General features: G+C 37.7%; 84 protein-coding genes, 2 long non-coding RNA genes, 4 other non-coding genes and 2 pseudogenes across 160 annotated transcripts; 43 read left to right on the top strand and 49 right to left on the bottom strand.

Annotated features, from left to right (window-relative positions):
* The first annotated feature begins 6,146 nt into the window (after positions 1–6,146).
* LOC120009324 (lysine-specific histone demethylase 1 homolog 3) lies at positions 6,147–16,706 on the top strand. Its single transcript, XM_038859867.1, has 9 exons — positions 6,147–6,302; positions 6,706–8,606; positions 10,506–10,647; positions 10,882–13,176; positions 13,397–13,490; positions 13,790–14,280; positions 14,680–15,393; positions 15,462–15,536; positions 16,028–16,706. Exons 2-9 carry the CDS (start codon positions 6,742–6,744, stop codon positions 16,091–16,093), a joined length of 5,742 nt encoding a protein of 1,913 aa, XP_038715795.1. The 5' UTR covers positions 6,147–6,302; positions 6,706–6,741; the 3' UTR covers positions 16,094–16,706.
* Positions 16,707–18,133: 1,427 nt separating this feature from the next.
* Positions 18,134–20,652, top strand: LOC120009326 (V-type proton ATPase 16 kDa proteolipid subunit). The gene is made up of 3 exons (XM_038859869.1): positions 18,134–18,354; positions 18,478–18,763; positions 20,190–20,652. The coding sequence occupies exons 1-3, from the start codon at positions 18,276–18,278 to the stop codon at positions 20,320–20,322; spliced, it is 498 nt and encodes a 165-aa protein (XP_038715797.1). The 5' UTR covers positions 18,134–18,275; the 3' UTR covers positions 20,323–20,652.
* Positions 20,653–21,462: 810 nt separating this feature from the next.
* LOC120009325 (probable 1-acylglycerol-3-phosphate O-acyltransferase) lies at positions 21,463–26,716 on the top strand. Its single transcript, XM_038859868.1, has 9 exons — positions 21,463–21,729; positions 21,897–22,133; positions 23,473–23,519; positions 23,652–23,770; positions 23,858–24,018; positions 24,650–24,759; positions 24,836–24,935; positions 26,124–26,247; positions 26,367–26,716. The coding sequence occupies exons 1-9, from the start codon at positions 21,548–21,550 to the stop codon at positions 26,490–26,492; spliced, it is 1,206 nt and encodes a 401-aa protein (XP_038715796.1). The 5' UTR covers positions 21,463–21,547; the 3' UTR covers positions 26,493–26,716.
* Positions 26,717–27,201: 485 nt separating this feature from the next.
* Positions 27,202–27,274, bottom strand: TRNAE-CUC. The gene has a single exon. It is a non-coding gene; the product is annotated as a tRNA-Glu (tRNA).
* Positions 27,275–29,608: 2,334 nt separating this feature from the next.
* Positions 29,609–32,464, bottom strand: LOC120009267 (uncharacterized TPR repeat-containing protein At1g05150-like). The gene has a single exon (XM_038859780.1). It carries the CDS (start codon positions 32,187–32,189, stop codon positions 29,799–29,801), a length of 2,391 nt encoding a protein of 796 aa, XP_038715708.1. The 5' UTR covers positions 32,190–32,464; the 3' UTR covers positions 29,609–29,798.
* A 4,678-nt stretch (positions 32,465–37,142) lies between these two features.
* Positions 37,143–44,130, top strand: LOC120008898 (transmembrane and coiled-coil domain-containing protein 4-like). Of its 2 annotated transcripts, XM_038859270.1 has the most exons (16): positions 37,143–37,328; positions 37,451–37,711; positions 38,011–38,095; positions 39,031–39,516; positions 39,934–40,102; positions 40,204–40,359; positions 40,900–40,997; positions 41,165–41,256; positions 41,644–41,714; positions 41,801–41,936; positions 42,494–42,553; positions 42,640–42,725; positions 42,812–42,888; positions 42,983–43,053; positions 43,381–43,438; positions 43,528–44,130. In XM_038859270.1, the coding sequence occupies exons 2-16, from the start codon at positions 37,485–37,487 to the stop codon at positions 43,672–43,674; spliced, it is 2,019 nt and encodes a 672-aa protein (XP_038715198.1). In that variant the 5' UTR covers positions 37,143–37,328; positions 37,451–37,484; the 3' UTR covers positions 43,675–44,130. The 2 variants fall into 2 exon arrangements, with proteins under 2 accessions (XP_038715198.1, XP_038715199.1); XM_038859271.1 differs by having other exon boundaries at positions 37,144–37,711; positions 39,256–39,516.
* A 488-nt stretch (positions 44,131–44,618) lies between these two features.
* Positions 44,619–47,156, bottom strand: LOC120008899 (floral homeotic protein PMADS 1-like). 2 transcript variants are annotated; one of them, XM_038859273.1, is made up of 7 exons: positions 46,581–47,156; positions 46,416–46,482; positions 46,247–46,308; positions 46,056–46,155; positions 45,368–45,409; positions 45,269–45,283; positions 44,619–45,110 (listed from the first exon to the last, which is right to left on the bottom strand). In XM_038859273.1, exons 1-7 carry the CDS (start codon positions 46,766–46,768, stop codon positions 44,934–44,936), a joined length of 651 nt encoding a protein of 216 aa, XP_038715201.1. In that variant the 5' UTR covers positions 46,769–47,156; the 3' UTR covers positions 44,619–44,933. The 2 variants fall into 2 exon arrangements, with proteins under 2 accessions (XP_038715201.1, XP_038715200.1); XM_038859272.1 differs by having other exon boundaries at positions 44,621–45,110; positions 45,239–45,283; positions 46,581–47,146.
* A 1,722-nt stretch (positions 47,157–48,878) lies between these two features.
* Positions 48,879–50,760, bottom strand: LOC120008831 (annotated as a pseudogene).
* An 11,784-nt stretch (positions 50,761–62,544) lies between these two features.
* Positions 62,545–64,560, top strand: LOC120008983 (protein SHI RELATED SEQUENCE 1-like). Of its 3 annotated transcripts, none has more exons than XM_038859399.1 (3): positions 62,545–62,979; positions 63,156–63,694; positions 63,994–64,560. In XM_038859399.1, exons 1-3 carry the CDS (start codon positions 62,957–62,959, stop codon positions 64,371–64,373), a joined length of 942 nt encoding a protein of 313 aa, XP_038715327.1. In that variant the 5' UTR covers positions 62,545–62,956; the 3' UTR covers positions 64,374–64,560. The 3 variants fall into 3 exon arrangements, with proteins under 3 accessions (XP_038715327.1, XP_038715326.1, XP_038715328.1); XM_038859400.1 differs by having other exon boundaries at positions 62,546–62,936; XM_038859398.1 differs by having other exon boundaries at positions 62,545–63,694.
* Positions 64,561–69,532: 4,972 nt separating this feature from the next.
* Positions 69,533–76,479, top strand: LOC120009931 (V-type proton ATPase subunit a3-like). Its single transcript, XM_038860666.1, has 18 exons — positions 69,533–69,673; positions 70,229–70,273; positions 70,774–70,896; positions 70,983–71,090; positions 71,473–71,583; positions 71,674–71,847; positions 71,932–72,069; positions 72,336–72,443; positions 72,644–72,751; positions 72,905–73,053; positions 73,158–73,311; positions 73,399–73,559; positions 73,665–73,871; positions 74,143–74,326; positions 74,415–74,498; positions 74,607–74,800; positions 75,835–75,894; positions 75,981–76,479. The coding sequence occupies exons 1-18, from the start codon at positions 69,533–69,535 to the stop codon at positions 76,183–76,185; spliced, it is 2,454 nt and encodes an 817-aa protein (XP_038716594.1). The 3' UTR covers positions 76,186–76,479.
* A 592-nt stretch (positions 76,480–77,071) lies between these two features.
* On the bottom strand, positions 77,072–79,677 carry LOC120009932 (probable cysteine protease RD19C). The gene is made up of 4 exons (XM_038860667.1): positions 79,187–79,677; positions 78,988–79,107; positions 77,758–78,004; positions 77,072–77,619 (listed from the first exon to the last, which is right to left on the bottom strand). Exons 1-4 carry the CDS (start codon positions 79,655–79,657, stop codon positions 77,354–77,356), a joined length of 1,104 nt encoding a protein of 367 aa, XP_038716595.1. The 5' UTR covers positions 79,658–79,677; the 3' UTR covers positions 77,072–77,353.
* A 1,097-nt stretch (positions 79,678–80,774) lies between these two features.
* LOC120009933 (transcription initiation factor IIF subunit beta) lies at positions 80,775–84,187 on the bottom strand. Its single transcript, XM_038860668.1, has 6 exons — positions 83,905–84,187; positions 83,073–83,181; positions 82,109–82,239; positions 81,938–82,012; positions 81,495–81,644; positions 80,775–81,149 (listed from the first exon to the last, which is right to left on the bottom strand). The coding sequence occupies exons 1-6, from the start codon at positions 84,103–84,105 to the stop codon at positions 81,030–81,032; spliced, it is 786 nt and encodes a 261-aa protein (XP_038716596.1). The 5' UTR covers positions 84,106–84,187; the 3' UTR covers positions 80,775–81,029.
* A 10,607-nt stretch (positions 84,188–94,794) lies between these two features.
* On the top strand, positions 94,795–97,158 carry LOC120008891 (protein WALLS ARE THIN 1-like). The gene is made up of 6 exons (XM_038859264.1): positions 94,795–95,094; positions 95,186–95,248; positions 95,336–95,452; positions 95,535–95,964; positions 96,341–96,492; positions 96,648–97,158. The coding sequence occupies exons 1-6, from the start codon at positions 94,868–94,870 to the stop codon at positions 96,835–96,837; spliced, it is 1,179 nt and encodes a 392-aa protein (XP_038715192.1). The 5' UTR covers positions 94,795–94,867; the 3' UTR covers positions 96,838–97,158.
* Positions 97,159–98,515: 1,357 nt separating this feature from the next.
* Positions 98,516–103,012, bottom strand: LOC120009119 (protein NRT1/ PTR FAMILY 8.2-like). The gene is made up of 6 exons (XM_038859579.1): positions 102,834–103,012; positions 101,847–102,052; positions 100,827–100,938; positions 100,515–100,732; positions 99,793–100,352; positions 98,516–99,515 (listed from the first exon to the last, which is right to left on the bottom strand). The coding sequence occupies exons 3-6, from the start codon at positions 100,927–100,929 to the stop codon at positions 98,630–98,632; spliced, it is 1,767 nt and encodes a 588-aa protein (XP_038715507.1). The 5' UTR covers positions 100,930–100,938; positions 101,847–102,052; positions 102,834–103,012; the 3' UTR covers positions 98,516–98,629.
* Positions 103,013–103,220: 208 nt separating this feature from the next.
* Positions 103,221–105,591, top strand: LOC120008952 (purple acid phosphatase 1-like). 4 transcript variants are annotated; one of them, XR_005470575.1, is made up of 4 exons: positions 103,221–103,700; positions 103,992–104,087; positions 105,037–105,158; positions 105,228–105,591. XR_005470575.1 is itself a non-coding variant. In XM_038859351.1 (2 exons), the coding sequence occupies exons 1-2, from the start codon at positions 105,022–105,024 to the stop codon at positions 105,436–105,438; spliced, it is 348 nt and encodes a 115-aa protein (XP_038715279.1). In that variant the 5' UTR covers positions 104,096–105,021; the 3' UTR covers positions 105,439–105,591. The 4 variants fall into 4 exon arrangements, 1 of the variants encoding a protein (XP_038715279.1); XR_005470574.1 differs by having other exon boundaries at positions 103,221–103,900; XR_005470573.1 differs by having other exon boundaries at positions 103,221–104,087.
* LOC120010015 lies at positions 103,386–103,492 on the top strand. Its single transcript, XR_005470802.1, has one exon. It is a non-coding gene; the product is annotated as a small nucleolar RNA snoR109 (small nucleolar RNA).
* Positions 105,592–105,952: 361 nt separating the features above from the next.
* LOC120009699 (dehydration-responsive element-binding protein 2D-like) lies at positions 105,953–107,444 on the bottom strand. The gene has a single exon (XM_038860385.1). It carries the CDS (start codon positions 106,881–106,883, stop codon positions 106,206–106,208), a length of 678 nt encoding a protein of 225 aa, XP_038716313.1. The 5' UTR covers positions 106,884–107,444; the 3' UTR covers positions 105,953–106,205.
* A 1,317-nt stretch (positions 107,445–108,761) lies between these two features.
* LOC120008440 (probable GTP-binding protein OBGC2) lies at positions 108,762–115,092 on the bottom strand. 3 transcript variants are annotated; one of them, XM_038858760.1, is made up of 10 exons: positions 114,940–115,092; positions 113,570–114,039; positions 113,378–113,469; positions 113,072–113,155; positions 112,138–112,215; positions 111,345–111,545; positions 111,159–111,266; positions 110,721–110,795; positions 110,412–110,608; positions 108,762–109,492 (listed from the first exon to the last, which is right to left on the bottom strand). In XM_038858760.1, the coding sequence occupies exons 1-10, from the start codon at positions 115,035–115,037 to the stop codon at positions 109,393–109,395; spliced, it is 1,503 nt and encodes a 500-aa protein (XP_038714688.1). In that variant the 5' UTR covers positions 115,038–115,092; the 3' UTR covers positions 108,762–109,392. The 3 variants fall into 3 exon arrangements, with proteins under 3 accessions (XP_038714688.1, XP_038714689.1, XP_038714691.1); XM_038858761.1 differs by having other exon boundaries at positions 112,186–112,215; XM_038858763.1 differs by having other exon boundaries at positions 113,570–113,896; positions 114,940–115,074.
* A 716-nt stretch (positions 115,093–115,808) lies between these two features.
* On the bottom strand, positions 115,809–120,665 carry LOC120008890 (glucose-induced degradation protein 8 homolog). Of its 2 annotated transcripts, none has more exons than XM_038859262.1 (7): positions 120,449–120,665; positions 118,451–118,592; positions 117,506–117,653; positions 117,356–117,431; positions 117,121–117,259; positions 116,867–116,958; positions 115,809–116,241 (listed from the first exon to the last, which is right to left on the bottom strand). In XM_038859262.1, exons 1-7 carry the CDS (start codon positions 120,479–120,481, stop codon positions 116,197–116,199), a joined length of 675 nt encoding a protein of 224 aa, XP_038715190.1. In that variant the 5' UTR covers positions 120,482–120,665; the 3' UTR covers positions 115,809–116,196. The 2 variants fall into 2 exon arrangements, with proteins under 2 accessions (XP_038715190.1, XP_038715191.1); XM_038859263.1 differs by having other exon boundaries at positions 117,148–117,259; positions 120,449–120,657.
* Positions 120,666–121,380: 715 nt separating this feature from the next.
* Positions 121,381–125,447, top strand: LOC120008507 (zingipain-2). The gene is made up of 5 exons (XM_038858855.1): positions 121,381–122,098; positions 123,604–123,839; positions 123,972–124,112; positions 124,203–124,634; positions 125,092–125,447. The coding sequence occupies exons 1-5, from the start codon at positions 121,696–121,698 to the stop codon at positions 125,197–125,199; spliced, it is 1,320 nt and encodes a 439-aa protein (XP_038714783.1). The 5' UTR covers positions 121,381–121,695; the 3' UTR covers positions 125,200–125,447.
* A 640-nt stretch (positions 125,448–126,087) lies between these two features.
* On the bottom strand, positions 126,088–128,379 carry LOC120008514 (lon protease 2-like). Of its 2 annotated transcripts, none has more exons than XM_038858860.1 (2): positions 127,307–128,379; positions 126,088–126,438 (listed from the first exon to the last, which is right to left on the bottom strand). In XM_038858860.1, the coding sequence occupies exon 1, from the start codon at positions 128,200–128,202 to the stop codon at positions 127,357–127,359; it is 846 nt and encodes a 281-aa protein (XP_038714788.1). In that variant the 5' UTR covers positions 128,203–128,379; the 3' UTR covers positions 126,088–126,438; positions 127,307–127,356. The 2 variants fall into 2 exon arrangements, with proteins under 2 accessions (XP_038714788.1, XP_038714787.1); XM_038858859.1 differs by lacking the exon at positions 126,088–126,438 and adding an exon at positions 126,663–127,133.
* Positions 128,380–131,308: 2,929 nt separating this feature from the next.
* On the top strand, positions 131,309–133,380 carry LOC120009928 (thioredoxin H-type 2-like). The gene is made up of 3 exons (XM_038860663.1): positions 131,309–131,465; positions 132,717–132,839; positions 132,969–133,380. The coding sequence occupies exons 1-3, from the start codon at positions 131,382–131,384 to the stop codon at positions 133,113–133,115; spliced, it is 354 nt and encodes a 117-aa protein (XP_038716591.1). The 5' UTR covers positions 131,309–131,381; the 3' UTR covers positions 133,116–133,380.
* A 762-nt stretch (positions 133,381–134,142) lies between these two features.
* LOC120009673 (beta-galactosidase 5-like) lies at positions 134,143–140,312 on the bottom strand. The gene is made up of 19 exons (XM_038860345.1): positions 139,869–140,312; positions 139,669–139,764; positions 139,442–139,554; positions 139,271–139,337; positions 139,032–139,124; positions 138,676–138,819; positions 138,446–138,534; positions 138,248–138,353; positions 138,078–138,165; positions 137,618–137,736; positions 137,354–137,518; positions 137,037–137,215; positions 136,286–136,395; positions 136,049–136,158; positions 135,698–135,808; positions 135,487–135,600; positions 135,198–135,400; positions 134,781–135,120; positions 134,143–134,674 (listed from the first exon to the last, which is right to left on the bottom strand). Exons 1-19 carry the CDS (start codon positions 140,037–140,039, stop codon positions 134,552–134,554), a joined length of 2,541 nt encoding a protein of 846 aa, XP_038716273.1. The 5' UTR covers positions 140,040–140,312; the 3' UTR covers positions 134,143–134,551.
* Positions 140,313–143,007: 2,695 nt separating this feature from the next.
* LOC120009781 (jacalin-related lectin 3-like) lies at positions 143,008–150,391 on the top strand. Of its 4 annotated transcripts, XM_038860480.1 has the most exons (8): positions 145,776–145,960; positions 146,072–146,192; positions 147,817–148,029; positions 148,241–148,699; positions 148,784–149,011; positions 149,129–149,497; positions 149,568–149,789; positions 149,885–150,391. In XM_038860480.1, exons 2-8 carry the CDS (start codon positions 146,157–146,159, stop codon positions 150,176–150,178), a joined length of 1,821 nt encoding a protein of 606 aa, XP_038716408.1. In that variant the 5' UTR covers positions 145,776–145,960; positions 146,072–146,156; the 3' UTR covers positions 150,179–150,391. The 4 variants fall into 4 exon arrangements, 3 of the variants coding, with proteins under 3 accessions (XP_038716410.1, XP_038716408.1, XP_038716409.1); XM_038860482.1 differs by lacking the exons at positions 145,776–145,960; positions 146,072–146,192 and adding an exon at positions 143,034–145,043 and having other exon boundaries at positions 147,826–148,029; positions 149,885–150,178; XM_038860481.1 differs by lacking the exons at positions 145,776–145,960; positions 146,072–146,192 and adding an exon at positions 147,427–147,718.
* Positions 150,392–158,048: 7,657 nt separating this feature from the next.
* LOC120009653 (cytokinin dehydrogenase 5-like) lies at positions 158,049–163,428 on the top strand. The gene is made up of 5 exons (XM_038860312.1): positions 158,049–158,997; positions 159,516–159,643; positions 160,055–160,318; positions 161,342–161,607; positions 162,886–163,428. Exons 1-5 carry the CDS (start codon positions 158,415–158,417, stop codon positions 163,220–163,222), a joined length of 1,578 nt encoding a protein of 525 aa, XP_038716240.1. The 5' UTR covers positions 158,049–158,414; the 3' UTR covers positions 163,223–163,428.
* Positions 163,429–164,302: 874 nt separating this feature from the next.
* LOC120009654 (ribosomal RNA small subunit methyltransferase I) lies at positions 164,303–169,754 on the bottom strand. The gene is made up of 10 exons (XM_038860313.1): positions 169,329–169,754; positions 169,029–169,096; positions 168,682–168,778; positions 168,466–168,594; positions 166,984–167,092; positions 166,735–166,879; positions 165,791–165,833; positions 165,377–165,550; positions 164,795–164,915; positions 164,303–164,705 (listed from the first exon to the last, which is right to left on the bottom strand). Exons 1-9 carry the CDS (start codon positions 169,737–169,739, stop codon positions 164,808–164,810), a joined length of 1,284 nt encoding a protein of 427 aa, XP_038716241.1. The 5' UTR covers positions 169,740–169,754; the 3' UTR covers positions 164,303–164,705; positions 164,795–164,807.
* Positions 169,755–170,227: 473 nt separating this feature from the next.
* LOC120008616 (ubiquitin-conjugating enzyme 15) lies at positions 170,228–173,966 on the bottom strand. The gene is made up of 6 exons (XM_038858992.1): positions 173,806–173,966; positions 173,578–173,681; positions 173,406–173,508; positions 173,087–173,150; positions 170,652–170,740; positions 170,228–170,525 (listed from the first exon to the last, which is right to left on the bottom strand). The coding sequence occupies exons 1-6, from the start codon at positions 173,833–173,835 to the stop codon at positions 170,430–170,432; spliced, it is 486 nt and encodes a 161-aa protein (XP_038714920.1). The 5' UTR covers positions 173,836–173,966; the 3' UTR covers positions 170,228–170,429.
* Positions 173,967–174,897: 931 nt separating this feature from the next.
* Positions 174,898–178,237, bottom strand: LOC120009428 (BEL1-like homeodomain protein 11). Of its 3 annotated transcripts, none has more exons than XM_038860032.1 (5): positions 176,772–178,237; positions 175,954–176,660; positions 175,510–175,880; positions 175,366–175,426; positions 174,898–175,244 (listed from the first exon to the last, which is right to left on the bottom strand). In XM_038860032.1, exons 2-5 carry the CDS (start codon positions 176,599–176,601, stop codon positions 175,089–175,091), a joined length of 1,236 nt encoding a protein of 411 aa, XP_038715960.1. In that variant the 5' UTR covers positions 176,602–176,660; positions 176,772–178,237; the 3' UTR covers positions 174,898–175,088. The 3 variants fall into 3 exon arrangements, with proteins under 3 accessions (XP_038715960.1, XP_038715961.1, XP_038715959.1); XM_038860033.1 differs by having other exon boundaries at positions 177,311–177,354; XM_038860031.1 differs by having other exon boundaries at positions 175,954–178,237.
* A 202-nt stretch (positions 178,238–178,439) lies between these two features.
* LOC120009427 (BEL1-like homeodomain protein 3) lies at positions 178,440–183,441 on the bottom strand. Of its 3 annotated transcripts, none has more exons than XM_038860030.1 (5): positions 182,979–183,441; positions 180,982–181,986; positions 179,866–180,239; positions 179,722–179,782; positions 178,440–179,482 (listed from the first exon to the last, which is right to left on the bottom strand). In XM_038860030.1, exons 2-5 carry the CDS (start codon positions 181,960–181,962, stop codon positions 178,823–178,825), a joined length of 2,076 nt encoding a protein of 691 aa, XP_038715958.1. In that variant the 5' UTR covers positions 181,963–181,986; positions 182,979–183,441; the 3' UTR covers positions 178,440–178,822. The 3 variants fall into 3 exon arrangements, with proteins under 3 accessions (XP_038715958.1, XP_038715955.1, XP_038715956.1); XM_038860027.1 differs by having other exon boundaries at positions 180,982–181,974; positions 182,979–183,440; XM_038860028.1 differs by having other exon boundaries at positions 180,982–181,971; positions 182,979–183,440.
* A 996-nt stretch (positions 183,442–184,437) lies between these two features.
* LOC120009852 (GTPase HflX) lies at positions 184,438–190,100 on the top strand. 2 transcript variants are annotated; one of them, XM_038860572.1, is made up of 14 exons: positions 184,438–184,841; positions 184,981–185,123; positions 185,747–185,863; positions 186,768–186,882; positions 187,095–187,232; positions 187,488–187,583; positions 187,681–187,794; positions 188,309–188,377; positions 188,673–188,743; positions 188,825–188,918; positions 189,098–189,226; positions 189,343–189,432; positions 189,522–189,643; positions 189,959–190,100. In XM_038860572.1, exons 1-13 carry the CDS (start codon positions 184,482–184,484, stop codon positions 189,618–189,620), a joined length of 1,635 nt encoding a protein of 544 aa, XP_038716500.1. In that variant the 5' UTR covers positions 184,438–184,481; the 3' UTR covers positions 189,621–189,643; positions 189,959–190,100. The 2 variants fall into 2 exon arrangements, with proteins under 2 accessions (XP_038716500.1, XP_038716499.1); XM_038860571.1 differs by lacking the exon at positions 189,959–190,100 and having other exon boundaries at positions 189,522–189,913.
* Positions 189,814–191,651, bottom strand: LOC120009854 (TLC domain-containing protein 5-like). 2 transcript variants are annotated; one of them, XM_038860574.1, is made up of 5 exons: positions 190,920–191,651; positions 190,692–190,832; positions 190,362–190,481; positions 190,161–190,256; positions 189,814–190,079 (listed from the first exon to the last, which is right to left on the bottom strand). In XM_038860574.1, exons 1-5 carry the CDS (start codon positions 191,139–191,141, stop codon positions 189,942–189,944), a joined length of 717 nt encoding a protein of 238 aa, XP_038716502.1. In that variant the 5' UTR covers positions 191,142–191,651; the 3' UTR covers positions 189,814–189,941. The 2 variants fall into 2 exon arrangements, with proteins under 2 accessions (XP_038716502.1, XP_038716501.1); XM_038860573.1 differs by having other exon boundaries at positions 190,692–191,651.
* A 760-nt stretch (positions 191,652–192,411) lies between these two features.
* Positions 192,412–195,788, top strand: LOC120009409 (protein YeeZ). Its single transcript, XM_038860001.1, has 8 exons — positions 192,412–192,622; positions 192,737–192,829; positions 193,097–193,175; positions 193,291–193,369; positions 194,215–194,254; positions 194,350–194,484; positions 194,750–194,887; positions 195,380–195,788. The coding sequence occupies exons 1-8, from the start codon at positions 192,507–192,509 to the stop codon at positions 195,636–195,638; spliced, it is 939 nt and encodes a 312-aa protein (XP_038715929.1). The 5' UTR covers positions 192,412–192,506; the 3' UTR covers positions 195,639–195,788.
* Positions 195,789–196,101: 313 nt separating this feature from the next.
* On the bottom strand, positions 196,102–200,355 carry LOC120009408. Its single transcript, XM_038860000.1, has 4 exons — positions 200,199–200,355; positions 198,324–198,705; positions 197,572–197,603; positions 196,102–197,473 (listed from the first exon to the last, which is right to left on the bottom strand). Exons 2-4 carry the CDS (start codon positions 198,661–198,663, stop codon positions 196,520–196,522), a joined length of 1,326 nt encoding a protein of 441 aa, XP_038715928.1. The 5' UTR covers positions 198,664–198,705; positions 200,199–200,355; the 3' UTR covers positions 196,102–196,519.
* An 838-nt stretch (positions 200,356–201,193) lies between these two features.
* LOC120009879 lies at positions 201,194–203,585 on the top strand (annotated as a pseudogene).
* A 1,764-nt stretch (positions 203,586–205,349) lies between these two features.
* Positions 205,350–206,732, bottom strand: LOC120008552 (bZIP transcription factor 44-like). The gene has a single exon (XM_038858926.1). It carries the CDS (start codon positions 206,059–206,061, stop codon positions 205,549–205,551), a length of 513 nt encoding a protein of 170 aa, XP_038714854.1. The 5' UTR covers positions 206,062–206,732; the 3' UTR covers positions 205,350–205,548.
* Positions 206,733–214,630: 7,898 nt separating this feature from the next.
* Positions 214,631–214,703, bottom strand: TRNAF-GAA. The gene has a single exon. It is a non-coding gene; the product is annotated as a tRNA-Phe (tRNA).
* A 23-nt stretch (positions 214,704–214,726) lies between these two features.
* Positions 214,727–220,391, top strand: LOC120008609 (AP-4 complex subunit mu-like). Its single transcript, XM_038858982.1, has 13 exons — positions 214,727–214,879; positions 215,435–215,526; positions 215,997–216,200; positions 216,680–216,796; positions 216,910–217,038; positions 217,780–217,906; positions 218,474–218,577; positions 218,671–218,775; positions 218,852–218,946; positions 219,294–219,381; positions 219,523–219,583; positions 219,677–219,750; positions 220,043–220,391. The coding sequence occupies exons 1-13, from the start codon at positions 214,822–214,824 to the stop codon at positions 220,139–220,141; spliced, it is 1,353 nt and encodes a 450-aa protein (XP_038714910.1). The 5' UTR covers positions 214,727–214,821; the 3' UTR covers positions 220,142–220,391.
* A 5,479-nt stretch (positions 220,392–225,870) lies between these two features.
* Positions 225,871–229,836, top strand: LOC120009806 (transcription factor bHLH110-like). Of its 2 annotated transcripts, none has more exons than XM_038860513.1 (7): positions 225,871–226,583; positions 227,117–227,654; positions 228,361–228,492; positions 228,565–228,630; positions 228,736–228,801; positions 229,252–229,311; positions 229,472–229,836. In XM_038860513.1, exons 1-7 carry the CDS (start codon positions 226,426–226,428, stop codon positions 229,613–229,615), a joined length of 1,164 nt encoding a protein of 387 aa, XP_038716441.1. In that variant the 5' UTR covers positions 225,871–226,425; the 3' UTR covers positions 229,616–229,836. The 2 variants fall into 2 exon arrangements, with proteins under 2 accessions (XP_038716441.1, XP_038716442.1); XM_038860514.1 differs by having other exon boundaries at positions 227,015–227,654.
* Positions 229,837–230,854: 1,018 nt separating this feature from the next.
* On the top strand, positions 230,855–234,874 carry LOC120009222 (bifunctional nuclease 1-like). 5 transcript variants are annotated; one of them, XM_038859703.1, is made up of 12 exons: positions 230,855–231,015; positions 231,107–231,161; positions 231,707–232,014; positions 232,227–232,397; positions 232,491–232,540; positions 232,638–232,694; positions 232,782–232,847; positions 232,971–233,045; positions 233,754–233,872; positions 234,048–234,139; positions 234,453–234,517; positions 234,656–234,874. In XM_038859703.1, exons 3-11 carry the CDS (start codon positions 231,717–231,719, stop codon positions 234,512–234,514), a joined length of 990 nt encoding a protein of 329 aa, XP_038715631.1. In that variant the 5' UTR covers positions 230,855–231,015; positions 231,107–231,161; positions 231,707–231,716; the 3' UTR covers positions 234,515–234,517; positions 234,656–234,874. The 5 variants fall into 5 exon arrangements, with proteins under 5 accessions (XP_038715631.1, XP_038715629.1, XP_038715628.1 ...); XM_038859701.1 differs by having other exon boundaries at positions 231,107–231,182; positions 234,453–234,518; positions 234,593–234,874; XM_038859700.1 differs by having other exon boundaries at positions 230,856–231,015; positions 231,107–231,182.
* An 867-nt stretch (positions 234,875–235,741) lies between these two features.
* On the top strand, positions 235,742–243,999 carry LOC120009219 (phosphatidylinositol/phosphatidylcholine transfer protein SFH6-like). 6 transcript variants are annotated; one of them, XM_038859694.1, is made up of 15 exons: positions 235,742–235,915; positions 236,127–236,352; positions 236,628–236,928; positions 237,755–237,854; positions 238,065–238,331; positions 238,540–238,617; positions 239,011–239,112; positions 239,217–239,266; positions 239,349–239,448; positions 239,548–239,646; positions 239,757–239,870; positions 240,879–241,017; positions 241,540–241,904; positions 242,492–242,566; positions 242,666–242,773. In XM_038859694.1, the coding sequence occupies exons 2-15, from the start codon at positions 236,319–236,321 to the stop codon at positions 242,684–242,686; spliced, it is 1,845 nt and encodes a 614-aa protein (XP_038715622.1). In that variant the 5' UTR covers positions 235,742–235,915; positions 236,127–236,318; the 3' UTR covers positions 242,687–242,773. The 6 variants fall into 6 exon arrangements, with proteins under 6 accessions (XP_038715622.1, XP_038715625.1, XP_038715623.1 ...); XM_038859695.1 differs by lacking the exon at positions 235,742–235,915 and adding an exon at positions 243,862–243,999 and having other exon boundaries at positions 235,956–236,352; positions 242,666–242,721; XM_038859696.1 differs by lacking the exon at positions 235,742–235,915 and adding an exon at positions 242,808–243,233 and having other exon boundaries at positions 235,956–236,352; positions 242,666–242,721.
* LOC120009221 (scopoletin 8-hydroxylase) lies at positions 243,359–245,166 on the bottom strand. The gene is made up of 3 exons (XM_038859699.1): positions 244,654–245,166; positions 243,856–244,195; positions 243,359–243,750 (listed from the first exon to the last, which is right to left on the bottom strand). The coding sequence occupies exons 1-3, from the start codon at positions 245,142–245,144 to the stop codon at positions 243,496–243,498; spliced, it is 1,086 nt and encodes a 361-aa protein (XP_038715627.1). The 5' UTR covers positions 245,145–245,166; the 3' UTR covers positions 243,359–243,495.
* A 461-nt stretch (positions 245,167–245,627) lies between these two features.
* LOC120009658 (inositol-pentakisphosphate 2-kinase-like) lies at positions 245,628–250,776 on the bottom strand. 6 transcript variants are annotated; one of them, XM_038860321.1, is made up of 9 exons: positions 250,252–250,776; positions 249,936–250,066; positions 249,604–249,831; positions 248,753–248,900; positions 247,978–248,018; positions 247,776–247,886; positions 246,989–247,588; positions 246,155–246,558; positions 245,628–246,079 (listed from the first exon to the last, which is right to left on the bottom strand). In XM_038860321.1, exons 2-8 carry the CDS (start codon positions 250,056–250,058, stop codon positions 246,400–246,402), a joined length of 1,410 nt encoding a protein of 469 aa, XP_038716249.1. In that variant the 5' UTR covers positions 250,059–250,066; positions 250,252–250,776; the 3' UTR covers positions 245,628–246,079; positions 246,155–246,399. The 6 variants fall into 6 exon arrangements, with proteins under 6 accessions (XP_038716249.1, XP_038716253.1, XP_038716252.1 ...); XM_038860325.1 differs by having other exon boundaries at positions 249,936–250,047; XM_038860324.1 differs by having other exon boundaries at positions 249,936–250,037; positions 250,252–250,775.
* Positions 250,777–253,456: 2,680 nt separating this feature from the next.
* LOC120009141 (jasmonate O-methyltransferase) lies at positions 253,457–255,855 on the top strand. The gene is made up of 4 exons (XM_038859601.1): positions 253,457–253,623; positions 253,733–254,140; positions 254,424–254,693; positions 255,144–255,855. Exons 1-4 carry the CDS (start codon positions 253,549–253,551, stop codon positions 255,549–255,551), a joined length of 1,161 nt encoding a protein of 386 aa, XP_038715529.1. The 5' UTR covers positions 253,457–253,548; the 3' UTR covers positions 255,552–255,855.
* Positions 255,856–264,210: 8,355 nt separating this feature from the next.
* On the bottom strand, positions 264,211–265,089 carry LOC120008830. Its single transcript, XM_038859191.1, has 2 exons — positions 264,474–265,089; positions 264,211–264,305 (listed from the first exon to the last, which is right to left on the bottom strand). Exons 1-2 carry the CDS (start codon positions 265,087–265,089, stop codon positions 264,211–264,213), a joined length of 711 nt encoding a protein of 236 aa, XP_038715119.1.
* A 5,303-nt stretch (positions 265,090–270,392) lies between these two features.
* Positions 270,393–272,125, bottom strand: LOC120008829 (the record flags this gene model as incomplete). Its single annotated transcript, XM_038859190.1, has 2 exons — positions 270,393–270,835; positions 271,882–272,125. Coding segments are annotated over 2 exons (432 nt in total), but the record flags the coding sequence as incomplete, so codon positions are not given.
* On the top strand, positions 271,052–271,888 carry LOC120009466 (defensin-like protein 1). The gene is made up of 2 exons (XM_038860082.1): positions 271,052–271,130; positions 271,224–271,888. The coding sequence occupies exons 1-2, from the start codon at positions 271,052–271,054 to the stop codon at positions 271,391–271,393; spliced, it is 249 nt and encodes an 82-aa protein (XP_038716010.1). The 3' UTR covers positions 271,394–271,888.
* Positions 272,126–273,613: 1,488 nt separating the features above from the next.
* LOC120008889 (glucose-1-phosphate adenylyltransferase large subunit 1-like) lies at positions 273,614–296,344 on the top strand. The gene is made up of 15 exons (XM_038859261.1): positions 273,614–273,896; positions 274,135–274,434; positions 293,117–293,239; positions 293,375–293,548; positions 293,712–293,804; positions 293,881–293,964; positions 294,065–294,120; positions 294,374–294,467; positions 294,627–294,812; positions 294,906–294,986; positions 295,146–295,232; positions 295,313–295,417; positions 295,536–295,642; positions 295,728–295,788; positions 295,921–296,344. The coding sequence occupies exons 2-15, from the start codon at positions 274,213–274,215 to the stop codon at positions 296,020–296,022; spliced, it is 1,575 nt and encodes a 524-aa protein (XP_038715189.1). The 5' UTR covers positions 273,614–273,896; positions 274,135–274,212; the 3' UTR covers positions 296,023–296,344.
* Positions 296,345–298,997: 2,653 nt separating this feature from the next.
* LOC120008961 (dihydroflavonol 4-reductase-like) lies at positions 298,998–301,077 on the top strand. Its single transcript, XM_038859368.1, has 6 exons — positions 298,998–299,219; positions 299,326–299,495; positions 299,758–299,952; positions 300,065–300,224; positions 300,408–300,600; positions 300,693–301,077. Exons 1-6 carry the CDS (start codon positions 299,090–299,092, stop codon positions 300,841–300,843), a joined length of 999 nt encoding a protein of 332 aa, XP_038715296.1. The 5' UTR covers positions 298,998–299,089; the 3' UTR covers positions 300,844–301,077.
* A 471-nt stretch (positions 301,078–301,548) lies between these two features.
* Positions 301,549–305,039, top strand: LOC120008624 (ornithine carbamoyltransferase, chloroplastic). Its single transcript, XM_038859007.1, has 5 exons — positions 301,549–301,816; positions 302,657–302,991; positions 303,259–303,390; positions 303,493–303,768; positions 304,567–305,039. The coding sequence occupies exons 1-5, from the start codon at positions 301,609–301,611 to the stop codon at positions 304,747–304,749; spliced, it is 1,134 nt and encodes a 377-aa protein (XP_038714935.1). The 5' UTR covers positions 301,549–301,608; the 3' UTR covers positions 304,750–305,039.
* Positions 305,040–305,473: 434 nt separating this feature from the next.
* LOC120008442 (gamma carbonic anhydrase 1, mitochondrial) lies at positions 305,474–309,248 on the bottom strand. Its single transcript, XM_038858765.1, has 5 exons — positions 308,995–309,248; positions 308,416–308,559; positions 307,525–307,650; positions 307,278–307,429; positions 305,474–306,088 (listed from the first exon to the last, which is right to left on the bottom strand). The coding sequence occupies exons 1-5, from the start codon at positions 309,107–309,109 to the stop codon at positions 305,810–305,812; spliced, it is 816 nt and encodes a 271-aa protein (XP_038714693.1). The 5' UTR covers positions 309,110–309,248; the 3' UTR covers positions 305,474–305,809.
* A 1,753-nt stretch (positions 309,249–311,001) lies between these two features.
* On the top strand, positions 311,002–312,457 carry LOC120009532. The gene is made up of 3 exons (XM_038860153.1): positions 311,002–311,259; positions 311,371–311,621; positions 311,699–312,457. Exons 1-2 carry the CDS (start codon positions 311,145–311,147, stop codon positions 311,565–311,567), a joined length of 312 nt encoding a protein of 103 aa, XP_038716081.1. The 5' UTR covers positions 311,002–311,144; the 3' UTR covers positions 311,568–311,621; positions 311,699–312,457.
* On the bottom strand, positions 312,262–314,908 carry LOC120009531 (phenylcoumaran benzylic ether reductase Betv6-like). The gene is made up of 5 exons (XM_038860152.1): positions 314,614–314,908; positions 314,367–314,501; positions 313,026–313,263; positions 312,702–312,905; positions 312,262–312,619 (listed from the first exon to the last, which is right to left on the bottom strand). Exons 1-5 carry the CDS (start codon positions 314,794–314,796, stop codon positions 312,453–312,455), a joined length of 927 nt encoding a protein of 308 aa, XP_038716080.1. The 5' UTR covers positions 314,797–314,908; the 3' UTR covers positions 312,262–312,452.
* A 3,149-nt stretch (positions 314,909–318,057) lies between these two features.
* LOC120009814 (eugenol synthase 1-like) lies at positions 318,058–320,147 on the bottom strand. Its single transcript, XM_038860523.1, has 5 exons — positions 319,907–320,147; positions 319,664–319,798; positions 319,079–319,316; positions 318,549–318,752; positions 318,058–318,433 (listed from the first exon to the last, which is right to left on the bottom strand). Exons 1-5 carry the CDS (start codon positions 320,087–320,089, stop codon positions 318,267–318,269), a joined length of 927 nt encoding a protein of 308 aa, XP_038716451.1. The 5' UTR covers positions 320,090–320,147; the 3' UTR covers positions 318,058–318,266.
* A 5,502-nt stretch (positions 320,148–325,649) lies between these two features.
* LOC120009813 (eugenol synthase 1-like) lies at positions 325,650–327,456 on the bottom strand. The gene is made up of 5 exons (XM_038860522.1): positions 327,012–327,456; positions 326,802–326,936; positions 326,292–326,529; positions 325,974–326,177; positions 325,650–325,856 (listed from the first exon to the last, which is right to left on the bottom strand). Exons 1-5 carry the CDS (start codon positions 327,195–327,197, stop codon positions 325,690–325,692), a joined length of 930 nt encoding a protein of 309 aa, XP_038716450.1. The 5' UTR covers positions 327,198–327,456; the 3' UTR covers positions 325,650–325,689.
* Positions 327,457–328,299: 843 nt separating this feature from the next.
* On the bottom strand, positions 328,300–329,326 carry LOC120009625. The gene is made up of 4 exons (XM_038860278.1): positions 329,166–329,326; positions 328,950–329,080; positions 328,737–328,873; positions 328,300–328,650 (listed from the first exon to the last, which is right to left on the bottom strand). The coding sequence occupies exons 1-4, from the start codon at positions 329,215–329,217 to the stop codon at positions 328,518–328,520; spliced, it is 453 nt and encodes a 150-aa protein (XP_038716206.1). The 5' UTR covers positions 329,218–329,326; the 3' UTR covers positions 328,300–328,517.
* A 1,487-nt stretch (positions 329,327–330,813) lies between these two features.
* LOC120009793 (tubby-like F-box protein 5) lies at positions 330,814–333,749 on the top strand. Of its 3 annotated transcripts, none has more exons than XM_038860496.1 (5): positions 330,814–331,187; positions 331,479–331,864; positions 331,949–332,036; positions 332,539–332,671; positions 332,752–333,749. In XM_038860496.1, the coding sequence occupies exons 1-5, from the start codon at positions 331,040–331,042 to the stop codon at positions 333,422–333,424; spliced, it is 1,428 nt and encodes a 475-aa protein (XP_038716424.1). In that variant the 5' UTR covers positions 330,814–331,039; the 3' UTR covers positions 333,425–333,749. The 3 variants fall into 3 exon arrangements, with proteins under 3 accessions (XP_038716424.1, XP_038716425.1, XP_038716426.1); XM_038860497.1 differs by having other exon boundaries at positions 331,045–331,187; positions 331,360–331,864; XM_038860498.1 differs by having other exon boundaries at positions 331,053–331,187; positions 331,496–331,864.
* A 1,250-nt stretch (positions 333,750–334,999) lies between these two features.
* Positions 335,000–338,810, bottom strand: LOC120009112. Its single transcript, XR_005470602.1, has 2 exons — positions 338,714–338,810; positions 335,000–335,439 (listed from the first exon to the last, which is right to left on the bottom strand). It is a non-coding gene; the product is annotated as an uncharacterized LOC120009112 (long non-coding RNA).
* Positions 336,288–338,210, top strand: LOC120009111 (protein RADIALIS-like 5). Its single transcript, XM_038859573.1, has 2 exons — positions 336,288–336,796; positions 337,977–338,210. The coding sequence occupies exons 1-2, from the start codon at positions 336,537–336,539 to the stop codon at positions 337,999–338,001; spliced, it is 285 nt and encodes a 94-aa protein (XP_038715501.1). The 5' UTR covers positions 336,288–336,536; the 3' UTR covers positions 338,002–338,210.
* Positions 338,811–341,362: 2,552 nt separating the features above from the next.
* Positions 341,363–342,420, bottom strand: LOC120009565 (zinc-finger homeodomain protein 5). The gene has a single exon (XM_038860205.1). The coding sequence runs from the start codon at positions 342,269–342,271 to the stop codon at positions 341,501–341,503; it is 771 nt and encodes a 256-aa protein (XP_038716133.1). The 5' UTR covers positions 342,272–342,420; the 3' UTR covers positions 341,363–341,500.
* Positions 342,421–349,895: 7,475 nt separating this feature from the next.
* Positions 349,896–351,814, bottom strand: LOC120009712 (long-chain-fatty-acid--AMP ligase FadD32-like). The gene has a single exon (XM_038860401.1). It carries the CDS (start codon positions 351,492–351,494, stop codon positions 350,109–350,111), a length of 1,386 nt encoding a protein of 461 aa, XP_038716329.1. The 5' UTR covers positions 351,495–351,814; the 3' UTR covers positions 349,896–350,108.
* A 1,380-nt stretch (positions 351,815–353,194) lies between these two features.
* LOC120009410 (probable DNA-3-methyladenine glycosylase 2) lies at positions 353,195–357,409 on the bottom strand. 3 transcript variants are annotated; one of them, XM_038860002.1, is made up of 3 exons: positions 356,153–357,408; positions 354,604–354,653; positions 353,195–353,646 (listed from the first exon to the last, which is right to left on the bottom strand). In XM_038860002.1, the coding sequence occupies exons 1-2, from the start codon at positions 357,277–357,279 to the stop codon at positions 354,611–354,613; spliced, it is 1,170 nt and encodes a 389-aa protein (XP_038715930.1). In that variant the 5' UTR covers positions 357,280–357,408; the 3' UTR covers positions 353,195–353,646; positions 354,604–354,610. The 3 variants fall into 3 exon arrangements, with proteins under 3 accessions (XP_038715930.1, XP_038715932.1, XP_038715931.1); XM_038860003.1 differs by lacking the exon at positions 353,195–353,646 and adding an exon at positions 354,085–354,401 and having other exon boundaries at positions 356,153–357,409; XM_038860004.1 differs by lacking the exon at positions 354,604–354,653.
* Positions 357,410–358,967: 1,558 nt separating this feature from the next.
* On the bottom strand, positions 358,968–361,036 carry LOC120009725 (3-ketoacyl-CoA synthase 4). Its single transcript, XM_038860414.1, has one exon. The coding sequence runs from the start codon at positions 360,838–360,840 to the stop codon at positions 359,311–359,313; it is 1,530 nt and encodes a 509-aa protein (XP_038716342.1). The 5' UTR covers positions 360,841–361,036; the 3' UTR covers positions 358,968–359,310.
* A 556-nt stretch (positions 361,037–361,592) lies between these two features.
* On the bottom strand, positions 361,593–363,693 carry LOC120008917 (50S ribosomal protein L27-like). Of its 9 annotated transcripts, none has more exons than XR_005470559.1 (6): positions 363,472–363,693; positions 363,267–363,391; positions 362,583–362,890; positions 362,189–362,328; positions 361,963–362,061; positions 361,593–361,857 (listed from the first exon to the last, which is right to left on the bottom strand). XR_005470559.1 is itself a non-coding variant. In XM_038859293.1 (3 exons), the coding sequence occupies exons 1-3, from the start codon at positions 363,560–363,562 to the stop codon at positions 362,648–362,650; spliced, it is 459 nt and encodes a 152-aa protein (XP_038715221.1). In that variant the 5' UTR covers positions 363,563–363,693; the 3' UTR covers positions 362,508–362,647. The 9 variants fall into 9 exon arrangements, 1 of the variants encoding a protein (XP_038715221.1); XR_005470561.1 differs by having other exon boundaries at positions 361,975–362,061; XR_005470558.1 differs by having other exon boundaries at positions 361,989–362,061.
* Positions 363,694–363,921: 228 nt separating this feature from the next.
* Positions 363,922–368,578, top strand: LOC120009905 (S-adenosyl-L-methionine-dependent tRNA 4-demethylwyosine synthase-like). Its single transcript, XM_038860635.1, has 8 exons — positions 363,922–364,912; positions 365,525–365,640; positions 365,729–365,904; positions 366,447–366,637; positions 366,736–366,822; positions 367,562–367,719; positions 367,795–368,005; positions 368,115–368,578. Exons 1-8 carry the CDS (start codon positions 364,055–364,057, stop codon positions 368,253–368,255), a joined length of 1,938 nt encoding a protein of 645 aa, XP_038716563.1. The 5' UTR covers positions 363,922–364,054; the 3' UTR covers positions 368,256–368,578.
* Positions 368,579–375,590: 7,012 nt separating this feature from the next.
* LOC120009031 (uncharacterized protein At1g01500-like) lies at positions 375,591–380,805 on the top strand. Of its 2 annotated transcripts, none has more exons than XM_038859459.1 (3): positions 375,591–375,905; positions 376,659–377,473; positions 380,278–380,805. In XM_038859459.1, exons 2-3 carry the CDS (start codon positions 376,757–376,759, stop codon positions 380,509–380,511), a joined length of 951 nt encoding a protein of 316 aa, XP_038715387.1. In that variant the 5' UTR covers positions 375,591–375,905; positions 376,659–376,756; the 3' UTR covers positions 380,512–380,805. The 2 variants fall into 2 exon arrangements, with proteins under 2 accessions (XP_038715387.1, XP_038715386.1); XM_038859458.1 differs by having other exon boundaries at positions 375,591–376,037.
* Positions 380,806–380,970: 165 nt separating this feature from the next.
* On the bottom strand, positions 380,971–384,734 carry LOC120009032 (phosphatidylinositol transfer protein PDR16-like). 4 transcript variants are annotated; one of them, XM_038859462.1, is made up of 6 exons: positions 384,260–384,734; positions 383,077–383,160; positions 382,774–382,950; positions 382,549–382,647; positions 382,226–382,471; positions 380,971–381,504 (listed from the first exon to the last, which is right to left on the bottom strand). In XM_038859462.1, exons 2-6 carry the CDS (start codon positions 383,140–383,142, stop codon positions 381,220–381,222), a joined length of 873 nt encoding a protein of 290 aa, XP_038715390.1. In that variant the 5' UTR covers positions 383,143–383,160; positions 384,260–384,734; the 3' UTR covers positions 380,971–381,219. The 4 variants fall into 4 exon arrangements, with proteins under 4 accessions (XP_038715390.1, XP_038715389.1, XP_038715388.1 ...); XM_038859461.1 differs by having other exon boundaries at positions 383,077–383,179; positions 384,260–384,733; XM_038859460.1 differs by having other exon boundaries at positions 383,077–383,171; positions 384,260–384,733.
* Positions 384,735–385,721: 987 nt separating this feature from the next.
* LOC120009030 lies at positions 385,722–391,188 on the top strand. Its single transcript, XM_038859457.1, has 5 exons — positions 385,722–385,884; positions 386,838–386,899; positions 386,992–389,349; positions 389,501–389,609; positions 390,042–391,188. The coding sequence occupies exons 1-5, from the start codon at positions 385,776–385,778 to the stop codon at positions 390,650–390,652; spliced, it is 3,249 nt and encodes a 1,082-aa protein (XP_038715385.1). The 5' UTR covers positions 385,722–385,775; the 3' UTR covers positions 390,653–391,188.
* A 1,660-nt stretch (positions 391,189–392,848) lies between these two features.
* Positions 392,849–394,858, top strand: LOC120009556 (glucan endo-1,3-beta-D-glucosidase-like). Its single transcript, XM_038860187.1, has 3 exons — positions 392,849–393,119; positions 393,227–394,492; positions 394,598–394,858. The coding sequence occupies exons 1-3, from the start codon at positions 392,864–392,866 to the stop codon at positions 394,633–394,635; spliced, it is 1,560 nt and encodes a 519-aa protein (XP_038716115.1). The 5' UTR covers positions 392,849–392,863; the 3' UTR covers positions 394,636–394,858.
* A 1,384-nt stretch (positions 394,859–396,242) lies between these two features.
* Positions 396,243–405,402, top strand: LOC120009280 (glucose-6-phosphate isomerase, cytosolic). 2 transcript variants are annotated; one of them, XM_038859802.1, is made up of 25 exons: positions 396,243–396,474; positions 396,870–396,920; positions 396,998–397,074; positions 397,233–397,314; positions 397,396–397,443; positions 397,734–397,889; positions 397,967–398,063; positions 398,161–398,203; positions 399,008–399,075; positions 399,188–399,272; positions 399,596–399,644; positions 400,220–400,292; positions 400,385–400,445; positions 400,902–400,968; positions 401,216–401,272; positions 401,378–401,431; positions 401,521–401,649; positions 402,558–402,621; positions 402,748–402,821; positions 403,048–403,101; positions 403,189–403,257; positions 403,461–403,550; positions 403,765–403,872; positions 404,792–404,845; positions 404,948–405,402. In XM_038859802.1, exons 2-25 carry the CDS (start codon positions 396,870–396,872, stop codon positions 404,996–404,998), a joined length of 1,761 nt encoding a protein of 586 aa, XP_038715730.1. In that variant the 5' UTR covers positions 396,243–396,474; the 3' UTR covers positions 404,999–405,402. The 2 variants fall into 2 exon arrangements, with proteins under 2 accessions (XP_038715730.1, XP_038715731.1); XM_038859803.1 differs by lacking the exon at positions 404,792–404,845 and having other exon boundaries at positions 396,248–396,474.
* A 657-nt stretch (positions 405,403–406,059) lies between these two features.
* Positions 406,060–408,215, bottom strand: LOC120008828 (deoxyuridine 5'-triphosphate nucleotidohydrolase-like). The gene is made up of 4 exons (XM_038859189.1): positions 408,146–408,215; positions 406,799–407,207; positions 406,634–406,725; positions 406,060–406,544 (listed from the first exon to the last, which is right to left on the bottom strand). Exons 1-4 carry the CDS (start codon positions 408,213–408,215, stop codon positions 406,300–406,302), a joined length of 816 nt encoding a protein of 271 aa, XP_038715117.1. The 3' UTR covers positions 406,060–406,299.
* Positions 408,216–408,501: 286 nt separating this feature from the next.
* Positions 408,502–420,230, top strand: LOC120008486 (protein ESSENTIAL FOR POTEXVIRUS ACCUMULATION 1-like). Of its 3 annotated transcripts, XR_005470518.1 has the most exons (13): positions 408,602–408,755; positions 409,689–409,771; positions 411,654–411,730; positions 411,949–412,863; positions 412,967–413,087; positions 413,187–413,378; positions 413,812–414,579; positions 414,743–417,473; positions 417,967–418,160; positions 418,237–418,296; positions 418,562–418,990; positions 419,248–419,328; positions 419,796–420,230. XR_005470518.1 is itself a non-coding variant. In XM_038858819.1 (11 exons), the coding sequence occupies exons 1-10, from the start codon at positions 408,659–408,661 to the stop codon at positions 418,939–418,941; spliced, it is 5,535 nt and encodes a 1,844-aa protein (XP_038714747.1). In that variant the 5' UTR covers positions 408,502–408,658; the 3' UTR covers positions 418,942–418,990; positions 419,248–419,557. The 3 variants fall into 3 exon arrangements, 1 of the variants encoding a protein (XP_038714747.1); XR_005470517.1 differs by lacking the exon at positions 409,689–409,771 and having other exon boundaries at positions 408,502–408,755; XM_038858819.1 differs by lacking the exons at positions 409,689–409,771; positions 419,796–420,230 and having other exon boundaries at positions 408,502–408,755; positions 419,248–419,557.
* Positions 420,231–420,415: 185 nt separating this feature from the next.
* Positions 420,416–421,745, bottom strand: LOC120009805. The gene is made up of 3 exons (XM_038860512.1): positions 421,388–421,745; positions 421,033–421,310; positions 420,416–420,531 (listed from the first exon to the last, which is right to left on the bottom strand). Exons 1-2 carry the CDS (start codon positions 421,610–421,612, stop codon positions 421,053–421,055), a joined length of 483 nt encoding a protein of 160 aa, XP_038716440.1. The 5' UTR covers positions 421,613–421,745; the 3' UTR covers positions 420,416–420,531; positions 421,033–421,052.
* Positions 421,746–422,252: 507 nt separating this feature from the next.
* LOC120008603 lies at positions 422,253–424,530 on the bottom strand. Its single transcript, XR_005470540.1, has 2 exons — positions 424,255–424,530; positions 422,253–422,636 (listed from the first exon to the last, which is right to left on the bottom strand). It is a non-coding gene; the product is annotated as an uncharacterized LOC120008603 (long non-coding RNA).
* Positions 424,040–424,121, bottom strand: LOC120010006. The gene has a single exon (XR_005470793.1). It is a non-coding gene; the product is annotated as a small nucleolar RNA R16 (small nucleolar RNA).
* An 877-nt stretch (positions 424,531–425,407) lies between the features above and the next one.
* On the bottom strand, positions 425,408–426,696 carry LOC120008827. The gene is made up of 3 exons (XM_038859188.1): positions 426,412–426,696; positions 425,975–426,313; positions 425,408–425,902 (listed from the first exon to the last, which is right to left on the bottom strand). Exons 1-3 carry the CDS (start codon positions 426,694–426,696, stop codon positions 425,408–425,410), a joined length of 1,119 nt encoding a protein of 372 aa, XP_038715116.1.
* Positions 426,697–430,613: 3,917 nt separating this feature from the next.
* On the top strand, positions 430,614–431,567 carry LOC120008826 (transcription repressor OFP7-like). Its single transcript, XM_038859187.1, has one exon. It carries the CDS (start codon positions 430,614–430,616, stop codon positions 431,565–431,567), a length of 954 nt encoding a protein of 317 aa, XP_038715115.1.
* Positions 431,568–434,174: 2,607 nt separating this feature from the next.
* On the bottom strand, positions 434,175–440,945 carry LOC120008503 (COP9 signalosome complex subunit 4). Its single transcript, XM_038858848.1, has 14 exons — positions 440,645–440,945; positions 440,398–440,549; positions 439,612–439,715; positions 439,387–439,447; positions 438,533–438,625; positions 438,322–438,422; positions 437,273–437,381; positions 437,135–437,179; positions 436,961–437,029; positions 436,778–436,869; positions 436,620–436,662; positions 435,177–435,236; positions 434,935–434,994; positions 434,175–434,447 (listed from the first exon to the last, which is right to left on the bottom strand). Exons 1-14 carry the CDS (start codon positions 440,772–440,774, stop codon positions 434,373–434,375), a joined length of 1,194 nt encoding a protein of 397 aa, XP_038714776.1. The 5' UTR covers positions 440,775–440,945; the 3' UTR covers positions 434,175–434,372.
* An 8,415-nt stretch (positions 440,946–449,360) lies between these two features.
* On the top strand, positions 449,361–451,996 carry LOC120009612 (zinc finger protein GAI-ASSOCIATED FACTOR 1-like). Its single transcript, XM_038860264.1, has 4 exons — positions 449,361–449,971; positions 450,059–450,455; positions 450,546–450,748; positions 451,124–451,996. The coding sequence occupies exons 1-4, from the start codon at positions 449,845–449,847 to the stop codon at positions 451,840–451,842; spliced, it is 1,446 nt and encodes a 481-aa protein (XP_038716192.1). The 5' UTR covers positions 449,361–449,844; the 3' UTR covers positions 451,843–451,996.
* Positions 451,997–454,316: 2,320 nt separating this feature from the next.
* LOC120009369 (cytochrome P450 734A1-like) lies at positions 454,317–461,265 on the bottom strand. 2 transcript variants are annotated; one of them, XM_038859934.1, is made up of 5 exons: positions 460,724–461,265; positions 460,044–460,288; positions 459,615–459,978; positions 458,787–459,234; positions 454,317–454,454 (listed from the first exon to the last, which is right to left on the bottom strand). In XM_038859934.1, the coding sequence occupies exons 1-4, from the start codon at positions 461,213–461,215 to the stop codon at positions 458,821–458,823; spliced, it is 1,515 nt and encodes a 504-aa protein (XP_038715862.1). In that variant the 5' UTR covers positions 461,216–461,265; the 3' UTR covers positions 454,317–454,454; positions 458,787–458,820. The 2 variants fall into 2 exon arrangements, with proteins under 2 accessions (XP_038715862.1, XP_038715861.1); XM_038859933.1 differs by lacking the exon at positions 454,317–454,454 and having other exon boundaries at positions 458,706–459,234.
* LOC120009368 (cytochrome P450 734A1-like) lies at positions 454,349–456,909 on the bottom strand. The gene is made up of 4 exons (XM_038859931.1): positions 456,364–456,909; positions 455,709–455,953; positions 455,281–455,644; positions 454,349–454,902 (listed from the first exon to the last, which is right to left on the bottom strand). The coding sequence occupies exons 1-4, from the start codon at positions 456,853–456,855 to the stop codon at positions 454,489–454,491; spliced, it is 1,515 nt and encodes a 504-aa protein (XP_038715859.1). The 5' UTR covers positions 456,856–456,909; the 3' UTR covers positions 454,349–454,488.
* A 4,625-nt stretch (positions 461,266–465,890) lies between the features above and the next one.
* On the top strand, positions 465,891–471,306 carry LOC120009545 (probable protein phosphatase 2C 55). 5 transcript variants are annotated; one of them, XM_038860174.1, is made up of 7 exons: positions 465,891–466,189; positions 466,891–467,729; positions 468,009–468,333; positions 468,745–468,897; positions 469,531–469,821; positions 470,098–470,390; positions 470,940–471,306. In XM_038860174.1, exons 2-6 carry the CDS (start codon positions 466,963–466,965, stop codon positions 470,104–470,106), a joined length of 1,545 nt encoding a protein of 514 aa, XP_038716102.1. In that variant the 5' UTR covers positions 465,891–466,189; positions 466,891–466,962; the 3' UTR covers positions 470,107–470,390; positions 470,940–471,306. The 5 variants fall into 5 exon arrangements, with proteins under 5 accessions (XP_038716102.1, XP_038716101.1, XP_038716099.1 ...); XM_038860173.1 differs by lacking the exon at positions 470,098–470,390 and having other exon boundaries at positions 465,892–466,189; positions 468,748–468,897; XM_038860171.1 differs by lacking the exon at positions 470,098–470,390 and having other exon boundaries at positions 465,893–466,120.
* Positions 471,307–473,105: 1,799 nt separating this feature from the next.
* On the top strand, positions 473,106–475,923 carry LOC120009176 (arabinosyltransferase RRA3-like). The gene is made up of 2 exons (XM_038859648.1): positions 473,106–473,608; positions 474,596–475,923. The coding sequence occupies exons 1-2, from the start codon at positions 473,423–473,425 to the stop codon at positions 475,712–475,714; spliced, it is 1,305 nt and encodes a 434-aa protein (XP_038715576.1). The 5' UTR covers positions 473,106–473,422; the 3' UTR covers positions 475,715–475,923.
* A 241-nt stretch (positions 475,924–476,164) lies between these two features.
* LOC120009175 (J domain-containing protein required for chloroplast accumulation response 1-like) lies at positions 476,165–482,649 on the top strand. Of its 4 annotated transcripts, none has more exons than XR_005470616.1 (9): positions 476,165–476,994; positions 477,242–478,017; positions 478,099–478,508; positions 478,638–478,749; positions 479,177–479,244; positions 479,612–479,689; positions 480,429–480,605; positions 481,116–481,229; positions 482,424–482,649. XR_005470616.1 is itself a non-coding variant. In XM_038859647.1 (8 exons), exons 1-8 carry the CDS (start codon positions 476,546–476,548, stop codon positions 481,152–481,154), a joined length of 2,109 nt encoding a protein of 702 aa, XP_038715575.1. In that variant the 5' UTR covers positions 476,165–476,545; the 3' UTR covers positions 481,155–481,447. The 4 variants fall into 4 exon arrangements, 1 of the variants encoding a protein (XP_038715575.1); XR_005470618.1 differs by having other exon boundaries at positions 482,359–482,649; XR_005470617.1 differs by lacking the exon at positions 482,424–482,649 and adding an exon at positions 482,263–482,281.
* Positions 482,650–484,891: 2,242 nt separating this feature from the next.
* Positions 484,892–488,568, top strand: LOC120009430 (deSI-like protein At4g17486). Its single transcript, XM_038860036.1, has 4 exons — positions 484,892–485,155; positions 485,986–486,240; positions 487,545–487,832; positions 488,069–488,568. Exons 2-4 carry the CDS (start codon positions 486,030–486,032, stop codon positions 488,242–488,244), a joined length of 675 nt encoding a protein of 224 aa, XP_038715964.1. The 5' UTR covers positions 484,892–485,155; positions 485,986–486,029; the 3' UTR covers positions 488,245–488,568.
* Positions 488,529–494,809, bottom strand: LOC120009429 (lysophospholipid acyltransferase LPEAT1-like). 2 transcript variants are annotated; one of them, XM_038860035.1, is made up of 9 exons: positions 494,117–494,809; positions 492,974–493,093; positions 492,794–492,831; positions 492,276–492,340; positions 491,939–492,007; positions 490,998–491,131; positions 490,138–490,278; positions 489,325–489,388; positions 488,529–488,935 (listed from the first exon to the last, which is right to left on the bottom strand). In XM_038860035.1, the coding sequence occupies exons 1-9, from the start codon at positions 494,633–494,635 to the stop codon at positions 488,916–488,918; spliced, it is 1,170 nt and encodes a 389-aa protein (XP_038715963.1). In that variant the 5' UTR covers positions 494,636–494,809; the 3' UTR covers positions 488,529–488,915. The 2 variants fall into 2 exon arrangements, with proteins under 2 accessions (XP_038715963.1, XP_038715962.1); XM_038860034.1 differs by lacking the exon at positions 488,529–488,935 and having other exon boundaries at positions 488,965–489,388; positions 494,117–494,807.
* A 2,528-nt stretch (positions 494,810–497,337) lies between these two features.
* Positions 497,338–499,540, bottom strand: LOC120008519 (peroxisomal membrane protein 11A-like). The gene is made up of 2 exons (XM_038858865.1): positions 498,493–499,540; positions 497,338–497,493 (listed from the first exon to the last, which is right to left on the bottom strand). Exon 1 carries the CDS (start codon positions 499,298–499,300, stop codon positions 498,515–498,517), a length of 786 nt encoding a protein of 261 aa, XP_038714793.1. The 5' UTR covers positions 499,301–499,540; the 3' UTR covers positions 497,338–497,493; positions 498,493–498,514.
* A 2,895-nt stretch (positions 499,541–502,435) lies between these two features.
* On the bottom strand, positions 502,436–504,445 carry LOC120009028 (UDP-glycosyltransferase 72B1-like). Its single transcript, XM_038859454.1, has one exon. It carries the CDS (start codon positions 504,443–504,445, stop codon positions 503,000–503,002), a length of 1,446 nt encoding a protein of 481 aa, XP_038715382.1. The 3' UTR covers positions 502,436–502,999.
* Positions 504,446–505,484: 1,039 nt separating this feature from the next.
* Positions 505,485–507,754, top strand: LOC120008644. Of its 3 annotated transcripts, none has more exons than XR_005470544.1 (2): positions 505,485–505,660; positions 505,878–506,096. XR_005470544.1 is itself a non-coding variant. In XM_038859031.1 (2 exons), the coding sequence occupies exon 2, from the start codon at positions 506,298–506,300 to the stop codon at positions 507,642–507,644; it is 1,347 nt and encodes a 448-aa protein (XP_038714959.1). In that variant the 5' UTR covers positions 505,510–505,660; positions 506,267–506,297; the 3' UTR covers positions 507,645–507,754. The 3 variants fall into 3 exon arrangements, 2 of the variants coding, with proteins under 2 accessions (XP_038714959.1, XP_038714961.1); XM_038859031.1 differs by lacking the exon at positions 505,878–506,096 and adding an exon at positions 506,267–507,754 and having other exon boundaries at positions 505,510–505,660; XM_038859033.1 differs by lacking the exon at positions 505,878–506,096 and adding an exon at positions 506,267–507,754 and having other exon boundaries at positions 505,522–505,650.
* Positions 507,755–509,026: 1,272 nt separating this feature from the next.
* LOC120009420 (DNA-3-methyladenine glycosylase 1) lies at positions 509,027–511,271 on the top strand. Of its 2 annotated transcripts, XM_038860020.1 has the most exons (5): positions 509,027–509,582; positions 509,974–510,115; positions 510,204–510,345; positions 510,761–511,067; positions 511,110–511,271. In XM_038860020.1, exons 1-5 carry the CDS (start codon positions 509,186–509,188, stop codon positions 511,118–511,120), a joined length of 999 nt encoding a protein of 332 aa, XP_038715948.1. In that variant the 5' UTR covers positions 509,027–509,185; the 3' UTR covers positions 511,121–511,271. The 2 variants fall into 2 exon arrangements, with proteins under 2 accessions (XP_038715948.1, XP_038715947.1); XM_038860019.1 differs by having other exon boundaries at positions 510,761–511,206.
* A 9-nt stretch (positions 511,272–511,280) lies between these two features.
* Positions 511,281–513,308, bottom strand: LOC120009421 (protein BRASSINAZOLE-RESISTANT 1-like). The gene is made up of 2 exons (XM_038860021.1): positions 512,903–513,308; positions 511,281–512,307 (listed from the first exon to the last, which is right to left on the bottom strand). Exons 1-2 carry the CDS (start codon positions 513,140–513,142, stop codon positions 511,606–511,608), a joined length of 942 nt encoding a protein of 313 aa, XP_038715949.1. The 5' UTR covers positions 513,143–513,308; the 3' UTR covers positions 511,281–511,605.
* Positions 513,309–517,208: 3,900 nt separating this feature from the next.
* LOC120009912 (methyltransferase-like protein 2) lies at positions 517,209–521,052 on the bottom strand. 5 transcript variants are annotated; one of them, XR_005470766.1, is made up of 10 exons: positions 520,680–521,052; positions 520,240–520,480; positions 519,857–519,996; positions 519,617–519,650; positions 519,458–519,533; positions 518,839–519,016; positions 518,576–518,665; positions 518,362–518,461; positions 517,674–518,051; positions 517,209–517,570 (listed from the first exon to the last, which is right to left on the bottom strand). XR_005470766.1 is itself a non-coding variant. In XM_038860642.1 (9 exons), the coding sequence occupies exons 1-9, from the start codon at positions 520,965–520,967 to the stop codon at positions 517,912–517,914; spliced, it is 1,287 nt and encodes a 428-aa protein (XP_038716570.1). In that variant the 5' UTR covers positions 520,968–521,052; the 3' UTR covers positions 517,209–517,911. The 5 variants fall into 5 exon arrangements, 2 of the variants coding, with proteins under 2 accessions (XP_038716570.1, XP_038716571.1); XR_005470767.1 differs by having other exon boundaries at positions 517,209–517,638; positions 517,738–518,051; XR_005470765.1 differs by having other exon boundaries at positions 517,738–518,051.
* Positions 521,053–524,547: 3,495 nt separating this feature from the next.
* Positions 524,548–527,491, top strand: LOC120008870. Its single transcript, XM_038859236.1, has 6 exons — positions 524,548–524,993; positions 525,930–526,056; positions 526,523–526,668; positions 526,809–526,871; positions 526,953–527,021; positions 527,112–527,491. The coding sequence occupies exons 1-6, from the start codon at positions 524,790–524,792 to the stop codon at positions 527,181–527,183; spliced, it is 681 nt and encodes a 226-aa protein (XP_038715164.1). The 5' UTR covers positions 524,548–524,789; the 3' UTR covers positions 527,184–527,491.
* Positions 527,492–528,254: the final 763 nt, after the last annotated feature.

Raw genomic sequence — 528,254 nt, 5'->3', positions numbered from 1 at the left:
ATATCAAAAACATCCTTTTGAATTTTGATTTGAAGTTTCTTGTGTCCGAGGATGTCTTCATGTTTAAGTAGTTGGGTAAAGCTCTTTTATTAAAAACTGCAAAGCATTCAATGGACCCTAACCACTATCTGCCATGGTTTTGTGTGTGTTTTTTCTTCTTTTTGGTAGCCATCAGAAAAGTACGTAACTTTAATTCCTGTAAATATCGTGGGCCAGATGGGCCGAACATAGCCCAAAATAGTGGGTTTCCATCGCTAACGCGAAGTCCACGTCAAGCTGAATTGTAATTCTTTTAATTTCTGATTCAATTGCGTCTACAGTTTGCATTACTCACGTTCCTACCACGTATTTTGTAAAGTGTTATCATTAAATTTTTGTACAATAATTGTGGAGGCGAATACGACCGAGGCCATGATGTATGGACGCTAAGATATTGTACGCTTTGGGGGAGGCCCACACATATTTCATTTGAGGAAATGATCTCCTAAACCTGAAATTTATAAAAGCACTGACCCAATACTTGACTTTATTATAAATGTTTCGGGTTGGGTTTGACCCGGATTGATAAAAAGGTTTCGGGCGCGTGGTTGATAAACTCTGGGTTGGAACGGGTTTGGAAACACGTCGTACACCCCTAAGGAAATTTATATCCTTAATTAATTACATATCTTTGGGAGAAATCACAATTTTAGAATAATAAAAGAGAATTAATTAATGAAATTGACATGATATTGGAATTAATGTGATGATCATTATTATTATCCGTTCAATGAAACAAATCAGATATGCTAGCTGTGTATATGTTGGGACCAATTAAAGCTTGTATATATATATATATATATAGATGGCATTTGATTTGTGTGGAAGATATTCCTTCTTATTAGATGTACGTATAACAAAGGCTGCTGGCCAATCTCTTTCGGTGAATTCGTATATAATTGTCTGTGTTAATGACAAACTGTAAAGAGAGACAAGCTTCTCAAACATCTTTCAAGGACTTTAACCAATGTGTGTGTGTGTCTATATATATATGTGTGTGTGTATGTATGTATGTATTATCTCTTTTGGATTAGTTCATCTTGACTGATTTTTAATGGAATTGATTCGGAATTTGAATAAATTTAAAGAAATCGAATGCATGATTGCTTTGACTTGTGTTTGTGTATGTGTTTATGTTCGCTTTCTCTTAGTTGTCTCTATATAACCGATATAAAATAAATTAAAAGACGAGAGTGAGTATAAATATATTAAAAAAAAACCACTTTGGTCATAATTTAGTTGATTGGTGAATTTTTTTAGATTAAATAGTATGAATTTGAGAGGTCTTGGGTTCGAGTTATCCTAAGAGCAATAGTCTTGTGGCCAAGCATTAAGCGTTGACCCAATTTATGTTATCAGCAAGTGAAAAATTTTTGTGATTACTTGCTTGATGGCTCCAGTTTATGTGCACGTTAACCAGTCTAAAAGTTCGAGTTTATGTTCATGTCAGCTGTCTAAAGGAGGAGCCGGCCAATGTTAATTAACGTAGTGTGTGTACATATATATAAATTTTGATGCTTTATTAATTTACTAAAATAAATCTTATTTTTTGCTTCATTGGTACAAAAAATATATATATAGGCGAATTGACGACATCACAACATTCCGTGCATGCACGAATGGATACAATAATGTTTTTTTATAAGATATATATATATAATTTTATGGAAAAATGAAATTATCGACATAGATAATATAATGGGTGACAGCTGATAAATGATAATCATCATAATCAATCAAATCAAGCACGTAGTAGAGCTAGATCATGTAGTTGAATCGATCAATGTGCTAAATCAAACAAATTAATGTTGTCAATATATACAAATAGTTCCTCTTGACTTTTCATATATATAGATATAGTCTAATGATGAATATCTATGAGCTTAAACCATAAGGACTCGGAAGATCGTGAGTTTGATTCTCATTGAGAGCAATACCCTTGTGAATATGGCATAGAGTTTTGGCCAACTTATCATGTCGTCGAGTGAGAAATTTATGTACACACGGGCATGACGATCCGACTATAAGCTTATATCAGATGTTCAAATGATAAGTTTGCATGGTATCATTCTCGGTTATATATAGATATAGTGTCGAGCAAAAAAAGAAATTAGAGAAGCCAATTGGAATAATCAATAACTAAAATTATATATGAAACAACGAAATTAGCTTCCTTCAAAGGTTTGTACTGGGGTCCCTTTCTGGACCCGATTAGGGTTTGGTGATATGTTAATTCCCACCAAATTAAGGTGGATAATAATTATCAATATAAGAAGATTATTCAAAGTGGATAATTATACAAAGAGAGAAGTTGATTGATTTTAATCAATTAAATAATATGTCTTTTCGTTAATTGTACAAGCCATCACGTATCTTTTATTTGTTTGAATTGCATGGTTATCATTTTTCGTTATGGAAGATAGGGATTGCTTTGAAAAATTAATACACACGATTAAGGCTGCTGTGCTATGGATAATGACAACTTCATGTTGTCTTTGTCTTTGTCATCGACATTTTTGTCTCCAATAGTGTCTAATTATATAATTAATCATATGACTCATATAAATCTAGACTCTCCACAAATCATTTAGATTATAGTCGATTTAATGGTTAAATCGCATCACTTTTTTTTTATTTTTGAAACTTGTTTGACTTTTTTCTCCACCATTTAAAGATAAATTGTAGAGTGTAAGGAATTGTAAAGTTCTCAAATATCTTCTATATAGGTCAAATGTCCCCTGATTGACGAGCAATATTCACTCAAAGGTACTGTTATATACACCACGTCATACATCGACATATATGGTGCATCATGACTAATGGGACGGTGTCAATTATAATGATGATGATTGCAAAGTACCTATTTTTTCATTCTTAATTATCATATACTCTTCATTGTCACCAATCGTCCGTGAATTGATATTATTCTATTCGTCTAAGTACATTCCATCAACATATGACACGATGTAACATGACCATTAAAAAATGAACATGCTCTCTCTCCCCCAACTATTAGGCTAAGAGTGGATTCCTAACACGTGAGTATTTTGTTGCGTATATGGTGTGATTCGACCTTAATCTCTCACAATAGAGCCCTTCCACCTATCAAAGAGAAGCTGTTTGGCTGCTGTTGTGTAACCAGACAAGGCAAACATATAATGGGAACTCTTTATTGTCGGTTATGTTGGCCATTACACGTTTATTTTCGTCATGCATGCATGCCTGCCTGGTTGATCTCCTATGAAATATATATGCATTGATAATTTTTTGGTTTGTAACAGATTTGGGGCTTCGTAATTTCTCTAAAATTGTAAAGTCTAAAATTATCGTCGAATGACACATAAATTCTCAATCTTGAGATCCAATGGTTGTTGTCGTGAGTCTGCGATATATTAAAAAGAAAAAAGAAAACAGTCAAAAAAAACATTGTAAATGTCTAAAATATCAAACATACCATGTAAAACATATCTGCTTTAAACATCAAAAGTGTTTTGAGACTTGGTACCGACCATTTAATGGAATTTCAAAACTTCCATGAAAATTTAAGAGCCCCCAGATCCTAACTAAGCATGCTTAATTAGTTTCAAAGATTGTTTGCGTCAGTACACAAAATTGGAAAATTAGAGCTAATACGTACCAAACTTGCATGATTTTCTAAAGTATTAATGTGATAATAATCCACAAATTTCTTGCGTCCCTAATACGTGACCATGCCAACCACGTAACCATTAATTATATATATATGATTGTATGTTATTGATTTCTCCTTTTACTTTTCTTCTTGAGAGCCCAGTTGAATAAGCAATTCAGTCTAGCTTAATTATGGTAAATTCAGAAACCGTGTGCCTATCCTTTGAACACAATACCTACCCTCATAATATGGAAAATGAGGAGAATGTAAGTGAGAAGCAAAGAAAACCAATGAGTGGGCTTATGGTCTTGAGTTGTTGCAGTCATACTGACTCTGATAGCACAATAAAGAAGGGGAAAAAAAAAAGATTGACAGTTGAACAGGTTGTCAAGGACTAAAAATCGTACATCAGTTTGATATAACTCATCTAAGTGGTTTTCGTAAATTACAGACGCAGCGTATAAAATAAAAACTTTATCGGTAAACTGATGTATCTACAGAGAATTAGAGCCATAAAAAGACAGTATCTTCATAAGCCTAGTGCATTCGCTGCGTCACTATGAAGTCTGATCCTCTTTGAAGTTGCGTTTTCATGGGCTTAAGTATCATTCGTAACGGTCGACGAATAACAAATCTATGCGGATCCATGGCCAAAAACGGATGATATCGTCAATGCATTTAATTGGGGTGAGAATTTCGGCACGGGTTTTAAGAAATCATCCCCGTGTTGAGATCAAAAGTCGGCAACGTTCCAGATCCATGACTCGTTATGGAAGCTCTCATATACAATGATAGCTTGCTTACTCTTTTTTGTTTTTTTTTTTTTGTTTTAATCTTCTAGCCTCACATGAATCAAATCAGACCAAGTTTAATCCCTCCCTTGGGCCTGATATTCAACTCTAATCCAGTAACGGGGAAGCCCAATAGACTTTACACGTAATTGATTGAAAGAGCATCACACAGATGTTTTCGAGCTTGGGCCTGAGTTGGGCTTGTATTAGGCCTAAACTGAGGATGTTACCTCTTTTTATACGGGCTAATATTTAACTAGTCCAATAACGGGGAAGCCCAACAGGCTTTATGAAATTGATTGAATGAGCATTACATTACACTAACGTTTTGGAACTTGGGCCTGATTGGGCTTGTATTAGGCCTAAACTCAGGATGTAACCTCTTGTCCATACCCGCTTTGAGTGGGTGACCATAAGACTATGCAGTATCAAGTTGATGGTATTGGATCTACTGGTCGAGCTATTAAGTGTCGAGTAGGCTTAATGCTTTGAATCCCATGTCGTCCAATGAAAAAGTAAAGTGCATAATATAATAAATCAAACTTCTTAATTAGTTAAGTAAAACCGAATACATATATTTAACTTATATATTTATTATATACTATATATAAAGAGAGAGACGAGATTAGATGACCGAATAACCGACCAAAACCGAATATATATACTCAACTTATACATTTATTATATACTATATATAAAGAGAGAGGCAAGATTCGATGACCGAATAACTGACCAAAACCGAATATATATACTCAACTTATACATTTATTATATACTATATAGAAAGAGAGAGACGAGATTCGATGATCGAATAACTGACAAAAACCGAATATATATACTTAACCTATACATTTATTATATGCTATATACAAAGAGAGAGTCAATGTTCGATGATTGAATAACTGACCAAATCCGAATATATATATATATATATATATATATATATATATATATATATATATATAAGTTAAGTAGTTAAGTTAACTCCTCTACATAAATCTTAAAATTTTAGGCATTGATTCAAAAAATCAATGGCCCAGATTGCATACTAATACTAAATAGTATAAAGATATAGTCATAACTAATAACCTACATGTTGGATACTTAGATTAAATCATGTTAAATATAGATTAACTATAAATATAACTAATATTTATTAAATATATATAATTTATAATGGTCGGTTTTATATAAAAATTTAAAATATCAAAGATTCGGTTTTAATTAATATTAGAATCGCTCAAATGGTCAGTTCAATTTTTTCGGGTTTTTTTGATAGCCCTACCTAGAAGTTTGCAACCGTCGGTAAGAGAGGAAGGGATTCAATGGGCCTAGGCACATCAAATCTTGTAGCCAAAATTTCAATCTCAAGAAAATTGCAGTCCATGTAGACTCACACACGGACACACCAATCTATATTTTAGAGTGGGCCGGGTTGATTAATGGATCTATATGATGGATAGTGTATGTAATTATGTATATGGGTCCTTGTAAATGGGTTAAGTCAGCCCATCACTTCTACATCGAGGCTAATAAAACGAACCGTTTGATACTTGTATTATATAGAGGTCAATCAACTCAAATGCGATCGTGATTCTAAAACGCTCCTTAAGCGCGTGGCGATTGTTGGGCAAACCAGAGACATGTTCCTTATTCGTTAGTTTTTTCCCCAATTTTTAATTTATTTTTCAATTTAATTGTCACTCTGCATCACGGCGCAGTATAAATGGCGAGACAGGGGACCTTCTCCATCGAGAAGCAGAAGTACAAATAACGTGCTCCCTTTTCACTCCCCGCGATAAACAGATTTAACGGCACCGTTTTAGAGCTGCATTGGTCAGGTATTGAATTCTCAAAATCCTTCTCTTGGCATAGTAACATATCTGTGGAAAACCCTAACTGTTCGATTTGATTTTCTGTTTTGACTCATGGAATTTGCCTTCTTAGAGTATATAGAACTCATGGGAAATACTTGCAAATGAGCTTACCAATGATGAGTATATCTGGTTGATTAGCATAGGGTGTTTAATTGATTTTTTTTGAATGATTGGGGGTTTTATTGGGCTGTGAGGGTGGTTGAGAATTGGGTTTTGGGTCGGTTCAGTTAAGTTTTTTGTCATTTATGGTGTTTGATGGTTGAAGAAGGAGTGTTTTAATATATATATGACCTTAATTTCTATATGATATGATTTGAATGCGGTGGTGGTTCAAATTTCTGAAAATTTCTGTATGATATGTGTGTAGAAGCGTTTGTGGCAGATTTGATTGAGGTATAGGGTAATGGATGGAGAAGAGAAGAAGTCTGGTTCCAAGAAAAGATGGAAGCAGATTGAGATTGGTTTTGATTTGGCTGATGATGATGAGCCTATTGGGGCTTTACTCAAGTTGAAGAAACCCAGAAACCCTAAGAAGGTTGATGAAGGGTTAGATGGTGGTAAGGGCCAGAAGGCTGAAGCTATGGCAGAGAAGTTGGTGGCCCGAGATGAGGATTTGGGCTGTATGGATGATACATTGGCAAGTTTTAGAAAGAAGCTCAAAGTCCCCAAGAGATATTCTGGTGTCAGGACTCTAAATCCTGCAGATGATGATGGGGTTTCAGATGTGAAGTCAGCATCAAATATTGCAAACAAATGTGAGGACATGGGCAACGACAGATTGGACGTGGTTGTGGATGAAGGGGTAGAAAGGAGGCGTAAGGGAAAAGTGAAGAGAGCCAATGCTGGTATAAAGACTGATAGAAGTAAGGATGGTGCCACACTTGATGATGATTCAGAAAGGTTGGAGCTTATGGTGGATGATCGAAAAAACCAAGGCCATTGTCACTCTTCTGATGAGCAATTCGAAGACCCATTATCATCCTTTTTTCAGAAGGGACAACCTGGCTTGGCTAGGAAATCTCGCACTAATATGAGTTTGAAACAGAATGGTGTTTCTCAGTCGATTGAGAATGAATTTAGACCCAGCTCTAAAGACATGCTAGGGGCTTCTGATACCATTGCTGCAAAGAGTCCTCCATCAGATTTGGCCTCTGATCAAAATGGGCCTGCAATGGACCCTTGTGGCTCTAATAGGGTTTCTGATGGGGGCATCAAGCAATTAACTCACGTTCAAGTCAAAGACAGCTGTTCTGCACCAGGTCAAAACGTTTCTGATGGGCTAAAACATTGTTCAATAAGTAAGGCATGCACTTTGGCGCACAATATTTTAGGAATGCCTGATACTACCTCTACCGCTAAGGAGATGGATAACAATGGATCTTCCGAGGGTGAGTTCTTTGAAAAATTGCCTAAATTTATGTATGATAAGATTAATAAATTGACTTATGAAAGAAATTTGGAGGTGCCAATATCTTCATGTGAGAAATTTTCTTCTCACTATGTGAAGAATGAGGCAGTGGTGAGATATGAGAATATATATGATTGTGATCAACAACAGAAAGCTTCTGAGCACATTCAATCTCATTTGTCCAACTTCATCTCCAATTCACGAAAGATGGACAAAGTATGCAGTGATTTAGATTGTCTGGATGCTGACAATGAGCGGCCAGATAATTTATCTGTTTCTTCTCAAAAGAAAAGTGCCATTGTATCTGACAGTAGGTTATCTTCAAATGCTGGTGCGTCTGATGCCAAAGAGACTTCTGGTTATCCAACATATTCTAGTGCCACCATTCAGAAACTAAACCAACATTCCGATGGTGCCTCTGAAGGATCTCTTGGCATTGATGCCAACAAAGAATCTCCTTCCTCTGTAAACCCAGAGGAAAATGAAAGTTACCTTGATGATGCTGTGAACATGCCTAGTCATAAAAGCAAAGAAGATAAGTTGTCTGCTGTCCCACGTGTTGTGCGGAGGGTTAAAAAGCGTAGGCATGGAGACATGGCTTATGAGGGGGATGCTTATTGGGAGATCCTGATAAATGAACAAGGTTTTCTTGATGATCGCCAGGTTGTTGGCAGGGATCAATCTGTTAGAATGAGAGAGAAGTTTGATTCCTCTTCCATTAGTATTGTAGAAGCTGACGATTGTGGGGCAGCAGCTGTGTCAGCTGGGTTGAAAGCCCGTGGGGCTGGTCCACTTGAGAAGATCAAATTTAAGGAGGTCCTAAAACGAAAAGGTGGGCTTCAAGAATATTTGGAATGCAGGTTAGTTGTTAATTTGAATTTTGTTGATATGCATTCATTTACATTTCTCCCTAAGAGTTAGAGTCATTCTTTTATTCATTTCCAATTGGTGATAATTTGCCAAGCAAGTAAAAAAACATGTGATTACTTGTATTCCATCCATAGTGAAATATAATGTCTTTTGAAGTATGTGTGTCAAGTTCTAGTGCTTGTTAATGTTAAATGAAGTTTATGCTATGTTATATGTGATATTAGGTATTGGTATACATGGATAGGATAAACTTAAATCTTAGTGTCCCAACCCATGGTTCTCGAACAAAAAAAAATATAGCAGGATTAAAGCATCGGTTTCGCTTTTTATCCCTTATTATTGTTGGCTAAAGCAACTGTCAATAATCTAAACCAAAATGTGCTCTTGTGTTCACTTTGTAACTAATTTGACAAGCTTCTTCCTTAGAAAAAAAAGTTTCCGGAAATTGGTCCAGTGAATCATCAGCTGTCCTCGTAGCTATACTGGGCTGGCTATATCGTAAGATTGGATTAGCTCTAGTCTTCTTTAAACAAACAAAAGAAAAATAAAACGGATTGTGTTGGCCCTTGAACATGTTTAACAATTTGACTTGGCCTTGCTTAATAACATGGATGATTGAATGAAAATACTCTCTGTTTCTTTTGGCCTCTCAATTATGCCATTGGAAAGCTGGTAGTCTGTTGTGACAGCTAACATTTATTGGAGGCTGGTAAGTACTAGTCTTTCATTTCCTGAGGCTTTATTTTTTCATGGCAAAGGGACAAGGCAGGAATTTCTCTATCCAAAATAAAATTTGTAATACTGTGTGTTCTTTCTGGTTTCTCAAATTATCATAATATGATGACTTCTTTAGTCATTAATTTAATGATTTGACCTGTTTCCATTCTAGGACGGAGTTCAGATAGAGTAGGATTACATTGCTAATGGTATCAATAACATTGCTTTTAATCAGTAAGACTTGTCTTTGTAGCTCTTATTTGTACCTTAATTTTTTTTTTTTGCGGTTGCTTTATTCTTCAATGATTGGCCTTGCAGCCTGGTTTCTGAGCTCCTTTGCATAAAGCTATCTGTGTGATGCATTTTTTATTTATCCAAGAAGAAGTGCTTTTGCTTTTGAGTCTGTCATTGAGAAATTAGAAACTCTGAGGAGCCTTCCATTCTTATCTTGTTTTACTTAAATCTCAAAATCATCATCATTATAATTTCAAAGTCAATGCACCAAATAGGTTGAGGTCGGCTACATGAATAAATGTAAACAAGGCTCTTGCAGTGGAGGTGGGGCATGGAAGGGCAAGATTTGTGTAGCCTTATCCCACAAAGCAAGAATGTTGTTTCCGGAATTTGATGCCATGACCTCTAGGTTTCGGTGAGCAAACTTACCACAGTGCCAATGGTTCAACCTAGGTCGGCTGTATGACTCCGCAAGACAAATCACTTTATTTAATTCTCCATATGTTATTGGAAATAATCTTTATACTTTTTTATGAATCTCTTTATTGCTTGTTTTGTTGGGATGGGTTGTTCATTTCATAATATGCCTAAGTATCTCTCTTGTTTGGACACTTTGCAGAGTGCTTTGTTTCTCAGTAAATTGATTCTTTACTTTATATATTTGTTTTATGAGTGACTCATCCCCTTTTGTTGCTTCTTTACGCCTTGCCTTTTGTGAAGCAATTGACTAATTCTGCATATTTTGAAGTAATTGGCTAACTTTGCGTATTTTCTTTCAAGATCTCATTGCTAATCAGTTAGTTGCTTCTATTTCTCGCCCGGTTTTAGAATCTTGTATCTGATATGGATCTTCTGCTGATGAACTGCTGCATTTATTTTCCTGTAAAATCTGTTCTCACCTTTTGGCTTGATTTTTTTTTTGGCATGGTCTAACACAGGAATCGGATCTTAGGTCTTTGGAATAAAGATGTTACCCGCATTCTGCCTTTATCTGATTGTGGTGTCAGCAATGCTCCTACTGAATGCGAACCACCTCGAGCTTCTCTAATTAGAGACGTATATCACTTTCTTGATCAAAGCGTAAGTTTTCGTGGAGTCCAGAAATGCTTTCATTTTCAAAAATAATACGTCTTTACTCACTTTTAGTATGGAATATATGTGAGGCCCTTTCAGCTTGTGAACCCTCCACCCTCTGGGCATATGCTTGTCTTTTCATACAGAAAGCTATATTTTCACTTTTTATTCTATATTCTTGGGTTTCTGAATCATAGTTTGTATTTAATCTGTTACATCACATTAAAACCATTTTGACAGGGCTACATAAATTTTGGAGTTGCTTCTGAGAAGGAGTTGGCGGATTCTGAACTTCTCAGAGAAAATAATGGAGACAAAAGTTATCGTGCTTCGGTTGCTGATTCAGAGGATGGACTCTCCTTTCTTGTTGGACAAGCTAAGAGTTCTGAAACTTCTCTTGAGGCAAAGACTGACACTATATCCGATGATGCAAAGCAGGGATTAGAAGCAACTAAAGATAGGGGTTTTCTTACTTCGTGGAAACTAGAATCACTTGGAGCGATTAAACAGGAAGAATCCTGCAACAATATCTATCAGCAAAACAGCACTCTTGACACAAAACAGGTGGATGAATCAGTCAATTTGGATCTCACACGTGGTGAGCCATCTTGTGAAGCATCTGATAGTAGCGTAGTCCCTGTCGTCGCTTTGGAGGCAATCAATGACTGGAAGAGTGTCCACTCTTCCTCTTATGATCACTCAGGAGGAAATCATAATTTTGAGTGTGATTTAGCAGTCAGGAAGAAAATAATTGTTGTAGGAGCTGGTCCTGCAGGGTTAACTGCTGCACGCCATCTTCTTCGTCAGGGTTTTTCAGTTACTGTACTTGAAGGTAGGAGTAGGATAGGGGGTCGTGTTTACACAGATCGCTCATCTTTTTCAGTTCCTGTAGATCTTGGGGCCAGCATAATTACTGGTGTTGAGCCTGATATGGACACTGAAAGAAGACCAGACCCTTCCTCTTTGGTTTGTTCTCAGCTGGGCCTTGAGTTGAGTGTATTGAACAGCGACTGTCCTCTTTATGATATCTCAACAGGTCATAAAGTTCCTGCAGATCTGGACGAAGCTTTAGAAGCAGAGTACAACAGCCTTCTGGATGACATGCTGTTACTTGTTGCACAAAGGGGAGAAAATGCAATGAAAATGTCTCTGGAGGATGGTTTAGAATACGCACTCAGAAGGCGCCGCAAGGCACGTTTCAGAGCTATTATCGGAAAAGCTGAATCACAGAACTCAGTTGATGATTTACCTGATCCAAAATCCTGTAGTGCTGATGAAACTGAGAAAAAAACTATGAAAGAGGAGTTTTTGAGCTCTCTTGAGAGGAGAGTTATGGATTGGCATTTTGCAAACTTGGAGTATGGTTGTGCGGCTTTGCTCAAGGAAGTATCACTTCCATACTGGAACCAGGATGATGTTTACGGAGGATTTGGAGGAGCTCATTGCATGATCAAAGGGGGTTACAGTGCAGTTGTTGAGTCTCTAGGAGAAGGACTTTGTGTTCTTTTGAACCATGTAGTCACAGATGTTTCATATGCCACTGAGGACACTGGACTTGGTGATAATCAGTGCAAAAAGGTGAAAGTTTCCACATCAAATGGTGGGGAGTTTTTGGGGGATGCTGTGCTGATTACAGTGCCACTTGGGTGCTTGAAAGCAGAAACCATAAAGTTTTCTCCACCATTGCCCCAGTGGAAATATTCTTCTATCGAGAGGCTTGGCTTTGGAGTGCTTAATAAAGTTGCTTTAGAATTTCCAGAGGTGTTTTGGGATGATTCCGTGGACTACTTTGGAGCCACTGCAGAGGAAACGGATCGAAGGGGTCACTGCTTTATGTTTTGGAATGTCAAGAAAACAGTTGGAGCACCGGTTCTTATAGCGTTGGTGGTTGGTAAAGCGGCTATAGATGGCCAAAATATGACCCCATCCTATCACGTAGACCATGCGCTAAAGGTTCTCCGAAAACTATTTGGCGAAGCATTGGTACCTGATCCAGTTGCTTCAGTAGTTACCAATTGGGGCGAGGATCCTTTCAGCTATGGTGCTTACTCTTTTGTTGCCATTGGAGCAACTGGAGAAGACTATGATATATTGGGTAGGCCTGTTGAGAATTGTATTTTTTTCGCCGGTGAAGCCACCTGCAAGGAGCATCCTGATACAGTTGGTGGTGCTATGATGAGTGGGCTCCGAGAAGCAGTGCGCATAATTGACATATTGCACACTGGAAAAGACCACATGGCCGAGATAGAGGCTATGGAGGCTGCAGAGAGACACTCCGACAGTGAAAGTGATGAAGTTAGGGACATAATGAAGAGGCTTGAGGCAGTGGAGCTTTCTGAGAACTTGTTTAAGAACTCCTTGGATTGGGCACAAATTTTGACCAGGGAGGCTTTGCTACAGGAGATGTTCTTCAACGCAAAAACTGCTGCTGGTCGTTTGCATCTGGCCAAAGAATTACTGAGTCTTCCTTCCGAGACCTTGAAGTCCTTTGCTGGAACCAAAGATGGGCTTTCTACGCTGAATTCATGGATGCTGGTATTACTGCATTTTATACTATGTTATGTTATTAAATCAAGAAGGCACTATTTTTATCTGTGTTCATCATATTGACTCCGTTTCTTTAACCTAAATTTTAAGACACTTATCAAAAGAGGTACTTAATGCAAAATCACGCCGGTAATATAAGTTCTCCTGCCATTGACATTTGTTGAATGCTGAAGTTCTGAATGTAATTTTTTTTCCCAATTTGTGTCAGGATTCAATGGGGAAGGATGGAACTCAGCTCTTGCGTCATTGTGTTCGTCTTCTTGTTCATGTTTCAACTGATTTACTTGCAGTGCGCTCATCAGGTATTCGTATGTCTTTTTTTTTTTTTTAAATTTCTGTCCTCATGTTAATTCTCCCCTCTCACTCTGTCTCTCTTTTTTTTTTTTGTATTATTGACTTGCGCTACAAAATTGATTTAGTTTCTGTGCTTAAGATTTTGAGAACTAAAGAACAATTGTTCCCAGTGTACTATATATTTGGTCCACGAAGGGTTGGCTTGGTCAGGAAGTCCTGAAGTGTGCTTTATAATGTTTTCTGGGATATGTTGTTCACGTGAAATGAGGGAAATTTGTATAAGTCCACCTTTTACTTTTTGATGCAGGCATAGGGAAAACTGTGAAAGAGAAAGTCTGCATACATACCAGCCGTGATATACGTGCCATAGCAAGTCAGCTGGTTAATGTATGGCTTGAAGTCTTCCGCAAGGAAAAAGCTTCTAATGGTGGACTAAAGTTAATGAGGCAATCGTCTACTTTGGATTCATTGAAGAAAAAAAATCTTAATAATCCTGCCCAAGGGAAGCCGCCCATTCGCATGCATCATAGTGCTTCTGAGAATAGAGGAAGTTTGCGGGTTCCTTCTTCTGGTTGGATGCATTTTCCTTCCAACGAATCTAAAAAGAAAGTGAATGGAAAGTCAGTCAAGCTGGAGATGAAGAGTGGCTCAAAACTGGAAACCAGTTTGGCAGGGTTTCAACCATCATTGGGCCCGCATAGTCAAGTGGAGGAAAACAGTCATGCAATTTCTGAAGAAGAAAAGGCTGTCTTTGCTGCTGCAGAAGCAGCTCGTGCTGCAGCAGAAGCAGCTGCTAAGGTTTTTTCCTCCCCACTCTTCTTGCAATAGTAAATCAACATGTTTGGTGTTTTAACACTGCTTGTTTCTCCATGCTGAGAACTGCATGGTTGGCTACCCTGCCAGCCATTAATTTTTGTACTTTTACTATTGACATGGTGTTTCTTACGTATGTGAAAAATTGTTTGGTGTCTCTCTCTTTTCTTCATTTTTTTTTTGTCATAACTAACTGTGTTCACCCAACTGATGGCAGCATCGAATATTGAATATTGGCACAGTGCCCTACTCATTTTTAAGTGCCATGACCATTCATTAGTTATGCATTTTGTGGCTTCTTTTTCTTGTTTCTTTCAGTTCTTTTTTGGATTGTGGTTTCATTTTTTATTTTTTGGAAACTTCAATATTTGATTTACATTGCAGGCATTGGCATCCTCAGAAGCAAAATGCAAAATGTCACTGCAGCTACCTAAGATTCCCTCATTTCACAAATTTGCTAGGAGGGAACAGTATTCGCAAATGGATGAATATGATCTTAGGAAGAAGTGGTCTGGTGGTGTTTTAGGAAGACAAGATTGCCTATCTGAAATAGACTCTCGGAGTAGCAGAGTTAGGGATTGGTCTGTTTTTTCTGCAACTTGTGTAAATCTTGAAAACTCAAGAATATCTGGTGATAACCTTTCACAGCGGAGCCATTCAACTGAGATTGCATCACATTTAAACTTAAGAGAGCAATCTGGAGAAAGTACAGCGGTGGATAGCAGCCTTTTTACAGGAGCATGGGTTGATACTGCTGGAAGTGCGGGGATAAAGGACCATCATGCAATTGAGAGATGGCAATCTCAAGCAACTGCCTCTTGTTCTGATTTTTTCCATCCTATTGCGCATATAAAAGATGAAGAGGATTCAAACACAAGTTCAAGACCATCCACCAGGAAGCATGACCAACGAGCAAATGAGAGCTCCATGTCACAAGTGACTGTAAATAAGGAGACGCTGAAAAATCAGCTCCGAGGTGCAGACGGCATCAAACATGCTGTTGTGGAATATGTTGGATCGTTGCTGTCGCCTCTTTATCAGGCAAGGAAAATTGACAAGGATGGATATAAGTCAATAATGAAGAAAACTGCGACCAAGGTTGGTTAGCTTCCTTCCCTTTTTCTCCTCCCCTGAGTAATGGCTGTCTGACATTGGTTTAAATACAGGTTGTGGAGGTGGCCACAGATGCGGAGAAAGCCATGGCTATTTCTGAGTTTCTTGATTTCAAGCGCAAGAACAAGGTGTACATCATACTGATGGATTTATCATTTATGTTACTTGAAATTCTCTTGAGGAATACTTAAACATATTATATTTTCTGTTTTCAAGAATTCTGATAAACTATGCTAAGGAAGTAACACGGTGGTATAGCCTTTGCTTATGTTGGATTTGCATGATAAGTTAGATTTTAGCTGGAAAACATTCCTTGTTCTCTGTCTTCTTGACTATAATTTTACTAGAAATATTTTTCGATGGAAAAGTTTAACGAAGGTTGGTCATTTTGCTTGACATACTTGATGTTAGAGGTCATAGGAGCCTTCTATTCCTTTTATTTTAATATGTAATAAAAAATCATTATTATGTTGCATTGAAAAAATAACGCAAAGCAATCTTTGTTTACCGTAGTTTCAAGAAACATTCCTTTTAGAAAATTGGAACTTCGGTGATTTTTGCTGAACTTTGGCCTTCTATATGAATTGACTTTTTTTCCCTGGCTGCCTGATGCATTTAGATTCGCGCTTTTGTGGACAAACTGATTGAGAAGCACATGGCAATGAGGCCAGCGGCAAAGCCTTGATGGTTTTTCATATTGACATTCTCATGGTTCTTGGTATACTTCTGTATGGGCATTACAGAAGTCTGTTCTCTGCATGAGTTTGCAGCTCATGATGTGGCAGCACAATTGATGTTCTTGGAAGGGTTTTCTTTGACTGCTGAACTTATATTGTAGTCCAGGGGGCATGAAAGAAGTGAGTTGGTTCTTTTTAGGTCATCTCTGAATGGGGCCAATATCTCCTCTTTGGCGCATCGGTTTTTCACAAATTTTATAGCCTTTCTCATCTGGATTTGAGCAGTGCACTTTGAAGATTGCACGTGACTACGTTGGCAATTGGTTCTTTGTCGTCAATACCTGCGCTTTTTACATAAGTGTGGAGAGCAAAGACCCTAAATTTTGTTTGAGGGATCCTCATAGATAGACAGAAGATGTTCCTTTGTTTTTCTGCTTTTCAGTGTACAGGTTATGATTCTTTTAGTGATGACAAGCATATAGGACATTTTCCTTTTCCATTTCAATAGAACTTGATTTACACAATTTTAAACATAATTTGCTAATTTCTATCAATTCTCCAAGGAAGGAGCAAGCAATGATGTTTTTCCATCTATTGCAGCCTTTCTGAGGCCTTTAGTACTCAATTTCCTCTCTCTCCCTCTGTCCCTCCCCCCTGCAAGACTAAGTGCTTACTTTTTTGCATTTGTGTGTGCTGTTTTTTTTTATTCTCCCTAATTTTAGTAAAAGATTGACGCTTCTGCATATATGACACCTCTCTGCTGCTCCATTAATATCTCTTTCATTCTCCTTTAAATGAGCATATGAATGGTGTTTTGACCTGTATGGCAACCTACAAAAGTTGGTGACACCTTGTATCTGTCTGTCTCTCCCTGTTTATGTGCGCGAGTGTGCTTGTTTTCATAATCGCATTTGCCTGGGCTAGCATGCATGTTTTTTTCGTGTGCTGTGGCCTTATGGGGCATAACATGAATGTTTGTTAATGCTTTACTTGTGATCACGTATCATTGTATTGTTCATAGCAAGAACTGCAACAGGGAAAGTTTATATCAGCATTGATGAAAAAAATTCTGTGTTGCTGGGGACAATATTTTTTGGTCGAGAATGTTGAAGTATCGTTGCTCGTTTATTTGAGGTATTCTTGTTGCTTGATAATGTGTTTTTTATGCACTTTTTTCATTGACCGTACAGTTGAACAAGTAGAATATTTCACAGGACAAGTCGTAGTAACGGAGGAGATACTGTTCTTTCTGGGCAGCATCCGGATTCTGGTGTGAGTTGCAAATCGCATTGATTCCAAACCTGCTGGCTGCTAGTAGAAATGCATCTTGTGTTGGCCCTGGTTACTTTAGTTCTGCCTTTTCTGGTAAGAAAGATTCCTCTGGATAGTCTCTTTTTTCTATGAGCCCCCGTAGAAGGTATTTGGTTCTGCATGTTTTGTTTTTAGCAATGAAGGTCATCTTTTACTAGTTTTGGTTTATACTTGTCTTGTGATCAATGAACAACCATCTAGGATTATCATTTTTTTCTTGAAATTAAATAATCAGTCAACATTAGATTGGTATGCAATGCTAGCTTTATCCAGTTACCCTATTTGTACAGAATGGTAAAGGGGGCGTTAAACCCTTGTTTGCCTATTAGTTGCCAGCTCTTCTCTTCATCGCGGGGTAGAGCAGCTTGGTAGCTCGCGAGGCTCATAACCTTGAGGTCACGGGTTCAAATCTCGTATGCGCAACACCAATCAAACTGAGATTTTCTGTTGTTTTGTGGTATTTGAGATAAATAACAAGGGAAATGCTATTCAGTGTTGGTTTTTAGTTGATATTCTCATAAACTCATGTAGTCGATTCCAAATTTGTGAGATTATTCATCTTTTGTAGCGCTGAACTCCTCGTTATGGCTTCTCTAATCTCAACGGCCCATTGCTAAAATATAGGCCCATCGTTAGCTACTCTTTTTAATGGGCCGTAGGCCCAGTTTAGTACGGTTCCTTTTTGCAAGCTACTCCTCGCCAATAATTCTATTTTATCTTTTTCCTCTATTTTCGTCTTCCCATCTTTTATCATTGGGAATCCAGAATAATCAGAATTTCTCTGCGCGGATAAGCGGAAGATCGAAATCGAACTTCAAATACCAAATCGTTTACCTTCTTTGATCCGATCTCTTGCTCTGCACTTCGTCAGTAGTGAAAATGTCTTCGACTTTCAGCGGTGATGAAACTGCCCCCTTCTTCGGATTCCTCGGCGCTGCTGCTGCCCTCGTTTTCTCATGTAATTCGGTTAAATTTGCATATATGTGTATCAATGAAGAGTTTTTGGTTCTTATTTTAGGTTTTTTTGCTGTGGTGATTATTGATCGAGGGTGATGTAGCGTTTTGATCGGGTGTTTTGCAGGCATGGGAGCAGCTTATGGAACCGCGAAGAGCGGAGTTGGTGTAGCATCGATGGGTGTGATGAGGCCAGAGCTGGTGATGAAATCGATTGTGCCCGTGGTTATGGCGGGAGTTTTAGGTATTTATGGTTTGATTATTGCGGTGATTATTAGTACCGGTATCAACCCTAAGGCCAAGTCTTATTACCTTTTCGATGGTTATGCACATCTCTCCTCTGGTCTTGCTTGTGGTCTTGCCGGGCTGTCTGCCGGTATGGCTATTGGGATTGTTGGCGATGCCGGTGTTAGGTAATTTTTCTTTTGATGACTTGATCTGTTTTTGGTTTAGTTGATGACATGTTTTATCTATTCACATCCTTCTAACTTTCCAAGTGTTTGATGCATCGGTCTTGTTCTCTCTGATAATGTCAAGTCTTGCGATGCAATAATTTTTCTTGGAATTAAGTGCCTGATCACTATTTAGTTGTTTGAAATTTTTGTTGTATAGTACTTCAATTGCATCGGGTTGATTAGATATGATTTTATAACCCATTTTTATGCATCGTTGCATAGTTTGATATTCTGGATAGTTGAAGCTTAGTTGTTTTCCCTGATTAATTAGAATTTTCATAAGTTGTAAGTAATTTTTGTGGTTCTCTACCTAGGATACCTTTTAGAAATCTGTATGGTGTCATCATCCTTAGCATTTTACAGGATTAGCTGCTTTTTACAGTACCTTGAGCTCATATCCCTGGGCAATATGAACGAAAATTTCTTATGAGACCCCAGTTACCACATGTTACTGGGCTTGTGGTGTAGGTTGAATGTCTCAGTTCAGTTCATTCACAGAGAGTCCTTAGCATGTGCCAAATTTGTGGGTACAAGAAGTGCTTCTTTTATCTCATAAACTCTTGATCTGCCTCTATGATATCAGGAATTTTAATTAACAAAAGGTAAACAATCCGTGCATAAGGCTCCCGTAGTCGTAATTAATAATAATTACAAGCTTAATGGTTGTTATTTAATAACTGTTAATTTGCTAATTGCAAGCTTTGGTTTCGAGAGTCTAGTGTGTTTGGCCTCTAGAATGTTTCCTTTGCATCAATGTTCTTTCATAATAATTGTTGGGTTAAGTGTTGGGAGAGGTTCATTGATGTGGTGGTGCATAAAGTCAATAAAATTTGAGTGGGAGATGCTAGAAAGAGAATTAGGAGATCAGAACAGATTTGGATGGAAATGATAAAGAACATGGAATGGTGGAATACATGGGCCAGAGTTGAGAATGTAGCTGTAGATATGAATTAATGGGAGAGAATATACACCTGGTGGGTTCATATAACCAACCCCAACTTGTTTGGGATGAAGGCTTGACGACAATGATGAAGTGTTGAGCGTTGCTGTTATCTCATGCTTGTGTATGCATCTCGGAGTTGCTTAAAATCTTGATTTTGAGTTGTAATAATAATACTGCCAGCTTGGCTGATTTATGGTTCCTAGTTGTTCAAGGGTCGTGTGCCCTTTGACACTTTTGATCCCAAATTGCATAAGTTTGTTTCTGGGTGCATGAACATGATTTTTTCTACATGGTTCTTGTTTTATGGCGTGGTCCGTGTTAAGTTTTAAGGCATAGTCCTACAGCATTTTTCTGATACTCTTGCCACTGGTTCTGGAGAGTATCTGGTTAAAACGTTGGATGTGAGGTGATGTATTAATGTTCTGATATTTTTTTTTGCAGAGCTAATGCACAACAGCCTAAGCTCTTTGTGGGGATGATCCTGATTCTCATTTTTGCCGAAGCTCTGGCTCTCTATGGATTGATTGTTGGCATCATTCTCTCTTCTCGTGCCGGTCAATCAAGAGCTGAGTAAAAAAGATGGCCTTTGGCTTGGTGTTTGTTCTTTTATTGTGATCCATGAAGAACTATTTCTATATTTGCTCAGGACTTGAGCATTGGTGTATCCTGGCAAGTGTTTTCCGTTTCAAATTATTTTGTACTTGTGTAATTGTTTACCCGCTGGACAGGGTATTGGCTATAACTGGAGGTAGAATATAGCGATAGAAATTAGTATTTCCCTGCAATAAAATTAGCTTGTCATCCGGTACTGTAACCTGTGGATCGATTGAAGCTCTTGTAGAATAATTGAGTACTATTTAGGCCATTTTACGTCAAGAAAACGTTTTGGTTGTGTGAGAGGAACTACATCTTTGTTTATACTGGTCGGTTGGTTGGGTTATATGCCACAATAAGTAAACAATTTCGGAGAAGAGTCCGGTATGCATTATATAAACAAGAGGTGGTTTGGTTGACAGTCGGTTGAGTTTGGTATATGAGTTTGGTATATGTGTGTTTAAGGTTTGATTTTAATGAGAAGTTTTGAGTCAATAGGATGGATTAGGTATGTGTGACCAAGATTCGATTTCAATGTGAGGGATTTCAGAAAAATAAAAATAAAAATAAAAATTTACAGCCTTGCCTGAGTTCTCGGGGGTTGTTGTAGTAATAACTAGAGCAGCCTCAGCTGTAGCCCTTTTTGGGCTTCAAAATATTTTTATTTTTATTTTAAAAAATTATATATGTGTAGCATTCAGAGTAACAATTCCAACGACATATTTTTTGTTCGAAACAAAAATCAAAAATCAAATTTAACTTGAAAAATGCATAACAATTCTGAACCGTTGAATATAAACTCAAAATATTAGATGTTTCAATCACTATGAATTTGATTTTTGTTTTGAACAAAAAATATATACCGAATACTACACATATATAATTCATATATAATTTTTTAAAAATAAATAAAAAATATTTTAAAGCCCAAAAGGCTACAGCGGGGGCTGCTGTAGTTATTACTACAGCAGCCCCGGGAACCCGCCTTGCCTCGCCCAGTTTTACTTTTACTCCATAGTGCGTCATGTCGAACGTAATCAGTTTCTTTCCACTCACGCATCTCAGCGACGCCGTCTTCTTCTTCGAAGACTTTCTGTAACATTCAATTCAAACTCGGAAAATATTAGTATAAATTCACAGAATCCCTTCTCGTTGAAAGCGCGTGCTTCAATTGAAATTCTATACCTACATGCGTGGTTTTCTGCATGCTTAACCCTCGTTTTCAGACCCTAGTATCGAGAATGGCCGAGGATATTCGCAAGAGCGAGGTTGGTTCATCATCTGTTTGGGCCAAGACCAGATCGTTATGGCCTTCGGTTCTCCGCTGGATTCCTACTTCTACCGATCACATCATCGCCGCCGAGAAACGACTCCTCTCTATAGTCAAGTATTTCTCTCCGTCTCTGCCTATACCTTACTGTCTGTCTCTAACTGCCGCCCATTCGGTCTTTATAGAGATAAATTTGTGAACCCTAATTGAGAGCACGATTTTTGAATTGATTGTGTTTTCGAATGTTTAATTGTGGGAGTATGGGAATTCTGATTGATTTTCAGGACTCCGTACAAGCAAGAGCAAGTTAATATAGGGTCTGGTCCTCCGAAGTCTAAAGTCCGGTGGTTTGGTTCCGCCAGTGATGAGCCGAGGTTCATTAACACTGTTAGCTTTGAGAGTAAGGAGGATTCTCCTACTCTTGTGATGGTTCATGGATATGCCGCTTCCCAGGGATTCTTCTTCAGAAATTTTGATGCTCTTGCCTCTCGTTTCAAGATCATTGCTATTGATCAGCTTGGGTACGTTCCTTATTCTCATTATTGAATGTTGGGCATTTTTGGTTAATTTTGTTTACTGTCTCTCCTATAATTACTTACTTTTTCAACTTTTGATTTTTATCTACGTTTTCTGACTTTTAACTACAGAGAGTTGACCTGACAAGGGTAACTGTTATGAAATGTATTTATGGGGTATATATAGCATGCTCAATATAATCTACTTTTTAAGCTTCTGCTGCTGAATCAGCCATTTAGGGGTTTGTGTTACTGAAGAGGGTTTTAGCTTGCTTATTTGACATGCATAGCTGGCATTCCTTTGCTGGATGGTGTCTAATGCTTCTGTTTGGAATAGACAAGTTGTTTTTTATTGAACAGAAACTTAATTCTTAACAAGTCGACAACATTTCTCTTTTGCAAGTTTGTGGAGTTTTGAGCAATCCAAATTTGGGAATAGACAGAGGTAGGAATTTGTCGAACAAAACGCACTAAGAATCTCTTGTTTTCTAATATCATAGCAGCATGAATAACAAAATTTTCAAGAATTAGAGAAGATAGTTGTATGATCGCTTCCATGCCACTACTATATTTAACCAACACATCCACAATTTTATGTTGAGCAAACCCTAGAAACCGTCCCAAATGTGATAGACAGAACAATCCTGTTCTAGATTATTCGAACTCATCTAGTTTTGAGAACAGAGTGTAAACATAATATTCTATCGTTTGCTTGAGCAGAGTAATAACACACTATTCAATACTTTAAGAATTTTTGCAATTTAAACATAAAATAGTTTCCACCTTCCTACAAATTCATCTCTGTTAAATTTTGTTGCACTCAAATAATGGTTCCGTTTGTCTTGTCTTTTTTTTTTGGTAAAAGAGGATCTGAAATTTTAAAGGTCTTTTTGGTTTTGTTTTTCTTACAACATCACTGTGCTGCAACCATGTCATAGCTGACTCCAACCACGCAACAATCGTCATTAGCCAATGTAGCTGCGCTACTAGTTGCTGTTGCCACAGTGACGACCATCTTGGCATCACCTTTGCCACGACCATGATATCTATTCCCCCAGTATCTCAAACAAAATCACTGTTTCTCTGCTTGCTTTTTAACCAACTAAGCTAAGCAATCATTAAATGCTTATATGATGTTTTGTGTTGTTGATTTGCATAGACATTCTATTTCAGCAGCTAAGAATTTATTAGTTGTGAGTGATGAAATTTGAAACTTTTTGAAAGTCAGTGACTAAATTGAATCAACCATAATAATTGAGTGATCAAAAGTGATGTTTCCCCATTGACTTATTCACAGAAAGGCACTTGATTCATTTTGTTTTTGGTTTTTTTAAATGTTTTTCAGTTGGGGTGGATCAAGTAGGCCTGACTTTACTTGCAAAAGCACTGAAGGTTAGTTGTAGCTAAAGCATTAATTAAATCATCTCATATAGTTATTTACTGAACAGCGTGCATATTTTTTGGAAAATTCCCATGCTACTTATGTGTAATAGAAAATTTGTTTTCACTGATCTAATAATGCAGAAACTGAAGCATGGTTTATTGATTCTTTTGAGGAATGGCGAAGAGCAAAAAACTTGAGCAACTTCATTTTACTTGGGCATTCTTTTGGTGGCTATGTTGCAGCTAAATATGCTCTGAAGGTGATCACTTACCAATTACCATCGGAAGTTGTTAAATTTAAATAATGGTGTTTTAGCATTGCTAATGTTTTTTGTAATATTTTACAGCATCCTGAGCATGTTCAGCACTTGATTTTAGTGGGACCTGCTGGATTTACACCAGAATCAGATGCCTCATCCATGAAGATTGCACGCTTCCAAACAACATGGAAAGGAGCAATTATAAAACACTTATGGGATTCTGACTTCACTCCACAAAAGATTATTCGGTACATATCCCTTGTTTGTTTTTTTTTTTTTTAGTTTTTTTTATCACTGTTGTATTTTTTAAGAACAGTGGTCTAGGTGGTGCAGTGATCTGTATTCTGATTTTTCAATAGTTTTAAATCGTAATATTTTATGCATTTCATATGTACATATTCATTTTTCATAAGCCTATCTTCTTATTATTTGGTTTCCTATTAGATAGCTTTATTTTCTGATGGGTATTCTCATATGTTAGAACTTAGAAGCTCAGACATCTCATTGTTTTGTTACGCAAACCCACTTGTCACATCAGTCTGTTCTGCATGCCACAAGAGTCGCAGTTGTACTTCACTAGCCATTTTTGGGTCTGATTTTATGTTTCAAGCATAGAGCTTGGTTTTGGGCTTTTATTTATTTAGTAGAAAAAGAAGCTTTTTGAAAATCACTTGAAATAGGTTGCACACATTGCTTCAGCTGTCATTTGCACATGGCTGTTCCATTTCTGGTATTATTCCTCCTTGTTTTTCAGTTTCAATTAGAGGAAGTGGTTCTGGTGGTCCACTTGGCAAACCATTTTTTTCATGGCATACAGAATATCAGATTATATAATGTTCTGCTTACTTGTTAGTTTCTCATGACATCCTTGTTACTCAGAGGTGCAGGTCCTTGGGGTCCAGATATGGTGCGCAGGTACACTAGTGCTAGATTTGGGTCATATTCAACTGGAGAAGTATTGACAGAGGAGGAGACTAAATTGCTAACAGGTAGCTTAAGAACTTGTTTTGTAGCACAACTGCAGTCTGCAATCAAGATATCTAATAGTTTCTTTTTTACTTGAAGATTATGTATACCATACCTTAGCAGCAAAAGCTAGTGGAGAGCTGTGCCTGAAACACATATTCTCCTTTGGAGCACTTGCTCGGTCACCCCTTCTGCAAAGGTCTGATGATCCTTCTTTAACTTTTTTAGTTTTTTACTTGGTGTATCAAAGGACAATACTACATCCCCATTTTGTGACCCCAAATCTATGTGGTATTAAAATAGCCATTGATTGAAAGCACACATGTAGAACCCACTTACCTTCCAACACTCCACATTAATTGGAGGTCTTTTGGGGTCATTTTTTGGGAGTCTCAAGCATTATCCATGCATCAAATTGCCTTCTCTGTTTTTGATGTGAATTAATATAGTGAACTCCTTCTCGTTGATAAAAAGTGAGTAAGATAGTGCAGTAAAATAGATTTTTATTGATCAGTAATAATAATGTTGATTCCTTTTTCATTTTGTATACCCCACATTCGTCATTTCCTTATGAATTCTAATTTTGTCCAATTGTTTTTATGGGCATAGGGATCCAAGCAGATCATCTATTTCTAGTTTTACACTTAGAATTTAGAAGAAAGAAAATTTTATACCTAAGATTCGAATCATAAGATTCTGTTGATTCCTTTTTAGCTGTAATTGATATGTCATTAAATTATTGACTTGTCTCTCTTCATTTAAGTGTGTGAGAGCCAAATGCATTTTTACCTTTGAGCTGCTTATGTGAAATGAAGAACTGTTCCTTCCCCTATTTAGAGTATCATTGATGTGGCTCTCTTTAGAGTGATATTTGGTTTAAACGGTGGGAAAGATTTTACAATTATTCAGGTGCTTTTTATCATTCTGATTCTCTGGTGGCCTCTTCTTAAGACTAAAGAATTATTTTGGTTGAGAAGGCCCTTCTTGACTAATAGTGCGCAGACGATCATCATTTTAAAGAAAATTTTGCAAAAACCTCCCTGAAATTGAAAGGCTTCATTTAACATTTACATATACAGATCTCTTTAATGTATCGCTATTCGCTAACAGGATTTCATGCTCTAGCCCAAAGGATTTGGTTGGTTGTTGTGTCAAAACAAAAACTAATTATGAATGCTATTTTCTCTTTCTAGCGAAGAGTGATTGTCCTTGTTAACCAGTTGTCCATGAAGTATTGTCATATTCTAGCTTCCACTGATATTCCTGTGTATTAATTTGTGCATGGCTTATTTAAGGCAAGTGAAAATGGAAGCCTATTTGGCTCGTTGAAACCCTTGAAAATTTGCTCCGCATTAAAATTCTGAATAATTCCTCTATTTATCTGCAGTGCATCGGATTGGAAAGTGCCAACCACTTTTATATATGGCTTTGATGATTGGATGAACTATCAGGGGGCTGAAGAAGCTCGCAAGCATATGAAGGTCCCATGTGAAATTATTAGGGTTCCCCGGGTGGGTCTCTTTCCATCTCTCCTTACATATATACACTACATATACCATACACATCCCTACTTGCACATCCACATGCATATTCTGATGTAGCAATGGATCTTTTTATGTCATCTTTGTAGGGTGGGCATTTTGTGTTCATAGACAACCCAAATGGGTTCCATTCAGCCATACTATACGCTTGCCGGAGGTTTCTCTCACCTGACCCTGATAAGGAATTCCTTCCTGAAGGTTTGACATCTGCATAGAAGAACGAGTTTCATGTTATTTTTATGTATAATTTAAATTCCATTTTTTAAGTGCAGTTACTTGCATATTCATATGTTATCCTCTCCTTGTACGATTCTCATGCACGAGTATTTGTATCATGTGTAGATTCAAACAAAAGACAGGAAAGAATAGTTGATTCAAGAAAAATGAGTGATCTGTATTTTAGTGATTTTTTATTTTTAAGAAGCAAATTTACTCATAATTTGACAGTTTTTTTTTCCTTGGTTTTATCAACTGTTACCAGGGGTTTTAATAACAGATGAGAATTGGGCTTCCTAATATTGACTATTTTGACATTGCACATGAGAGGATGCATCCATAATTATTGAAAGAAAAATAGTGGAAATGTATAAAATTTTCTGGACGTGTTTCTCCTCCCATCAGATGAGACTTGAGAGGCTAATTCCACATTTAAAAAAAGAAAAGAAAAGAATGAGAGACTAGGGAAACGAAGGTAATATCGTACGAGGCAATGGCAGATGAACCAGATTGATTTGTGGGAAAGTTTAAGTTCGTCTTGGGCCTCAATTACGCTTCTATTACTTTAAGCCCAAAGCCCATTATCAGGATCATTGTGTTCTGTGGCAGGGAATCGAACCAGGGTCTTGGGCCTCAACTACGCTTTTATTAAGCTAAGCTCAAAGCCCATCATCCGGATGATCAAAAGCTAATTTAAAAAATTACTAATTCCGTTGCCGGGACTTGAACCCGGGTCTTTCGGGTGAGAGCCGAATATCCTGACCAACTAGACTACAACGGATTTTCAGCGACGGCTTCATTAATATTTTGTAGTATATAATTGTTAAAATCTGTTTTTGTTTGTTAAAAATTCAAGCCCAAACATATTGAGTATCTGAGTCATTGGACCGCACGAATTTGTACTTCTTGGGTCATTGTCATTGGCTCTTAGGCTTAAAAAAACACATTTTTGTGTGAGAGATGCTAGCACTTTACTTATATACCACTTGTTCGAAACAATTTTAGTTATTTTTGATGTGATTACAATGGCGTACCCGAGTTTTCCAGAATCCTAGACAAACTATAAATAAGGGGCCCTCTTAAATAAATTTAAATGTTGTATATTACTTAAATAAGAAATCTTGTAGCATTTTGAGATGCAAAATCAAAAATTATGTTGATGTAATCAACTTTTTTCGTCTTATGATTACTATAATACTAATAATTTAGTGTTTTTTAAAAAATATGAGACTCTGCGGATTTGAGGGCCCTGTGCGACCATCCATCTCGCCCACCCTCCAAGATGCCCCTATGTGATTAGAAATAATTTAATTTTTGAGGTGTGTGGTTAACAAGATTTCTATTAAAAAAAGATCGGATACAACAAAAGCTCCCCTTATCTTATATAATTATATTTACTTTAATGGGCCGAAATTAGCCCAAATAGGTTGTGTAAGAAAAGCAAATGTGTGCTCTCACATACAAACCTCAAAATTAAGTCGTTAAATATCACCCATCAGAGCATTATTTTCTGGAAGAATTTGAGTCCACATGTTCAAGATTGCACCACAGCTGCCTCTGGCTATGGAACTGACAGCCACAAAGTTTTTCTTAACAACTGTATGGAAGTTGAGCTTGACTGTTTGATTTAGAGGGGAGGAATCCATTTGCTTTGAGCACGTGTTATGGCCAAGTGATGAATACCCACATCGGCCCATAAGGCCCAAGGTAGAACTACAACCTAGAAAACCGGCTTACTAGGTGAGGGTGCCTTGGATCCTTATAAACTAGAGTTGGTAGCCCTATTTTTTCGATGTGGGATACTCATCAAACCACCCCCCTTGGACAGCCGACGTCCACGGCGGCTACGCTCGCCTGGCGGCTCCACTAGCCCTTCAGACAGTAGCCCTTTCCCGGACGACAGCCCTCTCCGCAAACGCGACTCTCTCAATGAAAGCACCAATGATGAAAACCCACACCGGCCCATAAGGCCCAAGGTAGAACTACAACCCAGAAAACCGACTTACTAGGTGAGGGTGCCTTGGATCCTTATAAACTAGAGTTGGTAGCCCTATTTTTTCGATGTGGGATACTCATCAAACCACCCCCCTTGGACAGCCGACGTCCGCGGCGGCTACGCTCGCCTGGCGGCTCCACTCGCCCTTCAGAAGGTAGCCCCCCCTTGGACAGCCGACGTCCGCGGCGGCTACGCTCGCCTGGCGGCTCCACTCGCCCTTCAGACGGTAGCCCTTTCCCGGACGGCAGCCCTTTCTGCAAACGCGACTCTCTCAATGAAAGCACCAATGATGAAAACCCACACCGACCCATAAGGCCCAAGGTAGAACTACAACCCAGAAAACCGGCTTACTAGGTGAGGATGCCTTGGATCCTTATAAACTAGAGTTGGTAGCCCTATTTTTTCGATGTGGGATACTCATCACCAAGCCATGACTCCTTGTGCTATATTTTATTTGTACAATATTGTTTCCAACAAAATGCAAGGACACTTGCTTAAGTGTGCTATTTGTAACCAATACAAGCTTGTATTTCAAAATCCGATATGAACCTAAACTCGGGTCATCAAACCCAAAAATTTCTCACCTAACTTCGGTGTTCCTAGTGTTTCTTATCTGCTGAAACATAGAATTAACTGATTTGAATTCAACTTTGTTCCTCATAAACCATCGAGTCCAGTAGACGTTCTTCACTCCTCCTGCAGATTCTGCTTATATCACTGCCATTGAGCCTATACTGGAGTCTAGTCAGTAAAATGAGCGATCTCTTCCACTACTCATTTCGGTGCTAAAAGGTCCTTTTAACACGTAAAACACAATGGCGACAGTAATGGGGAATGTTCAAGGTTCCCCAAAAGAAATAGAAAAAACCTCAAAACCTGCAGAGAGTGTACAAAGATTCTGAGATTTCACCTGACCGAGCAATGTTCAAATGCAATAGATGAGACGACGGGCAACAATCCTACCTGCAATGAGCGAAAGCACCTCCCATGTATATCACATCAGCACAAATGCAGAATTCTGCTATTTGGCATTTTTAGCTCAAAACTTAGCACAAATGCATAAATCTGTTATTGACATTTTTAGCTAGAAACTCAAACTTCACACAATCAGTCAGGATCTAATTGAAAACAAGTAGGAAGGAAACTCTGCATTTGCTAAGGGACAAAAGATTTCAGAAACACCATTTGAAACAATTTCTTATACAAAAAGATGATGCCCACCCAACACATTCACAAACTATATATATTTCACACTGATCAACTAGACAACTACAATAACTTGAGGCGATGATAATACAGGATCATAAAACTAGCTATTGTCATTATGGGATGGCAAAGTAAAGCACATGCACTTATCTTTCATTGCTTCAGCCTCACTTCCATACTCTTTAAATTTGTACTCGTCCAGTTTATATGTTGAAGGCACCTTTCCCTCACTGTAGCAGTAATTACATAGGCTGAAATTATGTTTCATCTCCTTGAAACGGGACCCAACGACTGGATAATGGCAAACTGAGCAAACATGCCGTCCATGGCGATTCCGATCCCCAGTTTCAAGCTTTACCAGAGTTGAAATGATCGCAAAACCCCAATCAGGATCATCTAGCATGACAAGAAATTCATTGAATGATACCATTGAGGCATCCGTCTCTCCATGAAGTTCCAACCTTTCACTAACCCCGTGGGAAGGAAAGTATATAGCCCTCAACAATCTGATGTACCCAACAGCATCAACCCTTTTTATCTGAGACCCACCTTCATTCTGGGGGCGCCATAGAAGAGCATCAAAAGCAATCCGCTTTCGCTTGTCAAGAGAGCCACTACAAATGGGTGCAAGAATGGCAAAGAACATGCCAAGATCCACCCTTCCCAACCCTGTCTCATCCAAAACAGAGAGAATCCTCTCATTTATTGCCTTGACAGCACCTTGGGAAGTTTCAGGTTTTAGAAAAATTAGTAACCTCCGGAGTATTTCCTCTAAATTAGGCTTGCGTATTGATTTCTGAGGAACACCAGTCCCAGAATAAGAAACTGGTACATCATTTTCCCTCATTTCCTTCTTCAAAAGCTCCACATCACAGCGACTCAACCGAGTAATTCTCTGAAAGGCCCTAATATGAAGAGCAGTGGCCAAGTCCTGCCTAAGTGTGGTCTTCTCACCTACTGTCTTAAATTTTGAGGGTTCAACAATTATAAAAGCCCCTTCCCCGTTGGTACCATTAGCTTTCACTTTCTTCTTCTGCAGCTGCTTCAAATGCGATACTGCATCATGCAATTCAACCCTATTTGTCATTTTCAGTGCCTCCTTCAAAGCTTTCTTAGCTTCCTCCGTTTCTCCTGCCCCCAAGAGTGACACAGCCCTATTGAGCTGTGCACGCCAATGGTTAGGCCACACAGCCAAAACCCTAGTATACATCTCTGAAGCTCTCTGGAACCGACCCAAGTCCATATAAAGCCCACCCAAGTTGTATAAAGCATCCACATGACCAGGTTTCAAATCAATTGCTTTCTGGAACACCTCAATTGCCCTCTCATCCTCGCCAATGGCATGAAGAGCCGAGGCCAAATCGCAATGTGCATCAGCATAGTCTGGTTTCATAAAAATGGCCTCTTCCAAGGCTTTCACAGCCGCCCTATACTCTCCCACCCCAAAAAGAGCACTACCCAAAAGTTTCAAAGCTCTAAAATGAGTTGGGCAAAGAATTGCAGCTTCTCTATAATATTCACAAGCACTTAAAACCATACCTTCACCTTCCAATGCAATACCGAGATTCACATAAATTTGAGGAAGCAAATAAGCCCATTGAGTTCCACCTGCCTCAGCAGACTCCAATGCCAATAGGAACTCCTCTTTGGCTTCCTTATACCTCCCAAGAACATAAAAGCAATTCCCAGCTCTGAAATGTGGCCTTACATCCACTGGCTGCAACTCACAAGCCCTCTTGAAACTCACCAAGGCTTCTTTGAACAGCTGGTGCTCGTATAAAACCCTACCAATTGCCATATGCCCATCGAAAGCTTCTTCTCTAGATCTTGCACCATCGGCCCGGCTCCTTAAAACCCCCAATTCCTTGACGAAAACCGCATAATCATGCCCAGACTCCTCCCAGAACACCCTCTTCTCTGAAATTTCAGCTGAAGGCCCCAATTCCCTTGACCACCCTGCGTCCGAGTAGGCATCAAAGTTATCCGCTTTAAATTTCCCATCTTTTGCCTGCTTAGCCTTCAATCGCTTCACTAAGATCTCCAAATCGTCCACCATCTTCCATGTGTCATCAAAAACAATGCCGTGATTCGGCGAAACAGCCCAAGCTGCAGTCCTCTGCTTCTTCTGCGACTCAATTGCCCTCTCATCCACAATCGAGGACGATGAGGCCTCTGATACACCAGAAACTCCTTTGTTATCTTCAAGCTCGAGACCAAGAGCATCAAAATCACGGTCCACATCACCTGCCCCGTCGTCATACGTCTGAAGAAGACCATCATAGGTCAATCCCTTCTCTCCATCAATAAACCCACTGTAAGTCCGAAAAACCTCGTCGAGGATGGCGTTGATTTGCTCGTCACTGAACTTGACCCTGGGGTTCACGGCCACAACGAGAGCAGACATTTCCTCTCTGTTCAACCCTCCATCACGGTTCGCATCGAATTGCTGGAAAATCCTCTTCACCTTCTCTGATCTGCTCCCTCTCGTCGCCATCTTTGTCTCCCAAAATGAAGAAAGAGTAGATAAGAGAAGAGAAGATGATGATGTATATGGCGGTGCGAGTTGCGACGACCAATGATAATAACCCTAATTCATCATTGATTAACAAACAATGGTGGGTTAATTTGGGGTTTTGTGGATGCCAAAAGAGAAGGGAAATAAATGTCTGGAAGGAGTCTGTGGCAATCTGGCTTCATCTCCTTTTTGCGTCTTTTCGTCGAACAGGTGATGGGTGGTGGGGCAGGGAAGGCCCTCTCTCTCTCGCTCTCTTACATTTTCAGAATTTTTGTTTTTATCTAAAAAAAAACTTCGTCTTAAGACTTGTTTTTGTTGGTTGGCAGTTGGCTAATGGACTCTTTTCTGTGACTATTGCGTTGCCAGCTGGTTACGTGGGTTCAATTAATCCTCTTTAAGTTTGTGTCCTAATGGAATACTTAGGCTGTTTTGAGTTTTAAATGATTTTTTTTCCTTATTTCCTCTAAAAAGATAATTGTTTAATTGATAAAAGACTTTTTTTTTTATATAAACTTAATGGATCGATTAGTTAGTTATTTCGATTATCAATCAATTTTTTGGTTGATTCTAAAAATATGTGTTTTTTTTAGTTATAGTTAATTTTTTGACATAAACTTAATCGATCGATTCTTTAATTATTTCGATTATCAATCAATTTTTCGGTTGATTCTTTTAAACAAATGTGCTTTTTTTTTAAATAACATATCGATGAATTTGATTATTGATCAGTTTGATTATATTGTTAATTTTTGTACTGCCCTATATGCCCTAACATAACATAATTCATTAAAAATATAATCGCTCATCTTTGGGCTTCTATGACATCAGTGAGTGGAAGTGTGCTTTCACTGGGTTCCAACCCAAAAAAGGCAAATGGGCCGAAACAACCTAGGCCCCAAACAATGAGGTGGCCTGCATTTGACAACATTGTGTTAGTGCAAATGTCCAATTAAGTAACTAACAATTTGGGTAATAACCGAGTAATGAATCTCTCTGAGATCAAATTATATGGAATCCCGAATTCAATTTTCACTCTGAGAATAATATATTTGTGGCTATACGCTGAATTTTGACCAAACTTACTATGTCCCCCACGTGAAAAAATTTTGTGTGCCCAAACCGTCATGCCCCGAGTTTCTCAATTACGTCATGTAGTTATCAAATTAGTTACACACTAACCATGGACCCATGACCATGAGCACTAGAAAAGAAAGTAAACAAATCAAAACAAAGAATTAAAAAGCTTTCGTGGTATCATTACACATAATATAATTCTCCAAAAGTCACGTTATACTTATTATTAGTTAGGTCAGTTGTGCACATGTCGAGCATGATTGTCTTCATTTTACCCATAACGACAAGGACTCCGCCGGTCATCATTCATCATTGTTGCCACCATCGCGGTCTCCGGGTTGGCAGGTTTGAGAGTACTGTGGAAATGCATCTTATGGTTCAACCACCAATATAGTAGGAAGAATATAAGTTAATGTTGGATAAAATCACATTGAAATAATAGAAGAAGTGAAAATGGTTTATTCTACTTCGATGGTTCTCTCAATGGATGAACGTTTCACGTTTTTGTCCAGTTAAGACCTTAGTTGTATCGTATTCAAACTCATAACTTATAGTTTTTGAGTAAAGTTGGACTTTCAACCATGATTTTTTATCCAATTTGTCCAATTGTGTGGGTTGAACCTTAGGGCCATATTTTTGACATGTTATCGGAGTTCAATTTTTTAACGAATTTAGGGAAAGTAAGAGACCTGACAAATAGGGCCTATTTTAAATTTTAATAGGGAAAAAAAAGATTCAAAAGTGGGATTCGGTGTAAGCTCAAGGAAGGTTACACATATTTGGTGATGGCCCAATGTGGTCACACATATATATTTGAAGACTCCAATGAGGAGTCCCAATATTTGGGGATACTTTGCTTGGGGGTGTTGGAGAAATTAAGCTTCAATACCAAATATCTCACATTGAAATAATAGAAGCGAAAGTGGTTTGTAAAGCTTTGGTTGTACCGAACTCACGAGCAATAGCTTTTGAGTAAAATTGACTTTCAACCGTGTCTTTGGCCCAATTTACTCAATTGCGTTGTTTAGACTTTAGACCTTAAACAGTTAATCACTTAGATTTGCTTTGCCTCCAACCAATGGGATTACCCTAAATGGATGTTCGTTTGCTCATGGATTATCATGATTGTCGGTTAAATTTAAAAGAGAAAAAGATGTTTTAACTTATTTAACTATTGTTCGATATATGCATGCATGCAGTCAATACAAAAGGTGTAATCTTTTTAATTAGCTCCTTCTTTGTCTGCTTTTGGTGGTAGAATCTTATGATGGGTTGTTAATTATTAGTAAAAGTTGCTAGAATAAAGGCTTTTGTATTAATTCCCTAAGCCACATTTGTCAAATGGAAAAGGGGGGAAAACCTAATTGATTACATATTAGTTTTTACCTATGTGAAATCAAGTTTAGTTGAAATTATGTAAGGTGGTCATATATAAATTAGTAATAATTAAAGCCTTGATTCTAGCAAAATCAGGACTCATTTAATTCCAATGATTGCTTCCAAACAATCGTCACAAGACTCACAACTGTTTATTTTCTGAAGCAACGTTTAATATATATATATCACCAAGACAAATACATATCTTAATTAAGTAAGCGGTGATGAATACTCGAACTTAGATATTACCAAGACAAATACGGGTGACGGGGACCTGCTCTGTTTTTATTACAGCAGGTCCCGTTGTAATATATTTTTAAGTTAGCAAAAATTTTTATTTTTGTTTTTAAAAATAATAAATGTGTAGTATTCTTCCTAACGAATCCAACTGTATATTTTCTGTTCGAAACAAAAATTATATTAAACATGAAAAATACATGACAATTTTAGACCGTCGGATATAAACACAAAACATTCGATGTCTCGATCGCGATGAATTTGATTTTTGTTTCGAACAAAAAATATGTTATTGGATTCGTTAGACCGAATACTACACATTTACGATTTTTAAAAATTAAAAAAAAATTCGTTGTGCTCCAAAAGAGCTACAGTGGGGTCTGTCGTAATTTTTACTACAACAGACCCCCAACACCCGACAAATACATATCTTAATTACCTCGGTTGAGAGGTTGTTGGCTATCAAATGCCTGCCGTGTCTGCTAAATGTGTGAAGCTTGTTATGTCATCCTATGTGTGTGAGGAGAGAGATGATTTTATTTTTTGTGCTACTTCTTGCCATCACAACACCTTCTCAACACTTATATGTATATATTTTTCTGTACAAACAGGACGTACAAATAAAAAGAAGAAGTAATTAAGCTCGAATGCAGCAGGTTCTACGAAGCATGAAGAAAATTATTATGCATATTTTGTGCATGATTTTGGTTCTAACTACAGTGAGACAGAAATCACAAGCCGAGGTAATGTCTGATCAACCATCATCATTAGCATCGTCGGGGAAGCCTCGTGCGGTCGGAAAGAACCCAAGCAATAAGGAGATAGGGAGCAATGGGTCGCAACCAGCAATTACGGAATTTGAAGATTACGGCCCTTGGAACCCAGTACCGGACACCTCTGGAGGTAAAGCTGCTCCCGTGCCGCATACAAAACAATTATCCTAGGCTCCTAGCTCTGCATGCAGATGCATGCTCATGTAATCTTTCCACTTAATGGTCTATGTTGTCCATCAACTACGCCTTTCGATCTAATATTACATCCTGATTCATCTTTTGTGGACGAACCTCTATCATATTAGTACGAAATTTGAAAAGAGTTTTTCTTAATTACATAGATTGGCTCGATCGATCTCTTGCACACTGAAATCTCCATTAGGTTTCTACAAACAAAACAGAACTAACAGAACAAATTAATCAAAGCTTCAAATAGCTAGCAAAATTAATATTGTGAATTTTTATATCGATATTGCATGAGAATTTTGGGTATTTAAACAAAAAAATGGTTGTCAATTAATAATATTGACTGTAAAAATATAGAGCTAGCAAAATTAATATTTGTGCTTGATTGTGAAAAAATGTCATCAAATGAAGCTCTGATTAATTGTTTTCGCAAATGAAGTCGCTATAGAAAGCTCTGACGTTTAAATGTCAAAATTTTCCTTGTATGATTAATATTAAATTCACAGCAAAAAAATCTTTACAAGTGCTAAGTGGAGTGCCGGAGTCAGTGGGCCATGCGGCATTTAAGATTGGGACAATAGGCCCAAGATTTACAGGCTGTGCTGCTATTGAGTCCTTTTAAAAACGGGCCTGGACTGAGACTAGTCGCCCATGAAGTAAAAAACGTGTTTTCTTTGTTTTCCGTCAAGGCCCATCGGCGTTCTTAAGGAGTATGTCTGATATTCTGATTTAGTCATATCCTCTAGAAGCTCTGATGCTTCAAAAGGAAAGAGAGAATGTATGAAAATCGATATATATTTGTATTCTCATATGTTTTTTTGGTAATTAAAGACAAGTATATGATGTATGACATGAACCCATATGAACAACATTCTTGGGTCACGTGTTAGGTTTTCGTTTAACTTATTTTATCGTTGGATGATAAATTTTTATTGGTGCGGAAATCTGAAGTTTAATATCATATGGAATGTCCAAAAATAATGGTATAGTGTAAATGTTCATTAGCTCATGTCCTAAGATTTATATGAACTAGGTTACATAATCTCACATGAACTCATATGCACAATACTTTTGGGATCACGTGTTGGGGGTTTTCATTAAACTTATTCTGTTGTCGGATGAGAAATGAAATTTTTGCTGGTACAGATATCCTGAGTTTAATGCCGTACAAAAGATAATGGTAGAGTCTAAATGCTCATGTCCTAAGATTCATATAAGCCAGGTTACATGATCTCTCATCATTAAAAGGGAAAAATCCATAATCGTAGGATGCCATCCCCACAATCTTACAAAGAAAGAAAATGGGCATTTTGATTGTATGAACGTTATAAATAGTAGACTGTGTCGTCGATCGAAGCGCGGACCGCATAAATTTCAACTGTAGAGAATTTGAAGGAAGCAATGGCGGGTTCAGTTTTGAACCAGTCTAAACCCTCCCCTCAACAAATCTCTCATATCAAACTGATATTCGGTAATCCGAGAAACGCTACTCTGTTTTTGCTTCAAATCCTGTACCAGCGAATTAGACTCCTGAATAACTTACTGGAATTCAGAACATATTCGAATGGAATTCCTAATCCTCAAAAACTGCAGTTAATGCTCGTCTCGGTGTGCGATTTTCGGAGACATGGAGGCGTCGACGTTGACATCGACGGAGAAGTATGCAGCGGCAGCTCTATTCGCTGTCGCACTTCACCAGTCGCAGATGCATCAAACACGGCCTTCGGATCCTGTTCTGCCTCTCGACGAGGAGCCAATTGGTGAGGGCGCGAGCATTGGTACCAGTGTCTCAGTTTCGGATGATCCTAGACTTTGGATCCATGAGAATTCCGGTCTGCTTTTGCCTGTTTTTAGGTATTTTTTGAATACGCAGTTTTTGTTATACCGTGCTTTTAAAAGATAAGAAAATGCTCAAGCATGGCTTTCTTTGGGATCTTTCTTTTGTCCGTTCGTTGCTATTCAGTTTACAATTTAATTACTTAACTGGAACTTTCGATAAGTTCTAGTTAGAAAGCTGAACAATCAACGGAAAATTTTAGAACCATAGAAAATTAACAGCTGTTTTCACTTCTATGAAGTATGACTTAATGAGATCTAATGTGAATAGGTAGAATTTGGAATTTGTAGCCTTAGTATTCTGTGGATGTATGCAGGTTCCTTGGAGTGGAGGATCAAGCTTGGGATGGGCTTAAGGAAACTGCTGGGAACTCTTCTCAAGTGAGGCATCATGTTGGCGCGGTGTGTATTCTGCTTTTATGAGCTTTCTCTTTGTTATACTCAACTTCCAATAAACTGTCTCTTACTTTATTGCTTTGAAGTCAACTTTTATGAAAGCATGTGCTTGTTGTATAATCTTCAGTGTTTTCAAATAAATATGAACCTCCCAATTTTGCAAGTCTAATGTAACAGTACCTGATATCTTTATCATTTGAATCATCTCATTATATTCGGACGCTTGAGTCCTTGTTGTTTTTTGGACCTTCTTTTACTTGAAAATTGCATCGATTTTATGCTAATAATTTCATACGACTTTATTTTGTTTCACTCTTCTGATTGACATCACTCTCATAACTCCAGAGAAAATTCTCATGACTTTGTTATTGGTGCATGTCTAAGTAATGATACCTCTGAGTAATACCAAGCATTGTCATCATCATCATCATCATGTTTTCTTTACAATCAATTTGGGGTTGACCATATGAATCCATAAGAGAAAATTAGTTGAATCTACCATGCGGATTCTCCTTCGCTATTTGTTCCTCTTAAAAGCTGCACAGTGTAACTAGCGAATGAAGTAGAAAGCAGGGTCACTCACTTGAGACATTTTGAGTGGCTGAGATCTGTGATTTTGTGAATATGAAACTTGGCAGGCTGATTTACATCCATTTTTGTGTTTCAACAAAGAAATGCCTCAACAAATTTGAATGTTTCTGAGTTCTCTTTGGATTTCTATTTTCGCATGTTTATCTTATGAATAGCAGAGTACTTTGGAATCCCTTTTAGATTTAGCTAGGTGCTCTACTTCTGTAGTTCCTTTGATGGGAATGTTTTGTCTTATTTTAGCAATCAAAGCATCACCATGGAATGTCTCTCATTAAACATTTCACTTGCACATCTTAGCCATGCCTTCAATTTTGTTCTATTTATGGGGTATGATATTCAATTTATCACAGTTCCTTTCATTGCTACAAGAGGAAAGTAATGGAATGTCTTTAGAAAGAAAAGACAAAGAGGTTGCTTTGACAAAAGCAGTTGATGCGACAATGCTTAGCATGGAAAGTCCTGTGTCTTCTGAGGAGAATATAAAGAGTCATGAGTATGAGATTAGATGTCAAAATAATTATTCCAACAGCATAATGGAATCAACCTCTGATGTGGCTGGAAAGCACCATAAACAGGAGACAGCTCCCGAGATGGCCTCTGAAGATAAATCTCCCAAGGAATCTGGCAATGAAACTTATGAGAAACATATTGAAGAGGCGGGATTGCTCAATCACCAGAAGAAAGTGAAGGTCCTTTTTGAGCTTCTTTCAGCTTGTGTAGCAGATTATTCTAAAGAAGACAAAGAATCTTGTCAACCAGGGAAAGGTTATGATGCTCGACACCGTGTGGCTTTAAGGCTACTGGCATCATGGCTTGGTATTGAATGGACAGAAATGGTTTGTATACTCACTCTATTTATGATATGTGTTATTCTTGTTAATTGCTCTTTGACTAGCGAATATGTCTCTATTTATTTGTTCTTAAATGGATTATACTGTTCAATGATTTATATTGTAGAGTCACTTGCAACGAAAACATTCTTTCTACCAACTTTGGGAATTTTGTTTAACATAAATGTACCACAACAGGAATCCTTAAATTCGGGAGGAAGAGAAAGAAAATTTTGTTTTGAGAGAATATACACAAGGTTCTGGTGTTTTTATCCACCTCCGATCATGTGATGAAAAACCAATTGTACTTCTCTAGAGTTGTAGGGGCCAATGATAGAGTTGCAGAGGTGCAACCTAGAGATCATAGGCTCAATTTCTGAATTTTCAATTTGCTTCATCTATGATTTAACATTATCAATATAGGTAGCTATGGAGATAGTAGTTGCTTGCTCTCTAATGAATACACTGAAAGTGGATGGGGCAAAGGAAGATGAAAATGGAACTTCTCAAAACCACTGGGTTAACTGGAAGCGTGGAGGCGTTATTGGTGGGGCTGCTTTAGCTGGAGGAACTTTGATGGCCATTACTGGCGGTATATATCTTTTGTTTTCACTAGATTGGACATTTTTTTAAACTGTGTTTATGATTAAATCAACAGCTTGAAAGTTTTCATGTATACTAATTTCACTGCAGGCCTAGCTGCCCCTGCAATTGCACATGGATTGGGTGCACTGGCTCCAACCCTGGGCAGCATTATTCCTGTGGTTGGAGTTAGTGGGTTTGCAGCAGCAGCAGCAAGTGCTACGGGATCTGCTGCTGGATCTATTGCTGTGGCTGCCTCATTTGGAGGTGGGATATTTCGTACCAACTCTCTCTCCCTCTCTCCATGGACCTAATATATGTGTATTTATTTTTCTTTTGGGTTATCTATGTATCCATGTCATCAATGTAAACCAAATATACCTGGTATAAATTAACATGCATGCATGTAAGTGGCCAATGGGCGATACACTCTCGAATACATTATAATATAATGGTTTATAGGGCATGAGATTAGATGATGCAAAAGTTGAAGCTGTGTACTGATACAACTATTAATGTAGGAGTTTTGCACTATTATTTGTGATTATATGGTTATCATCTGTAGGAGAGACGGGAAGGGTCAGAGCCTTCAAAATAGCAATTTTCAAATTACTGATGATACTTAATAATGCAAATTGTGACGAATGCAGTGATGATACGAGGCTGTGTAAATAAGTCAGATAGTTTTGCTGGGTGGTTGCCAATTCAGTGATGAATAATGGCATGATTTCGATAATTATATGTTCCACATTTGAATGGAGAAACTTTTGAGGTGGTTTATCATCTAGAGACTTTTGTGCCCTACAGCTGCTGGAGCTGGGCTCACAGGAAGTAAAATGGCTAAAAGAACCGGGAGCGTCGAGGAATTTGAATTCAAAGAAATTGGAGAAAATCATAACCAAGGCGTAAGTTTCTTTTGACTTTTTTTTATCATTATTTATTGTTTCTTTATTTGTATTGTGGGCATGTATGTGTTGGGACTTTGGATAGGGGACACTACATCTTGTTGAAGCTTATGCTTATGCTATAGTATCATCATGTAAATCACTAACTAAGGTTGCTCAATTTTCAGCGGCTAGCAGTTGGGATATTGGTCTCGGGACTTGTCCTTGAGGATGAAGATTTTACAAGGCCTTGGGAATGTCACAATGAAAACTTGGAGAGGTAAGTTGATCTATTACATTTGGTTATTAGCCCTTTGTACCTCAACAAAGGTAAGGAATGCTTAAAAAACTTTAAGTGACTCCCATATAACAGTTTTAGTGTCTCTTACTAACAACGAACTTGAATTATCTCTAGCTTTCATTTGACTGTAAAATGTGGCTTCTAGTTTTTATCTTCTTCTCATCCATTCTCTAGCTTTTATTTGACTGTAAAATGTGGCTTCTAGTTTTATCTTCTTCTCATCCGTTCTCTAGGTTTCATTTGACAGTAAGATGTGGTTTCATGTTTTTGTATTCTTTTCATCCGTTCTTTAGTCTTCCATTGGGTTATTAGCTGCTCTTTCATGCTTCTTTTTCATTCTCAGTTTTCAGTCTACTAAGTATCCAGGTATGCACTGCGGTGGGAGTCAAAGAACTTGATTGCACTTAGCACGGCAATACAAGACTTGCTTACTTCAAGTACATGTTCTGAACTTGTAGCTATCATGCTCTTACTTGATCACTTCCTAAATTGTTACTCTTGACAATCTTCGTTGGCATTGTAGAAATTGCCATGCATCTGATGAAGGAAGGTGCTATGCTGACTGTATTAAGCACTCTTTTAACGGCATTGGCTCTGCCAGCAACATTACTCACAGCATCTGATATTATAGACAGCAAATGGGCAGTTGCAGTTGACCGGTTAGTTTTCATGCCCCTTGTGAATGAAAAAACAACTTTGTATGTTGTCAGTTTAAATCCACCTTGTGTGCATGCTTAATGGTGAACCTCACTCCATGCTCTACGATAGACTTTTGTCACCGCATTATGGTCCAAGGAGGGATTCTCTAATCCTACCTTTTGGTGTATAGGCCTGCATAGATAGTTGATTTGACATTCAATCTATTGTTTTGAGTGGTTGTGGGTTGTTGAACTCCCTTAGAGTAGACAAGCTCCGTTGAAAACTTCAATTTTCTATTGTGGACATTCCAAAACTTTTTGGATAAGACCGTGTCCAAAGTATTATGGAGGAAGTAAAACCCAAATTTTATGACCACCGTCTAATAATTTGCGCGTAATTTAGCATAATGATACAATCTTTCTGGAAATTGTGAATTTTTAATATCCATGAGTTTCCTGTTTGCTTTCTTATTTGAAAAAAAAATATGCTCGGGCTTTATGTTGGTCTCTTTGTTAGATATTTCAAAATCTTTTATTGGTCTCTACTTACTCTTCTCTCATTCATATTGATACTGTAGATCTGATAAAGCCGGAAGGCTGCTTGCTGAAGTGTTGTTGAAGGGATTGCAAGGGAACAGGTAAATTATTTTTATTTACTGACAGTGATATTTTTCTTTAGTGTATAAATATTTTTATGATTTTCTTAGTCTTATGAATGTTACAGACCTGTGACACTCGTGGGATTTTCATTGGGAGCACGAGTAATTTTCAAATGCCTTGAGTGTTTGGCAGAAACAGAAGGAGCCAATGGTGAGATTTCTATTTTATTCATGCATTTGTTGTTGATGGATTGTGTTGGCTGTTTTGATCATTAATATCTTCTACGTTGTCAAAAGCTGGCTTTGTAGAAAGAGTTGTACTTCTCGGTGCACCACTTTCAATAAAAGGTGAAAGATGGGAAGCTGTTAGAAAGGTATGTTTCTCTAATTCTTTAATTTCTTTAAGAAATCTTATCAACGTTACTGTTATTGTTTATGATTATATATGATTTCTACTATTGTTTGCAGATGGTTGCTGGACGGTTTGTCAATGTTTATTCTACAAAGGATTGGACACTTGGGATTATTTATCGTGCTAGGTATTGCTCCTTTTTATTTCAGGTGAAGCATTATGAAAGATAGCCTATAGGGAATCTTGAATCAGCAGAGTGCGTAATAAGAGCTACACGACAATTGTGATTCACTTAGGCAAATGACAGTCTTTATTATGCGAGTACCATTGGGTGACTGTTTTTGAGATCATATGTGAAATACATTCAAGTCTTCCTGCATCCACAATTGCTTATTTAATCTGCATTTCTGTAGCGATCTATTGATTCTATGAGCTTATAAAACAGACGACTACCTTTAAGCAACTTTCACCTTTTGTTCCTTAGGACTAACTAACTAGTCCTCACACGGTGCAGTTTACTTTCTCAAGGATTGGCTGGAATTCAACCTGTTGATACTCATGGAGTGGAAAATGTGAGTTCCTTTACCTGTCCCTTTTCATATATGCAACTGCCTTCTGAATTTATACCACTTTATGCTAGACAAATTTTCGGTTTTTTTAGGTAGATGTAACCCAACTTATTGAAGGCCACTCTTCCTATCTTTGGGCGACGAAACAAATTCTCGAACAACTTGATCTAGAGCACTACTATCCTGTTTTTAGGAGTACAGATACCGAACCTCTGGAAAAGGAAAGCTTAGCTATATAATCATCATTCCCATTTTCTCGTTGTTTCTTTCTTCAGCATGCTGAGCCTGTTGTTATTCTTCTTTGGGGGGTCATCAATATGTTCACCCGACGCACGGATACAAATCTGGTATGGCTCTGCTCCATCTCATCAACCACCTGCTGATTTCATATCAACATGGGTTGGACTTCGGACCTTCTGAGGTTGAATTTCCAACTTTAAACTCTGTTAGTATCAAGTGAGGTGATTTCCAATGTAAGTCCTCTCCCTCCCATATCTTTTTTGTAGGCTTATGATTTGAACTTAATAAGCAAGGAGAGGTACCAGTGGTAGAATTGCATTAGTTGCGTAACAGGACACTAGTGCTCCATCTTATTTAATTTAATGTTGGGTAAGTACATCCCAACAATCTCTTATTGGTTCAAAAAGCATTCATTCATCACCCTTTTTGCTTACGGTGCAAATGCTGAGAATGTCAGTGACGAGTCCTTTTTTTTTTTTTTATATAAGTGTATGGCGGGTGAAAGGCTAAAATATTATGTAGTTGTATCTCTAGCATTTTACTTTTACTTGCCAGTAGATGTGAATCCACTATCTCAAAAGCCAATGGCTTAAAAATTGGGTTCATCCATTATGGGACCCTTTTTGGCTAGTGGGATCTTTGAGTGGAGGCTTCTCACGAATACTCCCCCTAGGCCCTATCTCACAGCCCCAAATATGGGCCTCTCTTTTTTGACACCCAACATGTGTGGCCTGCTGCTGTGCCATAACCAAATATGGTGCATTTTAGGCCCAGCAGAAAGAGGCCTATATAAGGAAAAAAAAGTAACATAAATAGAAGAAGGCCCAAAGGTCGCCGCACATGGTTGAGGCCTGAGGGTCCAAAAGAGAGACCCATATTTGAGGACTCTTGATTGGGCAAAAAAGAATAAGCCGGCCCATTAGATCTTCACAGCCTATTAATCCAAAACTATAGTGGCAGGAGCCCATACTCCCAAATCCAATTAAATCAAGTTCACGTAGCCCGTAGGGATAAAGTACATATCAGAAACACAAGATATAGAATACTTAAAAGCATTGTAACAGCAAGCGCATTTGCAGACATCAAAAACCCGCTAGAGAAGTAGAAAAGCCATCATCATGCATACATAGGTCATAGAGACACAAACTTAACAGCATATATAATGATCCCATAGATATTACCTTCAAGTTGTCATTGTTAACAGAATACATCAACGATTACTGAATGTCTGGGAACGGTTGATGGTGGCATCCCACGCTTACTCAAGCAAGTGATAGGTTGTAATATCCGATGACCCTGTTCCACTGTGAAGGGAAGGCTGAGTAGGTTGCAGGCGTAAAGCAAATACCCGCGGATTTCCACTGTGGAAGCTGATCATGGAATCATAGTCCCCTCCATTATCAACTAATCCGTAATGAGGATCATCTCCCAAATCCTTGATCAATAAATCAGGCAATTTGATTTCATCAAGTGATTAATTTGTTAGATACAATACTTGATTCATATTGCAATTTTAAACTGAGAAAAAAGAGTCATCATAGTAATAATGCACATGATGCTTACAAGTGCTTGTAGGAGATTCCTGTGTATTACCTCCGCATTCTTCAGCTGCAGAAAAGCGAGAAGAAAACATATCAGAATATTAAAGAAGCTGTAAATTAAATTAGGACACGAATAACAAATAGAAATTACCTTTTTCTTGCCAGTATCAATTTGGTTGCTGAGCGACTTAAACTGGTAGTCAGTACCAATAAAAAGAAAGAAACAAATATTAATTAACCACTTAATTATGTGAGAGCCATCATATGGAATCACAGATCTTAAGAAAAAAAAGTGCTTTACATTGTCTATGTGTTGAGGCTAGGTAGCTACTTTTATCACCCTTTTGTTTTGATTGTAGGACTACTAAATTAAATTTTACCTCGGGTATACCGCTTACGACTTTGGAATTGTGAAAAATTTGATAGGGGACTAGATTTGGTGTGGTCTTCAAGACTAGTTGTTTTGCCGGCCACTAACTCTCATTATTTTAATCAAATTTCACTGTTTAGGCGTTCGAATTAGTATTTTATTATTTTTGAACACTTTCTTAAATTTTGACCTTATTCCATATTTATACCCTATTTATTTAGGGTTTGAGTCTCCTATGGAGACAGTTATAGTTTAATAGAGAGTGATTCTCTTCCTCATTTGTGTTCTTGTTTTAAACGTTGGTTTCGCCTTAATTAAGAGTAGTTGATAAGACATAGAAGTATCTAAGGAAAATTAGTATAACATCAAAGAACATCGATCATGACATATATGTTCATTCATCACAGTTGGTTAGACTCAAAATCAATATTCCTCTATGAATGCTAGCAAGTTCAAGAAGAACTCAAACCTTGCGTTCCCGAATAACCTTCAAAGAGTCGTCAATATCTTGGAAAAGAACATTCAATTCTTCAAAGCTCAGATTATCAAGACTGCCCCCCATCCTTTGCCTATCAATCAAGAAAACGAAAGAACAAAAAAGTCTTAACCAGAACATATACACACACACACACACTTATGTAGAAAAGTCCACACAAATACCTGATCTCCCTTCGCAGATTTCTGTTCATCTCCTTGAGTTTCCTCAACTGCTCTTGCATCCTCTACACAAATCGGACACCATAAAGGAAATCAAATCATAAAAAAAAAACTCAAAGATGTAAATTCATGAATTTATATATGCAAGATTGAGCAGAGAAACTTGTCAAACCTCCCAGTGCGTGTTCCAGAGATCGATCCCTAATGTTGTCTGGTATAGATCGAACATTTCCTTGGTCCTAAACACACACAAAACAAAGAAAAATAAAACAAAATATAAAGTAGCTAGAGATCTGGCAATCTAGCTAGGGTTTGGGAGTAAGAAAGAGTTGCATACGAGATGGCGGGGCTGATGTACTCATGGAGCTTGCCAGTGCTAGAAAGCATAATAATAGAGACCTTAGCATCACACAAGACGGTGAGCTCATTAGCCTTCTTGAAGAGACCGTTCCGTCGTTTCGAGTAGGTGACCTGCCTGTTCGTGGAGTTCTCTATCCTCTTGATCTGGATCTTCCCTCTCGCCATATTCACGACACCTTTCAAAATCCTTTGATATTCTTCTGGTTCCGAAAGCGTGCAAGGCTGGGCAATAAAGAAGCCTATAGACCGAGAGAGAGAGAGGTTGGGGGGATCGTACTATTGTTTGCTTGAAATGGAAAACCTATTTCTAAATCTGTGAAAGGTTTTGCAGGGATTGACAAAACATAGTATTATCTCTTCACCACTGTTACTGTTTGACGGGAATCGAATATCGAGATGGACTGACCGTTACTTTCCGTCCTTGTCCGTCACACAACTCCTCCCCCGCCCCGTTTTCCCCTTTCTTTGTCATTCAACTGCTGACGTCGACGGAGATCTTTTGGATTTGCTTGATTTGTATGGCGGACAATAGCATTTCCATGGATCGAGTAATAGCTGAGACCCTGCATCGCCATGAAAACTTGTGAGAACATTTATCATCTTTCTGAAGATTATTAACGTTGTTAGGAAGCCTTAAATCTCTCAAAACTCGCACAAGTCTAATCAATCTCAATAGAGTGTAAATCTCAAATCTCAAGCCAAAATGATAAAAATCCTAGTTATCCGCTAAATTTAATGCACATGATTCAAGTGAATTCGCGGACTCTTTTTGTTGCACGTGATACAAATAAAATTCTGTGTACGTATAACTCAGCAGTTGGAATCACTAAGAACAATTGTTGAGATCCATATCATAGCTAAATTTCAATGAGTTGGCTACGTTGGTTATTGAAATACCATGAAACTCAATACTAGATTTGAAATCTCTCGCCAACATTGAGACCGCACTCCTTAGGTAAAATGCTAGCGAGGTACTCAGATTTCGTGGATGAAAACTTTGATTCCATGTAAGGAAACTTTCAAAGTGTTGTTCGGGGAGTTTTCTGTCGACATCTGTCTTGTAAAGATTCCCACAATATTAATAAAAACATCTCAAGCGAGTGTAGCACGGCCCGAAAAGAATTACCACTTGGGCTGCAAGTCAAGAAGTCTATCTAGAACCATACAAGTCCACGGTGGTAGCTCTATTGGACCTTGAGCAGTTGGGCTCCATATCTTCATGTTTGGGCCTATACTAACAACGACAGGCCCATAAAGATGGGGATGGGAATTTTTTTTAATATTTTATTATTTTCCTATATATATGGGGAATGAGAACTTGCTAATAGCATTCACAATAGTTTCTTTATCTCTATCCCTGCTCTGTAGTGTTATTGGGTCATTCTGCAAGATATGGATTCAATTTTTTCTCTATCCACCCACTAGATTCCTTATATTGATTTCTTAAATAATAAAATTTGAAATTTAAAAGTTAAAGGTTAAATATTGAAAGTTTCAACAGTCAAACATGTTTTGAGGATTGATGAATGGTTTGTCTCAATTTGGATATGCGTCCAAATATATGAATATAATATTAACCATTTAATTTGTTCTGACTTTGGGAAGATTTTTTTGCCCAACTTTTTTTTTATTTTTTGGGGACAACAAAATTTGATTTGGACATGACTCGTCCAAACTAAACTAGCCTTGCCTATGAAATAAAATAACTAGTTAAACTAGATTGAAAAGAGTTGGAGATGACCTAATCTCTTAGATGTTGACACGCTTAATTTGATAAGAACAATATTATTTTTTGATGGACATCGAATTCTCTTTATTTCAACTCAACCATGGATACTATGATGGGTTGAGTTTTGATCCAAGTTACTCTGTCGTCAGGCGCTTACATGATGACCCGACTTTAGATTCATCATTAGATATTCAAATGACAAAATTATATATATGGTGTTGTTTTCCGTTTTTTTGGTGATAAATCTGATTTTTATTAATGATGAAGAGAATTACAATATGATGTCGTCCTCCGTTTAAAAAAAAAACCCTCAACGATATTCGAAATCCCGACTTGACAGATATTCGAATTGTGTCGTGGTCCAATAACATGCCAAACGATATTGTAAAATAAATGGAATTTTAACAAAATAGTCCAATATAGTGTAATATATTATTTTTACATGCAATTGAAGCTAACATGCAATCAAGTTTGGAGCTAAAATTAATTTAGTTTTAATATTTTACTATCAAGAACTCTGGATTAATTCATCGAACGTGATTGTGATCAATGCCCCGATGGTCTGTCGCGAACTGATTCAACATGCTGGCAATAGGAATCGTGGTCGGGTAAAAGCAGCTTAGTGTTGAGGACAGTGAACACAGTGAGAGAAAGGGAGACCAAGACAGACAATGATGATAGAAGAGAATCATAAGCGCATGTGAAATGACACATTTGACCTCCTGTGCGTATTGTGTGGACGCAAGAGCGAGGACAGTCAGCGGGAATGAGTAAGCCCACCATGCAACGTTGAATCTTCTCATTGATCTCTTGAACAGATTTGGCCTGCAAACCTGCTTTAATCAAAGTTCAAAAGAAATTGACAAATAAGACAACCTTAACCAGCTGCATAATTTTGTCCGTACTCATGCATGAAAATTACGTTCGTAAAATGTCCTATATATAAGACTACCCTAAATGTCAATAAAGTATTAGATCCATAATCCACGTCACTATCTTGACCAATAAAATTAATTATAATTCAACATTACCATACGCAATTTCTAACAGGTTATAAGTTTGGTTTGTTTAGTCGCGATGGGTCGTACTAGGTATATGCAATAGAATTCCAACTTACTTTGGTAGATTGTGGAAAAAAATAATTTCTATAGTTCGATTGGGTCCACAATACTCGTGTGATGTATGGAATATATGTCCGAGATGGAGTATTGACCGGTTATATCATATAGAACTGAGTTAGACATCCAATTGCTTCGATTTGAATCGTTCTGACTCCAAATCATATGGACTCGAAAGTTTTGGGTTTGATTCCCACAAAAAGTAATATCATTGTCATCATGCACTGGGCTTTGACTAACTTACTATGTCGTCATCACGTAGGAAATTTTGTCATCAGGTAGGAAACTTTTATGCCCGGAGGTTTGACAATCCAAATTTAGACTCATATCGAATATCTAAAGAGCATACTTGTTTAATGTCGTTCTTGATCATCAAAAAAAGAACTAAATAAATTTATATTATTCATTAAAAAAAACATTACCAGAGACGTGAAGAGGAAGAGCGAGAGAAAGAAAAGCATCTTCGAAACAGCGTCAAAAGCACCAGCTATAGACTCCCAAGCCAAGCTTGCCACACTAGGAACCGCAAAGAACAAGAAAAAAACCGGCCTTAACATCACCGGAAGCCGATCGCCTCCGTCCAATCTCTGATAAAGAGTCACAAACAGCACCAAATAGTGAACCATCCCAAGTGAGAACAAGCAAATAGCACTCTCTTTCCAGCCTATGTTAGCCGCCGCTTGAGCGCCAACCAAGTTACCAATAACACTCAATTGACTCGTCGGGTTCGCAACCGTCGATAAGAGCCTCTTCCCTTTGGTGAACCACTGACCGTAGATCTTCACATCCAGTGCCAAAACCGGGACCGCAAACGCCCACCAAAGGAGAATATATGAGCGTGTCTTTGGAGGCCCAAACGGTGCGGATTGGAGCAAGAGAAGACAAGAAATCCAAGGGGCGAATAGGTAATTTACCCCTACATGGTGCAAGAACTCGGCTTTCACCATTTTGAAGTGAAGAAAGCATTTTAATATGTAAAGAAGTGAGAGTAAAACAAGAGTTGAGAGAGCCAGAGACCATAGTACTAGAAGAGCAGTTGTGGGGTGGAGCATGCCAAGCACGTGACTTATTGTGTTCTTTTGATTATTACCACTAGTACTAGGTTGTCCAATTAGTGTCTTCCATAGCAAAGCTTGGCCTCCTAGAGAGATGCTAATTCTGAAATAACCTGCATGGAATCTTGTCAGAATTGAGTTTAGAGAAGATTGAGTGACGATCAAGAGATGAATTGGATTGTGGGTGGTGAAGGTAGGAGCTGATGACTGATGATCATTAATCACAACCTTCACCTCACCTTGATTATCAGCCATGGACGGTATAATTAAGCTTATAAGCTAGCTTGACGGGTAGTATTGGTATGATGGAGCTTATGTTTATGTTTATGTGTGGAGTAGTTTAAATTTAGTGAGGGTTTCATAGAATTAGATGAGTGAGGATTAGATTGGAAAATATGATAGTATGTTGTCAACCACATGCATTTCCAGTTGGAATTATTGCTCAACTGGTTGCGGGTGGGCGTGATAGTAAACCCTATGGAGACGGGAGAGAAAGTAAGACTCAAACCAGTTGGCTATATACGATAACATAAATCATCAATCACTGGGTGATAACTGATATATTTCTGGGTTCAAACCGTATGGACTCGAAAATTCTTGATCTCGATTTTCACTGGAACATTAATATTTTTGTGGCCATGTTTTAGGCTTTCGTCCAACTTATCATGTCGTTAGGTGAGAAGTTTCTTTGCGTGCAGACCTGACAACCCGAATTTAGATCCATGTTAAGATATTTAAAGGTAAGTCTCGACAGTGAAAAAGAAAAGGACAAATTATCTATGTATATGCTATATATTGGTCCATTCTGTACGTAATGGACATCAGAAAAGTACAACTATGTATATATCTCAAAAAACTAGCAATTGGCCAGGATCCTGATGTAACCCCTTGATTTTAGTTCCTGATGAGAAGTAAAATACAAGTAAAACATTCAAATCTGATTTTATGGTAGCATTAAATTAATTACACTACACATATAGTAGGCTTTTTCTTCCCTTCTTGGAGGCGCAGTGGTGCAGTACTGATCCAAAAGTTAACTGAATACAACAAAAGTAACCGACTTTAATTTCCTTCATTACAAGTAAGGATCATGTTATGTCTCCTCCTCAACGGACCAAGGACGAAGGATCACTTAAACCCTAAACTAAGAATATTTCCTTCTTCCTGTACTATGCACAATCTAGTTGGGGAAAAATTTTGTTCGATTTGTTTTAGGTAAGCATGAGTGGAAGCTCGAACTAAGTACACTTAGCTTGAGTATATGTCTTAATCACCTCGGTTGAGGGATCATTCGTTTATAGGTTATCTTTTGTTATATCTTGTATCTTATTTCTTGTTAATTGGCATTTTCCATATAAAAAAAGTTAAGCTCTTTGATAAATGACAAGACAAGGTAATTTGTGCTCAACTGGTTTTGGCTTTTGGGTGAGCGTTATAGTAAACCCTATGGAGACTTAAAGAAAACGTAAAATTCAAATTAGATGGCTACGAATACAGAAATTATGGAAATAAATAAGGCATTGGTCAATTCTTTTTCTGGTCCAACTCTAAGTAATGGACACATCAGAAAACTACAAAAAAAAAAAAAAAAAAGGTTTAAAACGGGGAGAGGGATTCGAACTCTGATGACTAAGATGATACATAACATCCCTATTATTTCAACTAGTGGCTTGGGTGTAGAAAATTACAATTACCAACAATACAATTAATGAACAAATATTTAAAAGAACGCCCAAAATAATCCATGATTAAAATTACTACTGAATATATATCTATTATCTATTACATTATATCTATTATATTATATTATATTATTATATTATCTAAAATTGGCAGATTTCAGGCCTTCTTGTGGCGACTTCCACACAATTTTCCTACTCGCGACTGTATCCTTCATTTGGGATGAAGGAGGGTCGTTGGATTTGTTGGTAGATTATCATCGTGTGGTTGTTTTAGGCGCTGCCGTTATGTTGTCGTTAGCGTTGTGTATACTCCTTTGCCGTTTGCTGTGTAAACGTCATTTTCCATTTGTCTTCTTGCAAAGACAATTCAACCAGTTGTTGCTTTACCCTCTTCAAGATTTTTCTTGAACCTGAGCTGGCAACTATAGTTCGTGCATTTGCTGGCTGCTGATGCCAGGGTTGCCCACCTCATCAGTTTCGTCGTCTTCCTTCATAAGCTTACTCACATCCACAGTTTCGTTGTCTTTGTCCTTATCATCAGGTTTGTAGTGAACTTCCTAATTTGATTTTCTCTGTATGTTACGGGTGATTGGCGGATTTGGCTGTTGTTTTCTCTTATTGATTACGGTCATTCATATACACTTGAACTTCTAAATTGTTCATGGTTTCTCTCTTTTGTTCAACTGCTGAATTCTCCTTAGCCTTTTTCGTAGTAGCTTTCATTTTGTTTTTAATTGTTGGGTCTCCTGTGCGTTGATGTGTGTTGTTTTGTGTTGGTTGGAACTTGGGTTGTAGCTATTTGTTTGTGTTTGTCATTCTTGGAATGATAGGTTTTCAGCTTTTCATCCTGCTATTGTTGGAGATTTCCCTCTGTAGTTTCCATTTTGATTTTAATTTTTGTTTCAGTTCCAACTTCGGTTAACTGTGTAGATCTCTTTTTTTGTCAGCTCAATTGCATCTTTCAAGACTATTGTGCCTTGATTGGGAATTTTTTTGGCCGTTGGATCATTTGCTTATTCTCTTATTTTTGACCCTCTTTATTTTCTTCTTCTTTGTTCAGGTTTTTACCAATTTTTACCAATCCTTGATGATCATTTGATTCTTGCAGTAAATTATTCTGAGAAAACCCACCACACCCTATTGAAATCAAGAAAATCCTTGCATACACACTTTTGGAATACCTAATGGCTCGATGTTCTGTGCCTTGAATGAACCCTTGGGCTGACGGCACTTTCCTTTTATTATGATTGCCATTTTTAGGTGTTTCCAATCTTTATAGTTTACATGGTCCCTTAGATAACCTTTTCATGTTTAAACTTTGTAGGTACATACAACGATTATTATTTCCTGCAAATGCTTGCAATGATCATCAAGGAATAAATGATGCTGCTTATGATGTAGGTTAGTTAATTTTTATTTTGATCTTTAATTTATTTCCGATTGGGTGGAACATACTAAGGTGGATGTAGGCCAGTTATGTTTGTAATTAGGTGGTTTCTGTGGGTCAATTATGAACTTCTCTGCTTCTGTGATTGTTTCGCATCTTTTCGGTAAGTTCATTTCGGGTGTTTCACATCTTATGAGTAAGTTTTAGAGAGATGACATATATGATGGATATAGTTTAAATTTCTTTTTTCTCACTGACAATATGATCCTCATGCTGAATATTGTATCTTTCAATTCCCTTTATTAATGTTTGTATTTTGCTCTTCAGGCATATGTATAATAACTACAGAGCAGTCGACTAAAACTGGCCCAATGAGTGGAAATGGTAACAACTTTTTTCCTCTCTCTTATGCAACCCTCTCTCCCAGCCTCCTCTTCATACAATTGTTTTTTTAAAAAATTATTGAAGTATATTCTGATGAATTTGTGTTAATGCTGTTGAAAGTTGAAATAGGTCCTGAAAACCAGTGGTATCAATAATTTTTGTTCTGTTGCAGTCTTTATGTTCTCAACTCTATGATCGATTTTTTTTTGTCTCTTAAACATGAATTTTGGAGTTCATGATTTTGCTAGAATGCTCTCTGTTTCTTTACCAAAATTCTGCAACTAGTTGAATTAAACCTGAGAAACCAAAAAAGTATGAGAATTAAACTTGGAAAAGTAGCATAATTAAATGGAGATGTGTTATAGAGACACTAGCAGTCCTTATCCTGTAACTGAAAGTTTTGTGGACTTCTTTGTAGGTTTCAAACATTGCCGCCTAACTATTAACAACTTCTTTGCTTCTTTATCTTCTGTTGTATTTGTACTTCTTCAAACAAGGCTTCTAATGCGTCAAATGTTCATCTTCAACTTTCACTGGCCTACTACATTCCTACTATTTCTAATTGCAGAGAAGACATAGAGTCTCCTCCTGCGTTTTGAAAACGTGAGCTCAAAGTGCTTTAGCTCACAGAAACACGTGACAAATGACCCCGCGACAACGCGCGGGTCTAGCTTAGTCTATTATCTAAAAGGATAATGTTAGAGATCCCCAAATCTATGTGGCATTAAAATGACCATTGATTACAAACATATATGTAGGATCCACTTCACATCCAACACTCCACATTAAATGAGGGATTTTCGGGGGTCATTTTTTGAGGGTCTCAAGCATTATCCTATCTAAAATTGGAAGCTTCCGGGGCTTTCTGTGGCGACTTCCGTACAGTTGTTCTACTCGGGGGTGTGGGATTTGTTTGCTATGAAGGATATTTGTTTGAAGGTTCCGTTTTATTTTGTCATTTGTCGTTTGAAGCTCAATTCTCTCCTTTTGAAGATGCATGAGTGAGGAATTTCAAGAAGATGATGCGTTGGAAGCATTTCCTCCAAAACACGTCACTACTGTCTACGCAAGCCGACAATCAAAACAAAAACTATTGTAAGAGAAAAACTAATATAAGACAAAAACTATTGTTCTCAAGGACGGACAATCGCTTTTTTTTTTTTAAGGAGTGGAGTGCAAATCAGTGGACTTCACTTGTTACTTGTGTTTTTTTCGTAGGTCCGGTACTCAAAATACCAGACTATTGACCAGTAATATTTATGAATCGTTGGATTTTATAAAATAAATCCAACGGTTAACCTTTTCATCCATTTCTCTTTCCTCATCCCCAATTTTCTAACCACGCTATCATACATCTCTCTCTTCTTTCCCCAATTCTCATTCATTTTCTCACATTTTCTTTATTATCAAACAAGATTAAAAGCTTAAAAAATTGAAAGTTATATTCTCCAAAATTATCTAATCCCCATTAGATTCAGCGATCATGTTCACCAAGCCAGAAAATCGAATAAACCCCAATTCCGCGACTATTCTCATCAAACTTCTCTCTCTATGTTCTTTACCCCTTGACCAGATCTAACTAAATCGGTGAAGCAGGAAGACGTTGCCTCCGTTGAAGACAAGGGTCCATCGAAGACAGCGTCTCCTCAGCTCCCTCTCTGTTTTTATGACACCCGTGGCCTTGATAATCTTCTGCTTGTTTCTTTCTACCCATCTTGCTTTCATATTGAGGATTTTTTTTGGGTTTCCATTGTGTGTTTACTGGATTTTGATTGTGACCCAAAACAGAATCAACAGGTAGATTATTATAATGTTTAAAACTGTAACTTGCAGTCCCAATCGGATGGGTTTTGCATGTGTTGTCACCAAAAAGTGACCCAAGGTGGTGTTGAATTACAGATGTGCCAAAGCTTATAGTTTCCTACACTAATTTGAATGAAATGGACCAAATGTAAATAAGACTTCTATCTAGACGATTGAACGAACTATCTTGGGACATCAATAGTTCTAGGTTCCCCAACTCCACTGAAGTGCGCTTTGTTGATATTGGAATGAAGAAAAAATAGATAAACACCAAGAACAATTTACACAACGATAGTTGACATTGAAACTTGACAAGGAATAAATACAAGAGAATTTGGAATGAACAACATGATATTTGCTCGAAATTGACAAGGATTTGGAAAGTAATTAGAATGCTAGAATGCTCGGAAGCTTGAAAGTGTCTTTGGGCTTGAGTTTTTGTCTGTCTGTCTGTGTTGTTTATCTATCAGCTTTTATAATTCCTTTCTCGCACGAAATTCTCCCTCCATAAACCATGATCTCGTTGCAGTTATTCCCTCATTCGTGTCATTTTCTATCAGTTAGAAGTTAATATCACCTTCTCATACAATTTTTCCCCTACTTCTCTCATAAGCCACCACCTAGATCACCTTGTTGTAACTGCCACAACCTCTTCCATTTTACACGGGCCACTTTTAGCACCACACTACCTGGACTTTTATACTCATTAATTGGACTTCATCTTCTTCTCAATATGGGCTGTAAGTGATTGGACCCTAATAGGCCATATGACCCGTATATACTGCACCTTGACCCATGTGGTTAGGCTGCTCCATGAGCTTTGTACATGGGCTAGGTTTAGCCCATAATATTTTTAGTGTCAACAACATGATGTATTTGTCTTCTAATAAAATACCGATTTATAAAAAAAAAGAAAGAGAGAGAGAGAGTCAATGGATTTGAGCTTTTGAAGAATGAAAGTGAAGATGGTGGTGTTTGGCTGCCACATTCTGAAGAGTTCGAGTTTTTGTATAGAAGAAAGTTGAGGGAGAGAATGTGTAGGAGAAGAGAGTTGAAAGAGAATGTGAGAGAGGAGATGGGGTAAAACATGTGAACCGTTGGATTAGATTTTTAATATCCAACGGCTCACATTTCCTACCGGTTTTTAATCCGGTACTTTTAGTATCGGACGGCGCCCCAAGCGCAGTAGGGATCCAAAAGTAAACTAAATACAGCAGAAAATCGAATTTATAACTGAACAAATCTTAATTTCCTTGATAAAAGCCATGCATGCATGTCTCCTGCGCACAACGGACAAAGGACAAGACACAATGGGCCTTCCTTCCTTTCAAGACGGACGGCCCAAACAGATGTGTTGGGCCTTCTTTCAAAACAAGCTTGAGCTTCGACTTTTGAAGGGGCTCTACATAATGTAAATATGTAATAATGAATGACAAGACTTTCCGTTAGCAGTTGATAGGGTTGTCGAAAGTGGAAGTAGGAAGCCAAGGGCACGTGATGGCAAAGCTCCATATTAACCTTCTTCCTCCATGGATCGAGCGGCAATACCACAGCAATGATTTATGCTTAAAGAGAAGCCTATCAGACTCTACAAAACACAGTCTATACTGAAAGAAAGAAAAAAAAAAAGAAACTTAAAAATCTTTCATAATGTCGCGCACATGCAGTACTGATGGGACCCACTACCACTATATTGGACCCACACCTACTAAACATCTCTGCAGCGCTCTCCTCTTGTAGGGACCACCACCCATCTTGTCGACAAACGACAGTTGGTGGGGCCCAACTTCATACAGTAACAATTCGTATACGGGGGAGACATACGAATATTGAAAGTTTGAAACTGCTACTACATGCATGGGGGGATGACAAAAGGCACTGTGTGGACTGAGAGTGTGTGGCTGTTTAGCAAACGGGCTTGAATATACAGTAGTAGTAGTAGCCTTGTAGGGATTGCTGAACTACTTGATCAGTTTGGTTCAGCTAATCTTTGTATGTTTTGCATGTAGGGTCTGTGACTCTGTGTTAGGGTGTTTGGGACCCCGGGATAGGGAAAAGGTTGGACTAGGTTAGGGGGTTTTTTTTCCCCCTGTTCGGCTGTTCTGTGGTTAAGAAACAAACGAAACCCTAGTCAGTTGGCTAAGCTATGCTAGTCAGTCAAACAACATGTTGGCGCTATATTTCTAATCCCCGAAGAATTGTGTTTTTTCTTTTCTTTTCTTTTAACCGAGAAATCACTCAGTCCAACATGCACTTCAGACGACTAAGTGAGTCTAAACCCTTGACTATCAGAATAGCTTGTATCACGTTGGTGACAAATAAAACTTAGTCGAAGCCCATGGGATAGGGTTTTGGAAGTGGGACAAGTCCACGGAATTAGGATTTCACAAGAAAACATCGAGCTAGTGGGTTCGAACTTCCAATCTCAGGCAATGTAAGTCCTAAATCAGGAGAGATAACCAACTAGACTATCGCCAAATGGTTCGGAGAGTTGTGTATATTAATTGGTTTTAATTATAAGTGGATCAAAGTATTAATTAAACATCATGTGTTCTTACGTGGAATCACGAATTATTTGCTGCCCTAGTGTTTAGGTTGAAACTTGAAAGTTGTAATATTAGGTTGGAGAAGGGAATACAACATCGATGTGACTAAGCCTTGATTTTGGGTGTTATGTTCATGGATAGTTGGACCTTTGTTTTGGCAAGACCTAACTAGGTTAGGATCAATGGTTTTGAGTTATCTAATTATATTTTAATTGATAACCTTAATCTCTAACCAATCAATTTCAATCATTTATCTGTTGAAGTGGATCAAAGCTTTTTGTGAATTATAGAAAGCCATTAATGAAATTGCAATGATATATACACACACACACATATATATAGTCTTTAGCATAATTGGATGGGTAATAATTCTCATAGCATTATTGATGGTTGGAAATTACTTGTCGGTGGTCATATACATGAATCTACATCAATTATGACTGGAATAATCACAACCCTTTTCTTAGCTCCAATTCTAGGATTTGAAATGACAGTTGAAGATAAGTTTTGCATTTAGAGTCTCCTCCACCACCAAGTTTGCATTAACGGGTGCATAAACAAGAAGATTGGCTGGCCTTTATATTGGTCAACAAGAGGAGAAAACAAAAAAAAATGGAAAAGAAAAAAAGGAGAGTCAACTGGCAGAATATCAAGCTCAGGGCTCGAGACTTGTAATGACAATGACAAAATAATTGATACCTTACTTCCTTGTACACTTATTTGTACTCATTCAATTCAAACTTTTCAGTCCCTCCGGCTCAAACTTGATTTAAACATCTCTAACTTTATTTTTTCCCTACTCCTCATCTCCTCCTTTTCATTTCTCCCAATTCTTCGAAATATAACATGGTATTAGAGCATGCATTGTATCACAATGACCTCTCATGTATATAGTCCACTTATCAAACCTCACATAACCGTGCCACTATTGTAGAAAAGTGTCAAAACTTATAAAAAATCTCACATCGGTTTGATTTAAGCTAATGATATTGTTTATAAGTGTGATCTAAACCTCAAACAGTTGAGATACTTTTTGTAGGACAAAGTCATGGAGGACTTAGGCGTTAGAACGTGAAAAATACCTCAAGTAAATTGGATCAAACATCTCTCACCTATTTCTTCTAATTTCACCTCCTTTTTCTGATCTCTCTCAAATCTTCAAATTATAATATAAGTATGATGCATAAGTACTGATTTTAAATAAATGGAACGAAATGAGCATTCAATGCATATATGTTTGTATGATGAGGGCAATATGACATAATTAATTAATTATATTATATTATTATAAGGAGCTATATGTCTACTCTTGCAAGCACCTTAGAGTCTGGCGAATTGCGATGAGGATCAACAAACATATCCAATTAGTATAAAGTCTAATGAATGGTTCCTGGAAAATTTTCATATAATATATATATATATATATATGCCACTCTTTTATACGTAACATGATCAAATCCATATATATAATTCATGGTACCTTCGAATAGGTACAACTCTGTTGCACCTCATATATATAAAAGGCAAAATCTAGGTAGACTAGCCTCCTACCCCAAATCATAAGGAGCCCCATTTCACCAAAATTTGAGACCTCCACTTCGGAAATCTAATAGTAAACTAATCCTCTATACATGATTCCAATAGATAATAGAAAGTAGTCAACAGTGAAAAGAATTGGGCTTTTGTTGCCTCGGGCCCCTAAATATTATTCATTAGCACGTATTTGATTATCAACTTGAACTTTTCATTGATTTTTGGTAAACTATTTTTTATAACTATTATGTTATAATATTGTCGTAATGTTTCGATCAGTGAAAATGCTAAGAATCTCAACATTTTTTTGTCCCAATTATTCAAATGTTGATATGAACTTACATGATCCATGCGAAATCGAGAGTCCATCTCAATATTTAAAATAAGTGGGACAAAAAAAAACATTTGAGGTCCATAAGACTACCGTTGGATCAGGACGTATCTGATTATCAACCTCAACTTTTCATTGATTTTTGGTACCTATCTTAACTCTTTTTTAAAAATGAATATCTTATAACTTTTGATTAGCAAAAATGCTAAGAATTTCAATGCCTTTTTGTCTCGGTTATTCAAATACTGAGATGGACTCACATAATACATATGAAATTGCAATCCGTCTCAATATTTGAGATACCTAGAATAAAAAACACTAAAATCTGTAAAACTGCTGTGCTTGTGCTGTAGTGCTGTTGGATTAGGCATGCAATTAGGACACCAGTTTTTTGTCAAAAGGTACAATAAAGACTCTGGACGGCGGAGTCCGTACAAATGGGGATTTATGTTATTTAAAAATCTCAATAATCCAATAATTAGCGGCCGCTAATTGTCGGGGTTCACGTGATCGATCGATTGATAGAGAAAGTCATTTGTACACAAAACAGAGAGAGATTATAGTGTGGGATGAAGACCACCGTAAGAAGGGATGTGTAGTATTCCAAGTATTATTAGATGCTAAGCATGTAAAGATGGCTCCTATAACTCTAGGGTTCAATTATTATCAAACTTTACCAACCATTGCTATCATGGTTGGATACAACTTGTGAAAAATTCTTTTTAACTTTAATCTCATCTCTTGAACATCAAACTAAATTGCTTACTCGTACTTTACTTTTCACTTGTGGTAATTATGGAATAATGGATGGACATCATAAACTCCCTTCTAAAGGGGGGGTTCCTCATGAAAAAGAATAACCCTATCTATGTTAAGAGTATTAGACCGTCAATAATGTAAAAGATTCACCACTCTTACAAGTTAGAGTTTTTAGGATAATTAGTCTTTCGCATGGTGTTGGAGTGGTAAATCTAACGACGAGATCATGCGTTCGAAACTTACCTCCACCAGATTTTAAAATAATTAAAATGTTACACTTGTTGGGCAACCGACAAGTTCTTCTTTCAGGAGAAACGGGGTTTCACAATAAATATGCTAGTTTAAAATTTAATTATTTCGAATGTTCATTAAAAGTTGGGTTTAGACACATAGGATAATGATCAAACTATGTGGACAATAGAGCTTAAATACATATCAACACAACTAAATAAGAGTGTAGAGAATTGCAATGAGCACGCATTATATTGAAACCCTAATCAGCTATGGCTTGACTTAACTTATATTCGGAGTATTTGGACATACGCATTATATATATATATATATATATATACACACACACAGTTGAATAAGAGCTTACATAATTGTAACGAATACGACTTACTTTGAAAGGCTAATTATCACCCTAAAGCTTAAATTTATAACTATATTTGAGTTGTTTAGATGTTGATTTTGACACAATTTGATTACGACCAGGTCCAAATTCAATTGACAAATGATGTAATTTGTTTGGAGAATTAGTTTGACAACTATGGTCACTATTGAATTTGAAAGTAATAGATGTGTTGCACATATATACACTGTTTTTTTTTTTTTTTAAAATCGATAACGGTAACATACAAGTATATCTTTTAAACATTACATATGAGTTTAAATTTAGGTCATCATGATCCCATCCACATAAATTTTTCATCTAATGATAGGTAAAATTGGGTCAAAGCCTAACATGTTATGAGAAGTGTTGCATATATATATACACATGCATATGAAATGCACATATATATGGGTTGCATGGTCGCCCTTCTTTCACACTTCAGTCTTGTTAGATCAAATATCAAAGGTGTTGACCTATATATGACACTCCATTGAAACCATCAATAATTTGTTAAATTCTCATCAAAATAATATGTAACTATTGAGTCAATGATAAAATGATTACAAAAAGAATTTTGAGCTGTGGGAAACATTAAAAAAAAAAAAAAACACGCAAGAAAGAAAGAAAAAACTTTAAAATACAACCCATCACCAACACTCTCTTCGTGACCCTCGGATTGCAAGACGAGGTTTACACGATTATCTGATGTGCGGTGATGAGCTTGTCTGTCACAGAAGATTGTTAAGAGGTGCATGTGACGCTTTACCGTGTTCCCCTTTCGGGGGTGGTGGATTGAATACAAGTGGAGATCAATCTTAATTTAACATGAACGGTCAGAAAAAGGTGCGAGCGGGTTTTACGGTGCAAGAACGAATAAGTAAAAGCTGATGCTTTTGCCACGTGGAAACTCATACACCGTTGAAAAATCAATCAACGGCTGAGATTCAAAGTACGCCTTTCGATGGATTGATTGAAACTAGGAGAGAACTGTAGAGAAGTACCCAGAGATAGATTTTCTTTGGGAGCTCCTTTTTCTTCTCTCTTCTCTCTCCCACTCTCTTACTGTCTGGATCTTCTTCACAAAGTCACAACAGAAGAAATGAAGAACCAGCGAGTAATTGATGAGAGAGAAAGTAGTTTTCTTTTATTAGTAGGTTTGTCTTAAATGAGGTTTGGCTAGCAGAGTCCATGGCGGCGTTGCAGAGGCTCTAATTCCGTGCCATTATTGCAGGGATTGATTGGAAAATCCAAGTCAAGCAAACCCATTTTTTTTCTTTTAAACCTTAAAAGCTGTCAAGAAAGTGAGAAACCCCTCAACACCAACAGTACTACTAGTCTCACTTCTAGAGAGAGAGAGAAGAAGAAAACCCCAGTAATCAAGATCGAATTTTGGGTATTGGGTCTGTCTCTGCTATGGATTTTTGGTCTAAATTGAGGTGGGTTTCAGTTAGTGGGAGGGAAGAATGGCAGGGCTGTTTTATTTGAGTGGTGTAGGGGGAGGAGGGACTAGCAGGGGAGGAGAAGAAAAAGTTCAAGAGAATAATAATAATAATAGTAATAATAATAATCATAGTAATCATAATATTCATAATAACCACTTGTATTTGTACAGGAACGAAGAGATCTACAACAAGGGGTTTGAGATATGGCCAGAATATTATCATCATCAGCAGCAACAACAACAACAACACATGAGCAACTACTCAACGTTTGGTGTGGGTCCTAGTAGCAATAGAAGAACTGGAACAACCACCTTAAACTTCTCTTCTTCTGATGAGTCGTCAAGATCAGCAGGATTCATGATGAGGGGATTTGGTGGTGACGGCGGCAGCGGTGGCGGTGGAGGTATAAATTGTCAAGACTGTGGAAACCAAGCAAAGAAAGATTGTGCACATATGAGATGTAGAACTTGTTGTAAGAGCCGAGGGTTTCAGTGCCAAACACACGTGAAAAGCACTTGGGTCCCTGCGGCTAAAAGGCGTGAACGCCAACAACAACAACAACAAATCTCTTCATCTTTGCAACAACAAACACAACAAGATCAAGAACAACAACTAGAGTTTAGAGGTCACGAGAACCCCAAAAGGCAGAGAGAAAACATCATCAATCAAGCTGGTGCTTCCTCCTCTCTTGCTTGCACTACTCGTTCAGGTAATTAATTTGCGCGACCAGAGTGCTTTTCCTGGAGTGGGTGCTGGAAACCTAAATACTCTCACACCTACCAAACCCATCATTTCTTTATTTCAAGTTATGGTGGTGTAAGAGATCTTGATGAATCATTTGCGTGTGTGTGAGATAGCATATCCACACTCCCATTGATGCAGTCTCTCACACCCACCAAACCCATCAGTTTTTTCATCCTTTCTTTCACTGTTTACTAGTAAAACGAACGAAAAAGTTTCTTCATAATTTCAACTAATTATTCTAGCTTCTATGGATTTCAAAATTAGGGTTGGAACTGGCTAGTCAATTCCCGTCGGAAGTCAATTCACCGGCAGTTTTTCGGTGCATGAGAGTCAGCGCAATGGAAGATGCGGATGAGCAGTTTGCGTATCAAACGGCTGTGAACATTGGAGGGCATGTGTTTAGGGGAATTCTATACGATCAAGGTCCGGATGCCCGCTATGGTGGTGGTAGTGGTGGTGGAGAGAGCTCATCCGGCGGTAGTGGAGCTCATCATCATCAACAACAGCTCAATTTGATCACCACCACCACCACAGCGGCAACAACCACCGCGACCAGCAACCAATTGCTTGACCCTTCTATGTACCCAGCTCCACTAAATGCTTTCATTGCTGGTACGCAATTCTTCCCACCTCCAAGGCCTTAAATTAATCAAGGTCCTCCTCGAGAGAGAGATTAATTGTTTTTAGCGATCGAAACCTCATTTTGTGACTTGTTAGCTTAATTTATGTGGGGGAGTAGTAAGTATGTTGGATCCATGTTTGATTTTGTTGGAATTTAATTCCAGATTTTCATGGTTGATTGTTATTTAATTTTGATATCTTATCCAATTAGGCCCCGTTTTGTGGAATTTTGTGGCATGTGGATGTGTGCATTCAAATATTTTTATTTTTTTATTTGTTTTTTTGGGTTGATTTTGTGTTCACTTTTTGGCTGGTTTTGAACTCGAAGCCGCTCTTTTGCTGTTTATCCGTTTACTTGCCGGATCAAAATGTGTGACCAACTAGCTAGGTTTCGTGTTCGGTTAACCAAAGAATTATGTTGAAAGAAAATAAATATATAATAAACGGATTGCGTAGGTAGGCCTTGTGTATATGTACACATACTTGTATATGTAAACAATTATATATGATAAAGATCCCAACAGTTCTCATCACAGCAGCTGCTGAGTTGAACGCACAGGATTCAAGTGAATTCGTAACTCCACATATCCCTCATGATTCAATAGCTGAAATAATTGGAATATCAATTGTTGGGATTCATATCATAACTGATACGCAAATGGGTAGTTTTGTGTATGCAATTACATCAACTACTTACCTGCAAAACCTATCATATTTGGCTATTTGAACAGACGTGCATGGTAAGTGTTGTGATATTATGAATAATTAGCCGATCGATAATGTACAATAATCCTGCAAAGTGTGTGCATGTGATATATGTTATATTTAATTATTGTTGACAATAACTAATGATATAGGGTGAGGTATGTGTAGAGATATAGGATTGAAGATGCTGCTTCCTATTCCTATAGATTGCTAGATTTGGTACATGGAAAAGGAATTTAAAAAGTTAGGAAAATTTTCCATAGTTCTGTAATTTCTGACTCTGTAGCATGTGCCTAGTAGCTTCTTCCTACCATCACTCTATACTTATCATGATAGATACAAGTTCCTTATTATAATTAGTCATTTATTTGCACGTAATTGCTCCTTCTTTTTAAACTAGCCAATCATTCTTCCAAAAAATCTGATAGATCGACGCTTGTTCTGTGTAATATTTACGTAGATTGTGTGGGTTTACATGGAAGAAATTTGCACGTATAAAGATTTGTGATTCATGAAGCTTGAAGTTTAGTTAAATAAATGTGTTTGCAACATGAAAAAGGAAGCAAGTTAGATCATCGATGAATTAGTGCTAGGAAGGAAAAAACTTGCTTGGTTTTTGGTTAATGAACCACAACTGCAAATGCATGCATGCATGAATGATATTTTTTATGTCTATATATATTCTTGAAATATGACATTGTAATCAGATTTGTATGATAAAAGAGATAAGTAGCTCAATGAAGTGAGACTATACATATACATATACATACATATATATATATATATATATATATCAAGCTTGCATACAAGATTATAGGCATTCTGGCATGAATTTCATGCTTGCCTTGTATGTGAAGTGCAATTTTATTTGATGTCTTCTTTGACTATTTTGCGGATCACTGAAGCTTTGAATTAATTGTATTAAATAAAACAAACATATTGAATCTTTTTTCCAGTCGCTTGCATTCTAGTTTTTTGAAAATACTGTTGAGAAATATGTTTATCATTGGAATCGAATATTGAGCATATATATGTCTAATCCATTTGGTTACCACTCGAGCCACCTCTCGTTGATATTCGTTTGAAGTAATTATTAATTAAGGTAATCATACAGTTTTCCTTTGATTCTTCCTTCAGGTTATCTTTCAATCAGGTTATCTTTCAATTTGAATGACTCAAAAATGTGATTGTCGTATATATGTGCATTTGTCCATATTTTATGGAATTAATTATATGTAAACACTATGTATGTACTAGAGGATCTGGAGGTCCGCAATTCGTTTAAAATTTTAGAGTCTACAATTTGAATCAAATGGTTTGCGAGGTGCGCCACATCATATCATATTTTTGTTTTTCCATTTTTAAAATTTGTATGATTTTTTCTCCCCCAAATCCTATACTAGAGGTGTACAGAGTTAATATCCTCCTATAGTTGAATGCTATTGTCTAGCTAGGTTAATTTTTAAAACTACTTAATTAGTGCTTTAGCCTCATTTTATGCTTTTAATTATTCTTTAGCAACATATGGTAATGGGAATCTGCTCATATATTATAATTAGGATACTTATATAGCCTCTTATATCTATATATACTGCATGCACTTAATTTACCTTGTTTAAAGTGCTTGTTTTTCATTCTCGCCCTTGGTTCTTTAAACGTTCCAAGAATATTTATTGTGCTTCCAATTTTACTTGATCAAAGAACCAATGCCTTGCACATAACATATTCGATTTGTGAAAATGCATGCACATATTCCTTAATATATACATATATATGTGTGTGTGTGTGTGTTTCTTAGCTGTATCCAATCGAGCTCATCTCATGTATTTATTAATTTATTTACATCTCACTCAAGTCTTGAACAAGGACCAACAGCCGTATTAGTCTTTTCGTAGCTGGAAACAACAAATGGGGCAACATATAATATATATCATCAGAAGCAGATCCTCGGTTCCTGAAAATAGTTCAATTTACTCTCTTTTTTACTTCGAAGTTTCTGAATTTAAAGCTTGAAACATTGATTGATTTAATATCCAGAAGAAGAACCGCACAATGTATATTACCCAGTATATACAAAGCTTGATATACATACATACATACATACATATGAACCCTAAATTAAATTAAAATTTGGTATCCTTCAATTATGCCCATTATGTGCCAACTGGTGAACGATAAAGTAAAGAGATGTTGCGTAGGAAGATGACAATTGAATTACAGTAACCTATTTGCTTTTAAAAGGCCATACCATATACCATATCCCCGAAAGCCAAACACTAGGGTTTCCTGCAACACAATAGCACCAAGTCTACCGTAGGCATGTAGGGGGGCCATACATACATATATATATATGTGTGTGTATATGTAGTACGCATGCCACTCTACCCTTTGAAAAGAAAACTAAATGTGGTCCATTTTTCTTCGCTTGTATATGTGCATATGCTCGATCGGTATTCTCTCGCATGGCGTTGTGAATTCCCAGGTCAAAAAGATAACCTTATATATGCATACTTCTCTCTACTGGTCCATACTCCATGCATTGCTCACAGTTTTTTTTCCACAGTCGTCGTTTTGTAGATATGATTATTGAGATTTTAGGCCAACAAATGCACTAACACAACATGTGTAGGTCTAGCTAGCTCAGAGTTATGGTCTAACCGAACTTACAAATAGGACAATATTGAAGCAAACTATCCGTTAGATTTCAAGGTCTGAAGCTTCTTAACCAATCAAGCGGCTCCACGCGTGAGTGTCAATTAATTAATTGCATTATGATCAATGCTATTAGGGCAACGAATGCTCCCCTATGTCCAACCAGTTACACAACTAGTATATGTGGCGTTTGGTTTACATATTGAGGAGATGAACATGGTAATTTCTCATTCCCTTGTTTGCTTAGAGTGTGTTTGGATTGATGGATTTGGGGGGAAGGGAAGGAAATGGAAAGGGAAAGGGAAGGGAGAGAAGAGAAGAGAATGAAAGGGATAATACATTTCCCTCTCTCAAGTTTGGATAGATAAAAAAAAGAAATGAATGAAAAATTATTTAATTTATTAATTTATCCTTACTTTCATGTTTAAGTATTATAAACAAGGGTAAAATAGCTTTTTAACTTCTAAATAACTTAATTAGTTATCCCTTCTCTCCAAATGACTCTATTTTGGAAAGGAAGAATTTTGACAAAAACTTAATGAAATCTTCTTCCCAAATCCCCTTAATTTCCTCACCTTAATTTTTAATAAACTATTCAAACAAGGGAATGAGAAGGAAACTCTCTTTCCCTTCTCTTCCATTCCTTCTAAATTCCTCAATCCAAACACACTCTTAGGGCTTGCCCGTTTAGGGTGTTAGGAGGTATTGGGGGGTGTTGGGTTGGGAGGTGTTGGGAAGTGTTTGTACGAACGGTCCCGAATGCTTCAAACAGTCAAGGGTTGAGAGATGTTCGAGACGAACCCAACCCTCCCCAACACCTCCCAACACACTCAACGGGCAAGCCCTTAATGTTAACCTTTGAATGGCTGAAATTTTAAATCCATACCACCTTCAATTCTTCCTTGTGGATAATAACATATTTGGAGACGAGTCTACAATTCACATCTAATAATGAAAAAAAAAAGTCAAACAAATTTTGAAAATGAAAAGACAAAAAAGTTATTTGATGTTGCACACCTCCCAAACTATTGAATTCAAATGACGGACTTTATAATTTTAAACGATTTGCGGAGTTCTCAGATCCGATAATAGCTTATGTTGGAATCGGCTTTATGAGAGAACAAAATCTTTTATAAAGAACTAACATAACTATTACACTAGTTATTGTATTGTTAAAAGAAAAGTTAGATTTTGAGAATTGTACTATTATAATTCTTATGCTCATAATCATTCTCAATTTCATACCAAATGTAAAACAAATAATTTATGGGACGCTCACCTCACGTTTAATATAATACTCATCTCATGCTCAACTCAAATTCACCTCATTCGAGTGTGAACCAAATTATATTATTTATCTCCTACCGTTAGTATTTAAAAAAAACACTAATTGTATTTGTAATAAATTCAATGTGATTGCACAAATTGCTAGCTTATATAAATACATCCAATTTGTGCCGTGTTTCATCAATAATAATAATAATTTATATATTAAAAATTGTATGTAGGTCACTTATAATACGGCGTCGTTTTATTTCAATTAATGTACGGCGTCGTTGCAGTAGTGTAAATTTATGCGCGTGAAAATAAGCAGAACCATCATGTACCCGCTTTCGGTGGGAGGGACTCACTGGTATTGGTCGGTCGGTAACGAATAACGTGCAAAGGAAAGAACCAAATTTTCGGTTCCTAATCGGAGCCTGAGAGTTAAATAGTTAATCGTCCCGTTGAATTTTCTCCGATCAGGTATCGCCGGTGGCTGTAAGTCTATGTATATACAAGTTTTGTAGAAAGAATTAGCAAATTATAGAGAGTGAAAAAGAAAATGGGGGATGGAGGGTGTTGGCCGACGATGGATCTGCTGCGTTCAGAGGAGATCCAATTGGTGCAACTGATTATTCCGATGGAATCCGCTTATCGAGCGATCGTGTACCTAGGTGAACTCGGGCTCTTCCAATTCAAAGATGTGAGTACATTAGCATCTCTTCTTCTTCATTCTCTTCTCCTTTTTTCTTTTTCAATTGAGATAATCCGTTTCGATTCAGTATATCCTAACCCTGTGAGCAGCTTTGTTTTAAATTTTTCGAGAATTTATTAGTATTTGTTCGGGATCAAGTTGATCTCGTTAGCACATTTGAGTGCCTTATTTTTTTCCTCCTCCTTAATGCGGTTGTATTACATGTTAATCGGAGTTTGAATGCTTATAGAATGTTACGATTTCTTAATCTAGTTACTGGCATGTGCGAATCATGATTTTTTTTTCTTTCTATCTTTCCTTTTTTTATTTTAAATATTGGACTAGATCATATTTAGGAAGTTGATTATGTTTCTTTAGTTTTATAAATTTTTTTTCCCCTTTGATCATTAATGAAGGTTTATTCACTTGCTTTGCCATGATTTCTGGGAAAAGAAAGTGTTGCTATGGCTCTTCTAAGTTAGATCGTTATGTTTTCCATGAATGACTTGCAGTGCTTCACTCATTTTAGCGCATTGTTTATATGTTTATTTCCTTCTTATGCAGCTCAATGCTGAAAAGAGCCCATTCCAGCGGACATATGCTACTCAGGTGCATCCACATTCTGCTTCTTCATTGTCATTTACCAGACATTCCTTGTTATCTATTGCGGCGATTTTACGCTTGTAAATGTGGCTATCTTTGTACCGGGCATATAACATGTAATTTGATAGACTGCTCACATATGTGCAAATGCTGTTACAGGAAAAGCTAATTTATACTTGCTTCTGCTTATTGTATAAAAACAGGACAAAAATTAGCAAATATAACCAGGAACAAGTAAAACTAGCGGTGCCAAACTCAGCTAATTGATATTTTGATAATATTTTAGTAGGTGCGCTGTAGACTATACTTTGGTTTTAGCTCGAATTCAAATGATGAATGATTCTTTGTCTTGCTGTCAATGTAACATGGGAGACATACCATGCAACTCTCCATATTCTGATTGATATCCTAGATTATCAAGAAATCACATTTTCGATATGCAATCTTTCTATAGAAACTTATTCACTTTGCATTCTTTTCTGGCTGTGTTTGTTATTGACATGAAGATCAAAAGATGTGGTGAAATGGCAAGGAAGTTGCGTTTCTTCAGGGAACAAATGACAAAGGCTAGTTTGTCGCCATCAATCCATTCTGAAAGAAGTACTGATATTTATATTGAACATTTGGAGGTATATTGGACGAGCTAGAACTAATTTTCTTGGTTTCAAGTCCATTTCATGATATATATATATATATATATGTGTGTTGTGGCTAGGTGAAACTTGGAGAACTTGAAGCCGAGCTGATAGAATTAAATGGAAATAATGAAAAGTTACAGAGCACTTACAATGAACTAACAGAGTACAAGCTTGTACTTCAGAAGGTATGACTTAGGATGCTGCTAAAGCTTATGAAAGTTGTAAATATTATGAATATTTTCCTATTTCAGAGTGAAAGGTTAGCTTGCACTTCTTTCAGAATTGCGTCTTACTGGTAGGTTTAAGTTCTCTCTCTCCATCTTTGTAACCCAAATGCACCCCATCAATTACTTTCACATAGTATGGTTATATAAGCGTATGATTGAAATGCAGATGAAAGTTGTTTTTTGGATGTTTTTACATCTCCTTGTTACTTACGCTGCTGTTTGTGAAAGTAGATTGTCGTATGTTAAACCATGTGATACTACAGTTGGCATCCCATTACCTTGTCTAAGGAAGCATTCAATCAGAAGTGACTGGTAGTTCAGTTTTCCCCTCTGATTTCAGGCTGGTGAGTTTTTCAATTCTGTGGAAAGCAAAGCAGCAGCGCAACAGAGAGAATTTGAAGCAAAGAACTTTGGTGAAGGATCCATTGACAGTCCCTTATTATTTGAACAAGTATAGCCTTTCAGTTTTCATTTTAGTCTTATACTTGCCTGAAATTCTGTTAGTTGTCCTTTTGAGTCTTAGGGAGCTCATCTTGTGCAGGAGATGACAACTGATCCTTCAAAGCAAGTTAAGCTAGGCTATATCAGTGGTCTTGTTTCTAGAGAGAAATCAATGGCCTTCGAAAGAATTCTGTTTCGTACAACCAGGGGTAATGTGTTCTTGAGGCAATCTGTTGTTGATAGCCCTGTTGTAGATCCGGTGTCAGGGCAGAAGGTTAGCATGGATAGTGATCTGCCTGTTTTTTTGTTGGGTTTTATTTCCTGTTACTTGAGAAACTTATAAGTTATCAATCTACAGATTGAGAAAAATGTGTTTGTTGTCTTCTACTCCGGTGAAAGAGCAAAGCAAAAAATTCTGAAAATATGTGATGCTTTTGGAGCTAATCGTTACCCTTTTACGGATGATCTAGGCAAACAATTTCAGATGATTTCAGAGGTAAATGTCCTTATGCATAACTCAAAACTTGGTGCATCAGAACTTGATTATTTCTAGGTTTCAGAAATGGGTTTGGTTTTAGGATAATTACCTGACACTTGGAAAGATTTTTGGTGGACATCTACTAGATTTTGAATGCATATATACCCATATGCATTTTCTCCATGTTGGCAATGTTGTCTAGGTGCAGGAGTACTTTCCTTCATCAAACTTCTGAAGTCATTGGTTCAAATATTAATCTAAACTGTTATCGCTCAATTTTCTAGGTGTCAGAAAAACTTTCAGAGTTGAAGACAACAATAGATGTCGGGATGGTACACCGGAGCAATCTGTTGCAGACAATTGGCTATCAGTTTGAGCATTGGAGCCTTCTGGTCTCTTCCTACCATTCTACTACTCTTTTTAGTTTATCGCTAGAAGTCTAGAGCACATACCTCTATCTGTCTATCGTCCTCATTCTTGTGTGCACCTGTAGGATTGTGCATTTTATTGGTTTATTGTTCATGGGTTGATTTGAGCATATGCTAGTAAAATTTCATCTTCTGATTTCTGTTTCCCAATGTTATGTACTCAGGTGAAGAAGGAAAAATCCATTTACCACACTTTGAATATGCTCAGCATGGATGTGACGAAGAAGTGTCTTGTTGCAGAAGGTTGGTCTCCCGTTTTTGCAAAAGATCAGGTTTGTTATTTTATGCTTATCAAATTACTGCATATTTCATGTTGCAGTTTTTTTTTCCTCCCACATTTTAAGAACTGGTTTTTAATAATTACGGGTTATTTACCATTTAATGATTGAAAGACAATTGAATTACTTTGGCATGATCTCTTGCAGATTCAAAATGCACTTCGGAGGGCAGCACTTGACAGCAACTCGCAAGTTGGAGCCATATTCCAGGTTTTGCCAACAAAGGAGCCACCACCGACTTTTTTCCGTACAAACAAGTTTACATCTGCTTTTCAAGAAATTGTAGATGCATATGGGTTAGTAATTTCTAATTTCCAACTGACGTTCTCTCATATGTCATTCTTTAAATAATTCATTGCACATAAGAGTTTGTTACTAACTTACTACGTTCTTATTCCAGGGTTGCCAAGTATCAGGAAGCAAATCCTGGCGTATACACGATTATCACATTCCCCTTCCTTTTTGCGGTAATGTTTGGTGATTGGGGTCATGGCATATGCTTGTTGCTGGCAACATTATACCTAATAATCAGGGAAAAGAAGTTTTCCAGTCAGGTTATTGCCACTTGCTTTACCCTGCAGTTATCTATTTGTAATTTGATTCTCCATTCTTCAATTTGCATTTTTTTTGGTGTACTATAGAAGCTGGGAGACATCACAGAAATGACTTTTGGTGGCCGCTATGTTATCATGATGATGGCACTATTCTCAATTTACACTGGATTGATCTATAATGAATTCTTTTCAGTCCCATTTGAATTATTTGGGCCTTCTGCCTATGGATGTCGTGATCCATCTTGCAGGTATTGAACTAATATAAATTTCAAAACAACACACCCACACAATCCACAACCATGCTCAATGTTTTCTTCCTTGCCATTTGCTTTTGCTCATCGTTCATGTTTCAGGGATGCTTATACTGTGGGTTTAATAAAAGTGCGTGCGACATATCCATTCGGTGTGGACCCAAAGTGGCATGGTACCCGGAGCGAGTTACCTTTTTTGAACTCATTGAAGATGAAGATGTCAATTCTCTTGGGAGTGGCCCAAATGAATCTTGGAATTATAATAAGCTACTATAACGCTAAATTTTTTGGTGACAGCATAAATATCTGGTAAGCCATACCACACTCTTTTTTTTTTTTGCTGAATGCACAGGTTCTAGGAATCTGTCTTGTAAAGTATGTTTCTATGCTCTGTCTTGACCTTTAGTAAGATGCAAAGCATCTTTTGGACAATATACTTCTCCATACAATGTGCATCAATTTGCTTCTGTAGTTTATAGACATGACCAGATGATTATTTTCCTTGAAGTTCTGCCTTTTCTTTGGTTTTACTTATAAGATGAAATAGTCGTGATGTCTAACAAGGGTTGCATTTGTTTAGGTACCAATTTGTTCCTCAGATGATTTTCCTAAATAGCTTGTTTGGCTACCTTTCATTGCTCATAATTGTGAAATGGTGCACTGGCTCACAAGCTGATCTGTATCATGTGATGATTTACATGTTTCTGAGTCCTACTGATGATCTGGGTGAAAATCAACTTTTTTTCGGCCAGAAGTTTATTCAGGTTAATATTTCTTACACCGATCACGCAGTTTCTTTTTTGGTGCTATACTTGACGCTAGCTCTTTACATGTCCAATTTGATTATACCAGATTGTGTTACTCTTATTGGCCCTTGTTGCTGTCCCGTGGATGCTGCTTCCGAAGCCTTTCCTCTTAAAGAAGCAACACCAAGAAGTAAGCTCAATTTCTCTCTCTTTTTTCTTGTTTCACTAAAGAAATTTAGTCTTTTGATCCTTGCATATCTTCTTTCAATTCCTAAATCTGAATGCAATGATTGCTCAGAGGCACCAAGGTCAATCCTATTCCCTGATTGACAGCATTGACGACCCTCTTGAAATCGAGCTGCATCATGATTCCCATAGCCATGAGGAATTTGAGTTTAGTGAAGTCTTTGTACACCAGCTCATACATACCATAGAGTTTGTGCTTGGAGCAGTATCAAATACAGCTTCATATTTGCGTTTATGGGCTCTCAGGTTGGTAGTTTATCAGCTGAAATCCTTTTTTTTCTGATGCTGATGCCTCTCGAACTTAGAAAGGTATCCCGAAACATCGGTCTCCATGGTTGCTTGACAAAAATGCTTACCTTCTATACAACTGAAGTTTTTATTAGTGTTGATACAGAGGGATGAAATTATGGGAATGGGTAATTGTAAAAAGCATCGCCAGATAGGGTGTAAGTCGATACGGAGATTTTGTTGCATCGGATTTCATCTATATGTCACCAGAGTGGAATTGACTGTCTTATTAAATTTATGTTTTATGTTAACGAATAACACACGTTTATTTAAAAGTTGATTGAAGCAAGTCCACACCAATATCCCATCACTCTCCCCCTACCAAAATATGCAGGATATTGGCACAGTCGAACTTGCATGAATACACATTTAGTCAGTTCTGTACTCGTTAGAATTTTCTATGCAAGTCAAGGACTGGAAACATTTTGGGGAATCATGATCCTCAGTCCCAATGGGAATCCATCATTCATGTTGTGGATTCTCCTTTTCCCATTCGGTCTATATGCTTTGTATCCCATTCATATTGTCGAGCATGCATTGCTCGACTTTCCAGTCCCAACATGCTATGGACATTACCATGCACAATGCACTATACAACCACAACACACAGATAGAAAGATGGATTTTGCCACATATTCACACTCACAGAGGGATCCATCCTGCACCCTAGATCCATTTTATCTTTTTTCTTTCATCTGGGCGATAAAAATTGTTCCCATGTGTCATACCAGGTGGCTGAAAGGATCTGAGATGTTCCCTTGTCTCTTTTTTGGGTAGATCTCTTATACAGTTATATTGCTCAAATGTGAAACATATATACGTAGTTTTATTAGGCAATAATTAGGTGACTAAATTGCAGAAATTACACGGATTGAATGGGCGAGATCTAAGCTGCATATAGCACTTTTTTTTTTACCGATGCACATGATTTTCTTTTATTTTTAGTTTTAAATGTCAGTTATCTAACTTGTCTTGTTTTTGGCCAATTTCAGTCTTGCCCATTCAGAGTTGTCAAGTGTATTCTATGACAAGGTTTTACTTCTTGCCTGGGGGTAAGACTTCTTGTACACATTTCTTTTGTGCAAACTACACGACATCTGAAAAGGTAGCATTACATATATTTCATGAATGACCACAGGTTCAACAATACCATTGTTCTTATTGTTGGCATAATTGTATTCATCTGCGCCACTGTCGGTGTCCTACTAGTGATGGAAACCCTAAGTGCATTCCTCCATGCCTTGCGACTTCACTGGGTGGAGTTCCAGAACAAGTTCTACGAGGGAGATGGTTACAAGTTCTGCCCGTTTTCATTTGCATTACTTACTCTGGAAGATGAATAGGGGATACGTGAAGCATGTTTAGAGGCTATGGTGCAAGAAACAAATTCCACAATCTAGTGAATCTAGTAAGTATAGAAATCCATCCATTCTTTCATATATATTGATGAGTTCACAGAACCATGCTCCAGTTTGTTCAACGTGTTGAAAGAATTATTATTGAGAAACCCGAACCACAGGAATTTACAACTGGCTTGATGCCAATATTCTTTTCAAATGATTAGCACGATGTATTTATTTTGCCCATGCATATGTCCTCATACTGTGTTAACCACTTGGAGTTAGTCTAGTTAATTATCTTTCCGGACTTAGGGACTACAGTGTTCGAGATTGGGAGTTTGAACCAATCAGTTGGGATACTTTCTTGTGGAATTCTGATTCCGTGGCTCGTCACCTTGTCCCACGTCTAGATTCCTACCCACATGGACTTTGACCAAGTCTTACCTGTCGTCAATGTGGTGCAAATTATTCTAACGACATGAGGTTTACACTCACTCAACCGTCCAAAGGGCATAATATTGGACTGAGATATTCCTAGACTACCCAAAAAAAAGTCACTGTGTTGGTGTAGTACAACGCTGGACCTGTCTTGAAGGTGATCGATACCTGGGTTAACTCTCACAGAGGAACCACGAACACATTGTATCATTTCTGTTTCAATTTTTTATTATTGCTCTCAGGTGGTATTGACTGGTGCATCCTTGAGACTTCAGAATATAACGCCTTAACATGGTTGTTTTATACTTCTTATTCAGTCACAGATTCTGACATATTGGTAGAACACAAATGAAAAATTTTCCTTGTGTTGACACCAATTAAAATTTGACAAGGATTCAGCATTACTCCAACTACCGTAGCATAATCTGCAATAGACTGACAAAGGGTGCAATGAACAGACAAGAAAGCCGCAGATGATTGCGACCATCACCATAAAATAATAGATTGACGGACATGCTGTTAGTTTACATGCATCCCAATGTATACTAAATATGGCCATTCATAAACACACAATACCAAATTACGCAAATCAAACATACTAAGAGGTTTCTAGTAGTCTCGACTTAAATAAAATAGACACCAAATTTAACATTCAAGTGTGACAAACATAATTACCTGCATAAACATATACATAATCCATCAGTCCAGCATGCTACCCTGAACGTATAGTCTACTAATGAGCAGCCACAGTAGAAACCATGGCGTCCATCCCACATAAATTGCGATTAGCTCTGCAGATTTTGTAATACCCATTCTCTCCCCAGTTTTCACCCCACGAGTTCTTGATGATCCAGTAAGGCTTATTCTTAAACCGTATAGGAGAATAACCAGCGGCACCATAACCCACAAGCAGCACTCCGTGATCCTGGTGCTTTGCGCAAATATATGGGCATGAAACTCCACCCATGTATGTCTGCATGTAAACTGCATTGATTGCCACTGCACCATTCGACGACACAAATAAATTAACAAGAACACACCACCACAAACACATGTTAATGACTAGATCAGAGGGGCGAAGTTCCTATAATTGATTCAAAAACAAGGGGGAAAAGCAGATTTGATCAGCTAAACTACCTGCAAGTGGACCATTTTTCACCAAATTTGCAGCCATTTGATCTTCATCAGCAGAGACAACACTGAAGTTAGATACAGCAGCTACAACTTTACTTTTGTCAAATTTGCAAGGACCACGGTCAGTCCCTGTGTAAGGATAGTCTGCCTCACGCTGGACTCCCCCTACTTTGATTGCATACTCAAAGGCAGTATTCATTAGCCCACCATTACAACCAGAGTCGCACGCACCATATTCCGCTGGATCACACTGCACAAGATAATGAGCAATATCAGCGCTTGTGTTTTAGGATATTACCACTTATCCCATGTATTCAAACTCGGTAATTGAATCAAAGTATTACATGATTCCACTATAAGAAGCACGGATACTTCTAAAATGGCGATGAGTATGTGTTGGACACCGACATGTTCCGGAAAAGTGTCAAGGCAATGTCCTATTTTTATTTTATTTTTTTAAATGGACACAGCTCAGACACTTTTTAGGTTAAAAATAAAATTAAAAAAAAATGATTGGAGAGATGGAGGAAGGAGAGAGAGAGGAAGGAGAATAAGCTGAGAGATAATTCTCATAGATGAAGCTTATCAGCTTCAGTTACGGATGTGTTAATAGGGACATACTCTCCTCTCTTTTCTTCGTGTTTTTAGTGACCTTTTGAACCAAGTTTGTCTAATCTGTGTATATATTCTTATATATGACTTATATGTATTTTACATATATTTATGTATGTGCATGTGTGTTCTTACCGTGTCTTGTGTCCTGCAAATGACTATATACAATAATATCTTAACTACATGAACATGTGATGTCTGATAAAACTAAGAACTGGAAACTAGAAATCAGGCTATTTACAACACTGGATATATCAATACCACAAAAATTATCATGGGATCAACATATTAGACAATATTTCCAGATACGAGCGATAAAGGTACTTTGATACATAATATTACATGGGAACGTCTCTCAAACTTCAGGAGCCATTTCAAACAAAGATGTAGAAAACAACCATAGCAATAGCTTTATTTTCAATTAAAGTTCAAAATTATCTGTTCCAATTAATTGGCTAAACCAAAGTAAGTGGCACATAATGATAGTTATGCATTCATTTTATTTATTTTCCTTTCAAAGTTAAACTTCTAGGTAACTAGCACACAACATAGTTATTCAATTAATTATGAAATCAGTCGAACTTAATATCGAGAACAAGAACAGAGAGAAGTAGATCAAACCTCGTGGTCGCAATCCACAAACTGCTGCTCGCTCAAGCTCACGAGCTCCCCTGTCGCCAGAAAATGTGCTCCCTCCAAGGCTCCCGTAGTACTAAACGACCAGCACGACCCACACGAGCCCTACACAATCAATTACCGAAATCAGTGACTAACAACATCGTATAATCTCGTTATACGCATCGAATATAAACATATGGACCTGATCCTTGACGCCGGTAACGGCACCCCGATCGCGCCAATCAAAGTCCGTCGGAAGGTCATTCGTTGGCAGGATCGGAGCCTTTTGAGCATCGGCTGGGAGACGGAGCTTCTTCAAGCCAAGAAACTGGCGTCTGAACTCCGCCGGAGTTAGGTCAGAGAATTTCGTGACCCCGTGGACGGCGGACGGGTCCAGCTTCTGGTGTCGCCTGGCTCTGCGCAGGTTAGCCTTGAAGACGCCATAACGGTACTGGTGCTCCTCCTCCGTCGCGTAAGTCTTGCCGAATTTCGACTTGAAAAGTGTGAAGTGGTTCTCCGCGTCAAGGAAACCCTCCTCCTCGGCCTCCGGGACGACTTGCCTGATCAGAGGCTCATCAGTTTCGACCTCACTGGAGATCACGGTCAAAGAGAACGCAACCCCACCAGATAAGAGAGAAGCAAAGAAGAGGAACAGGAGAGCGAGTCGATCCATTGGAGTCAATGTGAGTGAAGGGAAAGCCGGAAGCGTGGAGTTATAGCGAGTGATTCTCTTCTATGGCTTGTACGAATTAGGTAATCACTTGCATCATCATACACGTGTCAATTTTTCATATGTTGGGTGTCCCATCCGCCCTTTTGATATTTTATTTAGGGTGAAAGGAGCGTGTACTCATTTTCCTATGTTGAGTTTGGATCATTCATTTAGTCGATATTATTCAGAATTTCAGATAGATCAAAAATATATATATTATTCAAATATTTTCTACGTTGACTGGGATTTAGGGATGGCAATATTATGTTGGATCCGAATAATCGAATTTGTCCGATTGAACCAAGTTTGGATATAAATTATGTGCCTAAAATTCAATAAATTTCTGTCTGATTTAAAATCGTGTCCGGTTCCAGACACATAAATCTTGTTCGATTTATTTCTCCAGACCGTAACTCGGATTAGATTATCATCAAATTTAATTATTCAGATTTAAATCAATCTGAGTTTGATCAATTTTATATGTCTGAAATTTAATCCTGATTAAGATCCGAACATGTAAAAAGTTGTCCGACTGGAACCATTTTTTTGCCACCCTTTCTAGGATCCACTCTCATGGAGTGAGCCCAGAATGCACTTTCAACTTTGATTTATTCCAGCCCAAAATGAATCTTACATATTGGACTCACATTTGTGTGGGCCCAGTCGAGCCCATAATATTTCAGATACTATATAACAAAGATCGGTGTGGTTGATGAACTTTGATGTTCAATGAGGGGAAAAAACGCGCGTTAATTACATCTAAACAAGCAAACTACTTAACCAATCAACAAGACAGCTAGCCATGCTCTTCCTGGTAGTTCTGCTTCTTGTATTAGATAACTAAATAAGTAATGAAACTTGGTAATAGCAATAGCAAATTCATGGATAAATGGAAATTAAAGGAGAGGATTCTGCCGGATGCCAGCATCATGATCCATTTCAGGACATGCCGGCATCATGATCCATCAATAGTTCATATCAGGAGAAGTTGTAAGACTCGCAAGCCTTAAGTTCAGTCCATCTCGGGTGTCACCCGAGTAGATGATTCGGATATCCCACCGAAAAAAATGGAACCACAGTCAGGGAAGAATCAAACTATTTCCACATGTTAGTTAAATCAATGCATATGCTTATTACACAAATTCATCAACCACACAACGTAACAGAAGATTATGATAATTAATCTAGATAGAATTTCGAGATAAGGTATGTATACTCTTATTGTTTTAACCTACTTCAACTTTTGCTGACTTACGAGCTTCCCGCTTAAGGGTTCATTTCTTTCCTCCTCTTATATAGTGTAAACACATGAATCGTACAACGAATAGATGACTTAATCGGCACCTGCCTCCTCAACAGTCTTCTTATATTCTGGCTTGAGTTCATAGGTTCCTTGGTTTGTTCCCCGCTTATTGTATACACATAGCTCATTGAGTATCTCTTTCAAGAATTGCTGCACCAAAATAAAAACACCAAAGATCAGTCAAAAGATTACAAGACAAGTGCAACGTCAAAATTAACAATGGCAATGATGACAGAAAAATATGATGCCCTAATGTAAACAAGAAGTAGAAAGGTGGAGTTGTGCAAGAAATCAAATAAGGTAATAGGGTGCCATAAATCACTCAAATTACTAGATAACATATCATGAATCAATTTCCTCAGTCCTAAAATTTTCTGCTAGTTGTTGTCGACAAAAACATATCATTTCCATCACTGAAAAGCAGGATATAGTCCAAAAGAGAACCAGACTCTTAACACATTTCTTGATGCTCCTGAAGTACAAAAAAGCACATACCGCAGGTTGATCTGTTTCCTGGACCAGCTGCTTCAAAGCCCAATTTGGTTGCCTTTCAAATAGCTTGAACATTATATCCTCCAGTTCACCCCGATCCCTTCTAGTTCTTTTCACATCTGATTGTTTGACTGGTTGTGTTTTCTTCTTATCCTGTTCACATACAACAGGTGATGATCATACACATTTTTTCCTACCATGTATAATCATTGGTTTGATTGTTTGAAGGTATAAGAAGACTGATATCAATTTCCAGAAAGCTCAAACTGATAAGCATGTATCGCAAAGAAAGTTTATTCACTTACATGTGATGCTTCATTTAAAAAAGCAAAGGGAATGTATTATTATGTGCAGCTCATGATTCATGCCAACTCTAAAGGCAAATGAGAAACAAAGGTGCCATGTACAACCGGGGGGGGGGGGGGGGGGGGGGGAGAATTTCATACCTTTGAGTTTGAAGAAATAAAGCCAACCATCCCAGGCATGGGCCTCATGTGCACTCCGCGATCATTATCAATAACCTTTTTAAGTAAAACAATGAAACATATTAATAAGAGTTGCATTACGATATATAACCTAAAACTGCATTACCAATGCATTTGTAGTCATTTTCCTACCTGTATTTGTCTGTTTTTAATCATGGACTTATTTGTCCTTTCACGGCACAACTTGCCATACTCCTCAATGTTCGTTTCATGAGGTTTCATGTCAAATTTATGCTCCACTTTCCCTTCCACTGAAAATTTACCTATATTTGAACAAAAATCAATTACTAACTTTAAAAAGTGGTAAACTGAATTAACTGACCTCTTCCGAATAAAACCTCTAAAATTCTCCTCCAGCAACAAAATGCCATAAATAAAACATATAAACACACAGACATGTACATCCGAATGTGAGAGAGTGTGCAAGAGAGAGAAAGAGGGCTCAAATAGTTAATATAAAACAGGGACTGCCATTCAAAGTGAAGTACAATATCCCGTCTTAGAATGATATTAGCAGGCCTTGTTAACATGAAGCAACTGCAAACTAAAGTTTAGTTCAGCCACCACGCTCTTTCTTTAAAAATTTATTGTATCTAAGAAATCATAATCCAATCGTATACTTTTCAGTGGGGCAAATTCCACATATGTGCAATCAGAAACTTCTAATTTTTATTAGAAGAAGAAAAAAAAGGGCCACCGAAAAAAGAATAATTAACCCTTATGTGTATGTGTGTTCATGAGCTACAAAACTAGAAATTCACTAGCGCGCATATATCAGAAAGAATAGTAGCAGATAACTATCTAAAGTTCATATTGTATCATCAAAATGAATTGACAGCAGTAAAAACATGCATGAATGACAATTTCAATAGGAATATTGTAGCTATGGAAAAAGTACACTAGTGCACGCATCACAAATAAGTACAATAACACATATTCAATCCATTTTAAAAAACTCAAACAACTGTTGAACTCTGCTAATTGAGTCACTTCATGCTAATTTGAAAGGACTAGTTAATCCAAAGGTAACTACCAAATTCATCAAAGAAAACAATAATACTTCAAACACTCCAAAGGATTTGATAACAATCCTCACCTTGATCTGTTTCGGAAAAGACACTCATAGGAACAAAGTCTTTGAACATGTTCAGAGAATAACTTTTTGGAACATTACCACCCCCAGTGCCAGCCATCTCCATAGAAAACTGTTACAATTTAAAGAACATGTAAGAGAGGTTAAAAATGACAATTCACAAGGAGAAATATCCCCAACAATAATCTTTCCGACGAAAGTCAATTAAAAAACATATGGAAAGAACGGGAAAAAAATAAAAAAAAAATTCTAAATATAAAGGGTCTAAGGATAAAAAGTAACAAGAATAAATTTATGATTGCAGTAGTAAGTATATGCACTCTGTCTCATTAGTCATCACAGTCAACACAACATCTATAAAGACTGGAGTGATACAATGAGGCCTCAATGCAAATACCCCCAATTTGTCCTAACAGCCCCTTCATTTAATGGCTCAACAACGCAGATGTACACACCAGAATGTTTTGGTTGCCTATATTTAGAGTTAGAATGCAATCAATCAAAGAAAAAGTGAGTAAGCATAAATCGCAAGTAAGCATAAATCAGGAAGCATAGAAGCAACAATTCTATATACAATTTGATTATGTGTACGTAATTCAAATTAACAATTTGATCCATAAAGCTTACACTGAGCTAACACAAATGTCCTAAATCCACATGCATACACAGCCGTTAAATTTTTAATCATCCATAAATCAATAAAATTAGGGTTTTTACGGCATGGAGTCGCATATAAACTCAATAAATACTCAAATTTATTAGTCACTAAATTGCCCCTTATCAAGTTATATCAAAGAATCTAAGCAAATCAACAAGTTACAGAAAAATCGAACACCTGAAGAGCAGAAGGATCGTCCGGGTGGAGGGGATCGAGTGAGAGAACAACTTTAGCGAGCGGACTAGAATCTGCGGCTTCATGACTTTTCCAAGACTTAGCCACCACAACAGGACACTTCATCAACCACACCGATCTCTCTGCCTTCCCCGTTTCCAGGTAACCGCTGCTACCCGCACTAGTATCGTGATCTTCCTCCATATCTTTCTCTTCCTGTTTGTTTCTCGAGAGAGAATTTTTGCGGTTTCTTTCTACCTTCCACTTGTTTTCTGGTCTTCGTCTGTTGACAATACGGTCTGAAGTATTAAGAGCTAATCATTATGAGCCCGGCTTGCATTTTGGGCGGGCTTTGTTATATTAATTAGGCATATGGGTCAGTTTGGGAAATTATAGACCAGATCTAAGTGTTGGACCGAGTTTGGGTTTGAGCTTAAGCGAACTTGGACACAGGAGTAGCCCATGGGTAGGCCTGGAGGACCGGATCGAACACACAGGGCACAATCTTCTTTACGGGCCCGGTAAATGGTGCACACTAAAACTTCTGTCTTTTGGCCCGTGAGTGAGAGTGCAAAAGGAGGGAACTCCAAAATTTCAACTTTGCATACGACTAAGCTATTTTTTATATTTATATTATTTTATTTTGATAAGCATGAACGTGTTTGTGCTCGCAAGTGACTACCCAAAGGCAACAAAGAAGCTTTTAGTTTTTAGTTGTTTTTTTTTATATGGCACATCAATGACATCACACACACAACAACAAATATGTTGTGTGCAGGATTCGAATCCTGAACCATGGACATAAATACACTAATGGTTAGCCAGCTGAATTGAGCTTCGACGTGTTAACTCCTTGAAAATGCAGAAAGTCACAAATTCTATTCCAATGCCCTATAGTTTCATATATATTTTCCGTATGGATTTTGGTCTGGTTTTCATGTCGTCAATGTGGAGTGGCTAGGTTGACGGCCCGTGTTTAAAGCTGGCTCGGCTGTCTTATAAGCATGTTAGATTGGAGAATTCTTAGTTAACAGGAAAAAAAAATCCAAACCCATAAACTATAAAAGAAACTCTTAAAAGTCATTTAATATAAGTACCAACTCGCATTGTGAAGAGAAGCCAAAAGGCATATGCACGTACATATATACATAGTTTCAATCTCCAATAGATTATATATCAAGAAAAATGCATTATTGTGATTTGTCTATTCAATAGGAACGTGAACCATTTGCCCGACCACAAAAGAAGATTCGGCAATAGTGGAAGGATTCTCTTTCAAAAAAACATATAGAACAAAATCAAACCCTAGTCCATGGAAATTCATCAAATTGGCGGCCACTACACCAACAAATTAATACCACAATTTGCTCTCTCTAGCACACATGTTTCCATTGTATCCATCTCTCTCTTTTTTTCTCCGATGTTATGATTGCAAGCATTTCTATTTCATAATATAGATCAGTTAATTCTTCATGAGATGTGATTGTGTTTACAAAAGGATCTTGCCTTATGGTCCAACTACACAATGAGGACTTTTCTCATGTGTTATTACAAGAACAATGTCTAATAGGATTGAAAAGTCACGATATTAGAATTGTACAAATTTTGATTAGGTAACTCGATTCGGCATTGGCATTATTGTTTAGGGGTTTGAATTAACATTTTACTATTTTTTTGAAATGTTCGTAATTTTTGCAATTTTATTTGTTTCAGTTTCCTTGTTTACTAAAGTTTCCTATTTATTTAATTAGGATTGTAATCTACTAAAAGATTATTCAACAATTATAAAAATATTTTAAGATTGCTTCTCTCTTGTGGATTCAGTTTCTTGTGTTTTATGTTTAAACGTAAGTTTAACCTCAGTCTTACATTTTCAATTGCATCACAAAATATAAGGTAATTGTTCATGCTGAAATTCTAGGATTAGATGCCTCACCAGAGATTTGAAATTCGAAGTAAAAACAACATATATGGATTCAATTTGTCATTGCATGCATAATCCTTTTTCAAGTATATGCAAATGCAACTTTCTTAATTATTTGACTTTTGCTTTCCAAAAAGCACTTCTTCTTTTCTTTAACACTAAGCAACAACTTGAAAAATGGCAATCTCTATCTCCATTATACTAGCTAATTGCTTTTGCATATGAAATACCAATAGTGTGTCTAACTAATTAAGTGGATGTCATAACATACACAACTAGATAATATATCTTGATTGGAAAAAAAAAGAGCTATAGCTCTTTTGGAGTGGGAATGGTCACAAGTTGTCATTCAATGTCCACAAAAGGATCTTGCCTTATGGTCTAACTACACAATGAAGTTTTCTCATGCTTATTACAAGGATATTGTCTAGTAGGATCGAAAAGTCGCCAATTTAGAATTTTGCGAAATTTGATAGGATAACACGATTTGGCGTGGCCACATTATTTTGGCCAAATTACGTTGTTTAGCTCTTCGAATTAGCATTTTACTATTTTCTGACATTTTTGTAACTTTCGTAATTTCCTTTGTTTCATTTTCCTTGTTTATTAAATATTCAGTTTCTGGCCTATTTATTTAGGGTTGTAATATATTAAGAGATCATTCGATGATTTATAAAAATATTTTGAGAATGCTTCTCTTTTGTAAATTCTAATTTTTTGTGTTTTACGTTTAAACGTAGATTTATTCTTAGTCTTACGTTTTCGGCGTGTGAAAATTTTCTTGGATTAGATGTGAAATTTTAAATTGGAAGCAAAAACAACATATATGGATTCAATTTGTCATTGCATGCATAATCTTTTATCAAGTATACGCAAATCCAACTTTCTGTAATATTTGACTTTTGCTCTCCAAATCACAACTGCTTTTCTTTAACACTAAGCATCAACTGTAAAAGGCAATCTCTTTCTCCATTAACTAGCTAATTGCTTTTGCATAAAGACACCAATAGTCTGTCTAACTAATTAAGTGGATGTTGGAACATACATAACTACACATATATCTTGCCTGGGAAAAAATGGGCTAGCTCTTTTGGAGTGGGAATGGTCACAAGTTGTCACCCAATGTCTATGGCATGACAGAAACATGTGAACTAATGGCAAAGGACATGATCTTGAAAATGACCTACTAGGAGTCTTCTTTGTCATCTTTGGCAAAGGAAATTAAAATCAAAGATTCCAATACCATCTTCTCTCAAAATGGGTCATGAAAACAAGACTCCATATATATAGTTAAAATGAGGTCTTAATTTGTAGGATTCACTTTAGGGTTCAAAATATATTTTAAAATTTTGAAAAAAAAAATATGTTTATATTTTGATTGATTTTATGAACCCAAAAATATATTTTTTATTCGAAACAAAAATCAAATGCAACCAGAAATATTTTTTGTTTTATATCTAACGATTCAAAATTATCATGCACTTTTCATATTGAATTTGATTTTTGTTTCTAATAGAAAATATGTTGTTGGTTCGTAAGACCATTCAAAATATGAAAAAAAATCTAAATTTTTTAAAAATGTTTTGAACCCTAAAAATTAGAACTCATTTTCGAACCTCATGATAGGAGAATTATATATATATATATATATATATATATGTGTGTGGGGGGTGCGCACTATAAAGAAGGGAGAGAGGGACCCTCATATATATATGTATTAATGGTAATGGAGACTTTAATGTCACTCCCATGAACCTGGACTCCAGAAATAGAAAAAGAAAGAAAGAAAGAAAGAAGAAAAGAAGAATCGGTACGAAGAGAGAGATACTGAAAGATACATAGATAGTCAAACATGGTTTCGATTAGGGTTTACTACTTACTAGTAGGAGTTGTCTTGACGCAATTATTCCCTATATGTCGACCATCAATGTAAGTGATTCTGTTCAATTGTTGTTTTGATGTGCTGTTGTTATTGTGCAATGGATTTTTGATACATGTGTTTAGCCTGTTGGCTCAAATATAACGCACTGGCTATAGCCTCTAGCTCGCTAGTTGATGATATTATTGATGCTTATGAGCTGATGTATATCTTGCCTGCAAAGAAAGAGCAATACCCTCCTGTGGCTACCATTGGGTTTTGGTTCAACTTAGTTTATTGTCAAGTGAGAAACTTATATACACGAGGCCCGACAACCTGAGTTTAGGCCCATATCGAATATCTAAAAAACAAGTTTGTACTTTATATGATGTCGTTATCGGTTAAAAAAAATTGAGAGGGCATTACAAATTATGAAATCAACAATGATAGAGATCCCATCTGCTGAGTTGTATGCACAAAATTTCATGCGGAACATGAAGAACCCATGAGTTCACTTGGATTCTGTGTACGCAACTCAGCAATCGGGATCCAAAACTGTTGAGATTTTTTATCATGCTAAATTAACCATTCTGGCTACAACTATCCTTTCTTATGTCATCTCCGGTGGCATATACGTCATCAAATTTTGAGTATTGACAGTCATAAGTAGTCAAGTTTTTTTCTTCCGTCAAAGCAATTTCTTATTATTATTAGTATGAGAGTAAACTCAAACCTTATTTTGATTGAAGTAGTATATATATTATTATTAGGTCAAAGAATCAACCTTTTCCGTTATTGGCTAATTGAACAGAACAATCTTTTTCGATCAAATTGATGACGACTCATATCATATGCTGGTTGGCGGTTGCATTGAAAAATGTAAGAGATATTGGCAGCAAAGACACACCACATGTTGCACGTATGTATGTATAGAAAGTGTATATATATATATATATATAGCCGTAAATCTCTAATAAAGAAGATGATGGATGGATATATGGTCGCATAAATTACAGGTTTTGGATCCTTTTGATGGGGAATGTCTACCTTAGTGGCTCATGATGGTAGACAAAGCAGTTATTGCCAAAGTCTCACCTTAAAATAATAAATAACTTAAAAGTTCCGAATGCTCCCATGTATCCTAATCTGTATAATTTTTTTGATCAAAATCCTTCAATAACTATAATGGAAAAAAAAAAGCATTTAATAACTATGCTTAAACGTTTTTTTGGTAACCCATAACGTACGGTACTATACAAATTTATCATTTGTGCATTTGATATGCGTTTAAACTCGGGCTGCTAAGATCGTGTATGCACACAAAGGTTATCCATCCGACAATAAAATAAGTTGGGTCAAAACTCGACGCATGATAATAAATATATTGCTTCTAATGAGAATCAAGCTTAACAACTCTCGAATCCATACGATTTGACTTTGCATAGACTCATCAACTCAAGTTATATTAACAATGCTTAAACTGTAACGCACGCAATTGTGAAGTTATACTAGCCTATCCAATCATGCTCCTAACTAGCTAGCTAGGCTGCCTTGCATGCATGTATGGTGGAATCACTTCATGTGCCAAAAGCTCCAAATGAAAGCATTGAAGCGTGAATACAATGTGGGTTGGTTTTATCTCCAAAGCTACACCTAGTGATGGCTCACCCGTATAAAGCTAATAAAGCTAAGGAGATATTTCCAAAGGAAGAAAGCGAGGTGGGGTGTGGTTCTAAACTTCTAATATCCAATCCCAACCTCAATATTTATCAAAGAAAAAAAGATCTAGAGCAACAAATAGTCATATATATGTATATATAAAATGTTAGAGATCCCATTTAGCCATCTCACTAATTTTTCTTGTCCATTGATTGATGAAGTGTAGGGGCTCGGGATCCACAAAACTTGATGATTGAATCAAAGAATGATATGTCAGTCATTGGGATGATTGAAATCTCTATCACTTCTGTGTATGTATATATATGTGTGTATATATATATATATATAAATATAACTGCTTTGTCCATGAAAAGGATTGTTGAGATAATTACATGCACATACGTTTTGGAACTATGATCTAATACTTCAAATTAAAATTGACCAAACACCTAACCCTATTTATCGATGTCCATTTGGTGGTTTGCATCTAGCTAGTCGTGTAGTAGTGATCATTCATTATGTTTTGGAAGGTAACAAAGGGATTTATTCTCTATTTCTCTATTCCTCTATTCCTGAATTTGTTGCAACCATATATTGTTATTTTACATAACATGAATTGAACACAAAAGGACAAAAAAATATATATATATATATAAGATTGAATCGCACAATATCTCTTCATGTTCCATTTTCATCTCTTGGTGACATCTGATTTCGAGAGTGAAAATCATAATCGAAAGAATCCAAAATGGTACTAAAAGAGGAAATTTAGGGTCATGATCAGTTGTCTAGAGAAAATGAATGTACACCTACGTACTACTACTTTTAAAGTTGGACCTAGGCTAGATCGATCTGTCTGTTGCATTTCCAGAGCATTATTTAGCAACCACAACACTTTTGTGCGGAAACAACGCACGCCGTTCACATTTCACAATTAACACGAAAAATTAAAATAAAATAACTTGGAAAGAACAAATCAATATCGATCACACACAAAAACCAAATAATTTACGTGGTTTGATCAATTTTGTTTACGTTTACGGTCGACGATGATAAATTTTATTGTTAACTTATCTCGCACAAATTCTCTTTGAATACAATGATTCATTCTCTTTTCCACTAGGGTGTTCATAATAAGAATATTTATAGTGAATTTAAGATCCGACTACTCCTATTCGGCTATTCCTAATCCTAAATGAAATGTAACATAGTACAGACAATAACTAAAATATCTTTAAAGGTTAGGGTCAACACAAATATGGGATATGTGATACGTCTCTTTCAATCCACATAGTTATAATGTGATTAAGTGAACCTCTCCATGTAATGTTGCATTCATATAAATCAATATTGACCCACTCATGACCAGTCAAGAAGAAAGCCGCACCCCATCTGTTTGTGATTTGTTCCCACTGAATTATAAGCAGCAGTTAGAGCCTAACTTGGGAGGATCGATTCCATCAAGAGAAGAGAACCCACTTTGAAGGTGACAATACGTGTTGAGCGCAAACAAGTATTGCCCATGCATAAATTAATTAGGGAAACATTCGTGGAATTAGAAACGACACACAATGTTTGATGTCTGAAAATCCTGAAAATCATGTTATGGCGTGAAAGAGACCATAATTAGTGATTATCTCTTTAATTATGGATGTTTAAGTTGAAATTCATGCTTAAACAGCGTTAATAATTATGTTTAATTACATGCATTAAGGGTCCGTACATGCGTGCGTGGTTTGTTTCATGATTTAGTAAACAAAGGTGGTTGAATTAATCATGGTTTAGGTTACTATGTACGTATTCTACTAATTTACTTGGACAAATATATCCCTGCAAGAAAAGCAATTATATATATGTGTGTGTGTGTCCATGATATATAAAAGTCTCTTTAATTTCCATTTTCGTTTGGTAGAAACTAATTTCTTTAATTTAGGATTGGACCAACATTCTTCGTTGTCAACGTGGCACGTGTAGCTCATCACATGCATAGTTAGGTCTTTTTTATTTCCATTTCGCTATATACTTTTGAAAATTTAACGACCTTGGACCATTTTATAATACATTCTAGATCGATTCGGGGCGGGCATGACCCAATAAAATGGCGGGGCCAATAAAGATTTATGAGTATCCATAAGTTTCCTATACGAATGTTCGTAAATTTTAACTTACGGGTGTCACTTTTTTCAGTCACATGAGTGGGCTCCACACCTAAGTAAGAAGTCATATTCTTGACTTAGTGAAAAAAACGGATCCTCATGTGACGGGCATCAGAGCATGTCCAATGGACACTTGATAACATATTTTCAAGTGTTGAAAAGTGAATTTTATGGAAAATTTAGAGTGCTAGAATTCTATAATGGAAGAAAATGAACACTTGAAAACACACTTTATTGATAATGACACTTGAAATATAAATTATTGTTAAAAATGACACTTGAAATATGAAGTATGTATATAGTTGATGAATAGTGAAGAGATGATGAAAAGGAAGAAAGAGATGATGAAAAGGAAGAGAGAGGTGATGAAAATGAAGAGAAAGATGATGAAAAGTAAGAGAGAGAAAATAAAGAAGATGAGTATGAAAAGTTAAAAAGTATGAAGTGTTGATGAATAGTGTATATTGTGAGACCCACTCACCCAATTAAGTTATGCCACGTAGGAGAGAGTAGAAGAGAGAGAATGATTTTGAAGCGCTTGATACAGTTTTTACCACTGGAGTTGCTCTCACTTTTTTCGATCACATGAGTGAGCCCCACACCTAAGTCAAGAGTCGGATTCCTAATTTAGGGGAAAAAAAAAGGGACACCTGTAATGTATCTGAGCAAAATCCCCCGTATATATGCAATATGTATTATGTTTGATTCTCTCATTACTCATGACATTATACATTCTTTTTCTTGATAAACGACAACGATATCATACAAATTTATCATTTGATATCGGATATGAATCTAAACTTGTGCCATCAAATCTGCATGTATGAAAATGAAAACAATACTTTGTACATACATTATATATTGTGATCTATTTGTTTGCTCTCCAAAAACCGAAATAGAGAAGAAGTCTCGTGATTATTATTAAAGAAATAATATCATGATCTTTAAATTATTCAAACTAAAATAACATACAAAAGAAGAAGGCGTGAAACGCGTCGTTTCGAAGAGTCGACCAGGTACTGTTGTAAAGATTCGCTCGTGCCAAACAAAATCTGAACTACATATAGCTGTCAGCCATGTATGTGTACTTAAGCAATTAAGACTCCCAACTGGCGCTGGTCAGGCTGGTCTCCGACCGGTTCATTCAGGCCGGGTGTAGACCAAGTCCAAGTCCCAGCTTTTTCATCATTATTAATTAATTAATTATAAATAAATAAAACAAATAAAGTCATTGGTGTCAGATTGGAATACTTCGAAGATCAAGAGGAAATTTTGTTAAAAGGACCTGCTTGGATTCTTTTTAAATTTGGGAAATGATGGTCTCAATTGAGGGGGGACATTGTGTCTGTTAAAAGTAAGGATTGGATATTCTTAGTGGGAAATAATAATAATACTTCATTAGGTTTTCCTTTTACCAAGTGACTAATTAATAACCTTATAAAAAAGATGACTCTTATTTGCACCCATTTTTTGCTAAGTACATCCCAATCTAGTGTATTTTCAAAGGGTGAATGGGGTGTACTTAGTAAAAAATGGGGTGCAAATAAGATTCATCATAAAAAAGCACAGGATGAAGAAATTAAAGACACTTTAATTGAATTTGATTATTAATATAATTATTCACTAACTTAGGTAGTACACTAAAAATTTGAACTTTATTAGACATGAACCAGTAAAGTAAAGCTGAGACCAGGAAAGATGGGATTCCTCTTGTTGGCTGCTGCCTTTGATATATGATGGTGCTTTTAGCCTTTTAGCATAGTGGGTTCATTTTTTCTAAACTCTTTATAACCAGCGCCGTACTGCCCATTAAGAATTAAGTTTGTTTTTCTATAGTTTTACGGTGCTTCTACTTATGTCATACTACAAAATGCTAGTGAAACTTTTAGTCATGTGGCCACACCGTAAGGTTTTTACTCAATTTATCCTATCATCAAGTATGAAATTTATGTGTTCATGAGTTTGACGACTCGAGTTTAGGCTCGTATATGATGTCGAAAGGGCAAACTTATATGAATGTCGTTTTTCGGTTAAAATAAAAAAAAACTAGTGTACTTATGGGGTATGTGATACCCAAAAATGCAGGGTATTAAGAGAATTTTAGGGTGTTATGTTTTAAACCACAGGACAATAACTCAGTTGGTTATATCTCTGAATTTAAGGCGAATGAATACGTAGTAAAGGTCAGGAGTTCAAACCAATTGGGGATACATTCCAGGGGTTTCTTGGTCTCTTGGGCTTACGCCCACTTCCGGGGAGGGGTTAGGAGCCACATTTTTATCTGCATGGGTTTCGTCAAATCTTACTTGTTACAATCGTGGTGCGAGCTGCTCAGGTGGCACGAGGTTATGACCATTTAACTGTCCGAAGGGTATGTTGGGTTGGGTGATTCCTCAATCATGTAAAAAAAATATTGCTTATTTAATTATAAGATATCCGCCTATATTTGGCTTCAAACTAAAACCATACAAAACTTTCAATAATACTTGTCTATTTGGATCATTTCAATAATCATACGTATTGTTAGCAAAATCTTTGAAACAGCAAAACTAGTCTTAAATATATTATTGTTGAATATACTAATGCAAGAAATACAGAAGAAGAGAGTATATTAAGCCTTTTTCTTTAAAAAAATATAATAATTGAATGACTTCTTTATATGCTAACATCTGTCTTATAGATGACAAATCAAAGGAAATTGAGTAGATAATTAGGAGATCCAAGCCATCAAAATTATTCAGTATTGAATGGTCGAGAGCTATTATTTATTTAAAGACCACCCTTATAAAATATTCCACAGAAAAGTTTATATTATATATATATATATATATACACATAAAAATACAAGCAATGGTTCGCTAGAGAGTAGTATTAGTGTGTGCGCGTGTGTTGGGGGGTTTCGAGACACTCAAACCTTTGGCCGCTAGGGGGTACCCACAGCCTTCCCTCGTGCGTGCTATCTATCAAGGGCGGCTTCACTCACTCCACCTCCCTCGCCCTCTCAATTATCATCATTAATGGCATGCATCCAAAACAGAACCTGTTAGATGCTGGAATAATAATAATCTCTCTCTCTTTCTCTCTTTTACTATCATTAATACTGTGTGTATTAATTGGGTAGTGCGATTGGGGTTGTCTTGTCAGCTTAAACAGAGAAAGGAGAATGTGGGAGACAATCAAAAACATTTATAATTTGAACCCTCTCATGACTCATCGACTAAAACTTCTTCTGTGGATCCCGCCATACTCTCCCCCTTCCTTTCCCAAATTACTTATATAAATAACACCCCCCTCGATCCTCATTCACTCATTCTCCTTACCACTCCACACACAAACACTTGTTCAATTTTCTTACTTACTCTGTTGCTAATGGCTGATACGTCTGGTTCTGGTGGCTCCGGAGGGAGAATGTGGTGTTCCATGCCTGAGAAGTTTCAGCTTCATGCGGCCATGCTGGCCTTGCAGTTTGGTTATGCTGGTTTTCATGTTGTCTCTCGTGCTGCACTTAACATGGGCATTAGCAAGCTTGTGTTCCCTGTTTACAGAAACGTCATCGCACTAATTCTCCTTCTTCCATTCGCATATTTTCTGGAGAAGTACTACTAAACTTGACAATATATTTTCACTATATATATATATATATATGTATTGAAATCATATAACACATGATGTGATTGTTTATTTTAGGAAGGAAAGACCAGCAATTACTCTCAACTTTCTCCTTCAGTTCTTCCTCCTTGCACTTGTGGGGTATGATCACAACTTTGTACATAAAAAATAAAACAAGATTCATATTTAATGGAAGTTTAAACTAAAAAGACTTGTTTGGGGTGACAGAATAACAGCAAATCAAGGTTTCTACTTGCTGGGTTTGGACCACACCTCACCCACCTTTGCATCAGCAGTTCAAAACTCTGTCCCTGCCCTTACTTTTCTCATGGCAGCCCTTCTAAGGTTTCTCTCTTCTCCATGTGTTTGATTAATTAATTACCAAACAATGCCTTAACTTTTTTTTTTTTCTTTTTTGAATTTTCAGGATAGAAAAAGTAAGGCTGGACAGAAAAGATGGGATAGCCAAAGTGATAGGAACAATCTGTTGTGTGTGTGGAGCAACTGTGATCACTTTATACAAAGGTCCAGCGATATATAGTCCAGCTCCACAACTACATACAATCCTCGAACCCGAACCCGTACCCGAACCAACCTTTTTTGCTTCTTTAGGAGATGCTCAAGGCAAGAGCTGGACCCTCGGGTGTGTCTATCTCATTGGTCATTGCTTGTCCTGGTCCGCTTGGCTCGTCTTGCAAACACCGGTTCTCAAGAAGTACCCGGCCCGGCTCTCCGTCACTTCTTACACATGTTTCTTTGGACTCATACAGTTTCTTATCATTGCTGTTTTCGCTGAAAGAGACCTCCAAGCTTGGATTTTCCACTCTGGCGGCGAAGTCTTTACCATACTCTACGCGGTCAGTTACATTACTTATATACTGAGTCGTATATTAATCCTAGTTATCCCAGTTTTTATTTAAAATATAATAACAAGCTTTCATGTGCATAATATAAGACATATGGAGCCTAAGAATTCACTTAAATAATGTGCATCCACCTCATCAATGGGATAACTGAAATACCAATAGCTGCAATCCTTATCATTATTGTTTAAAATAACGCGTTATCTCAATGGACAATGGGCCAAGTTCATGAGAATCGATGTAGACGGAACAACTTTACTATATATATGCTTTTCTTAGTAGTTGTGAGTTGTGACAAGTGTGATACGATATAAAGTGGGTATATATATGCAATAATGTGGGAGAAGTTTCTATGATATTGATGGTGCAGGGAGTGGTGGCATCAGGGATTGCCTTCGCTGTACAGATATGGTGCATTGACAGAGGGGGCCCTGTCTTTGTTGCTGTGTATCAGCCTGTTCAGACTCTTGTTGTCGCTATTATGGCTTCCATTGCTTTAGGCGAAGAGTTCTACTTGGGAGGGTACGTACGTGGGGTCCTTATATATTATTATCTCCTTATCTTTGACTCGTGTTTGACTGCTCCAAATGACTAAAATGTCCTTGCAAAATATCATGATTAACCTATTTTTTTTCACTGATGGAATATATTTTGTTATGATGGTGTTGGGTGCACAGGATCATCGGTGCGGTGCTGATCATAGTGGGATTATACCTGGTCTTGTGGGGCAAAAGCGCTGAGAAAAAGTTCGCATTGGAAAGGGCGGCAATCCAGTCCATCCAGGAGCACGGTACCATCAGAACATCAGCCCACGTCAAGGCCTCTCTCGCTCAGCCACTCCTTCCTCCGTCAACGGAAAATGTTTGACCGTGAAAAATCCTAACTTTGAACACCAGTCAACAATTCATGTCTGTTTGGCTGGAGAGAAAGATCAAGGGAGAACTATTTCCCAGTAGTAGAAGTTTTGTGTGCGTATGATGATTTCCTTTTCCTTTTCTTTTATGGTTTAATCTCTTTCTATTAGTTAGAGAAAAAAGAAGAAGAGAGGGTTGTGGCTTGTGGGTTGTTATCGTTTTGTGGGTTGAAACCCCACAAGCTTTGATTATGATGTTGCAATATGGTTTGATTTAAGAGACAATATATGCAAATTATCAAGTTAATTGCACAAGAATGTCATTATGGTTTGGACCCACGGATTCAACTGTTGTTTTCACTATTTTTATTATTTGTTAAAGATAGAGAGGCATGACATATCACAATTATAAGGTTCCTGCACACTAAATAATTTTGGTCGGCAAATCAACCCATTTACTTGTTCACTTGTTTGTGTGCAATAATGATAGATTGGTAGATATGTGTTTTCAAAACTCAGCACAACCCACTTAAGCCGTTTATGATCAAAGTTTAGCTCCTCTTACATTGATGTGTTTTGTCTGGGTCTAATTACCAATGTCGATGGTTCATGAAAAACAAATCTGTGAGGATCTGCATTCCAGAGTGGAACAATATCTTGATGTGTTTGGGTTGATATGTTCTAACATCATAAAAAAAAAAAAACTTTTAAAATAAGTTTTGTTAACCATTGCAGCAATTGGCTGATATTTAGATAAACCAAAACCCTAAACCTGGGCCAAGTATAAGGTAATTTTTGGGTTTAAAACTTAATGGGGGTAGAGTTAGGTAATGGACTGGTGTTAACGGGCCAATTGAAGCCCAACCCATTTTTTCCTTCAAACGGACGGCGGAAGTGTTTTTTGCTGATTCACCCTTGAAGGGAAAGTTATTTAGTCAAACACTCCCAAATCCAAATCTATACAAGCGATCTAAGTGTAGTGTCCTTATATGACGCTAAAAGACATGAAAAAAACTGAAAAAATTCTAGTTATATCTAATTAAGATGAGTTGACAAAGAAGGTTTATTAAATCCAGACAAAAAAATAGGTAAGACCCATCAAGTGACCCGAATAAGATTGAGAAGGTCCTAAGATCGAGATTATACTTCAATACCACGTTATAATTTGGCTCAATCCAATTCAAGTTAAGGTATTGTTCACATTGGATTAAGGAGTCACTAAATCAAGTCAACGCCTCTGCAATCAAATCAAGACCCTTCAAGGCACCAAATCAAATCAATGCCTCTATGTCATTAAATCAAGTCAAATGCCTCAACGACATCAAATTCAATTTAACATCTTAAAAGAGGTATCAAATCCACTTTATATAAAAGTGACATCAAATTCGACTCAAGTCAAAACAATGTCAAAGCCAAATCAAGTCAAGTAAAATATTTTCCAATAATAAGAGCATGATAAGAGCACTGGCAAAGGAGTGCGAACATGATTTCACTCTCTCAAACTAAAGATGTTATCATGAGTGTGAAATAAATTATTAGGGCCCATAATTACTATCATGGTCACTTTCTTTAAAAAAATAATTCTTTGTATTAAGATGCTTTTCCTTTCAATATGAGATTAGCATCCATACTCTCTTTCTTTTTTTTCTCGTTTACTTCTTCTTTAGCACTCTTGTTGGAGCATGATTTGATGTTCTTGGTCCGAATACATCTTTTAAGAACCTTAAAATTACAGAAGAAATAAAAAAAAAAACCACAAAAAAACAAATAAAGAAAATTCAGTGTAAAATACAGTGACAGTTTCGTTCAAAACATTACACTTCGAAGCTCTCCATTACCATCATCGCCTCTCTTCACCACTTGACCAGGACCCATCTCAAGCATAATGGACTCATCTCTCACACTATTCTCTTCACCAGCCTTGCCTTTGAAACGCCAAGCAATCCACACATACACCAAGAAATTTGCTCCATTAATGGCAGCCAATATCCAGTAAAAGTAATCAAGCCTACTCTGATTAAGATCATTCCTCAACCACCCTTTTTCTTGCCCACCAGTAGCTCTTTCAACTATCTTCACCAATGCAGTACTTAACCAGCTCCCAATCCCAATCTCAGACAGAAAAAATGCACTACTGATACTCCTCGTTCCATCCGTCGCTTGATCGTAGAAAAACTCCAATTGTCCCACATAAGTGAACACTTCTGCTGTACCTAGTAAGAAGAATTGTGGGAACAACCAGAATACACTCATGGTTAGTGAGTTTGGATCGTCACGTCGCTTCTTTTCTACTAATGCAGCTGAGGCTAATGAGAAAATTGATACAAATAGGCCAACACCCATTCTTTGTAGAGATGTGAGGCCGCGGCGGTGACCGGTGTATTTGCGAAGGATTGGGACTATCCAGAGTTCGTAAACGGGGACAAGGATGAGACCATTTATGGCTGCGAAGACAGGGGAGGAGCCTGCGGGGATAGTGAATGATCCAATTTTGCGGTCCATTTTGTTGGCTTGGCTGACGAAGAAGGTGGACTGTTGAGCGAAGGAGAGTGCGAGAGCAATCGTTGATGCCCAGATTGGAAGTACTCGGATAAAGCATTTGAATTCTTCAACTTGTGTCACTGTGCATAGTCTCCATCGGTTCTTTGGGTTGGCTTCTGGGTTTGTTGCTACTGCTGCTTTGTCTAAGAAGCTGAGATTGAAAGTAATAACGAATGTCTCAATTTCATGAAGAATAACACATAATATGTGAAACCCATTACATATTAATCGTATGAGATGAAAATTTTCAAATTTAAACTTAAAATTGGAGTGCAGAGTGATTTTGTGATGCAGTGGCTAAAAGTCTAGAGATGCTCTGTTTATGCCAGAAGAGCCTTCCAAGTGTTTGATAAAATGCTCGTGTGAAATTGCTGGTATTAGCAGTATGGTGTTTGATGTGATTCACAAACATATTCGATGACTCTCACCTGTACTGTCTTGTATGAGCAATCTTTCGGGCACCAGTGATGTCAGATTCAACAGAATCAACTTCATAAAGACCAGTGTCGCGACGCACCGCAACCCCTGCAAAATGGTTCCTTACAGAGACCACAATGACCTGAAGAAACCTTGTGAAAGGGCTTCCCATGGGCTTCTGGAATCGATAAAAAGGAACCCCAGAAACTAAAATGATGACAGAACTAAACATGAGCACAGTAGGAACCGCAAACCCCCAAACCCAACCCTTTTGATCTTCTACATACACCAACACTGTTATACCAAGTAGTGCACCCATGTTAATGGCAAAGAAGAACCAGTTGAAGAATGCATATTTCTTTTGAGCTTCCTTTTTGTCAGCCTCGTCGAATTGGTCCGCCCCGAATGAGGAAACGCACGGCTTGATACCTCCAGTTCCAAGGGCGATAAGGGCTAGCGCACAGAAGAGGAAACCCGATTGACGATCGGTTGCTTCTATGCAGGGTCTTTTCATGCATTTAGGTGGTCGCAGGCTATCTATACCAGCTGATAATGTTAACATGACCATTCCCTGAAAGGTTATGAAGCAAAAGTTTTAGTTAATAGGCATGTGCATCATTTGTAATGAACATATAACTCTGCCGATAAGCAATACAGGTCCTACAATTCTGAATGTGTGATTCTGTGCTGTGTTAAATTTCTTGTTTCTTGTTTCTTGGTTCTTAGTTCTTACCACTGCATATACGCAAGAGAAGACAACGACGGTTTTGAATCGGCCCCAATAAGCATCAGCGACAAACGCTCCAAAAATAGTTAAAACATAGGCAGCTCCAATCCAATCAGTGACATGAGTGGCAGCAGTTGGGAGTGATTGGTTCATTTCAAAGACCAAGTAAGCTACCATATTCACAGCAATGGCGAAAAAAGCTAACCTCTCAGCCACCTCATTTGCTGCAACCATCAATTTTATTACATCAGTGAAAATAATGTCCAAGATTGTCAAATTGCAGTGAATATGGTTTCTAATTAACAAGCCAAAGAGTACCTATGAGAAAAGGAGAGCCCTTCCATCCTCCCGTTTTTCGCTTGTCTGCAATTCTCCCTCGAAAATCAGTACTTCCATTGCTGACCAAAGTCGAGTAGGACATGCTTGGTTTCTAAAAGGAAGAAAAAGAAAATGTTTCCATGTGAGAAAGTAAAAACTGTGAGCATAGACTTGAAAAGAACTGAACCTCAACCTTCTTAGTTTCTTGGTTTTCTTCTTCAAAGTGGAATTTATCCATGGAAGGCTGGATTATGGACTTCTCAAATGGGTCATCGCTAGGCCTAATTTTATCCATCTTGGAGATTCAAGCTATCGAACCCGGGTTGCAAGAAGTAATGCAAATTTGGAAATACTAAGGTATCTTACAACAGAAGTCCTCATGAGTTTATATAAACACCATTGACTTCCCTTATGACAGGCAAGATCCTAAGTGTCTTGATGTAACGTTTGATTGTGCATGTTTTGACATGTTCTAACAAAATCTTCCTATTTGGACATATTAGAAGTTGCCTTGCCGGCTACAGAAAATGAAGTTGTCCTGTTTCATTGGAGGATTACATATGGGGTTAGAGAAACTGTTTCATAATAAGGCAAAAGGAGTGGCTTGTGCTCATAAAAAATGAAACATGTGTTGGATATGAACTATTCAAAGTGCCGTCCAAACATTTTAATTCCAGTCTGTTAAAAGATTCAAAATCTCGGAACTCTACAGGGAATAATCCTTGGAGAAGCTGTCTAGGTAAAACTTGTCGGTTCTAGGTTCTAACATGATCCAGCACAGACAATCTGGTCCTAGAACTTAAACCCTAAATCATAAACAAGACCAATAAGTCCTAGGACCTAATTGTACTGTATCAACGAAAAGAGAGCAATTTGTGGTAAAAAAAAAAAAAATCTTTAGCCCACTAAACTTTCAGCAACCCTGCTTAGCTGTTCATTTTTTTTTTCTAGATGTTCAATTGTTCAAAAGAGACAAAATAAAATATGTATGCTGAAGGCAAATGATGGAGAATGGCTTACTATTAAAATAGCTTGATGTTCAATAGCTTGATATGAGCTGTTGTTGCAACCGTTGCTTTGTCAAGATGAGAGGGATTTCTTATGCAGTATCCCACAAGAAGCTGAATTATACTAATGCTTGTGTGATATTGGGTAACAAAAAGCACCAGGACCAGATGGTCTTACAAGCCTTTCTGGAGCAAAGTTTCTTTGCTTAAGAAAGAATGCTGAAACGATTGAATCATACACATATATAAGTGTCGTTTGATATGCGGAATTCGAATTTTCAGGAATAGAAGTTTTTCTTTTGCAATTGATTTTTATGTTTAGTTGGTGTAAATCTTGAATTCTTGAAATCTAGAATTCCAAAAAAAGTTTGAATTCCTCCGAAAGGAGGAATTCTACTTTCCTCCCAAACCGAGAGCAATTCTTGAAATCTAAAACTCCAAGGAAAACTTGGATTCTCCTTTCCTCCCAAACTGAGAAGAATTCTTGAAATGTAGAATTACAATGAAAGTTTGGATCCCTCCCAAAGGAGGAATTTTCCTTTCCTCCTAAAATGAGAGGACTTGTTGAAATATATAATTACAAGGAAAGTTTGGATTCCTCCAAAAACGAGAGGAATCATTGGACTACTGATTCTCTTTTTAATTAAATACCTATAATGTCAATTTAAAAAACACAATTTCGATAATATCCAACAATTATGTATTTTAAATATGTCATTTTTATGTTATTTCTTTTCTCATTGATTAAATTTGATCTCATAAAAATAAATTATTTTTTAAATTTTTACAGTTTTAATTTGATCCCTCCCAAAGGAGTTCACATTGCAAGACAATTTCGCCTTACTAGTTTATTATGCAACGTCTAGTACAAGCTCAACTCTAAAATTCTTAGAGAATGAAAACTGTGATGGCTCTTAGTTAGCTTTTATGAAAGGCCAAGGCATGCAAGATAATGTCAGTCCGGCAAATGAGAATTTTGATGGGAAGATTTCTCAGTTACCTGGCGAGAGGGATTTGATTGTGTTCGATCGCAGCAGCGGCAGCAAGAAGAAAGGACTCTGCTGGAGTAATTGTGTCAAGCAGTTGTTCAGTAGATGACCAGGGTTGAAGCCAGTTAATCCACTTTATGGCGTTGAGCGAACTGCGAACGCTCCGCAACTGCAAGCAGTCATAAATGGCCGCCAACAACCGCAGTTAGTGCACGCTTCGTACATTTGTCGCCATTTACTGGTGCTCAATTTGGAAGTTCAAACTTCTGGACCGATGCTTCGGCCCAATGGACTCTATTCGTAGGTCCAAACATTGGGCTAGGCCCGTTGGGGGCCGGCCTTGTTTTCTTTGCTCTATATTGTTGTTCATTTGTTTGTTGCCTGGAATTTAAGATGTGCGGCTAGGATCCTTTCACTTCTCGCTAGGGTTAGGGTTTATGCTGCCCTTTTTTCCTGCTTCGGCCTCTTTATATCACCATTTCCTGTAAAAAATTCGGGTTTAGTGAGGCTGCATGTACCAAGAGAAGGGATTGATCAGTGCCCTTGATCTTGAATTGCCGGATTGGCTGTAGCTAAATCGAAACAGGCCGAGAAGTTAACTGGCCGGTTGTTGTTTGAGATTTCGATGAAGTCTCTGTCGACATATCTGCTTACCGAACCTCTCACATTTTCACTTTCTTCTTCCTTCAATCTTTAGATTTTTTTTTCCCAAATATTGAGTTAATGTTTTCGTGTCTGTTGGATGAGAAGGGAGAGAGTAGTGAAATGGCATAGGATTTAGCCGTTTTGAGAGACCCTTCTCGTACATTGATCTCTTTTCTTTTGGGGGTCACTTTCCAGGCGAGCTACCTTGATTTTCCAGCAGTTCGCGTCTATGGGTGCCCACATTACTTCCTCCTCTTTATTTCATTCATAATTCAAGATTTTGGAGTGTTTTAATGCTTGTTTACACTGTAGTTTGGGTTTTCTGTGACTTTTTTTCTTTGAATTTTACTGAAAAACACTAAAATGTCAAAAGAGGTACTCAGCCAACAGGGATGATGAATTATCCATTTCGAGTAATTTCTTCATATGCAAGGTCTTTTTCATACACCGGCGAAAGGCCAGACTGTCTTGTTTGTTGGAGACCTCTCGTACGCTGATGATTATCCTTTTCATGGCAACAACAGGTGGGATAAGGGGGAAGATTCACAGAGAGAAATGCTGCTTATTAACATTGGATTTGGAGTGCAGGAAATCATGAAATTGATTTTGCTCCACAGATTGTAAGTTCCCTGCTGCCTTTTTTGTGTTTTATCTAATTATGCATGCTTTTAGTGAGCATCACGATTATATTGTTCCGATTATTTTCTCAGGGTGAATTTAGACCAGTTAAGCCTTATAACCACCGTTATCAGATGCCACAGAGAGCATCTGGTAGTAGTAGTACCTCTCATTTTTTGTAGTCCATCAAGAGAGCTTCTGCATATATAATTTTCACACTAGGTTATATCGTGTTTTACGCTCATATTTTGTGGCTTCCCAGGCTTTATGCCTGGTCTTCACTGTTGAGGGCATCAGGCCTTTATTTAGTGAAAAAAATGGTTTGTCTCTGGAGTGCTTCAGCTGTTCTTGGTTGATCGTTGGGATTTTTTTTATGAAAGCGAAGTTATCATGGAAGCTAGGGCAAATGCCCGGTCAAGGTTTTGAAAATGATGTGAAACAACAATGAAATCACTTGTTAAGGATGATACGGTGTTTGAACTTTGAACTATAATATACGGCGCAGACACATCTCTATCTATTCGAAAACTTTGCTTTGAAGGGAAATACACTCCACAAAACAAATGGCTTGAAAAGGAGCTTCCAAAGTGAACAGGACGGAGACACCAAGGTTTATTGTTGTGATGCATTGTCCGCTGTATAATAATTATGCACACCATTACATAGAAGGGGAAACCATGGGAGTAATTTATGAGAAATGGTTTGTGGAGTTCAGAGGGAGATGTTGTCTTTGTCATGTTCATGCTTATGAACGATCTGCAAGTTCATTATCTCCTAATACTCCTATCAACCCAGCTCTCAACTTTATGGAAAATTTTGACTAGTAATGCGAGAGGATGTGTTGGATTTAAAGTTCTAATGCAAAAGTGTGTCTCTTGCTTGAAAATAGTGAAGTGTGGTTGTCATTTGTGATCTAACACGAAATCACATTCTATTATGTTTCAATCGCAGGAATGTGTATCTAGTATTGCTTACAATGTTATGAACTGCTTATGTACCCGCATTAGTGATCAATCTGCCCCAGCTTACATAACCATTGGCAATGGAGGAAATTTAGAAGGATTAGTAACAGAGTACGTGTCTTTTTGCTAATTACTTGTAATGATGTGCATAGTCCTAATTGCTATTTTTGACATATGCAGAATGACATTGCCACAGTCAAGCTACTCAGCTTATCACGAAGCCAGCTTTGATCAAAGCATTTTAGACATAAAGAACAGGATTCATGCCTATTTTTGCTGGCATCGAAGTCAAAATGGTTATGCTGTTGAAGCTGATTCTATATTTCTATGTGGTTGGTTGCTCAATAGATACTTCAACCCCTTAGAGAATACTTCCATAGCTGCAGTATGATTGGCACAACCATTCTATATACAGACAGCTCTTTAGTCTTGCATATATTAATATTTTCGGGATTTTTTGTCATGATAGTTTAGCTGTAATAGTAAGTATATTGCACTGACAAAACATGAGTATATTATATATGAATTTAGCTAGTTTAGATGACATTTGGGGCATTTTATTAGTGGGTTTTTAAACATGCTACAAATGAACTGGTAATTTTTAATTTGATAAATCATTGCAATCAAGATGGCTATGCAACTATGCAAGTATGCGGCTATAGGAAATGAAGTCTAGATATGGTGCCAAAGAACATGTAGCACATTAAGCCAGAGAAGGGATGGGTCATGCAATACACAATTGGACGTGCTATTCGATATACTTTTGAGAATTACAAATCCAAACACATCGGTATATACAATCACATTATACATATTTTTCATGTATCTAAGTTTACGCAAACTAGATGGTGGAAACAGAGACTGATACATCGATATATGCAATCACATCATACATATTTTTGATATATAGAGAGTTTACGCAAACTAGATGGTGGAAACGGAGACTGATAGTTTATACTGTACAGAGCATTTCTTTTGTACATTAAGACGACATAAAGCCAGCAAAAAGCCCCATGTGTCTTTCGTATATATATCGTATACATACATATATATATTTATGCACTTAATTCCTCTCTGTGTTCTAGCAATGGATACATGTTCTATATTTCTATAAGAAGTGATGCAATCTAGCTTCGAACACGAATCAATAAAGTGCCTTCACATGCACCACGGAGTCTGCAGCGCGTCCCAACTGGAACCATCCGTGAAATTGCCAGCAAAAACGCCTGAATTGTCCATCACTGGGATATGAATATCTATTGACATTGCCGCTTCTGCCCAAATTGAATCGTCAAACGATGGCAAGTTCACCTCCAAATTCTCCCAAATGTCCACCAGATGGTTGTGCTCGGGGTTCACATGATTTGTTTCTGGTTGCCTGATCGAGTTGATTGAATTGTCAATGGGTATGGCAACTGGGTTTGAATTAGAGCGACATATAGTGGCACCTGAAGTGCATGGGACTGGAGTTTGGTTTTGGGTTCCCAATTGAGCAACCTGGGTATGCACACAAGGTGTTTGATATTCGGACTGAGAGTTGGCGTGCAACTCTGGCAGGTTGAGCTTCGCGTCCGGTCCGTATAGTTTGCGAGCAGCAGCATCATAAGCCATCGCAGCTTCATTTGAGGTGTCAAAAGTACCTAACCAGAGCCGTGCGCCACGATTGGGTTCACGAATTTCAGCAACCCATTTCCCCCAAGTTCGTTGTCGAACACCTTTGTAAGTACAGAGTGCATTTTCAGGGCCACCTTTGCCTCTCATGCACCCTTTCCTTGAACTAGCCTGTGCAGGTCTCTTGACTTTCTTTCCCTCTCCAACAACACCATCACCAGCCATCACTGAATTGTCCTTCTAGAACAGAGTTTGTAATTTTGTGAAAGTAATGATTTGGGTAATCACATTTGGGCCTGAACAAGTAACGGGTGTCTGGTATTTATACGGGACAAGTGAAGGAGATAGTCAGATCGTCTTTGTGCTGACTGGTGCTGATACTTGGCAAGAAGGACTAGTCTAAATCAATCGTGTCAATGTATAAAGATGAGAGCTTCCTCTATTACGCACACATGGCCAAGCTGGTTGTTCGCAATTACGGTAGTTCGATCTTTTTCGAGTTTGGATAAACTGGGTGGGTTATTTAGGAAGCGGTGTGGACTTGGATGAAACAAAACGTTTGTAGATAAGATTATGCATGGGATCAAAAACAGAGCACATGACAAAGTAGCCACAACCTGCTTTCAAAGCTTTGATACGTGGGGGTTGGTCCCAAATCATGTGGAGGTGGGGGCACTGAAATTCATTAGTGTGAACGGAGGCTTGAGAGTGACTCATGTACGTCCATCATTGTGATCAGCTTTAAAATCATTTTAAAATACCATCTACACTTTGAAACAAAATCCTGAAACCAGGGGTTTGTAACTTTGTATCTCCATTTTTGGCTTTTCTGTGCTCACAGTAACCGCAATGAATCCCAACATAAAGCAAAAACAGGGGGAACAAAACTCGAGCTGGGATGGGGATATGATTTTTTTAAAAAAATGGTATATTAGAGTTTAGAGGTTAGAAATTAGTGTTTTGGGGATATGATTTTTTAAAAAAAAAAGATATATTAGAGTTTAGGGATTAGAAATTAGTGTTTTGGGTTTAGGTTTTAGTGTTTAGCATTTAGGATTTAATGGTTTAGTGTTTCGGGATTTAGGGTTTAGGTTTTAGTGTTTAGGATTTAAAGAACAATATGACATTAGTCTAGTGATTATATCTTCGGGCTTAGAGGTGAAAGATTCATTAGGTCGGGAGTTCGACGTAGTTCCTTGAGGATTCCTGGGTTTCGTGAGTTGATGGCATGGGTTTGCTTCTTGGGAGGGATTAAGAGTCTTATTATGGGCATCATCTCAATCTTATTTGCACACTGAGTTTCAGCTTAGGACTAAGTTGGTGGCCCATTGTGTGCATGGGGTGGCTATCCAAGCTTTAAAACTAGTCTAGGGGTCAAAAAGAGGCCGTTGGGTTGGGGCCTTCTCGGTCATTAAAAAAATGTAGGATTTAAGATTTAGGACTAAGTTGGTGGCTCATTGTGTGCATGGGGTGGCTATCCCGGGTTTAAAACTAGTCTAGGGATCACAAAGTGGTCGTTGGATTGGGGCCTTCTCGGTCATTAAAAAAATGTAGGATTTAAGATTTAGGGTTTTGCATTTAAGGGTTTAGAGTTTAGGATTTAGGGTTTAGGTTTTAATGTTTAGGATTTAGGGATTTGCCAAAAAAATTAAAAATTTAGGATTTAAATTTTTTTTCAAAACTTAAAATATTCTAATATTATGAACACTAAAATAGTCAATAAAACATTTTAAAACATGATTTAACATAATTTTTAGGAAGAATAGGAGGCCATATCTCGCAGAACTCAAGTGAAATTAGTACACAAGCAATGTGTTCAACAGCCATGGATTGAGGTGATTTGAGTGTTTTCTAGGGGCTAGTTTATTCTTTTAACTTCACAAAGATGAGTGGAAACTCAAATCTTGCTAATAGGTAACCTTGAAGTTGAAGCCATTGAGAAAGGTGTTATCTTGTAGGTGCTCTGCTTTATGGGATTGGATAAAACTTTGCATTCTAGTCGTGTCCAAATTACAAAAATCAAAAAGCCAAACCACTAGGACAAAAAGAGGAAAGCTCCAAATTTGTCTGATTCGGACTTTCTCATGGTGTTTGAAAGCATTATTCGTCTTCCCACGTTGACATTTTCTGATAACATTGAATCAATTTGGAGTACGACCAGCGGCGTTATCAAAAACAACCCAAAACATATCCATTGCCAGTCTGCAGAAAATACACAAAAACACATTCCCACAAGAAATGCCATGTAGCAATCCAGATACTGATATCAGGAGTAATTGTGTACATACCAAAGGCTATGCATTTTTTTTGATAACGCGAAGCCCACGTAGCTGTCCACCGAACAACTGGCACGGGAAGATAATACAGAGTGTCATTTGCACATGCTAGGCTGAGCAAGTTGCCATCTCTCAAATCGCAGCTCAGGATTGATATATCAGGAGTAATTGGGTACATACTACAGAGGCAAAAAATTTCCTTGTTTCCACATCAAGGCACAGGTGTTACAAGGAACCAAGAGATGATAACGTATGTATTTGGATGTAAGCATGCATACATATCCAGCACGGGCTAGAGCTTCAACAGATACATATTTCCAATTATATTCTCTGACAGCTAGAGCAGGTAATTGGCAAACGCAGTTGCTGATCACCTGTGAAAATCACAGTGAATATACCACATAAACAGGCTGGTACGCCGACAGGGTCTGTTGAAAATTTCTACGCCTGTGATGATATCATGGTCTCCCGCTTAGTTCTAGTGGTTCACTGGAACTTCTGCACTTCCTCAAAGCCAACCTTATCTCACTCAACATCTCATTAACCTTGATGCCCTTCCTGCCGAAACAGAAAAGTAATCTTAGTGTTACTTTGGCTGCTTTGGAATCATATCAAGAACAAATAAAGGACATATTCCAGTGAATGAATGCCAATTGACTTTGAAACGATAAAATAGTTTATCAAATCATAAAAAAGCAACCAAAAAAAAAAAGATCACTCTCTCCATAATGTTGAGATTGTCAAAAATAGATCACACTCTTCAACTACTTATCAGACAGAGAGATGAAAAACGGTCCTCCAATTTCAATTAACCATACCAAGTCTGCACGAGATGATGCAAAAATATTCAAAAGCCATGAAAATGCCCAAAGTGATCTTGCAAATATTCTATTCAAAGCAGAAATGATGATTCAAGTTCCAGTCAAGTTTTAATGCCAAACTGGTTTGGGAGAAGGCTAGATGAGTCATAGTAGCCATAAGGACACTTAAAATAAATAAGAATAAAAAATGATTTATAGAGAACTTATGTGTTTTAGTGAATTCATCAAAACCCATTCATTGGTGACCCAATAACAAGCTGTCCATGAATGGGCATCTTAATCCGAATTGGGAAATGCCAATTGGTGGTCTCACCTATGATGCTTAGGTTGCAACGGAGTAACATTTATAGGAAGTATCTACATGATGCCTAAGTTGCAATTCAGCAGCTCTCACAAAAAAACAAATCAACAAACATATGCGTGCGAGGTTGTATTTCTTATAAAATATCACACAAAACTTGCAAGTTGTGCATCATTGTGAATAGATTTACAATCTACGAAAAATTTCGACACACATGAAAGAAATGAAGAAGTAGAGAAAAATAATGGGGAAGGGACTTGGGTGGAAGAACGAGGAAGGCTATATATCTCATGCTGTCTAATCTGCATTTATAGATGGAGAATGCTAACTGAAAAAACTGCAGTAGTGAACTTACAGAACGCTAACACCCACAACAGTAAGGGGACGTGGATAGTCTTCAATCTCAAGTTTTTCGCCATTTGAAGACATCACATGAGGATCATCATGTTCACTGGATGAAGACTGTTTGGAGCCTATTTTTGTCTCAGTAATCACCTCATCACTTCCAATTCTGAGTATTTCCTCAGTCAAGTATGGAAGCCTATCTTTAGCCTGGATTTTTGACAAAATTTACAAGATATGAAACTTAATAGAAACACTCTCATAGCAGCAAAGATATCAATTTTGATGCCTGAGAAGAGAGAAACATCTGAAAGCCTCAAACCTCGGGAAGGTCAATTTTATTTAGCACCACAATATATGGCCGTTCAAGGTATTCAGGGTTGTACATCCGCAATTCCTGCAACAGCACAATTTCCATAATTTTTTGTAGAACAATTGAGACAATAAAACAGCAAGTGACACAGAATTTCCACGTCTACATATGATTCAAGAACAAGCTAGCTGCTACAAATAAACTAAAATAACATCTCAATAAATAACACTGAGAGCTCATTCATGAAAGAGATTGCTATTTTTTCCCTTCTGTGTGAATAATGCAAATAAACAACTGCCATCTACAGGAAAATAATTCCTGTTGACCTATCTGATTTGTGTTGATTTAACTATCAAGTCTAAAAAGATAAGTAAAAGCAGCGGAAAGATGTTTCTAAAAATTATGATATAGCAAGGAAAGGTAGCATATGAAAGGGAAAAGATATACTTCTTTAACAGTTCTGTAATCATCCACTGGGTTTTCAGTAGCTGCATCGACAACATGGACCAACATACGAGTTCTCCTCAAGTGTCTCAAGAAATTGCGACCAAGACCCTGAAGGATGTAAGGTTTCAATTTCGAATTTCGGAGCTTTAGAATAAACAGTTGACCACGATGCAGAACACACAATACCTTTCCCAGATGAGCGCCTTCTATAAGACCAGGCAAATCTGCCAATGTTGCTTCAGATGAATACATTCCTGCTCCTAAAGCAGGATCACCTCCAAGGCGCCCAAGGTTTGGCATCAAAGTTGTGAAAGGATAATCAGCAATATCAGGCTTCGCAAGTGTAATAGCAGCTAGAAGGGTTGATTTTCCAGCATTTGGTAGTCCCTAGAAAAGTAAGCGAATGTCTAGTAATATATGAATCTACGAATATTTTCTAAGATAATTCTCCAACTAGATCCATAAGAAAAATTAATCCACCAAAAAGAAGACAATAAAAACAATCACAGGATAACGACTACTTCAAAACTTGCCAGTCGCAGCTATTTTCTTATTCTCAAATCTCAACCAGGTCAGCTCTAACCACTGAACTAAATGAGTTAATATATAATATATATGAACTATTACATAACATGATATCCACCTATGCTGAATATACTTGATGTCCCAAATTCAGATAACATAATTTTAGGCATTAGTATAAAGCTCGTAATGAATCAGCCATATTAATATCAGTGTATGACATACAGAACAGGGTTCAGGAATCAAAACAGACACAGTTCCATCCAATGCAATAAAGTCACGAACTTTAAATGTTGATATTGCACTATTATTACTTAAGGGGGCTATACACACGCATACAGCCCTTTCCGTCTAGGATCCACTAATATGACAGTGGTTTTGCTCCTAGAAACTGAAAGATACATGTATATATGATAGTTCTGATGTAACACGAAAAAGGAAAATGAGCATTACTTACAACGAGACCAACGTCAGCGACAACACGTAGAATTAATTCCAAACTAACCTCCTCTCCAGGCTGACCACGAACTAGAACCTGAGAAAGACATTTGCCTAACAGCCAATTAGAATAAAAAAACAAAACAGCACTTCTAAATAGCAAAATAGAGCGTACTATGGTCAGTATGGTGAAAGATATCTTGTCATTTTAGCTCTCTAAAATAAGGTCTGATGTAGTGTCAAGAAAATCCATTAAAGATGCCATGTCCAAAGTGGGAATTCCCCCACTAACAAAGTCAAGATTTAGATTCTGTCAGATGCATTACACTTCAACAGTTGCAAAGGAAAGACATTTATTTTCATCACAAGGAGGTGTCCCGTACTTGATAAGCAATTAGCATAATATTTGAAGTACATTGCATCAAACAACCCCTGCAAGCAGACAATTGCATAAGTCAAAAAGATACAGACCTATCAACCAAATCCTGTGGCAGGTCAAACTGATAGAAAAAATTTACACTTAATTAAATAGCTAAGTTTATGGATTGTGCATCCTAATCCTTTATATCTCAATATTCAGAAAAAGGGAATCAATACAAGAAAACAGCTTTCATGGTCTAGATTTTTGGTTTCTTCTGTATCAAAAACATCAAAGAAACTAAGAAAGTGCACACGCCAAGAATTCTATTCCAGTGTTACAAGTAATATTCGGCCATAGATTGGAAATCCTAGAAAGTTGAACATATCAGAAATAGCATTAGAGAGATGCACGATTTTCCGCAGCTGTGTATTTCGTTGGTGAATAATCACCCAGGAAAGACATATTCTGATCAGATTCATTCGAAAACAGAAAACACAAAGAACTTGGATCCTACTGATGTCTGAAAGACTGATATTTTCCTCAAATTACAGTAGGACACACTAACGAAGAAAATCAGAAACGTGGATTTTACCTTATCATTATCATCTCTCAGCACATTTGGTGTTGAAGCCATCAACATTTTCCTTCTATGCTCTGGCACATCCAGCAAGCTAATCTGACGATACCCCCACCCGAGAAAGAAATAGAAGTATAAGTTAAAAGCTATTGAATTAAAACAGAACAAGAACCATAATCTAACGATGTGCCATTTACAAGTAAAAGTTCTAAACGGAAAGCAAGCCCAACCAACCTATATAGTTCTAACTATACTTCACTCAAGTAACAAATTGATAAAGCTAGTTGAAATCCATTCATGGTTTACTAAATTGAGCCTCACCCCTCCTTGTCCACCCCTTGAAACAAGTACTTCTTGACCTGGAAGTGCTAGATCAGCCAATATCTTCCCTCTTTTAGGTTTTACAACCGTACCTGTCACATGACCATGCATAGTCAAAAAATATGGATGGAACTGTTTTATAACATGAATTGCCAGATGTCTAAGAAAAGAAAAGTAATATTAAACACACACCTACGGGCACAGGAATTCGCAATGTCGGGGCAGCAAGTCCATTATGCAAACGACTAGTTAAAATGCCCATGGCACTAACATTTCCACCACGTTTAGCATTATATCGACTCTTCTTGTGGAACTCTAACAACGAATCTTTTTCTTCATCTGCATAAATTACGATATCTGCTCCATGGCCCCCCACAGGGAGAATTATTGATCCATCAAAATCCCTCTTATATGAGCCTTCCTTTCTTGTTTTCTTTTTCTCATGTTTTCCTTGTGATTTTTCAGCTCCTTTGTTAGACATACTAAGAATTGCACCATGGCCTCCATCACCTGAGCGAACTGTTATAATTACATGGTCAAAATACTTATGAGGTTCCTTTATCAGCGAATCATTGCTAGCAGAAGTAGTCTCTTTGGCCCTTGCAAGTCTACAAGTAATTGTGTAGTATCTCAAGTTCACAGAAGTGACACTGGTGTGATACCTATTAAAAAATTAGCATCAAATTTGGTACTTGTATAGCCAAAAGATTGAGAAATTGTGTTGAATATTAAATAGAGCAGTAGAAGAGTCAAGATAAACAAATAAAAATTGATCAAGAATTGAGAAGATAGAATGTAAGAGTTAATTAGAAGTTCTGAAATATATATTGTAGTAGGGCATAAGCTTATATTTTAATCAAAACACATCTTTGACAACTCTTCACATAAGCAAACAAACATTATTTCGGATTAACAACATTGGAAAGGAGGGTAGAAATGCTACGAACCATCCACAAAAGCAAGTGTAGCTAAACATATCATACTTCTATGCAGCAAAACCATTCTCGAATTTACTTAATCAGAAATTCATTTCCATACAAATGGAAACTATCATGGCTTTGTTTAAAATCACTGCCCTTAGCTTAATCAGAAATTCATTTTCATACAAAAAAACTACCATGACGAATTTTTACTTTTATCAGCTTTCCAATATTGTCTAAATTATCCAAAAATAGAAAACTTTAAAATTTGTTCACTGTGAAGCAATTTCCGAGCAAAAGAGTTTCCCAAGGAAAATGAACATCCCTAAACCACTCAAAGGTAGCTGCAGCAGCATTCATACCGTTATTGTGACTGTGAGTGCTCATATATTTTCCTAGAAATTCTCAGCAACAAAACAAAGTCTGATACGTAAGATAATAAAAGTCTCTAGTTAAAGAGACATTTGTACATAATCCATAAGCAATTAACACAATTCATAAATATTGAAAATATAAACCCTAAATATCAAACTTACGCCTCATATTCTCGACGAGTTCATATTTACATAGAAACTGCAACTCAACATGTTTGAGAGAGGCGTAGAAAGGAAACATAAACAGAGAAATGCAAAGAACTTATACCTCTTTGGAGGAAGAAAGTGACGGAGAAATAGCTTATCGTTACAGAAATGAAGGCTTTGAAGAGAAGACGACGATGGTAGAGTAGCTAGAGAAGCCATTCTCTTGCGCCAAGCCAGGCAAACGGACTGGATAAAGAGGGATGGAGGGTCAGGAGTCAGGACTCCGGGTGTTGCACTGTTGCTAGTCTAGACATAAAGTGGGCCAGAACCCATTTAGTTACTGGGTCAAGCCCAATGTTGTGTCCAGAAAGCTTTGCTTAATGCAATGTAATCCCAATAAGGCAATAACTTTGTCCAAAGCAATTACTTATTGTTAAGCCCAAGGCCCAATCAGCTTTTGGACCTTACCTCGGGATATTGAGTTAGTGGGCTTCGGCTTAAACGTTTGATGTTTTTTCCGATGCACCTTCCATTTCATTTCTGGAAATGGAAACTAATATATACTCTTTATATTACATGGGTGCGTTAGTGTGTGTATATATATATATACACATATATACACGCGCGCGCACATACATATATATATATATTAGGACCTCAAAAGTGAATCTTAAGCCCTCATTTTAAGATCTTATGAGAGAATTCTATATATATATTTTATTCGGAAATTGTCCAGAGATTTAAACACCCGTTCGATGTCAAGAAACCCAGAAGATTTTATTTTTAATTAATTTTTTTTTAATTGAGGTTGATTTAATTCTATAGACATGTGCTAATATATAAACAATTTTACAGTAGACAACAAAGCACCAAACCACAAAAGACCTAGACCACTTCAAAGCCTCCATGTCTCCTAACATGTAAAATATGTCCATGCCAAAATGACTTGAAAGACGGTGTTGGAGGCCCAATGCCTTTCCATAACACATATTGAGCTATATCATCAACCACACTCCAGGCATAAATATACCAAAAACAATACACTGATACACATTGCAGAAAATAAATAAATAAATTACAAACTACTATGATTTCTACCAGATTTGTATAACCAATTAAAAATAACAAACCATACGTAGTATCAATAAACCATCAGTCAAGACTAAACCAACCCGAAGTGCGTTGAACCCCGTTGCCTTGCTTTCGGGGCCAATCATGAATAAGGCTTACATTGCCAAATGCAGGGCACCCAGATCTATGAGAAAGCCCTTCACAGAAACATCTTCAGATATGCGAGGATGGCTATACTCTTATACCAAAACCATCCAGTAACAACCATTCCTGGCTGAGTGGCAAGTATACTTCATATGTGCTTATCTTAGCTTTTAAGAAAATCCTTCAGCGAAAATTGGGGATGCCCATCCTACAAAAACATAAATCAAAAGAATAAAGTATCATCAATGGCAATCAGTATCACCAGTGATGATCCACAGTGAGTGTTTCATTTTTTCCAAACAATTCAACAACCAACAAGAACCCTTCAAAGGGAATGTGTGCGTGGGGGTGGGGGGCAATTCACAGAAATCAGTATGAAAAGCTTCTGGGCAAAGTAAAACGGCATCATAGACCCATAAATACTCTATAAATGTAGATGTACATACGCAAACAATATAATATTTATGTCTCTCTCCCGGTGGGACATGCACCACCTATGGTCATTCGATGAAACATTATGTCCTTAAGTAATATTACTATACATATTTCATTAAAAGATAATTACCAGACACATGCATCAACATTACCAATCATCAAGGCATACAACACATGCTTAAAAGTTCAGATCATGTTGATGCAGAAAAAACAAGGCAAGAACGAGATATGATTCTTATTCAAACACTAACAATAAATCGCCAATGCCCAAAGTTAAAGACAAAAACATAATGGCTTTCTTTTCCATTTTTCCCCCTCCTCGAGGTGGAGGCAAAAATCAAACAAGAATATACAATGTATTCAGAACAGCAACAAAAGAAATTTATGCTGAATGTTACCTTTCCATGCTCTTGACTCAAGCATTGTCTAACTACCGTGATCTGTTGTATCAGTCTTTCCATAGCTGTACAACTTGGCTTGTTTGCATGGGCTGAAAATATCATGAGGGAAGAAAAACAAGGGGAGAGAGAATTCAATAGTTGAAGACGACAGAGTGATGCACTAATTGAATGTTTTCAATGGAATATAAACAAATGTCACTCAAAAGCGAAATAATAAAATTATAGTGGCATCCTAAAAACAGAGATAGTACACAAATGATGTAGCTCCGGAAACAAACCAAGAATTGCTCTGTTCAAATTATCTGCAACGCGCAGCCGGTACTCCAAGCTAAGCAGATGAAACATGGGGGACTTTTCTGGATCCTCATAAGCAAGCAAGGCCATGAAATCCTGTAGCAATAGCAGACTATTAATCTCTAATGAGGAACTTATTAAAAATATGGTAAAATGGCATTAAATGGCTTCCGGTGCAAGGAAGAAACATACTTCAAGCTTTTCCACATATTTTTGAACCTTCCCAAAAGGGGTCAACTTGGTCTGAGCAAACTCAAGAGCTTCTGTGCTGTCATAGAAAAAACTACTTTTACACCATAGGAATATAATAACTCAGGAAATGTTAATTATCATTTTGCTCACCACTTTCTGGAGCTGACAAGCTCAACAAATCGAAGACTTAGAAGATCAAAATGCAAATCCTGATTTTTCTCCAGTAAGTCAGGTGCCAGCTCTTCAGTCAGTTCAAGGGCCCGTAGTACATTTCCCTCTGATGCAAAATGAAAAATTCCTGGCATACAATATAATATAGATCAAGATCAGCATAACAAGATATCTCTGTCCATGAAGACATAGAACAAAAGCAGGAAAAGGAACAACATTTTAGGCAAAGGAATAGCATATGTGGGGTAAAACTGATCACTCAAACAGCTATCATTCCAATGACTAACAAGGTTAAGAACATCAATACTAGTTTTTACCATTATTAATCCCTGGAGTATGTCTTTGACACAAACCCCCAACAAAATACAATAGTAATCAATTGTTCAACATGTCATCTATAAGAAGCTCCTTTGAGAAGAAAACAGCACAATAGCACATGTAACTTGATTATACTTAGGTTTCCAATACTTCACTATGCAGGAAATATATAAGTTTATGAACATCTAAATTCTTTAGTTTATCCTTTCTAGGTCAATGAGGGTGAACCTCGCGCAGTGGTAATATTGCTTCGTTATAGCGTAGGCATCACAAGTTCTAACCATCGAAATAATCTCATCATAATGAGAGGTAAGTCAGATGTGATCTTTAAAGCCCTTCAAGAATCTCGTGTTCTGGGTTTTATGAATTGGTAAGCACTGTTCCAGGTTAATGTAGACTCAAGTTTACTCTCACCAAGTTAGCAATTCAAAAAACAAGCAGAATAGTATAACCAAATCTTGTAAGAAACTTTCATATTGTCAAACTTAAATGCAAGCATTAATTACAAATGCATTGGCAGATTGAGTAGCCCGTCAATAGCACTAGCAATCATCAATTCTGGAGTCATCTACCCTAATTTCCCAATCAAAAGAAAAATTCACATACTTTTTCTTTTCTCCATATCATCGAGATGGTCATCTGTCTGCTTCATTCCAGTACAAGTAATGAATGATTCCACAGTTTCTTTGTAGCAATTATGCACGAGATATGATAGAACCAAATTATGGATATCATTGTCATTGACTGCCTGCAAAAAAAAAAAAACAAAAACAAAAACCTGAAAATTTAAAGATCTATTATGAGAATGAAAGAAACATAAGAGTGCATCATGTCTCCACTAAAATGGCCATTGAGTTGTCATTGTATGGTGAAGGCCATCAGTGTGGCAAAAAGCCTTCAAATGCCAAGAAACAGCTCCGGCTAAGGTTCGTCGCAACAGATCATTAAAGACAAGACAGAGCACCACATATAACATATTATTTCTAAGTTCACATCATCATTAAAGTTTGGGCGTCAGGTCGAATTAGTTCAAAAGGATTGATCTCATGACCAACGATTTCAGACAAAAAAATTTAAGGAACCCAGACTTTTAAAAGCATATCAAGGATGAATGGTTTCCAAGCATTTCCATTAGAAAAGGCAAGTAATGGGTTTCCCCACCATTTTCACCAACTATAAGAGACATGAAAGATCCAAAGCAACCGGGTTCCCAAGAAGCAGCATCTAAACTTAACAGTCAACACTAGTTACAATTCTCGGGCTGCTAACCGACTCTCATTTTATTTCTTGAATAATCCAAGCAAAATTGCAGAAAATCCAATCTTAAGATGAGAATTATTTCAGTTGTCAAAAAATTTTAGATGGTTTTCTGGAAGCATCTGATGAAAGAAGAGATCCTCTGCCCAGTGGTTAGCTACTTCATAAGTGTCAAGTTACAGGTCCAAACAATATAAACAGCCTCCCAGTTAAAAGAGGGTAAGGCAATGTTTGAATGTCTTCACATATTGGGCTCCCCAGACTCGACAGCCAAAGGACCCTTGTGCATTGAGTTGACTAGTTATGCAAGTTTTCAGATGCTTTAATGATTTCTTGACTCAATGTGTTTGCTAAAATGCCAAAAACCTAAACCACAATCGTAGTTTATTGTGATCAACACGTGTTCCAACAGTGCATTGCTCTCAAATGACATTACATCATTGCATATCACCTTAATCTTGGGCCACCAATTACCATCATCAAAGCCTTTTTCTAAACAATTCGGGGTCAGGCACACGAATTCATAAGATAATTAGTTGGGATCGCCAAGTGAATTCTCCTCCGCCATCCATTCCTTTCTAAAGCTACACTCTCAAATTATCCTATAGCTTCACCCAGGCTCAAATCATAGAGCAAGACAAAATGGGTCAACTTTGATGCATATGACAAGTTGACAACACCACTTAAGTTGCCAATGGCACTCTCAGTTAACACATGAAAAAGTTCGGAAACATAGTTCACAGCTACAAAGTGCATGTTCAGCTAGAATAACACCCAACTCAACATATTCAATCAAAACTCTCTGTTATGGCTTTATTCTGTTCTTCCAAGTTTAACACCAATTTTTTGCCCTCTTTAAATGTCCCCAATCCCAATTATTAACATCATTATGCAAGTGTAAGCTATATTATGGGCATCATTCCATCCTCGAGAAAACAGCCGCCATCCTTCATTGCCCAACTCCAAACCATATTTCAGATAAGCACCAGCTAATAAAAAAATGCAATCCGTGTGGTCTCTTTTCACACAAGATAGAAGTAAGACGTATACAAACTCAAACCCTAAGCGACTTCCATATATGCGAACAGATTCACAAAATCAGTAAAACACAGTAAGGCCATTCGATCACTGAAATACCAAGATTAAATTTAGCGATTAAACAACACAAAATAAAAACAAAATAATCTATTGCAAGTCAATGGCGTAAGGCTATGTTCAACAGAAAAGATAATGCTGCCAGATTATAATTTAATGCGAATATTTCCAATCGATAACTACACAGAATTACAACAACTAAAGCGGAGTAGAATTCAAAGAAGAAAATAAAAGAAGAAGGTAACAGCTTACAACGTGATCATAGTAACGAGGATCGAAGTCCATTATTGTGCGACTATCAATTAACGATTAGAACGCCAAAGGGGAGAGTTTTTAGGTTTTGCCCTTGAAAGAGCCTGCGTGCGTACGAGCACTAATATGGAGTTAGATACGATGGTTCGGAGTCCTCGGACAGTGATCTCTGTCTATCATCATCAGCCACGGAAGTTCTGCAGATTACGAACCGATATTGCCTCCTCTTTCCTCTGCGCTCATAACGCACGCGTGCCGCAATTCATTCTGATGCGTTTCCTACTTTCTATTCATGTTAGCGATTCGTGTTTCCCTCGATTTGGACTCGGTATTGGGCCTATTTCATTCTGTTTCATAGTTAGAACAGGCCCACACAATCTATTGGGCTTTTCATGGAAGGGCCTTCACCGGGCTTACAGGATATCCAGCCTTTAGGCCCAATTGAAAAGGCCCGAATTTAATGCCAATAATAACTCCAGATCGATCAAATTCATGTCCCAAAACATGCCACAACACAATCCGCTCGATCGACCAGATGAATGAAGTTGTTAGCTTTGTTTACAAACCAACATGTTAAAATTGTCAGTACAAACACATCAATAATATTACATTTTAGGTCTTCGTCCACACGACTTTATTTCTCTAGACTATCTCACTTAACAGTATTTGAGCTCAAAAATACGTTATTGAAGTTAGAAAGATTGGGTTTTGTTTATAAACCTCTCGATTAGGTTATGTCATACCACCCATAAAAGGGTGGGAATGGAATAGCTCCCACCCAATTCATGATTATAGATTTTAACTTTTGATTACATAACAACATGTCTTCTAATTCAAAATCAAAGATATTCATTGGGTGGGATATGTCCCATACTTTTATGGGGTGGGATCCGGAAAATTGTCCGATCTGGATTATAGTCTTAACACCGAAATCTAGCATTCACCCTGCATCCATCTAATTCCTTCACCACCAAAGCAGTGTGGAGTGTGGACATGATCGCCGGATGTGCATCTCCAATGAAATCGATAAATATGGATGAACTAGAATCGTGAGAGACCAAAAGCCGTTACTTTTTGCCTAGTTATTACAATAAGGCCAAAATTTTTGACTAGTCGGCCGCCGCACGTTCAAGAATTTGGGAGAAACTGGTGGAGACACGTTTGTCAAGGGAAACCCATACGGCCATACCCAACCCACAAGCTCCACCACAGCCAAACCACTCTGAACTCAGCAGTAAAAAACCAAAATGAACTTCCCTTTACTCTCTCTCCTCCTTTTCTTACACCTTTGTCTCGGTTCCTCTTCTCACAACATCAACTCCGAACTCTTCGAAACTTGGTGCAAACAACATGGCAAGAGCTACTCTTCAGAACAAGAGAAGCTGTACAGGCTCAAGGTTTTCGAGGACAACTATGAGTTTGTTACCAAGCACAATGATTTGGGCAGCTCAAGTTATGAGCTTTCTCTTAATGCTTTTGCCGATCTTACCCACCATGAGTTCAAGGCTTCAAAGTTGGGTCTCTCGGGTGCAGGAGCCCGGTTTGAGCAGAGAAATCTGGGAAGCATTGGATTTGTTGGGGATGTTCCTGCATCTTTTGATTGGAGGAGGAAAGGGGCAGTCACTGAGGTCAAAGATCAAGGGAGTTGTGGTATTTGATCTTTTCTTTACCGCGATCTTTTGTCTCTGTCTCATAGTTGCATTATTGTATTTTACACGTTACAACTATTGGTGTTCATGTTTGGTTTTATTGGTCCCTGTTCAATTTTAAGATGTAAGACAGTTGCTAGTGTGTTCAAAAGTCAAGATTGCTGAAGTGAGATGTTCTGCTTTGGCCTTGAACTAATAGGACATTTTTGGCTGAAAGGCTGAGCTAGAAAGATTGAATTAGCCAATTAGGAGGATTTGTTGTGGTAGACATCTATATTGGAATCTCACGTTGGTTATGCGTGATGATTTTTGAGGATTGATATATACCAGCATGCTCAATTTTGGGATTAATGAACGTCTATTGAACTACCCAAAGCATGAAGTAGTTTTAACTCTGAAGTAGATGCATATTCCCCATAACTGACACTGAAAATTTCATTCCTATACATGGAATTGCCATGGTCATATTTCTTGAAAGAGAGGAGAAAAGGATTGCGTGCCTTTTTTTGCTGAACTTATTAATAGGCATTAATGGTTTGTGGAAGGAACCTATTTCATTGCAACCTCAGCCCTGTGACCCCTGCCCAAGCTCGTTACGCTTGTGTGTGTTTTTATTTCCTTGGCAGGAATCAATGTCATCAAAATAACACTATGTTGCCTCTTAGGAAGGGGAGAATAATCCTAGGTTTGCTTCCAGCCAAGGCCAAGTTGCTGATGAGGGTCTTTATGTCAGCTCTATATGCTGTGTGGGAGTAGACTTTATTGATTCATAGAAGTATTTCATTTTTGAGGTTCATAGAAGAAATTTTCTCCGTCATTGGAAATTATAGGAGACTCAGAAATGCTACATTATTTCTGAATGTGTGTTAAGCTGCAGAGCTTAATAAATTTCTTTACGAACCACAAAGAGTATTCAAACACAAACATCTCTCTATCAACTTTGGTGTCATTAATTTGTATCCCTGCTGAGTATTTTGGTAATCATTCATAGGCCACTGAAATACGTGACAATCATCATGGAGTTGAGACCCTAAACAACAAACCTATGGTGCAGGTTTTAGCCTTTGGGCGAAGCTTTATATGTTTAATTGCCGTAGTCATGCCTTTTTTTTGAATTGCACTCAGATATTAAAGAACTATTCTATTAAAGGGTTCTGGACTATTATCATATGTTTGCTTTGTTATGTGCTTCACTGTTAGTTCCGATTATTTGTTTGCTTCATTCATCCAGTGTACAAAATATCAGGGAACATTGTTTTTCAGCAGCCTTGTAAAATAAGGAGATATAATTATGCTCTAGAAAATATGATCGTAATCCGATGCCCTTTGTTATGGGAAGAACTATTTTTTTTTCTCCCTTTCAGCATTCAAGAATCAAGGTTCTACCCAAAACCAATGAGAAAGAAATATAAAACAACTCCATGATTATCTTTTTCTACCATTGAACTCTTATCTGGAAAGTACTTGTCTGCCTCTGTTGTTGATGATTAATATTGCATTGTCTAGGTGCGTGCTGGGCATTTTCAGCGACAGGAGCTATAGAAGGCATTAATAAGATAGTCACTGGATCTCTTGTCAGCCTTTCCGAACAGGAGTTAATAGATTGTGACAAATCTTACAACGCTGGCTGTGGGGGTGGACTTATGGATTATGCATATCAGTTCATTGTTGAAAACCACGGAGTCGACACTGAGCAAGATTATCCATTTATAGCTCGAGAAAGGACCTGCAACAAAGACAAGGTAATAATTTTTCGTACTGCAGCATTTTCTCTCTTATTCTTAAATATTTTGCACTGCTTCTAGTCCTTGTATATGCATATAGTTCTTAGATTTTTCTTCTTCTTTTTTCTCTCTAACATTAGTACGCTGCAGTTGAGAAGGCATGTTGTGACTATTGATGGTTACACAGATGTGCCACCTAATAACGAGAAAGAGTTGCTAAAAGCTGTGGCAGCTCAACCTGTGAGTGTGGGCATATGCGGCAGTGAGAGGGCATTTCAGTTATACTCAAAGGTGGATCCTTTTACAGACTTTCTGTAACCTTAACTTTGGTGTTGGAGGGGCATGTTTATAATTGTAAATGTTTGATTGCTTGTGTGATAGGGCATTTTCGCTGGTCCGTGTTCAACTTCTTTGGATCATGCAGTATTGATTGTAGGGTACGGGTCTGAAAATGGATTAGATTATTGGATTGTGAAAAATTCATGGGGAACGAGTTGGGGAATGAATGGATATATTTACATGGCGCGTAACGGTGGTAACTCTGACGGTGTATGTGGTATCAACATGCTGGCTTCCTATCCGAGAAAGACCAGCCCTAATCCCCCGCCCTCACCTCCTCCCGGTCCTACTAAATGTGATTTGTTCACTCACTGTGCAGCAGAGGAGACCTGCTGTTGTGCTTATAGCATCTTTGGGATATGCTTTTCATGGAGATGTTGTGAGTTGAACTCTGCCGTGTGTTGTAAGGACCGCCAACATTGTTGCCCCCATGATTATCCAGTTTGTGACATACAGAGGAACCAATGCCTCAAGGTTAGCATGCTTTCTCCTTGTTCTCTAAAATATTAAGCTTGTAGAACACTCATCATTAATGCATTGCATATTTGCACTTATCAATGGAGTAATTTGCTGTATGGTGAATATAGTTTTACCCCCATATCGGATATACTGAAACTAGCAGTGATGTAGCTTGGCGGAAAATTTTCTAACATTTTGTTATCAAACCGACGATAAATTGGTGACGATTAGACGCTATGGAATGATGTATATCCAAACTTGAATTATCTTAATGATTAGATTTTTTTTTTTGAAACGAGAGAGGAGGGATTTGAACCCTAGGCACCAGGGTGATCCTTACCACTTCAACTAATGGCTCAGGTGTTATTTAATTAGAATATTAAGGTTGTGGGTTGAATATGTGTTCTTTGTATAATTGTATCTAGCATTTTGCATTCTTTGGAGCATGGACCAACTATTTTTGTGATTGCAGCATCAGCAGCAGCTTCCTGGAAATGTCACGAGAATGGAAAATTTTGAGAAGAGGCTTCCTGGAAAGTTCGGTAGTTGGAGTTCGCTTTTTGAGGCTTGGATTATGTAATCAAAGTCTCTTACAGAGTTTGGCGGTTGAAGTTGCCCTTTCTGAGGCTTGGTGTATGTGGTAAAACTCCCATTTGTTGTATCATTGAGCCTTTTTTGTGATGGCTCCTGCAGTATTTTATCCAGTATTAATATATTCAGAGACAGTGAAAGTCTATTTATGTAAATCATTGAATTGATTAGTAGTTTGATGTGGAAACATAAGCATCAGCATAGTGTAATAACACCAAACCATTTGGCAATAGCCTATTTGATTCTCTCCGAACGTAGGGCGTATGACACTTACGGTTAGGAATTCGAACCAACGAGTTTTTTCCATGAACCAATGAAATTTGGAAGGGAAGTTGTTCCGTATAGGGACAAGTTCGTATTAGTAGATGGATGCGCAGGAATAAATGTGGCATCAAAGCGACCAAAAAACAAGAACCGAGATGCAGCACCCAGTGGACCAGATTCTGATCTGTGTCAATACTGCAAGAACTGCAGATCTCGTGTCCTCATTACTGGAACTGTGGTTCTTAATTTAAACTTTAAAGTGAAGCAACTTTGCGGTGGGCCAAGATTGCCCAGCGAACCCAAACACTACTTGCTCCGCATAAAACTTCAACTTCATTCAAGGTAAGCAGTGTAACACCTCACAGATAATAGCATCAAACACTAGGCATTTTAACAAGGTTTTGAATACATGCAGAGTACTCGAAAAGAATGTGAAAAACCACCGGCCATAGTAATTCATCAGCGGCAAGGCATAAATTCACCCAACCCTATTCTAGTCTCCACGCCATACATTCTCGCAAGAACTGAGAATGCTAGAATGAAAATAGCCAAAGATAACATTAAATTCAATTGATGAGTGTATTTTCCACATTTCACAAGCTTGTTACAACTAACATCGCCATCTACTAGGCTCACGTGCTTAATCATCCAATCTTTTATCGCACAATACAAAGGCTAACACATCCATATTCCTTGTAGTTAATATCCTGACAAACTGATAGATATGCTTGCTATAGGCGACCGGAAGTGAGAACAAACATAAAGCACAACACTGAAATATATATGTTTTCTTTTAAAAAGCATGGAGAAACCTTGCTAAATCAAAATTTAGTTGCGGAAAGCCATCAACCCCGGTTAAAAGCAAGAAAAGATACCTTAGATGTAAACTGAAGTTTACTGGCATCCTTTCACACTACAACATCCTAGGCAGTCCAACATTGTGAAAGTGCCGACTGAGTGAAACCTGTAGTTTTTCATTCATTGCGCATTCAATGGTAGCCCTTAAACAAAGATCAACAATAGTTTTTGCCCTTGTAGATGCTACAATACCAACACTTTTCTTTAAAGGTAAAGATCATGAGAAAACATTGCAATATTGAAACAGAGACCAAAAGGTCTAACCATCCTCGCTGAATTATTGACACACATATTATTAACGTTTTGTTGATTCACAAGCATCTAAAAATGTTAATCGTACAATCTTCACAACTTTTTTTTCCTGAATGGAGACAACGGTACAACATTCATAATACATTTTGCGACATTCTCTGGTACCAATAGTTAAAGATTTTCAACCATTAAGGCATTAACAGGTAAGATACATTGTAAACTGATTGTATCAATAAAGGCACAGGCACAGGCACGACAACAATTATTTTGGATCACAAACATTCTTCAAGTTCATATGATCAAAATGCACAGAAGACAATAATATGAAGAGAAACCTTTTTTGCTACTACATTCTAAAACCTACAGATTATTATGCCTCGGAATCATGCCTTGACTAGTAATTGCAATGCCCCGCAAGTCTGATGGCAAGAAGTAGGTTGGCAAGACTAGTGAATACATAGCTTAGAATCTCTCAATTCGCCCAATGCAAACTGGTATTTCAATTTTTTCATTAACCTCGTGCTGTAGAAACAAGGAAACACCTCATTCCTACCAATAACCCAATATATGCAAGTTCTATTCAGTATATCAATAGCAACAGTTGCAACATCTAACAACTACAAGGTAATGAGATATAAGAGTAAAGTAAAACATATTACATATCAAAATTTACAGTTTCTCATATAAAATGCACAAAGAGCAAGGGGGTTGCATTTGAATACCTCCACTTCACTCTCCTCGTCTTTCAGTGGTTAAACATCTCCCCTCACTATCACGAAGAAGGAAACACATCTTTGACTGCAGTGGCAGCGCTCAAGTAATTAAGCGTGTTCCTCAAAGTCTCCTTCTCCCTTTTCAATCTCGCCGCCGTGTCCTCCAATTCCAGCAGTGCCTGCTGCTCCCTCGGTGCTCCCTCGAATGTACTCCCAACAAAAAACGAGAAGGGCGTAGGGAACAGATTCCTCCGCAAATCCTGTGCCTCCTTCTCCGGCTTTCCGTTCAGCCGATTCGACAACCGAATCACATCCTTCATGTATGTCTCCACTTCGTTCGCCAACCCATCCAAATCCTCCTCTCCGGATGGCCGGTCCTCCAGCCACGTCACCTCCGCCACCAGATATGGCTTTGTACGGACCAAATTCGTCACGCGAAATCGCTCCTGTCCCTTACAGATGAGAAAGAACCGGTCATCTACTAGCCGCTCGTGCTTGACAATCTCCCCAACGCAGCCGACATCGGCAGTGCCTGATACGGAGTCGGAGTATATTACACCAAACCGCAAGTCAGTCTCTAGCAGAGTGTGCATCATAATTCGATACCTGAACTCAAAGATCTGCAAAGGAAGAATCGCACCAGGAAATAGCACAAGAGGAAGCGGAAACAATGGGAGCTCAACAACGTCGCCTGATTTTGGAGAGTTCGTGTGGTGCTTCTCGGAGAAAGAAGAAGCGGAGCAACGGAGAGAGTTGACACTTCTGCGGCGACAGAGATTGAGCCCTGTCGGCGAAGAATAAAGGAAACACATACCGTTAGGGTTTGAGGGACAGCGTGGGGTGTAAGCGTTGCAAGGCTTTAACGAGGGTTTGTGAGATGAAATGAGCTGCTGAGGGAGAGCCATTGAAGGAGAACAGAGAGAGTTTCAGATTTATCAGTAAGTACAAGCCGCCATAGCTAGAATTTGACCTCAGTGATTCTACCCAAATCGAATGGAAATTTGAATGATATTTTGGATAACAGGGAGAGTGAGGGAGGGACGAAGGCAGTGTGGGGTAGGATAGTGTGTGTGTGGGTGTGGTTTGGAACTCTCCACGTGGAAGAGTTTTATGACTTTGTCGGATCATCTGAATATTACGTGGCAGGGGGCTGTTCATGGTGAACAAAATTGCAAGGTAGACGGATGTGAATAATGGCTACATCATTTTCAGTCAATTTATAACAAAAAATAAAATCTTTTGGCCACAATTTTTACCTAATTTTATGAGTTTTTCTTCTTCTTTTTTTTTGTAATGGGGATGCTCGAGTTTAAGATCTCTATGAGATATCACATGTATGAGTGTCATCTGAATTATTCGTGATTTTTTATGAATTTTTCTTCAAAATAATAGTCTATACAATTAAATAGCAATATAACACACAATAACAATTATTTAGAAAAATAACATTTGACGATAGTTCAATAAGTATTATTTGTACTATAATTTATCAATGACGTTGCCATTAGTGATGATGCTGCCGAGTTAAAGAATAACGTCTTTAATATGTTTTAACAACGACACTCTTATGAACATTGTCATTAACATTAATGATACAATGACGCTATTCACAACAACATCATTAACATAAACACAGACAATCTCATAATAAACATCCAACACCCCTACGTCCAAAACAACATACCATTTCAACCCAAACAAACAGTCAATTTGTCAATTTCTTTTTGAAAATAACCGACCAATTAGTCAATTTGAAGATCGGTTCAGTTTTTACATTTTTTAACACCTATATCGACTCCCATGGTGGCTGCAACTTGTAGGCACCAAGCTAGGGTCCTCAACGACCCCTCCCAAATCCACATGTAACCCTTTCCGAGATGTAGCGCTGTCTGATCTAAGGCGGGACGAGGGGTCACTATCAAGGTTGTCAAAATCCCGATTTTGATCGTAAGATTGAAAGGTCAAGAATTGTATTCAAATCGTAGTAAAATCGTAAATATGACATAATCGTTTGATTTTACTTAACGATTTTATCGATTTCAATGATCTTGGATAAATGGGTTTGTTATCCATTTATGAGCTATAAACAATGGGCTAATGGACAAATGGATAAATGGGCTTATGGCCTTCTTATGGGCAAATGGGACCAATTAGGCAATTACAATTTATAAAAGTCTGAATTTAGTGACCTGTAACCTAGGTAAATTGCAATTTACAATGATTTGTCGATATCTCATTCTCTCTTGAGTCTCGCTGCTGCTCGACATCCACACGGACCATACCTTCTGTCCTTCACCATCCATCCCAAATTTAGTAACCTATCCTAGGTCAATTCTCCAGCGAATATTGACCATCAACCTGAAGTCTCGAACAATTTATTTCGTGATCCCGAACTGGAGCCCTGCTGAGTTACTTCCATCACGACGAGCAAGAGCAATGCTTGATTTCGACAAAATTATGTGAGTGTTTCTCTTTAATTGTTGATTTGTGTTGATGGTTTATAGTTCATAGTTCCACAACCTTGTTCATAGTTATGAAATTATGAATTGTTTCTTTCTATTTCATGGGCAACAATGCATGAATGGAATGTTAAATGTAGAGTGTAGTTGTGTAATATACGTGTTGGGACTTGCTGGTGTTTGTGGGTTTGCCACAATCAGACACAAAACACAAAAAATTCTTATCTCTTATTTTCTTTTAACTATATTAACTTATCCAGTTTAAGTAAATTAAAGGTTTGTTTAATTTTGTTGGTGTTTGTGGACATTAATGAAAGAAAAGAAAAGTTTGTTTCCATTAGTTTCCATTAAAGGTTTTATACTTTAATGAATTTTTTTTGGTAAATGATATTAATTATGGATGGATGTATGCCATTTTAGGTAGTCAGTGATTTTAATTTGTGAGTTATGCTTATGTTTGCCTTACAATTTTTTTGAATAGTGTTGTAAATCCACACTCCTATACACACCAATAATGTTGTCAGTTTTGGGTTGTTAGGTTCCTAAGGATATATTGGACCCGCACAGCTTTGTTCCTCCTTAGCCTAGCTATTAAGGGCTAAAGCCCATGGGACAAAGTCCAACTTACTTGGGCTAGGAAAAGGCTTTGCTGGTGTAATGAGGAAGGGATTGATCTTATAAAGTGGAAGGCTTCCACATCTTTTACTGATGTGGTACTACTTAAAACTCTCTGTACTCGTGGACTGGGTTATGCCAGACCCAACAAATGGAGTAGAGGTTATGTCCAACTGGATCGAATTGCTCCGATACCATGTTATAAATCCACACCCCCAAACACACCAACAATATTATCCGCTTTGGGTTGTTCGATTCTTAAGGATACATCGGCCCGCACGACTTTGTTCTTCCTTAACCTAGCTATTAAGGGCTAAAACCCATGGGACAAAGTCCAACTCACTTGGGCTAAAAAAAAGGCTTTGATGGTGTAATGAGTGAGGGCTTGATCTTATAAAGTGGAAGACTCCCACATCTTACCGATGTGGTACTACTTAACAAATAGGAAAATACATGATGTCAATAATTTTTTTTCAATGAAGATTATATTTCAACTTCTTATATAACACTTATTAAGAACGACAAAATGTACATACATCATTATTATGTTATTTTATATTTATTTTTGATTTTTTTATAAATCTTATCATTTTATGATTTTATATTACCGACCTCTCATATCGATCTTGAGTAAAATTTTGATTTTGACAACCTTGTCACTATCACTTTTATTTCGTTTGATTCTCCTTTTTTACGACGACAATGCTGATCGAGATCCTCCGCCCAGAGTCACATTTTTTGACGGGTCCCGAACACGGTTTCTCACCGGGTACAAAACAACCACCGTTGACAACTTGACATATGAGAATGCGTCACGTACTTGCTCCACACCGTCTAAATTCTTAATAGTGGCATTTGCGTAAAAACCAATCAACCTGAAGGTGGGAATTGTAAACGGACACACAAAGTTTTCCGTATAAATTGAATGGCAAGGCACCCATTTGGCTAACAAATCCCTTCAAAACAAAGGAAACTTGATTCGTGTGCAGGTGGTAATAGAAAGAGAGAGAATGGCCGTAGAACCAGTTTATGGTGTCCACACTGTTGATTCCTGGACCCAGCACCTCAATAATGCGAAGGAGTCCAAACAACTGGTATTTAATCGTACTCGTCTATGTTGTTCTGAAAATGTCTATGCTCAGCTTCTGACATTGTGTTAACTTTAATGGGTTTTCCTTTCCATCGATTTTAATGGGTTGTCTTTTAACTTTCTTGTTGTGTGGTTTTTGTTCAGTTTGTTTTATCGGGTTTGATTTGGTTCTTGGTATTGGCTAAGTGATCGTGTTGTTTCTCTCACGAACATGTACAGATGAGATCCTCGAACATGTCGTTAGGGTTTGTGTGGGTTCATTTGTGTTGCCTGCAGGAGCGCGTTCTGATTTTTTTTTTCCTATTCATGTGATGGATTACGAGTTTGGTTGTTAGTTTGACTTTCTCGTGTCTTTGATCGCTTGGGATATCTGGATTTAAGTGTAATTGTGAGAACATTGGAACCAAAAATGTCAAAGCTTATGTGATTTAGGTGATCTTGTCCTCTTGTGCTGGAAGGTGAGGGTCTGGTTGTAAGGCCATTCGATTTAGCTTTATAACTTTAGTCTTATTGTTTGTGCATAAAGGTAAAACCAATTTGATCATAGGAGAGCCCGTAGTTGAGTGGTTTGGAACCTCACCACACTGATGGTGTAAGGTTGAAATTCCCCTCCACAAAATTCTTGCCTATAATGCGAAAGATTTATTGGCAATCTGCTCTGTGGCATTGTGCAAGCACTTAGTACATTTAGTGTTGGTTGTTGCCTAATCTTAAAGTTCTTCTACGATTGTATTCAAAAACAATTCCTAATTTTTCTACTGAGGCTGTAAGTCTGTAAGGAAACATGCAAAGAAGTGTCTTTTTGTGAGAAAAAAAAATGCCCTTAAATCTACTTCCGAAGGAGCCTGAGAACACTGTTGTGGCGCAATTACACACAATTTTTTGCTTACTTGGGTGATGGGTTGTTATCTGAATCTGTATTGCCTTCTGTAATTGTATTTGCTACTTGCTAATGCTCGCTCTTGGGCAAGGGGTTTATAACTTGATTAAACAGTCCAGTTTAATTACACTCTGAGAATAATTCCTCCCTTTGTGATAATTCGAGAATAATTATTGCCTTATGTATTGTTGTGAGATTCATATCCACTTTATTTCCCATCTTATGTGATGCTCTTATCCTGCCCTTACAGTTTGTGGGAGTTCTGATAAGATACAAGTATGATCTATCTTGTTTCCTGTGTTTGCTATTACACTTTATTTGGCATATATGCCTGTACTTTTTGTAGTTGTCATCATAAGAAATGTATTTTGGCAGGTTGCCGTGGACTTTACAGCTACTTGGTGTGGCCCTTGTCGTATCATTTCCCCAATCTTTTCAGAGTTGGCCAAGAAATTCACTAATGTCATTTTCTTGAAGGTTGATGTGGATGAACTGAGGGTAATGTACTTTTCATCTTGAATCAGTATCTTTATTAATGCACAGCTCAGCTAACACAAATTTTATGATTGAAAATGTTCATCCATTCCTTTTATCTCCGACATATGAAATACTTTTGTATATGCGCAGAGTGTTGCTGAGGAGTGGTCCGTGGAGGCAATGCCTACGTTTATTTTCTTGAAAGAAGGCAAATTAGTGCACAAGATTGTGGGTGCCAGGAAGGAGGAACTAGTGCAGACGGTTGAAAAGCTTGCAACTGAAACTGCAGCTGCTTGATGCATGAGAATTGCTGTGACTTTCTAGCTGCTTCTAATAAGAACTTTAATGTTATCTAAAACGTATGCTTATATGTTCCCGTGTATTGCTACATATTAATCTTATGGATTTGGGTGATGTTGGATAACTAGAATGAATGCCTTGTGAACAGTGGTTCCAGTAACATTTTGGCAACCAATTTATGGTGAATTTGCCTTGTATGGCTTTGTTATGTTAAAAGCTTGACCCGCTATTATATTAGGTTGGGTGAATTCCATTATCCTGATTCTGTTTTTCTTTCTTGCTGAGAGCCAAAAAAAGATTGCCCTAGCTATTCTTGGTAGCTTATGCATACTTTCAGCAAATTCAAGTACAAGAATGCACATTGTTTCGTTCACAATTCTTTGATTTACATCCTTTCTCTAAATTATTGGAAGTACAGTACAATTCACAAAGTAAGACGTTGATTTGCCATGCCCATGAGTATGGTGCCACTGATAGTGCACTGTGTACTGGGGCCAATGTGCTGAAGGGGACAAAAGGAACCTTATCCAAAGGACAAATTGATGAGAAACAGCTGTAGCAGAAAAAAGACATCAACAAGACATTGACGAGAACAAAGCAAGCAGAAGTTGACAAGAACAAACAAAGAACGAATACCACATGTTTTCCCACCGAACACTATTCCGAGAACAAACAAAGCAGAAATTGACAAGAACAAACAAAGAATGAATACAACATGTTTTCCCACCGACACTATTCTTTTCTTTCTGTGAGTGAACAGAGAATGTGCAACAACGATGGTGAACTTGACGATTATATCTCTTAACGCAAACAAAAAGTCTCGAGTTCAAGTTCCATTGATATTTTCATTATCACAATTTATAAGATGAGCTCTTACTCTCAACTAATCCATGAGACAGCTGGTTGGATTCGACGTTACAAAAAAAAATAGAGCGCGTGCCTTGATAACCAGATACTACTGAGTGTCGTGCTTTTCTAGCATCAGATAGTGCAACTTTGTTCTAAGTTGTAACAGACAAAGATGGAACTAAAGGAACTAGCACTCTTATCGATTTAACAAAAATTTAGTGGATATCAATAGTGTCTTTACATGATAAATAGTACCCATTCCCACTGCTGCTTTACTAACAACAACTTTGCAGCTTTACATTAACAACAATTACAGTATTACACTTTCTTAGGAAAAAAAATAAATTATTCCACTTGCCCATTTCACTCTGAAAAAGGTAAGAGAACTGACTGTCGTGTGCACATTTCAACTTTCAAGCAAAGGCACTTCCCCGAAAGGACTAAAGCCATTTCCCCTCATACCATAATATTGGAGGAGAATCTTCAATGTAGCTTTAGCTCTTGTTTTCTTCTTTAGTTGCTTCAGAGCCTGCCTTGGCAATAACCATGCTAATAGTGTTCTCGATTCGTCGCTTATGGTCTTCTTAAGTAGTTTTACTCTCTGTAGAACAAACAGCTTCAACTGATAAACTCTTTAACACATTCGGACATGGGTCTGCACCAAAACTGTTTATAGTCACCGAGCAACTCTTCTGCCCTAAGCACATCTGTGAAGTGTAACATTTGATAGAGAGATATTAGTAATAGCTAGGTTGAAAATGAAGGATACTAGAAAAAGAAAAATGCAGATAGATCTTTATATTGGAGACTTGCCTTTTCTACGATGGCTTGAGAGTTTGGTGCATGGCATGTCCCTTTATGAAAACTTCCACAAGTTCCTGAAGGAGTCCCAAAACTTGCAAATTTGATAGTTGATATGGTCTGCCCAGGAGCACAGTGCAGGTGAACCTCCTTGTGGTGAAGCATGGTTGATTCCGGCGCAAAGTTCTGACTACTGTAATTATGTGCAGCATGGTGGTGCTCTAATGCATTAGCGCAAACATTTGTTACTGATCTCTTTACAAGCGATATCTTTGAAACGTCTCCACCAAGTTCTTCAAATACCACCAATAGATTTTGCGTCGGCTTTATCCAGGACCTCGGAACATGATACCTGCAAAACACGAATGTTAGTTTGAATTCAATTGTCAAATCCATTTATAATTACATTATTGAATGTTGCGGCAGTACCATTGCTGGGTTGGTTGGCCACAACCAAATTGACACTCTGAAGAACGGAATGTCCCAGAGTAACTACAGCTGCTGCAATCTCCTTTTGCATATGCCATCCAATATCTTCCAATGCTTTGCCCGTTGATCCATACTTGGCCCTTTCCCATACTTCGCATGTCCAAAGCCAATGGCTCATTACCTCCAGGTGCATCGAAAGAGGCCTGCATGATCCACCATGCCACTTTAGCTTCTGAAAATCTAAACTCGCGTTCATTACTACGCTCTACAGTTCTTTGCATCAGTTTACCTTATGCCATGTTAAAGGTCGCTGCCTCTGAATAGCAAGTGACTCTTTCATCCAATCAACAGATGAAGCTCCATTTGGAGAGACCAAATTCATTGCCTCTCCTTTCAAGCCAACCTGTATGGCAAAAGTCTCCAAAACATCACAATTTGCCCGGATAAGGAAGATGAAATGCACGACAGCAGCATTAGTAGTGCATTACACACTTTCTTACCTGGTAAGACCATTTTTCCCATGTCAAATCTTTCCTTCCCTGGTTAAGGCCCTGCAGTAGAACTGGACCTACGATTCCTGTATTCCATGTCTCGAAATGCATCCCAATGTTCTTTAACAGAAATGTGGAAATATTTAGTCAGTAACAGACTAGATGATGTAAATATGTAATGATTTAGGTAATAACTCTAGCTTAGCTTCAAGGGCTCCATAGTACTTAGAAGACAAGAACTGTCCCAGCCAACAAAATAACTCGGGGTTAAGTTTGGGAGGAGGGTTCGCAGTGGTTGGGGGATGGGAGGGGAACATGTAATGCAAACCGCATTTAGAAAGTCATGGGAAGGGAACTAACCTGTAATCCAACAGCTACACTGAGCAGCGCAATTTTATTAGTTCCAGCATGAAGATTGACTGGTCCACTAAAGGTAAATCCTCTGTTTTCCCTGGAACCGAAGGCTGATCCTGCAATAATAACATAGTATTTGCTGAACTATGAGTATGAAGGAAGCACCTTGTTAACTGTGCAAATAGACCAGGAAAAAAATGGATCCAGAGAAGTCGCTGTATAAAATAAACTTCAACAACATACCTGAAAATTGACCGTTGATGAAGACATGAACAACATGGCCTGCAGAATGCACAGCGAGGGTGGGCTTCTGTCCTCCTCGTAGAAATGATTCTGACGAACTAATGTCCACACTGAAATTGAATGCAAACTGGATAATAAAATTTTACAATGCCAACTGTAACAAACTTACTTATATGCGGATGATTAAAGTAAAAAGACACATCTTCTACAGATTTTTTGGGGGTGTGTATGTGTGTCTCACTCATACAAGAAGAAACAAATAGACTAACATAATTTTATCAGTCGACCAGGAAGGCTAGAATTTAAACTTCAAAGTGGACAGGGTTTCCCAATGCTCACTAGGTTCATATAATCATATCATATTCCGAATCCTCACTCTCCCCAACCCATTCCACTTACCTACTTAACAACTAATCTTTTGCGAAAGCATAAGAATTGAGATTCATGGTAGCTGATAGTAGGAAGAAGCACATTACCGCACTAGAGCATGGCATGAATATTATATGAACTTTGAAATTTGAATATCCTTCTCCCCGTAGATGCCAATGTGAAGAACTTAATCCATATTGATGAATCAAAACCAGTCAAAGTCAGATTGTCCATTTGTCTCAAAGTAATGCAAGCTAAGATGTGCTATTATGTTATCCCCAGATTCTCCAACATACTAGTATCAACTACTCTAAGATATATTCAGAGATATTTGAAAACCAAGAAACTCATATTTAGATTTATTGCCTTGGATGAGCCTAACCTGGTTATGTACCATAGATAGTCACTATTATCTCTGGTGACATTTATCTGCTCCAAAAGTCCAACAGATGTTATTCTTGAACTGTCCGCCAATGAAGAGATATCTTCACCATAAGTCATCCATGAGAATAGCTGAGTATTGGCAGGGAACATTTGCATTTGTGAAGTTTGAACTCCCACCTAAAAGTAAAACATATGACCACATATAAGCGTCGTGATGTTTAAGTCTTGAAATTAGTACAGATTCTATGTTCTTGACTGTACGAGTTGATTTTACTCTAGAAATGATTTTTGTGAGCAATCTGAAAGGTTTCTTACTTTTGCAGTGTTATAGACTTCCATTCTGCAATCAGGAAGAATGCTAATAGACCAAGGAGGTAAATGATAGTGCCTATTATTGAATATAACAGCAGCAGCAGACTTTGGATTATAGTTGGAGAGAAAAGCTGCACAAGTTCCAGGCCCTGAAGAAAATATATGAGCCTGCAAGATCAACATAATAAAGGTTGCATCGCATATATCAGCACATGCATAGTTATATGAATTCTCTTAGGATCAGAAAATTTTGAATAGAGATATGACCTGCTGATAGGTTCCAAATGAAGTCACAGTTGGATCTGAAGAGACTAAAGCACGTTCACACATCTTAATAGCTTTGTGAAGCCCTTTCAGGTGACCATATTTCGGTTGCCTAATCAAACCTGAACAGAATGAAGTGTCAATTGTTAAGAGTTTAACATTCTAAGTTATATAATCAAAACACAATGTGCAACGCGTAGTCAGGTAAAAAACCATTGAACTAAGAACTACACAACTTCGCAAAAAACTTTGATAACAAAATCGGAAAAAGTTAAAAAGTGAGTGAAACAAATCTCAGGACTCAAAACTGGAAATTCCATGGAGTGTATTGAAAACGACTGAAAGACAAACTTGAGTTGGGGGAACCAGAGATTCAGTTTATGGAATAATTCCAAAGCCCAAATATAACTGAAAAAACACTAATGGGGTATTATAATATGTTTCATATTCTTGGCTCTCTCACCATATTCATCTATTGGAGCATCATAGTCATAACTGGTTGTAATGAAGGGGCCTCCAGCAGTGCGTCCAAAATTGGTTCCTCCATGATACTACCATAGGGATAAACCATAAGCAACACTAGCAAGATTAGTCGACCATAAACAATAACACAAGTCTCTCGACATAACTAACCATATAGTAGCTGAAATATGAGCCACCCTTTTGTATAAAGCGAGCAACTGCAAATGCCAAATCTTGAACTGGCCGCTGATGAATTGGACCTCCAAACTCCGTAAACCTTTCATTATGTCCAATGAGAAGAAAAATTCAGAGGACTAAACTTTTCTTTCACTTATCAACTTGAATGGCGTCATCTTTAGTAGCACTTACCAACCACTCCAAGCTTCAGTCCACAGAGTAGGCTTGTAAGGTTTGTTGGGAGAGAACGCATCACAGTAAAAACCATTACATGCATTTATCTGTTGGCAAAATTTGAAGGAACGAAGTCGAAATTCAATATTCAAAAAAAGCGTTATTTACATAATTGAGTTAAAGCATCAGAGTAATAAATAAGAAGTAGAGATGGACTTGGTTAAAATGAAAAACATGAGGTAGCTCACCACAGGGTCTGGGGCATCATCTTCCTTGCACATTACCCATGGAACGCCGGTTCCCAATCCAACAGCCATTTCTGCTGCCCAATTTACATATGAATGACCAGCAGCTCCAAGTGCCTGACTCAGGCCTCCATACTCATTCTCAATCTGCTCAATCAAGAAATGAGAAGAAGTAGATGCTTTGTGTTATGTTTTAGAGTAAAAGCATTGATATTAGGAGTGCACAACTCATTTATATAGTCCGCTCTCAATAGAACAAAATGCTAGCAAGAAGATGCCGATGTATTTCACAAGGCTCCATAGTCCATTCTCATACTCAGAATTGAAACTATAAAAAGACATCATATGTCACAAATTACCTGAGAGAGGATGATTGGACCACCTTGTGATGCAAACAAATTCTCATTCTTCATCATTTGGACAATCTTCTGGGTAAACCCTTGCATTGCAGCCTGCAAAAATCCCAAAAAAATGGAGAATTAAATTTCAGATCTAAAATCCATGTCATTGTATTCATTGTACTCTCTTTCTTTTTCTAATAGGAGGATTTATTCAGTAAAGACTTAATGAAACATAGAAAATTGGAAAAGGAATGAACCTTGAAAGGCCCATTGTTTGTTCTGAAGCTAATTCCAGGAACATACTTCAACCAGACAGGAAATCCTCTGTACCAAGCACCATTCATCACACAGACATAATAAAAGCTGATTAAAAATATAAATAAAAAAGGTAATCCTAAAAAAAGAAGAAGAAAAAAAAGCTGCATTACCCAAAATTCCATTCTGCACAAACATAAGGTCCAATGCGAAGATGAACATACAATCCCACTTTTTGTATAGTCTTAATGAACCCTACCAGGTCATATCTTCCCTCAAAGTTGTACTAAAGGTAAAGAAGATAAAGCATTTCAGACAGAGAAAAACAGAAGCTGAAAATCATAGAAAGCTTGAGAAAATATACTGGAAAAGAAAAAGTAGAGGAGATCCATGAAATTACATGGCCAGGAGAAGGTTCATGGCCATTCCAGAAAACATAAGTGTCTATAGCATCTAACCCTCCATCTTTAGCTTTCTGTATAAGATCTTCCCACATCTGCAACCAAAAACCCAGTTCAAGAAATCTCAAAAAATCCACAACAAATCCGCATATTTAGCATAAAAATGTACAAAAAAAAGTAGAGATGAAAGGGAAAATACTTCAGGGGTACTTCTGGGATAGTGTATGGAGCCGGAGATGAGGATTCTCCTTTGGCCATTGATGATAATGGCCTTCCTATCATAGGTCACGGTGCATTGTATGAGCCTAGAACCCAGTAGCAAGAACAATAGAAGGAAAGTTGCGAGCTTGGAAACCGAGTCAGTTCCCATTATCACTCTGGAGGGAAATTTCAAACTGGATTTATGAACTGCTCTGATCTAGTTCCACATCCACTGGTCCTCTACACCAGTCACTATTACACTTGGCTAAAAATCTCCATTACTGGCCATAAATATAATACCTTCCGTCTATGTATTATATTATATAGAATGATTGAATATATGCCCATATGAGCTGGAGCTTTTAGGCGCAGAGGGAAAGGTGAAGACTTTAACAGTAATAATAACAAAAAAAAAATTAAAAGTGTATGTATTTGATCTTTGTCATTATGTTGAAAATGCTAGAGACACGTCTGAGTTAAATTCAAGCTGGAAAAAGAAGCAATGCCCAACAACACTGAGTAGACAATTCTTTTTTTCATCAAACTCAAAAAGTGTAGAGAGGAAATTAAGAGACATTATTACACCTAAAGCCCCAGTTATAGGACTTTTTTTTTTCTGCGGGCTAGAAATAGTATACACTATACAGTGTAGGGTTAATCATAAGAACTTCTCAACCGTCAAAACACTACAAAATTCCTGAAAATTAATAAGTTCAGGCAAAAGATTTTTATTTTTCTGTATTCTAATTGTGTAATGGGTATTTAAAAAGTGTGCTTTTTTGGAATTTTGATTATTGTTGTCTAAAGTTTGGATTTAACAAATGTCTCTAGCAAGGGTCATAAGCAACTTTCATTATGAAGACATTCATTATACATAGCCCATGATGCTTCTAAGCAGTATCTTTATACTCAGAAGGTGACAAATGACAATATCTTATCGTATATATATATATACACAGAGAGAGAGAGATATTTGGTCATCTGACTTGTTGTCTTTTGTTTACATAGTGAGAAGAGAAGGTGAAGGTGAACAAAGAGACATTATTAAAGTCCAAACCACCGCAAATATTGGATGGTCATGTGCGGCAAGCCCATCTGCATGCACCGTCACTCATGTTCGTGGTTCATGGATGGTGGGGTTGTTAATTAATTTTCATTATCTTTGGTTTTGGAGATTGTCTCCCAAGTTGCCTCTAACATTGATCAATGAATTCAAAACTAAGCAACGAAGGTTGGCTCCAATTCAGCACAACCACTCTCACTTGTGTAAGTGTAAACACATGATCATCAATATTATATTTGTGTTGCTTTAATCATACATACAAACATATATATATATATATATATATATATATACAGAAATTCTCCTATGTGGACAAAAAGTGTGGACCAAGTTTGTGGACTTGTTTTTCAACTATAGATGTGATGAGTCCCATAATAAATGTGTGGCCCCCACTTATGTTGTGATTGATTACAACCCTTGGATCACACTTTTTGGTCCACATAGGAGAATTCCTATATATATATATATATATATATATATATATATATATATATATATATATATATATATATATATTCAAATAGCAAAGAAGAAGAATGAAGATGTTTAATCGAGATGGGTGATTTGCAATTATTTAAATCAACCTCCTTACGTCTACTTATTATCCCATTTCGGATTGATATAACTCAACCGGGAGACATATAAACAAAGATCAAACACTTCTTACACAATAAACGCGTTGTTTGGGCTTAAGTACTACGAAGATGACACATGAGAATGAATTTGTACGATCTCATGACTCAGAACATATAATATTTATTAATGTGTTGAATCTTCAATTTTCTAACTAATATCTTGTGGATTAGTGTCGGTGACATTTACATTTCAATTTAGTTTCACTCCGTGTTTACATTAATTATTCAACAAATAACCATCTAGCTAGCATCATGAAGTCAGCATCATTTCTAAAGTACCAACAAATTATTAAAGATGAAGAGGACTAATGGATTGAAAGTTAGTGGCACCTAGTCATTTTCAAAGTTTATATGTACTTCGTTACTTTAAAATTAATTGTGTCCACCAAGAAAGTATGTACAAATCTCCAATTGCATCATTGCCCAATATTTTCTTGACCTAACTCTGTTTTTGCATGCATATGGTAGATTTGGGAGCTTAGTACAAAATATATTCGAGTCCAAACTAACAACAACCATTTTTTCCGAGCTTTTTGTCAGTATAGATTGGATTGGGCATGAGAGAACAAAATTGTGCAGATTTGGATCCAAAGCGGATAAATTGTGGCTAGTTTGGACGGGGGACTTGGATAAAACCAATCACTAATCACTAATTAACTATTAACAACTTCTATATGAGACCAAATATTCAACCATTGCCAAGATAAATAAATTTCAATATTTTTATTAATCTGCTAATAAAAAAACCATTGATAAATGTATAAATATACCGTTTTAGTAGCTGAAGCTAGAGTGAGCATTAAGCAATTGGACGCCGTTTGCGCGCCGTTTGTTTCTCTAGTGTTTTTCGATGTGTTTTGGTTTTGGGCCGTGAGTCCGCTAGATCTCCGTTCCGTCTACGTCGGTGCGTGTGGGTTGATTGAGGACCCCGAGAGATTCTTTGTCCGCTTCTTCCGCACCGAAAACACATGATATAGAGTGGAATGTTGTGGGCCTCAGAAATATAATGGACTAGTGGCCCATGGATTAAAGTTATGGGCCCTTTCTTCGACTTTATATTCTCGAGAATGAAGAGCAAGAACCTCATGATGGATCACTTGGGCCAAGTCATATATATGACCCGGATCTGATTGGAGCTCAGGCAAATCGAGAAGGCCTGCACTCAGTGGGCCTTTATCATTGGCTTAGTGGCTTCCTTCAGTAAAAGTCCAAGGCCCAGCCCATTTTATTAGGCTTCTGGCAATTCAACTGCTCTGTATAATGGACCTTAGTTACAAGGTCACGGGCCTTCTCTTCTTTTTTTGTTGGCCCATCTTTATATTTCTCCTTCTTCAGATTTGAGATCGAAGTGGACGAAATCCGGACAATGGATAAAGCGCATATCGGCGGGCTGGCGCCCACAACTCCACGTGGCTAGTTATTACTGGAGGGACGAGAATGGCCACATAGTGTCCAACTCCATCCACAATCCATCGCCAGTATAGCTTCCACTTCCATACAACCCTGCAAATTCAATCTTTAAATCTTGAAAAACACTCTTAATAGTTTCTCCAGAGCTAAAAATTGAGTTATGGAGAATCTGACAATCCCTTGTATATCAAAACTTCCATTACCCATTCCGGCGAGACAAGACACAATTCCAGAATCCACCACAAGAAAATCCAGAATCTCTTCCCCTAGAAAACTTGACGTAAGATATGCCGACAAACATTTGAATTATCTCTGCCGTGGCGGACGTCTAGCCGAGGCGATAACAGCTCTTGACTCCATTGCACAACATGGGTCCCCGGTAACACCCAATACTTTCATTAACTTACTCCAGTCTTGCATTGATACAAATTCAATTCATCTGGGTCGTAAAATACATGCCTATATCGATTTAGTTAAGGAAAGAGACCCATTTGTGGATACAAAGCTGGTAGGCATGTATGCGAAATGTGGTTCTTTAGATGATGCACGCAAGGTCTTTGACGAAACGCGTGACAGGAACTTGTTCATGTGGTCAGCAATAATTGGTGCGTGTTCCCGAAAGCATAGATGGGAGGAAGTCGTTGAGCTTTTTTATAAGATGATGGGAGATGGTTTTGTGCCTGATAGTTTCTTGATGCCTAAGATTTTGCAGGCGTGTGGGAATTGCGAGGATTTCGAGACAGGGAGATTGATACATTCCTTGGCGGTTAGGTGTGGGCTTGGTTGTAACGTTCATGTTAACAATTCGATATTGGCCGGGTATGCCAAGTGTGGTAGAATGGGCTTTGCTAGGAAGGTTTTTGAGAGAATGGATGAGAGGGATAGAGTGGCTTGGAATTCCATGATATCTGGGTATTGCCAGAAGGGAGAGAGTGAGGAATCTCGAAGACTGTTTGATGCAATGAGGGAAGATGGTTTTGAACCTGGTTTAGTAACATGGAACATAATGATTGCCAGTTATAACCAACTAGGGCGCTGCGATGTTGCTTTGGAATTGATGAGAAAGATGGAGAGTTGTGGGGTAAGACCTGATGTGTTTTCTTGGACTTCTATGATTTCAGGATATGCTAAAAACAATAGGAGAAATCAGGCATTAGATTTATTTAGAGAGATGCTTATAGCGGGGGTGCAACCAAATGGTGTAACAATAACCAGTGCAGTTTCAGCTTGTGCTTCTCTGAAAGCATTAGACAAGGGATTGGAAATTCATTCAGTTGCTATTAAGGTTGGTTGCTTTAAAGATGTCCCGGTTGGGAACGCTATTCTTGACATGTATTCGAAGTGCGGGGAAATGGAAGCTGCTCGTCAGGTCTTTGATAGCATCACAGATAAAGATTCTTACTCTTGGAACTCGATTATTGGAGGATATTGCCAGGCTGGTTATTGTGGCAAAGCTTATGAGCTCTTCATGAAAATGCAGAAATCAGAAGTAAAACCTAATGTCATTACATGGAATGTGATTATCTCGGGATATATACAGAATGGAGACGAGGAGCAAGCGATGGATCTTTTCCAACGAATGAAAACGGATGGGAAAATCAAGCAAAATACAGCTTCATGGAATGCCCTTATTGCTGGTTATGTGCATATTGGGCAAAAGAACAAGGCACTGGGAATGTTCCGAAAAATGCAGTCTGCCTGTGTGAGTCCAAATTCAGTTACTGTATTAAGTGTCTTACCTGCTTGTGCAGATTTAGTAGCAGCGAGAAAGGTTAAGGAAATTCATGGTTGTGTGTTTCGCAGAGGTCTTGAGTCTGTACTTCCTGTTGCAAATGCACTCATAGATTCTTATGCCAAATCAGGAAATATATCATATCCAAGATACATATTTGATTTAGTGGCATTGAAAGATATCATCACTTGGAATTCAATGATTGCTGCTTATGTTTTACATGGCCGTTCAACCACTGCCCTTAGTCTCTATGACCAAATGATAAAGGTGGGGCTTAATCCGAACAGAGGTAGTTTCACAAGTATTATCATTGCATACAGTCTTGCTGGAAAAGTTGATGCGGGGAAGCAAATCTTTAGTAGCATCACTGAAGATTATCAAATTGTTCCAGCTTTAGAACATTATTTAGCCATGATATCTTTATATGGACGTTCTGGTAAGCTCAGAGAAGCAATGGAGTTTATTCACAATATGCCCATGGAACCGAACTCGTCTATTTGGACCGCCTTACTAACTGCTTGCAGGAGCCATAAAAATTTTGTGCTGGCAATACATGCATTGGAATGTTTGCTTGAATTGGAACCTGGGAATACTTTGATTCATCATTTAATTAGACAAACTTATGAGAGATGTGGGAGATTTGAAGATGCTTTAAATGTCACTAAGCTTGAAAAAGTCAACCTAGTGCAAAGTCTTATTGGGCAGAGTCGGATTGAAGTTAAAAATGTGGTTCACACTTTTGTTACTGGTGATCAGTCTAAACCATACTTGGATCACCTATATTCTTGGGTAAAAAAAATTGCAAGAGAAGTTGATGTGATTGATTCTCGTGGTGGGGTTTGCATTGAAGAAGAGGAAAAGGAAGAAATTGGTGGTGTCCACAGTGAAAAACTTGCATTATCCTTTGCTCTCATAGGCTCGCCTTCTACTTCTCAAACTATTAGAATCATGAAAAATGTGAGAATGTGTGGGGATTGCCATAGGATGGCTAAATATGTTTCTATGAAATATGGGTGTGAAATATACTTAAGTGATTCAACTTGCCTCCACCATTTCAAGAATGGGCACTGTTCTTGCAGGGATTATTGGTAGAGTAAATACACTTGGTCAATGGTCACAACTCTTAAGATCCATTTGTATTGAAGTGTAGAAGCTTGTTTTATGATTGAAAGATATTAAAAGCCCTGGTATAGCGTCTTCCATGAGAACCAATCAATTGGTTTACGGGTGTAACAGCCATTTCTGAAAAGGTATCTGAGTTAATAGTTTTTAGTAGTTTACATTTTATTCTCTTAATTTCCTTGTCCTTGTACATTCCGAATGGATGAATAGTGGCTTTCTCCCTCCTCTCTCTTTTTTAGATCTGATAAAGGCAGGAGCTACATTTGCCAATCGCATTGGAGAAACTAGTGTCACATTTTGAAAAGAGAGCGCAGTTGTGTGAAAATGATGGGACTTCTGAGTTATTACAGTTCCTCTAAGGTATGATAAATTTTTTGCAGCAGATCTTGTGGTTTTCTTACTTTTTTATTGCTTTGTCTTATCTCTGTATTGTTTTTTCTGGCTTGAAAATCCTCAAAAAGATTCTCTTCCTGGCTATTTTTTGCAACTGTTTGTATTATGATCAAAGTGGTTATTGCATTGTGCAGGTTCTGACAGTGCAATTTTATAATATAATCTAGTTGTATTTGCTATGTTCTTGAAATTGTGGAAGAAATGCTTGTCAATCCTAGTCATGAGTTGCATTCTCATCCCTTTGTTTCAGACCATCGTAGCAAACTTCATGAGACAGCATGTTTTCTTCTTAGCAGTTTGCTTCTGTGCTAACATATCCCAACCTCCCTTAACAAGTGATCCATTGATCTCCACACAAAAAGTATTTTGACTTTTTGAGAGTCACCAAGGTATAGTCATGTCTGTTGATGTTTGAAGCTACAAGTTCATGATTATTCTCAAATATGAACTTTTGTGTACATGGTTGACTGCTAGTTTTTCAGATTTCTGCTTACACCTGTATCTTTATTATTATTTAGTTCGTACTAAGGTAGCTTTTGGTGTAAGGGATGAAAACTCTTGTCTACCAAAGGCAATCAAAGTCTTATTTGGTTCCGATCATACATGGTGCAGTTTGTACTGTTGATTTCCTTTTTTCCTTAAGTCCTTTATCCCATTGCAAAGTTTTTATTGGCTAGAATATCCTTAAATATTTTTTCTTTCCGAAACTTTTCTGTCCATTTACACCCTATTTCAAAAAGATTTTGCGTATGTGCATTGTGCAGTTTGTGGAAAAACTTCCTCTGTTCAAGGCATCCTGGAAGAAGTGCTTGCTAAAGAAGAGTCATATGCTACATATTATCAGTCTTTCAGATGACATACATATATAATATATTCTTACTGGAAATGCTTTAAGCCAAGCAGTTACCCATAAATTTGTTTTCAAGAATTTATTTTTCATCTGAGAAGAGTTCCTAGCATATTTTTTTTATGAAATGTCATTCACTCTTTCATTGTTTGAGTGGTTTAGCTTAAAGACAATGACTTTGACAAGAATTCTATGATTTGCCATTAATTAAATAAAGCTTTGAGCACTCAAATGTTCTGACTTCTGAGTGTGGGCTAATTGCTGATAGCTGTTCGCATTTCCTTAATATCAATCTCTCTTTTATTGACAATGCTTTGTGTAATACAAGGAAAGAAGAAAAGAAGAAAAACTTTTGATGGCAGAAATTTCATGGAGTTTCTCTAGAAAAAGATATGCATATCTTTTGTAAAAGGTTCTGAACAGTATCTGATTCTTTTACATTGAATTGTTCCCTTTCATAGTGGAACCCTGAATCTGCTTCCTGAATAAAACCCGATAACTACAATCATGGCCAGCAATGAGAACACTCCCTTTTTCTTATAAATTCTAGTCCTACCTTCTCTTTTGCCTTCTGTGGCACTGAAGCAACTCAAAGCTTCTCTACTCTTTGAACTTCTATAAGTCTCTAGTCTACTTCCAGAAAATGGTAACAATTATTTGCAGGTTATTATTAGTTTTGTTTTATTGCTAACTGCTGATTATATCTGTATATTCTTTGCTAAGAGTTGAATGATGGTTGCACAGAGTTCTGAGGATTTGGAGAAGAAGCCCATATCAGTTGGGCCGTGGGGAGGTCAGGAAGGAATTTCTTGGAATGACGGAGTTCACTCTACTGTTAGGCAAATAGTAATAGCCCATGGAGCTGGTATTGACTCCATCCAGATTGAATATGATAAGAAAGGGAGCTCAGTATGGTCAGCAAAGCATGGTGGAAATGGAGGGCTTAAGACTGACAAGGTTAGTCGAAAAATATACCGTTCCCTCTAGGCCGCTACCATGTCAATATTTGATTGAACCAATTTAGAGAGAGAATGAGATCATGGTCATCCGTCATCATCTGAAACATGTTTATCTGTATTTGCTTATGGAATTTGCAATGAAGCTGAAATTGTATAAAAACTCGCTCTTTGAAAATATTCCTTTTGTTGATGTTACATACATATTGCAGGTGAAGCTTGAGTACCCAGGTGAGTTTCTTACTTCGATTCACGGATACTATGGCCGCTTGAATGAATGGGGGCCATTATTTGTCCGATCAATCACTTTTGAAAGCAACAGAAAAACATATGGCCCATTTGGTGCTGAACAAGGAACATACTTTTCATTCCCAATGACTGGAGGCAAGATTGTTGGGTTCCATGGAAAGAGTGGTTGGTATCTAGATGCAATTGGCGTATATTTGAAGCCTCTCCAAATTGAGAAGTTATCTAAAGCTCTAGTTCATATGCAAAGTCACACAACTAATGGCACTGAAAATGTTGGCTACTCGGTGATACAAGGAAGCGCAGGCGACAATTATGATATAGTTGTTGCTCTGCGACACAAGAATGACTACGGAAACTCACCGTCCAACAAACTATCAATGCAATCTTCTAGAGAGTTCAACATTGCAGGAAACGTAGACAATGTGAGAAATCTTTCTATAGTTTTTGTTTTAAGATTCTCCCAGGATTTTTCATATCATACTTGAAATATTAATGCCTTTCATCAGATGATGAGTATTGAAAAGGTGCCTTCAGAAGTCGAAGAAGTGGCAAAATATGGTCCCTGGGGTGGTACAGGGGGCAACATGTTTGATGATGGGATCTTCACAGGAATTAGGCAAATTCATTTGTCACGGAATGTCGGAATTGTGTGGATCAAAATTCAATATGATCATGATGGTCAAGCAGTATGGAGTAGCAAACATGGCGGAACTGGAGGATTTAAAACTGATAGGGTAAGTCGAGCTGAAATAGAGTTCTTAATCGTTCTAGACAATTTGGCAGACACATTTTCAACCAATTAAGCTTTTCTCTCTCTATGTATCTTTATCTTTCTGGTGGAGTTTCTGCAGATAATCTTTGATTTCCCATCAGAGATTTTAACACACATAACCGGAACTTATGGGTCCTTGATGTACATGGGTCCCAATGTTATTAAGTCCCTCACTTTCCATACCAACAAAGGGAAGCATGGACCATTCGGAGAGGAACAGGGACCATCCTTTTCCCACAAAATTGATGAAGGAAAGATAGTCGGATTCCATGGAAGGGAAGGTTTTTTCCTTGATGCTATTGGAGTACATGTGATGGAATGCAAAGTGAAGCCGGCGAAACATCCCATCTCAGATACAATTATCAACAATAAATCACATGTTGCTGAGATAGATAACCCTCCCTGGTCAAACAAGCTACTACTTGCAAAACAAGGGCCTGCCGAAGAGGTAATTAATTTATTATGATATCTCATTCTACATATATCATATGTTCCAATGTCTGCTGAACTTTTCTCAGGTTTCTTGTGGAGTGATAAAAGAACCGGTTCCATGTGGACCTGGTCCATGGGGTGGGGATGGAGGGAGGCAATGGGATGATGGTGTCTTTTCTGGGATCAGGCAGATATTCGTCACCAGATCAGCCGAAGCTATTTGTTCAATACAGATTGAGTATGAGCGCAACGGACAGTCTGTTTGGTCTGTAAAACATGGAGGCAGTGGAGGAACTGCCACACATAGGGTACTCAAAATCTTAACCAGAACCTTAGGATGGATTAATCTCCTTTGAAATATTATCTCTGCTTATGGAAACTTAAAACCTCTTTGGTGTTTTAGGTGAAATTGGAGTATCCCCATGAAGTACTCAAATGTGTATCCGGATATTATGGTCCCGCTAGCAAAGATGAGAGGCATGTACTTGTCAAGTCACTGACATTCACTACCAGTCGTGGCAAGTACGGTCCATTTGGTGAAGAAGTAGGAACTTTTTTCACTTCAACTACGACGGAGGGCAAGGTGGTCGGTTTCCATGGAAAGAGTAGCATGTATTTGGACGCCATTGGAGTCCATATGCAACATTGGCTGGGAAATAACAGAATCTCAAGATCTTCCTTCTTCAAATTCTTTTAAATGATGGTTTGCATTGCTTTGCATCTGAATAAGATCATATTTCATGAACACAAAACCTTTTACAGGTTTGTATTTCCTAAATAAGTTGTTACATTTGGATGATCTTGTGGTTAGACATGTATTCATGACTGTTATGTTGTTGGTCTTCAGTACTAAGGCTATATATATCATCAATGGTGTTACTGGGAATCCAACTTGAGTTTTACTAGTTAATTATAGTATACTATGATGTATCAACAAAATTAGTTTTGTGACTTGGCATGGGACATGCAATAACTTGTTAAATGCTTAGAATTGGATATATAATGTCCTCAAAGGAAAAAAAATTTAAGTAACCGAGAACGACATAATACAACTTTTTAAATTTGTTGAAAGAATATAAGATATGAACTTAAACTCAAGCAATCAAGTCGGTGCGTACAGAAGTTTCTCACCCGATTATAAGATAAGTTGGTCAAAATCCAGCATTGGTCACAAAGATAGTGTTGACATCCCGAATCCATACGGTTTGACCTCAAAAAGATTTACCTATAGGCTATCATGTTTGCTAACTTTAGATAACCCCCAATTACTGTGAATTTATTCCCCAAAACAAGAGAATGCGCAAGAAGCAGCATATTTATGTCAAATCTAAAAAATTGGCTACCTTATTGCCTTGGCCAGCCGTGAGCAAACCATTTGAACAAGTCATGGGCCTCTTTGAAAGTTAATATGAGGCCAACTTCTTCCGTACCGAAAAGGGTAAAACAAGCCTAGCGGTTGGGAGGCCCAACGGACTGAGTAATGATTCACAACAGCTAAATAGGCCTCGTAGAGCCCATCTGTGTATAGATCGGGCTTTATTTTTAACACTATTACATTAGGCCCAGCCTTATTTAAGGTTTTCAGTGGACTAAAATGATTTTCAGTGGGCCGTATTTGGGTTTCGTGGAAATTCCAATGTAATTGCATATTTAAGGTTTTTCTTGGTGTGGAGAGTCCAACATAAATCACCAGTTAAAAATTACAATTTTGAATATCAATGTATATGAGTTGAGGATTAATACTGTCTACTTTTTTTAAAAAAAAATAGTTAGGATTAAATAGGATTAGGTATAATCTCGTGACACATAATAGAGGAAATAACTTTTTCAGATGTTTAGAATCAAGCAAGTATCGAGAATCCTTTTCTTTCTGTTGGATTGGTTGAGCTGTGGGATGGATTTGACAATGGACTTAAAAAGCCAACTACAGACGCTTTACTAATAGAAAATCTGGGTATGTTTCGTATGCTTATTTTCTATATATTTTTTATTTTTATTTTTTGAAAAATAGAAAACAGCCCAAAAACGCATTTGGATGTCAATTTTTTCAAAAAAAACTAAAAAGAATAAATCACTTGAAGACAAAAAAAAAGTAATATATATATATATATATATATATATATATATGTTTTCAGGAAAAAAATCTTTTCGACGATCTTGCTTCACTAATCATTAATGATCTCACATATATATTGTTACGTACCTTCATCATTTTCACATGATCTCTTAGCTTTTAAAAACTCAAAAAGGCAGACCCAATATATATGTACTCACCAAATCACCAATTATATGCAATACTATGCTACCAAATGACACACAAATTAATTTTAGTATTGTAATATTTTGGATAAGACAGCTTCATTTAACAGCAAAGAGATTGCACAAGTTGGCAAAATAAAAATACGGAGATATGTACAAACACTATATATATATGTGTGTGTGTGTGAAGATAAATATTGAATATAAGAACAATGCAATTAATGGACAAGAAAAGTTATTGTATATTACAATAAAATAATAATAAGATTATTATTATGAGAATGATTCGAGTAGGTACAAGATTCCATGACACCAGATCCGCATAAATATATCCCAGCTCTTGTCACCAGCTTAGACGGCACCATACAATGCGCTTCCCATAAGGATTTGTTCCTATTAGACCATAAATTCCAACAAATTAGGGACCAGATCCTTAACGCACCAGATCCTTCGAGGCACCTTTGCGGCAATGTGATTTCGGACATCCAAGAAGTTTCACATCGATTTCTTTCTTGTACTTTTAGGCATGCTAGGAGATTGGCCAATTTGGTGGCACATGAGTTAGCCAAGCTTGGAAAAGTTTCTTCTGAAGATGGTTTATTTGTTGAGGAATGTCCTCTTCCTATTTTACAATTTGTAACTGCTGACAAAGTTCTTTGTTAATGAAGTGTTTTCTTCTAAAAAAAAAAAAAAGATTCCATGGCGTACTTAGGATGTTCTTCAACAATAAACAACATGATATATATATATATGATATACTGGTATATGATATACTGGTCTCCTTGCTGTCAAGGTCTTAATAAAAATTGACCAAGATTTTGTGTTAGATTTTATTCGTCTCTGGCCTACCAATGTCTTGGAGGAACACACCATATTCGTGTGTGTGTGGGTATATATATATATATATATATAATGGCTTCGTTTTAATGAGTGTTTCTGGATATCGGCATGTAGCCAACATTGTCTAGTTGGCTACAAAATATAATGTGTGCACCAACTTGCATGATTTTGTGCTAATCAATAGTGAAATAGATTAATCATGCACGTCTCTTCAATTAATTAGAGAGTTTGTGAAGAAACCAACCAGAAATGGCAAAGTAGTGGGTGTCGAGTCACTTCACAAATAATATTGCTGCCAATTTTGTTTTCAAACAACTTGTAGTCGCAATAATCATTAATTTTTTTTTTTGTGATCGCGAACGACACCATACAAAATTATCCTTTGAATATCATTTATATGAATAAACTCGATCTGTCACTCTCACTCACGCATAAATTTATTGCACCATGTGGTTCTCACGAACGAAAGTAGGCACATATGAAAAGTAGATTATCAAGTAGAAGAGGAGTCCCCTTGTACATGATGAATATTACTTCTTGTTACTTTCTCATACAAGGAAAAATCAATTCCTAAAGATTCTTCCCACCTATATATACAAGGAAAAATCATGTCTCCAAAAAAGTTCTCACATGCACATCAATTTTACGCAGTTGTTTTTAAATCATAAATGCAGCGGGTCTCACAAAAAATGCGTGGTCCCCACTTTTGTTATGCTTTATTACAGTCATTGGATTTCGAGCGCGTAAAGTTGATGCGCATGTGAGAATTCTTCACTGGATTTGGTTATACAATGTGTGGTTGGTAAATTAACAATGAACGATTTTTTAGCAAGGTACGAAATGTATCGTCAAATATTCAATATGATTCCACAAGATCTAGTTTCGTTCAAGTAAGGGATTCTATCCAATTGAAAGGTTCTTCTGATCAATCCAGAGATCATTTCGATTCCATTAATAATGAGGATTCGGAATATCACACATTTATCAATCAAAGAGAGATGCAACAACTAAAAGAAAGATCAATTCTTTGAGATCCTTCCTTTCTTCAAACGGAACGAACAGAGATAGAATCAAACCAATTCCCTAAATGCTTTTCTAGATATTCCTCAATATCCCGGCTATTCGCACACAACATTTCATCAATATGTGATATACAATAAATCATGATGAAGATTGAAGTGCAACCATAAGTAAACCTATACGTAGGTAGGTACGTATGCAATAGATATTATCGTGTCAAGTGATATTTTCCTCATGTTCCGTCTTCATTACGCATTTCCAGCTCCAACTTACTCAAAATGGCTATATGGCCATATGGATCACCTTTTTGTGCAACGACTTTTGGGGCCAAACCCAATGGTTTGATGGGCCCACTCATCAAAGCCACCGGCCCATTATGCATGTTTTTCTTATGATTGATGGATAAGATACCATGTGTCCACATGCATGCAGTTGTACGTAGTGATCCTTACATATATCATATGATCGATCAGTTGACTAAATAATTAGGTTGGTTTTTGTTGTGCTATTCACAATCACATGATAATTTGTATTACATGCATGTCAATTCTGTTCTGCCAACTAGAAACGTATAATTCTCAAACACAAACCCAAAAATCAAAGGCTTCTCTTTTTCTTTTCTTTTACATAAACCACAAGAGGACATAAGTATTGAAATTCTCAACCCAAATACATTGAAGATATTGTTTATTCTGGATCACGAGTCCGCATAAATTTATTCTTTATTAACCATCGTCATTGGTGCTTAGAACCATGAAAATGTATATTCAATATGAGAGGAGTTGAGTTTTGTTTATAAACCTCTCCTCTAGATTATATCATACCGATATGGAATTTCAGTAAAAGACAATAAGATTTGATATTTGCAAATCATCAAATACTTGGATCGTTCTATTATCCATCAATAATAGTAATACCAGAGGCGCCTTTAGCCCATAAAATGGGCTATAACAGCAAAAGGGAAGACTAGAACAAAAGATATTATAATAAAGACAAGGTTAAAAAATTGTCAATTGAGCTGTAGTTGTCTAAAGAAAAACATGTCGTTATTACTAAAAACCATAATAATATTCCATGCACTCTACCTTTAATCTCTGTAAAGCCTGTACTACGTACTACCTTATAAACTGGAATAAGTTAAAGGGGAAGAATCTAAATCTAAGGAATATATTATCATAATTGGAGTCCATTGATATGAATCTCTTGGACACTAAACCCTAAAGTTGTTTTGTCTACAAAGACACACTTTTGTAGGTCCTTATTGATTGCTTTGCAGCACAAAGTTAAATATATGTTTAACCCAAAAGCTAGGACAAGTATATATATATATGAGAGAAATATATCTCAACTTTTGTTTTTTAAAAACAAAAAATGAATTTCAAGAGAGATGGGGAGAATCCCACTTTAGAGATTTGTTGTAAAGCTAGAGATAAAGAGAGAGAGAGAAGAGAGACCGACCAAAGGCAGGAATTCTGGAGAGAAAACCAATTAATCAAAGAGAAAACCAAATTAATCAAACCATAATGGCAAATATATATATATATATATATTCTCAAACTCATTCAAATTAAAGTAGTACGTACTGGGTGGATCTTGTGAGATATGCCGTGCTTTGTTAATCTTAATTAATCAATGCTCTTCTCAATAATGTAGCCCAAAAGCATTCTTCTATACTGATCAGCGGGGGTTCTGTAGTGGCATCACCATACAGATTAGGGACAGAATTGTAAAAGAAAAATAATTAAAGTTGAAAATGAAGAAAAGCCTGCTCAATTCAAAATATTATTAGTAAATGAGAAAGCCATTTTTTTTTGTTTTTCCTTTTAATTAGATTATAAATTAGAAAAAAAAACTAGATTTTTATTCGATTCAGTACAAGTTAGATTATTCGGACAATTGGCAGTAAGAACACTTTGGACAACTTAATTGTAAAAAGGTCATGGACATTTTTAAAATTGTAAAAAAGTGCAATATAAGGGTAATTTGGTAATCTGACTTAAGATATTTTTTAGTTTATACCTACAATACCCTTCTTCTTCTTCTTCTTCTTCTCCCTCCAACTATCCAACTCTAGTGTGTCCTCTCTTTATCTCCTTCTTCTCTACTAAAAGTTATTTCCTTCTTTCTCTCCTCCTTCTTCTCCTCCTCCTCCTCCTCCTCCTTCTTCTTCTTCTCGATCTGAATTTGTTCTTCGTTGCCTTCTTCTCTGTTTTTGGCCGAGTTTCTCCTCTCTTCATCGCCTTCTTCGTCGTTGCTCGATCTGGACTGCGTCGAGTTGCTCTGCTTCGTTTTTGACAGATCTGGACTATGCTTCGTTGTTCAATCTGGGTTGTGCTTCGTTTTTGACAGATCTGGAGTACGATTCGTTTTTTTCAGAGATGTATCACTATAGTATCACCAACACCAAAAAACCACCAAAAATGATACAATTAAACCAGTATGCATACTTCATCTTCCTGATTACTTTTCCTTTCTTGATTTTCTTTTCTTGGTTACCTCTCTTGTTCGTTCTGGAAAAACATTTACAAGTGTAGAGATGTATCACTATAGTATCACGAACACAAAAATTCATTAAAATGATACAATTGAACCAGTATGCATACTTCTTCTTCCTAATTACTTTTCATTTCTTGGTTTTCTTTTCTTGGTTTGTACATCTCTTACTCGTTCTAGAAAAATATTTACAGCTGCAGAGATGTATCACTATAGTATCACCAACACCAAAAATCCACTAAAATTACTAGAAAGACATGTAATGCAATCAAATTTACATTCTAACATTTGTATCATCATTTTATGAGCAAAAGATATAAATTGAACACTAAATTGGATCTTCTATTTAAAAGTATCACTATTGTATCACAGTTCGTGGAAAGAGAAAATCAAATTTGAGGTTATTTTGGTAAAAGATGAACCCTATTGTACTTTTTTAAAATGATGTTTTAGTGATTGTACTTTTTTAAAATTAACTATAATCTAGTGTACCGACCTCCAAAAGTCCCTAGATTATTTCACCTTTTAATTCACCGTCGCACAATGGATTTCGCTATTGAAATCCCAATATCCCTTCCTATATATACACACACAAAATGCCATGCACGCATCAATTCTGTGACACACACACACAATATATATATATATATATAATCATCTCATCTCATCTTTTTGGTGAGTGTGAAGATCGAAGAATGGAAATCTTATTCACTGATTGCGTGCATGGTACAAATGAGTTTTGAGCGACTACAACCCCCACTTTTTGTAAGAAAGTCACATGATATTTTTGGGTGGCAAGGGTCTGCTGTAGTTTCTACTACAACAGACCCCGTTATAGGTGATTTGAATCATAAATTTTTTTTATTTTATTTTGAAAAAAATTATAGATGTGTAGTTTATGATCTAACGAATCCAACGGTATATTTTTTGTTCGAAACAAAAATCAAATTCATCATGATCCAGACACTGAATGTTTTGAGTTTGTATCCGACGGTCTAAAATTGTTAAGCATTTTTCATGTAGCATATGATTTTTGTTTTGAACAAAAAATATATCGTTGGATTCGTTAGACCATAAACTACACATCTATAAATTTTTTTAAAATAAAATAAAATTTTTTTTTGTCTCAAATTGTCATTACAACGGGGCCTGCAGCAGAGCCCCGGCACCCGATATTTCTCATACAAAATATTCATAAATTAATAATTTGGATGCCAAATCGATTATATATTATTTGATTAATGAAAAAATAATTACTTCAATCCTCTATAAGTACCTCGTTAATTTTCTAAAAATTAAATGTTTATGGGGAGGCTTAAATCAAGCTTAATGAATCAAAGATCGTACTTGTTGGAAGTAGTAAGAAATAGATAGAACTTGCTCGTACAGTCGATGGTTTAAAATATCAACAAATAGGTACATTTAATATATGTAATATATATATATATATATATGTATATATATTAGGGTCATATACCTTGACCTATAATAAAAGTAGTGATGAAACCATATTTTCCTCATTTAACATATATATATAATTTTTTTATGCTGACTTAAAATTCGGACTAAAATCTCAGCCTTGACTTGATGACATCAAGGGCTTAAATTTTAAAACTACAAACTTTCCTTTTCAATCCGTATAAAGACCCGAAACGGCGAGGACTCTTCTTCCTCTGTTTTCTGGTTTCACTCACCTCACCCGAAGTCACCACCGCACTGTTAGTACTCTGTTTCCTCGTTTCACAATTGCAATCGGCACCCACGTGAAGCCGTGAACCTTTCTCCTTGCTCCCGTCCCCACATCGAGCCTCCGTATCCAAAAGTGGGCCCCCACACCTACTGTTCTTCCCACGTGTCAACCTCACTCCTCGCACGTGAATACCCCCGTGCCTTTCCCTTTGTCCTATAAATACAGGGGGACCTGTATGTATGTTGTAATTCCCTACTAGACACACAACAAAAGACTCTGTGGGAGAAAGGGGCGTAGTCAGAGTCTCTGTACACCCGACCACAGCAGAAAAAAGAGAGAGCTCTGTTTCGCTTAGCTCCATGTACGTAACGTGAAAGAATCTGTGCATGTTGCGCACAAAATCTTTAAAGTGCAATCCAGCTTACGTTAGCACCACAACTTCCCACAACCCTGCCACAAGATTTGATTTTGTTTTTCTCTTTATCTCCAGTACCCATCACCGCTAGCTCCCTTCTTCCTTCCGCCGTTGTGCGCACTTTCCTTATCCTTCACCCCCTTCTCCCTCCCCACCAATTCCATTATAAATTAAAACGGTGTCGCTTTGAACGACAACATTATTTTGATCGCTCAGATGGCTACTACGGTTGCTAAGCTAATAGTGCTGAGTTTCGCTATATCTCATTTAATCGTAACCGTAGGATTGACGGTGGACCCCGCAGCTCTTCTACGGCTAGGAGTGGACGGGTTGCTGAGCGTCGATCCATACGACGTCGAAAAGGCGTCACTGGATTTCGGGAAGCTGAGCCGAGCCCAGCCGCCTTTGGCTGTCTTACATCCGGCATCGGAGGAGGATATTGCTCGGCTTGTGAAAGCGGCTTACAAGTCAGCTCATGGGCTTACGGTCTCGGCCCGGGGTCACGGGCATTCAATAAACGGGCAGGCTCAGGCGAGTAACGGAGTGGTGATAGAGATGACCGGGTATTCGGGTATGGTTCCTCAGGTTTCGGAGAGAGAGCAATACGTCGACGTATGGGGAGGGATGCTGTGGATAGATTTGTTGAAGAGCACGCTTGAGTATGGATTGGCACCAAAGTCATGGACAGATTACTTGTACCTTTCAGTTGGAGGGACAATATCTAACGCAGGGATTAGTGGACAAGCTTTTCATCATGGGCCTCAGATTAGCAATGTCTATGAGCTTGACGTTATTACAGGTCAGTTTTCATTTTCTTATAAAAGAAAGATAAAAATTCTAACAATTGGGATTTCAATTATCTTAGATGTTGAGTTGAAAGCATAAGATCCAAGTGAATTAGTGGGCTCCACATGTTTTATCCGATACACATGAAATTTTGTACTTTGTATGTACTACTCATCAACTGGAATAACATATCGAACATTTGGGTTGTTTCTTAATGTGGGTTGATTTTGAATTTGTTAAAAGTTCACAATTAGGGTAAAGATGATTGATGATAAGACATTTTGGTTGTTTATCAAAAAATAAAAGAAGACATTTGGGTTGTTAGTAGTTGTTTTGTGTTTAATTGAGTTGAAAATTTTCTAGTCGTAGTTAACTTCCAAGAAGAACCTGTGCTTGTTTTCGTAAGCATTTTGAAAAAAATGTCCATGGTTTCACACGAGTTATTCAGCTGACATTAGAATATTCACATAATTAATGCCTATCTTTGAAAGTTGGGCAAAATTTAATAACATTTTTTTTGGCGACTAACAGGGAAAGGAGAGACGTTGAGATGTTCAGAAAAAGAAAACCAAGATTTGTTCCATGGCGTTCTTGGTGGTCTAGGGCAGTTTGGAATCATCACTAGGGCAAGAATTGCCCTTGAACCAGCTCCCAAAAGGGTACTCTCTCTCTCTCTCTCTATCTCTCTTCTCTCTCCATATATATGTACAAATGGGTTTTTGGATCCTTGGTTGGTTGCTTGGTGGGGGCACATAATTTCCTAGTATCAGTCCATGACAAAACTGTCAAAGCTGAATAGGCAAGCAAGTATGATGACGAAAACAGTTGGGTCCAGTCCATATAAACCTGAGCTGGCCATGTTTGACGTCTCTTGATCATTATTTTCACCCATCTTACGTACTGATCCCAGCGTTTTTCGTAAAAGCTATCCCAAATGTTCAAATGGACACATATAAAGATCATGTGTGTCCATATCAACATTTAACATAGCTAAAATAAAACATGCTGGGATCTTTAACTTTTTCGCATTATTTTTGGGTTTAATTATACATGTATGTATGTATGTATAGGTCCGGTGGATCAGAGTATTGTATTCAAGTTTCACGGCTTTTACTGGAGACCAGGAGTATCTGATTTCATTGCATGGCCAAAAATTCGACTACGTGGAGGGTTTTGTAATAGTAGATGAAGGATTGATCAACAATTGGAGGTCCTCTTTCTTTTCCCCACGTAACCCTGTTAAGATTTCCTCACTCGGGTCTGATGGGGGTGTGTTATACTGCTTGGAGATCACCAAGAATTACCATGAGTCCACAGCTGATACCGTTGATCAGGTAACTAATTAATTACACTAGTAGCTACTTTGGTGATCACCTAAGTATTTATTGTACTAGGTCAATAGCTAGCTTATTTATATGGAATGCATCATACACACTGAAATAATTGACGCAGTAGTACTACACATAATTATGGTAATATATACGGGTCAAATTGTATGGATTCGGGAGATTTGAGTTAAATTTCTACTAGAAGCAAATATTCTTTCGGCTATGCTTTAGGCTTTGACTCAATTTATCATGTCGTCAGGTGGACAACTTATGTGGGTGATGGCCTTATAACCTAAGTTTAGGCACAAATTGGATGTCCAAAGTATAAACTGGCATAATGTCGTTATCGATTTAAAAAAGGAGGTTGCTTGTGACATTGTAACTATGAAACTAGTTTAATTATTTAGTTGTATTTGGACTTTTTAGGAGTTGTTTGGTTAATTAATTGGATGACAAGGTTGGTTCTTCTCAATGGGAATTAAAAAGTCTTTAAAGTGTATGTCATATATAATTGATTCTTCTTGACTAATTCGAAACTTCTGCTAGCATCGTTGTTGCATTATTTGTACTGATTTGCATATCAAACACTCATTATTATACATATACAGTTCATTTATATATATATATATGTATGTATATATATGTCCCATAAGTCCTAGATCATATGATTGAGATTAAACCCAGTTAAACTAAGTATTTTAAATCACAATGAAACATGGACAAGAACATGGAAGATCTTGTGTGATCTAAGAAACAATAGATTGAAGACCACTTTATAATTTTATATTAAATAAAATTATGAAATCTAAGCCGTCCTGGGCATCAAATGATTCTCTAATAATTAATTAATTAAATATAATCTCTATCTTAACTAAAAAATTTTGATTGGAATCAAACTTATCCCGACAATTAAAGCAAACTGTTTGGTATAGAAGCTGCTTTTTCTTTTGTGTACTTTGATTGTATATTTTATAATGCCTTTACAGCAACATATATATATATATAATTATATGTATATATTGATTGCAGGAAGTGGAGTATCTATTGAAGAAATTGAACTTTATACCAACATCAGTGTTCAGTACTGACCTACCTTACGTGGACTTTCTGGACCGGGTTCACAAGGCCGAGTTGAAACTCCGGTCCAAGAATCTGTGGAACGTACCACACCCTTGGCTCAATCTCTTTGTCCCTAAATCAAGGATTGGTGACTTCGACAAGGGTGTCTTCAAGGGCATTTTGGGAAATAACAAGACCAGTGGGCCCATTCTCATTTATCCCATGAACAAAAACAAGTGAGTATAATACGTTCATACATACATAAATATATATACACATACACAAACACACACTTTCATCAGGCTGTGTATGATTTTGAAAAGCCTCTTAATAATTGAAGGAGGCAGTTGCGTTAAAAACACAGCAAACATAGCCCATCAACCTCCTTTAGTGAAAGGAACCAACATATATACATCCAACCAATAATGTTGATGTGAATTTAACGGGTTAGCCGAGTTGGTTCATGATATTCCATGTTAACCTCTGGATCTTAGGTTAGAAGTCTCTCACAAACATTTTGTAGTCGCATCCCCTAGTAAAATATCAACGACTTAATTAGCTGATCGCGTGTAGGGAAAAAACAATAATGATGTTGATGTACATATAGGAATCATCAACACATTGAATTCTTTGATATCATGATATTGGTTGGAAATGAACCATCATGCACTAATGGGAACCTGGACACGTATATATGGTGCCAATATGGGTGGTTAATTAGTGTACAGCTATTTGCCTTCGAGGAGTCATATGTAGAAACATCAGTTTTGGAGACTTGAGAGGATTGATTTGAGGTTGAAGAGTGTCGTTTTGACTGGTCTTGGCATAAGCAGGAGGGAGGAGGTGGGTGAATATCATGCTTTAAGGGACATATATGACATATATATGACTATTGGTAGTGGGTGGTCCTAGGAGTACTAGAAAACTACATATGAGACCCCACATGCACAAAACAAACACGACAGCTGCATATTTGGTTTGTAGAGAGCTAGAACCCAGCTGGGATTTGACAAAACAATCTCCTTTTGATCATGGTTTTGGCTGGTGAACCCAAAAAACAAAAAAATTAATGAACGGCAGTGATCATCCAATTGTGTGAAAGATTGTCTTATTATCAGAAGATCTTCCTTTCGATGGGTGCGCTTCTTTGGAGGAGGGCGCCCTTTCACTAGAAATCACTGTAATGATCATCACAATCATCTTTGCCGTATAAATTCAAAAAATTATGTGGATTACACGTTGATAAATTATAGACGGGATGTTTATGATTAAAACTGTATTTCCAAATGCGGACGAGATCCTGTCATAAAAATCCTATCAATTTTAATCATATATGTCGAGTCTGTTCATTGGAGGGGCCCTTAACCCTGTCCCAATGTCTTGATCAAAACCATTAGTCCCAACTAACTTACAAAACTTATTGTCTTAAGACCATTTTCACTGTATACACGTCCACTCAATCTTTCACCATTTTTCAAAGTTCCTGATTTCAACTTATTGTGATTCCTGTGCAGATGGGACCGGAGGAGCTCGGCTGTGACACCAGACGAGGACGTGTTTTATTTGGTGGCATTTCTTAGGTCGGCATTGGATGATGGGGAGGAGACCCGGATCTTGGAGTATCTGACAAATCAGAACCGTCAGATCCTCAGATTCTGTGATGATGCAGGGATCAAGGTGAAGCAGTATTTGCCTCACTATACTACAAGACAGGAGTGGATGGAACATTTCGGAGATAAGTGGGAGTTGTTCTCTCAACGGAAAATGGAGTTTGATCCCAGGTTCATTTTGGCTTCTGGACAACGTATATTTGAACTCTCCTCCCCAATAAAGCTTCATGGTTACGAGTAATACAATGATAATAGACCTAGACTTACTTACACTCGTCTATAGATATACTGTACTAACATAGGGGATCAGTATTTCTTGTACAGAAATAGAGAGGCATATGTAAGTAAGGTTAAGATGCAAACAAACAACGTGTCGTTTGCTGAGATGAGATGATGAATTTGATTGCGCTAAATCTTAGTACAAACGGGTGGTCATGAGTTCAAGTTCCATGAGTGTTTTCATTATCGCAAATCAACCCAATGTGTGCGAATGACACCCTAGTACTCAATTCAACGTGTACGAATTCCACCTTGCATTATTTTGCGAGGGTTCCACGATATTAAAAAAAAGAGTTGAGATGCATGCAATTATTATTATTATTAGTTTGCTTAAAGGGATGTGGCAATTGGAATGAGAAGGGGAGGCATGGTGGGGTCGGTTAGTGGGGAATGAGTAGGACTGGGGTCCATGGACCATGTATGCAGCACATGCAATGTTTTTGCGTTTTGTCTTTGGATCTTGTCTGCTGATGGTCTTCTCCAACCGTAGAAAGCTGAAGGTTCTAGTTTCATCAAGCATTGGTTGAGACCTTTTGTTGCCTTGTTGCTTCCTGGATTATGAAAAACCTTGTAACCAATCAATGGATGAGGAGATGAGTAATATGTTCTTGATGTTCCATTTTCCTCAATACCCTTGAATTCTTATCCGCTATCCATTTACGTTGATGGTTACCCATCACTTAGATTTGCATTCTCGTGGAGAAAGACCGCCCTCATTTGTTTGCTAGGGACAGTTTGTACGCTTTGAGTTGAAGAGCCCACACAAATTTATCCTATCAAACTCAGCCCATACTGAGCTTAGAAGGCCCAGCCCAACAATCAACCCCTAAGGTTCATAATTCAAGGAAACCAGTTGTTAATTAATAATTAGGGTTGGGCCTCCCTTATGTCTAGCCTTTCACTCGCATGTGAGATTGTACATTTGTACCACATTCAAGGCAACCATTTTTCTTTTACCCAAAATTCATTTTAGGAGGGGAGGCCAAAGCATGAGTAGGGAGAGGAAAGAGAAGAAAAAAGAAAAGAAAAAAAACAGGTGGTGTTTGGACTGTTCGGGTTAGCAGTTAAAAGTTTTAGATAAGAACTAAGAAACAAGGCAGCGAAAAATTTCATGACCATCTAGGGAACAAATCGGGGTATCTGTAGTGGGATTTCCTTGAAGTTTCCCACAGTTTCAAGCATCACCGTCTGATGTGTTGAACCGTGTGAGACCTACATTGTTTTTTAAATTTGAAAAACAATGGTGTGACGAAACACTGCCGGCAGTAGACACTGCAGGTGCAGGTACCCCGGACTCATCTGGGGAAGCAGGCTATGGAATTAAATCTCTCGCTTCTCAACCGGCTGAAGAAAAAATTTGCTCTGCCTTAGCTCCACCCATGGCAGGCCACTGACACCCCACCCCAAAATCCAAATTAATGGGACAAGGCAACACAGATCATTTCCTGTAGAAAGATTGATGTTAGTTCTGGCAAATTATCAGTATTGAGTATCAGAAGCCTCCAGGCAGTAAAGATTATATCCACACACTCACGTTATGAGATGCATCAAGTTAAATTGTCCTCCGCCTCAAGTTGTTTGCCGAATTTTTTCAAGGCAAGTGAATATATTGTTTTCCTTCTCACTGATGTTCCCTCCGCCACCAGCTTGACTGCCTAAAAACAGGTATAAAAAGACTTAGCCCCGTAGCCAACAAAAAATGTCCATAAATAACATACTGAGCTTATCACCAAGAAAAAGGTAAATGAACGTTAAAAAAACATATATATTACGATTATGATCACTTCTAGGCTCAAAGTTATTTAATAAGAGGTAAGTTTGGAAGACAAGTACAGATTGCTGGAACTCCAAATGAAAATCAGAAGGAAAAAAAAGTTGAATATGTATACGAGAGTATAGATAGTGCTATCACTTGCTGTATCAACCACCCTAGTCAATATATCCCCATCCTGTTGCGGTTAGCTCAAAACTAGCATCAAGTTTAAAATTGGCTAACCTACTCATACATCTTGATAGCAACTAAGAAGAATCTGCAAAAGTAAACTGAACAACTACCATTGACACAGAGTAACTTGAGATTTACAATACTGAATTTTTTATTAAAAAAAGTCATTACCGATGAAAGACTATGACCACTGGATATCAAATCCCTCAATTCATTCTCTAGTTGACATTCTGATGGACTTTCAACAGCAAGTTTTTCCTTCCCTTCGATCAAGAGAGTGATTTCTCCCTTAGGTTGGTGCATTGAGAATGCTTCTTTAGCTTCTGCCAGAGAACCACGCCAAAACTGACAAGGCATTGTCTTTCTTCATTATTCAAGGATGATATGATCACAATTCAATAATTACTAAACGATATTATATAACCTAAATTGAACCAGAAATATATTTTCCAAAATATGCCAGTATGTCATATGTTAGCATTTGTAAGACAAGAAGCATTATTGACAAATAAGGCTTAAAGGAGTAAGTCATTTCTGTGTTAATGCATGCCTAGAAACCTAACTAATAACTTATGTGAAGCCTACCTCTTCATGTATTTTTGTCATCTCACGAGCGATGACGCACCATCTGCAATGCAATAAAATAAATTATCACAACAGGAGGTATAATACTTTTCAACTTCTAAATGAAATGTTGGAAATGTGAAGGTTATACTAGAAGTAAAGAGTTGGGAAGAAAAAAAAATATTGTTTGATTCAAGGAATTGTATTCTGGTACTGAACCCAAAAGACATACAGCAATATAAAAAAAAAAAAACACATGCACCTTGGTCATACCATGAAGTCACAACCTTAAAGAGGTAAAACTACATGAAAGATAACACTATTATCGAGCTTTAATCCTTCATTTTAGACTTGGAATCAATTTTTTTTTGAAAGGTTTAGGGCTCTAAACATAGCCTGATGCTAATCGAGAAACATTAGATTGCTTAAATTTTAAATAATTTAACATATCCTAGTTTTGGTTCCTCGATGCATAGGTACTTGGTTACATCTGACTTACATGCCATTACAAAGTACTAAACAACTATGACTGAAAATTGAGAAATCCTTCTCAACTTCATAATGCCGTAGACCAAAAGAAAGCACCATATTACCAACTTCACTGCTAAATGCTTTGAAATATGAGGTATAATCATGAAAAGGAGAAACAAGCTGTAGTTCATAGTGATTTATATTTTATAACCCAAGGCACTAAGCCAAATTTCTGAGAATCCTTTTAACCGAAATAATATTGCAAAATTATCTGCCTGTATCATCATCATCCAACTTTATGAATGTTTCACCTGCTTGTACAGTACTACAAACAACAACTTCAGTCCAGGAAAAAAAAGAATTATGGAGGAAAAGTATACTTCTGTGGAGATTGCATTAATGACTCACATTGTACAAGGTCAAAAATATTTATTGATCCATAAAAAAAGTCAGTAGAAGAGAGAATAATAAAGCAAAGTAAAACAATCATTTACCTTGAATCGCCAAAAACTGAGGTAGTTTCTTCAAGAAACTGACAAAGTTTGTGTGGAGGAACATAAAATATTTGTGTTGCAGCCTCCTCCGCAGAAACCATCAGCCTATCTCTCCTTGATCCAGCATGTTTAGGAAGAAATCCAACTGCAGCAGAGCATGTTATGTCAGTTCACAGTAATCCTGTTGATTCCATGACATTTTACAAAGTATGCTAACACAAAATTACTATTACTTCAACAAGCAATTACCAAATGTGAATTCATCAGTGGCCAACCCCGAAGCAGAAAGAGCAGCTATCAGAGCAGAAGGTCCAGGAACAGGAATAACTGGAATATTTTCATCCACACATACCTTTGCCTACATCCAGGTTCGTAATACATGTTTTTATACTCTTCATAAAATTAAAAAAACAAGTCTATGGATCAAATATTCTTTTCATAATTTGGGGGAAAGAATGCAACCCTTCCATCTAATTCGAAGCAGATATTTGAAAAGGAAAAGTGAAGCAGCACTTGCTATTCAAATATTTCATGTCATTGATTACAGTAGTAAAAGTTATCCATTCATCTTTCTTTTGCTTATTAACAGATTTGCATTGTCCAAAGTAAAATCGTATAGTTTAGAACATGAAATGGCTTCGTTCCTTTCAACTAGATTAAAATTTTGCATACAATACCAAAGAAAATTTCACACAAAAAATAAAAAATAATTAAAAAGATTGATTCTCTATGTCAAAGCTCGTGAAATTTGAGAAATCTAGTGGGTTATACTTATAGTAAAATATATTTTCCTTCCTTTGTAGCTATTCAAGTCTGATAATTATGTTGCACTAAATTATATATTATTCCTGTGAAAAGTAACTAAGTAATGTGAAATCTAATCTTTCCCCAAAATAAAAGGCACTCCAATACGCTTACTAAGTTGCTCACTCTAGTAAATGAACTGACATGCTTTTACTGCTTCCATATTTTTGAGGACATAGTATAATAAAATGATCTCACTGTTGTAGTTTTGATGACCAAAGATTGGCAAAATTATATTGTCTGATTGGAGTGTTGATGATCAAAAATAAGAAAGATAAAAGGTAAAAAAAACTCCCGTGCACAAGGCTAATGTTGTGGGCGGGGTTGTGGACAAACAGTATGTACGTAGACCTTACTCCCACATAATAAGTGGAGAGATTGTTTTTAGGAATTGAACCTGTGACTTCTATGTTGCACCACTGCAACTCTAACATTGGGATACATGTTCACCTATAACAAGCACAAGACTCCCGTAGTTGGTGGGGATGGGGCCAACCAGGATTTACACAAACCTTACCCTCACATAATATATTTAATCGTCTCGTAAACAATACAATTTTTTACAAACTATGTTTACCATCACAGTAGCAAGATTAAATATATCTAATTGTCTTGTACAACCAATCATGTTTACCACTAAACTGCCACACAGCACACCACAATTGGACACCATGACTACATAAAAATATTTACCACAATAATTCCTTAGAAAGGACTTTCTAACAGATATCCAACCTCGTGCACTGTTTTAGAAATTTTTGGTGGTTGTCATCCCTGAATTTCTGGCCCAGTGCACACAATGATACATTGAAATTGTGAAAAAAAAAACAAACTGAAACAAGTTAAGTTCCATACCCAAAAAGGACAGCACATATTGGATTATTAAAGCAACAAACAAAAGAAGAAGAGAGAGAGAGAGATGGTCACCAAAGCTGTCCCCGGATCACTAATGCCTGGTGTCCCTGCATCACTTATCAAAGCAACAATCTCTCCTTGTTTCAACCTCTTCAAAACTGTTTGTTCCCTTTGCGACTCATTGAATTTGTGATAACTCAACTGAAATCTAAAGCGCACAATTGGAATGGATGTAAACGCATAAACGCAATGAAATGGATTCATCAACAAAGTCTTAGAGACGCTTACCAGAAGAGTCTTAATATTATAATGCTGAAGCAACTTCCCTGAATGCCTAGTGTCCTCAGCAAGTATCACATCAGCTGATTTCAAGACCCGCAGTGCCCTGCAATAATGACAAATACATGTTTAACAACCTGTGATTCATCTCATGCCTAATGCAAATTTTTGAAGCTCCTCAATCCAAAGGCTTACTTGAGGAGGTACTCACTAAAAAGAATGAATACAGTTAAAAGTACTTAAAACCAATGTAGAGTCGAAACACCTAAGCAAATTGAGATTAATTTCCACTGCGAAGCTCTTGGAATGCTGCCTATATAAATCAACATTCGTTTTAAAGGAATTGAAGCAGGTACCGTAAAGTAATATCTTCAAGATTCCCAATCGGAGTTCCAACCAAGTATAAGCCAGGTTTCAGAGAGCCCTGCTCAACAAATATCACGTGAGACACTCATTGGTGCAAAAATTGTTCCCTGAAAGAAATATGTTACAGGCCATATATAATCATTTATGCCACCAGAGGGGAGAATTTCCATTGATGCTGAATATTTAACCAACAAAAACAAGAAAACACAAGCGCACCAAATGGAACCGATTAACCAGAACCAGACAGAGTCTAAAAGAAACCAGTGAAACACAGGAGTGATGCGTCTTACAGATTTTGATGGTCCAACGGGGACAGTATCGGCGGCCTCGAGTGAAACGTGAGAGTTGGAACAAAAAGAAGAAACGCCTTTGTTAGGGTTGAAGAATCGAGGTTTGGAAGAAGCGAAATCAGTTGAGGACCGCAGTAAATTGGGTAATTTAGTCCGCCATGAAAGGCTAGTAGCGAGAGAGAGTGCCATTGAAGGAATTAGTCGCACCAGCATCTGATACGCAGGAGGTGACGCGGTGGTAATTGTAAATAGACCACAACGTTTCGGCTCTAGTATTGCAGGTCTTCGCTTACGACGACGTTTTTGACTTTTTCGCGGAGAAGGAAGCAGTACGACATCGTTTGCACACCGAGTGGCGGGCCGCCACAAAATCACAAGGGTTTCATTCGTTCCCGCTTTTATTTTGTTCATTACGGCCTGTTTGGTGGAGCTTTATCGCTGCGTTTAAATTAGACCAAATGAAGCTATTCTAGTATTCTTCATGGCCATTGTTATAATTTAATTTGACTCAATTCAATTAACCTGAGGTATTGTTTGCTCTGGATCCAAGACTCGAACCATTCAATTCACTTAACGTATTATTTGATCTAAGCACAAGGCCCGCATGATTCATCACTAAATACGCCTCAAATGTTATGAAAATGGATCATCCTTCTATCATTTCGGTTTGACTTTGCCAAATCGATATGGGATATTTAAACATCATGGAGAAGACGATCACTTGAGCCAGTGGTGCTTCTACTCATTTTTATCCGATTTATTGAAAACCTGTATAATTAATCTTAATCGAGTAAGCAAATATATAATTAAGCTCCGAAATGAAAAGTGGATAACTCATCTTGGTATGGTGTTCTTTACTTCTTTGCGTCTCAAAGGGAGAGCAAATATGAGCTTATAACTATTTGCACTTGTTGAGGAAGATCTAAATTGGGAACGCCATCATATCCAAAACCAAAAGAGAGAAACATATATAGTTACACCATTCACAGCAAGGAAAATGTAGACAGGGGTGGCAGACCTTTGGGGGCCAATTTCCCACTGCCCCTCTGATAAATATCATCCAAAGGCTATCATTTTTATCCACGGATAATACATAATGTATCAGACCTTATCGTCGTGGAACCACCATCTAGTTTCCTTGGGGGATCTTCCATTCCGACAGTTCTTTACATAGCGGTCATTATCAGGTGGCCGTTGCTGCATCACGATAGAGTACATGAGTGATGCCCAAATACTAGTTGTTCTAACATATGCAAGTATGCAAGTAGATTATAAAACAAGAAATGAGAAAAAGCTTAAAAGCCAAAAACATTTCAACCAAACCTTCACAGTTGAGCTTGACAACATAGAGAGAATGCTGATGCAGATGGAATTAACAGTCATGGCGGGGGACCACGAATCGTAAAGAATATCTACAAATACAGAGGACAGTCCTTAGGTAACAGCTTACAAGACAATGCAAAAAAGTTATGCATGCTTTAATAGTTTCAGATATGGACCTATCAAGGACAGCTGACCACAAGCACTCTTTTGCAGAAGGAACCAAAAGTTAAAATTAAGAAAAAATAAAAAAGAAAAACAAACCAACTCTCCTTAACATCATTATTCTATAGATAATCATTTGAACCACGGACACGCATAGCAACTAGCTGATGCGTATGGGAACAAATTGATTAATATGCAATATAAACTTCTTTGGGTTCTCCTCAACCTTGTACTCAACTAGTCAACTTGAACAGAAAAATAAGGAAGATTTGATTTTCTTCCCCTCTTGATTTTTCAACAACATACGTAGTAGAATGTCTCGGCATTGAGGAAATTCGCAGTGTAAGCAATGGTGTTAAAGAATCCCTAAGCAGAGAATAGAAAAATCTAAACATATCTAAAAGATGTAAACTACGGGCCAGCAGGGTCCATTTTTTTTAAACAGCTTTACATATACTAACATTTAAATAATTTGTAGATGGGGGCACATGAGGATGAACACACAACAACACCCAAATGAACACACATATGAGACTCTCAGTTGTAAATCATCGCAAAATCAGATATCTGCCCAATAGTACATGCTTACTCCAGGTAACCTCTGATAAGCATTATTACCTCACAGTTCCCCCAAATCTTTATTTTACACGATAATGCATGGCTAATAACTTCTAAACAAACTTTTAGATAATAATTGTCAAGCATGAAAATTCTAAAATACAACATAGGAAGTATGGACAAAAACAAAGTCAGGGATATCTCGTTGAGACAGAGTTAAAAGCCAGACTTGGCACACTTTAGTCCGTCAAGATTGATTGTTGTAAAAATTCTCACCTGACCATTTTAAGAGTAGGAAGAAAATGAGTAAATGACCCATTTTACTCATCGCCTCTTGCTTATCTCTCTCAAGTCGAAACACTGACCCTATATATCATTCTCACCCCTAGGTCCCTTGTCTCTTTTCAGAGAATCAGAATATAAGTAAGCCTAAAACAGTGTCACTCTTTCCCCTCCATCCTTCTCTCTTTGAATCTCAAAGTAACTGAACCCTTGATCCCACTGTACAAAAATCAACATTCAGAACACTGAAGAAATTACTAAACCAGATCATGGGTTTGAACTTCACAGCAAACACTCAGTATAGGCAAGCTCAGAAGGGTGGCAAGGAGAAGCCAGGTTTCCAAGAAGAAGGCAATAAAAGAAAGACAACTTAGACATGGCATATCTGAATAATGTCAGAAGCCTATCCAGCGGTGCTTGAATGAAAACAGAAAGGGGAAGAATATGTCCATTCTTCCAAGAGTACCACGGTGTTCAATTTAAAGAGGAAAGACTAGGCTTAGATCTGCCACCTCAAAGGCCATCAGGGATGGCTTTGCCTCAGCAAGAATATGTAATATTTGCTTGTACAGGAAATTTAACATGCACTATGTAACACAAGGAGCTCTCATAAATTGAAACCTCAATTTTTAACGACCCTACATTCACTAAAAAAAGTGATATCCCCAAACAAAGGATAAATTGAAGCCTAATAGCCACCATCAGAAACAATTTTAAGAACCAATGGGGCCACATTCAGAAGTAACAGGCACATGTACCGCACTCAAGCAAAAAGTACAATAAATCAGCCAACAACTTCATGCAAAACAGGAGTCCAAAGTGCGTAATATTGTGCCACACAAATCTTGTTAAAGAACAAAAATAACAGCAAAGAGGGATAATATTTATGAACTCAAATTGCACCTGCAAGTGGCATACATCAATCTCCTTAGATATCAAAATTGCAAATTGGCACTAAACAAACCATTTGGTCAAACATACTTTTAAGGAAATTTATGCTACTTCCACGTTCAGATTTTTCCTGGTAACATAAAATGAAACACGAGCTTCTATCAAACATTGGAGAAGAAAAAACAAACAACGAGATCCAGTTCAAGAGCCCAAACGACACATAAGCACATAAAGGAAGATCCTATTTACCTATACTGAAGATCTATTACCACATGAATCAACCATATATGTAATTATGTATTTATATCTACATCTGCATTTTATATGTCACAGTCATATAATCATTTGAAGAACGCAAGGAACACTTCACAAATGTCCAAAACAAAAATAGGGGCAAAGAGCCAAAGAGGAAAGGACAAGATCTGATAGCTGAGAAGTGAGAACTAATCCACCACATAGACCAAGTTTTCAAGCCAACAACAATATTTATTAGTTGGAAAAAAATTTTGCTCTGAAAAGACCACCAAAACCAATCGCAATACCTAGACAAATATGGCCATTGCTGTAAATGTGAGGATGTAAAGGAGCCGGAGGGACAAACACCACCTGTTTAACATCATGAAAAAATGAGGGAAAATCAAAAGTATTACTGCAACAAAATTCATCAATTAAATCAGTACCCTATGCCTAGAAAGCTAACAAAGAAAGAACCCAACAAGGAAAGAACCCGCAACTTCGACAGCCAAAGTATTTAAAAGTTAGACTCTAGAAAGAAATTCAAATTTCCCATATAAATATAATTCCAAGATTGTCAGGGCAACCAAACGGAAAATACGTATGCGTATAAGAAGGGATAAATACTTGAGGTGCTTCCATAGGGTAATGCTCAGGAAAATCTACTTGAAGCTGATACGTTTCATTCGCATACAGAGTCCCTGGAGCTCCGTTGACTTCAATTATCCATCTATACAAACAATAAAAATCAGTACAATATAAAATACAATTATAAGGAACACGAATTCGAAGACGTTACCTCTGAATGTTATCTGTGACTTTGTGTTTGAATCCCGCTGGAGGATTCATTTGCCATTCGACGAGCTCTTTCTGCAATCTGTTACAGGCGATCTTGCTTAAAGCCTACGCAAAAATCAATGTCAAAATAAAAGGAAAAACAAATTAGGGTATACGCATAAAAAATCATATATACATGCGTATGTAAGCATAGGAGCTACGAAGAGAGAGTGTGAGAGAGATGTAGAACCTTGCGTGACGGAGCGGAGGAGCTGGTCATGGCTTCCACGGCAAGAGAGAGAAAAAAAAAAGGGGGGCCGTCTGGGTGTCCTTCGATGGGAATAAGAAGAGACAACAGGGGCAATTGGGCAAATTTATGTTCTACTGTGATTGGTCAAGATTAGTGTGAATATTGTCGATCGTGATTCCTTTCTATCCCCACCTGTACATGTTGACATCAGATGGGATTCTGAGGAATCACAAAAAAGATAAAGCTGGGCAGATGGAGTGGGGATGATTGAATGAAGCACTCAGATTTTGCCACGTAGCATACTGCAATAATCAACTTAAAAAAAAAACTCATCCTCGACACGGTCACATTAGATTCTATTCAGCATAAAAAAATCTCGGGCACGAATCCTCCCGTCCCACACGCACTAGATAATACGGGGCTTTTGACCCATGGGGCAGCTCTAAAGTGATTTGTTGAACGTGGGATGTTGAATCTATGACCTCGTCTTTTACATGAGTTAATCCCGTCAATTTCCCTGCCAACTTCCTTGGAGTTTGATGATAAATTACCTGGTGTTGAAAGATGCGCACTAGTTTGTGGGCGAAGTTGGGGACAAACAAGACGTACGTAGATTTTACCCTCACAATCTCACATAATATGTGAAAATGTTATTTTTAAGAATTGAATATGTGATCTCTAAATTAGAGCATTAGGAGGGGTGATAAAATGTAGGAGATAAAATATATTAATGATATGTATAGCATCATTCCAACTAGGGGTGGCAAAAATTCGGTTTCATGTCGGACAACAGCATGTGTTTACGAAATATTTATATGTCCTGACCCTAACATTGATTGAATTTCAGGCATACTTAATTGACCAAACTCGTATTGATTTAAATTTGGACAACTAAATCGGACAATAATCTAATCCGGATTAGGGTTCGGACAAAAATTTTGTGTTTGGACTCGAATTTCGGACATATAACTTACTTCTAAACTTGGTTTATTTCGGGTTGGACAAATTCGGTCATCCGGACTGGATAAACTCCTGCAGTTGTATTTGTCATAGTCAAAATAATTTAGTTGCATCATGATATAGATTGAAAGAAGTTGTGAGCGAATGCAGATGCCTGGTCCTGCCTAATATAGATAGATTGAACATGCTATTATTGGCACAAGATATGACTTCCTTTGATCATAAGCTAATCTCCAGTGTATATCATGTCATTTTTAGGTCACAATATGATCTCATTGAAAACAATTGCAGTGAAGAATGACCAGATAATCTTTCCCACCAATTCAATGTTCATGATCTGCATTGCCTTCTCTGGTCATGGAGACATCAGAGAGTGGTGGATTTGAGTCTTCAGAAGAGTCTGCAAACTCTTCTCTATACATCTCTTCTATCATGGGCTTCCACAACCTTACTCTTGCATTTATGAACCAGTTTGAGACCTGCAGTATATAAGAACCAATAACATCATCATCAATGTCACACACTATAGCCAGTTTTGAAAGAGTTGAAGAATATACAGAGCGGAACGACAGGAAAAACAAGGTTGATCCAAGGCATCACCTGGTTCTTGGTCAGGCCTGTTTGGGATGCCAGTATTAGCTTCTCGGAGTCATTTGGATACCTATTTCAGAAGCATAACAATGTCAGTAGTAATACAGCATATGTACACAGCCATGCAATTGGAGAGCCTATTTAAGCACTTACGGGTGCAGGAAATGTTCGAAGAGCCAGGAGCGAAGGAGGATGACAGAGCTCTCCGGGAGACCTCTAATAGGCCTCCATGTTTGTCTTTGGCTTTGGATCATTCCAAGCTGTTGTAGAGACAAACGGTTATGTCTATTCTCCCTATCAAGCAAACTAAGCTGTGACAATCCCCTGCTGTTTTCTGGTGTAAACTTTCTCCTCGCTGAATCGATTTGATAAATTATGGCATCTCTCAAGCTGCAAAAATGCCTTGACATGGCTTGGAGTGCCAGAGCAGTATATGGTTTGGCTGTTCCTAGACCTGATATCAGTTCAAATGAGGATACCACTTCTTCTAATTGATGGTAGTATTTCTCATATCTCTTCTCAACCTGAAAATTCATGAAAGTTTAAACAATTTCCAACATAATAATGAGAAAGAATTTGCAGGATTTTGATACCTACCTCTTCTAGCAAGGTGAAAAGCTTTGCGAGTTTAACCTGAATTTCGTCTTTCTGAGCTGATAAGATGCCATTATTGTACAATTCTGCTCTCAGTTCAGAAGGAAGTCCTCTGCCTCCACAACACAATTTCTCAACATATTTTTCATTACTTATTTCTACAGCCTTTCCACTGACACTGACAATTTCCTCTAAAAGAGACTGAACTGGTCTTAGAAATCTTGAATTCCCTATAGCAGCAGCAATGGATGCCGATCCATGAGAAGTGGCTCGAGATTTAGTGAGCGAGTTCGAGGATGAAGCAAATGCACTACCCATAAAAGAATAATCACCCATCACTGGTTCTACTGCTGGACTACAAGTTTCACTTGATTCTTCTCCAGAAATGAAGTAATTCAGACTCATAAGATCAGAATTTAATGACCTCTGCCTGTATTGGACTGAAGGAACCAGCATCCCAGAATTGAGAGACAAGGAGAGCCTTTGAGCTTGGTGATTAGGCTCATTTGCTGCTCCAAGAAGATCCATTAAGTGCCTGGTGTGGCTCATCTCAGTTTCCTCTGCTACCGACTTAGCTTGAGCAAGGTCCATTGACCTTGACACTCTTTCTTCAAGAGACTGAATGTTAGGTAACAGACCACTCCCTCTCATTGCTGTCCCATAAGCATCAAATTGTTGGTTCAGGAATTGGTTTTGTCCAGCAATGGAGTCTGAGATGATAAATTTGTTAACAATACTAGAAGATGTATCTGGGGGTGAATCATGTGAAACCATGGTAACACTATAAATGCTAACAATAACAGCAACCCACAAGGACTTACAACTCTAAATCACTGTTCTGACAGCCATTAATGGCAGGATCAAGAATTGAAACACATTAGGAACATAATTATGTCTCAGACATGAGGGCTTGAGTTGTTTTGGTCACTGAGCAGGAAGATAGTTGGAAGTATGACCTACAGCATTCAAGTGACAATATCTACTCGTACTCCTCATCAAGAAGCAGACAGAGGTCATTCATTAAGAGGCACAAAATGATAGTTTCAATCAACAATATGAAGCAAAAAACACTTGAAATAGAGACAAGACAACCCATTAATGGTATACAGACCAGAATTAGAAATGAGGACCTGAACCAGAAGAACTACAAGCAAGAAAAACCCATCAAGAATTCATGGGAAAATGACTTCGAGAGAGATGATACAAAGAGTCTCAGCAACTTAAAAGCATAAAAAATTTACTCTTTACCAACTACTGTAAGTCCCAACAATTAAACTCCTTTCCACTATTGAGCTTAAAAAATTGAGACCCAAAAGCTCAAAGCAAGTGAAAAAGCTCCAATCTATGAGTTCTGACGTACCTTTGCTAGTTGAAAGCAGAAAGCAAATCTCTCTCTCTCTCTCTCTCTCTCTCTCTCTCTCTCTCTCTCTCTCTCTCTCTCTGTGAGTGTGAAATATGAGATACTGTAGATCTAAGCAGCCAAAAGTTATGAATCTATAGACCAACAGACCTATTCTTGTTCTTCAAAGAAAAGAAGCCAATTGGCTATGTAAAAATGCCACAAACTGACAAGGAAACAAAATGGTCCCCGGGCTTCTCTGACCATAAACCATGCAAAAGCATCAATCCCTTAGCTTTAGTGCCTGCAGTTACATTTCTTCGGGAGACTCAAAAGCCCTTCCATCTCAAAACAGTGTTAATAACTTTATCCCTCTCTCTCTCTTGTGACAGAGGAAGAGCTGTTAATATGTTAAAAATTTTCTGTTCACTGCGTTGCAGTAATCTGTAAAAAGAGAAGAAAAAGTAGGCTATCTTTTGCACACTCTGAGTTTCAAGATTGTCCACTTCTGAGCCTGTAAACAGGGGAATATGTTACTTTTTTCCCCCGTTAGATGTTGTAACCATGCAAAGAGATGGTGAAAGGACACTGAAAAACACAATCTTTTTTTTAAAAAAAAAGCTTAAAATTACAAATGGGTTCTTGTGGTGAGAAGGGCTCAGGCTTGTATCTTGTTGGGTTTGGTGTACTGACGAGACTGATTCTGGGTGTCATTGTTTTAGGGCTTTAGGTTTGGTCTGATTTAGATGCTTTAGGTAATCATTACCATCTTTGTTTGTTTATTAGGACCTTAAGAGGTCCACACCCCCACACTTGTAGGTTAAAGAGTCTGCAAACTTTGAAGACTCAACTAGTGCAGTAAATTACTAAATTCAATCGGGAGCCTATGAATCTTACCCAGAAACAAAATAATACCCAGAGAGAACAAAATGGTAAGGAAAACCACATGCACTGCCAAGGGACCAAGGAGACATGACTCTAATTGTTATTCAATGAGTCCAACTTGCAGAAATTACAAAGATTTATGACCCTTGTCACTTCTTGTTCTTTTGTCATTCACTGGCATGTCCTTTGCTAAATTTTGATCATTATATGCGCAATAATTTCTTCATAAAATCTCAAAAACTGCATACAATACAAAGTCAAAATATACATGGAACAAGATTGTATAGTTGAAAACATTCAAATTTGATCTTCTACATCCCATAACAGTATAATATTCTCATCACTAACCCGAACCCTCTACAGATGCATGCATTATTACAGACTGACATATCAGTTGATTCTTTGATATCTGATTTATTCCAGAACAAGATTGTACATTCCTTATTCAACAAGATACAGAAAACTATGTGCACATTATCATATGTTTACAATGTAACTAGTGGTTGGCATCTCTTCAAGCAGAATGCAAGCAAGATAAAGAGAACCAATGTAACATCACAGAGTATAAGTGTGTCGATTTTTCGAAAACTTCAGACACCTTTTGACTTGAGAGATTACCCGGAAAGCCAAAGGCAAGCATTCTTTCTTTCAGACTACAAAATCATGCAAGAGATGGGAATTGCCAAACCTGTCCTGTTGCTTTCCTGAAACCACAGAATAGTAATCCACCACATCAGGTCCAACTGAGGACTCAACTGTGCTGTTATTTATACTGTTGGTGGTGGCAGCCATGGAAAACACATAATTTTCACAATGTTGTAACCCCAATGCGAGTGAGACCTCTGGAAAACCACTAAACTCGGTCATGTAATTTGTCGTAGTAGCACCCATAAGACTCCCATTAACATTCTGAGTTGGTGTGATAATTCCTTCCGAATAAAGGCTCTTGCGATCAATGTTAGATCTTGTGTCACATTGCAGCACCATAATACTCGAATCCGTCACATTATCCCCATGATCCCCAGTTTGGAACAATGTTCTTGGCATTTGTTCATTCATTTCAAAATAAGGAACGTGACTAGTCTTTAAGTCATGGACTTGCTCATTTTCTTCAGTTGTGGATATCACACTATCCTGCAATCCTTCCCCCCTATCCTCCGATGCCAAGACATCTTTCCCATGTGCTTCAGATGCATCCTCTGAAGAAGGTTTAGAGTTCACCTCTGAATCTCCGAATTCTTCCTTATGCATCTCCTCAACCATGGGTTTCCAAAGACGCACCCGTGCATTTATGAACCAATTTGCTACCTGATTTAAATACAACATTAATAATCTTGCAACAAGAACCGTTTCTTCAAGATCTAGAAAAAAAAAAAAAAATCACAAGCCAGGATAAAAGTTCAGGTGTCTGGTTGAGTTTAGACCCCAAATTCAAGATTCAACAAAGAAATCATTGCACCATTTTTTTTTTATCACTTACTGATAAGTGATAATTGAATAGTCAGGTACTCAGGTATCTATATTTCATATTTTTTTTTCCCTCTCACCTGGTTTCTGGTCAAGCCTGTCTGCCTAGATAGCATGATTTTCTCCGAATCGCTTGGATAGCTGGTGAAAAACCAAAATCACGATTAGTGGAGAAATTCTTTGGTATAAGAAATCAAATTCGGAAATTAGGGTTGGGAATGTACGGATTAAGGAAATGCTCAAATAGCCAAGCTCGAAGGATTGAAACAGAGTTCTCAGGAAGTCCTCTCTGTGGTCTCCAAGCATGTCGCATCACACCAAGCTGCTGAAGAGCCTTCTGTTGTCTCAGTTGATGGTCAACATAACGGAGTCGAGGTATTACTTTCTGACCACTTAGTGAAGCATCTTGTTCGCCGAGGCTTCTCTGAATCACTTGTATCTGACCATCGATTGCATCACACAGACAGCGGAACTGGCGGGAAATTGTTTGGAGGGCGAGTGTCGTGTATGATTTAGCTGCCCCGCGAGAAGCTACCATGTCAAATGATGAAACCAAAATTTGAATTTGATGGTAATATTGTTTGTATCTTCTATTTGCCTACAAGAAACATTCAGAAATTCCATCAAAACAACTGCAGCTCTGTAGAAATACAGACAAAGAGACTACTATGTTCACACAATGGATGTTAAAGTGAAGTTATTACGCCATGAGGCAGCTAATTTGAATCGTAATACCATGGTCCGAAGCTAGTTTCCATAGAGAGATTTTCACAAATATTTTACCAAGAGTTCAATACTGTCCAGTGCTTTTTCTCCTCTCAGAGCAAAAACTATCCCTCACTTCCACTTATCATGCAACACTAGAAACCTTTATTGAATTGCCTACAGATGTGCCATTAGAAAGGTAATCATAGAAGGATCATAAAATTTATGAAAAGCTAGCTAATATTTTAGAGTTCAGCATGAAGTTTCCAGCTTTCGGCAGGTAATACTTCTTTCACCAGCTAATATTTCATTTTAGCAACTCCTAAACACTGCAGTAGTTTTGCTTTGACTGAAGTGAGAATCAGTGCAGGCATCTGAATAAACCAAATCGTTTCTTTTGGATGACTATTTTCTGAATGATTCCTCAAGGAAGCTATTCGAATTATATTGAAGAAAAGGCATCTATATGGTTCAAAATTTAATAAAAACTGATGATAATTAGTTATACTTTATGAGTGTAGACTGTAAGTAGATTTAAGTAACATATCATGGAAATAAAGGACTAATAAAGCATTAAAATAAAATGAAAAAAAATGTCCACACAGGTAGCACAATCATTGCAGCAGTGAGCTCACCTCATCCAACAAGGATAGAAGTTTTGTCTTCTTGTTCTGCAAATCCTGCCTTTCTGCAGGCGATAGTTCAGAAGAGGAGTTGGTAGCTGATTCACTGGGGTTCGAGGGTTCTCGCTGCATAGATTGACTGCTAGTTCTCCCATCAATTTCTTTCTCACAGGAGTTTTGATGATTATTTGATTCTGGCTGCTTTGCATCCTTTTGGATACCAACCACTTCATTGAGTAACTGCTGAGCTGCCTTGAGATGTTTGGAATTCAAAATAGGATTTGCAAAACTTGATGGTCCTTGTAAATATGTATCAGAACGCATATCTTTTTGGTTTGTTGAGTACTGAGGATTGCCCCAAGCCACTAATTTGGTACAAATTTTGTCACTGCCGTCAAAATCTGATGCCAAACATTGAGAATACCTCAACTCCTTTCTTTGATTGCTCTCATCTGCATAAAAAGACGATGTTTCCTTCCCTGACATTGGAAGAGAAGCACTCACCAATGAAGGCAAACCCAGGTTTGGGTACTGGTACTGACTTGAAGGCATTAAAACTCCAGATGGTATCTGCATACCAAGGCTCAAAGATAAAACATGGGATTGAAAATTCTGTTCACCATTTCGAATGTCTAGTCGTGTCCTTGAAATCACATGGGAATCCCCTCTTACAGAGTCACCTACAGCACTTTCCTCAGCAGTGCCTAATTGGTCATTGATGGAATGCACACTCATACTGTCGCTTGTAGGTGGAACGAATGCCATCTCATTTATACCTCTCAGAGATGCAATTTCAACACATCCAAGGGGAGAAAAAGAACTCCCACGCAGGAGATTTGAGTATGCCCCGGAGGAAGAAGCTTGATTCAGGTACACTGATTTGTTATTGTTATGGGAAGAAGGCTCAGGATAAGAAGCAAGTTTCTGGTCCCCTTGGTATGTTGTTTCCAGGTTGTCCACCTGGTTGCTAAGAGTTGGATAATAAGCAGCCATTTATTGCTTCTGCTGCAACACAACCCATGGTCCCACAAATTAAATGATCAATAAAGGATTGGTCATTCAGCAATTAAATATAAACAGATCAAAGGTATGGAAAAAAACTTCAGAAATCTTTCACATTGTCAAGCTGACACAAATTCCAGCCAGAATCACAGTGTTGCATACGACAGAACAGGGATAGTAAAACCAAACTCCACTATTAGTTATATTCCTTTTATAAGAAAACACAGTTACACAAAAAGAAAGAGCAATGAAGAGAGTTAAAACAGATTTTAGAGTGAAAAAACACCATAAAGACTCTAATATTGACCTACTATACTAGAACAGTAGAATCCAAGAACATTTTGGCCTGAGGCTGATGATTCTGTTAACAACGTTGTTCCATTCAGTTCACTACTTAACATTTACTCAATAAAACCACAACAAAATGGCACACCAATTTAAACTTCATTTAGACAAAAAAACCCAGACAATCTCACAGTATAGTGATTTATTCAAACAATTCCACATCCTATTACAAATAAAAGGCAAGCCGCGAGTACCAATTTTATCGCTCAAACCTAGTTTCCAGAAAAGAAAACCAGTTAGAACACATGTAACCTTCCTATTTCAACCCTTCTTCCCAATTCAGATGATGATCACCAGGTTCATCCCATAATACTGGATGCTCAAAAATATCAAAAACCCAATATTAAAGCATGAAGCAACCCAAAATCAGAACCCATATATATATAAACAAGTTTGATCAACAATATCAAAAACCCTTATTAACCAAGACAAGAAAAGAATCCCTGAATCCACAAAATCCAATAGCATAAAACACAAATTTTTTTGCAATAAGTTGGTCTCTGTAATCATAATCGGCTACTCCGCGTCATCATAGTCAAGTACAGGCACTTAGTTTAAAAAAAACCGAATTGAGAATCAAAAGTTCTGATCAAAAATTTAGAACAGTATCAGCAATCATTGTCAATGATCATAGATATCAAAGGAGAGGAGACCTAAAATACCTGAAAACCCTCAAAACCTGCGCCTGTGGCGGGGAGCAGAAAGGGGTTGAAAAGGATAGAGACAAAATAAGAATAAGAAAACCCAATTCCGAGGGGGATGTAATGTAATCCCAAGCAAAACCAAACCTCCTTATCATTGGAACATCGAACACCAAACCCAATAAACAATACAGGGAATCACATAATAAAATAATATAAGAGATTGACCATCCTGACAAGTTTCTGATTAAACAAAGAACATAAATGATTTCGCAACAACATTCTAATTCTAATCTATCAATCATTCTAATGTTTTCTCACGTGTGAAACCCCAAATACCCAACTAGAAAATAATTTCGCAACAAACACTGTTATGGTGGTAATGGTGGTCGTTGCTTCCTAAGTTGCTTAAGAGAGTTCAGAACCCAACCACCATCGTTTGGTAGACCTATAACCCAGTATTAAACCCCATTTTAAAGGATTAATATCTGGTATCTTGTGTGACAGAGAAGCTCTAAAAACAATTCACACATATATTTATATATATACACGCATAAATACATACAGGTGTATGTATATGAGATGGCAGCGACAGCCAGAGAGTCGTTTGTGCTGTGTGTTAGCCTTACTCGAGTAGGTGAAAGTGACAAACGCACACCTACATATGCGTATTGCTTTCTATGCTCCGCTAGCGGCTAACGGCTACCCACCCAGGGCAGACGCCCAGGGTGTACAAAGTTAAGCGAACAAAAATGACATTAAAAATTTATATAATTATGATAAATAATAATTGAAAATTAATTTACAAATACACACGATGATTTTTCATATTTTAAAATCGTTTCATGCTGATTTTATTTGAAATAACATCAAAAATGTATTTATTAATGTACACAACTAAACTATTCAGAGGCTAAGCTGGGATAAAACATATTAGGGCGGACAAACGTTGGGATCTAGGGTGGGCAAAACTAAAATTTGAGGATGGGTTGACTGTGTGTCCGTTCTTGCGGCTACTTATAGCTTAACAAGTCTCTAAATCTTCTTAAATAAAAAGTGAAAAATATTTATTTGTCAGCTATTAACTAACTAGTAGTAGGTTTCGAATCTTACCTGGGGAGATTTGATATGAATTAAAGAATTTGGAATGAAAGATTCATTTTGACCATTAAGAATAGGTAACCCGTTTCCTTGTCTTTGTTTCTATCACATTCTATCTTATTTATCCACCTTTTTAACTGCGATATTTGAGAATTATCGTCCCTATCTAGATGTAGCAATGTAGTTGAGTCGAGAATAATCCTTTGTTTGATACCCTGTTTGATAGTAAATGTGTGCCCAGTCCAAGTAAAAACACAATTGGGCCATGATAATTGGATGCTTGGTTATGGGCTTGTTTGAAATGGGCCAGCCCATGAACAAGCTGAGGCCTGAGCAGTACCACAAATTGCTTCCAATTTGAACATTCCAGGCTTCAGCCTCAAAGCTAGAACTAGAGAGAGAGAGAGAGAGGCGAATGCAACCATGAGCTTGTGCTATTGTCCTCTAATTCGACCTTCACCAGCAATTCAAGATTCTTATCTCCATTTTCCATGGAATTCCAATCCTAGACGACCATATTTTGCTCTGTCATTTACCAAATCATCGAGACTCACCAGCAGAGTTCTTCAACGGGGACTTGATGTTGCGGCTCCCGACAATGTTGTTCAGCAGAGCCCCTTAACTGAAACCAAAGACGAGGAAGGAGAAGAGGTCCATGGAGTATCGGACACGCATTCAGAAAGCAAAATCAGCCCTCTACCTTCAACTGCTAGAGTCAAGAAGAAGAGAGAAGAAGAGGACGACAATTTCGAGAGCCGGTTCAAGCTCAGAAATGGAAGGGAGGTTCGTTTCGTTTCGTTTCGTTTCTTTAGTATATGAGTTCCTAACTAATCGAAAGAACTTTTGTGAATAGAATCATCACAATCATTATTGCAGTATTGTTGTTGTTGTCATGATTATAATTGGTATTGTTCCTATTAAGGTGTTTGAAGAAAAAGCATACCTAGTGGGTGTGGAGCGAAAAGGAGATGATGAGGATTATTTTGGGATTGACGAATCCTTGAAGGAATTAACCCAGCTAGCGGACACTGCTGGGCTTATGGTTGTTGGTTCCACTTATCAGCGGTGAGTTCTGATCCTGTACAAAATTGGTTACCTTATTTGGCACAGAGAGTTTGCAACTGGTTGTAATTATAGATGAGTGTGAAGGCCTGTGCTTCTGGGATGTATGTTGTCGCAAATTTTGGGGTGGGGGGAGGGATTAGAGCTTACGATTGCTTCCAAGTATGTTTTTGTTTCTGGTAATCCAAATAGTGACTGCAAGAGGTAATGAATGCAGGTATTACCTTGATTTTTTTTTATGTATAAATTTTACTGAATATTTTTGACTGGGCGTACAATGTTTCGTAGAGATGGTTGTTTACATACACTAATTGCTCTGCTGGTGTTGTCATCACATCCCTGCACAGCATGATATCAGCATATTCGTTGGTTCTATCTTTGTGTTGTAGCAAACGAATATGAACATCTTATCGACCATGCATTTACACTTACAGTAGACACGCATCATGGTGAATGATGCATTATTTATTTTTTTTCATGTTTTTTCATACTGCATGTAGTGTGGGTTATCAAAAATTGTTACTTGGTGGTTAGGTGGTTATTGGTTACTAGATACTCAGATTGTTTCTTTTAATTTGTCCTCAATTGTTTGCCTATAAGCTGTTCGTGGGCCTGTGATCATGCAGGCTGGCTACACCAAACCCGAGGTCTTATATTGGATCTGGCAAAGTTGCTGAAATCAAGAGTGCAATACATGCACTGGATGTTGAGACTGTAATCTTCGACGATGAGCTCTCAGCAGGGTAAGTTTCATTCGATAATTTCATATAGTTATCCCACATAGGAATTTGGTACCTGTCAGGCTAATTCTCACTAATGTCAAGAACTGTTGTTTCCAATATTGTCTTTTCCTCAGTTTTCGGGCTCTCCTCTTTTTATCTTTTATGAGTAAGAGTTTATTCACACATTTTGTGTACTGTTACTTGCCTTTTGCCAATCATTTAAGTCTTAAATAATATTACTATCTTTTCTTGGTTACTTTGGGTCCTCTTAATGGTCCTAAACAAGTAGTTTAATATTTTTGTATGATTAACTCTTTATTGTTTACTGATTGGGACTAACATTGATGCCCATCCTAGGATTCAAACTGTATGGAGTAATTCTTAATATTTTGGGATTCCTTTCTCTCTACTTGATTTCTGTACTTTGGAAATTTTGGTTAGCTTACTTTTATCACTGCATGACATGATGCTGCTGATATCACTAGTGAATACCATGCAATTATGTTCCTTAGATTCTATCTATGTAGAAAATGTCATTATACTTGTACTCTGTCATCACCCTTTTTGAAAACCTCCACTAATCTACTCATCCCCAGCCTTAAATAATCTGTTCAACTACATGTAACTGTCATTATTCAAATTCTACAAAGGCTGCAGATGTCGTGGGGCTAATAATGTTATTAACCTTGAAGGCAAAAAATCTTAAATTACACTTCAAGGTTAATGTTTGTTCTCTTGGGAGTAAAGTCACCTAGTTAACTGTTAATAGCATACTTGCAAACATGTTCAAAGAGGATGAAGTTTTACACATAGAATCTCTCACACCCTATAACCCAAAAACAGACACATCCTGAATTAGCATTTATATTGTTCCTGAGGTAACTCAAACACTGATATTTTCTTCATCGAAATGTCAAAATCATAGGCAACTAAGGAATTTGGAAAAGGCTTTTGGAGGAGATGTTAGAGTGTGTGACCGCACAGCTCTTATTCTGGATATCTTCAACCAAAGAGCAGCTACACATGAAGCAGCATTACAGGCAAGTTTGCTATACTGCATTTTATCTAATGAAAAATCTTCATGTGAGAAGATGACTGCATCTTGGTTGGTAAAGTTTGTTGGAGGTCCTACAACGTTCTTAAGATTAAGTTGGCGAAAGTTTACGAGGACAACCATTTTCTCCTTGTTCAGTTCCAGTGATAGAGAAGTACTCTTTATGTGCGTTCACTGACAAATGTGAGGTATTTCTAGGTTGCGCTTGCACAAATGGAATATCAGTTACCTCGACTAACTAAAATGTGGTCTCACCTTGAACGTCAAGCAGGAGGACAGGTGAAGGGTATGGGTGAGAAGCAAATTGAAGTGGATAAGCGTATCTTGCGTACTCAAGTAAGCGATTTTTTGTTGTTTTATCAGATAGCTCCTAGGGAAGCCTCTTTAAATGAGATTATGTCTATCTGCTTGGGTTGGTTATTATTTTGCATTCTACAATTCTGAGTTCTTTTTGTCGCATCTAATATATCGTGGACTCATTATTCGTGCATGACACTCACTTTTTAGGAATTTATAGTGTTATTCATCCATCTTTTACAGAATTTGAAATTTTGAGTGTAGACTGAACTGAAATATACATTTGGTTCTTAGATTGGTGTTCTGAAAAAAGAGATAGAATCTGTTAGAAAACATCGAAAGCAGTACCGGAATCGGCGTTTCTCTGTGCCTGTCCCTGTTGTATCTCTGGTAAGTAAATAGTTATAAATATGAAGTTTCTATGAGATGATTTTTCATACTAATCCTTAATGAGTGTCGATATTTAATGCACTCGACATTACTTTAGGTTGGGTACACAAATGCTGGAAAGAGCACACTTCTAAATGAACTGACAGGAGCTAGTGTTCTGGCAGAGGATCGCTTATTTGCAACACTTGATCCAACTACAAGAAGAGTTCAGGTGGGTCTATACTTTATATCGTCAGAATACCTCAGTTAAAGCATATTATTGAGTTTTTCATGTGTACACAAAGATGTAGTTGAATTAGCAATCATGACATTATACTATTCAATAGCAATGCGAGTGCTATTCATTCCTAATAGCTTTTTGTTTGTAAATTGTTGAGTTGTTTTATGATTTATGAAACCACTGCTGGCAAATAAGCACTAGGTGCCTACACTCTAGTGAGACAGATTTTATCTAATCGTATTTCAAGTTCGTATCGCTACGGTCTTTGGATCTTCAAGACGAGTTTTTGTAATATGGCATATTCAGTCTAGCGATCAAATTGATAATTGGTTCAAGAAACAAATATTTCCTAACCCCGATTGACTCTTGGAGGAAATTCTTTGATGAGTTTGAGTTGACAAATTCATAAATGTAACTTAGAATTACTTAAATGAGTTTGGAAGAAATGCTTCTGCAAGATGGCTTTCTAACACGAGAAGTTTTTTTTTTTGTTGCTTACTTCCAGATGAAAAATGGGTCTGAGTTTCTTCTTACAGATACTGTGGGTTTTATCCAGAAATTGCCAACCACCCTGGTATGTCCCTTCACAATTCAATTATTCAGTCCAAGTGATACCTTTTTATAGTAGATTATGGATTTAATAGGAGTTGATTAAACTTTAAAGTATGATCTTAGATAGAAATAAATGGCGGAATACACTTAGTGGATTCCCGTTGATTTTCTCAGACTTATGTAGCTGACCCCAAAATTTTGGTATAAAAATTCGGATGATGATGATGTTTGTTGTCTGGCTTCTCTGTCCTAAAAGAGGATTAGGTGTTCATTGTTGACCCCATTTGAAGTGAAGTGTCTAATGATTGCTTCTCCAGGTTGCTGCCTTTAGAGCAACGTTGGAAGAGATATCAGAGTCCTCGCTCTTAGTGCATGTGGTGGACATCAGGTATCATATTTTTGGCATGTTGATTGTGTTTATTCTCGCTTATGAACATTAATTTGTCTCGCTATATCCATACAAGTTCAGCCATCCACTGGTAGAGCAGCAGATAAATGCAGTAGACAAAGTTCTGTCAGAACTTGATATATCATCTATACCGAAGTTGATAGTATGGAACAAGGTATGCAGCAAGCAGTTCTTTGGGGCGTCACTTTTGAGTCTAGTAACTTTCCTTTTAAACTTCTTTGTATGTGAATCTGAGTTATGAAAGTACCGGACTTGTAGTAGTGCATATGAACAAGTTAAGGTTTGTCTTTTGCAGTAGCGACTTACTATGACTCTCTTTACTGCTTATGGCAGATTGATAAGGTTTCCGATCCTCAAAAGATGAAGCTGGAAGCAGAGAAAAGAGAAGATGTTGTTTGTGTATCTGCTTTAAATGGTGAAGGCTTAGATGAGTTCTGTAATGCAGTTCAGAAAAAATTGAAGGTAATGCGTCTTATTAGATTTTGTAGTTTTCTTGGAAATGTCTGATTCTGTTCATTCTTGATGCTCCAATGGTGCCTGCAGTGTGCTGAAAATTTTGAAATATATCTTTCTAATAGGATTCTATGGTGTGGGTGGAAGCTTTGATCCCATTTGAGAAAGGGGAACTTCTTAGTACTGTACATCGAGTAGGGATGGTAGATAGTATGGTGAGAATTTCTCTTTACCACAATCATACTGTAAAGAGATGCATAGTTTTTTGTGAACTGTTTTATATATATCTTCCCCCTGTTTATAGGAATACTTGGAGAATGGGACATTGGTCAAAGCATATGTCCCCCTTCGTTTTGCAAGAATGCTCACACCAATGAGGCAGCTCTGTGCGCCAATCTCATAATTCCTGAAGTGACATTTGGCAAGGTAACTGTAGATATATTAATCCCGATCGTGGAGAGACATTGTCCAGTTTTTCACATGGCCTTTGTTGTATATTATCCGTCTGTCTGTTTGAGGGGGCTTATGTACATAGCATACTGGGTGTTTGGTATCACCTTAAATGTACGAAACATGGAATGTTGTAGAGAAATATATTTTTCTACAAGCTGATGCTTGGTACATAGAGGCGGCTGCCAAAACATAACAAGTCTGCTCTCTCATTTATGAGTAATGAGATTGCGAGAATTTTATAAATACAAGGTTTATCTTTCTTGGCACTGATTTAGTTCTGTTTTTCAGAATTTGGGTAGTACGAGGGAGCTTTCTTGAATGTAGACCTTCTCCTTAGCTTGTACATGGCCATCCTAGCAATCTTGTAGAACCAGAAAGCACTGACCAGCTGTAATCCCAATGCCATTGCCTGAGTTATAGAGTGAAACTATGTATTAGGAGCAATGCCTTGATTGCCAGTTCAAGGCTGGAGACATTGAGAAACACTTACCTTGATTATGAATGGATTAGCGGCACGCAGAGTCACATAAGTGAGAAATGGACCACCGACCATTCTAGCCGTGGAGAAAATGACTGCAAATGACATCTGTGAGAGGAAAAGTAACAGTCTGTGAGTGTCCAGTTCTAGTCACAGGAAGTCGATGACTATATTTGTGTGTTTGGTGCAAAGGGATCCCTAAAGTGGACTTACATCTGCAGCAAAATTAAGGTCAGTGTCCTTGTAGCCCAGCTCTTTGAGAATTTCCCTTGCATGGAGGAAAGGGCTGGAGATCTCTGTCATCCATAGTGCTGCAGCCATTTCTGATCCACACTAGACCAACATATCATGGCATTGCCATTAGTGTCATTGTACTTGAACATGATTATCATGAGAGATCAGGCAAAAGATTAATAGTAGTCGGACGAGAACTCCTGCAATAGAAGTCACTGCAGTGGTCATCATAGACCTCCAGTCTTGGTTAAAACTGTAGGAAACTGTGGTGACTTCTATTGCAGGGGCCCTTAACCCTAATAGTAGTACCCTTTTATAGGTCAGTCCGGCGACAGAACCAACAATGCTAACCAAATGGTGGATTGTGTTATCAAGGCCAGCTTGCTTGTCAAAGAGACTGCAGATTAGGTCATAGATGAGATAAGAGAGGCTAACAGCAATTGCTTTCATCTGCTCAGTGAAACAAAGACAGACACAAATCAACCTCTTCTCTTTATTACAAGAACCAAAAGACATCTTAAAGAGACAGTTATGTACCTGACTTGGTGAAGACTGTGAAGCCAGAGGACAAACAGGGCAACTCCAATCTTCAACAGATAGAGAAGCTAAGATTACAGCCAGAGCCGCATGGATTGTGGAAACAACACGATTGCAGAACCCAAAAGAGCGATTTGGCAATAATATTCTTCTAATGACAAGAAAAGTTATTGACCAAGAAACAAGTCCCCATACAACTATCTTTACAATATGGTCATTCATCTGTTTTCCTCTCAATCTACAGTTGCAGAGGCTAAACCAAACTCTTTGACACAGGAAATAAAAGACCAAAAATGAAAATCAAGGAAGACCGACGACATTTCTAGAGCCTCCGATAATGGTATTCTGTACTGTTTGTAGTTGAACTTCATTGATTTTGCCTTGTGTTGTAGGTGGGAGTTAGGTCAGTTGACGGCAACAGTTTTTAAATTTATTTGGCAATTGGGTTTCATCTATTAAATGTATCCAGGAGTTGTATATTCATGGCAGGTAGGCAATGTGCTGGCATGTCATTTCACTTATTCATTGTGGATGCTCTGGACTATCCACACATCAGGTGTTGAGAAAACTGACGCAGCGGTAAGCCTCCGCAAATCCTACAAGAACAAACGGAGAGGGCGGCCCTTCGTGGCCCGAGGCTCCAATGCTCAATTCAGTGTCAAACTCAAGAGTTCTAATAATCTTAGTGATTGTAAATTGTCATGCGTGAATCAGATAATATGTGTAGCGTACCTTGGCCAGTATCAAACTCAAGAGTTCTATTAATCTTAATGATTGTAAATTGTCATGCGTGAATCAGATAATATGTGTAGCGTACCTTGGCTTAACTCTCAAAGTAGGGGTGGGAGTTGATAGATGATGAGATAGAGCATTTTCTTGCTGTTGATATTGATATTATCGTCTCAGTGTCATTGTAGGATCAAATATTATGATCCTAATCTCATGACGTCTCTAGACGTTAGATTAAGATATTTCCTAAAAGCTTAGAGTTTATTATTTTCCCGGCTTTTATTTTTAGCACAACTTGCTGCACTACATAGACTTTGACTTTGTTCCTATGACACTTGTCTCATCCACACACCCCTTCAAAAAAAAATACGCATTTTAGGTGTTTATTTTAAATGTGCGTAGGAAAATTCATATATATATATATATACACACTTTATACATATGTACAACGTTTTAGCTGTTCAGAATTTATTAATGTCGTTTGCCCTGGACAGCAGGCACGCGGAATCACCATCTAGCCCATTAACTTGCACCATATAGCCCATTAAATTGCACTCGAGCAAAGCCCAGCTAGGCCTATCAAGTATCAACAAAATTAGCCCATCAACTTTGAGAACCGTCACTCTGTCAGGCCCAGCTCGGCCCATACCATCAATACCAAGTCCCATGTACTAGTCTAAAGTTTAAAATCAGGTTCCTGAACTAAAAGCGTGATGTTTCTGCTCTGGTATGGTAATGGAGATATGCGGTGTCGCAGGGCAATTTTCGCTTTCGCTTTCGCTTTCGCTTTCGATTCGGTATGGTTGTGTACAGGCGAATTCGGTCTCTGGATTAACCAAAACGTGGCCTCGTGTCTCTATGGCCGCCGTTAGCAGTACCGGTAAGTCGGAACTTGAATCTCGCAATCGAATGTTTGTTCTTGGAATGGGATTCGTTGGACAATTTTTCGCACAGGAGCTCAAGAACAATGGCTGGTAAGCAGTTATCCGAAGTTAGTCATGATATTTGAATTTGATTCTTCTGTGCTTGTTAAGCAACTCAAATTATGTGTAGTTTTTGATAAATTTTGTGATTGAAACACTGAGTAGGATTGTCTCTGGAACTTGCACAAGTGTTGCGAAGAAGAAGGAACTGGAGGACAGGGGGTTTGATGTCCATGTTTTCGATTCAAATGAGCCAGAGTAAGTGTTTATCGTCAATCAGTACTGTCAGTTTAGCTCAAGCAAGAATTTATGTTGAGATTTAATTGAATTAGGTTATGTAAATCACATCTTGAAATGCTTAACGCTGATTTTCTTATTCAATTGAAAAATGGTGATTGCACTCTCATAAATTGATGTAGAAGCTTCATCCTCAAGCAATTATTTCTAAATTTTATGAAGATTTATATTGCGTTGTTAGTTCACCGATTTTATGCTTCTCACTTGTCTTATACTGCATTTTTTCAGCTTGAGCGCTTTAAATACATTGAAATATTACACGCACCTTCTTGTCTCTGTCCCTCCTGTTGTAGGTATTGGTGATCCGGTATGTTATTTACTTATTTGTCATTTTTAACAAAATATGCTGTTTATAACAAACTTGAATGATGAATCTATGCAATAATCTCTTTCTACGCAGTGATTTTTTAAAATTTTAATAGGTCCTTCAGCACAAACAACTTCTGAGGAGTACACTAATGGATGGGAATCTTCAGTGGCTATGTTATTTGTCCTCAACTAGTATGGCTTTCTATAATCACTATTGGCTGGATATATTTAACCGCTGTCATACATTACATACATATGGATACAAATGTTGTTATGTATCTAACCGATTATGAAGATATGCTTGCATGGTATTTTAACTCTTGTTTCTGTTTCTTTTCCTTTTTGGTTAGAGACTGTTTTCTACCCTGTTGCCCTCAATCGCGAAGAGCTAAAATTTGACACAATCATCATTGATCAAGATGTCATTGTGATTTATATTGTGCCAGTACATGAATAGTTGTCACTATATGCATGAAAGGTGAATTATGAGAATAAAATTATCCTTGCTGTCTAATAGTTCTATCATTGTGTTTATTTAAATCCAGCTATTCAGGAGTCGTATTGTATCCATTTAGTCTAAGGAACTAGGTCTGAGTTTCAGCTCTCCTGGAAATACCCACATTCCTGATCAAAAAACTAGCTTATGACGTTGAAATATCAGTATTGAGGAAAACTTCAACTTTGCGCCCGAACTAATCCATCATTAGCAGTGTATAATCATCAACTTATTTTCAATCGAATTCTGGTGGACTCATGATTATGGAGTTTAGATTTGGTTGTTCTACAAGGTAGAATATTTCATAATCCTGACTTTAACAACTGGCTTAAGACAATAAATTCACATAAAGAAGTGATACTTCTGATAGTCAACTTCTTGGCTAAACTTTCCTGTGTCAACACCTTTGTCATTTTTAAATCTCCAGAATATATATTCTTAGTAGGCACTTTTGGATGTCCATTATTATTATTGTTGGTTTGATAGTTTCTAAGCCCCAGATATATTATTTGATGATGGGATGCTGCCTTTTTATGGCCAGGTGTATATGGAGACTCTGGTGGTGCATGGGTGGATGAGGAGTAAGTGATTGTGTATGATCTGGTCAACTTTACCCTGTGAACTGCTACTGGCAAGCATACGTTAGATGTTGCTGATTATATTCTGTCTGATGCAGTTACCCAGAAAGCCCAACGAGCGAATCGGCTAAACTAAGGTTACTTGCCGAGGAGGGATGGTTAAATTTGGCGTATGATCTAGGGCTCTCAATGCAAGTGTTTCGACTTGGAGGTATCTACGGACCTGGTAGAAGGTTGTGACTAGTATTGACCATTTATGCTGGCTTCTAATTCAAGTCTGGTTATTATTCAAAGTCACTTGTTATAAGATACCTACACAGATAATTCCAGACTACTAAAACCATTTGACAGAGGATCGTAGTAGACTTATGCCATATTTAATAGAGACTGGTTTTTGATGCCTTTTGTTTCGTTTTCATCATTCTTGTTTTGCTAATTTAGTGCCCATTTACACAATTCAGTATTTATTTACTTTTTTCCTTTATACTATTCTTGCAGTGCTGTTGACACAATAATTAAGAGGGAAGCTTTGTCAGAAGGCCAGAAAAAGAGGACAACCAAGAAGTTCACATCCAGAGTTCACGTTGAGGATATTATTCAGGCATTGAAGGCCAGTATCAACATTCCATCCACCGGGTACGTTAATTATTAGCATTTTTGGATTACTTTTTTGTGGATCATTCAATCCAGTTGTTAGATAGTAGAAATAAGGAACTGTATGATAATATCCAAACAATCTAGAGTAATGAAATGGAATTTCAACGTGTTTTTTCTCGTTGGAAAGTGGAAGCAACTGCGACTTGATACCAAACTGTCATCGAGAGAAGGACTCCATCCTTGAAAACAAAATTTTTGACCCTCCCAAAACCCACTAATTGGATTCATAGCAAGCTCTACTTTGACTTCTTTCACCATTCTTTCGTTGGTTTTATGGATTTTATTTCATCTTTGGAAATGAATTGGAGGCGGAGGATGTGACCCTTACAGTAGATGAAGGGGACTGGCGGACTGCTATTTTTGTATGGGGTTTTATCTCATCATATTAAAACAGAAGAACTATGTTTTTTTTCCTTCCATTTTTCGTCTTTCTTTTTTTCCTCCCAACTCATTCAAGTTCGCTGTTTTCAGGAGAATCTACAATATTGTAGATGATGATCCAGCCCCTAGGGAAGAGGTTTTTGCTTATGCAAGCAAATTGGTTGGGAAAAAGTGGCCTGCCCAGATCCAACAAAACACCAGTGGACGAGCTGAACTACTTACTCAGAAACATGGCGAGAAACGAGTTTCTAATGCACGTATGAAAAAGGAACTGGGAGTGAGGCTTCTGCATCCAAGTTATAGATCAGGACTTCAAAGCATCATTAACCAAATGGAAGCGTACCTGTAGGTAGGTCCTATTATTGTGATGACTGATGACTGATGATATTCATTTCATTCTTTCAATTACCGTACGTAATATCGTCTGTCCACATCATAGGAAAAAAAATTCTTTTTGTTGTTTTTTTTAGTCAAGGAATCACCTACCTTCGGACAACTGAGTGTACGAAAAACTCGGACTGTCAGAACAGCCCTCACCATGCTAGCAACAAATAAGATTGGGTTAACTCGGATTGTCATAACAACCCTCACCATGCTAGCAACAAATAAGATTGGGTTGACACCATACAGGATAGTTTTTGGTTGGTTGTTTCGAATCCCCAATTTCGGACATGGTACACCCTATTAGGTTATAGCCCTAAAAATTTTGGACTGTTGTAGTGTCGTAGATAGAAAATTCATTCCTAATAGATGCCGGAGAAGGGAGAGGGATTCGTGATATCTCAACAAAAATACAAACCAAAGGCAACAGCAATATAACGCAATAAAATAGATTCATTCCCTTTACCTTCACTATAAAACAAGATCATTTCCACAAGATTTCCCAAACCATAAGTTTTATTCTGATCAGATTTCCAGCAGGCTACAAAAGCAAACCCAACTCAAGCCCGTGTAATTCAAACAGAAAACCCCCTTCATGGAGGGCTGCAATAATCAGAGGGATTACATGGACAAGGAATTTGACCTATAGCATTGTAGTTGAGGAGGTATTACTATAAGCAGCCTTCGTCTTCAATTTCACAGTTTCAGTGGCACCAGAATTTCTTGTGTGAGGCTGTAAGTTGGTAAAACAAAATCAGCTGATTCATCAACCAAGCTAAAATACCTCCAAGAGAATGCTATCATCTAGCATTTACTGGGGTAGAAGACAACGTTGCTCGCACCTAATCACTATGGGGCTAAATATTTGCGATACCTAGCCCAAAACCCCTTCCTCGTGGTTAAACCATTCTCTGATGAGGATCTCCTCCACTTGGTCCCAATTGAAAAGTGTCGTTTCAAAAAAGGCTTGGAAAAGCCACTCCTTGAACTAGAGCTGGCTTCCATCTTGGGAGCTTTTCCTACTTGTTGCTCATCGCTTTGGTGATCGATATTACCAAAACCACCATCAAGGTAACTGTCTCTGACTCGATTTCTAGATATCTTATGGGTTTTTGCCCTTAAATCTGCCTCCACTCTCGAAGCTTTCCTAGACATCTTCAGTACTTGGTTTTCTCCAACCATGCATATTGGGCAAGCTGGGTCATACCTATTGGGCTCTTGCGTAAGTGTCTCCAGGCACTCAGCATGATAAACATGACCACAAACCAGTACGGCAGCAACTGCGAGCTCGTTGCAGCTCCATGAAGATCTCTCTGTCAAGAGCTTTGAGCAAGAGCTACAAGTTTGCAACTCTACAGAGGGAGAATATGAGAGCCTGCCACTAGATTCACCTATCCTACCATGGACAGAACCCAAGTGCTCACTGTCAAACGACCACCTCTCTCTCTGAGAAGAGGCAACAAGCTCAGTAAAGGTGCGCATGGACCAACCATCAGACGACCCACCATGGGATCCAGTGGTCAAGTCATTGCTGCAGGTGGAGTGTAGAAATGACGGCCTTCCATCAGATTCAGCATATTCATTTGGCAATTTCAACCCCAGGATTCGGCTATCTGACACCTGTCTTAATAGCCTGTACCCAGGCGAACGGCGAGGCCGGCGGGAAGGGGTGGAGTTGGGAGGGAGTTGCACACGGGTTGAAAAAGGATCACCAACAGGCATCAAAAACGGAGAGGGTATGGAAAATGAAAATTTTGAGGCTGATAGATCTGCAACGACTGGTGATTCAGCCAAGTTCTTCACCTAAAGATATTCAGAAATAGGATTTATCTATCAGTGTGAGAAAGGGATGAAAAAAACAATTTTTTTTAAACTTCTGTCCGAACTAGCTTCAAACTCACCTCTATAGAGTTATTGCTCACCATGGATAAATCTGCACCAAACATATGAAGAGAAAATCAAATACAAGACACAATATGCAAATAAGATATGGCCACAGTAGTCAATCACCAAACGTCGAATTTCAACCAACCCAATGTGAACAAAAGTGTACTTTACCCATTGTACGACTATTACTGCATCCTCATTAATTATTGAAAAATTTAGCGAGCATATCATGGCCACACACAAACTTATCATTTTATGATAAATGCACAACCATATTCAAGAGAAATCCAGCAAAAGATTTGCTTTAGATTTGTGATGTCAATCCTCAGGTATGAATAAATGATACCAACAAACCTATAAGTGATGCCTAAAAACCTCTTTTTCTCTCTACAATTTCAACAACAATGGACAAGCCTTAATATGATTTCTGGTCATTCAAACTCTGAAGAAACTCTTTCTTTTTGAATGCCTAAAAGTCCTTCAAAAGCTCAAACTAATCCAAAAACGCTAATTTTGACCTCAATAACATAAAACCCATAAATCACAATAAAGCTCATAGAATAAAAAAATATTTATCCTACGTTAAACTACTAATCATACTACGTCGGTACGTCCAATCATCAGTACCTGGGGATTATCAAACAAATCATTATAGTTTGTGACCTCAAAACAGAATAGGCCGGCCCAAAATTGCAGTTTGGCAAATTTACTTCTAAACAACCAAGGTAATCAAAAGGTGTCCGTATATGTCATCTCAAGAATTTACCTGACAGTGGAGTCATCATACTCGAACCTACAACAGCTTCGTGGACTTCTGACTTTAGAGAAACAGGAGTCCCCATGTTCTCAAGTGGACTTCCTTCATCAGAAACATTGCCTCTCTCAGAATCTAAAGCCTCTTTCATCTCCACACCAAGATTCTCGCTGATTCCATGAGAGACTTGAGAGGGAGAATCATCAATTTCACCAGCAACACGTCTACGATTTTCCCACCGGAAGCTCCAAGTCGGAGAGCATGTCACATTCCTGTGTAAATTTTCACCAACAGTTCTGTCGGGAAGGGTCCTACTTCTATCTCTTGCAGCAACGCAACAAGCAGATCCCATTATCACTCATACACAACAAAGTGACAAACTATTACAATAACCCTGAAGAATCCAACCAAGCACACCATGTTAAGTTAAAATATTCACATTCCTTGGAAGACAAACTTAGTTCACCATTCAGTAAAATTTAAAAGACTAAAACCAATTAAAAGATAAACTTCATCCGCCAATCAAAACCGAACTCAATTCATGACCCAGAAAAGGATTGTACTACATACACAAATAACCACAACCCAATAAATGGCCTAACTGAGCTGCAGAACTTCGAATTTAACAGAGAAGTTGGAGATTTGCTCATTGCTTGGAAAACACAAAGTATAAAATTCACTATTATATCCAACCCACTCCTCCTTTACATCCTACCACAAATCAAACTGAAAACCGAGGAAAATTATATTAAGTATATATGGACTTAATAAACACAGCAAAGGAACGCCTGAACAAGTTGGAGTTCTTCTCCAGACTAGGATGGAGAACCAACATAATATACAAGAATACCCGGGGAAAAACTTCCATTTATAAGCAAAGGGAAAAATCATCAGCAAGAAGTTATCATGAGGAAAACTTCTCATCATATACCCAAAAGGATGAACCATTATGCACTTTGGTAAGTTTTCTCTTACAAGAAAGATGTCCATTGACATGCCGATAAAGTACTAGGCATTCCCAAAGTGGATTGCTCTAACACCCAATCCCACCAAATTGGACTACAAAAGAGCAAGAGAGGAAAATCAGGGGAAGGATGGAAGCTTAAAGTTTTGAAGATGCTGCTTTTGAGCAGCCTTCCAAGAACTTAAAATAACTCACAAGGGGAAAAAAAAAGATCTGATAAATCCAAAACTTTCAAGTTTCAAAATCAGAGCATGGGTTTACAGGCATGCGTAACGCAAAACACGGAGGCAAGAAAAATCGTTCCGTATAATAGAATATGAGCCCATGTAACAATAAACTTTCATTTCTTGGTATAATCTTAGCAGTATAGAAGCACTGTTTTGATACAACAGACCTATCTGACTTCCTAAAAGGAAATCATAAACTGATCCAAGTCTAGGAGCCCAGCAGAGACACTTGATTTCACAGTTAGAACTGCATCCTACCCTGACTAAATCTACAAGCAATTAGAGCTTCGAATTTAAGGTTGGAATAAATAAATAACATCAAAGTGTGGTGTAAGTAGTAAATCCACATTCTTCGATTTGATGAATTTCCGTAAGACTTCGCAAATCATTATCAGAAAATGAAGACGAAAATATCCACGAAATCCATATTCACCGCTATCAATGGTATAACGAATCATAGACACATAAATTTTACGCATTTGGAGTCTACTGGCAAGCAGAAAACGCAGCGGCAATCAAAAGGCATTATCTGCAACATAACTTCATCGATTTCAACAACTAGATTGCCATTCAAAACCCTAATCATCAACAGAAATCCAAATACTCCAAGATCGCCGACTCGCCCGAACAATTCTTCTTACTAATAAATACATCAAATACACAAGAAAACGTAGATAAAAGGTAAGCAACTCGTACCAAATACAAAACTAGGGTTTCACAGAGCAACAGAGTGGGAGAGAGAAACTCTTGGCATTCGTCGTTGTGGCAGTCATGCGAAAGAGGAAGAAGAAAAGGTGTGAGAGAGAGAGGGTGGGGTGGTGGTGGGGATTTAAACGGCGTGACGTGGGACCGTCTGATTTCGCGGCACAAAATTGCAACCGATCGTTCGTTAATGACGGTGTCAAAAAGGAAGGGACCCACAAGCAAGTGGACAGAGGAATGGGGAAAAATAATAATACCCCGGGACTTGTGCCACGTATGAGGTTGTGCTTTCCTTTTTCTTCACTTCTTCTGACGATCTCTGCCTTTCCTAATTTTATTATTATTTCCCTATTCCTTTTCAAGATGAGCCTTTTTCCCTTTTGGGCTCGAAAATTAAATGGGCCGTCAACCCATCACTCTGAGTCACTAGTTTTTGTGGGCCTTTGCCATCTATTTTTGGTATAAATAATTAAAGGCTTCGACTGTCATGCTCAACAAATAGATAACCAGCGTTCTAAATTTAATTTCAATACAATTCAAAAGGTGATAATGGGCGATAGCCTGATTGGTCAGGTTGTCTGCTCAGGACCTTGAGGTCCAGGATTCTATTCTCACCAGGGGGTTTGGGATTTGAGTAGTTTTCCATCCGCTGTGGTGGCCTTCATGCCTCTCGAGGGGCATGGCTTAGCGCGTGTGTGGCCTGTGGGCCTTTCAAAAAAAAAAAGGTGCCGTTATATTTTAGGGAGGGAAGGCTGTAAAGCATGTGAGGACAGCGCGATAATCTAGTTGGTTATCTTGATGGCAGATATATCTTATGCATTCGAAATGCCCTAGGGTATTTTTTTAGCGTACCCCAATCCAAATCAAATACCACCATGCATGCCAGCTTTTAAAAAAAAGAGACAATTATTTATTTATTTTAAATACCTGAATATTAAAAAAATGAAAGTTTTGTTTTATTATGTGTACGGGTGTTATGTTAGGGACAAAATTGCATTTTATTCTCAAAAGTGGGGCGAAAAGGTGACATTAGAATCCACCGGGTCCAAAAGTCGTTATCTCAAGAACCGTGCGGGCTTTAATGACAAAGGCAACCAATATTTGATTCATTCTCCAGTATCGGCGTTTAAGGTAGAACAAGAAGAAAAATTTGCAGCGATTTCTTGGGTAAGTCCGAAGGGTAGACTCTTTTATTTGCAGCGAGGCAGCTCTGCCGGTATGCTTTCTTTCTCCATTTTTGGGTTTGTGCGTATTTCATGATTTATTTTCCCCTATCTATCATAAATTTTTTATGGCACTTGGTTGTTTGGCTTAATGTTGAATGCATAACGGGTTTAGTTGTTTGTTTTATATATATCTTTGTTAGGTATTTGTTGCTCTGGTATCTGCTTAGACTACAGTTCATCAGTTCCATTGTTGATTGTTGGTATACTGCTAGTGTGCTGTCTAATATTTCTTTTTGGGAATGTTGTACGAAGTTGAGGATAGGAGAAGGGTGAGGTATGGAATTTCAATGTTGAATCCATAAGGGGTTTAGTTGTTAGGGCATACTTATATTTTGGTTAAGTATTTGTTGCTGTGGTATCTCTTCAGATCACAGTTCACCAGTTCCATTGATGTTATACTGCTAATGTGCTGTCTAATATTCTTTTTGTAAATTTTCTGCTAAGTTGAGGATGGAGAAGGGTGAAGTATGTAATTTCGATTTAGTTTAGCTTATGCCTTTCTTGTGCATTGAATTTTTCTTTTAATAGCCGCGAATGTTTTTTTAGACAGAACGCAAGACTTTTGTTGATGATCAATTTGGTGATACCTTTTTATTACTCGCGGAAAATGTGATGAACTCATATGTGAGGGGGGTCCTTGGAAAGTCAAAAATATATGTGTATATATATATATTTCAGTAGAACCATGTAACTGTCATACCTATGACTTTTAGTTCATGTCAATGGTTTATAATTGTAAATGCAACTTTTGTTATGAAGAAAAATGCTAAATAAGGAAGACTTTATGTTCGTTTACAGTTTGTTTCATACTCAATGTTTTTGGGTCTCTGGAGAATGAGGGTGTGATGTCAATTCCGTTCAAGATGCTATTGAGAATCTTTGTTTGGTTCGATGAAAATGATTGGAACCCAGCGTGGGGTCGGGGAGGGGAATCTGCCTCCAATATTAACCTTTTCCAATTCCTAAATGCTATCCCTATTATCCTCTAACATAGATAGCTGTTACAGTAATTTATTGGAAAGTTTGTCTAGATTTTATGGTGTGGCGGAAATGCACTTCCCCTGGTCATATATCCTATTGCTTGTGCTGTATATTTTGCCAGATTAGTGGCCGCTGTTATTGATGAAGACATGTATCTATCTTTGGTACATGTTATTCTCTGTGGATTTATTTTCTGATTCTCATCTTTGAACTTTTGGTGTTATGCTGTACCAGGTACTGGACAATGATTTTGAATGGCTGTAGCATGTCATCTGGGTGTACTTTTATGAATTTCTGGGCATATAAGCCCCACCCTTGTGGCTCTGTCTCTGCTTGCATTACTTGTTCGCCTGCATTAAGAATCAGGAATTTGTGGGGGCCTTCTTTGGTGTCTAAACCGTGTTCGATTAGTGGTATTTTCATAAAATCTTGTCAACTCTACTGTGTGGTTTTCTTCTCTCCCTCCTGAAACATCAATCCCGTTGTCATTGTCTCTAATTTTTGTAAATGTTTAGCTGTAGGTGTGCCTCTTTTGCACCTTTCTGCTTTGTCATCACCACTTTTAAGTCGGGACCTCAGCGCTCTTTTGCATACAATCCCTGATGTACCTAGGCGGCACAGATCTCCTTTACCCCCTCGAGCAGCAAAGGATGTCCCATCCAGTTTCCGGTACCCTGCAGGCTGCAATGACTAAGAAACGAAGATGGTGGTGGAGGACTTTAGCATGCCTTCCCTACTTAATGCCTCTCCACGAGACATGGATGTATGCTGAGACAGCATATAATCTACACCCTTTCTTGGAGACCTTTGAATTTACGACTTACCCATTCCTTGGAGCCATTGGGAGTTTGGCAAGTTGGTTCTTGATGGCATATTTTCTCGTTGCATACCTTGGAATTGTGAGGAGAAAGGAATGGCCGCATTTTTTCAGATTTCACATAGCGATGGGCATGTTACTCGAGATTTCTCTGCAGGTGATAGGGACTATCAGCCGTTGGATGCCCCTTGCCGCGTACTGGGGTAAGGTGGGTGTTTTAGAGTGCATTAGGTGTGCTTTTGCTGGTATGTATGCAGACGTACGTTCCTTTCGCTTGTGATGCAGCATACATCCAAATCCCTTACGACTAATGAAAAACTTCTGTACGAACGATTGTTTTTATCTTGTAAAACTGCTTTGCAAGATTGTAACAGGGCATGTCTTTAGTGCAAGTTAGGGATGGCAACGGGTCGGGTACCCTTCCATTTATAAAATACCAAAACCGTTTTCATTTAATATACTCTATACCAAAACCGTTTCAAAACCATTTAAAAAATCATTTAAATTTCCAAAACCGGAACCGTTCCATAACCGTTTATCATCGGGTACCCGTTTACCATTTAACTTTTAATTTTTTAATTTTTTTTTGAAGATTATATTAATATAAATTAATATTGAGTATGATTTATATTAATTATGATTTTATAATTCAAATTAGTCTAATTTATAGTTTTATTAGTATGCTTCTATAAATATATATGTTTTAATATACTTTATCATGTTATAATTTAATATCCTAGTAGTATTTCTTTATAGATGATTTATAATATTATTACTATAATGAATCTTTTTATTAAACGGTTCGGGTACCCTAAACCCGGCACCAAAAACCAAACCCGACCCTAAACAATGACGGGTTTGAAAACAAAAACCAAAACCGTGGATAGTGCTCGGATCGGTTTTTTTTGCCATCTCTAGTGCAAGTATCTTCTACATCTTGTTCTTAGTTCTTATATGAATGTCTTTGTCGTCTCATCTTCATCATCATCGGAGCATTTTTCAAGTTATTTGGGGTCCGCTACATGGGTGATAAAATGCTGAAAATGTTGAAAGCAGTTCAAGTAAGTTTCATACACTCAAACAATTACATCTCATCAGTCCACTGCACTAGTATTACAATATTAAGGCTTGAGGTATGGATTCATCATCTTTTGCTTTCCTCTTCTAGAATTTCTGTCTTTTGTAAGATATATATATATATATATATATATATATATATATATGTATGTATGTATGTATATATATTTATTGTCTGCCTAAATTTACCTACTTTCTTGGCTTCTTCTTTTTAAATTTTTATTTTTTATTTTTTATTTATTTTTCATGGTTCTTGGCTTCTTATTCAGTGCTTTAGCCTCCTTTACAGTTTACACCCAGACCACACGTATATAATGCAAAACCATTTTTGACTTGTATAAATTATATATGCGAAGATTTCAATTTAAAAAACTGTGAACAAATGCTGGGATTTTATTGGTCTTATATCTTATTTGATAATCTGTTTTATTTATTCATTCAATAAGTGCAGTGACATCTCAAAAGCACAGAACAAATTACAATCAATCAGACATGCCAACCCACAAACACACAGGAGCTAAAAGTGTTCAAAGGTCAACACTTTTAAAAGTAACACACACATTTTAGTTGTTTATTTTATTTTTTTATATAGTATTCCACATTTCTGTTTTTTTATTTTTTATTTTTTATTTTTTTTCTATGTTCCAGAAAATGCTACATATTGCTTTTAGTTTATAAACTCGTATTGAACTTATAAGTTAGATTATTTTCACATTTTATAAGCTTTGCCAAATGGAATCAATTGTGGATTGGCTGAACGTGATTGACAGCCCACAATAAGCTTTGGGTTTTCCACAAACACAATGTAATGTAATACCATAATGAATTGGGAACAAATATAAAAATTAGATATGAAAAATTAAGCATGTGCTTCACAAATGACAAGGTATGTAACAATGTGTTGATACATGTATGTCTTGTAGCAGCAAGAACATACTTGAGTGGCTGGCCATACATGTCTCTTGCACATGTACATATTACATAAACATAAATTCAACCAAAAATAAAGAAAAGCAAAAGTAATGATCAACCTATAAAAGAAAAATATAATGTGGAACATATACACCACTAATTTATATATATATATAGCCAACCAACCACAATACATTAAGGGGCTCTTTGGTCTTCACACACCATATTCTTACATAGTGAGCTCATTTTTCCCTTAATTTACCATTTATATGATCATATATGACTTGGCCTACCAAAACAAAGGATGAGAATTGACTATTTTAGCCCTCAATCAATATGGAAAGGTCTGATCTGCAGATGCCATGATTGGTTGTTGGTTAAGATAAAGCAGATTAGATGGGTGGTTGTTGTTGTTGTTGTTCATGAAGATATTATGATGATTTATCATGTCTTCATGATGAAGATCAGTCTCAAAAACTCCATTGCCATTGCTTGTGGTGTTGATAAAGTGAAGGATCTCATTCAGAGACTCAAGTCTCTGGCCTAATTCCATGGTTTGAGCTCTCAGAATGGAGTTTTCAGCCTCGATATTGAGGAAATGTTGGGTTGAGAGATTGATGCTTGTGAGGATTTGGTTATTTTCCTTCCTCAATTGAACCACTTCTGCCATCAAATCGTCCAAGTGTTTCTGTTTTCTCATCCTGGATCTTCTTGCAGATTCACGGTTTGATTGCATTCTCTTCCTCTTTCTTTGGTCCATCAACTGCTGCAATTCCTCTTCAGATCCTGAGTTCTGAAGCTGACCAGTGCAGACTGAGCTAGAATTCCCACTAGAAGATGCCATATATATGGTATATTTGCAGCACAGAAGAAAGAAAAACTAATAAAACCCAGAAAAAATTTGGTTGATTTTAGGCTGATCTGACCTTATAACAGCTGATTTTAGTTGATTATATATAGTTATATAGTTATATGTATATGCCAGGCAGTGATGATGAGAGGGCTATTTATGAAAAAACATAAAACCAGTAAAGGAATACAACAGAGAAGGATTGAACAAGATGGGTCCTGCGTCTGAGAGAGGATCCGATCATAAACCCTGACCGGAGGATTTCACTAAGAACTGGAGACATGAATCTGAAACATTAAGATCAAGATCTCCAGCATCAGATTTCACCAGAACACCCACAGATCTGAAGAAGAAGAAAAAAAAAACCCAGAAAATCTAGCAGTCAAGATTGACTTTTTATGGAGTTTTGGCACAAATCCAGAAACAAAACAAAAGAAAGAACAAAACCAACAAAGAGAAGATCAAGAAAACCAGAGAAAGAGAGAGAGGGAGAGACCCAAAACCAGCAGAGCTTCTGCCCTTAAACCTAGAAGAGCAAGAAATTAAGCACAAAATCTAAAGAGGGGGAAGAGAAGAGAAGAGGAAGAGGTTTGTGAAGGAGTTGAGGGGTCAATATATAGAACAAAATGAGGAAAAGAAAATGAGAGAATCAATAAGAAAAATTTTGAAAATGGGGAATAAAGTAATCAAATCTCCTAGGCTAGGGAAGGAGAGTTGTTGAAGGGAAAAGCGAAGCGATTGGGGACATGTGAGGTAGAGACGAAATTTCCACAACCGTCCAAATCTACAGCTGGCGAACCAAACAACCATTCATTTAGGGTTTGTCCGTTTTTGGTGTTGGGAGGTGTTTGTATCAACAGTTCCGAACACCTCAAACAGTCAAGGGTTGGGAGGTGTTCGGGACGAACTCAACCCTCCTCAACACCTCCCAACACCCTACACGGGCAAGCCCTTATTAAAATAAGGACAATGCTAAAGACCTCAAAATATCATCCTTAAAAGTCTTCCAAATCTACGTGGTATTAAAATAATCATTGATTAAAAACATACATGTATGACCCACTTCACATCCAACACTCACATTAAATAAGAGTTTTTTGGAATCACTTTTTGAGTCTCAAACATTATTCATAAAATAAATCATTATTTTCTTTTACATTTTTATTTTTTATTTTAAAATATTTTTTGCCACACTTTTATTTCACCGCCAGTTAGTACCGCAATTAACTGTTGGGTTCCACTTTACTATTTTTACAGTTTACTGTACTTTTTTGCAGGCAGAGTAATAGGTGGTAGGTGCAACAGTGCAAGAGCCAAGGGGGCACCTGATTGCAGCATAAAAAATCTAGGGATAAATATGATATTCTAAAGTACAGAAAGGGCAATTTGGACATTACATGAGGTAATGAAATGGGCCATAGGGACCACAGCTCAATCAATGGGTTTGCTCGAGTTAATACAACTTTTGACAATGGAAAAATGGTTCATGTTCCAACTCAGTCTCTCAATCTTAGATTGTTTCAACTCAGTCATTTAAATTTTGGATTTGTTTCAACTTCATCACTCCGACAAATTTCTCCAAATCTGATCAGTCAAACATCCTACATGACATATTAACCGTTAAATATTTGTTAAATGTGATGATGTGGCATCACGGTTTGTTGACCAAGCTAACAGTGACACCATAACATTTGTGGTAAGCCAAAAAAATCGCACAAAATCACTTACCCCTCTCGTGAACCAAAAAACCTAGACCCAACTTCTTTAAAATTCACCCAAATCATTGACCTATGCCCTGAGTGCAGCACAAGAAACATGAAATCTCCTCATTGATTGTGCACACCTTGAGCGCAGCACGAGAACCACAAACCTGCTTCACTGATCACTCACAACCTTGCACGCAGGCGGGTTCATTTTCTACTGATCTAAATCGGGCCCCATAAGTGAAAATCTGGTTTTGGGTGTTTCCGATTTGGGTGTTTAAGGGGCTGTGTTTTGCTGTAAATGCAATTTTGATGGGAAAGAAGGGAGGTAGCTCCTGGTTAACTGCTGTGAAATGGGCGTTTAGATCTGACACTAAAGATAACGATCATCAAAAAAAGGGAAGTATTAGGAGACGTGTAGAACTTGATCGAGAAGAAGATGAAGAGAAGGTTCTGCATTTCTTCAAAATTTGATACTTCTTGATTTTTTTTTGGTGGATTAATTGCAGGGTAATTGTTTTACTAACCTTTCAATTGTCTTCTGTGAAGAAAATTATCATTTTTTAGATATTTTTTCCATAGGTGTCAATTGCAAGTCCACGTCAGCTTTGGCATCTCTGGTCAACTAGCCATGTAGGCAGTTTGACTATCCGATTTGGTGTAATTTGCCTGGGTGATGAAGTTGAAACAAATTCAAACTTTTAGTGACTGAGTTGAAACAATCTAAAATTGGGGGACTGAGTTGGAACATGGGTCATCTTTCAGTGACCAAAAGTTCTATTAACTCGGTTTTGCTCTATGATTTTGTGCTATATTAGCCCTAAAGCAAGTATGATAGAATTATGTATGGACTACTCATCTATGGAGATGTGGTTTTTGAGTTAATTTTGAAAAAGAAAACCTAGTATTATTACCTTGTTTAGAATGACCTAGAACACAAACGGCTTTCATGCATGTATAGATATTTTAACACTAAAAAACAAAACAAAAAGGCCCCAAATTTGACCAGAAAAGAAAAGGAGGATTCAAATTTCTTGTTGATGGGTTCAACTCAAATTCAATTCCTCGAGGTAGAGGGTTTTTTTTAAAAAAAAAAAAAAACTAAAAACACATCATACAAGTTTGTATTTTGCACATTCAATATGAGCATAAACTCATGTAATTAAGTCGGGACACATGAAAGTTTCCTACTTGATGATATGGTAAATTAGGTCAAATCGTAATTTGTAGCCACAATAGCATTACTCTCAGTGGAAATTGAACTCAGAATTTCTCGAATTCAAATAATTTGGCTACACAGAGACTCGTCACTAAACTAGTCATGTGTATCAATAATCGTTCACTTGGATTTGAGATTCGCCACTAAACTAGTCACATGTATCAATAATCGTTCCCTTGGATTTGATGTATGATGTATGTATTGTACATATATAGAAGGGTAGGTGAGATTCAAAACATAATGATGGCTTAATATTATTTGGTTTCTAATAAACAAAGATATTCAGATGCTACTTCCTTTCATTCTTCCTCACTTGGAACATAAGAAAAGTGTGGTGGTGATACATACACATCCCTTCACTATAAAGTCAAAAAAAAAAAACACACACACACAGAGAGAGAAGAAAAGACATCAATTATTATGACAATCTCATCTCATCTTCTTTTGCAATATTTCACACCAAGACTTGCATACATTCATACAACTTGACACTTCAGGTTGTAAATTTGGCTTGGGAGCCTATGACATTTTATATGTGAAGTGGACATATGATGGGACTACTATTGTGTTACCAAGGATATTGGACAGACACAATGATGGAAAATCTACACTATAAACATCATCATATTGCTCACCTCAATTATTGTTGGGTGTAGTGTAAAAGTTTTCTTAAAAAAAAATCGAGTAACCACCAAACTCAATATATCCTTCATACATTTAAGTAGACGTAAGTCTGAGGCTATCATAATAGTCCGCACCCCACTGGTGACAGGTAAGATTGAACCGAAGCTCATGTGAGTAGGGGTCTGGAACCGAGACAAGCCCACAGAATCAAGATTCCACAAGAAAATATTCCAACTGGTTTGTTCGAACTCCCAACCTCAGGCACCATACACCCTAGATCTGGAAAGATAATCAATTGGGTTAACGCAAAAGTGTTTTGTATTGTAAAAGTTGAGTTATAGTGTTTCATATATATATATATATCAATCAAGTTGATTTGAAACAACTACACATAATGTGGTCCCTAAAAGATAGCACAGAAGAGAGATCTGAAAGCTTCAAGGTTTGAAAGTGGAATCACACAAACTTCATATTTTGGTCATGAAAAAAGCTGGTTAAGTACCAAAAGATACCCACATGGGTGATAGGCTAGTTATTAAGGCACAACCCTTTAATTTAAAGGCGTTCCTATATGTTGGGTCTTCTTTTAGGGCCTTGAAGTTACTTGACAAAGTCCCATGCAAGTTGCTTAGTTAACTTTTTTTTTTCCTCTATATTTTTTGGGTATATATATATATATACACACACACACATAAATGTGCAACAAACTCTCCCATGAATATGCAATGCAATTAAGGCTAATTTGTATTTGATCTGAAACAATGTAAAAGCTATATATGCACGAGTTGGTCCTTTTGTTGATTGATTCAATAGAATTCTTCTAGGTATAATAAGTAGTTGATTTCTTGAGGGAATTGGCTATTTAGGTAAGGTTTGGATGGGTTACATCTATGTATGAATAGAACAAAAGGTGCATAAACCATCCACTTACCCTGCCATATACCAATTTTAGCTAAATAAACAAGTTGATATATATATATATATATGTTCTCCCCATGCGCAGGTGTGCTTTTATATTTTCTTTCCATATACTCTTTCTTTCCCTACATCACTAGTGAAGCCAGTTGTAGTACTAATTCAAGTTTTAAAACTGAAATCTGTATTCATCATTTATAGGAATTTGTTAGATAATCCACCCCACTCGTGATATACCAATATTATCCGTTTTAGATTATTCGGTTCTTGTGATAGTCAGGTCCAAGGAAAAGACATTGAATGTGTGAGAGTGTGAGTCTTTACTATTAAATTACAGCAATAAATGTGACCTAAAAGATACGTGTCTAAGACTAAGAGGATCTTGTTGTGCCAAAAGAATTATACTCTCCAAGTTTAATTCCACCTTAATTACTGGTTAATTTAGACTGAAGGTTAATTAGATCCACTAGTTATAATATTTTCTCATGAGTATTTAAGTACTTACTTTTGTTCAATTAGTGCTCTTTGTTTTTCCTTTTTCCTTTTTTTGCTCTCTAGTTCTTTTTTCCTTTGGTATATATGTTTGGCTCTCTTAATTAACTTTACCTAGGAAAAGTAGTTGTTTCAAACTAATGATGTTTTTGCTACTTCACCATTAAGTCCCCTGAGTAATTATTGCTCTAATTGTCATTATTTGGATAACAAAACAACATTATAATTAATCCACCAAAACCCACAACCACCGAAGTTGTTGGTATTCAATTGAGACACTTGCTACTGGTGTTTTTGCTACTTCACTATTATTTTCCTTGACCGATTAATATATAAGTAAAGTCTTTGCACCTCTCACACAAAGATGACGCGTTTTTTGGGTTTAAGAAGCAAATGCGACGATTTACAAAAACAAATTCGTGTGATCCCGTAACCGAAAACGAATAATAAGTTGATGTGATTAGGTTTGAATCTTCAACAAAAATCCACCAACCACTGAAGTTGTTGGTATTGAATTGAGACACTAACTACTGGTGTTTCTCAACAACGTAAGAGCCTCTTAGAGAGTACAAAAATTATTAAACCAATTAAAGACAGCCTTTTGTGGTGGTCGTTTTCTCTAGAGTCGTCATGACAAAAGGGTCCTCCTAGCTCCAGCTTTTGCTTTTGCAAAAGAGGGTGAGGGTGAGCTCTAAAACAAGTGTTTTTTGGATTTTCCAAGCAATGATTTTCACATGCTTTCTTTTTTTCCATTCTCTTGAGTTTTGATAGTGAGCCCAACCTTTGCCTTCTAGTTTTTGTCCTTTTTTTTTTTAATTAATTGATAATTTTGGAATTGGATTGTAGATTCTTTTATACTCATTTGAAGTGGAATGCTCTGGAATCCCCAAGTTTCTTGAAGGTTAAACCATTAGTTTACTCTTAACTTGCTTTTGGCTTATGGATTGTGTAACTTGTTTTGAAAATTTCAACTCTACTCATGACATTGTTCTCTAGACCGTCTCACTTAATGGTACTTGAGTCCAGAGAAAAAACCTTACGTAAGTGAGAGGAGATGTGATTTCTCTTATAAACCCACATCATTTGGTTTAGCCAATTAATGTGGAACAAACAAGTCGTAATAACTTGAGAATTGGTGTATTGGGGAGATTTGATCGGGGAATACCCATAAGTACCTCTGTATACACCTATATATATGTATCTATATGTCTTGATCTTGGTATTCATGGTTCGAATCAAAATGTTCAAATACATAAAGTGTTCATTCATCACGTACGTTGCCCTGTTCAATTTGTGTACGCGTATGGGCGAAACCCATATAACCCATTCTTTATACATCAATTGAAGTGGAATTTCAATCACCATATGCATCCCAACAAAGAGAACCTTCTAACTAGACACCATCACATTCATAAAGTACTAGTTATATATATATATATATATATCTTCCCTTATCAGAGATCTTTGTAGAACTGTTGGGCATGCAAATCACCCTAATCTTTATGATCGTACGAGCATGTGATGCTTTAATATGCATGACAAAATGCATACACCAAGCTTCACCTTTATCCACTTTTTATGGCTCCCACATTGATATCTCCAATACTATCATGCAAACTAAAAGCACATATCATATATCCACCGTCACACTCCATCCGTCTTCCATGCACGAAGCAACAGTACTAAAAATCAAAGTAGTTAGCACTTGTACTCTGCGATACTGTGATTGGGATGTTCTATATACCAACAACCAAAATGGGATACCGCAGCTGGTTATCGATTTCGACCAAAGGTGTATGTATGCCTATGAAGTTTCCGTGATTTGATCTCCGGTGGGATCTATCCTCGTTCGTTTTAGCACTGGGCATCGGTCCAATTTATCTGTCGGTAAATTGAGCGTGTGGCTTGTTCAGTTTGAGTTTAGACTCAACTTAACTATCCAAAATAGACAAGATCGATAGTATCATTCTCAGTTATATAAAAAAAAAATATCTTATGTCTGTCTAGGGCTCTTGTTCCCTTTCACAATTAATACTTGCCTTCATGCCTAAGCTAGCAAACCTTTTTACCATGTGAGAGCTTAAAATGCAATTTATAGTTTAGAGCCACGGGAGAATTTCGATATAGGCTCAACATGTCGCTATATTCAGTTTGCTAGAGGAATGATAGGAGGGGTGTGTTTATAATTACAAAAATGTTAGGTTTGGCCAATAATTGATTTAAGTGTAACGATCCGCAAAACCTTATATACATCAATTAAATGGCATGATTGATAACTGAAATTTCTATCACTTCTGTTATAATTAAGACATGATCATGCTTAGTTGACTGACTTGTTAGATGAGTTCCTAAAGATGACCATCGATCCATACAACTAGTTCATTTCAACTCTTAGTTTTGAGCGGTCAAGGTCAATGCTCAATCAAGCCATCCACGAATTTATATACCGTAATGGGAGAACATAATTCTTTCCACGAGGTCAATTTTGAGTCAACTTACTTCGTCATTAGATAATAAATTTCTGTAATATCAATCAAAAGAGTAAACTTATATAGTGTTGTTAACGGTTACTAAAAAACGAAATTCGTTGATGCTTAATGTTTAATTGAATTTGAGATAAACTGGCCGGCATGTAGCTTCTGGTCAGCTAAATCAAGTCAAAAAGGCATATTATCTGTCAAGGATAGCAGTCGGGAACACTTAAAAGCTAATTCAAAAGCAGTCAAATCTTGGCTGCTGTTTATTTTCCATCCTAATCTACTTGAACATATATACAGCATGTGTTCTATACTTAAAGACAGAGCTGCACAAGCTGAGAATTAAAGAATATATCATTAACTTTTCATTATAACGTGATCTTATCAGCATCCAATTACCCTATTTAACAAAAAAAAAAAAAAAAAACCCAACACTATGACCACCTCTTATTCTTTGTTTTCACCTTGGCAGAGAATCATCTACGGCTGATATGTTATTCATGTATGTATAATTATACCCACATGACAGCAGTCATAATCAAGCAGCTATCATGACAAAATATATATACGAACATCAACCTAACAACAATGTTATGTTAGCTAAGATGATGAACTTGACCGCAGTAACCTTAGTGCAAGCGGTGGTTTGTCGTGAGTTTAAATCTCATGAGCGTTTTCATTAAGGCAATTTGCAAGATAGGCTTTCGTTCAACCAAGCGTGTGCGAATGTCACCCCGCGTTATTTTTGCGGGATGGGTTGAAAAAAGAAGCGAACAACTAGCTTAACATTTTGGGCTGAAATAAAACTGTTTTGAGTGGGATGAAAAATGATTGGGCCCCTTGTACGTTAAAGAATTGTTTGACAATGAGCTTAAACCTCATGGGCCTGAAAGTGAACAACTAGTTGCTCAGCCAAGCGTATGCGAATGTCACCCCGCGTTATTTTTGCGGGATGGGTTGAAAAAAGAAGCGAACGACTAGCTTAACATTTTGGGCTGAAATAAAACTGTTTTGAGTGGGATGAAAAATGATTGGGCCTCTTGTACGTTAAAGAATTGTTTGACAATGAGCTTAAACCTCATGGGCCTGAAAGTGAACAACGAGTTGTTAGATTGGGCTGGGCTTAAAAAAAATGCGGTGAGCGTGGATCGAACACGCGACCTTCAGATCTTCAGTCTGACGCTCTCCCAACTGAGCTATCCCCGCTTGCTTGGATGGGACTTCCAATATATTTTCAAGTTTAATAAAGCGCTGTTTCTGAGAGAATTAATTCCTCGATACTCTCCGAGACTCCGACAATTGTACTGATCGCGAAGAAGAGAAGATGATCTCGCAATTTTTCGTGCTCTCGCAAAGAGGCGACAATATTGTCTTCCGCGACTGTGAGTTTCCAACCCTTTCTCTTATTTTCTAATGATGTTGATTCGCTCAGTTCTATGCTTTGAATCGATAAATATCTGTTAATCTTTTTCAATGAAACTAGGTTAAGATCCATTGGTCTGTGTTGATATTGCATAGTTCACTAGACAACTAATTTGTGTTAACAGTATTGTTTTACTAACATATGGATGATCCGCAAAGAGACTTGGCATATCTGATCTTACATATCCCTCTTCTTCCTTTTGTGGGTAACTTGAATTTTTTTATAATTGATGGTGTAAAACATCATAAACATGTAATTTATGTTGCTAACAAGCTGTAGCCCACGATGTCTTTGTAAATTGTACATTTGAGAGAGGATTTCGTATTGCTAGGGGAGTTAAGGGTGACAGTGAATGAAAGAGATCGTTTTTGTGTGGAATTTGTGATTGATTTTTGTACTCAGGAGCTGTTATATAAGCCTGGTTTGATTCCAAGGAGTCTGATGAATGGATGCCGTTGAATGTTGGCTTATGAAGCTTTTTTTGTTTTTGTTTTTTATGGTTAAATCAATGCAGATCGCGGAGAAGTCCAGAAAGGAAGTACTGAAATATTTTTCCGGAATGTAAAGTTTTGGAAGGATGGAGAGGAGGATGCGCCACCTGTATTTGTAGGTATTCGGTATTGAAAACTGGCGGACGGCTCAGACTGTGCCATAAGTTTCATATTTGTTTAATACATATAAATAAAAATGGAGTCACATCTATGCATTTGTGTTCTACATCCACACTGTTCTCAAATTGAGCAGTTCTTTTTCATATTAATCCTCCTCACTAATTATTGTCCATATGCATTAGTTTCTACATTAACTTCTTTTAGTGGGTATTCAAAATCCTCTCAAATTGCGTTGTACTTGTGAAAATGGTCTTGAACTGTTTTAGTAAAAAAAATCCAGTTGATGGGTTCCGTTATGTTTTTTCTTGCCAATAAACTTATAATTGTGAATTATCCATGTTAGATATATTTGATTAACTTTTTTTATGCACCCGTATTCTCTGATGTATGCATTAACTTGTAATTTTTATGTGCATCTTTTCTCCGTTGTTTGCTAACACTTTTCTTGACTTTGGTCATTGTTAGAATGTTGATGGTGTGAACTATTTCCATGTGAAAGTTGCTGGATTGTTATTTGTTGCTACAACAAGGGTAAATGTGTCGCCTTCTCTTGTCTTGGAGCTTTTGCAAAGAATTGCACGTGTCATCAAAGACTACCTTGGGATTCTTAATGAAGACTCATTCAGGAAAAATTTTGTCCTTGTGTATGAGCTGCTGGACGAAGTTATTGTGAGTATACTTGTTTTTCTGGTTTTATTTGTGACAACTATCACTCTTACTTTTTTTTGTCGACTTTTCCTTTGACAGATTTGATTTTGGTATCATAATAAGAAACTATTTGAACCAGCCAAAAACTCAAATGTTAGTTTGTGGTCTGCTATAGGATTAGCATGACAATTATTGCCCATCAAAAGTTGATCCATACTGTGTAGTTTCATTTTTCTTATGTGAGGTACTTTGGTAAGACATTATGTTTTTACCTCGCCAATGAATACTTGTGAAAGACTTTGAACAATCTTCTCCATTAGTGATAGTAGTATATGAAAATGGAAGAAACAACTTATCCATTTATCATGTGATGGAGAAGGGTTGTCATTATTTGTAGCTGTAATAGTACTTCTACGCAGTTGCCAAAACTTGTGAGTTTTCCTAGGATTTGTTCTGTTGAAACTCTCATGATCTGGTTTCTCTGATTACACCTTTATCAGGATTTTGGTTATGTTCAGACAACGTCAACCGAGGTTTTGAAATCATATGTATTCAATGAGCCAATTGTCATTGATGCTGCTCGTTTGCCAAGCCTTGGTCCTGCTGGAATTTTTATGGTATTGTTTGACATAATCAGTCACATTTTCGTGGACGATTTTATTGTATTAAGTACTTGTCAAATTGATTTTTTTATCGAAGTTTTGAGTTTTTTACTATTTCATGCCTGCAGCAAGGGAGCAAAAGAATGCCTGGGACTGCAGTTACAAAATCTGTTATAGCCAATGAGCCTCGTGGTAGGAAGAGGGAGGAAATATTTGTGGATGTGATTGAGAAAATAAGTGTTACATTCAGCTCTAGTGTGAGTATGTTTTTACTTTTTTTTCTTTTTTTGAGAAAGAGTACGTTTTTACTTATTTGCCTAAGGATTGCAATATTATTTTCCTCTTGTTTGTTTGCACTTAAGTACATAAAATATGTTAAAATGTCCTCAAGAAATGCTACTCGGAAATTATAGTGTTAGAGCAATTTACCTCTCAGCATTGATTAAATGTACATTACTTTGCTTTCAAAAAAATATATGCTACGTATGCCTCTTTGTTTTCATCTTCCATTATTTGCATGGAAAAATCATTCCATTTCAAAATTCAAACCCAACCTCACAGACTTGATTATGTTTGTAAACCAACATTGTAGAAAGATGGGAATGGAGACTGGAATTAGTTCCAGACAGCATGGGCTGCCATACCTTAAAGACAGTACTTGTGTAGATTCTGCATCACGACCTAGATATCCCTCCTACATGTTTTCTTACATAACAAAGGTGGAAGCAAAATGGCAAAATGAATGAGAACAATCAATGAACACTTATGTCAATGTTTTGTTCTTCCAAATTTGTTTCTTAAACAGTGGTACCCCTTTAGCGTTTTGAAGCATTTACTAGATTGTGGAAAGCATTTCCTTGTTACCATTGAGCTAGCTCCCAGTTGATATTTTTTTAGGTGAAGAGATTCTGTATTATTTTTTTTTCCATGTAGTTATAGTTCTCTTTATTTGAGATTGTTATTTTGCAGAAGTTGATGAATTTAACTTTGACTTATAGGGATACATACTGACCTCTGAAATTGATGGCACCATTCAAATGAAGAGTTACCTTACTGGAAATCCAGAAATCCGTGTTGCTCTTAACGATGACTTAAGTATAGGAAGAAATGGAAGCTCCATTTATGGTAGTCCCTACTCCATGTGACACCCTTTCCTTTTAGCATTTCGTCTTGTGATCCTGACTGGGGAGTTTGATGCTGAATACAAGTATATTTAGGACTTTCCAAGAGCATTAATTTATTCTCTTGTTTCCGAAGAAAAACCATGCCTCACTTTGCAACAGAGGTTAATAAACATTTTGATGGTAATAGTGACTGGTCTACCTTCATGGTGTCGATTGGGTCCTGTTTCTATGTTTTGGAAAATTGATAGCTTTTAAAAGAATTTGGCAGAACTTAGAAGGAGAATCTTACCTAAAAGTTAAAAGTAAGATTTTACCACAGATAGTAATCATTGGTATTTGGTAGGCCCAATCGCCTTCGAAGAACCGATATGCTTTTTGCTTCTTTTTTATGTTTTTATTTTCATTCTGCACATATATAATTCCTATATTAGATCATTTTTAAGGCGACCTGCTAGAGTTTGATCTTTTTTCTCAAGCTGGCATTTGTTCCAGTATCTACTTTTTCAGGAATATATCCAGGTTACCATAACTTCTTGACCTGATGTTGTTTTACTGCCTTATGGAACAGGCTATGGTGGCTCATCTGGATCAGGGGCAGTGATCCTTGATGATTGTAACTTCCATGAATCCGTACATCTTGATAGTTTTGACATTGACAGAACCTTGAGTCTGGTGAGTTTGATTGAAATAGCTCAACACAGTAAGCAGGCTTGTTTGCCATGTTTGTTTCATCTTATGGATGTCTTATTGAACCCCTTAATGAAGGTACCACCCGATGGAGAGTTTCCTGTTATGAACTACCGTATGACTCAGGAGTTCAAGCCTCCCTTCCGTATCAACGCATTGGTCGAAGAAGCTGGATCCCTTAAGGTGCTGAAAGCACTCTGTAGACAGTGGTTCTGGCTTCAAATTTTTTCTGCATCTGATCATACTTGTTCTCTTGCAGGCTGAAGTTATTCTTAAAGTGCATGCTGACTTCTCGTCAAGCGTTACTGCAAATACGATTCTCGTACAGATGCCACTCCCAGTATACACAACCAGGTATTCTGTTCACATTGTTTTGTTAAGCTTGTATCTCTCCTTTTTTTTCACATCAAGGGTGAATGGTAAAGAATCTTGCCTGGAATGGGAGCCAAAATTGCATATATTACCTTTGGCATTTAAATCAAGTGATCTTTCCTCTCTTGCATGTACTTGCACCGCACTTGCAAGCATTCCTGCATGGACAAATTCTTACTGGGAAGGGAGCCTAAGCTGCAAATATTAGTTTTCAGGCAAAATTGTTTGAATAAGCATGCATATGCATTAATACTAAAGTGACTACACAACCAAAAAAAAAAAAACTGTTATCTATAGACATAACTCTGATGATTACAAATTCGATACAGGGTTAGTTTTGATTTGGAGCCTGGAGCAGTTGGAAACACAACCGATTTTAAGGAATCTAGTAAGAAACTTGAATGGGGTCTAAAGAAGGTGAGCATCCTTTCATCTTACTATTTTGTGGTTTCTAACTTTAAGATTATGCCACCATCGATTTTACTTGAATTATTGCAAGCTTTCTTCCTTAGCTCACTGCCATGAATAAGTAAACCCTGATAGATGCTTTATGTATAGATTGTTGGTGGAACTGAACACACCCTACGTGCTAAGCTGACTTTTTCACAAGAGATGCATGGTAAGAGAGATATTAGACTAAATTTGGTAGTATATTTGATATTTCTCTTATTCGATAAGGATTGTTGCTCATGCGTTTTGTTTTTTGAGACAGGAAACATTACAAAAGAAGTGGGACCAGTTAGCATGACCTTCACGATACCCATGTACAATGCTTCAAGACTTCAGGTAAGAGATTTGGACATCACCAACCCAATGATGTGCTCATGTACTTGAACTTCAAATGTGTTTTCATTCTCAGAACCATATAATTTTAAACTGTCGTAAATATTCAGATTTTTTCGAACGAAAACGTTAAACCACATGCACATTAAATACTCCAAAGTTAAAAACTTCTAATGTCTGTAAGATTAGTCATGTTCAATGTTAAATTCTTGACTATTTTCATATAAGCCATAACTTTTGCCACTCTTTATAATGTAGTCTTGAGATGCTTATTTCTCTCTTTTTCCTGGTGCAGGTGAAGTACTTGCACATTGCGAAGAAGTCGAAGACCGACAATCCATATCGATGGGTGAGATATGTAACACAAGCAAATTCTTATGTCGCCCGGTTATGAGTCTAATCTTTCTATCTACCGAATTTTCCTCGCCTTCTTGTCGTCATCTGCGTGTGCTTTGCTGGTTTCAGCTTTACGTAATGAGCTCAAAAGTATGAACTCAGAAAATGGTGATAAACCCTTGTTTTGTATGCTACTTGATAAGATACTTCTTCTTCTTCTTCCCCTCTTTGAGCATGCTTATTGGATTTGGATACACTTTGGGAGTTTTGTTCGTTATTTACAGCACCGGGCCAGACTTGCTGGATTATCCTTTTTGAGTTAAGTAGGACTTTGAATGGGCCTCAGTCCAACTTACATGATGAAGGTCGGCCCAACTTATAGCTAAGCCCGGCCGTGCTTTCATAATTATCAGAGCCCAGACTCATTCAATAAATAATGTGGGCCTTATAATACTATATCAAGGGCGGCCCATTTAGTTGAAAGTCATGTTGGGTCCTCTGACTGCGCTCGATCCTATCTTTTTTGGATTTACAATCTCAAATAAAACCACGCAAGCCGACTTGAATTATTGTTGCTGCTGTCAACATTCACTAAAATGGGCTCAAATTGGAAACAATGTATGTTCTGTTTTAAAAGGGTAATGTAATTTTTAGTCATTGAAAAAGTTGATCAGTTCCAACTCGAACATTGAATATGCAAACGTTATTTCAATATGCACACTTAGATAGATTTTCAGTTATTCGGGCGGTTACGTAGTTAAACTGTTGATGTCGAGCATAAAAAAGTTAATATAAGGAATTTGTCTGTGTGAACCTTCGATAACTGAGTTGGAAATTAGCACCTCTTTCAATGCCAAACCTTCCATTAGCTCTTTTTTAAAACATAAACCCAAAAGCTTTTTGGAGTGGCCAAGTGAGCCTAGCTACAAAAAGAAAACGTAAACCCAAAAGCAGGGAAATAAAAGAGTAATTTTACTTCTATTTTGCCATGGGCCTTTATATTGACCAGACAGTATAGAACAAAAATCTACTTGGTCTGCTCTATAAAGGCAACTGAAATTCAACAATTGCAAAAGGCCCATATATTCCTAGTGGAACAGAATGACTGAATGTAGCTTACGTGGCAAAACCTGTGCCGTTGATCTGGCATCGGGTGGCTGCTATGCAAACTGAATAGATTATATATGAGGGAAAGCAAAGGCATGGGGCCAATCCACCATCAGTGTTGGATTTTCATCTTCTCCAAAGGCATATATTCTCTGGTTCCAATGCCTTGTCTTCTTCTCAAGACACCTTTAAGCCCCCTCCTCAGTCCCCACTTTTAAAGTTTAAACCCACCTTTTAAGGGTTTTTTTTTGACAAATATTTGAGTAAAAAAATTAATAAAAAAAGATTGATTTCTTTAAGCAGGGAAGAAAGAGTGAGGGAAAATAATTAAAGAAGCAATAAATTATATTTATGATAGACCCATGAAACTGAAAATGATATACATATATATATATATGAAGACAGTATAAGAAATTAAACTTATTTTAATTTGAAAGTATTAATTATTTCCTATGCAGAGTAGTGATTAAATTAACGAATGCTTTGGAAATTATTTATTAGTCAACTTTATGATGAATTAAATATAAATAATTCTATAGTGCTGTGTTTGACCTCTAGTTTGACTGGTTATGACCCAAAGTAAAGTAGGGTTTTTACCAAAAATGATTGTGATGTACCCTAAAGGGTTCAATCATAGAGAGTTGCTTTTCGAGTATTAAAGGAATAATAATACATATTAAAAAAAAAGAAATTAATTATACAATATTTTTAATTCAATCACTCACTAGTCACTAGCTAGTGAACTATCATCATGTTTGTTGCTTTTCCTTTAAAACTAAAAGATTTATATAATTGAGCTTCTTGTTAGAGAGAAACAGTTGATCGATCTTTTCAGTAAATAGTTTCTTTTGTCAACTCTTAATAAGAGAAAGGAAAGCTACTAACTTTATTTTTCCACTATTAGAGAAACTTCTTTAAAAACATGATATGTTCTTACCAACAAAAAAAAGAGAGAAACTGAAACATATATTGTCGACCATGCTATTAATGTAATATGTGCAGGTGTTCGAATCTACAATCAAAAAATATTCGAAGGGGGTCATCAATAATATGTGAAACGAACAAACGTTGATAATTGACAATCTTAGACACCGGTTTGGTCTCAGTGAAATGGTCTCTGAAGATTAAGTCAATATTATGATGACAAAAAGAATGTAATCAATATCTATCATATATGATGGTGTTTTTACTTATAAGTGTTCAGTGTAAAGTAGTCGACTGGTTAGGGTTGTTTATAAATTCGAGAGAGATATTGGTTCAGAAGAGGGAATAAGAAGCATATGATGATGATCCTCCCAATAGTGAGAGATCTTGGCATAAATAGTATCCTTATGGGAACACGTGTCTCCTGACTATACTAGACATTAATTCAGGTTACCATTAGAGAGAAACGACTTGTAACAAAAGTCTATCAATGCCACGTCTATCCGCCTAGTTTGGAGAAAGGACAGAACAAAGGTTGGTTTCATGTGTCAGAAGCAAGGTCTGACACGACCGGTTTGGTTGAGAGATGTATGGGATGGGGGACTTTTGCTGTCAGGGACAAGATGAGTACAAGTATCGAGATTGAATTTAGAGGCATGAAAGCTAAAACGAGTTTCAGATCGATATGAAAGAGCTAATAGTAGGACTTGATATCGGAATGATGAAGGGTTGAGAGATGAAGTCGAGGTGATGGGGAGGTCAATGTCGAGATGAAGATTAGGGGTTGATGTCGTGGTGAAGAGAAGTTGACATCGAGGTGGACCAAAGGTCAAAGTCGAGAAATGTGATAAGGATGCGATTTTGGAGATTGTACCTGTCAAAAAGTCGTGAGCCCACACAAAGGAAGTAGACGATTTCTGACCACTACAATAAATGTAACAACATTCGGAAGGACAACATCATATTTATTCTGGTCATCGTCCATGTATCCCATTATTATATGGCCCTAAGAAAAGGAAGAAAAACAAGAAGAAAATAACTTTTATATATATATATATAATATCCATTTTTTAAGTATAATATTCCTGTAATATTAATTTTTATGATGGTGAGCGTAATTATAAATAAAAAAATTGAAGGTAAAGTAGCTTTTGGGAATTATTGAAGCGAGTAAGACGAAGCAATTAATCGGTGGACAGCAGGAAGGGAAGGGAATAAAAGCTCTCCAAAAAGAAAGAAAACTTTGAAGAATTAAAACAATTAATATTAAAATTAATGAATAAATAAATAAATAAACAATAGAAAGAAACATATAGGTTGTTGTGGGCATGCTATGAAAGAGTAAAAAAAAGCAAAGTTAATTAGCTTGCCCATACTCTGCAGATCTCTCTCACATTCTCCTATATCAACTTTTCGACTGATCGATGTGAAGCCTTTTCTATATTCCTTTACTTTTTGTTTGATTGAATGACAAGTTAATTATCATACTTAACCCATCTTATTATCTCTCTCTCTCTCTCTCTCTCTCTCTATATATATATATATATATATATCAAGTCATTTGTTTGCTTAGTACTTAATGTACGAGAGAGTGATCAAGAAGGTCTGGTTTTCTAAGCTTAAAAGGGTTAACTTTTCTTACTAAACTACCTTTTCCCATTAACAAAGTAAATATGAACTATGAAAACACAAAATATAATGACAAATGTATGTATTTATGCATGTGTACAAGTACATATATATATTACAAACATATATAGAGAGAAATAAGAAGTTGACAAAGATGGCTAAAATAGAAAAAACAGGAAAGGTAGATGGGAAAGGTAAAGTTACAGGTGTATATCACAATAGTTCTTTGCAGAGAGAATGGCTATAAGATTGTAGGGTTAGCTTCTTTTTGTTTGCCACTAGGAGGAATGATTGAACTCACATTAGACTACTTGATGCATCATCATTAGTGTTTTGAAAGCAAAAACACATCTATTTTTATGTAACTGTTTTACGCATCCAAAAATATTGTTTGCTCTCATGTATCTCTATGTGCATTCCTATCTTCCCTTCATAATTTTTATTTTAGGAAATTATCGTACATCCCTACTCGAATATATATAGTGTTGTGTTCCATATTATTGCAGATGATCATTTTATGCATGAACTATATGGATATGTCCATTAATTAACAAGATTTTTTTTAGCAAGCAATGATAACTAATTTCATATTTACTTAGTATTTATTCAATACCTATTGTTCATAAATATCAAAAAAAGAAAAAGGAAAAGAAAGAAAAAATTTTGATATGAAAAAATTAAATAAATACAATGCAAATCAATTAGACTTTTATTAGCATTGCTAGCTAGTCTAATTATAGAGTTATATAGAAATAATATAAACTCCTATTAGTAATCAATTACTAGCTAGACATTGCTTACTTGTGAGTTGTGACTTGCAAAATTACTTGTGATGGACGTTTGGTCTGGGTGTGGATTCCTGATAAGTAAAGGTGGGGTGTGTGTGTGTGTCTATATATATATATATGTTTCATGTTTATAAGAGGAACCATTGGAGCCATCAAAGTCACTTTTACTTTCTTGACCCTTTTTGGGGTCTAGCTTAAAATTATCAAACATTTTCAAGTAAATAAAGGATTGATCGATCATGCCCCCTCTTTAATTTAACATGATATGACATGGAGGACGCCTAGCTATAGAGTGAAAAATTGAATTAATCCCCATTAGTCATTGATTAAGTTTACATACTCTTCTTGGGTATCATCATTTAGTAGACTAATTGAATCCCATCACTATGATTCTTGTGGTTTGAATTTTATTTATCTATAATCTCAGGGGTATCACTATTATTTTTCAAAAAAATGAATGTTTTGGAATAAAAACATTAATATAACGACAACAAGCTAGTTTTAAGTGTCCCTATCAAGATTAAAAAAATTCAATGTTGGTCTGGCATAACCAGCTGAGTGGGTTATAAGTAAAACGCAGCTCCTCTCACATTGAAGACACATTTTTAGCAGGCCCATTATTTACTTTTAAATACAAAAAACAGGGAAACAAAATGATCACTATATAACATATGTCAATTTATAAGAATTTTTTTAAAAATAAACAAAGGATGGTTGACTGAGATTGTGAACTTGACCGATGTAACTCTTAGTGCAAGTAGGAGGTTATGAATTCAAGTCTTATATATGGGTGTTTCTATTATCGTAATTTGCGAGATAAGTCATTGCTCAGTCGGACGGGTGCAAATGCCGCCCTGCATTATCTTTTCGTACTACACCTCGACGCAGGTCTCAATTGATCTATGGGGGTTGCGGGCTGCCAAGTGACCCAGGGTTTACTAATCAGTTTTCCGATGACTAGTTAAATGGATTCCACGTTAATTTTTTTAAAAAAAATCAACCTTAATTATCGAGTACATATAATTTTGAGATTAATTTACTATCACAACAAAATTATAGTCGGTGTTTTTTTTAATGATGATTTGATTGTATATAAAACATACAAAAAAAAAAGTACTCCTATATAATCCATACAAAAAAAAAAAGGGTACTCCTGTATAAGATTGGATCTCACATCAATGGGATATTGATAGTGATATAAGCTTGGACAGAAGAACCCCTTCTGATCCCCTCATTCATATGTTTAAACAGGATGATATATATATATGTGTGTGTGTGTGTGTATATAGACAGATAAGGGCATGGCTTGGACATGTGGGCCGGGGATGAGAGAGAGAGATAAAGAAAGCATGGGTGTTATTATTTGAGTAGTTCAGAGTACTCTTTTTTTTTTTGTTGAGAGCAGCCTTGGGATCGAAGGCATGGATTCTAATCATAGCTTAGTAGAAGTATAATCATCTCCCTGTAATTGCACCAGAGGAGAGACAGAAAGAGAGAAGAGGTGATTAATTTATAAATTCAAATAGATAAAAGGTGATGAGAGAGAAGGGTGTGTGGAGAGAAAAAGAGAGAAGAAAGAAGAAAGGAAGAGTGTTTGTTTGTTTTGATAATCAAAGAGAGTAGAGTAGTACTACTTTAAACAAGTGGGAAAGTGGGCTTACCCAAAAGCAAAACACAAGAGTATGTGTATGTGGGTGTCACCTGAACTGTTTCTCTGAATAGAGTGAGAAACTGATTCCTAGAGAAAGAGAGCTTTCCCTATTTTTCCTTTCCTTTCCTTTGCTTTGCTAGTTTTTTCTTTTCTTTTCTTTCTTACTCATCTTGGGATTTTCAAGCTAGCAGTTCCTTTTCTTTCTTTTTTTTAAAGATCATATTCTGTGTAGTGTTACTTATCATGGAGTCTGGAAATCTCCATCTCCAACAACAACAGCAGCAGCAGCAGCTTCATCATCAAGACCAGCAGCAGCAGCTTGTTGGGTCTTCTCCTTCTTCTTCTTGTTCTTCTTTAGCTGCTCCAATACCCAACTATGCTTGGACCCCAAACATCACTATGTAAGTTCTCTCTCTCTCTCTCTCTCTCTCTCTCTCTCTTAAAATCACTTGCTTTATGTAATGTAAGTTTAGCTGTTTTGAAATTGGAATCTCCTTTACTATGATTTTTTTTTAAATTTCCTTCTTGCCTTTTTCTTTTACTGTTTTGATTCCCATCAATCAAGAATCCCCATCAAATATTTAAATTTATGCTTGTTATTAGGTTTCTGTTGAGATATATATATATAGTCATTAGTTTATTTGATTTCTCCTCTGAAGTATTAGCCGCATTAGAGATATTTATATATACATATATATATATATACACATACACATAGTACTCCTTATCATTGATTTGGGTTTTCACAATTTCAAATTTTTGGAGGAATTATGGTAGTTATATGGTGATGCATGCTATATATATATATATATGTATGTGTGTGTTCATGCAGGAACAGCAGTGTAAATTTCAGTGAAAACTGCCATGGAGTAGTGATCTCATCAAATCCAATTCATCATCATAAAAGAAATGACTTGCTTGTCCCTCCTCTCAGTTCCATGATCCAAGACTTGGGCTCTGCAGATTGTTTCCACAAATTCACTCAAATGTTAAACAGCTCATCAAGCATTGAAGAAGACTCACAAACAGATCTGCATAATAATAATAATAACAACAACAATAATGTTGATCTTCTGAGTGAGAAGCTCTTGCTCAAGACCATCTCTTCTGGCTTTCCAATCATGAATATTGGGCATCATCAGTACTTTTCACCTGCAGGAGATAATCAATTCTACAACAATGGTAATTGTTCTAGATTTGGTAGAGGGAGCTTCAGCCAGATTTATCCCAGTATAAATATATCAAACTTGAATCATCAATCCATACCGTCCGCGACTAATATTTCAAGCTCATTCGACGAAAGTAGTAGTAATTTGCAGGCATTGGATCTCTTGAGTAGTTGTTCAAGATTTAATGGGAGCTGTAATGACAGCCTTGGCATGTACAAACCCAGTTGCCTTCCTTTTGGTCTTGATCATTTGCAGCAACCAAGTCATCACATAACCACCTCATGCAGCTCTAGTAGTACTAGAGTAAGTAATTCCTTGATCCTTCTCTTTGTTGTTTTTGCAGCACAGTTAATATCTCATTGCCACTATGTATGTAATTAGCACTGTATATATATATATATAAATTCTTAGTTGCTGCCCTATTACCGATTATTACAATATTCTTAATCACATAAAAAATCAGTGATTTATCACTTCATATATGTCTATGAGCATGGCATGATTAGTAGTTTTTTTTTTTTTTAAATTGAGAACAACTCAGTAGACGTGTTCTTTGTACAGCCCACTAACTCCAAACTCGGGCCAGGTTAGGTACGCACAAACCACTTGAAAATAGTTGCGCCAGCTTAAAGTTGAACTTCCAACTTGGAGTAAGACTCTTTATGTCCTAAGTTCGGAGAGATAACCAATCAATTAGGATATCGTCAAATGGTTCATGATTAATAGTTTCTGAATGTATATTGTATTAGCAACGCAAATGGTATGTAGATGTTGCTTAAATTTTGGGAGGTAAGAAGCTGCTTGAATGAAGAGATAGAAATATATATATATAATAGTAATTGAAAAGTTGAAATCCTTTTATGGTTAAATTTCTTTACAGAGTTTTATACCAAAAGAATAGACTTCTCCTTTTGCTTGTTATATTCCATCAGCTTTAAACATTTCACATGCATGCATCACCTTTATCAGATTCTCAACCAAACTTTTTCATGATCTTAATTCTTTGAAGATATTGCCATTCAACAACAATGAATTGACAGAGGCAAAGAGGGCCAGTAGTTTGGGGAATCAGATGAAGGCAACACAGTCTGCTCCAAAGAAATCGCGATCGGACTCCCGCTCCTCTTGTCCACCCTTTAAGGTAAAATTGACCAGGATCTTGTAGATTTTAGGTTTTTGATCATTTTGACATATATATATATATATTAATCAGGTTAGGAAAGAAAAAATAGGAGATAGAATTGCAGCTCTACAACAGTTGGTTGCACCCTTTGGCAAGGTAATTGACCTGAAACATTGTGGACAATATCTTGTTCATAGCTTCATTCATTAGCTGTGAATCTTAATAGTTAATATATAATTAATATAATATATACTATTGCAGACAGACACAGCATCGGTACTTATGGAGGCTTTTGGGTACATCAAATTCCTTCAAAGCCAAGTCGAGGTATATATATATATATATATTTATATGTCCCAACATTCTTCACTAATTTTGATGTTTCTCTCTTTCTCATTCTGACATAATCACACACACACAGTGTGTGTGTGTATGTATGTATATGATATTGTACAGCCTCATGAGTTGGTTCTAGAATGAAATAGCTAGGGTTATATATATATATGATTCCTTGTTAGTGTAAAATACTTATCTGATTCATTCTGTTGTTCTCGTAGTTTGTGCTTGCTGCATCTCCTTTATTCTTTACTTTTCCAATCCCTCTAGTCTCGTGCAAGTGCAACTGCCTTGGGGCGTGATGTACTCTGTCTGTTGACTAACTTGTAAAATAATTCTTAAATATTAAAATTTTTTAGAATATCACTCATGTAGCATTATATAAAATTGTATTCTTATTCTATAATACTGTCATGTTGAATGTATATATATATGTTGCAGACGCTAAGTGTTCCATACATGAAGTCATCCCGGAGCAAGACCAGCAGAACAACACAAGGGGTAAGAAAGAAGAATCTCTCATTCATTCCAACTTATCCAATATACAAATTTATCATTTAAACATTCAATATAAACTTAAACTCGAGTAGTCAGACCCGCGCGCGAGCACATAAATTTCCCAATTGAATAGCTATTTAATGAAGGGAAGTTGAATATGCAGGATTCAAGTGGAGAGGCAAAGCAAGATTTGAGAAGCCGAGGGTTGTGTCTGGTCCCATTATCATGCATGTCTTACGTAACTGGTGATATGATTAGCGATAGCGGTGGCGGAGGGATTTGGCCTCCGGCTCCCAACTTCGGTTGATGAATACTTTGACTATATTTGCATATTAATTGTCAATTAGCTTAATTAATTAGTCTAATGGAGCAAATTTGGTCAGTCGGTAAGAAAGGCAATAGATCGACCAAGTTTGATCCATTATAAACAATAGTAATTACTTCATGTATTACTCATTAATTTCTCTACGTACTTCTATGTAATTTAATTCTTTTTTTATTGTTTAATTTAACTCTGATTTTAATTTATTTTGGTCCTAATTAATTAGATTCTGTTGATCATCTGTTCTTCTTTCTTATATGATCGTGGAAAGGGATTGTCTTGTTTGTGGCTTTATGCTTCAAGCGGTCCGGTTCTTGCTATATGGGCCTTGAAGCCCAAGCCCGTAATGACAAGGCCATTTCTAGATATTCAAGCCTTCAAGGTTACTACTCCTCTCGGTCCATTATGCAACCAAAAATAGAGGAAATTTTACTCCGACTCTGTTTGATAGATCATTTCAAGTAACATATATGTTATTATTTTGTAACTGAATACCTAGCTTAGTAGCAATTTTTTTGAGCATTTTGAAATGCTACTTGAATGTAGCATTTCATAATTTTAACTTTCAAATATCCCATAATATCTTACTTTTTTTTTTCAGTAAATGATACCCAATCTTTTTCTATATTCAATTGCCAAAGAAAATTTTAATACAATAAGAAGATAAATTTGTTCATGTAACAATTTATTTATTTATTTTTTGTGTTGAACATATCCGTAAAATATCTTGAAATGTAGAACAATTTGATAATATTATTTCTGTTTTTGTGATGAATTGCATAATGTTTTTATACGTAATTTCCCACAACATTTTGAACAATATAAATAATATCAACAAGAATTGAACCAAACAATCACAATATTTTAAGTAACATATATGCTAATATTTAATACAATGAATCAATCATTTATCACATAAAATTAGCGCATTTCCATTCCCTTTACGAAACTCCATTGAATTGCAATTTCTTTTAGTTGGTAACATTCCAGATATTTCCAGCAGCGCAAGGTTCAAAAGTCACGCCCCTCTTATTCATATATCCATTCTAACAAAATGACTTTTATGCCCACCTACCAGAATCCCTTATTACTAGATTTGACCCTCTCTTATTCTTCCTTCTTCAAACGTTATACGATCACGGTGTGCCATTACCTACATTAACAGGGGCATAATGGTATAATGCTACAGAAGAAGTTACTAATATTATAATATCTTCTCTTCCAAGCAAGAATCTCTTATCTGTTAGCACCGTCTCTGGTTCCTCCATGGGTCTATCGAGTCTCAGTGGCTAATCCTTCATATCTATTTTTCCTCAGTTGCTCACACTATAGACCTTCACTTCGTTCTCTTTGTTTTGATTCTCCCGTTCGGATCCATCGGAATTGTAAGCATGATTATCATTTCGTCTATGTCTGATTTTATTTTCAACGGGAATGGATTTTCATGGTTCATGATTAAGTTTAATTTGATGACAGAAAAGTGGAGGAACTGAAGGTTTTTGCAATTTCTGTCCGTGATTGGTGATCTGAGGTTTTGATTTGAATCTGACAGGTGTTGTATGCTTAGGTTTTTAAATTTGTTTGATCGATGAATTGCACTAATAATTGACTGATCCTAGTATTTGATAATCTGAGAAGTGGAGTACGCTTGAAATGGAATCCGTGTTTGGTATTTAATTCCTTTATGGTTTTATATTTGAAGTCAGTTAGATCGTCTTATGAATTATGAAACTGTTTGCAAATGATCGGTTATCTATCATTCTAATCCAGAAAGGATTTAGGCCTTCTGGTTTTTCGCCATTTTCTTGTACCCAACTGCAGTGTGGTATGTTTAGAAGAACATATTCATGTTATATCACTGGCAATTTCATGTTCTATCTCAGACTCTGCTTTGGAATTTGTGTATTCCAGTGCGTATTATCCGTTAATTTAATGAATTGTTTGCAATTGATTAAAATTTTAAAATTATGTTAGACATTTTCGTTTCTACTTGGATTCATGTTACACCTTTTAAACGTGCAATCTATACATTGTTGTTTGTACATGTATTTATTTAGTTTGGGGTGGGTCTTGAAGGAGGCGAGAGATGGCGTTATTGCAAGGACCAGTCATTTGCCCAACTGTCCTCTCAGAACTGGCTGTAGGGTATACTTTCCCAGTGAGTGGCCCTCTGATGAAGGCTAGGTTACTTGGAAGTGAGCTATGGGGATTCAAGGGGTTCAGCTGCAACACTAAGTTGGGTCTATCTTATGGTCAACTGACTGTGCGAAAGTGCAAGACGGTGAAGTGTACTTTAAGTTCATCCTCAGATGGTAATGGCAGCACCGCTGAAAACTTCAATGAGGGCCATGAAGATTATGTCAACTCTAGTGTTATTGAAGCCGGTATGCTGATTTAGTTTTCTAACTAGTTTTTCTGATTGAATTTCGTAAGCTTGTTATTTGTAGTTTGTGGATTCTTAGAACCTTTTCTGAATGATTTCATTGATGTGTGATAGTTTCCTGTCCATGAATATTTTTAGGGATGAATTACTTGGATAATGTAATTTCTGGAGTAAAATAAGCTGAAATGATCCGTTTCATGTTAATTCCTGCAGTCGAGGTAAAGAGTGGAGTTGATGGTTTCATGGTTAAAATGAGGGATGGTAGGCACCTGAGATGTGTCCATAACAACCCTCAAGGTGGGCATCTCCGAGATTATGCTCCACATCCAGCAATTGTATTGAAGATGGAAGATGGGACCGGTCTTCTCCTCCCTATAATCGTCTGTATGTCCATCTTATAGAAAAATTATCTTGTGCCATCTAGAATAGATACTTTCAATTATTTTTTCATGCTTATAAAGTTGTGATTTCATGTAGTGGAGATGCCAAGTGTCCTGCTTATGGCTGCATTGCGTAATGTCCAAATTGTATGGTTCTATTTCCCCCTCAGCATCCCTTTTTTTAATGGATTTGTAGTTTAGGTTGATATTTGGCCACTCCTATGATTTGGCTGTCTGCTTCCAGGCTAGACCCACGATGTACCAAGTGGTGCAGGAGATGATTGACAAGATGGGCTATCAAGTATGTTGAATTCCTTGGCTTCTGAGTACAAGCATATGCATTGACTCTTTATTGTCTAATCATGGTATTTGGCTTCCTCTCATGTAGGTTAAACTTGTTAGAGTTACAAAGAGAGTGCATGAGGCATATTTTGCTCAGTTGTACCTGACAAAGGCATGTGGTGCTAAAATCCTTTACTTGAGTTGGCATATTTTTGGAATGCAACTAATTTATGTACATGTAGTAGTACCTTTAGATATGTTGAGATTGCTGATGTAATGCTAAATCTGACTATAGGTTGGTAATGAAACTGAGAGTGCCAGCTTTGACCTTCGCCCTTCAGATGCCATCAACATTGCAGTGAGATGCAAGGTACGCTGTCCATGTAGTTAGTTATGCTTAAGTTATTTTCTCCCTGTTTATATTTGTTTAGCGCTTTGGGGCTACTGCTGCTGTGATGTGCTGCTACCTACAATATCTGAAATTACATGAATTGGCGTTCAAGTAGTTCCAGTGGAAAGTAATTGGGTTGAATTTGAACCATACTGGCATTTCTGTTGTGAGAACTGGTCTTCACGATATTTTCTAGAAAACTTCTTCCAATTGCTTCAGCTAGGATGGAAGTCAAGAGACATACATTTTTTTTTGTGGATTGCTTGGGATTGCAAGACTTGAGAATGATAGGTTCTCTCAGTTGTCACTTATTAAGACCTTAATAGATGCCGATATTGCATTATGTGGACCTATTTTTATCTGTCTTGTTTTCCACACTGATTGCTTCTGCTTTTCCATAGCTCTTGAACTGTATCCTTTTCTTTTGTACCTTTCTGTTAACAATAAGAATATGATTGCATTTCTTGATGCTTTTTGCTGAAGTAGACTGACCTTAAGAGTGTCTAAAGATAATTTGGGGATGATCATGCAACAGTAGAGGTGATTTCGTCACTTGGGTTTACTTTTGAATTTAGTTTGTCGGCTTCAAATAATAGTACTTAATGATAATTGAGAGTAGTGCTTTAAATGCTTTCTAATTGTTTGCTGACCTACAAGAAATTTTTTTTCCTGCATCTATTCTGTCAGGTGCCGATACAAGTGAACAAGTACTTGGCATACAGTGATGGGATGAGAGTAATTGAGTCTGGCAAGCTATCATCACATATCCCGGCTTCAGATGGCTTATTGTTCACAGAGTTGGATCGGTTAGTTTTGAAACCATCATCAATTTTGACCAGTTTTACCAAGGCAAAACTTGTCCTGGTGATGCATTTGAATAATGAGCTTTGCAACTGCAAGAGTTTCTGAGGTTTTTATGATAGATTTTGTTTAAGAACACTTGGTCTAAGATGGGTTCTAATTGGAACATCATGCTCTCAGGCCCAGTAGCCAGCCTTGTCTTGATACGAAGGAATTTGATCTTGTGAGCAACATGATGAAGGCTGCTGTTGATGAACGCTACGGAGATGCGGGTATGATAATTCCTTGTCTATTTTGCTACTTCCTCTCCCTCCCACTCATCATTCCACCCCCAAACACATGCTCAAAGATGGAGGAGCAGAATAAGTTACAGGAAGTTTAGTTCATGCAGATGCCATTTGATTAGTTTTGGACATCTGTGCCTGTGAAAGCATGTGTGTGTTACTTCAGATTTTAAGTTGAGTTATGCTATTCTGAGTGGTATGGTATTCCTCATGAATTACAATTTTGCATTCTTAGCTTTCATCATTGTCAGTTTGTCCTTGTAAGCCTTTAGCTTTCATGATGTTGGTCTTTTTTCAACAGCTCAATGGAGGGACAAACTTGGCCAATTTAGGGCTAAAAGAAACCTGAGGAAGTACACATAACAGGTTCGAATCTTACTGTTGCTCCTGATGTCAAGATGAAATGTTACAGCACGATTCACTCTCTATTTTTTGTTCAAGTTGCAACACAGTGAAAACTCCAACTAACGAGTTCATCTTCTCTTTTGATCTTTAATGTCTCAGTCACCCTCGGAATATGTAAATAGAAACAATTGGTCGAACACGCACAGCTGTATAGAGTCAGCAATTTCTTCCCCTTCTGTCTCCTACATATGTAGCCAGCTTGTGAATATATGTATAGTCTAAAGTTTAAACTTCTGCACTGATGTAATATTGATGCATATGCACTCTGGTTGAGTTGTGGTTATACATGTGTTTATGCAAATTGTTCTTTTCATCTTCTTTTTTTTACGTTTCCCTCCTTGAGAGATGATTATTGAAAGCCAGTCTACTATGGTTTGGGTGGTCGTCTTCTTGAATGTTTTTGTTGCCCAACAGTAAGTGAGTTCTAAGTTGTTTAAAAATGTTGGATGGAATTGCAGCAAAGAATTAGATGCTTAGTAGCAATCTCTACCTGTTGTGGCTTAACTGAATTTTACAACAGAAGACGGCAGTAGATGACATTAGGATTCCGTGTTTTTTGATGTTGCCCGTGTCATTGGGTAACAAGTGAATGAATATAGTTCTTTTGCGGGTGAAGGCTGGGAAGCCCCCTCATTCGTTTGAAGAAGTAGGTGCGTGAGGTGAGGAAGTGTGACATATTTGAATATTGTGACGAGATGAGAGTAAATTATGATATTTTTCAGGGATATTAATTAATTTTTGATGAATTTATTTACGTTAAAGTATAAATAAAATAATAAGATTGATTGAGGACAATTTTTGAGCCCGAAAATACAATCACGTTGTATCCAGATTGGAAGAGTTCTCCTTAACTTCAATTTCAAATGCACCGTTGATTACACTATTTTCTGTTCAAATAAGGTATGTTCAAGCCAAAAGTGGCGCGTTTAGCCCAATTGCAACCAAAGACTCTCCGAAGTTTAATATTGATGAAGTGGTCATTCGAACAAGTTTTTGTTCTTTGTATTAGGCTACTTCTAACATAATTTTAACGGAGAAGTTTTTGTTCTTTGTTTTAGGCCACTACTAACATAATTTTAACGGAGAATTGGAGTCGAAATTGAATTATGTTAACGGAGAATTGGAGTCGAAATTGAAGCCTCTGTTCCTAACAAGGGACCATAGTATGAGAAACTACCGCTTCAACCCGGAAGGGAGACTCTGACTGTTGAGTTAAAATTAACGTCCGCAACTGATATAGGGATATGAAACGACAAACCGACGGAACTTGACGACAGCATCAGCATATTCGCGCGCAGAGCTGTTACACTTGGCCACGCCAATTGATGCCTGGTGGCAACTTCAAGGCTTAAGCGAGAGGTACCGTTACTGTACAGAATCTGGGATCTACTTCTATACGCACCGTCTTATCTCTAAATGCTTCTTTACCACCCGTATTTGCTTCGCCATGACTGTTACTTCAGCTTGCTGTGCACTAATTTGTTTTGGTTTAATATAATAATAAATATCTTACCATCTCCCTCTCTTTTTCTCTCTCGCTTTGTTTGCAATTTGCGGACCTCGGAACCAGAATTCCTCTCCATCGGCCACTCTATTTGGTTCCGGAGATGCCATGTCTAGCGAGTATTAGTACAGCGCAATTCCGATGCTAATAGTGCTATCTCCATCGACGGGGATTCAGTTTGATAGAGAGAATTTAATTTATAGGATTCACGTCGTTTTTTGTTTTTGAAATTTTCTTCAATTTTGGAGCATACTCCACATGGCGTCTCCAGTCGGTCGTCTCGCTAGGCCTTGTAAGTCCACCGACTGATCATCCTGTTTCTTTGCTCTTTTTGTAATGTGTTTATGGTGTTTTTGAACTGTGTGTGTGAATTCGGAGTTTTCTCCCTTTTTTTGGATTTTTTAGGGTTTGAATTGTCGGTTACTAGTTATATTTTTTAGCTTTTCATTATTTCATTGTTTATTCACTCTGTTCTGTCTTAGCTATATGTTTATACTTGGTAATACTTCTGCATTAGTTTTAGTTTTACATCTGATTAGGCCTGATCCAGTCTTGGCTTCAATACAGGCTTTGAGGGGCCGTCCAGCAATGATGAAAGAAGAGAATCGAAATTGGATTTTGAGAACTCGGAGGATGACAAGAGAACTAGAATTGGGAATTTGAAGATGAAAGCCATGAAGGCTTCTAGTAAATTTAGACATTCTCTTAAGAGAAGAAGCAAGAAGAAACTTGAAGTTGGAGTATCTTCTGTTTCAATTGAGGATGTTAGGGATGCGGAGGAGTTGCAGGCTGTGGATGCATTTCAACAGGCCCTTATTTCAGACGATTTGCTTTCTGCCAAACATGATGATTATCATGTGTTGTTGAGGTTATATTCATTTCCTCAATCTCGAAATGGTTAGCTGAGACATATGTGCACTGGATTCAGAATCCACTTTTTTCTGTGATGTTTAATTATTTCATAATTCATGCATGTAATTTGAGGATTGACTACGGATTCGAGCCATAGCATATGGTTTCATAAAACCGTATTCCCGAGCCGACATCGAGGTGCCAAACCTTCCCGTCGATGTCCTTTGAACCCGGTACCAACAGGTATCGTACTCCCTAGGACAACGTTTTCTTTCATACCTTTCAACCAATCGATACAACTCCTGAGAGTGTTGGCCTTTTTTACAGATTTACATGTTAATTACATAATATATCATTGGATAATTCCATAGATAACCTTTTATCCTTCTATCTGAAAAAATTGGGATACCTCACACTCGAATCTCCTCCAATGTCCTTATTCACCCCATGCCTCTTTGGATTTATTTCAACTGTGGAGGGTACTCTTTGAATGGAATTTTATGAGCAGCACTTTTTGTGTATTTTGTGTCCCTAATTGTACTCCATTGTGAGCTTGAATTAGTTGTGTTGGAGTGTGCAGCATTTTTAATTGATTAGTTGATGAGTCACATTGTGCATTTGTTCTTAATTCTTGCAATTAGTTGGCTGATCTGCATTTTATCTGCTCTTAAATTACAGTACATTGGTGTTTCATCTTAGATCTGCATTTGATCGCTCCCAACCTTTCATATATGTACGAACCATAATATCCTAGATATCTTTTTCATATCAAAGATGAGATGCAGCTGATTCTTAGTATTGGTATCTCTGCACAGCTTTATGCTCAAGTATTTTCATTGCAGATTTTTGAAAGCTAGAAAATTTGATATTGAGAAAGCAAAGCATATGTGGGCAGCCATGATTCAATGGAGGAAAGATTTTGGAGCTGATACAATCTTGGAGGTAATTTCTTTAAATGGCTGATAAAACATTATCTGCCCATCTAAGTTTCTGTTTTTAGCAGTTCCTCTCCTTTTGCCAAGTTCGGCTCTAATATTTGATTTTTCCTGTCCACAAACATTCTGTCTCTGTTGGTGAATTTTGCTTCCATTGGGTTATATACTAAGTTAAAACTGCTTTCCTCTGTGAGATGTTGATAGTTTTCCTTTTCAGGATTTTGAGTTTAGTGAGTTGAATGAAGTGCTAAAGTACTACCCTCAAGGGTTCCATGGAGTTGATAAGGAGGGAAAACCGGTTTACATTGAGATTCTGGGAAAAATTGAGGCTAACAAGCTCATGCACGTAACAACTTTGGAAAAATATGTGCGATACCACGTACAGGGGATGGAACATTGTCTTGCAGTTAAGTTTCCAGCTTGCTCAGTTGCTGCTAAGAGGCACATAGATTCGACTACAACAATTTTGGATGTTCGCGGCGTGGTATGCAGTTAGGTTTTTTTTTTTTTCAAAGTGTTTTTCAAATCTCTATTTTACTTATTCGGGAACCCAAAATATTGGGAGGATATAGGATATTGTAATTTACTAATTTAATATTTAACTTTTTTTTTTCTGGACATCATTTATAATGAGGCTGAATAATTCCAGATTTAAATTTCTATCTTGCTCATTCTAAACAATCATTCTTTAGGGTCCACGAAACTTAACCAAGTCTGCCCGAGAGCTCATCATGCGATTGCAGAAAATTGACGGTGACAACTATCCTGAGGTATGTGGTGTTAAATTAGTGCATAAATGATAAACGATTCACCTTCTTATTAGCTTAAGCTCTTGATAAAAATGATATTTCAGATGCTATTGGAGTCCCTGACTAATGCCACATTCTGAGGATTCACATGTCTTTGAGATGTGATCAAATGTAACAAGTGTCAGGCCTTCTAATAGGTTCAGCCCAAACCACACATTAGGTCGAGTGTTTGAGTAGTATATAAAGAGAGACACATTTACGTACCATTAGCATATGCTTTTGAGATAAAGAACGTTTCACATGTGGCTGTGATTTTCAATTCTTAAAGTAGTTCCTTGCTCATCATATTCTTATGTGGTTTATTTACGTTTAAATTTTCTGCTTGACTATAACTGTACGAAATGCATATTGCAGACACTTTATCGCATGTTTATCATTAATGCTGGTCCTGGTTTTAGACTACTTTGGAACACTGTGAAATCCTTTCTTGATCCTACGACAGCTACCAAGATTCATGTAGGTTCTGTAAATTGTGAATTCATACTTTATTTACATGAATCAACTTATCTAATTTTAACAAATAGGTAGTGTAGCCACCAATTCTTAGTATTTTTCCTCAGGTCCTTGGTAACAGGTACCAGAAGAAATTACTGGAAATAATAGATTCAAGGTAGTGAATTTTCTGCTCAAGTACCCTTTTTTTTTTAAGTTGTATTGACTGTATCCTACTTATTTATCATGGGCTTGTTTAGTGAGTTGCCTGAATTTCTTGGTGGTTGCTGTACCTGTGCTGATGAAGGAGGTTGTATTAGATCTAATAAGGGTCCATGGAAAGATCCAAATATATTAAAGGTTTGGTATATTGATGTTTTTTGTTTTAATTGTTATACACCAACAATTGATCCTTTTGGGAGTGTAGTGTACATGATATGAACATCTATCTGCATTCAGATGGTTGATAATGGCGGAGCACGGTATTCTAGACAGATCGTTACAGTTTGTGACAATGATGGCAGGGTGATTGCTTGTGAGAAGCCGCACAATGCAATGGTATGGAGTGGCAAAGTTTTCATTGTCCTCTCACAAGCATGCAAATTTAATGTTGTTCTAGCAGTGTTCAGTTTCTTATTTCCTAATTGTAGACTTACTTTTGCTGACAGGGGAAAAGTAGTGACACATCTACTGCAGAGTCAGGATCCGAGGTCGAGGAACGTGCTTCTCCTAAACCAAATAAGAGCTATTTGGACCCAAGCTTGGTTCCTGTATGCGAAGAAGTGAGTATTTTTAAGGATAATAGGGCATCATTTTGGGATGAGGTTGAGTGAAAATGTTTGGCTGATAATTTATGAAGACGAAGTTGGATTTTCATGGGTTTTTGGATTGCATATGTTTTGATTACTTTTAAAGAGCAACATATTTTCCTTGAATGCAACCTGTTGTACATTTTCTTTTTGCTGTCCATATATGAACCTTTATGTGTTTCTTTTTCTGTAGACCATGGTGGAGTTTTAGAAATGTATGCCTTGTGGGTTGAGATTGATGCATTCATGGTTAAATCTCAAATAGGAATTTGAGAGTTTCTTCTTTGATGCTGACACCTGTCCACAGAATTCAGGGGGGAATAAAGTAATCCAGTCTAGATAAATTCTTTTGTAGTCTGAAAATACTTTCCGCTCCCCACTCATTGTGCTTAAATAATATATGGATAATTATTTTTGTTTTGCCCCATAGATTTCTCATCTGCTGTCGAAGTATTTGAACTTCTGAACACTATTTTCTTTTAGAATAGCATACAGGAAGCGAGGGTGGTTAGGCTCACGTTTTCCTGTGGTAAAATTTATCATAAATCCTAATGGCGTGCCTATTTCTGTACAGCCAAAAAGAATCCTTCCGAGGCATGTCTGCTTTTTGAGACTTAGATTTTACAAATGTGCATTATGTCCATGGCATGCTTACTTTAAGCCTTATATTTGACCTACTTTGCTGATATTTCGGTAAGGAATTATCATTTGATCTAAATTATGAGCGGACTGGAGATATGTTTTTCTATGGTTATGAGCAGTACGTGCTTTCATGCATGTTTCGGCCAATTTTTTCATTTATTATGTTTCTATTTTTGTGTATTGCACTGTTTCTATGATATGTTTCTATTCTTGAGTTCATGTGTCATGCACTCTGTAAGCTGAAGAAATGAGATATTGGCTTTTGAGCAGTTGAGCATGAATACAGATATAACCCCCTTGATCTTGAACTCATGTTCAATATGCTTGATGGTTATATAGGCTAGTATGGCTGGTAGGGGAAGCTCTCTGGTTGGCTTATCTGAGTATGATGAAAACATCCCCATGATTGACAAGACTGTTGATTTGGAATGGAAAAAACAAGTGCCTCTGAAGATTGAGGAGACGTGCACTTCCAGAGGTTAGCAAGTTTAACTCTCTCTGTTTGGTTCCTTCATGTATGACCTTGCTTTTATAGCATATTCCAAATTGAGAACAAATTTTAAATAGCAAATATCAAGTTATGAATCTGATCCCTCAAGTATTCTTATGAATCTTATCTGCTTGTAAGTTGAATAATGGTGCATTTCAAAGGATTTTCCATCATGGACTTTAATTGATGTTTTATTTTCTAATAAAAAATAACAAATATCATATGTGCTGTTTTGTGGGTGTGTGATGGTACAATATCATCGTGAGAAGTATTTGATGTCTCAAGACCCTGGTAAGGGGTATAGGGTTCTGCTATTTGGACAACTTTGTTCAAGAACCATATCCAGGCTTTGGACATTTGAGTCTCCTAGCTTGCTATGTTATTTTGAGACATATGATTCGTCTTGAGAGTTTAGTTTCATGACAGCATCAGTACTAGTGTTTGCAGTAATTTTATTATCCGGTATAATATTCCCATGATGTGATTCCGAACTATTGAATTATGTTGCAGAAACACCCTCTCTGATGAGCAGAGATGGTACTCCAAAGGGAATTTTTGTTCATGTTTGGGCTTTAGTAATGGGCTTCTTCATTAGCCTCTTTATTATCGCCCAATCGATGATGATATGGGTAATTAGGACACGTTCTGTGCCTGGAAACACCACCAACATGCCTGACCTGACTCTGGATATGAAGCCCAAGGAATGCTTCCCTGATGTCTGCTCATCTATCATTAAAAGGCTGCATGAACTTGAGGAGAAGGTTGATATGCTGCAGGCAAAGCCTTCTGAGATGCCTCGTGAGAAGGAGGAGTTGCTAAATGCTGCTGTTTATCGTGTGGATGCACTGGAAGCGGAGCTAATTTCTACTAAAAAGGTGATTTCTATCCAATTTTATATCATCCTCGTGGAAAATCATTTCTTTACCGCCTCTACTCATTTGAAAAGTAGCTGATATACCTGACTTAGAATATTGGAATTGTTAGAGACAAATTGCTCAAAAATGTAAATGTAATGGGATAAGGGTATTACATTGGATGTGCAGAAGCATAACCTATGAAACTTAGGTGACCTAGGGTAGGGAAGCTCCCATCAAGAATAAAATGCATAAAAGATTTTTGATGTGTGTAGCATTGAAATTTTATGCTCCAACATGAAAAATCGAGAAAGTTCAAGTAAGAAATGTACTTAAAAGGGAGAAAAAGAGAGGAGGATAATGAAGCCAATACAAGTGAGGGAAAAAATGACATGGACGATTGGACATTACTGGATTAGTGGAGAGCTACTGAAACAAACAGGAAAGGAAGGAGGATCCACATAGTGATCCCAAATAATTTGTTTCTCTGTATAAAATTCGATGAACCATTTCCAAAATATTTGGGAAAAGTCTTTGAGGATGATTAAATCCTTGCCAAACCATGTAGCAACAGTGACATCTGTTTTATAAGTTTATTTTTTTTACAGGCTCTGCATGAAGCCTTGATTAGGCAGGAAGAACTTCTTGCCTACATTGACAGAGTGGAGCGAGCCAAGTTGCAAGTATGTTGAAAAGATTATAGCTCTTCATGAATTCTTCAAAAGCAGAAGCAAAACTAAATTAATTTTCTGTTCTCATCATGTGAATCAATTTGTTTGCAGAAGAAGAAATGTTGCTGGTGAAGTGGAGATTAATGTACAGCACGAACTATACTACGGTATGCCCATTTTTGTTTCATCAATTTTATAATCCGTTCTTGTATATTTGAGCAGAACTTCAAACTTGGTTATTTGAGTATTTCAGAATACAAAATTCGGTACAATGTAAAATGAGAAATCCATGGCATTCTTCCAATTTGAGAAGTGCATAAGTTCTCTTCAAGGAAGCCGTCTCCTAGTGTAAAGTTGCTCCTGTATTAGAAAGACCAAATTATTGGTATGATTATGAAATAAATAACTAGAAAATTTAGTTTTAAATCGTTTAGGAGCTTTTTATTTACTAATCTATATCATCCCATAGATTCTTAATTCAGTAATTCAGAATTGATCAGTAGATAGAATTTAAAAGCACCTAGTTTGGAGATAGAACTATGTTGTTTTTATTCCCTAAGGTGCCTGACAGTTGGAATGGAGCCGCTTCAGTTCACATTAGCATGGTGGTTCCCCCAGTTGTTTGTGCTGTGAGAAGAAAGTCTTTCTTGAGATTGAATGTGTTTCTGATCAAAGAAACAGAGGTGAAATATGAGGTCTGGATATGTTAGCTCTACTTACTAGATTGAGGCATATTTCTCTGGTTTCATTAGTCCTAGTGTTCATAGACCAAAAACACTTCCAAACATTAAATTGCTTCTGAACTTGAAGATACAACAGTTCTTTATTACATCAATGTCTTGGTAAAGCATGCATTGGCAGAACAGCTTTAGGTAGCATAAAAGGAAAATTGAAGTAGAAGAAATACAAAACATGTAGACATGATGGAGATCCGATCCTTCTTAAGTACTAGGCATTGCAGCAAAATCCAGAGACTTCTTTCCTTCATGAGCATTTCCAAAGAAGTTGTTCATGTACTCTTGAAACACAAACTCTCTGTAATGAGCCACAGTACCATCTCTCTTCACCAACTCGGGCAGCGGCGCAATCTTCTCTGCTGGTTTAGGCATTGTGAATATAGGAATTGACACTCTAGCCTCTTTGCTTGTAGTACGAACTCTATGTTCAGCACTTCTGTATCTTCCATTGCTTAATATCTAGGAAAATTAAGTATGAAGAAACATGATACTAGCTCAATTTCTTATGTCTTAAGAAACAAACGAATGAAATATTTTTCTACTTGTGATTTTTTTTTTTCTAACCTGTAGTGTGTCACCAATGTTGATGACCAAAGCACCTGGAATAGGTGGGATCTCTACCCACTGGTCTGGAATTTCCAGATTGTCTTCAACCTTCACATACAAGCCACCAATCCCATCTTGCAGTAACACGGTTAGCGTGCCCATGTCGGAATGGCGCCCCACGCCGACTGTGAGGTCTGGACTAGGGCAAGCTGGATAGAAGTTCATGTTCACCATCTTAGAACCAATAAGTGCATCAATCTCTGAATCATCAAGTTTCACTTCAAGCTTTTCCAACAGTGCTTGTAACAGTTTCCTCACCATATTGATTGATGATCTCAAGTATTCGAGTGCTACATTCCTGCGGGAAAAAAACGAATCAGATAGTATTTCCATACTTGACCATTATGTGGTTTTTTTTTAACCGAATGACACCATATAAGGTTACTCTTTTGACATCCAATGTGGGCTTAAACTCGGACTGTCAAGATCCGTGCGTACAGAAGTTTTCTACTTGATAACGTGGTGAGTTAGGTCAAAGTCTAGCGTGTGGTCACAAAAGTATTGCTCTCAATGAAAATCGAGCTCAGTACCTTTTGATTTCCAAGTCCATACATTTTGACCCCATAGAGATTTACCACAAGGGCCATCACCCAAGTGGTTTTAACCTTTTGGGACTCTAATTAAGATGTGTATCCCAACAATCCCCTTTGTTTAATCAATTTTAGTGCTAATTCGTATGGACTACTGATCTTTAGCAAAATCGGCGCTAGGTAATTAATGTTTTTGAAGAATAAAAGGGATTAAGAGAATACTTACTTGCATTGGTTAGGCCAATGTTGAAGAGCTTCAACATCACCAGTATAGGCCATACTAAGATAGTCTTTCCACTCCAATGCTTTCTCTTTATCAGGAACAAAACTAGTCCCATACTTCACTAAAGGGCTAGGACTAACCCCTTTTAGATAAACCGCCTTCTTCTCCGGCGGCTGACCGAAGAATTCATGCGCAGCAGCCTTAAGCGACTCGAGCAGCTCCACCGGGACGCCATGGTTAACCACTTGGAAGAACCCAAGAGTCTCAGCAGCAGCAGCTATTTGGTTCACCACTTGGTCATGGTCAGGACCATCTAGCTTTGACAAGTCAATTGGTGGTAGCCCATGTGAATGTGCATTTTCCTTGTCAATACGCTCGTATGGTGGTTGTATGTATTGCTCTGGTACTTCTGAAATGCCTAATATGTCCACCATGCCTTTGACTCCATTGCCATCTTGAACAACAAAGTTAAACAGTGAGAAACTTGTGGCCATTTTTTGGGTGAAGAATGTGTAGTAGTGCAATTGGTGTGTGTACCTTGACAAGGCAATAAATGGTGTAAGAAAGTCGCATTAATTTATAGGTACTTTGTGTGGCCAACTACCAAGAGGCATGATTCATGAAGCATCAGGTAGGAATTAAAGAAACCGTTTTGTTAAAGGTATTCGTTAAGGTTAGAACATCATGTAACACCCCACCCGACTCAAGTGAACGAGACCAAAAGTTTCTGTTGTGTCCAGTTTGACAGTGTTGAGAGAGATTTTTGTTCCACATCACTCACTCAAGAAAAGATGTAAATGACAAAATATAATAGGCCTACGTACAAACTAGTAACAAACACTAGTGGTGTACCATGGAAGACAAAGATGTGCATGTCAATATTGATTGGTCCGAAGTGGACAAATTGTTATTAGTGCGAAGAGACATATTGTTACAATCCATAGGCGAATTTAGGTGATGCTCGACACTAGTTGACCTTGAGGTATGATAATTGATTAATGTGAAATTCAAGCAGAAACTGTTAATTTTCATGCTGTTTGGTTGGTACAATGTTTAATTTCTATTCAAAGCATAAAAACACCTCCTTTAGACTAGGCGGAATAACTATTCAGTATTCAACACTTCAAGTCGCTTTTGGGCTTGGCCCATGCCGCCACGCATGCAAAAGAAGTTTGGTGCATGATGGGCCTCTCAAGTGGCCCATGAAAAGCTACGTCAAGTATTCCTCTCTTCATACAGACAGTTCTGCTGTCGAGTCCCTCTGCACATTTCTTTCCCACTTTATAATTCTCAGGTAGGTTTGAATTTCGAATTTTAAGCCAGTCGGGGTGCAGTAGGACATGAGAATGAGCATATCCATCCGTCCCGGTCTTAGCAGTCCTTGTTACCACAACCCATCTATGAAGTTTAGCAGACCCACCAGTGTAACCTGCAAAACCAGAGGGCATGGCCTCAATTGATATTGATTGTTGCACTACTACAAATGAGAGATGAGTGTGTTTACCTTATCATCTCCCACGGACTCAAGAGATCCATCGATATCCTCAATCACTAATACAGACAGACTACCACTGTACCAGTACCAATCAAAGAGTCTCCTCAAATCTGAATCGCGTTGGACCTCCTTCAAGTCTAAATCATAAACGTCAAACTTGAGATGATATGCCACATAAAAAAGGAGAAAGAAGATCCTTACCAGTAGAATTCAGTACAAAGTGTATATTCCACAGCATTATTTTTTTTTTTTCTCTATAAACTTATAGTTTCATAAGGCTGCATAGTCAAAGCCTTGTCTGCTCCATCTTTCGTGTTTGCCTCTTCTGTATAGCATTTCAATATTTTCTTGTCTAAATTATAATAGTCTTCCATCTTCCTCAGAGGTTTCAAATCCAGGTCAATGAAATGTACCTATGACAAATCATAATTCGGTATCAATATGGAAGACGAGAGGATGTATCTTCTAGGCAAAGTGAACATGTAGCCATTAATATATTAAGCACGACAATAAGATAATCTATGGATTCAACATGCATTTCAAGGCAATAGATCATTAGAACGTCAGCAAACGAAACATTATCTACCCAACAACTGAACAGTCTACTGACTCTACTCATATTGGACTAGTTCACTAGTTATACAGTAAGAGTTTCAGTTATATTAACAGAGCCTATGTTCATTGTATGGCATAAATAGCATGTTTTGGCACTATTAGTGCTAGAACAAAGATATTGCTAGGAAAACTGAATTACCGCGCCAAAGCTAATCTTCATATGATACCGGTAATTTGACATCACGCATACAGGTTTAAATTCAGTATGGTAAAGGCAGGGCTGCATACCTTATAATCAAATGATTGCTTGGTTGATTCCAAGTAAACACAGTTATACGAAGATCCCAATTCCCCATCTACTCTAGGTCTAAAGCTGATCATCATACTGCAATCCTTTACAGTCACAGCTATCAAAAAGTCCTTCACAATCTTCAAGCTCTCATCCAAAGGAATGGAATGCAAGGAGGCGTATCTGTGTGGCAGTTCATCTTCACCCAGTTCTCCACATACCCGGCAAGGTTGAGAAATAATGTCATAATATGCATGTATTGCCCCTTCAATATCAAGATTATCAAGTTTCTGGGCTTCTAAGAGTCGATCCAGTACTCCAGAATTATAAACTGCCTCAGTAACAAGATGGATAAAACTCTCTGTGCGCATGCCATTACCTGCCTGAATGAGACATTTGAGTTGATTTTCAAATGCTTCCTCAGTACCGATATTAGTTTTGTTCGTGCCACCACCCAATCCCCCCAATATAAGTGAACCATTCAAAAATACACGAAAGTTGTTTTGAGGGGTGGCATAAAGAGCTTTAATGGCTTTTTGTATTCTGCCCTTGGAACCAGAGAAGAGATTCAGCGGATCATATTCACTAAGTTCTGATATCTGAAACATAATTTGGAAAATACTTGAGTCACACAGTAATCAGGAAAAAATCACACTAACATCAATGTGTAAGACCTGAGTAGCAAACACGACAGCCCCAGTATAAGTGGGAAGCAATAAAACAAAAGATTCAACTTCTAGGAAAAAATAGTGACAATAAGACTAAAGCGAAAGGAAGAGATATTACCTCATGTTGGCGCAACTTCAGGACTTGATGCATTTTAAAACGAGTGATGCTTCTTTTAATGGCATTTCTCTCAGCAATATATCTTGAAAAGGGGAGATATCCACATTTGGGCTATTTATGGTAACAAATTGAAGGAAAGCTATCATTTGAAAGAACACGAGGAAAGAAAAACACAAGAGGTTAAAAAACTATAGGAAAGCACCTTTATCTCCACAGATAGGAAGGGTTGACCTTTCAGAGTACCTGAAATAAGCAACATAAAATAAACTGCCAGTATTCATGTGATATTACAAAAACATAATCTACCATTCAACCATGTCATGAAAAAGTTAGGTCCTTGTCTCTAAGGATCAAACGAACTGTTCACCAAGTATATAACATGAGACAACAATACATCCCAGGATGCATAAGTGCTCAGTAACCAGAAAGGTCCCTTAGCATGAGCTTCCAGATATCATGAGGCATCCTGCTTACAAAGTAAGTCAAATTACCATGCTATGTGTTAATTGGCGAGTTTGCAACTTACAACATAAATGCTTTCCTTCCCCCCCACCCCCAAAATTCATAACAAAAAAACTTTCAACAGGCATTATGGTAGGATTACCACTAAGTTCTCCACCCCTGCTTCACAACTGTCCTTGCAGAAGATGTATAGTCATCCATGTAATAGTGTATGTTCATTTAAACATACCTACTAAAATATAATATTGGCCAAAAATGAAGCACAAGGAGATAGGGGCTTTACAGAGCCACTAACTCATATGAACATACATGGAGGGGGAAAAAGATAGAAACCTGAGTTCCTGAGAACCAAATTAAGGATGCAACCTTACTGTTGAACTAACATTATCATTCAACTCAATTATACTGGTTTTATGATGTTAAAACTAAAGTTACAAGCGCAGAAAAGTTTTCATATACTTGAAAATGCAATATGGACCATGACGGTGCCAAAATGATAATGATATGAACATTACCAAGAGGAAAGAGGGAATGGTCAGACATAAGAAGCGTGGAATCACGACTCATATCAACCCGGGCAGCATCAACTCGCCAAGCAGGACGCTGAAAAATCACATTCTTTTCAATTGATTCAAGAAATTCCCTAGATACAAGAATACGGATCTGCCAGGAACCAAACAAGCAAACATCAACAATGCCAATTATAATGTTACATTTGAAAATGTTAGCAAATAAACTGTAAGTGAGAAATTTCCAAAAAAAAAGAAGAAGAATGGTTCCAAAATTCCAAAAAGAAAAAGAATGGTTCCAAAATTCCAAATAGGAAAAGGCATTACTAAATAATTTATTTTCCTTTCTCCTGTTCTCTAATATGTCTTGATACCAACAATAGAATATGGCCTCCTTTTACAATGTAACCCAGAAAAGAGCATCGTCAGACCGCTCAGGGAGATACTTGTCACCCTCTAGTATAATTATCAAGCAAACTAATTAGACACTCAACACTACTGAAAGCTATCTGATTTGGCCGCCCCAGTACATTAGATATTCATTAAAAAATGCAACAAAAAAAAATTCTCCAAATCAATGCATTGAACAAATCCAGCAATAGTAAGGTTGTCAGCGTGTCTATGATTGCTTAGAAAGTCTTGCAATTGAAGTGGGAAGTCTATTACAAATGATCCTATTACCAATAATACAGATCTCATTATGTTATTTCTGTTTCTCGCCAAGGATCACTTTACCGAGCTTGCTGTAAATGTGACAATGAGAATGACTAACTCCTTCTAATAGCAATACTTGTGGAACATATCCAACATAAATAGCTACAATGAATAATATCAGAGTACATAAAATTCAATCATACCCCAGGATCGACATGTTTGGGACCTAATAAAGGACTGATAACATGCTGCACATATACTTGCTCCATAATTTCTTTAGTAGGAGATGATATAAGCTCTCCAGCATCTTTCCATAGAAGTCGTTCCTCCACCGTTAAACTCGACGGACTCTTGGGCCTTTCAGACTTTTTCCTCCGATGACCATGACTTTTCTCCCTTTTTTCCTTCTGCACCCGCATCACTTTCCCAACCTTACAAACAGGTACACAAAGATTGACATTAAAAACTACACTTTGCATCAAAAATCTTAATTTAAAATCTCCAACAAACAAACAAACAAAATGAGAGGGCGTACAAAAGCTGGAGAGGATCCGCAGTATGCAAGGACAAGATTAGCACCCCCCTCACCTCTGTAAACCCAATCAGCTGCATCCTTTTCTTGTAAAACCACTTCCATCTGGTGAATTCTTAGATTCATTCAACATCCTTACATATCCAACAGTTATAAAGCAACAGAAAGTGAACTGTTTTATTAAAGTAATAGAATTTTTCAGAATAAACCGTTTAAAAGATCTGCCTTTATTAAAATAACCATGGAAAGTGAAGTCAAAAGACGAGAGGAATACTGTGATAGAATGTCTAAAAAGAAAAGCTAAAATATATCTGAATACCTTATCTGATTAAAAAAATTCGATCTTTTGGTTGGAGGAGAAACTGAAGAGAAACGCAGCAGAATATCCAAAAGTACCCAATTGCGTAACAAAAACGCGTTATGTCTTGCTTGCAATCAATGGAGACTTTGTGGAACTTGGACGAAACGCAATTTAATTGCAGATTGAAGAAAGGAGGAGAACACTTCAGTATAATTAAATCAAAATGGGTTGTCTCGCAGCTGGTTCTCTGTTGACTGAAGAACAAATTGTTTATTTGGCGACTACCTTTGCACTATCGCATTCGAGGTGGTTTTAATAGCTAGGGATCAGAGAGCACTCGACGTCATACATTAGTATAGAGTCATGATCAGACAAGGAACCTTACACCATACCGATACGTGTTACCATCATTGGAGCAATTCATCGAGCACCTGGCAGGCACCCCTCAAGTGCGTGTCAAGCTGTAAATTTTACGAAAAACCCTAAAACCCCTCAGAACCTAATGCGAACATGGAAAAAGAGGACGTCGAGAGACCAAGTCACGCGGTCCACGACGATGAGAACGCAAAGATTCGCCGTTTTGGGCCAATCCCACTTTAGTGGGCTGGATATTTTGCATAACAGTATTACAAAATGGACTAGATACCGGCATATTCATAGTAATTGGGCCCGTTTGACTACTAAATTGAATTGGGCCACTTCAGAAGCCCAGACCAACTTAGGCGGCTCGCGACCACAATACAATGGACGTAAATAATTCTAAATAGATAATTTGAATAATTACTATAACATAAAAACATTGTCTCTTACTCTCTTAGACTCTTGAAAATTCATACAGCTGATTGTATTAAGTTATCCAATAAATTAACTAATTAAGACCCATAGACACTCGGATCGTCTTAGTGTTTATGTTTTTTTTGCTTTTTTAATTCTCTTTGTTGTACTCCATCTTTATGGACAGTATTACACTAGACATTGCTGGATGACCGCCAAATGATTCCGTACTCCATCGTTCTACACCAGATAACAAAAATTGAACAAAAAAACAACACATATATTATAATTTGGATCTACTGCAATGATCTTGGTTTTTCCTTTAACAAGATATGTCGATCTCCCTAAAATACGAAAATCTCATCACTATAAAACCAAACATATGTCACCGAAGCACACCAGAAACACCGATGATTGATTGCTAGTTTTGTTGTTGGAAATTATTAAAGCTCAACTACTTTCTCTACTGTTAATGATTTTTCTTTCTTGTACATAGAAGTCATAGGTTGCAAAATATCCATACAAGTCCCTTTCATTATTTTATGACACATCTAAATGCCTAGCAATTCAATAATGGTGTCTTGGAAAGGTAGATGTATTAGACACCATACATGATGTTGTCCGGCGTACGTAGATGTATTAGACACCATACATGATGTTGTCCGGCATTATATATGCATTTGATGATGCAATAAATGTGTCCCATCTACCCATAGAATGATTGAGTGCTTGAGGACCCTAGCTAGAGTATGGATTGGTAAAACATAACTGTTGTTTACTAAACATGTACCTTGTCTAGAACCCAAGAAAAGAAACCTTGCAAAATCTTTAGTCAACATAAAAATATTTAAAAAGAACAAATCTAGATTGAGAAATGGCATATCAAATCAGTGGAAGGAGGAGGAAGAGGTGGGGAGGAGGAATTTTAGTGCAAGCAAGTATTAAATTCAATCAACATTTGGGATCAAACCAACATTTTAATGCAATCAAGTATTAAACCAAATTGGGGGAGGAGGAGGAGAGGTCCGGAGCACACCAGATCTAGATTGAAGAGTACTCGTCTCTTGCTTTAAAAAAAAAAGCCAGTATTTTTGAGATTCATTTTAAGGCAAGCAAGGTACTATTTTGTGAGGAATGATGAAGAAGGAAGGTACTATTTTCTAACTCAAGTAACCGTTCAACTACTTTGATATCATCAATAAGTCGTAGGGTATTAATATGAAGAGTTAAACTGATATCTCCACGTAGAAAGATTCATTTCAGTAATTTTTATCAAACCCAAATACATATTGTATGAGTTTTGGTGTATGGACATAACTTTTTATTTGTCGAGAGTTCGATTCTAAATTGTCGCATCCATTTTCAAGTACTTCACTTTGAGCCTTGACCCAATTAACATGTCACACAGATTTGCGGGTGCTTAGCCCGACCCAAGTTTGGGCTTAGTGAAATGTCAACAAACGCACGTTTGCCGAGTTGTTATCACTTTCAAATTTGAAAAGAAAAATGTGCAACGTACTGATGTACCCTAACATTTTAACAACCATTAGACCTTATAGTCGGCAGGGAATTTCAGAGTTTTCTGCCCCAACTTTTAGTCGGTGCCTGACGAATTGAAACAAGTGGAGAATTATTGGAGTTGGCCAATAAGATTAAGCCCCAATAAATGTGACGATGATATGTGTGGTTGACAATTGAGATTCCACAATTTTTTTTTGAATTTGTCATATATTACCTAAATAAGCTTTTAATCACTTAAACATGTCTTATTTTGACTCATATATATAAACATATACTATGATATTTTAACACGATTAGATACAAAAATCTTGGAACCAATAATAAACTTAAGCATGCTTGTTCCATTAGTTTAACAATGAGTCTCAAACTTGCACGGTTGATATTCATTAATTATGGTTCACATGTTATAAAACCAAATAATTCAAATAATCTATAGATACTCTCTTTTTCTTTAACCGAGAATGACAACATATAAGTTGGCTCTTTGGACATTCGATATGGGCCTAAACTCAGGCTGTCAGGCCCTCCCACACAGAAGTTTCACATCTGATGACAGGAGAAGTTGGGTTAAATCCCAACGGGTGGCTATAAGAATATTGCTTCCGCCTTTCAGTGGGAATCAAACTCGTGACCTTCCGAATCCATAAGAGTTTACCCCAAATAGGTTCACCAACTAAACTATCACCCATGATTCACCACATTATTGTCTTCATATAATTCGGATACAAAAAATTCTTTAGAAAAACAACATATTTGACTTTATAAACATATTCTTGTTCTTCTATCCACACCATTGCCGACCACATGCATGACAATCTCGTACAATTATTATTCTTGTGAAAAGCTATATGTAGTTTGCCAGTTACTTCATTTATACATGTGCAACACGTTCTCTGCACCACTCCTATATATATATGTGTGTGTGTGCGTGTGTGTGTATAGGCTCCAAGACATTCTTAATTTGCTTTATGTAACAAAGACGTTTTGGATACAAGAGACTAAGCAAGAGTGTTAAAAGACATGGAAGTCATGCAAGTACTTCACATGAACAAAGGAAATGGTGAAACTAGTTATGCCCAAAACTCCAAAGTTCAGGTATACATACATACATACATATATATATATATGTGTATTAATTCACTTATTAATTCCCTAATCCTTCAAATAATCAGTTTAATACTTTTTAATTACTGTGTTTTTGTAGGGCAAGATACTATCAATTGCAAAGCCAGTGATGGAGGAAGCGCTAGTAGAGATGTTGAGCACAAATTACATACCGGAAAGCATGGGAATTGCAGACCTGGGTTGCTCCTCTGGACCCAATACCTTGTTAGTTATCTCCGAAATACTAGACATTGTTTGTGCCAAATGCCGGAATCTTGGCCGGCCGGCCCCGGAATTCAGGGTGTCCTTGAACGATCTTCCTACCAATGACTTCAACTCTATTTTTGCATCACTACCAGCATTTTACAACAAACTGAACCTCGACAAGGGTTCCGGGTTTGGACCGTGCTTTGTATCCGGTATTGCAGGTTCTTTCTATGGTAGATTGTTCCCTTCCAAGAGCCTTCACTTTTTGCACTCCTCTTCCAGTCTCCACTGGCTCTCCCAGGTAAGAACAGTACTCTATGGAATTCCTGAGTTGGCTCATGCCAAGCTGTCAAAACTCAAATCCCACATCAATCTGACATAGTCCAGTCAAGTAGCTTATAAATAAAGCTCGGTTTTTCTCGCATTGAATATGTATTTTTTGGGCCTAAGTACGGCCATTAAGAATAAATTCGTGCGGACCCATGACCTAAAGCGAACAATATATTTAAGTTGTTTTTCGGCTTGAACAAAAATGTATAGACGTTTTGGTACATGAAGAGAATTTTGATGGAAAATTTTTGCAGGTGCCAGCGGGATTAATGACTAGTGAAGGTGCTAAGAACAAAGGAAAGATGTACATATCAAAGAGCAGTCCACAGTGTGTGCTGGATGAGTACTCTTCACAATTCCAGAAAGACTTCTCACTGTTTTTAAGATCACGTGCAGAGGAAACAGTACAAGGAGGTCGCATGGCTTTATCTTTCATGGGCAGGAGAACCATTGATCCAACTACAGAAGAGAGTTGCCATCATTGGGAACTCCTGTCACGTGCACTAATGTCCATGGTTTCAGAGGTAGATTACAATGCAACAATCTTACAAATCTCATTCTTTTTTTTTGTCTCAGTTATCCCAAATGCTGAAATGAATGCACATTATTTCATATAGATCATGTGGGATATGTGGGACCCACGATTTCTCAGGAATCATAGACATTCATCTCAGCATTTGGGATAGTTGGGATAAAAAATACTGGAATCCTTAGATTACGATATATGTGAAACCGAAATGATAAATGTCATAGCAATTGGGTATCCCACTTATCCCATCTCCTGAGTTATATGCACAAGATCAAAGTGAATTCCTAGATTTTACATGTCCCACATGATGCACATACAATCCTTGTGCGTATACAACTCATCTGCTAGGTTAACTGGAATATCAGCCGTGGGGATCCCTATTATAACTGTATATGAAAAGGCGCAAACGACATGCATGACATGGATCTTACTGTTGCGTTTGCAGGGTCTAGTGGAAGAAGAAAAGTTAGATTCCTTCAACACCCCATACTATGCTCCTTGTCCTGAAGAGTTGGAATTGGAAATACAACGAGAAGGTTCATTCTTTGTTGACCGTCTTGAAGCCTTTGAAGTTGATTGGGATGGAGGAGTAGTCGACAATGATATTGGAGGAGGAGGAGATGAGACCACATTTTGTACAATAACAATGGGAGATCGAGTCGCCAAGACCATCAGAGCAGTTGTGGAGTCGATGCTCGAAGCACATTTTGGAGGTGAGATTATGGACGATCTGTTTAGGAGGTTTGCGGTGTTGGTTGACGATCACTTTTCAAAGGCCTCAACCAAGTACATCAATTTGGCCATTTCCCTAATTAAGAAGCCCAACGATATGATCACCCATTGTAATATATAATATATATATGTGTGGTAAGCAATCTAGCTACTTCTACAGGTACAACGACCTTCCAGCTCAAGTTAAAGGTATGATACACATTGACTCGATAGGGGTCCCTGCCATGAGACAGATTAACTGCTAATGTTCTATCTTTGGGCTATTGTCTGCCCTTTTGGTTTGCTATTGTTATGGTTTGTTCTTTTCCTTCTTGGTGCTTGTTTTCTTGTTCTTTTTGTCCATGGATTAGGTTTAGTCCCCCTATTGTGAGCCAACGGAGAAGGGCTATTTTTCTCCTCCTTATGAAATAAAATTTCTGGTTTCTTAAAAAAAAATAATATATATATATATATATATCTGTGTGTGTGTGTGTGATGAATTAAGTTTACATTTGTAACACAAATATGCTCTTCTAGACTTAATTTCTTTTAAGTAAACCATGCAAAGTACAATTAATAGAAAGTTTGGGAACTTCTAGAATTTTCATTGAAATTTGTGGCTGTAATTCCATATGTATTATACCTATTTCATTAGGAATGATACTATTGCAACCCCAAACAGTTGGCCGAGTTGGTTCTTGAAATGTCATCTACATCCATAGGTTCTACATTCAAAATCTCGTACAAACACTTTGCAGTCATATCCCCTGATAAAATGGCAATGATTTATCCTGATCTCGTGTAAAGACGCTTTCAAGAGTGCTAGGTCCAAGGAAAAAACACCAATTACGAAATTAGAGTCTTTGTAGGGGACTGGGGTTGTCATTATTTTAGCTGGAATTACCCCCAAATTTTATTTTTTTAGTTCTTTGTGTTATTGAGTATTTTAGTTATTATAATGTTAGAATATAGGTAATTTTGGAAAAAAATCTTAAATCCTAAACTCTACACTAAAATTCTAAATCTTAAACTCTAAACCTTAAATCATAAACTCTAATCCCTAAATCTTAAACCATAAACACTAAATCATAACTTCTAAGTCCTAAATCTAATTTTAAAAAAAAATTTGGGGATTTGGGGGTAATTACAACTAGAGAAATTTTATTTACACCAGAGAATCTACTAAGTTTACACTTTACACAATTTTTTTATTTACATATATATATATCCCTATTTGGAATGACAAATATATTCTTTGTTAGAAATAAATATTAAATACGTATTTGCGCATTGCATTAGAAACTTATAAGACCACACACGAATTCTTTATAAAAATAAAATTTTACATCTCCATTACATTACATAATTCTGAACATTTACAAAACTTATGGAAATTACGTGCAGGCTTTTAGTTATCATCTCCATTGCATTACAGTCAGAGAGCAGAAAATCTTCAAATATATATATATAACATAAAGATGATCGTACGTGTATAATTGTGGTGAATAAAAGGTGAAATTTGATGGCAAACAATTTTTTTTTTTTTGATAGGCAAACAATTATAAGTTCCGGTTCAGGTTCACCTGCTTTGGCAAGAATATTTACAAAATGTACAACAAAAAAGATATCCGTCCTAACACATTTATTTGAGAATGAAAATTAGAGTGTATGTGATAGACTCCACATACACTTTGAATGTTATCCACACACCTCATCCCAATTACTACGACAACTAGCACTTCTAAATGTACAAACTTACGGATCTGTTACAAATTCCAAGTGTGTTAGTGAAGAGACAAAAACATATATGTTGTCCAAGCCCTTGGATACAGAGCATGGTATCTATACCTCTCCTCGTTCAGATTCTAGTCCCAAGATTAAATTCCACTAACAGTACTAGTTTCTCTGCACAAAGATGCACAGTTAGAGCATCCACAGTAGTATAATATAATACAACACTTCAAAATCGTTATCTCTCTTCTCCTCTCTCCTATGTGGCACAATTTAATTGGATGAGTGGATCCCATAATAAACACCATTCATCAACACTCCATAAATTTCAACACTCTATATTCATTTTCTCTATTTTCTCTCTCTTCCTTTTCATCATCTCTCTCTTCCTTTTCCTCTTCTCTCTCTTCCTTTTCATCACCTCTCTCTTTCTTTTAATCTTCTCTTTCTTCCTTTTCATCACTTTTCTCTTCATTTTCATCATCTCTCTTCACTATTCATCAGCTATATATATACTCTAACTCTCAAGTATCATTTTTCCACAACTAAATTTTCAAGTGTCATTTTTCACCCATTGTGTGCATGTAGCGCTATATTTATCAAAAAGGTAGCATTTCAAATACTTGAAATACACTCCATTATATCCATTGTGAGAGTATAACACTATATTTATCCAAAAAGTATTGTTAACAATGTTAAATATAACACCATTGTGAATGCTCTTAGCTGAGTAAGTTTTGATTGGATTCAATGGCTTTAAGACAAATAATGGTTAATAGACAAATATGGCTTTTACTTGGACGTTGACAGCTGCATGGTGCTGTGGTCGGACACGAGATGTTCTGTAGCTGGTGGACGTCTGTTTGTCGGTCAAGTACTCAAGTGTTATGTGGTTCAAAATTATTGTGGACGAGGGCAATTCAAATCGGGCATGAATGTCGATTTGATAAGTGAGTTTGGTGGTTGATAATATATTAGTGGGTGTGTAAACTTAATACTTTATTAATCATAATTTTATAAATGAAGAATAGTTTAGGTTATCGATTAAATATTTATTGTAAACTTATGAAATATGGAGATAAATTTATAGGGTTAAAATACGTTGTGTAAACTTAATAATTTATGTGGTGTAAATAAAATTTCTCTTACAGTTAATTACCACTAAAGTAATTACAACCCCACTATTTCCTTTTTAGGCCCGGATTCCAAGACTAATTTGCTCCCTCAACCGTACGCGTGTCACTAATTAATTTGTATATCATCTTGATCTCTTGTATCAAAAACTCATACTAAAGAGCGAGAGCAACCACAATGGTCGCTATTTATTGAGGGCATGAGTTCCAAAAAATGATATTTTAATGGGCCATTAAAAATTTACATGCTCCAACAATGCCAATATGTTTTGCCTCATTTTGTTGTGGCATGGATGTGAGCATGACAACACGCACACATACATTAATTTACACAAAAATTAATATTAGGTTTCACCTTTATTACATAAAAAATTAAACTAGTTAATTTATACTATTATACCAATATATTTTGTTGGCCCAGCTATATCAACAAAATATATATCCCAATGCATTTTGTTGATTCAGCAAAAAGAAAAATACCATTGCAAGTGCCATAAAGAACACTAATTATGCCATGAACATGATGATGATGAAGATAATACACCATATATTCTGTCAAATAATATTTGCACGACTCAACCCAAAATGCTTCTTCTCTATTAATGCCTCAAGCATATCCCTGCCTTTGTTTCTACGCAGTGCTTTGTTCCTTCTTTTTTTTTGTTGATAAGCCGCAGACTGCACATATATTCAACGTGCTTGTTTTCTTGTTCGCTAATTTTGATATGTCAAATATTGTAATTTGAATATGCTAAGGAATCTCCATCAAACATCAACGGCTTATATTCTTCCACGAAGTTGACGATTACCTAAAGATTAATGGTAGGCCCACTCGTCTAAATCAGCTTTAGATTCTCCAACTAAGGCCTGTCGTCAAAGCCCATTTTATGCAGTATTCTGGGCCCCCATGAGCTCCAAACTCCAAAGGCTTGATGGGCTATGGAAGTAAGGCCACTGATAGTTAGGATTCCAAACTTGGTCAGAGCCCATTAAGGATATTGATATATTGAAACAAAATTGGAGCTTATTCGGGTGGATAGGATTGATAATTTTTTTTTTTTTGATAGGCAGGATTGATAATCAATCGATCAATAAATTGGTTGTTAGCGTTACAAACGTTGTTGATTATTTATACAGTGGTCAGAAATCATCTCAGCCCATTTCAGCACTCTATCGCCCATTGACTGGTATCAATCGTACGATTGTTAGAATCAAGCCCTTGTTACATCATGTCATGCATATTGACCTCGGCTTCTCATCACTCTGGCTTTGACCTCAACCTCCCATTGTTGGAAAGTGTGCACTAAAGTCAATCATATGATGATTCTTTAGCACATTCTATTATCATAAATATGTTATTAATAAAAGTTATTTTTTGTTATTGTAATTATTTATATATGTGTAGTATGAATTATTATAATAATGTCCCTAGAATATAATGTATATTCTTAAATATCCTTAGTCAAGTATTATTGTAAATAGGGACGACAATAATACGTTGAGGCTAATATGTGTTTGATTAATATATGATATTAAGTCAACACGTAGGTACATAAATTGGAGAATTTATGTACTGGACCGACCCACCATGAAATCATTACATGGATCGTGTTATGGATGTCATAAATAATTTCATAGTGATGATGGTGTTTTGTAGTCCTTCGACCTGAGATCACCATTGTTCCCAACATAAGAAATTGTTCATTTTGACACTGTCAAATGTCACCCTTAACGAGGTGACTATAAAGGTGGTGATCGGGTGTACAATAAATTATGTAGAGGGATGTGAGTGATCAAGATGGAATTTGTCCTTCTCATATCACGGGATTGATATCTAAGGCCTCTTGATTGAATAGAGCTGATAAATGCATGGTCATGCTCAAATGAGTTGATATAATGATATCAATGTCATTTGTTTCGGTTAGCTTATTCGGGAATCAGGAAACATTGATTGAGCTATACGAGGGTGACATATCCATGTCTCGTGTTCAATCAAGATATCGAGGATAAAAGGAATTTATAACATGGTAACATTAGTCGCGGTAAAGGTTGAGTCAAAGCATTGACTTTCTCGTAATTTGGGTAGTAGTGATATGTTGCTAGACATCGCTCGCTGCTTGTAATTCTAAAATAGGATTTTATATTTACTGCCAACAGTACGGGAATCTACAGGGTCGCACATTAAGAATGATAAGCAATACGGAACGTAAAATTCATGAGATGAATTTCATATTAATGTGAGCATTTTTCGGTCCTAATTGGACAAGGATATTTTGACTTTGGTATTAATAAATTTCTAGAAACCAAGAGAAGTATTTGAGTAGGACTCAAACAATTTTGGAATTCTATTTTATCTCATTTTCTTTATATATATATATATATATATATGTATATATATATATACGTATATATAGATAAATCACATTTGTTTTGAGCGTGCATATATATATATATATGTTAACAAAGAGATAGAATTGAAGTGAGGATTCCGTTTTCAATTATTATTATTATTATTATTATTATATATATATATATATATATATATATATATATATTCAACAAAGAAAAAGAGGGTAGTGTGATTATATGTTTTGTGAAAACATATAAGTTATACGTGAGTTCTTCCAAGAAGAGGCCGAGAGTCTTTCGAAAGGTGTTCTCCTATTTTGCTCACTATACTGATTCAAGGTGTTGAATCGGATTTGAAGACTACGAGTTCGTTTCGGTCTAGCAACCGGAGGGCTCGTGAGTTTCGTTCGTGGACGTGAGACGTACATGAAGATTGCATTGTTCGTGTGGATTCCGTAGAGACATGATCAGAAAGTTCGTGTTCGTTGTATGCTTCGACAGTACGAAAGGCGCGCTACAAGGGTAACTATTCTAAACCCATAATCGAATGTTGATTTTAAACAGATCCTCGGATTAGGAATCGAAAATTTTTATTATTCCGCTGCTTGATCGTTGTTCGATTCCTTTCACCCATCACATCAACTTTTATCTTGACCTCTTGACACGTGTCTGGCAACAACATCTCACTTCTAACGACTATTTTTACTTGTATCCCATAAATGATAAAATCTCGAGGGACAACATATCCTTTTGGGTGTGCTATATAAACGAAACCCTTCACTGAAGGATGGACTTCCCTCCCCACTTTTTCTTCTTTTGGAATCCCCTAAGAAAAAAGTATGAATCCTCTTCTAGGCCTAAAACATTGCATTTTCATTAATAACATCGATTTATATTGATCTCTTTCTTTTTGTCACATGGACCATCGATTGACTTGATCATCAGAGTTTATTTGACCGATACTCCAATAGTGTCCAAAATTTCGACTATCACCGTTTGTTCATTTCACAGATTGTTGATGGCCAGCATCCGATATTCGTTAATTGTAAATTCGAATACCTACAATCTACTATTTTAAAAAAATGAAAATGGAAATACAAACCCAATTTCTGGTGTGGTGTTGGGTTGTTTGTACATTTTATGTACAGTGTACTCAAGTCTTGTCCCCATTTCATCATTCTTTATAAGAAGTTTTGCTTTGTCTTGATTGTAAAACCAATTCCATAGCCAACCCGTCCTCCTCAAAGACCATGCATGTCTCCCCACCCACACCAAAATGCATTAGAACCAAACAATAATTATGTTTGGTGAGGTTCTATATATATACATTATCCGCCCATGAATGAAGAATTATTAGGCACCAATAAGCTTTGATAAACTTCAAATGGGTCCTTGCCTTTTTTTGTTTGGCATCATGAATAGTCCAATACCATACCCGTCCGAACACCAATTATACAGTTTGAGGGAAACCTCCGAATATGACATCAAGTAAGTATCAAATTTCTTTTTTTTACTACACATTGATACAACTGAATAAGAATGTAGAAAAATTTTTGAAGCTCACTAAGTCAAGACTAGTATTGATCCCAGCGGTTGGTGGCTCTACCATGGCGGAGGCCTATGCTTTCTTGTTCGGGGTAGAACAGATCATTGATCGATCTTTGCCTTACACATTCTATACTCGAGGGTGATCCATTGGTCATTGTTTAGACTCTCCATCAAGAGACTCCTTCACTTACCCCTTACGGATTTATCTTCCAAGATAGATTGTCTAAAACTAATCCAATGGATTGTGAAATCGTCTATACTCCCCGAGACATCAAACGCCTAGCGGGATGGCTTAGCATCCTTAAGCTTTGATTCTGCAACCACAATCATCTTATGGGGGATAATCCCACCATCGCTATAATGTACTGCTATTTGATATCAATACAATTTCCCTTTCAAAATACTAGTTTTTTTGTTTTTTTTAATTTTATGATATGGGATCTCTTGGCCACTATCTTTTGGGTGTAAGTTGGGTAAAATGGTAAACCCATAGACAGAGACTAGATTTTCAAGACAAGTGACAAGTCATTCCATACCTAGAATATATAGGACACTGAAATGGATATATGAGCCTAACCAGGGCCCACTGGATTGTCAACTATGGCCCATTAACAGCTCCACCATGGTTGGGTGGGTCAACTTCTCTTGTTCATCTTTTTGCCAGGAATAATGGAAGGGAAGGAAGGAAGGAAGGAAGGAGTACTAAATTTTGTAATGAATTTATATTTTAATAAATAGTGCCAGACAGTTGGATAAATTTACATTTAAACAAAAGCTTAAATTAATAATAAAAGGGAGGGGAGGTCTCCTATCAATTCAAATATCTACTTCACCTAGTATTTCAATCCCAAAGTCCTTTTCAAAGTAGCAAAAGTTTTGAACTTTTAATAAAATAAAAGTCCTGTGGCTACGGCCATTGACACCAAATCAGTTGATTAATTCAGTACTTCCGACAAGGATATAAGAGCATGATTGATGAGAACAAAATAGATGAATATGTAATTAGAAAAAATCATGGAGAGTTGGGCATGGTGGGAATTTAATACAAATGTAGGGGCCAAGTCTTTTTTCTTTTTTTAATTTTGTTGCAATTTCAGGGGGGGAACATGCCATTAAATTTATTGTCTAAGACCACCTATAATACGTTTTAAGATTTTGACACTGCCCAATTGAAGGCCTTTATATTTGTTTAGGGTTTCTTTTATTTGGAACCAACTCAATGCAATCTAGTGGTCTTTTGCTTTGCAGTTGTTATATTTTGAATATATAGTGGTTTCTTCAACAAAAATCTTCTAAATGGTTAACAAATAATGGTGGGATTTTATAATTAGGGAAACTTTATGTCCTCTACATTTAGGAGTGGATGAAGACTTGAAAGTTTTTAAAACAAAATCACTTGGGTGATTACATAAGTGATGAATCTTTCTAAATCCAAACTGTATAGATTCAGAAAGTCCTGAGTTTAATTTTCACTGGAAGTAATACTCTTCTGTCAAAGGGTGACAAAATGATCGAATTTATCCGATCCAGATTAAACCAAGTTTAGACAGAATTAATTATATGTTTGAAATTCGATGTCAAATATAAATTTTTTGTCCAATCTAAAATCAGGTTTGAATCCAAACACATAAATTTTATCTGGTTTACTTGTTTGAACCCTAACCCGAATTAGGTTTTTGTTCGATTTACTTATTTGAGTTTGACAATTAAGTACGTCCAAAATCCAATCCGGATTCGGGTCCGGACATATAAATATTTCGTAAACACATATTGTTGTCCAATGCGACATTTTTTTGTCACATCTACTTTTATCCACGTGCTGGGTTTTTATCTAACTTATTATGTCGTCAGATGCGGAATTTCTATGTGTGGGTCTCGCAGTCCGATTATGAAAACAAAGTTGGATTGCTTCAGTGCCAAGCAATTAATCATAACTGGAAATTAATTTCACACAATTTCAAGTGAACATACAGATGAAATCATAACTGGAAATTCACAGAAAGTTCCCTCTCTATTCATAATTCCTCAAAATATAAATGATTACTGCACATCCATCCCAAAAAGTTCTCTTTTACTTGGGTATGTGAACTCAATTTTTTGTTTCAGAGCAGTCAATCCTTTCGCCGTCCGATCATCTGATTTCATTTGATCAAACGGTGAAAATAACAGACTGCACCGGAACAAAACTTTGACTTTACGTTATTGTAGCGGCTTAACTAGAAATAATATTAGTTGATTGATCTAATATGTACGGTAGCTGATCATCATCGTCGATTGTCAAGGCTCAGGAACACCAGACTGACTGTGGGGGTGCGAGTCTGTGATTTTAATATCTTCCTCTCTCAAATCCTTCTTTTTCTTAGCAATGAAACTCTCCACTATATTCCTGAACTCCTCACTACTCATCTCCTCCATTGACCGCCTCCCATTCTCCGTCTCCGATCTCCTCAGCTCTCTCTGCAGCTCCACCGTACGCCTCTCAAAGCTCTCCGATTGACTCCTCCTGTAACGCCGCCCTGTCGCTGGAGCAGAGCGCTCTGCAAAGACATCAAGGGCCCTGGTTGTATTTCCAATTTTCTTCACAGGAGAACCGGAGTTGCGATTCAAGACCGCGGATTTCATCTCCGCTGCGGCGGTGGATTTGGAGACGTACTCGTCGTAGAGATCGGGCCGTGCGACGTCAGCATTCTTGTGATTAGAGAAGTATATAGCGAGGACCAGAACGTTCATCAGCAGAAAAACGTATTGACGCTGATAGAGAACCGATTTGAGTGTTCTGAAAAGCTCGCCGGCATGTGGAGAAGAACACGAGAAGATGAGAACCAGAAGCGAAAACAGAGCTGCCATGCTTACAAAGGTTTTGAGCTTCCTCTGTTTGTTAGCGTCCTCCTTCTCTGCCCGAACACTGTCAAAATCCATTCTTTTGGTCTCCATCAAAAACAACTGAACAGAGGGTGCAGAGGAGTTGGGGTTTATATGTATGTGAATAGATGAAGGCTCTGTTTGGTAATTGTTTTTTCTTTGAATGGAGAATAATGGGAACTGTGAATGGTAGAGATCTGATGTGCTTATAAAGAGAGCTGATCACCATTGTTCATTCTTTCTTTTGTTCACAGCACGGGCAGACATATAAAATACAAAATTTTGAATAAAAAATATAATATTTCAAAATTATGAACAAAAATTAAATCTACTTTTCAAACTTATACCTAAACTTGAGGTCATTCACCAATTTAACTATTTGTACGTTCTTGATGAGAAAATGTTAAATATTACAAGCGTCATTGATTGATGCTTAGCTATACTCTCCCTGGCCATGTTAGGTTGAGCTTGGTCTTATCCCACATCCGTAACATGCGTGGACTATGGAGTATTATTTGTTTATAAGGACAAATCCATCTTTATACAATCATTAGGCCTTTTCATGGGTTTAAGTGACTTGGGTCAATGCTCAGTCATTGGGCCCATGAGGAACAAATCCGTGAGTGTAATCCGATGTATTCATAGGAATCGGAACTCCAAAACGGACAATATAATTGGTTGTATAAGGGTCTAGAATTGTATGGGAGTGTGAAATCTGACACTTGATAATGAGGTGATAATGAGGGGAAAAAAATGTTTGAAATTTGGTTGAAAAGTTAGAAAAAATAATTTGCATGCATGGGGACCTCATGAGCTCCCAAAAAGAGGGAAAACCAGAGAAAGACAATATTGTAGGAGATGATGAAGCCCATGAAAAATTGTTGTTTGATCAAAAAGGGCCATATGGGAAGTAGAGTGGGGGAAATCACGTGAAAACTCAACTAACCATTCAAAAGACAGTTAATTCTGGTTCTGGTTTTCTTGCTACGAAATGACAGCACCTTTTGTGCAGCCAATTGCCACATCCACATAATTCAACTTCATTCCTATTGCAGCTTTTACTAATGGTGTTGTTGGAAATTGGTACCTTTTTGGGTTGTAAGTTGTTACCTTAACAGCAAGATCACTAGGACAATACCTTCTATCTACGTGTTAGGTTTTGGCCCAACTTCTAACGATAGAAATTTCTGTGCATGTACTTAATAGACCGAGTTTAAATTCATATCGAATATCCAAAGGGATGCTAAAATTATAGCTTGTTTAGTAGAGAAAGATAACAATCAATTGGGTCACAGAAAATGGGAAATGCTAGAATGTATATATCAATGTAACCAAGGATTCTGCTCATACTAAATTAATTTCAAATGCTAGCTTTTGCCACTCAATCCACTCAAATAATTGGATTGGACAATCCAAATGTGTTTCCTTAATTTCTAATTAAGATTTCCAACTTATTGATGCCATGAATGATTGAAAACCCACAGTAAATGGTCATTATCTATTTGAACTTAAAAGCTTTGACTTGATGTGTGAATATGGTGGCACAAAAGTTGATAAGCTAAATCATAAACTCTACCAAATAATCAAGAAAATGGGAGGCTTAGTTAACCCTCCCACCGCCCCCCTACACATATATATAATATTACCAATAATTTACACACACTTTATGCCTAATTAACATTATAATAATAAGAAAAGGTAAACGACACAAATGGCAAAACCAAACATATTAGGTGGTCAAATATCAAAGATTCAGAATCATTGTCTTGACTTAATTACCAAGCAAGATTACAGTCCACATTTTCACATTCTTGCATACATAAGTGAAAGAGAGACTGACATCAAAGATACTGAGAACAGGTGGGTGGATAAAAGGTCACAATTAATGGATAAGAACCACTTTCCCCCTGCTTTTTTATTTTATTATGTTAATGAGAAGGCCACTTGTATATCTTTCTTAATTTTTTATTTCTTTTTCGTGAATTATGGGAAATATCCAGTAAAAGATACTGTTCTGTTGTGTTTGCCTTCTTGCTGTGATTCACAGGTTGAGATGACAATATGAAAATAATTTATCAAAACAAAAAAAAAAAATTGTGAAAAGGCAGATATGTACAGTTCTATATCTCCAAATCACTAGTGTAGTATTGTAATTTGTACGTGTCCACCAACAACCCTGCGGAGATTCCAGAGAGCATATCGTGAAACTTGATGTTGGTGTGGTACTAGTTGGGGAAGTTTCGATGATCAAATCAGTAATGTGGATGAGGAATTTGTAGTGAGAGAATGAGCAGAGCTTAGAGAGAAAGTGTCAGGTACTCAGGCACCTCCAAAGTTGGATCCCGCGGGACCTCAGGTATTTATAGGTCTGATCATGTGACTGTCACGTGGGTATTGAGTTGGAAGATATTGGGCCCTTTGCATGGTTGGTTAGGTTTGTAGAGAAGCTTCCTAGGCCGTGGCCCCCTTTTCAGCCATACAAACTCACCAGGCCCATTAAGTTGCTGAAACCTATTTGTAGTTTCTGCTGTGTATTTTCTAGATCCTGACCTTCCTGCAACTTCTTCAAGGCGCCATCTTCTTATGCTATCTTCTTCCTCTCCCTCTTTCTCCTTCTGCTGATTTCTGCTGGTAAGCACCAATCATTATCTTGTTATTTTGCCTTTTACTAGTATTTTACTTCTAACGCACTCTCGTGCTTGCAGAAATGCCAACAGCAGAAGCTAGCTAGAATCTGCGGGAAACGAAGCAAAACACGGTCACGGACTCACGGTTTTGTGGAAACTCCGGCAACTGTGACCGACATGGAGCCTGTCATGCAGACCTCCCTGGATTTGCATGTTTCTGTTACTTTAGATGTTGATCAAGCTCTAAAACACAATAGACATGGCTGGAGACCACCGAGTTCAATGTCGAAAAACCTTATGTGAGAAGAATAATAAATTAATAACGCTACCAGCCTACCACTGTGTGACTAGCATCTACCTTCTAAATAATCCAGGATGGCCATTATATGTTGCAGTAATGTCCTCCATGTCAGTAATGTCTGTGTTCCTCAACTACTTGGTATATGTAACCATCTAAAAGTTCTATTACCGCTGCAACTTCTTTCCTCTTCCTTCAAAATTAAGGCATAATCAAGCAGAAAATACAGTCTCTTCGTTATGTGGAAAGAAGGAGACTTGTGCGCATAATAATAATCAGATAGTATCAGAATGTAGACAGTGCAAAGCAGACATCAAGAGAAGAACATGTTGTACAATTAGAGTAGGATATTAAGCTTAGCAAATGACAATATGTGGAAACTTCAAAAAATATGAATCAAGTGGCATCCTAATCCACCCTCCTCAAAAACCATAGCTCTAATCTCCTCTTGACATAATCAATATGCCCTTAGTGAAGACTTATAATCATAGTGGATCAAGAAAACCCAACTAACAAGTGGAAGACTGAGTGGGAAAGTGTTAACAATAGTATCACACCGGTTGGTAATCCCAACCATGTGTGGTTTATAAATCCAAACTCACCCCTTAACAACTAACAAAGCCTTTTCCTAGTCAGAGTGAGTTGGGCTTTGTCTCATGGGTTTTGGTCCTTAGTAGTTAGGCTAAGGAGAAATAAAGCCGTACGGGCCCGATGTATCATTGGAAACTGGACAACCCAAAGCCAACAATATTGTTGGTGTGTATGAGGGTGTGGATTTAGAACATGGTGTCGAAGCAATTCGATCGAGTTGGACATGACCTCTACTCCAATTGTTGGATCTTGACATAACTCAACGGCCAGCCCACAAGTATAGGAAGTGTTAACAATAGTCCCACATTGGTTGGATCGGTTGGTAATCCCAACCATGCTTGGTTTATAATTCCCAGCCCACTCCTTAACAACTAACAAACCCTTTTCCTACGCCAAGTAAGTTGGAATTTGTCCCATGGGCTTCGGCCCTTAGTAGCACCAAAAGAGATAATCTTTGAATTACAACATATGCAGCCAAGTATATAGGACATATGTTCCATCATTTCCTAAGAACGCTCAAACATGATTCTTGACTTTTCCCAGATAAAGCTAAGTAGATGAGTCAAGTTATAGGACATATGTTCCATCATTTCCTAATTAAGAATGCTCAAACAAGATTCTTGTCTTTTCCCAGATGAAGCTAAGTGATGAAATCAACAAGAAATGGATTAATAGCAATCATCCTGATCTGATGCATCTATCTATAAATAGCAGAAACTTAGCAAACTAAGACCGAGAAAATAGACAGACATGGCGAAACTACTCGGTTCTTCACCTTCTTATGCTATTTTCTTCCTCTCCCTCTTTCTCCTTCTGCTGATTTCTGCTGGTAAGCACCAATCATTATCTTGTTATTTTGCTTTTCACTAATCATGGCCTTGCATATCTAGTTTTTTCTTTTTACACACTCTCGTGCTTGCAGAAATGCCAACAACAGAAGCTGGAAACTGCGAGAAACGAAGCACAACATGGTCAGGGCCTTGTCTAAACACTGGCAACTGTGACCGACAGTGCAAGGACTGGGAGCATGCGTTACATGGAGCTTGTCATGCACAGTTCCCTGGAAGTGCATGTTTCTGTTACTTTTGTTGATCAAGCTCTAAACACAATAGCCATGGCTGGACCACCGAGAATAATATCGTAAACATTATATAACAAAAATAATATTGCTACCACTGTGTGACTAGTATCTACCTTCTAAATAATCCAGGATGGCCTTTATATGTACAATAATGTCCTCCATGTCAGTAATGTCCGTGTTCCTCCACTATTTGGTACATGTAATTTCTTTCCCCTTCGTATTCCAAGTTTACTCAACCTTCATAAGGCATTAATAATCAAGCAGAAAATACGTACAATCTCTTCATTATGTGGATCGAATGAGTCTTATGAGCGTCATAATAATCAAACAGAAGCAGAATGTAGACAGTGCAAATTAAGCAGAAATCAAGAGAAGAACATGTTGTACAATTAGAGTTGAATATACATCCAAATGAACTTAACAAATGACAATCTGTGGAGACATAAAAAAAAATATGAATCAAGTGGCATCCTAATCCACCCTCCTCAAAAACCATGGCTCTAATCTCCTCTGACATAATCAATATGTCCTTAGTAAAGACTTGTAATCACAGTAGATCAAGAAAAATCCAACTAACAAGTTGAAGACTGAGTGGGAAATTCCTAGTTCATGATAAATCCTTCCATATACATGGTAGAAACTCTTCCAACAATTTTGCCCTCAGCGTAGCACTCCCAAATTATCTTAACCCAGGAGGGTGCGTCATCTGTGTATAATTACTAGAGCTGTTGGTTAGTGTCAATGCAAATAATTTGTAGGAAGGGGGTAGGGGTTTGCGACCCCCAAATTTTTTTTAGATCAGTTGCCAATATATATATCAACAAAAAAGTAATCAAAAGAAATCCACATATTAATATGAGGATGAAATCTTATGATCTAATTTCCGTTTGGACAATGCTAGAGACCCCCAAATCTATCTAGTATCAAAATAACCATTGATTAAAAACACACATGCAGGGCCCACTTCACATCCAACACTCCACATTAAATGGGGGTCACTTTTTGGGGGTCTCAAGCATTATCCTTTCCGTCTAGGGACCCAAAGCCCTTGCTTTGGTGGCTTTGCCCAGGGGCCGGCCTCGCATTGTAGTTCCCGGTGTGTATTGTCTAGATCTTGACCTTCAGCGACTTCTACTAGGCGCCATCTTTGTTTGATAATTAATAGCATCAAAATAGCATCAAAAGAGAGTCTTTGAATTACAACATCTGCAGCAAAGTTTATAGTACATATATATGTTCCATCATTTCCTAAGAATGCTCGAACATGCATGATTCTTGTCTTTTCCTAGAGCTAAGCGATGAACTCAACAAGAAATGGATTAATAGCAATCATCCTGATCTGATGCATCTATCTTTAAATAGCAGAAACTTAGCAAACTAAGACCATCCCCAATTACAATTTTCTAGAGAAAATAGACAGACATGGCGAAACTACTCGGTTCTTCCTCTTCTTATGCTATTTTCTTCCTCTCCCTCTTTCTCCTTCTGCTGATTTCTGCTGGTAAGCACCAATCATTATCTTGTTATTTTGCTTTTCACTAATCATGGCCTTGCATATCTAGTTTTTTCTTTTTACACACTCTCGTGCTTGCAGAAATGCCAACAACAGAAGCTGGAAACTGCGAGAAACGAAGCACAACATGGTCAGGGCCTTGTTTAAACACTGGCAACTGTGACCGACAGTGCAAGGACTGGGAGCATGCGTTACATGGAGCTTGTCATGCACAGTTCCCTGGATTTGCATGTTTCTGTTACTTTTGTTGATCAAGCTCTAAACACAATAGCCATAGCTGGACCACTGAGTTTAATATCGAAAACCTTATGTAAGAAAAATAAGATTGCTACCACTGTGTGACTAGTATCTACCTTCTAAATAATCCAGAATGGCATTTACATGTAACACTAATGTTCTCCATGTCAGTAATGTCCGTGTTCCTCCACTATTTTGTATATGTAACCACAGCTCTAATCTCCTCTAACATAATCAAGATGTCCTTAGTATAAAAGGAAAGACTACTAATCATGGAAATCAAATCATTCAACATCATAAATCCAACTAACAAGTTGAAGACTGAGTGGGAAATTCTTCCTAGTACATGATAAATCCTTGATCCTTCCACATACATGGTTGAAACTCACAGGATGAACAGACATATTTACAAACACATGATATGCATTATCCAAATCAACCGCATATCAGGCATCATAAGGAAGAAAAAAGAGAGAGGAAGAATTGGTCAGAAGAACCGTACTTTCTAGCTTCTTCTTTTTTCCAGATACTTCTTCTTCTGACGAGAGCCTTTGCGCGATATGGAAATGTATTTTGGAGGGGAGGACGAGGACGGGAATTTCCATTATCTGAAGGAGGCCAGCGAATCTCTTTCTGAACTTCTCGACCTGGTCGGCATCGACGAGCAGGGCAGAGCGACTTCCGAGGTAGAAGGGGTGGTTTCCAAACCATACGTCCACCACATACTCCTTTTGCGGAATTGAAGTTTATACGTATTATATCTGGAGAAATGTATTTGGAAGAGTTAGCGTCTTCTGTTTGTTGGGCTAATGGGCTCTGTTTGTATGTATTGTACTGACCTTTATGGGCCTGATAGTACATAGGCTCTGCAACCCCAAGTACTCTTATGGGCCGAATGGGTTAATCTGTTAAAGACCCTAGAGGATGATAGGCCCACATCTTGAGAGCAATAACTCTCGGCCCATATATGTGAAAAATTAGGTTTGGAAATTTGCCAACCGCTTTTTGGGATGGATTTTTTTATATGAGCAAGTTCTAGAAGGTTAAATCTTAATATACGCTCAACCTATAAAGGAGTCAAAAATTTAATAATGATCAAAAGGTTTAAGAGGCTCAAAACGTTAGATTCTTGAATTTTATTCGACCAATAGGGATTTAGGTCAATTAGGCCAGTAGGACACGGCCACGTTAGATTTCGGGAACCATCTTTTCATGATTGCGAGTACGTATTGGATATTTCCAAATTTTTTCAAATGCACAATCTAGTGTGATATTTTTCTTCATACAGCATCGTTGGTTGTTAGTGGTGGGGATGATAGGAACAAGTGCACTACTGTCAATTCATAGTATTGTGACTATTGTCCACATATTATGTGAACCCCCCACCTTCCCCCACGCCATTCACGGATTTCATTGCTTTTCTTCTCTTGACTTCTCAAAATAACCCAATTAAGTGGCATACACGCAAATGTCTAGTTTATTCTCACTTATTCAACACGTTTTTTGGTCTAACCTTCAATAGCGACGACACAAGAAAAATAAAGTCATGCGAAGTTTAATCCAAAACAGACAATATTGATTTATAGTGTTTGTGTTGAATTTGTATAACATGATATCATAGCAAATACTCAATCCATTTGGCCACAAGCTCTACTTGTCCAATTATTAGATCCGATATAACCCATTTCACAAGTGTCAAAGAGTGTCAAGATTTTATCAAACATTGAATGGTGTAACCCAATTAAGTGGTATATAAGTAAAGATTTAATCTCACACAACCAACGTGTTTTATGAACTTAAGAAACAATGTAACGATTCAAGAAGAATAACATTGAGTCTTTGGCGTAATATAAATAATTTTAATTTATAGTGTTTGAGCTGGTTTCCATAACAAACACGGTTCTTTGTTTAAATATCCACCGTCCATGTATGAGACAAAAAAAAATGACTGCCACGTTGAGACTTGCTGACAAATTATTAGATCTCAGAGTCACGAAAGGGTCCCACTCCCCTCCCATGCAAGCCAATCGTAACCGTCAGTCTCGCACTCCATTCCTGGCCGTACAAGTCCACTTGGCAGTCCACTTGGCTACTATGGAGTATGGATCACCGTTCATCTATTTCTTATTAATGACAAAATAAATATAATAATTTGTAATTTTTAGAGTACCGTTGAATCCTTGATTGAGATTCCATTAAATAATCAGAAAAATAAAAATGGGCTTCCGAGAAAACATGAAATACCAACAAGAGAGGAACTTGAAATAGAAATAGAAAGATGTTTCAGTTGACGGAAGACTCTTTCAAATGGCAGGGTTCTAGTGGCTAAGAAGAGTTGGAACAGATCACAGAGTGAACAACGTAACTATCACAATTCAATTCCCATATGGGATTTTCAAACCCAAATCCCAATGCCGCTTGGCAAATCTAATGCCAAACTCAGACTCATAGACTCATCGTATTCACATTCTGCTTGCACAACTGAGACTCACAAGGGACTCTTTTAAAGGGTTTCGGGTACTTTTGATTCTCAGAGTTATTTATGTATTTATTATTCTTATAGTTCTGATCTGGGTGTTTCTAATTCTGGGTATTTTAGGCTGAGACAAGATCTGGTGGTTTCAATTTTATTTTATTAGTTTTGTTAGTTTTATTGGTATGATTTGTGGTTAACAGATTCTGTGAGCTTGGACCGCCAAAGAAAGAAAAGAATAACTTTTTAACTGATTTGTTTCATTGTGGTGGGTTTTCTTAGATTCCAGATTCCCTGATCTTTGGAACAAAGGTTTTACCATTGGACCATTTACTGGGGCTCTGATTTATTAGCTTGTCAATGGATTCTTGCATTGCTAATTTGAAGGCCAATGAACTCCAAATCAATCTCACCAGAAGGGGTGACAGGGGTACATTGTTTTGGGATGAATGCACAAGAGGCAGCTTCAAGAGCAGAGATTTGAGTGTTTGGAAGAATCAGAGAACCCGTAACGGAGCGAAAAAGGTCAAGGCTGGAGTTGCCTACTCTGTTCTCACATCAGATATTAACAAAGAGAGTGTGGTAAGTTCATATCTGGTGAAAACTATCTGTTTAATTTAATTTGGTCAAGGCTGGTGTTTCTTGATATTATTTTGGAATCTAGTTGATTGTGATGTTCATTTGTCTGTGAAGCAACCGGTTTGAAAAACAATGAAGTCGCCACCAATTGATTTTTAGGATGCAATTGGACATCCGTTCTGGTCTACGAGAAAAATGGGCAAGGGGGTCTATTGAGCATGGGGAAGGTGTTAGGCACCCTACAACTCCCGAAAACGGTTACCTTTGAATGTTTTCCTATTTGGCTCTGATTTGTTTTTGAAAATCCCATTTTGATGGGTTTTATTGGGATGTAAATGAAAAATCCACTTGGAGTGGTTTGGAGAACAAGGTGCACGGGATCATTGGGGCCATTCCCGGCTTGGCCAAAGGTTGGATAAGGTACCACTTGAAGTGGGTTTGGATATTTGGGGAAAAGGATTTTTTTGGGGACTTGGTTGATGTACCAAAAGGGCCCACAATCAAAGAATAATGTTCAATTCAAGCCTTACTCACAATTATGTTTTCCATGAGAAAAGAAAGAATCGATTTATGGCTCATTGAATGGGCCAAATATCTTTAAACCCACCGTTGAATCCGTAAATAAATTCTCCTAATCCCTAAAAACACATTTGCTTTCCGGATCCACGAAATCCAAATGTTTTCAATGAATGCCAATGGAACCCCAATATCTTGAAGGCTCTTTGGTATTTAATCAAAACATAAGGATTCCATAATTTAATCTTGATGTGTTTTATTAATGTGAGACGGCTTGCATTAATCCAATGACTAACGCGTTGCATTTATTTTCATGACATTCAAATAATCCTAGCATACGTCTAAACATCATGGCATGGTATGAAAAATCAAAACCCTAAGCAGGCATTCTAATGCAATCATCATTCACAAAATCATCTCCTAATGTCTATATGCTTCTAGCACCCTAAACATTTATGTATGCATTTCCACTATTTTCCACTATACTATTACAAAGATTTACATTTTACAAGGATATGTGACAAAAACGAAATTTATACAAATGTACAAGAACCCAATATTGCCCTTGAGACCCATTGCTCAAATCCGGCCCAAATCCTCTAAGTTGCCCTTCGGCCCATGCGGTCACAAGCCCGATCCAAGCCCAACAAACACCAACACAAACACAAGAATGGTCAAATGGGATCCAACATCATAAAAACTCAAATCAAATTAAGTCCATATATATTATAAACATGCCCACACAAACACATATATACAAATATACAAACTGGAATATATACATATACAAACACATATACAATCCATATATATATATATACACACGCTGTATGTACGCATGCACACACCCACCATATAATACACACATATGCTCACAATATATATATATGCAACACTGTATACATATATATATATATACATATATATATATATACACCATCTACACATAAATATACACACACTTATTGTACGCACATACCCACACACACACGACATATACATATACGCTGTAGACCAAACACATAGATATACCACAGTATATATACACATACTGTACGCATATACACACACAAATGCACCCGCCATATATATATACATACACACCACACATATACATATATATGCACACTGTACATATATACACATACACAGACACACATATATACACACACGCTATATATACACCATATATATATATATATATACATATATATACACACATATACACCTGGAACTTACACACACACATTATATATACATATACACGTACACCATATATATATGCGCACACACAAAGGCACACTTATATACACACCTATATATACACCATATATATATATATATACACACACATGCACCTGGAACTTACACACACACATTATATATACATATACAAGCACATATACAATATATATATAATATATATGTATATATATACACTGACAAATGCATATATATACATACAACATATTCATTCACACACGGGCACCATATATATATATATATATAATATGCACTAAGACAATATATGCACCACCTATACACGCAAAAGAGATCAAAACAAACTCAAACAACATCTCAGTTCATCATTAGTATAAACAGAATACAGGCATGTAAACATCTCTAAAAACCTGAACAATATACACATGTATATAAACAGGAGCGATCCATATAAACAGATTAATATAAACAAGAGCCCATATAAACAGATCCAAAAGAGCCAATATAATCAAACAAACATGTAAACAAGAACATATAGACAATATAAACATAGGCCATCTAAACGAACATCCGAGCCAGCAACTTGGACATATAGAACAAGTAACACATGAAACCTAAGAAATCATAGAAACCAAAGAAACCAAGTCGGAGAGATACAAAGTATGAATCAAAGATGGAATCAAAGAAAAATAAAGAGATACAAAGATGTGTGCTGAATATTACCTTCAAGAGTTAAAGGAGGAGACACTCTTTTCTCTTCTTCTCTTGTTCTCCGGTTTCTCTCTTGATTTCTTCCCTCTTTTCTCTTCTTTTTCTCTCCTCCCCCTTCTTCTCTCCCGATCTCCCTTCCTTTTCTCTCCTCCCCCTCCTTTTCTTCTTTTTTCTTTTTTATTTACCCAATTTCCCCCTACTTTTTCTCTCTTTCTCCCCTACCTTTTCCCTCCTTTCTTCTCCTTTTTCTTTTTCTCTCCCGATCTCCCTTCCCTTTTCTCTCTTCCTCCTCCTTTTCTTCTTTTCTTCTTTTTTATTTACCCAATTTCCCCCTACTTTTTCTCTCTTTCTCCCCTACCTTTTCTCTCCTTTCTTCTCCTTTTTCTTTTCCACTTTCGGCCACTTTTCTTTTTTTATTTTTTGTTTTTATTTTTTGTTATTTTTTAATATATTTAATATTTTTTTTATTTTTTTATTTTTGTATTTTTTTTGGCCGGACGAAAACCGGTTACTACAGCTGCCCCCCTTTGTATGTCTTTTATGAAGTAAAAGGCGGACAAAGGTGTAGTTAACCGAATTTCGTACGGAAAGGATAAGGAAAGATGCGGGGATCACTGTAGCCATTCCCGGCTTGGCTTAAAAAGTGCTCGGGATCATTGGGGCCATTCCCGGCTTGGCCGATGCTTGAATGAAATCCCACTTGGAGTGGGTTTTGTAAATTGAAAAAAAACAGTGTGCTCGGGATCATTGGGGCCATTCCCGGCTTGGCCAATGCTTGAATGAAATCCCACTTAGAGTGGGTTTTGTAAATTGAAAAAACAATGTGCTCGGGATCATTGGGGCCATTCCCGGCTTGGCCAATGCTTGAATGAAATCCCACTTGAAGTGGGTTTTGTAAATTGAAAAAACAATGTGCTCGGGATCATTGGGGCCATTCCCGGCTTGGCCAATGCTTGAATGAAATCCCACTTGGAGTGGGTTTTGTAAATTGAAAAAACAATGTGCTCGGGATCATTGGGGCCATTCCCGGCTTGGCCAATGCTTGTATGAAATCCCACTTGAAGTGGGTTTTGTAAATTGAAAAAACAATGTGCTCGGGATCATTGGGGCCATTCCCGGCTTGGCCAATGCTTGAATGAAATCCCACTTGGAGTGGGTTTTGTAAATTGAAAAAACAATGTGCTCGGGATCATTGGGGCCATTCCCGGCTTGGCCAATGCTTGAATGAAATCCCACTTGGAGTGGGTTTTGTAAATTGAAAAAACAATGTGCTCGGGATCATTGGGGCCATTCCCGGCTTGGCCAATGCTTGAATGAAATCCCACTTGGAGTGGGTTTTGTAAATTGAAAAAACAGTGTGCTCGGGATCATTGGGGCCATTCCCGGCTTGGCCAAAAAAGTGCTTGGGATCACTGTAGCCATTCCCAGCTTGGCTGATGGTGGTCGGGATCATTGGGGCCATTCCCGGCTTGGCCAATAATTTGTTTGTTTGTTTGTTTTTTTTTTTTTTTTTTTTTTTTTTTTTTTTTTTTTTTTTTTTGAGAAAAGCTGCTCGGGAGTTTTTGTAATCTCACCTTGACAGAAAGATGTTTCGAGCAAATGATATGCTTTGATTTGAGGAGAATGACTACGTCCAAGCTGTATCTTCTGCATAAACCTGCCATAATACAAAAAGGACAAACCATATGCAACAATGATGCATGTAATGACCGATTTTTGTTCAAATATGAATGTTTCATTAATGAGTGAATGCATGCTCTCTTAAGGCTGTGCCGTCCTCAGTCACGCGTACAGTTGCGAACTGCTAGAACAAATCTGCTTCTTTGTAGGGTTTGACTTTCTGACTCTGGATTTTCAATGCATCTTCTTTATGCTGATTAGCAAAGGCCTTCGCTCTTTCCCAAACCCAACTCTTCAGCTATCTTTCTTCCTTTTCCTTGCTTATTTGCACGTGTGCCCACTTTTGAGTTCAATGCTGCCATTTCATCTAGGTTTATTTTTCACTTCGTTGTGCACGTCATATGATTATGATCTTCCCTTTCCTGCTAATGCTTACCTCGGCTTCAAGTCTTTTATTCAAATCCCTTCCAGCTTAGGATGCCAAAAATCCAATCAAATTCCTATCAAGAGTAATGTCCTAATGCATATTCCACATTTCCTGTCAAAACTTTATCAGTGATAAATTCAATGGTATAGCCATGCATGTCAATTAATGAATGCAGGTGATAAACTTTTTGGAACATGGATTGAGAATGGAGTTGGGGTATGGAAAACAGATGCCACAAGTGACAAATAGAAATGAATTTCTTCGCCATTTTTATTGAAAGGACGAGTGCCGATTGACAAAGGTATGTACAAGAATGTAGAGAAGTCAAAGGAAGAAGGGACAAACCCAACTTCTCCAAGATGAAATATGTAATAATTCAAAGATTCCACCAAAACTGCCCCAGTTTTGGTGTACACCCAATTAACAATGATCAAATCTGACTCGTCTGAGACTGTCTCTGAGTCCTCCATTTCTGCTAACAAACTTCTCATTCTGTTTAACGAACAAACAAATGATAGTATAAAGAGCATCCTGAGAACTGCCCCAGTTTTGGATGTTTGCCCAAATAACTGTCCTCCAATCTGGCAACTATGAGGTCGATTCTGTACTCTGCCCGAATGTCAATGCAAGACAAGTTAACAACCAACAGACTCATGTCTCAACCTCCTTTCTTCAAACAATCTGCAACCGAAATTTGCAGCCATAATTAAAGTACCCGTGAGGGTTTTCACTTCAATAAAATTTCTTATTGTCCCTAATTTTGCCTAGAGCGCCCTTTCAGGTTTTCACTCTAACGGGATTTTTTTTTTGCCTAGAGCACCCTTTTCGGGTTTTCACTCTAGCGGGTTTTTTTTTTTTAAGCATAATACTGCCTGAGAACATCGACATTTACTGGGTGAGGCAAATCATCTCCATCCATCCTTGTCAAAATTACTGCTCCACCAGAGAATGCTTTCTTCACCACATATGGTCCCTCGTAGGTAGGAGTCCATTTTCCACGGTGATCTTTTTGAGGTGGCTGAATCATCTTTAGCACTAAATCCCCTTCTCTGAAACAACGAGGACGCACCTTCTTGCGATGTGCTCTTATCATTCGTCTTTGATAAAGTTGTCCTCTACAAAGTGCCCCTAATCTTCTCTCCTCAATAAAATTTAGATGTTCATAACGGGCTCGGACCCACTCCGTCTCCTCCAAGTTGGCCTCCATCACTACTCTTAGCGAAGGGATTTCTACTTCAATGGGAAGGACCGCCTCTGTCCCATATACTAAAGCAAAAGGACTTTCACCAGTGGATGTACGCACCGAAGTTCGGTACCCATATAAAGCGAAAGGAAGCTTTTCATGCCAATCTTTGTAATTCTCTGTCATCTTCTGGATGATTTTCTTGATATTTTTGTTAGCCGCCTCAACAGCCCCGTTCATCTTGGGACGATAAGGAGATGAATTATGATGCTTGATCTTGAACTGCTCGCATAAATCATTTACTATCTTGCTGTTGAAATTCGTGCCATTGTCAGTAATGATCCTTTCGGGAACCCCATAGCGACATACAATATCTTTTCTCAAGAATCGGGCGATAACGTTACTTGTCACTTTAGCATAAGAATTTGCTTCCACCCACTTTGTAAAATAATCAATTGCAACCAGGATAAAGCGATGTCCATTGGAGGCTTTGGGCTCGATAGGACCAATAACATCAATACCCCACATCGAAAAAGGCCAAGGCGCTGCTAATACTCGTAGAGGGTTTACTGGCACATGAGTTTTATCAGCATAAATTTGGCACTTATGGCATCTGATCGCATAGTTAATACAATCTCTTTCCATGGTAAGCCAATAGTGGCCTGCTCGCAATATCTTCCTTGCCATTGAATACCCACCTGCATGAGTACCACATATTCCTTCATGGATATCTTCCATAATCTGTTTGGCTCCATCAGTATCCACGCATCGAAGAAGTACAAATCCAGAGCTTCTCTTATACAACACGTCTTTATCCAAGAAAAAGGAGCTTGAGAGCCTTCGGATGGTGCGTTTGTCATTATCTGAGGCCTCTGGAGGGTATTCTCCTTTCTCCAAATACTGCTTCACATCATAATACCAGGGTTTGCCATCAGGTTCTGCTACTATATTCAAACAGTGCGCCTGAATTTTACGCTTCTCAATCCTGATAACCTCTACTTCTCCTCGAGGGTCCAAATCAAACATAGCTGCCAGAGTGGCCAAAGCATCTGCCATCTGGTTTTCTTCTCTTGGAATATGATCAAATTCTACACAATCGAAAAACTTCATCAATTCCTTGATATGCTGATAATACGGGACTAACTTGGCATCCCTGGTTTCCCATTCGTCACACAATTGCCTGATCACCAATTGAGAGTCACCATAAACCTGAAGCTTTTTAATCCCAACATCAACAGCAGCTTGAATTCCCATGGCACAGGCCTCATACTCGGACACATTATTGGTACAGTTGAAATAAAGCTTAGCAGTAAACGGGGTAACTTTTCCTTCTGGAGAAATAAGCACAGCCCCAATCCCATTACCAACGATATTAGAAGCGCCATCAAACAACATAACCCATCTGTCAATATCTTTCCGACTCTCCATCTCTAAGGACAAGATTTCTCCATCTGGGAACCCTGGATTCATAGGCTGAGAGTCATCAATCGCCTGCTCTGCTAAGTAATCTGCTATTGCACTTCCCTTCACTGCCTTCTGAGCAACATACAAAATATCGTATTCTGACAACAGCATCTGCCATTTTGCAATCCTCCCCGAAAGAGATGGTTTTTCAAAAATATACTTGATCGGATCCATCCTCGAGATCAACCAAGTAGTGTGATAAAGCATATATTGCCTGAGCCTATGCGCAGCCCATGCCAATGAACAACAAGTTTTCTCCAAGATGGAGTAGTTTGCCTCACAACTGGTGAATTTCTTGCTCAAGTAGTAGATCGCATGCTCTATTCTTCCTGATGAATTGTGTTGCCCTAACATACACCCCATCGACTTGTCCGATATAGTCAGGTAGAGAATAAGTGGTTTCCCAACAACCGGAGGCATCAAGACCGGTGGATTTTGTAAATACTGTTTAATTCTCTCAAAGGCACTTTGACATTCATCATTCCATTCTGATGGGTTATTCTTCCGAAGTAACTTAAAAATTGGCTCACACGTAGTTGTCAACTGTGAAATGAACCTTGCAATATAATTGAGTCTGCCCAAGAAACCTCTGACTTCTTTCTCGGTGCGAGGGGTCGGCATCTCTATAATCGCCTTCACTTTATCCGGGTCTACTTCAATACCTCTTCTACTGACAATAAAACCCAACAACTTCCCTGAGGTTGCCCCAAATGTGCATTTCGAGGGATTCAACTTCAATTGGTGCCTTCTCAACCTCTTGAACAACTTCTCCAGGTTAATCACGTGATCTTCATCCTCCTTTGACTTAGCAATCATGTCATCCACATACACCTCAATCTCTTTATGCATCATATCATGAAACAGAGTAACCATTGCTCGCTGATAAGTAGCTCCCGCATTTTTGAGACCAAATGGCATGACTTTGTAACAAAAGGTACCCCATAAAGTGATGAAAGTAGTTTTCTCCTGATCTTCCGGTGCCATCTTGATCTGGTTATATCCTGAGAATCCATCCATGAAGGAGAACGCAAAATGTCTAGCAGTGTTGTCTACTAGTATATCAATTTGGGGTAAAGGAAAGTCATCTTTCGGGCTCGCCCGATTAAGATCCCTGTAATCCACGCACATCCGAACCTTACCGTCTTTCTTTGGGACTGGTACGATATTTGCAACCCAATCAGGGTATTTTGCTACAGCAAGGAATCCTGCATCAAATTGCTTTTTTACTTCATCTCTAATCTTCAAAAGCATCTCCGGCTTCAATCTTCTCAACTTTTGCTTCACTGGCAGACAATCTGGTTTCAATGGCAATTTATGGACCACTATGTTTGTATCAAGTCCTGGCATATCTTGATATGACCATGCAAAAACGTCCTGATATTCATGTAGCAAACCTATCAATCTTTTTCTATCTCCTCCTTCAAAAGCTGCACCAATCCTAACCACCTTTTTCTGATCTTCAGTTCCCAAGTTAACAACCTCAGTTATTTCTTTATGCGGCTGAACTATCTTCTCCTCTTGGTTAACTTGCCTTAACATTTCTGGCGATATCTCAAATTCATCCTCAGTGTCGGAATCAGATTCAACATTGTTAATGAGTGCCCCAAAATCTGGTTCATTCGGTTCATCTTTTTTATTATCATCAATTTCAGTCCTGTTGAAAGGGAATGTGTGAGATTTGAATTTTTAGAAGTGATGTATGAAATAAGGTGAACAGATGTGAGAATTTTGAACAAAGATTTTTATTTATGATAAGCATAGCAGAATCATCCGAAACATGAGAATAAGCGAAGGCCATACTATGCGAATTCATCAAAAGATAAAGTAAAGACATGCTCATTACAAAAACCCAATCAGTGGCCGTGAGCTAGACCACAGATCATAGTGCATATGGAGATTACTCTTGAAGGCTGTTGATCGAGACTGGCAGTTCAAAACTGGTCCAGTTGTTGAGCCCAAAACCTGGAGGCCGAGGAATGACAAAATAAGGCTTAGCAGCAAAGTTCGGATCTTCCTCTATAACAGCAACATGAAAATCTTCCAACTGCTCACACAGCTCTTCAAAATTCGCCCCAGCTAGATTCCTTTCAACTTGATCAATGGGAAAATTAAGGGTCAATTTTCCTAGAATTGCCCCTGCATTGAGCGGATTGACCTTTTCCAAGAAATCTCCAAACACGAAACTGTCATACAACCAAGGAATTGACCTTTTCAGAATATTCAGCTCTCGACCCTCAAAACGAGCGATTCGCCTTGCCTGTTTCTCAGCTTGGGCCTGGACCTTATCAGTTCTACTGGGCTTATACCCAAGCCCCCAGCGCTCAGCCTGTTTCAATACAGCTATTGGCTTCTTTATCCCCTGCTCCTCTTTACCTAAACCTCCTCCTGGTCGGAATCCCATCTTCAACATAATTCTTCCAATAAACTTAGCCACTTTTGATAAACGGGGCTGCATCAGAAGCTGCTCCTCCTTCACAAAACTGGCAGTAGCAATTTCAAGGGACTGGAAGGAGCTTTCAATCCCCTGCAAGGGCGCATCGATATGGAGTGAGTTTGAAACGCTAGCCACCATCCATTCCGACTGGCCTTTAACAATGTAGACTCTTCCTCCGTGAGCAAATTTGAGATTCTGATGTAAAGACGATGGTACAGCACCAGCAGTATGGATCCACGGCCTACCTAATAGGCAACTGTAAGTCGGCGATATATCCATCACCATAAATGGGACATTGAATGTAACATTTGCGATCTCCAAAGGGACCTCGATCTCCCCCATTATCTCCTTCTTGGTTCCATCAAAGGCTTTAGCCACCACTAGTACTTGCTTCAAATATGATCTGTCAATTGGCAGCCTATCAAAAGTCTCCTTTGGTAGGATATTCAACGACGATCCATTGTCGATCAAAATACTTGCCACTTCAAAACCCCTACACATGGCCGAAATGTGCAACGCTTTGTTATGGCCCATCCCCTCATCTGGAATCTCCTCTTCAGTAAATGATAATAAGTGAGTTGCGAGCACATTTCCGATGATCCCGTCAAAAGATTCTGTTGGTATCTTTTCTGGCACATAGGCCTGATTCAACATTCTCAACAACACTTTACGGTGTGGCTCCGAACTCATGATTAATTCTAAGATGGAAATCTTTGCCGGGGTCTTTTTCAACTGGTCTACAATCATATACTCGCTTTGACGGACAATCTTCAGAAACTCCTGAATTTCTACATCAGTCACTGCTTTCTTAATTTCCTCACATACAATATGATCTTTCTTCAAATCTTTCAAATTCTCTTCCGCTCCTACAACGTCCTTGCCCTTCCTTTTCCTTTCAGCTTCCGCTCCTGACATTGGGTCACCTGACTCCTCTCGAGAATAAACCCGTCCAGTTCGGGTTATCCTACTCACCCCTGAGATATTATCCACAGCAACCTCAAGATCATTTTTCTCGTATACCCACGGAACAGCCTTATCACTTACGTAAGAAGGCTTTGAAGGACGTGGACCTTTGACAAACGGTTGATCTTCTAAAAAGTACTGCAAAACAATTGGCTTCGTCCTCCCACCAGGCCTTGGTCCTTTATAGAATTCATCCCCAATAACATTGACTGCATTCAGGCACCCTGACTTCACACCAAATACTACTTTCTTGCTATCAATCAAATCCTGCACCTTTGCTTGAAATTGAAAACAATTCTCCAGAGAATGTCCCTCAACTCCTTTGTGAAATTCACAAGTCTTCAACTCATCATAACCATCGTATCTCAACGTCAAGTCCAACTCCTCTCTTTTAATAAGTCCTTCATTTTCCAAAGCACCCAGCACCAAACTCAGAGACATAGTTACCTCCGCAATTTTCCTCCTAAAGTCATCCGAATTCTCAACAGCATTGGTACCTCCATTGCCATGGTCTGGCAGAGGATTAGTGGTTACATCGGGCTTCCTGATCCCATCAAAATTCAACCATCCAGAATTGACCATATTTTGCACAATCCTCTTGAAGGCCAGACAATTTTCAATTGAATGTCCAGGCGACTCTGCGTGATAGGCACATGTCACCTCAGGGTTATACCAAGGGGGGTAAGGTGGATTCTGGGGTTTCCCTCCCGGGATAGGTGCAATAGCTGCATTTGACAATAACTTGTCATAACATTGGGCATAAGTCATCGGTATCGAAGCGAACTGCTCTATCTGCCTTTGGGGCTTGGGATTATTTTCAAAGTTTCGGTAATTTTGGCGGGGTGGTTGGTACGCTTGCTGAGGTGGTTGGTAATTTTGGTGAGGTGGCCGGTAAGCTTGTTGAGGTGATTGGTAAGTCTGTTGTGGTGGTCGATAAGAATACTGAGGTGGCAGGTAGGAATTTGAGTTTGGGTAGTGGCTATATGGACTCGACAGCCTAGGAGCATTGCTTCGCGGCCTGTAATCAAAAGTGAGAGACCCATAAGTGGGATTGCTGCTATAATTAACGGTATGCACCTCGTTTTCCTTCTTCTTCATCTTCCCTCCCTTCTGATACTCTGGTTTCTCAAGCATCGGGACGCTAATGCTAATATTTCCTCTTTGCATGCATCTCTCAATACGTTCCCCTGCTCGGATCATTTCTCCTAAACCTGCATGCCCCCCTCCAGCGATTTTTGAAGTATAAGGCTCTCGAAGTGCGTCAATGAATGCATTAACCAGATCTTGTTCCGCCAATGGCGGGTGCATCTGGGATGCTAAGTCTCTCCATCTATGGGCCCAATCCCGAAAACTTTCTCCTTCCTTCATGACAGTACCCTGAAGATCATAGATGGTAGGGACCTTCTCCATGTTATGCTCATACTTCTTAAGGAATAAGTTAGCCAGATCCTCCCAAGTCTCAACAGAAGACGGATCTAAGCTTGTAAACCACCGAGTTGCACTCCCCGTCAAACTTTCCTGGAAAAAGTGAATCAATATCTTTTCATCATGAACATATGGCTGCATCCTCCGACAATACATGGTCAGATGATCTAGAGGGATTCCAGTACCATCGAAGAGAGTAAAAGCCGGAAGCTTGAAATCAGGAGGAATGATCAAATCCTTCACCAAACATAACTTATAGGGACTTAAAGCGCCAACAGGCCCAAATCCTTCCATTGAATTCATCCATTTTTCCATCTTTTTGTATTGCTCCATAGTAAGACCTCTTCCTTGCTCCCCTTTAGCCTCTACGGGCATGACATATGTTTTCTGCTGGCAATCCAGTGATGGAAATCCACCATCCCGGGCTGGCCCAACTACCGGCGCACTTCCTGAGAAGTTCATTACCGCGTTGTCATAAAGCTGAAGCATGGGCTCTCCTTTCTGTGCTGAACTTTCTGCAACTGCTTTTCCTTTCATAAGCTGCGACATCTGAGTAATCAACATAGCCATTTGTTCTTTCAGATCTGTAATTTCCTGGCTCTGCTTCTGGATCAGCTCTTTCTGCTGTTCGTTCTCCATTGTTCTAGCAATTCGCAACTGTAATCTGGTGCGATAAGGATGACGGTGATATGAATGAATTGGTGCTTTTTCTTTTTTATGTGCCACCTTCAAGATGAAAGAAACATTTATTAGTTAATCAGATCTGTTAACTATGCATATGCATGATTGTGAGTTTATGTGCTTCCTAGATTTCTTTGTAATTGGACAAGAGAACAAGATTGTCTTCTTTTATTCATTTCATTCATTCAAAGCATACAAGAAGAAACATCAGATTCAGTCCACTTGAACAACCGGAATTTCAACCATAACAGCACCTCCTGCTTGGATTGCATTCAACCTCCTCTGAAGCTCCTGTAAGTCACTTTTCAAATTTTTCAAAAATGCCCATATCTGTGTCAACTCTGGCATTTCCAAAATAGGATTGGAACTCAACTTCTGCAGACGTCGTTCATAAACCTCGGCCCATTCTGATAGGGTCATCAAGCGACTCATCATCAACCTTACTTTGAATTTGGTACTTGTCTGCTCCTGTTGGACCTCCTCCAGCATTGAATGAAAATAATCATTCTGTTCCCTTAAAGTTGTGATCCCTTCCATCTGTTGCTGGTTCTCTTCAAGCATCTCATTCATCTGATCTGTCAATCTATTCTTCTCAGCTTCTATTCTTCTTTGCTCTTCTCTGTCTACATACATTTGATAAGCGTCCTCCTTCCGAGATGCCAGTTCTTCATTCAGCCTCTGAATATGCTCCTGCATTTCTTGAAGTTCTGCTTGTGTCCTACAATGTTTTGCTGCATCTTTCTCTTTTCTTTTCTTCATTTTCTTCTGTAGCTTCGAGATCTTTTCCTTCAATGTATCAAACTGTCCTTTTTCCACTTCTCGGGCTTCCCTCTCCCCCTGGACCTTCTTTTTCAATTTTTTGCATTTGTTCTTATATCTGTTATACTTTTCTCTCCAGGAATTCTGAGCTATTTCTACCTCTTCGGCAATCAAGGTGTCTACTGCTTCATCAAGCTCATTTGATGGTATTTCCAGACCTGAATTTTCATTTCCACCAGGTATCGTCTCTTTCTTTTTCATGCTAACAAAGCTATGACACTGGGTGATAGTCTTCTTCCTTCCTCGGAGCCATTGCACATATCGATATTTCCCTTCCGGGTCTGCAGTAAGCCTTCCGCGCTCCATTATGTGGGTCCTTTTCCATGCTTCTAACACTTGGTAAGACATAGGTTTCGCCTTCTCATCCCCATGCGCGAATTCAAACTCCCACAAGCCATGTGTAATTGGTGTACATAAATTGCCAGCCTCTTGACGCAAGAACATTGCAGGTGCTTGACTGGTGCCTCCCCATGGTCCCACCAAAGGCACCCAGTTGTAATTACCACATCTGTAAAGCAAACCTTTGGGCTTGTACCATGTTGCTCGATCAAATGTCTCCTTCTGTTCTAACTCCTCTAGGAATTGTCTCCACACGTCAACAGCTGGTACATTAGATTGCATCTCGGCCATCTTGAAATTCTGAATGGGATCTCTAAGCATCCGGGTATGATCTTCAAATACAATCATCGGAGCTCCAATTCTTTTTGGGTATTTTAAGTGACTCACCAACCAGAGTCCTAATAATTGCGAACACCCCCGAAAGCTGCCTTCTCCTTGAATGCGACAATGATTAAGGGACCGGATTGTCTCGCATAACATTGCAGGTATTGGATTGGTACCATACTTGACAAGGTGAACCAATTTAATCACGTTCTTTTCTACATATCCTCCTGCACAAGGAAATAACACTGCTCCATACACTGCAAGGGCAAAAGCCATCTGCCCTTCTGGAGTTGCAAACCTCCCTTGAGCGAAACCCATAAGCCTGTCAATTGGAAACACCCAAATATTACCTTTATCCTTTCCAGGAGTCCTGGTATGCTCTATCTGTAAAAGACGGTGAACAATCTTCCTTCCATCAGTAACTTCCTCCGGATTATAAACCTTGTTCACATGTGGATCATATCCCAACAACTGACCATATTCTTCTAATAAAGGAGACAAATCTGTTGTATTGAAAGTAAAGCAGCGATATGCAGGGTCCCAGAAATGCATAGCAGCCTGAAGAAGAGTTACCGGTGTTTTGACAGTTAATAGATGCCCAATACGTCCGTAAATTTTCCCAAAATTATTGCGTGCTTCATTACTTTGTGCCTCCCAAAACTGTGCTAACCCCGGTGGTGCCTGTTCTTGAAACTGTGTCTTCCGAACAATTCCCAATGGTAAATCGTTTTTTAAACTATCTCCGAGTTCTGCCTGCAATTTTTCCAACACATCTCTAGTTTCCCACGGGCTGTCTCGTCTTATGTCACTGGTTCCTATCACTGCTTCCGCAAACATCCTCTTGTCCAATTGCAAAGAATGTGCCTAGTGAATGCATGGGGCATGAAAAGGATGAATATAAGATATGTATGAACAAACATGCAAGCATATATGGACACGTATGGCAATTAACAAGTGTACAAGTACCATAACCTAGGCTAATATATACATGGCAAGTGTATAAGACATGTACATGTATGGTTTGATGAATATATACATACAGGTATGTATCAAATACATATAAACATGTAAATGAGGAATAAAGGTACATGGTATTTAAATGTACAGGAAATAAATAGAGTTAAGGATAGGAGAATCCCCCATTGTTCCTAACAAAATCAGGTTCCTACTAATTTCTGAAGGTCTCGAACCGGATCTAGGGTTATGTAATGTGCATTTGGGTGGCATATCTAACTATAACGCGGCTACGCGAGAGGCCACTGGATCAGGTTAGTTCACACCCCATATCTGGAAGTGGAACCCATCCCCCAATATCTTGAAGGGACGTCAATCCAGGAGGATGTTTTTCCTTGCTTACGTGAGGACAAAATCCATCAAAAGCAAAGATCAACCCTCACTAATCACTAGTAGGACCCGGTTTTTATGGGTCATTTGTGTGCATGTGAATAGTGATGTGTGTGCGGGGGAATCATACCATATCCTCAATAAACACTCAAATTTTATCAAACCAAAAACCTGTTATTTTATCTACAATCATGAACAAACACATTAGATTCCTCAAAATGTTGAAAGAAAAATGTACAACAAAATAAACAAATCAACCAAATAGGAAAACACTAACAAAAAGGCCCGACCCCTTTGGTACAACAACCAATTGTCCCCAGTGAAGTCGCCAGCTGAAGCAACCGGTTTGAAAAACAATGAAGTCGCCACCAATTGATTTTTAGGATGCAATTGGACATCCGTTCTGGTCTACGAGAAAAATGGGCAAGGGGGTCTATTGAGCATGGGGAAGGTGTTAGGCACCCTACAACTCCCGAAAACGGTTACCTTTGAATGTTTTCCTATTTGGCTCTGATTTGTTTTTGAAAATCCCATTTTGATGGGTTTTATTGGGATGTAAATGAAAAATCCACTTGGAGTGGTTTGGAGAACAAGGTGCACGGGATCATTGGGGCCATTCCCGGCTTGGCCAAAGGTTGGATAAGGTACCACTTGAAGTGGGTTTGGATATTTGGGGAAAAGGATTTTTTTGGGGACTTGGTTGATGTACCAAAAGGGCCCACAATCAAAGAATAATGTTCAATTCAAGCCTTACTCACAATTATGTTTTCCATGAGAAAAGAAAGAATCGATTTATGGCTCATTGAATGGGCCAAATATCTTTAAACCCACCGTTGAATCCGTAAATAAATTCTCCTAATCCCTAAAAACACATTTGCTTTCCGGATCCACGAAATCCAAATGTTTTCAATGAATGCCAATGGAACCCCAATATCTTGAAGGCTCTTTGGTATTTAATCAAAACATAAGGATTCCATAATTTAATCTTGATGTGTTTTATTAATGTGAGACGGCTTGCATTAATCCAATGACTAACGCGTTGCATTTATTTTCATGACATTCAAATAATCCTAGCATACGTCTAAACATCATGGCATGGTATGAAAAATCAAAACCCTAAGCAGGCATTCTAATGCAATCATCATTCACAAAATCATCTCCTAATGTCTATATGCTTCTAGCACCCTAAACATTTATGTATGCATTTCCACTATTTTCCACTATACTATTACAAAGATTTACATTTTACAAGGATATGTGACAAAAACGAAATTTATACAAATGTACAAGAACCCAATATTGCCCTTGAGACCCATTGCTCAAATCCGGCCCAAATCCTCTAAGTTGCCCTTCGGCCCATGCGGTCACAAGCCCGATCCAAGCCCAACAAACACCAACACAAACACAAGAATGGTCAAATGGGATCCAACATCATAAAAACTCAAATCAAATTAAGTCCATATATATTATAAACATGCCCACACAAACACATATATACAAATATACAAACTGGAATATATACATATACAAACACATATACAATCCATATATATATATATACACACGCTGTATGTACGCATGCACACACCCACCATATAATACACACATATGCTCACAATATATATATATGCAACACTGTATACATATATATATATATACATATATATATATATACACCATCTACACATAAATATACACACACTTATTGTACGCACATACCCACACACACACGACATATACATATACGCTGTAGACCAAACACATAGATATACCACAGTATATATACACATACTGTACGCATATACACACACAAATGCACCCGCCATATATATATACATACACACCACACATATACATATATATGCACACTGTACATATATACACATACACAGACACACATATATACACACACGCTATATATACACCATATATATATATATATACATATATATACACACATATACACCTGGAACTTACACACACACATTATATATACATATACACGTACACCATATATATATGCGCACACACAAAGGCACACTTATATACACACCTATATATACACCATATATATATATATATACACACACATGCACCTGGAACTTACACACACACATTATATATACATATACAAGCACATATACAATATATATATAATATATATGTATATATATACACTGACAAATGCATATATATACATACAACATATTCATTCACACACGGGCACCATATATATATATATATAATATGCACTAAGACAATATATGCACCACCTATACACGCAAAAGAGATCAAAACAAACTCAAACAACATCTCAGTTCATCATTAGTATAAACAGAATACAGGCATGTAAACATCTCTAAAAACCTGAACAATATACACATGTATATAAACAGGAGCGATCCATATAAACAGATTAATATAAACAAGAGCCCATATAAACAGATCCAAAAGAGCCAATATAATCAAACAAACATGTAAACAAGAACATATAGACAATATAAACATAGGCCATCTAAACGAACATCCGAGCCAGCAACTTGGACATATAGAACAAGTAACACATGAAACCTAAGAAATCATAGAAACCAAAGAAACCAAGTCGGAGAGATACAAAGTATGAATCAAAGATGGAATCAAAGAAAAATAAAGAGATACAAAGATGTGTGCTGAATATTACCTTCAAGAGTTAAAGGAGGAGACACTCTTTTCTCTTCTTCTCTTGTTCTCCGGTTTCTCTCTTGATTTCTTCCCTCTTTTCTCTTCTTTTTCTCTCCTCCCCCTTCTTCTCTCCCGATCTCCCTTCCTTTTCTCTCCTCCCCCTCCTTTTCTTCTTTTTTCTTTTTTATTTACCCAATTTCCCCCTACTTTTTCTCTCTTTCTCCCCTACCTTTTCCCTCCTTTCTTCTCCTTTTTCTTTTTCTCTCCCGATCTCCCTTCCCTTTTCTCTCTTCCTCCTCCTTTTCTTCTTTTCTTCTTTTTTATTTACCCAATTTCCCCCTACTTTTTCTCTCTTTCTCCCCTACCTTTTCTCTCCTTTCTTCTCCTTTTTCTTTTCCACTTTCGGCCACTTTTCTTTTTTTATTTTTTGTTTTTATTTTTTGTTATTTTTTAATATATTTAATATTTTTTTTATTTTTTTATTTTTGTATTTTTTTTGGCCGGACGAAAACCGGTTACTACAGTCTGTATATTGTATTTGTTTCTTTTCTAGACATTTCAAGCTCCAATATTTGAGACTTCACAAGCAAATCCAAAAAATGTTGCTTCAATCATATTGGGTGGGGGTGCCGGCACACGCCTGTTTCCCCTCACTAGCAGAAGAGCCAAACCAGCTGTAAGTGTTCTCAATTTGTTTTAGTTGAGTTATATATATACATTCCACTTATATTGAATTGGTGTGGACTTGATGAAAGAAAACCTGTAAAATTTTGTGTTTATAAATTCTGCAATGGTTTATTTTGATCCGCAGGTTCCAATTGGAGGCTGTTACAGGCTGATTGATATCCCAATGAGCAACTGCATCAACAGTGGGATAAAAAAGATATTTATTCTAACACAATTCAACTCTTTTTCCTTGAACCGTCACCTCGCTCGAACTTATAACTTTGGAAATGGAGTAAGTTTTGGAGATGGGTTTGTAGAGGTGAGATGACTGTCCTGGCTGTAAGGGATGTGTAAAGTTCAAGTACAATATTTGCTTGCAGTAATTGTTGCAAAATTGATAAACCATACAGATTACATTATGTGAAGTCGTGAACTTTGTTTGTTAAAACTTCTGATGAAGGGAATTTTTGTCTGAGAAATAGGTCCTCGCAGCCACTCAAACACCAGGAGAGGCAGGGAAAAAGTGGTTTCAAGGAACGGCTGATGCTGTGAGGCAATTTATATGGGTCTTTGAGGTGAGCGATGATAACTTCTTGTTTGTATAAAAAGTTATGTGAAGCTTGAAAAAAATGTTTTACATTATTCACGCAGGATGCCAAGAACAAGAATGTAGAGAATGTATTAATCTTGTCTGGAGATCATCTTTACCGGATGGACTATATGGATTTTGTGCAGGTACTCGTTTAGTTACTTAATGGTGTGATATCGTTAACTTAATCCGTTAATTACATGCTTCGAAATATCTGCTTGCTGATCATGTTCCCTGTGCTTGCAGAAGCATATTGATACAAATGCTGATATCACAGTTTCATGTGTACCCATGGATGACAGGTATAATTAGTTTACTTTCATTCCACATTCCATATTCTAACGTCTAATAAACGGCCTAAGAATTATACTTGATGTATTAAATTATCCGAACATCATATCTGACTACTACGAAACTGAATTTTATTAATATTATTTTTTGCAATATTCACTTTTTCTGCTCCCAGAGGGAAAAATTTTATCATTCATGACATAAATTGGGCATAGATCCATGAATCGATCATGAATTACAGATTTCATTTCAATTATTTCGCAGCCGTGCCTCAGATTATGGGCTGATGAAGATAGACAACATCGGACGTATTATCCAATTCGCTGAGAAGCCAAAGGGGAATGACCTGAAAGCTATGGTAAAGAACTAAAGATCATGCGATTTCCATTGGTTGACGAACGATTCCTTGCATTTATTCTTAACAAGTTATATATTGTACTGATAGTCTGAAAATTCTTGGATACTTACAAATTTCTCCATCCAATGCTGTACTTATTTATGTGAATTTACATTGCAGCAAGTTGACACCTCACTTTTAGGGCTACCTTTGCAAGATGCCATGAAATTCCCTTACATTGCATCAATGGGTGTTTACGTATTTAAAACAGAAGTTCTGCTAAAGCTTCTTAGATGGAGCTACCCCTCGTGCAATGACTTTGGTTCTGAAATTATTCCATCCGCTGTGAAGGATCACAACGTTCAAGTAAGACAATATGTTAAACATGGACTAGTGATGTTTAAAACACTTTTACTTGGGATAGAACTGTTGAGTATCTAATCGTCTTTACGTTTTCAGGCATTCTTATACAATGACTACTGGGAGGACATTGGAACAATAAAGTCTTTTTTTGATGCCAATCTGGCCCTTACTGAACAGGTACCATATACAATAATTTTTTGCTGTTGTTTTAAATTACACTAGTGAAACAAAGAATCCTCAGTCACCATGTAAAGTGGCGCGCTGCTTGCTGGGCCAGTCCTACGTTGGCAGATAAAACTGAAAGGCATCTCACATTGACATTCATCTTTTGTGCAGGACCCAAAATTTCAATTTTATGATCCGAAGACACCATTCTTTACGTCTCCAAGATTCTTGCCTCCCACCAAAGTCGATAAATGCCAGGTAAGATTGTGAGTTGAATTAGTTTGCAACTATCTGATTGGTATCCTGCTACCCTACTCTCCAATAAATTATTGTTGCAGATTGTGGATGCCATAATTTCTCATGGCTGTTTCCTGCGAGAGTGTAGCGTACAACACTCAATAGTAGGCATACGGTCACGATTAGAAAGTGGTGTTGAACTAAAGGTGAGCTAATGGTTTTGATCTTCCCTTGAACAATAGTTGATTTCTATGAATTGGTTTTAAAGATTAAACTGTGGCATTGTATAATAATTGGTTTGGTGTGTCGGTTTTATCTTGCCAGGATACAATGATGATGGGGGCAGACTACTATCAGACTGAGTTCGAACTCGCAGCTCTACTAGCAGAGGGAAAGGTTCCAATTGGTGTTGGACAAAATACCAGAATCAGGTGAGATTTCAGAGATGTTTTTTATATAATAGAAAAAAAAAAGCCTATACTTGCAACGAAACTGAGATGGCTTTTTCTATGGAAGGAATTGCATAATTGACAAGAATGCCAAGATAGGAAGAGACGTGGTCATTGCAAATGCTGATGTGAGTACATTTATTTTCTCTGCAACTGATGATAATTCCTGTACATATCGAGCAATATCAATAGTGAGGTACCGGCATTTGACTCTTTATGTGCATGTTTGTGCTGAATAAATATAGTCCTGTACTTCTCAGGGTGTTCAAGAAGCAGACCGGCCAAACGAAGGATTTTACATTCGGTCTGGTATTACCACCATACTGAAGAATGCAACAATTAGAGACGGAATGATCATATAAACCATGTGAGGTTCTTAGGAGCTCATTGATCAGACTGAGTCGATGACTGAGGTGGAAAAGCAGGCAGCCAGTTAACATATTTTCTGACCCACCTGGGATATCGATAGCAAGTAGTAATAATAATGCATGTATATGTAAATTACAAGTCCTCCGGCCCCATAGAGGTTCCTGTAAATAACTAGAATAAAAGTGGCAGCCTGCTTTGGTTGGTTTCTTGGATATAGTCGAATAAACGATTAGCTCTTCAGACAAAGTTACTAAGTTAAATTTATCAGATGAACATTTTACATCTTTGAAACATTTATAATATCTCAGTTCTTAATGTCTTGCTATTACATCTTGGATCTCAAAATGGGTCTTCCCCACATAGGGTAGGTAGGAAAAGAAAGAAGCAGAAGAGGTAAAGATCTAAGGATATATCCTTTCTTTCTCTAGCAGAACATTGCTTATGCACTATTTCAAAAAATCTACATAGTTTTTTCCAAAGCTATTAAGACCACACATTTGAGGGATAGTTAACTTAGCCTTAACAAACAAATAGTTTGCTGGTTATCCTAATTAGGATCTCCTTTTGGTGTATGTTCTATAATTCTGGACTTTATATTGAAACAAAGATGTTTCGATTGCTGAGACTCTGAAGTTCCAGGTTTAAGTGCAAAAAAAGTTTACAAGAACAGCTTGAGGTACATATCTCCATGAGTAGTTTTACTGTAATTTTCTCCTGCATCCATAAATACCTTCCTCATTATTCCACTTCATGAATTTGTGTTTAAAAGACACAGTCACACTGTGCATGGTCTGCTCGAAATCTACCGTATATTATAAAGGATTATTGGCCACATATCACATAGATGATTCAGTTTACAGTTCATGAAGTTTTCACAAAGTTCTGTAGTTCAATAGTTTATGGTCTTCTCCAGCAAGCGTTGCATTATTATGATAATATGACATACAGGTGCAAAAGAAACTACGAATGAGAATAGAAGCCCAAGGGAAGCACTTACAAGACATGCAGGAGAAAGAATGGTGTGACTTGATGAATTGCGAGTAGTGTTATGACAAAAGGGGACGTGCAACTCAGGTTATTTGGTGCGATAAATAATATTGTCTTTGATGTTGTGTAATCTGCTTGCCATTGATTCCTCTCGGAGAAGACGGTGGATTTAATTATGTTGAATGCAATGTTTTGGTTAGGGATGACAAGGGATCGGGACTCTTCCAATTAGTGTTAAGGTACCCAATACCAAAACCTTTCCAAAACCATTTAAATTTCCAAAACCGGAACCATTCCATAATCATTTACCATCGGGTACCCGTTTATCATTTAATTTTTATTTTTTTTTATTTTTCTATAAATGTATAATTCAATTTCTTAAAAAATAATATGACTTATCATGTTGTTATAGTTTGAATGTAGAATATATAATTCTATTATATAATTTTATTTAATATACTTTATCATGTTAAAATTTAACATCCTAATAATATAACTTTATATGGATGATTTATAATATTGTTACTATAATTCACTTTTTTAATTAAACGGTTCGGGTACCCTGAACCCGACATCAAAAACCAAACCCGACCCTAAACCGTAACGGATTTTAAAATCAAAACTAAAACCATTTCAAAACCTATAGAATCGATTTTCGAATTTTAAATGGATTGGATATCCTATGGATAATGCTCGGATCAATTTTTTTTGTCATCCCTAGTTTTGGTTGTCAGTTTTAGTAGGATTCTCATTTCATATGCCACATCCATTCATAAACTTTGTATTCATGGATTTGTATATTGTATATATGGTAAGGGGTTGACAATAAAACAATTTACTATTGATAATTTTTTATAATATCTCATCATCAAGTCCCGCCGCAATGCGCGGGGAGATAAGTCAAATAACTAGTTATATAGTAAATCTTATTTTAGATTCGGACAAAAGCATATAAATTATAATTTCCTTGTCATAAAAAAAGTTGACTTCCAAGGGAATGAAATATATTAATATATTATCCTAGATTTCTTTCTTTCTAGTTCAGCTCCTTGAGATATTATTTTTTTTCCAACAACCTCAAAAGTAAGATATGAGCATGGTCCAGTATCTTTGTTTTTAAGATGTCAAGCCATAAATAAATCACGCATCAATATAAAACTCAACTGTGTAAAGTCTAATTCCTTGGCATATTAACAAGGCTCTTTCTGAGCTAAGTATCATTCATTAAAACTGTGCGAACTCTATGAATCCAAAGTGAATTGATAAATACAAAGCGGACAATATTATTCTTTTATACTTGTGAAAATTAATTTTCCTAAAATATACGAGCTATGATTAATTGATTTTTAGCATTAACTTCATACACATTATGATTAAGCACTAGAAATTAATGGCCCATAGCTACCAGCCTACCATGTTAATATCTTACATTCAACGTATGTATGTGGTTGTCAATCAAATCAAGTTTATCATAGAAAACGAAAATGATTTATTTTAGAAAGTTTTTAATATTGGGTATTAATCTTACAAAATATAATAAATACAATGACTAAATGGGTACCATAATTTATTGAAAAAAAATAATAAATACAATGACCAAAAAAAACAAATATAGCTACCGGATGATGGAATTTGTCTGATCCGGATTAAATCATTGTCCGATTTACTTGTCCGTATTTAAATCAATTTATGTATGGTCAACTAAGTATGTCCGAAACCCAATCCGGGTTAAAATCCGAGCATGTAAATATATCGTAAACACGTGTTGTTATCCAATCCAAAACCAATTTTTTTTGGCCACCCCTAGTCAATATGCACACACATTGCAAAGATGATAGATACAATCCGACCGATAAAGCTAACAATAACCTATAACTACCACCACAATCACGTGCCTAACTACCAGCAAATCACGTGACTGGGAAGTTGAACCGAAAAATGTAAGTATATATTAATGCGTTATACAGAGATAGATAATCAGCAATCCTAGACTTCTTCACTCGAATATTTATTACTTTCCCTGAGTACTCAATTACAACCACAAACTTATATTCTTACTTACATATATTCTTCATGGGAACTGTAGTAGCACCCCAAACCCAAACTGTGTGTGTCACAGGAGCGGCTGGTTACATTGGGTCCTGGTTGGTCATGAAGCTCTTGGAGCGCGACTATGTGGTTCGAGCCACTGTCCGAGACCCCGGTTGGACTCCACGATTCCTAATTTTTCAACCAATTGTAGTTTTTCTTTTTTAACTTGTGTTTTTGGTTTAATTAGAAGTTTGATTTATTTTTTTTTGTTGGGGCAGAAAACATGAAGAAAGTGAAGCATTTGCTGGATTTGCCCAAGGCAAAGACTAATTTGACTCTGTGGAGAGCTGACCTTGCTGTGGATGGGAGCTTTGATGAAGCCATCCAAGGGTGTAATGGGGTTTTCCATGTTGCCACCCCAATGGATTTTGAATCCAAGGACCCTGAGGTATGTATCGATCTGGCGTCCACAACTTTGTAAATTACGGGTGCCCAATTTTTATGCACAATAATGGAGCTCAAAACGATAGACCCCATTGTTGTACACTTTTTCAGAACTCAATTAAGTACTGTATAAGTTACGGAAGTCCGTATATGAGACCACTCCTCTAGCCGTCTAGCGGGCTTCCCCATCCACCAATGCCTAACTGAAGGTCAAACTCACTAGTTTCTGGTCTGGTCTGATCTGTTTGTGTTTGGGTAATTTGCAGAATGAAGTGATTAAGCCAACCATTGATGGAGTTATCAGCATAATGAAAGCATGTGTTAAGGCCAAAACGGTGCGCAGGCTTGTCTTCACATCCTCCGCTGGAACAGTCAATGTGGAAGAGAAACAAAGACCAGTCTATGACGAAAATTGCTGGAGCGATTTGGAATTCGTCCGCGCCATAAAAATGACTGGATGGGTTAATATCCTCTTATTTTTTTCTCTATTAATTCTTCAATTATAATTATTATGGGCCCAGTAGGCTTTTTATGGGCCCAAGTAAATTTATTGATTTCTTTTTGTGGGCCCAGATGTACTTTGTGTCGAAGACGCTGGCTGAACAAGCAGCATGGAAATTTGCCGAGGAGAACAAGTTGGATTTCATCAGTATTATACCAACTCTTGTAGTTGGTCCATTCATCATGCCATCAATGCCTCCAAGCCTTATCACTGCTCTTTCTCTACTCACAGGTGGGTCCACATAGTCAGTCATGTACAATTAATATTACGCGCCGATGCTCAGTTCAACTGGTTAACCATTCTTGTATTTCCGTCCATAGTGTGGGGTTTGAATCTAAGTTCTGCGAACAGTATATTAATATTTGTCCCGTCCTAATCTCTATTGACTTATAGTTTAATCAAATTACATTACAGGCAATGAAGCTCACTATTCAATTATAAAGCAAGGACAGTTTGTGCACTTGGATGATCTGTGTGAGAGTCACATCTACCTGTTTGAGCATCCACAGGCCAAGGGTCGCTACATTTGCTCCTCGCATGAGGCTACCATTGTCGAGCTTGCAAAACTCCTCAGTGAAAAATACCCAGAATACAACATCCCTAAAAAGTAATTAATTAAACTCAATAATTAAGCGTTTTTTTTATTTTTTATTTTTCTTGCTAGTTAATTGAGTAATGTGATATTGTTTGCCTGATCAGATTCAAAGATGTTGATGAGAACTTGAAGAGGATCGTCTTTTCGTCGAAGAAGCTCACGGACGCAGGATTTCAGTTCAAGTACAGCTTGGAGGATATGTTTGTGGAAGCCATTGAAACATGCCAAGCTAAGGGATTGCTTCCTTCTCCATAGAAGCTTCCTGTCTCCTATGGAATTGGCTAGTTTGATGAAGTATATTGTATGTGTTTTGTGGGGTTTGTTGTGTTTCAATTTATTTTGTCAAAATAAAAAGTTGGGTTGGAGAGTTGTAGTATGTAATGAATTATGTTTGTATTAGTTTGGAGTCTCTCGTTAGAGGGAAGTCACGACATATTAGGGTTGTCTAAAATTACCGATTATAATCAAATTGAACGATAACCGAATCAATCGGTGGATTATTTTTCAAAACAATTTACATATTTCTTTAGAGGATTGATGAATAACAGGAAAAAAAAAATATAACAATAACTTATTGATCGATCAATTAAATTTATGTCAAAAAATCGACCTATAACCAACCATGGAAAACCCTAGTCTCAAGTGTCTAAGGCTTTAAGATTGGGCTCACATCGTTGGCTTACAACAAATCATGGGAGACTTTTTACAAGTGTTAACAAAAATGTTTTCAAATCACAAATTAAGGAAATAATTGCATTTTTTGTTAATGAAAGGAGACGGTAATCCCAACTCTCTTAATGGGCTTCATGGGGCTATTATGGGCTGCGTAAAGGCCACTGTGAGCCGGGCCGTGACCAAGCCCAATAATTGAAACACTTGGCCCTTTATCCGTTAATAATTTAATATATCCCAGTCTGAACGCTAAGAGCAACTCCAACGCGTATATATATACCCCACTGGGAAATAGGAAGTACGTTACTGGTGCGCTCACTCAGCCCTACATACTCTGATCTCTCTGGAATGGCGGCGATTTCGTGCCACTGTGCAGCTCCGTCGGAGAAAGTCTCTGTATCCTCTCCGTCATTGTCTTTCTCTGCAAATTTCGCGAGGAAATCGGCGATATTACCCTGCGTATCTCTGCCATCTTGGGTAATCCGCCGAGGAAAAGGAATTTCGTGCCAGGCCTCCTCTGCAACTTCGTCTTCATCATTTTCAGTCAATGGAAAAGGTCCGTGACACAATTTTCCTGTCAGTATCTTGTGTGTAGTCTTTTTTTTTTCGAGATGAATGCGAGGTTTATGACTGTTTGTCTGAATGCTGGTGCTTGAGCTAAGTTCTACGGAGCTAGGGTGGAAAATGATTGTTTAAAAGAGTTGAATCACAAAAAGCACCTTTGGTTGTGTACGAGTCCTATCGGCTCTTGAATTTGGCAATCGAGAATGAGAAAAAAGAGTTCGTAGAATTATTTTGATTTTGTTTATGCAGGCTTATCTCTGTTTTTTCTTATCGCATGTCTTATTTGTGATGTGTATCGGTTATTTTAACTTGTTCTGTTTTCATCTATGACACCCAACGATTACTGAAGGGCAGCTTTGTTTTTATAGATATGGACTGATAATTATTATAGCTATTAGAATGGACAGTGATTTGCTTATTATTCTATACGTATATTAGAACATAAAAAAAAGGAAGACTGGTGCTGATTAACTACCTAAAGACATGATCCACATGAGAATGAAAACGATAATAACGTATTACTACATTTCGATGCCTCTACCACGGTTTCTACTGATTGCCTCTACCATGATTTCAACCAATTTGTAGAACACAACAAAGAGGCTCTATTCCTACTCTTCCTCTGGCTAATATTTTAAGTTCGTCAAAAGATTGGATATATATTTTAAGCGAACATTTGTCACTGGATTGTAAGTTGTAACTTTGAATAGTAGCTAAAATGTACTTGTAATAATTCATAATGCTAAGGTCAGTATGATTTCTGGTATGCCAAAGTAAACCACAATGAAGATATATCTTAATTGTCTCACCTTCTCTTAAAAATCATATACAGCAAATTCAGAGCTGAAAGACTTTCTTCACATTACTGACTTTGACCAAGCCACTATCAAGAAGATCTTAGACCGTGCTTCAGAGGTCAAGGCACTGCTAAAATCAGGAGAGAGATCCTATCTCCCATTTAAAGGGAAGACAATGGCAATGATCTTTGCAAAGCCTTCTATGAGAACGCGAGTTTCATTCGAGACAGGCTTTTTCTTACTAGGAGGTCATGCTATATATTTAGGACCAGATGATATCCAAATGGGTAAACGGGAGGAAACTCGTGATGTAGCTCGTGTATTGTCTCGCTATAATGACATAATTATGGCGCGTCTTTTTGCGCATCAGGTATGTTGTTGATGTTCTTTTCGTGGCTTATCCTGGGTGATTATTGATGTTCTCTTTTCCTTTCCCTTTTGAGAGTAGTGGAGCTGGTTTAGTTATTCAGTCTCTGCAAAGTGCCAATTTCATTCTGTCCATTTGCTCTGAATCGCTGATTTTTATTTTGGAAACATTCTAGCATCTCCGGGACTTTGATTTTTGAAGTTTTGTTTATAGCAATTTATTTTGCTTGTGGATTGCGTAGTTTAAGTTAAACAGCCTTTTCTATTACAGGACATTCTTGATCTGGCAAAGTATGCAACTGTACCGATTATTAACGGTCTGACAGACTACAACCATCCTTGCCAAATAATGGCCGACGCTCTCACAATAAATGAACACATTGGTCAATTAGAGGGAACCAAGGTTAGTCCATTACAATATCATTTATAAAATTCAAGAATCATGGTATTCTTTGGTTCCAGTATCTTGCGATATTATTTGAACCTGCGATAATATGCAATTCAGGTTGTCTATGTTGGGGATGGTAATAACATTGTGCACTCATGGTTGTTATTGGCCTCTGTCATTCCGTTCCACTTTGTTTGCGCCTGCCCAAAAGGTTTTGAACCAGATAAGGAAACAGTTGAGAAGGCACAACAGGCTGGGATTGGCAAAATTGAGATAACAAATGATCCTAAGGAAGCTGTTAGGGGAGCTGATGTTGTCTACACAGACGTGTGGGCCAGTATGGGGCAAAAAGAAGAGGCTGCTTATCGTCGACAAGTGTTTCAAGGATTTCAGGTATATTGTCAACGGCATTCAGTTTCAAAATGTTAATGTGATTGTGTAAGCTTCTTAGATTCTGCATTATTATTATATTTTTTTGGCACTATTATATGGAAATGGAAACTACGATGAACATGAAAACTCACTGAAATTACTGAATTAGGTTGGTAACTCTCAAGTTCCTGCAGGGCAGCAAGTCTTTGCTTTGCTCCAAACTTCTTAAAAATCTATTTTATATTATACGTTTATGTATAACTTGGTATTAGGTAAATTGAAATTGGTAATTGGTTGTTAGCTTGCTGCAATTATGAGAGGTTGAGCCACTATTAAGATCGAAATTGAATTATGTTTGTTATAAATTAGTTGACCAACTTATTGATTGACATTTTTTTCTTTTTGTTGGCCAAGAAGAGTGATGATACAATTCATGTTGTCTTATGAAATCCTTTTTTGCTTCTTTTTTTCCCCCTCCTTCAGGTATTGATTTTCCTGGGGTCAGTGAGATTTAGTGTTGAGATTTGAGTACCTTTTTGTAAGATGTAGCCTTAGGTTACCAGTCAAGTTCGTTCCTATACTGCCCAAATCTTTTCAATCACATTAGACTTGTAATCAAAAATAGAAAACCATTGGATTCAGCCGTCTTATGAACTTTTTTTTTACAACATGCTTCCACCATTTTATCTTGTTTGACTACTATAATCCAATGTTATATGAGTAACTCAACTCCAGGTGTACAAATACGCGCAATGGTAGTCTTTACAAAGCATTTATTATGTATGTCTCTGAACATTTTATGATCTCAATAAATTGCAGATCAACGAAGAGCTCATGAAGTTAGCAGGTCCGAAAGCGTATTTCATGCATTGTTTACCTGCAGAAAGAGGAGTGGAGGTGACTGATGGGGTAATTGAAGCCCCAAATTCCATCGTCTTTCCACAAGCCGAGAATCGTATGCACGCGCAGAATGCAATAATGCTTCATGCACTAGGCTTATGAGACTCCAGGCCAACAAGATTTGATGGAATGACAGCGTCACTCAAGATGCTAAACCATGGCCTTTTTATGGTAGAATTTTTGCATGTTCAGTTTCTATATGTTTTATGTCTAGGTTAATTAAAGATGTGCTATACTTAACTATTTCAGCACTGAAGAAATTGTGACTGTTTCTGTTAAGTAATCATTTGTTACAAACTCGAGTCCTACATCAGAAGTATGGTAGTATGGTTTGGGATTTTGGTGTGGAGTTTATATATATAGACATTGGGCTCTCTAACTTTACAAGCTAATTTTTGGAGTGTAATTCTCTCAAGATTCATATCAAATGATTTCAGGGGTTACACCACGTTTCTCAATTGCAATCGTGTGACGTGCGTGACGACGTCTGCGTAGCAATGATCGTCGTCAATTCATCAGAACTAGTTAGTGTCAAAACCAACTCGCGTGGACACCAAAACTGCTTAGTGTGGTGGAATGTTACAAACTCAAGTCCCACATCAAAAGTCTGAGATTCTAATGTGGATTTATATGGACAATTGGACATTGGACTCTTCAACCTCACAAACTTTTGGAATGTGATTCTCCCAAAATTCATATCATCATTTGGATACCATTTGCTGCATACACGTTTTAGATGCAAATGTTGCTTCCACAGCAGATCTCACAACTAACTCTCTCGGCATTGGAAGTAATCGCCAGCTCCGAGGGACATTATGATTCAAAATATCCAAATGAAATTAGGGAGTTCATGGTGATTGCAATTCCAGAATAAAGACAGAAAAATACCATCCGCGAGAGCAACATGGTAAATACAGAGAACACAAAAACATCAACGTACAGCAGCCGATCGGCATTACCCCTCCCGAAGCAGAAATTCGAGTTTCCAAACAAACAACCGCAGGTAGAAACGGGAGGCCATGATTCGGCCCTAGGCATGTCTGATATTATTGATGAGAAAGCATAATCCTTTCTCCAGGTATTTGCACATAACAAAGAATATTCCTCGACTCAAATTTTGCAATTTCCGTAAATTAAAAAGGAAAAAGAAGACCTCCTTAAGTTACTTTTCCTTTTGTGCTTTATCAGGTAGAACGTTATCAGGAAGAATGAGCTCGGGGGGAGTTTCACGAACAACCCCCAGCAATGAGTCATAATCCTCATCCCGACGAGCAAACTTTTTACGAAGCACCTTCTCAAACTCTATCTCCTCAAAAGGCTTTGCATTCTCAGCAGCATGAACCTGTGCGAGGTTGGTATAATTGACAGCCGACTGGGAAATAAAAGCCATCTCCTCATCAGTAAGCTTCCTCAGAAACTTTGCTGGATTGCCTCCCCATACCTGTTGCAGATAAATATTTGGAAAGCATACCATGAGAAAATAAGGCAAGCAGAAAGCATAAGGGCAGTCCCTTACTACAAAAGAGACAAACAAGAGAGCCCCATCACAAAAACTTTCTACCCTTGTACAATATCAAAAGTATGTAGGAGCCAAAAACAAAGGAATGCTCAAGGGGCAGTCAATATAGAATTAAGTCCAGGTGAGGAACTAATTTGAGCAGATTAGATGATGAATCTCAGCACAGAGTCAAAATTCCTCCGTGTTTTAAAGAAAACGGACGGTATTTCCATTTCTACGGAGATCATTCACGTTCTAAATCAAAGTCTTTCTTCAATTAAGTTAGAAAGCACTCATTCATGAACAACTGATTCAGAAAAATAGAGCTCAAAGAGGCGGGGGTTCAAGAATCCTTTCTTTTATGCACTTGGAATGGTAGCTTGTGATTAGCTACCATCAACATTTCAAGAGAGGGGGAGTTATGAGTTGACCCAATGAAAATTCTACATCATCAAAAATAAAAGAAAGCATATAAAAGCCTTCAATTCATCCTCCATCAGTACATGGCAGAAAGACGACATTTAATGAAGATGACAAAAAGCAATGTAACTGATAACCAAATTGCTTGCTCTTCCATATTTAGTCACATCAAAAACCCCATGAACATGATAGAATATTCCCTTTCACCCTCTGGTACTATCCAGACAATTAGTGGCACGAACAATTGTGCAGGCAGAGGTGACATGTATGCACAATACAGACATCAGCTTTGCCAAACCCTATCCCATTGTTGTTTATACTTTAATCAATTTCATGGAACTTTCATCAACTTCACCATTCTATACTTTTACAAATCTTGAAAACAATTACAAATCACCACATACAATGTCTTCCACTTTATCAGTTTACATTTTAATGCAACATTTCCAACGGTCGATACTCATCCAGACAATGTTTTATGCAGTTATAAACATTGCCACCTCTGTAGATAGATAAACCTCAAGCTTCAGCATGTTGGTCACCCAAAAAAAATTACTATGAATGTAAAATAATGGATGAAGTTGCCATTAGCACTCTTCGCAGTAAAATAACAAATCCCAATCCATGAAGTCACTTTACATTTATAGAACACACTTTACATTTATAGAACACACCCAAAAAGAAAAGGAAAAGAGATTGGTTACAGACCGACCTCACCACAAGGAATCCTTGTATTCTGTCTAACAAGAGCTCCAGCAGCAACCATAGCATTTTTTTCAACAAAGACGCCATCAAGAAGTGTTGCTCCCATGCCAACAAAGGCCTCATCCTCAACAGTACATCCATGTAAAACAGCACTGTGACCTGCCAAGTTTGACATTTACGTCAAAATCCCAAAAAAAGATGATGCCCGGATCAGTTTTATTGACATCAATTATGAGTACTCTCATATCACTCACCCACAGTCACATTGTCACCAATGATGGTAGGCAGAACCTTGCCACTCAAATTAGACTTCGCCACATGCACAAGAGAGTTGTCTTGTATATTAGTTCCAGAACCAATGCTAATGCTGTTGACATCACCTATTCAGAAAAGAAAAGGTTTAGCAAAATCTACCAAAAGAATCCCTGATAAAGTACCCAATTATTAATCTACAGCAAAGATTCAGCCGCAAATGAATTAAAGGAAGAACCATAGAACATGTATTGTTTCTAAAAGAATTCAACAGATGGCTAAAACAGAATTGAAATCAAGTGAGGCTTAAAAAATAAAGCTGTAATTCAGTTACATGGACCTCTTATAGAAAACTAAAACCACATAAAAAAAATTGGAAAACTAACAAAAAAAAATAAATAAACCATTTTTTACTTTCTCTTAAGCATTTGGCTATAATTTTGTTTTCTTCTAAAAGCATACGAAGACAAGCCCCTTAATTACCAACTAGTATTCACAATTTTCAAATAAGTTAAACAATTGGGAAAATAATTACAGCTAGTTTAGTTTGACATAAAGATCTATGGTGGAAAGTTCTAAATGATAACTAGAGCAGCCCTTGTGCTTCGATTGTGTCCACTATGTGTTACATACCATGAATATCACCCATTCTTGTATACTCATGTAACAATCTAACTACAATATTAATTAGTCATCCTAATTTCTAACAATAACAAAAATAATCATCCCAAATAATAATATCGTATATCAAAGAAAAAGACTAAAAAAGAACAGGAAATTGGCACTTCAGAGCTTCATCACATCAATTGAAAATCATCAGGGACTCAGGATTAATAACATTAAAATTCAGATGCATCATAGAGCTCACGTGTGGTTTATGCAAGGAATCTTACCTCTCACAACACATCCATACCAAATAGATGATCCACTCCCTACTTGAACATCCCCAATAACAGAGGCACTTGGAGCCACAAATGCGTCTTTATCAACCACAGGAGCTTTATCAAAGAGATTCATAAGCGTACGGTGCCTAGACACTGTCCCAAAAAATAAGATTTAACACACTGTTTGACAATAGACATCATAATCTAGCAGAAATGTATACTACACTAAGAATAAAGGTTAGGGTATGATAAGATATAATTTTGATTATCGTAATTTCTACCCTCAGCAGCTGGTTTTCTTCTATAACGAACATATTTGCAAGAGAAATTCTCAACATTGAACCAAAGTAATTCCAAAAGGGAATCAAAAGCTAGAAAGAATAGGATGCCACAAAACAAGCAATTGAAAACCAATAACAGTGAAATTCCAACGGAATATGATTCTACCTAATCAAAGAAATGGCCATTTGCTTTGCACCCAATGGAGCTGATCTAAATAAGGAAAAATTATCCATCCTATGACGCATACAGGATCAAGTGAACTGCGAAGCGGATGAGATCCGCAAATAGATGGAGTGAGGTGCTTACGTTGCTCCTTAAAGTAGTTGTTGCCCTGTAGGCGGCAACCGAGGCGATCCATGGCCTGGCCAGTCTCGCGAATCCAGAATCCGACTGTGTATATGGCTCTCCCTAGGGTTCCCATCTTCGTTCTTAAGAGTCTCCGATCAGTCGTCTCTGTGAGCTCGTGCTCACTGGGGTTTTGCGCCTTTTCAAGTTTCAGCTGTGTGTGTGATAGAGAGAGTCTGGGAAGGGAAAAGGGAAAGAGAAACGGTGCGGGAGTGGTAGGGTAGAATATCCCGGAAACATTAGAGGGTAAATAAGGGTTTTCCTCTATTTGGGCTCGGCCCAGCGAAAGAAGGAAACAATTGGGTCGGCTAGTGGACTCCTAACTTCTAAGCCCATGTAAATTTCGGGCGGAAAATCAAGCTTTTAGAATTCAGTAAAGCTGAAGCGGGATTTTCGGGCCCAGAGTGAGCCCTTGGCCGGCCCAACAATATTCATGGTAATGGCATGAGTCCATGACATGACCTAAGCCCAACTTGGCCAGCCCACTTTCTCAGGATTGGGATCCCCTCCTCTGAAAAGAAGGATCTCCAAATTCCAATTCCTCATTTTCACATTTTTGACACAAAAATAATATTTTCTAAATTTTTAAAAACAATAAATGGTAAGTATTTTGACCGTTGGATCACGTATCTAAAAATTGGGTATGAAAAAAAAATTAATGATACATTAGACAATCCACATCTAACGGCTCAAAATAGTTTAGAATGTACTACTACAAGTTTTTTACAATCATGTAAATCATTGGTAGTTTGAATCCCTAACTCTGTGTAGTTTAGATATATTTGCACAGTAAAAATTCAAAAATAAAACATGTTAGGCAAGTCCATTGAAAATCATCTGCGAGAGCTCATGCCTCCAAAAATAATTGAATCATAGTGGAAGAGAATTAACATGCACCACACCCGGCCAACATCATCATTTGTTATGAACAAATATACCATATCGGTTGGGAAAGTCCCAACCGAGTGGTTTATATGGGCAAAGCCCACTCCTACATGTCATATAAGCTTTTTCATGGGCTCAAGTGACTTGGGTCAAGGCTCAGTTGGTGAGCCCATGAAAAACAAACCCGTGAGAATAATCCGATATATCCACGAGAACCAAAACCCTAAAATGAACAATATAGTTGGGGTGTGTATTTCCAATATCATTGTCAGATAGAACTGGTGTTACATGTACATACATACTCCAAGTTCACTTTTACATTATATGAAGAAAAAGAAGTTCATATCTACATTTTGTCCTTACTAGATATTGCTCCTGGGTGACTTGGGATTCTCCTATTCTAAATCATCATGCTTATATCTTAAGCAACATTATTTTGTACTTAACTAATCAATATGACAGATAATGGGGACACAATGTCCCATGTTTTTTTTTTAATTTTTATTTGTGATAAGGTGCTTAGAGTTGTCAGCATGTCTGAGTGGAAAAAGAAATCCCACTAACACATACGCATTGAAAATATATTATGAAGTCTGGTAGGATTCAATATCTTCTGTCTGTCCTCATTCATACTAACAACTAATTCCCCTGCTCTTAGTTTACTCCCTCTCTCATCTTCACTTGCATCTGATTATTGAAAGTTTGAAGTTAAATAGTTGCAAGGTAAGTTTAAGCAATAATTGACTAGGGAATGCCAAGCCACTTGACGATAGTCTAGTTGGTTATCTCTCCGGACTTAGGGTATACTGTGCCTAAGGTCAAAGAGATCGAACCAACCAGCCAGGATATCTCATTGTGGAATCCTGGTTTCGTGGGCTTGTCGTGCTTCTGGGTCCCTACCCACATGGATTTTGGCTCAATATTATCTGTTGCTACGACGGATATGTTGGGCCGGGTGGGCTGCCCCGTTTAAAAAGAACTTGGGGATGCCAGATGGATGTCTTAATCATATAACCAACCTGGTATAACAACCCTCCAACGAACATATTTTTCATACTTGACTTTGTAATTGTTATGGAAAGATGAATTTTATAATGAGAAAGTTTCTCAAACATGGCCAGCTATGGTGTTGAATAAGTTTTCTCTCTCTCTATCTCCTGTATTTTTTTTCCATTAAAGCTAAAGCTCTTCCAACATTGTGAAGCTGCAACACTTTTCTCCAACAAATGAGTGAGAGAAGAACCTTTGTTGTCATATTCTTCTTCTGGGCTGTCCTCACAATTGTCACACCTACTCTTATTCTCCTGTCAGAATCTTCAAAAAGTTCACTGGATTGTAATGGTAAGAGAGATATATACCAAGTGATTGATTGGAACATTTTCACTGATTTCTCTTTTCCTTCAAAACATCCAGTTTTTGTAATCTGTTTTTGTTTGCTTTTGTCAAGTGAAGGATTGAATGCGAGGAGGATGATGGTGGGTTCTCAGCAAGCCAGAAAGACACTGGCCCCGGCGCCGGCACCAGCACCGGCACCATATCCTGGTACTGTAAATCAATCAGACCATGATCAGCCTGCTTCAGGGAAGGAACTTAGAGGGACATGGCCCCCCTTCCATTGCCAAAAATCTGAGCTTAATCTAAATGTTTAATGTTGATAAGATCCGTCCCCGGCCTGCTTAGAGCCCCCCATCACATCTGTATAGGTTTGGAAACAAAATCCTTATCTGTTAATCTCCCATTTGAGGTAGCTACTTGAATTAATTGGTTCAAAATTGTGCAGTACTGTCGTAGCGGAATCGGAATTGCAGATACATTTGTAATACTTACATTAATTTATATCAGAAGTTTCTTCCATTTGACAAGTGAAAAGCAACAGAGAGTGCAGCAAGAAAGATTGAATGGAGGTGGCGTCGCTGCGTACGCGGAAATAATCCATGTAAACCATAGCTATGTTCAAGAATGTGGTGGGTTTGTATAAAAGTTCTAGCATTGTTTTAACAATGCATATATATCAGCAAAAAACTGACCTTCAATTTGCTTCAGAAGTTCCTTCTCTGGAACATAGTTTTCTCAAGGGTTTGGTCAAACCTTTATGCCTAAACCAGATGCATATATTTGTTCTGGATTAGTGTAGTTGTTTTCAATAAGGAGAATGGCATTGCCAAGTTCACCATCAAAGCTATAAATGATCATAAAACTTTGAATAAGATCGTCTACATCAGGCCTCCTCTCAACACTTGCTCAACGAACGAACGAGCTTGTCGCTATGTCTGCTGCAACTCTAATACTGAGCCACATTCCACATTCTAGAGAGCGATGACACAAAGGATGGATAATACAGACTTATAGAACACTTTTAACATTACTGAAATTCAAATGATACAATACGACCAACACTCCGTACAAAATTAAAAACTCAAAACATCATTTGACAGAAGTTATTTTCGGAAGGGGGACTTAGCAGTCCTCTGTAACAAACAACTACTCAAATGTTTATTTTTGAAACAGCTCAAAGTTAAAAAGAAAAGACGGATCTAAACAAAACGTTTAAGGTATTCTTCAACAGTGGTGTATTCGACGTCCGGGTATATCTCAGTGGCCTCGAACCCAACTGCTGGATCAATCTCAAAGTTGGTGTGATCACCCTTGATAAATACTGAGTGGTTAAGTGCAAGAAGAAGATTGAATGGAGGTGGAGTTGCTGCAGACACACAAATAACCAATGTAAGCCATTGCTATGCTAAAAATGTGCTTCTATGTAAAAGCTTTAGCAAAAAACTCACCTTCAATTTGCTTCAAAAGTTCCTCCTCTGAAACATAGGTTTTCTCGAGGGTTTGGCCGATCAACTTCTCCCACAGAGCGACAAGCTCGTTCAGTGAGTAAGTGTTGAGAGGAGGCCTGATGTAGACAATCTTATTCAAAGTTTTAGGATCATTTATAACTTTGATCGTGAACTTGGCAATGGCATTCTCCTCATTGAAAACAGCTAAAATCCGGAACAAATATACGTAGTTTTAGGTATAAACGTTGATAAGAAATCCAAAAACTGAGCCTTATAAATTTAGAAGGAGAAAAAGAAGAAGAAATTGGAGATGATGTTGCTTACCTTTAACATTGCCATCTCCCAAGATGTTGACCTTGTCTCTTGGAGGAGCTCGGACTCCAACTTGACACAATGTAGGGAGGAAATAGCCGGCAAAGAAGTTGCAGCACAGGTAGGTGTAGGGTATTCCTTCGGCCTCAATGGTACGGCGGAGCTTGGTCTTCCTTGCGAATCCAGATGTCAATGGCTCCACAGAGTGAAGATGATCCACATCATTTCCAAACTCAGAAGGCAAAAACCTCTGAAACGATTCAGTAACTTTTACATAAGATTCAGGACTCGAGCATCATTTAGAAAACTACACATTCCATCTTCAGTGGCCTTTATATCAACTTTCATTACTCAGCCAACATTCATTTAGAAAGACTCATGTCAGGCAACAGATTCAGTTGATATTGAAAAAGTTAGATACTCATGGAGATTTAAATTGCGAAAAGTTAAGGTTTGAACCCAAGATTTCCCGCTCCGATAGTATGTTAGGATTAGTTACTTTCTTCTTAAACCCAATAAACATTTCACATCATTTATATATATTCCAACACAAATTCAAACTTTTAAGATGAAATTTACATTTATAACCTCTATTCACCCATATTTGTCAACCTCGAGAGACTTGCTTTAATTCCATGTAGGAGCATGTCCAATGGGACACTTGAAACGTATTTTTCAAGTGTTAAAAAGTGAATTTTATGGAAAATTTAGAGTGCTAGAGCTCTACAATGGAGAAAAATGAACACTTGAAAACACACTTTCTTGATAATGATACTTGTTTTATAGGTTGTTGTGGAAAATGACACTTGAAATATGGAGTATGTATATAGTTGATGAATAGTGAAGAGAGAGGTGATGAATAGGAAGAGAGATGATGAAAAGTAAGAAAGATAATGAAAAGTAAGAAAGATGTGATAAAAAATAAGAAAAATAGAGAAAATGAGGATGAAGTATTAGAAAGTATGAAGTGTTGATAAATAATGTATATTGTGGGACCCACTCATTCAATTAAATTATAGAGAGATAGATGAGAGAGAATGATTTTGAATTACTTGATATATTTTTTAGCATTGGAGTTGCTCTAACCCCCGCTAATGAATTCCCAACACAAATCCAGGGGCACAAACTAACAGTGTCCCACTTGGTGGAAAAATTAGAAGAAGCCAAAAAAGACTAATTAGAGCTGATTAGTGCCAAGTCAGAAGCTATATGCCTTATCACTATTACAATAATCAAGAAGATTAAAGGCAGCTATTCAGATATATTAAAATAAATACAATTATTAGACAAGATAATATTATTTATTAAACTGAGAGAGAGAGAGAAAAGATCAAAGGATAACTATTCACTGACCTTGACATTACCAGCTTCTTTAATGGCAGTGATGATGTTGATCTGATCAGGTATCTGCATATGCCCAACTGTTGATATAACTATATCGACCTTCTTCACAGCAGCCAACAAGCTCTCATGGTCGTTGATATCTCCCTGAAAAGACCCAATTTGGTATCAGCTAAAAATCAAAACTTTTTAATAAATCAGGAACAGAACCAGAAACCCATTAACAAATATATGAAAAAAAATTGATTGTTTAACATACAATAAGTATGGTAACTCCCAAGCTCTTGAAGTTCTCAATAAGCTTTCCCTTGACGGGATCAGAAACAGAGCTCTCTCTGACCAAGGCAAAAGTGGGGTGTCCACTCTTTGCGCTCTCTTCGACTACGTGTTTTCCGATGTACCCAGTTCCTCCAATGACCAAAACCTTGCTTATCTCAGCCATTGAAATTAATTTGTAATGAAATTTCTTCTGACCCAAAAGAGTTTATAACACTAGAGATTATGAAGAAGGAGAAAGACGAAAGTTTGCTTTTGATTTGATGATGGAGAGTTGGAATGAGGACTATTTATGGACGGGAGGAGGGATGTAAAGTTACAAAATGGGTATTTTTATTATATCATTGACATTTTGACTAATCAAAGATCTTCAAAGATGTTTCTTTGAAGGATCCAAAAAAAAAAAAAACAAAACAAATATCTCTATATCAAGATTGTTCATGATGTGGATATCTCTATCCATTGGACAATCCAATACAATTAGTTTTTTTTTTTTTACTTTAGTTTGTTATTTTTTTTAAAAAAATCATAGACTTGATTGTTTTGATTCACCCAATAAACTATGTAATTGACACTCATAGACAATCGAACTACCATAAAAATATAATACAAGCAAGAGAATCAAAAGAAAAATAAAGGAAAAAAAAAACAGAAACACTAAAAACAATCATAACTGAACACTCTCGGATTATAATTGATATCACCGGACTCTTTCACTTTTGTAATCCTATCATCCCCAATGATACTGCTTTTATATATATTATCTAAACTTTAATTGAATTTTAATATTTTAATGAGGTAATTGTGGCCTTTAGTCTCGCCGAAATTGATGTACACTTGTTTTTTCTTCTTATTTTTCACTATCATTAGTCGAACAACTACTTGTCCCAGTAATTTGGATCACGAGAATTTCAATTGCTGGGATGAATATCATTTTCGTTAGTGGAATTGATTGAGCAAGAGATGACAAAAAAAAATATGAATTAGGTTTTAGAGTCCTTTTCAAGTGGGAATTCATGAATGCAAAGGTAAGCTTGGTGAGGTCATTGAACGGATTTTCAAAGTGGAAACATTGAAAAACAATACTATAATAAGATATATCTAATAGTCAAGTGGTATGCATGCTCTAGTTGAATCTAGATTTTGAAGAACACGAGGTTTATGGGCGCATATATATATATGTTTAATATTTGTTATCTTTTTGAATGAGTATTTGCCAATTAAGTTGGAAGACTTTTGTGTCTCTTTAGATATTTTATATACTATTATTGAAATAAAATATAATATAAATCGTTGAATAGGGAATGAGAAAGAGTAAAAGTCTATTATCTTGTATGGAAAGCAAAGCTTTTGTGAATATCAGTAATAAGAGTAGCAATTGATAGGGTCATTGCACTAATTGTTCATTTTGAATCATGAATTTAGACCTCAATTAGAGCTAAATACGTGTACTTCAGTATGCACTTAACGCTAAATCACTTGGGTGATGGTCTACTGTTGAATATCTCTTATTCAAGATCATATGGACTCAGAAGGTTGTAAGTTCAATTTTGGAGCAAATATTTGTGATTATGCATTAAACTTTGACTCAATTTACCATGTATTCAAATGACTAACTTCAACAAATCTCTAGTTCAAAATCGTATGGATTCAGAACATTGTAAGTTTAATTTTCATTAGAAGTATTATATTTGTGATTACGCGTCGAATTTTAATCCAATTTATCATGTTTTCAAATAAATATACTTATGTGCGCACGGTACCCTAAAAGTTTGTACAAAACAAAAGGCAAGAGAGCCCCGCCTGTGACCCATAAAACGATTGATTTTGACGTCGTTTTGCGAAGAGTCTTTCAAATACATCATTGATTATTCAGAGACAGGTGACCATGATAGTTTCATTGATGATAGGATGGGTTCTTCCCTGTCACCTGCTGTCGTAGTCGACTTTGGAGAGCTGAGAAGCTCATAAGCCGAACTAGCCGACACTATTCAAAGTCGGAGGCTTGGAGCAAGTTGTCAAGCTGTACGAGATAATATAGAATAATCTGTTTCTAGAAGGAATTTCTGTACAATTTTGACTTTCGAAGCACATCTTACGTGTGCGTTACCAAAGTCCACACAAAACGACGATCCGAGGGAGAGACATTGAAGCCTGAAGGTAGACCGTAGATGTAAAGTGGAAGTGGGTGGGAGTAAAGAAGTTTTTGTTGGAGATGGTAAAGTGGACTGTTGACTGTGGTAATTCTTTTAGAAAAGGATTGTATGTTAAACACTTACGTCTTCGCTGTAGTTTTGGTTCAGTCTTACACGTCGTCAATGTAAAATGGGTTGAGCGGAGATGGGGCTTAAGCGTGGACTAACAAGTCTCTTGTCTTTTCACTTTAGATTATGCCATTGCGCCTAATGGGCCGAAACACATGAGTAGTTTGTGGTTATTTTGGAGTTTCTTCTTTCATGTTTTCATCATTTTAAAAAAGTTGATCAAGGAAGCTCCAATGGTCAAATAAATTGATGGTGGTAGGAATTTGTAATGAGAAAAGTGGAAGTCTTTTAAAAAGAGAGGGAGAGCAAGATACCTCCTAGAAGTTGAGATCCTTTATTGAGATTGAGACCTCGTGTATTTATAGTAGTTTGGGTTACGACTGGCACGTGATACCTGAGCTGGAAAGCCATAGGGTTGGATTGGGCTATGGGCTTATAAAGGAGCTTCTTGGTGGCATGGGTTTTGAGTCTTTGTAGAGTAGATCGCCAGGCCATAGGCCTGTTGGGCTTGACCATGGCTCTCCTGGACCTATGGGTTTGGCTCAAGACTATCATGAGTCTTGTTGAGCTCGACTAAGACTCTCATGGGCCTAGTTGTTAATTGAGTTTAGACTGTGGGCCCGTTGACTTGACTCTCATGGGCTTTGTTGTAGACTACCCAGGCCGTGGGCTTGTCGGTTTCACTAAAGACTCTCACGAGTCTTGTAAAGTTCGACTAAGGCTCTCGTGGATCTTGTTGAATAAATTTGCATGTGGACGAATTTTGGCCCATATGCTGTCAAACATGATTTAGGCTCGGAAACAAGGTCTTGTCCTTGTGACGACTGACGAGCCAACCCCGACATTAACATAATCTAGGCCAAGAGTCTTTCACAAGTGGATGGGCCTAGAGCCCATTGGTCACCACATTTCCAAACAAAAAGTGCAACAAGCGCAATTCATAGTCACACAGCCCATATGCATTCCTCCAATCATAATTTCCATTTATGAAAAAGCATAGAAAAATAAAGCGTAAGGAGAAGCTTTTGTGAAAGGGAACAGAATGTCAAAAACCTATTGCATCCCACTAGGTTGTATAGTGCAACCTAAAAAACAAAATCATAGCATGCGTATTGGCCACAGTGCGCACAATAAAAGGTCCATAGATATTTTCCCTGTCAACGTTTTAAAATGCAGTACTTCCTGAGATATTCATTCAGCCACTCCAATTAAACACATGACATTGAATCACAGAGGTTATATATGGTGGAAGGAAAGGTTGGAAGACGAAAGCAGAGTACTACTCTGGAAGAAACCCTAATTTATTACCAACAATTCAAATGTTTATTCTAGCAATGGCAGTTGGGGAAACATTATAAAAAACAAAAACATTTTAGACGAATTGTTTGAGGTAATCTTCCACAGTGGTGTATTTGACATCTGGGTATAGCTCGGAGGCCTCTACTCCAAACGATGGCTCAATCACAAAGTTGTCGAGATCGCCTATCACAAAGGCTGAGTGGTGGATCGCCAGAATAATGTTCAATGGAAATGGAGACTCTGCAAGAACAAGAAACCAATCAACAATTAATATTGTAAACTATCATAAAAAAGAAATGTGCTTACATAAATCATGATTCCAACCATCCAAAGAAATTAGATGATCAAAGCTTACCTTGGATGTCCTTCAGAAGTTGCTCCTCTGGAACATATGTTTTCTCCAGGGTTTTCCCAATCAACTTCTCCCAAATTGCAACAAGTTCATTAAATGCAAGAGTGTTTTTAGGAGGCTTGATGTAAAGGATCTTGTTCAAGGTTCTCGGGTCATCTACGGCTCTTATGGTATACGTTCCAATGTCATGTTCATCATTAAAAACAACTGCACTCAAAACAAATATACGAAATATGACTCATACCTACTGACTCATATCTACCGAAAGATAAAAAGTGAGCGTTGCTAACTGGAAACACCTTCAACCCAATTATTTTTTCACAAAGTGTAATGAAGGTTTCTTGCAGCGTGGTTGAAGATCTGAGGCTTCAAAAAGCCTGGTTCAATAGCAACCACCAAATTCATACAAGTATTTATAAACATTAAGCACATATGAATGATTTTATACTTCTGCGCACAACAAGTCATGTAACTGATAAATTTTCAGTCCTAATCACAAGGGTTCAGTTTATGCTAAAGAGCGAAGTTTTTACCTCTGGGATTTCCATCTCCAAAGATGCTGACCTTGTCTCTAGGAGCAGCAGTGACTCCAAGCTGACACAGAGTAGGGAGAAAATAGCCAGAAAAGGCGTTGGAAGACACATATGTGTAGGGGATCCCTTCCGCCTCAATTGCACGGCGGATTTGGGACTTGATTACAAATCCAGATTTTGCCGGCTCCACAGGATGTGCACGATCAACATCAATTCCGAACTCCGAAGGTAAAAATCTCTGTAGGATTGAACATTATCTAAGATTCAGTCTCATCCTAACATGATTCCCACATAAAATTCATCAAGAAAAACAAAGTATATGCTTAAGTGGTTTATGAACAAACGCTACATTAAAAAGACCAAATTATAATGAAAAGCAGTCGTTGTTGTTCACCTACTCGATCAATGTTTGACCTTGGAAATCAACAAGTCATTTTATATACTTGTTCTTCCTTTTTCAAAATCAAAAGGAAAATACATAAACATATATACAAATAGACACTCGTTCTTCGGCCAGAAACGTAAATTCCGAGACAATTTGACATCCACAGTACCAATAATTAATTAGGTCGATAACTCACTAACCTTAACATTTCCAGCTTCTTTAATGGCAGCGATAATTTTGACCTGATCTGCTATTTGCAACTGACCTACAGTTGATATCACCACATCGACCTGCTTAATCGCCTTCACCAAGCTTTCATGGTCGTATAGGTCTCCCTGCAATTGCAAACACGATTAAAATCACATCTACGAAACAAATCAATCAATCACAATGCGCGTGGAGCGTAAAACAAGGAAGAAAACATATGTAGAGCGTATACGCACAAGAATCAATGTGACTCCCAAGCTCTTGAAGTTTTCAATTACTTTTCCCTTAACAGGATCAGAGATCGCGCTTTCCCTAACCAAGGCGAAGGTCGGGTGGCCTAACTTAGCACTCGCTTCCACTATAAATTTCCCGATGTATCCTGTCCCTCCGATGATCAAGATCTTGCTCTTCTCAGCCATTGATGAAGTTTTAATTTGGAGGGAGAGAGGAAGGAGAAAGGTTGTCGTGTTATGTCTGGTGTGGAGGAAAGAAACCGCTATTTATGGTTGTGAAGGACGAAGGCGAATTACAAAATTAGCCTTCGAGGTTAGTGGGTATCAGTGTGGGTCCGTTCATTCAAACGATTCCTCTTCTTTTTTTTTTTCTTTGTGGGGCAAATTAAATTATGGGCTTGGTTGAAATAGTGTGGTTCAATGAGACTATTATAAACATTGTACAACTACTACGAGGACAACGTCCAATTGACAATGCAATATTTATTCATTTGATGACTTTGTACAGGGATGGGATCATGGCAATATTCAGTTCGTTAAAGATTTTTAACAAACGGGTGATAGTCTGGTTGGTTACCTCCTCGATTTAAAATTTAATGGTGTCTGAAGTGAGGAGTTCGGAACTAGTGATGAATACCCGTGACACGGGATGGGGCTCAAGTCTAGCATCATAAGTTTGGATCCAACTCGCTATTGAAAACTCAAGTTGACAATATGAGGTTTGTCATTTCTTATAAGATATACACTAAATCCACCATCTTATTGTTGGAATTGATCAATAAAATTGAACTCTAGTTAGATTAGAATTAGTAATTTGAGTTTGACTAGGATTAAGTTTTGTTCAAGCTTATAAATAGCAGGCTTGTTTCTAGGTTTACTTAACCCTAATTCTTATTGTTTGTTTCTCTGAGTTTAGAGAGGCGGCTGAGAGGGAGAGAGTGAGCAAGGGTAGAGAAATCCTTGTGGTTTATCTCTCATTGTAGCTCTTGTGGGTTCGAATATGGGTTTAATAGTGTAAGACTATAAGAAGTTCAAGATGTAGAATCTTAGAGGGGATAGCCTAAATTGGGTCTTATGGAAAATCTTTAGGGTTCTTGGGTAGAGAAATGTCACTGAGAATATGATTGTAACAATTTCATATAGTGAAAGTTTCTCTGATTGTCTCTGACAACACCAGTGGTTTTTTCTCCTGTTTGGAGTTTTCCACGTAAATTTTGTGTTTGTTGATTGTGTTATCTTAAGTTTAATTTCTCTTTGGTTTGTTGAAAGTTTTAAAGGAAGTATCCTGGGGGTAATTCCCCAACACTTCCTTTCTTATAAACTAGACTCCAAACCCACCATTTATCCGCTCGAGCTTCGGCTTGATAAAAACGTATGTCGTCGTGATGCGGGTTGTGGTAGTCAATACTAGATTTAAAATTGGCTCAGGAGTCACAAAGTGCCCGTTGAACTGGTGCTTTTCCGATTAAAAAAAAACTTATTTTGCTTTAAAAAAAAAAGAAAAAAGAAGAAGAAGAAGAAAATAGTTGGTCTTTTTTAATTTCACATTGACCATGCTTTTGTTTGTTTCTGTCTATTTTTAATTCTTTATCAGTTTACGAACCTTAGACCTTAGTGTTTGTTTATTGGAATATTATTATATCGAAAAGAAAGAAAAAAAAAACAAAACAAAAGGCACGATGTCATACATTACATTTTTTAAGGTTAGTTGCGTTTGCCGTTAGGTCAGCATGATGCAATCTCTGGGGAGACCGAATCCGAGAATGCAGACACTATTGTATTAAGCTGCAAATTGGCAATTAGATTCCCTTAAGCAAGCAGACAAGTTTTACGCGCTAACCGAATTTGAGGAATTTAACGTCGTTTTTCGAATGGGTGCTGCTATATAGACCCCTTTTTTGCTATTTAGACCCCTTTGATTAGACAACTCTGGGTATTAGAGCCATGTTGATGTTTGATTGTCTTATATACGTATGTTAATGACAAATATAAAGTAAAAGCAATAATGAAGAAGACAGACAAGACTGGTGACAGTGATTAAGAGAGACAAGACTGGTGACAGTGATTAATACATACATAGATACATACATACATATATATATACACGTTTGTTTATGGACAAATAATAAAAATTGATATATATATAACTGGAAATACCCACAATTATCGTATAAATTATTAAATCCATACATAGATTTTATGAAGCAAGCTTAGTGCCCTATACATTATATGAGTGAAGAAAGTAAAAAAGGGGTATCGTCCATATAGTCCGGCCGCGTGTAATTCGCAGTCTCGTGGGTCCCGTTTGAAAACCTGTGACTATAAGCACACCATTTCTCCAACTTCTACGAGCCAAAGTCAGCAAATTTGACTCTGAAGTCTAAAAAAGATTAAAGGAGTCTTTATTTGGTTTGTTGGGTATGTAAAGAGAAAGGTTCTTCGGCACAGAGTGAGGGAGATGTCTGAGAATAAAAGCCTGCTAAATTTTGTTTTTTTGTGGCCAGTGGGAAGGAAGGGATCAGGGCACATGAGAAAAAGACAGTCGGACAAGACAGTTGAGAGAAAAAGTAAAAAGTAAAAACCTCAAAATATAATATTAAAAAATTTACTGTAAAGAATATGCAGTGTGTGTCTGTCTCTCATGTTTTGTATTGGAAACTGCATTTGAGAGCTGGGAAAGCTATGCCCTATATATCATAGGGGTGAAGAAAGTAAAAAAGGGGTTGATATAGTCCCGCCGTTTTCGAATATGGTCGGTGCATTATATTGCTTCACCACATATTCAATCAAGATTTTACGTGCTACTTCCTGATTGGCCGTACAGACACATCAATAATTAAGGGCTTGATTGATGATTGATTGGACTCCTACGCTCAAATCAGTGTCTAAACTTTAGAGAAAAGAGAAATATAAATTGAGCGTCTTTTGGTTTTTATAGTCTGTCTGTGGGCTTATTGCGGTTTGTGTCTTAGAGAACCACCACTCGGCCATCACACGATTTCCCACAAATTGTTTCTTGGTGTCCATCCAGGCCATACACATGGCTCCATTGGCCTTTAATCGTTAATCATAATAGGGAAATGATAATGTGTACTCTTAGGGCACTAGATAATAATGAAAAATATGCATCGAAATCTAAAAAAATATGTTTATTTTAAGTTTAAAAAATTAAGTTATTTTCAAAAAAAGAGTTTAAAAATTAGGTGAGAGAGTATGAGACTATTTGGTTACAGTTTTTAAAATTGTTTTCTGTTTTTGAAAATTCAAATGGGATTGAAAATTCGTTTGGGTGGATTTTTTTATAATTATTCTGTAAAACTGAAAACCATTTTTGGTTTTCGAAAACTATAAAACCAAAACACCAAAACTAGTATTTGATGTTTTCTAAAATTCCTTCAATTTTCCTCTTTCTCCATGCAGAATCCTCTACCAAATAAATTTTGTTTTCATCATTATTTAGTAAAACTAGTTGTACACTCGCGCTTCCCGCGGATCGTAATTGATTTGAGAAATAATAGGGGCCCAACTGGGCTCAACTGTGAGGTAAAAAACTAACAATGACAACTCATCAGTTATTGTAGTATTGAAAGATCTTCTCAATAGGTCGAGGATTGGAGAAGTTTGATATTCCGAAAATGAAATCATCAATTTAACAGTATGTCAATTTAGAAAGTGTAATTTGAATATGAACTAATTCAAATTATAAAATATAGGCCTAAGAAATTTATTTAAATTGCATTTGTACTTAGATATATATATATGTTTTGGATCAACATTGTACTTCTCCACAGTGAAGTAAAAACTTTCTAGCTGAATGCAATATCGGCCATGTTCAATGGTGTTCTTCCCTTTGCTTGCACCATATTGAGCCTCTAGCATTTTTTGTGTAAAAAATGTTAGCACATGTCAATGGCTGGATTTACTAAAAGAATTGATCGAGCTCTACATTATTTAAACTAATAAACCAAAATTTCAAGACATATATATTATCTATTAAATTGCAAGGAAACTTTATTTAAATTAGACCTCAACTCAAGATTTTAGGATATCTTTCTCAATGATTCGACAAAAGGCACCAGAACATGAGCAATGTGCTATATAAGTTTACATTGAAAAGGAAAAAACATATAATTCTAACAAAATTGTTGAAGCATGAGTAAGCATCAGCGCTAAGGCTAAGCAAATACTATGAACATTGTGCAAATACTATAAGACTACAAGGACAATGTCAAATTGTCAATGGAACATTTATTCATTTGATGACTTTGTACAATGACGGGATCATGGCAATATTCAGTTGATGCGTTCGTTAAGATTTAATAATGGGTGGTTGACCGAGATGGTGATCTTAATAACCGTAATTCTTAGCACAGGTAGTTAGAAAATTATAAGTTTAAGTTTCATGAATGTTTTCATTATCGTAATTTGTGAGATGAATCATTACTCCGTCTAGCATGTGCTAATGTCACTCCGCGTTATCTTTTCTCATTGAGTCGAGGTCGAGGTCTCAATTGATCCATAAAAATTACGGGATATTCCATATGACTCGAAATTTATAAATTAATTATTCAGTGAATAGTTGAATGAGTTTCACGTAAAAAAACTATTCTTTAAGATTTTATTTTGCTTTTAAAGGGTAGTGGGTCTTTTTTTAATTTTTACACATTGACAATGCTTTTGTTTGTTTCTGTCTATTTTCAGTTCTTTGTCAGTTCATCATTAGACCTTAGTGTATGTTTATTGGAATATTATTTCTAGCGAAAAACATAACAAAGAAAAGACACAATGTCGTACTCACACTAGATTTTTTAAGGTTGCGCCTTAGGTCAGCATGACGCAAGCTTTATTTTCTGGGGAGACCGAGTCCTCTATTTAGCTGCAAATTGTAATTAGATGCCTAAACAAGCAGACAAGTTTTATACTTTTATGCGCGAAACCGAATTGATGAATTTAACGACGCTTATTGAATATGGTTGGAGCACATAGAACCCACAATTTCACATGGATCATATACGTTAATCTCAATATTTCAAATAGCCAAAAGATAAAAAAAAAAAATGACACTAACATCCTTAACTTTTTCGATCTGTTATCTTGTCGCAGAGACGATTTAATAATTACACGACAAGTGCATTTGCAACAACTGTGCTTTTTAAGTGTCTTATACAAAATTTCACGATTAGAAATGCTAACAGAGAGATCATTTCACTCTTATTTTGTACATTCCTCAAATTCAAACACACACAAACTACACACATCTAATCCCAAAAGGGATGGTTATAGATACAACATCACTCACCTAAGTGGACGCTTCAAGGAAATTATGTACAAGTTTTTCATAGCACAATGATACCATACAAATGAAGTTAAAACTCAAAACTAACCGTTCTCTATTTTACCGATTCCCTATCCAATTCTACCAATATTGCATCATACTACCATCATATTCTTTACTTTCATTTGTGAAGGCGAAGGGGAACATAAACCTAATGCATCCACTATGATGTATAGTGCAACCTGAAAATCAAAATCATCTCACGTGCATTGGCCACAGTGCGCACAATACAAGGTCCATAGATAACCTGCAGGCATGCAGCACTTTCTGAGGCATCCATTCAGCCATTCCAGTTGCACACATGACATTGAATCACAGAGGTTACATATGGTGGAAGAAAGCTTGGAAGACGAAAAGCAGAGTACTACTCTCTGGAAGAAACCTTAATTTATTACCAACAATTCAATTGTTTATTCTAGCAAGAGGAGGAGTTGGGGAAAAAAAAAACATTTTAGACGAATTGTTTGAGGTAATCTTCCACAGTGGTGTATTCGACATCTGGGTATAGCTCAGAGGCCTCTACTCCAAACGACGGCTCAATCACAAAGTTGTCGAGATCACCTATCACAAAGGCTGAGTGGTGGATCGCCAGAATAATGTTCATTGGAAGTGGAGACTCTGCAAGAACAGGGAACCAATCAACAACATGGTAAACCATCATAAAAGAAATGTGCTTACTTAAATCATGATTCCAACCATCCAAAGGAATTAGATAATCAGAGCTTTTCAACTGACCTTGGATGTCCTTCAGAAGTTGCTCCTCTGAAACATATTTTTTCTCCAGGGTTTTCCCAATCAACTTCTCCCAAATCGCAACAAGTTCATTAATTCCAAGAGCGTTTCTAGGCGGCTTGATGTAAAGGATCTTGTTCAAGGTTCTTGGGTCATCTATGGTTCTTATGGTATACGTTCCAATGTCGTGTTCGTCATTAAAAACAGCTGCACTCAAAACAAACATACGAAATACATGTCATGTAACTGATAAACTCTCAGTCCTAACCACTCGGGTTCAATTTATGCGCCAAGTTTAATTTTATCAAGAACGAAGTTTACCTCTGGGATTTCCATCTCCAAAGATGGTGACCTTGTCTCTAGGAGGAGCAGTGACTCCAAGCTGACACAGAGTAGGGAGAAAATAGCCAGAAAAGGCGTTGGCAGACACAAATGTGTAGGGGATCCCTTCCGCCTCAATTGCACGGCGGATTTGGGACTTGATTGCAAATGTAGATTTTACTGGCTCCACAACATGTGCACGATCAACGTCAGTTCCAAACTCCGAAGGTAAAAATCTCTGTAGAATTGAACATTATCTAAGACTTAGTGTCTTCATCAAGTATGCTTCAGTTGTCTATGTATGAACGAACGCTACATTAAAAATACCAAATTATAATGAAAGCAGTGACGTGTGATTATATAAAAGCCCAAGTCCAAGGCATTTTCTTGGAAACAAAGTCGTGCAAACCCGATGTATCTACAAAAATTGATAAATCCAAAGCGGACGCCCGATGTATATACGGAAACCGGTAAATTTAAAGTAATGAATTAGGTCGATAACTCACTAACCTTAACATTTCCAGCTTCTTTAATGGCAGCGATAATTTTGACCTGATCTGCTATTTGCAACTGACCTACAGTCGATATCACCACATCGACCTGCTTAATCGCCTTCACCAAGCTTTCATGGTCGTATAGGTCTCCCTGCAAATTGCAAACACGATTAAAATCACATTTTGCGTGGAGCTGGAAGAAAACATATGTAGATCGTATACGCACAAAAATCAATGCGACTCCCAAGCTCTTGAAGTTTTCAATTAGTTTTCCCTTAACAGGATCAGAGATCGCGCTTTCCCTAACCAAGGCGAAGGTCGGGTGGCCTAACTTCGCACTCGCTTCCACTATAAATTTTCCGATGTATCCTGTACCTCCGATGATCAAGATCTTGCTCTTCTCAGCAGCCATTGATGAAGTTTTAATTTGGAGGGAGAGAGGAAGGGGAAGGTTGCAGTGTTTTTATGTGTGGAGGGAAGAAACTGTTGACAATTGTTTTAAATAAATAGCTGTTGTGCTATTCTATAGGAAGTTGTTGTTTACTTTTTACCTATTCCATCCTTAGGATAATCTCAGCAGTAGAAATGTTTGTTATTCATGATCCTATTTTTCTGCTATGCATTATGCTTATAATTCCTACAATATTTAAGATTCTATTAATGCTGAACCCGCCCGTTGCGCGGACAATATTTATCTTTGACTGTGAAACTTGTATATAGATATAAAGCTTTGAAATAGATTAATGGTATTTGCTTATAGAGAAATTGAGAAAATTTGATTTGAGTATGCCAGAAAAGCAATGTAGTCCAAACATGTCCCAAAACCAGATCTATATGTAAAAGAAAATATGATTGTGCCTTCTCCACTTTCCAGTTTTCCATGCAGTAATCGGGACTTGGACAATTTTTATATGGGCCGCGATAACGGCCCCTAATTGGAAGAGCAATGAATTGTCACATTTCAAGCTGGGCGCATTTTATTAACCTGGACCAGATCAGGCAAAAAGCTCAAAACAATTGAGGCCCATTTGTATTTTGACCCATTTACGCTCTCTCTTTACCGTCTCTTTAATCTTTATCTATTTATTTGTTGTTATTATTTCTAATCGTGAAATTTTGCGATGGCTACCTTTTGGCCGCTCTGATCTGATCAAGTTTATGAAGGATTCGTCTCAAAGTTACAACACAATAGTACATGCTCCATTCTTTAATAAGGTTTTAAGACAGTCCCTAATCGTGTTTTTACTGACCCATAGCCTCTGGAGCTGGCCTCTTCAAACGAGATTTATCTTTATTTTAACCTGTTTGTGAGATTTATCTTTGTTTGAAGGACTCGTCTACAATTCACATTTAATGATAGAGAAAATACTGCACAAATTTTTCGAGAATAAAATGTCACACAAATTTTAAAAATGAAAAAACAAAAATTTAATATGGTGTGTTACTCCTCCAAAATCATTAGATTGCAAAATCATTATATTGAAATTGTAGACTATATAATTTTAAACGAACTACCGAACCAAATCCAATCTCATTTACTTAACTCTTATTCTGTACATTCCTCAAAGATAAAACACACCAATTACACACATTCAAAGACCACATTAATCCCAAAAGGGATAAAAACATGAGTGGAAGCTTCAAGCAAGTTATTTACACGTTCTTCATAGCACATGATATAATACAAACAAAGGTTAAGATTTAAGACTTCAGGGTAAGACAGTAACTAAACCTAATTAGTGGCAATTACCGCATCGCCTTTCGCGGGGCCGATGCTGGCTATGTGGAACTGAGACACGTAGGTGTTGGAAGCCCTTTCAAGCACAGGTGGTTCATTCAGGAATGCCAGGTTGCTTCTTCTCCACCTGCAATCATAAATCTTGGTTTTCAAACTTTTAATTTACCCAAAAAAGTATACAGTAAGTTCATGGTACCAACAGTACTTAATTACCATCCATTTTTCTTTATGATGTCCTCCAGTGTTGTTTCAGAGCTTCTCATGTCCATGAAATCTTCCTTTTTGTTTGTGGACGGAGGCAAGGAGCTTGATCTTTGAAACTTAGCTTCATAGTCCCCAACTGTGAGCTCCTGTGACAATTGACATAATTAAGGAACTATTTATGCACATCAGGTGTTTGTTAAAAGTTCGCAATGAAAAGCAGACCTTCTGACCGCCACCAGATGCCGATGGGCTGGAAGAAATGGCCTTCAGGTGTTCTTCCTCCACTTGTTTCTTTGATCTCCAGTAAGATTCAATGTTTTCTTTCGTGCAAGACTTGTTTCTTCTATATTTCACTGAAAATCAACTTACCCATGTTAGTCTCTTTATTCACAAAACAGCATAATTAATTTAAAACTCATAATTAGTGAGATAATTTACCTAATTTTGGATCATTGGCTGGTGAATCCCATCCTGCCATCAACGAACCCATTTGTTCAGACAAGCTCAATTTGATCACTTGAAGTGGTTTTTCTGGATCTGAAGTTGCTAAAATCAACTCACAAGTTGCAGTCTTTTATGCTTTTTTTAGGTAGTGGAGTCTTATCATGTCTCTTGATCTTATCCAAATGATTTACTAGTTTTTATATTGATTAAGATGAGAACTAACCAGATTTTTCGTTGACTGCGTGCCACAATACTAGGATGTTGAATGATGGCGATGCACTTCGGTTAATGCCGTGGCAGCCCACAGATTTGTAGTGGTTTTACTGAAGACAAAGCATGGTGTCATGGATCAGCATGGAGTTTTCTGACTTATCGGCCCACTATGGGCCTACGCAAACATCTTGGGCTGTAGTTGGGCCTGAACTGAACTTGTTAATGGTCTATATGGGTTTGTGGTCTCACTCGGAATCCCTTCTAGAAGCCCAACTCATTATCTGACTTATCGGCCCACTCTCTGCATAGATGTGTAGGAGAGCGGCGAGCCCCACATCACACTTGAAAGTAAGGCATCCACCCTCCTTTTTTGTTGTTTATTTTTGGCTGACCACTTCCTTCTTTGGAATTGTTGACTTGTTTTTTCACGTAGATAAGGCACCAATGTTTGGTGGACGTCAAAATAGAAGATGTCCCTAAGATCTGCCGTTTTTTTTTTTGGTGAAAGGTTAGTAACTTCCTGACTTCAACAATATCAGGATGGATACGAAAATGTTAAGGTTTTCAATGTTTTTTGTCCTAATTATCCTATATATTGAAAGAGATGTGTGAAAATTATCATGGATCCCACATGCTTCACTGACTAATATGAAATCGTGTGTGCTTCTCACCATTCAAGATAACTGAGATAAAAAAAAGACTTGAGAGACTGAGAAGAAAAAAACAACGAGAACTTTACGGAAAGAGTGTGTGATTGAATATAAAAACAAAAATGTTAAGGATCTTAGTCATCTCAGTAGTGGATATTGTCCCTTGATTAATGTAAATGTAGAGATCCACAAAATATAGTGATTGAATCAGAGAGTGACACATCCACTACTTAGATGACTAGGATCTCTATCACTGGAATAATACTTGAGATCTCAAAAAGGGACCCCAAATTATCTCTATTTAATGTGGAGTGTTGGATGTGAAGTGGGATATACACGTATGTTTTTAATCATTAATTATTTTAATGTCACATAAGATTTGAGGGTTTTTACGATCACAAAACGATGAATGTAGTATTATTCATAGAAAAATTTGGGAGACGTGTAGCAAATTCAAACCATAAATGCTCTTTTATCATTCCTCCCTTTACAAATAACTCAGCAAGCAAGCAAGCAAGATAGATATAAATTTGCAGTTGATTTTGATAGTATTTCCGTTAAAATCACGCGCCACTAAATACAATACGAAACAATTTGTGACGGCACTGCAGGTATAATCAGACAGCCAACGTGGACCGTCCGTGGTCAATCGAACGGCCAATATTGCGCAGATCAGATCAGTTTTGTTTAACAACATTCCTCCGAGTATAAACACACAAGACCCGCCCCTCTCTATTTTTTAACGGATAAGAAAAAAAATGGGGTGTTTAAAAATACTTTTTTTAATAAATAAAAAGATGAGAGTTCGGGATCCGATAAAGGAGCTTTTCTTGATTCTCTTCTTGTGGCAGTTTCCGTGCAGAGGCTAGCGGTCGTGGCGGCGGCGGCGGCTTCTGCGGCGGAAGAGACTGGAGAGAAGCAGAGACTCATTATTCCGGTCTAAAGAAACGACGACGTGAGGATACCGTTTCGCATTATCTGATTTTGATCTATTATACCTGCTTTATGCTCCACCACACGCTCTATTCCTTTCTGTACTTTTGTTTTCTCCGAGACGTTGATTTTCGATTTTGCCTCGCCTTTGTGCCGCTCCCTATCTCTACAAGAATTCTCCGAGAATCTTGTGACTTCCGACGAGTTTGTCCCACGATCGGTACGTGAACCCCTCTCTCTTCGTTTTCATTGTGATGCTAGTTTTATTGTATTGCGTTCTAGATCTGAGCAGCTTTTGAAGGTTTTCTTGCAATCTCTGATTCTCTGTTTTGAGTTTTGTGTCTTTTTTTACTCTTGTGAATTTGGATTTTCTGTTTCTTGTATGTGCGCAGAAATATGGTTGAATCAAGTATTTCATTCTTAGCATCGGGTTTTCACATCTGAATCGATGATAGATATCTCAGGTTGCTTGAAATCTGAAGAGATTAACTGATTTCAACAATTTGTGTAGTATATGTGATTCTGAAGGTTTGGGTGGAGATTGCAAACAAATTTCTACATTTGCGATTCTGTAGTGTAACGATGGGGTTTAAGGCCATCATTGCTAACATATCAAGGAGAAGGTACATGCGACGCAGAGGGCAGTCTCACATTGCTCCTGAAGCGGATGTGGCTCCATCTTCTGATTTGATCGAACAGAGTCAGTGGGCAGATATGCCCCCTGAACTGCTCCTTGACATTATTCACCGAGTAGAAGCCAGCGAGACTTCCTGGCCTGCCAGGAGGGATGTCCTTGCCTGTGCCTCTGTTTGTAAGTCTTGGAGGGAGATCACGAAGGAGATTGTTAAGACTCCGGAGGAATGTGGGCGTCTCACTTTTCCCATCTCTCTAAAGCAGGTTGTTTTTCTTGTCCACCATTTGATGTCTCTGGTAATGTATTTTTGATTGCATGGCTGCTAATAATTTGTTTTTGTTGATTAGCCGGGGCCAAGAGTCTTTCCAATCCAATGTTTTATCAAGAGGGAGAGAGCCAATTCCACTTATGGATTGTACCTTGGTCTGAGTCCTGGTAAGTCTTACCTGCTCTCCTGTGCTATATTTTTTGGGACACAATGGTGTTTGAATTCTCTTTGTAAAAGTTTTGAATAATAACGAGGTTAGGACTTTGAAACTAATATACTTCTACTCTTGATATTGGAAATCTGTTTTGAACTTTTGATTTTCACCATGAACTTGGTAAGTATTCGTTGACCAGTGCTTGTATTGTTTTTAATATTGATTTATGAAATCTTTCAAGTATAAGTAACAACCCCCGATCTGTGGTAGAAAGGGTGGATCATTGTTCATTGAAGTTGATGTATTTTGATTATGAAATCTGGAGGTGAATGTGGTTTGAGGATGGAGAATTTTAGCCTTTTCTTGGATAAGATACAGGCTGCAGCCTGTTTGGTTTATCAGCTTTGATATTTTGAACTCTTTTTTTTTCGTCTAATTTAAGATCTAAAATTACACATGAAGAGATTAGTTTCTCCATGTAATTTCAAACAATTCATATATTTCTAATCTTGCAGCTCTGTCCGGTGATACAAGTAAATTATTATTAGCAGCAAGAAAGATCAGAAAGGGAACGAGCATAGAGTTTTTGATATCACTGGTTAGAGATGATTTTTCTCGAACAAGCAATGCCTTTGTTGGAAAGTTGAAGTAAGTCCTTTATGTTTGGGATTCTTATCTTTGCATTCATGTGTCCTCTATCCCGTAATTCATCAGTGATTTTTGAACAGGTCTAATTTTCTGGGGACAAAATTCACTATTTATGACAATCAGCCTCGGCATGACCCTGCAGCACAATCCAATCGTAGGGCACTTTTTAAAGTAGGCTCAAACCAGGTATATCCAAGGGTATCTGCTAGTAATTGCAATGTGGGCACCATATCTTATGAGCTCAACATTCTTCGTACAAGAGGCCCAAGGAGAATGCAGTGCGCCATGCATGCAATACCCTTTTCTGCAATTCTAGAAGGGGGCACTGCTCCAACTCCAGTGGAGTTCCCAAATCGCCAAGCTTTGCATTTACCTTCCTCACGAGTTTTGGAAGGAAACAAGCAATTCGCTGAATTCAGCTCTACATGCCTCGGTGAGCAGCAACAAGAATCAGTCGGCAGGACAGATCCCCTGGTTTTAAAAAACAAAGCCCCTAGATGGCATGAGCATCTGCAGTGTTGGTGCTTAAATTTCAAAGGACGTGTTACAGTGGCTTCTGTGAAGAATTTCCAGTTGGTTGCAGCCACAGATTCTTGTGAAAATGTTCCTGCTGCAGAACAAGAGAGAGTAATTCTGCAATTTGGGAAAATTGGGAAAGATATTTTTACCATGGATTATCGATATCCCCTCTCTGCTTTCCAAGCCTTTGCAATCTGCTTGAGCAGTTTTGACACTAAACCAGCATGTGAATGACCATTATTCTTTCTTCCTGGGCAATGTCGTGTCTTGTAAGTTGTAACATTTGGTTGTATATAATCTATTTCAAGGGTGCACTTGAGCTTATGTCCTTTTGATCGGGGAGTGTCTTTCGTCTGCTGGTACTTTTAGATGTAATGGCTGAAACCTGCATTGTGCAGTGTCACAGAGTACTTTACCACTTGATTCAATGGCCATGAAAAGAACGTTCAACTTTGCAAATAATCCAAGGTACTCCTAGTTGTATATTGGAAATCTTATGAACTGGATCTTAATGTATAATTGTATATTACACTACTTGAGAACACGGGGCGAATTTTAAGTCATTGTACTTAGAAGACAACCTCGAACCAACAATTTTGTGTTCTTATTTGCACACGGTATGTTCGGTGAAGAGTTCAAATTTGGTGCAATCGCTTATAAAAAAATTTGGATTGATAGTAAGTATGGACACACCTGAACACACATCATCCATAATCCAAATACCACTCACACTTGAACGCATATCATCCATAACTCAAACAATTGAACGCACATCATCAATAACCCAAACAATTCTATTTCCAACGGTCGGAAGTTGGATATCTCATATACAACGTAGAAAAGAAAAAATCAATTATGCCCTTGGTTAACACACATGACACAACCGTTCGATTTAGCGAGAGAAACCAAATTAATAATTATCCCAAATCCAAAATCATGAGGATCAATCATATTAAACTTGGACATAAAGAATTGTAACTGCTTCACTGACATAGATTTAGTGAACACATCATTAAACTGATGTCCAAACATGATTAAGATTGACTACTCACTTTTGAACTTCCTCTCGAACAAAGTGACAATCAATCTCTATTTGTTTCGTTCATTCGTAATAAACTGGATTGATAGTTATGTGAATTGATGTCATACTATCACAAAACAAATTTGTGGGCTTGATCATGGGTTTTGTAATTCATTCAATAAGGCATTAATCCTGACCAACTCACATATTACAATTTACAAAAGCCATTGCTCGATACTCTGCTTCTGTAGAGGACCTTAAGTTGTTGTTTCTTCGATTTTCATGCCACCAGTGCATTCCCAAGAAGAGTGTTATAGCCTGTGATAGATCTACAGGTGTTTAAACCCTAAGCCATAAATATGCTCTAGTGGAATATTACCCCGCATAGAGATATTCGGAGGGGGATTCTATTCGTTATAGACAATCAACTTTATGTCCATATCTCAAACAAATTTGATCCGATTGGCTGCTACATTAGCCTCAAGTGTCTACTCCTTATCTTTTGGCTGCGACATTAGTCTTAAGTTTCCATTCCTCAACAGAATTCAATGATAAAAAAGGTATTTGTTCCACATCTCTTGATTCCTACCAATCGTTGTCCCCCTTCTTTTCTTATCAAATGAGTCCATCGAAGAACCAGGAGTTCTCAAAACTATTAATATGTCAAAAGGTTCGTTCAATCGGAATTGGTCATCCCATGTACCCAGTAAACACAATATGACGCACATGTAACAGATTAGGGGTTTAAATGTTTAATATATTCTGAGAAAGAAAATAACCAAGGGAAATAGGTCTACTTTGCATCTTGCTTAAGTCATTAACCAAATCTTGCGTTTAATCTAATCTATGCAAGACATCTAGTCAACTCAATCCACAAAGGACAGAAAAAAGAAGGAATTCTTTAACATAGCATTGCCTGAGATGATAAGGATTCTATATATCAAAGATTTGATGTATTTTAATGAGATTCCAAGAGCATTTACCTGAAGGCGACATAAATTAACCAGTTCCTCCCCCATGCATTAGCAGTATCTCAAGCCGAAGACCAAAGCTGGTGGTCCAGATTTGTTGAGTCCCCAATCAACTAATGAGCCTTGAGACAAACATTGTTGTTCTATCTCGTTCTGGGTATGACTTGATCCCATGGATATTCAGTTGATCAAGTTAACTGCCACTCCTTACCAGAAACTGACACTGGAATTTCTAAAAGGGGCAACACCTGTTCATTCTGCTGATTCAGCCACAAACAAAATATTATCATTGCACCTCTTAGCAAACCATCAAGGTGATAAAATAGTAAAATACCATTTCCAAGTTCCGAAGATAGTGACATGCTGATTTAAGGATAGACTGAGCACTGTATTACAGACGAAAAAATAGCGGCACAAGGCCTACTCTTTGTTAACATCACATATTCCAAGGGCCGTTTGAGACATGAGGTTTTAGGCTTTTAGCCTAACATGCTTGAGGCATGGATAATTGAATAAAACAAGAACAAGGAAGAGAATCACCACAGAAATCATACTTTTTTCTGGTGCAGTAGATAATCATAAATAAATGACAATGTAAGGTTTCTTTTTTGCCTTCTGTCACTTCTATCATTATCCACTTCTATCATTATCCCTATCATGATATCAGAATTTGTTTTTGTATTTGTTATTGTTATAAAATCATCGTTGTTATTATTATGACTTAATTATCACGACATGGGGAATAATCATATACTTATCAAAATGATATCTTAAGCCAGTTGCCCAAATGAGCAGGAGAAGAAAATCCCAACCCAACTATAAAGATTACCAGAATATCTTACTGTGTTGAAAGGTCTAAGAGGTTGGATTGGGTATCATATTGTTAGCGCATCTATATGTCCATTGGTAGACATGGAATGAGGATCTAATCCTCACAGCTGGTAAATTCTCATAGAAATCCTCTTGTTGGTGGATATTATAAAAGACGAGGAAAATGCTTTTTAAACAGCAAGCACACTGATTCTTTCTCTTTGTTATTGTCCTTAAGCTTGCCTAAGAAATCGAATCACATCTTGTTTTACCCCTAAAAAAATATTCCCCAACTTGCAGAACCCCACCACTCTCTCTCCTTTGGTCCTCCTGCTTATAAGGGGCAGCTATGACAATCTCGTACTACACTTCCTTTCACTCTTAGTTTTCTTTCCCTTTTGTGGGTTCTCTTGCTTTAGGACTTCCCAACTCAAGACACATTCCCTTCTCATTATCAATTACTTTTTGCACAGAACTCAGTTAAGCTGTAGTGAGGTGCCATCTCCTGCTCGGGATTAACATTCCTGTTTCAACCCTAAGAGTCATGGCATCAAGTTCCCTCAACTCCTCCTGGACACCTAAACAGAACAAACTTTTTGAAAAGGCACTGGCTGTTTATGACAAGGATAATCCAGACCGCTGGCAAAATGTGGCCAAGGCAGTGGGTGGCAAATCTACTGAAGAAGTAAAAAGGCACTATGATCGCCTTGTTGAAGATCTCATGTATATAGAATCTGGTCAAGTCCCACTACCCAATTACAGAGCCACTAGCAGCAACAATGGAGGAATTGGTGATACACAAAGGTAGTGTTCTCTTACGTATTCTTTCACAACTTCAAACATATGGTCTCCTCACTATACAACTCTCTCTCTCTTTCTTGTTCCATATCCCTTCAAACTTCCACTTAACAAAATGCTTCATAATTGGCCAAAATGTCGACAAAAAAGCAATAGGCTAATGGCAAGTTAACAGAAACTGCATCTCCATAAAACTAATATCAATGTCACACACATATTCATACTATTCTAAACTGTTACTCTTTCCTAGATTCATGGCAAGTCTAGCATATACATTGTCACCAAAATATAAGCATTCACTTGAACTAGAATGCTATATCGTATCTCTAACTTTTGCCATCAATATGCCTTAACAAAATTTCACTCACTTAAAAAAAGCCTCACCTCTTTTTCCCTACATTTCATTGAAGAGCCCCACAATGTTGAGCAGATTTCATGTTCTCCAGCATAGGTCAATATTAATATTCAGCTCAAAAGCTTCAAGGTATGAAATTCCCTGCAGCACAACATTACAGTTGTTTATTTCTCTCCAAGGCTTATAGATTATCCATGTTCCTCTAACATATCCATAGTGCTCTCCTCTTTTAGAGGCTACAGTCCACACCCAACACCGACAATTGAATTATTTATTACTTCAGGATATTGTCTATTATATTCTATCCATAGTCCAGTTAACTAACTAAAATATTGCCCACATGAAATCTCATCCTACTTGTTTTTGTTCACATGCACTTGGCCCAATAACTCGGAGCTCAAGAAATAAACTATATAGACAAGCCGGTGCTTCTAGTGTTGATAAGAAACACATAATGATGCTTCACATTACATTTTTTAATTTAGATTTCACATTCCTCTTCCCAACCTCATTAATCCCTAGACTTGCTCATAACGGTGGTTCTTGGATCCTGCCGAAACTGTTGGCAGCATTAGAACTAGAAAGCAGAAAACTTCTTGCAGCCTAACGTGTCCAAAGCCGGTTGTATATAAACAATGAGACACAGATTTTTGGATCACAAGTCCAATAGAAAATTCAAAAAAAATGGCAATTAAGCCAGGGATTAACCTGAGACCTAACAAGCTAACTAGCTTAACTATGTGCTGGTTATTTAATTTGTTAGCTGATCGTGCCACTAAGACTTTGAAAATGATGTAACAAGTAATTCATTGTTTTTCTTATGACGTGCAGGCTTATGAGGAATTTAAGAATCTAATATGCAAGCACGAGTGAAGCAAACATAATCTCTTTGGTCTTGCTGTTTTTCCAGTTGTTAATCAGTTGTTAAGTCTGTACAATGAAAATGACAAAATACAAATTATCTATGTTTCTCAGTTTCTGTCCTCCCTAACCCTAAGCATGTAGTGTTACTTACTGTGATGGGTTCTCAAGTGAGATGTTAAAAAATTGTGTTTTTGTGATCTATCGCTTAATCCTCTGAAAGTTTTCCTTCTTATACTTTCTTTTCAAAAAATGCAGGAAAGTACAGTACATATAAAACACAAACATGTTACCGGTTCATGGACAGAAAGAGATCTAAAGAACACTATAATCCAAACGCAGATAGTGTAACAGTCCGATAATCTGAATAACTTGATGAGTAAAAGTAATATACACCCGATCTCGTCCTAAAACAATCACAAACCCCATCATCATCAGCCACCAACACATTAATCCCAAATATCAGAATGTAGGTTTTGACGAAATTCTGCCTCACTGTCAAAATCTAATGCAAGACTCTTCTAGGCACAAATGCATACAGTGGATTAATTTAGATAGAAGAGAAGAAACGGAAAATCAAAGCAAAATTCGGGCTGTTATTATTTCAGTTCTGCTAAATTTGATCAGAATCCTAAAAGCAAATCAAGAATTTGCGAGACTGTATACTCGTTAAATATGCAGAGAAATGTAATTAGAGAGAGACTAACCTTTTCCCAGGCTAGCCATTGCAATATTTGAGATATGAACTGCTGTGAAGAACCAGCGAGCATGAGAACTATTTGTATGTTCTGAAAGAGGAAGTCCATCGATGAAAACTCAAGAGAAGAAAAAAAGATCAGATCTAAAAGGCGGGAAAGCAAAAATTTGAAAATAATGTACAATTTTTATGGAAAATAAATGGGGTTAATTACTTAATTATCCTTATCAGCACCAAAGTATAATACTTTTCTATTTGTTCTAACGGTATCATCCAATGTTTCAGAGACAAAATAATCAAATGAGCCAATGTTACATTGTTCGGTCCGACATCTCACTAATGTGTCACTTTGTCATATTTTGGTCAACAAATAGTCATATAGTTATTTGTTCATTTGATATAGATTTAAATTTGAACCATCAAATCCGTACGACCATACAAAAATTCCTCAGGAACATGACTATCCATGCTATCATATAACACTACATGTCTAAAAGTTGGTTCAAACCTGCGATTCCCGATTATTATGGTTCGTTGACTAGTCAAATTGAAATTCAACCTTTGATCATCTCTTCGTTCTTGTATTTCCTCCTACTACTAACCACAAAAATAAATAGAAAACTCTCCTAAAAATCACAAATCCATGCGAGAGAAACGGCCGACCTCCAATTCTCAAAACTCTCCAAACAGTATAAATCGAAACAAAAAGACACCATCTTCCAACCATCGTGTAGCTCTCTGTTCATATCAAAAAACAAAAAAGAAGCTCATTATATCCTGTTTTACTAAAAGAAAAGTGTATAAAAAAAAAAGCATGGGAAAGTTGGCTTTTTCTCTGGTGTTCTTGCTGGCACTAACCCTCTCAGTTCATTCAGTGTTGGGTACGTTTGAAACTGCTGAATACTTACTCGATCAATTGAAAGGCGTTGCCTCCGGTGCGGAGGGAGCAGCGAAGAACCTTCAAAACAATGCAGTTGAAATGATGGATGATGCCAAGGACTCCTCTGTTTCATGGAAGGATTGGGCAAAAAACAAGCTCGAGTGAGTTTTTCAATGCAATAAAACTAACTATCTTTTTGTTTAAAGAACAGAGGTCTAATTGGGATTTGTGTTTCAGTGGTCTTGGTATTACCTCCGGAAGCACACCACCACCGGCAGAGGCACCAGCAGAGGCAATTCCACCATCATATACATTCCCAGACACGACTGGATCAGCTGGATATGGACCCGCCAGGGCACCTCAGCCATATTAGAGTCTGTTACAGGCACCTATATATATATATGTGTGTGTGTGTGTGTATAGCCCTACGAAGATTACATCAATTAACAGGAAGAGTATTCATTACAACCCACTTCTTCGATTCAAGTAGAGTAAGTTTGTAAACCAAAATTGGCTTTCCAAGCAATTATTTTGCAGATGTAAAATATTGTTTGAATAAATAATATTTCAAAGCCACAATTCACGAGAGATTCAATTTTAGATCACATAAGAGTATTAATTTACAAGTGAACATGTAATACAGTGCTAGTCAGAGGGAGTTCGGGGGCCCTGCAGTGAAAACTGCACACAATCCCTTCAGTTTCTGTAGGGCCGTCCGATCTGTTTTTATAGTGTGGGACTCACATCATTTTTAAAAATTAAAAAATAGATCGAACGATGACGCAGTTTCCGATACAGGTACCCCGTCTATGGTCAAGGGTGTTTGTGCACGAGACTTGTTTAAGGTTCCTAGCAAACCATAATTTTTGCTTGCATGGCGGCCTATTTGCCTGTGTGAGGGTTCGAGGAGGAGAAAGTGGGCCTTATAGGCCCAGAGCAGATGAATATGAAAATGTCAAGTCCAACAAAAAGGGATCCAGGATTAAGCTCGGCCCATCTATTTTTTCATGACCCAACAACAAATATTCAATTATGATTGGATGTACTACAGGCTTAAAACAAGGTAACCTGATCTCATGATCCAACCCACATCATTGAACTGAATCTTGAGCTGGCCCCCATGAAGATTTACTGTTGTACCATATTGCCTGCCAACTGCTATTATATCACATGCAAATCTCGCTTTTTTTTTTTTTATGAGAAAATAACTTATCATTCAAATGAAAGAGAAGGGTTGACGGCCTGATCATGGGCAATTAAGTCAAAAATGCAGAAATACAAGTAAGAAATTATTAGAAAAAGATTGGCGGAAATTATTCCACCAATTTCGCCAAATCTGCACCATTGAATGGTGGGGTGTGGTGTTGTAAAATCCAATACAATCATGCATTGAATGGTGGAGATTTGATGGAATTGACTAGACTAATTCCAACACCTATCCCGAAATTCTTCTAACCAAACTCATAAGCTACCAAAATTCTTAACTAGTCGAGGAAGAAAATGCGCCACCGGCCACTCCATAACCAGCCTGAGGAACATAACCGAAACCAACAGAAACTAAAGAAGACGCAAAATCCCTGATTCTATCAATAAAATGACCAAGCTCTGCTAGCTAGTTCGATTGCAAAACCAAGATAATATCATTGATTATTTTTTAACTTGAATCACAACTAAATATTGTGTCCTGATTTCAATCTTACTCCAAAAGAGCAAGAATTCACAAAAAAAATGGAGCAGAAAACGATAATATCAATCATCTTAAAACACCATCAAGAAGAAAAGTGAAGCCAGAATTTTCAATCTATTGCTGTGGAAGGAGACAATGCAAAGGTCGAATTATCAATCTCTGTGCATGCATTACAGAATTTTCAATCTAGCTCCAATTACATTAAGTTCTAACACCCAATGATCTCCTCTCTAAATATTGTCCTTCATGTCTTCTTGATCCAATGGCTCTTGAGTTTGCTTATTCTTCACATGATTATTCTTATTATTGTGCATCCAAACCTTGAAAACCTGCCTCTTCACTCCAGATTCAGCGCAAAACCTGTCCACTTCCTCCTCCACTTGCTTTGACATCCTCCACTCAATCTTCTCCGCAAACTCGATCATCCTCTCCTTCTGCTCCTGCGAAAACTTGGTCCTGAACCGCTTCTTCGACAACATATAAGGCGGTGGAGCCGCCATTCCCTCCACATTAGAATGGAACAAGTTGATATCCTCGCTCGAGGACTCATTCCCTCCACCAACACCACCGCCAAATCCGACATTCATGGATTGAATTGGATTTGCGTGAATATATTTCTGATGGTGGTGGTGGTGCAGCACTGTAGGGGATGTCAACGGAGCCGGTAACTGCAAGCTCGGGACCACGCACCTTCTCGAGCTTGCACTGAACTCGCCATCAACTTCTTTGCGGTGGAAGTTGCGGTGACAATCGCAAGCCGCACACTTCAAGGCTTCGATTGTACCTTCTTCACCACCAGGCATGAACTCCCCACACCCATCGAACACATTCCCTCCCACGTTAGCCGCGTGGTTACGGAGACATTCTCTGTATCTAATTTTGGAGTTGGATCCGCTCGTTACACTGGTTTTAGCCGCTCGATCTGGCTTTGGTGAAATGCAACCAAAAACCTGGCTACCATCCCTTCTTGCTTCATTAATTCCTTGCCCACTCAACTCCATTATTGGCACCTGAAACCCTCTCTCCAAAACCCTAATTATCTGTGAGAGGGAGACGAGGTTTTTTTGTGGGATTGGTGTTTCAGTGGTTCAAACAAGAGACAGGATGGTTGCTTGTGGTGAAGCCGGGGGATGAGTTTGTGAGGGAGAGAGATGGGGATGATGATGATGAGATTTAGGGTACTGAGAGTGAGTTTGTTCTGTACAAAAACAGCCGACAACGTCATGTTCATCCCTCTCCCACGCCCTGCCACAAAAATGGGTCCCATACTGGAAGTCCTCTCTTTATTCATTATTGCTTTCTTACTTACTATTTCTTATCTCTTATCATTCCCCCAACCTCTCTAAAATGACCAAACGCCATTTTATGTCTTCTCGGTTCTCACCTCTGCGGCTCTGCCCCTTTGATAAGACCTTGCTTTTCCCAGGATTCCATTCTACAAAACAAAACAAAACACAAAACAAAAACCCTATCTAAAATTTTAAATCTTTATCTTCTATATATTTGGATTTTGTCAAGTTGGTTCCTTAACACCCGGGTCAAGTGGGTGGAGCGACAAACCTCTGCAGTGCAAGTTTTGATGGTGCTGGATGAGGAATCGACTGATGAAGAAGTTTAAGTCTCTTGTTCCACATTATCCAGAGGAAGATATGGAGTACAATATATAATAGATTAAATTTTCTAACTAGTAACGAGAGCTTTTCCTCGGAGAAGATGTATCTGATCCCGTTGGAATGGGTGATATCTTGATGTTATACTTTGTGTATGCAAAGTATCCTTAACAAATTGTGTATGAAGAAGAAGGAGATCAAGATAGAGAAGAAGAACAGTAGAGAGAAAAGTGAGAAGAAGAAGTTCTCATTAGCATTTCAAAACTTAAATCTACAACGGCTCTTAGAGCCTGTATAAATAAGTCTGTGATTTGACAGACTAGCAAGTACAATATTAAAACAATATAAAATAATAAGATGTAGGCCCAATGTATAGTGAGCTCTACTTAGAACTAAACTAATTGGTTACAAGCCCAATAGACAAAAGCCTTCAAGACCAAAGCCCATTTAACCAAGGGCTCAAACCAGATTGGAAGTTGTAGAAGAACTCAGAACACAACCTGCAACCAAAACGAAGGAGCAGCTGCATACATGCTTTCACCCCCCCTCAAGTTGAACGTGTGAATCAAACAAGTTCAACTTGGACAAGAGATGATGAAGGCGAGGAGCAGAGAGCGCTTTGGTCAGAAGGTCACCAGGTTGGTCTTCTGATTTTAAATAGGTCAGAAAAATTGTTCCTGCTTGAATCTTCTCTCTGATGAAGTGAAGATCAATTTCTATGTGTTTTGTTCTCTCATGAAAAACTGGATTGTGTGCGATGTAGATGGCTGCTTGACTATCACAAAATAATTTCATAGGGTAACTGAGTTGAATCTTGATCTCTTTTAGGAGGCTAGAAATCCATTGTAATTCACTTGTTGTTGATGCAATTGCTCTGTATTCTGCTTCAGCAGAAGACTTTGAAACAGTTGTTTGTTTCTTGGATTTCCATGAAATAAGAGATCCTCCCAAATTGATGCAGTAGCCTGTGATAGACCTTCTATTGTCGATACATGATGCCCAATCCGCATCACAGTAAGCATGTATCTGCAAGTTATTAGTAGTAGAATAAAAAAGACCTTTGCTAGGAGTACCTTTGAGATACCTGACAATCCTGTAGGCTGCATGTAGATGGGCATCTGTGGGATTCTTCATAAACTGACTAAGAGTATTAACTGAATAACTAATGTCAGGTCTGGTTATGGTAAGGTACATTAACCTACCAATGAGTCTTCTGTATTGAAGAGGGTCATCTAAAGGAGTACCTATGTTTATAGACAGTTTGGTATTTGTGTCACTGGGAGTATTGCTAATCTTAGCATGAATAAGGTTAGTGTCATTGATTAAATCCAGTGTATATTTTCTTTGACTAAGTGAGAGGCCTGAATCTGTTTGTTGGATTTCTAAGCCTAGAAAATATTTTAGAACTCCTAAATCTTTTATTTTGAAACAGCTAGAAATATAGTTCTTTACTTGATGGATTAGATCTAGGTTGTTTCCTCCTATTGCCATATCATCAACATATAAGAGGAGTATAAGAATATTGTTATCTTTGTGGTAAAAGAACAAAGAATAATCTGATTTGCTTTGGTTAAACCCAAAAGCAAGTAATGTTCTTCTACATTTCTCATTCCATTGCCTAGAAGCTTGTTTAAGTCCATAGATTGATTTTCTAAGTTTGCAAACCAAGTTCTTATTTTGAACCTTGTTTCCAGGAGGAAGTTTCATATAAACTTCCTCTTCTAGATCACCATTCAAGAAGGCATTATGAACATCTATATGATGAACATGCCACTTATACATGCTAGCTAATGCTAAAAAAATCCTAACAGTGGTAATTTTAACTACAGGAGCAAAGGTTTCTTTGTAATCGAAACCTTCACTTTGATTGAATCCTTGGGCAACTAGTCTTGCTTTGTATCTTTCTAGAGATCCATCAGCATTGTATTTGACTTTATAAATCCACTTGCAGCCTATGGCTTTTCTTCCCTGTGGAAGAGTGGTCAGGTCCCATGTATGGTTAGATTCCAAAGCTTGGATCTCTAGATCCATAGCTTCACACCACTTAGAATTTTTAAGAGCTTCATTATAATGTTTAGGCTCTTTATGCAATGCTATGGATGCAATGAAATGTTCATGCAATTTGTAATCATGTGAAGCACTGTAATTACAGTGATAATCTGCCAAATAGGCAGGTGGTTTAGTGAATCTTTGAGACCTCCCCTGAACAGTGTGAGTGTTCAGAGCAGTCTCAGTAGGTGTATTTTGTTTTTCTGCTGTAATGTTTGAGACATTCTCAATCAAAACTTTGTTGTTAAGAAAAGGAAAATCAGATTCATAAAAAATAACATCTCTAGATATAAAAATCTGGTTACTATCTATGTCTAGAAGTTTGTAACCTTTGGTTCCTAGGGGATATCCAAGGAAAACACATTGTTTGGCTTTAGGTTGAAACTTAGAACTAGTGGGTTTGTTGTCTTTTGCTAAGCAAAGACAACCAAAAACCCTAAGACTCTTGAAGTCAAACTGTTTATTGTGTAATATGACATAAGGTGAGAGCTTGTCTAAAACTCTGCTAGGTGTTCTGTTAATTAAGAAGACAGCTGTCTGGACACAAAAAGACCAATAAATTTCAGGTAATCCACTGTGTAATCTAATGGTTCTTGCTACATTCAAGATGTGTTGGTGTTTTCTCTCAACAACTCCATTTTGTTGAGGAGTATAGGAACAACTCCTTTGATGTTGTATACCTTTGGTCATATAGTAATCTGGCATTAGAAATTCCATGCCATTATCAGATCTTATGTTCTTGATTGTTTTATGAAACTGAGTTTGAACAAATTCTATGAATCCCTTGATATAATCTCTAGTTTGACCCTTATTATTCATTAAAAATACCCAAGTCATCCTAGAGAAATCATCCACTATGGTTAGGAAATACCTATATCCATCTAAAGAAACAATAGGATTAGGTCCCCATATATCCATGTGAACAAGATCAAAAGAGTTGTCTGTATTAGTCATACTAATAGGAAAAGGTGTTCTTTTCATTTTGCCAATAATGCATTCATTACATTCTAATACAGAATCATCAGAAACATCATGAATTAACTTAAAAACATTTCTAGAAGGATGTCCAAGTCTTCTATGTAGAACATGAGGACTAACCACTGAATTCACCAAAATAGAGTGATCTAGTTTAACAAAATGATCATGCTTGAGGAGATAGAGGTCTCTAAGCATCATTCCCAAGCCAATCTTCTCCAAAGTGGCTATGTCCTGCATTTCACATTTTCCCTTTGTAAAAATTATAGCATGTTTGTCATTCTTTGTTAATTTACTTACAGATACTAAGTTAAAAGAGAAGGAAGGAACACATAGAACATCACTAAGCATGAGTCTAGATGATATTCTAACTGTTCCTATGTGTGAAATGGCATGTTTTTCTCCATTAGGTAAATAAACATATGCATGATGAATTTCATGACATGTATTATATAAAGATGCATCACATATTATGTGATCTGAAGCACCACTATCAATAAGCCATTTATATATAAATTTATGAGTACTAGGATCAGAAATACCTGATGCAGAGGCAACTGATCCTGCATGTGATTGTTTGCCTTGATTTGTGTCTGCCAAGACAGTTTTGGCTTGCATAAAATTCATGAATTGCTGACACTGCTCTGGAGTGAATTCCATAGCAGGCCTTGCTTCACTGTCAACAGAAGCTTGATTGGCATGTGATTTTGCATTCCCATTGTTGTATCTAGGCTTCTTTGAAGCATGCTGTGGTGGAAAACCATTGAGTTTGAAGCACTTATCTATGGTGTGATTGGTCATTTTGCAGTAATTACAGAATAGACTATCTTTGTTTCCATGTTGTGGCTTTCCATTGTTGTTCTCAGAACTCCTTTTGTTTTGAGCATTTCTGTTGTGAGGTCTAGAAGTCCCACTGTTATTGGGCACAGTCCCAATATTGTTCCCTTCAGAAAAACTCTTGAATGCCATGGCCAATGCATCCTGAGTCATTGTTGCTCCTTTTTCTGTTAACTTTTGCTTCCTTTCCTCTTGTGCCACAATATTATATGCTTTGTTAGTGTCTGGAAAAGGCTGCATCAGCAAAATCTGACTACCAATGGCACTGAAGTTGTCATTTAATCCCATGAGGAATTGCATCACCTTTTCTTTCTCTCTCTTCAGTTGAAGAGGCTTAAGGACATCATCTATGCATTGAAGACACTTGGACTTTGGAATTGCTGCATATTCTTGAAGCTCATCCCAAAGGCTTTTCATGGAAGCATAGTAATCTGCTACAGTCCTACTCCCTTGTCTCATATTTGAAATTTCTCTCATTACTTCATAAACTCTAGTTTCATTGACTAGGGAGTACCTATTTTTGAGATCTGCCCATATTTCCTTTGCTGATTGCCATGTAGATATTGTCTTTAGAACATTTGAAGCAACTGAGTTTGTAATCCAGGTCTTAACCAATCCATTTGCCTGCTTCCAGAGCTTGTAATCTTGGTCTTCAACTTCTAGAGTAGGCATAGATCCATCCACAAAACCAGATTTGTTCCTTGCCTCAAGGGCATTGATAAAAGTAGAACTCCAAAGATGATAATTTGTCCCATCTAGCTCTAGTGAAATCAGTTTGTTTATAGAAAAATCATTTGGCAATACGTTGAAGGGGTTTAGAAAGGGATTTGGCTGGTACTGATTCACTGAAGCTGATGGGTACACATTATTCATGTTTGGGTTTTGAAAATTTGATGGTGTAGGAAGTAGGGGTGGATTGTCTTGTGGAATGGGTTGAGATGATTGAGAAATATTCTGTGAGCCAATAATATTTCCCATACCTGTGGAGTTAAGACTATTGATCAAATTTGCCAACTGAGTTACTGTCATTGCAGGTATGAGTGATGGTGATGTCAAATGTGTTGCATTTCCTGCTGCCATGAAATCAGCTGCCGTAGCAGCAATACTGGAGTTAAGACTCTGAGCTCCTTTCAGCAGTTTGGAAACCTCAGACAAAGATTCTGAAGTCATACCAGCATTTGTAGCTGCTTGAGATGGTTGAAGATGAACTTCAGGAGTTACACCAGTCACACCATCTTCTGACAAATTAACCTGAGAGGTCATACCAGCTTCAGAAGTCACTGGAATTGGTGGGAGATCAGCCTGCTTCGATACCATGTTATACTTTGTGTATGCAAAGTATCCTTAACAAATTGTGTATGAAGAAGAAGGAGATCAAGATAGAGAAGAAGAACAGTAGAGAGAAAAGTGAGAAGAAGAAGTTCTCATTAGCATTTCAAAACTTAAATCTACAACGGCTCTTAGAGCCTGTATAAATAAGTCTGTGATTTGACAGACTAGCAAGTACAATATTAAAACAATATAAAATAATAAGATGTAGGCCCAATGTATAGTGAGCTCTACTTAGAACTAAACTAATTGGTTACAAGCCCAATAGACAAAAGCCTTCAAGACCAAAGCCCATTTAACCAAGGGCTCAAACCAGATTGGAAGTTGTAGAAGAACTCAGAACACAACCTGCAACCAAAACGAAGGAGCAGCTGCATACATGCTTTCACTTGAGAAGATAAAGTCATTACGGTCATTATGGACTAGTCCAAAACGGACATTACTCTAGTGTGGAGGGAAGATGGTTGCATTTTTTTTCTTTCAAAATTACTTCTTTACTCTATGAATTGAAGGACACAAGCTAGCCACATATACCAAACACAACATATGTAATAAGTGAAATTTACAAATAGAGGGAGCCATGCAAAGCAAAAACGCAGAGGTGAAAAGTGAAATAGGATCGAGAATGGGAATGAGAATAGGAATGGTCCCACAGTAATTTTTTTGTCGTGTAGCAAAATGATCAATAGATTGATGATGATGATGAAATGCAAAGCAAGCAATGGAAGCAGGGTTAATATAAAATGTGCAGCGTCTGCCAAGACCCTCTGCAACACACCACGCTCGCACCCAAGCAAGCGAATCCATGTCTCCCTGCCTTTTTCTTTTCTTTTTTTTGCATTTCTGTGATGCAATCGATCGCCTTTACTTGTCCTTCTCTCTTTTCCACTGTCTCTGCATGCTGCTTTGGTACTTGTTTGCTCTCTACTGTTCATGTTTTCCCTCTCATCCAATAGAATTCCTACTCCAAAGAATCAGGTTCAGGACCTTTTGTGCTGTGTCTTTGTGGCTGTGTTTATACAGCTCAAATGCTTATAGAAGAAACATTAGTCTAATTCTCTACTATATAATTAGTTTTGAGTTTGTTACAATCTACTTAGCACTAATTATTAATCTAAAACTTAATTTAGTTAAATTAACTTGATTCATTTAGTAAATAAGCCAAATTTAAGAATATTAATTTTACGTTTACATTTGGTTTTGTATAAATTATCGATCACTCGGAAAGTGATGAGTTCAATTATCCAAACTAATTAATCCAATCCTTTAAAATGGACAAAATGAATTAATATATTTAGTAATTTTGACTGTCACTGCCATAAGCCCATAGGGGTGGTGGCTACTTGGCCCACTTCTTAATAGTACGGATAAGGGCCCATCGGCCTTGATTTCTTGGACTTGAAAGGGCAAATAATGGCCCAAATGGATGTCACTCTCTCCCATTGACGTTGAACTTGAATGTTGATGATAATGAATGCCATGAATTATCCTTATAATAGATGATGGTGTTTTGGTAACCGATAAGTATACCATACAAATTTGTCATTTTGACATTCGATATAGATCTAAGCTCTAACCGTCAAACCCACACGCACATAGATTTTCCACCTGACAACAAGATAAGTTGGATAAAAGCCCAACAAATGGACACAAGGGTTTTGCTCCTAATGAGAATCGAATTGAGGACCTCCTGAGTCCATAAGGTTTGGTCACCAACTATGCTATCATCCAAGTGGTTATAACATATGATGGTGATGTGTTCCTTTGAGCTTGAACTGGAGTTTGAATGAAGACTTGAAGAATATGATATATCAATTTAATGACAGTGTTAAAAGAAGTTTAATCTGGTTATTTAAATATTTATTGAATTCAAATATATCATTACACAACACCATGGAAAACAAGCAGCTTTCACCAATGCAAAGTAGCTTCCATGGAAAAGAAAGCTTTCTTCCACCCTCTTTCTCTCAAGAGTATTGCCAAAACCCTCATTTTCTCACCCATCTTCACCAAATATAAAACCTCTTTTATTATCACATCACAGAAGAGATAACAATGGGGGATGGCCTGCAGCTCTGACATTACTCATGACCCCGAACGACGACGTATTGTCGTCGTCTAATTGCATTGCCATCACTGCCTTCAGTTTGCCTCTAATGAGATTATCCTTGGCTGCCCATCTTTGAATTTTACCAGAAGTAGTTTTTGGAACACTCCCACTCTTCACAAGAACTACCAAACCCAATTCAACCTTCTGTTCTGTCATCACAGCTTTCTTGATCCCTTCACAGATACTCCTCAGAACACCAACATTGATGCCTTCACTTCTCTGCATTAATTCAGCTACAAGAGCAGTTGTTCTTGATATCTCGAATGCAGCAAGACAGCCTCCCCTGAGAAACTTTGGACAGCTATTATAAGCTGCGGTCTCTATGTAATGAGGATGTACTTCTTGATTGTTTGGGAGTTTGATAACGTCGGAACATCGACCAGTCACAAAGAGAAACCTATCTTGTCCATAGACGACGCCTCTGTCACCTGTCCGGACATAGCATTTGCTCACTTTGTTGCTTAGTCTCGCTTGAAATATCTCGCGAGTTAAACAAGGATGACCAAGATAGCCTGAACAATTGCTTGGAGACAAAACCCATATTTCGCCTTCTATCCCGTCCTCAACAGGTTCTTTAGTATCTTCATTGACAAGTAAAATGCTCATATCCTCATCTTCAGTAACAAGTCTTGCAATTGGTAGGAGCTTGTTGTGAGAGGGAAGATTAGGAAAGCCTGTTGTGTTGTCATTTTTCCACGCCGTCGAAACAAAAGTACAATTCTCCGCTAATCCATAAGAGGGAGAGATGGATGATGCATTCAGACCAAAACCCTTGAACACCTCCACGAATTCTTCAACTGATGACCTGTAAATTGGTTCATTGATGATGATAAGATTCCTCATACTTGATAGATTGATAGGTGAAGTTCCTTTATCAACCCCGCCACGTTTTACAACAAGAGACAATGTGAACGATGGAACCGGAGTGCAAGTAGCCTTGAATTCCGAAATCAGCTCGAGCCAGAGTCTAGGCCGGGAGACAAATGAAATTGGTGATGCTAACACACATGTTGCCCCAGCAACAATAGTAAGTAAGAGGAACATAAGACCACAATCATGGTACTGTGGCAACCAAGATACAATCACACTGTTTGGATGAAGATCGTAGGCTCTCCTTGCTGTTCTGACATTATGAGCAGCTGATCCTGCAGTCACGATCACTGGTTTTGGTATTCCAGTTGCACCTGAAGTGTACTGAATCAAATACGCCTCCTCAGGCTTGCAACCATTGTAAGAACCAGTAATCGACCTTGAATGATCTTCAATCTTATGTTTGATGTAATCAGTGGATAGCCATTTGAGATTTTGTAACATCTCTGCAAGCCTCTTGTTGCTGGAGGTGGATGAGGCATATCGTCGAACACTTGCAATATAATCAGGGAGAGCAATGGCTGCTTTGGGTTTGGTCTGTGAAATCACTCTAATTAAGTGATGAAAGTTATCATGAGCAAAAGAAGGGTCAGGTGGGGAGATGGGTATGCTCAAAAGGCCAGATCTTTGACACCCAAAGAGGACCTCAACAAGCTCCAGACCAGGTGGGCAGAGAATCAGAACAGTGTCACCTCTTTGTAATGGCAGCAGCAACCGAGAAGAGATAGATTGAACAGAGTCATTGAGTTGGCCATAAGTGAGTGATGAACCAGTTGAGTCATTGTTGTTGGGCCAAATGAAAGCAGGCTTGGACTTGAATGCTGGTAGGTTAGCCCATACTTTGAGGTATAGGTCTACCACTGGTTGGTCAGGGAAAGAAGGGTCATAGTTCTCATAGCTCACCATTGTTTTGGTGTGTTTTGAGTGTCTCTTGCCTTCAAAAAACCAACTTTTAACAGGTTTTTATAATGACAAGTTCAAGGCATTAGTGTTCAGGAGACAGTTGTTGGTCATTGTCCTGGGTGGAACAAACGAGAACTAACAGTTGGAACAAAAAGGAATTAAACCAGAATATCCCATTTTCGATCCTCAACATTTCTTGATAACCATGTCCCATGATGTGTTTATTCTTTATACATAAATTTCCTGGAAGAATATCTGTATGGATATTACCATCCAGAGGCAATGGAATTATTATCCTAATATATTTTAATGACACTCATGATTTGAAGCATATAGATAAAACACTCACATAAAACACTCACGGGCGATTATTACAAGAGTATGTATTAGATGATCGCATAGCTAGGCTGGTAGGGGATCCCCTTACCCGATTCCTCAAATTAGGGCCGTCTTGTGGGATTGAGAGGGGGATTTGTGCAGTCTCTTACCTGTGCACAAAAAAAAAATCATAAATGTGTAGCATAAAGTATTACGATATTAATGATATATTTTTTATTCGAAACAAAAATTAAATTCATCACGATCGGAGATGATAATTATAGACCGCCAGATATAAACTCAAAATATTTCATGTTTAAATCACAATAAATTTATTTTTTTTTCAAACAAAAAAAGATATCATTGAATTTATCATGTTAAATATTATATATTCATAATTTTTTGTACACTCCCTCTTCGGAACCTAACTGATTGCCAATCTACGAATAGAGAGGATATAAGGTTTTTAAACTTCATAATTATTGTCTATCCTGTCCATTCTTTTTATTAATTATCATAAATTTACCAACAATAGAAGCAATTTCTGGGATAACTACACCCAGTTACAAAGAAAGGCTAGAAAGCCCAATATCCCTGTTGCCAAGTCCAGGGCAAAAACAACAATACTGATCTCCCACAATAAAATGGTCACGAGTAAAATAACAAAACCTTGGGAACCACTGGAACAAATACATCTCCAGGTGTCTTCACTATTCAGAACTCCTTCTTTTCACCTTCTCTTTTGGAGTATTGAACAATTCAAGACCAGAGAAAGAAATCACTTGATTCATTCAAGTGCAGCTACATCTTTTAAGGACAACAAAAAATAATGCCAAAAGGCAGTGACTGATATAAACATATTCACTACTGTCACAAATCCCAGCTTCAGCCTCGACCTGAAAATTTTCCACCACAAGGGCATATTTTTCAAAACCGCAGAAACAACAGATCAATAAATTAATCTTAGGTTTCAATTTCTTTGCATATATTTGATTTCCATTTGGATATTACAGCAGCGAGAATATAAACCCATCTCAAGAACTCAAAATCAGCACCACAACAGACAAAGGTGAGAGCATTGTAGCTTTGCATTCTATAATTTCCTACAAGAGGCTATTAACAAGCTAAGATTATAATCTTTAAAAATGAAAAGCAGAACTTCAGCAGAGTCTTGTCCACTACATTTGACTAGATAAGAGGCGAAACACTCATCTTGTAAGGCGCCAAATACCCAAGCTTTCAGCTACTAAAATTTTGCATAAGTAACTCTACAGCTTTGCGTTGTGATCACTCTCACTTATTGCACAGAATGCGGAATTGATGCGATTGCCAGACCCATCTCAGAACCCATCATTGAGGTCCCCAATTGCAGGCCCTGTATCACATGGCATAATAAAAGAGAAAAATGTCACAAGAAGCACCAGTTCAGATCAGGTTTACGAACAAATCAGAAAACATAGACAACATTAAGTAACGCATATTTGCCGCAAAATCAGATAGAAGATGAGCAGAAGTATAATGAGCAAAACGGATCTTATAGGACAGATTATTTTCGGAAGTACAAATTAGATCACATGTAAGACAACATGCGTTCAACTGCATTTCAAATTAATCCACTAGAAGGGGAAAAAAAAAAAAAAGGACACAAATGCCACGCAGTGTAACAGAATTCGAAAATGCCACATTAGGGCCAAGCAGGTAAGATCATCACAATCTTAGGCCATATGGCAGCGTATTTTATGCATCAAATATAGGTGATAGGAATCATGAATTATATGCACATGCTGAAAAGCACACAAAGAGAGCCCTCATGTCCAACACAAGTTTAAGGGATCATGAAACCCCACATCTCAAAGGATGTTGGAATTGCCTACATAAAATCCACACGAGAAATTAGTCTGGAACCATGAAAACAACAAATACAATCATAATGCAGTCAAGCTGCATGCTGAGACCCATAGATTATAATACATATTTAATCTTGTCGTCATAATTGAATGGCATCAAAAAAAATTTGATGAATTAACTAAATAAGTGACACAGCTCAGATCCCCCGTCGGACTGACTACTCGGAGCCTCCACTCCAGATCAAACTTCATAATTTCAATGAGGATGCATGGATTCAAGCCCCTACCAGTCACCAGAGAGGGTAAAATTACAACTTGAACACCATATGAACTAATAGGACAATTTCATGAGTTTTGCTCGTGATTGAGAAATGCAGTCACAAGTCATATTGGTGATAAACGAGATAAATTAAAACATGTTTGTGTTCAATTCAAATGAGGAACTAAAAGAAACTTGGAACCAAATGACAACACAGAGGACATACAGAATCTTCAGGGGTCAAGGCACTCAAGCAGCTCCACGGATGCACAGTAACTGAATAGCATAAAACATAAAATTTGAAATCAATTAAAGCGTTTCAGGAACAGTCCCTTGTGGTCCGAACAAAAAAATTGCAGTCTAAATAGCAAGGACTTAACCAGTTGTACGCAATGAAAATTATCAAGCAATAAGTAGTTTTACTTTTAGATTATTTAACCACATCAATGAAGCTCAATCTGATCTAAGGTAATGCCCTTGCCATCAAAAAGTCCAAGGTAGAATCCCAAATTCAACAACTTAGCTCTTTCCCTTCTTCAATCTCTTAACTTTAAATAGGAAGCTAACCGGGCATTCTTCCAGGTGTCTACTTCTTTCCCATACTGCAAATGGTTAGATCAATCATGCTTCTTTTATTACGCGTCAACAAATCATTATCTTCAATAGTATCCATACTACTTCCACCAAAAGTAACAGATCGATTATCCAATCTTACTTATCCCTAAGATCCCATGTCAAATTAATCACGCTCGATATGCATGGGAGAAGCATTAGCCATCAATATCACATACCTCTCATGTCTAAGATGCATATCTGTACTCCTCTAAATGTAAAAGATTAACTAAAACTCATGTATCAACTTTTGTTTGTAAAAGATTCTCCAAAGATTTTCAGTCATGAATTTGCTCTTTTGCCCATCCCTATTCTATTTATTCTAATGTAATATCACAAGCTGAGGCATGTTCACATGTTGACCATAATGAAACTTTTCATCTCAAATGAAACTACGGGCAACACTATCAAATAACATGCGTGTCCAAGAATGAGAAAATTTGTTTGGGTAACAATGCCAATGCTTCTACAACTAGCAGCATGAATCCAATCCAATAATTATGTGAGGGTAGTCCATCATCTTAAAATAAAGGATATTCAAACTGTTTCGGCAGCATCACCAACTCTTATTCTGGAAGACTGATCATTTCAAGCCACATTTGCTTATACCCAACATCTTAGGTGAAAGAGGCCTACTACAATCTACTTTCACCAAATCAGTAACTCACAAATATTTGAAATCAAGTAACAAAAACTGGGGTTCAAACACTCATACGGCTCCATGTGGCGCACAGAAACTGAATGGCGTACAAAAGCAATATTCAAAATCACATAAGGCAAGATCAGCTCTCATCCATTTCATATCTTACGCCTAGCTGCTCTCTTCTCTTCAGAGGCTCCCTATGAAGATGGATGGCTCTATGTTACCTCTCTTTTCAATTTTCTCAGGGAAAGCACAGCTAAGGAGTGATCTTTTTTCTTCTCGAAAGGGTGTATAAGGGATCTCTAAATCTCTTTCTGGATGACTGCTCTGTCTATGGAAGACCTTTATCATACTTGAAGTCATTACAGTACAGAAATGAATGGTTTACGGGTGAAATTTTCAATTTAAACAGCAAGTACCTAACCAGCTACATGCAATGAAAAACAATCAAGCACGTTGGACATGGATGAGGCAGGCCATATACAAACAAAGGCAGTGCTAAAAGTGGGGAGGATAATACCCAAGGTTGAGAATGCTATTAATTGGATCAATAAGCTGCGGTTGCTGCTGGTGGTGCTGCAAATCCTGCTGTTGCAGTTGCATACCAGCACCTGCTGCCACAGCAGCAGCGCTTGAAGGAGTACCCTTTGTTTCTACAAACCTCCGAAGGTACCACGATGCCACTGACCGGTATGGCCTCCATTTCTCGCACAACTGGTCCATCTGCGACGGCCGCGGCAACTCCTCCAAATTGTACAGCAACTGCACTCCTTTACGCACTCCGAGGTCATTGATTGGAAGCACATCCGGTCTATGCAGGGAGAAAATCATAAACATATGAACGGACCAAGAACCAATTCCATTCACCATTGTAAGCATTGTAAAGAGCGACTTGTCATCCATATTCAAAATCGCCGAGTCTGACAATATCCCGTTCTTGTACTTCTTAGCAAGATCGTGAAGATAACTAGCTTTCCGCCCTGAGACTCCAATTTGACGGAGCTGCAGTGGTGTCAAAGCGAGAACAGTATCAGGTAATACCCCGGCCTCGCTACCACATAGAGCAATGAAGCGGGTGTAGATCGAAGTCCCAGCCTTGAACGCGAGTTGCTGATATAGAATACTTCGAGTTAAGGCAAGAAAAGGAGAATTGAAGGTGTCAAGGGTCGGAGGCGGATGTATGTCAATGAGAGAAGCAAGCAATGGATCGGCGTCTCTCAGATGACGGATTGCGATTTCTAATTCGCCCTCGCAAGACAACGATCTAGCAGCATATCTTGGGAAAACTATAGCTCGCGGCGTGTTCGTTTTGGCTTTGGTGGCCCTCGATGTCGGCTTACTAGGGGTTGTGCCAGCGGTGGAATTATCCGAGGAATTTGGCTCCGCGGCGGTTTCCGGAGAGAGTTTTCTAATTTTTCGAGGACGTAGGGAGATTTTGGAAGGAGGAGGAGCGGTCTGTGGCGGAACATTCGCTAATTCCGCGGAGGATTGCGTTTGGGGAGCGGCGGTTGTGTCATGTTGAGGCTGTGTCCGTGCCTGTACCAGTAGTGGCTGCGGTTGAGTTTGGAACTGAGTTTGCGAATGAGTGTGGGCGTGGGTCTGGGTCTGGGTCTGGGTCTGGATCTGTGTCTGTGTTTGCTCGCCCATGAACGATCGGCCGTGGTTGACTCAACTGATGGTAACGGGAGAGGCGGCGACGATGGTTTTGTTTCCTACTTTGCTTTGCAAGGGATCTCTTCGTGAAGAGAAGCACTACTTCCCACGTTCCATGGAAGCGCGTGTAAGCACGATACTTGTTCTAACTATGAGTTGGGCCCAGTTCAGGCGGGCCAATGTGGCCCTAAAGATCAATACTAAAGCCCAAGTTTTGCCCGTCCAAAGCCCATTATCGCTGGCAGTAGAAGGTACATTATCGGGACTGTAGCACTGGGGCAGTCTAGTGTTCCCTTCTTTAAAAGGCTTACTGGCTTAGTTTTGTGGAACTTTTTTTTACCTCCATCCAGCAAAATAGGATACCGATTTATTTTTTTTAATTGGGGGACAAAAAGACGACTAAAATCTTACATGAGAAATACCTACAATATCAGCAAAGAAATTCAACATGATTGGGAAGTTCAAACGATTTGTGAATCAGTATAGTGCACTACCATCTCTGTAAGAAAATCAGCACAAAAATTTTCCTCTCGCAATGTATGATTAATGTAGAGCGTTTTTGTGACAATATGGTTTCCAAAGGGGAAAGGAAGACAAAAAGACGACTAAAATCTTACATGAGAAATACCTACAATATCAGTAAAGAAATTTGACTTGATCGGGAAGTTCAAACGATCAGTGAATCAGTATAGTGCACTCCCATCTTTGTACGAAAATCGACACAAAAATTTTCCTCTCACAATGTATGATTAATGTAGAGTGTTTTTGTGACAATATGGTTTCCAAAGAGGAAAGAAAGAACTTTGGAAGAGATTCAGTTTTCCTTCACGTGATTTGTTTTCCCATATTTTGAGTTTTATGGCAGTATATAACTATTCGGCTGAAACTGTGCTATTGTATAGCTGCAAAACTCCATGTTTCACATCTTCAGAAAATGTTTTATCTAGGGGTGGCAAAACTATAGCCGATCCGAATGACCGAATTTGTTCTATTTGGATTAAACTAAGTTTGGACATAAGTTATAAATCCGAAATTCGGGTTCAAACACAAAATCTTTGTCCAAAATCAAATCCGGATTTGGGTTCGGACTCGTAAATATTTCATAAACACATACTGTTGTCCGACCCAAAACCAAATTTTTGCTCTCTAGTCTTATCCCATACAAGAACATGCTAGTGTACCTTCTTGTTCATCTAATCTTTTTTCTTTCTTTTTCTTTTTTGTGATAAAGCTAGCAAGAATCCTTATGTTTCGCCCTTTTGCTCTGATTTTCACTTTATAATGTAAAAAAGTATATTAAAGAATAAACTTCTCCATATGTAGACTAATTCGTGGTAAAGATAGTACATATATGAAAGTACTTTTTGAAAGGGCAAAAATTACTTGTGAATGCAGACAAGCAGAACTCAAACTCAGAAATAGAAGCAGAGTAAATTATCATTTCCAAACAGGCGAGGCCAACGGTTATTTGCATAAAATCCGCGCGCAGCTCGGATCAAGTAATCTGCCATTGGTTTGCAGTGCCATATGAAGCTTAATATATACATCTATAATTCATGCCAAACTATCATCATCTGCTGTCAATGCTATTCTAAATTGATATGCACATCAACAATCAGAAACGTACCACAAAGCCGAAACAATACTGGTTATGCCATGCACTTGTGCTATCCTTCTTGAAGTAGAGTAACTTATGCGTTACAAATCAACAGAAGTTATAAAACAAGATTAATGGATTCTGAAACTACAAACAATATCAATCAACATATCCTAATAAGAAAATCTAGAGACAGAGAGTGTCACTTCAGTCAGTGAGTTGCAGAATTTAAATGGAAACTAAATTCTCAACATTGTAACAAAGTCACCACAAGAATTACAGCATATAATCAGCAGTTCATCTGTCGGAAAATATTATTTCAGACACCGAAAGGACAAGCAAGTACAAGAAACACATTTTCACAACCACGTTCAAGTTAACAAAAAATATAATGTTAAGAAGCAGTATCTGGCCATAATGATATCGAGCTAATCAACAAATTTCACTGGGTACCTATCAATGCAGTCTTCCCAGGGTCCATTATGAGATGGTTTGACATTCCGAAGAGCCTCCCACACCGCACTGTTGCATTTGAAACCACTTCCAAATGCAATCTGCCAGACACGGTTTCCCTTGAACATTCTTCCCTTGGCCTCAATATAGGCCAACTCATACCATATAGAGCTTGACGAAGTGTTCCCAAATCGATGAAGAGCCATCCGAGAAGCTTCCACATGTGTCAGTGAAAGCTGCAGATTCTTCTCCAGCTCATCAATCACAGCCCTCCCACCAGCGTGAATGCAGAAGTGATCAAATGCCAGCTTGAAATCTGGAATATAAGGCTTTCTTTTTGCCTTGAAGAACTTCCTAAGCACCAAAGTTGCAAAGAACAAAAGCTGCTCACTAATTGGAAGTACAAGAGGACCTAATGTAGTTATGTTGGTCTTCAGTGCATCCCCAGCAATCGCCATCAATTCTTTGGAAAGTGAAACCCCAGTTTTCCCTGCGTCATCCTGTTCTTGATACACACAACGAAAGGCCTTATCATCTGCCCCACGATGAGTCCTCACAACATGAACAAGCTTATACTTAGCCCGGCTCCTATCTTTTGACTTATTCGAAAGTAACACTGCTGCACCCCCAACTCGAAACAAACAATTGGGTATCAACATAGACTTCTTATTCCCAAAATACCAATTCTGGGTAATATTCTCAGTACTCACAACAACAGCGTAAGTTTCCCTATGAACTTGCAACATATCCTTAGCAAGATCCACCGCTATAACCCCAGCACTACAACCCATCCCTCCTAAATTAAAACTCCTAATATTACCCCTCAATTTATACTTGTTCACAATCATAGCAGACAACGAAGGCGTCGGGTTAAACAAACTACAATTTACAACAAGAACACCAATATCCTTCGGATTGACATTGGTATTGCTAAATAGATTTTCCAATGCACCATACATAACTTGCTCTGCCTCTTCCCTAGCAGCAGCCATTGACGGCCTCGGAGGAACATAATGCATAGCCTCCGGCACATAAGTCTCATCCCCAAGCCCTGAGCGCTCCAAGATCTTGCGCTGGAACTCAAGGGACGAGTCGTCAAAATCTCCGGTGAGCCGGGAATGGTCCATGAACCGGCTGGATGGGGCTTTCAGATGATCGGGTGCCTTATAGCAGGCATAATCGACCAAATAAACCGGTCTAGGCCGGTTCGTGACATAGACAGTCAAACCGAAGACTAAAATGGCAGAACAGATAACGATACTGACTAGATTGTACTGAAGGTGAAGCCACAATTGACGAATATCGTCAACATCCATTTGAGATAACTCGATTAAAGTAACAGCGATTAAAGGTATGATACATAGAGTCAACAAATTAGAGATCAGGTAGTGATAGCCTAATTTAACGTACTTGAGATTCACGCTCTGCAGGAAATCCGGGAGTCTCCGGGTCTGGTGAATCCGGACCTCGCCGCCGCTAGTGGTGGCGTTGACGCCTTGGTCCATCGTGGCTGTGAGTGGCTGCGGTGATTTAGAAAGCGAGGAAGAGAGGGTTTTGTGTGGTGTCGGCACTCGGGAGGAGGCTCTGGAAGAGTGAGTTGGAATTGACGGTTAAATAACTGCTCGGTCCTCACTTCTCAATGTTCTCGGATCTCAATGTGAGAACAGAAATGACAGGGATCCCAGTAAATGAGATCCAATCAATCATGTTCTTGGATTGATTTATATCAAATTTTATAGACCGTATACTTATATCAATTAATGGTTAAAATTGATTATTGAAATGATGGGATCCAATTTAATAGAATCCCTAACATTTTTGATGTTGGAATATACTATGTAGTAAAAAATTTATAAAGTAATCCAATTTACTCTATTTATTATTTTTACATGTTTAGTTTTCCTATAACCTTTCGTACAAAAATAATGTACAAAGATCAAATTTTGTTTAAAATTATACAAAAATGTGAAAAGTTCTTTCACGAAGAGAGTTAGGCAATTCCAAACTATTAAAATTCTCTGTTTTACTCTATTTATTATTTTTACATGTCTTAACTTCGATGCTATTATCAAAATATGATTTGATTTGATAAGGAAATGTTGTGCATATAATTCCAAGAGTGTCATTTTTAACATATTTGCGTATTGTACAGAAATACGCAAATCTGATAGGGGATAATACATGTGGTTATGAATGCATTTATTGCACGAAATCTGATTAGTGGTAGAAAAAGATATATCCATGCTGGTAACGAAAGTATCACAAAAAACTGGCAAATGTTTTTTTAAAAAAAAATCTAAAACCACATCATACATGTATCCCTCTTGAAATAAATCCATGAGAGCCCACGGCCTAAAGTGGATATTTTATTGGGTGTGAATGCAAGATCCACGCGACCCACGGCCCAAAAAAACCCAATGACAGAGTCGCAATATATATCCGCTAAAGAGATTTTAATATCAGCCTGTATCAATAGCAACTTTTTCCTCACTGCTGCTTCTGCCACCATCTGTGTTCCCAGTCTGTAAAATATTGTCGACAAACAAGAGATAAAAAGAGTATACAGTCAGTAAAGTCATAAGATAAAGAATGGCCAATTGGGACAATGCGACGACATGGAAATATACAAAATTATCTACTTCTGCAGCGCCACCTTCAAGAGTTTTCCGGGGACAGATTTGGGGAGCCCCATCACACTATCAGTCGTGAGTTGTCCCAACCTCAACCTGCACAGAGAAAAAGTAACCATAATTTCCTTCAAAACAACAGGTGATACATAGTCAATGATCACTACACCAATAATTAGCATGCTTCTAAGTTACAAAGCTGCTAGAGAGGCATGTGTAAATCAACCTAGGGACACAATGGCCTCCCCTTAAATATTCAGGACAGCACCCGAGCCACCTCCAGAAGCGTTTGGGCCATACACCGAAGCAATATCTTCTGGAAAACCAAATGCGGGGAGAGCTAAACACATAATCCAGAACATGCTCCTGGATGACAAATCGAAAGTTACGTTTAGCAGAAACAATAAAACTCATTCATGAAGAATAAACGAGTCCATTTGAATGAGTGCATGTAAACTCGCCTTACCAAAGAGGCAATTTTTGTTAAAAGCAGCCTACTCATAGTGAGCAGATGAACCGATATTGTGCATATTCAACAAAACAGAGATAACAAGATTACAAATGTCCGAGACTTTTATTCAATATCTATCAAAAAAGTTGGGTACAAAAGGAAAACATGCCCTTTCATATCCTAGTTCCAAAATTAGGGTAACTAAGAGCCATAGATATGAATAAAGACCGGGCATTAGGATGCTGTTTCCAACTGTTGTGAAGCCGCAGCAGCTGCTTTCAAATAGAGTGGGTGAAGCTCATGGCCTTCCTTCGGTTCAACATGAATCCACTTGCGACCACTCAGCTTGTGCTTTTCAAACTTGACATTTCCTTCCTTGAGTGCATAAAGGGTGTGATCTTTTCCCATCCCAACATAGTTTCCAGGATGAAACCGAGTGCCCCGCTGTCTAACTATGATATTTCCAGGAATCACTCTCTGGATAACAAGAACAACAGTCATCATACCAGTGGTAGCACCAACTTTTACATAAACTGAAATACCAAAAAATTTCTGATTAATAATGAGTTTCTAATTCGTGTATATGATCCAATTTTTGTGTTCTTCCAGTTCCGTATATAACTCAGAAGAACAATCAAACCAGTAAGCACACAAGTCATGAACAAATTGAATTCAATTCTTCATTAACTGATTTCCCCACGTTTCAATTCTGTCTAAATAGTTAAATTCTGATAAATGTCATGAAAACTGTATACAATGTTCCAAATTATGTGTAGTGTGTACAACAAGAACAATGAAACCAGTCAACTGCAGAAGAAATGAAAATTTTAGTTTGATTTTGTCATAAACTGACCTCACCCCCGAACTTCTTCACTCCCAAATTTTTAGGTTTTGAATCTCGTCCGTTCTTGGTGGATCCGGCTGTCTTTTTGGTGGCCCAACGCCTGAACATCAAGCTTAATCCGCCAGCAGATCCATCTATACAACATCAAGATAAGACACCACAGGATATGGACTCTATAGAAACACACAATTACTTCTAAAGAAGTTGGTAGTACCAGTGACGCTGCCATATACAGGAAGATTGGTCACCAGGTCCCTCACATTCACACGCTTGCATATGCTTGTTGCGAGATTACTAAAGTTCATGTCTCTGTTAGATAAAACAGGAAGAATATTCCTTCGTGATGCGCTACGAAGCAGAGGCGGACGACGGTGGCAATGCGTGAGGAAGGGTAACCACTTAGGGCAGCGAACGACGAGCAGAGTCTTGACCTCTTGGGTAATTGGGTAAACTGGGAAGAGTAGTTGTTTGAAAGTTTTGGGCCTTTTGGCCTTCTACCGACCCTTAGGCTCAATGAGATGGGCTGCTATTGACAAAAAACCGTGGCCTTCCTAAAATTCTGGCCCAAGAAAAGGTCCATATAGTTATTGGATAAGCTTAATATCCAGGCCCACTAAACCGACTATCCATTTGAATTCAGCCCATTATCTCTGCGTAGCCGTAAACCCGCCGTCTGCTTGCTTCCTCGCCCTCGACGGTACTGCGGTCGCTGACGATGATACTTTCTTCCCTACAGCGTTCGATCGCGCGAGGTTACTTGAATCTGCTTTCGTAAAACCTCCGAGGGAATTACATACATGGCCGTCATGTCCCGATCTTCTTTCTCCACTCGCTTAACTCTGCTCGCCCTCCTCTCGGCCTCCACCTTCTACTTCTTCTACAAATCTCGCCGTCTCAAACGCCTGAAGCACTCTCTAAACCCTAGTCTTAACACCAACAGAGGCAAGATTTTCTTCATATCTCAAACTGGAACCTCTAAAACCCTGGCTCATCGCCTCCTCAATCTCTTGCACTCTCAAAACCTTCACTTCGACCTCATTGACCCTAAACAATACGAGCCCGAGGACCTTCCGAAAGAGACTCTGGTACTGATCGTTGCATCCACTTGGGAGGACGGAAAGCCACCACCTGATGCCAGGTTTTTTGCGGATTGGCTCGCGGAGAGCGCTGCCGATTTTCGGGTGGGGTCATTGCTTCTCTCCAGGTTGAGATTCGCAGTGTTTGGAGTTGGTAGTAGGGCGTATGGGGAAGCATACAATGCGGTGGCGCAGGAATTTTCAAGGCGGTTAAAGGAGTTGGGCGGGAAGGAGATGGTAGGGGTTGGGGAAGGGGATGTGGATAGGGGAGATTTAGATAGGGTTTTTGAGGAGTGGAGTACGAAGGTTGTTGGCGTTTTGGAAGGAGGTCGTGGTGTGGTGGAGAACGGAGCCGTTTTGGGCAATGGAGTTGATGAGAATGATAATGATAGTGCTTATGGTTGGGAGACTGATGATGAAGAGGAAGAGAACGGTGGGGAATCAGAGGTTGTTGATCTCGAGGATATTGCAGGTAAAGCGCCTTCAAGGAAATCATCATCTATGGCTGAAACTAATGGCAGGATTAATGGCAAAAGAGATATGGTTACTCCTGTAATCAGAACAAGCTTAGAAAAGCAGGTGAATTTTATTACGTTGCAGATATTGTGATTTCGAATGTTATGAGCAGAGTGTTATGATTTCACCCGCGGCTTAAGTGCAGACACTGCTTGAATTGGGTTGTTCATATTACCTTAAGGTTCAAGAACCATGCAGAGCATTGTTCGAATCCCCAACCCCACCCCACACACACACACAAGAATCAATGGATCAATGCATGAGTGTATAACATGTTTCTACAAAACACACAATTATTTTGAATTTCTGCTATGCAAGGCTAGCATCAAAATGGCTTAAGCAAACATGTGCACTTTTCTGAATTGGGCAAAGAATTCAAAGTTGTCTCAACAGTGAAGCACTTTTTTAGGATGTTTAATTGATCAGGTTTTTGTTGTCATTGTCTTTGTTGTTGATATCTTGTAGTTTCTCTTGTCGAAGGTTCTGTATTGGCCAACAGCTGTTGTACGGTTTTACTGCACTATCTTGTTTTGTTTGAGTTGTTGTCGTTCACATGGTTATCTGATCTTTACATGTTAGCCTTTTGTATTATTTTTTCTTGATATATATCTCACATTCTTGACCGTTTTGCTGTTTTGATAATCTAGTGCTCTTCCTGTGTCATTCAATATGCAGGGTTATAAAATTATTGGTTCACATAGTGGTGTTAAGATATGTAGATGGACCAAGTCTCAGCTTAGAGGACGAGGAGGGTGCTACAAGCATTCATTCTATGGCATAGAGAGTCATAGGTGAGTGTTGTTATTTTGTTGGTGTCAAGCGTGCTTGTTGCTTGAAGTTTTTGACTAATATAGCTTTCTTTTCGGATCATCAAAAAAGGTGCATGGAGGCAACCCCAAGTCTGGCATGTGCCAACAAATGTGTGTTCTGTTGGAGGCATCATACAAACCCCGTAGGAAAGAGCTGGCAGTGGAAGATGGATGATCCCTTAGAGATTGTGAATTCTGCTATAGACCAGCATTTAAAGATGATTAAGCAAATGAAAGGAGTTCCTGGTAATTATTTTTCATTCTGTTGTTGGATCATCTTTCCAAAGAGTGCAAGCTCAGCATACTATGGTAACAGCCTTTTTGCAATGTGGCAAGGCTGTTTGCATAAGTGCTCGTCAGACACCTCGTTGTGGTAGCAGAGCCATGTGTACTAGGCTTGAAGGGAAAAATTTATCTAGACAACCTAGGCATATGCTGCGGCTAGCCCTGGAATCCAAAACCTGCACGGCCCGCATATGACATCACCCGATTCTCTGCTAGTAATAAATGTAGCCTACCCAGAATTGTGAATGAAGGCTTTGATGATGATGATGTAGCATGCAAACAATATTCGTTTCCGCCATTCATCCAAATATATTTTATATAATGGAGCTTTTCTTGCTGTTTGCTATAGAGGTGTTACTGATTATTGTAAGCTCATACTTTTGGTGAAGTGGTTGAAAGTTTGCTAATTGCAATTAGGGTTTTGATTATATCGGTGTGTTATTGTGGATTTAATTTGAACTGCAGGTCCCATTTGTGTTCACTTGAGAATTTTATTTCTATAGGTGTCACATTGGAGCGACTAAATGAAGGCCTCTCACCTAGACATTGTGCCTTGTCACTTGTTGGTGAACCCATAATGTATCCGGAGATTAACACCCTTGTGGATGAGCTGCACTCTAGACGAATATCTACTTTCCTAGTAACAAATGCGCAGTTCCCTGAAAAGATCAGAATGCTGAAGCCTATCACTCAGGTTTCGATTCTCACTTTTAATTAAGTCATAATTTTATTTTATTTTTGCATTAAACTGTCCGCTTACCCATGATTGTTTTCATCTATTTTCCAATGCAGTTATATGTAAGTGTAGATGCCGCAACAAAGGACAGCTTGAAGGCGATTGATAGACCACTGTTTGGGGACTTTTGGGAGCGTTTCATTGTATGTCGTTTTCCTTTGTGATAATAATTTCTTTATCATTTTTGACATGCTTTTTGTAAAAATTAATGTGATAAGAGCGTGCCCATACACGCTCAGCACCCAAGGCTCAACCGACACCCACCCACATGGGCCGACTATACCCAAGGCCTCCCAGCCCATACTAGAAAACCTTGGGTACTAAGGGAGGCCCATACCTCCCCCTTATAAACAACACCTTAGCTCCCACATCTTTCGATGTGGGACAATCGTATCATCATGTATTAAAATTGAAATAAATTGCGATCCAAGAAAGAAATGAGAGGCAAAGTGCACAAGAGGGATGTTGAGTAAGAAGTTAAGCATCTCTCATGCTGTTACATATTGTATATGAACTTGTAATCCGGTTTGTAGATTCTCTCTCTGCAGTCTATTGGTTGGGGCCCTGGTTATGGAATGATAATATGATATAGATTTAGCTGATTAGTTACTGATAGATTAAGCATTTGTTGCATTCAAAAACTAATCATAGCTTCTGTGTTTTATTTGGCTTCTTGTAAAATTAAGTTCCTTTCGTGTTACTTTTTCTGTGGCTCATGAATAGGGGGGAATCACTCCTATCCTATGCGCATTGCTTGGGGAGAACAATACACCATATTGTAGGCGTCATGCTTCAATTTCCAGTCTCTGTTCGTTGTTCATTAGATTTAGCCACAACTCTGAAATAACTTCTTTGTGTACTAATGACTGATATTATGTACAGGATTCCTTGAAAGCTCTTAAGGAGAAACAGCAGCGAACTGTTTACAGATTGACATTGGTGAAAGGATGGAATACAGAGGACATAGAAGCTTACTTTAACCTCTTTAGTATTGGGAAGCCTGATTTTGTTGAAATCAAAGGCGTTACGTACTGTGGATCGTAAGCATTTCTGGCCTTCCAAGTTTAATTATCTGCTCCACAGTACTTGAATGATCTTAATGTCTTCTTTTACAGGTCCGCCACATCAAAGTTGACCATGGAGAATGTACCCTGGCATTCTGATGTGAAGGCTTTCTCAGAGACCTTAGCTATCAAAAGTGAGGGAGAATATGAGGTTGCTTGTGAGCATGTTCATTCATGCTGTGTCCTCTTGGCAAAAACTGCGAAGTTCAAGGTCAATGGGCAATGGTTCACGTGGATAGATTATGACAAGTTCCACGATCTGGTGGGCAACCTGCGACCGCACTAAAATATTCTCTCCTTGAGTTCCTACTAATATATTGATTTTCTTGAAAGAAATAACAAATAAGATTTTTATTATGGCCTAATTGCAGGTTGCTTCTGGGAAAACTTTCAATAGCAATGATTACATGGCTGCCACACCTCTCTGGGCTGTATATGGAGCAGAGGAAGGCGGGTTTGATCCGGATCAGTCTCGGTACAGGAAGGAGCGGCATCACAAATCAAGCAGCTGACAACCAGGTTGGGATTTTCAATCTTAATCAGTTTGTCACTTTTACTTTGTTAAGTCTATAGCGCCCTACTCAAGTGATATGGTTTTGTACTACGGGGCTTGACATGGGGCATAATTTTGGTCGGTATGATTGTGAACGTTATATATTCTTCTTTGTAACTTATATAGATGTATTTTAAAGCTCTTGATCACCTTAGTTGTGGTGTTTCATTGCGCTTCTGAGATCAGCCTGCTTGAGGTCGTGAACCGCAATGCTGAATAGCTAATAAATTTATGTAAGCATTTTTTTAGTGATTAGTGTAATTCTTTTGTGCGTTGATGTCGTTGCTCTTTCCCTCTCGCTTTCGATAGAATGAAACAGTTATCTATTAGCATCCTGAGGTCTGATTAACCTCAATTTGAAGGGAACTTAAGAGCGTTGGGGGGTAAATCCAAAAGTAGTGGTCTGTCCTGCAGTCTGATTAAAATATTAAATGTAGTCTGATCCAGGTGTGACCTACAATTGCTCATGGATACCAGTACTGATTGATTGGTGACTGCTTTGCTTCAGTTTCTGGTGACTTGACCACAAAAAACATTACCCCAACAAAGTCTTACTAATGGTTTTAGCAGGCCTAACATTACAATAAATGACAAATCACAGGAATCAATGCAGAAAGTCGTGGTTTCCTTTTGATTTCCAGAGTCGAGAATTTAAGCTCACCGTATCATCTGTAAATTTTCTTTCCATCCACATTATTTTGTGAGTTGATGAATAGTTTTCTTATGGAATTATGACAACCTAAATTGGCGTATTGTCTTGCCCTCCATTTTTGACCATTTTATCAGTGAGCTGTTTATTTTCATGTTCATTGTTCTCAATGTTTGCTGGTAAATGTTTCATACTGCTTAATTTCGTCATGTGCACTCAAAACAGCCAATTATTGTTGTGGCTTTCAGTAAATTCTCATCTTGATTTAAATTACATCATAGAATGCAGGCATAGTAGTTCCCTTGGGTACAGTCTTTGTAGTTGAACATTTTTGTGATGATTTACTGTTGTCAATACTGTTGATTAAAGATAGAAGTGAAAGTATTGTGGTCAACAGTAGGTGAGGCTAGTTATTTTGGTCAATTAAAAACTTTTCAACTAGATTCTGACACTCCCGGCAGTAAGTATACAGCTTTGGCTGTCTCTGGCTCAGTTCAGTCACCATCCATCATTTTGTCATGGTTGTGGTACGGCTATAGCATGGACCACCCATGCATCATCATAACATTATAGTATTAGAGAGCATTTGGTTTTTAACTTGGTTTCATGTTTCAACTGCTATGTAGGATGTTCTCCATGTTTTGTTTGTACTTGGTCAAAACCTTGGGCAAAATTTGGTAGACCAAAGCCATTCATCTCAATCTGTGATATATTTTCCACCTTTTCTTTACTTATTGTTCAATTCTTTGAAGAGTTTGTAATGGATTTTCATCAAATTTTCATATCCATTCATCTAGCTATTTCCGTTTTGTATCCATCAAATTATATTCTACCTTCTAAGTTTTGGATATGATGATAAAGAATGAGGCAAAAGGAATGCAATATTGATGGATAGAAAGTGTTATCGATATGCACTCGGATTACATGATGTAACTATGAAGAGTTGAACTTGAATCTCCCGTCGCAGGAATAGTTATATAACTATGAAGAAGAGAGTTTGGTAGAGAAGTGGATAAATGTTGCATAATGGAATTTGATTATTCATTTGATGCGTTGCTAGTAGGGAACGTCCTGAAAGTGAAATCCTTTTGACGTGGATTGCTTACGCATCTGCTGTGGTAATCGCAGGCATTTTTGCACTATTCCTTCTCTGCATGTCCCCACATGTAAAGTAGGCATGTTTATTTTCCTAATTTAACAAATTGATTAGGAAAATCAACAAGTGGTGCTGCTTTGTTAAAACTTTTGCTTATATATGCAATTCATAATATATACATTTAGTTCACTAGCTTACCCCATGTCATCAATTATAGGGAGATTTTTGCCGAGCCTTAACACTCATTAACAGTAGTTGAATCAAACAGTAGAGATAACACAAAGGTAGGAATTTTCGGCCCAAACATATTAAAGATATTAGTCGAAACATATTGATATTTAGACTCAAAAGGTGTCTTTAACATGAGAGAAGTTGAGTTTAAGCTGAATTTTACTTATAAATTATTCGGCTAGATTATGACGAGTATTAGCCGAGTCACCTATATAGTACATCATTCCATTGTGTTATTTGAGATTTTGAGTGCAACCTTTGATATGTGCATGCCTGCATGGGTTCTTCCTCCTCGTATAAGAAGCATTAATTATGTGATGTTATTTGGTAAGAAATATAGTGGTCTTAATAAATCCACGAATCTGCTCTCTCTGTCTCTCCAACCAATCAAAGAGTAAAAGGGCCTAATCCATTTCATATTTATCTTTCATCTATCAGGCATGTCCAGCATCACTCGGATAAGGATCCGGATGGGTCCCATCTCCAAAGCGCGTGCCACCCCCCCCTCCCACCCTTCTATCTCCTTGCACACGTTCAGGTTAGTCTTCCCCAGTTCTCCGCCGTGTCTCATTCTGGCCTTTTCACAAGTAGGATCCATATGGTTTGGCAGATGTTTTGACTTTGCCTCGCAGTTGGTCTTACTGGCCTTGATACCTCGGCTGTTGCTCCTGAGATTCAAGTCGGCACAAGGAGCTTCTCCACGCGCCGACCAAACGAGTAAACATCCCGTTTAATAATAATAACAATCAGTGTCAGTCGGTCATTGGGTTTGGACGAGGCGGCTGGGCCCATAATTTATTCATAATTGGAGCGTGCTTCTCAGGTGACATAAAGAGCTTCCATGTGTATTCAAAGTTAAGGGGCGTGTGGGCAGAGATAGCAGAAACAGCAACAAATATAGAGGTCAGTTTTTCTTCTTCCCCCAAAAATATTGAGATTTTGATTTTCAGTCCTCGCCAGCTCATTTTTACGTCAACACCACAAAACCCATTTCGCTCATGATATGGATAACGGATGGACCCTCTCTACCTCTCTCTCAAAAACGATTGACAAAGGGGGAGTGAAATGATAGTAAATAACGACTGATTAATACACCAAGTTGATAAACCGTAATCATTCTTAGTTTTCTTCCTTCTCGTGATTCAAAGATATGCAATAAAACAAATAATCTAAACAAAATATAACAATAATTACTCGTCAAAATAAAAACCAAGATCACTTGGAAAGTATTTGCTTTTCCTTCCAGATTCTTTGCTAACACATAAAAATGGTTTCTTGGGATAAATAAGATGTTAAGAATTATGAAATCATTCCAATGGATATATACCACAAGAGCTTCAAGTTTTCTTACCCTTGAAGAGTCACTGGAGGCGATAAAGAGAAGTTTTACCAGGTTGGCAGATTAGCTGCTTTTGTTGGGTGTGCTTTTTCTTCTTCTACTCCTTCTGGTGGGTTTTATTGATGGCTTCTCTGTAGAACCAGATGGCCCTCCTGCTTCTGCTTTTGCTGGTTCTTGTTGTTGATGAAGCTCGCCGCTGGTCTTAGGTTTCTTTGACTGACTACTCTCTTCAACTTCCTGTGCTGCTGGTGCTTGTGATGGTTCTGCTGCTGCTGATGATGATTCTTTTTGTTCTTCGCTTTCAGTCTTCTCAACGATCTTGCGAGGCCTACCTCGCTTTCTAGGTGTCTGTGACTGACTCTGTGCTTGCTGGGTTTCTTCTCCTGTTGATGAGGCTTCTGCTATTGCTACTGATAGCACCTTTGTCTTCTGAGGTTTCTTCTTCCCCATCAAAGATTTTCCTTCCTCTATATACAACAAAAACAGCAACAACATAAACTCAATCTTTCAATCTACTACCACACCACCAATACCCAGATTTCCTAAACCCCAAACATGCCAAAAAAGATTCAAACTTTCACTCAGTTTTTCCAAACTAACGAATCCAAACAACCCATATGTTGTGAAAAAAACCCATTATTTCAATCTTTCAACCCAGAACCCAGATTTCCAAAACCCCAAAAAACGTCAAGATTCAAGCTTTGGATAAATTTTCTCTCTTTTATTGAATCCTAGACAATCTACAAACAAATACCCATGTCATACCTTTGTCCTATTTTGCTCATAAGAAGTTAAAGCAGAAGGATTGATATCTTTGACCAATACCCAGATTCTGGAAAACCCATTTTAGACCATATGTTCACTCTTTATCCATACACGACGCCCAATACAAAGAAAAAAATACACGTCTAAACAATTCTTAAAAGCTCAAAAGCCACTAAAATCAACTTTCCTTTTTCCATGTCCACTGATCCAGTCCCATCTATATCTATTGTTTATATAATAATAATAACAAATAAAAAAAAAAAAAAACCCTCTCCAATTCTCTGCTTTTGTTGCAGAGAAGAGGAAAGACGAGTTGGGAGGAAACAGGGACAAAAGAAAGAGAGATGGCTTTAGGAAGTCCTAGACCATGGTAGGAGACTAGGAGGTTTGGACCTAAGTTTTATACTAGAAAAAAAACCACTTGTGTCTCTTCGCGGGCTTTGCGTATTCATGAATCATGAATCATGGCTTTGATATGGTTCTAATCAGGAGTTTGTATGGCCCATGGTCGTTAATGGATGTCATCCTCACTATTCACCAGTCAAATCATTCTTGTTTGTTTTTTTAACTCCACGTAAATATTTCGATTATTAGTATTAACATTGCATTATTACTCATTTACTCTCCTCAAATATCATATAAATCGAGTGATATTGGAAAATCAAATTTGAATCTTCTTAATACAAGTATTCAATTACTCATCCACACCTAAGCAATTGGTTGGATTGATAAAAATTGTGTGTATCACCTTTATAATCAAAATTCAAATCTCTCCTCCCTTTCCGAAAAAAAAAAAAAATATTCATCCAACCCAAATTAATCACTTAAATTGGGTATGTGTAGGAAGGTTGTTATGGTGCTTGCATATATATATCTTAGATCACTCTCCTCAGCAACACATGAGACAAATGGAGGGGATAAGTAAAAATATTCAAATGAAGAAAGAAAATTCTTAAACATGACCCACACGCACAAGGAATAGAAGCTAAAAAGACTTTTGAGTTTTGACTTTATCTCCCAACATATTTATCCTTAACTAAATATACCTTGCCAGCTAAAATCATTCTATAACTGATCTTGTTGTAAAGCAGTAGATACAAATTATACAATTTGATGTAGAGCTTTCCAGCCCATTACGCGCTCGAGGCCTTACTATTGCTGCCAAGACACAACTAAGATGGTCTTCGTGGACCTCATAGGGACAACAAAATCATCGAGTCGGGTTACAATTCTTTTAGTTAGAGCAAATGCAATGGTGTGTATTTGTTTGGGTATGAAAGGAAAAAAATGAATTTTTCTTCACCTATTAAAAACTTTTGTGTTCCAATAAAGGGATGGAACATTGTCTGCCTCCATGTTGGCCTAAAATGGGATCCACATCTCATACACACTCACATTTTTACCTTTAAATCAATATTGGATTCCATATCTGTTACACAAAAATCAAGCCAGTAAATTTATACTATTGTACCAATACATTTTGTTGCCTCAACCACATCAGCAAAACACATTCTCAATACAACCACATCAACAAAACACAAATTCTCATACATTATCCATGCCTCATTAAAAAACCACCATTGTGATTGCTCTTACGGGACATTTGGTTGTTAATCCAGTGAGTATGAGTGTGAGCCGAGTTTGAGACGAGTATGAGATGAATGTGAGATGAACATTACCATGTTTGGTATGAAATGAAGAGTGAGCATGAGTGTTACAATTTTAATTGTACAATTTTCATACTACCCAATTTGTTGTACATAAAAATAAGAATAGATTAATTTAATGGTTGTGATTATTTCTTGTTAAGTGGTATAATAGTCTTTTGAGTATCAAACTCATTCTCCTTTTGTATAGATTAGTCAATCTTACCATTTTAGTGCGCTTGGCTAATCTCCATAAGGAGGGAATGAGGGTGAGATGAATTTGAGATTCCACCCTTCCAAACTCAATCAAACAAGAGAATGAGTGATTCTTACCCTCAGCTCGCCTCATTCTCTCCTCAAAATGCTAACCAAATGCCCCGTTAGAATTGGTTACAATTATCCCAAAAACCATGTTAAATCATGAGTTTTTTTAATATTTAGGATTTAGGGATTAAGATTTAAGTAGACTTAGGAGTATATTATAACATTATGAGTGCAATGGGAAGAAAAACTGTTTGTCCCTTTCTATGAGCCCACGACCTTTTGACACGTACAGTTATCGAAATCGCATCCCTGTCGCATTCCTCGACTACCACCTTCTATAACCTCGACCTCTCATCACTTTGACATCGACATCGGCCCCATCGCCTCAACTCCAACTCTCGACCTTTCACCATTTTCACACCAAGTCCTACTACTAACACTTCTAGATCAATCTGACACACATACTATTTCACATTCAACATTTATAATCTAAGCATTATCATATACGACAGATATTCATCACTTTCTTTTTGTCATCACAATCACTAATGACATGATCGTTCAAGATCATTTGGCTCGCATTCCATCGATGTCCAAGGTCCTTGATTATCGGCATTTACTCGTTTCGCAGATTTTTGGTGTTCCCCTTTGAATAATTATAGACCGTTTGCAACTATTGTCACTATTGATGAATGAGCAAGACCAAAGTTGATTTTGACCACATCTTTTGGAGGGTCGTTGTTGATCTGCCGCTTCTTTGTATTCTAAAACCCTAAACCCAAAATCCGGATATCTTATACCCTAAACAAAGCAAGAGAGAAGACCAACTTGTAGTGATCTTACAATTAATTTATTATTTATGATAGTATGGCCTTTGAAACGGAAACAAGTGCTCTTGTTTATGGCGAGAGGGACTGGATGGTAATTTTCAAATAGTGAAAACCTCTTATGGACATGTTGGGCCGCTCCCTTCGTGGTCCGGCTCCAATAGTCTTTGTATGGGCTTTTATTAGGAACCAAAGCATTAGTTATTAGGCCGAAAGGCAATCAATCTGTTAGGCCGATCCCATCCTGGACCGGCTCCACTGTAAATTGTAATTAGAATATGGGCCACAACAGACTTTGTATGGGCTTTTAGATTAATCCAGTGGTTCATTCTTTGTCATTTGTATATCTTGATAAAAAAAGAAAGGGCTTATTGGGCCGAAACGATCCAATTAGGCCCATCAGAAACAAAAATTGTCAAAAGCCCGTGTGTTTATAGCCGTTAATTCCTCCCTACGCCTGCACATCCCTTTCGGAGTTGGATTCAGACCCCCACAAGCATTGTGAATGCAAATTCTTGGCTCCTAATCGGATAAGATCGCCATTGGCAGAGTCAGACAAGGCCCATCTCCCTCAAACAGAGACGCACCTACGAAATACTATAATAAGAATGGTCGCAATGTCGCATCAAGGAAGGAATCCCGATAACCCAGATTACTTCCACCTCTAATATTTATCTATTATTTCCATTTTTAGATGTGTGATGTGTTATTTATATATTTGTCCACTGTTTTTCATAGATTTCGTCAAGAACTGGGCCTTTCTAGTAGAAAGTGATAGGGGAGGTTTTCTGGGTAAGTTCTTTTATATGCACATTTATATGTGGCTCTCTGTAGAGTTATAGAAAGAGTGGGAGTTTTTGAGGCGCAGATTTCACAGTTGTTCTTCGTGCCGTTATTTTGCTCCAGTTGGGATATGCTGGAAAGGTAGATAGCCAAGTGAATTCAGATTCGACTTAGTAGCTGTTGCTTTCTTTTGATTGGGATTCACAGGAATCAAATTTCCTGTGCCGTGAAAAAAAATGTTGTTGTTTTCAAACATTCTATATAACTCTCCTATGTAATTCATTTGTCTCTTTCACATTTTCATGTAGGTATTGATTAATTTGGACATAGATGATGCATCGCTTCTCTAATTAGCTTAATCGTGAATTGTAGTATCTGGGGTTGATGATTTCAATCATGTTAAGCTTTTTTGCGAAGCTGCGGTTAATACTTTGTAGTTGGAATAAATCATACCGTTTTTATAAGATTTTGATATTCTTTGTATTGGTCAGTTATTAATGTTGGGACTGCATCTCAGTTCTGTTATGATTTTTTCTTCTCTTCCCCCTATTTCAAGGGTTTCTGTTCCTAAAGATTCGGTTTCTCTGTTTGTACTTCATTACCTGGCAGCCTTTTACCTTGCTTTGCTTTGTTTTGTTTTGGATGAAACTTTGACCATTTTAGTTTCTGGGTTTTCCGTTTCTTCTCTATTCATTTACTTGTTCACGTTTTTGTCATTTGGGATTGCCTGAACAGAAAGCCCTTTCTGTTATTTTGTAACAGGTTTTCTGTGGCAATCTGATTTCAGTCTGTGTGGTTACATCCATGTCAATTTACCTATCTATCTTGGAGGGTTTCAGAGAGGATTAAGCTCCTGAATCATGGCGAGTCCTTATGAAACATCACAAAATGGTAATGGTGAAGTAGCCGATTCTGGCAGTCTCCAGATTATTAAATACGCACCATTTCTACCCTGCACCAAATTGTCATCTCCTTGGTTTGATTTGAGAGTCTTCTATATTAGAGTGAGTAATTTCCTGGTTGACAACTCAACCCCTGAGTCTCTCAATCTCATCCATATACCCCTAAGCCCGGACACTTTCTTGGAGATTAATGGTTCTAGAAGTAATATTTATTCCGATGGTGTATCTTCACTCCTAAGAAGAAATCGAGTGGACAAAAAATCAGAAGAAGCCACATTTGTGAGCACTGATAATGTTAGGTTAACGGGGAGTGTGAAATTCGTGGTGTTCGATAAAGAGGATCTCATTCTATCAGGGGTTTTGGAGATGTCTAATGGTAATGGCGTCACTGGGGAGATGAAAGGAAATGGCAAGAGATGGACCATGAATTGTGACTCGGCGATAACTGCTGGCTCTGGCTTCTTGAAGGGAAAACATATTTCAAGTCATGAATTATCATTACCAATGATAGAAGTTTACATTGCTGGCTGCTTCTCAGGGAAACCAATCATCTTAACTAAGACTCTGCAGCTTAGTTTCCGGAAAAAGCATAACAGGATGTGTGCACTAGATGTGATCCCAGAGTATGAGATGACTGAATCACAGAAAGATTTGTCACCCGGTCATGATCTCCAGGTATGCATTGGCTTTCTAGTTTTAAGGTTCTTGTTTGGGTTGTGCTGCACTCAGAATCACATAATTTAGGACATACTTCTAAAACCTGGTTGTTAATTGATTAATTATGATATGAAATGCTGTTGCTTTCAAAAGTGACATGATGTGCCGTTAATAAACATCCGCAATGATGTTATTAGCTCCCTTGACTGTTCCCTGTGAATGTGCTTCCTGTCGAGAAACATGTTTCTTGATTCAGAACCCATACTTCCTAGACAGTGATACATGACTGAAAAAGCGAATCTTATCCTAGATAAGTCATATGGAGGTATGGGCAGGGCAGTCTCCAAGTGATTGTGATGGTACTCCATTGCATATTCAGTTTTGGTTCCCTTGTTTTCGGTCTTGTCCTTACCACTATCCACCTCACATGGTTATCTCAAAGCCACTTGGTGTTATCTATCCACCCATGGTCCCATAATCTCCTGGGCCAATCCTGGTGTTTTCTTGTGGCCCTTTTCTGTGCATCAACTTCTTGATGAATTGTTACTATTATTGACTCATGTAATCATGCTTCCCAAGAAATTCACAGTTCACACTAGGCCAATCAAGATCGAGCAGTGATTGGAGTCTCATGCATCTTAGACACTGTGTGTTTTTTTATTCAATTTAGTTTGAATGTTTTGTGCCTGTGATAAGACATGCCCTAGTAACTTCAGTTGGCCAAAATAATCAGCAAAGTAAAAGCCCTCGCATCACTCTTGATTTTGTTTGGACAGATAGCAGTTTGGCCAAAAATAGTCAGTTTGTAGAGAAAATACGGTACTTATGCTTTCAATTGGTTTTAGTTAAGCATTTAGGGCTCTGTTAATTCAAGTGAACTAGTGAAGTTGTGGTTAGGTCCTTCCCAGAATTGGTTCCCCAGCAGGCAGCGCTCCTGGTTTCACATATAGAAGGCATAACACTTCTGCTTATGGTCCAAAGCATACATACTGTTCACAAATCTCTCATTTAGTGTCTTTTACAATGCTTGGGTAATCATTGGTTCTTGACTTGAGAATGAAAATTTAAACATAGATGTGGATAAATTATCTTGAGCTTCAGACTTTTTGGCCACTGATTTTGATATGTTGAGCCTATACATCGCTGCTTGTGGTCGACGCTTTGGACATCTTGTTCCTTCCATTATTCCATTTTGACGATTCTAATAGATTGGTGCTTAGATCTAACACTATTATACTGAAGCTAGTATATTTCTCTTGAGCTTCAAACTTTTTGGCCCCTGATTTTGATATGTTGAGCCTATACATCACTGCTTGTAGTAGGCGCTTTCAACATCTTGTTCCTTCCATTATTCCATTTTGACGATTCTAATAGATTGGTGCTCAGATCTAACACTCACTATTGCACTGAAGCTCTTTCCCAATAATAAAATTATTGGAACTCTTTAATGAGCCAAACCAAACGTGTCAGACTTCTATGTACCCAGAAAGGACAGAGAAATATATCACGTCCAAGAAAACTTTCTTTTTTAACATATAACTGCAAATAAGACACAAGTAGGAATAGCACTTGTTCGAAGAACATGCACCCATTCACAACAAACCCCCTTCATTCTTCTCCCTCTAAAGCCTCTTTGTTCCTGTTTTATCCCAAATTATCCTACAATGTAAAGAATTGACTATCCGAGTGAGCAAATAAACCACCATGGGGCACATGGACAACGTGGGAGGTTAAAATTTGATTCCTTGATTCATCAAGTCTCCAACACCCAATGCTATCATGGCTGACTGTCATTGGATCAACCTCACCCATCAAGAAAGGAGTAGATGGAAAAGAGATGACTGAGGTATGGATTCTGATTTCATTGCAGTCTCTCTCTCTCTCTCAACAACTTCTTAGCTGGGGAATTCGGAGCATTATTCTTGTTGCAGATTCCAAATGTTTATTTTGCAGGATTAGAAACAAATCCAACCGCCCCGCCCACCCCCCCACCCCCCCCCCCCCCCCCCCACCACACACACACACACACACATCATCGCCCATTTCCACTGTTGGTAATTGGAGGCCCTAGCCCTTTGAGGTTTACCTTTGAGTCAGCAGCTGCATGAGATGTGCAAAACTTAAAAAAGTGAGCTCCTAAGTTTTTCAGCACCCATAGTTTTTGAACTTATCTTCTGCCTTGTTTAAGTTGATTCATATCATATCTTCACTTGAATGGATGTTTTTGTTCTTATAATTGATTTTTTTTTCAAGAGTTATTTGTGTTTGATAGTTAGTTCAAAGGATTTGGAAACATTTTATTCTTATTATTTTGTGTTAGATAGTTATCTGACCCTGTGGATTGTTTGGGATGAACACTTTGATGATGATGATTTATCCTAGACAATTGCAGTGTTAGATAAATGAACCTCTTGTTTTTATCATGTAGGTGCTTAGGCTATTCTTGTGCAATGTGTAATATCCTCGTTGGCTCATTGCACATTACTAGTAAATATTAGCCAGTTTTTTTCGTCCTCGTTTCATGGATCTAGACCCGTTATCTCTTGCACTGGTTGAGGTTTATAGATCTTAAATGTAGAACCGAGGAAGAAAATTCATTTGAATGAATGGAGATTACTGGCCTGGATAGATTTAGCAATATTTCTTTTAGCCGTGCTTTGCATCAGGCCTAAAAGGTTTGCCAAATGGCAGGCACATTGAGTTACTTTGATCGAAAATTTCTCCCATTGTTGTCGTTGAATTCAAAGCTCTCAGTTTTATTTTCTACTGAAAGCCACATATGCCCAAAATTCATGGTTTAACTTTTCAAATTTGATTTGCAGGTAGCAGACTATAGAGACTACAAACCTGAAGCTGAACAAGACTACAGCAACATCTACTGGAGGAGGACAGAATACATGGAGGGTGAAGATGGTGAACTTTCATGGTTCAATGCTGGTGTCAGGGTTGGTGTTGGAATTGGGCTAGGCATATGTCTGGGAATTGGTATAGGGGTCGGCTTGCTGGCCCGTACCTACCAAACAACCACTCGAAACTTCAAGAGGCGACTTGGGTGATTCTTGTCAGTTCCCTCTGTCCATAGGCGGCTAACTTCTTGTTTATGATGGGATGATCACAGATTTTGACTCAGTAGTTTCTGTGTCCTAACAGTTTTTTCACTTTCTTTTCCTTGCATGTGTTTCTTGTCTGAACTCATATCTAAATGTGTCATGGTGCTTGTTTAGAAGAAAGGATATATACATAACTGGATTCCTAACTGGAATGGAATGAGAAGGGTTTGTCAGTGTTTTACACATTTCACATTTGTATGGATTGTATTTCCCTGTAAATAAAACTGGTTTTTGTGAACCTAAGTTGAGTGTGGGTAACAAAGAAGCTTACCCGAGTTGAGCGTGGGTAACAAAAGAAGTTTTGATTGTGATGGTGAAATTGATAGTGTTAACTTTTCGAAAATGCAGGATATCGCAAGTTCAATTTCCACGCCTAGCTGCTCAGTGGGCTTGTTGGCATAAAAATAGTCCACATTCCAATCATGAAGAGTGACAATAGAAAGGCCAAATTGGAAGGAAGTCATTACATATTCATTCAGAGATGGATGGACATAAGACAAGGGCAAGATGCAGTCTAGACTACAGAGATCAACATGAGTGGAAAATACTTGCATGCTGGCTCTAAACTCCGGTACTAAAATTAAAGTCATGGCATCCGTGACTATATCCGGCTGCCACTATGGCGCACTGAGAATCAATGAAGCAATATTATTATTAGTTCAAATGGGGTTCTGGAGCCACTTCGGCTCCATTATGGCCGTTACTAATGCCTTGTAGCTTGTCATCTAGTCCCCAGAAGGCAGCAGTTTTCAGATCATCTTGGGCCATTTGTCTAGAAAAGTCTTCATGCTCATACTTCAGTGCGGCTTTTCCCCCAAATTCAGTTGCGAGATTTTCGTCGTCAAAATATGATCTCATGAGTTCTACACTGTCGGTATCCTTGGGATACACAAACTTCACCTTTTGGAATGTTTTCGCATCAATGAAATACTTGACAATCTGCAAGTACAGAAGCAAAACACGTTATCTATGAGACCACTTCCTGAATGGAAAAGGAATAGCTGCATTTTGCAGTTATCCAGTTGTTAGGGACTAAATATGATCATCATTCACTATTGCCCCGTTACCGGAACCAGGAGAAAGATCGGAGAAAAAATAGTAAAATAAGGGATTTCAATTACAAGCTAAGAAAGAAGACCCGAAGCAACTGCAAAATGTTTGAAGTGGATGCCACAAGGTCAATTATAATTTATAAGCAGCAAGAGGAAGCATTCAACCTCTAGGCTATAAACAGGATAGTAACCTTAATATGGATCAGATATCACCCAAAAGTAACGATCATACTGTTCTTAATCGTATATCCAGGTATATTTTATCTTCATCCAAAAGTAAGTGTTCTCTTAAGAGTATAATTAGTAACCAGTAAGCACTATCAGAAAATGTAACGCCATTATCCAGGGTAAAGTAATTTCATTTACCATCCAAATGAATGGTTCGAATTCTTACTGAAGTAGCTGATAATCCCAATGCGGAGTTACAGTTTTGGTGGTTGAAACTTAATAGACAACCTTGCTCAAAAACTGCTATTATTACTATCCATGTCTGCTTTCAACCACAGTCCATCGATGAAAAATTAGCAACGAGTTAAGTAATTTTAAGCCAAGAGACATTTAATAGTCAATAAAGAATCACACTGCAGTCAAGAGAGTAGAACTCGAACCTTCCAAAACGCCTCAAATATCCGAGGGGGATTATACAGAAATGCTATGGCTAGCCTCTCAGGGTAATGGTTTTGTAAAATATTGATGGTCTCTCGTGCTGATTTGATAGGAACGTTGTTGGTTACAGACCATCCAGTGAAGTCGATCAACCATGCCATCTGTTCTTGACCCTCAGGAAGGCTGAGGACAGCATTCTCTAAGAGATATACCAAATGTCGCATTTGATTATCAATTGACTTTGTGTTCTGAAAATTTATACCAGTGTCAATTTTCAAAGCAATGAAGCTCGAAATATGTACTATGGATAATCCACAGACTATACCTGCATTCCTGGTCTCAATATAAGAACAGTTCTTCCATGTCGGTCACGAAAATTTGCTTTATATATTTTACCTGTCTCACTTTCAACTGCAACTTCATTCTGGCAACAAAAACAGTTTACAAGATTGAAAAGGTTTACGAAGAGCTTAAAAATACACAATTATTATAATTATCATATTTAGTAAGCATCAATCGTTCAGTATGCAGAACATTGACCCCAACCTACCCAGCGGATTTCCTCAGGTTTGTAGGCCAATCTCCATTTAATTGTCTCTTCAATCATTTTCTTTGATTTGTCAACATTCCAGTTTCGAGCTTCCAAATATCTCCTCAAGCATGCATCGTCACAATACTGTAAGATGCGTCCAGAAAGTGGTTCTATTGCAGCTTTAAGCTCATTGACCTAAAAATGTGGAGTAGTTATAAATATCAAATGGTGGCCTACATTTCACTTAATTGAGCTTAAGGTAAACAATCTGAAATGGCAACCAAAAAAACCAAACTGACTCAGCACATCACAATTTATTACCTTCGACTCAGAATGCACCTCATCATTCTCCTGAGCATGATTAGTATTATTCCAACGACGAAACATGATGATTGACACCACAACCTGACTTCAGACTATAACACTGAACATCAAGTCAGAAGAAAAAAAAAAAAAAAAAAAAACCCAACTGAACAGCATTTCAAGTTCCCAATGAGCATGAATTTCTTCTTCTAAAGCATTGTTTTGTATTAAAAAATTAGAAAAAGGGGACAACAGATGGATCTCATTTTAAAGCATAAAATCATTATCACGAGATCCAAAACATTACCACTGGAAACAACTTTAAAATCAAGAAGTTGAAAATATTGCTTGGTAAGAAATTCAGCTGACACGAGATGCCTAGGTCATGCGAATGCACCTCAAATCATAGCAGAAACCACGAGTCCTTCAAGCAATAAAAATAAGGTTCATTGGAAGTAGGACGTTACTAACATCAATAGAAATTCAATCCTTGATATAATATTATTTTGATGTGTGTCTTTTCAAGCGGAAACTGCAAGAAAAAATATTGCATATCCACAAGACCCACAGACATAATCAAGCAGAACAGAACCATGTCAAGTCATTCTTGAGGAGAACAAAGTTTTACATCAGCAACCCACCCACCAAAAGGGAAGCAATGATGCAAATTTTGACCATGTGATCCATCCCTAACACAAACTCTAGCTAAAGAATTCGTCCATCACGAAACATATGCACATCCCATTACACAAACATACACACAAAGCATGATTCAACCACTGCCTACAACCACCGTTCTTTGTTAGCTTTCTTCATTCAGTCATTCAAACAAACATCTAACACAACCTTCAACCTGAACAAACCTTTCAATAACGGAGGAAACTAAAGATCAGATTCCCAACTTGAAACGTCCCCTATCCCCAAACCAACAAGAACGTCCCACTAGAATCACAATCTCCAAAGGAGAAAATAAACATTACCAGAAAAGGGAAATTATTCAGAACCCAAAAGACCAACTGATCTCAGTCTGAACAGCCTCGATGTCAAATAAAAAATGCTTTACCAAAAAGATACAGAACCACGAAACGCAGACAAAGATCCAGTATTCTCAACCCAAGTAGCACAAAAATAAAATTTTAAAAATACCCAATTAAATCTAAAAAAAATTAATGAAACAGCTTTGAATGATGAATCCACTCACCTGGTGGAAGGAGAAAGAAAGTCCGAATCTCTCCTCTGATTCCTTCCAAGAGAGGAGAGGAGAAGAGGGTTACAATCGGATTCAGGCTGCCTTTATTTCTTCACGAAAATGCCATGACTTGGGGATTTCTAGTTCAAAAGAGAGTGGCAGGAGGCCAGGAACAAGCCAGTGACTTTCCTGTAGTCTGTAGAGGAGTTTCGTTTGTCGGATATTTTGTGAGCCACACTACAGAATCAGACCCGTACGATGACGTTTTTTTACTAGATATTTTATGATGAGGAAATAATGTAGCGCACTACCTCTCTTCTCCTCCCTCGTGCGTTGACAACTCAAGTCAAGTAGTCTAGTCTTCTAGAAGAGGAAACGAATTATTGCTGTCGGCTTGATTACGATTATGAGACCCAGATATCATCTTTTGGGCTCAGGACCCCAATAGGCCCGAGCCCATATTGTATCCTCTACCCATTATATTTGCTTCGGTCCAATGTTTCCCAATCTGGAGGCTACTTTCAGAAACGCATTAGGCAGTAGTTTTGGGTATAAAGTGCTGTGTTGATCTCATAGTCAGCAGGAAGTTGTATTTGAAGGTGATTCTCTGATAGTGGTCAATGCGATTAATCAACCAAACTTGGTCTCTGCATGGGCTATTGAGAGCTTAATTGTTGAAGCTCATCTCAATTTACGCTGTAACTGGAGCGTTGTGAAGATTCACAGACGGCACAGATGCTTCCGCGCTGGTAACAGATAAGATCAAGATGAAGCCCACGCGGGGAGAGGTCTCCCATGAGGGCTTGTACAAGGAAATAAGTCGAAACTTGCATGATTTATTGTTATGGTTATGTAACAGTTATGATCCGTCATACCATTGCTTTGGGCTCTCCCAGAGTTCCAGTTATGATCCGCCACACCATTGCTTTGGGCTCCCAGAGTTCGTTGTAGTCCGTGCTCCTCCTGCCAGACAAAAAGAAAACAAACTATTTTCTGTAAGATGTATGGATTACAGTCTACAAGTGCATTAAGATATTAACATACCACTGAAGAAGTACTTGAAAGACACATACTGAAGTCACTACAGCAATTCTAAATATCATGAATCGGAAAATAAGAAAAAGGAATGAACAATAGTTTTCAAGGGATAAGAAAAAATAATAAGAATTTGCTGGCAGTGACGACTTGGTAGAGAAGCCCACACATTGAAAGCTCTGAGATTGCTTGGATTAGAATCAAAGTCAGGATACCCACAGTGTTACAGACACCCTCTTCCACTGAGTGAGAGCTAAGGTTCACGTCAAACATTCCAAGCATGAAAATTCAAAAACTTATTTATTACTTTGGACTGGACTTCCTACCTCACCCAACTCTGAAAGAACCCTCCCAACCCTAAAAGAAACAAAGACATCCTTATCTTTTATCTCTGTAAAATAGATAGACCAAACTCAATGTAAAAGAAACTATACCAGTTTATAGCTGAAAAAGTATTTCCATATAGGAGCTTCGTTCCGACAGAGTGGAAAGCATGGCAAAAAGATCAGATTTTGCACAGAAGCTGTTAGATGATCTCCGTTTAAGGAAGGAGCGAATGGCTGCTTCTCATAGCTCAAAGTCTTCAAAACCATTAGCTGCAGGTAAGCATTTATCTTTCACATTCAACGTGCTTCAGAATGGAACACTTCTTGCTTTCATTTGCCACAAGGAAAAAAAAGTACCTGAGGCATATAAGTATATATGTAAGTGTGCATATTTGTTCTCCAAAGCCAAAGACCCAATAACAGATTTGGAGTAGAAACATGGAATATACAAGTTTAACAAACCTCAAATCCATTCACTTATAAACGCAAAATGTCAAAGCTGATGAAGCTCACAATCATACATTTGGCTCACTATGGCATTAAAATAGCCAAGAAGGGAGGGTTTGAGGGCATTCAAGCAATTTTTGAGAACTTGATATCATCAGTTTGGTATTATTCTGCTCTAAACTATTATCCCAATCACGATTATAATTCCCCGGCATCCAGCGAATACAAAAGATGTGCTCTGACACCTACTTTCTGGAACAAAGTAGGAAAACAATTATTTGGAGGCTCAGAAAGGCTACATATATGTATATATTAACACTTCTTTGGCTTTCTTCCTTCTTAGAAATTAACAAGCGCATGCACTGTGACATAGCCTTCACATTTTCCAAAGAACGTAGCACGCATTGAGGTGTCACATAAGAAGGACGGCAAGCATCTCATATTCTCATCATACCAGAAAAAAAATATAATCTATCATCCCTCTTCTTCTCATCTAGCAGCATACCTAATAACATATATAAGATATGATTATGTAGTAAGGTGCACATGTTTTGGTTTTGCCAACAAATAAATATATACAATGATATAATAAACTAAAAAAATTGGCTTGTAACATCAAAGAACCCCAAAGTATCAATTGTTATCCATCTTACATGTTTAGAGTTTGGACAAATTTTACTCTATACTCTATAGTTCAAACTTCTATAAGTTTTGGTTATCTAAGCTAACCTGAACTCAATAATCAATTTAACGACATATGTATTTTATTTTTGTTTTTGCAGATGCATATACTTACGCCAAGCACACTCACAGAGGATCTGGCAATTTAAAAACAAACGAAAAGGTAAGTTTTTCAAATCTGAAGATCATGTATTGAGCTTCTTTAACAATTGACACAAATTTACAAATTTGAATGAATTGCTTTACTTCCTGCAGACTAGTTTCAGAACTGGAACTATGCATAAAAGGTCCAATGGGGGCTCTAAATCAATCATGAAGGAAGAAGCATCAATGCAGATTGTTCCTTTTGGGAGAGACCAGAATCCAGAACAAATAGGGGATCTATCAAAGGCACTGGCATTTGCGCTTGAAAATGGAGGAAGGCTTACAAGAATGGATTCATCGGGCAATAGTTCAATACTGACATTCCTGAATCAAATTGGCAGAAGATCAGTGCAGTTTGGCAAGACGGAAAGAAAGAACAGTGACCATAGGCACTTGTCATCAGCCAATCATTTCCCCATCGTCTCTCATCTTCATATTCAAGAAATATCAAAAGGGGCACAGAAACTAAACCAGATCCTCAGAGCTTGCTCTAATGGCGTTAACTTTGACAAATATTCAATAGAAATTGGGAATGAACTTTTTAAAGGGGCCATAGATCTGGAGGAGTCCCTGCGGATGCTTGTAAACCTACAAGAAACTTCAGAGTACATGATCAGTCCACAGAGGAAAAACCGGATCACTTTGCTAGATGAAGATGAAGATGACGATGACGATGACACGACAGTTAGAATAGCTGAGCAAAAGCAACTGGGCCGACCAATATTCTCTTTTGATGAGTCCTCGAGAAACAATCATGGCATCCAGAAAGTTGGAAGGAGTGACCTCAAACAGAGGCTAATGGCTTTAGCCTACCTGTCAGAAGTTGCCAAAACCAACTCTCAAAAGCAGGCCCCAAGCACCCCAAATTCAATTTCTCACAAACGATCAGTTAGCTATGGCCCTGAAGTAAAATCTCTGGCTGCATTCTCAGACCAGAAGAATTACTCAAGTGCATCCAAATCCGAAACAGAAAAGGGAAGAATTCCAAATGTTATTGCAAAACTAATGGGGCTAGATGAACTTCCAGAAAATGATGAAGCAACGTATGCAAAACAGAAAGATGCCAGCCCCAAGCAGAGAATGGAAAGAATAATTCCAAAGGGGATTTCCCAGGCTACAACCGCGCAACAGAGAAAAGATGCTGAGTATCTGGCACACCCAGTAATGAAACAAAAGCAGATACAACGCAACCAAATAATAGAGTTTCAGGACTCCAAATTTGTGTCACAAACAGAAAAGGGCCTGGCAATTAACCGAGATAACTTTGAGGCATTTCTCAATGATTCAAATCCACCCTGGAAAAATGTGGAAAGTTTAAAAGCAGAGACAGGCTCAAATAAGACGGACATCAGAAGAGATAACGAACAAAGCAAAAACAGCCAACTCGATAAAATCACCACGAGGCGAAAGGAAATTCCTGAAAGCGAGAGCAGCCAGAATAATAAAAAGCCCAAGGAGCAAAAAGCTGCTGAAAAGAACGGAAAGAAGGAACCAATCTTAAAACATGAGCAGCAAAGGATGGCTCCTCATATCCATAAAGGATCAGAAGCTGCACTTCTTTCACAAAGAAAAACAGGATTTAAGGACAGTGCGCATTTGACAGAGAAAATACATGCAGGAACATTGCTTTCCAGCAGTCAACAAAACTCTTCTATTGCTCGTGCAACCCAACAGCCAGACGTCCTCCGAAAATTTGTGCCTCGAGAAGAAAAGCATCAAGCAGGGGAATGGGAGAAGCAAAGCACCAGAAAACAGAAGGAATGCGATGTAATGCCCAAAAAGAATATTCAACCCACGCACAGCGCAATGAATTTGCAAAAGCAGCATCTACATCCAAATCAGTCCACACATAGTAGGAAAGGTTCCATGGAAGCCATTGATACAACGCAAACTGAAAGATTGCAAATTGGTAGACCCCATGGAGATCTTGCTGGAGACAGAAGTGCTAGTAATTTCAACGTTGAAATGAAAAACTCAGAGAACAGAAACTCGAATCCAGATGCTTCTACAAGATTTCAGAACTTCAAATTAGAAAATCAAAAGACCAAAATCTCACAAGCTATGGAAGAAAAATCACTTCATGTTTCAGTCAGAGAGAAGACAAAGAGTACAAAAGGAAGTAAAGGAGATGCCCATAGAAAGGCTGATGAAGTGATGACACGAAGAAATGTAAGTCCAAAAAATTTTGCAAAGCCACCAAAACATCATAATCCCATTTTGCTGAAAGTAAAACAGAGAAAGCATGACAAGCTTATTGGGACCAAGGAAGCAGCACAGGTGAGCATGAGCAAGTCGGAAGAAGCAGGAGCATCCATTGTGAAGTCGAATAACTCAGTAGCAAGCATACAACCATCGAATGTGCAACAGAAACAACAGATTCAAGACAGAGAGGCTACCAATTTTCACGGCCCCATAGAAGACGAATGGCCTAGCCTAAAAGAACGAAAAATACAGGCTCCGGATGGAAGTGTAAGCACATACTAACCGCAATCTAATTGTTGTTCCAGCATGCCAAGAGAATTAAAACTCTAAATTCAACACAAACCACAAATTAATTCTTGCTGGAAAGTTTCATAGCTTTCTTACCCTAACTCACATCAGCTTATCTGGGTGCATGCAGGATCCAAGCAAAATCTCAACGGTTAAAAATGGTCACCAGGATCAAGAACTTGCTTTTGGCAGTGATGAACAACTCAACTCTCACAAAATTGCATCAGATGCAGTCAATGGTAAGCAAACTTTTCACTCCCACTTTCATTTCCTTCCCACAATTTTAAAGACTTATTCCTACTGTATAAGCACAGAACAAGAAAAGGTCTGGTTACTGTCTCTCCTGTCAATACCAATATACCATCTTGATCATCTTCTGCCAGCCAGTAACTTTCCTCGTTACATCTGCCAAATGTACCATGTCTGCATCTAAAGTTTGCTAAAGATTGAGTTACCGCAAAGACACATATATCATCAGACATCAAATGCAATCACAACTAGCTAAAATTAAATAATTTCCAAGAACTTCATACATTCAGCCTTACTCCTTCCCCACAGCCAAGATCACATACATCTTAACGTCTCCATATTCTGAATCACAAGTGTATGAATAAGAAGAGAGGGAGGAGGTTATCATGAATCATAGTTCACTTATTTGAATTTTTTTTCAGACACTCATGAAGCACGGACCAATATTTCCCACCCCACACAGCAGGAGCGCCAGAAGTACTATAAATCAGTAAAACCAGAGCCGCTAACAGAAAATGAAATTTTGCTGAAGCAGACATTGATTAGAAGTAAATTATTTCTCGATACAGCGGAAGCGCTTTTCAGATTAAACATTCCTTTTCGCATTCTTCATGATGGTGGTTTTGGCAAACACGACAAAGAAATGAAGCTCCTCATAGACTGTGGCTACGAAGTAATGAGAAGAAAGGGAAGAAGTCAAGAGCTCTGTGTCAGTCCTTTCATGACAGTATCCATAACTTCTGTGAAGGTACGAACTCTGGATGAATTGGTCAAGGGTTTGCAAGCAGACATGGAGAAATTGAAATATTACGGTAAGAATGGGAATGAAGAATGTGTTGTTGAAGATTACTTACCAAAAATGCTTGAGATTGACGTCTACAACAGAGATCCAGACATAAATTGCATGTGGGATGCTGGGTGGAATGATGCGATGTTTGCAATTCTTGAAAAAGATGATATTATAAAGGATGTTGAGAAGTATGTGCTCAATGGACTCCTGGATGAGATGACAAGTGATCTTTTAGCAGTATAAGTTGTGGGACTCGCTTGTGGAAGAATACAGGTGACAACGTTTCCATAATACTTGTTTCATATTATGCTCGAATTTGCTGAAAATAATTTTTGTGTGCTTATGGATTTTGATTCACAAGTATATGTTGAGTGGAATTCAAAATTTCATCTACTTTATTTATCCCTCATATCATGTAACAGAACAAAATTAAATGGTAGAGAGACTTCTCCCAGAAAAATGATTACATGAAAATCAGTCCACAGTCAATATACTCCATTGAAAGGCCTCTGCTAAAACCAGTTTATCCCAAAATATGATCGTTCAATTATGACATTATGTTATTACTCTAGCAACATCACGAAAACAAAAGGAAAGTCAGTATGAACTTATGCTCCATAACACTAATATTTTGTTCATTCCAAATGATTTACAACCCCTTTGCAACTCAATTGGATAAGATCATCAACTCTTGTTAAAGCAGTGAAGAGCAGGCTAACCCTAGAACATATTTTAAAAGGAAAACCAGCATTTCAACTGTAAAGCAAGACAAGCTAATGCAATACCTGTACATAATCCAGCGTCTTCAGAATTCAGAGGGTAAATTCGATTCTGAATCAGACTTTTAACAGAAAGTTTCTCCATTATCAGCAGAGCAGCGAGTGGTGAATGCCATGATTGAGCTTAGCGACAGTTAGAGACCTTCAAGCAAGCAATTGATACCGAAATTCAAAAATTCCTCGTGATTTCGTCCTTTTGTTCCTGCATTTTTCACAGATGGGCCGGGATGTCTGCTCTTATGTACTAAATGGCCTCCAAGGCCCAAGATCATAGAGCAGATCAAGTTTAGGTATTGATGGGCCTACACTTTGGGGCTCAAGATGGATCAAGAAACAATCATATCATACTGCTATGGAAACAGTATGGATTATTGCATTGTGATTATCTCTAATACCATTAGTAATATATTCATATGGACAAGATTAATATTCTCCATAGGGATGAGAAGAACCCAATCGTGACTTTGTCATTTAAAAGACGTCTAAATTATTTAAGGTTGAGCACTTGAGCTCATAGTCTTATACTTATAAACCACATCGTTGAGTTACACAAACCCAAACCGTAAGACTTTTTATTGGTCTTAACAAAAGCTTAAGTTTGAAGGTTTAGAATTGCACCTAAATATGCAATACTTGTTGGAGTTAGTTCCCCTTTTTGCTTTTCCCTACCGTTCCAAACTATTTTTCCAACGGCAATATCAAATTATCAATGATTCAATATGCTTTGCTTTCCATATTATATTCCAAGTTCTTTTTGAGTGGGAATTGTGTTTGACATTTCCTATTAGAGAAGGCAACAAACCATGTACAGATCCTCATTTGGATAACTTTGGCACATGGGAAGCTCTGTACCTTAATTGGTACTTTATAAATTTAAAAATGCACAACATATTTTTTTTTAATCGAGTACATGGACTATAAAAATATTGTTTCAAATAAAAATCAAACTCAAGAGTGCACACATGGTTCTGACTCTAAAGAAATTCACGAAATATACTATCAACTGATTTTGATAGGAGTGGCAAAAAAAATCAGTTATGAGTCGAACAAATGCATGTGTTTACGAGATATTTACATGCTCGGATTTTAATCCGAATTGAATCTCAGACATACTTAATTGATCATATCTGAATTGATTTAAATTTAGACAAGTAAATCAAATAATAACTTAATACGGATTAGGATTTGGACAAGTAAATCGGATAAAATTTTTGTGTGTTGTAGTATTTGGACCCAAACCTAGTTTTAAATCTGACAAAAAATTTATATTTGAACTAAGATTTCGAACATATAACTTATATCAAATTTGATTTAATCCGGATTGAGTAAATTCGATTATCCGGATAGGATATTTTGAGTCGGCGTACAGTTCAGATAAAAACATATCAGATGACAAAGTAAAGATCCTCACGTTATTAATAACTGTACAAATATGAACGCAATTACGCAACTATCTAGCTAGTGCTTGACAGCGCGGAGATATGCAGTGCCTTTGGATCCAGCGTCACGTGGCATACCGTCATAATTCCTACTATTACAATAATCCAGATCCGCCTTAACGGTCATAATTTGAGGGCATAAGCGTCACTCGGTCAACACTGGGGGACTAAATCCTCATATTTAAAACACATAAAAAAAATGTTAGATAAATTCACAGTTTCTATCCTCCCCTGCAATGGAGTCAGACTGTGGGCCCTGGGTCCTTCTAGGTTGCCGTAATCCCGTGTGGCGTGCACTTCCATTATACCAAACGCGGCAAATCATTTTTACCTTTCCGATTATGCCCTTTTCTCCTCTATTTATCACCATCTTCGTGTCTAGAGCTCCTAACGAAATGTTGCAAGACAGAGACAACTCTATTTCCATGGCGGCACTTTCTTATTCTGCTGCTTTCTTACTTCTCGCTTTCTTACAAGCTCTCAGCATCGCAGGTATATGTCTAGAACTCGTCTTACTTCAACTAAACTGTGTGTGTGTTTTTTTTAAAACATTTCTTGCTGAAAATCAAGCTGACTTGTTGAATTCTCTCTCTGTGCAGACTCGCAATCGTTCATTGGTGTAAACTATGGCCAAGTCGCGGACAACCTCCCCACACCAGCAGCATCCGCGAAGCTTCTCCAATCCACTTATATTCGAAAGGTCCGATTATATGGATCCGACCCGGAGATCATCAAATCCCTGGCCAACACCGGGATCGGAATCTTCATCGGTACTACGAACGGCGATATTCCGGCGCTCGCCTCCGACCCGAACTTCGCCAAAAACTGGGTTAACACCAACGTGGCCCAGTTCTACCCTTCGAGCAACATCATCCTCATCTCCGTCGGCAATGAGGTCATGACCTTCGGCGACCGAAATCTTATCACGCAGTTGGTTCCGGCGATGCGGAATATCCAAAATGCCCTCAACGGGGCGTCTCTAGGGGGCAAAATAAAGGTCACGACAGTCCACACAATGGCGCTGCTCAATGTCTCTGAGCCGCCATCTGCTGGAACCTTTGACCAGATCAACGCGGATGTCTTGAAGGGAATTCTGGAGTTCAACAATGCCACCGGTTCGCCTTTCGCGATAAACCCGTACCCGTATTTCGCATACCGAGGAGATCCAAATCGGCGTGATACTCTGGCCTTCTGTCTCTTCAAACCCAACTCGGGGCGAGTCGATGCGCGCACAAAGATCAAGTATTTGAACATGTTTGATGCGCAGCTGGATGCGGTTCGGTCTGCTTTGAACGGTTGGGGCTTCAAAAATGTTGATGTTGTGGTGGCCGAAACTGGTTGGCCGTACAAGGGAGATCCTAACGAGGTAGGGGCAACCGTTGAAAATGCTCGGACTTATATCGGTAACCTGGTGCACCATTTACGAACCAAGATTGGGACTCCATTGATGCCAAACAAGTCCATGGATACATACATCTTTGCTCTGTACGATGAGAACTTGAAACCAGGACCTGGATCGGAACGAGCTTTTGGGCTTTTCAAGCCTGATCAAAGCATAAACTATAATGTGGGTCTATCGAGGGTGACCCCAAAAGTTCCGGTGGCTCCATCTCCGAATCCAATTAAAGGAGCGTGGTGTCTGCCTAAACAGGGTTTATCAGATGCGGAATTGCAGAGTAATTTGGATTATGCTTGTGGACTAGGGATTGATTGCAGTCCAATCAAACCAGGTGGGGCTTGTTTTGAACCAAATACTGTTTTCTCACATGCTGCTTATGCCATGAATCTGCTCTATCAATCGTCTGGTCGGAATCCTTGGAACTGTGATTTCTCACATACAGCAATACTTTCATCCAACAATCCCAGTAAGTTCTTCTTTTCCTTTTTACTTTTCCCTAGACATGTTCTCTGTAATCTTTTGTCGTCTCTTGGAGGGCTTATTGTTTGTTTATTGGGTTTTTGCACTGTAGGCTACAAAGGATGCAGTTACCCAGGTGAGAGTACATGAGCTGGCGGATTCTCTTCATCGGTGAAGGAATAAAGGTGGTGGGGGTGGTGGTTCATTTTGCTTTGTTAAAGCTTCGTTGGATCTTTCTTTTGTTTGTGATGGCATGTTGAGAAATTCCAATCTTTTTATTTGAAGTTAGAGTATACACTCTCCTTTGTAGTCTGTATGTACATGTAAATTTAGTGATTCTAATCCATAAAAGGTTCTGCCGTTAGATTTTTTTTTCATAGTTCATTTTGCAAAAATCTCTAGGGACAAAATTGTCTCTCAAATGAGCAACATATGATGTGATAGATTCCAACTTATGATGTTGCCAATAATGTTATATTTCTTTTCCCAGCATGCACGCGGACTCTAGCAAATTAAACACCACATCTAAATACAATAAATAGAGAAAAAGGGTTCACTAGTTTGGAATCACCAACTCTCACCACCTTTTGCCCATCCCTCCCAGCAATAGCACCACCATTGTGAGATCGCGTAAGAGTCATTTTATAAGGAAGCATTAAGAGAACATATAGCTCCAAATTAGCATAGTGTGCATTAGCACTCGGCCCAAATTGAAGAACAATGGAAATGAAAGATATTACTACTAGTTCCAAATAGCTAAATTTGAGCCAAAAGAATTGTAAACACAAGCAGGATAGGGCTCTAAATTTGAGTACAAACAAACTTGCGTGTTTGCAATGGAGACATTTTTGGGCCATTACAGCAAATGGACTCGTTCTCAGCCTGTCATAGTAATGGGCTCCTAAGTGTGTTGTTAACTTGTTATACTGAGTCAAACCCAAGCCCGAACTAAGCTCGGAATTGCCCTCATCGTTTGGTAATTTACCAATAAGTCACTTGGACCACGAGTCAGAACAATATGGTTCATGATTCAAATGGGCCTTTGTTTTTTGTGGTTGATTCGAAAGGGCTCTCGATTCAAAGTTTAGATGGACCAACTTTAGGCTAATGGATCGCGTAAAATGGACGCTGTACTTTGTTCGCTTTATACTTTAAAAACCGGAATCCACCGACCACAGCATCACTTTTTATTTATTTATTTATTGGAAGCGCCCACGGTTATTTTATGACTATGACTAGTTTTAAATCCGGAATAGTTACCCGACATACAATATGCAAGTAAGATTGAGTCAAGGTTCATAATAAGATGGTAGGAAGTAGGCCCGTTCTATCAGTTTTGAACCCACGAAACCTAATAAACCCAACAAATTAGTTTTAGATTTAAAAGCTCTCCACATGAGGATCTTTTACTTCTAAGCCTGAAAATATAACCATTAGCTAATGATAAGTTGATACAGCATGATACGATCCCATATCAAAATCATTGAGGCATTGAGGTAGGAGGGGCGATACTAGATAAATAGAACCCATAGCCTAACACATTAATGTTGATTTTCTGGATCTAAACAAGAACAATAAATATGAAGGAACAAATCTATAGAGGTTTCGACTCAAAACAAATAATATCTTAATATATTTAGACTCGTGGACAGTACGAATGTATCCAGAATCCAATTCAATTTATGGAAAACCGAAGTCTTCGTCACCCAAAGTCTTCATCACAGCATCACAGCATCACCACTTGATCGGTTGATCCGATGCGTATGTAAGATGCCCCCTCATCTCGTCTGAACTGCCACGTGGAACCCATAGATCGCCCGTGCGACCTCTCGTAAGAACTAAGAACAAGGAACCTTCTGGATTCCAATACCATTAACCTAGCTCTCTATTTAATATTTATCGATCGTCTTCAGCAATTGATCCCCCATTCACGCCCCACTCTTCTTCTGCTGCATCCGTGACATTATTGTCTCTCTCACAACCTCTCAGGTACTATCTCAATCACCGAAATTTCTGTTTCTTCATTTGGTATCCGATCAATTCGTGATTGGACTGATTTATTTGTTTGGATCAATGCATTTCTTTCCTTCGATGGATAGTATATGATTGATTTCCGGGAAGCTGAACCCCGTTTGTTTGCTGGTAAACCGGAGGGAAAATGCAGGGGAAATTAATTATTAATCTCATATTTTCAAGCTATTTCTTGTTGGGAAACCATGAGAAGTGATTGGAAAAATAGACTCCAGAATCTAATTTTCTTAACTCGGATGAATTCGAGGGCTAATTAAAAATATGATGATTTTCGTTATTTCTAATTGAAACTGGTGTCTTCGTGTACTGATTGCTGTTAAGTGTTAACTTAACTGTGTAATATATATATCCAGATGGCTTCGTCAACTCTAATATGCGACACTGAGGCATGGAAGGACTTGAAGGTAACTAGCTTACTGCTCAGAGGCAGTATGTACCCTTGGAAGTGTTTGATTAATGTCGAGCATATTTCATTATGTAGGACCATCTTGATGATATTAAGAAGACCCATTTACGTGATCTGATGAGCGACACTGGACGATGCCAGTCCATGATGGTGTATGTTATACAATCTTTTACACTTGTTGGATACTCTTAACTATTTTGTTTTGATGTATGGGGAAAAGCCAAATTACAGGGATAGCTATTGGATCACTAGGTGAAATTACAGCATTTGTAGCACTTCATGGGTGTAACATTGAATGTATTTTCTACAGGGAGTTTGATGGGATGCTACTTGACTACTCAAGGCAACGTGCCACCCTTGATACCATAAATAAACTCTACAAATTAGCAGAGGTGAAGTTGGATTGCCTCTAGTTACGAATAGGGTTTTTTGTAACTTGGGATTACCGTAAAGTTGTTTGTTTACTGATGCAGGCAGCATCACTTAAGGAAAAGATTCACCGTATGTTTAATGGAGAGCGTGTAAGTCAATGTTTATCTTCCTTGATTAAGTAATATACGAACTTGTGTGTAATTCACTTCTCGTGGATGGATTATTTCTCTATCCTCTCATTTCTTTTAGTCTGTCGTGTCGTCTTTTCCTTTGAAGAGAATCTGGTTTCTGAAGTTCTTGAAGTTTACTATTTGCTTTCCCTTTTAACACAATTTGGGGTTTATGAATCTGGATTTAATCAGTATTGAACTTTGTTTTGAAAATTTCTAAGTTGTATGTGGCTATATTAACGTTCTGTGTTTTGTTTGGGTGGCATCAGATAAATAGCACAGAAAATAGATCAGTGCTTCATGTAGCTCTCCGAGCTTCAAGAGATGCAGTTATACAAAGTGATGGGAAAAATGTGGTGCCAGATGTTTGGAATGTTCTTGATAAGATCAAAGAGTTCTCTGAGAGAGTTCGTAGCGGCGCCTGGGTAATGTACTGTTGATTTATAACTTTGAAGTTTAATGTATGATGGCTGAGTTGTCATGTGATGTTAAACATGTGTAGGTTGGAGCCACAGGAAAAGCACTGAAGGATGTGGTGGCCATTGGTATTGGTGGCAGCTTCTTAGGTCCCCTATTTGTGCACACTGCTCTTCAAACAGGTTTTTTTTTCTTCTTCGATGTTGTTTATCTGAAACACGACCAATTTAATATACATGTACATATATGTATAATAGAAACTTTTGGCCTAACCTACAGATCCTGAGGCAGCAAAATGGGCAAAAGGACGCCAATTGCGTTTGTAAGTATTTATATTCCACCAGAATTTGATTACATGTATGCATTTAGAATCAGTGTCATAACATGTTGGCATGGTGCCACCTATGAACTCTCTCTGAGGTTTCAAGTGGGACTTGTTCCTGGAGCTGTTTCTTTATTTGTTTCCAACCACGGAGAAGTTGTAGATGGTTGGTTTAGTTCAAGCTCTTTTTAGCTTACTTTTAGTTTGTAACTATCATATTTAATATTTGATATAATATAGATGCCAAGCTAGGATGCACATATTGCTTGGAGACATCAAGCAGCCACTTGATTTCTGAAGTGCCTAACATTTGTAATTTTATTTTATGTTCTTGTTGCAAAGATTTTGTGTTGCAACGAATGGCAGTCATAAAAACTATCATAATGTTGATATGTGCACCCCCTCTCCCTGTCAAAAACAAAAAATGGCAATTCTATCCATGAGATGAGAAAAGGAAAGGATAGGTAACTGTTATTTTACAAAATCTGCCTGACTGCTTAGGCTGTGGCCACAAGCCCCTTCTCTGAGAGTCACAGACAAGGTTCTTATATTTTTTAGTTATGGAATGGATTTATTATGTGCTTGGTTTGGTTTGAGGTTTTCTAGTTTGGCTTCTCTAGAACCATAAATGTATAAATACAATGACTACCTTGATAAAAAAAAGTAAAATTTAGTGCACGAATTCCCACCACTAAAGTGGAGGGGAAATTTGTATGATTTGGAACCTGTGACATTACGTAAATACTAACATAGTTGGTCCTAGTAGATTATCGTTTATAATCTTAATCTTTGCATATGCTGCAGTCTTGCGAATGTAGACCCTATTGATGTCGCTAGAAATATTACTGGGCTTTACCCTGAAACTACCCTTGGTAAGTTCTTTTATTTCTGGCGGTGAGCATTATTAAATACTAGTGATTTAAGCTGTTTTTTTCTTTTCAGAAATTTCACTCCTAATTGGTTTTTTCCTGTGACTATATGCAGTTGTGGTGGTTTCAAAAACTTTCACTACTGCTGAAACTATGTTGAATGCTCGCACTCTAAGGGAGTGGATTTCAGCTGCCCTAGGGTGAGTGCAGATATCACTCTCTTATGCTTTCCACATATTGGTGTTGAGGTATAATTTGAGAATGAGAGATGAGATTGTACATGGTTTTAGAACAATTGTAAGTTAAGCAAGTAATTTTTGAATTGTTCCTTCCCGGTCCCCCTCTATTCCAGAATGTGCCCCCCACCCAACACCCGGCCTTTTTAGGTATTTACATATTATAAATTAAATGTAAAGGTTTGAGATCTTGTGTACTACTTATAGTAATTTCACCTTACCCATGGGATTTGACTTCCCTGGCAGTCTGGCCATAACATGCTAGTGTTTGGGTTTATCTTTGTCAGGCCTTCTGCAGTTGCAAAGCATATGGTGGCAGTTAGTACCAATCTCACGGTATAATTATTCTCCTCAATCTCTTGGTTTCTGAGTCTTTGATTAGAATGGGCTTATGCTGAAACCAAAGTAGAGTGCTTACAGGATTTTGTACTTGCATAAAATGTTGTGTTTAACAATGCAGACAACTGACATATCTTTTAATCATATGGAACATGCATTTTCTTTGCCCTTTTTACAAGCGCATAATTTTTGGCAGTTGACGGTAACAATCAGAAAAGGCTGGGCTTCTCTACAGTGCATTATTTTGAATGCATCTAAATACAAATTTATGTGGTTTATCGTTGGATTTTTACTTGTGGTACTTAGTAACTCTGGCTGCTAAGTCACTTGTGCAAAACACTATACTTGTCTTTTTTTACTTCTCCAGTAAATCTGGTGGATTTCCACCATCTTTATTCTTTTTCTCCCTTGGAGATTTTATAATTAGTATTCTCTGATCACTTCTAAGGCCAGTAAGAGGGTGAGCACGATTCAAGTGTAGAAGAATAATTAATCAATAATTGAGTGATAAACTATGATTAAGCACATACGAGTAAAAGTTCTTATGCGAAACTTTTGGTTTCTTTTCACAGCTTGTCGAAAAATTTGGAATTGACCCTAACAATGCTTTTGCATTCTGGGACTGGGTTGGTGGTCGTTACAGTGGTGAGTATCTTGCCAAGACCTTGGAAAAATTTAGTTTCCATCTTATCCTAGTTTCCATCTTATCCTTCTTGGTAATAAATTGCCCATTGCAGTCTGCAGTGCTGTTGGAGTGTTGCCTTTGTCTCTTCAATATGGTTTCTCAGTTGTTGAGAAGTATGGTAACTTCTGGTTGTATTTTATGGTGGCATTGCTGATTTTTTTTATGCATAGAATATGATTTTTAATGTTCAATTTGGAGTCAGTATGCTTTAAGCTGTTCATTGTGTGATAGCTTTGATTCTTATAGTGTGTGTTAGCATAGTTGCATTCTAGTTGACATTGCAACATTGTGGAATACTTTGCAATTTACATTGTCCAGCATGCAAGTTTTCTGTGGATGAGACATTCGTCTTAAATAAGCAAGCTGCAGCAGCCTGACACATTGTTTTGTTTCCATGGCCACATTTTAGGTTTTCTTTTCTCCATTGTTATTTGCTAATTTGTTAGTCTCTTTAAGCTGCATTTTTCAAGTACTCAGGCTCGTGGCATAGAGACTGGATAGTATAAGTCTGGCTTTCACTATTAATGAATTATTATATGTGTAGTAAGACTTTCTTTCCCTTCATTAAGGTTCTTAAAGGGAGCTTCAAGCATTGATCAGCATTTTTATTCAGCCCCATTTGAGAAAAATATTCCGGTAAGTTTTCAAATAGTAACTCGCTTTTTTTGTGTCAAGATTGTTATATTGCATTACCCATTGATTTTACAAACGTTTTGTCTAAGTTCTATTGAGTTTGATCCATTGATTGTTGCATAGCTCTGTGCCAGTTTTTTTTTGTCCATTATCTGCTGGTAACTTATGATGATGGGCCTTCTGGATAGGAAAGTGATACATGTCCTTGATATTTTTTGACACATAGAGTAACTATCTATCCATGCCTCAGGTACTTTTGGGTTTGTTGAGCGTCTGGAATGTGTCATTTCTTGGATATCCTGCCAGAGTGAGTACTTTTACCCCAAACCACATCTCAACTACATATTTTTGGCATTCTTATTGGTATTTGTTTACTAGCTATCCCATAACACATATTTTGGCTATCCTTCAGGCCATCTTACCTTACTCTCAAGCCTTGGAGAAGTTCGCACCTCACATTCAACAGGCATGTCAACTGTGGTTTCTATGTTTCTTTTCCTCCGCTTTTCAGTTACTTCATCTTACAGTTCTCATGCCTTGGTCACTTAAATTTAGGTTAGTATGGAGAGCAATGGAAAGGGTGTATCAATTGATGGTGTGCCACTTCCCTTTGAGACAGGTGAGATAGATTTTGGAGAACCTGGAACAAACGGTCAGCACAGCTTTTACCAACTGATTCACCAGGTAACTTTCTTGTTGCCATAATATGTTAAAATTTGTGAATGTTTTTCGTGGTATTGTCATTTGTCAACCATTTGTTGAATGTAAAACAATCATTATGAGCTTATATTCTATCAAAATAATTAAGGGTTTTTTTCCCTTCCAAATGACTCTTAACTAAAACCTGGTAAAAGTGAAAATTCAGTTTTCTACTTTTCCTTTACGCTTTTACGTTCACCAAATCTTTATGCAAGTCGGCATCTTTTGTGCATAGAAGCAAAAATTTTGGACCATGTTAGAGCTATGAACCAAAAGGAAACTTTCTTAGAAGCCCAATTTTGTTTGCACAATCGCTATCCCTTGCCCCTGCCAAAAGGAAAGTAAATAAAAAGAAACCTAAAATAGTTGGAGGTGGGAAGGTCAGCTACATTGCTTATTGGCTCATAATTCATAAATGGCACCCTCAGGTAAAACATGTCTGTATTATTGCGTCTGCTCATGTACTGTTATTCAGTATGTGCTTAACCTCTCAATAAAATGCATTTTTGTGCATGCCTCAGAAGTCCTTGTATTGTGTGGCTCATTCTATCTGTGTGCAGAGTTTTAAGCACCTAGAGTAATAAAATTTAGGTGTGCTGCCCACTCATAAACATGCTAATTTAAAATCTTTCTGAGTTAGCCCACCTCTTCAATATTTCTTTCCTGCCTTGATCAGTGTCATCCAATGCTTTTGATGTATGGTACAGCCAATGTATATGTACATTAGAACAGGAAAGCATGTGTTTTGTTTGCTAATAAGTAACTAGGTGCTCGTTGACAGAATTTGAACTTTGAAACGCATGTCATTTTCCATACTAATTATTTTACAGTGATTAACTGTTAATTAGATATGTAAGTTGATTATTGATGACTTGTATTCTTCACATTTTCAGGGACGCGTAATTCCTTGTGATTTTATTGGTATTGCAAAGAGTCAGCAGCCAGTTTACCTAAAAGGTGCCTAGCATAATATCGTGTTGTGTGAACAAATTTTATCATCTATGAGTTGTTGGTTGACTTTTCCATTCTATTGATTGTCTATTGAGGTTGACATGCCCTACATTTTTTTTGTTTACTTTGCAGGTGAAGTGGTGAGTAACCATGATGAGCTCATGTCCAACTTTTTCGCACAGCCAGATGCCCTTGCATATGGGAAGGTAACTTTTATATTAAGTTTGCTGATCTTTCCAGGGGTTGATTGAATACTTTTCTGGGGGAAATTATTTGTGATAGTTGTTGGTGCTAGAAAATAAAAGGCAAAAAGACAAAATTTATGGAATTTGTCTAGCTGCTGGGAAATGATATGTTACTCCTCTTTACATCATCATGTTTTAAGATTTTGCAAGGAAACCGGATATATAATTGAACCTCACTTCCTTGCAGACTCCTGAGGAGTTGCAAAAAGAAAATGTTAATCAGAATCTTATACCACACAAGGTGACTTCGTTTGAACATAAATATGTTGAAGCTTCAGTTACAAGTGATTGATAATATCCTCCTAACATTTCATTTTCTGTTGGATAGACCTTCTCTGGAAATCGACCTTCTCTCAGCCTTCTTCTTCCACAGTTGAATGCATACAATGTTGGACAGGTTTGTGTTCCTTACTCATTTGCCTCTAGAATCAGTTCTGACATATCTAATGTATGGATTGCTAACAGAGTTTGCTATGTTTTCCTATGTGTATCTGTGTTACTGGGTTTTGGTTCTTGTCCTCAAAATGCTACTGTTCTTGTTAAATGGTCCTAGATAAAATTTATATCTAACATAATATCACAATATTGTGTTTCCTTCAGTTATTGGCAATATATGAACACAGAATTGCTGTGCAAGGTTTTATATGGGGTATCAACTCTTTTGACCAATGGGGAGTCGAACTGGGGAAGGTATGTATCTTGGGAACCTTTTGTATGATGTTCCCCTCCTGGACAATGACAATCATGCTACTTTTGAGATCATATTAGTATATATAATCACTATCCCAACTCCTTAACTTCCATCCTCAAATCTTCAATTTTTAATTGCGAATAACTCCTTCATTTTGGGTCCTTTCGCTCCCTCATATTCCTCAGCATATAAGTTTCTAATTTATGAATGCAGTCACTTGCAACTCGAGTGAGAAAGCAACTTCATGCATCTCGTGCAAAGGGAGAACCAGTCGAGAGCTTTAATTTCAGCACTACAACAATGCTGAAAAGATATCTAGAGGTATGTCAAAGCATCATCTTTGTAAAGATAAATAAAATGAATGAATAAACAAAAAACCTAGCCAATTACTGGAAGGTTTGGAGGGCAACACCTTTTTAAACATACATTCTGCTAGTGTGATCTTAGATTTGTTTATCCGTTTAACAGAATATTTTATTTATAAAAAGCAACTTAAGGTGTGTGAGTGTCAAAATGTAACTTATGCTTAACAAGAGGAAGATACCAGTGATAACTAGTTAACTACTGGATGGGTTTCTCCTTTTAGGGAGTAGAACTTCCATTCGTTAAACTATAAGCAACCACAATGGTGGTTTTTTGTTGGGGACAACAAAATGGATTGGGAAACGTGTTTTGCTGATGTGGTTTAACCAACAAAATATATTGGTACAATGGTGTAAATTTGATGGCTCGATTTTTAGTGTAATAGAGGTGGGGGCCAATATTGATTTTTGTGTATTTGTGAGTGTGGTAGATGATGTGGGCCCCAAATGAAGCTAACATGTGGGCAAACATGAGTCCATGCCTACATGTTGTTGCCAACAAAATGGGACCATCAAAATGGTCTTCTTGTGCCAATATTTTGATCGATGCCCCAACAAAATCACACTCATGCCTCAACAAAATGGCATTGTTGTGGCATTAACCCTCTTTAAAAGGACTTCTGCATTTTCAGATAGTGATGTGGTAAATCCGTAAATGGCATAGTGCTGGCAATTCTCTCCTTTATTATTCCTCAATATGAGGATTACAATTAATACTATTAGGAGTACTCTTTGAATGGAAATACTATTAGAAGTGTTGAGATAATATCTGTCCAAAGCAAGATGTTTTTACATATGCCACTATGTTCAGATATGCTCGAGTATGTGCATTGTTCATTATCGGTATCAATATGAAAGTGCTAAAATAATTTTCGCAGCCCAAGTATTTTCTAGGAGATGCCTCTGTCGTAGTAGATATTCGTGAAGGCCAGGCTTGAGTACTGAGGAAATGCTTTATCTTGATTGAATCAGAAGGTCTATGAAAGGTTTCTTGCAAGTTATCTCTCTTAACAATACTTGAATGTACTTTGCAGGCTACCTCGGATGTTCCCGCTGATCCTCCAACTCTTCTGCCCCAGATATAACTGCTTTTTTGCTGAAACAATTCCTCGATTGGAAGAACTTCGAGTCTGTCTTTTCAAAATTGACCTCTTTGTGTGGTCATGAATGATATTCTTGGTTCTAGCTGCTTCTACCAGTTGTATGAGAAGAATCTAAGTCATGATAACTAGTTTTTGGTATCTTTGCAAGTTTTGTGCAAAATTTGGGTTAACTGAATTTTGTTGGAGGAATACATCATAAGCGAGGTCTTCCAGTCAAAATAAATAAAAAATTTAAAAATAAAAAAAAAACCAAAAGCCGGGTGGCCTTTTGACATGTAGTTGCTGTTCATTGATGAAATTGTACGGACTATGATCTGGAACTTTGAAAGGATCAACAAGAGTTGGTTTGGTTCGTATGCTGTCGAATATGGTGGCTTTTAAATGCCTATATGCTGTCAAATGTGTTGTGGTTGTTTGTTTTGATTTTTTGTGCTAGCTTTCATGTAGAATTTTGATAGCAAATTACGTAAGTAGGATATGAATATTATCAATCAAATAATCAAGCAAACAATAATGTTTGTATATTTCAATTAGAAATTTGGATAAGACCATAATAGTGGTATCCATACATTGTTTTTGTTTATCGGGGGCAGTGCCTCTCTATAACCCCCCCCCCTCCCTCCCTTTTTGTAGAAAAAATCCGAAAAAAAGGTGATGGAAAGTCCCAGATTGACGTAATTGTAAATATTTTTTTCGCAATAAGACATCCGCTTTATACACCAAAATGATCTAGAGCATGGTTGGGGGAAGGATAGTTGAGCTTGCAAGGATTTCTAGTAAGAAATTGACTGCTCTATGGCTGTGGAGAACCTCGAGGTTTAGAATAAACTTGCCTACTACTGCTGATCAAGTGGTTGGACCATTGGTTTACTCCTGTACCATTTTATTTTCAGTAGACGCAAGAGATTCTAAATTGAATGACTTATTTAGTTGGAATGTTCAAAGGAAAAGCCTTGAAAAACTGAAACCAGCTCTGCAATGAAACTCAAGCTAAGTAAAAATAACAAGAAGAAGTTCAAGTACTAATCCCAGAAATCTTCCATAAACGCACATACCACCATATCTGTTTCATACTAAGAATCATTTTCAATAAAGGGAAGAACACATTCAATATTCACGAAGCATTTTCGTTCCGAAATCCCATCACTATGAACTTCTAACATCTGAAATATGACAGCAAAAATTGTGGGCAGACCACCACATATTCCACAGAATTACTGAACTAATCAACAAAACGAGGAAACATTAACATATATTTGGTGATTGACACTTGCTATACAGAATCACACACCGGTAGATCCAAAACCTCCGTCTCCTCTCACTGTTTCATCTAGATCATCAACTTCCACGACCTGAGGAGTCATGATCTTCTGAATAATCAGTTGGGCGATCCTATCACCCACTTTCACCTCAAAATCAACATCAGAGTGGTTGAACAAGATCACCCCAACTGGCCCTCTGTAATCAGCATCAATCACACCCGCCCCGACATCAATGGAGTGCTTCCAAGCCAATCCCGACCTTGGTGCTGCAAATACATATCCAATAAGACCTCACCATCAAGAATCGAAGAGAAGAAATCAATTAGATAAAAAGATACATGGAGAAAGATATTACCAATACGGGCATAAGTTCCTTCCGATATAGCAATGCTAAGATCAGTTGGGATTAGGGCTTTGCCTCTGGCTGGTACTTTAGTCTCCGTCGCACTACAAACAAACATAAAACTCTTTGAGCGTTTAAATTACTTAACAAAAAAGGGTAGAAAATCCGAGGATCTACCTCGAGAGGTCGTAGCCGGCAGAGAGAGGGGAGGCTCGTGAAGGCAACACAGCCTTGTCGGAGAGCTTTTTCACCCTAAACAGTGGTACAGGGTTTTCCGAGGCTTCGTGCACGCCATTCTGATCAATCTTCTGAATCTTCGGAGATGGCTCTTTGACTTCAGTACTGCCGTTGCCTCGCTCATCGGCTTGGGCCATTCTGAATACTTGAAGAGAACGAGAAGGCACGCACAATGGATCGTGGGCAAGCTCAATGAGGGCTTCAAAACCCCTATTATAGAGAAAAAGAGGCGCCAATCGTGGTGTTTTCCAAATGATCGCGCCCAGTATTCGCGCTATTTTACTGTAGACGGACCAATGTGGAGACCGTGGAGTGGAGAACTGGAGAGATGTGCTTTGATCCTCCGCCACTACTAATTGGGCCGTCAGTTAGGGCCGTAGCTTCAATAGAATGGGCCACGCCCAATGCCTACTCAGGCCCAGATTACGATAAAAGCTAATTGGGCCGTCAGTTAGAGCCATAGGTTCAATATAATGGGCCATGCCCAATGCCTACTAAGGCCCAAATTACGATAAAAATATTTATATTTTTACCAAAACGAGCAATTTTTTTTGATGGGAATTGAATCATTTGCAAACACCTCAAAAATGGTAGGATTTGATATCTCAAAAGTCAGAAGTAATAGCCTAAATAGGGGATAATATTACGTTGAGTAATAAAGTGAATAAATCACCAAAAAATATATAGGATCTCTCATATTCTTATTCAAATAAAAAAAAATGCTATTTAGGCAGGAGATATGGATGAAATGTCTTATGTGGCATCGTTATCCAATTTATGCACCATATATATGATATATTAGATATTAGATAAGTATAATTGAACTTTTCCTATCGAATATGATTTTAATTTACAATATCTCAAAATAACAACAACAAAATAAGTAGTCCCACAGCAAGACATTCATCTATAATATGATATATTACACGGCAAAATTTATTTTTCAATGTCTAACAATTATTTTAAAGATTTCACTTTTGTTCTTTTAAACATGCGAGAAGGTCGGCTAATATGGTTGTCCATGAGTTAGCTAAGCTTGGAAAATTATCTTCTGAAGATGGTCTATTCATTGAGGAATGTCATCCTTCTATTATGCATTTTGACACTACAAATAAACCTTCTTATTAATGAAATGCTATTTTCTTCTAAAAAAAACAATTATTTAAAAGAAAATTCCGCCTGGACATGTAGCTTATCCCAAGTCTGAATAAAGCATAATGGTTGCGGTAGATCAGCATTAAGGGTAAAACTTTGTCGAAATGAGAATATCGTTAGGGCGTTTCCTACTTGTGAGTCGTGGCATCGGAACCAAAATACATCGAAAAATGAGTGAGAGCTGGCACATGAGTGCCTCCATTATATTCTTATAAACTCATGTAGTTGAACCTAAAATTTTGGATAAAGGTTTTTGATTATGATGAGTAACAAATTTTTTAAACGAAAAAAAAAGTGCACTACAAAGCTAAACCCCTCTCTAAACGGCAAGCTAAACCCCACTCTAAACTGCGCAATTTGTAGCGCAGTGCGCACCTCCGGCGTGCTTTCACGTCTTAATCCGCGCGTGTATATATCAGCAATGGTTTCCAAAACGAGTCGTTTAGTAGTGATTAAGGCTCGGACAACAAAGCGAGGGTTGTTACTAATGTGAGCCGCTATGTGATCCTCTTCTTACCCTAACACCCCTAATCTTCCCTTAACCTATATTCCTCCACCGCATTTCTGCTTCGCACCTCGCTCAAGCTATCAGAACAACCAAACAGACAAAAAAAAGTGTTTTCTTGTCTCCCTCGCTGATCGTCCATGGCTAATAACGGCTCCAGCTCCGGCAAAAGCTTTGCTCCCGGCCTTGAGTCTCGCCGGAACCTCTCCGTCACTCCTGCCCGTCAGATCTCCAAAGGTATTTGTCCCGTCATTTCTTCGGAGTCTCTGTATTCGTTGATCTTGACCTTTTGTCATTCTATTATTCCTTCGAAACCGTAGTTTTTCTTTGAGATTCGAGCTTCCCGTGTTGATTATTGGCTTTGATGACAACACAGCGTTATTACTTTTGAATTAATGGTCTTTGGTCAAGTGCCGGCTGAAGCTAGGGTTTATGTTTCTCCGTCCACAATGCAAAGTTTTATTTTAAGTTTGACATGTAGTTCGAGTTTTCGATTGAGTAGAGGAGAGAAGCTTTCTCTATTTCCCAACGGTCGCATACAGTTGAAAGCCTAGAAGTTTTTCCCCATTTTCGCTGTTCATGTTTTTAGATGCAATCCACGGTTTAAGAAGCAGTGAGTGATATTTAGGCACTTTTTTTTTGGATATCTTTTGATTATTTCTATTGTGTTACGTGTTTATGTTTTTTTTTAGTTGCAAGCCACGGTTTAAGACGCAGTGAGTGATATTTAGGCACTTTTTTTAATATTTATTTTGTGTTATGTTTTTATGTTGTGCCCAAATATTGTTTTGGCTAGTAAAAGTAGGCAATGCGTAAAACAGTGGTGGCTGACAAGGTTTTTTTTACTCATATTATATTTGTTTTTCTAGGCTGTTTACAGGCTCGTGCTCAGTATATTTGTTGTGGACTGTGTATTAAACACTGAACAAAACAGCCTGCAGGTTGCTAATAGCTATGTTGTTTGTACTTGTGAATATGTTCAATTTGATTGATGATAACTTGAAAATGAAAAGTTCTCATACCATTACGTTCAGATTGGGTCTTGTTTCTTTTGATACTGCAACAGGCTTATTTATTTGGTTATTATTTTTGGTCGGATCTATATGGTGTTGGGTGCTTGAGTGGTTAGAACACTGGAGTTATGGCTGATTTTACTTCTCTTGGTTACAGTATTAAAGTTATTATTTCAAGTATGACATGGTGTGAGCTTTAAGGGGTCATGGCTATGTAGAGGAATAAAAGCCGACAACAAGGTCTGACTTCTTTTATCAATGAATGTGAAAGGCCTTTAATTACTTTTAGTTTTCCAGCTTTGCTGGACTCTTTCACTGTTAGTTTTCTTGGGGTCTTAGAAACCACAACACACACACCAAGCACACATTGTGATGAACTGAAGACTAGCTAGGTATGCTCAATGTATACACATCTAGAACTAGGTAATTCCTTGATCAGTTACATATCTTTTAATGGGCGACTTATTTAGGTGAAAGAATCTTGCGTAACCTACAAAATAAAGTCACTGAAAATATGTATACACAAAACAGAACAATATGTCCTGATTAAAATCTGTCAACCCTTTGTTTTAAAAAAAGTGCAAGTGTTTGAGGTCTTAATTTCTTTTTTCAAAAACAATAGTACATATTGAGCAGAATTCCTTGTGGGTGTGTGCTGATGTCATCAGGTCTCTTCTGTAGTTATTTCGGATCTTATTTTCTCTAATTGTGTCCCAATTTCCAAGTGCCTAATATAGTGGAATTGCTGGAAGCCTTGTCAAAAAGGTGCACCTAAGTGACGTCGCTTGAGGTGAGCTTGGAGCACCTCACCTTCCTCTGTGGGACTTGCCTTCAGCCAGGCACCAAAGTGTCACACTCACTCTAGGCCTGTATGTTAATATTAAATTGGAAGCAGGCTTTGATTGACCCGAGACATAAATTTTGAAAATTGGGTTTTTCATTGAAAGATAACAGATATTTTTCTATGAAACTGGTCAGATCCTTTTTTAAAAATTATACTAAGCAATGGATAGAGAAGATATTTAAGAGTGCATTAGCTCCTTAGCTTTATAATCCTTTCTTTGTGGATGGCCCCAACTTGTTGCATCTCTGCAATATAATCTCTTTTGCATTAGAAACATAGATATTGATGAAGATTGGAGTTTAAAAATCTAGAATCTTTAGTGGATTAAGTTATTAATTAATAATTATGATGTCAGATGTTACATGATTTTGTGTTCCGGTCTTGTTTTGTGCATTTGTAAGTTGTGACCTTTGTTTTATAAACGATTTTCTGAATTAGTTAGCTTTGGATTCTTGCCTTAGATTTCTAATCATGCCTTGACTTTTGTGTGATGAATAATGCATACTTTTAAATATTTTTTTATCTTCCCGGTGGTGAATCATATTCTCCTGAGTTTTTTTTCCCAGTTGATTAATGAAATTATTTTTGGTGTGGCTGGAACGGAAAGGCTTTGATGTTCCTATTCCGATGCATCTCTCCTCTCCTCTCACCCTTGTGATAGCAAAAGGATCTTTAGACCTGGTACTTGTGGCCATCTATGGTCAAATCCTTGGCCTAGTGTTAAGGTTGCATCCTTGAAGTCACGAGTTCAAATTCTGCAAACAACCTCTCTTCATCGTGGGGATAGGTTGCATATATCCCACACAGCCCCACTTCTTCTATGGGCCACCATTGTGAGAGCCTTGTGCTTGGGAGCTTTTTCTTTCTCCCTATTTAATTTTTCCCATCTATATTAAGTTCATTTGACCATTTCATCTTATCTGGTTTTGTATTTTTCCTCGTGATTTTGGTACTCAAGCTTCATGTAATGGCAATTGTTCTTGTTCTGTGAAAATATACTGATTGCGTAAATTTAGTTGGATTAAAAGTTGAAGTGATGCAATGTTTGCTGTTTCCAGTTATTTGACATTGTTTAATGGAATGGTTGGCATAGTGTGCTTGTTCTGTGAAAATATATTGATTGTGTAAATTTAGTTGGATTGAAAGTTGAAGTGATGCAATATTTGGCTTTTCTAGTTATTTGACATTGTTTAATGGAATGGTTGGCATAGTGTTCCTGAATTCTTGTCTTCAATCTACGTCTAAAATGTTGTTGATGCTTTTGTTTTCTCTATGCAGATGTTTTGGCATCTGACAATCCTATTCCGCTTTCACCGCAATGGCTTCTGCCAAAGCCAGGGGAAATTAAACCTGGGGTTTGTATTGACTTTTCTTTGACTATTTACTCTGTAATGGCACCACATTTTGGTCATGAAGATTTATATATAATGTCTTATTTGTAGAAAAAAAAGATGCGTTTGCCATCTCTCTATAGGCACTTTTTACATCATTTGTTCAACACAATTAGTTTAGTGTATCGAGTATTGCTTCGTCTCCTTCGATTTATCTCACATAAAAATAGTTGTTTAAACAGGAAGGGCATATAAGCACAAATCCTGGTTATGGCAACAGCTCGGATGTCAATAAGTCATCTGGAAATGGTGAGGAGATGCATGACACGCTGAAGGAAAAGGATGTATTCCGTCCATCCTTGCTTAATATGGAAACCAACCGTCGTGACCGCTGGCGTGAAGAAGAAAGGGACACCAATTCCTCTGCGCGCAAGGACCGCTGGAGGGATGGAGATAAGGAGCTCGGTGACCCCCGGAGGACAGAGTGGCGGATGGAGAACTCTTCCATTCGTCATTTTGGAGAATCACGTCGTGTCTCTTCTGACCGCTGGACCGAATCTAATGACCGGGATGCTAATTTTGATCAACGGCGTGAGAGTAAATGGAACACACGCTGGGGCCCTGATGATAAGGAGACAGAAGGTATGCGTGAAAAGCGGATGGATTCAGGCAGAGATGGGGACATGCTCCTTGACAGAGGTTTGTTACCAAGTCATCAAAAGGATGAGAGAGACAGAGATAATCATCGAACATGGAGGTCCAATTCTTCCCAAAGTCGTGGAAGGGGTGAGCCTTCTCATAACCAAACTCTGACGCCAAACAAACAAACTCCTACTTTTTCCTACAGTCGAGGGCGTGGGGAAAATACCCCTCCAACCTTTTCTGTTGGCCGGGGAAGGGTCAGTTCCACTGGAAGCTCTGTGAATAGTTTTTCTGTTCATTCCCAGGCTCCAGGGACCTTCTTAGACAAGGGCGACACTGGCCATTGTGTACCTTCCCTCTTAAGATACAGTAGGACAAAATTGCTTGATGTCTACAGGAAGACTGATGGGATGTCATGTGAGAAACTACTTGATGGTTTTGTACAAGTGCCTCCTCTTACCCTGGAAGAACTGTTAGAACCTTTATCACTTTGTGCTCCTACTTCTGATGAAATGGTAATTTTATTTACGAACACTGTTGCCTCTACTTAAAAAAGTTACTCTGTTGGTCAATCTATTTACTCCTTCTGATCTCGTGTTGATAATTCTGGTTGAGTAGGTTGTTTTGAAGGGAATTGAGAGAGGGGAAATAGTCAGTAGTGGTGCACCTCAGATATCCAAGGATGGAGCTGTGGGGAGGCACCCAATGGATTTCACACAGTCAAGGCGAACCCAGATTGGTAGCCCCATATATATATATCTATAGTCATGTTAGCATTAAAATGTTTCTATCCATTTTCTCAGTCGTGACCGATGTTCATAATTTCTGGACTGTGCAGGAAGTAGAGACGACATTCCACTTGCTAGAGAAGATTTTAAAGATGAAATTGCTGATGCTTCAAAAGGCAGTTATTTGGGGTACTCAGAAGGCTCCTCCAAGGAAAAACAAACACAAAACCTTGGGCCTAACTCAAAAATGGAAACCAAGCATGATCAAAAAATGTATCATGATAACAAGTTCAAAGATGAAGGTATTAGAACATGAAAGAATTGCTTGGAAAACCTATTATTCTTATTACGCTATTGAGGACATTCTGGATGCCATCTTTTTAGTGATACACTTAAAATCTTTGTAGTGAATAATGTATACTGTGTGATGGGTCAAACCTGGTAAATTATCAGCTGAAAAAGAAGTGTTGAGGACAATATTGGGTGCAATAATTATTGTAGTGTTGTTTGGCATAATTATTCATCCACTTGATGTACTTAGATTTTAGATAAATTTCCAGTCTTATTCTCTTTTAAATGAAGGTGCAGGGCCTCTTTGTTTCCAATCTTTGTGAAACATTGTAGCCTTGGTAGGTGTCCTCTTCCCAAGAACTTGTAGAGTTTTAATCTTACACCTCATGCGCATAAAGTGCTTTTGTTGCTTTGCATTTGGTGATTGAAGTTTTATGTGTATAGGTTTTAGAGAGGGTGGCCATCCTGACAGAATGGCTGATGAGCCATCCATCATTCAAGATGTTAGTGTCAAGGGAAGCAATTCTATCCCTACCGGGGTTTCTTGGCGGAGCTCATCTTCAGGAGACCAATCACGTACTGGGTTTCGTGATTGGACTGAGACTCCTAGGGATGTCAATCCTAGAATGTCTGAGATGGAGTGGACACAACCACAAAATGATCAAAACAATCGATTGGAAAGCATGGCTAAGTCATCTTTCTCGAAGGAAGCAAAGTGGCAAACCGCTGATGATCCCATTATAAAACGGCAGCCATCTGCAGTTTTTGACAGAGAACACAAGGGCAACATGCTTTCACCGCCCTCTTTTGAGGACCTCATTCTTTATTACAAAGATCCTCAGGGTGTCATTCAAGGACCCTTTCCTGGTAGTGATATCGTTGGATGGTTTGAGGCTGGATATTTTGGGATAGATCTGCAGGTTCGCAATGCAAATGCGTCAGAAGACTCACCATTTTCATTACTTGGTGATGTCATGCCCCATCTTCGAGCTAAAGCTAGACCACCACCTGGCTTTGGCTTACCAAAGTCAAATGAATCAGCAGATGGGTCGAGTAGGCCAAACTTTAATAGCCTTGCAAAGCCTCATTCTGGTATTAATGAGATTGATGTGATAAGAAGTGAGCCAAGACACGTGCATGCTTCATCAACAGAAGCTGAAAATAGGTTTCTGGAGTCACTGATGTCTGGTAATTTGAGCAATTCATCCCAAGGTTGGTTCTCTTTGATGAATAATTTCAGTATTCTTTATTATAAATGAGGAGCTGTTATTTGCTTTAGCATTCTGCTTTTTTTTTTTTTTTTTTTTTTTGCCCCCTCTTATGATAATTAGGAGACGGTGACTAATGCAGTTGAAATGTACTGCTTGATGTGTAGGTTTGCAAGCGTATATTGGTAACAATCCTAGTGGCATTCCTTCGTCTGCCATAGATGCAGAAAATGATCTGTACCTTTTAGCCAAGAGAATGACACTTGAACGGCAAAGATCGCTGCCGAATCCTTATCCATATTGGCCAGGGAGAGACCCTACGCCAATTGTTTCAAAACCAGAGATTATCTCAGATTCTTTAACCCCTCATGTAAAAGTTTTGTCTTCAATGGCAGACAATTCACATCAGCCTCATTCTCAAAATTCTGAGTTGATGTCCATCATCCATGGCTTATCGGATAGACCAGCCACAGGTGTAAACAATGGTGCTCCGGGCTGGTCTAATTTCCCTGTGCACGGTGGCTTGGATCCATTTCAGGAGAAGATTGATCTACATGCCCAAAGTTTTCCAGCTCAAACTCCCTTTGGGCAGCAACAAAGGCTGCAACCACAAAGCTCACCCCAGTTGGCAAATCTTCTTGGTCAAGCTGTAGATAATCCTTCTGGAGTTTTGACTGCTGAAAAGTTACTCTCTCTCGGTTTATCGCAGGATCCGCAGCTCCTTAATAATTTGATACAACAACAGTATTTGTTGCAATTGCATTCCCAGACACCTGTTCCGTCACATCAGCTGTCGTTGTTGGATAAGCTCTTGTTGCTTAAACAGCAACAGAAACAGGAGGAGCAGCAGCAGTTGCGTCAACAACAATTGCTCTCTCAGTTTTTGTCTGAGCATCATTCTAACCAGCGATTTAGTGAACCGTCTTTTGGCCAATCACAGGTTGCAGCGGTGTCCACAGGTAATCAAGTTGATCCTTCTCGAATGCAGGCATCACAAGAACTGTTTCCTCCCCAGGTATATGTAACCAATATGCGAGATGAACTCAGTGCTAACACCTTGAATCTGCCTCCACAAGTAACCCAGGATCTCACTCATAGTGTTAGTTCTGGAACCTCTCCTGTACCTCTACCCCATCAAATGTTTGGGAATATTCATCCTCAGCATGATTGGGATGCTACTCTTCCTAAGCATACTGATAATGTCGTCCAGAAGGAATCACCTCCAACCTCAACATTTGTTGAAAGCTTTCAAGAGACATCAAACAAATCTACAAATGAGCCTTCCGTTGTTCATAATGCTGTCCTTGCTTCTGAACACCATGCTTCTCTACCTATGGAACTTCCATCAGAGGACCTGCGGAGAACTGGTGAAAGTGCAGTTGTTGCGGTATCCGGAGCAACTGCAGATGATCTTCCTTCTGTTGGACTTTGTCAGAATGATTCATCTGTGCCAGGGAATCTTACTGGTGAGAAAGTGCAGCCAGATGTTACTCTTGATGGAAATCAGGTTGAAAAAGAAAGACCAAGTGATGTGCCATCTCAAGGGACTGCCATTAAAAGTGTTGAAGTTCGTGAGGCAAGAAAAGGTTCTGATAAGAAGTCCAGAAAACAAAAATCTTCAAAGCTGCAACCCTTGTCAGACCAGGCAAAGGTACTGTCAGATGCTTACTCTTTGGCGCAATTGAACCAATCAGAGTCCGGAGGGCTAGATATTGGTAACACAAAACTTGATGCACGCATTGGTTCGGGAGAAACACTCCAAGGTACATCACCGCCAAAAAGAAAAGACAACAGGACTAAGGTTACTACCATAGAAATTGGTGATTCCCAACACTTGAATAACTCAGTACCTGTGTCTCTTTCTGGGGAAAATGTTGGAATGGTTGAAGTCAAGGGGGAATCAGATCTGGTTGGGTCTGTCTCCTCTCAGAATGTGCAGATTCACTCTGGACAACGAGCTTGGAAACCTGCTCCTGGTTTCAAGGCAAAGTCATTTTTGGAAATTCAACAGGAAGAACAGAGAAAGGCACATGTTGAAGTGGATGTGTCCAACGTCACTAATTCTGTTAACTCTATGATTTTGTCATCTCCATGGGCTGGGGTTGTGGCCAATTCAGACGCTAAATTCTCCAAAGGAACTCCAAAAGATGAAGGTTTTCCTGAGGTTAATACGCAGTTACCCCATAGTTCTCCAAAACCAAAGAGCAAGAAAAGCCAATTGCATGACATACTCGCGGAAGAAGTTTTGGCAAAGTCTGATGAGAAAGTTATGGAGGTTCTTGACAGTGCCTCGAATCTGACTTCGACACTTGTTACTGCCAGTCATCTGGAATCTGTTGACGATGACAACTTCATTCAGGCTAAAGAAACCAAAAAGAGTCGCAAAAAGTCTAAAGCTAAGGCTGCTGTTAGTGCTGTAGCTGGGGCTAAGGTCTCTGTACCCAGCACTCCTGCTGATGTGCGTGTTGCTTCAAGCCCCATTGAGAAAGCCAAAATTTCACGCTCTATGCAAGAGGAGAAAGATGTTTTGCCTGCAATCCCATCAGGCCCTTCATTGGGAGATTTTGTTCTTTGGAAAGGAGAGTCAGCCAACCCTTCTCCTGTGCCTGCATGGTCTACAGATTCCAAGAAGCTTCCTAAACCCACATCTTTGAGGGACATCCTTAAGGAACAGGAAAAGAAGGGTTCTATGCCACTGCAAAGCCAGATTCAAGTCCCTCAGAAATCACAGCCAGTGCAGGCTAACGATGGTAGTCATTCATGGTCCCTCTCTGCATCTCCAGCTATGGCTGCTTCTCCTATGCAAATCAATTCTCGTGCTGTTTCTCAGTCGAAACATAAAAGAGATGATGACTTATTTTGGGGGCCAATGGATCAACCCGAGCAAGAAACTAAGCAGTACGATCTTTTTCTATCCTGTATACTCTTTCCTTTTGTTTGGTGAACTTTTTTGGCCTTGGCTTTTGCTCAAGTGGAAATGGTTTTTTGGATCCTTGTGTTACTCATGAAGAACTGTTGCTTATGGTTTTTCTGGGAAACTAGGTCAACAATATCATTTATCTTTGAATCGTATGATTTATCGATGTGCCGGTGAACTTGGCATTTTCCTTGTTTCTCCAAGGACTTGTCTTGAAGCTTTTTACCACATTAGCTTTTAACTCAATTTTCCTGGGAAAGAATTCTGGCCTTTTGAAATTTTGATTCTCTTATTTGTTTCCCTTATTGTCATTGTTAGTGTATATGGACGATACCAATTTGTCTGTTGGGAATTAACGTGATTTTAACATTATTTGCTGGATCTCATTTCGTTTCCGCTACTTTGACATGGCAAATCTTCGTTGATTTTTATATTTTTTGTTGATTATACATCTATTTTTGCTCTTGTAAGCAGGTCAGATTTTCCTCGTCCTGTTAATGTCGGTAGCTCGGGAACTAAGAGCTCTCCTGCAAAAGCAAATCTGGGTGGATCGGCAAACCGACAAAAATCGATGGGTGGCCGTGCTGCTGAGCATCCTCTCTCATCGTCGCCTGGCTCTGCTCAGTCATCCCTGAAGGGGAAAAGAGATTCTTTGACCAAGCATTCAGGTAAGCCATTGTGAATTATATGATCTTTTTTTAACATATTTATCGTGTTAACCTTTTGATCTTCACATTTTTGCAGAGGCTATGGACTTCAGAGATTGGTGTGAGAGTGAGTGTGTTCGACTTCTTGGGACGAAAGGTATGGCATTTTCTAGTTTCTGGTTTGTCTTGTGTATTAGCTGAAAAGTGCATCTTTTGTGGAGTCCGTCCCGGCGTCTCTCCTAAAGACAATTGGAACTTGTGATGGAAGATGAGCATGGATTGTCTGATTGGAAATTCTGGCAGTTTTTACCTGTATATAGAAATTGATCTAGTATTCCAAATCCTTTTGTTATATGGCAGCTCTTAGGTTTATTGATCTTGAAGTTATACAACCTTTGTTTTGTTTTTCTTGTATTTGCCAGATACAAGTTTCTTGGAGTTTTGCTTGAAGCAAACCAGAACAGAGGCTGAGATGCTTCTGACAGAGAACCTTGGTTCATTTGATCCTGATCACGAGTTTATTGAAAAATTCCTCAACTACAAGGAGTTGTTAGCAGGCGATGTACTTGAAATTGCCTTTCAGAGTTGGAATGATCGCAAGGTATCCCGAAGTGGTGCCAAAGAAATGAATTCTGACAATGCTGGCTTTGGGGGTGTGGACCGTGATGGCCCTGATGGGTCATCAAAAGCAGGAGGCAAAAGGAAGGGGAAGAAAGGGAAGAAAGTAAGCCCTGTGGTGTTGGGATTCAATGTTGTTAGTAACCGTATCATGATGGGTGAAATTCAGACCGTTGAAGACTAAGACAGGAGACAGGATGCTTGAGAGGTGGTTGTAAATACATTTTGCTAGACTCTTCGGTACATGTTTCGATGTTTAGTTGGGATTTTTGGTTCCCCTTCGATATAGAGCAAAGCACTAATTCATGCTGGATCTAATTTTTTTGTTAGCAATGCCCCTGCAGAAAACCTTGGTGCCTTGGGCAGGAAAACCCTGAAAAAGTAAATTGTTGTCAGAGAAAATTTCGCCTTGGTTTTTTTTTATCTATTTCATTCAGGGGAAAAAGAAAACCTTGGTTAGTCTGCTTCGCTCAGAAATCCTTGTCATGGTAAGCTGCCTGAAAGCTGATGACTTTGTTTGGCATGCGAATGACAACCTAGCTTGGGAGGACATCCGGGTTTAGATATGAGGGTATGTGATCTTCAATTTTCAGCGGTGTTTTGTTTCAGAGTTCCATTCTTCGAGTCTGAATATCTTTTTAGTGTTAAGAGTTTGAAGTTGATTAGTATTTAAGCATAACATATAATATGGTTGTGGCAATTTTGATTTTTTCTTTTAATTTTAGAACACTGTGATTCCTGAAAAATGTATGCAAGAACATTGTTCATCATCACTGAAACCATGACACCAGAAGACTGAACTAATGTGACTATTGTATCTGTTGTCCGACTAACTACAAAGATGGGAGGTTTTTTGTTATTAGAAGGAAAGCATGAGTCTAATATTTCTATAAATTTTATGATGTTAATATGACCACCATTAGGCGAGGGCCATAGAAATGTGATTTTTAGGCCAGGGTTTGAATACGTTTGCCCTCTCCCTCAGCCCCTCTAAATCTAATTAAGTTTTCTCAACAAAAATTTAATGTTGGCTGGCAGCCTTAGCTGGGTTTTTGAGGCCGAGGATGATGGTCTCCATGTAGCTCAGGGACTTTGCAGTTCCGCTTATGGTACAGATATGCTGGAAGGTTTCTAGGTTTTGAGGCTGGGGATGATGGTTTCCGGCTTAGGGACTTTGCAATTCCGCTTATGGTCCGGCGGTTATGCTGGAAGGCTTCTATTTATTTGACAACCCTTTCCTTTCCTTTCCGATTGGCATAATACGTTACTCTTCACTTTGTTGCTTTGTTAGAATATGAGTTGAAACCATTTCCATACGTTCTTTTAACTTTTAACATGCTATCCACCAACTCATCCAAATGAACAACGGCTGTAACCTTTGGTGTCAGTTTGGCTTTTTTGGTAACTCTCAGCACTGAGAACAGCATGAAAACATGGTGTTTTGCATTTGAAAATAAATCCTACTTTAAAACTGGTGCCTCCGTCAATTTTCTAACAAAACCAACAAAAAAAGTAAGAACACTGGTGTTTTATTTCTCTTACTTCTTTTTGACAATCAAGAACAATGTTGAACAGTTCATTAAGCCTAGACTCGGGCTTAGCTGGCAGGTGGAAATCCACCTGATAGGTTAATTGGATTGAGATTCAACACAAACCAATTGAAAATAACCCTATGTTCGGAGAGATGATATAACATTTGTTTGATAGTACAAATTGGACTACCTCTACATATTCAAAAAAAAAATTGATGCGATGATACAAAGCCTAAATAATTGTATCATGCAGTGGCGGATCCAGCTGAAGCCTAGGAGCCCACCCTCAAATTTTGAAAAAAAAATTACCATATATGTTTCTAAATACCCAAATCTCAAATTCAATTCACTTATTTAGATTTTAATAACTATATATATGTATGGTTAATTTAATAATTATTGATTGATACATGCACACTCATACAAGAGAACAAATATTGATTGCTACACACTCGTACATGATAGAAGATTTCCACTCAATGAAAAATCGTCTAGCACAATTGAAACGATTCTTTATTCCCGATCATTTTTCAATATATAGACTTTGATGTGTAATTTAATGACTATATAAATATTTACTTAATGTAATAACTATATAGATATTTGTTTATCTCTGATCACTTTTCAGTAAATGTTCTAAAAAAATGTCGGGGGCAGTCGAACCTCTGTTAACCTTCAACTCTCTTCTTATAAATTCATACATCCCAACTAACCAAGCCCACCCTAAATTCATTTTCTAGATCGTATCATGCAGAAATTACTATCAGACACCAGGAACATTATCAGTATCAGTGCCTTGTAGTACATCAAGCGGTTCAATAGAATTAATGGAGAGCAAGGACATCTTGGCGATCTCTGAAACGGCAGCGTCTCGAACGCCGGGAACATCACTGGTCAAATCCTCATAACCAGCTTCAAAAGCGTCTCTCCAAAACCGAGTCAGCCCAATGCTTCTTCCACTGCCTTCCTGTGTATACACCTCCCACATGTGCCTCACCACTTTTTCCCTCTCCTCCACTTCCTACACAATCAAATATATTAATCAACCACCAAACTCAATCACAAAACCAAACGCCAAACAGAAATTAAGATTCATACGAGGACATCAAGATCGCCGTGGACTGGAAAATCGGTATCACCGGATAAGCGAGAAAGGTTACCGGCAGACCATTTGAGAGTGACGGAGCCAGTGAACATGGACCAGGAGGCGAGGAGCATAATTGCGAGTAAGATCCAGAATTTGCAGCTACTATTGCCCAACAGAGCGCCTTTTCTTGTTGCTTTTGTTCGTACTGACGTTGCGGCCGAGTCTTCGTCTTTCATGTTTGTTTCACTTGAACAGAGAAACAGATTCGGCAAAAAGAATTGTTTTAGATTGCGATGAAATAACGAAGTGGGATGGGAGAGTTTTTCATAAAAGTTTTGAGATCTTTTGGTTATCCAAGAAAGTCTAGTCCTCAAATGAAATAATTTTAATGATTTATTAGCTACAAAATAGATTGATACAATGATATTTAATTTAATTTTTGATATAATAGAAATGAGACCCAATATTGATTTTGTCTATTTGTGAAATGGGACCATCAAAATTGTAAACCCTAAACCTTAAATAGAAGTAAGACCTAATATTGATTTTTGTATATTTATGAATGTGGTAGATGATGCAAGCCTCAAATGAAGCCAACATGTGGACAAACAAGAGTTTATATTGTTCCCAACAAAATGGGACCATCGAAATTGTCTTCTTCTGTCAATATTTTGATCCATGCCCCAACAAAATCATACCCATGCTCCCAACAAAATAACATTATTGTGATTGCTCTAAAGGCCAATAATTGCAGCATGTATGATCAAAATAATACAAAATCAAATCCTTTTTTGTTGTACGTCCCATTGGCTCATTAATTAATCACAGCACTGGTGCCAAAAGTTGAGTAGCAACTACCAACTACATGATAGAAACTTGAAGCCAATCAAAGATTTATCACATAAATCTAATATACAAGAAGCAGTAGGTACATAAAACAAACTTAAATTTTAAAGAATTTGATAAAAAGTTTGTTGCTTGTCATCATCATCTATACATAATTGAGGTGGTGCAGATACAAAATTTCATGAGCGATTACATCAGAGATAAATACTGATCTTGTTAACGACGTATATCCATAACCAAAGTTCCTACCAGAAATGTGAAAGAACCAAAATGCACATCATCCAGACATCCACTACTTAACGGTAATTGTTCTTGGCATCCGAAAGTTAAACGTGTGTAATTCCAAAACGTCTTAGCATCAAAACTTGCTATACCCGAGATGAGCATGGCAGATCAAGATCTCAAGCAGAAAATCTAGGGACAAAGATACTGGTTTAAGATAGCAGGTGCAGCACTAGTAAAGAACAGCACTATTAGGTGCAATAGCTTGCCAAACAGAGTATCGGTGAATTCCAGAATCATAAACAGGGCATGGTACTGTTATACTAATTAGCAAGGAAGCAAAATGAAATGAGATTAATAAGTAATGTTTGAAAATTCATCAATCAACTAGTGCTATCTGGTTGGGTACACAAGTCACAGCAACATACAATTATTTAAACTTCAGTTGGAAATGGAGAGAAAAAAATAGTAGCTCAGAGTAACTTCCTTTTTCATATTATAGTGCCATTGACTAACTTATCACGGGCAGAAAAAATTATTCCCATTTCTTAACAAGGACTTAATTATCAATTTTCCCATTAGACAACATCAAATTAATCAACAAACACTGGATGATTTGAATTCTTACTTGATACAACTCAACCTATTAATTTAAAATAATTTCTGCAAAAAAACTAACTCACAACAACATACTGCTCTTTTACACCCCACTAGAAGTTGCACAAACATCCATTACTTGGTTCCAAACCAGAACATGTCTTTGTATATAGAACACTTTTTTTTTATAAACTGTATATAGAACACTTGGTTTCTTTTGAAAAAAATACAAAATATTTAAGCTCACCAAACACACAGAATTATTGCCCAAATGTAAAGAACAGTTGTAGACAATCAACTTGTTACTAGGATAACAGACAAGTATTGCAAAGAATGCTAAAAACTTAATAGGAAAAACCATTCTAGAAATAATTCTATGTTTTAAAGGAAATTTTATTAGAAAGAATACTAATTGCTATCATAAGTTAGGTACATCAAGTCCTGCTCAGAAGCTGTACAAACAGATCATAGACAAGTCTCATACGTCCAGACATAATTAAGCAAACTTCATCACCGCAGGCTGATCAAATCAACACCAACATTTTATTGTATTTCTGTTAATCAAACAATCATGAAAATCCATAATCTTTAGTCTTTTTTGAAGACTAAAACAGGAGTAATATAATAAAAAAGGATGTTAAGAATAACAAAAACAACTATCATCATTACATGCATTTTCCCAACCAGAAGAAAACATTGAAACAAAACCTCAGAGAAATTCCACAAGTGGAATATTGCAGACAATCGACATGGCATCAGTTCCGACCGCCCGTCTGCCTTTTCTCATCATTGATGGCTCCTAGATTTATATTCAACACTTAAAATCTAGACCACATTCTAACTCCACAAAACATAATTGCTGAACCATAAACATCTAATTCATCTCAAGTACTAATGCAAAAAGCCATAAAAAACACCGACAGAGAAAGCTAAAATGAAAGAACAAAAGCATATCACTTCGATCACAGACTGCAACAAGCAACGAAAATAAGACTACTAATGGCATCAGATAATAAGCGGAGTTGTAGTCAACACAGATACTTCAGTGTGTAGCATAAGAATTGATCATCACATGCCAATTTTTCAAGCAAAAACATCCAAAATAATCGAATCCCCAAACGAACACAAAAATTGAATACGCAATAGAAGTAAATCTCGATAGGTCCATTTGACGCCAAAGCAACAAAGACATGCAATGGGCTGGTAAGCCAACCTTTCATTGTGCGCATCCGCTATATCTCCTTTAGCATTGAATCTGCAACATCAGGAGAGGATAAAACAGATGCAAAACCTGGGAACAATAATTGGGAATCCCGATACAAATTGAATACACAAACACGAACATAAAAAATTGAAACAAGGAATTCAAGAAGAAATCTACATAAACTTGACGTGAAAACGTCGACGGCGAGCTGGGATGAGGGATCGAGACGGCTATTCTTTAAATAGGGTTTCAAAAATTAGGGTTCGAAACACGCAGTGAATCGGGTTAGGCCATTGGGGGTAAAAATTGACTAGGCCATCTATTTGGGCCCAGTTCCTTTGGTATTTAAGAGGCCCTTGAATAAAGGCTTGATTCTTTAAAGTGGTGCAGACTGTGGGCCGATGCGTATTATCCGCGCCGCCTTACTTTCGTCCTTCGGGATAGGCCCAATAGTTCTATTTCATAAGCGATCTCTCTCTATTTGGGCCTTTAGTATCTACAGAGCTGACCAAAAACTAAAAAGGCCATAGCCATCATATTGAATGGGATCCCGGTATGGCTATACAAATTAGCAAGATAATCAAATCGACCAATAACTGAATTTTCTGGTCGGTTGATAAATAAATATTTTTTAATAGAATCGACTAATAACCGAAATAATCGTTGATAGCGTAATCCACCATCTGTTCGATTAAATTCATGTCAAAAAATTTAACAAAACCCCAATTGTTTACACTCTTAGATCCAAGGGCTTTGTAATTCCTCAAGTCTATAATTTACATCCAACGATTTGAGAGGTGTATCACAATATCACATCACTTTGCTAAATTTTATCCATACCATGCCACTATCAAATTATTTCAGCACCATTAGATGCGAATTTGAGAATTTGTCAAATTCCAGAGTTTCTCAATCCTATTGAACGAGGCTTGCAAGACACAGCGATCCTTCAATATCTTTACTACCCCTGGCAATGAAATATATAACAACAAAAAAAATTGTCTGAAAACAGAACAAATTAGTCTTATTCTCCTATTCTTCTTCTCTTTTTTTGGCAATTTCAGTGAGCACATAGTAAAAAGAATATTCCAATGTTCGACAGATGTATATGTACAAGCAGATTTGAGTTGTCTTGTCTTCTGAGATCATATAAAACAATGGATTAGTGTTCAGTTCCTTCTTCTCTCTTGAGATCAGCTGGAGGCAAGAAGCAGTCCATGGACAACCCACAAATATTAAAATCGACCTCTTCAATCCTCCATGTCTCTTCAATCTTCCTCTTGTGATTATGCGACTCCCCGTACCTATACAATGTTGCAACAGTCTTTCCACAATGTGCTATGTTAATGCCATCAATGTATTTGTAATCTCCGATTACTGATTCTATGGTTGTTTCCCAGAAAACGCTGTCGTTCCCTCGGGGATTCTTCATCCTCACTAGCTTTGTGTCCTCGAATTTTACAAGAAGTCCTGTTCTCTGGCTGAAGTAACCCCAGATTTTATGGTGGACTATATCAGTGTTTGGTGAGCTTTGCACTTTCAGGATGTTTGATGGAGTCTCAAGCTTCAGCATAAAACATTCTTCACCATTTACGGAATTTTCTCCGATGCATACAGCTTCCAGAAACAAATTTGCTATGCACCTTGGATCCAATCCCTATTAATTAATTCAGTCTGTTAACTTTGAATTCATACATCAAACAATAATGCAAAAATCTTCAAATGTTACCTGAAAGAACTTGCGTAGGGGACGGGGAGGGCCTCGATTGGCGTGGCCGGGTTGAGAAAACGATTGATTCCAAGCAACCTTGCCATCGCTGCCTGCGCTGATCTTGTACCCGGAAACAACTAGTTCCAAGAACCACAAGTCTGGATTCTTTTGCCATAACACAAACCCACCAACCTCAACATTGCCTCTGGTGTGAATGCTATCATCGCCCTGGTGCATCTCGGACCCTGCCATCTTCACCTGCCCTATTGCATACATACTTTTCAATGAATTCAATGCTGCTAATCCTCCTGTCGCAGCTACATATTGCTGTACTATGTACTTCGCCGTCGAAGCCTCCTGTACCAACAATACAATTTCATTTTCAATCAGGTCTAAATGCCTCTTAGCTTCATGAATGAACGATATATCATGTGATTTATATATGTATTACTTACAATAGAACAATATTTGAGGGGGACGGTGAGGGCGTGATCGGTTTGGACCTGAAAGGGGATGAGAGGAGACCCAACAAGCTTGAGCAATGCCATGAACTCATTGTTTGATTTGGCCTGTAAATGCGTCGATTTATCGGCAGATTGAGCTTTCATTAAGGCACGCATGTTCTGCCAACGCAGGCCAGCACTGCTGCCCATGTTGTTGAACATCTCTTCAGGAACTGGAACCTCCAAGACGGTATCGAGCCCATCTTCCCTATCAACATTGGGACACCATTTCCTCATCTAAAATGTACAGATTTGTTGTCAATTGGATAGACCAAGAAATAGAGAACAGAAAAGGAGAGAGAGAGAAGGAATCCAATGAATAAATGGACGCCTTCCCTATTCTCATACAAAACTGGTTTTTCTGGTTGATTGAGTGGAGGTGTTGGGTATAGAAAATTGGGAGGGAGGGAGGGAGGTAAGGTGGTTTCTGTTATCAAAGGTAGACCTTAAGCGTAGGTGTCATGCGGGCACGATTTTAGCATATGGGTATAGATAGTTCAAGTGTTCAACGATTTGTCCTGTAACTCCTCAAGGGTATTTTGGGGACGAAATTTTTGTTTCATTGATGTGGCAGGCCAGGATTGGATAAAGGGCTTTATTCCTGTTGAGACTAGGGATGGCAATTTGTGCCCGACCCACCCCGATCCGCACGGATTTTCTCCGATCCGAGACTTGTGCGGGGCGGGGATGGGGGCAAAAATTTTCAACCCGCGCGGGGACGGGGCGGGGGCGGATTTGCCTCCCGCTCCGACCCGACCCGCCTCGCACACCCACCCCGCAATCCGCCCCGCACCCCGCCCCGCAATAAATGTTTATGTACATAATATATATATATATAAGATTTCTTTTATAATATAGATAAATATTTGTTTATCTAAACAATTATTAATTTGATATTATTATTAAAATCAAAGTAACCCCTAAACTTCTTTAATAAGATTTAAGTACTTAAACATTAAAACCCTATACATAATATTTACAATATTCCTATACTCTTAATTAGATTGATTATTGAATAAATATTGATAAAAACATAAAACCCTAAATCTTAAATTAAATATAGTCTACTCCTAATTCAATTGAAGTGATGTTGATAAAAAATAATTTAAGATTCCTAAACCCTAACTTAAATTGACTTGATTTGAACACATTGATTCTAATATAGTAATAAACTAATAATGTCAAAATAGAGATTTGAATGCTTAGTTTTAATCCAATATAAATAATCTCTAAACCCTAAACACTAAATAATCCATGAACCCTAAACCATTAAATCTAAGTACTAAATAATTCATAAACCCTAACCCCTAAAGCTGAGCGCTAAACCCTAAACCATATAATTAATAAAATATAAATAATCCTTAAACCCTAAGTCAATTCAATTGATATTGATAAAAATATAGGACCCTAAATCTTAAGTTAAATGTGACCCTATACTCCCAAATCCTAATCTCCAAAACCCTAAAGGTTCTAAACCCTAAACCCCAAATCCTTAAATACCCTAAATCTTTAAACCCTAAAGGCTTTAAACCCTAAACCCCAAAACCCTAAAGACTCTAAACCCTAAAGGCTTTGAACCCTAAACCCTAAAGGCTTTGAACCCTAAACCTAAGCACTAAACCCTAAAGCCATAATATGACCCTCTACTCATTAATGTTGATAAAATCTTTAAGACCCTAAGATTTTATAAAATAAAGTATAAAATTAAACAATTTAAAACTATAGATGTGTAGAATATAAACTTTAAAATCAATACCATTAAGTAAAACTAAAATTATTTAATGGTGTCAAAAATATAATAGGTGGTATGTAAAGATAATAATTTAATTAGTTGGCAAATGTAGCATGAAAATAGCTTGAGCTTGTTGGTTAGTTCATTACTTTCCCACTTAGAAGTCCTAGGTTCGAATCATAGAGTTGCAATTTATTTTTACAATTTTCAAAGATGTTGAATAGGGGACCATGATCCGCCCCCGCCCCGCTCCGTTGCCATCCCTACTTTTGACTAGTTACCGTTGCCATCCCTACTTTTGACTAGTTAGATAGAAGAAGAACACATGAAAATGTTGGGTAATTTAGACTTTCTCAATTCTTCATGACTTTAAGTTGACCACTACATAAGAAGGAAAATTTCATGACTTTAAGTTGACCACTACATAAGAAGGAAAATTTCATGACTTTAAGTTGACCACTACATAAGAAGGAAAATTTGCAGATGGATACCTGCATGCTCTGTATTGGTACCAGGCTGTTCCAATTAACTTCATGAAATAAAGGGATTTTACCAATTCAAAGTCCTCCCATTAAGCAGGGACACTGGAGAGGAGAGACATTTAGATCAGTGGACCATTTTCTGTTCCAACAGATAGACATTTCTCATTAAATTTACAAAAATCCCCCTTTTGCATGAGCTCGACGTGCCTTATATGGTCCGGAGAGGCTTACTTGTCTTATACTAGTTTAGTTGCTTTATCTGTTTTGGGTTTCATCACTTGTTACTTTCCTAGTTAGAGACCAACGTCTAGGGGCTAACGTGGGATTTGCTGAAGGACCTACTGGTTTAGGTAAATATCTAATGCGTTCCTCGACCGGAAAAGTTATTTTTGGAGGTGAAACTATACGTTTTTGGGATTTACATACTTCCTAGTTAGAACCTCTAAGGGGTCCCAATGGTTTGAACTTGAGTAAGCTCAAAAAAGACATACAATCTCGGCAAGAACGAGTGAACGACATTCCGTGAAATATAGGGCCCATGCCCAGTTGCGCTCCTTAAATTTTGTGGGTGGCGTAGTGAGCCACTGAGATCAATGCAGTCAATTATGTTTCTCGTATAAGTTGGTTAGCTATCTCTCATTTTGTTGACACTGTTAAGACTTATATCACATCGAATTGACATAACTCAACCGAATAATATATGAGTAAATCTCTAGACTTTCTCACACACCCAAGCGTTTTCTGAACCTAAGAACATGGTAACGACCGAAGAATAACAAAGCACGGACAATATTGGTATGTAGTGTTTGAGCTGAATATTCTAAGGAATACATCATTTAAAGTTTTCAATTGTAAGAATTGGCTGTGGTTGAAGTTTGTTAGCCTTGGCTGAAATAGCGAAAATTGAGTTCGTGAGGGGTGACGTCAATGGTTGTGCAGCTGTGTTTCAACTTTCAATATATTAGTATGATTATGATAAAGAAGGTTTTATAAATTCCTGTTTATGTCTCATTGGCTCAAACTCATGTCCACATGTAAGAAAATCTGCAACTCTTGCTGCCAGGATCATGACATGAATTTGTCAATTTTTTTTAATTCCAGAATCGCAAATGTATTCAACCAAAAACAACAGAGTTCCTGGGTTTTTAATGTTTTGTGGTTTGGACGTTTTCGTTGAAGGTTTCAAGATGGGGCTGGAGACAACCTTGTCCTTTTCAGTTGAGGAATTTGAACTTAGATTTCTCCTGAGGTTTGGCCTCTAGTTTCTGGTGCTGAGAATGACTACTTCGATATACAAAATTGCTTTGAAGTAATGACAGTTTTAACCTAACTTTGGCTCACTCAAGGCTCCAACCAAAATTGGGTTAAGTAGCTTGGGTTGAGCTGGTGAAATTGACTATGATAACTCCTTGTCACAAGTTCAACTCCCACGTCCAGTAGTTTCGGTCTCGTTCTCCCCTTACATGTTTTGACCCAATCTTACATGTCATCAGTGTGGAGTAAATTGGGTTGGTGACCCCAATTTAGAGCCGACCCCATTGTGCCTATCCGGTGAGCATGTTAAGCTAAAGAATTCTTGGTTACCAAAAAAAGGTCGACAGTACATTGCTCTCAGTTCTTAATGAAATCATTAGGAGCTAGGACACAGGACATCCAAGACTCTTGGAAGACCATCTTCAAATTACAAATATTTTTCTATAACCCCCTTACACCTCACCAGAGAATTTCTGAGAAATTCTATTGTACATCTCATATACTAGAACAATACATCATCACTTGGATTTGGTCATTGGACCAGCCTTAGGTCCTATTCTCATTTTTAATTTTAAAACACAAACAGCACGAGCCCTGAATCACAACGGCCGGCCTCTCCTTACTATAAATGGCCTGGCATTTGGTCGAACACTGAGAGAACCCAGTCGACGAATCCAGTCCCATAGATGGCTAAGGGCTTCAAGCTTAAACTCTCTCGCGTTATACCTTCACTTCAATTCTGTCGACACAAACACCCTTCCACTTTCCCTGAAAATCCCATAATTGCAAAATACAGGCCATCTCCGGTGAACCCCAAAACTCGTGAAATTGCTTACCCTAACGTTCCTGCTCCACCTCCATCTACCCCGGAAGATTCGTTCGTCAAATGTCGCGTGTTCAACAAGATCGCATATGTTGGCTGTGGAAGCGGATCGAGCACATGCATTGAGCATTCATCCTCTGAATATTGCAGTTCTGAGTCAATAGAACCGCGATACGTAATTAATTACGAACCCGAGCCTCGCCGGAAAACCTTCAGTGAAACGGCATTTCCCGGTGAGACTAACAGCGATACATCACAAATTTCAGTGACCAGAAGGAAATGTAAAAAGAAAGGGAATGAAAACGGCTGGTTTAGCAGCGAAGAAGAGGAAACCGAAGAGAGTACTGAATCTATACAATCTTCTTCCATGACTTTCTCGAATAATTCCTCTTATGATTTCAATCAAGCAATTGAGATCACAATGGCGAAATCCGATACCGATGAATGCAGGCCTACGAAAAACAAGAAAGGCAACGTAAAGAAGATCCAGAAGCTGAAACGCCACGTTTCGTTTTCCAAGGGAAAGATATTGAAGAACGAGTCTCAGGTGAGGGTAATGAGGCAGCGAAAGACTATTATACCGTGCGCGGTGGAAGGGAAGGTGAAGGAGAGCGTGGCGGTGGTGAAGAAATCGGTGGATCCGTACGAGGACTTCAAGATGTCAATGTTGGAGATGATATTGGAGAAGCAAATGTTCGAGGCCAATGATTTGGAGCAGCTATTGCAGTGCTTTTTGTCTTTGAATTCGAGGCAGTATCATGTCGTGATCGTGGAGGCTTTCAAGGAGATTTGGGAGGTTTTGTTTAGTGATGGATGAGATCCTTTTTTTTTGCGAAGGTGATGGATGAGATCCTTGTATAAAAAGCATGGAGGAGATTGAATTTTCTTTTTCATTATTATTATTTTTTTACAATATGTATACTATTACTTGGTAATAATATGTTGTTTTCACTTTTTTTAAATTTTAACTTTGTTTCTTTGAGGTGTTCAAAAATTAAAATTTAAGGTTCTCAAAAACGAATTAAAATTTAAAACTACGTGATTCGCTATGTATATAGGGTCAAAATGTATAACAAAGTGTATAGCCTTTAAAAACCCAAGGGGTTGGCCAGGTAGATTCTTGATATTCTATGTAAATCCGTGAGTACTAGGTTGAAATTAGGATTGGTTAAAAATTGGTTCTTGGTCGGTTCCAGATCGGACAACATCACGTGTTTACGAAATATTTACCTGTCCGGATTGATTGGATTTCGAACGTACGCCAAATCCTAATTGATTTAAATCAAGACAAGTAAATCGGACAATATCCTAATCTGGATTGGGGTCCAGACAATTAAAATCAGACCAGATTTCTATGTTTAGACATGAACCCGGACCAGACAAAGTTTTGCCACCCATAGTTGAAACCTCTCTCCAACACTTTGAGACCACATCCCCTGATAGAATGCCTACACATCACATCCCCTGATAGAATACCTACAAATGCCTACACATCCCCTGATAGAATGCCTACAAAGCATCCTGATCCCGTATAGGGAAACTTCCGACTATGCGACAAAGGTCCTATGATACCAAAAAAACTCCCGACCATATAATGCACGGGTCTAGAGATTTACTCCGCCAGGGTGAGCCCAAAGGACTTTGCCTTGGAGAGGTTCCACGATACCAAATAAAAAATGTGGTGCACAACTAACATACGACTTTTTCTATTTTCTCAAGCCTCGCATTACCAGCTCACTAGCCTGGAATTTCACCCCCTTCCGTCATATTATAGCTGCATAAAAGAATTCGGCCATACCAGAACCACTTCACAGGTAATGTACAACCCATATTTCCTCTTCAATCAATTTGTACACAATTCGACTCTAACGACGAGGGCGTGCTATTATCAAAAACTCCGACATGGCAAAGCTTTCCACCTGCCTCATCAGCAAAGACAATCGTCTTCCTACCCTTGTGCACCACTTTCTCAGCTGCAACAGAACCTTTCTCGGTCATTTTCTGCACTTTATCAACGAAAAATGATGATTGGAATGTGTTGCATGTCAAAAACCGAGAAAGCAAAAACCTTTAATTTTCCAAAATCCATGCAACTTATTTTGCATCTACCACTCAAAAGGATAACAATAGACAAACCATGATTTTACAAAAACGGCTACAGTCCCCAGCTGTGGCAGAAAGCCATCTTCTTGTAATCTTTTCGGCTCTAGTTGCATTCCTGATGGCAATTCTTAGCTGCACAATTAAGAAGACCTTCAATCAAATGCCCCTGTGGTTTTATATTTTATACATTTCATGATTTTATATTTTATACATTTCAACTATTGGCTATAATATTTTGAAAGGAAGACACTTCCCATCAGTTTTTAAATGACACATTTTTGTTATATTTCTTCCTCTTATGAAACTGACAGGCATCAAGGTAATAGCACTGGGAACTAGCTGGCCAGAACTAACAATCAGCAAATGATGAGATATGGGTCCCCAGTCACATTATATAAATAGAGAAGGTGCATAAGAATAGAAGGTTTTCAAGCTATCGTGTATCTTTATAATGGAACTTCAATTGGTCATGCAACAAAAAGGTTCATATCGAATTCCCAAATAACATAGTCAATTAGTTTAATTCGATAGAAATTTTCTTTTCTTTGCTAATGCAAATAATGCAGCGTGAACACTCGAATACCAGCAGGTTTATGTACAAGCATATCTCCTCCGCATTGTACCTTTGGGAAGGGACCGGATACACACCCGATTGAAATGTAGCTTCTACAACCTCCTCTATTTATAGAGGAAGGAGTAAGAATCCCGCTGGAAAATCCAATGGAGTGTTCTAGTTTATCTAGTATATAGTCTCCTTACTTCAATTAGATTAGACTTCTACCCTTATACAAAATTTAATCCATATCCTAAGTTATGATTTTATCTCTTATCCCTTAAATATATAGTGTATATATGGCATTTGTTAATTGTTTGGCCCAAACCCATATTCTACAACAAACGCAATATTTCCAACAAATACAATAGCAAAGTTGGAATATCCATCTCAACCACAAAACTCTAACACAGTTTCAGATTGAAGTCCAGTGAACGGTTATCTCGATGACTTATGTAGCAGTTAGCAATAACATTGTCTCAATATTATCCTTCTTGATCAAAGGTTTATTGAGATTGAGGCCTATACATCTATAAAATAAGCATCCATAAACTTACAAAAACATGTGACATGCCTACGTAACTTATTTAATAAAATTTGTTTTTTTTTAATCTATGTGACATGTTTTTTTACTTGCCACATAGATTATATAAGTTTATGGATGAGAAAATTATGAACATATATCATTTTGAATATGACATAGGATCAAGGATACAGGTCGCGAGTGATTCATATAAGACTATTAAGTATAGATTTTGAATTTTAAACTAAAATTAATTAGATTTATTAATATGATCATAAACCGCCCCATCAAACTAGCATTCGTGAACCACCACCAGAGTGAAACAGCAGGCCGATTAAACTTCACAAAATGTAAATTAAGTCGAACGATATAGTTTGAGATGATAAGAGACAGATTAGTTGTCAGTGCAGGCAAAAGAATAATACAAATGATCACCATGTAAATCACACAGGAATTGCCAAGCCTTTCTTCGCCATGCTATCCAGTACATCGTTGAGAGCTTGACACAAGCCAACAATCTGCAAATGTCGAAGATATAACATAAGTCGTTGAGAATTATCATTGTAAGGTAATATCACAATAATTTGCAAGACAAATGGGAACCCGATCAGAGGTTACTAAATTCTACAATCCCCTTTCCCCTTTCTAAATAATAACATGTTTGAGCAAACTCCGCATGAGGGCACGGCCAGCTACACAAATGGGAACCCGATCAGAGGTTACTAAATTCTACAATGCCCTTTCCCCTTTCTAAATAATAACATGTTTGAGCAAACTCCGCATCAGGGCACGGCCAGCCCCAAATAGTTATCCTTTAGGGCAAAGCTAGGAGGAGGATGACGAAGAAGAACAAACAAGTCATGCAATCCCAAATCATAAAAATTTTGAAGTCTGACAATCTATGGTAGTGTCAGGCACATGTATTTAATTCCATGGTTCTGGGGTTTGATGGTCAGCCAAACCATGCCCTACATAGAATATTAGGCACTCAAGGCAGAGAATCACCTGTTGATCCCACTGTTGCAGCTCTTCAGTGTCATCCTCGAAATGTATGACAGCTTCCACCTGATTAAATACAGCAAAAAAGATGCTAAATTTTTGGGTAAAAGGCTATGGCAAATTATTGAATTCTTGTGCCCAAACATGCAACAAAATAAAATGAACCAACTGAATTAGTGGAAATTTGCCTTAGTAAAACATGACTTACTGAAATCTTGCATTTAATAATTTGAACATCGAAAATTTACCTGGTCAATAGATCCCCTCATTCTATCCTCATAAATCATTCTTGAAGCTATCTTCTCAGCCTGTAAAGTAGGAGCGCCAAAATGTTCAAGCTCCAAAACAAAATGATCAAAACTTGAAGGCATAATACCGGGAGAAAGTAAAATGGCCTAAGAACTAAAAGGAATCTATAACATACAAACTCAACCTTGCTCAGAAAAGATATATTTTTTTTTTTTGAATGAAAAACAGAATAGATATATTTACATGAAGCTCTAACGAAGATCATCAAAAATTAAACACCTCTCAAAACCAGTAGATTTTTAACTGAAATAGCTTCAAATTAACTCTCTGATATTTTGAGAGAAGAAAAGAGGATCATAAAAAATGTTGGCGAACAATATTGTGAGAGAGAGAATCTTGGCTGAAGGCGAAACAGACTACAATTTCTGCATGCACAAGGCAAAGCCCAACTATTCTAGGATTTCAAACAAAAGGGTGAAAACTTTTGACATGTACTAATTTTTCAGTAGACAGCTTAAAACCAATTCAAATGATATAACCATTCTCAGGTTGAGTCCATGATAGCTTCACCCATGTCCCTTTATAAATCCATGAAATTTTCAACTGTAAATAACCAGGTCAAAGTAATAGCTCTTGGTATTTGATGCATTATCTTAATAAAGAAAAAACAAAAGTAGCACAATCTTAGTCAGTAGATGGGCGCAATATAACCAGTACCATAATAATAACAGGCTATGCCATACAAGGCAGAAAAACTCACTAATGCCTCGAGAGATTAAGAAAAGAAGGTGAAAAAAGAACCAAAAAAGGATAGTCCAATGGTAAGGGATGGCAACTTTGGGATTATCCATAAATTTGGAGGTCTTCGGTTTGAGTCCCACTTGATACAACCTGGCTGTAGTTCCCACTGGACCTGGATATAATTGATACTGGTGGTTTGCAATGATTGCTAGCAATAGCATCCTAGGCTTAGTCTCTAGGGATGGTTAGTTCAATGTGGCTCTACCTTAAAGAGGTTTCCGGTTCCAGTTTCAATTCGACTTCCACATTTTAAAAAAAAAAAAGGGTATATCTATCGCCAATAAGGGGGTCACTACCATAGCCAAGCCAATAAGCATGAAATTAAAGTTGGATGTTGCCAGTATGGCCAAATCATACTTTCCGTAACCATTGCAGTATCATTCACGTAGGTATGTTTGAAAAGTAAATAACATAGGGAAGAGAACCAAGAGAACCAGAAAATATGCCACAGCAATTCATAAAGAAAGAAAGTCCTACTGAATATGTTCCAATTTACAGCCACTTTATGAAGCCTGTTCCCCCTCTCAGGATAGCTAGATTCTTTTGCCTTAAGTGATTCAAACCCTACGTGAGCAAGGAATAAATATACTTTCATACGCTAGAACACCGATTTGAACTACATTTTTGAAAGATAACTGTACCTTATCTGGTGCAATGCCAAGCAAAGTGCCCAGTTCATCGAAACTACATCAAAAGATAAATAGGAAGATGAAAGTGAAAATGTTTGTTAGGGTGATCGCACGATATAAAATAAGGAGAGAAGGGGAAAAGAAGGGGGAGAACAGAAAAATACTCCAACCTTATATTTGTATAGAGTTTGCTTGCACTCAGAAGATTATGCTCAATCATGGCTCGATCTAGCACAGTAAAATTATCTGGAAGAATAGCTTTCTGAAGAAATGGCGAAAAATAGTAAGGGGCGCCCATTGAAGCTTACAACAATACACAAAAAGTAAAATCGAAAATTGAAAAATCTTTGAACCTGATGTGCTTTTAGCTCTGCCGAAAATGCATCTATTTCTGGCTTCCTCAAAATTCTCTCCAGATACACCTAGAAATTCAATAATCAGTCACCATGGACATAAGAGTTAAATGCATACTGAGTAGAAAGAATGCCCAAGTTGACATACGCATGTCCATGAGAGAGAGAGAGAACCTTCTGTAATATTGGATAAATTTTTAACTTGGAACATCGTTCATCCTGAATCATATCACAATGCATCAGCACATCCTCCAAACTTAAAAGTGCAATTTATTCTCTCCAACACTCTTTATACAAGGATTGGATGTTTACCTTGTACAAAGTGGCAAGAACACGAGAACGTTGAGGACCTGCAGCCGCCAAAATTGTACATGTCACCGCAGCAGATAGGGCTTGCTCCAATGCTTCCTCATCAATGGTTCTGTTATAAAGGGAAATATATTTACAATCTTGTATCTAGAGCCTTACTGCAAATCAATATGTATAAGGGAATGGACAATCTTGCATTTAGCACCCCAACATAGACCAACATGCACAGAGAAATGAGAAGGGAGAAGGATATATCAAGTTGCACCAAAAAAACATAAAACTATAGAATACATTACATGTGCCATTACACCGCCAGATAAACTTTTATACGTCCACCAGTTCTCTTCTTCTTTTCTTCATAGTTTTTTAGAGCAAAAGAAATATTTTATCAAGAGACACAAAGATGGTGTCAACTATGAACAGAGTACAAAAAACATATACACTAAAATAAATCAAACAAAAAAAAGACTTGAGCAACAAATCTGAAGTTACATGAAGATTGCATATTTCAAGAAAATTGTTGAGATAGTGCCAACAATGAACAGTGTGCAAAAAACATATACAGTAAAATAAATCCAACACAGACTTAAGCAGCATACGCTTAAGTTACATGAAGATTACATATTGCAAGAAAGTTGGTGCACTAGACGACAGTAAAGTTTGACTGCAGAAACCGATTGTCCGTGAAAAGAAAAATACGTAACACGTCGAACAGTTTCAACAATGGGTCAACAGCTTTTCAGATTTATGGCTAAATCTAAAACAAATTTTGATTACATGGAAAAAAATTGAAGTCATTCTAGAATATAATTCATATGAGTGTGAGTTGCAATGAGATAAGTAGATTAGGCATAAATGAGCAAAATACAAGACCCTGGAAGGATGGACCTGAGTTAAGATACTTTCAGTTTCAGTAAAGATTCTAATTACATTTTTAAACATGGACATGGAAATGAATAAAAATCAAGGCAACTTCAAAGAGATTTTTAAAGAATTTCAGCAAAAAAAGAAAAGAAAAGAAAAGAAGCAATTGAGATGAAATTAGCACACACTCATCCCCTATCTGTCGCTGCTCAATTTGGGATATGTCGTAATAGCGGAGTGCTGCTTCAAGAAACTTCCTTTTCAAATCTAAAATCCTTGCATAACAGACCTGATAATACAGAAAGGGAGGAAGGATGGGGTCAAAAAGTTACGAAAATATGAAGCCTTGTACCTTGATACTAATCATCTTAACTGACAAGAAAAAAAAAAAGAACATACCTTGTACTGTAAGTTTAGCACTTCATTCTGACTGTTGCTGACCAAGAATGAAGCTTTGTTGATGAAAGCTTCTGCGTTGACAGCATCATCATCCTGCAAGGTAAGAAGGGAAAGAACTTGTTTGCAAGTAATCTACTAAACAATATCACAGAACAATACCCCATAATTGCATTTAAAACAAAAGCAATATCACAGTAGCTAGGGTTGCAGATACTGATAGATAAACTCATGTAAACTCTAGCTGAGAAACATATCCAAAAATTCCAGGCAAAACTGATTCAACTAGAATATGCTACTTTTAGATACATTAACACAAAATCAGAGACACTAAAAAGTATTCTTTTAATAACTCATCCTATGTTTGGGCTAATTATCCATCTCCAATAGATTTATATGTGCTAAACATATAAAAGCAAGCACCCAGTATTAATTTGCAATTCCTCCCTAATACAATATAAATATTAATAACCTAATGTTAAAAATTGTATCGTGCATGGAAGTTGTTTAACCAATTTCCTAAAAACCAAATATCATGAGATATATTTTATCATATTTAGTATCCATATTGTACTTCATAATATGGAAACCTTTTCATGACAATTACCAAAATCCTGAATGGTGTCCCCTCCCTGTTCTTAGAATAAGGGAATACCACCCTCCACTCTCCCTGTTCTTAAGATAAGGGAATGCCCTCCTCCAAGACATGCACACAAATTGTTTATATGAGTGCCTCGTACTGGATGTAGCAAGGAACCAGTTGACCCAGCACATCCAAAGGCAATACGGACAAGTCAGACACATATTGCAAATAAAATCTTTCATCATACAAGCCACAAGTGAACCACATTAACTACCTCAAGATACAGGCGGGCAATTTGGACGCACTTTGACAACCTGAATGTATCATCAATCACTCTGCATCACAAAAACAATTGTACTATCAATTACTGTGCATGCAAAATAAGTCAGAAGCTTAATCATAAAAATAAATGTATTATTAAGTACTGTACACATATAATATGAGCAGAAGTCTTATCTTATTTTCCATGATCAAAATGTAAGGAATCTCACTGGCATACCTCATTCCCGAGTCTAAATCAATGCCACTCAACATCTGAGCTGCTTTTGACCACTGCTGCTCAGACTCATACAGCTCAGCCAGTTTCTCTCTAATTATTAATACCTGAAACTCAACAAAACAGTGGGTTTTCTCAACATTTACTTAACAAGTAAGCACCACCAATGATGTCCAATTATTGTCTGAATAGATAAACAAACAAATATTCCTATATAACACAACCACAGTGAAGAAAACTGGTTTTACAAAGACCATCCACCATTATCCGGCAATATCTGTATTCCAAGCAAAAGATAAGCATACAATTAAACTTAAAATAGCAAAAACAGTATAATGGATCCACTCTACCTATCTTCATGAAAACTTAAGAGTGGGAAAAATGATGATAAACAACAATAAAATAAATTTCAAAACAAGAAGCCAGAGACATCGACATTAGCGAAACCTAGGGTAAGGATCGGCAATGCAGAAGAAGACGAATTTTTCTCCAAAATCAGGATTAACTTAAACGTTGCGATACGTTTTCACAGTGCTACTATCAAAAATTTTGCACACCACACGCAGAAAAAAAAATAGTATAAAGTCCGATCACTGCCGAACGAAAATTAGATCAAATCTATCAAACGTTGACTCCATCACAAATACATTGTTCTCTCTAAAGGGAAAATTTGGAACTAAATACCCTCATAAATAAATCATAAATAATGTGAAACACCGAAGAAAAGTACATTGGAGATATTCAGTAACCAGCCACCATTCCATGTAGCCTCCATCTCAAAAAACACACCTGTTCCTCGAAGGAAACAACACGAGGTTGAATCTGTGCTAGAGTATGGTGAGCAATCTCTTTTTGCGCGTCGGGGTCCAATCTCCCCAATTCTTGCGCGAAAGTCTGCAAAAGCTGCCGCGACACCACCAATGGAGCATCGTCCGACAGTACTGCAAATCGATTTTTGAACTATTACATCCATCGAAAAAACTAAAAACCCTAGGAGAACAATTTATGAAAGAAATAGTAGGGGAGAGATAGTTACTGTGGTCTATGAATTTCTTCGCTTGAACGATGTCGTTCGATGAGAGAACGCTGGAGAGAATGTGCTTATACTGTTCGATCTTTTGCCTCTGGTCAGTGATCGCAGACGCACTAGCAAGGGCACTATCCATGGCTCGTCGTTTTCTCCTCCCAGATTCGACGCTTGGAACCCTAAAATCTTTCACTAAGAATTGCTGCTACGTCTTCACTGGTTACCGTTTTTTCGAAATCGCCGTAGGCGTGTGTTGCTACTGATGCGGATTTTTAGTTCCGTCTTTTGCTTTTGCAGGCACTCGACAAGGTTTTGCTGACGCGTCAATGCGCAATAAATACGGAAAAATGGGCTCTGGGCCTCTGGCCTTTTTCCCTCCCTCAAAGAACCCTTGGGCTCTCGTTTGGGCTTGTAAAAGCCTGCTTAGTATTTTTATTGATTAATTATATTCTCTCTTCAAAAAATTGATTATACTCTGTAATATGATGGGAAAATACTACGTTTTTTTAATCAAGAACGACATCATACAAGTTTACCCTTAAAATATCCAATATTAGCTCAAACTCGAGTAGCCCGCATATAAATTTTTCACCTAAGGATAGAGTAAGTTGGGTCAAAACCCAGAACGTAACCACAAATGTATTGTTCCTAGTAAGAATGGAACTCAAAATTTTGTACTTCATGTGGTTTAATCCCACAGAAATTCATCACTAGACTGTCCCTCAAGTGATTGAGAATGGGAAGATATACATGCCTAATTAGTGATTAAATGCTAAAATTCCATTGCACATAATGAAATAAAGTTATATAAGCCATTAAAAATCATCACAAATCAAATTAATCCCGACAGAGCAAGGCTATTCGATTATTGAAGGCTTGAAAACATTAGAAATTCAAAAGTACACTTGAATGAACAGCAGTGATGATTTATTTTGTTGCGAGACTAAGAAGTGAGACCGTTCTCTGGAAAAAAGTAAGTTCTATATGTTAATTCGTAGATTTTCAATCCGGCTTTGTTGATTCAATCATCTTCAATCTGTTGCAGCTTGATCTGATTATGCTGTATCGATTTTTTTTTCTGTAGGATTTGGAACTATGAATTGGATTCAACGCAAGATCTATCTATACAATGTCACTTTCGGGCTCTACATGCTGGATTGGTGGGAGCGTTGCCTCTTTAGTATCCTTTTATGAGATATTTTCACGGAATCTGGTCTGTTTCTGTTTCCGGGCTCAAATTGTGTGGTTAATATTGTTCATGGATGCAATTTTCTATGGTTTTTACGATTGGATTTGATGCAATTTGAATCCATTTTCCGATACTGTTCATCTCTAATATTGATGATCTGAAACTGGTCCCATTTTGGGTTCTTTTGTGTGTTGACAATCTTTTCAAGCTATAATTTGAAGGTTCTTCTGGAAATCTTTTCTGCTTTACAAAGGAGAGACTGAGTATAACATTACTGCTAATGTAATTTAGCAAAATCAGTTTCATAGTTGCTGAAAATGGAAGTTGGATTTTGGATTTGGTATGCTTAGTAAAGATTGATGGAGCTCTTCGACAAATCTGGTTGTATGAATTATCTTAGTTAACAATGCATTTGAGGGAAAAGGAAACATAACTATGATTTGTTATGGGCTGTTATAATTTTACTTTAAACTGGATTCCTGTGCCTTTTCCTAGTCTATGTTGTCATGATATCTCATTTTTGAGTTCCTTAACTGGTCCCATATACTTTCGTGGTTGTATTGATGTGGTTCATCTTGTACAATAGTTCGCGATATGTAAACAACTTCTGCAAAAGGTAAGCACTAATGGCTTACCTTTATTTGCTTTCTTTTTTATTAGACATTATGGACTATTACTTATTTAAATTTTTCTATTTTTGACCACGTATAACATGTTTCATGAATCAGGATTCAACAGACAAATAAGAACCTTATACTTCCCGGCACCTAATTGATGTTTGGGAAATAGCATGCTGAATATAAAGGATATCATACATGCATATCAATTATTATTATTTTGAATTTTGATGTATTGGAATGATAGAAAAAGAAGTGAAGAGTGTATAAAAGTTACCTTTGACAAGCTTTTGCGAATTCAACTGTAGAAATTATCCTGAAAGCTCACTGGATAACATGTAGATCATGCACTGTAGTTGATTTATTAGGCATCACCTACTAATCTACTATCCATATACATGTAAGTTTTTTTATATTGTTATTTTTCCGGGTGATTGTGACTGATATTATTTGTTTTATGTAGAATACAATCTTGTATCAGCCTGTGAAACTGACTGCATAAGTCTGTTTCAATTTGTAGATTACTTTTTCTTAACCTTCTTTTTTGACAGAAGCAAATCTATTCTAGCAGCATCATCTTGTTGTACAGCAATTATATCCTCTAATGATTCTGGTCCTATTGTCACATTGATGTGTTTATGTAACTCTCTCACCTTGTATCCCCAAGGGGTTTGTCACCTTTAAAACAAGAGTGTTTGGCTCCCCAATATTTGATATCCTTTGGGCTAAAAACTTAAACCAAAAGATTTGTTGGTTCTTAAAATAATTTTTCTCTGCGATATTTTGATTTAGCTGGTGGACATACCTAAGTACTGATTTGCTTGTATTGCTTGCTAAGGTACGGATGTTTGTGTGACCGAAGGAGACTGTTGGTGATTAAAGTTCAATTTTATGGGCTGGCCGTATGTACCCTTTATGCTGTGTGGTATAGTATATTGGGGTGTTGAGATGTTCTACATATTTAGCAGATAATACAAGAAAAGATGAGACAAGAAACAACACTATCCAATCAATGAAGTTTAGCCCTGAATGAAGGTAGGATGAGTGAGTATCGTTCAAAGTGATATGGACATTTACATCATGGAGATGTGAACGTTGTAATGTGGAAATGCAAGGGAGATATTCCAAAAGGTGGAGTAATGTCAAAAATGACATGGATGGGAGAAAAATGAGTTATAAATTTGTTGCGAAATGATTAGGGAGTGTAGTCTAAGATAGGATAGAGTAAAAAAAAAAGGAAACAACTCCGGTGAATTAAACCTATATATGATGTGAATGGCGATTTGTTGTCGTTACTGTAGGAATGGATTGTGCAAATATTTGACTCATTTTCATTATATACACTTGAATGAATTGGCTTGATAAGCTATCTTGGTAAACAAAATGAGGTTCCTTGCTTGGAGTAATCTAGCCTAGGATAAAACGAATAAGAAAATCATTTAATTGTTCCTATGTCTTTCTTGTGCCTGACTTGACTCAACTTTCTTGAGGCTATCTGCACCTCCTTCGTGCTTTTAATTAACATTTTGTTTCCATCTAGAGAAAGGGCACGGGGGGTGGGTGGTTTGTCTTTGCACTATCTTTTTTCATGCTGTTATTAACACGTAAGATATTGTGAAGGAACTTTTGTTCTTGAGACTAAATGACTAATGCATTGTTATTGTTTATAAACTGCCAGTTGTTCAAGATTTAAATACCTTCTTGATTTATTTATCCTCAGGCATTCGTGGTGAAGCTCAGAAGCAACTCTGGCATCGATGATCACTGTGGGAAAGGTTGTTTGGAACATATATGTAGCACTGCTAGATATCTCGCTCTAATTCAGATAATCCCCTGGTTTTGTTGAATCGATAGTGCATTCTTCTGTGTATTGTGAGCATTACATACCTTTTGTTCTGGGTCTTGCTATATAGTTTACTTATGAATACTGCTGTAGGACTTGTTATTGTGCGGTAGCCTAATTGGAAAATGTATATTTTACACTTTTCATCCTCCTGTTGCCATGGGCTTTACTGTTGAAGTTGAAGGATCAATTGCCTAGTTTGCAACTGCGTTTTTTTTTTTCTTTTTCTGTGGGTTTTGACTTTATTTGCCTGCCAATATCATTCTTTGAACATTAGGTGTGGGACATATCCTCGGCTTTCTGTTTTGAATTGTGGGCATGAGTACATTATTAGAAGATTTATGTGCAGCGTGGACCATGTTTCAGCAGGTTTTTTCTAGCTGATATGATCACATCGACATTAATTTTGAATTTAGTTACATTATTCCTTTTTATGCAAAATTAGGGAGAACAAAAAATATAAAAATTCTAGTGGTTGGTATCTCAATTATTCCTTAATTAAGTTGGACGCACACGATTCAAGTGAATTCATAGATTCCACAGGTTTCACACGCTGCACAAAAAAATCATGTGCATACACGTTAGGATATTAACTATTGGGATTTGTATCATAATACTGTGAGATGATAATTGAGATATAAGCTGTTGGGATTTGTATCATAACTGGAGGGAGTTGGGATTTGTATCATAATACTGTGAGATAATAATTGAGATATCAACTATTGAGATCTGTATCAAGAAAGAAATATGATGGGCTGAAAATTGAAGAGAATTAATCAGGAGGGGGGTGGGGGGGTGGCGTAGGAGTTTATTTCGTGGGTTCTCGGGGCAGCTGTCAATATAGGCGTCATGATCGTCGAGTTGGCTTTTATATATCTGTCGGATACATAACTTTCAACCTTTGCATGATGAGCCATTGGAATCACAAAAGCAACAAAAAGATAATCAAATTGTCGATGATTACTCTTGGGGCCCCTCGCTCCTCTAGCCCTTTTCACCTTTTTCTAGTTTTGTATTTCTCATCCCCTAATCCCTATCATGTTGTTGATTTGCTTACATATAATTCCATCTCACCTGTAAATAATTAGCATCAACTCAATGTGTTAGCCACAAAGCCTCTGTGATTGAGTTTGTTAAGGATAAAACTTACCAATTTTAGTAAACAAATTTGACTCCCTCATATTAACACTATGGGTGTGTTTGGTCGAGTAATTAGACTGATTTTCAATATTAACGGAAAAATTGTGGAAAAAAACAAACTGAGCTTAAAGTTATGGGATATATTGTGTGGTGTTAGACAAATAAGTATCAACTCAATGTAACAGTGTCGATAGTGGAATAGCGGTTCCACTAGCATAAAATAAGCTCTCAAAGGGAGCGTATTCTGCAGCGGTTCAATATAAAGGCATGGATCCCATGCAAAATGGGACCCACGTCAAAAACATGCCTTTATATATTTAAATATTGCAATCATACAAAATGTGAGTTTTACTTTTATTAATTAATATTTTTATTAATATAAATATTACAATAATAAAGTCATAATAATATAGTAAAAATATTTATTAATTAATAATTACAATTATATTAAATTCACTATAAAATTTTAATAAGAAAATATTTATTAATTAATACTTAAAAGTAATTTTAATAAGAATTATATTTATTAGATTTAATTTAATATAAAATAACAAAAATATAATATTATAGTACTTTATTTCAAAATTTTCCTCTAACGTCAACTTTTACTTCACCCAACACATCACAACATATTTCACAGTTTAAGCTCATTTTTTTTTTTTTTAAATTTTTTCGTTTGCATTGAAAATCAATCTTTCCACTCTATCAAACGGACCCATAACTTGTCAAAATACTTAATTTTTCACTTGACGTCAAACAACCTTCCAAACCCATAAATTGGGTCAAAATTTGAGTCTTGTTAATATCTTAATTTGTGAACACATCATTAACGACAATAAAAAAACTTAAGATTTGGGTCTTTCTTTTCCTTCTATTTTTATTTGCCGTGTTGGGTGGGTATACGAGGAACCACAACTCAAATAGTCAAATTATAATTATACAAAATGCAAGTCTCTTATAATCATTTGGGTGATAGTCTAATGGTGAATCTCTATATGATCAAGTTGTATGGATTTTGAAAGTATTAAAGATCGATTCTCATTGACAACAATCGTTTTATGATCACGTGCTGGATTTTCTGTACATGCAAGTCTAACAACATGAGTTTATGCCCATATCAATGTGGATATGGTTGTTGAGTGTATTATGACATAAAAAAGTGCTTCACCAATATTACTCTATCAACTTTTCCTTCCTATTAATGGAACTCAAGGCCCCCCCCCCCCAAAAGACATTTTATTCCACTAGCTTTCTTCGAACATAATCAACCCAAATTTGAATCTTTATCTAGTTGCTTTTATCTATAAACAGCAATGCCCAACAAACATCAAATAACTCATCAAGACCATCATGACGTTTTAGAACAAGACAACAAACCCCAAAAAGACAAATAGAAAATAACCCTTTAACTTGTCTTGGTTTTAATTTATTTGGATTTTTTTGCACAAAACAAACTCAGCTTTGCCAGTCTTTATATGCCATTTGGCAGGACATAAACTGAGAATGATGTAGAGCTTCCTTTGAGTACACAATTAGGGACCCCCCGGCCCCCCCACAAAAGGCATTTGTGTTCACACTATTAGTCATGATAGGATGCCATGCAAATTATTAATTGATTAGGTTAATTAGTCAATTATTAATACTTTTATAGTACCAATAATTTTTGTATTAGAAGGATTAGGGGTTCAGTAATTAGTTTTAAATTATAGAATTTATAATTGAAATCCAATTATTTGAGACATATGTCACATCACATCACATTTTTGTTTTTCTATTTTTAAAATTTGTATGATTTTTTCTTCACCATTAGATATGAATTGTAAACTCTAAAAAATTATGGAGCCCAAATCCGTATTTAGAAATTTAGAATGGCATTGGACAATAATTAAGATATACTAGGCAGGTCAAACAAATAGACCCTCCACGTCATCACGGTCAACTACTCTGATCACAGGATTGATAGTTTTTAAACTTTTAGTGGATTACAGTGTACTAAATCATCCCCCACATGTAACTAAAAGTCGAAAATGCCCTTCCCCCCACTTTGATGATCACGAAAACTTTTGATATATATTGTCTTTTTTTTAATCATGGACACTGTATAAATTTGTTCTTTTTGGACCGTTACCAATAATAAAATGATTTTTAGGTACAACAAATAATACATTTGTGTAAGAGATAAAACAACTTTATTTATATATCATTCGGTTAGATTATGTCAATCTAAAATATGATATATTTTGACACTCTCTCACATTTGTAGACCGTTATATCATACCCGATTAGTAGACAAGTAAATGTGAAGTCCAAATGGTTCGAATCTTTGCTCTGATACCATATTGAAAATCCAAATTTAAACACTTCGATGATATCATCCGCTTTGGATCTTGGATCCGTACGAATTTGTTCTTTTTGAACCTTCACTAATAATTCTTAAACTCATAAAATATGTCACTTGTCTGAGGTATAAAGATACATATATGTATGACTCGATTGAATTATGCTAATTCAATATGATATTAGTATTGACAATAGCATCAGCTTTTTTTCAAACAACATATGTTGTCCCACAACGAAATATGTAGGGAGTAATGCCTTATTTATAAGGACAAATCCACTCTTTAACCATCAACAAGGTCTTTTCTTAGGCCTAAGTAGGTTGGGTTTAGCCCACTTGTTTGGATCTAAGGAGAAACAAAATCATGTGGGCCCGATGTATTCATGGGAACCGAACAACTCAAAACGGACAATATTATTAGTTTATATGAGAAGTGTGGATTTACAACATTATATCGGAGCAATTCGATTCAATTGGACATGATCTCAACAAGTGCGGGAGAGTGTTGTCCCATAACGAAAGATGTAGGGAGTATTAGTAATGACTTATTCATAAGGACAATCTCACCCATTAAAGATCTTAACCATTAACAATGTCTTTTCATATGTTTAAGTGGATTAGACTTAGCCCATTTGTTTGAACCTGGTGTGGATTTACAACAGCATTGATGGCGTTATACGAATACTCCATGGATTGTCAGGTATGACAACGAAGCAACAGCTAGGCTAGTCAAAGGAAATTACAAAAAAAAATATAGTCAAAGGACGTGCCTGTAAGCACATGAGGGCTTCAAGGACATTTGTCATTTACAGAATGTACTGTAACGTACACTGCATACAGATTGAGACAACCAAGAAGATTGTCGTAAAGTGGCTTTAAGGACAAAGCTTATCACACAATTGCCATTGATTTGCCAAATTTGTCCTTAACTTTTCTTGCACAGGAAGAGACATTACATTACAAACAAGATTGATTTTGAATTAAAATAATGAATTAAAATAAGACAATAGCACGAGCAGTCACAAAACTTGTTATTTTGAGTCTTTGACGAGGAACATGCCCTGTCTGGGACAAATAGCTGTATTGGCAACTATCAAAATTATAGAATTAAGTGGGTTATAAGGGCTCTGCTGTAAAACTTAATGTAATTATCTGACGTTTTAATCACAGACATTCAATTAATTTATTAATGTTAATGTGAGATCATATAATTTTTTCGAATTTGATAAAGAAATTGGAGAAATAACTCTTACTGTAAGGAACTCGTCGGTCCAGGTAATAACATGGTAAAATCGAAGAGATTTAGGGTATAAATGTCTTTTCAAGAAATTCTATCAAAAGTTCACTAAAAATTATGCAGCATAAATTAGGATTTACTTTTTAACTTTCTCACTAAACGACAAGCACCGTCTAGTCCGACTGCATCCGACAAATGTCAGCAACCGCAGTAGGAGCGACACGTGGACGGTTCGATTTGCTTACGCAGCAAGCAGAGTAGGAAGACACCATCTTAACCATAGTTAAGCACACTTCGTCCAGTATGAACCACAGTTAAATGGCGCCGCTTATACCATTTTAATGTGTATTTTTCTTTGTTTTGTTCATTTCATTCAAATCTCTTTTCATCAATGTCTCTCCAGCTTGAAAACTCCTGCTCGGTTTCGTTCTTATCTTCTTCAGATATGAAATGGAACCGCCGCTTTATGGGACCTTCACAAATCACCGACTGAGTGGAGCCGGCGCCGTCTCGATTCTATTCATTGAGAAGTGAGTCAAAGACTGCCTTATTTGTTGAGCCAGGAAAATCTGTTTGTTTTTCTCGAGAATTTTGAGATTTTCCTTGGAAACAATCAAAATCTGTGTTCAAACATCAGCCTAATTCGTCTATAACCAAGCGGTACCTTCGCAGAAACTAGTGGTTAGCGGCTTAGCGTGCGATGTGAGTCTTCGTTTCTTGTTAGTTTAGCTTTTAGTGGAAACCCTAATTATCCTCTATTGAGCTCTGAAAGTGAAGGAAGTAGTGTTCGCAGTAACGTTTCGGATTTGAATAAGCTTTGACGGAAATACGATTAGTAGCTACATATGGTGGAGTCAGAAAATCAATCGGAGATGACGGTTACAACAGCTTGTGAAGAAGCCACAAGCTTATCTGGTAATCTACTACCAGTCGAACCACCGAAGAAGAAGCGAAACCTCCCTGGAATGCCTGGTATACCAAAACTAGATCAAATTCCGAATAATTTATGTTAGATTCACTCAAATTCTCCTTAATTTATTGTTTGTTTGGAATATTCAGATCCAGATGCGGAAGTGATTGCGTTATCGCCAAAAACTCTGATGGCCACAAACCGATTCGTGTGCGAGATCTGCGGGAAGGGATTTCAACGCGACCAGAACTTGCAGCTTCACAGGCGAGGCCACAATCTTCCGTGGAAGCTGAAGCAGCGAACGAGCAAAGAAATTCGTAAGCGTGTTTACGTATGCCCGGAGTCATCGTGCGTTCACCACAACCCGACGAGGGCACTCGGTGACTTGACTGGCATCAAGAAGCACTTCTGCAGAAAGCACGGTGAGAAGAAGTGGAAGTGCGAGAGGTGCTCGAAGAAATACGCTGTGCAGTCCGATTGGAAGGCACATATGAAAACCTGTGGCAGCAGAGAGTATAAATGTGACTGCGGCACTCTATTCTCCAGGTTTGGTCTCGTTTGTGATAAAAAATTGAACTCCGGTGGTTTACTTGGATTTCAGTGTCTGATAAGTGTTTGTTTCTTTGGTGGTTGAAGGCGCGATAGCTTTATAACGCACAGGGCGTTTTGCGACGCATTAGCACAGGAAAGTGCGAGAGAACAAGCAATTCCGGTTTCTGTTACAGAAAGAAATGTGCGTGCCAGTGCCAATGCCAACAGAGTGGTTACTTCGCCGCCACCGCCTCCTCTTACTCCGTCCACTACAGTAGTGTCTCCGGGTGTGTCTGTTCAAAGTTCAGGTAGGTAGGAATGTTGAATTTGCATTGAATGAGGAGATGAGGTCAAATTTGCAATTTTGAAACGTTTGCATGTGAATTGCAGTCTTTGACTGGCAATATTTAATTTGTATTCTCGTGGTTTGAAAAAGATGAAAGTCTAAACAAAAGTTGGCTGGGATGGTGTGATTGACTATGCTAATCGCGAGTTAACTCCACACTCAGCAATTTTAGCTTATTTCTTTACATGGGATAGGTTTATGGTTGGATTTTAGAGCTGGCCCAACTAGTTATGCTTTATCTCATCTTTCATCAGATAAACATTTGAGATATGTATGCAGAGAGGATTTTATGATTGATTTGGTTTAATTAACTTCTATTTTGCTTGTCTTGTGATAGAATTGGCTGAAAACCCAATTGGGATCTCACCACCTACATCTGGTGCTACTGCTACATGCTTCCCCTCGAGTACCACTACAAGCACCAGTGTGTTCGCGAGTATATTTGCCGCCTCAACACCAGCAGCACCTGCAATTTCACGAGCATCCCAAGCATCGTCGTCATTCGCAGCTCGTCCTGACTACTACTCTGGAGCTAAAGCTCTGGAACCCACATCACTCACTCTCTCCCCATCTCTTTATCTCTCTACCCATACAGCTTCTCTCTTCCCAGCACAAAATCAAGACCACAGAAACTACACTCCAAGTCCACAACCGGCCTTGTCGGCGACCGCATTGCTTCAAAAGGCGGCTCAAATGGGAGTTTCGTCATCGAACCCATCGTTTCTTCGTGGGATCGCTTTATCAGGTCCTCCTTCAGACGGCATTGTGAAACAAGAGAGGGATTTGGTGGCAGCTGGGCTTGGGCTGGCTTTGCCCTCTGGTGATGTTATGGTGGGCCCATCGTCTCTGTTTGGAAACAAGCCCACCACGCTTGATCTTTTTGGGCTGGGCGTGGATGCTGGTGCTTCTTCAAGAGGGTTCTCTGCTCTGTACAATTCCTTTGGAGGCGACTTCACTGTTAGTGGTCCAACGGCGTCGTATGGTGGAAGAGGAGGGAGTTCCCCTGGAGGAGACACATGGGAAGGTCCATCAGAGAGAGAGACAAATGGTTTATGAGGAGGGTAAAAATGTCAATCTTTCATAGAGTTTCAGACACATTTGCATTTACAAATTTGTCTTAGAAATCTTCCTTAGACATTAGATATATGTACATCTTCTTGAAATTTGGTTTTACCTTTTATTGGTGCAATCCTCAATTTTAGTTGTGTTATTGTACGTGTACATGTTTTCTGGTTTCTCGTGAGCAAAATCCACAGAAACAATATATTTAGAAGTAACGATGGTTTAGTGCATGTTTATCACGGTCCGTGTTTGAGCTTATATTCATATTGATATTGATAGAAGTTATAAAGACTCCTCGACGAATAATTACAATTCAAACATATTTGTAGTACTCCCCCCAATTTCAGTAAGGTTTATGGAGTCGTAAATAATTATGAATTGGTGTCCTAGAATGTTATAAGAGGATTCAAAGAAAACATGCAAATAGTTAAATAGTGTGTGCTATGGGGTACTATTTAATTTAATGTTAATGAGCTGGAAGATGCATGCATCTTTTCCTTGACGTACGTGTGTCGGTGTGTGCTCCTATTTTTTGTGTACTCTCAGTCACGCTATCTGTCGCTATGTCATATGGGAAAAAAAAAAAAAAAACCAATTACTGGTTGATAAATTTTGGCTGAGAATGACAAACAAATACTTGGTTTTTAAAGTACTCTACATGTTAATTAATTAAGACCATTTATATCTCACATCGATCGATTGAGTAAGTCTCAACTGATGAGTATATATGTATAAAGTCTATCCTTAACATTCAATTAGGCATCTTCATGGGCTTAGTGACTTGAGTTATGGCTCAGTTGCTGGGTCAATGAGAAACAAACATATAAGAACAATTTGATTTATCTATGAGAATCGGGATTCAAAGCGGACAACTTAATTAGTTGTTTGGGATGTAGATTTCTGACACTCCAACTCTTAAGGGGACATAGAGAGTAATGTGAAAGACTCATTGACACAACAAATCCATTGGAATCAGGATCCAAAGCGGACAATTTTATTAGTTGTTTGGGGTGTAGATTTCTGACACTCCAACCCTTAAGTGGACGTAGAGAGTAATGTGAGAGACTCGTTCACACAGCTTATGGTGAGGGGGGGATAGAAAACAAGGACTTCTTCTGTATTGACATCGGCAAGTACTTTGAAATAAGAGGGACATGTATGAATGGAATAGTTATGTAAAAGTAAATACGGGGTTTCACACTCGGTGCAATCTGAACATACAAATTTTCATTGGAGCTTTCACAAGAACCCCAAATTCCCCGTTATAGTCTCCACTGAAATCTGAATCCCTTGTTAGAATCCAAGATTCCACATAGCTTGGTAAAAACCAAATATAATGGTTTGTAAGTGTTAGAGAAGTAAAAGGATATGTTAGAGAAGTAAAAGATCTGTATTTTTCACATTGTGTACAAAATGCCTTTATATAGGCGTTGAAAAGAAAAGTAAGAAAAATAATGTCAATAAAGTAAATCAAAGATGTTGTTGATATCTTTGACAAATTCAAAGATTTTGTTGATTTGTCAAATATATCATTGATATTTTGTTGATATCTTTGACAGTAAGCTCGGCCAAATTTAAGGATAAAATTGTTGTGCGGGTTTTTTGTTCAGAGTCAACAATAAATCAAGTGGGATTGGGTTGTGGGCAAACTTATGCTAATCCATCTTTGTGAGACTCCGATTGCTTTTCGGTAACTATTCCAGCTTTGTAGCTGGACTATTATATTACCATGGTTTTACTTAGGCAGCATTCCCAGTTATATGTTTCAGCCTTCAGGGAGCTCCACTTGTGGATTCACAATGCGTTTATCCTCCACCAAAGTCATGATTTTGGGCTTTCTTCTTGGCCATTGCAGTTTATCCGACCCATAAATGATCAGGAAGGCTCTCAATGCCTCTCATAAACTCGAGTGGGTCTTTGGACAGGGATTTGTTGGGCATGAACGTGATGAATGGGCCCTTCATGGGAGGATATCCAATCAGGCTTTTTAACATAGAGCGAGTTAAGGTGACCACTAGATATCCAATATATTTTCAAGTTTTTCCCGGGATAAGTCCCAAAATGACTCTGCACTTTGCAAACAAGTACAACTAAGTCACTGTACTCTTTTGGAGCTATACTTACAAGCACCTGTATTCTGTATAAGGACAATTTTTTGCTTCGAGCATCGCTAGATTTTGACCAGCGCAAGTTCTTTGACTTAAGCCCAATGGGAAAATGAAGCTAAGTTGTTCCGAGACGCGTTAAATCTCAAGGGATTGAACTTGTTAGCATCGTCTCCCCATATATCAGCGACATGATTGACATCAGTCAAGGTTATGGATGAAAATTCTTACCCAACCAGAAGGCCTCGACCGGCCCAAGTTTTCTCCAATTTGACTTTGGAACGGGGTAAAGAAACTCACCCCGTATGCGGGGGGAGTGAGGACGAATCTACTTCCTGCCTGCCCCTCAAGGGAACCGTCCCGACCAATAATATTTTAAATTTATATATAACTATACCTAAATTTTCTAGATTTCTTTTATAATCTAGAGACATACGTATTTATATGTAAAAGCATATACTACACAAAAAGACAAAACACGTCTTAATACAATTACATGAAATGATCCAACAGGAGCTTATATTTTCTTCAACCTTCAGATCTTGGTAAAGAGGAGTGGTGCACCATGTTGGGGTTGTGTTGTTAGTAACTGAATTGGGGCATGAATGTACGTAGGTGATAATGTAAAAGAGTATTGTCTAACAATCATTGCTAGAGCAATTTTCATCTCAACCATGGCCAAACTTTGTCCCACACAGATTCTTGGACCTAAACCCCATGGAAAGAACGATGATAGATGCTTCTGAGGCACATTGAATCGCATTGGATTGAACTTTTCAGCATCTTCTCCCCAAATCTCAGTATCAAAATGAGCTGCAAGTATGGGAAATGCTAATAGCATGCCAGCAGGAATGTCAAGTCCCCCAAGCTTAGTGTCTTTGCATGTCTTCCTTACAATGAATGGTCCTAGAGTGTAAACTCGTAGTGTTTCATTCAAAATCATGTTTACCTGTTGAGACAAAGCAAAGTATGATTAAAATTGTGATGAATCTTTTAATATTCAAACACATTTACTTTTCTTTTTCGCCGATTAACCACTAGTCCAGCCATATCATTCGGACAATTGAGTGGGTGAAACTCAGGCAGCCAGAACAGCCAGCAGCATAGCAATGCGTTGGCAACATATAAGACTAGGTCAAAGCCCATGTAGGTGAAAATGGGACTCCTAACCCCTCTCGGAAGTGAGCCGAAAGCCAAATACTCTCAGCTAATTCAAACTCACAACCTTAGTGTCATTCATCCACCCTAAGCCCAGAGATATAACCCATTGAGCTGTTGCTCCGTGGTTTCCAAACACGTATACTCTAATAGGAAAGTAAAAACTTACAATCTTCAGCTGACTGATATCCACTGCAGCAGGGAGCTTTTTATCTCCGCATACACGAGTCACTTCTTCTCGAGCCTTAATTTGCCATTCTTGATGAAATGCAAGAAGTATGAGTGCCCAAGTCATTGTATTCGCACTTGTTTCCTTCCCTGCAAAGTAAAATGTTTTACATTCATCTATTACTTCCTCCACATCTAATTTTTCTTCTATGCCATCATTGTTCTTATATGAAGATGTCATCAAATCAAGTAAATTTCTCCATTTGTCTCCTATCTTGTAGTTCTGCTCAATCAACTTTCGTATCGCTTCGCGCACTTCTTTCTCTAATCTCCATCCCTCTCTGTTATTCTTTGTAGGTAAAAACCTGCATGAATAATAAGAACTTAGTACTAATTAATTAACATGACTAGTCAATAATTGTAGTTTACCTTAACCCTGGAAAATATAAACTTCGTTGAGCCAGGATTGCAAGGTTTATTTGTCTTTCTTGCAACATGAAAATATGTTTTCCTTCTTCCATGCTACTTCCAAAAATAGTTCTTGAAATAATTTCTGCTGAGAGGTTATGAAGTTCCTTGTGCACGTCAAGCTCCAATTCTTTTCTCCCTGCTCTCCTTTCCTCCCAACTATTAAGCATCTTCATGGTTCCATCCACAATTGTGGGCACCCAACCCTTCCAAAGAAGTAAAACACTACAGATTAAAATTTTCCAATGAATTATAAATTATATATGGTTCCACGTTAAATGGAAAAAACAAATAGTTAACCACTTATGTGATAATCTATTGGTGAATATCTGGTGGTCAAACCGTACGGATTCGAGGGGTCTTGAGTTCGATTCTCACTATGAGTAATACCTTTGTGTCACACACTGGGCTTTGGTCTAAGTTACCCGATTCTTAAAGTGAAAAACTACTATGCAAACGTGAGTTTAGGTTCATATCGAATGTTCAAAGGATAAAATGTTGTTCTCAATTACGAAGATTACCAAGAAAGAAAAAGGAAACAAATGATCCCATCCAAAATATAAAATATAAGATAAAAAAAAATAAAGAGAGACCGAACCAAAGTTAAAATGAATACCTTAACTTGCTCCATGTTCAAAGCAAGGTTAGTAATTCTCCTATGGATGGCCCATTTCTCTCCCTTGAGCTCCGGAAGCCCGTCTCCCATAAGCTGGTTAACCAGAGGATCCAATGGTTTCTTTTGGAATGGGCTTGAACTTCCCGTATTCATTAGTACTTCCTTTAGAATGGCTGGGTCAGAAATGACCAACCTGGGCATCATCCCAATCCAGTACAGGTAAGTTTTCCCATACATGCTTGACCACCTGTTGTAATGTGGAATAACACGCGAGATTGTACTCTGATCGAAGGGAATCGGCTTCGACACAGCTTCCGCGGACAAACGGCGGGACTCCCTTGTGTTTCCGAAGATCGGACGGTAACCAGGACCTCCTATCCCTTGCTTCTTGAAGTGGCGTTGGATTTTGTACGGCATCCATAGTATTGATTGTACAAGATTGAAGAGAAATATAAGAAATATTGTCAAAATCAAAACAAGAACAAATTGCATGATGGAGTGTTAAGAGACACAAATTAGGGAAAGTTTTTGTTGATGAAATGCGTAGACTGTACTAGGAATTTGGGATTTATAAGCCAATATTATTATAATAATAATAATAATAAAGAACATACGGCTAATTTCATTTTTATATGTTTATCTATTCAATTGTGTTGAAATTAAGAGCATGCTTGTTGAAAAATTCAGATGAAACAGTTATGGAAAGAAAAAAAAAACCATATAAGTATGTATATATATCACTATTCCTAATTTGACTATCCAATAAAAAAATGGTTAGTTCACATATCGTTTTCGGGAGTCAAACGTTTTGTTTGAATAACCAAAAACCAAATGAGCAGTGATGTGGCTATTGGCTTATTTTATGGGCCAAAATTAGATGGCCCCAACGTAACAAGCCCACGACCTAGAAGACACGACAGGCCGACAACTTAGCCAACTTTTAACATAAGCCCTCGGCCTTCTTAAGAGCATGAGAGGCACATGGCTTGAGCAATCGATGACTCAACAAGAGGTTAATGGCCTTCTCAAGAGTCAAGAGTCCAATAGGCCCACGGCCCGGGCAATCGACGACTCGATATAGACTCACAACCAGGGATGAAATTGGGCCGATGGTATAGGCCATGCTCAGGCTCTCGTTTGAAAAAGAGCCAAGCTCGGGTCTGTTTTTATGCTTGTTTAGTTAAACAGGTTGATTCCGAATTTGAAGATGTCCGCTCTTAAGCCCTAAGGTCTATGTATATACTTATTTATATATAATATAAGTATATAACTCTAACCCAATAGAATATAAAGCTCAATATACTTAGGCTCGGTCTAAAAGTCACAAGTTGTAAAAGCCCAAGTCAACGACACATGAGACTTACTCCGTTACTCGTGCGCGCCTAGGGTTTTTGCTGTATTTCTCCTCTTCCCCTCCTTCTCCTTGAGACGCCGTCTGACGGTCTGAGACTTCGATTGCAACTTTGCAAGGTTGGAACCTCATAAATCTTTGCATCATACTTTTGGTTATGAGCATTTGATAGACGTCCATCTGAAGCTCCTCCTCCAGCGCGGCTACAATGTCAAGGCCTCCGTTCGTGACCTTAGTCAATTGAGCTCCACATGTTGCTTCTCAATGGGTATATCCTTCACCAGGTCATGATTTTGGGCTTTCTTCTTGGCCGGTGCAGTTTATCCGACCCGGAGATGATCAAGGAGGTTCACATGAACTCGAGTGGGGGTCTTTCAAGAAGGTCGGGTTTTAACCCGTTGACGAAGGTGCTTTCTTTGACGGGGATTTGTTGGGCTTGAAGGTGATAAATGGGCCCACCAGCCTAATGCTTCGACTCTACCCACCAGCCTAATGCTGATGAGACAAACAGCAAAGGACGTTAAGCTTGGCAATCTTGACATCCCAGCTAAAACGCAACTGTACTTAGCCTTGACTTGACCAGTATCCATCATGACATTGATAAATGGGGAGACGATGCTAACAAGTTCAATCCCTTGAGATTTAAAGCGTCTCGGAAGCACTTGGCTTCGTTTTTCCCCTTTGGCTTAGGTCCCAGAATTTGCGATGATCGAAAATTGTCCTTGCTGTGATCATCAGACAATATTCATTTGTGGTATCATCGACATATGTTCATTCCCCGATGTTGTTCATAAGCTTGCAGCCTCAATCTCAATATGGAGTGCAAATATCATCTTTAGTAGAATTTGAACGGAGCGTATGCTATTTTGTTGTCTGGTTTTCATATATTAAAGTTTAATACTAGACAAGATTGTATGTATAGCATAGTTTTTTTGGGTCTATGCATCAAAAACTTTTCTGCATAACTTTTTCTAATGCCCGACAAGATTCATCGGTTTTATAACTTTTATTATCCATATTTATATATTACTGCAGAAGAAGACAAACACACGTCTTAATACAATTACATGAAAAGATCCAACAGTAACTTACATTTTCTTCAACCTTCAGATCTTGGTAAAGAGCAGTGGTGCACCATGTTGGGGTTGTGTTGTTAGATACTGAATTGGGGCGTGAATGTATGCAGGTGATAATGTAAAAGAGTACTGTCTAACAATCATCGCTAGAGCAATTTTCATCTCAACCATGGCCAAATTTTGTCCCACACAGATTCTTCGACCTAAACCCCATGGAAAAAACGATGATAGATGCTTCTGAGGCACGCTGAATCGCATTGGATTGAACTTTTCAGCATCTTCTCCCCAAATCTCAGTGTCAAGATGAGCAGCAATTATGGGAAATATTAATACCATGCCAGCTGGAATGTTAAGTTCCCCAAGCTTAGTGTCTTTGCATGTCTTCCTTACCATCAATGGAACTTGAGCGTAGAGTCGTAGTGTTTCATTTAAAATCATGTTTATCTGTTGAGACAAAGCAAATCATGATTAAAATTGTGGTGAATCTTCTAATAATAAAACACATTTACCTTCCTTCTTTTTTCACCGATGAACCACCTACCTATCATGACTTTCGGACAATTGCATTGGCATAACTCGGGTCGTCATAACAGCCGACACTACACCGGTGACATTTATGAATGGGCCGAAGCCCACGTAGGTGAAAATAAGACTCCTAACCCCTCTCTGGAAGTGAGCCGAAAGCCAAATACCTTTAGCTAATTCGAACTCTCAACCTTAGCGTCATTCATCTACCCGAAGCCTAAAGATATAACCCACTGAGCTGTTGCTCTACAGCTCAATGGTTTCCAAACACATATACTCTAATGGGAAAGTAAACTTACAATCTTCAGTTGATTGATATCCACTGCAGCAGGGAGTTCTATATCTCCGCATACACGAATCACTTCTTCTCGGGCCTTAATTTGCCATTCTTGATGAAATGCAAGAAGTATGAGTGCCCAAGTCATTGTATTCGCACTTGTTTCCTTCCCTGCAAAGTAAAATGTCTTACATTCATCTATTACTTCCTCCACATCTAATTTTTCTTCTATGCCATCATTGTTCTTATATGAAGATGTCAACAAATCAAGTAAATTTCTCCATTTGTCTCCTATCTTGTAGTTCTGCTCAATCAACTTTCGTATCGCTTCGTGCACTTCTTTCTCTAATCTCCATCCCTCTCTGTTATTCTTAGTAGGTAAAAACCTGCGTGAATAATAAGAACTTAGTACTAATTAATTAGCATGACTATGTCAATAATTGTAGTTTACCTTAACCCTGGAAAATAGAAACTTCGTTGAGCCAGGATTGCAAGGTTTGTTTGTCTTTCTTGCAACATGAAAATATGTTTTCCTTCTTCCATGCTACTTCCAAAAATAGTTCTTGAAATAATTTCTGCTGAGAGGTTATGAAGTTCCTTGTGCACGTCAAGCTCCAATTCTTTTCTTCTTGCTCTTCTTTCCTCCCAACTATTAAGCATCTTCATGGTTCCATCCACAATTGTGGGCACCCAACCCTTCCAAAGAAGTAAAACACTACAGATTAAAATTTTCCAATAAATTATAAATTATATATGGTTACACGTTAAAATGAAAAATAATAATTAACCACTTAAGTGATAATCTATTGATGAATCTCTATGGGGGGTCAAACCATACAGACTCGGGAGGTTTTGAATTCGATTTTTACTGTGAGCAATACATTTGTGCCATGCACGGGGTTTTGACCTAAATTACCTTATCATAAAATGAAAAACTAGTACTCGCGCGTGTTTGACAATCAAAGTTTAGATCCATATCGGATGTCCAAAAGGTAAACTTGTATGTTGTCGTTCTCGATTAACAAGATTACCAACAAAAAAGAAAAGAACAATAGTCCCATCCAAAATTTAAAAGAGAAGATAAAAAAAAAAAAAAGAAGAGACCAAACCAAAGTTAAAATTCAATATTACCTTAACTTGCTCCATGTTCAAAGCAAGGTTAGTTATTCTCCTATGGATAGCCCATTTCTCTCCCTGGAGCTCCGAAAGTCCGTCTCCCATAAGCTGCTTAACCAGAGGATCCGATGGTCTCTTTTGGAGCGGGCTTGAACCTCCCGTATTCATTAGTACTTCCTTTATAATGGTTGGGTCAGAAATGGCCAACGTGGGTCTCATCCCAATCCAGTACAGGTAAGTTTTCCCATACATGCCTGACCACATGTTGTAACTTGGAATAACACGCGAGATTGTACTCTGACCGAAGGGGATCGGCTTCGACACAGCTTCCGCAAACAAACGGAGGGACTCCCTTGTGTTTCCGAAGATCGGACGGTAGCCAGGACCTCTTATCCCTTGCTTCTTGAAGTGGCGTTGGATTTTGTACGGCATCCATAGTATGGAGTTCACAAGATTGAAGAGAAATATAAGAAATATTGTGAAAATCAAAGCAAGAACAAATTGCATGATGGAGTGTTAAGAGACGCGAATTAGGGAAAGTTTCGGTGATGAAATGCATAGACTGTATTGGGATTTATAAGTCGATGTTTATAAAAATAATAATAAATATTATAAGTCAATGTTTATAAAATAATAATAAATAAAAATCAGAAACATCTGAGATAGAGGAGATCACACGATCGTCATGCCAAGACCGTCAACTTATGGAAAGAAACCTATATATATATGTACGAATTTTCTGTGATACGGGACCAAGGAACGAGACTATTTTATTGGCCGTTAGATTAATCACTTGGCATACGTTTTTCTTTTATTTTTTTTCCTTCCGTCTCACTTCTCTCTCCTCTGACAGTCCCTCTCTCATCAAACCCTCTCTCTACTTTTTGTTTCCTTCTGTCTCACTTCTCTCTCCTCTAACAGTCCCTCTCGCATCAAACACTCTCTCTACAACCTGCAATCACAACCCAAAACAACAGGGGAGAAATTGATCTACTTGAGCATCCCTTGATTTGTGCACACCAGAGAAATCGAAGCTAAACTGAAAAATCAAGGTAAATGCCGGAACAGTGATACGTAAAGATTGAGCAGCCCTTGAACACGAACAGTGATATGCAGTTTAGGTCGATTTGGGTCAGATTTCTCCATTTCGCTATTCAAGTTGATTTGGGTCGAAGATAAGGTCGACTTGAGAAGGGGAACAACCGAGAGGCCTTCACCTATCACAACTCCTCAGTTGCGATTTCTCTCTATCATGGAGATCAAATCGAGCTATCTAGATGACCCAATCTCCGGAATCGAAAGTGTATAAATGGAAGAGTATAAAATTTTCTTTATCTGTTTCCCCTCTTCAATTTGTACCTAATTTAAAAGAAATTTGGTTTATTCCTGCTGGAGATTTGTGTTAGGGAATCCTTTTGTTTTGTTGCTGGATAATTGGCTTTGGAGAGGTTGATTGTGTTGTTGCTGGTTCTACAGGTTCAGTCTGGACAGGGTATGCTCCTGTCCAGACATCTACATTTATGGTTTTGCAACCTGTTTTGTAACCCAAAATATATACCAACAAGATTAATCTGTTATTGCAGGTTGTAGAGAGAGGGTTTGATGAGAGAGGGCCTGTCAGAGGAGAGAGAAGTGAGACGAAAGGAACAAAAATAAAAGAAAAACCTGTGTCGTGTGATTAATCTAACGGCCAATAAAATAGTCCCGTAAGTTAGTCCCGTTCCTTGGTCCCGTATCAAAGAAAATTCGATATATATATATATATATATATAAAGGAGTAGTTAGTAACGAATCTTAGTATGATGCAATTTCATTAATTTATTTATCCATAAAAAAGAAGCTATTTCACTTTCTCTTACTTCATGTTTAGTTCACAAATCATTTTCTGAAGTCAACGCTTTGTTTGAATAACCAAAAACAAAAATGAGTAGTGATGTAGTTATTGAGCTTCAATTGTTATTCATTTAACACAAAACGATGGACATATAAATATGGAGAAATTTTATTTGCACATTATTTAATTACCTAAGTTTACACCACCTACTTATACCCAAAATGTAATGAATAGGCCAAAATAACTTTTACCTATAAAATATGAAATAGGAAGTTATTAAGTTTACCCACAAATAAACAAAACCTACAATTTAAATTTTTGTCGAGTTTAAGAAGATCCAACTAACATATCCTTCCGTTTCAAACCACTACCCTCGGCTTAGCATTCTTGCCACGAAGTACGCCGAAGACAACTCAAACCTTAATCAGATTAAATCCTCATAGGGATTCTCTTTCGATAGATATATTATGGATCTTATCATCCAATGGTGGCAGCTTTTGTTAAGATTAGTTAGTGAATCTAACAAGGGCAGATGACCGAATCAATAGATGGATTGAAGAAAATGGATACAGTTTAATGTTAGTTTTTATCCAATTTAGGCGTGGAAAAAAAAATCACAAGAGTGGAGGATCCTCGAGAGAGTGGTTTTGATTTTGAAAGTCAAATACCGTTCAATTAGGTCTTAGTATCCAATTTATTCAATCCGCATGTGCACCGTACCACGATCGATCTTCTCCAGGCGGTGATCTTATCCGGGCCGGTTTGCCTTTGCCTGAGCTTGCTGAACAATTGGAGCGGCGGTTTCTAATATGCTCAAGCGGCAATCGGCGCATAACTAGGTGTGTTTGATAGAGTGGTTATATTGATTTTCAACGCTAGTTGTTAAGTGATAAAAAAAAAGAAAAGAAGCTAAAGGTTTGAAATAAGTTGTGAGGTGTTTGGTAAAATTGTTAACGGTTGTTAGCGGTTAAGTTGTGTAAAAGATATTTTGTTTGTATTATTATTAACTTATAAGTATAATTTATCATGTAAAAATTATAATTACTTTAATTTAATATTTAAATAGTAATTTAATAAGTATAATTATTAACTAATTATTAATTTATACGTATAATTATTGACTTATTATTAACTAATAAGTACAATTATTAATTTATTATTAACTTATAAGTATAATTATTAATTAATCATTAACTTATAAGTATAATTACTAATTCATTTCAAAAAAAAAAAAGTATAATTACTAATTTATTATTAACTTATAAGTATAATTTTTAATTTATAATAATTCTATTGTTAATTTGGATAAAATATAAAATTAATATACAATATTTAATATAAATGTTGGGACCCACAGGATAATTTTTTAAAAATACAAATATGCAGCTTTTTGAAGTGGGACCCATGCCTTTTTGGCGTGGATCCCACGTCAAACCCAAAATCGCTCAACAAAAAGCCCCTTTGAGGGCGGTATCGCTCCATTTTGCGAGTGGTACCACCCTCAATTTTATGTTGTACCACCTCACCAAACACACTCTAGAACTAGGGTTTGGTTTGATTTTGCCTTTTGGTTTGGCTTCTGTCCATTAATGATGTGGTTTTTACACCTTTTTTTTCCAATTCCGATTCCTGTCATATATTTAGATTGCACATCAGTTAAATTTTACATCAACTTGATCTGGTTATTGTAAGGGCCAAAATCCGTATCAAGAAACCAAGATCGTCCCAGATGACAGAGCCATGGCCTTTAGAGATATGACAAGTCCACGACAACATGACCTTAAAGATACTAAAGCCCAACAAGTCCACAACATGGGCAACTGCCAACACATGCCCATGGCCTAGATAGTCATTCTATAGGTTGATGGCCTTTCTTAAGAGACTCACATACCCACGGCCTGGGTGACCGACGACTCACAACAAGTTCACTGTTCACTATCTAAGTAGAGTCACTCTATAAGCCAATGAACTCCTCAAGAGCCCAACAGACTCACGGCTTTGACATCATATGACTCGATACAGACCCACGGTCTAAGCAATCACTCCATCCAGCTTAGCACCCACGAGCTTCTCACGTGATTCAGAAGCCTATAAGTACCAAGGTCTTGCCTTTGACTCTTCACATTAACACATTTTTTTTGAATACAGAGAAAGGGGATGTGGAGGCTCGAACTCGAGATTTCTATGAGATACCACACACATGAGTGTTATATGAGCTATTCGTGATTCTCGATTAATACTTTTAGGCTCCGTTTGGATAAGCGAATAAGACTCTGTACAGTATAAAATTATCCTTTAATGAACTTATCGGCTGTTTGGATGATTTTTAAAATACTCGGGATAATATAACTTTATAAAAAAATGATTCTTATACGATGCTAGACTTATAATATTAAAACACGTCCAACTCGTTTTTATTTTTTAAGAGTGTTTAGTAAAAGAAATAACATGTCAAATGACAAAGGATACCCTCACTCTCACTTTAATTGGGGATAATCCAAACATATTATCACAAATCTTATACTATACAACCCTAATAACCTTAATATCGTATTATTTCCAAACACCGTATAAGATTAAATTATACATCAACTTATAGAGGATTAAATTATACATTGAATAGAAAAATTATATTATCTTATACGGAGTTCCAAACGGAGCCTTATTTACAATGTATTTACCAAACTGTCTTCATTAAAATTAATTTTTATAAAGCCGCCAAAAAAAACAGTCGGCAGTTCCTTAAGATGCAAGTAGCCAATTATGACATGTTAGAGCATCCACAGTAGTAGTAATATAATACAGCACTTCAAAATCATTCTCTCTCTTCTCCTCTCTCCTATGTGGCACAATTTAATTGGATGAGTGGGTCCCATAATAAACACTATTCATCAACACTCCATAAATTTCAACACTCTATATTCATTTTCTCTATTTTCTCTCTCTTCCTTTTCATCATCTCTCTCTTTCTTTTCATCTTCTCTCTCTTTCTTTTCATCACCTCTCTCTTCCTTTTAATCTTTTCTTTCTTCATTTTCATCACTTCTCTCTTCATTTTCATCATCTCTCTTCACTATTCATTAACTATATATATACTCCAACTCTCAAGTATCATTTTTTCACAACTAAATTTTCAAGTATCATTTTTCACCCATTGTGTGCATGTAACGCTATATTTATCAAAAAAGTAACATTTCAAGTACTTGAAATACACACCATTATACCCATTGTGATGATATAGCACTATATTTATCCAAAAAGTATTGTTAACAATGTTAAATATAGCACCATTGTGGATGCTCTTACACATCGATAATTAATATTTACCCTCAATGGGGAAAAAACAAAACATAGGTAAAGCTATCGCTTCAATAAGGGCTCCACATTGCAATTCTCTGGGCTCACTGTGAACTTTCTGGATTTTGCCTTTTCGTTACCGTTCAGCCGATCGGACCGCTCGCGATAGCTACCAAAAATAGCGAGTTGGAGGAAGAGAAGTAGATAACCTCGTTCCTCATACCTAACTTCGCAGTATTTGTCGTCAATGGGACCTCTATTTTTCAAGGAGTGAAAGACAGGTGAGGATTTGGTTCCGTGGTTCTCTGGTTAGGGTTTCTACTCAATTTCTCTCCCGTTGTCCTGCAAAGGTGAAATTCATATGACCCTGAGTTTTACGGTGTTTGGTTTCGATTCGTGTGCATTTATTGTCACAACTATGGATTTCTCTTGTGAGGGTTTCTGAAGAACGTATATGTAGGAGATGTGGGAGATAATCACGCAGTTAAGGTTTATTATGATGAATTGAAGCGGCGGGCAATTTGAAATGACGAGTATTTTGAATAATTAATGATTCTCATTTATTCTTAAATTCCTGTTTTCTTCAGGTGTATCAGGGTTGTGCTGATTTTTTTTTTTTATCTTCTTTTATAGAATTAATTGCATAATTGTTTATGATTGCTTCTGTTGACGGTAATTAGTGTTAAATGTTATGTGATGGTAAGAAATGGTTAGTGATGTCATTTTTTTTTTCCGGGGTTTCTTCGCATGTTGTTTTTAATTTGGTGTAATCACATAGCTTGGAGGGGCAATGTTTCATATGTGCATAGATGTGATAATCATAGTCCTTGCTATACATATTGTCAAGTGCCATAGCTGTCATTATTACAATTGCTGGGCAACCTCCCTTTGTTTGCAAAATAGATGTGTTCACGTGTCGCTGATCAGTCATTACATTGTTCTTTAAGGATTTTTCGAGTTTTTGTGACATCTGGAAGGAAAGGAGGAAATACATCTTGAGTGGAACATATGTATTAAATTTAAGAGTGATGAGACTATTTTTAATATGTAGGAATAAATATCAAGGCCTTCACAAGTCACAACAAACACATTCAAGCAATTCTGTTTTTTATAAGAGAGTAAGATGCCTTCTGATTATTTTATGAACAGACTGAGAAGTGTAGTTCAGAATGGAGTACAGAGGTCAGTTTTGAGGCAAGAAGTTGGACAGCAGGTCTCGGTTGAAGTTCTTCTTGGCCAAGGAAAATCTTGGTTTTTCAACCACAGGTCTTTTAATTCTGCATGCTTCTCAAAGCCGAAAGACCTACATGTACTTTTACAACCTGGAACTGGTTTTCCCGCAAGACCAGATTCCCTGATAGTAAATCGAAGAAGAAACATTTCTGTCGTTGGAGCAGTTTCTCGCCCATTTTCTGTCCCATCTGTGTCAGGCCCTACATTTCAGGTTTGTGGATATCACATTGATCATGCTCTACGTGAACACAGTGAATTTTCTGGTAGGGACGAAATTCAAAATAAACGTATGTCTGCTTGCGGTCCCAGAGCTGTCCTTGTTCAATATTTAGATGCTTCAAATTTAAAGCATGGGGATCTTCCATGGTCTGCAGACAATGCTAGTTTATTGCATAGCAATAAGTCTTTCAGTAAATGCAGAAAAGCTAGCATGTGTTTGAAAAATCACAATCAACTCGGTAATACTCCGATTTTTAGATACATGATGTATAATATTGCAAAGCGATGGTGCGACTTCTCACCTTACACAGAGTCAGGATTAAGATGTCTTCATGGCACTTCACGTTCATGCTTTTCTGCTGAGACTGCACCTGATGTATCCTTTGACAATTCTGTCCGTGAGGAACAGCTTGCAAGTTCTACAATTTCCTCCGATCAGTATGTTCTCTTTGCAGTTTTACTTTTAATTATCAGAAGACATTTATAATGGTTTTACCTACTTGATTTATAAGATACGGTTGATGTAGGCCTTTTAAGTAGTCATGTACAAAAAATTATATGTACATGTGGCAGCAATGTTTATACCCTTTCTTGCCGTTCTTTCTTTCTAAAAAACATTAATGCTTTGCCTTAAATTTTGTGAATTTCGTGGTTTGCTAATGCGTTGTCCCTTTTGCATTTAAGGTTTTCATTTTTTTTGAATTGAATTGACTACAGGAAAATTTCTTCTGGCAAATCCCTGAAGCTCCTTTCAGGATCGTGCTACCTGCCCCATCCTGATAAAGAAGAAACTGGTGGTGAGGATGCTCACTTTATATGTGACAATAAACAAGCAATAGGTGTGGCAGATGGTGTAGGTGGCTGGGCCGATCTCGGTATTGATGCGGGAATCTATTCACGGGAACTAATGTCTAATTCAGTCAATGCAATTGAAGAGGAGGTCATGGGTTCCATTGACCCAGCTAGGATTTTGGAGAAAGCTCACTCTAGCACAAAAGCCAAAGGTTCTTCGACAGCTTGTATAGTGGCACTCACAGACCAGGTACCATTTCTGCCCTTGGCATGCTTTTTAGCCTTTATTCACCAAGTGCAATGCGCCAGGTAGCTTTTGGCCATGAATCCATGGCTTCGTAATGGATGTGCTAGAGAATTAGGGAAGGAAAAATGTTCCTCAATTTTTTTTTATAAATATTTTTTTGGTTCTTTTGTAAGGGCTCCTCAATGTTGATTACTTGGTTATACTAGATTCATGATCCCTAGAAGTTATATCAGTGCTACAGTGACAAAGGACTCTGGCTTTTCTTGTCCAGTACATTTACACTTGTCACTGGTTCGCACTTCTAAAATAGTAAAATATGAAATACTTTGACATTTCTTTTTTTGAAAACACTATCTAGAGCTTTGATTTACTATTGTTTGACAAATTATATTTGATTCGTTTGGCTTTTCACAGCAGGGTCTCCAGGCAATTAACTTGGGAGACAGTGGGTTTATGGTGGTTCGAGATGGATGCACAATCTTCCGATCTCCTGTACAGCAGCATAATTTTAATTTCACGTATCAACTTGAGAGTGGAGATAATGGTGCTCTTCCTAGCTCTGGACAGGTCATCCGACATCCTTTTTTGCCTTTTAATATGGAATCATAAACTAATGGTGAAATTGATGGAGAAAGGTTTAGAAGTGAGAATTATATTTAAGTAGTATATCCTGCCCAGCAGAGAAGCACCCACATCAACATGATCCATTAGAGAATCAAACTTGTTTTGCTACTGAATTTCTAAAAGAATGATGTACGATGGCTTAATGAGATCATTTTCTTTTCGAGATGACTAAAATTTTGTTAGGAGATTTTAACAAACCATAAATTATTATCTTTTAAGGGTCGATTTCTTTTGTTCGTGTGGGATCCAAGTTTACCATTCACAATTTCTTGAATATGTTACTTGAATATGTCGGTACCACAAATATGTTTATTACTTGTCATTGTTTAATGAATAACCTATATTTTTGGAAGTCTCATTACATGTTCTCTTCAATTGGATCCTTTTTTTGAGATTAGCATACTAATTTCAAACTTTAGTTGTGTTTAATAGGTTTTAGAGTAGTGCTGAATTACACATAGCAGCAGTGTCTCTAAGGGGAGAAGTACTTGGGTGTGCTTCCATAAGCAGAGAATTGGTTGTTTGTCTGGTGGTTAAATTATCAAGGGAGCTAAGTGGCCTTTTATGTTTGTTCAGGTTTTTACAGTTGCTGTGGCTCCAGGAGACGTTATAGTTGCTGGCACAGATGGGCTTTTTGACAACCTGTACAATAATGAGATTACTGCAGTGGTAGTTCATGCTGTTAGAGCTGGATTGGGGCCTCAGGTGACAGCACAGAAGATGGCGGCATTGGCGCGCCAACGAGCGCAGGATAAAGATAGGCAGACACCTTTCTCTACTGCTGCCCAAGATGCTGGGTTCCGATACTATGGTGGCAAGCTTGACGATATCACTGTTGTTGTTTCATACGTCACTAGCTCAAATGAGGTACTCTTTCCTCTCATTTTTTGATTACACTACTTAGTACACACAAAATGCAAGGAACCGTGCAAAGGAGTTTCGAGCCACATTCAGTTTCTGTCCCCAGGCGCATCATATGTTCTGGTTGTGGAATTGCTGAGCAGTGTTTTGAAAGATGGTTTGAAATTCCTTTGCACCACAATTGAAACAAATATGATGATTTCTAGTACTAATATCTCATTTTTTCTGTCGATTTATCTGATAATATTCTTGTCATACCTTACTCTCCTTTATCTTTCCCAGTTTCCTTGAGGTTTAGTGGAGAAGTCAATAGAGAGTCAAATATGTTGGTTTCAAAGCCAAGAAACTGAGGTTATCCCTGTCAGTTTTTTTCCTTCTTTTAACAGACAAGGACATGCATACGGTATTTACTTTAAGTAGAACAAAGCCTCGCTGCCCATATTTCATATAGTATTTGACTTTAAATGCACAAGCAATGCCAGTTGAGTTTTCAGATAGCAGTTCATGACAAGTTAGACAATATGCTGTTTTGGTTGACAAGAACTGGATCATTATGCGTGGATTTTCAAGAATCAGTAAGTTCTCATTTTTTAACAATGCAAAAAGTCATGTAGAACTAGAATAAGTCATAACACCAACTGGAGCTTGGGGCTGCATCCAAAAAAAGTCTGGATGTTTAGGTTACTATCTTCCTTGTATGGTACTTTTTTCGAGGGACTTTTTTTTTTGGTTTGATAGGTTCCGAGAAAACCATTGATGATGGTATGAGAATCTACAACGTAGAGATAGCAGTACGGCGGTGAGGACAATGAGAGTATTTGTATAGAAGAGAGTAGGAAGTAAGGAGGAATACCTCAAAAGACATAACATGAAGTGGTAAAAAAGGTATATGGATTCAGTAGGCATTGACGAAAGTATCTTCTTAGATAAAAATGAACGGCGAAAAAGAATATATGTAATGGATTCCCATTAATTTTTTCATAGATTCGTGTCTAAACTTTTGGGATAAAATAAAGGCTCGGATGTCTTTTGGCATGATTGAATGATTTATGGTTCTCCATATAGGACCACTTGTAAGTCATGCACCCGGGCGTGTTAATAATTCTTTTATTCGTATGATACAGGAAAAGAAGTCTTGCTCATAACGTGCGGCCGTGGCTGAGGACCAGTGTTTTGAGGGAGCAGGCAGTACGAACTACCAACTGTGGTTTTGCAGAGCAACATCGCAATTTTGGTTTAAGAAAACAAATTATACAGTCGAATTATCAGCTCTGTGAGGACATTTTTATACCCTTTGACGACTTTGAGCTGGCAGTTATGCATTTGCAGTGTCTGTGAATATATATATTTTTTGTAGTAATGCAATTATCATCCTGTGATAGCACGAGAATAAGAAAACGTAGTGTTCCTGTTGTCTTGTGGACTGGGCCCAGTGGGGCCTTCGTAAATCATTAGGAATTGCATAATTGATTGCTACTTGGCATTTGTGTATTTCTTTGCCCTTGCAAGTTTGGTTGGATAAATGAGCTCACAAGTTGCCACCACCGTCGCTTTGTTTATTTTAAGGGTGAGTTCGGTGAAGGGTATGGTTGAAAAAGTATATGTTATGGTATATTCTATCGATATTTGATAAGATTTTTCACGCTGATGAGAGTCCAGCATTTCACGTTGGAAGTGTGGCTGGGCACATGCCTTACCAAACGGGATTTAAGAGCAATTACAACCCAACATTCCATTTTGAGGGACATCATCTCCTCTATCTTAATTAAAAATCTATTTTAAGAGCTTTTCATTTTAAAATCACTCGAATCACATCTCCATTCCAATATCAAATCAAATATTTTATTTTTTTTCAACGTAATTATTTCTAATCACCTTCAACTCTAACTCATTATTACAAATACAAATAATTTTATTTTAATATTAATAATTTTATAATTTTAAAATAATAACAATAAATTGATATCATTTTGTATAATTATCATTATTATAGATAAGATATTTATTAATGTCTTTTATGATTTTTAATTGTCTAATATATAGATAAAGATAAATGCTAAAGAAGTGATAGACAAATAAAAATATATAAAGATAAAATAAAGATAATTATTTATGCCCACAATCTCACCTCCACTGTCAACTTCCTCCATTCTTTTTCATAACGTCCACAGTTCTTCTATACCCAATCTCTTTTTTTTTTTTCCATTTATTTTGCGGCTTTTGTACATCTCTCCACCAATCGATTTCTCTATAGTTTTTTTTGCCTTCTCAGCCGAAATCGATAAGATTTAGATCGGGTGAAGCCTAGTTTCTCTCTTTCTTACCTCCGCCAAAATAATAGATTTAGATATGATCCAAGTGTATGTCTCACTTGGAATCCCTAGAATGCACAGGAGAGTGAAATAGTTCGCTCGATTGAGAAGGGAAGTAGGAGAGGGAAATGAATAAAAAAATTTTGAGGGCGGCAAGAAGCCTCTCCAAGTTTAAGGAAGAGAGAAAACTCAATAACATTTGAGGGATATAGTGAGGTACCGGTTGGAGCAATGGTTTTTAAAATCTGATCCCTCAAAAACGATTTTTTCCCTATTTTGTTATATGTGTTGGATATACTCTAAGTATGGATTACCATCAAAAGTGTAGACTTAGAGTGTGTTTGGATTGAGGGATTTGGAGGGGAGGGAAGAGAAGGGAAAATGAGTTTCCTTCCAATTCCCTTGTTTGGATAGTTTATAAAAAATTGAGGGGAGGGATTTGAGGGGATTTGGGAGGAAGAACTTTTTAAATTTTTGTCAAAATTCTTTCCTCCCAAAATGGAGTCATTTGGAGGGAAGAGATTACTAATTAAGTTACTTATAAGTTAAAAACCTATTTTACCCTTCGACATAACACTTAAACATAAAAAATAAGGATAAACTAGTCAATTAAACTACTTTTCTTTCCATTCTTTTTTTATCTATCCAAACATGAGAGAGGGAAATGTATTTTCCCTTTCATTCTCTTCCCTTCTCTTCCTATCATTTCCCTTCTCTTCCCTTCCCCCAAATCCCTCAATCCAAACACACTCTTAATAAATTTTCAATTTAACGTCTTGAGTTTGACCCTCCCCATTCTCTCCCAGTATTAAATTTTTTTTCAATTCATTCAATAAAAAATTTAGACTTTTCAGACTTTCAATTAATCGGCTTGCAGGTTGCTCCGACTCGGAACACGTTTACTCTCGTTGCCAATCGCCACCCAATCTTCGGTCAAACAACGGGTTAGGCCTTCTTCAATTTGTCTCAATAATTTATTTACCACCCGGTACCGTGTTCAGCGAACCAGACGATCCAGCCACAGATTCTCTCTGCCGAAAGAAAGAGGCAACCTCTCTGCGACGACCAAGACTTTCATTGTTGGCTGTTGGGCCGTCGGAGAATACTACATTTTTCACATACGTATAATCGCAGAGACGAAATCTTGAGAGCTAAGGGTTTTAGCACCAAACCAGTCATAGAAGAAATTTTCAAGCTTGCTCGGGATACGTTCCGCTGTATAATGTTTCTCTAGAAGACTTTTCTTAGTTTCTCTGCGATTCTGTTTGTTGACGACAGACGAAGGGAGACACGTAATGGCGGGTCGCAAAGATGGGTCGTTGATGAGAGAGAAAGGGCAATCACTTCGCGGATCTCGAATTGCCGTCGCGATTGCCATCGGAGTCCTTCTCGGTTGTGTCTTCGCTATTTTCTATCCTCATGGATTCTTCAGTATCGATCCAGTCTCACAGAATCGTCGAATTACCAAATCCCATTTCCAGGTTCCACTTTGTTCTATAACTATTACGAATTGGCATGTTTTCGTTTATGGTTTTGATAATCGTTTACGATTCGTAAGTGTCAAAGTGGCTACTATGGGTTTAGACATCTCTCTGTTTTGTGATCTATCTTAGCTAGATTTATTCCTTTTTTGTTCTTGAACTTGAGAGTTGACTTTTATAGTTTATTGTGATTGAGCTGAGCTCAAGAGTATGCATGTATTGACGGTATCCATTGAGATCAGGTTTAGAGCTGAGTTCATCTTGCTGGATAATGGAATTATAGACTGATTGATCTTGATTTCAATAAAACTTCTTGTCAGGAGTTCAATCTGGACTTTTATTCGACACACTTGGCCTTCATTTTGCAGGATAGTGACAATTATTGTTGGAAAGGAGTTTCAGGGGGTAATTCATTTTCATTTCTCTCAAACTTGATAGGAAGTGAATGAGAGCATTGGAATTTTATTTTTTTTGTCAATTTATGAAAAGTATGATTGTTTCATTTCTTTGTGCATATTGTGTTTATGTGAGGGATGAGTAAATAAATCAGATATGATAGCCTAAAAGTAATACAGAGGCAATTCTTTTACATCCCTTCATTCTATTATTTGTTTGCTAATGTTCCTTTCTTGGAAAGCACCATGGGCTCTGCATGAACATGCAACTCTGTTATATCTATTTGCACACCATTGCTCATCATTGCTCAAACAGGGAATTTGGGACTTCCTAGTCTATGGTTTTACTGGTTTAAACTTGGATTTCTGCTGACATAAAAGAAAATGGATTAATCCACCTTGGATTTCCGACATGCATTCTGAAGTAGACATATCAATTTGTGTTGCATTCAAAAAAAAAGAAGAAGACATACCAATTTATGTGATTTTGTTGTTTCGAAGTTAATAATTTTAGCTTATAACATGATTTCCACTCATCATTTTCATACAGGTTACTTATTTGGTGTTATTCTTCCTATTGCTAATCTTTCAGGTTCCTTCAGCTTCATGTGAATCCCCTGAACGGATCAAAATGCTGAAGTCAGAGATTGCATCGGTGTCGGAGAAGAATGCTGAGCTGAAGAAGCAGGTCAGGGAGTTGACCGAAAAACTACGGATGTCTGAACAAGGGAAAGATCATGCACAGAAGCAAGTGCTGGTGTTGGGAGAACAGCACAAAGCTGGACCTTTTGGCACAGTCAAGGGTTTGAGAACTAACCCAACTGTTGTTCCAGATGAATCTGTGAACCCAAGATTAGCAAAGCTCTTGGAGGAAGTTGCTGTTCAGCAAGAGCTTATAGTTGCACTTGCTAATTCAAATGTAAAAGCCATGTTAGAGGTTTGGTTTACTAGCATCAAGAAGGTGGGTATACCTAATTACCTGGTTGTGGCATTAGATGACCAGATTGAAGAATTCTGCAAATCAAATGATGTTCCTGTTTACAAGAGAGATCCTGATGAAGGAATTGATTCTGTTGCAAAGACAGGAGGTAACCATGCTGTCTCTGGGTTGAAGTTCCGTATTCTAAGGGAGTTTCTGCAGCTGGGTTATAGTGTTCTTCTATCAGATGTAGATATCGTGTACCTGCAGAACCCTTTCGATCATCTTTATCGGGATTCAGATGTGGAGTCTATGACTGATGGTCACAATAATATGACAGCCTACGGATACAATGATGTTTTTGACGAACCAGGAATGGGGTGGGCTCGTTATGCTCATACAATGAGGATTTGGGTGTACAACTCTGGATTCTTTTATATCAGGCCTACAATTCCTGCAATTGAGCTTTTGGATCGAGTGGCTGATCGTATGTCTCGGCCGCCAAGTGCATGGGACCAAGCAGTTTTTAATGAGCAGCTCTTTTTTCCTTCGCATCCTGGTTATGATGGGCTCCATGCTGCCAAAAGAACTATGGATTACTATAAGTTTATGAACAGTAAGGTCCTCTTCAAGACAGTAAGGAAAGATGCCAATCTAAAAAAGCTGAAGCCAGTAATTGTTCATGTAAATTACCACCCGGATAAGCTTATGAGAATGAAGGCAGTCGTAGAATTTTATGTTAACGGCAAGCAAAATGCATTAGAACCTTTCCCCGACGGTTCTGATTGGTAGGAAGAAAATACAGGACGTCCAGTTTTGATCCATGGATTGGTGTTCATGGGTTCATCTGTTCACTTCTCTTATTTCATACAGAAAGCAAATGTAGAATATCTTGGTTTTAACACCACCTTGTTTTTCTTTGAAATGTTGTTTTGTATCGTATTTGAACTTGGGGTTAAGTTTCAGTCTTTATACCATGTTTTTGATACATATTTTCTGCCTGTATTGAAGATTGTTTTCATCAGAAGATCCTGACATGCATCCTGATGCACCAAAGGATTATTCTACAAGATTGGGCATGAGAACTTGTGAATTTAATCCTGCTGTTTTTATGTTACTATATTTGAGAAGGCAGGAGAAAACAAGTGGTGCGTTACTGCGTTTTGGTTTTGCACCTTTGTCAAAAACACAATCTCCCATGAACCTAAGATCACAACCTTTTGTCTTGAAGCTTTAAAGATAGGATGACTGGATAAGGCATCATTTTTTTCGTTCAGCAGCCATAAACATGTCTTTGTTGCTTGAGCAGACGAATTTAGTATCACGAAAATTCCAATTCACGACAAAAACAGCTTAATTCCTTTCGCTTATCGCTTGGAATTTTCTCTCTTCATTCAATATCCACACACACAAATTTGTGGCTTCAAATCCCTCTGAACCCTTGCCCCGACTCCACCACTCTGTACTTTCCCTGTCGAATCATTCCTCAACAATCATTTTTCGTACATGAAAGATCGCTACCATCTCTGACGATTCACGAATCGGATATTAATTAGGTTCTTTTACTGTTCAAACATGATGAGCTCGTGACAGATTTCCCGCCAACTTCTCCGTTTCGAATTTATGGAGAGATTTTCTGCTAGAGAAGGCGTTCTTTTAGGGTACAGTAGTCAGAGATCTCTGGGGAGTACCAGTGCTTCTTCTTCGTCTTCTCATGGAAACTCAGACGTTGATTTTGCCGATGTGTTCGGTGGCCCACCGAGGCGGTCATCGATTCACGAGATGCGGTGTAGTCTTAGCGAAAGTACGGATTCACGCGCAAGTTCGTCTCAAAATCCTTGGACTGGTCTGATGGAGAAGCCTGTATTTGGAGAAGAAGTTTCGAGCAGAAGGCGGCATACAAGCCATGACTTCTTCGATGACATATTTAAAGGCGGCGGTTGCTCGAGCTCTCCAAGAAAGAATGAACGCGATCCTATATTTTCCGTGCCAGGTTCCAGGGCTTTAAGCCCCAATCAACCCTTGCCACCCAACGCTGAGCCACTTAGCTCCTCACTTCCTGCACAATTCAGGTTTTCACTTTACTCTTTAGTGTCTGTTTGGCTGTTTCTATTCTTATTTTTTCTCTCTCAGGAATGCACAGCACTCATATTGCATATAATCTTCTATCAATTGAAAAATAAGTTTCTAAATTGGGTGATTTCTGCTAGCATAGTAATGTAATCAATGCTTTGCTCAAGAACTCGCAGTAACTACCGATTAATTTAGTCTTTGTCGTCATTGTTGTAATGGCTAATCTCACCTTCTTTTATTTACCAGCCTTCCCGCTAAATTGCTTAAAGGGACTGAGTTGCCAACATACAGTTTGGGTACTCTTAACGATCAAAGAAATAAGGATGGTGCTTCCATTGGAATAAACCATTACCCATATTCTCCTTTGTCAAGATCTTCAAGCCAAACAGATCGAGTTGCCGGAGAGCTTAGGAATCATGTTCAAGCAGTATCCAAGAATTTATGTCCAAAAAGTCTGGAATTGTCAAACTTAACCACATTAGATGTATTAGAAGAAGTAGGCAATTCAAAGATGGATTCAGGTACCTCTGATACTTTAACTAATGGCAGCCAATTTCACTTCTTTATATATAAATGGGTGAGCAAAGGAATGCCGATAGCAATGCTTCTCAGGGGACGTAATAGTTCTAGATTGAAGGAAACAGGTAAAATTGTCAGATGTTCCAGCTTAAAACAGACAGCAAGGGAGGGTTTGGAAAGAGATTCACCTACAGCGACTCCAAATGACACGTCTTCCGGGATTCAACTTGACAAAGAGAATGTCACCCTATTTGATGGAATCACTCCCGGAAGACTAGAAGGAACCCAAACAGAAACACTAAGCACCCATCAAATTATTGGTGAAAATATTCCTGCTAATAACAATGCATGTGCTGCAGCAGAAAAAAGAAAATCTCAGTCTCTGTTTGAGATGGATTTGCATATAGAACCAGAGCAAGATACTTCAGTGTTTAAGAAAGAAGCTCCCAAGACTGAGTTGAATACTCTAGACTCTCTATTGTGTAATGATAATGATGGACAAGGTAAGTCAGTTTCACTTCAAGTTTATCTGTACTATATAGGTTATACCTTCTCTAATGTCAAAACTATCTTACCATTTGCAGGCAATGATAAGATGGCTGCAAAGAATTCTGCAAAAGAACAAAAAAGTAAAACCACAAAAAATATATCTGCATTAATTCCTTCCATTGTGGAGAAACAAAATCGGGGAAAACCTGAGCCCGATACAGCAGAAGCGGGCAAAGATAGCTTGCTAGATACAAGTACAACCTTGGAAGGTAGTCCTGGGACGAAGAAAATAAAGGGAAAGGTTAAAAAATTTGTTAAAATCTTCAATCAAGACTCTTTGTCAAAATCAAAGCCTGATGTTAATTCTCAAGGTCATAGTTATAGACGGAAGGATAGAGATACATCCACAAAAGAGGATGTATTGATACCTACCACAAAAGCAGCAGCAAAGAATATGCATGTAGCCAATGTGAACCAGAAGAAATCCCCAGAAGCTGTCACAAAGGTGCATAGCTTCCAATGATTGGAATTCAGTTAGTCAGAATATAATTACACATAATTCACTATTTCCTATGAAATTCTAGGAAAATGTATATGTATATGAGGACTTAATACTCTTTTATGATCAATTCAGATGGAGGAAAGTTCTATGCAGACAGAGAAACAAGATTATCATGTGCAGCCTAAAAACTATACGCCTGGTGGCACGTCCACTGGACAGATAAATAGGCCAGCATCAACTCAAAGTTAGTTCTCTTCTCCTTCTATTTAGGTTTGTACTATAGTTTAGCTCAGTATGTGGCTGCAGAAGTGCTTGTGAATTACGTTTAATATAATACATTAATACTGCATGGTACTCATTGTTATTTCCTGTTCTGCTGTTCAATAAGGATGTTGAAGTTCAGAAATAATCTCTCTTTGCCTCCTTTCATGAATTATGGTAATATGGTAAATAAGGCTTGTTGATCTGATTATCTCAATTGTTCTTGATATAATAGCTTCGTTCATATATGCTTTTGACTGTGATCAATCATACTACTAGGAGTTTTCAGTACCTGTAATTTTTAATTGTGTGTGCTTAGTTTAGTTGCATACTTATCTCATTACACCAATATACTCTGTCAGTACTTAATGACGTTCAAAGATATTATAATGCATCGATGTTTTGTTCAGCATCAATTTCTGGAGGCCTGGAGGCTATTGGTGGAGATGCAGATGAACTTTTCTCAGGAAACTTCCTGGTATTTAACTATTCTATTCTTTCCAGTGTTTACTACATATATATAATTTATTTTTTACAATATTAAGCGATTAGATGTATACACCTACAAAATTGAAAGTATCCCGCGGTATTTTTCTGTGTGCATTTCCTATGGTCTAATTGCAATTGCGGATAAGCTATTGAGTTGAACTTGTTGACAGATAAAAGAACTACCCCAAGACGAGAATAAACTGGTGCAAACTGGCAATAATCACAAAAGAAATCCAAGAAATGCAGGATTACATTTTGGCATCTGCGCTGTTCTTTTGGGTCTATATTAGGATTATGCACAGTGTTGCTTTCAATTATGTTTGGAAGCCATAACTGTGAAATTTCACGATGTGCAGGTCATTGATTCTAAAATACTACAGTGGTCAAGTGGGAAGGATGGAAACATACGCTCATTGTTATCAACCTTACAGTATGTAAGTATGGATGGGTCCCCATTTTTTTACAAGTTATGGGATTATGTTCTCAACTTTTTGAGGAATGGGAATTCAACCCGTGGACCTTGTGCAAGTGTAAGGACTAAGGAGTTGGGTCTTATTTTGAGTAAAAAGTCATTCTGTTCCACAAGCTATCAAAAATGTGTCTACAGTTGTATAGCATTCTGGAGCTTGTACTTAATGATAATGGATATCTTTGAAGTCCTATTATCTTTGGGAACTTTCTTTTTCAATGAGAACTTTTCTTTTTCAATGAACCACAACCCAATACGGTTTCAGAACTGGGATTCTAATGGCATAACTTTGAGGAAAGTGGGATGCAGAAGTTTCTCTTCACTGTCGATGATCAGTTTTATTGTTATTCTGGAATGATTCCAGTCAAAGACAAAGAATGACATGCTTTGAACAGGATGTTACACAATCCATCACCTGCGAGCAAGTCGTCACACTTAAAAAAGTATTGTGATGCTTAGCTGCACATGATGACATTTTTGGTCTTCAGATGGAGTGATATTTGGCCTTGACTATTTTCAAATTGATTCACTGCATGCTGATGAAAATTTTTATTCTATGCATGAATTTGCATTTAAATATGCTTTTACCAGTTTTTTTAAGGTTTTCTAACTTTGCGGGTATAACTTTTTAAGAGTTAACTTCATTGAGGCTGTTACTTACAATTTTCTTCATCCCTTGAAGCTGATGTTCGTTGTACATGCAGGTTCTTTGGGCTGGAAGCGGGTGGAGGCCTGTGCCTCTTGTTGATATAATTGAAGGAAATGCGGTGAAAAGATCATATCAAAAGGCTTTACTCTGTCTACATCCAGATAAGTTACAGCAGAAGGGTGCTTCTTCCCAACAAAAGTATATAGCAGAAAAGGTTTTTGATATTTTGCAGGTACAATATAGTTTTATAGTAGACATTTATTTACATGCAAATACTTGTTTAATTTTTCCTCTAAGGAATGAAGGGAGGGATAACATCTTATATAAATGATTTTTGTACAAACATTTTCATCTCGCCTTTTCCAAGCCTCAATATTCTCTAGGAACATTAGTCTAAACTGCCTTAGGAGATCTCCCTGATGCAAAAGAGCTGAATCTTGATGATTATCTGAGAGCGTCCTGGATATCTTTATTGGGTTGTGAGCGATGGGTAAAATTTTGGAATTTTGTGGAGCTTTCTGTGTATTTAGGAAAGGGATTGGAGTAATTGATGCAGATTATGGAGTCACTCCAGGTCGATGATATTTGACCAGATATGTTTCATGTCCAATGATGACCCACACTTTGTTGATGTATTACTTGCATGTTTAACTTTAACAAATAACAAAGTGAAGTCAAGTTCGTTTTCTTTATTCTAAAGAGGCTAAACATTTGACGAAGTTAAATTACTTATTGAATGCAGGAAGCATGGACTCATTTCAACTCACTTGGTTCACTATGATTAATGGGAAAATTTTCATTCAAGGAGAACAGTCAGGTGCTCAGGGAAAGTAATTGTGCATAATAATACTGTAATGTAAGTACGTGATATTTTCATCTTGACTATGCATAGCTTTGTTTTTTTTTTCTTTTTTTGAAACCTTTTCTCGTTTGGTGTGTGTATAAATTATACATGCTTGGTTGCGTAATTTTTTTTTTTTGAAAACAGTCATTGATTGTACCATGGAAAGGGTTCTTGAAGAGATTATCCTCTGCCAATAATATTCATGTTTGTTAGTTGTTTTTTGCAACGCATCATGGGAGAAAATACATGTCAACTGCAGCATTGACGTAACTTAGGCCATCTCTAGGTTCTCAAGCCCTTGGAAAATTTAGGTAGGGGATGCCAAAAAAAGAAAGGGATGTCAAAAAAGATGCGAATGCAATTGACAAGGAAAGATTTACACTCTTAAGGATTAGGGAGTGTAGTTTCAGAGAATCCACATAATGGCTTGTAATTCATTTCTTCATAGTTTTGTGTAGCGGCCTCAAAATGTTTAACATAAAGGCTTTGATGACGACGATGATAAAGATAAGGAAAAACATATTTTTCGAACTCTTACTTGATACGAGACATATTAGATGTATTGAAGTGATATAGGCACTATAGTACGGGCAAAAGAAAGCAGAGCCCAATCGTTGTTTTCAGCCCAGTTTTTGACTCGTGTAGTAACCATGTCGGTGCGTAGAACAAGGTAGGTATATATGCAATCAGGTTGCTTAAACACATACTGCATAGTTAGATCCAACTCTTGAAAGGGGGTGTTTATGCAACCAGACCAAAATCGAAGTGGTCTGATTTCATACTACTCCAAACAGAAGGTATCTCTCGAAAGAGGCTTCTTCTGTGAAGTGTTGCCTTAAAAACATGCAAAGGGAAAATGTTTGGGTTTGGTCATAAGCTGCAGCAGTGAATGAAACTGTCCATGCAATGATGAAAAGTTGGAAAGAACCATACTTGTTATACTCTTTTTGCAACCCTTTATCAGATAAAGCTCAATAATTAGTTTTTTCAAAAGGTAAGGTTTGAATTTAAGTACCAGTGGTGAAATATATCTTTGGCAATGCAGGTGAAGTTTTGGAATATTTTTACGTTTTGGAAGAGGAGAATTTAGAGTCCATTTTTAGAATTTGTTGATTTATAAGGGAGCAATGATGTCTTTCAGGTCAGTAATCTTTCATGTGCAGAGGGGTTTCTCATTGGATTCCATCTAATTTCCTGTATGAATAGGGTCTGGAAAAACTGCCGTTCAGATCTCATGTGCAGAGGGTAGTTACCCGACCAGCTTTATTGGGTAAAAGCTTTTGTCATTGTCGTGTGTATGTTTCATTGATTAGGAAACAAACTATTGACTGTCTTTTCTTTGTGGGGTTACATATACAGATCCTCTAGGTCTTGTGTGGCTGAATTGTTTTTGTTTCTCTCTGTTATGCATCATATCTTGTTTATGGACAAAGTAGGATCCACAATGGCAAAACTTTCTGGTAGCTTAGACCTTTCAATACCCAGTTCATGTTGAAAATTATAGCAGTGACTTTCATCCATAATTGATTTTTAATTTTTTTTTTCCTGATACATAGATCATAGATGGGAACAAATGCACGTGCCATACATTATATTCACACGCACACATGTACAATGCCAACCTGACAAAATTGACTGAGATTGCAATAACCCTCTTACTTTCTTTGTGTAGTACTCTAATGCTCATGATACTTGTGGTGTCTATAGTTATGTAGCACTGGAGAGTCGTAGTGGCTAATAATATATATACATACATACATTTAAAGCAGTGACCAAGTAGCTGTACATCCACAAAAAAATGGTACTTAAATCCATATATGTAAGTATTGGTGTTGACTTTGAATAATGGATTCATAAATAAAATTGTTTGGTAGATCTGCTGGCTTCTAGTGTTCATTTGTTTCCGAGCAATGATTGCCACCGATAAACCCGTTTGGTAAACCTAGCATTTCCAATGCCAACTTTATAACACATGCATTTTACAGTCATTCATTTACGCTGTTGAAAGATTATATCAAAATTATATTTATCTTGCCAGATTGCCAAAAGTATTAGAGCATCTGAGCATCCACAGTGGGCACAAGTGTGTCAACACTCCAAACTTCTAAATTTTTTGCAATTATTCATTTAACAAGTGTTATAAACCAATACATCCACAGTTGACACACTTGAACCAACACTCTATATTTCTTTTCGTCTTCTTTTCTGTCTTCTTTTTCATCATCTCTCTTTTCATTATTCATAAAGTAATGAGTACTCCAAATATGGAGCATAACAAAATTTCCAGATGTTTTGGTGTGTGAAAATGTACCCATTATGGACATTTGACATTGAATTTATCAAGAAAATATCATCTCAAGCACTCCAAAAGAATACCACTGTGGTGAATCTTTAATCTGTTTGGCTTTGGCACAAGTATTGAACAGGGCTAGACAATAATGGATTCTATCGGATTTGGAAGAACTGGATTAGATTATATATATATATTTTTTGTTTGGTATTGCATTATAAAAACACCGCATATGATTATACAAACATGTAGTTTTTTTTTCACTTAATTTACAAGACAAAAGATTTAATTAATATGAAGTTTTTACAAAGCATAATAAGAGAATGTCATCGTTATAGTATCAGCGCATCCGGTATCCAAGATTCAGATTCAGATTCTGAATCTTATTACCATTTTTTTTTAAATGGGAAGTGTTAACTAAATTCTCATATGTGGGTATGCGAAAGGGACAAATGCAATTATCTCATTGTGATTTTGTTTGCAATGACAAAAATGTCATTAGAGGCAAATAGAGACTTTGTACCTAATTACAAATGGATGGATGTAAGTTAACCATATTTCTTAAAAATATCTATAGATACAATGGCACTTCATGATTGATAAATGAGAAAAGTTAAAGAAGGAGCTAGAAATACAATTTGAGTACCTCAAGTTAAACCCGAAGAGCACTTCAATTTTTATAATTTTTAGTCATGAGCTACTTTATTGTAATTCTTAAAGGTATAATTAAAATGTTCCACGCCCAGAGATTCGCTAAGTAAATTTAATGTATCAATTATATGATCAATCTTAGAGAAATTATATGATTAGTTCGTCTCAATTTCAATATCCCGCAATTTAGTGTTTAGACGTATTTGTAAGCCCTTCAAATCAGTCAATGCCTCAGTCATGATTGAGGAAAATGCACTTTTCATGAAGTCGGCAAATATCATAAACATGAAACTATTTGAGTCACAAACTAATCCACTCATGTCAATTGCGCTAACCTCCCTAAAATCGCCTCATAAGTCATAACTTGTGCTAAAACTTAAATGGTATCAACTAATTGGGATCGGGGATCCGCAATTCGTTTAAAATTGTAGAGTTTATAATTTGAATATAATAGTTTGAAAGATATCTCACATTATACCGCATGTTAATTTTTCAATTTTTAAAATTTATCTGATTTTTTTTCATCATTAGATGTCGTAAACTTTAGGACATTGCAAAGAGTCCCCAAATGCAATTAATTGAGGTTGATTCAAAATATATTTTTTTTCTTACTGTAGTTTTTACAAAAGAAGAAAATTGACGTGGCAGGCGTAGAAATATAAAGAAAATACAAAAGCTGGCAGCCGTCGTAATATCAGATAATATATCATACCCATACGATTCTCTCCCTCCAAAGTAAGCATGCCTGTGAATTACCGGTGACAGATAAAGAAAAGAAAAGAAAAGAAAGTAGAGAGAGAATGTGAGAGAGAGGCATTGGGTGATTTGGTGGCCTTTATTCTTCCAATTTTGGACTTCTTTTTCTAGTATTTCTTTTGATTTGTGTGTGGAATGCGTGCTGTATGCTTAAGAATCACAAAAGCGACTCTATCTCAAGTGTAGATGACAATGGCCTTGCTCCTATGGAAGCAATGGTGGCTGTAATGGCTTTGAATCTGTGAGTTCGCTTCTCTCTTTACTTTTTGAAGGATTTGTTTTCTAATGTAAATTGCCTTCGCTGAGTTTGTTTGATTCTTGAGAAATTCCGCGAAAAGAAAAGGAAAATGAGAAGTCGAAATAATTTATAGGAATGGATTGTTTCAGGATCGAAGTTTTTTTTTAGCTTTTAAAGTTTCCATTCTCGTTACACATCGAGCTAACGCGATGATTTTACATTCTTCACCAATATTGTCTCGGAATCAGTACCGTTTTGTCTACGCTCGCCTGATCTGATACTTAAGAGACAGTTTTATTACATTGTCGATTTTCTTATTAACTTTTAGTTGTTCATTATTACTGTTTCAACTAGATCTGACCTGATTCTTCCCTTTTAAAATCGTAATTTAGTGGCGGACTCTGTGGTCTCGATTTCCAGAAAAGGTTTTCCCTAGTTTCAGGGGCAATGCAGCTATGGCAGTTCAAATAATGTTGAATTCTAGTGGTGATGTGCTCTCCTAAACTCTTCAGAACATATAGTTTATTATGGAAGTCTAGGATTAAAGTTACTTGGTTTGATGACTTTCCTCATTGTCCACGGAAGTGCTTATATTTTTCATGTACATAGAATAAATTATAAATGCCTGATATGACCGACAATTCTTATTTACCGATAACTGTTGTGAGTTTCTCTTCAGATTCTTTTATGCCTCTTAATCAAGAGTTTATAGGAGATTATGGTGTATATGTATTTCTGCTGAATTTTTGGAGTTAATTCAGCGCTATCTTCAAATTAAAAAATCTTAGGTAGAAGGACTAATGCATTGCATTTAAATTTGCTTAAATTGCTAGGTTGATGACAAGCACTTATTGAACCTTGGTCATACTATTAAGAAATGAAACACGGATCAAAGAGAAAATGGAGATCCATTGTGCCCCTTCGATTGAAAGGCAGATTAGTCACCCGTTTTTGTTTGTTCCGCAAGCTGAAGTCAACTAGCTATGGTCCAGGCAACACACCAGTTTATCTAAATGTATATGATTTGACGCCCATGAATGGCTACTTTTATTGGGCAGGTCTTGGTATCTTCCACTCTGGTGTTCAAGGTAAGCATTGAGCACTTCTCCTTTCGTGCATTGTATTATATCTCATACCTACACTTTCCAACTAGCAATTGGCTAGAGCTGGAATTTCCAAAATCGTGATTTGGTGTTAGCTTTCCCAATATAAGCTACACTTGCCTTGTGTGAAGGTTGTGTTACTTAACCACATAATATAAAGGGAAATAGACATATAGGTTGGGTGGAGAGCGTTTCTTTAAACTGAAAGTGATGCTGTAGAAAATCTACATTAGTTATTTTCCATCTTGCAATTATTATTTGTTCCCTCTCCTATGAGTCCTCTCTCCCTTATCCCACAGGTCACAGCTTAGCAGTTAGACCTAATGTAGTGGAATTTTTCAATTTGAATCCGACTATTAAAAAGTTGTATATAACCCTTTTCAAAAGTGCAACAAATGGAGTCTAAATTGAGGTTCCTATTAGAAAGAGGTGTGGTTTTACAAGACTCTATTTTAGAGACCGAGAGAGTATCCATTACGACGAGTTTTATTATTTTTAACAAACTGCCAGGTGTGACGTGAACTCTTGAGGAATTGAGACCATGGCTGGAAGGAGATTTGGTGCTCATGGTTCCTTTTGGGAATTTGTAACTTTTGCTTTTTGTTTGGGAATTTCTAAAAGTGAACAGTGACTGTGGAGTGTGGACAATCTAGCTGAGATGAAAATTATGATCAGTTTTATGCTCTGTGTAGAAGTAGCTCAGGCTCAAGACATCATCTTCTATTGCATTGTTCATTTGCTTGGGAAATATCTTCTGTTGTCCTACCTGATTAGGCTTCCCTAGAATGGTATCTTTTTTAGGGAAGGGATTAAATTAGCCCTGATATGCACAACTTCTTTTCAAATATGATCATTTGGATGGAGAGAAAGCATTGGCTGAGAGAGTTGTCTTTGTTGCCCTCATAATCATAACCCAATCCTCCTGTATGGCTATACACCTTTGGGATTTTACCGATTAAGGTTGTGTCAGGAGTAGGAGACGAGAGAGGAACTGCTTGATGGCTGAGGGTCTTATCAGGGGAGGTCAATTTCAACAAGCACCACTAGCTATATGCTGTTCTTCAAAAGTTACCTACTACAGTTAGCTACATTGATGCATGTGTTTTCTTATACTTTGTTGAGTTAGTTGCATTCATATAATTCTTCATATCAGAGAAGTTCTGGTGCATTAGCATCGCAACTAGCATGCAAAATTTTACCTTTGTATTTTATCTTCCTTTTGTTTTGCTCTGTTGATTTTTTCAAGTTTAGTCTTCAGAATATTTCAATGACTCACACGTACTATGCAGTCCATGGTGTTGAATATGCATTTGGAGCTCATGATTATCCTACCAGTGGCGTTTTTGAGGTTGAACCTCGGCGGTGCCCAGGCTTTAAGTTTAGGAAGTCAATATTCATTGGGACGACATGCTTGGACCCTGTCCAGGTTAGGGAGTTTATGGAGGACCTTTCTGCAAGCTACAATGGTGATACGTATCACTTAATTGTCAAGAACTGCAACCATTTCTGCAAGGACATCTGTCTCAAGGTTACTGGGAAACCAATTCCAAAATGGGTTAATCGTCTGGCAAAAATAGGTATGTTTCCTCTTACCAATGTTTGCCATATGGGGTTAATGATCAACTTTTGAATTTTCTCGCAAAATTGAACTTCTTGTATAAAATATTGGAACAAGTTGCTTATTAACCTCTACTAAGGTTTGCCTTGCCGGACTAAAGTAATAGATGTTAATGTCAGTATGCTTCTGAAATGTCATCTCTCATATGTATTCCTGTATTTGACCAATTTCAAATCTGCATTTTATCTATGATAGGTTCAGTCTGCAACTGCATACTACCTGATGCCCTCAAGATCGAGGCTGTGCGGCATGATCCTAATGGTCAACCGTACGATAGTGATAAAAGGAGGCTTAGAAGTGCATTCAGCTGCCTTTCTTCGATTTCCATGAGGCAAAAGCAGTTTTCAGCATCTTCATTGTTTCTCCAGTAACCCTTAGAAGTCTGCTTACCATGGGAATTAAGGCCGGCCTAGCAATGGCCCCTTGAAGGAAAGATGAGACTTATCTGACATCTGTCACCATCTACTGAAAACAAGTCTTCTATAGACTGAATGGAGAGGGTCGATTTTGTATATCAGCAAGGAAGGCCATGATAGGTGGTTCTTTTTCTTTACAAGTTTGAAAAGTGAAAAGCTTGTGGAATGATACTCGTCATCTTTGTAAGAATGATTAGAGATCATGATCTCAGCTGTAATCCTAAGCAACTGTTATCCATATCTGTAACAAATTTCTATTGTTAGCGGAAGCTTGAAATATACGTATAGGTGTAAATTTCCTTCAAATAATTGCGGTATTAAAAAAAGAAAGGGTAAGATAACGTGGATGAGTAACTAGTACTAAAATCTACAGAGGAATACCAAGTTAAGCAGCACCAGCAGCAACGCCTAAGCAGCAACGCCTAAGCAGCCACCCACTGAACAAGAAAGAACATTCGCCAGTAATGCTCCAAAATGATGCCTCAGAGTCCAGCCGTCCAGGTAAATACATTTTCAACCAACGACAGTGAAGATACCCGTTTCCCATGTGATTTGCTATATGAATTCTAATAGTATTGCTAGCTAAACAGAATCATACAAAGAATATACAGAGTGGCGAATCCAAACTAGCATTCGGAAAACAAACCTGCAGGAACACGAAAGAAAAGCTTCAGATTTACAAAGGCATAGTTCCATCTAAAGGGCTCCACCGCTCCAATGCATTTTATAGTTTACTTATTCAGTATTCATATGATACAAAGGAACATAGTACAGGAAGGTTGTACATTAGATGCCTTTGACAAAAACAATCCACCATCGCATTTAGAACTGTATCCCACTAAGAAAGAACTACAAGACTAGGGAAACGAGCATCTTTCTGAGTAAAATGGGGAAGAGGGTACCTCCCTTAGTTGTGCATGTATGAGAAAATACCAACATAAACTAAGAAACCCAACAGAGACCATCATTTTGGAGCGAGGCCATGAAATTATCAATCGTCTTTCTGATGCACTACACTAGGCAGGCTATTATTACCATTGAGAGCAGCATGGTATATTCTCTTCTCTGCTAGCCCAATGTCTGACATTATCAAATTGCCCTGTAGCCAAAAATAAAGGAAAAAATCAATCATATAGACAACATCATTTAATCCTAAAATCAGATTAATATGAACAACGCTACAAATACTTGTTTCCTAAAAAGAGCCAATCTACCAGAATGATCAATCATTCATTTTAGATTTGATAGGTTTTGTTGAGCCTCATCATGGACTAGTCGGGCCCGGGCCAAAATCGTATAGAATTTATGTGGTTTCCTTAAGGCTGTAGAGAGGCAGTTTCGATGTTGTAGCATGTCCATGTTGCCCCAAGGGCTATTTATTCCTGAATTAACTAAAACCTCATTGTATCTTTTCCTTTTTTAACATAGTGAAAACTGTAACGACTCTCGTGAACGTACCCTATATTGGGTGAACCATATAAAATCTTGTGTTTCTGTTGTCACTCTTTTTTAATCTGTTTGTTATTCGCTGTTATTGAGGGAGGTTAATTCCTAACAAGATTGACACACACTTCTCGGAAGGGCTTATTTTCCACAGATGGGTGATCATGTGACGCACGCAAAGTCGCAACTCGCAAACAACCTTGGTGAAGCTCTGCATCACAATTTCTTATGGTCCGAGTATCTACTGAAGATGAGAGATTAGAAATACATATCTTATTTTTGTTCACCCTACATGATTGACTACATCAAACAGATGTCTCCTAGCACATTTGACCTCATTTAACATAGATGATCCTATATGCAATTTCAAGCTTCCAATATATAGAGGCACAGGAAAATGGATACCTCTCTAGACATCAATCTTCGAACATTATCGGCATAGAGCTTTGGATCATCTTTCTCTTGCTGTGATGGGTTGTAGACAGGTAACCATGTCACCTCCATGTGATTAATGAATTGGCAAAGAAGGAATAGTACATGGCGAGCCTGCAGATGATAACATAAATTAGCAGCAAAATAAACAAAATGAAGTGAACAATAACAACTCCTCTCAAAAATATTAAGAGTTACCGTAGTAGGTTTATAACAGAACTTCATAATCTCACTATCAATCAGAATCTTTCTTGGTTATATAACCGGAAATGAAAATATAAATTCATAATTTCATACCCCCCTCCCTCGCGTTGAAGTTACATATCACCCGGTTAGTCCCCTGGAGACCCATGTAATTTATGATGAACTCCATCTAGCATGCAACTATTACTACGAATGTTTGAGGGAGGATTGGGGAACGGCAAGGTATATGCAGGCGCAGCCCTCGAGAAAATTCAATTCCATGACCTTTATCATGCCAAGGCCAAACCCGAAAGCTTAAAACAAAATGACTTAATATAAGCAAGTTCAAGTATGATTTGAAGACACTGAGACTCCAATTGGTAGCACTGATTTGGAATTACTGGTTCTCAAATGAGTTCTTCGAGGATATATGAAACATCTTACACAATCTTGACAGTAATTATCATGCAGTGACAGAAAAATCAACTATGGATACATCATGTTTCCAAAAGAATGTCAACATAAATTTCGTCCCCAAATAGCATCCAAGAAGTGAATAAAATTGAGGCATGGATTACCCTTCACTATTTTAAATTGTCAAAAAGGCATGAACAGTTAAAATTTGTTTTCCAAATCACTTTATCACTCACCCCGGATATTGAGTCCCAGGCAGGACTGAATCTCTGGTAAGGATACCTTAGTATCACCGGGCGCACAGGAGCTCTTGCTAAAAAGGCACCCGTCTTGAATGGAAGGATGTAGTCTCCATTTGTAGTTGTGCCCTCTGAAATGAAATTTTGAATGATTAAGAAGCGGGCAGAAAGTTGAAAAATTACACCCATATCATGGAAATCAAAATATAAGCAAAAAGTAATAGGTTTAAATAAAAAAATTACATTTTTTTTCACAATAATTGTAGGTCACAAGACAGAGAGCTGGTTACAAAAGCTCCAGTTGACACAACATTAAGATCGGTCAAAAGAAGAGCGATATTAGTCACCATTCACCAACATATAAGATAAAGGAAAGACAAGTTAAATCTTCAACAGAAGAAGCCTTAGATTAATTAAGGGTTAAGTTGAAGAAACAGCGCAGCTCTTCCTTTTTCTGTGTATACACATCTACATCCACATCTTGCCAGTTTTATAAATCACGCTCTCAAGGATTTGCACTTCTGTCCCCAATATATGATCTTTCTACTTGACATTGAAAACCAATATATGATCTTTCTCCTTTACAAAAAAAAAATAGTGGTGAACTTGTAATATTTATTTATAGATCGCTAATGTTAATTCTTCAATCCCATCAATATTATCTTTTATTAGACATCATTTCCATTCAATGTGGCTTAAATACAAAACCTAGTATTTATATACAGACCACTAACATTTTATTCTTCAATCCCATCAATACTGTCTTTCTTTTGCCATCAAACGGAGCGTACTAAATATGGAACCCTAATATCACCGCCATTTCTTAGGTAAAAATTCGAAAAATTGTCACTTAAATTGAACATTCCACAAAAGTAAGAGAAGATTCCCAATGCAACAAACACTAATCATAAATTCATAATCGAACAACAAATACTAACCTGGGAAAAGCATCATGATAGGGGCAGACCCATTTTGGTGAGCTTCCTTAATTCTTTCAGTCACAACACCTATAAACAGGTAATGATATTCAGATTCATAAACAAGCAAACAAGGGTAGTCAAATCAATGAAACAATTTTTAACTGGGAACATTATATGACATAAAGAAATCTATTACTCCTTCGAACATCTGATGTGCAATAACCAGGCATCTACCATTCCTAACAACAGATCAGTACCGACCAACCAAAATATAATGATAAAAGAAGTAGTTAGCATAAAATGAACGTGTACCAGTATTCAGTAAGTAGAATATATAACGCAAACACTTATATACCTGCAACACCCTTGAAGTCAGATGACTTAGACTCCCTCTGAACATAAACACAACCAAGGCACTTGCTGTCGAAAACAAAATTTAGAATCAAAATTAGCACAGCAATCAAGTTATTTCAAATAAATGACAAAACAAACATAAAGAATGCGGGAATGAAACAGAAAGTATGATAGTAATAGGACGTCAATAGTCACTACTCACTCCATAAGCTTACTGCCACAAAAGAATCAAATGCTTAGTTAAAAAGTTTGTAGCAGTTAGAATCGAAGAAACTCGGAAATAATATCTTCTTGTTGCCTATAATATGATTTAGCTACCTTATATGCGTGGTGCCAACTAATATCCTTGACTATAAAATCCTTAGGACCAACTTATTTTTGCTCACATTTAGCACAAAAAATTTAAAGAAGAGAAAGCAAAGAATTACTTGAACTGAATTGTCTTATGTCCACATTCATAAAAAATTACCACAGTAGTACTAGAAAGAACTCAAGGGTGACATAATGAGGAAAACTAACCTGATGAGACCAACAAGAGGAAGTTTAGCCACTGATCTCTTCATTAAAATCGAGGATCACAATTAACATAATCAAAATAGAATGGTGTCAGTAATGGAACCAGAACACATTTAAGTCAATTTGCCAGCTTAACTAATTTCTATGATGGGAAGAGACAAAGGCGGTATTACGATAACAAACCTTAGCAACAAAGCTCGGAAAAGAAGAAGACATATGGTACAGAATATCCAAATATGATACATGATTAGATACAATTGCTCCAAGTCTTTCAGGGTATTCTGATTGTTCTTTGCCCTCCTCCTGATCCAAATAATAATAATTAAATAAGCAGAAAATAAATGGAACAAAAAAGGAGAAAGAAAGAGTCAGTCACTCAGAGGTGGCCTAGTGGTAGAGTTGCAAGGATGCAACTTAGATGCCACGGTTTCAATTCTTAGAACCAACCTCTCCAAATATTATGTGGGGTAAGGTCTGCCTATATCTTGTCTGTCCCTGACTCTACCCGCTGCAGGAGCCTTGTGTAGGAGTAGTCACTACCAAGACAGCCAGTATTTTTCTTCAAACTTAGGAACTACTCAACATTACCAATAATTTCAACCTTTTAGAGAGTCTTCCAAGCATTTGAGAAAAAATAAATTCAACAAAGCATTTCAACTAATCTAAGCAGCTGCTAAACTGGCGGATGGTAATGCGCCAATCGTCAAAGTGATTGAGTAAACGTAGAAAATTTCAGCTCAATTCTTCATAGGTCATTACAAATCACTGAATCAGAAGTAAAAAATGTTTCAAGGTGACATATAACACCAATGTTTAATCCCTTGCTTTGTGTAGAGGAGATGAAGAAAACTGAGATATGTCATCATAAAATGAACAGATACTTATTCAGTGCAATACAATCATCAAAACATAACAGACTCTAACATATGGCCTAAGAATATAATGCTGGTAATATGTACATTAAGTTAATAGTATAACTGGAAGAAGCCTCATCTCCTGTTCATCTTTAGCAATGGGCATTCATCCTAATTTGGGGAGTTCCATCACCATAGTTCGCTAATCTATTCAATATCCAGTGCTGCATCAGCATATCATTCAATTTTCTGCACTACCATTAATGTTATATCTACAGATGTACCTTGAAACTGTCGATTTCAAATTATTTGTAACAATAAGAACAGCCATCCCTTATAACGTCATTTATGATTATCACGTGATGAAAAAGGGTTAAGACGGTCAGACGCCATCAGTAGGAACTCTTTTCCTCCCACCAATATACTCAAAGTCATATGCATATTACATACAGAGCCAAAGAGTTCAGAGTACCTCATTGGTGGATGAGAGCTTGTCTTGTGAAACTTCCGGATTCCGATATGTCTCGTTAATCCAATAAAACCCAAACACGAAGAGCATTACTCGAGAGGAAAACCTCCCGCACCAGACAATCACGGCTCTCCTCCAACCTTCCATGTGCGCGTAATCCTCCTGCTCCGCATCCCGATTCGGCGACGAGAAGAGAGTACAAATCCGACAAATCAAGTAATAGAGCACTAATACACTCATGCCAACAATAACTCGTATCGGCACCAGCGTGACACAAGCCAAAGGGAGCAGGACCTTCTCCAGCAATGGCAACTCGCCGCGTCCTATGGGCCCGTACACATCATTCCGTACATAAGCAGCGAATTTCTTCTCCATGTCCTGGAGGCTTTCGATTGAAACACCGACGGCCTCGGGCTTGAGGAGAGGCCGATCGTCCTTGGCGGTGGCGCTATCGTGCATGGCGGACTCCGGTGGACGGGGCTTCGGTGGCTTGGAATTCAAATCCTTCATCTCGGATTCCATTTTTATTATATAAAAAAATGGAATCGATTGGGATTTTCCGTATTTGGGGAGTTCACGTTGGAGAAGAGGGAAATTATATTTTGGGAAGGAAGAGGGCCAGACGGAAATGGAAGAGAGCAGTGGTTGTTACTTGTCAGAGATCTGCGATGCAATTGCGGATACGGAAAGGAAAAGTATCACGGTTGATCTGTTTGGTTAAGGATGTGATGTGGCATGTCGAATTGGCGGGTTCAGGATATGAGCCGTTGATCAAAATAACATCGACGATCCTGATATGAAAGCTTATCGTCTGAAGGTAGTGTAGCGGGACCCATATAAGCTTCATTCCTTTTGTATTATTGCATACGGTTTCTCTGAATTATGAGTTGCGAGGGAGTTGGTTAATTGACCGGCAATGGCATAGGGCCTAATCGTGATGGGGATTCCATTCCATCGTCTACGTACATCTAGTGGGTTTCAAAGCATATCCATTTTGCTCCCACGCGGCCCATCATTGAATTGAACCTCCGATTTGATGGCCAGGACATGATCAAGAGGCGTGTTCCTCCGATTTGATGGCCAGGACATGATCAAGAGGCGTGTTCCAAGTTTCAACCCATTAGAGCATCAACAGTAGTAAACTAAATATCCAGCACTTCAAAATCATTCTCTCTTCTCCTCTCTCTTATGTGGCACAATTTAATTGGGTGAATGAGTCCACAATGAATACTATTCATCAACACTCCATACATTCCAACACTCTATATTCATTTTCTCTATTTTCTCTCTCTTTCTTTCCATCTTCTCTCTATTTCTTTCCATCACCTCTCTATTCCTTTTAATATTCTCTCTCTTCCTTTTAATATTCTCTCTTCACTATTCATCAACTATATATATATTCCAACTCCCCGAGGGGCATGAAGGCCACCACTGCGGATGGAAAACTACCCAAATCCCAAGCCCCCCTGGTGAGAATAGAACCCTGGAAAACTACCCAAATCCCAAGCCCCCCTGGTGAGAATAGAACCCTGGACCTCAAGGTCCTGGGCAGACAACCTGACCAACCAGGCTATCTCCTATTCTCATATATTCCAACTCTTAAATATCATTTTTCCACAACTAAATTTTCAAGTGTCATTTTTCATCTATTGTGTGCATGTAGCGCTATACTTATCAAAAAAGTAACATTTCAAGTACTTGAAATACACTCCATTATACTCATTGTGAACATCTAGCACTTAACTTATCAAGAAAGTATCATTTTAAGTACTCCAAAATCATCCCATTGTGGATGCTCTTATTCCCAAACTCGAGTTCGACTTGACACGCACAAAATTACCTAATAAATTAAATGGGCCGAGTCCAAACGCAAATCACTTGAAAAAAGTTATGTCAATTTAGAATCGAACTCGCGTGAGATTCTTTACGTCCTGAGTTCAGAGAGAATAAGTTGAGCAATCACGTTATGTCATTATGAATATGTTTACATATATGAAAAGTTTTTAAAACTAGTTATCGTTAGACCATTACCAACTTGGTGGGAAGCAATTTTAGAGAACCATCATCATCAAAGTCTTTATTCTAAAAGTTTAGGTCGGTTACATGAGTTTATGAGAAGAATATCAACAAAAATACACCACATGTATTCGTTTTCTCCATTCATTTTTATCATGGATCATATATTTATCCACTCCTATTAACTTCATATCATTTCTCAACACTTTCAACCATGTCTTTTTAGGTCTTTTTCGTCGTCTCCTACTCTCTCTGATACAAATTATATTGTTCCTTCTCACCGTCATCTCTATGTTGAACATGTCCATATCATTTTAAATGATTTTTCACAACTTATCTTCAATAAGTGCTCGTCTTACCGGAAATCTAATAATCTTATTTCTTATTATATCTTTCCTAGTGTGACCACATATTCAACGAAGCATTTGCATTTCTACTACATACATCTTTTTTGGGATAAATTGTCTCTTAATAATCCAACACTCATAACCATACATTATTGCAGTCATATATGATGTAAAAAATTTAGCATATGCACTGAAAAAAGTTCACATATGTTCTGTTAAAAATGTCGCAAGTCTTTGGTTAATATATTTACTGCCAGCTTTATCGTATAGTTTTTGTAGCAAATTACCACAAGGCATAAGAAAAACTTATAAAATTATGATTTTTTTTTTTAAAACGAGAGAAGAAAATTCGAATCTTGTTCACCAGAGTGACACATATCATCCTCACCATTCTAACTAGTGACTCGAGCGTATATAAAATTATTATTTGTGTTGAGGGATATTGAATATTTGCATGAGAAATGCTCTCGAAAGCTCTCAAAAAAGTTTCCTTTTAGTAACCTTTTGTTTTGAAGTGCTTTCTCCAAGTAGACCCTCATGGCCTCATTTAGTGATTTAGTGGAGTTACCCATCCACGCCTGTCAAGAAAACACTCGAGAATGGGGACCTTAATACCATACTTCCCCTTCCCTTACTTTTCTCCCATTCCCCACCTGTAAGCAGGACCTAACAACAACGCACATCTTAACAAGTACTTTAACGTCAATCACCTGCATTGGCAATCTTCTTCTTCTTTTTGCATAAAAGGGTGGATTGATATGACGGGGAAAGACAAGGATCAAAGGAAGGCAAAAACACAGGAGGCAGGGGTAAAAACAGCCCTCAACAAGGGCTGGTGCATGACCCACTCACAAAAACACAAACCTAAAGCCAAGCAGTCATATCATGCAAAGTCCAGTCAATTGCACTTCCATATAGAAACTTGGCGTTCATTAAAAAAAGAAAGGTACAGGATTGTTTAGATGAAAATGTCCCACCCAGTCATATATCCAATGCTTCTAACATAAACAAATTCACCTACAAATTCATATTGAATTTTCATGTCACCAAATGAAAGGAAAAAGCATTGACATCCTGCCATAAGCATTACACTACAAGAAATATCCAATAAATGCCAAAAGTCTCGAAGTTGGAGAAGAGTGCCTAGTATATGGAACAGAACTGGTGTCAAGGATCACAAAGAGACCATGAGCCAACAATCTATTATGTGCACCCATTTAAAAAGTGACCATGCTTTTAACTCCCAATGGAATACATTGTCAAGAAATAACTTAGCAACACAAATTTAAGATTCATATGGAGCCAATAATTTTGAAGGGGAATGAAATAAACCAATAAAAAGACTCATTCTCCCATCCCCAATGGACAAACATGACACACAAAGAGGGGGCAAGGCAATGTGTCTTATACTCTTATTGATCCAAGTTTTTCTTTCTTTCTTTCTTTCTTTCTAATGAAGAAGTCTAACCAAGCTGAAAAGAAATTCCAAAGAAAAATAGCAGTAAAACAACCAGAGTGAGAATTCACCATTCCATTTCCATCCCATTTTTTTCATAAATCAGGATTAAAAACTGTAACCAAACATTTTTCTTTGAGAACCTATGTTCACCAATCTCCCAAAGCAAAGATCTGCTTTTTTTCCCATCCAAACACATAAGCAAAATGGAATTTTTAACGGATAAGCACAGCTCCAAAACAGTTTATAAACATCTAGAGAAACCAAATTCAGTATGTTATACATAGTCTTAATTCAAACCCCGGACTTACTACTTACTAGGAATTGCTTTCATATGCATTAGTCTTGAAAAGAATCACAAGAATAACAGATTAGAGTAAACCTTGATTGGTTTATTTTGTTTCTCCTAAATTGACAGTGAGCTCCTGTCACACTTTCAACAATTTGCAACACAATTATTACATCACTGGACCATCACATTCTTTCATTGGGAAAAAAAAAAAACCTTAAGTCTATGTTTCAATGAACAACATAGCAAATTTTAATTTCCAAGATATTACCTTGTGAAATGATCCACCAAGCTCAGCAAGATACCCAATTTTTGTGAGTACTGATAACTGCTGACAAAAGCCCCGCGGATGACAGCAAAAGCGGTCCTGAGAGACGCCCCTTCCCATCCCTAATATCAGCCAATGCCATTACACCATCCGCGAAATCTTGCACAATCGAGAGCTTCTTCATCAACTTCTTGTCTCTAAACTTCCTCAACTTCACCTGTTCTTCCTCGCAACCAATCCCCCTCATATCTGCGATCTCAATACTAGATTTCAAACAAGCCTCATCCTCCATTATACCCTTCAAATCCCTAAATTTCAGCGTAATACTACCTATATATCCAATAAACTCAGCCCAAGCACTGATTTTCGTTAAATTACGAAAGTGTTTGCTATCGATCAAGCCAGATTTAACAAGCCAAATGAACTGCTCAACGAAGAAATACAAACCCTCGCCTCCATAGGCGATTACTGACAGGATTATATCCTGTTTGGAGTCAAAGCTGGAGCTTCTTAAAGCATTAATGTCCTGAACAAACTTTCCGAGTCGAAATGCTTTGCGACTCACTCCAACACTGGACTCAAAACTTTTGAGCCGCCGAGTTAGGGGTAAATTTTCTGGAAGAGCCGAGGAGGCTAAGATGATCTTGGTGGCGTACCTGGAGATCTTAAGGAGTTTGTCCACGCCATCTCGCTTCGCTAAGTAAGTTTCGAGATGGTTCAAGAAGTCTCTGTCTTTGGGTTTCTCGGACTGATTTGGGATTATGTTAGGGTTCCTCAAAGGAGTTAGAGCTGCCGAATCTTTGGAATCCATGTAATCGCAGAAAGGAAGAGGAAAATTTTGATTCGTAAGGGAACGAGCTGCGTTGATGGAGTCTAGAAGATACGGCGGAAACGTTTCAACCAGGCTAACGACTTCTCCTTCACAGATCTACTACTCAGGTAACTCAGCTGATCCTGCTCGTCAGTCGTCAGCGTCATTGAATTGCGTGCCCCAACAAACCCTTGAGCAAACTTACGAAATCTGCTGATCCTGCGCTTCATGTTTGCGTGCAATTTTCCTTGAAACATTTTACATTTGCATGTTTTGGGCTTACGGGCTTTTATTGCCACCGGATCTTTAAAGGCCCAAGTCGAGATGGGGCGCGTATGGCCCAAAAATGTACTCACAAGTCACAAGTGATCAAGAGATTGATCCTTGATTTTTATACTTTATAGATAGAAAATTAATACATGACCCTCAAATATAATGAACAAAAAAATAATCCAGAAACTTAGGTTTATAATATATAAAATATAGGAAAGTAAGGAACCTAACAAACATCATAAATATGTTGAATTTGAAGTAAGAACTCAACTGAAATACGAAATCATCTAGACAGGGGCGGACTAACCCACAATCAAGAGAGCATCTGACCCTCCTTAAAAAATTTTTTGATATTCAAATTTGATTTTATTAGTGCATCCCCTTGCGTGTCCCCTTTAAATTTATAAATATGGTTTTTATAATGTAAGATTTCATTTTGGATTCGTGTTTTTTTAATAAACGACATTTAAATAACCCAAAAAAAATTGAGATCGTTGCTACCGAATCCCATGACTTATTCGCCCCCACGATTCTAATCTTGGTCCACCACTACACCTAGGTAGACCAAGTGATATCTAGAGATTCTTGATGTCCCTATAATCAAATCAATGGGGTAGCACTTGATGAAGAGCTTTCGCAGCAAGACTAATGTGAAGAGAGATTAACTAGCTAGTACATTATTTAGGAATTATAGAAACCGATCATACAAATCAAAGATACGACTCGGCAGCACAAATTAGAGTAGTGTGTGTTCAGCCTTCCACCCACTAGTCGCTCCCTCCTCACCACTCTCTTTTATAAGTTGTTCTTAATACTTGAGTCGATTGGTTCGCCAATTATGCTTTTAATTTAAACATAAAGACCATGTTTTCCACGAGACACCTTATAATTGTATTCCTTTTCTTCGAACTAATTTTATAGAGGTTGTTCGCCTCCATTTCTGTAATTCTAGTTAGTTCGACTTTTTCAAAAAAATAAGTTTAGTTTTGAATGGTCAAAAGCCCGTTTGGAACAGACAAATAGTTTGTTTGTATTTTTTTTAAATATCATTGAGAAATTTGCTTAACATTGTAATTGAAGCTTGAGCACACATATACCTAACTCAGTCGATTACCAACCGAGTCACCTCCCGTTGATAGCTTATTTGTATGCTTCACAAGCGATAGTGATATATTAATAGGTAAGTTCACAAAATTCAACAACCAGGGTATCCATTAATTTCACAAAATTCAACAACTAGTGTAATACTTACATCCCCGTCTCTATAAAAGAAGATAAAAGTAAAATAAAAATAAATAGGGACTTATTTTATGAAATAAATAAAAATGAGGGTAGAAAAAAAAGTTCAAAAGGGTTTAAAGGATATTTAAAAAATCAATTTAGGGTCAAAAGTAGAAAGAGGAAAAATATTGAGATCTAATTTAAAAAAATGAAGAGAAAATGGTGCAGTAGCACCCGATTCTCACAATAAAAAAAAAGATTTTTTTTTTAAAAAAAATAATAGAAGAGAAAAGGGTGCACTAGCACCCGATTCTCATTTTTACAAAAAGACAAAAGTGTTGTTTTTCCCTTTTCTCTCCACCACCTCCGACGATATTCCAGCGAGTTTTCTGACCGGTCAAAGGTTCTTCAAAGTTGAAACTACACCCACACTTCATTTGCTTAAAGAAAAGAGAAGGATTAAGGTAAATCTTTGAACTTAGGGTTATGGGTTTCATGGGTTTTGGGGATTTTGATTCAAAGGGAGTTTTCTTTGTTCAATAACTCAAATTAGGTTATAATATTCTTATATTACTAGATTTAAGTGTGGTTCTTGAACCAATTCAAAATTCAAGAGGTGGCTTGGAATTATTGAGTTGGTGAAAACTAACAAGTTCAAGGTAAGTTCCTTGACTCAAATTGTTCTAATTAAGATTGGGTTAGGATGAAAATACTATTGTGATAGAATTTTAATGGTTTAACCTTTGAATTTAAGGTAAAATGTAGATTTCTAATAAATGGGTTGGAGTTTAGAGTATGGAATGTAAGACTTGAGTGATTGGTGATCATTGAAATATTGATGGAGTTTATTTCATTAAATAGGTTAGTGAATTTACACATAGTATACGCTGTTTTTGTGGTAAGGGCTTAAAATTCAATTTGAGGTAGGGATTTTCCCCATCTTTGTTGGATTTTTCAAATTCCGTGAAAGTACCTTGAATTTCCTCTTTGTGGATATCATATTATTCTTTGGTTTAGTAAGTTCATTTGGGCTACTCTTTGTTTGTTTCAAAGAGGGTCGAGCCCCTATTTTATTCCTATTATTTGCTATCTCTATAATTGTTTATTCATTGTACGTTAAACCTTGGAAATGTCAAACTTGATTGACATGTTTGAAATGCTCTTCATGAAATGTTGATGTATGTGAACATTGTATTCCTTTTGTGCATTATTAGTGGTATGGTGGATCACCGGGAATGGACTCGGGTGTTTCATGTGAGGTGTTGGTGGATTGGGGGTTACTATGATATTTGGGCCAAGATGGTGCTCCGTGTGATCGGGATTCTTGTGCCGGATATATGTATATGTGATCTTGGGCCAAAAGGGTGTGTTTGTGTGATCAGGACTCTTGTGCCTAAATTTGACATTCTCAAGTATTTACCGGTGTTCTAGATATATGGTGCTTGTAAATGCTCGAGAATGATGAGATATTGATGGTTGATCATTGGAGGTGAGTTTGGAGGTTTGGGTGGGTGACCGGGTGCATATTTTATCATTGACATGTTGCTGAATTTACTTTCTTGAAACTTCAGCCTTTACTTATACTCTATTTTTATCCCTATTGGGCATTCGGCTCATAACCTCCTTTTTTATCCTTTCAGGTGAGTCTGCTTCTGATATAGGTCCTCCAGATCAACAGGAGGGGGTGTGATCGCGGTGGCTTGGGTTGATGATTGACTTATGTTTTGGACTTTGGATTTTTTTTATTTGATTTGGATATATATTTATGTATTATGAAATTGTGTCTCTAGATCGATGTCGGATGACCAGGAGGATGCTCCGAATTATTGGGACTCCTGTGACGAGCAATAAGGAGGTGGTTGTGGGCCCTAAGGGTCTTGATTTGGATTCTGTTGGATATATGATATCTTGAATTGCTTTTACATTTACAGGGAGGTATTCTTTAATTTTATAAGAAGATGTTGTCCGATTTTTTACGTGATTTATTCTTGTGTGTGGTGTTGTTGTGTCACTTTCTAATTTTCCTCACACTCCGAGGGTCGGGGCGTGACAACTAGGGTATCCATTAATGTGATAAAACTATAAAAATGTATTTTTCTTTTATTAATGAATGAAGTAGGTGAAAAATGTCATTTATTTATATGAAAAATTACAGTCTCCTCCATAGAAGATTATTAATATGACATGTATTTATATATTTGTGAGTTATATCCACTCCCTCACTACACGAGCAAGCGACTCATAAGACGACCCTCCACAATCCAAAGCTTTTATTGCACTCTCTCGCAACTCTTTAGCCTTACATCTCATAGCACGCCCTTGCTCTCCTTCCATCACAAGCCTCACCACCCTCTCAATCTCTTCCCTTCCCACAACTCTCTTTCCCAGTTCCACCACCGGCTTCACCGCCACCCCCACCACCTCCTCCATCATCGCGGCATTCATCCTTTGCTCTGCAAACAACGGCCACGCTATCATTGGCTGACCGTGAAAAACACTCTCCAGGGTTGAATTCCACCCACAATGAGACAAAAACCCACCAGTGGACGGATGACGTAGCACCATAACTTGCGGGGCCCATGAAGGGACCACCAGACCCAATTCTTGTGTCCTCTCCAAAAAACTCGGTGGCAGATACGTCTTTGGGTCGTTCACATCACTCCCGGCTTTGAAATACATGCTCGAGACATTACTATCGTTTGGCAAGCGAGCTACTAATAAGAAGCGTTGCTGACTCAACTCTAGGCCCCATGCTAACTCCGTTAGCTGCTCCGCCGTTAAACTCCCACCGCTACCAAATGCTACAAAGAGGACCGAATCAGCCGGTTGCTTATCTAACCACGTCAGACACTTGAGATCTGACATTGTCAACGATTCTGATTCTTTTTCTTTGATAAGTGGTTGTTTAATAAGCGGTCCAACTGGGTGAACCGATGGTGCGGGGATGTCCTTGTAGAATGAATGCTCTCTTATCGCTTGAATTGACACCGGTTCAAGACCCTCCCAACTATTAACAAACATCCCAACCGCCCGTGGTAAACGGCTTGTGTGAATTAAGAACCATTTGTACTCATCGATCTTTCGGTTCCTGATCGGTTCAATAAGGTCCTCAGTTCGAACTGGAGAGCAACCCGGAACCTGAACCGGTCTGGGAAGATCAACAAGTTCGCCCTCCACTTCATTGTCTAGAGTGGGGAAATACAAAGAGAAAGCGAGAAAAGAAACTGAAAGAGATACGAAAGAGTAAACAGGAATTGCAAGTTGCTCACAAACTTCAAATGCCTTAGAGCAGAACAAATCAATGACCAGAGCCTTTGGGTTATCTAGTCCAACAAGAACTGATTCTAGTGACCGAAGGCTCTCTTCTAGTATTGTAGAAATGCGGGTAAGAATGGGCATGTCGTTAGTGGTAATGGCAAAGACATCGACAGATGGGAGTTCGATAATGTTGAGGTTGTCAGGAAGTGTTGGTGAACCGAGGAGCTGGTCTTGGGCTGCTGAGGGTTCATTGGTTTTGATGACAAGAAAACTTACTTGGAAATCATGGTTGGTGACTAGGGATTTAGCCAACTCGAGGCAGGGAGTTATGTGGCCCATGCCTAGACCAGGCAAGATTGCAACATTAGGTTTCTTGGTTTCAATTACCGCCATGGTCGTAAGTTAATTTCTCCCCATTAAACATTACATGTATATATACGTGAATGGTAGGAATAAAATAAAGAGGATATATTCTGTCTCCCACTATGTCACTTGATGGTTGGTCTTAATGGGGTATATAGCATATGATTCGTTTGTGGATAAAAAATACTTAATTTGATCAAGATTCTATAGCTAGACTTCCTAATTGATGCGTGATTGGGTATGTATTCATATTAGCTATAAGATTCTTTCTCCCCCCCTCTTCTTAATCCAAATTCCAAAGCTTGCTGAAATATCTAATGTTTTCTCTCTACATGGCACTCTCCAGAGCCTTATGACTACGACGGTCAAATGATCTCTTTTCCCCAAGGCTCTGTAATTCGTTTAAACTTGTAGAGTTTACAATTTGAATATAATGGTCTGGGAGGTGTGCCACATCACCCCTCATTTTTGTTTTTATTATTTTTTTTAAAAAAACTTGTATGATTTTTTCTCCACCGTTAGATGTGAATTGTAGACTCTAAGAAATTACGAAATTCCCAAATCCACATCTCTCTATCTCATTCACGTCGTTGATTTGATCGTCAGAGGTCCATTGATGGGATCCCCGGTGTCTAAGACGATCATGACTGTCACATTCTCTTTAACCTTTGTAGGTTGTTGGTGGTCCAATTTCACACATCATTTATTGTAGATTCACTCGTCTACAACTTAAAATTATCTTTTTTATAAATAAAAAAATTAGGCCCAATACGACAATCAGCTACACCTCTACCTTCCCAAGAAAATCCTCTTATTAAGGATTTAGGATAAAAATGTAATCGACTATTTTATAGGTACTTGAGTGTCTGTAAATTATTTTGATTGACCTGAATGTCCAAAAGTCTAAAATGAGTACCGGCCTGAAATTCTCCTTTATTATTAGGACTGCAAGGTCCAACGAGAGAAACTAAAATGGACTCACAAGTTAAGCCGGGCTCGGCCCATTAGTTGAAGTTGTCCAACAAAAACTTGTCTTGGGCCCATTTGTGTGACGGTGCCCAGCTGCCACTTGTGACTGGTGAACTGCACGAGGCCACAACTGAACAGAGAACTTATGCCTAAACTGAAAGGAGTCGTTTCGTTTCGAAGTACAAAATGGGTGCATGCGTTTCTGGGTGATCCAGAATCCGACCACCTGAATCCTAAGGAAAATCTGTGACGAAGAAGGAAGAGAGGTCAGCTCCGGTACGAATCCATTTTTATTGTTACTTTTATTGTTTTTTCTTATTTTTCAGTTGCTAATTCTGGTTTTTAATTTATATGCTGCATCAATGTGATGGTATTGTGAGTAAATTTTGATTATTAATCAAAATCTGGGTCCTGGGATTTATTTTGGAAAGATTTCTTTTCGTTTTCTTATAAAACTAGTAGAGTTTGATAAATTGCTGTTGAGTTTGCTTAGGGTCGATGATGAATGCAAGCTGTTTGCTTATTGATATAGAACTCAATTTGCAAGGGCTATGATGTAGCTCATTGTGTCAGGAGATTGATTGTTGCAGAGGTTTCAATCATGGTTGAATTTAAATTGTTTGTTGTGACGTATAATGAACAATGGATCGGCATGACAGCGTTGCTCCTTGTATATCTATTGTCGGAGTTTCTGATTGGTGTGCCTGATTTTTTCTAGTGATGCGTTTGTGGCTGGATTTTGCCAGATTTTCTGAATAAGTAATTGGAATGCCCCTGTCTGCCTCGTTGGATTCAGGCTGATTATATTTGCATCTCTGTACAAATTTTATGGATAGTTGTACTAGACTAGACAGGGAGATTAGCTGAATGTTATTTCCTCAGGTCACTTACTGATCTATAAAAGAAATCCTGAATGGAACGTTGTGGGTTTAAATGCTTTTCAAGGAGGATGGAAGTTTCAGATCGCCGGACAACAGAAATGTCAAACACTGAGAACATTAAGGCAATTGAAGGAGGGATAAAGATGTGTATTTGCTGCCTGCCTGCAGATGTCCTGCTAATAATATTGAGGCATCTCTCAACACTTGATTTCCTCTCTTTTCGATCTGTCTGTAGATGCTGGCGTGCTGCTTTCTCAAGGTGTTCAATTCCAAACACTGACCAGCTCTCTGATCACTTCCCATGGGTAGTCTTTTTGAGAACATACCATTCCCACAATGAAGACCCAGCCAATTTGTATCAGTCATTATCATCATCGCCGTCGTCGTCATCATCATCTAAGCCTGTACCCAGAAATTTTTGGGATCCGCTATATGAACCCAGGAGAGCATCTGAGTTCTATTATTCTAGACAGCTAATGGCTTATACCGAATCAGAACCAGTACTTTACACAACTGGAAAAATAGGAGACTCGTTAACTCATCGTGTCTATGACATTCCAGAATTGTGTGGAAATCGTCTCCTCTTATCCAGATATGGGTGGCTTCTTCTCTTCTCTTCTGATTCCTCCTTATTTTTCTTCAATCCATTATGTGGGGCGAGAATCATGCTTCCCTTTCTTGATGTTTCACATCTGGTACGCCCCGTATTTGGCATATCTGCACCTCCTATATCCAATGACTGTATGATTTTTGTTGTAAGTCATATCAAAGATAAAAGGACCACCAATTGTGTTAAAGTTGGTTTGTGCCGCCGTGGTGAAGCTACATGGACAACATGGACACCTTGTCTGAGAGGTTTGGACATTTCATTCATTAATAACGTGGTTTTTGTTAAGGGGGTTTTCTACTGCCTGCACCACTGTGGTCATTTCAGTGCTTTCAGTATTTCCAACTTCACATGGAATACACAGAAGCTGCTGGACTGTGGAAGATATTTGGAACAACCTACGCTGGTATCACGAGAAGTCCAGATTGGTAATGATACCTTTATGAGCATCGACTGTGATGTGCCCTATCTATGGGTATTGGTCAAATTACAGGAACCTTTTGAAGTTACAGATGACTGGTTCAGCTATTCGTTTTCTCGCGGTGTGGATGATGCAATTCTGTTTTGGAAAAACAAGATGAGATTCGACTCGTTTAATTTGGATTCATGGTATGGTCTCTGTAAGCTTACAAAAGATAACAAAAAATTTAGCTTCTGCAGGTTCTTTACGTGGCCTGATGCCACCGAACGGGCAAAAGAATCCACCGCAATTGCATGGCTTGAACCCCAGTGGGTGGAGCCTTTTCTAAATGTGCGCTGGAATTCATTTTGATAATGGAGGGTTACAATAATGTATGGCATGTTTTTGCTCTTCTCTTGTATGTGACCATTGAACTCTGGTTTGTATTGAGATATTGTTGTGTCCGAGTGTTCAATGTTTTCTGCACTTGTTAAATGTCCTCTCCCTCTCCCTCTCCCTCATTGTTTTGCTTATCAACATTTTAATATCGAAGTGTTCGGACGTAAAACTTGTTTCTGCTAGAAACCCTAATGGTGACTAGGAGCTTGTGAAGGGAAAGAAGTCTTTATGCATGTTTCTACTGCTCTGTGCAAGGCTGGAAACACTACAGTTTCGTCCTTTTTAATGGAGTAGTAGATGTGCTGTGGAAATTATACAGGAGTCAATCTACTTTGAGACGTTTAATACAGGGGACATAGGACTTCGGTATATGAATGAATCATAAGATGGTTGTGGTCCTCAAGCACATATAAGTCATACAGATGGTTATTTTGTTTGGAGGAATTATTCAATGGTCTTCGTACACCATGTTATATGCTAATGTAGTGCATCATAACTAATAGAATGGTATCAATTCACGAGCAGTAGAACTAATAGAACGGTGTCAATTCACGAGCTGTTACTAGAGATGTAATGTGGGACAGTCCAGTCCATCCATTTAGATTTACAAATCGAGCCGTGATCCGGCATGCTTAAGGCCCAAGGGTCGGGCTAGCGGGATCTACGGGTTGGCGTGCTGGGCCCAGCCTCTTTTAATCAAAAATGAAAAAAAATAAATTCAAGCACACAAACATAAACACCAAATCACCATGTTCTTTGTGACATTTGTTGCTCTTTGTTTCTATTAATTAACTTCAATTTTTTAAAAAAATTAGGCAGGCCAGCTTGTGAAGGCCTGGGCTCTTCTTAAAATGGGCTGGGCCGAGCTAAAAATTCCGGCCCAGCCCATTAGAAACTATTGAGCGGGATCTACACGGAGCCATGGACTGTTGACTTTGATCAAACGGGCCGGGCAAAGGAGCATTTGGGCCCGTATTACATCTCTAGGCTCTAGCCCCAACAACGGATTATTGATGGATCATGTGAAATAGCCGTTGCTCACCCACCATTGTTACTTTTTTAAGGTGGGAGTGGCCGTTGGATTCTTTATGTTAACGGTAAGGAACGTCCCTTATCAAAACGACATCCACTCACAAACACCAACTGAATGCGACCCTTAGCCTAAGTTCGTTTTGTCACAACCGCCATTCCATACTGAAAATACCGTACTTGCCCTTGTACAACAATTCTACGACAAATGCTAAATCAGGCAGAGTTGCAATTACAAACAGCTACCGGTGGCAAAATTGGGAAATTTTACCCCTTCCAAAACCAATAAAACAGCCCGAGGTTACCGACACGTAGTCACACCCACCTGCTACAGTCGGTCCCCACTCTTACTTCCTGTTTTTAAACCTCCGTCTCTGCGCCTTCTGCCTGCACCACCCACTCCCACCGTGAAAGGATTCTCGATTCAGAGGCTCAGTTTCCCTCAAATTTCAAGCGATCAGTCTTTGTTACCGGTGTTTGTGGCAATGTCTGAGCCTGCGAAGCTCCGATCACGTTCTAATCCTGTGATGGAGCCGAGAGCCATACTTGGTCCAGGCGGGAACAGAGTTGTTAGGGTTAATGAGGAATTGAAGCGGAAAACGGAGGGCTTGCAGACGAAGCTGCAGCAGGGGACGAGAAAGACAATTCAGAAGATGCCGCAGTCAGCTGTTCGAAAAAATGTCTCAGTGGACAGCACGTGCTCCTCGGATTCCTCGTCCACTGGTTCTTCGGAGAAGATGGTGGTTAGTTCTAGAAGGACTGCAAAGCGTAATGGATTGAGGTCTGTCAAGGTTGTTCCTGATGAAATTGCAGTGGTTGGGGAGATTTCGAAGGTGAGTCCGGGTCCCGTGAAGCGATGTGATTGGATAACGCCAAACTCTGGTGAGTGAATGAAGCTTGTTTACTTCTCTTTGTTCTTTATCTGAAATTAAAATGGGGGATTTACTTCAGTTTGGTCGTGGCACTTTGGGTAATATAATGTGTAGTTTCTTTGTCATATTTGTGTTTAATGCCATTTATAGGATTAATTGAGTGTTTCTTTGGCCTAAGTATCATCTACGAGGTGGTCTGTTATGGCAACGCCTTTGAAATATATGAGGGCAGGCCAAAGCTGTAGTTCCTAAAATCAAAGCTGGTCAATGTGTTTTTTTGTGGGTTCAATTTCAGATTTTACCTTGGCAATGTTTGGCGAATTTGACATAGAAACACATGCTTATGGACAAAAACTCCTGTCACTTTTTTTGAGCCACTCTGCATTGCTTCTCTTTGACAGATCCTCTTTATATTGCATTCCATGACAAGGAATGGGGAGTTCCAGTTCGTGATGATAGAAAGCTGTTTGAGTTACTTGTCTTTTCACAAGCATTAGCAGAATTAAGTTGGCCCGCGATTCTTCACCAAAGGGATATATTTAGGTATGTATCTGAAATTGTCTACTTTAGATCAATAGAAAAAGTCCCTTGCTGAATTTTACTTGAGGACCATCGTTTGATCATTTCGCAGGAAGCTTTTTGATGACTTTAACGCATCATCCATTGCGGAGTTTACTGAGAAGAAGCTACTATCTCTAAAAGTAAATGGTAGCCTGTTGCTATCTGAACCGAAGCTTCGAGCAGTTGTGGAGAATGCAAAACAGATGCTCAAGGTAAATATTTAAGTCAAGGCATAAACCATTGTGGCTAAACATGTATGTATGCTTGCATTATCTTTGAGGCAGGCTTTGATAGGCACACTGCAAAACAATAGCATTTGTTTCATATATCTCAAGCATTATGTGGATGTATACAAATTGAAATTTTGGATTTTCTTGTCCCTGGATAAGCAAACAGGGCTCCCAGCGCCACATCCACATGCAGAAGTATTATGGATGGTGAAATTCCTAGTTTTCCTTGAATTAGGTTCCGGTATATGTACTTTGCTTTATTTCCCTTGAAAACCTGAATTACAAGCATCATTGTTGATTTTTAACAATATGGTAGTTTGATGAGAAACTGTGGGCATTTACGTGCTACTAACATTGAGCTTGAAAATGTCATGCTTGGTTTGCTCGTCTTCTGCAGGTTCAAGAAGAGTTTGGTTCTTTCAGTAATTACTGCTGGAGATTTGTGAACCAGAAGCCACTAAGAAATGGATTTCGTTATTCGCGTCAAGTACAAGTGAAGACGCCAAAAGCTGAGCTTATAAGCAAGAATTTGATGCAGAGAGGCTTCCGCTGTGTTGGGCCTACTGTTATTTACTCGTTCATGCAAGTCGCGGGAATTGTTAATGATCATCTTGTAACATGCTTTAGATACCGAGAATGCTGTGAAGAACTCAACAAGAATTTGAAATCCCAGACGGAGCAGCCAGAAGTTCCAACAAAAGCTTTGGAGAATGCACATTAGGCCACTTTCTTTCTTCTAGATTTTCCTGTACCATAGTATCAGCCTTTGTTTATCAGTTACTAACAGATCTTATTTGTATCTAATTCCTCATAATGTGATGCAGCATTCTTTTTATGATGCAATTTGACTGTCCATGTCTTGAGTAATAAAGCTTTCTGTTCCCATGTAGAGGACCTTATATATTACACATGCCATATACTCCAAACATTACATCAAACCGAAAGTTCAAGGTATGAAGGATATCTACATGTACCGTCTCTCAACGCATCCCTAACAATAGATCAAAGGAATTCGCTCATCAATGACAATACAATGTTGAAGACATCTTAATATGAGACAAAGATAAAACTTCCAAGAAACCAAGAACTAATTTTGATTCAAGATATGCAAACCACCCCAGGGGAACAGACACACGATTGCAAAAGCTTTTTACAACAAAACAAATGAACCAGAGGAAGAATGCCTTCTCTTCTGTACTTTTGTGCCTTACGTTACCATGCCTTTCAAGGGTGCCACCGATCCTAACTCCGAGCGTTCCCACTTCCAAGTGTGAGCTCCAGATCATCCAATCCTACCTCATGAATCCTCTCCCCTTCCCATGGCTTCACCTGTTCATTCTCAAAGGCAAACTCCGAACCTCTTCCTATCTCCATCTTATCATTACTCAAAATTTGCTGAGCAACTGGTTTTATAAGATTAAAGGTTGGAGAGGTTGGCACAGCACCCCCATTGGACAGAGCAAACTTTTGAAAATTCAACCACTGACCAGAATCAACAGTGGAGGAGGTATCAGACTCGTCGCATTCAGGTATCGTTGCAGGAGCATAAAAACGACGGTGAGTTGGGCTTGCAGGGGCAGAGGCAGCATATAAAGGGTAATTGAAGGAAGCCATGGATTCTTTGGCAATGGACTCCCAATTGGGGATTGGCTTGGGGTGGTTTCTCGAGGTGGGGGACGAGAGGGGTGGGGTCACTGGTGCACTATTTGAGATTCGAAGCGGAGGAAGAGAAGAAGGGATGGCATTCCGGAAAAAAGGAAGAAGGGAAGATGAGTTGTTAGCATCAAATCGGGTAGGGCTAGGGAAGGACGATGAGGAGGGACTAACTTGGTAAGAAGGAATTGGGCTTGGAAAGGAAGAGGACAATGGACTCGGGTTCTGAGAAGAATATGGAGTTATTCTAGCTGAAGTCCCTGCTAAATCAGATGGGGGTGGCCTGCATCCCTGCACATAGTAATCACAGATTCAAGCTGCTTATCAAACAAATAAGAATAGATACACCTCAACACCAGGAAGAATATCTACATAAAACGTCTTTGATAGCATCTTCAATAATTCATCCAAGGAATTCCAATTAAAAAGAAAATTGGGTATATGTAACTAACAGGAAATTTTCTGATTAGTCCACTAATTGAGACTTCTCCAAGTTTTTTCAGAGTTTAATTTTCGGTGAGCATTCAGTTAAATATCATGATACCATACTGGATCAACAATTAAAATCTACAAAATTCATCCAATTGAATCCAAGTTTCAGTTCTTCATTTCAAGCAGAAACAACAAAGAAATGAAAGGATTGTAAAATCCAGCAGCAGGAACATAATAATTTGATGAATCCCTATTAATTGCAGAATGATCCAACTAAGGAAATAAAATCAACTTTCCAAGATAGACTCCTTAAACGCAAATTCAATTCTCTTCTTCTAAAAGAGTCTGAATAATATAAATGAAATTAAGATCCAAAGAAAATAGCCAATTTCACGATCATAAAAAATGAAGAAGAAGCAAGATCTACTAAAACAGAGAGAAACAACTGATTCACCTTGCGATAGGTGGTGCCATCTTCTTCAACGATCCATCCAGCCTCAACACAGAGAGCCTTCAAAACCTCATTGTTATCACAGTGTTTGGGCAGATTGTAGTTCCCTTGAGCCCTCAATCCAGTATATATCTTCGCCGCTATAGCTCTTCTCCTCCTCTCTCTCCTCCGATTGTTCTCCCTCTCCCTCCACGACGGCTTCCTCCTCATAGCCGACGCCGATATCGCCCCATCTGACGTCATTTTCCGTCAATCAAATTTCCCTCTCTCTCTTCCCCTATAATAATTCTGTTCTTGCCGTGAAATTGCGTCGAAGGAGAGGTTCGGGTGGGAAATTAGAAGCAGAGAAAGAAGAAAGTAGAAGAAAGTGTGCGCACTCACTGCTCACGAGGTATACGTTTTCCTTCGCTGGAAGTATAGAAGAATCTCTCTTTGCACTTGAGAAGTAATAACATGTGTGCGAGTTTATCGGAAGAAAATACAATATGTCATCATATTTAGATGTACGAACCCTAATCCATATTGAATTTCGATACTTAATTGATCAAATCCATATTGGTTTAAATCCGAACAAAAAAATCTAATCTGGATCGGGATACAGACAAGTTACAAGTAAATTGAACAAGATCATACCCAATTTTAAATTAGATAAAGATTTTATATTTGGACCCAAATCTCGGACACATAACTTATGTCTAAATTTGGTTTAATCCGAGTTAAGATAGATTCAATGATCCAAACTGAATAGAATTTTACCACCCCTAATTATATGTTCGATCTTGATGTGCTAGGAATCGTCAAGATTAATTTAAATCCTGATAAGTAAATCGAACAATAACATAATTCAGGTTAGAGTTCGGAAAAGTAAATCGAATAAGATTTCTGTATTCGAGCCTAGACTCAGTTTTAAACTAGACAAAAATTTAATGTTTTTACCTGAATTTCAAATATATAATTTATTTTCAAACTTCGTTTAATCCAAATCGAACAAATTCAATCATCCGAACTAAACAGAATTTTGTCACCCCTAATTATATGTTCTCAATCTTCATGTGCTATGAACCGTCCGATTAAAATTAGTCGAACTTTTGTCGTAGCGTGGAGACAGGAAACAACACAATCATATAGACGCGTGTAAGAGACATGTACATATGTCTTGTAATGACCTAATAATTTAAGAAGGTGGGGCCCAGAAAGTCTGGGGCGTTAAGAAGGGGCCCACAAATGTACGTATAATGGGCGTATGAGCATCTGATGTGTCTGTGGGGGGGTTAGTGAGATCTTATCCTCAACCACTAACCACTGCTAGTCAAAATGGAAGACTGGTTAGTGTCTAACTTCAATAAAGCCAAAAAAGCTTATTCTGAATAATTCAGAGATGCATTGGCAATATACGCAAAACTGAATTGGGTTTGCTTTTATGGTGATATTTGATTTGTTAAGCCAACAAATTTGAGCAAAAGCATTACTCTTTTCTCGCTCTTATTGGGAAGTATGAATATGTGTGTTAATGAGTTAAGAGTTAAGACTCTCTCTTGTTTTCCATAAAGAAATGCCCTAGTTAACTAAAATATATATATATTTTTTTTATTTATTACTTTGTCATTCAACCCTAATTTTCTCTTACAATCATCTTAGTCATTCCTCCTTTTTCCCCCTCCGGGAGTTATCTTATCTTCTTAGTATTTAAAAAAAGGCCTTAGGTAGATCGAGTGGAGACTCGGTGTACGAGATCTTCCGAGCAAATGGTGGTAATTGTAGAAGATTCCATTATCTATGTTCTCGTGTACTCAGGAATCGACCATCAGGGGATACTTTGATTTTTTGGTTATGGCAAAAAAAATTAACTTCTTGTACGTGTTGAGACATTTCATATTATATTATTATAACACTCTCCCTAACATGTGGGAAATTCACAGAAATGAGAGTTTATAATTTGTGAAAGTTAATGTTTGACCCAAAATCGCATTGCTCTGATAGTATTTTATAATTTGTTACTTTATCATTCAACCCAATAAATTAACTTATTACGTTGACCCTAAGCTCCGATACTATATTTATCATTTGTTACTTTGAGACATTCAACCTAATTAATAAATTAACTTGTAGGTCAAGACATTTCACATAATTATTTATACCCTATTCCAAGTTCTAACAAGTCTTAGCTTATTAAAGAAGTTAGAGAAAGTCAATATGAGAGGATAATGATAATTGTTTCTGTAGATTTATAAGGATTTGGTTTGGGGGATCACGCTTGCCTCATAAGATACATTGGTAAGGTATACTTCGTTTTCAGTTGAGAATCACAAAATTGTCGCTTTTGAGTTTGGACAACGTTTGAATACAACGAACTTAAAACCTAATAATTTGATTTGATTTGATTTACAGTTGCCCAACTAAGAACAAACTATCAATGCATCTCTCTCTCCTTTGTCCCATTAAGAGATGAAGGTTGCCTCAAGTCACAATCGGATATATGTGTTTTGGGACTGCAAGTCAGCTTGGAATTTTATTTTTGGCCTTCAATAACTTCAGAGACACAGCTAATGACAGGAGCAAGGTGTGGTCAGATAACAAAAATTCCAATGCTTTGAAGGATAATTCACAACTCTTGCTCGGCATGTTATGATGGGAACATAATATAAGGCATTATTCACCTATATATGAAACGCATTGTACATGTACACTAAGGAACTGGACTAATCGGTGTATAGGTGACCTATTGGTAAGTTGTGAGGTTGATGTGTTTGTTAACCGGCCTACCTTATAGCGGACGTCGCTAACCAATGCATAGGTGACCAGAGCGGACAATTTTCCTTAGGTGTTGACCCTACAGGAGGGGAAACTCCCCCGCAAATTTAATGTTTTTCTCTCTTCTTTGAGTCACCGATGGATCCAATCTATTGCCAGTGCTATTGAATCAGACATGAATGAAAATTTTCATTACCATGGACAAAAAACAACATATATATTTGACAAGAAAGTGCAAAAACACAAGCCACCCTCATTTACAAAACTCATTCCGGCTCTCATAGATTTGAAAAATTTTGAAAGTTTAGAGCTCCTGTTTGGTCTCTTGGGAGGCCTTGATTTTGGGTGCTGATTCTTGCTCTTGTTCTCCTCCAGCAATACTGATCACTCTAGGACCCTTACCCTTGGTTTTCTCAGGAGGTAATTTCACCAAACGCATCACAGTTTATGAGTCAATTTATTTTTCACAGTTTTTCAACTGGCCTTGAAAATCACAACTGTCGCTCTATCAAACCGAGGCTACATATTTAACTGTAAACTGAAAAGTTCAACCTAAAACCCTATAACAACATAAAAGCACTGTTTCCACAAACGAGGCTTTGGTAGTCTACCCTCTATCATTGCCTAGGCCTTACATAGACCATTGTAGCTCTAGAAAGAAGAGAGGTAAATTTTTTTTTGTAGAAAGCCCATATACGCTCTGCTGACCATTTGGTAATTTTATGGGTGTTCACAAGGCAATGAGATTGAGAGCTTTAAAGGAAAATCTGAATATTTTAGAAAATGTAACTGAAAGACGTTATTTGTGAAACTGATATGTTAAACGATCAATAATGCCAGTGCCAAACATACAAAATAGTTTTCGATTTTGTTTCGCATCTTTCTAAGATACAAATGGTGTCCCGGTACAAATTGTTGGATTTTGTATAGCAATAAGAAAGTCCCACATTGGACAAGTATAGAAAGAAAGAGTAGTTTATAAGTGTGGACTTAACACACTTACTAAATTGGATAAACATTCATAGATGGGCTTGGGCTATATGCTTGGGCTATATATATATATATCAAAAGATGGGCCTTGGGCCTTAACACACTTACTGTTTATTTTAACAGTTGTGTTTGTCTGAGAAGAGTTGTGTCTGATCAACACAACTTCTCTACAAAAACTGCTTGTAAACTGCTTCTGTCTTATTCTATAAATACCAGAAATAACATGGTTGTGAAGTATCAGAGTTTCTGACATTCAAACCTTCATCACAAACCTTTTGATTTGAGAGAAAAAGCACCCAGTAAATTCGCCAGGACCAAGAATCAAATGCACGATTCTTGGCTACAGATTGTTGAATCCTGATGGCAGACGCTCATTGAACTACAAGCACAAGAGTAGGGGCGAATTTCTGCTATAGGACATAGCATTACGCTATCCTCAATCTCAATTCAAGTCAGTATTTTAATTGTATATTTATTGTATTTAGTTTGTTTTAATAAATTCTTTAAATTCAATATTCTATGCACTGTCATTCCTGATTGTTTATCCAACACAAATTTGCCAGTGGCCTGATCTCAATAGCAACTCATAAATATTATAAATCCCGTAATCAGCTGAACTGAAAATATAATCAGCACAACTCCAATAAGTTGCCGTGAAAGTTGCTTCAACGAAGCACATTCAAGCCAGCCACAGCAAGTGAATCTATGTGCCAGAGAAGTTGAACATAGATACTACGTGAACGAGGAGGTAAGATGATGTAGAAGCTAAACCTTTGGGATTTTCTGCCCATAGTAGACATCCTTCAGCAGCAGCTTTATGGTACCAGATAATGCACCTACCATGATTGTCCTTGATGATGGTCTTCTATCCCTTCTGGATTGGCATAGCATACTTCTTGACCTCTTCATCCAGGAGGTTCCTATGAGTGGCTGAACCAAATATGGAAGAGTCAATCCCGAGAACTTTTCAATCGAAGGCAGAGATTAACTTCTGTTGTCTTGGAAAAAATAAGAATTAATGGAATTAACATACCCTGCACTTCGATGCTCAATAGGCAGAAACAATACTTAGTAACAACATGTGAACCCCAACTTACCAACAACATATATTTGAAATAGAAGAACCTTCAGGCAGATCCACATTGCAAGTTCCCAGCAAAAAGGCGTCCTTTTAGTGCAAATGTGTAGGGAATATCCAGAATTCCAGAGGCAAGTCCAAGTGACTAGTTCCCAGCAAAAAGGCCTCCTCTTAGTACGATCTTGTATTCTGTTTAAATTTGTTGGAAATACCCAGACTCCTGAAAGTAAAGGGGCTCATTACCCCAGGAAACCCATCCAGCCATCATTTCTCTAGCAAACAGTTCAATGCATCGAGTAGGCTTAAGCGCTGGAACATGCTCCATAAGTAAGTCTGTAACATGCAAAAGAAAAACAGACTAGTTTTTTATCAAAATTATTCAATAACATTAACATCCAAAAATCGACAACAGAAATTATTTTCCGATTTTCTAGACCAGGTACGTGTCAGAATGCAAATAATCAAACAAGAAAAACATAATTCCTCAATTCCATTAGGCACACATTAATGGTAACAAATTAGTTGTTCAACCATCTAGTTTGTAATTGTGACTTGGACGTGTGTGTTTATGCAAGGAGAACAGTAAAGTAGAAGCTATTGCTTGCTTAACATTATAAATTGCATTAAGCACCAAAAAGAATACCTCCAATTGGAGGCTTCCTTGAGTAATCTCCTGGAATGCTTATAATGACTTGATTATCCTTTATTGGTATAACCTTTGACAGGTGTTCAGAGTTCATGCCCTACAAAAGATCACCAGCATAATCAACAAACAAATAGCTTCAAAGCAAAAGGAAACCAGAAATAAGAGGAATTGAGCAACTAAAGATATCTCCACTGCAGCTACGGAAGCTCACCACACCATCACAGTAGCCCAAAAGAAGGCGTTCATAAGGCCTATGATGAAATAGGTCTATATCACTAATCAGCGATCCATCTGCCTGCACCTGTAACACTCAAGTACAACATCTTAACAGCTAAAATAACCAACAAATTTGCATTGATTTAAAATATAACATACAGAAAAGCGCAGGCCTGACATGCATAAATACATAAAAACAAACGCATGCGCACACCCACACCCACACCCACACAGACAGAGAGAGAGAGATATAGATACCTTCAACCAATAAAAAGTAGCCGCAAATCTGACCCCCCAAGCAGGAAATAGCTCATTCTCTACAAAGTTAAGCAATTTCTCCCTATTGGTAACCCACAAGGCTAAAAGTGCTCCTTCTGTGTGGATAAGTTGCTTGATAGGAAGGGATAGGAAATATCGATTTGGCAGAGTTTGATACCTTCAACAGTGAGGAAACCAGGAATGCCAACATACTTAGCATGGTTCGATCCTTGTCAATAATTCTCCATAAAGTAAAATCATTCGTTCAAGTCAGAATTTAGACCAATAATAAACATGAAAGCATTATTCGTGTGAGAGGGGTCCTACCACTAGGCCAAGAGCTCTTTTATTAACTTAAACATGCCTTAACACAAGCATAATTGCCATTACATTTTATAGTAAAATATACATAGCATACAGTTACTGTCCTTGCATCAGAATGCCATTTTCAAAGTCTGTAATGTCTGCAATATAGTTCTTGTTGAAGTGCCTTGATTACGTCCAATAAAAGTTTCAGATATAAAAGCTCATTTATATAAAATTCAAGAAGCATCATTGCAAAAGCATCCATATTTTCAAAACTTATAAAGCAGCTGAATACTGAAGAACCATTACGTACATCGACTTTTGATAAGCACTTCCATTTTCCCATGGTGGATCAATGATTATAAGACTGTAGCCACAATCAGAATCAGCTGCACAAAAGAACAACGGAAAAACCCCTGTTAGACAACTTGACAATTAAGTCAGCACCAAATTTTCGATAAGCAACATTTACCTGGAATAACATTGTGAATCTGCCCCAGATCAGACTTCCACAACGTACAGGAGAAAACATAAATAAATAAAAAAAAGTAAGCAAGACTTGATAGGAATAAAACAAAGCCAGAAAGAAACAGTAAAAAGAAAAGAAAAGATTATGCCTAGCACTATCTGAATTCCAGATAAGAATTAAGAACCTTATGAAATAGATCAAAGCTAAAAACAATCGAGGAGTTCGCAATTTTGGTCAACATACCATGTAGAAGCTACTCTCTCTGGGTATTATGTACCGCCTATCAAGTACTTTAGCCTCCGCATCATCACTGGTCATGTTACCAACTAAACAATTAAATAAAGGAAGCACTCTATCTTCATTGCATTGGTTGATCATATTACCTGAAACCCAATAAAGCTTTCAGAAACTAAATTACAAAAGTCCAAGATACACCATTAGTACAACAACCAATTCTGGGCTATTAAAGATTATTAGTTCAATTAATTTAATCTAAGCTAGTCCATGCCATTGGCAATGAATACTCATTAGGTCAAAAGATGATCCGGCTAATAAGTTTCATGTTGGCACAAACTCTTGCATTCGGCTACAAAATCATGGCAACAACCAGAGAGAGCTAAGCCAACCTGCAAAGCTATCTGGCCTGTTACGTTGTTTAGAACTGACTGTTATCTCAAATAGAGGAGCCTGCCACACCCTTCCGAGTTCAACAAAAGATTGTTCAACACCAGTCCATAAGTCCTTGCCGCATTCCTTTGCCTTTGAATCTGACGAACAAAAATTCTCCCTTAGATTCCTAACAACAGCTAATAAATCATCAGCTCCAAGTAATGACTCATGCGCCTCCATTAACAAAGACCTCACTAGCTGCAACAAACACAGAAAACAAACCTTTTTTCACTAGATTCAATAATACTTGTTTCTATATTTTTTTGAATAGAAAAGATTTATTAACGGCACCAAGGGGGGCAACCCAAGAACAAACCGAATTTAGATATTTGATAAATTAAAACAATCAAAGATACTTCTTTCAATATATTGTTATCGAGTGAAAGTTGTAAATTACCTGGTGCCGTTGATCAGCGACTTGTTCTCTTTCGTTGAGGATCTGAGGCCTTCTCTGCTTACGTTTTCGCTTCCTAGAAATTTTATCTGAAGAGGCTGTTCTTGCTTGATCAGCATGTTTGGATTCGAAGAAACGGGAGTAGTAGGTAGACGGAGAAACCCTAAAACTGGTATAGGATCGATTGAGTACGCGAACAGGATCCATAAAAACGGCATTCGAACTTTCAAAACGGTATATGCCAGATTCTAAGAACTTCGATAGCTGATCTGTAGCTATTATCTCCTCCATTTTCGTCTCCACCAAGCTTCCCGTGTGCAGTGTGCATAAAATTTTGTCTTTTTTCCAACGAATCCTAATAATGCCCAGTTGGACACTTGGACGTTAAATAATCTAAATGGGCTTTAAACAGATTCTGGGCCTCAACTTTTTGTATAAGCCCATTAGATGTAATTAATCTCTTGGGCTTAGTTTTAATATTCCGCGGCATGTCCACGGGCTTTGCTATAAATACAATAGAATCTGTGGGTTCTCTGGGTTTGTAAGTTATACTGGTATTACAGTTTACGCCCCCAATTAGGAGTATCAAAACATGATATGGTCCGGATGACTGAATTTGTTCAATCCGGATTAAATTAAGTTTGGATAGAAGTTATATGTCCGAAATTCAGGTTCGAATACAATAAATTTGTTCAGTTTAAAATCAGATTTGGGTCTAAACATGAAAATTTTGACCGATTTACTTGTCTAAACCCTAACTTAGATTAGGTTATTATCCGATTTATTTGAGCGAATCTAAATCAATATAGTTTTCGTCAATTAAGTACATCCAAAATCCAATCTAGATTAGAGTTCGTACATATAAATATTTCGTAAATATATATTGTTATCCTATCCGTAACTTTTTTTCCCAGTTCTCTCTTTATTCAATTGATAAAGTGGTCTGTGATGGAAATTATTTTTGGGACAAGGAAATCACTGACACTTTATCTGAGCTTCTTTTTTTTCTTTTGTTCTTTACACATCCGTTTGCTAAGTTACATTCTCTGAGCTATGCATCTTTCTCTTTTGCAGAGTGGCAACCAATAATTAGTTTTCCATGGCTGCTCCCTAGTTTGCAAACACTATAAATATTTGGTGCTCCTGAGTCATGGAAGTATTTAATTGATGACTTGTGATCACATAGTCGAAGGCAAGAAAAAGGAAAATCATTAGTATTTGGAAAAATAAGAAACTAACGAAGAACATTTATCATAAAATGGGTCCCACACTAATGAAGATTATAATAATTCCCCTAAATTCACTCCAACTAATGAAGATTATAAAAAAAAAAAGAGGGACCATTGACCTAATCCATCCCCAGGCTTCATGCCCCCCTGTAAGAAACCATCTAACATGTTCCTGCCAAATTATTCACTACACATATTATTACACCATCGTTTTGTTGTTTTCCTGCTCCATAAACAGACAATCGAAACGGCTCTCCATACAATACGATTTCCTTGGCAACTCCATGTGATGCCTCAATCAAATTCAAATACGAGAAAAGCTGGTCAAGTCTACGTACAATTCCAATTGTATATTCATGTGACCACACAGTGAACTTTCATAAGATCACTGATCAGCGACTTTATTATTATTTTGTGAAAGAGACTGAAAGACCATCATGGTATTAAGTCTCACACAATTACCATGAAGCAAGTGAGGGCCCCAGAAAAAATGGAGTAGTTAACAAGGTGGAGCCCAGGGTCCTGTCTGCTTTAACTATCACATCTTTTCAATGTTCCACCATCCATCTCATCTCTATCTCAATTTAAAAAAAAAAAAAATGAACTTGGGTTTGGATTGGGCTGGGCCAGTAACCGGTCCATTGACAGCCCATTGCTCCAATTTCTGGGAATAGTTCGACAGCTGGTCAACAAAATCAGGACAAAGTTATTTTGTCTGATTAAATAAATGCATTATTAGTTCTAAATTCGATAAGATTAGTTATCGTCCTTGCTCTTTTGCTTTATTTGTGCCAATTGTCTTCAAACAGGTTTCAGGTCGACCCCTTTCTTTCAACTTTGTGATGATTACACCTGTTATGTCAACATGTCTACTCTTTTCGATTTCAATTACGATACAGATTCTACAATTGATATCCCAATTAACTCAGTTACTCAGTTATAATTTCATGTACATCATATACGATAATCGAAGTCCACGAATTAATTTGAATTTTATTCATCTAATTTAGTAATTGACAAAGATTGAGATATTAACCGTTGTGATATTTATCATGTTCGTTTTGGCTTATCGGATTTTTTCAGTCCATCCGTTCAGATTGTGCCAAAATTTTATCGTACGGCTGCTGCTTCCGCTTCAAAAATCGACGGCTCGTTGTAGTCTTGTTGCTCATTTTTTTATGGCGGGAAAATCGAGTGGGAAAGAAAAGTAGAAAACAAAAGAAGGCTCATTTTTTATTTTTTTTTAATTATTAAATTGAATTTTACAGAAGGGTAAGTGAGAGACAAAAAATGTGTGAACAGAAAACGACAAAACCGACAGCAGGCAGCGCCTTCCCTCACGTGGGCCCCGCTTAGAAATTTCGGGGCTTCATCTTCGTCACGCCCTTTATTACTTTTGGCTGTTTTGGTCTGAAATTACGAAATAACCCTCGCTGGTTTTATTTTTTAATTTTTAAAATTCTCTCTTTAATTTAATATGCTCACGAAAATGTCATGCAATATTCGGAATTCCAGATTTTGGGGTGGTAAAAAAAGAAAATATACTTGTAACGTCCAAAATACTTTGCATGATGAAAACATACTTGTTATTCAAGTTTAACTTTATTTGATCGACAAAATCAATATTATTAATATATTATTAAAGACAGAGGCATCCCTCGGACGGGCAAATGGGCGGTCATCCAGGGATTTCAAATTCTTAGGGTTCCATATTTTTAAAAAACATTAGACTATTCATATTATAGTAGTCATAAAAAATGTTAAATGAATTAACTATATGGTTTATTGAAAGTGATTCGGAGAAAAAATTTGATTTAAGGGCCCATTTTTTAAAATTCATCTGGGACCCTTGAAGACTCAGGTACGCCGCTGATTAAGGAAGACTTGTGTTTGAATTATAATATATTTGTGCATTTACTTAATTTAAAATTTATAAATAAATTTAGCATTGAAGTAAATTATAGATTTCATGTTATTCAAGAAAGTGAACTATAAAATTAATCAAATCCAACATGAGACCCCCTTGGGGATTGGCCATAAAATCATATCGGACATGAGTAACAAAATTCGACTCAACTCGTTTTTCGATTTCAAAACCTTATTCTTATGATTTATGAAAGATAAATATCATACAAATTTTTTAGGAGCATTGTATAAATGACATAAATGTGTTTTGGAGTTTGGAAAATTTATATTAGAATCTGTATTTTAAATTTAAAAATTGGATGAAAGATTGTTCATCACATATGATATGATATGGTGAATCCTTAATCATTTTCTTGCATTTTATCAATTAGTCAAAATAATTATATAGAGGATGGAATAACCATAAGTAATTCTCATCATTTTATCAATGATTATGGTGTTAATTTCTATTTTAGAATTTTTAAAATATATTAATACTTAGGTGAGGATTTGAATTCTCGAAATAAGGATACAATGGCAGTTCAGTCATTTCGTACTCCCCAAAACGAATCCGCTAGTGGTTTTTCTATTACACAAACCGAAACCTCGCGCATAATTAAGTACGCCACGCTCGCTACGTGTCAATATTCCATTTGTCTGTTCCTTATCGTCGGGATTCACAGTAGCATAACCCAATAAGCGAAAAGTCGAATACCAGTCGCTCTCGTTTCTTACCCTCTCTCTCTCTCTATCGCCCACACACACACACACTCTCCCCACTTTTTTTCCTCTCTCCAACACTCTCTGTTTGTTTTCACCCAAAAGATCCCAATTTCCTCCTCAAATTCTCCCCCTTCTGCTCTCCAAAATTCAAAATACTTGTTCGCCAATGCGTGATCTTTCCATTAGACGTAATTTCGGGTTTTGATGTTCTCATTTTCACCTAATTAGTTTTGAAGTCACTGAATTGGAATTAGAAATGCTGGAGGTAGTTGAGAGTTCAGTGAATGGAGGTGGATTCTCGCATGTGCAGAGCTGCGGGGACAGCAGCGAGGAGGAGCTCTCGGTGTTACCGCGTCATACGAAGGTTGTTGTGACCGGAAACAGCCGCACAAAGTCTGTGCTTGTGGGTCTTCAAGGTGTGGTGAAGAAGGCTGTTGGGCTTGGCGGATGGCATTGGCTGGTAATTTATTTTTTAAAATTTTTTTATGAGATAGGTGTTTCATGCTTAGTCTGGGCGATTGAATTTGGGATTATAGTTTGTATTTTCGTCTATTAATTTGATTATGTTATATTCCGATTTTAGTTTCAATTTTCAATTTGCTTCTGGAAAATTAAAGATTTTCCCAATACAGAATATGCGATTGTGATTACTAACAAATTATAGGTGGTTAATGTGTAACTTTTCCCTAATATATCCCTTCTATCTGGGTTTCATGTTATAATTTGAAGTTTGGGATTTTTGTTGGCATTGCATGTGCGTTTTTATTAATAGATCTCGATTTCTGGTTAGTGTTTCTTAATCTGGAGATTTTTAATTTTTTGCGTTTGGTGATGGCTAATGGGGTTTTCCGTTGCTTTTAATCTAAAACATATTGCTCTTGTTTTTTATTCTTGAATTGTTATTCGGATATTCAATAAGGACTAAGGTATACCCTTGTGTTGAGATTTGGTTTGCACCAAACGATCGTTTGGACTAATAGAGTTCTTGTTTACTTATATGGGTTTAGTTTCTGTTAATTCAATGATTGGATGGTCTGAAACTTATTGAGTTTTTCTTCTTCATATTCAGTTGCTCAATAATGATTCAAGGTTGCTTGTTTATTTTGTTTTTCATATTGTGTTTCAAAAATGCGGATGAGTTTTCTGCTTACTCTAATGTTGCGGACCCATTCTCCAAATTTGCAAAAAGCATAGCTGGTGTATTTGGTTAGATAACTTCATCCTTCTTTTTTTTTTTTGCATATCTTGGATGATTTCAGCTTGATATCGCGCTTGTTGAGCAAGTTATGTTTTTGCATGAGCCATGCTTGTCTGATGCCTTTATTTTTGCTGATAGTTCTAAGCCTTCAGTTGTGGTTACTAATGGTATTTGATCCCTTCATTCACGCCAATGCAGGTTCTTACTAATGGCATAGAAGTAAAGCTACAGAGGAATGCTCTGAGTGTGATTGAGGCTCCTACTGGTAACGAGGAGGACGACGACCTGGAATTCGACAACATGCAGTGGAATGGATCTGATATGGGTAGGTGTGGTTTGTAAATTTATTTGTTTAAGTAGATTTGTCCAAATTCTAGTTATGTGCTATATGTTACAGCTCTTCTGTTAAACTTTTAATCCATCTTTCTTAAGAGTTGAATGTGTTTAGTATCCTATATGAAAAGAGTATTTCTCTAAATTTCAATTTGATGTCTGAATGTAGATTGATAAACTTCCGGATTGTGCTTTGCATGTCATTGCTATCCCATTGGTAGCCCGTAGTCCTTTTTTTTTTTATTTTTTATTGTAATCAATTTCCTGCTTTGCTCTCTGAATTTGTGGGTCTTCTGTAACATGTTATCCGGGGAAATCTTGTTGAGGCTGTGACATAGGATCCCTTGTGTGCTCAACTTTTACTTTAGCTGTTGCCAAAAGCTACACTGTCTTCTTTTATCATTTTTTTGACCCCACCACCCTTTTCATTTTGTTTGTGTTTCTCTTGATTGTTCCAGCTTCCGATGACACTCAAAAGTCCTTTTCCCATAAGTCAAGGAATCGAATTCATAAATCAAGTGGATCATCTCACAAGACTATGATCAGATCACTCTCTTCTGATTCACAATCAAAGAGCTCTATTACTACCCCCTGCGGGTCCACGGTATATATGCATTGTTCACTACAATGTCTTCACCCTTTTTTGTATAGTATTGAGATTGCTTTGATATTCATGTTTGAGAACAGAAAATTCTGTTGTTTTATTATTTACCTTTTTGGCTTTTCTCCACTCATCTTTTGCAGAAGGTTGACTTTAGGAAGCTGGAGATGGCTGCTTTGCGGAGATATTGGCGACACTTTAATCTTGTGAGTTTACTTTTTCGCTAGTGCACACTTGCAATCTGTTGCGCTCTCTTTATCTCATTGGATTATCTGGAACATTTTCAGGTTGATGGTTTTCCAAACCCATCCAAGGAGCAACTAGTAGATGTTGTTCAGAGGCATTTCATGTCACAGGTATATACTTGCCATATTTCTCCCATTTACGTTTTATCCATGTGCAATATCATATGTTCTTACATATTTTCCTACGTTTTGCCGGTGAAGCAAATGGATGAGTTGCAGGTCATCATGGGCTTTGTTAAGGCTGCAAAGAGGCTGAAGACCGTATGCAAATGACCTTCGACACAAACTGAGAGATCTAGATGAGTTTTACTCTCAAAGCTAACTTATATCCTGGCCGTGATGACCTTACCTTTCGTATTCTCTGTAATATATGTATCCATCGGTATTCTAGCGCCTTATCGTTTACGTTAGTAGGTTAGTACTTACTATGTTCTAAGCTCGTCTTTCGTAGCTGAGCTCGATATATGGAAACTGGTAACTACAAGAAGTCCATGTTACTTTCTTTAAAGCTGATTAATGTATCGCTGGTCACTTTGGTGAAGTGGGCTTCTTAAACTGTATATATATTTCCTTGTTCTCTACATTCATCCGTACTGAGTTTCTGGCTCCCAGAAACAGTAAATCTGACATCTTATTCAAATTCAAGTTACCTGCACTGCAAGTGAGGTTCATAACTTCATATGGGTTCAGTAGGGGTGGCAGTGACTTGGTTGGCCTCTTCTCAACATTTGCCGCTCCCAAATTTTAGTTATGGTGACAAAAAGGCAGGAATAATTGTTGTGAAACCCTAAATTCTGTCTTAGAGAAGCAACCTGTCAGGCATGGCCCCCTGCAGTAGACATTGTGTGGATCATACTGATAAATTAACTGGACGTGATGTCTGTGATTAAAATCGTAGAGAAACTGCAATGACCTCTATAGCAGGACCCTTGACCCTGTCATTCATTATCAGTTTGCTTAGTAATGCTTCTGCTTCCATGTAAATCAAAGACCTCTCATTTTCTTGTACCAGCAAGTCAAAAATAGCAAGATTTTGAGTATCAGATTGGGACCCAGTTATTTATATCTGCCCTTCTGTCCTCCACCCAATTTGATTGCATGCACCTCTCAGTCTCACTGTAAGGCAAAACAAAGTTCTAAAATACAAAAAGTGCAAATATATATATATATATCCATCAACCCTGATCACCACCTTTTGCTAATAGTCAAAAGCATAATTAGCAGGAAGTCCTTGGCGCCAATGACTATTTTGAACTCAATTCCTCCTTTTAAAATTTAAATAAATAATTAAATCTCCATGAAAACTTACACCCTAAGTTAGTGGTCCAATAGGGATTTAAAGAG

The sequence above is a fragment of the Tripterygium wilfordii genome, chromosome 11 (assembly GCF_013401445.1).
Source record: "Tripterygium wilfordii isolate XIE 37 chromosome 11, ASM1340144v1, whole genome shotgun sequence".
Lineage (NCBI taxonomy): Eukaryota > Viridiplantae > Streptophyta > Magnoliopsida > Celastrales > Celastraceae > Tripterygium > Tripterygium wilfordii.
This window is presented reverse-complemented; position numbering and strand designations above follow the sequence as displayed.

Excerpts from the sequence above, each read along its gene's own strand:
- LOC120009324 (XM_038859867.1), top strand. The coding sequence starts at position 6,742 with ATGGATGGAGAAGAGAAGAAGTCTGGTTCCAAGAAAAGATGGAAGCAG. Across the intron at positions 8,607-10,505 it reads CAAGAATATTTGGAATGCAG|GAATCGGATCTTAGGTCTTT; the intron begins GTTAGTTGTTAA and ends GGTCTAACACAG. Across the intron at positions 15,394-15,461 it reads TGAAGAAAACTGCGACCAAG|GTTGTGGAGGTGGCCACAGA; the intron begins GTTGGTTAGCTT and ends GTTTAAATACAG.
- LOC120009326 (XM_038859869.1), top strand. The coding sequence starts at position 18,276 with ATGTCTTCGACTTTCAGCGGTGATGAAACTGCCCCCTTCTTCGGATTC. Across the intron at positions 18,355-18,477 it reads TGCTGCCCTCGTTTTCTCAT|GCATGGGAGCAGCTTATGGA; the intron begins GTAATTCGGTTA and ends GGTGTTTTGCAG. Across the intron at positions 18,764-20,189 it reads GTTGGCGATGCCGGTGTTAG|AGCTAATGCACAACAGCCTA; the intron begins GTAATTTTTCTT and ends TTTTTTTTGCAG.
- LOC120009325 (XM_038859868.1), top strand. The coding sequence starts at position 21,548 with ATGCTTAACCCTCGTTTTCAGACCCTAGTATCGAGAATGGCCGAGGAT. Across the intron at positions 23,771-23,857 it reads CAGCTAAATATGCTCTGAAG|CATCCTGAGCATGTTCAGCA; the intron begins GTGATCACTTAC and ends AATATTTTACAG. Across the intron at positions 24,019-24,649 it reads ACTCCACAAAAGATTATTCG|AGGTGCAGGTCCTTGGGGTC; the intron begins GTACATATCCCT and ends CTTGTTACTCAG.
- LOC120009267 (XM_038859780.1), bottom strand. The coding sequence starts at position 32,189 with ATGGCGACGAGAGGGAGCAGATCAGAGAAGGTGAAGAGGATTTTCCAG.
- LOC120008898 (XM_038859270.1), top strand. The coding sequence starts at position 37,485 with ATGGAGGCGTCGACGTTGACATCGACGGAGAAGTATGCAGCGGCAGCT. Across the intron at positions 40,360-40,899 it reads TGTGGCTGCCTCATTTGGAG|CTGCTGGAGCTGGGCTCACA; the intron begins GTGGGATATTTC and ends TGTGCCCTACAG. Across the intron at positions 42,554-42,639 it reads AAGGGATTGCAAGGGAACAG|ACCTGTGACACTCGTGGGAT; the intron begins GTAAATTATTTT and ends TGAATGTTACAG.
- LOC120008899 (XM_038859272.1), bottom strand. The coding sequence starts at position 46,768 with ATGGCGAGAGGGAAGATCCAGATCAAGAGGATAGAGAACTCCACGAAC. Across the intron at positions 46,309-46,415 it reads TCTGGAACACGCACTGGGAG|AGGATGCAAGAGCAGTTGAG; the intron begins GTTTGACAAGTT and ends CGATTTGTGTAG. Across the intron at positions 45,284-45,367 it reads TTGATACTGGCAAGAAAAAG|CTGAAGAATGCGGAGGTAAT; the intron begins GTAATTTCTATT and ends GCTTTTCTGCAG.
- LOC120008983 (XM_038859398.1), top strand. The coding sequence starts at position 63,007 with ATGGCAGGGCTGTTTTATTTGAGTGGTGTAGGGGGAGGAGGGACTAGC. Across the intron at positions 63,695-63,993 it reads TGCTTGCACTACTCGTTCAG|GGTTGGAACTGGCTAGTCAA; the intron begins GTAATTAATTTG and ends TTTCAAAATTAG.
- LOC120009931 (XM_038860666.1), top strand. The coding sequence starts at position 69,533 with ATGGGGGATGGAGGGTGTTGGCCGACGATGGATCTGCTGCGTTCAGAG. Across the intron at positions 71,848-71,931 it reads ATCCGGTGTCAGGGCAGAAG|ATTGAGAAAAATGTGTTTGT; the intron begins GTTAGCATGGAT and ends ATCAATCTACAG. Across the intron at positions 74,801-75,834 it reads TTGCGTTTATGGGCTCTCAG|TCTTGCCCATTCAGAGTTGT; the intron begins GTTGGTAGTTTA and ends GGCCAATTTCAG.
- LOC120009932 (XM_038860667.1), bottom strand. The coding sequence starts at position 79,657 with ATGGATCGACTCGCTCTCCTGTTCCTCTTCTTTGCTTCTCTCTTATCT. Across the intron at positions 78,005-78,987 it reads TTGTGGATTGCGACCACGAG|TGTGATCCAGCGGAATATGG; the intron begins GTTTGATCTACT and ends TATCTTGTGCAG. Across the intron at positions 77,620-77,757 it reads GAAAAATGGTCCACTTGCAG|TGGCAATCAATGCAGTTTAC; the intron begins GTAGTTTAGCTG and ends CGAATGGTGCAG.
- LOC120009933 (XM_038860668.1), bottom strand. The coding sequence starts at position 84,105 with ATGGAGGAAGATCACGATACTAGTGCGGGTAGCAGCGGTTACCTGGAA. Across the intron at positions 82,240-83,072 it reads CTTTTCCGAAACAGATCAAG|GTAAATTTTCAGTGGAAGGG; the intron begins GTGAGGATTGTT and ends GTTCAAATATAG. Across the intron at positions 81,150-81,494 it reads AGGAAACAGATCAACCTGCG|CAATTCTTGAAAGAGATACT; the intron begins GTATGTGCTTTT and ends ATTTTGGTGCAG.
- LOC120008891 (XM_038859264.1), top strand. The coding sequence starts at position 94,868 with ATGGCTGATACGTCTGGTTCTGGTGGCTCCGGAGGGAGAATGTGGTGT. Across the intron at positions 95,453-95,534 it reads CTCATGGCAGCCCTTCTAAG|GATAGAAAAAGTAAGGCTGG; the intron begins GTTTCTCTCTTC and ends TTGAATTTTCAG. Across the intron at positions 96,493-96,647 it reads GAAGAGTTCTACTTGGGAGG|GATCATCGGTGCGGTGCTGA; the intron begins GTACGTACGTGG and ends TTGGGTGCACAG.
- LOC120009119 (XM_038859579.1), bottom strand. The coding sequence starts at position 100,929 with ATGTCCTACTCGACTTTGGTCAGCAATGGAAGTACTGATTTTCGAGGG. Across the intron at positions 100,733-100,826 it reads GGGCTCTCCTTTTCTCATAG|CAAATGAGGTGGCTGAGAGG; the intron begins GTACTCTTTGGC and ends TGATGGTTGCAG. Across the intron at positions 100,353-100,514 it reads TCTCTTGCGTATATGCAGTG|GGAATGGTCATGTTAACATT; the intron begins GTAAGAACTAAG and ends ATAACCTTTCAG.
- LOC120008952 (XM_038859351.1), top strand. The coding sequence starts at position 105,022 with ATGTTTCAATCGCAGGAATGTGTATCTAGTATTGCTTACAATGTTATG. Across the intron at positions 105,159-105,227 it reads TTAGAAGGATTAGTAACAGA|AATGACATTGCCACAGTCAA; the intron begins GTACGTGTCTTT and ends TGACATATGCAG.
- LOC120009699 (XM_038860385.1), bottom strand. The coding sequence starts at position 106,883 with ATGGCTGGTGATGGTGTTGTTGGAGAGGGAAAGAAAGTCAAGAGACCT.
- LOC120008440 (XM_038858760.1), bottom strand. The coding sequence starts at position 115,037 with ATGGCTTCTCTAGCTACTCTACCATCGTCGTCTTCTCTTCAAAGCCTT. Across the intron at positions 113,470-113,569 it reads GCGAATTCCTGTGCCCGTAG|GTACGGTTGTAAAACCTAAA; the intron begins GTGTGTGTTTAA and ends GTCATGTGACAG. Across the intron at positions 110,796-111,158 it reads ATTACAGAACTGTTAAAGAA|GAATTGCGGATGTACAACCC; the intron begins GTATATCTTTTC and ends GTGCTGTTGCAG.
- LOC120008890 (XM_038859262.1), bottom strand. The coding sequence starts at position 120,481 with ATGGACTTCGATCCTCGTTACTATGATCACGTT. Across the intron at positions 118,593-120,448 it reads CTCGTTACTATGATCACGTT|GCAGTCAATGACAATGATAT; the intron begins GTAAGCTGTTAC and ends TTTTTTTTGCAG. Across the intron at positions 117,654-118,450 it reads TGATATGGAGAAAAGAAAAA|GAATTTTTCATTTTGCATCA; the intron begins GTATGTGAATTT and ends ATTGTATGCCAG.
- LOC120008507 (XM_038858855.1), top strand. The coding sequence starts at position 121,696 with ATGAACTTCCCTTTACTCTCTCTCCTCCTTTTCTTACACCTTTGTCTC. Across the intron at positions 122,099-123,603 it reads CAAAGATCAAGGGAGTTGTG|GTGCGTGCTGGGCATTTTCA; the intron begins GTATTTGATCTT and ends TGCATTGTCTAG. Across the intron at positions 124,635-125,091 it reads AGAGGAACCAATGCCTCAAG|CATCAGCAGCAGCTTCCTGG; the intron begins GTTAGCATGCTT and ends TTGTGATTGCAG.
- LOC120008514 (XM_038858860.1), bottom strand. The coding sequence starts at position 128,202 with ATGGCTCTCCCTCAGCAGCTCATTTCATCTCACAAACCCTCGTTAAAG.
- LOC120009928 (XM_038860663.1), top strand. The coding sequence starts at position 131,382 with ATGGCCGTAGAACCAGTTTATGGTGTCCACACTGTTGATTCCTGGACC. Across the intron at positions 131,466-132,716 it reads CGAAGGAGTCCAAACAACTG|GTTGCCGTGGACTTTACAGC; the intron begins GTATTTAATCGT and ends GTATTTTGGCAG. Across the intron at positions 132,840-132,968 it reads TTGATGTGGATGAACTGAGG|AGTGTTGCTGAGGAGTGGTC; the intron begins GTAATGTACTTT and ends GTATATGCGCAG.
- LOC120009673 (XM_038860345.1), bottom strand. The coding sequence starts at position 140,039 with ATGGGAACTGACTCGGTTTCCAAGCTCGCAACTTTCCTTCTATTGTTC. Across the intron at positions 138,535-138,675 it reads ATGATGCCCCAGACCCTGTG|ATAAATGCATGTAATGGTTT; the intron begins GTGAGCTACCTC and ends TTTTGCCAACAG. Across the intron at positions 138,354-138,445 it reads ACTGAAGCTTGGAGTGGTTG|GTTTACGGAGTTTGGAGGTC; the intron begins GTAAGTGCTACT and ends ACATAATGAAAG.
- LOC120009781 (XM_038860482.1), top strand. The coding sequence starts at position 143,139 with ATGGAGAATCTGACAATCCCTTGTATATCAAAACTTCCATTACCCATT. Across the intron at positions 145,044-147,825 it reads CATACAGTCTTGCTGGAAAA|GATTTGGAGAAGAAGCCCAT; the intron begins GTTGATGCGGGG and ends CAGAGTTCTGAG. Across the intron at positions 149,012-149,128 it reads GAGGATTTAAAACTGATAGG|ATAATCTTTGATTTCCCATC; the intron begins GTAAGTCGAGCT and ends GAGTTTCTGCAG.
- LOC120009653 (XM_038860312.1), top strand. The coding sequence starts at position 158,415 with ATGGCTACTACGGTTGCTAAGCTAATAGTGCTGAGTTTCGCTATATCT. Across the intron at positions 158,998-159,515 it reads TGAGCTTGACGTTATTACAG|GGAAAGGAGAGACGTTGAGA; the intron begins GTCAGTTTTCAT and ends GGCGACTAACAG. Across the intron at positions 161,608-162,885 it reads TATCCCATGAACAAAAACAA|ATGGGACCGGAGGAGCTCGG; the intron begins GTGAGTATAATA and ends ATTCCTGTGCAG.
- LOC120009654 (XM_038860313.1), bottom strand. The coding sequence starts at position 169,739 with ATGAACAAAATAAAAGCGGGAACGAATGAAACCCTTGTGATTTTGTGG. Across the intron at positions 165,834-166,734 it reads TCAGTTTTTGGCGATTCAAG|ATGGTGCGTCATCGCTCGTG; the intron begins GTAAATGATTGT and ends ATTGCATTGCAG. Across the intron at positions 164,916-165,376 it reads GTGGTCATAGTCTTTCATCG|GCAGTCAAGCTGGTGGCGGA; the intron begins GTAATGACTTTT and ends ACCTGTTTTTAG.
- LOC120008616 (XM_038858992.1), bottom strand. The coding sequence starts at position 173,835 with ATGACCAGCTCCTCCGCTCCGTCACGCAAG. Across the intron at positions 170,741-173,086 it reads CAATGGCCATATTTGTCTAG|ATATTCTTTACGATTCGTGG; the intron begins GTATTGCGATTG and ends CTGTATTTGTAG. Across the intron at positions 170,526-170,651 it reads TGTCAAGCTCAACTGTGAAG|CAACGGCCACCTGATAATGA; the intron begins GTTTGGTTGAAA and ends ATCGTGATGCAG.
- LOC120009428 (XM_038860031.1), bottom strand. The coding sequence starts at position 176,724 with ATGGTTTCACATGATTCACCCCCAGATACATCTTCTAGTATTGTTAAC. Across the intron at positions 175,881-175,953 it reads TTTTCACCTTGCTAGAAGAG|GTTGAGAAGAGATATGAGAA; the intron begins GTAGGTATCAAA and ends ATGAATTTTCAG. Across the intron at positions 175,245-175,365 it reads CAGGCCTGACCAAGAACCAG|GTCTCAAACTGGTTCATAAA; the intron begins GTGATGCCTTGG and ends TATATACTGCAG.
- LOC120009427 (XM_038860030.1), bottom strand. The coding sequence starts at position 181,962 with ATGGCTGCTTATTATCCAACTCTTAGCAACCAGGTGGACAACCTGGAA. Across the intron at positions 180,240-180,981 it reads TTCTATCCTTGTTGGATGAG|GCAAATAGAAGATACAAACA; the intron begins GTGAGCTCACTG and ends TGTTTCTTGTAG. Across the intron at positions 179,783-179,865 it reads TTTGAGCATTTCCTTAATCC|CTATCCAAGCGATTCGGAGA; the intron begins GTACATTCCCAA and ends GTTTTTCACCAG.
- LOC120009852 (XM_038860572.1), top strand. The coding sequence starts at position 184,482 with ATGAGCTTGTGCTATTGTCCTCTAATTCGACCTTCACCAGCAATTCAA. Across the intron at positions 185,864-186,767 it reads GACGATGAGCTCTCAGCAGG|GCAACTAAGGAATTTGGAAA; the intron begins GTAAGTTTCATT and ends TCAAAATCATAG. Across the intron at positions 188,378-188,672 it reads AGAAATTGCCAACCACCCTG|GTTGCTGCCTTTAGAGCAAC; the intron begins GTATGTCCCTTC and ends TTGCTTCTCCAG.
- LOC120009854 (XM_038860573.1), bottom strand. The coding sequence starts at position 191,141 with ATGAATGACCATATTGTAAAGATAGTTGTATGGGGACTTGTTTCTTGG. Across the intron at positions 190,482-190,691 it reads CCGGACTGACCTATAAAAGG|TGTGGATCAGAAATGGCTGC; the intron begins GTACTACTATTA and ends ATGTTGGTCTAG. Across the intron at positions 190,257-190,361 it reads ACCTTAATTTTGCTGCAGAT|ATGTCATTTGCAGTCATTTT; the intron begins GTAAGTCCACTT and ends TTCCTCTCACAG.
- LOC120009409 (XM_038860001.1), top strand. The coding sequence starts at position 192,507 with ATGGCCGCCGTTAGCAGTACCGGTAAGTCGGAACTTGAATCTCGCAAT. Across the intron at positions 192,830-193,096 it reads TTCGATTCAAATGAGCCAGA|CTTGAGCGCTTTAAATACAT; the intron begins GTAAGTGTTTAT and ends GCATTTTTTCAG. Across the intron at positions 194,485-194,749 it reads ATCTACGGACCTGGTAGAAG|TGCTGTTGACACAATAATTA; the intron begins GTTGTGACTAGT and ends CTATTCTTGCAG.
- LOC120009408 (XM_038860000.1), bottom strand. The coding sequence starts at position 198,663 with ATGGGATCTGCTTGTTGCGTTGCTGCAAGAGATAGAAGTAGGACCCTT. Across the intron at positions 197,604-198,323 it reads TATGATGACTCCACTGTCAG|ATTTATCCATGGTGAGCAAT; the intron begins GTAAATTCTTGA and ends TGTTTGGTGCAG. Across the intron at positions 197,474-197,571 it reads TGAGCAATAACTCTATAGAG|GTGAAGAACTTGGCTGAATC; the intron begins GTGAGTTTGAAG and ends GAATATCTTTAG.
- LOC120008552 (XM_038858926.1), bottom strand. The coding sequence starts at position 206,061 with ATGGCATCTTCTAGTGGGAATTCTAGCTCAGTCTGCACTGGTCAGCTT.
- LOC120008609 (XM_038858982.1), top strand. The coding sequence starts at position 214,822 with ATGATCTCGCAATTTTTCGTGCTCTCGCAAAGAGGCGACAATATTGTC. Across the intron at positions 215,527-215,996 it reads AGGATGCGCCACCTGTATTT|AATGTTGATGGTGTGAACTA; the intron begins GTAGGTATTCGG and ends GGTCATTGTTAG. Across the intron at positions 219,584-219,676 it reads TTTTTCACAAGAGATGCATG|GAAACATTACAAAAGAAGTG; the intron begins GTAAGAGAGATA and ends TTTTTGAGACAG.
- LOC120009806 (XM_038860514.1), top strand. The coding sequence starts at position 226,426 with ATGGAGTCTGGAAATCTCCATCTCCAACAACAACAGCAGCAGCAGCAG. Across the intron at positions 226,584-227,014 it reads TGGACCCCAAACATCACTAT|GAACAGCAGTGTAAATTTCA; the intron begins GTAAGTTCTCTC and ends GTGTTCATGCAG. Across the intron at positions 228,493-228,564 it reads CCTCTTGTCCACCCTTTAAG|GTTAGGAAAGAAAAAATAGG; the intron begins GTAAAATTGACC and ends TATATTAATCAG.
- LOC120009222 (XM_038859703.1), top strand. The coding sequence starts at position 231,717 with ATGGCGTTATTGCAAGGACCAGTCATTTGCCCAACTGTCCTCTCAGAA. Across the intron at positions 232,015-232,226 it reads CTCTAGTGTTATTGAAGCCG|TCGAGGTAAAGAGTGGAGTT; the intron begins GTATGCTGATTT and ends TAATTCCTGCAG. Across the intron at positions 232,695-232,781 it reads TTGACAAGATGGGCTATCAA|GTTAAACTTGTTAGAGTTAC; the intron begins GTATGTTGAATT and ends CCTCTCATGTAG.
- LOC120009219 (XM_038859695.1), top strand. The coding sequence starts at position 236,319 with ATGGCGTCTCCAGTCGGTCGTCTCGCTAGGCCTT. Across the intron at positions 238,618-239,010 it reads ACGGTGACAACTATCCTGAG|ACACTTTATCGCATGTTTAT; the intron begins GTATGTGGTGTT and ends TGCATATTGCAG. Across the intron at positions 239,267-239,348 it reads CTGGAAATAATAGATTCAAG|TGAGTTGCCTGAATTTCTTG; the intron begins GTAGTGAATTTT and ends GGGCTTGTTTAG.
- LOC120009221 (XM_038859699.1), bottom strand. The coding sequence starts at position 245,144 with ATGGCCACAAGTTTCTCACTGTTTAACTTTGTTGTTCAAGATGGCAAT. Across the intron at positions 244,196-244,653 it reads CATTGGCCTAACCAATGCAA|GAATGTAGCACTCGAATACT; the intron begins GTAAGTATTCTC and ends TTTTTCCCGCAG. Across the intron at positions 243,751-243,855 it reads ACATTGGTGACACACTACAG|ATATTAAGCAATGGAAGATA; the intron begins GTTAGAAAAAAA and ends TAATTTTCCTAG.
- LOC120009658 (XM_038860321.1), bottom strand. The coding sequence starts at position 250,058 with ATGAATCTAAGAATTCACCAGATGGAAGTGGTTTTACAAGAAAAGGAT. Across the intron at positions 248,019-248,752 it reads CCATTCCCTCTTTCCTCTTG|GTACTCTGAAAGGTCAACCC; the intron begins GTAATGTTCATA and ends TGCTTATTTCAG. Across the intron at positions 247,589-247,775 it reads TGAAGTTGCGCCAACATGAG|ATATCAGAACTTAGTGAATA; the intron begins GTAATATCTCTT and ends ATTATGTTTCAG.
- LOC120009141 (XM_038859601.1), top strand. The coding sequence starts at position 253,549 with ATGGAAGTCATGCAAGTACTTCACATGAACAAAGGAAATGGTGAAACT. Across the intron at positions 253,624-253,732 it reads CCCAAAACTCCAAAGTTCAG|GGCAAGATACTATCAATTGC; the intron begins GTATACATACAT and ends GTGTTTTTGTAG. Across the intron at positions 254,141-254,423 it reads GTCTCCACTGGCTCTCCCAG|GTGCCAGCGGGATTAATGAC; the intron begins GTAAGAACAGTA and ends AAATTTTTGCAG.
- LOC120008830 (XM_038859191.1), bottom strand. The coding sequence starts at position 265,089 with ATGGATTTTGACAGTGTTCGGGCAGAGAAGGAGGACGCTAACAAACAG. Across the intron at positions 264,306-264,473 it reads CACAGACTCGCACCCCCACA|ATGATCGGACGGCGAAAGGA; the intron begins GTCAGTCTGGTG and ends AAATGAAATCAG.
- LOC120009466 (XM_038860082.1), top strand. The coding sequence starts at position 271,052 with ATGGCGAAACTACTCGGTTCTTCCTCTTCTTATGCTATTTTCTTCCTC. Across the intron at positions 271,131-271,223 it reads CCTTCTGCTGATTTCTGCTG|AAATGCCAACAACAGAAGCT; the intron begins GTAAGCACCAAT and ends TCGTGCTTGCAG.
- LOC120008889 (XM_038859261.1), top strand. The coding sequence starts at position 274,213 with ATGGATTCTTGCATTGCTAATTTGAAGGCCAATGAACTCCAAATCAAT. Across the intron at positions 295,233-295,312 it reads CCAAAGTCGATAAATGCCAG|ATTGTGGATGCCATAATTTC; the intron begins GTAAGATTGTGA and ends TTATTGTTGCAG. Across the intron at positions 295,789-295,920 it reads TGGTCATTGCAAATGCTGAT|GGTGTTCAAGAAGCAGACCG; the intron begins GTGAGTACATTT and ends TGTACTTCTCAG.
- LOC120008961 (XM_038859368.1), top strand. The coding sequence starts at position 299,090 with ATGGGAACTGTAGTAGCACCCCAAACCCAAACTGTGTGTGTCACAGGA. Across the intron at positions 299,496-299,757 it reads TTGAATCCAAGGACCCTGAG|AATGAAGTGATTAAGCCAAC; the intron begins GTATGTATCGAT and ends GGTAATTTGCAG. Across the intron at positions 300,225-300,407 it reads TGCTCTTTCTCTACTCACAG|GCAATGAAGCTCACTATTCA; the intron begins GTGGGTCCACAT and ends ATTACATTACAG.
- LOC120008624 (XM_038859007.1), top strand. The coding sequence starts at position 301,609 with ATGGCGGCGATTTCGTGCCACTGTGCAGCTCCGTCGGAGAAAGTCTCT. Across the intron at positions 303,391-303,492 it reads GTCAATTAGAGGGAACCAAG|GTTGTCTATGTTGGGGATGG; the intron begins GTTAGTCCATTA and ends TATGCAATTCAG. Across the intron at positions 303,769-304,566 it reads AAGTGTTTCAAGGATTTCAG|ATCAACGAAGAGCTCATGAA; the intron begins GTATATTGTCAA and ends AATAAATTGCAG.
- LOC120008442 (XM_038858765.1), bottom strand. The coding sequence starts at position 309,109 with ATGGGAACCCTAGGGAGAGCCATATACACAGTCGGATTCTGGATTCGC. Across the intron at positions 308,560-308,994 it reads CAACTACTTTAAGGAGCAAC|TGTCTAGGCACCGTACGCTT; the intron begins GTAAGCACCTCA and ends TTTTTGGGACAG. Across the intron at positions 306,089-307,277 it reads CAAGGATTCCTTGTGGTGAG|GTATGGGGAGGCAATCCAGC; the intron begins GTCGGTCTGTAA and ends TATCTGCAACAG.
- LOC120009532 (XM_038860153.1), top strand. The coding sequence starts at position 311,145 with ATGAGTGAGAGAAGAACCTTTGTTGTCATATTCTTCTTCTGGGCTGTC. Across the intron at positions 311,260-311,370 it reads AAGTTCACTGGATTGTAATG|GATTGAATGCGAGGAGGATG; the intron begins GTAAGAGAGATA and ends TGTCAAGTGAAG.
- LOC120009531 (XM_038860152.1), bottom strand. The coding sequence starts at position 314,796 with ATGGCTGAGATAAGCAAGGTTTTGGTCATTGGAGGAACTGGGTACATC. Across the intron at positions 314,502-314,613 it reads TGGGAGTTACCATACTTATT|GGAGATATCAACGACCATGA; the intron begins GTATGTTAAACA and ends GGGTCTTTTCAG. Across the intron at positions 312,906-313,025 it reads GGGAGATGGCAATGTTAAAG|CTGTTTTCAATGAGGAGAAT; the intron begins GTAAGCAACATC and ends TCCGGATTTTAG.
- LOC120009814 (XM_038860523.1), bottom strand. The coding sequence starts at position 320,089 with ATGGCTGAGAAGAGCAAGATCTTGATCATCGGAGGGACAGGATACATC. Across the intron at positions 319,799-319,906 it reads TGGGAGTCACATTGATTCTT|GGAGACCTATACGACCATGA; the intron begins GTGCGTATACGC and ends TTGCAATTGCAG. Across the intron at positions 318,434-318,548 it reads ACTTCTGAAGGACATCCAAG|AGTCTCCATTTCCATTGAAC; the intron begins GTAAGCTTTGAT and ends TTGTTCTTGCAG.
- LOC120009813 (XM_038860522.1), bottom strand. The coding sequence starts at position 327,197 with ATGGCTGCTGAGAAGAGCAAGATCTTGATCATCGGAGGTACAGGATAC. Across the intron at positions 326,530-326,801 it reads AAGAAGCTGGAAATGTTAAG|AGATTTTTACCTTCGGAGTT; the intron begins GTTAGTGAGTTA and ends TCAATTCTACAG. Across the intron at positions 326,178-326,291 it reads TGGAGATGGAAATCCCAGAG|CTGTTTTTAATGACGAACAC; the intron begins GTAAACTTCGTT and ends TTTTGAGTGCAG.
- LOC120009625 (XM_038860278.1), bottom strand. The coding sequence starts at position 329,217 with ATGGGTTCGTTGATGGCAGGATGGGATTCACCAGCCAATGATCCAAAA. Across the intron at positions 329,081-329,165 it reads AGCCAATGATCCAAAATTAG|TGAAATATAGAAGAAACAAG; the intron begins GTAAATTATCTC and ends GTTGATTTTCAG. Across the intron at positions 328,874-328,949 it reads CATCTGGTGGCGGTCAGAAG|GAGCTCACAGTTGGGGACTA; the intron begins GTCTGCTTTTCA and ends CAATTGTCACAG.
- LOC120009793 (XM_038860496.1), top strand. The coding sequence starts at position 331,040 with ATGCTCCACCACACGCTCTATTCCTTTCTGTACTTTTGTTTTCTCCGA. Across the intron at positions 331,865-331,948 it reads TTCCCATCTCTCTAAAGCAG|CCGGGGCCAAGAGTCTTTCC; the intron begins GTTGTTTTTCTT and ends TTTGTTGATTAG. Across the intron at positions 332,672-332,751 it reads GCCTTTGTTGGAAAGTTGAA|GTCTAATTTTCTGGGGACAA; the intron begins GTAAGTCCTTTA and ends ATTTTTGAACAG.
- LOC120009111 (XM_038859573.1), top strand. The coding sequence starts at position 336,537 with ATGGCATCAAGTTCCCTCAACTCCTCCTGGACACCTAAACAGAACAAA. Across the intron at positions 336,797-337,976 it reads GGAATTGGTGATACACAAAG|GCTTATGAGGAATTTAAGAA; the intron begins GTAGTGTTCTCT and ends TATGACGTGCAG.
- LOC120009565 (XM_038860205.1), bottom strand. The coding sequence starts at position 342,271 with ATGGAGTTGAGTGGGCAAGGAATTAATGAAGCAAGAAGGGATGGTAGC.
- LOC120009712 (XM_038860401.1), bottom strand. The coding sequence starts at position 351,494 with ATGTTACAAAATCTCAAATGGCTATCCACTGATTACATCAAACATAAG.
- LOC120009410 (XM_038860003.1), bottom strand. The coding sequence starts at position 357,279 with ATGGGCGAGCAAACACAGACACAGATCCAGACCCAGACCCAGACCCAG. Across the intron at positions 354,654-356,152 it reads AATAGCATTCTCAACCTTGG|TTACTGTGCATCCGTGGAGC; the intron begins GTATTATCCTCC and ends TATGCTATTCAG.
- LOC120009725 (XM_038860414.1), bottom strand. The coding sequence starts at position 360,840 with ATGGACCAAGGCGTCAACGCCACCACTAGCGGCGGCGAGGTCCGGATT.
- LOC120008917 (XM_038859293.1), bottom strand. The coding sequence starts at position 363,562 with ATGAACTTTAGTAATCTCGCAACAAGCATATGCAAGCGTGTGAATGTG. Across the intron at positions 363,392-363,471 it reads TGTATATGGCAGCGTCACTG|ATGGATCTGCTGGCGGATTA; the intron begins GTACTACCAACT and ends GATGTTGTATAG. Across the intron at positions 362,891-363,266 it reads TGAAGAAGTTCGGGGGTGAG|AGAGTGATTCCTGGAAATAT; the intron begins GTCAGTTTATGA and ends CTTGTTATCCAG.
- LOC120009905 (XM_038860635.1), top strand. The coding sequence starts at position 364,055 with ATGGCCGTCATGTCCCGATCTTCTTTCTCCACTCGCTTAACTCTGCTC. Across the intron at positions 365,905-366,446 it reads GCAAATGAAAGGAGTTCCTG|GTGTCACATTGGAGCGACTA; the intron begins GTAATTATTTTT and ends TTATTTCTATAG. Across the intron at positions 366,638-366,735 it reads TGCTGAAGCCTATCACTCAG|TTATATGTAAGTGTAGATGC; the intron begins GTTTCGATTCTC and ends TTTCCAATGCAG.
- LOC120009031 (XM_038859459.1), top strand. The coding sequence starts at position 376,757 with ATGGCGAGTCCTTATGAAACATCACAAAATGGTAATGGTGAAGTAGCC. Across the intron at positions 377,474-380,277 it reads CACCCGGTCATGATCTCCAG|GTAGCAGACTATAGAGACTA; the intron begins GTATGCATTGGC and ends TTTGATTTGCAG.
- LOC120009032 (XM_038859462.1), bottom strand. The coding sequence starts at position 383,142 with ATGTTTCGTCGTTGGAATAATACTAATCATGCTCAGGAGAATGATGAG. Across the intron at positions 382,951-383,076 it reads AGGTGCATTCTGAGTCGAAG|GTCAATGAGCTTAAAGCTGC; the intron begins GTAATAAATTGT and ends CCACATTTTTAG. Across the intron at positions 382,472-382,548 it reads TATTGAGACCAGGAATGCAG|AACACAAAGTCAATTGATAA; the intron begins GTATAGTCTGTG and ends ATAAATTTTCAG.
- LOC120009030 (XM_038859457.1), top strand. The coding sequence starts at position 385,776 with ATGGCAAAAAGATCAGATTTTGCACAGAAGCTGTTAGATGATCTCCGT. Across the intron at positions 385,885-386,837 it reads TTCAAAACCATTAGCTGCAG|ATGCATATACTTACGCCAAG; the intron begins GTAAGCATTTAT and ends TTGTTTTTGCAG. Across the intron at positions 389,350-389,500 it reads TACAGGCTCCGGATGGAAGT|GATCCAAGCAAAATCTCAAC; the intron begins GTAAGCACATAC and ends GGGTGCATGCAG.
- LOC120009556 (XM_038860187.1), top strand. The coding sequence starts at position 392,864 with ATGGAGTCAGACTGTGGGCCCTGGGTCCTTCTAGGTTGCCGTAATCCC. Across the intron at positions 393,120-393,226 it reads ACAAGCTCTCAGCATCGCAG|ACTCGCAATCGTTCATTGGT; the intron begins GTATATGTCTAG and ends CTCTCTGTGCAG. Across the intron at positions 394,493-394,597 it reads ACTTTCATCCAACAATCCCA|GCTACAAAGGATGCAGTTAC; the intron begins GTAAGTTCTTCT and ends TTTGCACTGTAG.
- LOC120009280 (XM_038859802.1), top strand. The coding sequence starts at position 396,870 with ATGGCTTCGTCAACTCTAATATGCGACACTGAGGCATGGAAGGACTTG. Across the intron at positions 397,315-397,395 it reads AACTCTACAAATTAGCAGAG|GCAGCATCACTTAAGGAAAA; the intron begins GTGAAGTTGGAT and ends TTACTGATGCAG. Across the intron at positions 401,650-402,557 it reads TTTACCAACTGATTCACCAG|GGACGCGTAATTCCTTGTGA; the intron begins GTAACTTTCTTG and ends TCACATTTTCAG.
- LOC120008828 (XM_038859189.1), bottom strand. The coding sequence starts at position 408,215 with ATGGAGGCACTCATGTGCCAGCTCTCACTCATTTTTCGATGTATTTTG. Across the intron at positions 407,208-408,145 it reads TCCGATGCCACGACTCACAA|TGGCGGAGGATCAAAGCACA; the intron begins GTAGGAAACGCC and ends CCCAATTAGTAG. Across the intron at positions 406,545-406,633 it reads AGGAACTTATGCCCGTATTG|CACCAAGGTCGGGATTGGCT; the intron begins GTAATATCTTTC and ends ATGTATTTGCAG.
- LOC120008486 (XM_038858819.1), top strand. The coding sequence starts at position 408,659 with ATGGCTAATAACGGCTCCAGCTCCGGCAAAAGCTTTGCTCCCGGCCTT. Across the intron at positions 413,379-413,811 it reads TAACAAGTTCAAAGATGAAG|GTTTTAGAGAGGGTGGCCAT; the intron begins GTATTAGAACAT and ends TTATGTGTATAG. Across the intron at positions 417,474-417,966 it reads CCCGAGCAAGAAACTAAGCA|GTCAGATTTTCCTCGTCCTG; the intron begins GTACGATCTTTT and ends TCTTGTAAGCAG.
- LOC120009805 (XM_038860512.1), bottom strand. The coding sequence starts at position 421,612 with ATGAAAGACGAAGACTCGGCCGCAACGTCAGTACGAACAAAAGCAACA. Across the intron at positions 421,311-421,387 it reads ACGGCGATCTTGATGTCCTC|GAAGTGGAGGAGAGGGAAAA; the intron begins GTATGAATCTTA and ends TTGATTGTGTAG.
- LOC120008827 (XM_038859188.1), bottom strand. The coding sequence starts at position 426,696 with ATGAGGAAATGGTGTCCCAATGTTGATAGGGAAGATGGGCTCGATACC. Across the intron at positions 426,314-426,411 it reads CCCTCAAATATTGTTCTATT|GAGGCTTCGACGGCGAAGTA; the intron begins GTAAGTAATACA and ends TTGTTGGTACAG. Across the intron at positions 425,903-425,974 it reads CCCTACGCAAGTTCTTTCAG|GGATTGGATCCAAGGTGCAT; the intron begins GTAACATTTGAA and ends ATTAATTAATAG.
- LOC120008826 (XM_038859187.1), top strand. The coding sequence starts at position 430,614 with ATGGCTAAGGGCTTCAAGCTTAAACTCTCTCGCGTTATACCTTCACTT.
- LOC120008503 (XM_038858848.1), bottom strand. The coding sequence starts at position 440,774 with ATGGATAGTGCCCTTGCTAGTGCGTCTGCGATCACTGACCAGAGGCAA. Across the intron at positions 437,180-437,272 it reads TTCTTGCCACTTTGTACAAG|GATGAACGATGTTCCAAGTT; the intron begins GTAAACATCCAA and ends GATATGATTCAG. Across the intron at positions 437,030-437,134 it reads TTTATCCAATATTACAGAAG|GTGTATCTGGAGAGAATTTT; the intron begins GTTCTCTCTCTC and ends TTGAATTTCTAG.
- LOC120009612 (XM_038860264.1), top strand. The coding sequence starts at position 449,845 with ATGGTGGAGTCAGAAAATCAATCGGAGATGACGGTTACAACAGCTTGT. Across the intron at positions 449,972-450,058 it reads AAACCTCCCTGGAATGCCTG|ATCCAGATGCGGAAGTGATT; the intron begins GTATACCAAAAC and ends TGGAATATTCAG. Across the intron at positions 450,749-451,123 it reads TGTGTCTGTTCAAAGTTCAG|AATTGGCTGAAAACCCAATT; the intron begins GTAGGTAGGAAT and ends GTCTTGTGATAG.
- LOC120009368 (XM_038859931.1), bottom strand. The coding sequence starts at position 456,855 with ATGCAATTTGTTCTTGTTTTGATTTTGACAATATTTCTTATATTTCTC. Across the intron at positions 455,954-456,363 it reads TGAACATGGAGCAAGTTAAG|GGTTGGGTGCCCACAATTGT; the intron begins GTATTCATTTTA and ends CTTCTTTGGAAG. Across the intron at positions 454,903-455,280 it reads ATATCAGTCAGCTGAAGATT|GTAAACATGATTTTGAATGA; the intron begins GTAAGTTTTTAC and ends TTGTCTCAACAG.
- LOC120009369 (XM_038859934.1), bottom strand. The coding sequence starts at position 461,215 with ATGCAATTTGTTCTTGCTTTGATTTTCACAATATTTCTTATATTTCTC. Across the intron at positions 459,979-460,043 it reads TTCTATTTTCCAGGGTTAAG|GTTTTTACCTACTAAGAATA; the intron begins GTAAACTACAAT and ends TTATTCACGCAG. Across the intron at positions 459,235-459,614 it reads ATATCAATCAACTGAAGATT|ATAAACATGATTTTAAATGA; the intron begins GTAAGTTTACTT and ends TTGTCTCAACAG.
- LOC120009545 (XM_038860171.1), top strand. The coding sequence starts at position 466,963 with ATGCCTTCTGATTATTTTATGAACAGACTGAGAAGTGTAGTTCAGAAT. Across the intron at positions 468,334-468,744 it reads TAGTGGCACTCACAGACCAG|CAGGGTCTCCAGGCAATTAA; the intron begins GTACCATTTCTG and ends GGCTTTTCACAG. Across the intron at positions 469,822-470,939 it reads ACGTCACTAGCTCAAATGAG|GAAAAGAAGTCTTGCTCATA; the intron begins GTACTCTTTCCT and ends CGTATGATACAG.
- LOC120009176 (XM_038859648.1), top strand. The coding sequence starts at position 473,423 with ATGGCGGGTCGCAAAGATGGGTCGTTGATGAGAGAGAAAGGGCAATCA. Across the intron at positions 473,609-474,595 it reads TTACCAAATCCCATTTCCAG|GTTCCTTCAGCTTCATGTGA; the intron begins GTTCCACTTTGT and ends CTAATCTTTCAG.
- LOC120009175 (XM_038859647.1), top strand. The coding sequence starts at position 476,546 with ATGGAGAGATTTTCTGCTAGAGAAGGCGTTCTTTTAGGGTACAGTAGT. Across the intron at positions 478,018-478,098 it reads TAATGATAATGATGGACAAG|GCAATGATAAGATGGCTGCA; the intron begins GTAAGTCAGTTT and ends TACCATTTGCAG. Across the intron at positions 479,690-480,428 it reads TGTTATCAACCTTACAGTAT|GTTCTTTGGGCTGGAAGCGG; the intron begins GTAAGTATGGAT and ends TTGTACATGCAG.
- LOC120009430 (XM_038860036.1), top strand. The coding sequence starts at position 486,030 with ATGAAACACGGATCAAAGAGAAAATGGAGATCCATTGTGCCCCTTCGA. Across the intron at positions 486,241-487,544 it reads CTTCCACTCTGGTGTTCAAG|TCCATGGTGTTGAATATGCA; the intron begins GTAAGCATTGAG and ends CGTACTATGCAG. Across the intron at positions 487,833-488,068 it reads TAATCGTCTGGCAAAAATAG|GTTCAGTCTGCAACTGCATA; the intron begins GTATGTTTCCTC and ends TATCTATGATAG.
- LOC120009429 (XM_038860034.1), bottom strand. The coding sequence starts at position 494,635 with ATGGAATCCGAGATGAAGGATTTGAATTCCAAGCCACCGAAGCCCCGT. Across the intron at positions 492,341-492,793 it reads CCTCTTGTTGGTCTCATCAG|CAAGTGCCTTGGTTGTGTTT; the intron begins GTTAGTTTTCCT and ends TGTTTTCGACAG. Across the intron at positions 490,279-490,997 it reads CCTGGGACTCAATATCCGGG|GCTCGCCATGTACTATTCCT; the intron begins GTGAGTGATAAA and ends TATCATCTGCAG.
- LOC120008519 (XM_038858865.1), bottom strand. The coding sequence starts at position 499,300 with ATGGATTCCAAAGATTCGGCAGCTCTAACTCCTTTGAGGAACCCTAAC.
- LOC120009028 (XM_038859454.1), bottom strand. The coding sequence starts at position 504,445 with ATGGCGGTAATTGAAACCAAGAAACCTAATGTTGCAATCTTGCCTGGT.
- LOC120008644 (XM_038859031.1), top strand. The coding sequence starts at position 506,298 with ATGGAACGTTGTGGGTTTAAATGCTTTTCAAGGAGGATGGAAGTTTCA.
- LOC120009420 (XM_038860019.1), top strand. The coding sequence starts at position 509,186 with ATGTCTGAGCCTGCGAAGCTCCGATCACGTTCTAATCCTGTGATGGAG. Across the intron at positions 510,116-510,203 it reads CACCAAAGGGATATATTTAG|GAAGCTTTTTGATGACTTTA; the intron begins GTATGTATCTGA and ends ATCATTTCGCAG. Across the intron at positions 510,346-510,760 it reads ATGCAAAACAGATGCTCAAG|GTTCAAGAAGAGTTTGGTTC; the intron begins GTAAATATTTAA and ends CGTCTTCTGCAG.
- LOC120009421 (XM_038860021.1), bottom strand. The coding sequence starts at position 513,142 with ATGACGTCAGATGGGGCGATATCGGCGTCGGCTATGAGGAGGAAGCCG. Across the intron at positions 512,308-512,902 it reads ATGGCACCACCTATCGCAAG|GGATGCAGGCCACCCCCATC; the intron begins GTGAATCAGTTG and ends TACTATGTGCAG.
- LOC120009912 (XM_038860642.1), bottom strand. The coding sequence starts at position 520,967 with ATGGAGGAGATAATAGCTACAGATCAGCTATCGAAGTTCTTAGAATCT. Across the intron at positions 520,481-520,679 it reads TCGCTGATCAACGGCACCAG|CTAGTGAGGTCTTTGTTAAT; the intron begins GTAATTTACAAC and ends TGTTTGTTGCAG. Across the intron at positions 518,462-518,575 it reads TGGGCTACTGTGATGGTGTG|GGCATGAACTCTGAACACCT; the intron begins GTGAGCTTCCGT and ends GATCTTTTGTAG.
- LOC120008870 (XM_038859236.1), top strand. The coding sequence starts at position 524,790 with ATGCTGGAGGTAGTTGAGAGTTCAGTGAATGGAGGTGGATTCTCGCAT. Across the intron at positions 526,872-526,952 it reads ATTGGCGACACTTTAATCTT|GTTGATGGTTTTCCAAACCC; the intron begins GTGAGTTTACTT and ends GAACATTTTCAG. Across the intron at positions 527,022-527,111 it reads AGAGGCATTTCATGTCACAG|CAAATGGATGAGTTGCAGGT; the intron begins GTATATACTTGC and ends TTGCCGGTGAAG.